Raw genomic sequence first — 576,716 nt, 5'->3', positions numbered from 1 at the left:
TACATATATATATATTTAATATTTAACATTTATTTATCTACTTATTTAGCTGCGTTGGGTCTTAGTTGCAGCATGTGGGATCCAGTTCCCTGATCAGGGATCAGACCTTGGCCCCCTGCATTGGGAGCACCTAGTCTTGGGAGCCTGGGGGGCTGCAGTCCATGGGGCCGCTAAGAGTTGGACTCGACTGAGCAACTTCGCTTTCACTTTTCACTTTCATGCACTGGAGAAGGAAACGGCAACCCACTCCAGTGTTCTTGCCTGCAGAATCCCAGGGACGGGGAAGCCTGGTGGGCTGCTGTCTCTGGGGTCGCACAGAGTCGGATACGACGGAAGCGACTCAGCAGCAAGCAGCAGTCTTAGCCACTGGACCACCAGGGGAGTCCCTGAAACTGTTTTCTGTATATTCTAAGATCTTGCAAAAAAGTAAATCTATGGTGGCCAGTGGAAGCCTGATTTCTCACTGATAATGAAAAGTTACACATGTGGAAAGAAGGAAGGTCTTAATGATCCCTGTGGCTTTTTCCAGCTCTGTCTACTGAGAGGGCCAAAAGGCAATACCTGCTCTCTACTTGCAAAACAAAACTAGTCTGCGGCAGGGCAAGTACAACTTGAAACTGGAAAATCTTTTTGTGGCAGAAAATAAGGAAGTGCTCAAAGAATGGTGGGAGCATACCAGAAGGACAAAGAAGTTAGCTTGAAGAACTTCCCAGGAGTCAAACTCTGAAAATCTGAGCATCAGATAATGATAACAGTAACTTATTATAACCCATTGAATAAACTAAAAATCCATGAGTCTATACTGTTATTTACACATACATACATATAAAGAGAAAGATCTTCTCTACAGCAGAAAATCAACTAATAAATTTAGAAGAAATAGTGGACTTGCAAGGTCACTATCAGTAACCATCATTGAAATAATTAATTCAGGCCAGAATCATTAATGGGTGCTAAACTAGTGTGCATGAATTTAATGAGTAGCAAGAGTATTTGAAAGAATGTGAAAGTGTCAGTCGTTCAGTCAGGTCCAACTCTTTGAGACCCCATGGACTGTAGCTCACCATGCTGTTCTGTCCATGGAATTCTCCAGGCAAGAATAGTGGAGTGGGTAGCCATTCCCTTCTCCAGAGGATCTTCCCAACCCAGGGATCCAACCCAGGTCTCCTGCATTGCAGGCAGATTCTTTACTATCTGAGCCACCAGAGAAGACCCATAAGAGTGTTTACATAGTCTTAAGTTTCTCCTGTAAGTTTCTTCATTAACTACAATGAAAAAAGTGCAACTTTTTGGTAAAGAAATCTGGCAGACACCTCTTAACCAAATGATCAGACATTATCATTAATGGGGCATATCCATATCACATGTTTCCTGGTATGATACCCTGGAAAGGAAACAGTATCACTACTGTGGAATTGCTGAAAGTGCATACCCCAAATCTAATCATGAGAAAACATCAGCAAACTCAAATTGAGGAACATTCTTAAATGTAACTGGACACACATTTCAAAAATGTCAGTGTCATAAAATAAAAAGCAGTATTGAAGGACTATTCCAGGAAAAAGGAGACTAAACTGCATGCAATGTGAGATTCAGCAGGGTTTTCTGTTTGTTCCGCTGCTACTGTGTTTTTGCTAGTTTATTTTCTATAAAGGTAATTACTTGGACAATTTGAAAAATCTGTCAGTATCTTAAATAAGAGTTATATATCAATGTTAACTTCCTGATTTGGATAATTACACTTAGTTCTGTAAAAGAATGTCCCTGGGATTTCCCTGGTGGTCAGGTGGCTAAGACTCTGTGCTCCCACCACAGGAGGTGCAGGTTCAATCCCTTGTCAGGGAACTAATATCCTATAAGCTGCAATTAAGCCTCAACACAGCCAAATAAATAAATATTTTAAAAAACTATCCTTGATTTTAGGATACACAAGTAATTAGAGGTAAGTGACCTCATGTCTGTAAGTTTCAGTTTTTATCTTTTTGAGAGTCTAAGTAAAGGATATAAGAGAATCCTTTGAAATCATCTTGCAACTTTTCTGTAAATTTGAAATTACATGAAAATAAAAATATATAAGAAGAAAACAATTACCTTCTTGAGGTTGACCCCCTCGTTACTTACAGAGCACTTACATGCTCTCAGCTCTACTTCATTTTGTGTTGCATTCTATGGGATCCGCCCAGACATCCCAGTAACAAAATTGGGCAGGTGGGCAGCCTTTTGATTTTCCTAACTCTCAGATGTAAAAAGCAGACATAGCCCCATTTTTATTTTAACATGTACCAAATCCATCCTTCATACACAGTAGTAGTTGTTACGGGTACATATGCTTCTCTCATTATGTCATCTGCCAAAGGTGGCTGCAAGAATATGATGTGAGACATTTGAGCCAATTCCAGTCCTTTTCTATAAATCCATTCTAAAGTAGGAACCCTTAGACACCTATATAGTCGGTCTAAAGACAACTAAGGGAGACAAAAATAGGAACATTTGTACTTTTTTAGAAGTATGGATACACTTGAAGAAGAGCTTGTCCACACTGTATTTAAGGCACTGTGAAAATGTGTATGACTCATTCATTCATTCAGAAGGCCTTCATGGAAAAACTAATACTCACCAAGTTTTACGGGTAAGTTCTACAGGTTTTAAAGCTAAAGGAAATGTTCCTCTTCTGGAACAGTATTTTCTGGAAAGAACAACATGGTAAGTGCTAAAACTGAATTATATACTAAGTATTATGGAAATACAAAGGAGAGCATGATTAACCTCACAACAGTTGATATTCAATCACAGAAGCAAGAGTCAAAAAACCCATAAAAGACACCTAAGCTACCTACCTTTTCCATATCAATGTCCTAAATCTTGTCCGTGGTATTCCTGACCCCTGAACATGGAAAGGGATGAGCCATCATGCCCACACGTTGAAACTGACATGGAAAGGGATGAGGTATCACACATACACCTTGAAACTGACTCAGAGGCAGAGGAAGGGAGAAGATGAGGCACTGAACTAGGGAGCTGACCAGAGCAGACCATCTCCTAGCCTTCTAGCTCCACCCATGCAGAGGGCCTCCATCTCATAGCTTTAAGATATATGCTTGCCACAAAATAATATTTCACTTGATAAAAAGATTTTAAAAATTGATCTAAACATGAATTTTAGCACATGATTTCTCACACTGATATGAATGTGTGTTTGTGTGTACACTGCCAGATGGAATGTGTGTGCACGCTTCCAGCTCTCAATATCTGGCATCTAGGTACACAAAAAAATTTGAAGAGGCTGTGCTATTAATAACAATAGTCAGTTTATGTTAAAGGATAAATATTGATGCAATGTTTATAAGAATTAAATGCTGATACCACAACTTAAACATCCAGCAAATGGTTAGATAAATGCTACACTGAGCCATATTTTGAAGGGATATTTCTAAGAAGCTTGACTCATATGTGTTCGTCAAAAAGATTGTTCCAAGTATGTTGTGAAATATACATACAATGTTATTATCATTACAATGCTAATGAAGTATGAGTTTTGATTTACAAATTCAGATATGCAGTAAGCGTCATTAAAAAAAAAAAAAAAGAACTTATTTTCTGTTTTAGCCTTATGTTTATGTGGTCATAGAAAATTAATTCCTGATATTGCAGTTGTGCTCCAGAAAGGCTTATTTAGGGTCAACATGCGGGTGAAGAGACATCTTGTCCTTGATTTTGTCCTCTATCAAGTACTGGTATCCTGGGGACTTCCCTATGGCTCAGATGGTAAAGAATCTGCCTACAATGCAGGAGACCTGGATTCAGTCCCTGGGTCAGGAAGATCTCCTGGAGAGGGAAATGGCAACCCACTGCAGTATTCTTGTGTGGAGAATCCCAGGGACAGAGGAGCCTGGAGGGCTACAGTCCATGGGGTCACAGAGAGTCAGACATGCCTGAGCGATAACGCACACACACTGGTATCCAGGGATCCACTCTTACCCTGTCCAGTCACCCATGTTAGGATCACGCCAGTTACTTCTGCCTCCTCCCCTTCCCGAGTCTGGCTTTCCCAGCTACTTCCATGCCTTTCCCAAGGATCATTCCATTCATACTACACTGTAGGAAATTCTGAGAGAATGTCTAAAGTCCAGTGGGTCTAGACACATTCCACTGGCGTTTCCTGGGGCCTTGACATCAGCCCTGCCTGAGGGCCTACCAGGACAGCAGGCACGGCCTCTCCACCTTCAGATCTGCTAAACCTGCTTGAGTCCTGTCTCTCCACCACCAAGTTCATCTGCCTTGAGAAGTCAGGGCAGAGGACCTTCTTTCCCAGGAACCCCTAAGAAAAGATGCTGCAATACGGTTGTGCGAGATGAACACCACACAAAAGTACTTGCTTGAGTATGAGTAGGGATGAAATCTACAAAGTCAATGGCATGGGGCCAAGTTTGCTGGAAGAAGGAGGGGCTTGTGTCTTTATATGAAAGTGTTGTCAGCCACCTAAGCCACTGCCCCTGGGAAGGATCTGCTCAACAAGGTACCTTCTTATAATTCATTCACCAAAATGTGGTCTTTTTCTAATTTTCAGAATGAAGCTGTATAAGCTGCTAGAGATCCTTTCTTCCTCTCTAAGTCGCTCTCTTCTTCCAAGAATTGATGGCTTTTTTATCTAGTCTTAAAAGCTCTAAGGCTTCTTTGGACTTATCACATATTCTCTCAAATCTCTTTTTATTCCGTTTCTTTTTCTATTCCCACAAGGGCTCAAAATGTTGAGATTCAAAAGTTGTTGACTTCCTTTTTAAAATGCATTCAGTTGGGTCATCTTTTCCCTGAAGCAGTGAATACAAAATGTTCTAGTTTATGGAATAGGTGAAAGGCCAAGACCACCAGGAAATACAGTGGGGGAAAAAAATCCTCAGTTAATATCTTAAAATGTCATCTTCCCATTGCATGGGTATACACCAGTTCTGGCAGGCTGCACTTGTCTAAACTGTGAGCAGTAATTCTCCTCAGGAGTGAAATTTGGGGATGAGAGCTCTTTTTTTTTTTTTGCTATATAAATTTCTGCACTTGAATTGTTTTTATAAGAAGGTTGTATGAATTTTGCAGATTTTTTCCAAAGGCCAACTTTTTTAAAACTGGGGAAAAAAATGTTCCAGTGTGCTTTTAGTAACAGTATGCAGAATGATAGCCTGTTTCTTCTCCCTTTCCATAAGTTCTTTGTGCTACACCTACTTCTCTATAGTCGAGTTAAACTATTTTAAAGTTCTGGATCATTGCATAAATGGTGACATTAGTGTAAGTTACAGAAATGGCGGTGTTAACTGATAGAAACAATTCAGATTAAAATGTACATAACTGACATAATTTAATATAATATACCTTCCAGGTGGGGCCACAAAGGGTCCCATGACTGGAATTCTGATTTTGCACTTCCTTTTGCAGATGAGAAAGGGCCAACACTTAACAGATAACAAGAGTAATTCCCAAAAGGTGGCCCATAGGTACAGAGTTGGCAGAGTCGGGACAAAGCTCCTGGCTCACTTTGGGCTACTTCTTTTCTTTAGTGAATATAGAGAGACTGGTGAGCAGAAGTGAATTTAAGTGAATAAAGTTTAAGCTTCAAGTACCTAATTTGCATGGGCCCTTTCTAAGGCCCCGAGAGGGCCAAAGCATTGAGTTGACATGAGTACATGACTTTGTAGAATGTTCAAAGTAATATGTATATCTTTTCTAACAGCAAGAGGTTCAGGCCACTGTCTCTTTCCACGCCATCTTTCCCTCCTATTAGGTAACACTAGGTGGCCATGTGCCTTTGGAGGATATGATTAAGGGGTGGTTGATTCAGTTAGGGATACATACAGTTTCAGTACATTGTCATATGTAGATGGTTCACAGATACTTCTATGAAAGTCATCACCACCATACAGGTATAGATTCTAAGAATCCTCTTACAACCCATTGTGTCAACTCGCCTGGCATCCTGACATAGAGATACAGGACCAGAGGTGGATTCCTTCATAGCCCAGGTCTGATGGCATGTGATGGTGGAGTGATGAGGTTGAAATGTATGGAGCCAGAAGCTAATCTGTAGAAATTTTTTCAAATATTAAGTGTCTAATATTTTAACAGAGGATTTGGTTCTCATTAAAATCTAATCAAAAAGAGATGTTTTCTCTTATCAGGAATACATTTTAAGAAGCATTTAAATACACTTATTTTATTTTCCTGGGCTCAAATTCACTGTGGATGGTGACTGCAGCATGAACTCAAAAGATGCTTGCTCCTTGGAAGAAAAGCTATGACAAACCTAGAACAGATAGGAAAAAGCAGAGACATCACTTTGCTGACAAAGGTCCCCATAGTCAAAGCTATGGTTTTTCCAGTAGTCATGAACAGATGTGAAAGTTGGGCCATAAAGAAAGCTGAGCACCAAAGAATTGATGCTTTTGAACTGTGGTGCTGGAAAAGACTCTTCAGAGTTCCTTGGACTGCAAGGAGATAAAACCAGTCAAACCTAAAGGGAAGCACACCTGAATATTCATTGAAAGGACTGGGGCTAAAACTGAAGCTCCAATCCTTTGGCCACCTGATGTGAAAAGCTGACTCATTGGAAAAGACCCTGATGCTGGGAAAGATCGAGGGCAGGAGGAGAAGGGGGCAACAAAGCATAAGATGGTTGGATGGCATCACTGAGTCAATGGACATAAGTCTGAGCAAACTCTGGGAGATACTAAAGAACAGGAAAGCTTGGCATTCTGAAGTTCGTGGGATCACAGAGAGTAAGACATGACTTAGAGACTGAACAACATGCAATTATAAAAGGTCCATATTTCTCACAGCTTATGCTAACAGTGTGAGATAGAGCTTAGCAGATTTCTAGATTTAAGCAAATCCTTAACTATGTTAAAAATAGAGAGCAGGTTTGTCACAGTTCAACAGTATGACAAAACGTTTTCCCAATTTGATGACGGTCATAAAAATTTATGACATTAGTAACAATGATGGCGCTAAACTTTTAACTAAGCAATAATTTTTTTAAATATTCAATCAAGACTAAAATATCTTTCTTATCTCCCTACAGAACATAAAATTGATACTTAGTAAAGAAGCAAAGAGCATAGAGTCAAAACAGTATTTTTTTAAAAAGTAGTATACAGGAGTGGCATACAGTTAATTTAAAAATTGCTCTTTCTATAGCGAAGGAAGCAGTTACAACAGTTCCACATCAAGATGATGGCTATGGGAGGTTTCCAGCCCATCCTGACTTAAAACAAGGTCCTTAAAACAAGGACCAATTATCTCCTGCCCCTGGGGTCCCTAGGTCAGGCATTGAGAGATTTTTACTCCCTGACAGGCAGGGTCATCATCCCTACTTGGCCTTGAAGCAATTTCAGAAGATGCACCATCACCCCTCTGCTTCCCATAAGAATATGGGAGTAAAACTTCTGAGGGGGGAATGAAACAGGAGGGAAGGGGGCAGGGCAAAACCTCTGAAAGAATGAGATAAACTGAGGACACAACATGAACGCATTAGAACTAAATAAGTCTAAGATGGCGAGGAGGTGATTTCCACTAGACCCTGAACCTCAGTATAACACATCAGAGAGCTACATGACACACCCACAGGCACCATGACAGTGCCAAGGCCTGCCATCAAAGACGAACAAATGGGCAGTGACCCAGTTCCTGGAACTCTCCACTCATTCCCCAGAATAGTTGGAATAATCCTTCCACTCATTAGCCTATGAAATTACTTCACATTTCAAGGCCACTTTTGCCTCCTGAGAGGGCCTGTGGAGTGTGTTTCTCTCTACATACATCCACTTATTACTTACAAAAAAAAAAAAAGTTGCTATTTGTAGATTTTTTTTTTCTTTCTTTTTTGGTATTTGTGGCTTCATAGGCTTTAATAATGGAGAAGGCAATGGCACCCCACTCCAGTACTCTTGCCTGGAAAATCCCATGGGCGGAGGAGCCTGGTAGGCGGCAGTCCATGGAGTCGCAAAGAGTTGGACACGACTAAGCGACTTAATTTTCACTTTTCACTTTGATGCATTGGTGTAGGAAATGGCAACCCACTCCAGTGTTCTTGCCTGGAGAATCCCAGGGACGGCAGAGCCTGGTTGGCTGCCGTCTCTGGGGTTGCACAGAGTCGGACACGACTGAAGTGACTTAGCAGCAGCAGCAGCAGGCTTTAATAAATTTGGAATTTGCATGTGTTCTTAGAGATACTGGGGGCTTCCCTGGGCTCAGAGGTTAAAGCATCTGCTTGCAATGGAGGAGACCTGGGTTCAATCCCTGGGTCAGGAAGATCCCCTGGAGAAGGAAATGGCAACCCACTCCAGTATTCTTGCCTGGAGAATCCCATGGACAGAGCAGCCTGGTGGGCTATAGTCCACAGGGTCGCAAAGAGTCGGACACGACTGAGTGACTTCACTTTCACTTTAGAGATATTGAGTTGTTTATGCTTTGGAAAGCCATTAAACCCAGCTTCACCCTGACAGGGAACATAATTTTAGATTTACTTTTGATGCTTGCCTCTAGAATTTGTTAATTCCTGCCTTTTTCTGACTTCCCATCTCACTTCCCCCTGCTTCTTCAATCCCTCTTTCCTCATTCTTGAAGGTAGCAGGCACAGAAGTCTTCCCTAGATACCTAGTCAACATTAATGGTTCTTTTCCACAGTTTTCACAGCAGCCAATATTTGCCTCTTTCATCATACTTATCAGAATCTGCCCCAGAATAATTCCTATGTCACATACATATTGAGGACCAATTATATACTGGGTTCTATGCTGGAGCTTAGTACCTCCCTTGGCCTAGGTCTTGCCCAGGGCCCTGAATCTTAGAAGGCCCTCCAGCCACAACCCTCCACATGGGCTGGAGTCTGTGGGCCCAGCTGGGCATGTTCACCCACAGCCCCAGTTCACTTTCCTAAATCACATACCTGGGACTCCAGAATTCTTCACTTAAATCTACACTGAATCTGCTTTTGCATGGGCCTCTTGCCCATGCAAAAGCATATTCTCTGGTTCTTCTTCCAAAGAGCTGATTTGCCTTTGGTACGCTCACTCCCAGAGCCAAGAAGTTGTTATTGCAATGCGGGAGAAGGTACAGAGCTTGAATATAAAGGGGGAGCTCCTCTGTTATAATGGGAAAAGACAGGAAGAAGCTAAGAGCTTCATTTCTATCAAACCTCAGACCCTACAAATGTCAGTTATGGGCCTGCTAAGACTGCAGTTGGATGTCTATGTCTTATTTTTATCCAAGAGGTTTCTAGACTTTTCTGCCTCTGTAATCTTTTAGTGTCTTTATAATTTTTTTCATGGCATAACTAGGACAAAAGAAATGTCTAATGGTTCTATTCACTCGAGTAGGAATTTCTTTGGAAAAGATAGTGTTTCATTCATTATGGCAAATTTTATTTTCCAAAAATGACCACAATCCAGTTCCACATGCTTTTTTAGAAACTTAGCACTCTCAGTGAGATACGAAGTCTAATATCCTTCTCCTTGAATTTGAAGGGACTGATGACACTCTTGTAATCAATGAAATGCAGCAGCAATGATACTGCATGACTTTTAAGGCTAATCATGAAAGGCGATATAGTGTCTACCTTGTTACCTTAAACTCTTGCTCTGAGCTGTCGTGCAAGCAATCCAACTGCCTTGATGCTTCCATGCTGTAAGGAAGTCCAACCTATCCCACTCAAAGAGACCACACTGACAGGCCCTAAAGCCCCTTGAAGGAAAAGAGAGACCTTAGCTCCTCCAGCTTTCTTGTTCTTCCAACTCCAACCACTATCTGAGCACAACCATATGAGACACCCAATGCTGAAATGACCCATCCAAGCCCCTTCCTGAATCCCTGCCTGAAGAACCTGTGGTCATAATAAAATGACTTCTGTTATTTTAAGCCATAAGTTTTGGAGTGATTTCTTAAATGACAGTGGTGACTGGAAAACTCTTTTTTTAAAATCACCTTGACAGCATGCTGCTAAGTCGCTTCAGTCGTGTCCGACTCTGTGCGACCCCGAAGGTGGCAGCCCACCAGGCTCCTCCGTCCCTGGGATTCTCCAGGCAAGAAGACAGCATAGTAGTTTGAATATTTTGGAAAGTTAATAAATGTTCATCAAATTGCATGGAAAAATGGAAAATCTCAAAGTACTAGTGATTAATCCAAACATCAATAATGATTGATAAGGACAATGTTACACATATATATGCTGAAAATAGAGAACTTAGGTTATATGTATTCTGATTTCATAGCAAATATAAGACACTAGGATTTTATTTTTTAGACTTTTAATAAATCCCTTAAATGAGTTAATTTCCTTGCCTTTTGTTTTCATGTCCTTACAACAAAGGGTAGGAAAATAATTCTAGATACTCATTAGCAAGTTCACTATATCTTGAGGTCACTGTAGGGGTCATGTATACTGAATTATCAATTCCAGTTAATTGAGGATTTTAATTAGTCAATTCAGATTAAGCAAGGTACCACCATAATTGGTGGGTTCCACAGGCAGCCATCTGTTCCCTTTGTATTAATATTATGTCCTATAGAGTCCATCAAGGAGAAGAATTTGTCAAGTAGAAATCTTAACATGAGCAAAAGGTGAATGCTTAGGAAATGAAAGGGAAGAGCTGGAAAGAAAATAAACTGAAGACAAGACATGAAAGAAAACAAAAGAAAAAGCCTAGGAAGAAAGGAAACAGTCCAATTATTTGCTATGTGAAGAGAATTAAACTGAATTTAACCTTAGACATCTGTTTCTGCCTGATATTGTTTCCCCCACTAGAGTGGAGGGAGGTAATTAACATGCCATGTAGCTGCTTGCCTTGTATGCGTTTCTCAGCATAATTCAGACTCATGACTCTGCCCTCTCAAAGAAATAGTTGATTATAGAAACAGAACAAAACCTCTTTGATCCCTCTTGTGATACAACTAGGTCATAAGAAGCAGAATTCCAAATGTATTCTGTTTTGGATGATTCCTCATGAAAAGTCTGACTTGGGGAGGTTTTGAAATGAACAGTGATGGAAACCAAGGCAGAATATAAAGCAAAAGACTTGTTGACATGAAAAAAACACCAACTCTGCAAAGGTTACCTAAATGGGCTTATTGTTGACCTGCCTTTTCTTTTTCTAGCCTCCTTCATAATAGAATTTTTAACCCCTAACAGACAATGCCTAAAAGGTGCAGTGATAAATATCAGGAGCATGTAATGGTAGATGAATTGTGCCATGCAAATCCCATAACATCTCGGGTACTTGCCGGGGGAAAAGGACAACATTTAGGAGTTTCTCATAAACTTCAGCCTGTTTTTCTAGTGGTTTTGTTACCTAAAATACACAAAAGTATCTTTGTCTTCTAGTCAGAGGAAAATTAGTGTGCCTCTCTAAAAGCAAAAAGTTAAACTATTTTGCAGAGAAACTAGTATTTTTTAACCTTTCCCTGTAAAATAATATAATTAAGATAAGGCTATATATATCAATTAAGGTGGTTTTTCTCCCTTACAAAGAACAGACAACCTCTAATAGACTAGTTTAAAAACCAAAAGGGACTCACATAACAGTAAAGGTCAGAGTTAGGGCTGGCTTCAGGTGTAGCTCTGTCAGGAACATGATTCTTGTTTTTCTACAGTTTTCTTGGTTTTGCCCTTCTCCATAATGTCAAGTTCAGCCTTCCCTCATGACTCCAAAACAAGTCTCCCAGAAAGGTTGTTTCACCTGCTCTCACTCACATCTCTCAATCAGCTTGAGACTGAGTTTCTGGTGCACCAGTAACAGTGACCTGGAGACTGCTGCATATGCATAAAGAAGCCTATAGCAAGCAACAGTCAGGGGACGTTCTGATTGGTCTACACCAATTCAGGTCCAACCCCTGTACTGCAGGCAATTCAATCCCATCCAACTAAGGGCTACTACACAATGAGGAGGGGTGGCTCTTCCAAGGAAAACCTGAGTACTGCGAGGAAGGAGAGAAAGGGGGTAGATAATTGATGTTCATTCACTACAGGTAGCTCGTATGAACTGTCACAGCAGCTCTTACATTTTCTGGGCAAATGTTAACTATGGTAAAGTATAAGATGTTCACCAGAAAGAAAAATGACCCTTCTATTCTAAATTATGTTTTTTAAGTATGCAGAACCAATGAGTTTATCAGAAATCAATCAAAGAATCAAATTAGCAAGGATTTCAACTATGGAAAATGATTTATGTCAGTAGCTGTGATTCATTGAGCAAATATTAAGTATTTACATGTACCAGGTACTGTGCTAGGTTCTAGACACCAAGGATATCTTCATAATTTTTCTACACTAATTCCATACTGCAAAAAAAAATTACCTATCAAATAAACTACAAAAGCATTAACTTTCTTTCCCATATCAAAAATTAACCAGACACATCAGTTATAAGAAATCCTAAAAGGTAAAAAAAAAAAAGAAAGAAAATGATACAATTTTAGATTTAGAGAATAAAGTTATCGTTACCAGAAGGGAAGGGTGGGAAGTAGGGATAGATCGGGAGTTTATGACTGACACGTACAAACTGCCATATTTAAAACATAACCAACAAGGACCTAGTGTAAAAATTTGATTAAGTCCTAAAAGGTAAACAATGACCAGTGCTGAAACACTGAAGACAGTTGATATTTTCATCAGTCTATTCAGTATCATTGTGATACAACAGATAATATAATTTGTTACCCTAAAAAGCGTTATTAAAGTTTAAATAAATAACATATAGGATTTCTCTTAGGCTTTTAGAAATAGTTTCTCCCCACTCCCAAAAAAATATTCATGATGACCATTGTGAATCACTAGTGATACAGGGCCCAAGATTAGGGGCGATAATCAAAATAAAAGAAGCAAAAAGGGTATATACTAATAAATATGCATAAATCATATACATCCTATAGTGGTGGTGGTTTAGTTGCTAAGTTGTGTCTGACTCTTGTGACCCCAGGGACTGTAGCCCACCAGCTCCTCTATCCATGGGATTTCCCAGGCAAGAATATTGGAGTGGATTGCCATTTTCTTCCCCAGAGAATCTTCCCGATTCAGGGATCAAACCAGCATCTCGAACTCACAGCCCCTGCATTGCAAGCAGATTGTTTACCACTGAGCCACCAGGGAAGCCCATAAATCCTATACACTCTTGGTATCAACTTTTAAAGTTCAACCCTCCACTAAATCATTCTCCAGCAGGAAGTTATACTCTGACAAAGGGCTTCCAAACTTCTTATCTACCATTTGCTTCCCTGCAGGAGTCAGAATGAGCCACCTGCACTTCAACCTGGAGTTGTTTCTTCATGCTATAACATGTGACAACTCAACCCCAGACCTCAGGGTGCCATTGAGTACACAGTACACAGAATTAACCCTAAGAATTAATATCTTTAATATGTAAGTAACTCATGTGCTGTGCTTAGTCACTTCAGTTGTGTCCGACTCTTTGCAACCCCATGGACTGTTGCCCCCCAGGCTCCTCTGTTCATGGGGATTCTCCAGGGAAGAATACTGGAGTGAGTAGCCTATCCCTTCTCCAGGGGATCTTCCCAACCTAGGGATCCAACCAGGGTTTCCTGCATTGCAGGCAGATTCTTTACCAGCTGAGCTACCAGGGAAAACCTAAGTAACTCATACCACTCACAAATTTCTCTCTCAAAAAGTATAGCCTGAATTTTATATATTACTCAAAATCTTAGCAGAAGGGTACACAGAATCAGCCTAGCATGCAGCTGACTTTGTACTAGCAATGAATGCTCTCTGAGCACTCACATACCACTTTCCAAATTTCTGTCCCACCCCCACACAGCCAACCTCTGTTCAGATGATCATTTTTACTAAACACTTCACCTCCCACAAAGCAATAGTGTATAAGATTTACATAATTAATGTTTGTAAGGGACTGCTAGAGCCTGGTCTGAAAGATGCCTTTGAAGAGGAAAAGATTGTTGATGCTATGATGTCCTGGGTTTTTTATCTTTATCAAGACTGCTTCTATGAGGAAAAGCTACAGAAATGATAGATGGGACCATTTTTATTTAGCACAGTTACAGGTGGCAAAACAGTACTGTAGGACTCGGGCAAGAATATGTCCCTAGGCGACAGCAACTGTATAAACATGTATCCTGTCAATCACTAAGAATGCAGGTCCGATACTTTATAGACCAGGGATAATGTTAATTCCATCCTGCTTACAGTATTCTTTGTACTGGAAAAGCTCAAGGCGCTTTGCAAGCACCATAATTTAGCGAAGCATAAAATGAAAGCTACACATAGGAAAGTTGAGGCATTTTGAAAAATTAAGACATTATCTTTATTCAGCCATTAACCAAGAAGAGTTGAATTTTCAGTGCTACACATGGTTCCTACATACAGACTATTTTTGTTGTTATTTAAGGAAGGAAGGGAGAAGGAAATGGCAACCCACTCCAGTATTCTTGCCTGGAAAATTTCATGGACAGAGGAACCTGGTGAGCTACAGTCCATGGGGTCACAAAGAGTCGGCCATGACTGAGCACAGGGAAGGAAGGAAAAGGAGACTGATCTTCACTGAGTGTTTACAATGGACTACATTTTGCTAGGAGGTCTCACACTATTTATCTTGTTTGAGCTTTAAAACAGCCGAGTGAAGTACATTTTATAGTTGAGGAAACTAAGGCTTAAAGGAAACATTAATTTGACTGAGATAACATAGGCTACCAAGTGACAGAACCAAGAACTTAAGCCATTTATACACAATTCCAAAGCCACTGACCTTTCCACTACACATGCAGCAGTGGACTAATAAACATCATCAGTCTAATAGTTTCTTTCTTCTAGAACTTGGTCCTTACCTTTGCAAAGACCAGAAGAAACGTATCTTTTTTCAAATGAATTATTCTTGAAATACCCATGAAGCTGTCCCATACCTTGCCAGCCCTCATTTCTCTTTTCCTTCCCTGAACTACGTACCAGAATACACAGTTTAGTATTAGATTGTTAACAACATATCTCTGTTTCAAAATAGTACCTGATTTATACCGACTCACTGCCAATCAGACACACAAACTACCTCCAACACATCTACTGTCACTGGAGTCAATAATGGTCCTTACTATAGAAGGAAGTCCAACAGAAAATTGAGTTCATATTTCACACAGAAAACAGCTGACAAAAGAGGGATGCCTTAACATACTGTGGACTGGCAGGCAGACTTAAGAAGCTATCAACTCAAAAATAAGCCACTCTCCTGCAGACTAAAATTTTAAAAGATATTTTGCTATGTTATTGGAATTTTTTTTTTAAAAAAAAGCAAATCATTTAAATTCACAAATACCCTTTTCCTAAAATACACATTCCACCAAGAGGTATCTAATTTTCACAGCTAAGGGATAATTAAGATTCTTTTCCCAATACCTCTATGAGATTAATTGCAAATAAGAAATTGTCCATTTTTATTGGAGAATGAAGATGTAACTAGCTAGCTGTGAAGCATGAGGCAGCTTGAGGGAACTTCAAGGATCAAGGTAGAGTGCTGGCTTGGGCCAGTATGAAGGCATTCTGTACTAGTAAACTGGGAAGACAGGCTTAATAGAACAAACGGTAGATAGAAAGGGACATTAAAGAATGTTAAGACATTAGAGGAATTTGGGAGAGGAGTTTGACAAAATGATTCCAAAGTTCTTCCAGAAGTATAATACAAGGGACACCACCACTGAATGGATATATGCAAAGTGTTATATTACCTACACTGGAATATTATCTAGCTATAGAAAGAAATCAGGCTCTGATATGTGCTCCAACACGGATGAACCTTAAAAACATGCTAAGTGACATAAGCCAGACATAAGAGGACAAATATTTTTATTTCACTTATATAAAACCCCTGGAGAAGGGAATGGTAACCCACTCCAGCATTCTTGGCTGAAGAATTCCATGGATAGAGGAACATGGTGGGCTACAGTTATGGGGTCGCAAAGAGTTGGACACGAATGAGCAACTAACACTTTCACTTCACTTTCATATAAAATATCTAGAATGGCAAATTTATTAGAGAAAGAAAGTAGATTAGCAGATGATACCACTCTTACGGCAGAAAGTGAAGAAGAACTAAAGAGCCTCTTGATGAAAGTGAAAGAGGAGAGTGAAAAAGTTGGCTTAAAGCTCAACATTCAGAAAACTAAGATCATGGCATCTGGTCCCATCACTTCTTGGCAAATACATGGGGAAACAGTGGAAACAGTGGCTGACTTTATTTTTGGGGGCTCCAAAATCACTGCAGTTGGTGATTGCAGCCATGAAATTAAAAGACGCTTACTCTTTGGGAGGAAAGTTATGACCAACCTAGACAACATATTAAAAAGCGAGACATTACTTTGCCAACAAAGGTCCATCTAGTCAAGGCTATGGTTTTTCCAGTAGTCATGTATGGATGTGAGAGTTGGACTATAAAGAAAGCTGAGTGCCGAAGAATTGATGCTTTTGAACTGTGGTGTTGGAGAAGACTCTTGAGAGTCCCTTGGACTGCAAGGAGGTCCAACCAATCTATCCTAAAGGAGATCAGTTCTGGGTGTTCATTGAAGGGACTGATGTTGAAGCTGAAACTCCAATACTTTGGCCACCTGATGTGAAGAGCAGACTCATTTGAAAAGACCCTGATGCTGGGAAAGATTGAAGGCAGGAGGAGAAGGGGACGACAGAGGATGAGATGGCTGGATGGCATCACAGACTCGATGGACACAAGTTTGGGTAAACTCCAGGAGCTGGTGATGGACAGGGAGGCCTAGAGTGCTGTGATCCACGGGGTGGCAAAGAGTCAGACACAACTAAGCAACTGAACTGAACTGAGAGTCTGGGGAAAGGGGATAATAGGAAGTCATTGCTTAATGGACACAAAATTTCTGTTTGAGGTGATAAAAAGTTTTAGAAAAAGATAGTGGTGGTGATATCACAATACAGTGAATATAGTTAATGTCACTGAATCATACACTTCAAAATTGTTAAAATGAAAAAAAAATTGTTAACATGGAAGATTTTATGTTATATATGTTGTGACACAAGAAAAAATTTTTAAAAATAAACAGAAGAGACAAGTCAAGAAAAAAATTAAAGAACAAAGCAAGAGGAATGAAATTTAGTTCTTGCCTTGCTATTTATTAAAATGCATTATTTTAAGATTATGATCGTTAAAACAGTGAGACACTGGCACAGAAACAAAGAAATAAATAAATGGTATCAAATAGAAAGTCTATAAGCAGACCTGACTATACATATGTATTTGGTGTGTAATGAAGGAGGAATTTAAGTCAGTGAGAGGAAAGTAATGTACAAACATCAACTAATGAGTCACTTGAAGGAGGAGCTCCTCCTGTGGGCAGGAATTCTGCCTGTCTTGTACACCAACTGTTGCCCAAGCGAAATCATACCTGGTACATTGTAGGCATGTATCAATAGTTAATGTTTGTTGAATGAATTAAAATCATTTTTATATAATAAAATATACTAAAATAAATTTTCGATTGAATACACTTTTAACTGAAAAATTAAAATGAAATTTTAATTTCATTTTAAAGACATCAAATTTCATGAAAAAAAATCAAATAGTGATAAACTTGAAAAAGTAAAAACTTCTACACATACATATCAAAAGGTACATAAATAAGATTGAGGAGAAACTGAGAAATGTAAATAACTATTTAGGTACACTTGTAATATATGAGACAAACATTGTACCTTGATTTATAACTAGCACTTTTAACTCAATAATGAAAGGACAACTATCTCAAGAGAAAAATAAAGTGTATCAAGTCATAAAAACTACTAATAGCCAAAAAGACTATGAAAAAATCTTGTATCATTAATAACCAAAGAAACTAAAATTAAAATGATAGATACTATTTCACCTATCAGGTTGGCAATTATCATACTATCTAGTGTTGGTGATGATTCAAAGAAATAAATATTCTCACACATTGCTGGAAAGGATATAAATTGATACAACAGTTATATAAGGTAATTTGTCAGGAAATACCAAAAGTGTTTAAAATGTGAATACCAGTTGGTTACCTGATTCTATTTCTAATGATTTAAGCTAAAAATAATTTAAAACAAATACACATTTTTTACCTGCAAGGCTGTTTATTTCAGCCTTGTTCATAATAGAAAAAAAGGTTGTAAACATTTAAATGTCCAGAGATAATGAATGGTTAAGTGAAGTTATGGTACATCCATAACAAAGAATTCTATACTATCAGGAAAAAAATGTTATAGACTAATGGAATGAGGGAAATTCTCATTATATTTTTAAGTTCAAAAGCAGATTATTAAATATTATGAGGCAAAATGATTCCATGTTTTGTGAAAAGGAAAAAATACCCAAACTGAAAGAATAATTATCTAAATATCAATGGTGATTGTCTCTGATTGTCAGGTTAAATGGCAATTTAAATGTAATCATTACTAATAAAATCTACTAATTTTTCTGCATGAATATATACTGCTATTATAATATAAAAGCAATGAAAGATGTCCTTAATTTTAATAAAGAAATAAAATAACAAAGTTGGTCTCCTGTTCTCAGAACCCATGCTGAGTGAGTGAGTGAAGTCGCTCAGTCGTGTCCGACTCTTTGAGACCCCACGGACAGTAGCCTACCAGGCTCCGAGATCCATGGGATTTTCCAGGCAAGAATACTGGAGTGGGCTACCATTTCCTTCTCCACAGAACCCATGCTAATCTGCTTTAAAACCTGTCTCTTTCTCGGTGTCAAGCACATTACTAAGCACTTGGCACTCTTATTTTATTTGATCCTAACTCTTTTATTAGGTATCATTAACCCCATGAATGAGGTCCTGGGTTTAGAAAAAGGAGTGTGTTCAAGGCCATGCAACCAGTGGCAGAGGTTGGAATTCCCCCCTGTTGTCTGATGCCAAGGCTTATGTTCTTAACCACAAACTTTCCTGGGTCTGTTAGGAAGTAGTTAGGCTTTTGGAGAGTAGACTCAAAAAACTACCAGATATCATAGTTTCTGTAAACAAAACAAAAACAAAAACGTTTGGCATTCTAAACAACACACTTACAAACTGCCTTTGGGAAACAATTTTTTTGTTTGTTTTATTTTATTTTTCAAATTTTATTGGAGTATAGTTGCTTAGCAATATTGTGTCAGTTAATAAATTTTTCAAGTGTGCGTCACTTCTACTGATTTGTACAATCTGTGTCTATGTCGTGTAAATTCTTCTCAGAGGTGATGTCCAGTAATAGGTAAGAGCACTGGCCTAGAAGAGGATTTCCTGGGTTAGACCTGGCTTGACCTGTCCCTTAATATCCATAAAATCTTGGGCAGTTATTTAACATCACTGGGTCTGATTCCTGACCAATAAGATAAAAACAATGAAACATCTAGTTACAGGGTAAGTACTACGGATGTGATATACGACATGGTAAATATAACTAATACTGCTGTATCTTATACATGAAAGTTGTTAAGAGAATAATTTCTAACAACCTCCATCACAAGGAAAAATATCTTTTCCTATTTCTTTAATTTTGTATCTATATGAGATAATAGAAATTCACTTAACTTACTGTGGCAATAATTCCAAAATATATGTAAGTTGAATCATTATGCTATGTACCTTAAACTTTTACCGTGCTTTATGTCAATTATATCTCAATAAAACTGGAAGAAAAAATATAAATAGATAATCTAAACTCACAAGCATGCAGGCAAACATACATACATAAAATGATAGTCTTACTTCAAGGAGTTTTGATGAGGATTAAATAAACTAATCCACATAGGACTTTGATAGCTAAATATCTGAAATAAAGCAAGCATTTGATAAATGGCAGTTATTCACATCATTAAAGTATTCTCTAGCTAGTAAACCCTCCAAGGGCAAAAATCACATGTTAAATTACTTTTGAATTTCCTAATGAGTACACTAGATGTTTGTTCAGTGGACTGAAGCTGAATGTGAAGTATTATCTGAAGAGAAGTCTCTGCACTTCAAGTTCTCTGCTCTGATTCAATTTCAAACAGAATCCTACCTTGCTAACCTTTGTCCACTAATAGGAACTTTGTTTTATTCTCATCTGTAATGCAGTGACTAAAAGAAAATCACAATGTTAAGACTCTCTTGCATTTCTTAAACAAACATTATTGCTGGTTACTGATAACATATCCAATACTTAAATACAAGTTACTTTCATTTCAACAAGGCTTCTCAGGGAAGGATGGAATTTTACTAGTCTAAAAAATTATTAATCAAAACTCGAGTTGTAACATCCTTGAATATTTGTTTCTGACATCCTCTAGAAATGTAACTACAACCTATTTCTCTCCTTCAGCAAGAAAGTAGCAGGAAAGAATTTGGCTCAATCTTTCACTGAAAGTATTCAATATGTACAAATCTAAAATAGCTAGCAACTTTCATGTGATGTGTTGCTTTGAAGTCAATGAAGCTGAAACCTCACTTTAGAAAGTTCTCTTAATCCTTGAGAGTATAACAGTGTGCTATTTTAATTACGACATGACAAATTGTAAAACAAATGTACAAATATTGATGTGCAAGTCCTGGCATAATTCTGTGAATACTCGGCAAAACAGGTAGTGAATATATTCTTTCATCTAAATCAGGACATTAAATAAGCCCAAAGAACCTGATTAAAAGCAATGAGTTTCCCAAGGACCGAGTTAACAGTCCTATCTGACATTGCTCTTTGATGGCTAAATGACTTGCACTGAGAAACAAAGAGGAAGAATTCCATTTATGAGGACAAACTACCCTGGAGTTTTTCTTCTATTATAATGTTTTCAATTCAAATTAGTGACAACTAAACCAAGGAACAGACTTGACTGGATCAATCTAATGAATTATAGATATAAACATGTCACTTCTCTTAAAATCCTCCAGTGCCTCTCAAATGACTTCAGGACACCCATTTGGCATGCAAACTCCACCATGATTTGGCTATAGCCTAATTCATTTCCCCAAACAACTCTCTCCCTTCCACCCACTTTTCTCCATTTTTCTCTTGTCAGCAGAGAATCATCCATATTCCCCTAAGAATCTAAACACTTGCATTCTTCAGTCATGTTGGCGATTCTGATCCCTCTCCATGAGACTGTATTTGTGACTGTTAGTTATTCTGCACACGCCTCAAGGCTCTTTTCATTTTCTCCCTTAATCTCATGATTGCACCAAAGGGTAGATGAGGGCTTAGAAACCTCTGCTTCTCATAATGTTTAACAGCTATACAAAGACATCTCAATAAATACAATATGTAACTAAGAAGAGTGTGATTGTCACATAAATGGAAATTGAACACCAAAGTCCTTGGGCCACTTCCACCCTTCCAATGGGGTTGCTGCCCTTAATCTTATACAAAAAATCTGGCACTGCCATTGATTCGATCTCCCTTTAAAAATGAATCTTCTTTCACTTTGTGCCCATAGCATACAGTTTTCCTTTTACTGTGGCCTTGACTGGATCCCATCTTGGTAACCGTTGTTTGTGTTTAGACGCCTGTGTTATTTCCCTTGCGCTTTCCTCAGAACAGGACTGAAGGCTTATTCACCAGGTATCATCCACACTGCTTAACAGAGAGCATCACTAGAAGTGGGTGTTCAACATTTAGTGGCCTGGAAATGAGAACAAATTATGAGAACAATTATGAGAGGCACAGTCTGAAAAATCAGGCCATGATTAATGAGTTCGCCTTATTAGTTTCAAGTACACACACTAATAGTTCTGTCAGCGATCTCTGTCTATAATCTCTTTGGCTTTACTTTCAGATTATTCCCTCCCACACTTCTGTTTATTTAGTCCCCACTGTGATGTTCCTAATGTACTAGTTCTCAAACTACAGTTTTGAATGAAAATAAAGAGTTTCTTTGTTAATTAAAGTATGAAGAAGCTTTTCTCAATTCACATAGACACACACAAATAAATTTATGGTAAGTATGTTTCCATTTTAAATCTTGCTCTTAACTAGAAGCTATGCATGCAAATATAGTTATTTATCAATATTTCATGGGTTCATGTAAAGAGAACACGGTTCTTCAGCTGTTCACCTGAACACCAGAAAGAATCACTCTCCCAACCGTTTAACATGACAAAACTCTCTAACATAACTTTGCACCAAGAGGCTCAACTACTAGTCTACTTTTCTAAGGATCTACATTTTTAAAATTACATAATGAAGGGCTTCACTGGTGGCTCAGTAGTAAACAATCTGCCTTCTAATGCAGGAAACACGAGTTTGATCCTTGGCCCAGACTTCCCTGGTGGCTCAGAAGGTAAAGAATCCACCTGCAATGCAGGAGACCTGAGTTCGATCCCTGGGTTGGGAAGATGCCCTGGAGGAGGGCATGGCCACCCACTCCAGTATCCTTGCCTGGAGAATCGCCATGGACAGAGGAGCCTGGTGGACTGCAGTTCCTGGGGTCACAAAGAGTCAGACACGACTGAGCAGCTAAGCACACATGCCGGGAAGACCCCACATGCCACAGAGCAACTAAACCTGTGTGCCACAACTATTGAGACTGTGCTCGAGAGCCTGGGAACCACAGCCACCGAGGCCCTCCCATCCCAGAGCCTCTGCTCTGCAACAGGAGAAGCCACTGGAGTGAGAAGCCCACGCCCTGCGACTGGAGAGCGACTCCTGCTCACAACTAAAGAAAAGCTTGTACAGCAATGGCGATCCACCCCAGCCAAAAATAGATAAATTATAAATTCCATAAGGAAACACTTGAAATGTAGACAATAAAAATTCAATATCTAAAATATCAACTGGAATACAATGAATGTCATTTTTTAAAGTGCAGAAAATTCACACAAAAATACATAGTTTGTAAATTTCATGTTACAAATAGTGGTTTAATTACAATATGCAACATTTTCCTGTGATGTGAGCTACTGGTCATTGCTGGATTATTACCATAGACATTTATACATTAACAATGAAATCATGTCAATTAAAAAAAACTTTATTTTGTGCCTTTTGTATCTACATATATAGAGAGATAATATTTACTGGAGTATAATTGGCCTACAATGTGTTCATTTCTGCTGTACAATGAAATGAATGTTATAAGCATACACATATCCCCTCCCTCTTGAACCTCCCTCCTACCCTACCCCTCATCCCACCCCTCTAGATGACTGCAAAGCACCAAGCTGAGCTCCCTGTTCTATACCACAATCTCACCAGCTATCTGTTTTTACAAATAGAAGACCAAGTTATGGATGGAAAACAGAAAATCAATATAAACAAAGTATGTAGGAGTATATGTATCTGCCTATTTAAATACAAATGGGTAGATAGAAGAATCTGTGTATAATATAGAGATATTTAGAAGAATCTCTGTATAACATAGAGATACTTCTATCCATTTACATGTAGATAGATAGATAGATACATATACTCCCCCATACATTCTTTATGTTGGTTTTCTGTTTTCTACCCATAACTTGGTTTACTATTTTCAGACTCTATCTATGTTCCTACTGAGACTGTTATTCTAGCGAAATCCTGGTAGCCGGCCTTGACAAGTGTTGCAGTGCTGTGAGTTTAGATTCATGATTCAATAAAGCCCTAGGATTCTCAGATTAAAAGTGCTATGGAAATGTACATTCCGTGCACTTTTCTTACATTTTCTTACCTTTTCTTTCTTCAAGGCAGAGTACACAGCCCTTCTTCATGCTGCAGTTGAGCAAGGTTGCTCTCTACTAAGCACCATGGCCTTTGCTTCCAAACAGATTGCATTGCCCTGATGAATACTGCAGTTGCTCACAGAACTGTTATTTTGCTTTATTCATTTCCTGGGAATAGAATGAGCTATTACTTAAAACCAAAATCTACCTCTAAAAAATTTTAGTCATATGTTACCAATATATTATAGCATTATTAAATTATTTTAAAGGCTAAAGTCAGAAACGGAGAAGGCGATGGCACCCCACTCCAGTACTCTTGCCTGGAAAATCCCATGGATGGAGGAGCCTGGTAGGCTGCAGTCCATGGGGTCGCTAGGAGTCAGACACAATTGAGCGACTTCGCTTTCACTTTTCATTTTCATGCACTGGAGAAGGAAATGGCAACCCACTCCAGTATTCTTGCCTGGAGGATCCCAGGGTCAGGGGAGCCTGGTGGGCTGCCATCTAAGGGGTCACACAGAGTCAGACACGACTGACATGACCTAGCAAAGTCAGAAAAACAAGAAAAAAACTTTGGTGCTGTCGGCTCAACCAATAGATGCCAAAACTGGCTATTTTCTATGTTTCTTGTAAAGTACTACTTCAATAGCCTTACAAAGCATGAAGGTCCAAAAATAGCCTATATTTTTCCATAATAAATCTAAAATTAGCAACTTCTTATTTCAATCTATGAGGTGTTTTCCCCCATAAATTCTCTATCAATTTAAAAATAAACAGATAAGGGCCTAAATGTGCACACATCTAATAAAAGTATTCTAATAAAAGTGTGAAGAAAAATATACATGGTCTGCATTCTAGTGGGAAATGCTTTTAGTCCTAAAATTTTCCATAGGACTTGCTATTTCAGAAATCTGTAGAATCTCTTTCACTTTTATCAAGTAATGCCAACCAACCAGATCCAGGAATCTTTGATTTAATTTTTTCTAAAACTGAAAGAAATTTTCCTATGGAGAATCCACATTTTCGTAACTTTGTGAGACACTGGTCCTATTAATGTCACTTTATTAACCTTGAGAGCATAGAAAATGACTTATTCAGCTAGCAGGAGATAAATTATTATCTTCATTTAGACATCATATGAATGTTCATGTAATAATTAATGTAGATACTTGGGGAAGAATTTTAGATAAAGAAAATAATTGTTCTCAACAAAATTAAATCTTAAAACCTGTGAACAAGGCAATCATGTAGTTGTTTTAGAATTTAGCAGTTGGATAAAGTTTTCTTTGACACATAATATGCTTTCTCTTTTCTGATTATAAGAATTAGAAAACTCACTATGTTTCCCTTTCTGACTTGGCTGCCAGGAAGCTCAGGGGTGAACTAATGGCCCATCATAACAAATGCTTTCCTGCTCATATTTAAATGTATTCTCTTTTTTTTTCATGATTTTTCACTTCACAGTTGGTTATTTCCATTTTATTATTCTGAGGTATCTAATAGATTATATATATATATGGAAAGAAGCATTCATTCATTTCAATTAGAAATTCATTCCGAACCATTTGTTGTGTATCCATTAGGTGTTAGGCACTGTTCTAGCCTAGAGGACGTGGATGCAGTTAGTTAAAAAATGATGTCCATGAGAGGAGTGAATATTCTTACTGTATTCATAAGAGAGGAAAAATCTGTAAGTCAAACCAACTTCAATAAAATGAAAATTTAAAACAATTTTCTTACAAGAAAAGCCTGCCAACATCAAGTTAACCCTCACAAAGAGGAAGTTAATATAGTCAGTATAGTTATCTTTTGATTGTTGCTTTCAGGAATATGGAAAACTGATTACTTAATGATACAACCCTCTTTTCACAGGTCCTGGAATAAAACCAGCCTTTATACTTGGACATGTGCTAAGTACTAATAATATCACTCATGAAATAAAAGTTTTTAAATAAATTGCCCCTTAATAACAGATCAACTTAAACATTCTAACTCCCAAGAAAGGGGGTTTGGGGTCTTAAGACTCCTGCCTTAAAGCTTCTGATGTAACAAATAAGCAGTACCTACTGGGTCAAACCAAGGAATACAACGCAGTTTGTGTGGCTAACCAGGCAAGTATCATTGTTAACTGGTAAAGCAGTTCCCTTTTAGAGATGACTTCAAGGTTGGTGGGCCTAAATTTGCCCTTGCTTTCAGCTTTGTTTTGCTCTACCGGCTTGCAAATACATACCAGTCGCACACTGACCCTAGGGTGGCCTGCCTGCTGCTGGCCTGATGTTGGAAATGTTGGAAAAGCGATTGAAATTTACAAGGATCTTGCCCTTGGCCTTCACTCTCAGGGTGCAGCATTCTCACACACTATAAAGTGTTGCCAGCTCACAATAACCTTGTAGTCAGAGAAGCCAGCCCAGCAAGGCTGCCTGGAGATGGGGGTCACCTGCCCCAACAGTTGCAAATACACTAGCACGCACATGTAGGCGACCTGCTTGTCTTCCATTTGCAAGAGAAGGCTGTGTAAATAACTATATTTCCCAAAAGGCAAAATATTAGACTTCTCAATTTGAACTATGCACACTTAGCCTTCTCAGACTAACACAGGGTCTTTAAATGACAGGGTTGCTTTTATTTCACTAAGAAGTTAAACTAAAACATTTTTTAAAGTGTATCATGCCTTAGTGACTTTCTAGTGAACCCAAACACTGAAGCAACAAATAAGGAAGTATAATCACTGATCTTGAAAAATCTGAGGGCTCTAATGAGGAAAAAAGCAGACCAAGAATAAAAAATGATCCCAGATCCCTTCCAAAAAACGCTGAAAGAAGAATTTTAGAATGCTGCAAAGCAATCACTTCATTAATTTATGCAACGACTCAAATTTTGTGGGACAAGAAATAACAGGGTCAAGGTGGCCAGGCGTATATAGGTGCAAAAACTGCAACTTTATATTAAATGGTTGAGGGAAGACTTGGGGAGGATGGGTACCACTGAGTCTGATGTTTCCAGATGTCGGCATTGGACATCTCACTCATGTCATTAAGTGAGCTAAATCACAGAAGGAACAAAAGGGACGAGAGGACCAATTTCGAGAAGGCAGCTGAGTCTCCCCCTCCTCCGTTTCGTTTAGATTTGTCTTTCTGGCCTTTCCTTCCTAATGGCATTTCTTTGTAGGGAAGTTCCTCACATCTTTCGGTCTAATTATCTCATTGTACAAATCTTTGAAAAAGAACGAACTGCGGTTTGCTCTGCGCGCAGACATCTTTTCTTCTGCCGAAGTTCTTAACTAAGCCTTCAACCAACTTTCGCTGAAAAGGATGTCGCTGAGGAGCGATGAGGCTTGAAATCCCGTGGTTTTCTCATTCTTTTTTCTTTCTCTCCGAAGACGCCACCCCTACACCTCGGCCCGCTCCCCACCATCTCCTGACTCGCGACAATTCACCACCGTTTTTAAGTGTGTTTTAAGGCATCTCCTCTGTCTCTTCCTCTGACCCGAGAAGGTCTTTCAGTGTTAGGGCGCCTAACCAGGGGATAGGCAAATAGGATACTTAAGGGAAATAAAAGACCTAATTGAAAAATCTCGTGCTGCCTAGTTACGATTAAGTATGTTGCAGATAAGTGAGCATATTATTAATTTGCCGAGGTCTTTTGCCTTAAACATTCATGTTTATTTAACAGACGTATACAGCGCGTACCATATACCAGACACTATTCCAAATGCTTTTAAAACACGACCCTCTTTGGTTTTAAAAGTATTTCTAAGTGATATTAAATCCGCGTGTGCGTTTCGAACGTCTTTGCCATAGTTTTCTTTATAACATGGGTACAGTGGTTAAGTCTTCAAAGACAAATACGGAAAAACTTTAACCAGTTGCAACTTTATTGCAAGCCAGTCATTTCCCTCTTTGCAATTTTTCGCAATTATTATAATTAAATGCAGCCGTATATTGAGAAAGAACTTTTTTTTTTTTCAATGACGAATTTGCACCCCGGGCGTTTGGAAGCGCCCGCTAATTTGATCGCGTGGCCAAGGTTAATGGCACCTGTAGGCATTCACTTTCAGAAAAATGCGCAGCCTTCGCTGAATGTTGTGAAGGCTGAGATCGCAGGTCGGAGGCGATGTGTCCCCCAGTGGCCTGTGCAGACTGGACTCGGGCGCACCCGCCGGGGAAGAGCGATTGGCCACCCGCGCACACCCGCTCATCCTAGAAGGGCTTGGAGGACCGGGAGTCGAGTGGCGTCGGGGGAGGTCGGAGCGGGAGGGACGCGAGTCCGCTCGGCTCCCCGCAGCGGGCTCGGGCAGCCGAGCGACAGCGAAGCAAAGGCCGGGAGACCCGCACAGAACAGAAGCCCACACCCGAGCTGGGGGGTCACAGTCCCCCGCGGCCCCGAGCTGACCCGGTCCAGCCCCATCAGGCCCCGCCCGGCCTGCCCCCACCACCTTCCCCCCCCCCCCCCCACCTCCCCGAGACTGTGCTTTGCCGGGTGTTAAGTTTCAGAAGTCAGGATGAAACGTTTCGGGTTTCTGTTCACACGGTTATTGCAGGCGCCGCGGTGGGGACCGCACAAAAGAGACGAGGGCTTGTGGGGAAGGGGTTTTGTGGTTTAACGAGGGCTTAACCGGCGGACTGCAGGTCCTTCTTGCTCCCCGCCTGCCCAGCTCCCGCCCGGGCTCGGCCTTCTCAAGTCGCGTCCCTTCCTCTTCTCCTCCCCGCCCCGCGCCGGTCTTGTGAGGAGAGAGAATGCAGTGTGAGAGGGACACCCTAAGCAGATCCCCAGAAAAATAAGAATCCGTCCGTGGCGCAGGCTTCTGGCGATTGATTGACGCCCCTTTCTCAGAGGCTTTTCCACACTTAGCACAGAGCTGCCCGGACGCGATGACTGCAGTCTCCGCTTGACCCGGACCGACCCGGCGCCCACCTCCCGGTATCGCGGCCCCTGGGCAGGCAAACCGCCGCCAGCTGCCCTCGCAGACACATCCGCGTAGCCGCCGGTTCCAAAGATACTACTTCAGATCATGGAGAGAAAGAGCAGCTTGAAAACGTGTTTTGAGGGCACATTTAGAATGATATACACCGACGCAGTCCAATGCACAAAAAACTGGACACGAATTTCGTCTTTTAGAAAACAAGTTTCCAAGCCCGATTTTTGTTCTTTTCTTTCACGTAGGGATTCTAATTAGCTCTACCGCTGTGACTACCCAAACCAGAGACTGTGGAGAATTGCAATTATCTGGATCATCTAAGCCCGAAAAACTCGAACTTGAAAAAACTAATAAACTTGTGTCCTAAAATACCCGCACCATTGATTTGTCCTTCCTGTCACCAGAGTAGACACAACTCCGACCCAAGGTCTACTCAGCGGGATCTACAGCCCGGGTGGCCAAATGGAAAGAACTGATTCAGAGCAAATCGAAAATCATTTGGTGGCCTCTCAGACCGCCAGCGGTTTAAGTACCTGGTCGGGGAAACTCGCGTCCTTATCTGTTCTCGGCCCAGAGGCCGCGGAAGCAGCCGTGCGAGTTGCCAGGGAGAAAAGCAACTTTGATTTAGGGTTTCCAAAAACCCCAGAGGGCAAATGTGACCGCCAGGGTCAATCAGTCAGCAGTTTTGGTCCAGACAAGGGACAGTCGAGTGGGGCGGTTCGGTTAAGCCACGGCGCCTCCCGACGTCACACACGTTCGCTCACACTCAGCCACGCGCTTGGGGTTATTCTTTAAACACAGGGCTGAAACTTCACGGGCAGACAGCGGGGTGCGGAGGAGCGCCAAAACCCGAGGTCCAGAGCCCGCCCCTCTCCGGCCCGCCCCCGCCGCGCCCGCGCCGGCGCCCGTGCCCACGTCCGCGCGCCTCCCTATCTAGGGTTAGCAACTTCGCGCTCCCGCTCGCCGCGGCGCCTCCCCACCCGCGCTCAGCTCCGGGGCCGCCGAGGCGCGGCCGAGTTCCCACGCCTCAAGCCCGAGCTCCGCGGCCCGCATTGGCCAGCGCGGCCCCGCCCCTCCGCCTCAGCCAATCCCAGGTCACGCTGGCCCCCGGGGAGGCGGTGCCCGGCGGAGCGGGCGGGGGCCTGCGCGCGGGTGGCGGGCGAGGGGGCCCCGCCCGCGCGGGGAGGGAGGCGTGGCCGGCGCCGGCTCTTGCGGCCGGGCTGGGCTGCGGCGTGGGAAAGAGCCGCGAGGAGCTGACCGCGCCGCCGCTGGAGCCGCGCCTGCCGGGGCCCAGGGAGGGCGGGCGGGAGGAGGAAGGCAGGGAGGGCGCTGCGTCCCGCTCGGCGTCCGTGGCTCCGGCCCGGCTGCGCCCCGCGCGGTCCTCTCCGCGATGAAGCGCCCTTGCGAGGAAACGACCTCTGAGAGCGACATGGACGAGACCATCGACGTGGGGAGCGAGAACAATTACTCGGGGTGAGCGCGGGCTCGGCGGGAGCTGTCCGGAGCCCGAGGCATCGGGGAGCTTTGTGTACCAGCGGCTCGTTGGACATCCCAGGGTTCTTCGCCGCCGCCTTCTAACCGAGCAGGGGAAAGTTTTGCCTGGAATACTTTTGAGTGGTGGGCGCTCGCGGAGCGCGTGTTGGGGTGGGGCGAGGCATGTAGGTTTGCACTCGAGGGGTGGGGCGAGAAGACGGGGGACGCGGCTGGAAGTGTGCAGGGGCTGGCGAAGGAGGGTCCCCCGGCTGTCAGCGTTGGGCACGGGGACTGGCACGTCTGGGCGACCCCGCGATGCACCCGCCACCGAAATTGTGTTGGGGAGCACTTTCAAAATGGGCCAGGCGAAGAGGGGGGGGGGGAGAAAAAAGACTTAATTTTTAAAGATGCTAAAAGATGACTTGCTTTTTGAAGAAATTAAAGCAGTTTGCGATGGCAAGGCTAAGTAGTTTGAGATTTCCAGGTTGGTCGAGTGTAACTTGGTTGACGGAGGTGTGAGTGACAAGTCTTTCGGGCATCCTCTCTCTTACTGCTTGTTCCTAAGTCTGGAAAAGATCGGGGGTCGTGATCACAGAAGCCAGACCTCCACTCTGCAGTGACAGAGGGAGGTTATGGAGGCGTTTTAATGCCAAGGCGGGTCAAATGATAATTGCTTCTAATTGGCATCCCCAGAAGCTCCTTAATTATTTATCTGCAGCTGTCACTCAAGAGTAAAATTCTTTCTACCTTTGGAAAACTGGTTTTCTTTCAATATTATTCTAATATGTACAGACCTTAGCCTGGAATCAGCAGAAGCAAAGATATTTACTTGAAATATTGTTTCCAAAGTATCTTATTGAAGTGTGTCATCTTAAAAAAATGAGATCTGAAAAACAAAAGATGTGTGAAAGGTGAAACCAGTTGAGAAGGGGTGGGAATGAGGGGAACAGTTAATTCAGAAATAAGATCCAGAAGTGAGAAGGTGAGGTAATAAGAACCTGGTGTGCACAACATTTCTAAAATGAAAGAACAAATAACAGGAACCTGGAGAATTTGAGAACATGAAAAAGCAGAGTATCCATGAATTATGAAGAGAAACAGAGACCAACTAGAATGTATCATAAAAAATTATGTGACAGTGCAGTGATTTGATTGAACTTTTGATACAAAATAGTTTTTTATTAGCAAACTGAAGATGGGTTACAACTCAAGAGTTTTAAGCTTAGGTTGAAGGCTGAGATACTCACCTAGAGTTTTATTTTCAAAGTAAAGTATTTACCTAATAGTTGATCTAATTTTAATTTTTCTCTTGGTGGCATATTTAATTTGGGGTCATTCTTTTGGAAAATTGACACAGAAAACATTGAATTTGTCTTTTTTTTTCTGTATGACTAATTGGAGTTTTGAAATAGTAAGATAATTTCTGTTTATCTTAAAGACTGCATCTAGGAACAGCAGTTTGACATACGGTGACTGTATATCTGTTTGATAATACTGCTAAACATGGCCTTTATTTTACAATAGCATTGCTTTGTTTAGTGGGTCTGACCTCAGGGAGGAGGAGGGATGCTATTAGAGATTAGCTGACTTTTAAGAAACATTTATGAGTGGAACTAGGAAGTACTAATATCTAACTTCTCACCCTGACTGCCCATAAGTATTTCATTGGGAGACCAATAAAAGTTTAGAGATGTTTTCTGCCAGTAGATTTGGCATCTGCATTACTCATTAAAAGAAAAAAATGGCATGATTCTTTCCTGAAAAGATATGAAAGAGCTGAAAGCAAAGTTTGTTAAGAATAAGAAAAATAAAATAACACTGATCTGAGCAATGCTCTCTCTCTCAATTATTTCGTGGGTGCCTTCAAGCACCCAGAAGAAACAATTGTTATGTTCAATCAGCACCTGAGAAACTCTTCTTATCTCGTAGGCAAAGTACTAGCTCTGTGATTAGGTCGAATTCGCCAACAACAACATCTCAGATTATGGCGAGAAAGAAAAGGAGAGGGGTATGTGATTTTTTATTTTTTTCTTTTTGTTTCCTGTAATCCTGCCTAACGTGTAGCAGTTGTATTTTTCTGTTATGAATCATTTCATCATCTGTGTATTCATAAATTTTTCTTGTTGTTTTGCTTTTTTGGGGGATAGATAATAGAGAAAAGGCGTCGAGATCGGATAAATAACAGTTTATCTGAGTTGAGACGACTGGTGCCAACTGCTTTTGAAAAACAAGTAAGCTGCCCCCACCCCTGACCATCCCACCAAAGAGCTCAAAAAATCTAATTCTCTCATCTGGGAATGTGGGTTCTTGTTAAAGCTCATTAAAATAATGGTGTATGTGCCCTGATCTGGCACACAGCAGCTATTTCAATAAAATGCTTTGTTGTGGCAAAACTATTAAAAACATAATCCATCATGAAGTTGAAAAACATTTCCATTCTCTAGCTTATTTTCCCCTTCAGGGTAACGTGTCCATGCTTTCTCCGTTCTTTCTATGAATACCAGTAGTGGTTTAAAACCGAGCTGTATGTAGTAGTCTTCTTAAAAAAAAAACCAGAAAAGATATCTACGTGAAATTTCATTTTTTGTCTCAAACTATTTTTAAGTATTCTTTTAAGTAAGCTTTTTTATTAAAAAAAAAAATAGCCAAAGCCAAGGAAGTAACATCTCTCGTTCTATTTCCTAAATAATAGTACTAACAAAATTTATTTACCAAACCACTTGGTTTCATTTTTAATCCCTGGGTTAATAGAATCATGTTTATTTTGAGGCATATTTGTGAAAGTTTGGTAAAAATCAAACTAGCCATAAATTCCCCTTTTCAGAATTCAAGTGTTTGTTTACCAAAAAAAGAAAAAGGAAAATGTATTTTGCACACTTGATACAGTAGGAAGCCAAATGTTTAAATCTTCCTCTGTCATTTTGGAAACGTTGTGGTTTTCCCTCGGCCTCCATGGTTGACGGTCAGAGTTCTAACAGCATCTTTCAAACAGCATGGCATCATACCCTTGTTGAAGATGTTATACTTTCAATTAACTTCAAATAGGATATAAGACATCCATTGTTTGTTTATTCCACTTTGTTGTTTCATGAACCACAAACATTATAAAGCAAGCCCCACAAAGTCCTTGGAAATTATCCAGAAACTGCAGTTTTGTTATTAGTCACTTTCACTGAAACTCCTGTTCATCTTCATGGAAAAATTGAACATGAACAGAAGTACAAGGTGTCGTATGTTATTGATTATACATTTTTAAAAGAAAAAAGGCACCCACTCTGTATGCTAAAACTGATAAGCTAAATATAATGGACAAGTTGTAGTTTTGATTAGTAGCAGTTCCCACAACATGCTGAAAATGAAAATATCAGTAATCAGTGACATTTTTTACTTTCAGTACTGAAATGTCTACAGTTATAAGGAACAGTTCAGTGATTTTTGGGGGAGGAGGGAGGGTTGTTAGATTTTTTTTTCCCCCTTAACTGTCGACTTAAAACAAACCTTAAAAGCAGACCTCAGTAGTTTGGCAGTTAGTTACCATAAACACAGGCTTTCCCATTTGCTGAGCTTGGCGACCAACCCTGGTGAGCTGGCTGTGTCACAATATGATTAGAAGAGTGTGCTTTTGAGCAGTTTAAATAACTCTGGCACTCTCACCATGTACTGGGTGCTGACAGTTTTCACAAAACAAGTAAAGCATAGGAACCTGAAATAAACTGCAGTTTCCTTTTCAAGAAAACATACTGATTTAATTATTTTGCTCTTCCAAGAAATTAGAAGCCACCCACAGCCCTCTGAGACAGCTTGAAGTGGCACATTTGTATTCCAGTTGGTTTCCAGAGGTGCCTTAAAATGGGGGAATGGGCATAAAATATATTTCCAAGACAGTTTTATTAAGAGCCGTTTTAAAGCGTTCAGATATCCGTAAGCATTTTCGATGCTTACTAGATGAAGAGGTAGATTATGCTTCCTTGTTTATGATCTTGGAATTTACAGTGACACCTGCTGGTAGTTATTGGGGAAAAAAACTCTGAAAGTCTCCCTTTTTGCACTTTTGGTACTACCTACAGTAGTGTAGTATGGATTACCTTAAAGGCATCTTAGAATTCTATTTTTGAAAAATATGCTTTTAACAATAATTTGCTGAGATCCTATCTCCTTTTGCTCCAGAGTTGGATTCAACTGATCCAGACTTTAAGTGTCAGTTGCCCTATAGTGTTAGTTGCTCAGTCGTGTCCAACTCTGTGACCCCATCAACTGTAGCTCGCCAGGTTCCTCTGTCCATGGAATTCTCTAGGGAAAAATACTGGAGTGGGTAGCCATGCCCTCCTCCAGGGAATCTTCCCCACCCAGGAATCGAACCCGGGTCTCCCTCATTGCAGGTGAATTCTTTACCATCTAAGCCACCAGGGAAGACTATTCTATCTCGCCTAATAAAGTATATTATTAACTAGGGCAGAAATTCATGCAAAGTTTGAGAATTTTGCAGTTGTAATAGTTTGGGTGGAGTGATCTTAGTGTAATTGTTTTTGTGATAAAAAAAATTACTTATCATGCCTTTTATTCTTTAAGAGTTAAAATGGCAAATATCTGTCACTAGGTGTGACATAATTAATGTCTTCATGTGAAATTTGGAAGGAGTTCAGATTTTTTTTCTGTGAAAAAATTAAACTGAGAATTTCTTAGTGGGAGGGAAAATGAACATTCAGGATAAATTGTTCCAAATTTGTTTCCATAGGATTTATGAGACTTCATTATTTGTTTATTCAGGGATCTGCAAAGTTAGAAAAAGCTGAAATACTTCAAATGACAGTAGATCACTTAAAGATGCTGCAGGCAACTGGGGGTAAAGGTAAGTCGGTGACTTCATTCCTCCTCTCCTTTCTGCCTTTCTCTTTTCATTTTTTTCTCCTTAAGATTGTAAGGAAGTCATAGTTGAACAGTTCTTTAACAAGCTGAGATAGGAGGTCCCAGATTAAAGCCGTGGAAATCAATGCTAATGGCAGGATTGAACTCGTGGGAAAGAACTTCTGGAACAAAAGAAGCACTTGACCCTGGGCTTGTGTTTGCTTTCATAGTACTGTGGGAGTAAGGCTTCATTCACAGCAGCCTGGTCAGAGATTTGTTTGGGACTTTCAGAAGTACATGCTGGAATTTGTACCAAAGACAAAACAAACACACAAACATCCAAACATAAACAGGAGGTTAGAGGCAATCTTTTTATCTTCTTCTTTCTCTCCCCCACCATCCTCCCCTCCACCCATTAAATCAAGGCTAGGACTCAGTATCATGCAGCTATTCCAAAAGAAGTGAATTTTCATTGTTGTTTTCAGACTCTGATTGGTCTTGGATTTAGACCACACAGAGCATTTCAAGTGCAGGTAGTGAATCTCTGTCCTGGAAATCACTGATGGAACAGTCATTCCTGCAGAGAGCAAACAGGAGCAGGTGCGCTGGCCCAGTGCCATGGAGAGATGTATTCTGTACCAGATAGTGATTTAGGGAAGAACAGTCCAGGGGTCTCAGGGACAGACCCTCACTTCATGGTATAAATGGACTTGAGATCCTGAACGCTGATTGATTCAGATTTCATTATCTTACTTCTCACATATCACTCAGACTTGATTTTGCCCATTGTATCTTTTTCACCCTCAAGAAGGCCTTTGGTATTTGTCTTACCCAAGGGTGCTAGTCCATATATTTGATAACTGGTTGAGGAGAGGGTACCACAAAGACGAAGCCCTGCAGCTACACCCTAGAGGCTTCTCTCTGTTCAGCATTAACTTTTAGTGCAGAGTACCAGCATTTTCCCTAGATCAGGGCAGAAGCAGGGCACTGGAGAGAAAGAGCTGTTTACCAATTGGTGCCCAAGTATTTCAGTATTTAACTCCAGCCGAGGACCTGTGGAACATCAGCTCTGAGCGTCTTTCTACCTATGTCAGGTGGAGGGTGATCGTGGTAAAGAGATGCCCTCACGCCCAGTGTGACTTTTTACCCTCTGTTGTCCCTGGTCAAGGAACCGTCCTGCATGAATAAACATACTGAATGGGTATGGAATTGTGATTTCTTCTCATTAAAATGTAACCCTCCGCAAAGCATGCAAATATTCTTACATAATAGAGAACTGGATGAAATTGTAGATGCCAGTGATCCAGCCCAGCTTAGCCACTGCCCCCACCTTTAAACTGAGACAGAGGTGCTGACCTATATGTGGAGGCCTGTACTAGCAGCACTGAATTCTCAAGGGTCCCCACAGCACCCTGAGTCTGTCTCTACACGTGCTACCTCAAGATATTAGGAGGCTGATTGAGTTAGAGACGCTGCAGGGGAAAGCTGTTTGATTGCTTTACCTCTCTTGGCACTGTTAGCTGTAAAGCTAAGAATTATTATCAGCGTTTCAAATAGCTGGCATGAGCTATACTTCTAAAGAGTAATATTGTTCTTATGCCTTAGTATAAAAACGAAGTTCCATCTTGGTTGCTATTCTGGGCTACCTGAACAGTCCTAAAATCCGTCCCAAAATAGTCTGTGAACAGACATTTGCGAGCAAGTTCCATACAAGTCGCCTGACTGCCCGGTCATTAGAGAGGTCACCTCACCAGAGAATGTGTGGGCCTTGGGGGGAGGAGGGGCTGGCAGTGTGGGCGCAAATTGTTAGACTCACAGCAAGTATGGGGCCTCAGAATGTACTGGCGAAGGGCAGAGACTCTGTGGTTAGGTTGCCTGGTTTCAAATCCTGGCTCTGCTATTTTTTCTTTCTTTTTTTTTTAAGCTCTGTGATCCTGGATAAGTTACTAACCTTCTCTGAAGCCCTGTTTCTTCATCTATAAAATGAGGACAGTGAGAGTGTTCACTTCACCATGTTGTTGTGAGTTTAGTCACTTAAAGCCCATAGAGCAGTGATGGAAGTGGCATGGACCCCTCTGCTGTTATTATTGGCCCAAGATCCAGTCACAGGAAACAGCTGCTCATCGTGGTTTCCCTCTGCATTCAGCAGTAGAACAGGAATTATATAATTTATATGCCTTAAGATGCAACAGAGAACTTAGCCATGTGCAACAATATATAGCCAGCAAATCACCAATTTCAATTACTTTGTGCCTACTCATGAAAATTCTTGGAAGCTCTTGGGGTTCAGTTCTTTTGATCTATTCTTTAGTCTGTTTTGCTAAGGCAGTAATTTCTAGAGAAGATTTAGAGTAACCTAAATTTCTAGATCCCTCTGGGTTTCTGGACTCGGTCTACTCTGATGATTACCTCCCTTCTCTCACGGAAGTCAGAAGTCTGCAAAGCCTTACAGAGAACCCTAAGGACACTTAATGTGAAATCTTTCTTTGGAGACATCTTCTTCAGGAAGAACTTTACCTCCTAAATGTCAGGGGCTTTATGGCTAACTGTGCTGAAGGCCTGGGATGATAATGATTTTTGTTGCTTATCTTCCACATTTCATGATTTTCTCTTACGTCAGCTTTGTGCTGTTACTATCTTATGTATATATATTTTCCCCAAATTTATTTTTGGGGACTTCCAGGTTTCTCTTGGAATTCTAGCTCTTGAACTTTGAATACTGTGACAACTATTTTTCCAAAGTCAAACTACAGAATAAGTTAGTTTAAATGTTAATAGATGATAAATGAAATAGGTAATACTTTGATCTACAAAAACAAAAAAGATAATACAGTAAATGCCTTAGATGAAAATAACCTTGTTTGAATGTGATATTTGTCATTTACATATACACACATCCCCAAAGTGAGACGACTACACTTTAATTTGAAAATTGTGTTTTAAAAAAACTTGCAAATGAGAAAAAAAATCTGAGAAGGATGTGTTTGTACATACTAGAGGTCACTAATTCAAAGTGGTGACATTTCCCCAAATCTCTGATTATTATCAGTACCCTAAATTGGAACTGATACTAGTCAGATGTTATTATTTTCTCTTCTAATGTATTATCTTTGGATAAAAAGAGATTCTCATAAATGTGATGGACTTTAGCCATTTTTATGATAATAACCTTATGTGTAGGGGTACAAGCATACACACGGACATAATTAACATACATTTTTTTTTGAATAAATGCCAGAAAAAACTTAAACTAAGATAACCACTGAAATAAATTTATATTTGAACTTCAGGAAAGCTAGGAGTTATAGTAACCTCATGGCAGCCAAGGAGCCTCATATTATTACCTGATAGAAAAATCCGATCTTCAAATTAGTAACCACATTTTAAAAAATCATTTTTCTTTAAATTTTTTTCATACAAAGAATGGCGTTTTCATTTTGTCGATTAAAAAAAAAAACCACCACGAGTCACGAAGCATGTGTGACTTTATTAAGCAGTTCTAGCACATTTCTAACAAAGTCCTCAATCTGGTTATGTGTTTTTCACATCTCTGCTACAAATGCCAAGGGAGTGAGGATGTTTCCGATAAACCCTTTAATCTCTAACTCATGTGACAGAGACAGAGAGACTGGTCCTCTGTAATACCCGTGCAAAAGTTTACTAGAGAATTTCACTGTCCCACCATACAAAAGAGACACCATTTTTTTTTTTCTGGAAGTGTTTGAAACACAGATGTTCTTAATTTTTACCCCCACTGTGATATTTGGTTGCAAGAACAGCTGTAGTGTATAGCACTACCAGAATTGTCACACATGTGAATTGCAAAGTACACTTTCTTAACGTCTGCAAAAATTACGGCCATAAATAGCTGGCAACATCTTCAGAAAGGATCGCTGCTGCTGCTGCTAAGTCGCTTCAGTCGTGTCCGATTCTGTGCGACCCCAAAGACGGCAGCCCACCAGGCTCCCCCGTCCCTGGGATTCTCCAGGCAGGAACACTGGAGTGGGTTGCCATTTCCTACTCCAGCGCATGAAAGGAAAAGTGAGAGTGAAGTCACTCAGTCGTGTCCGACCCTCAGCGACCCCATGGACTGCAGCCTTCCAGGCTCCTCCATCCATGGGATTTTCCAGGCAAGAGTACTGGAGTGGGGTCCCATTGCCTTCTCCTAGTTGTACTTAAATCTCTGAAGGAGAGGGTGGAACGTAGTCGGTGCTTACTTTCCTAATGGTTATCATTCTGTCTCCCTCGCTGTCTCTCCTGGCCCGCACTGTGCTCGAACCCCCTTTTAGGCTACTTTGACGCACACGCCCTTGCCATGGACTTCATGAGCATTGGATTCCGGGAGTGCTTAACCGAAGTGGCGAGGTACCTGAGCTCGGTGGAAGGCCTGGACTCCTCCGACCCGCTGCGCGTGCGCCTGGTCTCGCATCTCAGCTCGTGCGCCTCGCAGCGGGAGGCGGCGGCCATGACCTCCTCCCTGGCCCACCACCATCACCCCCTGCATCCGCACCACTGGGCGGCGGCCTTCCACCACCTCCCGGCAGCCCTGCTCCAACCCAACGGCCTCCACGCCTCGGAGTCCACGCCCTGTCGCCTGTCCACCACGTCGGAAGTGCCTCCTGCCCACGGCTCCGCCCTCCTCACCGCCACGTTCGCCCACGCGGATTCCGCCCTGCGGATGCCCGCGACGGGCAGCGTCGCCCCCTGCGTGCCGCCTCTCTCCACGTCTCTGCTGTCCCTCTCCGCCACCGTCCACGCGGCCGCGGCAGCGGCCACCGCAGCTGCGCACAGCTTCCCTCTGTCCTTCGCTGGGGCGTTCCCCATGCTTCCCCCAAACGCAGCTGCCGCCGTGGCAGCTGCCACAGCCATCAGCCCGCCCTTGTCGGTATCAGCCACGTCCAGCCCTCAGCAGACAGGCAGTGGAACAAACAGTAAACCTTATCGACCCTGGGGCACAGAAGTAGGAGCTTTTTAAGGTTTCACGGAACTCCTCGCAGTAGCAACTGAATGTCCTTCATTTCCGAGTCAGCTTAAAACCTCTGCAACCGTGGAAGTAGCCATAGAGATGTCTGCAGACCCGCAAAGGAACAGTAAAGCTGTTTGAGACACAAACCTCACAAGTGGAAATGTGGTATTATCTTTGTTTCCTCTGTTTTGGTTTAAGGCGATTTGTAACTTGACATCAGCAACTTTTGAAAACTTCACACTTGTTTCCATTTAGAAGTTTCCTGGAAAATATATGGACCATACCATCCAGCCAGTGCATCAGGATGTCTGAATTGGGGAAGAAAAATGACCTGACTCAATTCTCTTGAAACTAGATGGGAAAAAATATTTGTGTTTCATAAGTGCCTGAGCTAGTAAAGTTTTCTTTTGAACATACAATATTGCACAAGTAAAGAAGAGTGTAGAGGTTGGGTTAAGAAAGGATAAGGGACAGAAGTCCTGCATTAGGCTGCAGATACTTCAATACAAGAGAAGAGCACTCTGTTGAAACCAGCAGGTTTTTATTGGCCAAAAGGATTGCTGAAAATAATTTTCAAGTTGAAAGTCCTAGTTTTATCTTAGTTTGCTTTCTTTGTACAGACTTGCCAAGTGGTGACATTTAGCAGTGCATTAGTGTAAGCAATTATTACATCAGTGCTCAGATTAACAAGCATTTCTGCCCTGCCTGCAAACCCCCAGGCATTTTCTTTCATGGCTCAAAACGTGGTGCTTCTTTATATAAACCATGCATTTATAGAGTGCACCTAGAAAGCACTTGCTTACTATGTGCCCACCAGAGCCTACTGACTCATGCCAACTTGAAAACTCTCCAGTTGTAAAAGTTTAATTTATTCTGTATCATTTGGACAATTTTTACATATTTATCTTCTTGATTTCATCCCAATAACGTGTAAAATCTATTGTCACCTTTTGGAGAGAAGTTGCATTTCTGGAAGTGATGAGGCAGGGAGAGAACAATGGTAAAAGAAAAGCCACGATTTTTAAACGTCCTTTGTCAAGCTTGTGATTGCATTTGATCCCAAATCAAGATGAATGTATTCAATGGGATGTACATAAATTATTTTTGTCCATGCCTAGACTAGTGCTACATAATGTGTTTTGGTTTTGTTGTTTTTGTTTTGTTTAACAACAAAATAATCTCTTAATACTTTGAAATTGAGCACATGAGATTTTATGTTTGAAAGACAAAGACACAGCATGTATATTATGCACTTCATTTCTCTGCTGTGTGGAGAAAGCAATAAACATTATGAGAATGTTAAACATTATGCAAAATTATACTTTTAAATATTTGTTTTAAAAATTACTGTACCTAGTCTTCTATGCATTACTTTGTAACCTTTTTCTATGCAAAAGTCTACATATCACTAATTAAATGAAGTCCTTTTTGACCATTTTAATGTGGATGAGTTGCTTTGCAGAATGAAAGTTTACAGGAATTTCAAGAAAGGCCTTGTTTCACTAACAAATTAAGCCTTGGCTTTTCTTTTTCTAAGTCATTTGGTATAATTCACAGCCTTGAAAATAACAGATATTTGAGTTTGAAAATCAATTAAGTATAGGTGAGTATGATACCATTTGGAGGCAAGAAGTGGTTGGTTTCTTCTGCCTTTTATTTTTAGCATAGTTCTTGGAAAAGTGCAAATAGCATAACATCAAATAATAGTATACTGATCGTAGGGTAATAAGTTTGTGTCATACGTGTTGTAACTCAAATATTTATAGAGTATTTTTGAAACATCACTTGCTCTGTACCTACCTCAAGATTCTTTTGATGCTGTAGAAACTATGCAGGGAGCCCTCCTTCAGTGAAGCCTAAAATAGATTATCTCAGAGTTTCTGAAACTATTGGGCCAAACATAGGAGAAGATTTTTTAAATGTTCTTATTATACTTATCAATTATGCTTAGAGTTAAAGGAAAAAGTGGGAGACCTCTAAGATCATTTTAATTTTGAAAAATCAAGCATATAGTTTATTTTTTCTTTCTGTAAGTGGGTGAAAAAAATGAGCCAAAACAGATCACCTTTGTTCCTGTCTGTAAGCTCTGCGGTTATTTTGTGTCAGTTAGCTCCGATGGGATTAGGTAACAGCAAAATGGGTTTAGTGGTATTTGGAGTTTGTTTCTTAGTCATGATTTGTGGATAACAGGCATAGAAATAATTTTGATTTAGGATCTAATAGTTGATTCTGTGCCTGTTGTAATGACAGCATTCAAATAACTTTTTGTAGATTGTAAACTTTTAGTGATCAGGATTTTTTAAAATTTGAATTAAATATTGAAAGTAAATCCCCTCTTCCTTCTTTCTTTCATCTTTTTCTCTTCTTGTTTCAGTTAGATATTGGTTATTATTTTTCAATGAGTTGATTAAAATATTTGCCAGCCAACATGTTACATAGTTGCTAAGGGTGTTCAGTATTCCTAAAGATACTGGGTCCCTAGCAGGGACCCTCAAAAGAAACAGGTGCCCTGAAAATGAGGAAAGGGGTTTCTAGAAACAAGCTAGGGAGGCTCTTTCTCTCCTTGGGATCTTTTGCAATTACAAATATGACATTTCCTATCATATTTGGAGAAATCTAAGGGACTTTTAAAGTAATGTTAAACATAGAGTCCAAATATTAACTAGACTGTTGGCTTATAATCCACATGTACAAATGTATCCTCAGTCTTAAAGATGCCGTTTAAATTATCTTTCTTATTATATATTTAACTTGTCCCATTTACCAGTAATTAATGCAAGGTAAACGTAATCACAAAGCAAGATGATTTTAGAATTTCATATCTCTGTAAGTCTAAGACTCCATCAATTACAAAGGACACTATTAGTTTAAGTTTTTAAGGAAAAGTACCACCACAACATAATTTTACATATTCCAATTTCCAAAGTGTGAAACTTTTTAAAAAATTGCATCTTGCATTTGAGGTGATACAATAATAATATATTCAAATGTAATTTAAAAAATCCGTGGCTAGAAGTGTACGTAGATTAAAACGTGGGGGATTTAGCTTTCTTTAAAAATATCAGCAAGAGTCTTAGTCAAATCAAAGAATCAGGATTGATCTTGTAATGGTTTAATGATCTAAAGATAGATGTATTTTTTTAAGCTTTTCATGTTTTATTGCCCAATGGGACTATTCCTAGTTCTGCATTTTACTGAAGAAAGGAGTTCGACTTCCCCTTGTAATTCTTTTAAGATCTAAGCAATAACCGAGGTGGTGAATAATTTAGCAACTACAACAAAGCATTACAGCACATACGACATGATAAACTGTGACTATAGCTTGTGTTCTTTGGAATGAAGGATAAGTCTTTGAACTTGAATGAGATATCTTTAAAAGAAGAAAAGTCCCTTAGCTCCATAGACAGTCTTGTACAAGAGGCCAGAGGCAGATGGGAAATGGTTTTTCAGGTACCAGGTGGCACCTTCTCCCCCTCTTCTAACTTTAGAAGAATAGACTGGAATGGGGTTGGTTGGTCAGGGAGTCAGGTCCTCTTTTAAGACTGACAGAATCAACGACACACTGTAAGTCACTAGTCTAAAAACAAATATAAGACGTAATACCATTAATACTGTTCCATTTTCTGTGCTAAGCTCCATGTCAAGTGCTTGACGTCTGTTACCTCATTGAAGCCTGGTTAAGTGTCCTATAGACGAGATAGTCTTATTATTGTTGTGTGTTAGGAATGGAGAAGAGGTTGATTTCCAAGGTCAAACCTAGCAGTTTGAGCTGTGAGTCAGCCCAGACCTCTCTGATTCTTAAGCCCATAGCTTTGACCTCTAGGCAGTAGCTTCTGGCAGAACTTTTGGACTCACTCATTCAGACTAACCAAAAGTTTCAACCTGCCTGAGATCACTTTGAGCTAAAGAGTGAATTAGCATAGAAATCACTATCATCTCCCATTTAGTATATGAAAGGAAAAAAAGCAATAACTGCACTTTATAGTAATGCAACATAAAAGGAAATTATTTTGGCAGTTCCCTGGTTTTAACTTTCAACTGTCAAGCAGTTGAGAGTTAAAGTTTTAAACTCCTTATCTTAATCAGTGAAATTACCCTCTGTAAAAGCTATCAAAAAATATTCTATGATCTCAGTCAAGGTGACTGACCAAAGTGAGGCAAAATAGTTACTAGATAGCTGAGAGAATTGAATTTGAGAAAAATTCCTGTCTTCCATTAGATACAAAAAGTTAAGGGTTTTTTTTTTTTTTTAGGGGAAAATGATGGATTATTCTGAATGTTTATACATTCCAGGTCCATCATGTCATAAAACAACACTCTTTGTTTGGCCTATGAAGACCTACTGAGTAATCCGCTCACTTTAACAAGTCTTGTTATCAGGAAGGGCTTTTTAACTAACCTAAAAATTTCCACCTGTTGTTAAGCATGCTTTCTATAACAGTTAACAGTTTATATGTGTATAATTTTTCAAAAATCTTGTATCCAGAGACATTTCTATATGCCTCTAAATTCTCAGTCTTCTGAGAGCTGAATATTCTGTATCCTTGACCTCTGTTGTCATTCTATTAGTCTGTGGGAATGAAGAGATTTATGCATATGAAATGAAATATGCATGTAACAGAATGCCTCGTAAGCTTTTTTTTTTTTAAGGAACCGAAAGAGGCAAGTTAACTCTAAAATTTCTTGCCTTAAGCTTGCATTGCAGTCATTTTGTGTTTTCATTGCAGTGAAAACAAAGTCAAATTTTCTCATGCGGAAGCAAAGCTATTTTGCAAAGAAGAATGGCTATTATTTATAATGTTTTACGTGTGTAAGTGGGATGATAAATTTTATATCTCTCACAAATTCCTAAAACAACTGAGTATTTTGAGTTAATCCCGCCTGTTCTGATTATAAGTTGTTGAGCTGAATATTATTTACCACATTATAAAACTAAAACTCTGCCTGCTTTCTAGGTCTTTCATTGCTTTTTTTTTAGCCTTTTCCTTTAAGTTCAGAGAACCAAAGACTTTTTTTTTTCCCCAGCAAAACAACATGAACAGAGCTTTATGTAGCTGCTTGTGTAGACTTTCTCCTGGGCCAGCAAAGTCTGCCGTCTTCCCATATCCTAGCCGGTCTGTCCCAGCACAGCTGCTTTAAATAGGCTTCCCATGAGACGTGGCCGCAGTCAGGAGGGCAAAGCACAGAGGTACAGAGACCATATGTCACCATCGTCATAACACATTTCTCAGTCACAGTCACCAGCCGCCTTCCAAACAGGAACTATGCCAAGCACTTTTTTTGTCTCACAGGCAGCCACTGTCAAATTTATTTTGTTATTTTGACATATTTCTGAGAGCAGAAAGATAAGCATAGCATAGTGCAAATGGTGGAGTGTCGTAACGTCAAAACCCACATACAGCCTGGTGGCATTGGATAAGGGTACTATCATCTCATGAGGATACTATCAAGCTCATCGGGCAAGCACTGTCTCTGGTGACAACATCCTTTATTGCTTCAATAAAGAGGCTTGAGGGGACACTGAGTCCCCTTTCAAGGTACAGAAAACCCCTGAAAAGATGTCCATGAGTCCACAACTGCTGAGGCATTAAGCAGGCTTAAGGCATACGTGTTACACCAAGAGAGCATACCTAAACGCCAAGTACCACCTGACCACGACTATCAGGAGAACAAGTCTCAGCAATAAACCCATGAATTATCTGGCTCATGCTGACCGGGTCTCACAACACAGTCTACCGGCTTTGATGTGACCGTCAAACCCCAAGTGTGCCCAGCAGCAGGAGCCACAGCCAGAACAACGCAGGAGCAATAACTCAGTGTTTAAGGGCCTTCAGCCAGTTCCCAAGACGGTGACGTCTGGCAGCCAGCTTTCTTGCGTTGGGTATCAGGAGCTTAAGACAGAAGGATAAACAAAATTCAGTACTGTTTATTTTCAAGATAGGACAAGCCAGAGAAGTATAAAAGTTATTCATTTAATGTTCCCTTTAAATGTATGCATGCTGCTTGCTGTGTTGCTTCAGTTGTGCCTGACTCTGTGCGATCCTACAGACTGTAGCCCGCCAGGCTCCTCTGTCCATGGGATTCTCCAGGCAAGACTACTGGAGTGGGTTGCCATGCCCTCCTCCAGGAGATCTTCCTGACCCAGGGATTGAACCTGGGTCTCTTACTTCCACCTGCATTGGCAGGTGGCTTCTTTATGGTAGCGCCACCTGGGAAGTTTAAATGGATCGCATAGGGGTTTAATTCTGTAGGCATATCCCCTATTGATACAGGAAAGACATATTAACACATACGCTAAATGACAGTGCCACTCCACAACACTATCCAGTTTACCATATGTTTAACTAGTTAAGTCAGGTAAGCAGTTTTAAGATGTGGTAGCTTATTAAAAATGTTGGTACTTACTCAGATCACTTATACATAACTTGAAATCCGTATTTATAATACTAGTCAGTTTCTGTCTATTCTACTCAATATTGGTAAGTCATTTATAAAATCTCACCTCTTCAGTGAGTAGAATACATAGTATAATGACTAAAAGGACAAATTCTGAAGTCAGATCTTGAGATGTATTGACTGTGTGACTTTGGACAAATGAGTGTATCTGTGTCAGCTTTTTCTCATCAGTAAAATAAGATTTAAAAAGCAGCACCTGGGGCTTCCCTGGCAGTCCAGTGGTTAAAACTTGGTAATTCCACTCCAGGGAGTGGGTTCAGTCCCTGGTGGGGAAACTGAGATCCTGTATGCTGTGTGCAATGCCCCGCCCCACCAAGAAAGAAACACCTATCTCACAAGGATTTTCTGAGGATTAAATGAGATAATGTTCGAAAGACCTGGCACATGGCATGCTATCAATAAACAGTAGTGTTGCTCATTCAAATTTAGTTTGTTGAAAGTGTATTAAGAGCTAGAATAAGTCTCAGTTGGTCCCATTCACACAACTTTATTCAAATATGTGCCCAGGTAGGCCAGCAAGACCTATTCTCTTTACATTAAATTAGTGGCATGTACATATTTCTTTTTGAATGTATTTACAGATGGATAGAATTTCAGACTTAGAAGAACATAATTTAGACCAGTGCTTCATTTACCGGTTGAAAAATACAGACACTCAGTTAAGTTAGAGAATTTTTCCCACAGTCATGTAACCCAGGTTTCCTGATTTCTAACACATGATCATAAACTAAACCTTTTCTTTCATACCTTTTATATATTAGGTGCCAAAGGTTTTTATTCTGTTGTGGATATGCAAAATCAGCCTATTTATTTGTTAAGAAGTACACCTTAAACATTTCCTATCTTCAAAAGCAATGGTTTCTATTTTGATTCAAAACAAATATGATAGAGTCATGTTTCTTTAAAAGAAAAATCTGAAATCTAACACAGCTGAGATTGAAATTGTATTACTGTTTTCTCATGAGGGGACTTCCCTGGCAGTTCAGTGGTTAAGACTCCATGCTCCCAATGCGGGGGGCACAGGTTCGATCCCTGGTTGCGTAACTAAGATCTCACATGCTGCATGGCCTAAAAGTAAATAAATAACATCCTTCACTATAGAAAAACTAATCACGCATAGGTGAACAGAGTAGTGCCACCGTCTAGCACTTAAGGCAGAATCTGTCGTACACACTCATGAACCTATCTCACCAGTAACTGGGCAGCGGCTTTGAGCTGCTTGCACCCTCTTTTCTGTTCCTCCCTGTTGCTCTTAGAATGAAGACAAAATCCTTCACCTCAGGCCAGGAGGCCATGTAAGATACGACGCCAGCCCACTTTTTAAACCTCTCCTTACCTCTCTCTGGAGCACGGCATGGCAACCCACTCCAGTATTCTTGGACAGAGGAGCCTGGCGAGTCACGGTCCATAAGGTCGAAAAGAGTCGGACGTGACTGGCGCGATTTAGCAAACACACACACCCCCCGACTCTGCTGCTTCCGACTCACCACGCAGCGTCTGCCTTTTTCCCAGCCCTTTTCTCATTGCTCTCCCCTGCTACAAGGTCTTGTACATATTCCTTCTACTCTGAATGTTCTTTTCTCTCCTTCTTACCTAGGTAACTTATCTTACTTTTCAAACCTTGAGAGATGGATCACTCCTCTAACATCTCCAGTTGGTTCAAAACCGTATTGTGGAATGGCTTGAACCACATACTTTTCCTTCACAGAGTGTATGAGTTGCGATTTAAATTTGTTACTGTATGATTACTCTATCTCCACCACTGCACGGAAAGCAAACACTAGTGACTGTGTTCCCAGGTAGCACAGTGGTAAAGAATCCACCTGCCAACGCAGAAGATGCTAGTTCGATCCCTGGATCAGGAAGATCCCCTGGAGAAGGGAATGGTAACCCACTCCACTATTCTTGCCTGGAAAATCCCATGGAGAGAGGAGTCTGGTGGACTACATTCATGGGGCTGAGAAGAGTCAGACACGACTAAACAACTGAGCACAAACATGTTTTGTTCACCATCAAGTTTCCAGGGCCTCTTTGCCCTGTGTCTGGTGCAGAAGAGAAGCTCAAAAACTATGTGTTACATTGGATGAATGACTGAATACACAAATGTGTGACTGAGTGAATAAATGTCATACGCTAGACCTGCTTTCTTGTTGCATTCAGTTTATCTGAATTGTTTTCCCCAAACGTTAATCGGATAGCGCAATATATATGCAGGTAAAATCAAGCATATTTGATGAAGCGAGATGAAAGATGCTAAAAGAAAAAGAACTTTCTGTTGTTCCTTATGAATGTAATAAACTCTAGATTTAGACCAGGTCCAACATTCTCAACTGGTTCCAAATAGGGAAAGGAGTACCTCAAGCCTGTATATTGTCACCCTGCTTATTTAACTTCTATGCAGAGTACATCATGAGAAACGCTGGGCTGGATGAAGTGCAAGCTGGAATCAAGATTGCTGGGAGAAATATCAATAACCTCAGATATGCAGATAACACCACCCTTAAGGCAGAAAGCCAAGAAGAACTAAAGAGTCTCTTGATGAAAGTGAAAGGGAGAGTGGAAAAGTTGGCTTAAAGCTCAACATTCAGAAAACAAAGATCATGGCATCTGGTCGCATCACTTCGTGGCAAATAGATGGGGAAGCAGTGGAAACAGTGGCTGACTTTATATTCTTGGGCTCCAAAGTCACTGCAGATGGTGACTGCAGCCATGAAATTAAAGGACGCTTACTCCTTGGAAGGAAAGTTATGGCCAACCTAGATAGCATATTAAAAAGCAGAGACATTACTTTGCCAACAAAGGTCCATTTAGTCAAGGCCATGATTTTTCCAATAGTCATATATGGATGTGAGCGTTGGACTGTAAAGAAAGCTGAGCACTGAAGAACTGATGCTTTTGAATTGTGGTGTTGGAGAAGACTCTTGAGAGTCCCTTGGACTGCAAGGAGATCCAACCAGTCCCGAGTGTTCATTGGAAGGACTGATGTTGAAGCTGAAACTCCAATACTTTGGCCACCTAATGCAAAGAACTGACTCATTTGAAAAGACCCTGATGTTGGGAAAGATTGAACATGGAAGGAGAAGAGGAAGACAGAGGATGAGATGGTTGGATGGCATCACTGACTCAATGGACATGAGTTTGAGTAAACTCTTGGAGTTGCTGACGGAGAGGGATGCCTGGAGTGCTGCAGTCCATGGGGTTGCAAAGAGTTGGACACTCCTGAGCGACTGAACTGAAAATTCTCGAAGTAACTATGGGGTGTGTGTGTTTGTGCTAGCTGCTCAGTCATGTCCAACTTTTGTGTCCGACTCTTTTGCGACCTCATGGACTATAGCTGCCAGGCTCCTCCCACAGTGCAGGCAGATTCTTTACCACCTGAGCCAAGTATGGGTTCAGTTCAGTTCAGTCGCTCAGTCGTGTCCAACTCTTTGTGACCCCATGAACCACAGCACGCCAGGCCTCCCTGAACATCACCAACTCCTGGAGTTCACTCAAACTCACGTCCATCTAGTTGGTGATGCCATCCAGCCATCTCATCCTCTGTCGTCCCCTTCTCCTCCTGCCCCCAATCCCTCCCAGCATCAGAGTCTTTTCCAATGAGTCAACTCTTTGCATCAGGTGGCCAAAGTACTGGAGTTTGAGCTTCAACATCAGTCCTTCCAATGAACACCCAGGACTGATCTCCTTCAGAATGGATTGTTTGGATCTCCTTGCAGTCCAAGGTACTCACAAGAGTCTTCTCCAACACCACAATTCAAAAGCATCAATTCTTCGGTGCTCTGCCTTCTTCACAGTCCAACTCTCACATCCATACATGACCACAGGAAAAACCATAGCCTTGACTAGAGGGTTACTTGGATTAAATGTGTCTGAATGAAACACATGAGGCTAGGGCGCCACCTTGTGGTTTATTTTCACATTTTTAATTTTCACTCTTCCCAGAACTTTTTTATTAATACTTGACCCAAAAAAAACCCCATTAAAACTACAGCAGCAGAGAGGAGTGGAATTTTTGGTCAAATAAATATTGCTTGCATATCATTATCCCAAAGACTTTATTCTAATAGTATCACTCACTCCTTTTTATTTTAATTAAATATTGAGCTGACAGAAAAAAAAGTGCAACATATGTATGTTATAAAGAATAAAGTGAGAATTAATGCTGGTGTACTTGCCACCCAGATCAGCACTGCCAGTACTTAGAAAGACTCCTGTGTGCCTGTGTGCCTCTCACTGAGTCCTCTCTCTGTCTTCGCCATTAACCAGGCATACCCGCTACCATGTTTTTATGTATCGTTTACCATCCATGTACCTATCAATGGGGCTTTGCTGGTGGCCCAGATGGTAAAGAGTCTGCTGCAAGGCAGGAGACCTGGGTTCAAACCCTGGGTGGGGAAGATCTCCCGGAAAAGGAAATGGCACCCACTCTAGTATTTTTGCCTGGGAAATCCCATGGACAGAGGAGCCTGCTGGGCTACAGGTCATGGAGTCAGGACGAGTCGGCCTCAACTGGACGACTAAGCACACATGTATATACATATCACTAAACAATAGTTTTCATTTAGCATTTAAAACTTCATATGAAATGATACCATTCTGTATTGGACTTGGCTTTGGAATTATACAGTATTTTTCTGCAGTTCATCATGTTGATAAGAGAGGCTGTGACTCATTTGTTTTCACTCCTCTGTAGTATTTCATTGAATGACTTTGCCACAATATATCTAGATGTTGTACTCTTTTTTTGACCTTTTTATTTTCTACTGGAGTAGAGCGATTAACAATATTGTTACAGTTTCTGTTGGAGCATAGGCGACTAACAATGTTGTGATAGTTTCAGGTATGTATGCCAAAGGAATTCAGCCATACATATACATGTATCCATTCTCCCCCAAACCCCTCTCTCATCCATGCTGCTGCATAACTAGTTCTTCTGCTCTTGATGGATATCTAACTTGCTTCCAGTTTGGGTCTGTTATGATGGTGCTACTGTGAACATTCTAGTATGTATCCTCTGGTGCTCACATGAAGATTTCTCCCAGGGGGTTGAATTGCTAGGTATGAGAACCTCCAACTTTACTAGATAATAAATTATTTTTCACTTATTTTATTGCATCAACTTATACTCCTCCCACTAGTGTATACACATTTCAGTTCAACATCTTTAAAAGCACTTAATATTGTTAGGTTTTTCTCCAGTTTTTATACTTTATGGGTATAAACTGAATCTCTTTTGTTTTAATTTGCATTTCTTGATGACACAAGAAGGCCATCCTCTTTTCAAAGTTTTGTTGATGACCCATGTTTCTTCTGAAAAGTGCCAGTTCTGATTTTTTGCCTCTGATTTTTCTTTAATTTATCCACTCAAGAATCATTTTAATTGCTACTATGTGCCAAGTACTGCCATTGTTTAGAGGATACAAAGATGACTATGATAATCCAAGTCTATGCTCCAACCAGTAAAGCTGAAGAAGCTGTAGGTCTTCTATAAGACCTACAAAACCTTTTAGAACTAATACCCCAAAAAGATGTCCTCTTCGTTGTAGGGAACTGGAATGCAAAAGTAGGAAGTCAAGAGATACTTCAAATAACAGGCAAATTTGGCCTTGGAGTACAAAACAAAGCAGGGCAAAGGCTAATAGAATTTTGCTAAGAGAATGCACTGGTCATAGGAAACACCCTCTTCCAACAACACAGGAGAAGACTCTACACATAGTCTCTACACATATACCAGATGGTCAACACCGAAATCGGATTGATTATATTCTTTGCAGCCAAAGATGGAGAAGCTCTATACAGTCAGCAAAAACAATACCAGGAGCTGACTGTGGCTCAGATCATGAAATCCTTATTGCCAAATTCAGACTTAAGTTAAATAAAATATGGAAAACCACTAGACCAGATATGACCTAAATCAAATCCCTTAACTATTATACAGTGGAAATGACAAATAGATTCAAGGGATTAGATCTGATAGACAGAGTGCCTGAAGAACTATGGATGAAGGATCATGACATTGTACAAGAGGCAGTGATCAAGACCATCCCCAGGAAAAAGAAATGCAAAAAGGCAAAATGGCTGTCTGAGGAGGCCTTAACAAATACCTGAGAAAAGAAGAGAAGCTAAAGGCAAAGGAGAAAAAGAAAGATATACCCATTTGGATGCAAAGTTCCAAAGAATAGCAAGGAGAGATAAAGCTTTCCTCAGTGATCAGTGCAAAAAAATAGAGGAAAACAATAGAATGGGAAAGACTAGAGATCTCTTCAAGAAAATTAGAGATACCAAGGGAACATTTCATGCAAAGATGAGCACAATAAAGGACAGAATAATGGACCTAACAGAGCAGAAGATATTAAGAAGAGGTGGCAAGAATACCCAGAAGAACTATACAAAAAAGATCTTCACAACCCAGATAACCACGATGGTGTGATCACTCACCCAGAGCTAGACATCCTAGAATGCAAAGTCAAGTGGGCCTTAGAAAGCATCACTACGAACAAAGCTAGTGGAGGTGATGGAATTCCAGTTGAACTATTTCAAATCCTAAAAGATAATGCTGTGAAAGTGTTGCACTCAATATGCCAGCAAATTTGGAAAATTCAGCAGTGGCCACAGGACTAGAAAAGATCAGTTTTCATTCCAGTCCCAAAGAAAGGCAATGCCAAAGAATGTTCAAACTACCCCTCAATTGCACTTATCTCACACGCTAGTAAAGTAATGCTCAAAATTCTCCAAGCCAGACTTCAGCAATACGTGAACCATGAACTTCCAGATGTTCAAGCTGGATTTAGAAAAGGCAGAGGAACCAGAGATCAAATTGCCAATAGCTGCTGGATCATTGAAAAAGGAAGAGAGTTCCAAAAAAACATCTACTTTTGCTTTATTGACTATGCCAAAGTCTTTGACTGTGTGGATCACCATAAACTGTGGAAAATTCTTCAAGAGATGGGAATACCAGACCACCTGACTTGCTCCTGAGAAATCTATATGCAGGTCAAGAAGGAACAGTCAGAACTGGACATGGAACAACAGACTGGTTCCAAATAGGGAAAGGAGTAGGTCAAGGCTGTATATTGTCACCCTGCTAATTTAACTTATATGCAGAGTACATCATGAGAAATGCTGGGCTGGAGGAAGCACAAGCTGGAATCAAGATTGTGGGGAGAAATATCACAGTAACCTCAGATATGCAGATGACACCACCCTTATGGCAGAAGGCGAAGAAGAACTGAAGAGCCTCTTGATGAAAGTGAAAGACGAGTGTGAAAAAGCTGGCTTAAAACTCAACATTCAGAAAACTAAGATCATGGCATCTGGTCCCATCACTTCATGGCAAATAGATGGGGAAACAATGGAAACAGTGACAGACTTTATTTTGGGGGGCTCCAAAATCACTGCAGATGGCGAGTGAAGCCTTAAAATTAAAAGACGCATGCTCCTTGGAAGAAAAGCTATGACCAACCTAGACAGCATATTAAAAAGCAGAGACATTACTTTGTCAACAAAGGTCCATCTAGTCAAAGCTATGGTTTTTCCCGTAGTCATGTATGGATGTGAGAGTTGGACTATAAAGAAAGCTGAGTGCCAGAGTTCAAAAAGTTCAAAAAGCTGATGCTTTTGAACTGTGGTGTTGCTGAAGACTCTTGAGAGTCCCTTGGACAGCAAGGAGATATAATCAGTCAGTTTTAAAGGAAATCAATCAGTCCTGAATATTCACTGGAAGGACTGATGCTGAAGCTGAAACTCCAGTACTTTGGCCACCAGATGGGAAGAGCCGATTCATCGCAAAAGCCTGATGCTGGTTAAGGTGGAAGGCGGGAGGAAAAGGGGACGACAGAGGATGAGATGGTTGGATGGCATTACCGACTCCATGGACGTGAGTTTAGGCTCTGGGAGTTGTTGATGGACAGGGAAGCCTTGTGTGCTGCAGTTCATGGGATCGCAAAGAGTCGGACACGACTGAGCAACTGAACTGAACTGATGACATAGAGCCTGTCCTCATGAAGCTCCTATCACTTCATTGCCTTCAGGGACCTAACTAATTATCAGGATCAAGAAACAACAATAATTTGAAGCATAATTCTGTGATTATCACTTTATAAGACAGAAGAAGTATGTTTTATGAACTCTGACTTCAAGGAATTTACAAAGTCATAACTTACACAGAACAATAGCAAATTATTGGAAGTACTATATATTATTGTTATATATTATAAAAATTGAGAGACTGTAATGAGCAGAAAAAATAATTGATCAAGTGTGTCCATAGTTGAAACAAATTGCTTTCGTTTTATGTAACTAATGTAAAAACATTTTTTTCTGGAGCCTACTCAATAAAGAAGGAAAAAAAAAAAAAAGAACCATTTTTATTTAAGTCAATAATAGTGATCTGCATGTCAATGTGGCAAAGATTAGTTTTAATTAAATGAAAATTAAACTGAAGAAAAAAGCGCTTTCACAAATCAGCATGTTTATTCAAAAACTGCAAGTATGCTGCGTTTTCTATTAAACTTATTTCTTGATAAGATTTCCCCAAGTTTTTAAGAATTTGGGAGCTTCCAGTAAGCAGCTGCTAGGGTTGACTCTAACTAAAGTTGTAATATGTAGAGTTCAATTATACATTTGAAAGAGAACCTTAAATATCAAATACTTTCTTTTTCTTTCTGTGGAACACCCCCATGAACCACTCTATTTGTAAAGACTGCTCTAAAGAACACTCCATAGTATGACCAGAAAATCAGTTGTCACTAGAGAATCTTAAAGAATACACGACTTAGGCTGGGCAAATCCAGGTTGGAATCCTGGTTCCCTGACATAGTTGTGGACTTTAAGTTACAAACTTTCTAAATTTCCTAAACTACAAACCAAGGATTATTATAAGAATTGATTCTAATAGTGTAGATAAAGTGCTTAGTTCAGCGTTCAAAACCATAACTTACACAAAATAGTAGCAAATTATTAAACGCACTGTTGTGTTAAATATGTCATAGAAATTCATAGGAATAATTTAGAAATCATCTGAAAGAACACAGTAGTGATAGCCATTATTCAGGATGACTCAATTGAATTCTTTTTCTACTTTCTGCTCTCAGTGGAAATATAAAGGTGTGATTCTTAAAAAGCCGTATTATAAGGGGTTAGGTTTTAAGTGAAGACCTAGCAACCTACTTCTTGGCTCAACTGATTAGTTCATTCATTCATTTACCACCAACCATATGTCAGGCACTGTACTAGATGCTGTTGAAAGTCCCTCCTCCCTGCCGCCCCCGCACCCTTGGTTACTTTCAGACATCCTTATAATTTTAGAATTTGTCAGCCCAAGCCAAAGTCCATCTTTGGGTGAATGATGATTATTTAAATAAAGCAAATTGACAGAAATACATCTTTTGGTATACAGCAAATAACCCTTGCTGTATTAACTAATTTCTATTCCTTTGCCCTTAAGAAACCTCTTCATATGTGGAGTATTTCTGCAGACAGTCCTTCAGCTTTTCCCCACTCTTCAAAAAGCAAGAAATGAAGTAAACTGTCTCTACAAAGCAGCAACGTTGTGCTATGTGTAGGTTGTGTGTTTTTTATTTTTTAGTTGGTGGAAAATTGCTTTACAATGTTATGTTGATTTCTGGCATATGACAGTGTGAATCAGTCATAATTATATATATATCCCCTTCCTCTTGAGCCTTGCTTCCCTCCTTACATCCCACCCGTCAAGTTCATCACAGAGCACCAAGCAAGCTCCTTGTATTAATACAGCAACTTTCCACTATTTTATACCTGGTAGCAATGGCACCCCATTCCAGTACTCTTGCCTGGAAAATCCCATGGATGGAGGACACAACTGAGCGACTTCACTTTCACTTTTCACTTCCATGCGTCGGAGAAGGAAATGGCAACCCACTCCAGTGTTCTTGCCTGGAGAATCCCAGGGACGGGGGAGCCTGGTGAGCTGCTGTCTCTGGAGTCGCACAGAGTCGGACACGACTGAAGCGACTTAGCAGCAGCAGCAGCAGCAGTATATATATGTCAATGCTACTTTCTCCGTTCTCGCCACCCTCACCTTCCCCTCCTGTGTCCACAAGTCTTCTCTACTAGGTTCATCAGTATCATTTTTCAAGATCCATATATATGTGTTAATATCCGATACTTGTTCTGCTCTTTCTGACTTACTTTACTCTGTATACGAGGCTTCAGGTTCATCCACCTCACTACAATTGGCTCAAGTTTTTTTCCTTTTTATGGCTGAGTAATATTCCATTGTTTATAAGTACTACATCTTCTTTATCCATTCATCTGTCAGTGAACATCTAGGCTGCTTCCATGTCTTGGCTATTGTAAATATGTGATATTTTTGTGTCTAAATCACAATATCATTTAGAAAAACTGACACAAATAACAATAAAATAGATAAAATGCAATTAAAAGGATTCTAACCATAATCAAAGAAAATAAAATTCCATTAAAAAATAAACCAAGCAAGAGAAATGTGCTGTTGCTATCAGTGACTACCCTACAATCTCCAGGGTCTTTCTTCTTTGACTTCCTTCACCCTAACTTATCCTGACTCTGTTCCTTCGGACTTTCCTCCTTTATTCTCCTCTAGCTAGTTCTGCAAACCTTAGCTCTTCTTTTTTGCTGCATTCAATCTCTTGGTGTGCATCTCCATTCATGAGGGTTCCATTCTCACTTCAAAGCCAAGTCTCCTCTGAATCTATCATTAGTCAAAAAAATGTCAACCTACGTTCAGGACAGCTTCACTTGAAGACCTCTCTTTAGTCCAAGCCTAAAGGCAACTTGAGCACCGAAGAATTGATGCGTTTGAGCTGTGGTGTTGGAGAAGACTCTTGAGAGTCCCTTGGACTGCAAGGAGATCCAACCAGTCCATTCTAAAGGAGATCAACCCTGGGATTTCTTTGGAAGGAATGATGCTGAAGTTGAAGCTCCAGTACTTTGGCCACCTCATGCGAAGAGTTGACTCATTGGAAAAGAGACTGATTCTGGGAGGGGTTGGGAGCAGGAGGAGAAGGGGACGGCAGAGGATGAGATGGCTGGATGGCATCACCGACTCGATGGACATGAGTCTGAGTGAACTCCGGGAGTTGGTGATGGACAGGGAGGCCTGGTGTGCTGCGATTCATGGCATCGCAAAGAGTAGGACACGACTGAGTGACTGAACTGAACTGAACTGAAAGGCAACTTGACTTCTTGCTGTGCCTCGATCCAAATCAGCACCCTTTCCAAGTTAATAAGTGAAAGTGAAAGTGAAAGTGAAGTTGCTCAGTTGTGCCAACTCTTTGCGACCCCGTGAACTGCAGCCTACCAGGCTTCTCCGTCCATGGGATTCTCCAGGCAAGAATACTGGAGTGGGTTCCCATTTCCTTCTCCAGGGATCAAACCCGGGTCTCCCGCATTGGAGGCAGACGCTTTAACCTCTGAGCCACTAGGGAAGCCTCCAAGTTAATAGGCCATAATCAAAACCTTAGTCACTTTCTCCTTTGATTCCTACTGAACTGTGTTAGAGTCTTATTGCCCTTTCTTACCTGTGCCTAGAACAGTGACTGACATGGAGTGAAAATTCCATAAGTGCTTGCTAAACCAATGAATGAATGGATGGCAATAACTCTGTGAAGCATGCATGGGAGCTAATAGCAACTCCATTGTGCAGGTAAAGATCCAGAGGCTCAGAGAAGCCGAGTCACTCTCCCAAGGTAGAGTGAGTGAGTGAAAATATATTGTAGGAGAAAGGGAAGAAGTAGAATAACTATGAAGGAACAGCAAAGGAGCAGTAAGCGAGTTTATAAGTTGCTCGGTCGTGTCCAACTCTGCAACCCCATGGGCTGTAGCCCACCAGGCTTCTCTGTCTGTGGAATTTTCCAGACAAGAATACTGGAGTGGGTTGCCATTTCCTTCTCCAGGGGATCTTCCTGACCCAGGGCTTGAACCTGGGTCTCCTGCATTGCAGGGATGCTTTACCATCTGAGCCACCAGGGAATAATCAAGATAACTCAGCTGCTATTGACAGACGAGATTAATTCAGTCTCTGGCTCCTGAACAGGAGTGCTTTCTGTGCTTTCCTAAGACCTCTCTGTCTTCTCGGTATTCGCTCTTCTGTGACATCTAGTCATTGACAGGTGTGCTGTCTCTTTCTAACACTAGTTCAGACCTTCGGCACGTGCTGCATGTGTGTGCCTGTCGCTTCTGTTGGGTCCGACTTTTTGCGACCCTATGGGCTGTAGCCCACCAGGTTCCTCTGTTCATGGGATTCTCCAGGCAAGAATAATGGAGCGGATTGCCCACCCTTCTCCAAAGGATCTTCCCAACCCAGGGATCAAACTTGTGTCTCTTAGTTTCCTGCATTGCCAGGCAAGTTCTTTACCACTAGTGTCACCTGGAAAGCCCCATTTAAAGCTATGGCCTCCTAGATAGACTTACTTCCTGTGGTCTGGCTTCCACTGGTCTATGCAGCACCCAGAAGCCATGTCTCACCACGCATCTTTGCTTATTTCCTTGGTAATTCTCCTTGACGTTTCCAACCTTTCTGCAGTATCCTATTCTCTTCATTGCTACTTCCTTCTTAAATTTTTCTGATCTGCTTATAAACTCGCTTACTGCTCCTTTGCTGTTCCTTCATAGTTATTCTACTTCTTCCCATTCTCCTATAATATATTTTCACTTGGTTCTTTCCTTGGCCTTCTGTCCTTTTTATAGACTCTCTTTTTGAAAAGAGAGCCCACATCTTCTCAAACTTCTAAGCTAATAGCTCCAAAATCCCTTACCTTCCTAAGTGCCATCCTGTTTTTCCAACCACTGTTCAGCTGTGCTGCCTCTGTTTGGATCAAACTGCACTGACTTCTCTCCTGAGTCTGTTTGCCCGCCTCAACCTCCTAATCACACTGCAGGCCTCTCCAACTTTATTAACCACACAGAACACAACTTCCAGAGCCATTGCTGCTTCTTCCCTATTATTCGTAAGCTTTTCTGTCCTATCAAGTACCTAGGCTTGTTGCATTCCCTTTGTGACTCTGTAGCTTGTCTTCAGGTCCTCCATAATGTGGCTACACTAACCTGCCTGACCTGGACCTGCACCGTTCCCTGGCAGAGGTGCCCTGCTATGGCCAGCCTGGTGCAGCCACCCTTGGTGTAGATGCCAGGCTTGGGACCTCCTAAGGTTAAATGCACCCTTTCTCAGGCTTTCCAGATCCTCTAGGTTATTTGGTTAACCAGTTTTCCGTTCTGTCTGCATCCTCATATGCACTTCCTTCTCCCTTTCCTCACCATGTACTTCAGTTATTTGAAGTGCCTCTGTTATTGTTTAGTCACTAAGTCCTGTCCCACTCTTTTGCGACCCCAGGGACTATAGCCCGCCAGGCTCCTCTATCCATGAGATTTCCCAGGCAAGACTACTGGAGTGGGTTGCCATTTCCCTGTCCAGGCAATCTTCCCTACCCAGGGATGGAACCTGTGTCTTCTGCATTGGAAGCTGGGTTCTTTACCACTGAGCCACACCACACAGCAAACTGTTGAGAAATGGCGCTTTTTGTTGTTGTTGTTGTTGTTGTTGTTAATGGCAACAATAATAACAAATATATTTGTGTCTTAAATCCTTCATGAAACACTCCTTAAACCCTTCTGCTTTTTCCAACCCCTGGGCCACACATTTTCCTCTTCCAAACCAGTCTCAGCACAGATTAAAGGTAAGTAAGACAAAGCCATGAAACTCAGTACTTTGGCCACCTCATGAGAAGAGTTGACTCATTGGAAAAGACTGATGGTGGGAGGGATTGGGGGCAGGAGGAGAAGGGGATGACCCAGGATGAGATGGCTGGATGGCATCACCGACTCGATGGACAGTGAGTCTGAGTGAACTCCGGGAGTTGGTGATGGACAGGGAGGCCTGGCATGCTGCGATTCATGGGGTCGCAGAGTCAGACACGACTGAGCGACTGAACTGAACTGAACTGAACTGAAGGCAAAGCCATAGGAGCTGTAATCAAGCTCTGTTTCTATGCTACTGTGAAATTTCAGGCTTAACATGAAATGGTTAAAAAAACAAACACAGTAGCTTAAAAAAATAGCAAAGGTTAGAATGATTTTGAAATTTCTAGATTAAAAAAATGTAATGTCTATATATTAATAGCACCATTTTTATCTTCTTTTTGATGCCAACATTTCCATATTTTCTTTTGAGGAACCCCAAGAGTCTTTCTTTGCCTATATGATAAATCTATAGGGAATTGACACACTGGATGCAAGAAATTTGTCATATTTGTGTGAATGTCTTTGAGAAAAGTTAAAATATAACCCACTCCAGTACTCTTGATTGGAAAATCCCATGGACGGAGGAGTCTGGTAGGCTGCAGTCCACGGGGTCGCACAGAGTTGGACACGACTGAAGCGACTTAGCAGCAGCAGAAGAATGGTAAGAGAAAATATAAAACAATTATTGGGTAATTAACCAACAACATACCTCAAAAAAGATCTTAGATTCATAAAGGAGAACAGGATAAGAACAGTTCAACTATATGCAATCTACAAAACACATAATCCAAATATATGAAACGTGACTCTTACTATGATGTATAATAGATAGAATCCCTCCTAAAATTATTTTCCTCCTCCTCTTAGTCAAAGGAAACTCCAAATGAACAAGGCTCAATAAATTAATGTTTGTATACACATCCAAATTGTCTTCCAAAGCTGGAAAATGCAATTTTATAAGTGGCTTAAGTTGTGTTTAGAGTATTTTAGAATCAGAGATCACTTTGTTGTTTGATTGCAATTATCTGTTAAAAGGTATGGTGTATTTTAAGTCTCAGGTTTAATAATATTAAAAAAGAAACATTGAATTTTTATAATGGGAAAAAAATCGGTAACAGCTATAGTGGGAGAGAAATCAGTAACTCGAAACAGCAATAATGGGGGGTGGGGAACAGTAACTCGACTGCAAGTAAGAAAATATTTATTTCCCTGACCGGGAATCGAACCCGGGCCGCGGCGGTGAGAGCGCCGAATCCTAACCACTAGACCACCAGGGAACTTAGGTTAGTTCTTTCTCCGGGAGTATTTGGTTCTTTAAAAGTCTCTACGTAAACCGGACCAATGGCGGGAAAGATTGTTGACTTTAAACCCTGCCTACTTCTTTCCGGTTTCGGATTTCAGACTCTGAAACTCCGGCAAATTCTCGGTGCTCTCAGGCTAGCTCCGCGACGGCTCCCAAGACTGGAGACTCCAAATCGAATCCTCTTCTGACTGCCACGCTGCAAAAGACGCCCTGGGATTGTATCCGAATTACGTGACGTGTAAATATCTATACCTGGAAAATGTTAAAAGTACTGTCCAGAACCTTGTATTTGCTTTATTATTTTCTCAGTCATTTAGCTGCTCCTTCTAAATCTAATCTCTTTCGGTATATGTCTTTCTGTCTTTCTTTCTCACGCAGTTGTTAAAATCCCACTGGACTTTATATGAAATCGAACGTTTGATTGCCGCAGGCGGAGAGCATTTCCCGGTATAGAGCTCGGTGCGACCCTGCACACGACCTTGGCATAGAGCACATGCGGGGTAAACGTGGACGGTGAAGGGCTTCGTGGCCTTTTAGGACGCGACTGTTTTATTTACTGGGGAGTCAGATTAACGAAGCTAGGACGGCTGCGGATGTCTTGCTTAGTGAAAAACCCGGGCCTGTGCACTCGGTTCCAAGTAAACCGTTTCGCACTGTGCTTCCATTGCCTCCTATTTTTCAAACTGCTATTATCTGGGCAGTTGCTTCACTTCTTGTTATGTCGAGAAAAGGCCAGGGAATGATGCAATTACCAAAGGAATCAAGAAACCTTCCAGCCCAGCCTCAGTTCAGAATCCCTCATGAAATAGGAGCAGAAGGCAATAGCATGTAACTCAGCTTTGAAAGTGCCGACCGTTCAGTTGGACTGATGTAACCCTAGAGACCCCGCTCCGCTGCAAGATGGAAGGAGGCTTAAGTAAAACAGATATAAATTTGTAATGAACTTGCTCGCAACATCCGGCGCCGCTGTGAATTACAGCCTTCGTCCATCACAGTCGACTTTAGGATTTGTTCTGGTTTTCAGCAATTCAGAAATGGAGTTTACATTCTTGATAAAATTTGTCAAAAATTATTTACTAATACTCAAACAGGAAGATTAAAATGACTTAATAAATAAAGATGGAAACATCACCAGAAGAAATTTCTAAACAACGTAATTGCTATATTTTAGATGGGACCCACACTCCTTTCCTGTATCAAGGAATTTTTCGGAAATCGGGCGCTGTAGGTGGAGCTCTTGGTCTCAATTGGGGATTTTCAGAGCTTACATGATAAGTATCTGGTTTTGGATAAAAAGATAAAGCAGATATGACTTTTAGAATAATTTTAAGTTGTAATAGTTTGGTCACAATCTTGTACAAAGCGTTAGAAAGAGTACAACAAGAAACATCATCCCTCTTTCATCTTGTAATTACTCTTCACGTTTTCTGTCCAGAGCTGACCATTGTTAACAGTTTCTTCTGTATTCTCCTGGAAATCGTCTGTGCTATTTTAAATTGTTTTTATTTTCTATTTCCTAGAAATATCTATTTCTTTTTCTTCAAACTTTTTATCTTGAAACATTCCAAACCTACAGAAAACTGCAAGTATAGAACAATGAACACACATATACCCTTCATCCATCTTGTGCTAATTTAGTGGTACCAGCATCCGCTGTGTGACTTGTGCACTGAAATGTGACTAGTAAGAGTTGAGGTGTTCTATAGTTGAATGAATACTGGATTTTTAAGCCTTTGTATGGAAAAAAATGTAAGCACTCATTAATAGTTGAGTACATTTTAAATGCTAATTGAGTATATGAGTTAAAATATTAAAACTTAAATTATTAATATTAATTTCTCTTTATTGTTTTTAATGTAGCTGATGGAATATTCAAAATTATACCTATAGCTTGCATTATATTCTAATTTATAGTACTAATCTAGAGTCAACAGTGATCAATATTTTGCCCGAGAAGGCAATGGCAACCCACTCTGGTACTCTTGCCTGGAAAATCCCATGGACGGAGGAGCCTGGTGGGCTGCAGTCCATAGTGTCGCTAAGAGTGGGGCATGACTGAGTGACTTCACTTTCCCTTTTCCCTTTCATGCATTGGAGAAGGAAATGGCAACCCACACCAGTGTTCTTGCCTGGAGAATCCCAGAGGGGAGAGCCTAGTGGGCCGCTGTCTATGGGGTCGCACAGAGTCGGACACGACTGAAGTGACTTAGCAGCAGCAGCAATATTTTGCCATGTTTACTTTCTTTTGATCTTTTTTCTGAACCATTTGAGGGTAGTTGCAGACACCATGATACTTCATGTTGAAATACTATACCTAAGAACAAGCAGTACAATTATCACACTTGGGGAAATTGAATTTTATACAATAGTATTTATCATACAGTTCATAGTGAAATTTTCCAATTGTCTGACACCTTTTATATTTTTTTGTTTTTATCCAGGGTCCACTCAAGGATTATACATTGTATTTGTCTTGTTTCTGTAGTCTTCTTCCTTTAATCTGAAATAATCCCCCCCCCCCCTTTTTTTTTTACAGCAGTGAATAGTGGAGGACAATTGCTTCAGAAAGTCCTTCAGTTTAGACAAGCATTTCTTTTGTCAGGCAACTGCCTTAAGTGATGTGTTATTCTCAGTTCAGTTCAGTTGAGTTCAGTCGCTCATTCGTGTCCAACTCTTTGCGACCCCATGAATCGCAGCACGCCAGGCCTCCCTGTCCATCACCATCTCCTGGAGTTCACTCAGACTCACATCCATCGAGTCCGTGATGCCATCCAGCCATCTCATCCTGGGTCATCCCCTTCTCCTCCTGCCCCCAATCCCTCCCAGCATCAGAGTCTTTTCCAGTGAGTCAACACTTCGCATGAGGTGCCCAAAGTACTGGAGCTTCAGCTTTAGCATCATTCCTTCCAAAGAAATCCCAGGGTTGATCTTCAGAATGGACTGGTTGGATCTCCTTGCAGTCCAAGGGACTCTCAAGGGTCTTCTCCAACACCACAGTTCAAAAGCATCAATTCTTCGGCGTTCCGCCTTCTTCACAGTCCAACTCTCACATCCATACATGACCACAGGAAAAACCATAGCCTTGACTAGACGACCTTAGTCGGCAAAGTAATGTCTCTGCTTTTCAATATGCTATCGAGGTTGGTCATAACTTTTCTTCCAAGGAGTAAGCGTCTTTTAATTTCATGGCTGCAATCACCATCTGCAGTGATTTTGGGGCCCCAAAAAATAAAGTCTGACACTGTTTCCACTGTTCCGCCGTCTATTTTCCATGGAGTGATGGGACCGGATGCCATAATCTTCGTTTTCTAAATGTTGAGCTTTAAGCCAACTTTTTCACTCTCCTCTTTTACTTTCATCAAGAGGCTTTTTAGTTCCTCTTCACTTGAAAATGGAGGAAGAGGCCCATGAGCCCATGAGGAATGCAAGGGGCCTCTAGAAGCTGAAGAAGGCAAGGTGAAGGTTCTCCCTCAGAGCTTCCGGAAGGAAAACAGCTTTGCCAACAAACACCTGGATTTTAGCCTAGTGAGACCCATGTCAGAATTCCGGACTCCAGAACTGTAAGATAATAAATTTGTGGTGGTGTAAGTCAGGAAGTTTGTGGTGATTTTTTCACAGTACCAGTTGGAAATAAACACAGTAAGTTGGATCATTTGGTGAAGGTATGTGCTATATTTCTCCATTGTAAAGTTACCCTTTTCACTTGTAATTAACAAATATTTAAAAAAAAGCAATCATCACCTATGGGAGTAATACTCTGAAAATGTATGAATTCTCTCTTCCCCTGCAAAATCTCACCCAATGGCTTTAGCATCCACTGATAATCCTTGAATGAATCAGTTACTACTGTGGTGACTGCAAAACAGTGTTACTTTATCATTCTCATGTAAAGAACTTCGCTTTCTCTCCTCCATTATTTTTAAAATAACAATTTGGACTCACATTCTTTTTTTATTTTTGTGTTTTTAGTCAATGTGTTATAATCTACTGCTGTTGTTATTCACTTAGTTAAATTGTCCCAAATATGGCCACAATGAGTCCCTTTAAGCTTTCTCCTATATTCTTTCAACATGTTCCTGTAAATTTCTTAGCATTTATTTGCTTTCTGACATAAGGTAGTCCAGGCACACCCAATACTTCGTAAATGATTTGGAATATTAACATCTTTAATGCTTATATCTTTTTAAATTTCCTTGTTTAAATTGTTACATAAGAATGGGCATCCTCCACATACTTTTCTGTAACCTTTTTATTAATTTCTTTTGAAAGGTGTTCATTCTTTACATAGTTTTTTGATTATTTTATTAACTGTATTGTATTCCATTGTATAGATATTTTATCAAAGCAGTTTTATATCATTGACCATTTAGATTATTTTCAATTTATTGCTGTTAAAGTACTACAGCAAATAACCTTGGCCTGACGTAATTTGGCATTTATTTTTTATTGATTAACTGACCCACAAATGACTTACCTTATAGAGTGCCACTTTCTAGCTGGAAAATGTTATATATTGGAAAAAAATCATGGTATCCAGCTCGAATTCAGTTCTAGTTATAATTTATGGATAACTCAGTTTTTCAGTTTGATTTCAGTGATTCAGCTGTTCTTTTTCTGTTCATTAATTTGTTGATTTGCTGAACAAATATTTACTGACGGTCTAATGTGGAAAATTCTGAAAGAGATAGGAATACCAGACCACCTGACCTGCCCCTTGAGAAATCTGTATGCAGGTCAAGAAGCAACAGTTAGAACTGGACATGGAACAGACCAGTTCCAAATCGGGAAAGGAGTACGTCAAGGGTGTATGTTGTCACCCTTATTTTACTTATATGCAGAGTACATCATGAGAAATGCTGGGCTGGATGAAGCACAAACTGGAATCAAGATTGCCAGGAGAAATATCAATAACCTCAGAAATACAGATGACACCACCCTTATGGCAGAAAGCAAAGAAGAACTAAAGAGCCTCCTGACGAAAGTCAAAGTGGAGAGTGAAAAAGTTGGCTTAAAGCTCAACATTCAGAAAATGAAGATCATGGCTTCTGGTCCTATCACTTCATGGGAAATAGATAGGGAAACAGTGGAAACAGTGTCAGACTTTATTTTGGGGGGCTCCAAAATCACTGCAGATGGTGATTGCTGCCATGAAATTAAAAGACGCTTACTCCTTGGAAGGAAAGTTATGACCAACCTAGACAGCATGTTGAAAAGCAGAAATAACTACTTTGCCAACAAAGGTCTGTCTAGTCAAGGCTATGGTTTTTTCAGTGGTCATGTATGGATGTGAGAGTTGGACTGTGAAGAAGGCTGAGCGCCGAAGAATTGATGCTTTTGAACTGTGGTGTTGGAGAAGGCTCTTGAGAGTCCCTGGACTACAAGGAGATCCAACCAGTCCATCCTAAAGGAGATCAGTCCAGGGTGTTCATTGGAAGGACTGATGCTAAAGCTGGAAACTCCAATACTTTGGCCACCTCATACAAAGAGTTGACTCATTGGAAAAGACCCTGATGCCGGGAGGGATTGGGGGCAGGAGGAGAAGGGGACGACAGGATGAGATGGCTGGATGGCATCATGGACTCAATGGACGTGAGATTGAGTGAACTCCGGGAGTCGGTGATGGACAGGGAGGCCTGGTGTGCTGTGATTCATGGGGTCGCAAAGAGTCAGACATGACGGAGCAACTGAACTGAACTGAATATATGTTAGTCACTATGTTAGGCACAGGATGCCTGATCTTGACATTTAGTCGGTCAGGGTTCAAGTAAACAAGCAATTACAGTTAGTAGTGTAGTGGATAGTATCGATAAAAGAAACATCTGACTGTACTTCAATTTAATAGGTTCATTTAATAGATCATCAATGCACCATTTATCACACATATTTTGCTGATAGTAATGTAAAATGGTACAACCACTTTGGAAAATAGCTTGGCAGTTTCTTATAAAACTAAGTATGTATATAATATGATGACCCAGTCAGTTGTACCCTTAGGCACTTATACCAGAAAAGTGAAACCTTATGCTCACATAAAATCTGCACACAAGTGTTTATAGCAGCTTTATTCATAACAACCTAAAACTGGGAACAACTGAAACATCCTTCAGTGGATGAATGGTTGAACTGTGGTACACCCACACAGTGAAATATTTATGTAAAAAAAAAACCAAACTATTGATACCTGTAAAAACTGGGATAGATCTCAAGGTAATTATGCTGAACGGAAAAAAAAAAGACAATACAAAAGGTTATATATTATAGATTCCATTTATATAGAATTTTTTTGAAGGTATATAGATGGGAACAGATGAGTGATTTACAGGAATTAGATGTGGTGGGGAGGAAGATGGAGGTGATGGTAAAGGGCAGGTGTGGTACCTTTGTGGGAATGATAGACTGGTCCTATGGACTGGTGGTGGTAGAAAGATCTGTACCGATGATAAAATTGTATAGAAATCACACAGACACATAAACACACAGAGGCAACGAGCTCTAAAGATTAAGCCAGTGCCATTTTCTGGTTTTCATATAGTACTGTAGTTACACAAGATGTTATTTTTAGGGGATAAATAGGGGAAAACCCGGGGCTTCCCTGTACATTTTTTGCAACTTTTTATGAATCTCTAATTATTTCCTTTGAAAAACTCCCTTTTCAGCTTGAAAAAAGTGAAAGTGTTAGTTGCTTAGTTGTGGCTGACTCTTTATGACCCCATGGACTATAGCCTGCCAGGCTCCTCTCTGTCCATGGAATCCTCCAGGCAAGAATACTGGGGTGGGTGGCCATTCCATTCTCCAGGGTATCTTCCCAACCCAGGGATGGAACCCAGGTCTCCTGCATTGCAGGAAGATTCTTTAGCATCTGAGCTACCAGGGAAGTCCCCTTTTCAGCATACCGCACTGTAAATTTCTTTGATTCAAATAAATCCAAACAACAGTCACCACTTTACATCACTTTGAGTTTACTGATTCATTTCAGAATTTTAAATTATATCTTAATTAATTATCTCAGCACTATGTTATTTAGATACATTTTTTAGAAATTACTGAAAAATATAATGAATTCTTATATTTGGGCTTATTCTAAATAATCAGCCATAAGTTCTGGTCACTAACAGGCACCCAGACAGCAATTCATTCCTATATATGTCAGTATTTCTTTCTCAATGCGCTCTGGCGGTTCTTCCCTCTTTTAAAATGACAAGAAAATTTCCCCCTCCTCTTTACAACAGGCTGAGAGAAGCCCTGAACCTAGGCCGACCCACAAAAGCAGCTGTTTGCATTCTCCTCAAAACTCAAGATAGTTATCTGTAATATTCCGGACCAATGACCCCAGTTGTGAAAAAGAGCCACTGCCTTCAACACTGTTAAACAGTGAACACTAATCTACATCTTCAGGTGCAAGTTAACTTTCCAACAGACCTCCCAGAGGTAGTATTTCCTTCCTATGGAACTCCTGTGTCTCAACCAGCCTAAGGCAGATGTGTGAAAGCAGGTATGTTTTTCTCTTTGTGCTAGAAAAAGCAGGATTGGTTTAACCACTAGAGAATGAACTCTCTTAGTGCTGGTAGATTAAATTTACTCCCCAGTAAAAAAAATCTCTTCAACCCCTTTCCAGAGAATACTCCCAAAGAAGTTTCAGGTCTTTCCGTGGTTGTGAGCTCATTCCTTACCAGGGGGGTTTTCATTTTGACAAAGTGCTGCAGCAGTATTTGCCTCTGTTTCTGGAATTCCCGTTTCATGAGAGGTTACTAGTATTGTGGTTAGAAGCAGACGCACTGGTCATACTTCATTACAAAACTATTCTTGGATAGCTATGTAAGAAAAATACAGAACACATTTGCAGTAATGGCTGCTGTTGTTTGGTGATGTTCCCTTAGCTGTGGAATTCCTACTCACGCCTCTGAAAAGTCCCTTGGGAGAACACCTGATGCCTGAATTCTGGGATAGAGGTCCCACTGTCCCATTCCTACCCTGAGGGGCAAAAAAGAGGCGGGCAAGTGACTCTTTTCTTCCTGTAAGGGCTGAAAAAATCTCTGCTTCTATCTGCTCCAAAGTCTCATTATACAGGGTTCTTTACCCCAGGAAAAGCGACACGACAGTTCTACCTAAATTGTTCTAGAATGGCCACTACACTGTAATAGAGAGGGAAAGCCTGTTCTCATATTTAATTAGAGGCCCTCAAAGACATATAGTCAGTGTTGCCTTATAATTTCTCATCAACAGTGTTTATCAAGCACTTTATATTACCCAAGTACAGTGAGGAGTCCTAAGGGTATAATTAAAAACAAAAACAAAAAAAACTTTGTTATAATAATGTATATTGCTGTAAAAATACCTTTCTTGGAAGTCATGTTCTAGAATTTAGTCTAACTATCATTCATGGATTATCTCATGTAATTCCTATTGGTTTTGCTGTTTTTTAGTTGCTAAATTGTGTCCCACTCTGGACTGTGAGGAGATCCAACCAGTCAATCTTAAAGGAAATCAGTCCTGAATATTCATTGGAAGGACTGATGCTGAAGCTGAAACTCCAATACTTTGGCCACCTGATTCACTGACTCATTGGGAAAGACCCTGATGCTGGGAAGGATTGAAGGCGGGAGGAGAAGGGGCGACCGAGGATGGTTGGATGGCATCACTGACGCAATGGACATGAGTTTGAGTACACTCCAGGAGTTGGTGATGGACAGGGAAGCCTGGCGTGCTGCTGTCCATGGGGTCGCAAAGAGTCAGACCGGACTGAGTGATTGAACTGAACTTGTGACTCAGTCGACTGTAGCCTGTCAGGTTCTTTTGTCCATGGGATTTGCCAGGCAAGAATACTGGAGTGGGTTGCCATTTCCTTCTGCAGGGTGTTTTTCCAACCCAGGGATTGAACCTACTTCTCCTGCATTGACAGGTCTCTTCTTTACCACTGAGACACCTGGGAAGCCCTCAATCCCTGTGTGTGCTGTGCTGTGCTTAGAAGCTTAGTCGTTTCCAACTCTTTGTGACTCCATGGACTGTAGTCTGCTAGGCTCCTCTGTCCATAGGGATTCTCCAGGCAAGAACACTGGAGTGGGTTGCCACGCCCTCCTCCAGCGGATCTTCCCAACCCAGGTATCAAACCCAAGGCTCCACATTGCAGGTGGATTCTTTACCATCTGAGCCACCAGGGAAGCCCTGTATCAATCCTGATATTTGTTACTATTATCATCTGCCTTTTCCAGATAACAGCAACAGAGGTTAAATTATTTACCCAAGGTCAGCATGTGATGGAGCTGAAGTCTGAAGCCAGAGCCTGAACTCTTAGAGATTACCCTGTTAAGAAGTACACATTCTACTGAGGTTTGATTTGTACTGTACACCGCTCCCAAATAGGATTTCCCAAATAAGTTTACATACTATATCTTTTATCTCAATTAAAATTTCACTTTCTACTTAGAGCAGTGCTGTCTAAAAGGATTTCTTGAAATAACGGAAATTTCTATTCTCTGCTCTCCAATGAGTCGTCTCTAGCCACGCGTAGCTCTTTAGCACTTGAAATGTGGCTAGTGGAATGAAAAAGTACATTTTAAATTTAGTTTAAATTTAAATGGGCACATGTGGTTAGTGGGCACTGTATGAGACAGCACAGATCTAGAGCAGAAGGAAATGGTTTATTTCTTTGGATTTCTCTGTAAAGACAAGGCTTAGGCAAATCAGTAAACGTCGAGTAAATGAAAAACCAATAGTAAAGGGGGAATTTTCTCCCTCTTTAAACTGAAGGGCAGAAGTCTTTATTCTACCGAAACTTTCACTGTAATAAAATGTTACAATAAGCATGTGATATAGCCTGTAGTTCTAGAGCAGTTCATGAAGATAGTAAAGAGGATCCTTAAATTAGAAGCAATGTTTTTGAAAGGCAGAGAAACATTTTATAATTGATGGTTAGTACTTTTAAAATATGTTTGTCTAATAAAAAAAGATCACTGTTTTTTTTCTTGACAAAATCTGGGGTCCATAGAGAGAAAAACAAAAGGGGACTCTTGGTGGAAGGATGGAAACAGTCCAGAATTGCAACTCAAGGGACATTTCCTGCACAAACTACAATCTAAAGCAGACCTCTTTACAAATGTTAAGAGTAAGCAACTGCCAGACCTCACTGGGTGACTTCATCCTTTCACTTATTCATCACATATATACATATGTTAGTCAAGTCATTCTGAATATGGGGCAAAATAGGTACTTTTGAAAACAAAATGGGGCTCTCAGTCAAATCAGAGTCTCTGGATGTGACCGAGGCTTGTGGCTTGTGTTTCCTGACCCATATACAACGCAGGTCCTACCCCGCTGGATGTCTATTTAGAAGAAATCATCTCAAAAATTTTATCACGATTTTACCACAGCTTGTACTGCTGTGGAACGTGTCTTTGCCGGTTTTTACATTTATCTTAGATTTCAAAAACATCAAAGAACTGTGAGAGCCTCTCAGTTTCTCTGGAGGTCGCAAACCAAGTTCTTCTGATTCAATGAAATCAGCTCTTTAAATTGCAGGAGGCTTATTTTCCCTTGGAAATCATTTACAAATAACATAATGCCTAAAGAAAAAAAAAAAAAGAAAATTTCCAATTCCTCACATTCAACGCAAAAAGATATAAACCCGAGGTCCAGTTTTATACATGCTCAGTGCAGAATTGGGTAATTATTCCATATTTTGCAAGACGCAACCAGTTGCAACTGAAATTCCAAAGCCATCTCTCTGAAATGCTTCGCTTGTCTTTCACGAGAGGCGGTTACAGCATAAGCAGCAACAACAAGCCAGAGGAGGCTGCTATCTCTTGGGCCTGTGTGTCTGGCCTCTGACACACCAGTGTTATCGCACCAGCTGCAGGCTCCACCATTAAGTCTTTTCCTTACGTAAGGGTCAATTTCACGGCCAAATCCACCTAGTCATCTTGCAGTGCTGGTCATGGGACCTTAGAAGGAACAGCTCCCCAATGGGGATGGGAAGCTTACAGGCACTGGCCCGCAGCTGATGCCAAGCTTCCCAACCCAGGCTCCCTCCGGTCTTTGCCAAGAGTCAGCCTGGAGGGCTCAATTCCTCGGTCCCCACTGCTGCAATGACAGCAACTTGTCAGCACCCCGGATGCTGTGCGGAGGATGGGAGCGGGAGCGGGGGAGGACATGGGGGCCCCTCTGCGAAACACAACGCCGGAAAGGACAGAAGGATGAGTTTATTGTGACCAGCGGTCCCCGAGCTACAAGGAACCTCGGGGCTTTAATGCTCGGGGAGACACGAACTCGAGCTCTGCTCTCAAAGCCGTATTCACACTGAGAGTGGTGGCCAGCAGTAGGGGATTACCCGCCCGGGGCGAGGTAAGAAGACCTTAGGCTCCGCCGCCAGCCCGCCGGCCGCGGGAAGCGCCACGAGCTCACTCCCGGGAGGCGTCACAAAGGGCCGCGGCCTGCGGAGGCCGCGCGCGCAGCTCTCTTGGGCGGAGCCGCCGGGCCGGGGCTGGGGCTGCGCCCGGGCCGCCGAGGCTGCCAGCCGTCGCGGGTGCCCCCAGCCTCCCAGCCCGGAGATCGCAGCGGCGGGGAGGATGCAGCAGCTGCAGCCCGAGCGGCCGAGCCAAACCTCCGAGCTCCCCGGCCCCCGCCGCGGCGGAGGGGCGCCGAGCGTGGCGCGGCCGGGGCGGAGCTAGAGGCGGGCGTCTGCGCCGCGTCGTTCCACCCGCAGCTCCCCGCCTCCGGCCGGGCCCGGCAGCCTGTCGCGGCCGATGTCCTGACTCGCGGGCGCACCCGCAGGGTTGGCTAGGCGCCGCGCGAAGGGGAGAGGCCTGAGGAGTCCGCTAGCACGGGACGCCGGTCCCGCGGGGCGCGCGCCGGGGCGCTCCTCCCTCCTGCCGGCTCCGCGTCACCGCGCGGTCCTCCCCCGACCCCTCCTCCCACCCAGCCCGGAGGATGCGCTCCCCCGCGCCCAGCGGCAGAGGCCACCGCTCCCAGAAATGCGAGCTCCCGACGCCCTTCTCCGGGACCCGAGGAGCCGGCGCCCCCGCCCTGTAGTAGGTAGGTGGCGAGGCGGGCACCAGCCCTGGCCGCCACCCGCGGCTGATGCTGCCGCTGCGGAGGGGCGGGGGGCCGGGGCCGGGACCCGCGAAACTTGCCTCCCGCCGGAGCTCGGTGCGGCGCTCGGAGGTGTTCTAATGGCGCTGGGCGCAGCACCCCCCCCGTTAACCTGACAGCCTCCTCTTGAGCTCGGCAGGCCGAGCGGTAGCGAAGGAGAGCGTGACCCTTCCCCGTCCAGCCCCTGGGCCCGGAGGGGCCCGCGCTGCTTGCAGGGCCGGGGAGGATGGATTGGTGTGAGGATTACTGGGGGATGGAGAGAGGGAGCACGGCCGAAATTTCAGGAACTCAGGTGGATAAATGTCACCGTATTTTTTCGGCCTGATGAACAGATGCCTTTTTCTCCCAATGTGCAGCCACGCAAAGAGTTATTCTAGCGGCAGGTAGAAGTCACTCAGGATTTTGATGTATTTCGGAGCTAGCTGATTGATACGTGAAAGTGACGTCTCAGATTCTTGTAGTCAGTCATTTAGGGCCGGTTGGAGAAGGCCCCTTTAGAAATCAGATATTCAGGAGCTAGATGAGGCTGGGGAATTCTCGTGCTGCCTACCTGGGAGCGAGCCTTCAGCTTTCGTGGAGAGATGTGTTTGGGAGCATGGCAAGTTTGATACAGGTGTAGGGAGTTTAGAATCTGCTGGAAAGATGCTCGGAGTCGGCCAGCAGAGGCAGCCTTGGGCGCAGCCTAGCTTCCAGCTAGATGTTAATAAGGTTTGTACTTTTGAGAAACTGGCTATAAATTGTTTCTTCTCTCCCATGTACGATGTAAAGTTCGTACATCAGAACGAACGATAATCTTTTGGCAAGATTATGTCTTCACGGGCTATCATTTTTAAATTTCGTATTAAGCGGTAAAGTTAAGAGAGGGAAAGTGGATCATTGTACGCTCCGATTTTATTAACGTATTAAGGTTGAGAGCCACAGGAGGACAGAGACTTCCTCTTGTTCAGTCTCCTAATCCCCTGGTCTGATGCATAATAGGTGCTCGTGGGTTATTTGTTGAATGAGCTCTGTTTCAGGCTTCATCGAAAGACAGTTTAGGTTTAAAACATATTTGTTTACTCTATGGTGGTTGAAGCTTAACTGTATTTTTAAAATTACTTCTTTGCATAAATAGTCAAAATCAGTTATCTCAACATTTAAGTTGAATTTTGACATTTTTAAGACCATATGTTTTCCTTCTTTAATGTGTTGTTAAATAAGGTAATTCTCCCCAAATGGTAATATAATTTCATTTTTAAGCTTGCACATTTTTTCTAATGGGTAATCAAACCTATTTTAATTAAACTCTAAAACACACTTAAAAAGTGCAACTTGTGTAAAGGAAATTTCAGGTTACTCCAGGAATAACAGCGATTTGGTTAATAAGTGACATATTAACTTATTTTAGGGTTGAGTTGTTGTGGTTGACCTAATTATAATGTATTTATTACAGGTAAAGGTGAAAATAAAACATTTAGAAGAGTCTGTAATTCCTAAATGATTCAAAATACATGATATAGATTCATGTTTTCAACAGTATGGGTTTCCCTCAGTATATAAACATATCAGTTTTCAAGTTCGAGAACCAAAGTGGTTGTGAAATCAAGGGTTTGGAAGGTTTGTTTCCTTTCTCCTTTTAAATTTTGTATCATCTTGAAATCATCAAGGATAACTGCATTACATTTGATTTGCTTTATTTTTGCACTATGGTATTTCCAGTTTTGTTTTTATTTTTCCATTATGTAAGTTTTATGAGTCAGTATTAACCTTTTTTCACTTTAACAAAATTATCTGCAAATGATCCAGTCACTTATTATCTTTCCTTTTTCTTCCTTTCCTTTTTTATCATTTTAATACTCTTCACCATCCTTATTACATATTACCCCAAAGACTTATTTCCACAAAAGTATGGTAAGCCCTAGTTTATTATGCTTCTCCAGCCTACGTGGGCTCTTGCTAGATGGTGAGGAAATAACACTTTTATGTAAAAGGTGGTGAGACTGGGTGAACCAACAGTAGGAGGGAGCTTATGAAAAATACGTTATGATTTATTTGAACAGAGCAAAAATTCTCTCATGACATAAAGATAGCTACATTTTATGCATGTTAAATTTGTGGTCAAGGATATTGAGCAGTTAATTTACATCGTTCTACTTTGCTCATTCTAAACTTCTTAAAAGAACCCTCCCCTGCAGTTACATTAAACTCTCTTTGTTGCAGATAGCTTGATTGTGCTGGCACTCTTGGCCTTGGAATCAGTTCCTAATGTCAGAATGAAAGAGGCATTTTTCTCTCTGAGACCTGCATCCCAGTGCACAGTGCCTCTGCAATTGAATGACTCACAACCTGGGTCCTGACCACTGAGCCCCCTAGCACCTTGCCTCCACATACACCATTGGAATTCAATCCTATTGAATAATAAATAAGATTTATTCTATCTTATTTTTCTATATCTTTCCTAAGTTTTATTACCAAAACCCCTGTCCCCTTCCTTGCTAAATGTCGCTTGTGTGTGTGAGACCTAAGTAGCTTCAGTTGTGTCCAACTCTTTGTGACCCCATGGACTGTAGCCATTCAGGCTCCTCTGTCTATGGGATTCTCCAGGCAAGAATACTGCAGTGGGTTGTTATGCCCTCCCTCAGATCTTCATAACCCAGAGATGGAACCCACATCTCCTTTGCCACCTGCATTGGCAAATGGGTTCTTTACCAGTAGCGACTGTTGGGAAGCCCGCTAAATGTCCTTACTGTCTTTTTTTTTTTTTTATCCCAATCCATAATTTTGTTATTGTTTACATCCAGTAACATCCACTCAATTCACCTGTGTTAGAATGAGCATTGTTATGGTTGCAGAAAAAATAGAGAAAAGAAAATTTATAGAACCTTGAGTTTCAAATGTGGGTGACTAGTGGATGAAGAATAATTGTTGTATACTAATCTCTCTTTAATGGTGGTATGGAATGCCGGGGACTATGACTTGTCTGCTCATAAATTTGATCAGAAGCTTATATGAGAGAAATGTTTATATAGAGAGTTGGCTGAACAAAGGCTGTGATGTCCACCCATTCCCCTCCAGTTCTAGGTGTTAGGCCAGGTGTGTACCCAGGTCTTCAGAAACTGTGTACTTTGTTTACTTTGTTGTGCATTCTTTGCACCCCTCCCCCAAATGGTGCTCACAAGGAAGCATTCTATTAATAAAGACAGTCACAAGAAACCTACTGTTGTTACTTAAGAGATGTGGTTATTAAGATCATAGTTCATTTTACATCTCCTATTTGAAGGCTTATGCAAGAAATTCCATTTAACTCTAAATGCCAAAGAAAAGCTTTACCTCCCCTGAATAATTATTGAGTGTCCTTTTTTCTTTTCATCACGCAGAACTAGAATTAGATGATCGATTAAGTTTCCCTTTCTGCTTTGCAGCTAGGAAACGCAGAGTCAAATTTGCAGCTTAATTTTAATAACCCTGTAAAAACCTACGAGTGAATATTGATGATCTAAGTCTCCCTTTGGTCTTGAGTTTCTGTTCTACCTTTTTTTCTTATTCTGATTTTTTTACCTAATAGAGTTTCCCATTTTATTGAATTTATTATTTTAAGCTGACTCACAACATCTTGTAGAACAAGTCAAAATATAAAACATAAAAGCAATGAATGGAAATGTTTGCAGAATTGATCTTTGGACACAGTATGTTTTGATTAATAAGTTTAACAGGTACCATTAACTATGCTTTGAACAAGTATTGCAAGTTTAGTATATTTGAGCTTTATGGCCAAATGGGAAACAGTGTTCTTATTTAGTTTTGCAAAGCTAAGATCCACTTATTTTTTAACTATTAAATTTATGTCTGCTATTGGCTAATTTAAAATTGGTCAAACCATTCACTTTAAGTCAGTTATTTCTGGAGTACCTGCTTTATATGCTGTTATCAGGCTGAATAGGAGATTCATTCTATTTAATTAAAAAAAAATGAATATAGGCTAAAGGGTTAGCCTATATTAGCTTAACACTCACCACACTGGGCCTCACATCTGATCTCTTTCACATCAGTAATTTATTTGATTCATCTTTGTTTTTAGTAAATCATAGAGATTCTTCTTTGAGCTCTTATCTTAAAATTGAGAAGATTGAGCTCCCTGAGTTAATTAATCAGACTTTCTTCATTCTGGTGTTTTGACAACTACATATTAAGTTGGTTGAATGTAACCAGGGAACTAGTTGTTTATTTATATCTCTATGGTGTCCACTTCAGTTTCATACATTTATCACCCCGGTCAACAGAGAGACTGGCCCTTCTTAAGGGACTATCATGGGTGCAGTCCAGGAGCCTTTGAGGTAAAAATGGTCTGAGTTCAGAAGTGCACCTTGAAACACTGAGAGGGGTTTGGAGAGAAAAAATTAAATTTTTAAATAGAGGCATCTTATTACGATAAGCTCCATGTCTTTTTAAAAACCATTTTATTTTTACAGTAGGCATTACCTTCGTGTGATTCAAAAGGTACAAATAGGTAAAAGTGGGAAGGATGCCCTCTCATCCTCTTTCTTGGTTACCCGCCTCACTTGTCCACTGGCAACCAGTGTTATCAGTTAATTGAGAATCCTCCCGGAGACACTCTGTGCATAGATTGATACAAGCAAACGTGAATATTCAGCCTGCTTGTTTTGTCTCCTAATCATTTCTCTGATTCCCTTCTCTCCATTCCCACTGCTCTTGTTTGGCTCCTGGGATGCTTTGGACTGTTGCCTGCACTTCACTTTCGCCTACATTTCAGCCCGTCTTCCTTTTACACATCCCTTTTCATTCTACTAAAGGATCCCAGTCTGCACAGAAAGGAGTCCAGCATGACTCAGCCTGGTCTTGTGGCCCCTGAGGAATTCATCTCTTGTCCCCTGCCCCTCCCTATCATGCATTTGGTGCACAGTTTTTCTTAACTCATCTCCCCATCCCCAATCAGGGATACTTAAAATATGTATATATGATGAAAGCTCGTGGTCTCATCAGACACTGAACACAGTGCTTTGCCTCTGTGTCCTTGTTTACAGACCCCAAGTTCAGAATCTCTATTTTGGTAACACGGAACTGTTTGTCACTTCCTGCACATGCATTGCATATGATTTTTCTTCTTCAGGCCATTTCCTCTGCGTGGAACACTTGTCCTACTATTTTCATTAGCAGGCCACACTCAGTTCTGGTGTCATCTCTACAGACCATTCTTGGTTCAGATTCCAGAAACTCATGGAGCCTTCTATACGTAGTGTAGCAAGTAGGCGTCCATACTGGAAACAGGCATTTCTCATCAATAGCACAGCTGCCTTTCTAGTAGAAAAATAATGGTGATTTTGGATAACATGCTCTGATGAGTCCAAAAAAAAAAAAAAAACTGAAAGTTGAAGCTTTATTTAACAAGTCATCTCTCATCTACTATTCATTGCCCAACGCTCAGTAAAATACATGTCCATATGATTTATTTTCTTTAGCATGCCTACCTTACTTGACTAATTCTCTTCTCAAACTTTGTGTTAACACTCATTTAAAAAATACCTCCATATTTATTATGTCCCTGAGAGAGAGCATGTGTGTGTGCACGTGTGTGTGTGTGTGTATTGCCTCTGACTCTGTAGCTGGTAAAGGAGTGAAACTCTCCAAGTATGGGGTTACCCTTAAACAATCGAAAGTATTAACCATCAGTCCTGATAGATGACATGAACCGTCTGGAGACAGTAGCTCATCCTAAGAAGTGACTCCTAAGTATGCAAATGTGGTATTTTTCTTTCCAAGCTAGGTAATCAGAGGGTGTTCTAGGTGCTCAATTTTATTGCAGAGTGCCTGGCATGAGGTAAATTGTTAACTGATTAACAGAGGGTTTAGCAGGTAAGAATTTAATAGCTTTGGTTCCCCACTGTTCTGGTAGAATCCTCTGACTAGTGGATGATTCTGATCACCAACCGTGCTAGCCATGTAGAAAATAGGAAAAATTTGTGAGGCTGCTCCGTAGGTGTGAGATCCCTTTAGAGCTTTCATTTTCCTCGGTAATTCTGACCTCACTAAACAAACATCCCTGGTGGCTCAGATGGTAAAGAATCTGCCTGCAGTGCAGGGGACCCAAGTTCAATCCCTAGGTCGGGAATGATCCCTTGGAGAAGAGAATGGCATCCCAGTCCAGTATTCTTGCCTGGAGAATTCCATGGACAGAGAAGCCTGGCGCGCTACAGTCCATGGGGTTGCAAAGAATCAGACACGACTGAGCAACCTACACACACTTATAAGCAAACATCAGGTTTACTGATTTGTGTTCCCAGACATGTTGATATGAGAAATTGAGTGTCTCGAGTACCATTAATGACTGTGCCAGCCTTCGGATCAGTACAGCCCCTGCTATGTGGTATAAAGCACAGTTTTAGGCTGTTAGTGTATTGGGAGAGCCTGCTCAGTCCTTATAGCCCCAGGTGTTTACAGCTGAGCCTTCAGCCTTGGGTCCTGGTGATTCCCCTGAGGTACTTGCCTATCTATAGGCTCCCACTGAAACAGCTAGTTAGCAACCCTCTGGTATCTTTTAAAATAGTTTCAATTGAACACACTTTACTAAGCATTCTAGGAAGGAATCATTTGAGTCCATTTGGGCTGCTATAACAAAATTCCATAGACTGGGTGGCTTATAAGCAGCAGAAATTTATTACTCAGTTCTGGAGGCTGTAAGTTGGAGATCAGGGTGCCAGCACGATCAGGTTCTAGTGAGAGCCCTCTTGGAGTTGTAGACTCAGGGGCTTCTTGTTTGTGACCTCACATGGTGGAAGGGGCTGGTCATCTCTCTGGGCTTCCTTTGTGAGGGTGCTAATCCCATGAGAGAGGATCCCTCATGACCTAATCACCTCCTCAATGCCCTCCCTCATACCATCACCTAGAGCATTAGGTTTGCAGTGTATGAATTTGCGGGTGGGGATGGGGGACATAAACCATCTACATAGTGGGAATAGAAAGCTCACAAAACAGGAACTACAAATGGCCAAAACGTGAAAATATATTCACCTTCATTGCATCAAAGAAATGCAGATTATAATTAGATTGTAGAAGTCTGTAACAATGATGAGGCTGGGTCATTTCCCTTTTCACAGGTGGTAAGAGGTTATATGGGGGTATTATGCCTTTGATGGAGAGCAGTTCAGCTCACAGACTCCCTTGGCCCCTGTGATTCTATTCTGTTGCTGTTTACTCGCTAAGTCCTATCCGACTCTGCGACTCTATGGACCATAGCCCGCCAGGCTCCTCTGTTCATGGGATTTTCCAGGCAAGAATACTGGAATGGATTGCCATGATTCTATTCTGAGTACATCCTTAAAAAAATCAGAGATGAAGCTTAGTTTCAGTGATAAGCACATTGTCTCTGGGAGGCAGGTGGTATGGTAGATGGGTTAAGAGTGAGGATGCTGGAGCCAGTTAGAAAGTTTTTTTTCATGATTTATCAAGTAGGTGAACTTAGGCAAGTTAATTTCTCTTTGATTTTCTCATCTGTGAAATGTAGATAATAATAGTATCCACCTCTCACATGGTATTGAGAATTAGCTAATAAGTTAATATATATAAAGTACTTGAAATTCTGTCACAGAATAAGCAACTATATATTAGTTATTAGCAAGGTTAATATTGCAAAAATTGGAGTTTTTTTAAGAGATAGTATACCAAACTATATATACAAAAAGACCCTGATTTGCTTCATAAATGCAGCTGCATAGCAGAAAAGACAGGGAAGTGACAAAACATTGAGACTTTTGTCCCCAGTAATGGTATATAGCAATTTCCATTTACACATTTTGTTTGTGAAATATTTCACATTTATTTATCATAAATATTACAGTGATAATTGTTAGAACTAATTGAAATTAATGTATCATAGGCCTTATATCCTTGAGTTTTCTTTATAAAATGCATATTCATTTTGACATATTTTACTTTCTCTTCCTCTTTTCAAAGCTGCTAATATTTCACTTCCTCCACATGTTCACCCACACACCATCTGCTTGATGTTTTCTTGCATTTAGCTCGCTGCTTTTATGTATAGATCAGCCTCAAGGCTAGTTCTTCAGGAGTAAGTAGACCCAGTGAAATGATTTATGAGATATCCATGGTGGTGGCTTTCTTATGGAAACTTAAGCCAGAGAATTCTGCTTAGGCAATGATGGCATTGTATCCTGGCATTATATCATCTCCACCTTTTGGGCACCCAGCCTTATCTCCCTAGCCCCACCTGCATACACTCAGCAAGTTAGTAGGATGAGAAGGCTTCTCAGTAACCCTGACAACCATGTGGTAATTCCTGCCTTCAGGCTTTTGACTGCCGCCTCTATCTGAATTTCCTCATACATTCCGTTCTTGAAAGCCAGTATTCTGTACCAGGTTGATACTTAATTCCATCAACACTTTCTAGGACATCTACTCTACCCCTTATTTCATTTTCTTTCGGCGCTTAATGATTTGTACTACAAATTAAATACAGATTTTCTTTATAGCTTATAGCTCACCCCGGTGACTCATCAGTAAAGAACCTGCTTGCAATGCAGGAGACCTAGGTTTGATTCCTGAGTCGGGAAGATCCCCTGGAGAAGGGAATTGCTTCCCACTCCAGTATTCTTGCCTGGAGAATTCCATGGACAGAGGAGCCTGGTGGGCTACAGTCCATGGGGGTCACAAAGAGCCGGACACAACTGAGCGATTAATACTTCCACATTTATCAGCTTACTATAGAACTAAGCTATAAAGCAAAGTGAAAGTACTTAGAGGAACTTGGTGGGCTACTTTCTATGGGATCACAAAGAGTTGAACACGACTGAGCAACTAACACTTTCACTTTGCTTTATAGCTTAGCTCTACAGTAAGCTGAAAAATGTGGAAGTATTAATCACTCAGTTGTGTCCGGCTCTTTGTGACCCCATGGACTGTAGCCCACCAGGCTCCTCTGTCCATGGAATTCTCCAGGCAAGAATACTGCAGTGGGTTGCCATTCCCTTCCCCAGGGGATCTTCCCAACCCAGGGACTGAAACCTGGTCACCTGCATTGCAGACAGATTCTTTACTGTCTGAACCACAAGGAAAGCCCTAAGGGCTACAGGGGAACCCCTAAACTGACAAGGGGTTGTGTTTTACAATTCTCTATGCCCTTCAGGTTTCTAGCAAAATGTTTTCCACATGCACACGGATGGAACACAAGAAAACTGGTTTTTGTTGTGTTGATAACATTCTTAGGCAATGACATGAGTTTTCTGTTCCATCTTCATTTTGCCCATCTTTCTAGTTCTTGCTTATGTGTGTAAAATACCACACACTCCGTGCCTTTTGAGAGCTTACGGTCTGACTGAAAGGAATGTGGGCAAGAGGTGCCATTCATTAGAAAATGGTACAGGGTAGCATAAGTGTAAGAAACCTCGTAGCATGAGTTTGTTAGGCTAAAATCGCTGAAGTATACATGGTGATGCTACACTCTCCGAAGAGTTCGAAGTTCCTTTTTCGTTAAGAATTTTCCTTGATAATTAGGTGAGTTCTTAGTCCACTACTCAATAAAGTGTGCTTGAATTACCTCCTGGGTACAAATGTTAACTGTGTGAGCTTTCTGCTCTAATATTCAAAATAATATTTACCAATGCTCTCAATTGCATGTGCAGTTTCCCTTTAAAGTATAAGAGAAAGTGGCAGAATAGACATGATGGGGAAGTCATATTTTTGATGAAGTATCCTTTTGGAAAAGTTATAGTATGTAAGATTTAAGACAAGTGAATTGGTTTCCTAGGGCTGCTCTGACAAGTACCAAAAACTGGGTAGCCTAAAACAACAGGAATTCATTGTTTCACAATTCTGGAAGGTCGAAATCTAAAATCAGGGTGTTGTCAGGGCTGTGATCTCTCTGAAACCTGTAAAGGGATCTTTTCCTGCTTCTTCTGGCGTCTGGTGATTCGCTGGCTGCCTGTGGCATTCCTTGGCTTATCGCTGCCCAACTCTAATCTCTGCTTTGTTTTCATGTGGTGTTTTCCCTGTGTGTCTTGATCATCATATGGCTATCTTCTTATACAGACGCCAGTCATTAGAGGCCCACAGTACTCCAATAAGATCTCAACTGAATGTATCTGCAATGACCTCTTTCCAAATAAGGTCATATCCTGGAATACAGTGGATACAACTTCACTGTATTTGGGGGGATTGTGGGGTGTTCAGTGATGCAGTTCAACCCCTAATGATAAATAATATCAAATTCCATGGACAGAGGAGCCTGGGGGGCTATAGTCCCTGGGGTCGCAAAGAGTTGGACATGACTAACACTCACTTTTGGACTTCCTTGGTAGCTCAGATGGTAAAGAATCTGCCTGCAGTGTGGGAGACCCTAGTTCGATCCCTGAGTTGGGAAGATCCCCTGGAGAAGAGAATGACTACCCATTCCAGTGTTCTTACCTGGAGAATCCCATGGACAGAGGAGCCTGGCGGGCTACAGTCCATGGGGTTGCAAAGAGCTGGACATGACTGAGCGAATAACACACACAGATGAATGTACCAATATGTACATAAATAAGTCTCGCTTGGTGTTAAGTGGTGTCTTCTTATAGTTAAACTTGCATAGCCATGCACATTGGTTTTGGGATAAATGAGAACTGGAAGGAAGGGATGCTTTCTTGGCTGTTTTTGTTAACTGACTGCTTTTGTCTCAGCTTTGGCACTCCTGATCTTGGTAGAATTATGCCTATAGATAGTAATATGTACTGTGTGCCTTTGATCTTCTTGGTAAAAATCCACAAAGTAATTTGTGGATCAGGATGCTTCCTAAAGGTGTGTTGATTTTGTTTTTGTTGTTGTGATACTATCCTGCATGTGAGAGTGTTAGTCACTCAGTCGTGTCCTACTGTTTGTGACCCCATGCACTGTAGCCCATCAGGCTCCTCTGTCTATGGGATTCTCCAGGCAAGAATACTGGAGTGGGTAGCCAGTCCCTTCTCCAGGGGATCCTCCTGACCCAGGGACTGAACCCAGGGCTCCTGCATTGCAGGCAGATTGTTTACCATCTGAGCCATCAAGGAAGCCGGATACTACTGCCTAACACCATCCAAAGGTTAGTGTCTTAGCACCCCAAATGTTTATTTCACATTCGTGAATCTGCAGGTTGGCAACCATTGACTGGGTCCAGAAGGGCTGGGCTGGACTCCAAAGCTGAGGCAGGAGTTCAGGTTTGTTCCATAGGTCTTCATCCTGGGACCCGTGTGGAAGAAGGAAAAGCCGCTACCCGGGACGTACTTTTCTGAGAGAGTGCAGAAACTTGCAGGCCTCTTCGAGCCTTATGTTGAATGGGTCCACTGTTTGTCCTCAGTCTGTTGATTAAGACAAGCCACATGGCCAGCTGGCTTAGAGCAGCGTGCTCTGTATGTTAGTGCAGAGCACCACTCAGGGGCATAGTGGAAGGTGTGCGTGTGTAGTTCTGTTACAAGGAAGGAGTACATACTTGAGGACAACAATCCAGTCCGGCCAAATGGCCGAAGAGCCCTTTTTCTTTGGAATTCTTCAAGAATTTTTATATCAAACAACTGAATAAACCTTTAAAGGAAAGCATACTTAAACTATAGACTTGATTTCTTAACCAGATCTCTTGGAAAATTAGTATTGACTACTATATGCATAAATTTTTTCTTGAAGAGGAGGTCATAGTACCTCCCAATGGTGGTCTGACAACTTTGGGTTGGGCAGATTTCCTGCCCTGAAGACACTTTTCATCCTGCCTTCCTCCTGAAGGGATGTTTGTGTTTTTACCACATTTTGTACTGTGCTAACCAAGGCAGTACCGGCTTCTCTCCATCTTTGCCCCATATATCTGAGAGTAGGGTGGAATTTCGGTCTTCTTGAGCATGCTCTGATAGAGCACTGTTTCATTAAGGATACAGCTCTTTCTGGATTACAAATATGATTGTCCATTGTGTAGCAATGTGGAACTACCACCATGAGTGATTATTTCGGTCATGTCTCACTTTACACACCTCCCTAGGAACACTGGCCCATGTGACCTGGCCTTTTTCTTTTGGTTGCTACTTCTCTGTGTGAAACAAGTTTTATTTGGCACGGCTTTTTAATTGTACCCCTTTTTTTCTGATTATTTTATTTATGTCAGTTTTATTTCCTGTTAAAAATTAAAGTTTTCTTAGTGTAGTGAGTCCTCTTTATATGCATAGGTTTCAGATATATAGTCCAGTGGTAGGCATGAAACAGGTTCTTTATAAATGCTTACTCCTTGAAGAGATGGCTTGTCAGTATGTGACAAGGTACAATTTTGGAGTAAGTGTAAATTGTTTATTACTACTTGTACATTTATCTTGTATGCTTACTTGTGTGGAAATATACTGAAAGCATATTAAAAAGAGTGATAAATCAATTATTTTTTATTTGGCATTTTCACATGTTTGAGTGCATGCCAGTGTATTTTGAAGATGGCATTCAATTGCCAGTACTGTCCACATGAAGACAAGGAGGCATGTGGCTTTTCCTTAGTGGAATGGCAATTTACCTGGTAAAGTGAGCATTATGTCTCTCGATTGTCTCCAAAGACACTCAGATTTAATTCTTGAAAACTAGTGCTTATAGCCTATATGTTCTTTGTAAAGGCATTCCATTTATTACGTCTTCCATCTGTCAAATTTTATTGATTTTGTTTGCATCAGTTAATCCTGATTCAGATTCATCTAACAGATAGCTCCCACCTGATAATAGTAATAGTAATAATAATAATGAGAAGAAGAAATAGAAGTAGTAACCACTGCCCATGCTTATTCCTGTTCTAAAATTCAAGGAGTTGGGGCATGATGCAAGACCAGGTCCCCTGCAGCAGTGATGGCATTTGCTGTGAGCAAAGGTAGCTGATGCAGTGAATGATTCTTGTGCCTACTCTTTGGGAGGCCTACTCTTCGGGGAGTAGGCTTGAGTTCTGTACTAGTAGATAGAGACTCCAGAAGACTCTGGAATTTTTTTTTTTTTTCTTTTCTTTTTTAAAAATTCCTTTTGGGCCAGGGCTAGAAAGATAACTGCAAAAAAAAAAAAAAAAGAAAAAAAAGCACATAGGCCAGAGATCCTAGGATTTTAGTAGTGGGTCTGTCTAATAATATTAAAATGAATGCCAGAAGGAATTGAAGACAAATTTTTCTTCCTGTGTCATTTTTAAAAATAATATTTATTTGTTTATTTGGCTGTGTCAGGCCTTAGTTGGACACACGGGATCCTTTGTTGCAGTGCATGGACTCTCTAATCGTGGCCCCCAGGCTGAGTTGACTCTCTAGTTGGGGCACGCAGGCTGAGTTGCTCCGCAGCGTGTGGGATCCCAGTTCTCGGACCAGGGATGGAACCCGCATCCTCTGCGTTGCAAGGCAGATTCTTGACCACCAGGGAAGTCCCTCACCTAAGTGTTTCTTGCTGCCGTTTGGACCCTGCCACCTTTGGACTCACCTTAGAGATGATCTGAAGTGACCTTCCAGTGCTGGAGCAATAATAGGGGGTGTCCCTAGAAATCACCTCGTGATGTTGCAGGCATCAGATTTTGTTTTTTCCCAACTTTCGTGGGTTTTGGACACTCATATGCCTGGAGTAGACACCCAGTAAATAGTGACTGATGGTGAGAAAGAGGAAATTTCCTGGTTGAGACATGAAATCAGCAGAGCAGGCTCTGTTCTGTTTTCATGGTCTCCAATAACTTTTTACATGACTCTCTGTATATTTTGCCCATTTAATTTGTGTTTGTGTACAGATAGAAAACTGTTTAAGACTGAATAGTTCTATCTTTTTAAGTATTAATGAGAAAATGCATGCAATATATTAAAGACCTCTGGTAGAAGTTTTATAAAATCATAACTTTTAGTTCTAAAAAGAATCATCAGTCTTAGTCCCTAGGGGAAGAAAAAAGGGACTTTTGCAATTTAAAATCCATAAGGAAATTTTTTAAAAAAATCAAAATTCTGATGCTGTGTGTTTACTAATTTTTAAATTCTGGTGCTGTGTGTTTACTAATTTTAATGGAGAAATAATTGGATTGGCAGACAATTACTTTTCATAACAACAGAAACAAAAAATATGCCAACTGCTGAGGGATATATTTCTGGCGTAGTCAGTTATATCATTACTTCAGTCCTTAATATTTAAGAGGTATTTCACTTAATTTAATGAAGTAAGGGAACATGCATTCCAGTTAGCTTTTTAAAAGCAGTAAATGTTTATTAAATGGGTGAACATGTTTAGTGCAGTGCATTTATTAATGAATAGCAATGACTAACTTGAATGTGGTTCAGAATCAATGTCCTAAAGGACGAATGACAAGAACGCTGGTGTTCACCCTCTTCTTCTTTTTAATGGTGGGGAGAACCAACTGCCAGGAAGAACCAGGCAACTGATGTGAAAATTCTGTGTAGTGTTACTGCCTCGCATTAGAGATCCATTATGAATGGTTCTGAGTTTAGTGTCAGACAAAACTGATCCTTCTGGCTCCAACTCTTATAGCTGTTTGACCTTGAATAACTATTTTAACCTTTCTGAACTTCAGATTCTTTATCTAAAAAGGATTGAGAAAATGAACTTGCATAGAGTCATAAAGATTAAACTATGTATATGATAGCACTGAACAAAAAAACCCGGTGCATATGGTTAATGTTTGGTAAATGTTTTGACTGTTGCTGCTTCTCCTAGGCTGCCTGGCTTGAGTTAATTCATGACCTAACATGTCTGTTTAGGGGCAAATTTGAATCTAACTCTGCAGGCGCTGATGAAGATAGGTGTAATTTTCATGAACACAGGAACATTTGGGCTTGTTGAAATCTCAGTGGAGGGAATTTTCTGTTCCATGAGATGCTAGACTCGATAAACATCTCTTGGACATGTTTCATTTCTAGACCAACCCTTTCACAGATAAGGAAACTGGAAGCTAGAGAAATCGAGTAGCTTGCTCAAGGCTCTATACCTTGGAAGTGCTGGAGTCTGGATTCCAATGGGGTCTGTCCAGCTTCAAAGGTGCCTGCCTACTAAGTCGCTTTAGTCGTGTCTGACTCTTTGCTGACCTTATGGACAGTAACCTGTCACACTCCTCTTTCATGAGATTTTCTAAGCAAGAACACTAGAGTGGGTTGCCATGCCCTCCTCCAGGGGATCTTCCTGACCTAGAGATCCAACTTGCATCTCTTAGGTCTCCTGCATCAACAGAGGGTTCTTTACCACTCGCGCCGCCTGGGAAGCCCCTTTAAAGGCGCTGTGCTGCCTTAACATGAGTCGGAGGGCTTAGTCAGGTAAAGCACAGAGAATCTTGAAAACAGAACTACTCAGATGTGTGAAGTTTGTAAAATTTCAGCTTTGAAGTTATTTTTGACATGAAAAATTTTGGATAAAAAAGTAATTAGAAATATTAGTCTATCTATGTGTTGGCTTCTGCCATACATCAGTATGAATCAGCCATAGATATACATATGCCCCTCCCTCTATTAAATTATTTCTGATCTCATTTCACCTATAGCTAAACTTGTGGTGGTGTAAGCATCTGAGCATTTGTTGTGTCTTCTAATGAATTTCTGCTTGAGAATTTACTTTATGATTATAAATTATTCACTTATGACTTACCTGTTATAAGTTACTTGTCTTTTGGCATTTATTGATTTTTGAAACCTGGGAATTTAGATATTGAACTACCTGTGATCAGTTGCTTTCCTTTAAGGCATTATGTCACCTTCATAAAATTGTGTTAAATGGGTTATATTGTTTATCAACTTCGTCTCAGCATTATAAAAAGGGCATGTTATAAAATACTTATATACAATTGACCATTGGAAACTGTGAGGGTAGGGGTGCTGACCCTCAGGGTAGTTAAAAAAAAAAGTGTGTAACTTGCAGTGGGCCCTTTGTACATGCAGTTCTTTCGTATTTTCAGATCATGTGATACTGTAGTATATTTACTGAAAAAATCTGAATGTAGGTGGACTCATGAAGTTTAAACCCTATCGTTCAAAGGTCAGCTGTATTTATTAGGTGAGGGGTGTTGATGTTTGGTAGAATGGAAATCTACCAGTCCACAGCCACCCCCCAAAGTGATCCAGCTTGTGCTGTCTTCTCTGGAGATTAGGAAGCTGCTGTCTCTGGAGACAGCTCTTTGCATCAAGCCCTAATGTTGAGCCAAGACACCTCTCTCTCAATACCCAGTGCCTGGTTCTAGGTTGGTACAAGCCTAAATCCTCTACTAGATAAGATCCTTGAGATATTTGAAAATAACTGTCCTTTCCTCTGGGGCTTCCCAGGTGGCTCAGTGGTAAAGAACCCACCTGCCAATGCAGGAGAGGCAGGAGACTCTGGTTCAGTCTCTGGGTTGGGAAGATCCCCGGAAGAGGAAATGGCAACCTGCTCCAGTATTCTTGCCTGGAAAATTCCTTTCCTGACAACTCCTCTTTCACATCCCTTCCTCTCTACTCTTTCCATGCTAAACCTGACCAGCTCCTTTGACTAATATTCCTAAAATTTGGTGGCTCAGATGGTCAAGAATCTGCCTGCAATGAGGGAGACCTGGGTTCGATCCCTGGGTTGGGAAAATCCCCTGGAGAAGGGCATGGCAAACCACTCCAGTATTCTTGCCTAGAGAATCCCCATGGACAGAGGAGCCTGGCGGGCTACAGTCCATGGGGTCGCAAAGAGTCGGACATAACTGAGCGACTAAGCCCACAGCGCAGCTTAAAGTTTAGTTTTAGGTTATTTAATCATTCTATCTGTTCCAGTTTCCTTCTGTTTCCCCTGTGTGAGGAGATCCAGAGCTAAACGCAATAATCATGATATACTATAACCCTCAAAAAGGGCAGGACAGACCATCATAGCCTTTTTTATTCTGGGTTGGCTGCATTGGTTTTTTACTTTTTGGCCTAGGTGGGTGGGAGGAGGTGTTGTGAAGCAGCGGAATCACACCGCTGGGTATGTAAATCTTACTGTCACCCCAAACATGATATGCTGCTGCTGCTGCTGCTGCTGCTGCTGCTAGGTCACTTCAGTCGTGTCGGACTCTGTGCGACCCCATAGACGGCAGCCCACTAGGCTCTGCCGTCCCCGGGATTCTCCAGGCAAGAACACTGGAGTGGGTTGATATATGCCTGTCCTATTCATTTGTGCTAATGCTAGGTTCTATCTCTCCCAGATGCAGAGCCCTCAGTTGATCTACAGACAGCTGACATCTGTCTGAATTGAAATGCTGTTATCCAAGATGTTATTTATCTATTCAAAAGTCTATTCAGCACATATTTTCATTCAAGTCATTGGTAAATGTATTAATGAGGACAAGGCTTAAGAAAGAACACTGCAATTAAGCTGTTAACACCTTTTCTTTAGGTTGAAGTTGGAAGTCTGCTCCCAGCTCCAGATAGAGGCCGGTCAGTTGGTGAGCACGTACCGCTTGCTATAGTGACTCAGTGCTTTCTGTAATCAGTCCAATCCTGGGGGCATTCATTCACGTCTAGGCCACATTCTCAATCTTATTCATAAGCAGATCAAGAGAAACTTACCAAGTGCCTTATAAGTACAGTTACACCACGTTTGCCTCACTTCCTTGTTGAACCAGCATAGTAACTGTGTACAAGAGGGAGATTAGGTCACTACAGTTTGGCTGAGCCCCATTCTTGAACTTCCTTCTCTCTACCAGCCCTACATGCCCACCGTACCAGACCACCAGGCCTCCTTGAGTACCACGCATTCCCTGCCAATGGCTTGCACATCCTCATTCTGCCTAATGAGAGCAATCGCTTCTGCATTCCGCATCAAACTCTTTGTTCCTCCCTCACAGTCTGGCTCTGGCATCATCTGTGGAATTTCCCAGACTCCCCTTCCCTTCCTGGCAGAGTAGTTGCTTCCCCTCTGTGCTGTGTGGTTCCTTGTACCACCAATATCAGACTGCTTGCCACTTGCCTTACCATCTGATGGATGTCAGTTGCCTGTTTCACCTGAGCTGGCTGGCCTGTGAATGCTGTCCTCTTTGTATCTCCAGGGGAGTACTTGGTCCCTGGGAGATGCTTCAGAAAGGGATCTGCTTGTTTGTTGTTGTTCTGCTGAGTGGTTGATTTTCTGTGAACATCGTGGATTTCAGGGTTCACTGCCTCCTCTTCTAAGTCCTTCCCAAGCTGCCTTTAATTATTGTATCTAATGTTTTGCTGGGGATTTGTATGATGTTCTCCAGTGTGTAATTTGCATACTCCCTTTTCTAACTTTTGTTGAAAATTAAAATCTATTTGCATCTTGTTAAGCTTTTGGCCTTTTCCACATATTCAGCAATTCCTCACCTTGCTAGTGATGCTTTAGAAATCTTATTTGCACATTCTCTTCCTAGAGGGAACTTAAAAAGTGCCTGTCAAGCCCAGAGGTGGATCTTTCTTTAGAGTATCCAGGAGATTTGATGAAATCTCTTTACTCATTTTGGGTAAGACAGCACTGATGATAACCACACCTGTTTAATTCTTTTCAGGTCTAATTTCAGTTCCCTTACAAAAACCAATGGAATAGGAGTTGATGAGGTCTCCATTTTGCCATCCATTGGCTCTGTCCCGTTCAAGTGGTAGCCTTGATCATCACCTTGATTCAAGTATCACTTTGTAGTTCTTTGTTGCTATTAAGTTCTGTTTTGTTTCTATGACACAGATTTGTTTATCTGGGAACGTCATCTCCTGGATGTTTCCCTAAAATGTTTGCAGCATGCTTTTGTTCTATTTCTATGTCTTTCTTCCCAGATTTCTTGTTAGAGTATTCAAGTTTCTGACCTTTGTTTAACACCTATATTTCTGAATACCCTTTCTGTGTTTAGATGACAGTAGAGCTTTGAGAAAGACTGAATTCCTGTCATATTTCAGCATAAGTGTAAGTTTTTCCTAGGAGGAAATGTTTGCATAGAAAGGTACATTTTAGCCTGTTCCTTATGTGGCCAAGGCTTACAGCGTGTTGTCATTATTTCATTTGTATACTAGGAAACATGTTGTTGGGAAAACAGCTGATGGACATTATGTGTGCTCTGGTGTTTTCCTAGTTTCCACTGGTCATACCTGAATGAGCAAGGAGCTGCACTGTGTTCTATGGGAAGCCAAAAAGCCACCCTGGCCTGTGTGGGTCCACACTGGTTTGGTGGAGTTAGTGAGGGTGTCTGATAGCTCTGTCCTTAAATTCCTTCTAAGTGGCATCACGGGATGCATCAAACATTTGTTGGTGATACAGAAAATACTTTGTTTTTAACACAGCTCTTACGGGGTAAGGGTTTTGTATATGCCATTAAAAAAAATAATGAACTAAATTTAAATTGACTATACTGATTTAAGATCACAAAAAGAAAGATTTAGGTAGAAGATACATCTTGTACTCCCTCATAGCATTCTTCCTGGTCTGTAATGCACCCTGAATGTAAGAGACTCTTGTAATTCAGTGTTTGGATGAGTCTAGGGTTTATTGATGTGAGGAGAAAGTCAACATTAAATGGAAGAAGGGCTTTTAAGAAGCCCATTATAGCCACTTATAATGGAGAATGTCGTTCGCATTAAAGATTGATTTACGGAGCTCTGGTTCTTCAGTGAAGCATGAAGGCTGCCAGGTGGTGCTCTGTGCAAATCATTTTTATAGCATCCTTTGCTGATCTCTTCCTGGTTAATCTGTTGGTGTGTCCAGACCTGAAAGGGCTGCATCCATCTGGTTTAAGAAATATATCAGTTCCAAGAAATTTAAAAGAAACCAAAGATTTGGATATTTTTTAAATCTGTTGAATAAAAAATGGAAAAAGAACTCCACTAGTTCTAAACAGACACAGCAGCACCAGATGTCAGTTCTTGGATCATTTAATCTTTTTTTTTTCTCCTTGTGTTTATTTTTGTCAATATTTTTCCACTAGAAGCAAATATTAGTTTCTGGCTCAGCTTGCAATATAAAAATTTTCCAATTAGGTGGTTATGACTTCATTTTTATTCATGAGGGGAAATCTAATAAATAGAGATCATCACATATGATGGCATGCAGAAGCGAAACTTTAAAATAAACCACCTGGCCCAGGGCAGGGCAGAGAGCCAGGGTTCTAATTCTTTCTGGAGTGTCCCCATTTCCAAATAATAATTACATATATATATTTGGAGTATATATATATATTTGCCAAACCAAGCAGGGATTGAACCCATGCCCCGTGTAGTGGAGGCGCAGAATCTTAACCACTGGACCACTAGGGAAGTCCCCAAATAACTGTTACTTTGGGAGGAATCCTTGGATTGATATCTGTCTACCATGTCATTAATCTTATCCCCAGGACTGGATTAATTCCTTGCTTAGCTTTTATGTGGTTTTTCTGCCTAGTTCTGTGTTCTGCATTTAGGGAAGTGTAAGCAGAGTATGAAACATGACGGTTTTCAACTTGAGGGAACCTCGGTTGTTTGGGGCTGAGGAGGCTAAGTGAAGCGGCATTGTCACGGGGTGTACGATCGAGTGCCTCACAGTAAGTGATGAGTGACACGTGAAGTACACTTACAAGGCAGAGAGAGAAGGGCACACAAATGGTCAGGGAAGCACGACTGAATCTTGTGTTGGATCCGGTCAGAGGAGGAAGAAGTGTAGCAAGATTAACTCAAGGTTGGAGAACAGTAAGGATGAAGGCACAGAGCTGGCAAGGAGCCCCGCGGGTTCAGGCCACAGTGAAATGGAGGTGATGAGAGTTGGACCCTCGGCTCCTGTCTTTTTCCTCCTCCTTTTGCGCCCCCAGTTTTCTAATGAGGACTGTCCTAGCTCCTGAAGGGTGGCTTCCGCCCCCACCGCGCCACTTTGCTGTTGCTCACTGTCTTCAGCGTCTGACTCTGCAGCCCCGTGGACTGCAGCGCGCCAGGCCTCCCTGTCCACCACCGTCTCCCGGAGTTTACTCAAACTCATGCCCATCGAGTCGGTGGTGCCATCCAACCATCTCATCCTCTGTTGCCCTCTTTTCCTCCTGCCATCAATCTCTCCCAGCATCAGGGTCCTTTCCACTGAGGCCGTCCTTCTGGAGGTCTCACTGACCCGCTGCCCCTCCGCTGTGTCGGGTATATTGGTCTTAACCTGAAGGAGCCTACGCCGAGGCATTAGATGCTGCTGATTCCAGACCACTTTCCCTGACTCATCTCCAAAGCTTTCTGGCCTCACCGGTTATCAAGAGGCAGGAAAGGCACACCAATCTGGATCTAAATCTCTGCTGCACCAAGGCTGGGAGGGTTGAACTAGGGAAATTAGCATCTCTCAGCCTCAGTTTAATGGAAGTAAGGATGCCTAACTCATAATGTGGTCTAGGGATGAAAAGAGAGAGCATGTGGAAAATGTTGAAGTGATGACTTATGAAAAGGAAAGGTGCTTTTCTTTCCCTGCCCTGGCCACTGTGCCCTTTCCAGACTTCATGCTCGGCCATTCCCTCTTCCTGATATCCTTTCTCTTTTCCCTCTTTACCTGTTGAAATCCTCTCCCTCCTAAAAGGGGTACTTTGTTACCCCAGAGTTGAACTTTGTGTCGTCTGGATTCTTGGTGTTATTTTGGACAGCTCTAAGTTACTAGCTGTCCATTTTAGTTATGGGCACACATTTATTTCCTACTGGTTGGCAAATCCCTTGAGGGCAGCCCTGCATCAGGGATTCAGAGATAAACTAGTCAGAGTGGAGCCCGTGTCCTTCATTAGTTGTCGTATGTGCAGGGTTTATCATCGTATTGTTTTTTCTTTTCCTCAAGTACAACCATATGCTGTTAATTTCTCAATCTTTTTCTCTAGCCCTCTCTGCACTCTTGTGCTTTATGAAATCTAACATCTGGTGAGTGTCTCCAGCTAACAGTCCCATGGGTACTCAAAGGCAGCATGGCCAAAACTGATCTTTCATCTGTTTCTGCTCCCGCATCCCGCCAAGTGACTGCCCTTTTCCTGTAGATCGTATCTTATCTGTGGTATCACAGTCTATCCAGCCCCAAGAGGCAGAAACTTGGAAGGCATTCATCATTCCTTCCTGTCCCATGTTGTCTTCATGGAGTGCGTCACCAAATTTGGACTCATTTGCCTCCTTAATATGTCTTGAACTCATGCCTCCTCTTTCTGTGTAAATACTATTGGCCTAAGTGTGAGCCCTTTCTCAACGAGTTAGACTGTGATATCTTCTTTAAAAAAATCATGTATTATTATCATCTTTAAAATTTATTTATGGCTGTGCTGGGTCTTCTTTGCTGTGTGTGGGCTTTCTCTAGTTGCAGCGAGCAGGGGCTACTCTTCATGGCTGTGTGTGGGCTTTCTCTAGTTGCAGCGAGCAGGGGCTACTCTTCATGGCTGTGTGTGGGCTTTCTCTAGTTGCAGCAAGCAGGGGCTGCTCTTCATGGCTGTGTGCGGGCTTCTTTCTGTGGTGGCTACTCTTGTTGCAAAGCATAGGTTCTAGGGTGCTCGGGCTTCAGTAGTTGTGATGCACGGGCTTAGTTGCCCTATAGCAAGTGGAATCTTCCCAGACCAGGGATCAAACCTGTGTCCCCTGCATTGGCAGGCAGGTTCTTAACCACTGGACCCCTAGGGAAGTCCACCGTGATATCTTCGAGCAGAGCCTGTTCACCCTCTTGTCAGCCCTCTGAAGCCCATTCTCTGTAACCTGTGGGTGTTACACGCCCTCCCTCCCTGCAACAATGTCTGTCAGGAGGGCGGCTGTGGGGTCAGCCTGAGCCCTTGTTGACAAGGTGCTGGCAGAGGTGCCGGGAAGGGGAGGCAGCGCATAGTGGGCAGCGAGGATAAAGTTCCAGCTCTTCGCGTGACATGAAAGGTCTTCATGACCCTAATCCTGTCCATGTCTTCATCCTCAGCTCCCACCCCTCTCCTGCTTCACATTTGGTCCTGGAGCAGCAGAGAGAGACTGTGTCTCCACGTTGCTTTTGTTCGGCCAGACCTGCTTGCCGTGCCCTTTAACTCGGAACCCATGCTCATCCTTCAGATCTTGGTGTGTGTGGACCTGCCGTAGGGTGGGCCTGTGGAAGACTCAGAGTTCTTCCTCTAGGCTCTGTGCTTTCTCCACAGCTGTGTGTATCCCACAGAGCTGAAATCCTAAGTGTCTCCCTTGCAAGACAGTGAACACCGTTAGGGCAAGTCTCATGTCTTATGGGGCTTCCCTGGAGGCTCAGAATCTGCCTGCAGTGCAGGAGACCTGGGTTCGGTTCCTGGGTCAAGAAGACTCCCCTGGAGAAGGAAATGGCAACCCACTCCAGTATTCTTATCTGAAGAATCCCATGGATGGAGGAACCTGGTGGGTTACAGTCCACGGAGTCGCAAAGAACTGGACACAACTGAGCGAGTTTCACTCATTCATTTCACTCATTTATCACAGTACCTTCCCTGTAATAGGGATTGTGAAGTAAATTCTTTATGGAGTTGATATAAATTAGTAAATAATTTTGATTGATGAAATTTTTTTTTTTTTTTTTTTTTACTTTGAGACTCATTCAGGGTGAAAAGGCAAGATTTTAGGAAAGGCGAATGCTGTGCAGAAAATTTAGATTAGTGCACCAGGCAGTAAGTAGACTTTGGGAATGTTTGAGCAGGGGCATGGCATGATGGGAGTGGTATTTAAGGAAGACTGATCTGGAGACAACCTCTTATTATAGATTTGAACCAGGTTGCTCCTGGGAAGCAGAGGTGAGAGTTGCACGGGTGAGACAGTGGGGTAGAGGCAAGCATATAAAACCCTTCTGAGGGATAGCTTCCCGAGGCTTTGTGCTTTCATTTGCACATTCACTCTAGTGAGACGTATTGATACTTGCTGGCATGTTTCCAAAATAGAACACTGATGTTATTTTTATTTTTAAAGGAAGAACGTTCTTGTAAAACACCCAAGTGATCCATTTTTTTTTCATCATTGTAGATGAGACATATTCATCATTAATGGCTTGAAAATAGTGATTATGAATTCAAAGATTTTTTAAAAATTAGCTTCTGCATAGCCAGCCTAAAATCTTCCTAAGTCAGCAGTTTTTGCTTTAGCACACTTTGAAATAATTGTTAATTATGAGGAAAATACTTCAACTTATTTTTCCAGCTACTTTTCATTTTGTTAGTTTTAACACCTCCATTCTAATTATAGTTTTCTGCCCCCCACTTCCTGCAGGAGCACTTGTGTTTCATATATGACTCATGTGACTGTACTCACTGGTTAAAGATTAGCTTCCATTTGTTGGGGCCATGTAGCTCTATTTTGCTTCTTTCTTCATATTGGCCATTAATGAACTTCTTAATTTACAGTCACTCTGTTTTTTTTTTTTTAACCAGGGTTATGACTCATTGATTAAAAAGGAATTTTCCAAATATTTTGCACTTTTGATCGCATATTATGGATACCAAGGAAGAGAAGAAGGAACGGAAACAAAGTTATTTTGCTCGGTAAGCATTTGTTTGGCAAATTTATACCAGTATTGAAAAATGTTTGAGGGGACTTTGTCCTTAAGTATTAAGGACATTTGGCTTTTTTTTTTTTTTTTTTTTTTTGGTGACTGTTTCTAAAGAGAGCACATAACTAGGAGCAATTAGATGGACTTTGTTTCATCTTTTTCTTATTTTTACTGGAGAAATAACATTTGGTTCTTCTCTTTCTATCTTTGACAGTTCTCTCAGGCCAGTGCTGCTCAGAGAGTCTAGCCGTCTGTATGCGTCGCACTGCAGACTGCTCAGAATCCTGTGTTTAGCAAGCTACATTGAATTTTAAATCCTAAGTACTTAGTTCCTACTGTTCTTTAGCTTCATTAGTTGATCTATAACTAAAAACCTATGACATATTTAAGTTTATTACCTTGTGGGGTGTCTATTACTAGAACATTCATAAACCATTTTGATGGTTGGACTGTTTTCAAGCTCAGAGTGAGAACATGGGTTTAAAATGATGATTATAATCTCCTAAACTGAAATATTTCTTAAGAAGCAATTCAGCCTCACCACATCCCCAACTCCTAGCATGCTTGTTGAAGATGCATTTCCTGTTTTCCAAATGTCTTGGAAACTGAAAACCAAACTTTTTGTTGATATTTTTATGTCTGGATAGATTGTTAGTGGGAAAATGAAGGGAATGAGCATTTAAGGAACTACTCTGTGCCAAGTACTTTTCTACTGTTTTATGTAGCTTTGCAATAGACTTATGAAATAGGTTTTACCCCCATTTATTAATGAGGTAACTCAGAAAATAAGTATTTTGTCCATTTGATGTAGTGTTAGAGTCAGTCTTCAAATATAGGTTTATATCCAAGGGACATGTTTCAATTAGTAATACTAAACCATGAATAAGAATTTTTGGAAAGCAAGAATTAAACTACCAATTTTAGTGAATTGTTTTCTGCTGTTAGGACCCCAGAGAGTAGCAAGGTTGTTTAGGGAAGGAAGAAATCAGGTATCTAATGGGTGAACCATAGAAAGACAGGACACTTAGAATAAACACAACAATATAGTGATTTTTTAAAATGTTTGAGATAATTTTAGATTCACATGTAGCTCTAAAAAATAATAGAATGATGTCTTACACCCTTCATTCAGTTTCCCACCTTACATGACTATTGTATAAGTGTCACAACTAGGAAATTGACCTAAGAAGGCAACGGCAACCCACTCCAATACTCTTGCCTGGAAAATCCCATGGAGGGAGGAGCCTGGTGGGCTGCAGTCCATGGGGTCGCTAAGAGTCAGACACGGACACGACTGAAGCGACTTAGCAGCAGCAGGAAATTGACATTGATACGGTCTTCTAACCTTATTCAGGTTTCACAAAGGTTTACAAGCATTCATTTGTGTATGGGTGCGTGTGCATGTTTTAGTCCTGTTCAGTTTTATTACGTGTAGATTTGTGAGGCCACCATCACAATCAAGAGACAGAACAGTTCCATCAAAAAGATTTCGTGTGCTACCCTTTGGAAGCCATATTCACCTTCTTCCTTCTGCCCATTACTCCTGACAACCACTGCTGTTCTCCATCTCTATAATTTGTCATTTCAAAAATATTACATGAATGGAATCGTACAGTAGCTAACCTTCTGAGATTGTTTTCTTGTCACGCAGTTCAGTCCCCTTGATATCTTAGTCCATCTGTACTGCGTAACAAAACACCACAGACTGAACGGCTTATAAACAACAAAAATTGTTTCTCACAGTTCGGGAGGCTGGAAGTCCAAGATCAGGGAGCCATCATGTCTGTCTTCTCACTGTGATTTCCATGTGATAAAAGAGGCAAGGAGCTTTCTCCGGCTTCTTGTATAAGGGCACCAGTTCATGAGAGTTCTGCCCTCATGACCTGGTCACATCCAGAAGGCCTCTATCTCCTAATAAATACCATCACATTGGGAACTAGATTTCAACATATGAATTTTGGGGATACACAAACATTCAGATGATAGCACTTGAGATCTGCCCAAGATGTTGCTTGTACTATATAATAATTGTAATATGTATTATGTAAAAATTGTATTATTGTATTATGTAAAAATTGTATTATTGTATTATGTAAAAATTATGTAATAATGCTTCCTTTTTATTGCTGAGTAGTATTCCATGATGTATTACAATTTTTTAACCATTCACCCATTGAAGGACATTTGGGTTGTTTCTAGTTTGGAACTATTACAAATAAAGCTAGGATCATTTGTGTAAAAAAAAAATTCTTTTTGTGAGTATCAGTTTTAATTTATTTGAAATGAATGCTCAGTGGAGTGGCTGAGTCAAATGATAAGTACATTTAATTTTATAAGAAATTACCGTACTCCTTTTTCAGAGTGGCTATACCATTTTCCATTCCTTCCTATCTGCAGTGTGTAAATGATCCAGTTTCTTGGCATCCTCATCAGCATTTGGTATTCTCACTCTGTTTTCATTTGAACCATTCTGAGAGGTATGTAGTGATAGCTCATTGAGATTTTAATTTGCATTTCTTTAATGACTAATGAGATACAATGTCTTTTCATGTGTGTTTTAGCTGTCTGTCCATCTTCTTCAGCACAGTGTCTTTTCCTATCTTTTGTCTATATTCTAACTGGATTGTTTTCTTATTGTTCAGTGCTGAGAGTTCTTTATACTTTCCAGATACTAGTCCTTTGATAAATAGTTTGCCAGTATTTTCTTTCAGTGTGTGGCTTTTCCTTTCAGCTTCTTAACAGAGTCTTTTGCAAAGCAAAAGTTGTCAGTTTTAACTTTAATGATTCAATTTACTAGATTTTCCTTTTATGGATTGTGTTTTTGGCATTAAGTCTAACAACTCTTTGCTCAGCCCTGGGTCCTGAAGATTTTCTTTCATTTTTTCCCGAAACATTTTATAGTATTATGTTTCATACTTAAGTTGGCTATCCATCTTGAGTTAATTTTTATGTAAGATGTGACTTTAGGTCAAGATTCTTTTTTTCCTTTTGCCTAGGGATGCTGTAAATAGTGATTCCACAAGCTGTAGCGCCTTCTCAGGCTGCATCCAAACTGATATCAACAGTAAAGGTGACTGTGGCTCATGAACAACCTGCTCAGGGTTAACAGTGTTGTGTTCCTAAGATGCAGGGGCAGGGGAGCCCCTTAAACTGAGAATTTCTGGAAGAACAGCCTAGTATTTTTCAGCTCAGAAATGCAAAAGTTAATTGTCACGCTTGCCTTGACCTCTTGTGAAGAGTATTCTAACAGTGGAAAAGAAAAACATTTAAAAATGGGGTGTGATCCTAGAGGCATAGAAATAACAGAACAAGGCCAACAGTCAGCGGTACTATTAAATAGTAAGTCACTGTGATGGGTTATTAGGAAATAAAAGAGGGAACAGTTTAAACTGTTTCAACCTTCATTTTAGCTATTATGATGCTTTTGTAGCCCCAAATGGTCAAGCTTTAAAGGCAAACAGCAAATAAACAGAAAAGAGGAAGCCAGAATCAGAAATCTTTTCAGCTGCCTCTGACAAACCGTAGAATTCTATAAAGTGGAATTACCAACAGGATCTGCTCAAAAGCAAGTTTCTGACCACCTAGGGCAGTTTGCTCCAGCGTATGTATTTACAGGTGCTCCAAGCAAGATCTCTAGGGAAGGTCAGAAAGTCAGGCCAAGGGTATAGCCGCAGTGATGTGGCCACACCACGTTACACAAATGTCTACTAGTGAAAGTGAAGTTGCTCAGTCATGTCCAACTCTTTGCGACCCCATGGACTGTAGCCTATCAGGTTCCTCCACCCATGGGATTTTCCAGGCAAGAGTACTGGAGTGGGGTGCCATTGCCTCCTCCACTGCTAGTGTGCTGCTACTGCTGCTGCTAAGTCGCTTCAGTCGTATCCGACTCTGTGCGACCCCATAGACGGCAGCCCACCAGGCACCCCCGTCCCTGGGATTCTCCAGGCAAGAACACTGGAGTGGGCTGCCATTTCCTTCTCCAAGGCATGAAAGTGAAAAGTGAAAGTGAAGTCGCTCAGTCGCAACCCCATGGACTGCAGCCCACCAGGCCTCCGTCCATGGGATTTTCCAGGCAAGAGTACTGGAGTGGGGTGCTATTGCAGAGAAGAGCAAAAGCCAGATCTGCCCTGATTTCTGCCTGCTGCCACAATATGTATCAGAAATCCTGAAACTTGCTTTTGAACTCTCGCCCCCTATCCCTTTACCCTTCTGAGTAAATAGCCTCTGTTTTTTGTACACTATTTTACCTTGTGGTTTCATAAACATTGTTTGATTGTATTTAGTCAATAATCCTTTACCCACCCCCTTTGTTTATGGTTCTCTTTCTTTCTGAAATTAACATCAAAGCAAAGTTAAATGTAAAAGACCCCATTTTAATAGTTTAGGGTTGAAACTAGTTACTTGAGGATCACCCAATCCTTCCTGTCCTTTATCTTGAAATATGCTGCATAGCTCTAAATGGAAGCATGAATCAGCATCAACACTCGATAAATCTGTTCTGGATGAGCCCTAAGGAGCTTTCATGATCTCCTGGCTCTGGCGCACTTGGTTTCTCAGCATCTTCAGTATTTTGTTCTAATTTTTTATTCCTGATCACATGATTCATGAAACATTTTCCCACAGTTTTGCAAATAATTTGTATATACACAAGTCATATATTATATATGTGGATATTAATTCCGTGATGCTCCATAAGTCTTGAAATCAAACGAAAAACTGCATTATTAAAGGAAATTATACTTTCTGTACTATCTCCAGGGTGATCATTATTCCTTGTGGTCTCTGCTCCCTCTTTCTTCCTCTCATAGTTAGAAGGCAGGTATTTTGTATTTTTTTTTTTTTCTTCCCAATCATGCCACAGGGCTCCCTTCTTTCACACTTGTTTTAACATTATCTGGCCCTTGCAGAATTTAGTGACCTTTCAGTGATTTTTGTGTAGGCTCCTTTTGTGCTCTTTGTGTATGTGGTTCATCCCCAAATATGATTTGACTGCTGTGGAAATTTAGACTGAAAGGGTTTGAATAGCTTCGGTGAGATTACATAACAGGCAGGTGAGGCAGCGTTTGAGCCTGGTTTTGTCCTAACAGGGCTGCCCAGGGCTGTGTGGCAGCTTGGTGGCAGAATGGCACCTATAGAACACAGTGCCTGACCTGCTGCCACTCACATTATGGGCTGCATGGATTTCTGAGGGCAGTCCTGGCAGCTTAACATTAATTTATGCCACTGTAAATTAATACGCAGAAATGCATCGTGGATTCTAAAGATCTGCGTTATAAGTGACCTTTTCTAAAAACAACTTGTTTATAACTTGAAGACGTCCCATAATCCATGTCTTATTTACTTGGTGCTGTGTGCTCAGTCACTCCGTCAAGCCCAACTCTGGTGACCCCATGAACTGTAGCCCACTAGGCTCCTCTGTCCATGGGATTAAACCAGGGAAGAATACTGGAGTGGGTTGCCATGCCCTCCTCTAGGGGATCTTCCAAACCCAGGGATCGAACCCGTGTCTCTTGTGTCTCCTGCATTGGCAGGTGGGATCTAGCGCCACCTGGGATCTACTTTTACCCATCCATATAATATAGTTAATGTCAGAGTATTAACCAAGCAAGGCAATATGAAACATACAGTCTGTATACCCAACCTGTGAAAGTCAGGTGTGTGCATTACAGTGATCCAGTTTATACCCCAGAATTGCACCTTGTCTAAAAAAGGTAGTTGCCCATAATAGGAATGAATGCAGAGCTACATTTGGACAGACGATCTCAGCTTGCCTTCTTGGTCAAGTTCAGAGTCTAAGATTCAGTGGAAAGCGTCACCTGGGTGGGTCTGGCTGGCTGATCTGCAGCACTGCTGAGGACCCAGGGAGTGCTCCCTGCTCCAGCCCCACGGAAGCACTCTTTGAACCTTAGGAAAGAGTCCTCTCTTTGTGGTACAGCTGGGCTAAGAATGCGTATACCACGTGGGTGGAGTGGTGTGATGTGAACTCTTGCCCTTCCTTTAATTAACAGTGTCTAGGTTGTTTTTTTCCTGCTGGCCAAGGGCCATTAGAGAAGAACCTTAGTATGTCCCAGATTTGAGGGAAAACATTATTACCAGGTGTTGGATTCAGATATTATCATATTCCTGGCTTTACTTGAGCTAGTGTATGAAAAGTGAACAGACCCATTTTAAGTGCTTGGTATGTGTTAACTCTAAATCTTCTGAATATTTGGTTAATATCTTTTCAGTTTTACTGTGCCTACTGATTCTAATAAAAGTTAATAATCACAGCATTGTGGTGCTTTATAAGGTGCTTTCAGGTGCGCTCCCCCACTTCAGTCTTACCATGATTGTGTGAGTAGATCTAAATGCAGATGGTGAAGCAGTAGTTTGAAGGCTAAGTAACTTGCCTTCAGTCACTGAGCCTTTAAATGGATGGTCTGGACCCTGTATCCCACTCTGCGTCATCTGTATCTCTGATTGGATTTCTTCATTCTGTGTGGTTTCAGTGTAAATTGCATTAAGTGTTCATTTTTACATTGTCTGAGAGGGGGTTAGAACATATTTGTAGCATCATACTGTGATAGATAGGAAAAGTTGTATATAGATTTGGAAGTAGGATATCCTCTTTGACTTCACTGGAAACTGTATCTGATTTCAGCTTCTAAGAACCATCCTAGAGGGCTGCTGGGGACACATGCCTGTAGTGATCCATAGCCCTACACAAGAACACTGCCGTGTGTGATGTTCTTAGCTCCTATTTGTGTTTATGTGTTTGCAGTCTTTCTCCCCCTAGATGGGCCGTCTGGAGGGAAGTGACTCAGCAGTCGTTCACTCTTCCTTCCTTATGCCTTCTTAAATATTGGTTGACATATGTTGTTCAGTTGTGTCCAACTCTGCAACCCTATGGACTGCAGCACGCCAGGCTTCCCTGTCCTTTACCATCTCCTGGAGCTTGCTCAAACTCAGGTCCATTGAGTCAGTGACGTGTTAAGTATTTTTTGACCAATCAACAGACTGAGAATATTCATTTAAAATAGCTTCTTTAATGTAGGATATAAATGTTTTGTGAGTCTTAATTTATCACCTTACGTTTTTCAGTATTCAGAATTTTACTAGCCTTAAAAAATTAAGAATCCTTTCAAATCATTTCCTGTGAAACAGCTGCATATGCCTTATTTGAAAATATTCCTAATTACCAGTTAAATTCTTGTGTGAGCTGTAATGTTGTTTAAGGCTCATGTTTCCTACTTTCTCGGTTTGAATTCAGAGCAAGTGGCTCTTAAGGGAATATTTACATATTGCTTGTCATTCATTACTGGGAAAAACAGCCATGGTCAAGTTTGATCTGCTAATGCTTTCAGGAAATCATTAACTTTCTTTTTTTTTTTTAAGATTTAAAAAAAGGCATATAAACATTTAGCCAGTAGCAGACTCGTGCGTTTTGCTTCACTTTTAAAGAACAGGCAAAATGACTTGATTTAATTGAAGAATACTGCTTTTCAAGCTGCACGTTACCAACCTGTTGGGCATCGTGAAATCAGGTTAGTGGATAGGAACCAGCGTTGTTTTAATGGGATAGAATAGAAAAGATCAGTCAGGACTGAGCTGGACTGAATAGACAATAATCAGTGTGTGTTGTATGTAGTCAGAATAAATATTATTTCGTGAAAATCTTGTTTTAAATATTTATGAGGATGTTTATGTTGAATCTCAATTTAACCTTTTTTTTTTTTTTATTGTGTACCATATTGAACAATGACTCATTGATTTAGAAAATTCTTCAGCGGTTGGTATACTGGCAGTGAAGTTATTTTTCCTCCCCCCAAAAACAAATTTCTTTGATTTAACACACATTAAGCAGTTGTTCAAAGACAGCTGTACATAAAATGCTTGTGATGGTCTCAATGTGCTTTCCCACAGTGCAGTGTAATGGGTCTAACCAATTTGGGCTTCCCTGGTGGCTCAGCTGGTAGAGAATCTGCCTGCAATGCGGGAGACCTGGGTTCAATCCCTGGGTTGGGAGGATCCCCTGGAGAGGGGAACGACTACCCACTCCAGTATTCTGGCCTGGAGAACTCCAGAGACTATTCCATGAGGTCGCGGAGAGTCGGACAAGACTGAGCGACTTTCACTTTCACTGGCACTTTCAAAGAGAGCTGTACATAAAATGCTTGTGATGATATAAATGTGCTTTCCCACAGTGCAGTGTAATGGGTCTAACCAATTTTAAGGATAAGTGACAAGCTTGTCCCTGTTTAACCTGAAATTCCCTTGCTGATCTGGACTGTCCCAGATTCTGGAGTGAGACCCAAGGAAACTGTAATTTAGCAAAACTACCTGATGAAACTAAGCTTATGCAGCTTTGGCTTTGGGGCCTCCTGTGGGTTATTTCTTCTCTGTGAGACTACTAGCTGTGGGGTTGTATAGCTTTCTTTTCTCTTAAATTAGAATAATAATAGTAGTTACCTATTTTTTAAGATTGTTGAGAGGATTGACTGAAGTAAAATACATGAAGTCTTTGGACTAAGCTCTATTGAAAAATAAGCACTAACGAATTTTAATATAAATTTATACTGCCTAAGTAAGGAATACATGAACAAATGAAAGATTGAGAAAGAGCAAGAATAAATATAATACATAGGCATGAATTTTGTGTACATTTCAGGGAGTTTATCCCTTGAAACTTGTCCAGGCGATAGTCATGGCTCTCAGTGAAAGACCCAAGACAGGACTCAAAGATACAGAAAGACCAAAGCACATGAAAAGTAAATGATTTAAGCCGCCCCCCTCCTTGCCTGTTGTTGCTGACAGTCAAGGAAGACTTCAGCGGAACTGACTCCTGAGTTTGGACTTAAACTTGTCACTACTGGCTCCAGAGACTTTTGTCACGTGCATTTGAAACCTTTCCTTGCTGTTGGTCTGGGAACTGGTGAAGGACAGGGAAGCCTGGTGTGCTGCAGTCCATGGGGTCGCAAAGAGTCGGACATGACTGAGTGACTGAACAACAACAAATTGCTGTTGGTACAACAGCTCTTCCGCAAGAGGAAATTGAGTCCTGAACTAGAAAATGCTCTGTGCTCACAGCTCAGGAAGTTCACCACTTACACTTATAATCCAGCTGTCGTTGATTTCGGTAGAAGTCTTCCTTCCTTTCCCCCTCAAATTCCTGTCTGCAAATTTCTACAGGCTTCACCCCCTCTAGCTCCTAAGTCAGATGCTGATTGCATACCCTCCTACACACCCTCCCAGGTTAGTCTCTCCGAGGCCCACTTCAGGTATGTTACTTCCCGATCCCAGTCTTCTCTTGAATTTGAGGTTCTGAACAAAATGGCTCATTCCTATCTTTTTGTCTGAATGTCTTATTTTGATTTTCTGTACATTTCTTACTCTTTGCCTCCTCAAGCCTCTGCTTTCAATGTGCAAAGAACTACTCTTTACGATTCACTTTTTATTTACAGTGATGTCAAACCCATCACTCTGGCAACCCCATCTTTAATTATCTCCTTGAGGCCTTTCCTGTTTCATCTAATCCTTCACCACTACCCACACACATAACTAGATGTACCCTCCCTTGCCACTTGACCCAAGGCATTGCTAGGCTTCCTAATTCCTTCTCCTGGGGCCCTGAATACCATTCGTCTTTGGATACACTCTCATCTTCTCTGCCTTATTTGCTTGTGTTATTTATTGTCAGTTCTTTTTCTTTTCTTTTTTTTTTTTTACTTTCCTGGTGGCTCAGATGGTAAAGCGTCTGTCTACAATGTGGGAGACCCGGGTTCGATCCCTGGGTTGGGAAGATCCCCTGGAGAAGGAAATGGCAGTCCACTCCAGTACTATTGCCTGGAAAATCCCATGGACAGAGGAGCTCGGTAGGCTACAGTCCATGGGGTTGCAAAGAGTTGGACACAACTGAGCGACTTCACTCACTCACTCAGTAGCACTCTCATCTTCTCTGCCTTATTTGCTTGTGTTATTTATTGTCAGTTCTTTTTCATTTTTATATTCCTCACAGGGTGTAGGTTCATGTCCTACTCCTAACAGTCATTCACTGTGAATGATGACCAACAGGTACTACAGAACAGAGACTGATTTGTGTATTCATCTAGTCTCATAATTGCTCTGTTAGTATCCTGATTACAGGCAAAGATGCTAAACGGTATCACAGGTGTTATGTAATTGACCCAGGGTCACGTAATGATGAGATAGTGGATCTGGGACGCAGCCCTGGTATGGCTGACCTCACAGACGATGTTCTTAATTATTATGTTGTATTCTTCATTAAACTATGTTGAATTGAATTTTATAGAGCCTTATCAGTTACCCATATAAAGATAAGTAGGACTCACTGATCTAGGTGATACAGTAATTAATTAAAACTGATATTTTCTGCTTTCCACTGTAAAGGAATTACTAGGAACTTTGGAACAAGCTAGGAAATCTCTGTGCTTTCAAGGAAACTTTGCAAGTCCCTACATACCAATGAAAAAGTCAGCAAGCCTCTTAACTTCCTCTATATTTGGGGTGTATATCAAGGATTCCCCTATGATTTCTTCTCTTGATTCAGAGTTGGTGGCCCTAACAGGTGAAAGTCTTGGTTACTTTTGTTGTAGAGACAGTGACCTGGTACTTGTGCCACTTTTAAAATTAATTACTTTATTTCTGTTTTGGCTGTGCTGGGTCTTCGTTGCTGGGTGGGCTTTCTCTAGTTGTAGTGAGCAGAGGCTTCTCTCCAGTTGCAGTCGCTTCCCTTGTTGCAGACCTTGGGCTCTAGGGCACATGGGCTTCAGCACATGAGCTTAACAGTCGGGGCCCCTGGGCTCCAGAGCACAGGCTCAGTAGTTGTGGCGCATGGGCCTAGTTGCTTTGCAGCATGTGGGATCTTCCCGGACCAGGGATCAAACCCTTGTCTCCTGCATTAGCAGGCAGGTTCTTTACCACTGAGCCAGCAGGGAAGCCCCTGTTCATGCATTTATACTTCCCTTTTCCTTCATGTACCATTTTAAATAAAGTTTGCATAAACAAAATGGTTAATGTCCCATTTTTTTTTTCTGTACCCATTTTTGTGTTATACCAGCGAACATGCACTGGGCCTGCCTACTTGTTTTAGCTTTTTGCTTCTCACATGTAGATGAAAACAGTATTGAAAAGGATAATGGGCCAGATTTAAAGAGACTGAGCAAGACGTAGGGTGGCCTATGGTTTGCAGATGTGACTCAGCACCAAATAAAGCAGACAGATGAGTCAACACCACAGAGCCTGAATCAGAGTGTTCCAGGGATGAGAAAGGAAGATGCTAGTTGAATTGGGGAACCTCCTGGATCTCTTACCCAAGCAAGACATGGTCTAGCATCTGCTGAGGGAGAAGGTGGTGGCAAGCACGAAGGAGGGCTTTTCTTAATGGTTCTGTTACTAGAACTATGCGGTTGATTTCACTTGAACCATGTAAAGGTGACTTTGAGGTGGGTATATCATGTACTGAAATAAGAAATGTAGCTTTCTGGTTTTGAGACAAGGTTTCTTTAGGTATGAACTGAGAGTGTGATGTGCATATAGAGGAGCCAGAAAACAAGGCTAGGGATTGCATCAAAATTTAAAAGTAGTATTTACCAATGTACTTATGGAAGACTGGACAAACTAGATAGCCAAAATATGAACCTGGGAACATAGGAAACAGTAATTAGAGGCGAGTTATTCATGCTTAAAATATTCTTTTCTATACTTAGGGGAAAAAACAACCATGAACCCTAATTCTATTTCTAAATCGCTCTATGGCATTTAAATACAGTTTATACACACATGTCCAAGAGCACATCTGTTGTATAAAGAGGACTAGTTTCAAAATGGATTGATCCTGCTTTTGAATAGGTGGCATGATTTGAATATAATTCCTGTCGTGGATGCTTTACGTTGTTAATCTTTCCATTAATTTTTCCTGTGCGTGTGAGAATGTTGTGGATTATGACAACCTTGGTTCGTGTTCTTTACCATTTGAAGAGGTTTTGGTTTAGAAGTTGTGTAATGTATAATTTAAAGCAGGTGAATTTCGATATTTCAGGTAAATTTTGTTAGCACAGCAGAAAGCTGAACAGTAATTTGGTTATTTCATTTTCAGAACGTAATTGAAGCAGACGCTGGTGAGGTCACTGGGGAATGAGCCGTCTCCATTTCAATGGCTCCATCATTCTTTTTTAAGTGGGAGGTATTTCCTTTTACTTTGCTAAATCAACTGCTTTTACTAGATAGCGAGAGAAATTTAATTTCTTTTAACCATAACTCTGAGCTTCTATAATCAGGATTTCAAGATATTTTTCTTGCATAAGAGTAGATGTGGTTTAAATGGAAAAGTGTGCAACATGTACACATTAGGTATATGAAAACATAATTTTTCTAAGAATATATGGATTTTTAAAATTAAGAGAGTTACAAACACACATATTTACCTTTAAGTGCAATTTGCACTGTCTTAACAGGTCATTGAGAACTTAAAATTATAAAGCTGGTTGAGTTATAAACCTAATCTTTACCTTCTTCCTGTTTATTTTTAACACATAGGAAAATCTTTCTCTACTTTGAATTTGGTTTCCATATTATCTGACTAGTTCTTTCGCCTAATCAAAAGCAGCCTTTATTTGTTGTTGCTGTTGTTCGGTCACTCAGTCATGTTCAACTCTTTGCAACCCCGTGGACTGCAGCACACCAGGCTTTCCTGTCCTTCGCTGTCTCCCAGAGTTTGCTCAAGCTCATGTCCATTGAGTCAGTGATGCCATCCAACCGTCTCCTCCTCTGTTGCTCCCTTTTCTTCCTGCCCTCAATCTTTCCCAGCATCAGGGTCTTTTCCAGTGAGTCAGCTCTTGGCATCAGGTGGCCTAAGTATTGGAGCTTCCACTTAAGCATCAGTCCTTCCAATGAATATTCAGGGTTGATTTTGTGTAGGATTGACTGGTTTGATCTCCTTACTGTCCAAGGGATTCTCAAGAGTCTTCTCCAGCATCACAGTTCAAAAACATCAGTTTCTCGGTGCTCAGCCTTCCTTACAGTCCAACTCTTAACATACGTACATGACTACTGGAAAAACCATAGCTTTGACTAAACAGATCTTTGTTGGCAACATAATGTCTCTGATTTTTAATACACTGTCTAGATTTGTCATAGTTTTTCTTCCAAGGAGCAAATGTCTTGTAAATTCGTGGCCATCCACAGAGATTTTGGAGTCCAAAAAATAAAATTTGTCCCTATTTCCATTTTCCCCTATCTATTTGTCTTGAAGTGATGGGAACAGATGCCATGATCTTAGTTTTTTGAATGTTAAGTTTAAGCCAGGTTTTTCACTCCCCTCTTTCACCCTCATCAAGAGGCTCTTTAGTTCCTCCTCACTTTCTGCCATAAGGGTGGTGTCATCTGCATATCTGAGGTTATTGATATTTCTCTCTGCAATCTGAATTCCAGCTTGTGCTTCATCCAGCCTGGCATTTCTCATGATGTGCTCTGCATATACGTTAGATAATCAGGGTAATAGTATACCGCCTTGACATACTCCTTGCCCAATTTTGAACCAATTCATTGTTCCAGGTCCAGTTCTAACTGTTGCTTCTTATCCTGCATATAGGCTTCTCAGGAGGCAGGTAAGGTGGTCTGATATTCTCATCCCTTTAAGAATTTTCCATTGTTTGTTGTGATCCACACAGTCAAAGGCTTTAGCATAGTCCATGAAGCAGAAGTAGATTATTTTTGGAATCCCCTTGCTTTTTTCTGTGATCCCTCGGATGTTGACAATTTAATCTCTGATTCCTCTGCCTTTTCTAAACCCAGCTTGTACATCTGGAAGTTCTTGGTTCACGTACTGCTGAGGCCTAACTTGAAGGATTTTGAACATAATCTTGCTAACATGTGAAATGAGTGCAATGAGTTCAACAGTAGTGTGACTATTATTTGGCATTGCCTTTCTTTGAGATTGGAATTAAAACTGACCTTTTCCAATCCTGTGGCCACTGCTGAGTTTTCCAAATTTGCTGACATATTGAACGCAGCACTTTAACAGCATCATCTTTTAGGATTTGAAATAGGTCAGCTGGATTTCCGTCACGTCCACTAGCTTTGTTGTTAGAAATGTGTATTCTTGCCACTGCTTCTTAATCTCTTCTGCTTCTGTCAGATTCAGGGCATTAGTTCTGGTAGACAAGTACCTGAAGAATTGTGGATGGAAGTTCATAACATGGTACACAAGGTGGTGACCAAAATTATCCCTAAGAAAAGGAAATGCAAGAAGGCAAAGTGGTTGTCTGAGACGGACTTACAAATAGGTAAAGAAAAGAAGAGAAGCAAAAGGCAAAAAGAAAGGGAAAGATATACTCTGAAGGCAGAGTTCCAGAGAATAGGAAGGAGAGATAAGAAAGGCTTCTTAAGTGAACAATGCAAAGAAATAGAGGAAAACAATAGAATGAGAAAGTAGAGATCTCTTCAAGAAAATTGGAGATACCAAGAGAACATCGCCTGCAAAGACGGGCACAACTTGGATAATAGCTGGTAAATTTATTTTTCCTGCATTCAGAAATCTAATGAGTGTCTCCATGGCTTTCTGTTTTTAAAAAATAACTTTATTCATGTATTTAGTTAGTTAATCTCATTCTTCCTTGGTACACAGCTTTTCTCTAGTTTCCACGCACAGGCTTTTAATTGCAGTGGCTTCTCTTGCTGCGGAGCCTGGGGCTCTAGGCAAGCAGGCTTCAATAGTTGGGGTATGGTGGACTCAGTAGTTATGGCTCCCGGGGCCTAGAGCACAGGCTCAACAGTTTTGGCCCAGAGGCTTAGTTCCTCCAGGCATGTGGGATCCTCCTGGGCCAGGAACAGAACCCATGTCTCCTGCATCGCCAGGCAGATTCTTTACCACTGAACCACCAGGGAAGCCCCTCCATGGCTTTCTTTTAGTGCACAGTTTCATAACAACTGAATTTTATAGGCACATCATATAAGAATCTTCAGTCCCTCTCTGAATAGGTTTGAGATGTAGAAGCACCAGGTTATACAGTAACTTGGTAATGTTCTGGAGACTTGAAAGAAGTGATTGAGAGTTATCTTGATATCTCATTTTCTTCCTCCGTTCCTCCTCTTAACACAGGCACCATAACGAACTTAAGAAACATAAAATCTTTTAGTTGAAATACAGAGGTCATCTGGGCTACCACACCATGGCTGGAAACTCCACTTCATCCAACAAATTGGCCTTTTCCAGCCTGGATTTGAGCTTCCCCAGTCAGAGGCATGTTGCAGGGACTCCTAAGGATGTTTCTTGTTTAAAAAGCTCTTGTTAGTCGACAGTTGCTTTTAAATTTTTAGTTAAAATGTATTTCCTTTCAGATCGTAGAGGGAATGCTTTCAGTTTTTCACCACTGAGATGAGTATTTGCTGTGGGTTTGTCATGTGTGTGCGTGCGCTCAGTTGTGTACGACTCTTCACGACCCCATGGATCATAGCCTGTGGGATTTCCTAGGCAAGAATACTGGACTGGCTTGCCATTTTCCTCCTCCAGGGCATCTTTCTGACCCAGGAATCAAACCCATGTCTCCAGCACTGGTAGGTGGATTCTACCACTGAGCCACCTGGGAAGGCCAGGTACGACTGAGTGCTCACTCAGTTGCTCAGGCGTGTCCTCTCTTTGTGACCCCGTGGACTGTAGCCCACCAGGCTCCTCCGTCCATGGGATTTCCCAGGCAAGAGTACCGGAGGGGCTTACCATTTCCTTCTCCAGGGGGTCTTCCTGACCTGGGTTGTCATATATGGCCTTTATTATGTTGAGGTAGGTTCCTTCTATGCCTACTTTCTGGAGACTTTTTATCATAATTGGGTGGTGAATTTTGTTGAAATCTTCCTCTGCACCTGTTAGGGTGATCATATGGTTTTTGTCTTTCAGTTTGTTAATATGGTATATCACATTTATTGATTTGTATATATTGAAGAATCCTTGCTTCCCTGGGATAAAGCCCACTTGATCATGGTGTGTAATCCTTTTAATGTGTTGCTGGATTATCTGTTCATCAGATTACATTGGCCTGTAATTTTCTCTTTTTGGTGGCATCTTTGTCTGGTTTTGATGTCAGGGTGATGGTGGCCTCACAGAATGAGTTCAAGGGTTTTCTTTTGTCTGCAATTTTCTGGAAGAGTTTGAGCAGGATAGGTGGTAACTCTTCTCTGAACTTTTGGTAGAATTCACCTGTGAGGTCATCTAGCCCTGGGCTTCTGTTTGTTGAAATTTTTTTTTTTTATCACAGCTTCAATTTCTGTGCCTGTGATTAGTCTGTTCATATCTTCTATCTTTTCCTGGTTCCATTTTGGAAGGATATAGTTTTCCAAGAATTTTTCCATTTCTTCGAGGTTGTCCATTTTATGGCATATAGTTGATCATAGGAGTTTCTTATGATCCTTTGTATTTCTGCATTGTCTGTTGTAACTTCTTTTTCATTTCTCATTTTATTGATTTGAGTCCTCCTTCTCTCTCTCTCTCTTTTTTTTTTTTTTTTTGATGAGTATGGCTAAGGGCTTGTCAATTTTGTTTATCTTCTCAAAGAACCAGCTTTTATTTTATTGACCTTTAGCTATTGTCTCCTTCATTTTTTTTTCATTTATTTCTGCTCTGATTTTTATAATTTCTTTCCTCCTGCTACCTTTAACTTATTTTACTTTTTGCTGGTTACTTAGGCTCCACACAAAATAAATCAAATCCCTCTTTCATATATTATTGTATGTATTTGAAGATAACGTCGTATTCTCTCTGAACCTTCTCTTTTTCAGGCTGACTATCTTGTTTCTAAGTATCCTCACTGAAAATAGTTTTCAGATTCTTCACTATCTTGGTATGGTTTTGATTAATGTATTTGGAGAAATATTACTTGTTTTACTTTTGTTAATACAGTGGTATACTTCATTAATTTATTGACAGTCATTCACACTAAGGGAAAAGAGTGTCTTCCTTGTGAATTAGAATTTTAATTTTATCTTGTTTTCCATCCATTATTCCAATCTTACTGAAAGTTTGAAGCCTGATTTTTAACATCAAACATATTTGCTGTCCATGCTGCTGCTGCTGCTGCTGCTAAGTTGCTTCAGTCGAGTCTGACTCTGTGCGACCCCGTAGATGGCAGCTCACCAGGCTCCCCTGTCCCTGGGATTCTCCAGGCAAGAACACTGGAGTGGGTTGCCATTTCTAGCTTGGGCCAAATTATACAGGCTGAACAACAGGCTTGCTATGTCCTTATCCACATAGTTGATAAAAATGCTGAATTGGAGAGGTGAATGCATTATGGCATATTTGTACTATTAGTAGTTAAATAATTATCTTTAAGTCTTTCAACTTGCTGTGACTCAATTTTCTCTCAGTTCACTTAACCAAAATCTCTAGCTCAGCTCTTTCCATGCTACTTTCATTAATAACAAGCTAGCCACAGACATTTTCAAGAGCCTAAGTGAAAACTTGTTATATTGCCTCCTGTGACATGAGCATCAATATGCCGAATCTAGCAGCCTATTAAAGAGAGAATTATTTTAGTTCATATTCATTCATTTTCATATACCCATGGTGTCTCCCAGTAGCCAATAATTCATCTTTAAGTAATCCCAAATGATTTGTCTAACATCTGTCAGTTTATTTTTCTGGGAGTGGGTATCAAGCTGCTTTTATTCTGTCATTTCTAGAATCTGTTTTGTTCCTTTTTAAAATCAGGAACCTAATCTTTCTCCATGATTCTTCAGTGATTACTAGTAGTAGTTTTACTACTCAAGGAGTTACTGCTTATAGGGCTAGAGACTTCATCCTGGGTTTCGTTTTTTCGTTAGCCATGGGTGCTCTATGCTTTTCAGTTTTATACGTAGTCTGTTTGATAGAGCTGCAGATTAGGATTGAACAAGATCTACTTTCTCTCTCTTATAACTTCATTCAGGGTGCCGTAGGCAGTGGGGCTTATTACTTCTTGTCTTTTCACCCTCTCAACATCCCTGAAATTTTCCTGTTACTTTCTCCTGTGCATTGTTTACAAACTTCTGTTAACTCTGATCTTCGCCTGTCCATCGTTGGTCTCATGGGTTTCTGTCATTTGCTTTTTGCTTTTGTTTGAGTTTCATTATGTGCCTTTCTGCATCCTTTATTTATGTCCATTGAAAACATGGGTTCATCAGGAAGCATTTGTTTCTGGAGATGCTTTTTGCTTTGCTTCTTCAACAGGCTCATCCGTGGTAGAGTTGGCAGAATTTGTTTTGAAAGAGCAGATGCCTCTTGAGCCATTTCCCTTTTAGACTCTGGCCTTGAGGTCACACTCATCTGTCCTTTCCCTCAGCAGACATTTGTAGGAATGCACAACCCAGTGTAATAACAGGATACTTGTAAAGTAGTAACAATGGAATAATACTGGAAGCAATGTGACTGTCAAGTGCTCTGAGTATGAGGCAAAAGAAGTGACTGCTCAAAAGAGCCAGGGTATCATCCTCAACGAGGTGACATGGGGCTGTCTTCAGACACCAGAAGGAGAGAGTGAGGGTGGAAACCCTTGCAGATGCATGGTCACGTGAATGTGCCTGCGATTGCGTGTCCCTGGGACACTGGGAGAGATCTGGCATCAGCATCTAACTGTATACTTCAATATCTTCCTTTTGAGTTACAGTCACAATCTTCAGCTGAAAGGTAAGGAGAAAACATTGCTGAAGATCCAAATTCACAAGATTCCTCCCCAGAACTTACAAGTCACTTGAGAATTGTTTCAGGATTTTTCCCGTTGTAGATGAGTCCCTTGACCATGTGTCTGGACAAGTTCCTCCTGACTGATGGTTTTAATAAGTGTTAGGAGGATCTCTGCCACTTTGTCCTAACTAACCCAGCCTGGTCAGTTTTTGTTTGCTTCCAAGTGCTTTACTCTTTGTCTTTTAACTATTATAGCAATCAGTAAAGCAAGCACTGAATTAATTTATTACTTGCTAGATAAGAAATTGTTCACTAATTCATTGGTAATGCTAATGAAGGATTGAAGTTTGCCTTCTGAAGAGGAAGAGTAAGCCCACAAACCATTGGTTTTAACAAGTCCCCTTTGTCATTGGTCAGTTAAGAGGTTTCATTTATGGTCTGTGAGGGTCTAGTGTACCAAAGCTGCTCACAAGATGAGTTTTTAATTTTTTTAATATTTAAAATTTTATTGGCGCATAGTTGGTTTACAGTGTGGTGCTAGTTTCTGCTGTACAGCCACGTGACTCAGCTGTACATATATATATTCTTTTTCATAAGTTTTTTCCCTTTGTGGTTTATTACACGATATTGAATATACTCTCTGTGCTATACAGTAGGACCTTGTTGCTTATCCATTCTGTATATACTAGCTTGCATCTGCTAATTCCAAACTCCCAATCCTTCCTCCTACCCCCATACCCTCTGGGCAACCACAAGGCTGCTCTCTGTGTCTGTGAATCTGTTTCTGTTTCTTAGATATGTTCATCTGTGTTGCAGTTTAGATTCCACATGTAAGTGGTACTAGCGCATGGTATTTGTTATTCTCTGACTAAAAGTTGAGTTTTTAAAATCAGCTGTGGCTGATGGACTGCTCAAAATTCACAACCAGTTATAGTGAAACAATGCACTAAGTTTATCTGCTGGGAAAGTGCTGTTCCGAGTGGGGAGTTCTTTGGCAGGACTCCTGAAGGACAGCTAGGATCTCAGCAGCTTCTGTTGTTTTCCCATAGTCAGGCCGGACCGGCTCTCGCACCAGTGTGACGTCATCACCCTGTGTCTCCCACGTGGCACAGCCTCTGAGCCTGCTCCCCCAGGCCCCGCCCTGCCGCATGTTCTGCCCACCAAAATTCTCTTACTAGTTTTGCTTCTGTGTGGAGCCACTGAATAACTTTCTTTCTCACATCTCATGTAAATGATTTTCTAACTTCTAGAAATTAATGACGCAAATTAATTTTTTCAAGATAAAATTTTGCTCCCATCTTTGTTACTATAGAGTGAATTGGTTGGTCCTAGAAATTCAGTGACTTGTTAATAATTTGAGGGCGTAAATTTAAGTGAGTCTCATAGTTTGACCTCATTGTGGAGAAAGTGATAAATTAAGCAAAATGCAGAAACCAAGGAAAGACAAGTGTGATCACACGCAGACACATAAAAAATTTTGTTGTGTAGGCAGACAGCTAAAACGCTTAAAAGGAATAAGGGGGGCAGGTCTTTTGTGTGAGGCTGGAGGCAGGAGCTGCTCAGGGGGGGCTTCAGTACCCTCCCCCATGCCGCTGCCATCAGCACGCCCCCGTGCCACTGGAATAAACCTGCAGTCCTGATGGAAGGAGTCTGCCTCCTTAGCAGGTGCAGCTTTAAGGCAACTCCACTTTTGTGCAACTTTCCACAAAAGTGAAAAGTGGAAGTGTTAGTCACTCCATCCTGTCCAACTCCTTCTGACCCCATGGGCTGTAGCCCACCAGGCTCCTCTGTCCATGGGATTCTCCAGGCAAGAAGACTGGAGTGGGTTGCCGTTCCCTTCTCCAGGGGATCTTCCCAACCCAGGGATTGAACCTGGGTCTCCTGCATTGCAGGCAGACTCTTTACCATCTGAGCCATCAGAGAAGTCCAAGACAACTCCCCAAGTCTTCCTTAACTCTTCCAAAATTCAGTTCTGCTCCTCAGTCCTTCTTGCAGAGAAATTATGAAGTTATTGCTAGCTTCAGTAAGGCCTCTTTCCCTCTCTTTCTTCCATCATTTTTGGTGAGGTTGCTTCCTCTGAGAAATAATAATAGCTCTTTAAAAAAAAAAAAACCTGGCAAGTTAAGCTGTGATGTTTTCATTGTTTTTCAAAAATCATAATCCATACAAATATATTTGGTAAGCAGATTATCGAGAAACCATAGAGAGTCTTTAAAAATAAGACATACTTTGATACGTAGTAAGATAGCATTAAAAGGAACGTGTGGGTGGTTTATTTTTGTTTTTTAATAAGCAAAAACTATTTGGCTTTAATTGTGGAAAGCAAGCACTCAGAAAACACATAGCTCTGTGTCTGAAATCACTAGATGCAACTAAAGTGACTTAAAAATACAAATAATACTTATTAAATATGTGTGGGCATAGGACAGTCCTCTGCAACTGTAAGAAAATTCTAAGAAACTTCAAAATATACATAATGAAGATTTTTTGGTTTTCTGAGTAATCAATCTCCATGTGATTTTTAAAAATTTTTATCCATTTATTTATTTAGACTGTACCAGGTCTTCATTGCTGTGTGTGGGCTTTTCTCTTGTTGCGGTGAGCAGGGGCTACTTGTGGTTTGCAGGCTTCTCGTTGAGGTGGCTTCTCTTGTTGTGGAGCATGGGCTGTAGGCACTCGGGCTTCAGTAGTGTGGCACGCGGGCTTAGTTGCTTTGCAACATGTGGAGTCTTTTTGGACCAGGGATCGAACCCATGTCCCCTGCATTGGCAGGGAGATTCTTAACTACTGGACCACCAGGGAAGGCCCTCAATATGATTTAAATTTGTTATTTACCTTGTTTTTAAAAATTTTTATAGGCATTTAGGGCCAAAAAACACCTCAGAAACTACTTAAGCTAATTTCTTGGTAGAGATGAGTTCCTGAGTCTTGAGAGGCTGTTATTTAAACAGGGTCAGTTAGTGACTAGTTAGGAATTTCCATTCATTCATTCCACAAATGTATATTTTGATTCTGTTATGTATCCTGTCTACTGTGCAAAGAAAGCACTGAATCTACAGTGGTCGTTAAGACAGACATTGTCCCTCATCTCACATTCTGTTGGGGGAATCAGCTATTAAACAACTAATTGCAATAATCATTACTCAGTTATGCTATTGCATTCAGAAAATGAAGATCATGGCATCCGGTCCCATCACTTCATGGGAAATAGATGGGGAAACAGTGGAAACAGTGTCAGACTTTATTTTTTGGGGCTCCAAAATCACTGCAGATGGTGATTGCTGCCATGAAATTAAAAGACGCTTACTCCTTGGAAGAAAAGTTATGACCAACCTCGATAGCATATTCAAAAGCAGAGACATTACTTTGCCGACTAAGGTCCATCTAGTCAAGGCTATGGTTTTTCCAGTGGTCATGTATGGATGCGAGAGTTGGACTGTGAAGAAGGCTGAGCACCGAAGAATTGATGCTTTTGAACTGTGGTGTTGGAGAAGACTCTTGAGAGTCCCTTGGACTGCAAGGAGATCCAACCAGTCCATTCTGAAGGAGATCAACCCTGGGATTTCTTTGGAAGGAATGATGCTAAAGCTGAAACTCCAGTACTTTGGCCACCTCATGCATAGAGTTGACTCATTGGAAAAGACTCTGATGCTGGGAGGGATTGGGGGCGGGAGGAGAAGGGGACGACCGAGGTTGAGATGGCTGGATGGCATCACGGACTCGGTGGACGTGAGTCTGAGTGAACTCCGGGAGATGGTGATGGACAGGGAGGCCTGATGTGCTGAGATTCATGGGGTCGCAAAGAGTCGGACACGACTGGGCGACTGAACTGAATTGAACTGAAGTGCTGCAAAGTAAAAGTAGATGGCAACACAGAGTCTGTGGTAGGGAGACCTAACCAAATCTGAGCATTAGGGAAGGCTTTCTTAAGGAAGTGGCGTTTGGTCTGTTGAGGGGTGATAGAGATGAGGTAGCGAAAGAGCTATGGGATTCATTCTTGATGGAGGGAGAGCTTGTATAAAGACGGAAGGTACAATGAGTAGGAAATAGCAATAGTGGAATGTGGAGATTGAAATGGAGCAGGATCCAGGGTCCAGTTTTCCATGTAAACAACTTAGTGAATAGTGGAACCTCCAGTAAGATAGGAATCACCTCCAGGAAACCAGCGTCTGGGGAGACAAACCGTCAGATTCAGTTTTGCTCATTTTGAGTTTGCTGTACTATGAGAAGAGTGCATAGAATTACGGAGTAGGTGATGGGATCCACAGAGAAGAAGCTCGGAGCAGAATTCTGAGCTGGAGGTAGAAAGCTGAGAGTTAGCATTTGGGGGGTAAAAGTGGAAGCCATGGGCAGTGGGTCTTTTGAGAAGAGTGTGAGGAGGCAAGTCCCTCAGCTGATTTATTCTTGATCTTCTCCATCACAGTTACTAAGCAAGACCACCCATTCGTTTAAGCCAAAAATCTGGGAGTCCATTTTAACCTTCTTTCTGTGCTCAGCTGGTAAAGAATCTGTCTGCAATGCAGGAGGCCTGGGTTCAACCCCTGGGTTGGGAAGATCCCCTGGAGAAGGGAATGGCTACCCACTCCAGAATTCTTGCCTGAAGAATCCCCATGGACAGAGGAGCCTGGTGGGCTACAGTCCATGGAGTCGCAAACAGTCAGACACGACTGATCAACTAACACTTTCACTGTCTTTCAGCAAAGCTGGTGGACTTCACCTCTAGAACATAATCTGAATCTGTCCACTTCATCTCCTAATTTCCACTACCTGTCTTCTGAGTTGCTGCTGTAGCCTTTGACTAGCCTCCTCACTTCCGCTCTTGCCCTTGACAACCCCTTCTTTACATAGGAGCCAGAAAAAACCTGTTAAAACACACATCAGGTCATCTCATTCTCTGTGTTAAATCCTCTGGTAGCTTTTCATAGCCCTTGACATAAACTAAAACTCTAAAGTCCTTACTCTGGTACCAAGCCTGCATGTCTCAGCTTCTGACCTCTCTGATCTCATTTATCAGTGTTCATCTGTTACCGGTGACCTTCCTCCTGAATACACACACACAGGGGGATAGAGATGAAGAGGCCCCTCCACACCAGGAGGGGAGGTGTCAAGAAGGCTGGAAAACATCTGGTTAGTAGTGTTGGTTACAGCTGAAGGGACAAATGAGACCAGAATTAGAAATTACCTACTGAGGCCTCAGAAACCCTGGCCCCTGCTGGTTGCATCATCAGTGCTGAGCCCTGTGCCGGGCATTTCCTGAAGCCAGCTGCTCTGTGACTCCACTGTCTCTCAGAGAAGTGTGTAATCCTGTGCCACTAAGAAGCTTGGTGTCCTAACTGGTCAAGGTCACTGCACACTGAAGCATTATTCTTGGTGGAACAAAAAATAGGGAATAGAGGAACAAAGAAATAAGTGAGAAAAACCTCTGTTTTTACCAACTGTGGAGACTCACCCTATTGTCATGATTCGAAACAACAGTGATACCAATAAGAAATTCAAATGGTATAAAATAGTGTAGCACATATAATTTTTGAAGTCCTCTGACCTTCTTTTTTCCCCCTCTCCTCTGCAATTTATTCCCCAAAGGTAACTCGGAGAACAGAGGTATACCTATCTTTTCAGAAATATCCATGCATATATAATCATGTTTTCTCTTACTTACTACTATGTATAGACATCTTTCCATGATGCTTCCTTTTTTTTTTTTTTTTTGCTATTACAGTGTTGCATTGAATTGCATTGTATACATATCTCTCTGTTTTTTGTGCAACTATTTCTGTAGAAGCAACTCCTAGCAGTGATCAAAGCCTAGATACAGTTAAAATTTTGATAATGACTCCAAATTGCCCTCCAGAAAGTTTGTCTGAGTTTGCACTCCCACAAGCAGTATTTTTCATAGGATATTACCATTCTGTGAAATGCATGCTTTTTAAGAGTGGTTACTTGGAAATGTCTTGGTCCATTACGTTTCTCCCTCTTCCTTCCTTTCCTTTTCCTGTCTTTTTGTTTTTCTTTCTTCTTTCTCTCCTTCCTTTCTCTTTCCCCTGCCTCCTTTTCCATCCATCCAGTCATCAGCATGTGCTAAGAGGCTCTTCCACAGCGGACAGTGTGCTGTGACAGCCCTAAATGGCCTAGTGTCTCCTTGAGGAGATGAAAACAGATTCCATGCCTGCCTGCCCAGGCCCCAGAGGAGATTCTGCAGGCACTCAGCTGTGTTTGAGAGCAATGAGCATAATAGAAACCCATGCATATCTTGTGTGAAGAGAAATGGAAGGGACTGGAGGTATTTAGCTGGAAGAAGAAAAAAAAACTTGGTGTGAGATTGGGTGTCCTCTCTGTCTCATATTTTGAAAGGCCTGCCACAAGGAGCAGGAATCTCAGTTCTCTGTGGTACAAGGGGAAGTCAAACCAAGGCAGGGGAACTTCAGAGGCAGGTTCTGAAGCTCAGTTTCATGAAGAACTTTGTAAATGCCTTTGATTTACTGACAAGTCCTTCTTGTTCAGTTAGTGTTCTTTTTCACGCAAGCGGGAAAAAAAATCTCCAAGAGTAGTCAGGACACAAAGAATGGAGGACTTCTGGGTTCAGCCACCACCTCTCTCAACCGTTCCCTCTTCACTGTCAGACCCCACAGGGAGCTGCCGGGGCGGCTGTAGACCCTCATTATGTGGTGATGAGCAGACTGCCTCTGTGCTAGCCTCACGTCTTCCTGGGTGGGAAAGAGCGTATCTAGTGGTTCAACTCAAGAGTTGCCCTGACTGGACTGTGAAAACTCCCTTCTGGAACAAAATCAAAGATAAAACCCAAACAACTTGAGTTTGGGAAAGGCGGCTGGGAAGGGGCGCACGGTGGCCAGTGGTCTGCTGTCCTTGGCCCGTCTTGCTGGACAGGAAGAGCAGGTTCTGCTGCTCTGGAAGCGGGTCAGTTCCCTGCACAGCCTGAGGGCAGCCCCAGTTCTGCCCAGAGCCGCTTGTCCACTGTTTGGACAACAGGGGGGAAGAGTCTTCTGGGAATCGGAGTTCCCTAGCATCCGTCTTCTGATGGCAGAGATTCCGGGACCAAGCACTTCCTTTGGGAGTTGAGCAATTACAAGTCCATTTTGTTTGACAAATCAAAGATTTTTTTTTTTCCTGGCAATACAATTCCATTAAAACATTTAGCAGGCTTTCATTATGTTTTCATTGGCCAAGTACCAAGGCTGGAAACCAGAACCATAGACTTGGCGGAGCCATGGTCTTTGGATGAAGATAGAATTTGGCATGGGAGTTTTGGGTTTCTCAGAGGCTTCCCTTGTGGCTCAGCTGATAAAGAATCCACCTGCAGTGCGGGAGACCTGGGTTCAATCCCTGGGTTGGGAAGATGCCCTGGAGAAGGGAAAGGTTACCCACTCCAGTATTCTGGCCTGGAGAATTCCATGGATCGTATAGTCCATGGGGTCACAAAAAGTCGGACATGACTGAATGATTTTCACTTCACAGCTGTGAGCTGGTCCTCAGCCCATTTCCTTACCGTTGAGGACGGCAGAGGATGAGATGGTTAGATGGCATCGCTGACTCAGTGGACATGAATCTGAGCAAACTCCAGGAGATAGTGGAGGACGAGGAGGCCTGATGTGCTGCAGTCCATGGGGTCGCAAAGAGTTGGACACAACTGAGCGACTGAGCAACAGCAGCAACACCTGAGTCTCTGCTTCAGGGCAGTGAAAGTCAGTGGCCTGAGTTGGAAAGGCACTGTTGATTTCCTTCTTAGGGGCCCTGGACTGTATTTCTGCTGCGTCTGTACAGTGGGGCCATCATCATGTGTGTCTAGCAGAGGGAATAAGTTGGAGGTATTTGGGAAGGACTTCTCACAAATACTCATCTGAGAACAGCCGAGCCCCCTACTTTCCTTGTAGCAACTTTAGATTGGGGCAGATACTTTGGCTTTCCTGCCTTTGCACGACACCAGCTCACCCTACTCTTAGTGGCTTTCCAGGTGGCACTAGTGGTAAAGAACCCACCTGCCAGTGCAGGAGACTAAGACACACGAGTTCGATCCCTGAGTCAGAAATATCCCTTGGAGAAGGGCATAACAACCCACTCCAATATTCTTGCCTGGAGAATCCCATGGACAGAGAACCCTGACAGGCTATGTTCCATAGGGTCGCAAAGAGTCAGACACAACTGAAGTGACTGAGCACGCATATACTCTTAGTGACTGAAATCACAAACAAAGATTTTCTCTTAATGGAATGTTATTTTTATCTAGCTCTAATTTTAGCAGATCAGTTACAGCCTAAACTTGTTTCTTTTTGTAAGGCTAAATAAGTGGACAGTTCAGTCCAGAATCCTGAAAATTCTCTCAGGTCCCTTAATGATGCAGTCCTTATAGACACACGATCTAGTTTTAGGATACAGCGAACACCTGTTTTACTGTCACATGACACGGATGGCCAACTTCCCAGCTGCTGTCCAACATCAACTCAGCCAGTACACGTTTTGGGGTCATTCATGTGTATTCACATAATAGTCTGAACTCTCTTTTGGGGGTGGTGATGTCAAGTAAACATAAAACCAGCTTAGGGGAAAAAAAGTAAGGCTTTCTTGGTGGCTCAGATGGTAAAGAATCTGCCTGCAATGCAGGAGACCCGGGTTCCATCCCTGGGTTGGGAAGATCCCCTGGAGAAGGGAATGGCAACTCCATCACTCTTGCCTGGAGAATCCCATGGACACAGGAGCCTGGTGGGCTACAGCCCATGGGATCAGAAGGAGTTGGACACCACTGAGCAACTAACGTGTCCACTTTCATTTTTATAAGTTAAGAAGTCCTGGGATAGATTTTAGATTTGACTTAAGGAATACCTTGATTTGGGACCCAAATAATGTTATCCTGACTCCGTTTCTTTGTAGGTAAGCTCTTCCATTGTTTTGACTTCCTTCCCAGCTTTTATGCTTGGTAAACCCTGAGAGTACAGGATCTCCTCTGTGTTAACAGTAGGCAGGGTGAGTGTGTTACCAGTGAGTCCTGAGATTCACTCTGATTGGAGCAGCTTAGGTCATGTGCTCTTTCTTGGCTGCTGTGTAGATGGCGCCTCAGTAGTCTGATTGGCCTGGGTGGGATTCAGTTGACCTTTTACCAACATAAGAGTTATGGGCACCAACCTTCCATGTAGTCAGAAACCCTGTATAACTTAGAGTTGGCTCTCCACATTTGCAGTTCCTCTCTATTCACGGTTCTGCATCCGTGGGTTCACCCCTTCTCACATCATGTAGGACATAGTACTGTCTGTTGAAGACACCCCCATATAAGTGGACCCATACAGTCCAAATTTAAATTCTTCAATTGTATTGAACTGTATTTTTTGTCCTTGGAGCTGGGGTGGAACCTTCCCCAGATATAGTATTAAATGTAGGGGGAGGGTATATTTATTGAAAATTGGTCCTTGATGGCAAAACAAGGAGGAAAAGGTTATAGGGGAGGTCAACAAAAGTCTACTGTAAATATCTATAGTGTGTCAAATACTGAACTAGGTGCTGGAGTTGAAGTTTTAAAACAAAGAATAATACATGTTGAATCTTGGTGAATTTCTAGGCACTGGAGTGTATTGAAGGAGTCTGTAAATATAATAATTAATCCCATCATTGGATAATTCAATGAGCTTTGCTACCTGAAGTGTTATGATTTGTGCTTCTTGGAAAACAAAGTAGAAAAGAATTTTTTTATTGGCTTAGATAATTATTTTATCATTTTAAATTATTACTCTTACCATTTTAGAATTTTTAATATTGTGACAGCTTTCTGTAGAATTCTGAAACTCAGTTTAGTGCTTTCTTTAGTATCACAAGTCCCCTAAAACAATATCTGAATATAGAGGAATAATATGTATTGATGAAAACACCTTACTTTTTATGTGTAAAATAGTTTCACTAAGGATATAACAATTGATAAATACTGAATTTTAGTTTTTGCCCATGTTCTTGTAAAATTGTAATCTGTAGTACATGGGTTAAATATTGGGCCTTGCTTTTTGCTGGTTGGGGCTTCTTTGCTCTAATCCATGTAAATAGCAGTGAAACTTTGACTTTCATTTGAACTGTAGCTAGTATACCCCCTGCTGAGAGTCTCAGTGAGAGTTAAAAAACATATTTATCTTCCATCATCTTATGAAATATTGTTATCATGATATTTTGATTTTGTTCAGAAGCCTTCTTTCAGTCTCAGCCAAAATAAAGTCCAGTTGAGTTTTCTTATGGCTTTACACAGGAATGTGCAAATCCACAGGAAATTTGATTGATTATTATTCCAATATTATAAACATGTAAAAGAGTTCTATGATATGTAAGAAAATTAAGAAGAATTTCTCAGATCAGAATATTTAAAACTACATAAAAAAAGGCAAATATATAAGTGAGATTATTTTGCCTTTTATCAACTACTATTAAAAAATCAAAAAGAAAATGTAATAAAATCAAAGTGAAAGTTTCTTGGTAAAGATTGTCCTTGGAGAGAGGATGGTTTGATTACTCAGTTAGTGGCATATAATGAATTTTGTTTCTCCTCCCTGTACCAAGTGACATATTAGGTATGAAGACGAGTTAATGTTGATAAAGTCCACTTGTCTTTCTCTGGGGAAATGGGCAAAGTGTTCAAGTGATGAGGGAGTTGTTAGGTCTCAGTGTAGTTGTCCCCCACTAAGCACCTTACAGTCTTTTAAATTAGTACCTTGATGTTGAGTGGAGTTTAATTTCTGTCATATGAATATGAAGCAACTTCACTTGTGGTATTAATCCCTTTTAGTGTATGTGACATGATGGGACTCAAGGATTTTAACAATTTGTGGATTTGAGATAGGTAACTTATAATCAACCTGCTTTATTATTGCAGCCCTTAATTCTTATCTATTCATTCATTCATTCACACCCCACCTTGTTCCACAAAAATTTCAGATACCTTATAAAAACTACATTTATGAATCCCATCTATATGGGCAGACTTGTTTTGGCCCAGTCCCAGCATTAAGTCACATTCAAAGAAATAAGTATGACAGTGAAAATAATTAAAAATAATTCAAGTATTTACTTCACCTTTCAGAAAATATCCAAGAGGGGAGTAAATGCATTATATATAATAGAACTTTAAAAAATCCTTTCCCTGTCTCTCTGAACATAGCTATCGGTTATCCTCCCAAACTATCTCTGACTTCTTGAAACACAATGTTCAGTCATCCAGTGATACCTGACTCTTTGCAACCCCACGGACTGCAGCATGCCAGGCCTCCTTGTCTTTATCTCCCGGAGTTTGCCCAAGTTCATGTCCATTGCATAGATGATACCATCTAGCCATCTCATCCTCTGATACCCTCTTCTCCTTCTGCCCTCAATCTTTCCTGGCATCAGGGTCTTTTCCAGTGAGTCAGTTCTTTGCATCAGGTGGCCAAAGGATTGGAGCTTCAGCTTCAGCATCTGTCCTTCCAAAGAGTATTCAAGGTTGATTTCCTTAAAGATGGACTGGTTTGATCTCCTTGCTGCCCAAGGGACTCTCAGGAGTCTTTTTCAGCACCACAGTTCAAAGGCATCAGTTCTCTGATGCTCAGCCTTCTTTACAATCTAACTCTCAAAACTGTACATAATCAGTGGGAAGACCATAGCCTTGAGTATACGAACCTTTGTTGGCACAGTGATGTCTCTGCTTTTGAACACTGTCTAGGTTTGTCATAGCTTTCCTGACAAGAAATAATCGTCTTCTGAATTCATGGCTGCAGTCACCACGGGCCTCTGCAAATCCAGGCAGTCCTCTCTTTCCCCTTCTTTGTTAGGTGTCTTTTCTTCTGTTTCTTCTCTCACTGTATGTTCTTCTCCATTTCTCTCCTTCTTCTAATTTATTTCTCACGCTTCTGTCAATAAACCCAGAGCCAAAGAAAGGGGGAAAAACTGAGACTCAAACCCAGAGTTCCCTTTAGGAGGTACCACAGGCAGTGAGGTTGCAATTATCCACATATTAGTATATTTTTTTCTTTGTCGCCCTTATAAAAAAATTGTAAAATACTAATTAAAAACTGAAAGTTTTTATATGTTGCCTGCCAGGCACCATATAAATTGAGAAGAAAAATAGAATACTCAGCAGCACAGTTGTGTAGTTGACTGAGAACTACAGTTGACCTTTGAGCAAACATGCATTTTAATTGCTCTGTCCACTTATATGCAGATTAAAAAAAAAAATAAAGGTACCATCAGCTCTCTGAACCTGAATATTCTATACCCCTGGATTCACTCAGCTGTGGATCTAAAAATTAATACAGGATCCAAGGTTGGTTGAATCCACGGATGCACAACTAGCCAGTATGGAGGGCCAAATGTGGGATTTGCACATCCATGAATTTTGGTATCTGGCTGCAGATCCTAAGCCAGTCCCCCGAGGATACTGATGGAGGAGTACTTGATGTTTGGTGATATAAAGGGACTCCTTTCCATGTTGTTGTTCAATCGCTAAGTCTTGTCCGACTCTTTGTGACCTCATGGACTGTAGCATGCCTGGCCTCCCTGTCCCTCACTTATCTCCTGGAGTTTGCCAAGTTCATGTCCATTGACTCTGTGAGGCCATCCAACCATCTCATCCTCCCTCCCATACATCAGTGGAGCATATACCAGTTCCCCAGGTGCAAAGCCCTTATTTCTAAAATTATATACGATTTACAACCTAGATAAAAGGAACACTGAAAAACAAAACAAGTAGGGGTAGTGTCTTTAACGTCCATAATAGCAGTTTATTGCAGTGACTATGAGTGAAAATAGAGGATTTGATGCCAGAACATGACGCAAAGACATTCTGTAGTAGGCCGACACACCGTAGTCTGAGACTGCAGCTTCCTGATGATCTGAATTGACCTAAGAATAAAACCTTGTGCTCTCCGTAGCAAAACATGCAAACAGTGCCTTTAGGGACCAGAGTGGTGGTGTGAGTGAGTGGGTGCCGAGTGGTAGCTGCCAGCCTTCAGCCTGGGGTCACTGTACAGACGGACGGGACTGGTGGCCACACGGCTCAGCCGCCGTCACAGCGGGTAGCTGCTTGTTCTCCCTGCCACCCTGTTTTGTCATTTGGGGCTCTGGTCCAGTGCCACTGTGTCTTCTAATGCTTCAAGGTGAACCTGAAACCCAGTTTACTTTTTGACCTCGGCTTGTGGGATCTTAGTTCCCCAGCCAGAAATTGAACCCACATCTTCTGCGTTGGAGGCCCAGAGTGTTAAAACTGCTGGTCTTCCAGGGAAGTCCCCTGAATTCTGGATTTTACTGTGAAATATCCCCATTTTGAATGCTCAGTCATTAAGTCACTTGGGCTTTATTGGTGAGCCATTGGTGGCTCAGTTGGTAAAGAATCTGCCTGCAATGCAGGAGACCTAGGTTTGATCCCTGAGTAGGGAAGATCCCCCAGAGAAGGAAATGGCAGTCCACTCCAGGATTCTTGCCTGGAAAATTCCATGTACAGAGGAGCCTGAAGAACTACAGTCCATGGAGTCTCAGAGTCGGACATGACTTAACAAGTAAACCACCACCTGGGCTAAGCAGAACTTGCCAGCATGCCTTCAGTCATCCAACTCTCATCATAGGAAAGTGTAGCCTGCCTGTTTTTCATGCAGATCTTTATCAGTCTCAGCACCATTGTCTCTGCTGTGCTCAAAATTGGCTCTCTAGCAAAGTCTAGAATCTGATATTCTCAGATTCTCCAATATCAGCTGGGTATCCAGCCATTCAGTCCAGTTCTGGTCCTAGCACGTCTCTGAGTCAGTGTCAGACTCCACAAGCTTAAGGGCTCAGTTTCTCATGACTGCCCTCACTCCAGATGCTGCTTGTGAAGTTCCACATCCCTAGTCAACCCATATATAAAACCAACTTGGCTACGCGTTTGGTTCCCATGATCCTCTGCTCAAGTCTGAATTCACCAGAATGACTCACAGGACTCAGGGAGACATTTTACGTATATTTGCCAGTTTATTATAAAGGATGCCACTTAGAAACAGCCCAGTGGAAGAGAAGTGTCAGGCAGAGTATGCAGGTGAGGGTAAATAGAGCATCCATATGCTCTCTGGGTTCTGTTCTCTCCCAGAACATTGATGTGTTCACCAAGCTCTCTGAACTCCGTCATCTAAGGGCTTTTTATGGAGATTTCACTGGGTAGGCTGCCCTGGTGGCTCAGATTGTAAAAATCTGCCTGCAGTGTGGCAGACCCGGGTTCAGTCCCTGAGTTGGGAAGATCCCCAGGAGGAGGAAATGGCAACCCACTCATGTATTCTTGCCTGGAGAAATCCACGGACAGAGGAGCCTGGTGGGCTACAGTCCATGGGGTCACAAAGAGTCAAACACGACTGAGGGATGAACATACACACACAGGCATGATTAATTGAATTATTGGCCATTGGTGATTGAACTTTCATCTCCTGCCCCTCTCCTCTTTCTCTCTTTTCTCAAGGTCTGGGGGTGGGGCTGAAAGTTCCAAGCTTATAGTCACGTTGTGATGTTTCTGGTGACCAGACCCTATCTTGAAAGTATCTGGCCAGCTCCCCTCCCTATGCCTCTTCCACACACATACCAGGAGTCACCTCATTGGCATATAAAGATACTCCCATCACTCAGGAGACTGCCAGATGTTCCGGGAATTCTGAGCCAGATAGGAAAAAAGATCAAATATTATGTTTTTATTAAACTGCAGGTGTTCTTTTTGGTAAGTTAAGAGCAGGCTAGTATACAGTAAGACCCTGCACGTGAGCCTTCAGGTTGCAAACTCTCGAAGATGTGAATCGAGTCTAGCGTAAGTGAAACTGCAGCTCGCCCTCCGTGTCTTACTGTTGATGAGCCTTCAGCTCTGCCGTCTCCCGCTGCCTCCCCCTCCTCCCGTCAGTAACTCTTCTTTCCTGTTCACTGGGTGCCAGCCCCTGAATGCCAGCTGTTGTACTGTGCTACTGTACTTTTCAAGGTACTGTACTGTAAGATTAAAAAAGTTTTCTTAGTTTTTTGTGTTTGTTTTTTGGTGTTATTTGTGTGAAAAGTATTATAAGCCTATTATAGTACAGTACTATATAGCTGATTGTGTTTGTTCAGTACCTAGCCTAACTAACATGGTTGGACTTACAAATGCACTCTCGGAACATAACTCATTCATGTGTCGGGGACTTATTATACTTGAGAGATGACCACTGGTGAGGTTTTTCTTTTTTTCTTTTTTGAATACCCAGACGGAGACTGCCATGTGGTTGGAAGATCATCATCCTAGAGGTGGGCCCTCAGATAAATAAAAGGAAGGCCAGGATTTTTTTTCAAAAATCTGTGTTTGGTTTACCCTGACACTCAAATGAATTACCCCAGAGTTCTACACTAATTTTAGAAGGGAAATATTTCAAAGTAGATATTACTAGTCTCCTACTCCCGAAATCCTAGTTTTGAGCAATGTCACTTCCCAAGGACACAGACAGCAAATATTCATTGGAAAAAATACACCTACATACTGGATGGTAAGACAACTAAATTATGGGTATCTGTGAACCTGATTTTTAAAAATGTATGCCTGATATAATCTTTCTGAAAGAATCCAAATCCACAATGGTAGGAGGAGTTGTGATGCCATGTCTAATTTATGACATTGAAATAACATTATCAGAAAAGGATATGTGTGTGTCTAAAGTTGTTTAAAAGCAGTTAAAGGTTATTAGAATATATTTTCAAAGTTGGAAGAGAGAAGTTGAGTTAGAGCATATTATAATTTCGTGCCACTCATAATTGTTTTTTGTCAGCGGACCATTTCTGCTGATCATAAATGTTGTGTTTCACTCACTAGGCCTTTAGGAGAACATTACTGTATATACTGAACTTGGCTTTTTTCAGGATTGTATTTTTTCAGCCTTATTTTTCCTCCATCTTTCTCTAGAGACTTAGATGTGAGAATCAGATCCCTGGCATCTTTATATTTCTGCTTGAAAATGTTCAAAGTAGCTCTGCTTTAGTTTCTTGTTTTGCTTAAATGGCTTTAATAAATCAAAATTTTCTATTTCTTCAGAAGAGCTGTACCTCCGAAATATTTTGTTGTTATGCTGAAATATGTACATCTTTGAAATATATTATCCCAGTGCTTTTTTCTGCAAATGTCACTGGAAAGTCTGAGCATATGATTCATTTTGAGTGAAATATATTTTTAAAAAAAATTAACCGACTTAAAAATAAAAGATTTCTGGGTATGCTACAGGGCTCTCATAAAAGAAAAAAATATTTGGAGGATTATGTGGCTTTGGTCATAAACATGACTGATTTCCGTGACAATTAAAGAAATCAGATATGAAAATGAGATGAACTCTTTAGAAATCCCTCCTTTAAAAATTTTTCCTTACAATACCTACACCTCCAAGAAGCTATTTTGGAGTCATTGAATATAAAATGAGAGCTTTTGTCTGTAGTATTTTCATTGCTCCTGTAGATTTCAGGATAGTTCTGAGTAAAATTTTGAGGTGTTTTCTTGAGAAATACATGCTGTCAGTCACTGCCAGGAGTGAACTTTAACACAGACAATGCAGTGCGTGGACGCAGCAATGATTTAGATATGGGAAACTAAGACACTGCGATATGCTGCTCATTTTACAATTATTTATGACACAAAAGCGAATTTATCCAGTGTGGCAGACTAAATAATGACCCCCCAAAGACTGTTGTTGTTCAGTTGCTGGGTCGTGCCCAACTCTTTGCAACCCCATGGACTGCAGCACACCAGGCCTCCATGTCCTTCACTATCTCCTGGAATTTGCTCACACTCGTATCCATCAAGTCAGTGATGCCATCCTCCCATGGCTTCCTCTGTAACCCTCTTCTCCTCCTGCCTTCAGTCTTTCCCAGCATCAGGGTATTTTCCAATGAGTCGGCTCTTTGCGTCAGGTGGCCAAAGTATTGGCGCTTCAGCATCAGTCCTTCCAATTAATATTCAGGGTTGATTTCCTGGTGCTCAGACTGGTTTGACCTTCTTGCTGTTCAAAGATGTGTGTTAGTTGCTCAGTCATGTCCAATTCTTTGCAATTCCATTGACTGTAGCCTTTCAGGCTCCTTTGTCCATAGGATTTTCCAGGCCATAATACCAGAGTGGGTTTCCTTCTCCAGGGGATCTTCCCAACCCAGGGATCAAACCCGTGTCTCCTGTGTTTCCTGCATTGCAGGCAGATTCTTTACCACTGAGCCACTGGGGAAGCCTGTTCATAGATACCCAAGTTCTAATCCATGGACCTGGGAATGTTAACCTTCTCAGGCTTAAAGACCTCGAAGATAAGATTAAGACTCTGGAGATGGGAAGATTATCCTGGATAATCTGGGTGGGCTTCTGAATGCAGTCTCAGTGTTCCCATGAGGAGGAGGAGAGTTGACTGCAGAGGGATATTTAACTGCAGAGAAGAATGTGGTGTGACAGTGAAACCATATACTGCTCTGTTGGCTTTGAAGATGGAAGAAAGCAGCTCTCGCCGCTGGAAAAGGCAAGGGAAGAGAGTCTGCAGGGAGTGTGCGACTGATTTTGGACCTCTGACCTCTGGAACTGTAAGAGAATATGTTCGTGTTGTTCTAAGCTACCAAGTTTGTAGTCATTTGTGACAGCAGCCATAGAAAGCTAATACAGCTAATTAGTTGATGGTATTAAGTTAAATAAACTATCAATACATACCAAAAGGGAGTCTACAAGCTACTAAGTACGTAGTCATTTCTTAGCATTTGTATTTGCAGATTTTGGTTAACTTCTGCATTGCTATGTTTATCAGCTTATTCTTAATTGACAAGCAGTAAAACTTCCTAATATGTAAATGTTATATTTATAGGATTTGGCTGATTACTCTTAGCAGAATGCAGTTCACTTATCTCCCAGAGCAAGTTCCCGTTTCTGCTTCCCTTCAGTTTAGAGCTGAGGTGTATATTACTATTGTCAGTGCTGTTGATTCCCATGGAACTTTCTCAGGCTGTGACTCAGCATCCTGATTTTTCGAAAAGGGAACCAGACTCCCACATGGGCAATCTATAGATGCAACAAAAGCCTGTCTTGTTTTATAAATACAAGGCACACATTCTACACAGTAGGCATCCATTTTGTGGCAGTACCATTGTCATCCTGGTACTGGGGGGAAGCATGGGAGGTTCTCTGAAACATCCAGTGTGAACCCACCCCAAGGCTCCTCGGAAAGTGTGGCAGTTTTTTTACATCCACTCCCGGCACCTGCACTTTGATCACCAGAGTCCCCTCAGATCTGCTGATTCCACACTGTTATAGAACAAGGAGATCCTAGAAAAGGGAAAATTTTGTGATGTGACTCTTATTGGCATTCTGTTCAGCAGTCTTTATTGGAATGCACTGGTTTCTTGAGGCCAAGGGAAATTCTGTTGTGGTGTTCACCTGTGTGGGCATATTGCTGGTTATTAAACCCAAAGCCAAAGGATTTCTTTTTCTAACTGTAGGTTCTTTGGAGCTAGAGTATTTCCATTTGAGCTTGATGAATTCTCTTGGGGGAGAGGGAGATTTCAAGATCAAAATTAAACTAAATGAATAAATGAATGCACATTTCAAAGGTGGCACTTCAATCAGGTACAGCTGTAGATTCCCGCCCACCCCCCCCCCCCCAGGTCCCCCAGGGATTACTGGAACTTTTTGGTTTTATTTGATCATAATTCCAAGACAGGATTTTCATTAGGTATTTGTTTTGTTTTTCAGTGATTCCCACACACACCCCTCCCCCTACACACACACTTTAAGTTTGATTTTATTTGGCATTTGTCCCAGTTGGCAATTTGCAGTGGAAACAGGAAGCTGACCTTCCATTTGTGAAATCACAAAGTGAAATGGAATACCAGAAATTATGTTCTCCTAGAAATAATAAATAGTTTTCTAGCTTTGTGCTATTGTCCAAATTCATAGCACAGTATTAACTAAAATTAATATTTATGTATAGTGAGAAGAATAATGTCTAGACTTAGGTACCTTCTTGGTTGTATTATATTACTTTGTATGTCACCTCATTTTCTGGGATTCTTAGAAATCCTCAAGTAGAGACAACAGCAGTGGCATAACCAAGTACAGGGTTGGCCAAAAAAGTTAATTCGGGTTTTTCCAAATTTGGTCAATTTGGGTTTTGCATCTGGGAAAAACCCAGATGAACTTTTTGGCCAACCGAATAGTAACATCTGGTTATTGAGCTCTTACTGGGAACCAGACACAGGTTGTGTTTAATAATACAAGTAAGCTTTCCTTGAACTACTTAGTTTAACCATCAAAAAAACCCTATCTGAGGCCATTATTTCCTTTGCACGAACAAGGAACCTGAGGTTGAGATTTAGTATCTTGCCTAAAAATCCCATGGACAGAGGAGCCTGGCAGACTGCAGTTCACAGGTTGCAAAGAGTTGGACATGACTGAGGGGCTAAACAACAATCACAGCTGAGGGTGTTGTTGTCATTATCCTAATAAAGGATAATGCGTATTCAAACACAGATGTTTCTAACCCACAGACAGAGCTTATTCCATGGCAACAGCCCATTCCTTGAGTCTGGAGATGGCAAGAGTCACGTTTAGGCAGCCAGGGAAAATCAGCCAAGACTCTGAAGGTCAGAACAGTACAAGAACAAAGTTCAGTGGAACAGCCAAGAACAAGAACTAAGAGAAGGTTCCCTGAGGGCCACAGAGCAGCTCTGCCCAGATAAAGAAGGGGTTTGGGACTGCAGTGCAGCAGTTCACTGTGATAGCTGGACTCAGGGGAAGGAGTGAACCTCTGAATAAGATGTAGTGAAATTTTGTCATAGTTGCAGATGTTTCATGTTTTTTAAAATTAAAAAATTGGCTCATAATTACAAAGTAATATGTCCTTCCTGTACAAAAAAAAACAACAAACCAGCACCAAATTATGTAAGTGTGAAGGGACATGAATTTGAGCAAACTCCGGGAGGTAGTGAAGGACAGGGAAGCCTGGCATGCTGCCATCCATGAGGTCGCAAAGAGTCGGACACAACTGAGTGACTGAACATCAAAAGTCAGAGTCGTCCCTCTTCTTTCCTTCCTCACTGACCCACCATTTTCCCATATCTATATATCTAAATCTCACATATATATATATAACTAAATGGAATAGTTGTTGGTCTTGGCGGGTTTTCTTCTATTTTTTTGGTTTTATTTCACAAAAATAAGGTCATACTATCACTTTGCCAACAAAGGTCCGTCTAGTCAAGGCTATGGTTTTTCCAGTAGCCATGTATGGATGTAAGAGTTGGACTATAAAGAAAGCTGAGCGCCGAAGAATTGATGCTTTTGAACTGTGGTGTTGGAGAAGACTCTTGAGAGTCCCTTGGACTGCAAGGAGATCTAACCAGTCCATCCTAAAGGAGATCAGTCCTGGGTGTTATTGGAAGGACTGACGCTGAAGCTGAAACTCCAATACTTTGACCACCTGATGTGAAGAACTGACTCATTGGAAAAGACCCTGATACTGGGAAAGATTGAAGGTAGTAGAAGGGGACGACAGAGGATGAGATGGTTGGATGGCATCACCAACTCAATGGACATGAGTTTGCGTGAACTCCAGGAGTTTATGATGGACAGACAGGGAGGCCTGGTGTACTGCAGTCCATGGGGTCGCAAACAGTCAGAAAACGACTGTGTGACTGAACTGAACTGAGCTGAACTGATCATACTGTTCTATGACTTTTTAAAGGAAATAATGACACATCTACGTCTTTTATGTTAGTACTCTTATTTTCCTATGGAAGCAATTTTGAGGAGAAACACTTGTGTTAAAGAAGACTGTATCGGGGGATGGGCGAAATAGGTGAAGGTCGTCAAAAAGGTACAAACTTCCAGTTATAAAGTGAGTTCTGTGGATATAATGTGTAGCCTGGTAACTATAGTTAATAGTACTCTATTGTATATCTGCAAGTTACTAAGCGAGTAGATCTGAAAGTTCTTATCACACTAAAAAATTTGTAGCTATGCACGCTGATAGATGTTAACTAGACATGATAGTTGTCATTTCGCTATATATATATCTACTGAGTCATTATGCTGTTCACCTGAAACTTATATAATATGTCAATTATATCCCAATTAAAAACATACACAGGGTTATTCCTTGTGGTTTGGGAGGTCACAACTTGGACCTGTCCTGCTTGAATACTTCCAGTGACAGGGAGTTCCCTTCTTTATGACGCAGCTGGCTCCATTATTAGATTGCTCTGTTAGGCAGTTACCTTGACCTGATGTTTCTTTCTCTGTGACTTTCTATAGCTCATTAATATGTTCTCTGGAGTTCCACAGACCGAATCTTATCCCCTCTTCACCTGTAACTAGATGAAATGAGACACCAAAGGGTTTGCTTAAGAAAATTTAAAAAGCGAAAGAAGTAAAAAAAGTAAAAGAAAAAAATTAGATTGCTTCTGCGGCTGGTCGATTTTCTCATTTTCTACTTTTCTTCATGGAGCTATCAGCTCCAAACTGTAGAACAGAGCCTCTTTGCCTTTTAAGATTTTCTAGTTTTATTTTTGTTATTAAACATCCTTTATATACAAAGGTGTTCTTTCTTGACCTCTGGATTTTTCCAGGACTGAAGGCACAGTTGTGGAAGGAAGATGTCATCAGATATAAGGGAGCCCAAGGAAGTGCAAACTGTTAAGAAGGTTTAGTTTGGATTTAAGAGAATTTTTTTTAACCTCAAAAATAGTGTTAGCACATTTCCTAAATCTCAGCCAACTGTTAGAGCCAGACAGACCTTGAAAATCATGTCAACCTCTTGCTTTTGTTTACCTTAGAAGTCCTAGAGCGTTTATCTTATTTCCAAAGAGGGTCATGACTGATTATGAGACAGCCAAGCCCAGAACCTAACTCTTTCCTTCCCGTGAGCATGTTTTCTCCATTGTAGCCTATTAGATTGCCAAACCATTCTTCCCCAAGTAGTTCCTAGAATTTCCAAAGTCCAGTGGATTTTAAAGTCGCAGGATATATACATTAGCCATAGAATACTTTCAGGAGAGATCTTGGAGTTTCCATGGCCTTTGTGAATTCCTGTTCCACAACTTAACGAAGCCCTGTGACCTTGCAGAATGGCCCTAATTTTTCTCAGCTGTCCTTATCTTATCTGTAACATGGAGATAAGACTGCCTACCTCACTGGACTTTTATGAGGATAGGAAAATATTTGGAAAGTTTGTAGCATAGTGCCTAATTCATTAGTCAACTCAATAGTAGTTGCTGTTAGGAAAAAAGTTCTTTCAAACTTTTCATGATAATCTTTTTTAAAAAGTAAACTCAGTTTTTAAAATCTGATAATATATATGAGTTAAATTATTATAGGAAGGAGACTTCAAAGACTAAATATTAAAAATTTTTTTGACTATTGTACATGGTTTGAAATATAAAAAAGAGAAATTATTTTCTTTTTACTCTTTCCCCACAACTTTTACCTTTCTTTTGCTAGAAAGTCACCAAATTTTTTGTTGTACCCTTAGACAACAGAGGATGAGATGGTTGGATGGCATCACCGACTCAATGGACATGGGTTTGGGTGAAGTCTGGGAGTTGGTGATGGACAAGGGAGGCCTGGCATGCTGCAGTCCATGGTGTCGCAAAGAGTCGGACACGACTGAGGAACTGAACTGAACTGTAGATCTTGTATTCTATGTATATACTCAATAAGCTTTAAATATGAAAACATTTCTATCTTCACTCTTTGTCTCTTGCTAATAGGGTTTTTTTTTTTTTTTTTTTTTTTTTTTTTGCCGTACCTATGGCTTGTAGGATCTTAGTTCCTTGACCAGGGATTAAACCTGCAGTGAAAGGGCAGGGTCCTAACCACTGGATCACCAGGGAATTCCTATGTTGAGGTTTTAAAATATGGCTCTTATAACTGAAGAACTGAATTTAGATTTTTTAATTTAAAATTTTACTATATTTTTTCTATGACACTTTTTATAGAAACACGTGGACCTCAAATTGTGGAATTAAGAGTCATAGAGAACCACTAATTTAAAATTAATGAAAGAAGTCTATTTAATATATTTTTAATTATATATGGCTAATATATTTTCTTTTTAAGTATCTAGGTAAAGAGAGGGGGCTTTCCTGGTAGCTCACAGTAAAGAATCTTCCTGCAATATGGGCAGCCTGGGTTCGATTCCTGGGTCGAGACTATCCCCCGTAGAAGGGAGTGGCAACCAACTCCAGTATTCTTGCCTGGAGAATTCCATGGACAGAGGACAACTGGACACGATTGAAGCAACTTAGGATAACATAATATCAAATAAACATTTTTGTATTAGATTTAATAAAAAGAAGTTTTCAAATATCAGTGATGTGTGTACAATAGCCCTCAACTTTTGGAAATAGTAATTTGGTGATTAAAGCCTCTTTCATGGTTTTTCACATTTATTTCTCATATTCCTCTAAGTTGGGCTATATTACAGAGGAAGAAACTGAAGAATTGAACAAGTTAGTAATTTACCAACAGATCAAGAGATGAGAGCTTATTTTTGAGAACACATTACCAATCAAAGCTGTGAAATGGCATATTTGTAGGAGAGCAACTCTCAAACAAATCAGAACATAACCTCATTTTTGACGAGCTAATGTTTAATGCATAGACCCTGGGAATATGGCATTTAATAAAACCTGGACAAAACCCTGCCCTCATGAAGCTTTCCCTCTATTGCAAATGAAAGCCTCCTCTCTCCGTTTGGTGCCTTTTTGTGTTGCATTCCACTGGAAGTCAGCAAACAACAGAGGAGACCTCTTGCAGAGACCAAGAAAGGAACTTGCTCTAGGTCCCTGACTCTGATGGCTGCCAGCCTGGTTCCAAATAGGAAAAGGATTGCGTCAAGGCTGTATATTGTCACCCTGCTTATTTAACTTCTATGCAGAGTCCATCATGAGAAACGCTGGGCTGGAAGAAGCACAAGCTGGAATCAAGATTGCCGGGAGAAATATCAACAACCTCAGATATGCAGATGGAAACAGTGTCAGACTTTATTTTTTTTGGCTCCAAAATCACTGCAGATGGTGACTGCAGCCATGAAATTAAAATAAAGTCTGACACTGTTTCCACTGTTTCCCCATCTATTTGCCATGAAGTGATGGGACAAGATGCCATGATCTTCGTTTTCTGAATGTTGAGCTTTAAGCCAACTTTTTCACTCTCCTCTTTCACTTTCATCAAGAGGTTTTTTAGTTCCTCTTCACTTTCTGCCTTTCTTCACTTTCTGTGGTGTCATCTGCATATCTGAGGTTATTGATATTTCTCCTGGCAATCTTGATTCCAGCTTGTGCTTCTTCCAGTCCAGAGTTTCTCATGATGTACTCTGCATAGAAGTTAAATAAGCAGGGTGACAATATACAGCCTTGACATACTCCTTTTCCTATTTGGAACCAGTCTGTTGTTCCATGTCCACTTCTAACTGTTGCTTCCTGACCTGCATATAGGTTTCTCAAGAGGCAGGTCAGGCGGTCTGGTATTCCCATCTCTTTCAGAATTTTCCACAGTTTATTGTGATCCACACAGTCAAAGGCTTTGGCATAGTCAATAAAGAAGAAATAGATGTTTTTCTGGAATTCTCTTGCTTTTTCAATGATCCAGGGGATGTTGGCAATTTGATCTCTGGTTCCTCTGCCTTTTCTAAAACCAGCTTGAACATCTGGAAGTTCATGGTTCACGTATTGCTGAAGCCTGGCTTGGAGAATTTTGAGCATTACTTTACTAGCGTGTGAGATGAGTGCAATTGTGCGGTAGTTTAAGCATTCTTTGGCATTGCCTTTCTTTGGGATTGGAATGAAAACTGACCTTTTCCAGTCCTGTGGCCACTGCTGAGTTTTCCAAATTTGCTGGCATATTGAGTGCAGCACTTTCACAGCATCATCTTTTAGGATTTGAAATAGCTCAACTGGAATTCCATCACCTCCACTAGCTTTGTAGTGATGCTTTCTTTTTTTTTTCTTTTTTTATGGTTAAAGTATCTTTCTTTTTTTTTTTAATTTTTATTTTTACTTTATTTTACTTTACCATACTGTATTGGTTTTGCCATACATTGACATGAATCCACCATGGGTGTACATGCGTTCCCAAACATGAACCCCCTCCCACCTCCCTCCCCATAACATCTCTCTGGGTCATCACCGTGCACCAGCCCCAAGCATGCTGTATCCTGCGTTGGACATAGACTGGCGATTCGATTCTTACATGATAGTATACATGTTTCAATGCCATTCTCCCAAATCATCCCACCCTCTCCCTCTCCCTCTGAGTCCAAAAGTCCGCTATACACATCTGTGTCTTTTTTGCTGTCTTGCATACAGGGTCATCATTGCCATCTTTCTAAATTCCATATATATGTGTTAGTATACTGTATTGGTGTTTTTCTTTCTGGCTTACTTCACTCTGTATAATCGGCTCCAGTTTCATCCATCTCATCAGAACTGATTCAAATGTATTCTTTTTAGTGGCCGAGTAATACTCCATTGTGTATATGTACCACAGCTTTCTTATCCATTCATCTGCTGATGGACATCTAGGTTGTTTCCATGTCCTGGCTATTATAAACAGTGCTGTGATGAACATTGGGGTACATGTGTCTCTTTCAGTTCTGGTTTCCTCTGTGTGTATGCCCAGCAGTGGGATTGCTGGGTCATATGGCAGTTCTATTTGCAATTTTTTAAGGAATCTCCACACTGTTCTCCATAGTGGCTGTACTAGTTTGCATTCCCACCAACAGTGTAGGAGGGTTCCCTTTTCTCCACACCCTCTCCAGCATTTATTGCTTGCAGATTTTTGGATTGCAAACATTCTGACTGGTATGAAGTGGTACCTCATTGTGGTTTTGATTTGCATTTCTCTAATAATGAGTGATGTTGAGCATCTTTTCGTGTGTTTGTTAGCCATCCGTATGTCTTCTTTGGAGAAATGTCTATTTAGTTCTTTGGCCCATTTTTTGTTTGGGTCATTTATTTTTCTGGAATTGAGCTGCATAAGTTGCTTGTATATTTTTGAGATTAGTTGTTTGTCCGTTGCTTCATTTGCTATTATTTTCTCCCATTCAGAAGGCTGTCTTTTCACCTTGCTTATATTTTCCTTTGTTGTGCAGAAGCTTTTAATTTTAATTAGATCCCATATGTTTATTTTTTCTTTTATTTCCAGCATTCTGGGAGGTGGATCATAGAGGATCCTGCTGTGATTTATGTCGGAGAGTGTTTTGCCTATGTTCTCCTCTAGGAGTTTTATAGTTCCTGGTCTTACATTTAGATCTTTAATCCATTTTGAGTTTATTTTTGTGTGCGGTGTTAGAAAGTGATATGGTTTCATTCTTTTACAAGTGGTTGACCAGTTTTCCCAGCACCACTTGTTAAAGAGATTGTCTTTACTCCGTAGTGATGCTTTCTAAGGCCCACTTAACTTCACATTCCAAGATGTCTGGCTCTAGATGAGTGATCACATCATCGTGATTATCTGGACTGTGAAGATCTTTTTTGTATAGTTCTGTGTGTTCTTGCCACCTCTTCTTAATATCTTCTGCTTCTGTTACGTCCATACAATTTCTGTCCTTTATCGAGCCCATATTTGCATGAAATGTTCCCTTGGTATCTCTAATTTTCTTGAAGAGATCTAGTCTTTCCCATTCTGTTGTTTTCCTCTATTTCTTTACATTGATCTCTGAGGAAGGCTTTCTTATGTCTCCTTGCTATTCTTTGGAACTCTGCATTCAGATGCTTGTATCTTTCCTTTTCTGCTTTGCTTTTTGCGTTTTTTCTTTTCACGGCTATTTGTAAGGCCTCCTCAGAGAGCCATTTTGCTTTTTTACTTTTCTTTTCCATGGGGATGGTCTTGATCCCTGTCTCCTGTACAATGTCATGAACCTCCATCCATAGTTCATCAGGCACTCTGTCTATTTGATCTAGTCCCTTAAATCTATTTCTCACTTCCACTGTATAGTCATAAGGGATTTGATTTAGGTCATACCTGAATGGTCTAGTGGTTTTCCCTATTTTCTTCAATTTAAGTCTGAATTTGGCAATAAGGAGCTCATGATCTGAGCCACAGTCAGCTACTGGTCTTGTTTTTGCTGACTGTGTAGAGCTTCTCCATCTTTGGCTGCAAAGAATATAATCAATCTGATTTTGGTGTTGACCATCTGGTGATGTCCATGTGTAGAGTCTTCTCTTGTGTTGTTGGAAGAGGGTGTTTGCTGTGACCAGTGCGTTCTCTTGGCAAAACTCTATTAGCCTTTGCCCTGCTTCATTCCGTATTCCAAGGCCAAATTTGCCTGTTACTCCAGGTGTTTCTTGACTTCCTACTTTTGCATTCCAGTCCCCTATAATGAAAAGGACATCTTTTTTTGGGGTGTTAGTTCTAAAAGGTCTTGTAGGTCTTCATAGAACCATTCAACTTCAGCTTCTTCAGCGTTACTGGTTGGGGCATAGACTTGAATTTCTATGATATTGAATGGTTTGCCTTGGAAACGAACAGAGATCATTCTGTCGTTTTTGAGATCGCATCCAGGTACTGCATTTCGGACTCTTTTGTTGACCATGATGGCTACTCCATTTCTTCTGAGGGATTCCTGCCCGCAGTAGTAGGTATAATGGTCATCTGAGTTAAATTCACGCATTCCAGTCCATTTTAGTTCACTGATTCCTAGAATGTTGACGTTCACTCTTGCCATCTCCTGTTTAACCACTTCCAATTTGCCTTGATTCATGGACCTGACATTCCAGGTTCCTAGGCAATATTGCTCTTTACAGCATCGGACCTTGCTTCTATCACCAGTCACATTCGCAGCTGGGTATTGTTTTTCTTTGGCTCCATCCCTTCATTCTTTCTGGAGTTATTTCTCCCCTGTTCTCCAGTAGCGTGTTGGGCACCTACCGACCTGGGGAGTTCCTCTTTCAGTATCCTATCATTTTGCCTTTTCATACTGTTCATGGGGTTCTCAAGGCAAGAATACTGAAGTGGTTTGCCATTCCATTCTCCAGTGGAGAAGGGAATGGATTTAGTTATATATACAAATAAATAATTTTTCAGATTCTTTTCCACTTTAGATTATTATAAGATATTGAATATAGTTCCCTGTGCTATACAGTAGGCCCTTGTTTATCTGTTTTCTATAGAGTCCTTTAATACTCTTTATGGAAAGGTACATATAAGAAGCTCAGAATCCTGATGGTAAGCCACAGTCCCTCATTCCTCTGCCCTTGGGGAAAGTCTGACTTTGTGTAATTGCCCCTACTTTCCTTTTCTCCCCCAAGCAATGATTGCTTCTCAGTGTTAGCGTTTCATCTTAGAGTTCTCCCTTTTTACTTTGCTGCATTTTAAAAATTTACTAGTATGAACATGTATTATTTTCATAATAAAACAGAGAATAAATTATATTGTAAAAACACAGTTCAGTCAGAGAGATAATGCAAGCCGAAAATCATTCCGTGGGAGTGGAGACCAAGAGGAGGAGGTCAACTTGAGAAGGAGAGATTCGGGAAACAGAATTGACAGAGCTGGGTCATAGCAGTGACAGGAGATTTAGGAAGGAACACTCATTTTATGTCATTGTGGCCTTTATTTTTTTTAAGACAAATAGAGCATTACAAGAGGTTTTTTGATTTTTAGGTTTGTTTTTTTTTCCCACATTCACAGCCATTATATGTTAAACATATTTCATTATTTTCAATCACCTATCTGTTTAAGGTAATTTGCCAGGTAATTTTTTTAGTCCACCATGTAAATGTTTACATTTGAGGTCATTAAAAAAGCTTTGGTGAAATAAAGGGAGTCTATTTTCTTGTAGAACTTTTTGTTTCCAGTTTACCTTAATTTAGTGATAACAGAACCCTTCTGTGGGAATGTCTTGCAGTGATATTGATTTGAAAAACAAAAGGAAAGGCCTCAAAGATAAAAAGTCCTAAAAAGGAATGTTTCAAGAGCATTAACTATACCACATTTATCAGATTGGCAATTATGCCCCCTTCAGTTCAGTGCAGTTCAGTGGCTCAGTCGTGTCCGATTCTTTGTGACCCCATGAACTGCAGCTCACCAGGCCTCCCTGTCTGTCACCAACTCCCAGAGGAGAGTCACAGACTCTCCATGTCACAAACTCATGTCCATTAAGTCAGTGATGCCATCCAGCCATCTCATCCCCTGTCATCCCCTTCTCCAGCCTTCAGTCTTTCCAAGCATAAGGGTCTTTTCCAATGAGTCAGTTCTTCACATCAGGTGGCCAAAGTATTGGAGATTCAGCTTCAGCGTCAGTCCTTCCAATAACACCCAGGACTGATCTCCTTTAGGATGGACTGGTTAGATCTCCTTGCAGTCCAAGGGACTCTCAAGAGTCTTCTCCAACACCACAGTTCAAAAGCATCAATTCTTCAGCGCTCAGCTTTCTTTATAGTCCAACTCTCACATCCATACATGGCTACTAGAAAAACCATAGCCTTGAATAGATGGACCTTTGTTGGCAAAGGAACGCCCCTGCTATGTAATGTGCTGTCTAGGTTGGTCATAACTTTTCTTCCAAGGAGCAAGCATCTTTTAATTTCATGGCTGCAGTCACCATCTGCAGTGATTTTGGAGCCCCAAAAACTAAACTCTGACACTGTTTGCCCATTTATTTGCCATGAAGTGATGGGACCAGATGCCATGATCTTTGTTTTCTGAATGTTGAGCTTTAAGCCAACTTTTTCACTCTTCTCTTTCATTTTCATCAAGAGGCTCTTTAGTTCCTCTTCACTTTCTGCCATAAGTGTGGGGTCATCTGCATATCTGAGGTTATTGATATTTCTCCCAGCAGTCTTGATTCCAGCTTGTGCTTCATCCAGCCCAACGTTTCTCATGATGTACTCTGCATAGAAGTTAAATAAGCAGGGTGACAATGTACAGCCTTGATGTATTCCTTTCCTGATTTGGAACCAGTCTGTTGTTCCATGTCCAGTTCTAACTGTTGCTTCCTGACCTACATACAGGTTTCTCAAGAGGCAAGTCAGGTGGTCTGGTATTCCTATCTCTTTCAGAATTTTCCAGAGTTTGTTGCAGTCCACACAGTCAAAGGCTTTGGCATAGTCAATAAAGCAGAAGTAGATGTTTTTCTGGAACTGTCTTGCTATTTCAATGATCCAGCGAATGTGAGCAATTCAATCTCTGGTTCCTCTTCCTTTTCTAAATCCAGCTTGAATATCTGGAATTTCATGGTTCATGTACTGTTGAAGTCTGGCTTGGAGAATTTTGAACACTGCTTTACTAGCGTTTGAGATGAGTGCAATTGTGTGGTAGTTTGAGCATTCTTTGGCATTGCCTTTCTTTGGGATTGGAGTGAAAACTGACCTTTTCCAGTCCTGTGGCCACTGCTGAGTTTTCCAAATTTGCTGGCATATTGAGTGCAGCACTTTCACAGCATCATCTTTCAGGATTTGAAATAGCTCAACTGGAATTCCATCACCTCCACTAGCTTTGTTTGTAGTGATGCTTTCTAAGGCCCTCTTGATTTCGAATTCCAGGATGTCTGGCTCTAGGTGAGTGATCACAGGATCGTGATTATCTGGATTGCGAAGATCTTTTTTGTACAGTTCTTCTGTGTGTTCTTGCCACCTCTTCTTAATATCTTCTGCTTCTGTTAGGTCCATACCATTTCTGTCCTTTTTCTGCCCATCTTTGCATGAAAAGTTCCCTTGGTATCTCTAATTTTCTTGAAGAGATCTCTAGTCTTTTCCATTCTGTTGTTTTCCTCTATTTCTTTGCATTGATCTCTGAGGAAGGCTTTCTTATCTCTCCTTGCTATTGTTTGGAACTCTACATTCAAATGGGAATATCTTTCCTTTTCTCCTGTGCCTTTTGCTTCTCTTCTTTTCATAGCTATTTTTAAGGCCTTCTCAGACGATTTTGCCCTTCTTATTACCCCTTAGGTAAATGTTAAAAATGTGTTTCCATGCTTTGAAGAAGGATTTTACAGTGGGCTTCCAGAACTCACAGTATGATTTCCAGTTACAAAGTCAAAATGTTCCAGTCATATTTATAACCTCCAGAGAAGCAAATTCCTGTAGTTTTCTAGTCAAAACAAAAGATGTAACTGATTGTAAAATCACGGAAGTGTTAAATTGTACTCTGTCTTCTGTTATGCAAGTTTGGTATTGCTATTATGTAGCTTTTTTTTTTTTTTGAAATATCAGTATGTTTGTCTCTATGGCTTGACAATAAAGGTCTGTGTGGAAAAGGGGGAAAGTGAATGAAACAATGTATCCCATTTTGTTATTTCCACCTGTGAAAAACAGTCTCTAATGAGATGTCCCCAAACAGTGCCGCTGTTCATCAAAACATGTGCCCTGGATCTGAGTGAGTTTAATTATAATGGGAACAGTGAAATGAGGACATTTAGATCAACTTACAGTGGCAAAATTCAGAAGATTAAGAAGCAGCAACTATCTCAGGCTGCAGAGAACTAATTTTGGAAATCTCTTTTCTCTCCTCCCCGGAAGGAATCATTTTAGGAAGTGGGCAGTAACATTCATCTCAGGCATGTTTTTGCTAAGCCAGTACATCAGAACAAGATTAGCATGTCCTTCTGGATACGGAGATCAGCTATCTGTATAGACCTCCCTAAACAAAGAACTGATCTCTGTGTGATACCTAGGTTGTGCATGCGTGCTGAGTCATGTCCAGCTCTTTGTGACCCCTTGGACTGTAACCCACCAGGCTCCTGTGTCCATGGCATTCTCCAGGCAAGAATACTGGAGTGAACTACCATTTCCTTCTCCAGGGGATCTTCCCAATCCAGCGATTGAACCTTCATCTCCTGCATTGGCAGGTCGATTCTGTTACCACTGAACCACCAGGGAAGCCACCACTGCATATTAATTTCAGCCTCATACAGAAATCTTGATTAAGAAATTGTTTTATTAGGAGCATTATCTGACTCACCTTTGCAAAGAGCTACATACTGTTTTACCTGAAAAAAAGCAGTTTAAAATGTGAGGGTGCAAAATAAAAATGTGTTTATTGGGTATAATTCCTTTTTTATGAGTTTCCGATTTTGTTTAGATTGTATTCTTGTTTGTTTTTTAACAAGTAAACCTAAAGAGAGAGCTAAACTCAGAGATGGGGAGTATATCCATCTATGATTTTTTTTTCTAGCTGTGCTTTCTCTTATGCCATATACTTATTTATTAGCCAGTGAAACTATAAGAACTTGCCTGCTCAGTGTTGAATGAATGACAGCCTAGTTGAAATATTTGTTGGAACATGAGACTGTTATCTCAAAAGCTAAGTGTGTTGTATACGATGCCATCCTTAGTTCTCCTGTCATCCTATGATTGTATTGGGGTATATACTACTGTGTGTGTGTGTGTTCTATTGTTGGCATATTATTTCAATTGATCCTGATAAAATATTGCATTAGATAGCCAAGCCTCAGTGACTTTAACTTTTAAATTGATTTGGCCAACATTACAGAGCAAAGCAACATAAAATCAAACTTTGTCCCTTTCTGATCCTAGTTATCTCCTTTTCTTCCCAAAACATTTCCTCATCCATTGCCCAACATCAAATTTTATAGATGTGCAAGGGAGTAAAGGAAGTAGACGTGTGTGTGAAAAAGCTGGCTGTGCCTAGATAGAAGAGGGGAGAAGGATCCCAATTTAAAAAATGTTTATATATGACCAGCCTGTCTCATACAGTGGAGGCCAAGGCCATTACTCTTTACATTCTGGGAGGTAAAAACATTCTTAAGAAGGACTAGTGAGTACAGAATGACATGTCAGGTAATCAGAATGATACATCAACTGGAAAATATTTTGAGTTACTGGATTTCAGTGGATTATGGTAAACCTTTTACACATCTTTGAGGAGTGAAAAGTTGAAAATGTCAAATAAGTTAATGTTATCAGTCAGCTTTTATATTAGTAATTATACTAAGTTGATATTGTCATTATGGCATTGTCTATCCCAAGAAGTTCAGCTCTTTCTTATTACTATCATAGGTATAAAGGAAAAGAATTACTCAAACCTGAACCAGCTCACACCTTGACAAACCTTTATATTCAGTGTGTGAGTCAATTATAAAGGATTTGTTTTTCATAAATATGCTTGCTCATCAGGCTAAAGGTACCCTTGAGACCAGAAACAGTTAAAAAGTAACACACTAAACATGGCATGATAGTAAAGTAGCTGTACATTGTGATAAAAAACATACCCAATGTCTTATAGCCTGCAGAAGAATCTAGTATTTCCTCAGGTCTAAAGCATCTCCCAGTGATGTTTTTGAGATATAAATATTGAGGACATAAAACAGAGGAAAGGCCACAGATCTCCATAAAAGAATTTTTAAGTGATTAAAAAACAAAAAACAAGAGGAAAGTATAATTAACAATAATATATAAAAATAAACAAAAATGGGAAAAACTCAATAATATAAAATGTTTTCAATATCAGTTAATTAGTTTCTCAAAGCCCAATAGCATGAAATTAATATAATTTCTCTTAGCAAATTATTTTTCTAATGTTTTTCCTATTTTTTCCTTCTCACCCTTAGATTGAAAAAGAAAAAGCAGGCCAAACAGAATGCAGAGACAGCCTCAGCTATGGCTGCAAGGACTCATTCTGGAAAAGAAGATGCTAGTAAAGTCATTTTAGAGCAAGACAAGTGCAACATTGCTGTGCAAGAGGAGTACGTTACTGATGAGAAAAAGAAGAGAAAAAGTAATCAGTTAAAGGAGATCAGGCGCACAGAACTGAAGAGATATTATAGTATTGGTGAGTATTGGTGGCAACTCAGCAGTATTTTCATTTTAAAACTGTAGTAATTTTTTAAAGATGATAATTTGTTACTGGTAATAGTATACCATATTATAGTAGTGTAGTGTTAGTTGTTCAGTCGTGTCTGACTCTTTGTGACCCCATGGACTGTAGCCCTCCAGGCTCCTCTGTCCGTGGCATTCTCCAAGCAAGAATACTGGGGTGGGTTGCTGTTCCCTTCTCCAGGGTGTCTTCTCAACCCAGGGATCGAACCTGGGTCTCCTGCATTGCAGGCAGGTTCTTTACCATCTGATCTACCAGGGAAGCCCATATAATATTACAATATGCTCTGTAATAATAATGAGAGCGAGAGGTGGGACTTGAGGACTTTAATATTTGTTACTCTTGCACATGCGTGCTCAGTCGTGTCTGACTCTTCGTAACCCATGGACTGCAGCCCACCAAGCTCCTCTGTCCATGGGATTTCCCAGGCAAATATACTGGCGTGAGTTGCCATTTCTTTCACTAAGGGATCTTCCCAACTCAGGGATCTCACCTACATCTTCTGAGGCTCCTGCATTGAGCCAGGTGGGAAGCCTGATACAATAGTAACAGTTTATTGAGCAGCTTCTATGTGCTGCCAGGCCTTGTTTTATTGGTAAAATCTTAAATAAAGAGAAGTACAGTTAAATAAGATTGATGTGTCTTATTTCATCTTATCTCCTAGCATCTAGCACAGTGTCTAGAACAGTGTCTGCTCATAAATATTTATTAAATAATGGTCACTTACCCTGTATGAGAAGTATTTTTCTAATGTTTATAGACATATCCATAGAAGTCTTGGTAGAAATGCCTGCACAGTTTGGTATCAGCTAGGCAATAGGAAATGGAGGAGACGTGACCTGGCATCCTTAAATTAAAAAGAAAACAAAATACCACGACGATGATGACTTGGAAGTTGTAGTTAAGAGGCCTCTGAAGATGAATCCACAGGGTCATACAGTGTCTGAGGATGATCGTTGCGTCTGTAGTTGTGACTTGTCTAGCGTGATGGAGGTCATGCTCCTATTTTGGTTTACCATGCTTCTCATGCCTACTGATCCCGTCACAGGCAGGCCTGAAGTATGTTCAGAGGTCTCCTGCATTGCAGGCAGAGTCTTCACCGTCTGAGCCGTCAGGGAAACCCCCTAAAGAAAGGGAACCCGGAGATGAAACTTGATGTGACACAGATTACAGTGTACTGAAGACTGCGAGGCTCAGAAGACTAAGGAGATCTCTAAGGATGAACTGCAGTCCAGTATATAAAACCTGGGCTGGTAGCAGGCACTTGGTCCACAGGGCCCCAGACTTGGTCCCAGTTAATGCCAGTTACCGGGGGACAGATCTGGTCTGTGTGTTTAATATAACTTTCTGCTAGTTCTCATCAAAGATATAGGTGGGCTGCCATTGGGAAGGTTATAAGCAAGGTTTTGCTAACATTGCTCCGACAGAGGCAGAGGCCTCCTGCTACAGAAAACCTGCCTGCTTTTAATCTGAAGCCATCCAGCATTTTATGAAAAGCTGTAACTGTAAACGTTTTGAAAAAGACTTCTGTGTGATTAATAAACTCCCTCTTAAAATTTTCAGTGTTGAGTATTATCTCAAAAAGAGAAACAGGGGTAAGCAAAATGGCTTCTCACATCTTTTACAGTGTACACACTGGACATTTGAAAATGTGTGGTTTTTACAGTCACACAGTTTAAAACACTCTCTTCTCATCCTACTTTAAATGCTGGTGCTTACAAAGTATTTTAAAATCGGGACATTTTGCTCCGTAGAGTTTCCCTGAAGGAAGCTGACAGAGTCCTTTCCATTGAGATTGCTCTTTGCATGATGCTCTACTCACTTCAGCTGATGCATTAGGCTAGCTTTTTAGCGTGCTGCACTCTGTTGTGTGCATAGCACTCTGAAGCAATACCATTCACTCTGTTGTTGTTGTTCAGTTGTTAAGTTGTGTCCAACTCTTTGTTACCCCACGAACTGCAGCACACCAGGCTTCCCTGTCCATCACCAGCTCCCGGAGTTTGCTCAAACTCATGTCCATTGAGTCGGTGATGCCATCCAACCATCGCATCCTCTATTGCCCCCTTCTCCTCCTGCCCTCAGTCTTTCCCAGCTTCAGGGTCTTTTCCAGTGAGTTGGCTCTTTGCATCAGGTGGCCAAAGTATTGCAGCTTCAGCTTCAGCATCAGTCCTTCTATTGAATATTCAGGGTTGATTTCCTTTAGGATTCACTGGTTTGATCTTGCAGTCAAAGGGCCTCTCAAGAATCTTCTCCAACACCACAGATCGAAAGCATCAATTCTTTTTTGCTCAGCCGTTTTTATATAAGTCCAACTCTCACATCCATACATGACCACTCAAAAAACCATAGCTTTGACTAGATGGACCTTTGTCAGCAAACTAATGTCTCTGCTTTTTAATACTGTCTAGATTTGTCATAGCTTTTCTTCCAAGGAGCAAGCGTCTTTAAATTTCAGGGCTGCAGTCACTGTCTGCAGCGATTTTTGGAGCCCAAGAAAATAAAGTCTGTCACTGTTTCCTTATTTATTTGCCATGAAGTGATGGGACCAGATGCCATGATCTTCTTTTTTTGAATGTTGAGTCTTAAGCCAGCTTTTTCACTTTGACCTTCATTAAGAGACTTTTTAGTACCGTTCGCTTTACTCTTTACTTAATTTTTTAAACATTTGTTTATTTTTTAATTGAACGATAATGGCTTTACAGAGTTTTGTTGTTTTCTGTCAAACATAAACGTGAATCAGCTATAGGTCTACATACTTAATTTTTACTAGACTTCACCAGTCACCACAGTCATCATTTCTTCCAGGAACCCCACTCTTTCCCTGGACAGGTTAGATTTCCCTTCTGTATTCTCATCATGGATTTATTTACCTTCTTTCCTGTTTGTAGACTGGTGTGGATTAGACCCTGTATTATTAGCTTTGTTAGTATCTACTTTACAAGTGCTCTTTAAATGTGCATTGAGAGGATGAACTATACACAAATGAATGAATACGGTGATTGTTTGGACTTTCATGAAAATTCTGGAAGGATATAGGCAACAAAAAAATAGTTGACTCAGAATTATCCTGTGATTTTATTTGGTGACAATAACTAAAGAGATGCCATTATAACTTTTCATCTTCTTTGGAGAATGGCACTAATAACTGGTTTGGAGGTTTCAGGCACTTCCTTAGGAGAACCCAGTGCTTACAGAGCACTGCTAGGTTGGCCTCTGAGTCCCAGGGTTCCTTGTCTTTTCCACGTCTTACTCTGCTTGCTGGACACCTGTGTTGGCAGGTTTGCTTGACCTCACGGCGGGGGGGACCTGGCATATTCCCTGGATTTCCACCCAGAAATGTTGTCTTGTACCACTAGGTGGAGCTTAGACTCAAGTCAAAGGTAATTCCGGTTTAAGTCCTTTTGATGGCACCAGTCTGGGGAGGAGAGATGCTAACCCGGGAGGACCTTGTAAGCCACATTTGTTGTTGTTGTTTAGTCCATGACACCCCACTCCAGTACTCTTGCCTGGAGAATCCCAGGGACGGGGGAGCCTGGTGGGCTGCAGTCCATCGGGTCGCTAAGAGTCAGACACGACTGAGTGACTTCCTTTTCACTTTTCACTTTCATGCCTTGGAGAAGGAAATGGCAACCCTCTCCAGTGTTCTTGCCTGGAGAATCCCAGGGACGGGGGAGCCTGGTGGGCTGCCGTCTATGGGGTTGCACAGAGTCGGGCACGACTGAAGCGACTTAGCAGCAGCAGCAGCAGTCCACCTCTCTGCGACCCCATGGACTGTGACCCGCCAAGCTCCTCTGTCTGGGATTTCCCAGGCAAAGAATTCTGGAGGGGGTTGCCATTTCCTTCTCCAGGGGATCTTCCCAACCCGGAGATGGAATCTACGTCTCCTGCAGAGGAAAGCAGATTCTTTACCGCTGAGCCGCCACGGAAGCCCTAGCCACATTAAGGATTTGGATTTTATCTTGTATCTGTGGAAGCCGTTGAGGGAACTCTGTAACTCTCTGTTTAAGAGGATAAATCAAAGGACAGCGGGTGGAAGTGAGCCTGAAGGCAGGTTGGAGACCGGGGCAGAGGAGAAACAGAACCCTAGGGAGAGAATTTGCTCCTAGAAACAGCATTGTTTGGTACAGTACATGAGGGAGAAAAGACAGAGTCAAGAATTGGCAAACTTGAAAACTCCAGAAGGAAAATAGTGAATATGTGTTTGGAGATATTTTAGAGGTACCAAGTAGATTTGTCTAGAGGGGCCTGAATTTCAGGTGAAAGGCCTGGAAATTGCTACTTCAAGGTGTAAGGTGAATGCAAATAAAAGACGCAATCCAGGGCAAACAAAGTCAAAACAAAAAGTTAATGGATGACAAATGATAATGAGTTTATAGAAAAACAGACTAGAAGGATCTGTAAAGGTAGGCTGATTTTTGTTTTCTCTGAGTACAGAAATTACAAAAGAGTTTTGTTTTCTTTATTTTTTTCACATCACATAGTTTAAAGTTATTTTTAATACCAGTCAGAAAATTATAGTAAACTGAATAATATAACAGAGCAAACCCAAGGGCTTTAGAAAAAGAACATTAAACAAATGTAAAGTTCTATCATCCATATAAAATAATTGCTTCCTGTTGGTATCTGTTTCCACATCTGTAATATTACCTACTTGATTTAAGGAAGCATATTTTGACAAAATAATATTTTTAGCTCTTTAGATTTATCTGTGCCTTGTGTAAGCCTTGGATAGCAATTCCTTACTCCTACCACTTAGAAGAACACAAGAGCTAAGATGCTGATAAAATATGTTATGGAAAGACCGAATCACGAGAATTGCCTGTAACAAGATGATAACCACCTCCAAAAATGCTTTGTTTTTGAGGAGGGGAAATAGGAGTAATTTCTTGATGCAGATGGCATCAGATGAATGGAGACCTAGCACCTACTGTAGCACCAGGCACATGGCAAGCATCCCAACAAAAGCTTCTGACATAAGTGAGCTCAATTCTTCTGTGCCTGCCCTGGTATTTACTGATACATAGAGCTCCTTACTCAGTTATTCTGTTTATTTATATAAACCCTTAAGGAATTGTTTGATCACAGTATATTTTTACAGTTTTATATTTTAATAATATGTTAATATATTTTTCAAAATTTGCTGTTACAGTTAAATTTGACACAAGTAGTAGTAATATTTACATATGTTTCAAAAGATGTTTGGTCCATATCACAGTATCAAAATATATTGAGTGGCATGAATTAAATATATCTCAAAATTCTCTTATATTAAAGGAATACATTATTCCTTCACAGTAGAAGAGTATACATCTTTGCTTCTATGGAAATGAAGATAGGAATGGGAATTTTATAAATGTGGATACTGTCTCAGTGGGAAGTTCTTCAAACTGAAACATAGATATACAGATGTAAGACCTGAAAGAGAAAAGTTTTATAAATATGGGAGGCAAGACTAAATTGGAATAAAATAAATCACTATGTTTTTGTAGTGTGTTTATGTAAAAGATTAGTAAGAATCCTGAATGGTAAAGTAGATATTTTAAGAGAATTAGGAGGTGATTTTGACAAATAGAAAGCACTTAGGTTTCAGTATGGTTAGTTTTGTGGTTACAGCAATAAAGATTTATTTAGAGAAAACCTCTGCAGTATAAAGAATGAATTTAGCTTTTCAACAATAAATCTGTAAAGTGTAAAGCATTTCAAACTGTAACTTTCTCTGCTGAGTTCAAAAGAAACTTAACAAGAGTAAAAGAAATGAAATTCTCCACTTTTCCTTTGTTAAACATTTTTGGGGTTTGCCACACAATAAAAGTAAGCAACTACTGAGTTATTTCTCACGATGGCAACCCTAAGACTTTTCCTCATACAGATTATTTTTCCTTGGGGTATTTTTTAACCATACATGTGGAGATTTCCCATCTGTCATTTATTGTTGCTTCACTTTGCAAGTTCAGAAAGCCAAAGCTGTGCTGTTTTGATCAGTTAATTCCTATACATAAAAGTAGGTCAAACCACAGACACACAGTAGCATTACTCTTCTGTTCAAAATCAATGTTCATTCTCCTACTCCAGAGTTCAAATTAAAGGGTTAAAATGGACTTTGATGTGGAAGGATATCAAGACCCTAATTCATAATTTTTAAAAATCAAGCAGGATACTTGAGGGACTAGGGTATAACATAAATTGAAATGATTAAGGTGGAAATCATTGCGTTTTGTGCTTCTTGGGGCCATCAAGGAAATCAGACTAATGTTTAAAGTGAAGTCTTCTCATGAAAGCCTAGGTGGTGAACAGGTCCAATCTGACGAATGCCCCAGAAGAGTGCTTTCATAAGCGGAAACTTACAGTTTAGTTCAGTCCAGTCACTCAGTGGTGTCCAACTCTTTGCCACCCCATGAACCACACCAACTCCCGGAGTTTACCCAAACTCATGTCCATCGAGTCAGTGATGCCATCCAGCCATCTCATCTTCTGTCGTCCCCTTCTCCTCCTGCCCCCAATCCCACCCATCATCAGAGTCTTTTCCAATGAATCAGCTCTTTGCATCAGGTGGCCAAAGTATTGGAGTTTCAGCTTCAACATCAGTCCTTCCAGTGAACACCCTGGACTGATCTCCTTTAGGATTGACTGGTTGGATCTCCTTGCAGTCCAAGGGACTCTCAAGAGTCTTCTCCAACACCACAGTTCAAAAGCATCAATTCTTCAGTGCTCAGCTTTCTTCACAGTCCAACTCTCACATCCATACATGACCACTGGAAAAACCATAGCATAACCAATGACTAGACGGACCTTTGTTAGCAAAGTAATATCTCTGCTTTTTAATATGCTGTCTAGGTTGGTCATAACTTTCCTTCCAAGGAGTAAGTGTCTCTTAATTTCATGGCTGCAGTCACCATCTGCAGTGATTTTAGAGCCCCCCAAAATAAAGTCAGCCACTATTTCCACTATTTCCCCATCTATTTACCACGAAGTGATGGGACTGGATGCCATGATCTTCGTTTTCTGAATGTTGAGCTTTAAGCCAACTTTTTCACTCTCCTCTTTCACTTTCATCAAGAGGCTCTTTAATTCTTCTTCACTTTCTGCCATAAGGGTGAAAGTGACCTGCATATCTGAGGTTATTGATATGTCTCCCGTCAGTCTTGATTCCAGCTTGTGCTTCCTCCAGCCCAGCATTTCTCATGATGTACTCTGCATAGAAGTTAAATAAGCAGGGTGACAATATACAGCCTTGACATACTCCTTTTCCTATTTGGAACCAGTCTGTTGTTCCATGTCCACTTCTAACTGTTGCTTCCTGACCTGCATACAGATTTCTCAAGAGGCAAGTCAGGTGGTCTGGTATTCCTATCTCTTTCAGAATTTTCCACAGTTTATTGTGATCCACACAGTCAAAGGTTTTGGCATAGTCAATAAAGCAGAAGTAGATGTTTTTCTAGAACTCTCTTGCTTTTTCGATGCTCCAGCAGATGTTGGCAATTTGCTCTCTGGTTCTTCCTTTTCTAAAACCAACTTGAACATCTGAAAGTTCATGGTTCATGTACTGTTGAAGCCTGGCTTGGAGCATTTTGAGCACTACTTTAGTAGTGTGTGAGATGAGTGCAATTGTGTGGTAGTTTGAGCATTCTTTGGCATTGCCTTTCTTTGGGATTGGAATGAAAACTGACCTTTTCCAGTCCTGTGGCCACTGCTGAGTTTTCCAAATTTGCTGGCATATTGAGTGCAGCACTTTCACAGCATCATCTTTCAGGATTTGAAATAGCTCAACTGGAATTCTATCTCCTCCACTAGCTTTGTTCGTAATGATACTTCGTAAGACTCAGTTGACTTCACATTCCAAGATGTCTGGCTCTAGGTGAGTGATCACATGATCGTGATTATCTGCGTCGTGAAGATCTTTTTTGTACAGTTCTTCTGTGTATTCTTGCCACCTCTTTTTAATATCTTCTGTGTCTGTTAGGTCCATAGCATTTCTGTCCTTTATTGGGCCCATCTTTGCATGAAGTGTTCCCTTGGTATCTCTAATTTTCTTGAAGAGATCTCTAGTCTTTGCTATTCTATTGTTTTCCTCTATTTCTTTGCAGGACAGCTTGTTATATTTAAGCAGAAATACTGGGAAAACTGCACTTAAACTGTGGCAAATATTTGCAGGTTATGGATTAATGGTAAAAATAAATAGGCAAAAAAATAAAAACCTTAACAAAATGTTCCCTGCAAAGGAGCAAAGAGGAAAGGCACAGACTTCTCCACAGCAGCGAACAGCAGAGGAATTAAACTTCTTCAGAATCGTGAAGTGAAAGATGTTTTCCAGGTTCAAAGATAACAGGACATCCTCAGACATACTAAGGTCTCAGGAAACAGACCTTTTGTGTCATACCTTTCTTAAAATAAAGTTACTGTGCGGGAGTGATGTTCTTTTCCGAGACGCATGTCGAAATGTATTCCTCAAGAATGAAAAAGTCATTGTATAAGAGAATTGTTGGTGGTCAGTATTGTAACTAATTAAACATAAAATTAAAAAATACATAATAATGATTGTAAATGTGGCTTTAAATATGACTATAAAAAGGCAGCACCATTCTTTTTTCCAGCTTTATTGAGATATAATTGACATTAAATTGTGCAGGTTAATGTATATAATATGCTGATATATGGATATATTGCAGAATGGTTACTGCCCTGGCATTAGCTAATGCCGTCATTTGGTCACATAATTAGCATCTCTTTTGTGTGGTGGGAACATCTAAGATCCACTCTCTCAGCAACTTTTAAGTATAGCATACAGTATTATTAACCGTGATCACCACGCTGTTCACTAGATCCTCAGAACCTATTTGTCTTATCATATCCCTGGAAATTTGTACCCTGATCAGCGTCTCCCTGTTTTCCCCCGCCCTACCAGTTCCTGGTAATCTGGCTGAGTTTTGCTCAAGGGAAACTCCTTCCTTTTCCTCTCACAACTCCAGCCCTCCCACTAACACAGTGTATTGTAATCCGTTCTAGTCCCTGAGCAGAGCAGCTGTGTCTGACGGAAGCTGCTGTGCTCTGAGTTCAAGCTGAGAGTCCAGTCCTTTCAGGATCATGGCGCTCTGCAGCATGCAAATCTTGTTTCCTGCTCAGTCCTTGTGTGACATCCACTTTGTATTATGAGAAATCTCACTGTTAGTCAAACACTCCAATGGGGTTTGGGCTGAGAGAAGGACAGCAGTTCAGACTCAACAGGGTTAGTGGTTTTTCAGTTGGAGTGATTTTGAAAAATCAACTTAGAACTGAACTGGGGAGTTTGCAAAGGAAAAACACTGACGGGAGGCAAGTGATTGAGTCTTTTTTGGAAGGCAGTCTGGTCACTTTTAGCCGTTTTACTTTTGCACACTCTTTGACCCAACAGTTCTTTTTGCAGAAGCTTACCCTAAGGAAATGATCGTGCGCGTCGATAGATTTGACCACAGAGACTATCACAGCATTGTTTAAAATAGTGGGAAAATTAAGATAACATCAATAACTTAACATGGAATGCTATGTGTCATTTTTTAATGATGAAGAAAAACAGTTGACGACGTGGGAGATTTTCACAAAATACTGTTACAGTGGAAAGGCAGGTTGGCAATAGAAATAGACTGTGATTCCATTTTTGTTTAAAAGAAGGAAAGCTGCTGAAAGTACATTTACCAGAAATCAGATGTTTCTCTCTGAACCAGGGTAAAATGCTGCTGCTGCCAAGTCGCTTCAGTCGTATCCGACTCTGTGCGACCCCATAGACGGCAGCCCACCAGGCTCCCCCATCCCTGGAATTCTCTAGGCAAGAACACTGGAGTGGGTTGCCACTTCCTTCTCCAATGCATAAAAGTGAAAAGTGAAAGTGAAGTCACTCAGTCGTGTCCGACTCTTAGCGACCCCATGGACTGCAGCCTACCAGGCTCCTCCATCCATGGGATTTTCCAGGCAAGAGTACTGGAGTGGGGTGCCATTGCCTTCTCCAGGGTAAAATGGGTGATTGGTATTTTCTTCTTTAGTTCCACTGTATTTTCAAATGACCACAGATAGTTTTGATTCATATAGAATTGTTTTTCACATTTCCTAAAATTTCTCCTAAGGCTGAAATTTACTCCGTTAAGGCCTTGATCTATTTATACAAAAGAAAAAAAGACATTTTGAGAAATATTTTTCAGAGGGTGGGAAAGAAGGTGGGAAGGTGAGGAGATGCGGCATGAGACATGAGGGAGAGCAGAAAGAATGTTTTGGGTGAGTGTCTCCTGTGGGCTAGATGCTCTATTTCATTATTTAATGTTCTAATCATCACGATCTACTGCAGGCAGTAGTGGCCTGTTTTGTAAGTGAGAAAATCTAGAAGCTGAAAAACTTTCAGACGGTCCCACTGCGGCTCTGCATGAAGCCGGGTTCAAGCCCAGCTCTGTGGTACTGAAGCCCGAGTGAAGCCTCCCTCATCTTTCTTGCTTTCCCCTCAATCTACTGTGAGAGACGAATAAGGCAAGAGTTAAATAACATTTTCATGTCTTCTCCCCTGCCTCAAGAACATTGTTATATCTTAGTGAGGAATAAAAAGGTGACTATGCATGGAATTTCCTTTTCCCCTGAGCTGTAATGAATATGATGATAAGGTTGAAAGTTCTCACTTAATTACCTCACCCAGTCACATATGTAGTTACATTCAGAACACTCACTGATTTTACAACTAAATCAAATGCTGAGAGAAATAACTGGTTCCTCGGAGTCAGGATGAGACTAGTTCGTTTATTCCACAGCATTGTGTTGGTGGTATAGTGGTGAATCTTCGTTCATTCTGCAGACAGGTGAGGGCGTGATCAGAGCGGAGGGTGGTACTGGGCTCTGAAGTAGAATGTTCTGTGAGAGACAGCTCCTCCTCTGCCCTTCTTCCAGCCTAGGTTTTACTTCAGCATGACTCATTTTAGTCAAGGACTGTAGTGCTTGTGATGTGCTTGAAGGAAGGTAAATAACACCTACTGAAGGCATTTCCCTTTGTGTCAACAGAGGATGAAACATGGTGTTCACACTGAGTACAGAGTTCTTCCTCACGTTCCCACCCTCTCCAGGCTCTTTATGGCATGGCTATCTAAAACTTTATTAATGGTTTATGATCAGGTATTCCAGAAATTACCCTTAGAATGCTAAACAACAATATTGAATATTTTATTGCCCTCTTGACTGAGGCAGGCTAGTGATACGGAAAGTGTGTATCACCAATAGAGAAAATGTGACATCTTTAAGCAAAGACAAGTCCTGTGTTTTCTTCAAGAATATTTATGACTTGACATTTCACTATTAAATCTTTGATCCATCATCTGTTTTGACCTCAGAGTGATATGGTTTTATCTCCAAACATTAGCTAGTGCTCACCATTATCATTTAATAATAGTCCTTAAGGTTTCCTGAGCCCTTTCTTTGCACTTTGTGGAGTGCTTTACCCGATTGAATTGCCTTATCTAATCCTTACAGTAACTCTCTGGGAGAGTCCAATTGGCATTCCCATTTTACACCCTGAGAAGCCGCCTTAAGTCGAGTCAGGGACAGACAAGGATTCATTCTATGTGCCTGATGCCAGAGCTTCCACTATAACATGAAGGTAGAAATTTTTGTGAAAACTGAGCCTTTTCTTACTGGTTTTAAAGGTACCTTTATCTTACATGAAATTCTTTCAATACCAGGCTTCCCTGGTAGCTCAGATGGTAAAGCATGTGCCTGCAGTACAGGAGACCCAGGTTCAATCCCTGGGTTGGGAAGATCCTCTGGAGAAGGAAATGGCACCCCACTCCAGTATCCTTGCCTGGGAAATCCCATGGATCAAGGAACCTGGTGGGCTGAGGTCCATGGGGTCTCAAAGAGTCGGACACGACTAAGTGACTTAACACACACCCTTTCAATACAACTCTGGTTTTTGGTTGTTTCACTACAATGTTTTAATTGCTATGACTTTATAATCGTGTGTTTTAACAAGATACAGTATTGTTGTTGTTTAGTCTCTCCGTTGTGTCAGACTCTTCTTGATCCCATGAACTGCAGCACACCAGGCTTCCTGGTCCTTCACTATCTTCTGGAGTTTCCTCAGACTCATGTCCACTGAGTCGATGATGCCATCCAACCATCTCATCCTCTGTTACCCCCTTCTCCTCCTCCTCCTGCCCTCAATTCCCAGCATCAGGGTCTTTTCTAATGAGTCAGCTCTTCGCATCAGGTGGCCAAAGTATTGGAGCTTCAGCATCAGTCTTTCCAATGAATATTCAGGGTTGATTTCCTTTAGGATTTCCTTTTGGATGATATAGTATACCTACCCTCATTTCTCTTTCAAAAGTAATTTTGGATAATCTTCTGTATTATGCTTCTAGTCTTATATATTTATGCCTAGTTATCAATTTGACTTATTTCCTTTCTCAGAAATTTTGTTTTAAATTTTTACCTAAATTGCATATAATTTAAAAGTTAATTTGAAGAGAAAGATATTTATAAGAATGATGTTTCCTATTAGGAACATTATATGTACTGCCCTTTATTCAAGCTTCTGTTTATATACTGCGGGGAACCTTTAAAACTTTCTTTCTACGTCTCTTGTCATTGTCTGGCTATATTTATTCCTAGATATTTTCTAGTGTGATATCATTATGTCTGGGACTTTTCCAAATAGTTTCTATTACAAGTGTAAAACACTGTTACATCTAGTCACCTTACTGAACAATTTTACAATTCCTGAATTTTTAAATAATCTTATTTATTTAGGCCATGCCGGGTCTTAGTTGCTGCTGCTGCTGCTCAGTCTCTTCAGTTGTGTCCGACTCTGTGCACCCCCATAGACGGCAGCCCACCAGGCTCCCCCGTCCCTGGGATTCTCCAGGCAAGAACGCTCGAGTGGGTTGCCATTTGCTTCTCCAATGCATGAAAGTGAAAAGTGAAAATGAAGTTGCTCAGTCGTGTCCGACTCCTAGCGACCCCATGGACTGCAGCCTACCAGACCCCTCCGTCCCTGGGGTTTTCCAGGCGGGAGTACTGGAGTGGGGTGCCATTGCCTTCTCTGTCTTAGCTGCTACTCGGGCTTTTCTCTAGTTACAGCGAGTGGGAGCTACTCTCTAGTTGCGATGAGTGGGCTTCTCATTGCAGTGACTTCTCGTTGCAGGGTGAGGGCTCGGTAGTTGCGGTTCCCAGGCTCCAGAGCGCAGTAGTTGTGGCACACGGGCCTAGTTGCTCCGCAGCCTGTGGGATCTTCCTGGATCAGGGATCGAGCCCACGTCCTCTGCATTGGTAGGTGGATTCTTTACCACTGAGCCACCAGGGGATGTTTTTATGATGTTGGGTCTATAGGTAGATAACTTACCTGCTAATAATCAAATTTTCATTTCTTTCTCTTCAGTATTTAAACTTTTTTATGTGTTGCTTTTGAATGGAGATTCCAGGAAAAAAAAAAAAAAAGTTGAGTATAAACTGATAGTAGGAGTTTCTGTATGTATTTTGGTTAGTGTTTCACTTTTTATATTTGCTTTCGATTTCTGCTACAAGAATGCTTCTCAGTTTACTCAGGTATGACTCAGGAGGGTTTAGATATTGGTGCTTAATTTCTAGAGACCATAGGGGAACCAGCGGGTGCCTGGTGTTCATTCTGCACAGGTGTTGCCTTTCAGGGTTATGAAAGGGGACCTCCAGTAAAGGGCAGGGATTCCCTCTTCTCGGATTTCCAGGCTGTCTCCTTATATTTGAAGTGTTTCTGTTTTCATCTCCACTACAAAGTTTATTCTATGACCGCGGATACTTGCGGTTTAGCCTTGCATCACATTATGTTAGCCTCTTTGTTGTAATTTACTGGGCTGGAAGATACTCTGCCCAGAAGCATTAAAAGCTATGCTAGAAGTGCTCTCAGGCACTTATCTTCTCAGAACAACAGGAAAAAGAAGAATGGATGGAGTTTGTACAGTGCCAATGGGTGTCTCTCCCACTGCAGGCCCTGGAACCCTCTGTAAGGCTGGGATGGGGGCCTCACTCGTGTGTTAGTTCAGGCTGCATTTAGGTAATTAACAAGCCACGCAGTCCTGAATGATGTCGTGAAGTCCTTCTGTTTCCATTCTTATGGGGAAATTGCTTTTGGTGTATATAACCTTTAGGGTTTCACTGCTTTTTCAGAAGCTTATTTCTAATGAATGTCACAGAGTAAACATTCTTCATCATGTTAAGGAAAGTCACTGCTATTCTAAATTTTCTAACAGTTGGATTTTTTTTAATGTTATATTTTTTAAAATATATAATAATGGCTATTTAATTTCATCAGATGCTTTTTTTGGTCATATACCAAAGTGATCAGATAAGGCTTTTCTCCTTTAAACAATTTATAATCATCTATTGCATTAATGCTATATCATTCTCATATTTCTGTATTTAAACTTTAACATTATTAATGTTACTGTTGTTCAGTCACCAAGTCGTGTCTGACTCTTCAAGACCCCATGGACTGCAGCACACCAGGCTTCCCTGTCTCGCACTATCTGCTAGAGTTTGCCTAAGTTCATGCTCATCGAGTCAGTGATGCCATCCAACCATCTCATCCTCTGTTGTCATCTTCTCCTTCTGTCTTCAGTTTTTCCCAGCATCAGGGTCTTTTCCAATGAGTCAGCTCTTTGCATCATGTGGCCAAAGTATGGGAGCTTCAGCTTCAGTGTCAGTTCTTCCAATGAGTATTAAGGTTGATTTCCTTTAAGATTGACTGGTTTAGTCTCCTTGCTGTTCAAGGTAGCATTTGTTAAACACTCTGTGCCAGGCTCTGAGATAAACTGTGCCCATTATCTCATTTAATCTTTTGAGCAACATTGTGAGACGTTCATTTTACAGATTAGGAAATGGAGGTACAAAGATTTTAAGTGACTTGTTCAATATTGCACAGCTGTGAGGGTTGATTGGTGAAGCCAGCTCGTTTTGACTCCAAAACCAAACTGTAATCAGAGAAAATGTGGGGTAACATAAGGGAAATGGTACATGACCTGACTGATTAATATCAAATTGTGCCATCTATTTCCAGTCTGGGGCTGTGTCTGTCTTAGGAAACAGCTTTTCCTGTTTATGTATCAGGATGCCCTTTTCTTAGAAAGCTCTAGAGAGATACTGGAGAAAGAAATGGCAACCCACTCCAATATTGTTGGCCTGGAGAATCTCATGGACAGAGGAGCCTGGCAGGTTACAAGAGTCAGATACAACTGAGCGACTCAACTACCATGAGACAGGCATAGACAATTACTGCTGCACTGATGCCTCTCTTTTGGATGTCATGGAAGCCATCCTTCCTCTTTGGACAAGTGTGTAGTGAGTCCTGCCATCAGCCTCATGCCCCCCATTCAGATGGTCTTGTGATAAGGATGCAAGGAAGGAAGAGAACTGATCAAGAGGAGTACGGGAAGAAGGGACACACAGTAAGTGGAAGGCCAGAGCAAATTTGATCCTGGTAAAATTTGAAAACTTGGTAATTTTCAACACTCTATTTGTGCTTGTTCAGATAGTAAGAGGAAAGCTACATACTGTCTTTTCTGTCCTTCTTCTATCTATGTATGAAATGGCAACCCACTCCAGTACTCTTGCCTGGAAAATTCCATGGACAGAGGAGCCTTGTAGGCTACAGTCCATGGGGTCGCAAGGAGTCGGACACGACTAAGTGACTTCACTTCACTTCTATCTATGTGGAGCTTATGGAACCAAGAGCCAGGGAATCCACCAGTGTCTCTTGTTTCTGCTTTCAAGGACAGTAATGGATAATGTCCACTGTCCTGACTCCACTTTCTCCAGTGGTCTGTGCCTGGAGCCACATGCCCAGGTTTCAAGGTCATGGATAGTATCTCATTTTTGCTGGATTTTTTTCAGAACCAAAACACATAACCAGAGCTGCGTTCCTTAAGCCCCTCTACACTTTCTCCCTCCCCCGACCCCAGCACACTCATATAACCTGGGTTACTACTTGAATCATCAAAGATGCCCTTTTGGGATCTGAACTTCTTTTGTCTTTTCCCGTAAGCCTGTTCTCCATCTCTGGTAGGCAGAATAATGTCCCCTACCCCTTCACAGAAGGTGTCCGTGTCCTAATTCCTGAAACCTGTTAGGTTACATGCAGAGGTGAACTCGAGTTGTGGATGGAATTAAGGTTGCTAATCAGCTGACCTGAAGGAGGAGAGCATCCTGGATTATCTAGGTGTGCCCAGTGTGGACACCAGAGTGCTGAAGAGTGAGAGAAGGGTGGCAGAGAAACTGGAGAAACGGCAGTGCGAGAGGACTCGGCTGGATGTTGCTGGCTCTGCCAACTGAGGGAGGGACCTTGAAGCCGGAAGGCGGGCTTGTTCCGAGATGAACAGCCAAGGAAGCCAGTCTTCCCCTCAAACCTCCAGAAAAGAGCTGCCTGCTGACACCCTGGATTTTGCCCAGCGAGACCCCATGTCAGACTTGAAATGTGTAGAGCTGTAAGATCATAAGTTGGTGTCTGTTTAAAATCCGGAACCACTCGATTTGGTGATGTCTTACAGCAGCGGCAGATACATAGTGCCGTTCTCCTAGCACGGGTAGCCGTGACGGAGGGGCCTGCTTATTCCTTCCGTGGTCTGTCACCTTGGTGTTGAGACCCAGCCCTCGGGGAAACCCTTACTGCTTCTTCCTGTTGCTTCTTTCAGTATTTATATCTTTGAAACCTCATCTTTGCCGCAATAACTCTTCCAAATTTCACAGCCCCTTAAGCCCCCAGTCCTGTCTTCAAACGCCTTACGTTTCAGCAGATGACCTTATCCCTACTTGACTGAAAGGGTCAGCACATCTGTCCTGAGATCCCTTCCTTTTTCACCGCAGGACCTCTGTGACCTCCCAGTTACTTGTTTCCAAGTTTCTATCTCCCATCCTAGGGGTAACATTTGACAATGTCAGTACAACCCTCCTTTAACTTGGTTTCTGTGCGTTTGTGACATAACGCTTATTTTCCTTTCTTCTGAATCTTTCCCACCCCCTCGATCAGCCACATTTCTTTTTACCTCCCTACCCGCCCTTGCAAATCTCAGACTTCTGTAGGTGCTGTTCTCAAGCCTCAGGTGTTCTCTTAAAATGTATCTCCTTGGCCATGATAAGTTTCCTTTACATCCAGCCTTCTTGCCTTTCCAGGCCCTGGACTTTCTCCTGAACATCAACTTCTGTTAGCCCCAACGCACGGAGAGAGAAAGGAGTCTTTCAACAAACGTTGTCTAGGATGTCCTCAGATGCCGGAGCCAGTAGCCATGTGTTCCAGACACCCCTGGCCCTCCTGTGGGCAGGGAAGGGATGAGGAAGCAGGACCTGTGGGCAGGGCACCAGGTCAACGCTGATTCCCCCCATTGCCCATTTCAACCCTTCTAGGATTTATGAGGAAACAAGACAGTTTAGGCAAAAGGGCCTGTGCTTCATTCCTCCAGGGTTTTGTTAATACACTTATTGGACTGGGAAAAGCTGTTTCTGAAAACTTTTCAGAGCCCTGTTTGTGGGGCAAACAGGAGGTACAGTTGCTTTCCTGTGAATGGCTTCTGAGGACCACTTGGCCAGTGTTCTCTGGCAGTAGATGCTTCTAAATCATTTGCTTTTGTAAGCAGGGGGAGGATTTGAATTTGGGCAGGTGTAACAGATCTGAGGCAGAAGGAGAAGGGAGCAGCAGAGGATGAGATGCTTGGATGGCATCACCAACTCAATGGACATGGATCTGAGCAAACTCTGGGAGATGGTGAAGGATAGGGTAGCCTGGCGTGCTGCAGGCCATGGGGTCGCAAAAAGTCAGACATGACTTAGCAACTGAACAACAGAAAGGTCTAAGGAGGCCTGAAGCTCGAAATAGAGATGTCAGGTATCATTGGGAGATAACGGCATCCTTGCAGATGGCCCTGAGTCCTCACCTGAAATGCTGGCAGCAGAGCCCCTCCTGAAACTGGGCAGAGAAGTTCTCTCCCCAGGCATTCCGGGGCTCTGCCCGCTCTCCCCAGTGCTTCGTGGACCATGTGCTGCAGAACTTGTGGAAGTAATGTATCCAAGACTTCACTTACTGAGAGGAACAGCTGGCCGTCTTGAAAACTTACTGCCAAAAAATATTTAAGAAGCAATATGACCGTGTGGATCACAACAAACTGGAAAATTCTGAAAGACATGGGAGTACCAGACCACCTGACCTGCCCCTTGAGAAACCTATATGCAGGTCAGGAAGTAACAGTTAGAACTGGACATGGAACAACAGACTGGTTCCAAATAGGAAAAGGAGTACATCAAGGCTGTATATTGTCACCCTGCTTATTTAACTTCTATGCAGAGTACATCATGAGAAACGCTGGACTGGATGAACCACAAGCTGGAATCAAGATTGCTGGGAGAAATATCAATAACCTCAGGTATGCAGATGACACCACACTAATGGCAAAAAGTGAAGAACTGAAGAGCCTCTTGATGAAAGTGAAAGAGGAGAGTGAAAAAGTTGGCTTAAAATTCAACATTCAGAAAACAAAGATCATGGCATCTGGTCCCATCACTTCATGGAAAATAGATAGGGAAACAGTGGAAACAGTGGCTGACTTTATTTTTGGGGGTTCCAAAATCACTGCAGATGGTGACTGCAGCCATGAAATTAAAAGACGTTTGCTCCTTAGAAGAAAAGTTATGACCAACCTAGACAGCATATTAAAAAGCAGAGCCATTATTTTGCCAACAAATGTCCGTGTAGTCAAAGCTACAGTTTTTCCAGTGGTCATGTATGGATGTGAGAGTTGGACTATAAAGAAAGCTGAGCGCTGAAGAATTGATGCTTTTGAACTGTGGTGCTGGAGAAGACTCTTTAGAGTCCCCTGGACTGCAAAGAGATACAACTAGTCCATTGTAAAGGAGATCAGTCCTGAATATTCATTGGGAGGACTGATGCTGAAGCTGAAACTCCAATACTTTGGCGACCTGATGCGAAGAACTGACTCATTTGAAAAGACCCTGATGCTGGGAAAGATTGAAGGTGGGAGAAAGGGACGACAGAGGATGAGATGGTTGGATGGCATCACCGACTCAATGGACATGAGTTTGAGTAAATTCCTGGAGTTGGTGATGGGCAGGGAGGCCTGGCGTACTGCAGCCCATGAGATCACAAAGAATCGGACACGAGGGACTAAACTGAACTGATGAATCCTTACCTTCGGCTATAATGATATGAAGACAGATTGGGTCCTTAGAATGTGTCAGTTACTTCTCAGCTTTCTGTATTCAGTCAACTGTAAAACCTAATGTTTGGTTTGTGGCTTTGGTTCCAGTGATGTTCCTGGTGTGATGTTCTATCGGTGAAAACATTGCCCATATTCAAACTTATCAGGCCCATTGATTTGTATTGGTAAATTTCATGCAAGCATGTGTAATGGGTATCACACTAGGGCACACGACATTCAAAGAGGGATACATCATGGTCCTCGCCTCAAATATTTCAAAATCCTAGACTCTGGAGGAAAGGTTATTTTTTTTCCTTCTAAATAAATTATTACCATGTTTGCAGTTTTTCTGGCCTATCCACCTGTGCAGAAGCAAAGTAATTTTTGTACTAAATCAGTTGTGCATAGTCAAGTTTATCCTGAAAAGCTCAGCCACCACCTGGTTTTCTTTGGCAGCTGAATAATATGAAAACTCTCATGATTTTCTGGCATACAACAGGACCCCCATTGGGACCAGAGATGACTATGTACAGCCTGTGGAAGGGCATGAGCTGAAGCTGCCACAGATGGAAAGAAGCAGCAAATTAGGCTCTAGAAATAGGAAGCACCTACAGAGGGGTATGAAGAGACTGTGCTGAAAGCAGGAGGACCTGAAGGGATAGCTGTTTATGGTGGCAAAGAAAAGGGCAGGAATGTGGGGCAGAGAGTGGAGCTAAGATATTAAAAGGAATAAACACCATGCAGATGATGAGAGTTTTAAAATACTCGCCTTGATTTTTCACTAGACTGCATGGAACCTCCAGATTCTCCTCCTACAGAGTCTGGAGATCTGAAGACCACAGTCAGTAGAGTCTCATCTTCCTGAAATAATTTAGATGTGATCGATCACCTAAAGGATGAGAAATCATTTTTTTTTAATATATATAATCTAGAAGATTTTGGGGCTTCCTTGGTGGCTCAGACAGTAAAGAATATGCCTGCAGTGCTAGGAGTCGGGCACGACTGAGTGACTTCACTTTCACTTTTCACTTTCATGCATTGGAGAAGGAAATGGCAACCCACTCCAGTGTTCTTGCCTGGAGAATCCCAGGGACGGGGGAGCCTGGTGGGCTGCCGTCTACGGGGTCGCACAGAGTCGGACACGACTGAAGTGACTTAGCAGCAGCAGGAGCAGCGGGAGACCCACGTTCGATCGCTGGGTTGGGAAGCTCCCCTGGAGGAGGGCAAGGCAACCCACTGCAGTATTCTTGCCTGGAGAATTCCATGGACAGAGGAGCCTGGCGGCCTACAGTCCATGAGGTCACAAAGAGTCGGACACAACTGAGTGAATAAGCTTATAATAGATGTTCAGAGTGTCTCTGGTTCTACAAAGGACTAGAAAAAGACTCTAATAGCAACCTACTTTTTTTTTAATCTTCGTTCTTAATTTTAAATAATATAAAGGAATTTCTTAAAAGGCAGAGAAATCCCATGTACGTTAACTATCTTCACATTCCCGTGTTCCCTTCCATCCTCATCCAGCTCATCCGTGTTTGTTAGGTAGCTGAAATGATATTGTTGGTTTGCGTGTGGGTGTGGGGGGCTATAGGGTCTCAGATGGAGAGGTCCTCATCTCCCCCTGCTGTTTCTTTCCCCCTCCACTCCATTCTATTGTGTTCAGTCTGTGTGGGCTTTTGTTTGGGTGTAGCCTTAAAAAAATGTGTCTAGCTGTCAGAAGCCTCTTTGAAGAGACCAGAGCTGTAATTCGTGGATTCCCTCAGTCATCCCAGCAGAAGTCAGAAATAGAAATGGAATTTCTCGGAAAGATCTGTAAGTGAGCCTTTTGTCTAATGACCCTCCAAGTTCTTGAATGTTATACCAGCAGGAACATTGCCACCTTGGACTGAGGGGAACGGAAAGAAGATAAAATGAAATGAGACTGATCGACCCCTCCAATGCTGTAAACAGAGAACTGAAAGAAGATGAAATAAGACCGATCAACTCCCCAAATTCTATAGGCAAGGAACAGGCTGATAAAACTGTTCAACCACAGGGACTGCCCTGAGGTCCAGTGGCAAAGACTCCATGCTCCCAATGCTGGGGACCCGGGTCAGGGACCTAGATCCCACATGTCACAAACAAGATCAGGTGCAGCCAAATAAGTAAATAAAAGTATATTTTTTAAAAATGTGTGTAGTTTTCTGTGCAGATGTTTTTAGGATACATAATGGTACTACTCTGTACATAGCATTCTTTTTTTCTCTAAACATGTTTCGGTGTATGCTTCTGGTGTGTTATGCTCTGGGATTCTAGGCAGTAATTAGGTATATTTTGCTTACCCTCCTGCTCCTCACTGCCACAGATAACTCTGTTCTATGCTCCCTCCAGCCGGTCACTCACTTTCTGATATCTCCTGGGAGAGGATATGTATCTGTGGGTCAATTTGCTGAGTCGCACTGGTGGCTCAGTGGTAATGAATCCACCTGCCAGCGCTGGAGATGTGGATTTGAATCTGGGTCAGGAAGATCCCCTGGAGAAGGGAATGGCAACCCACTCCAGTATTCTCGCCTGGACAATCCCATGGACAGAGGAACCTGGCGGGCTCCAGTCCGTGGGGTAACGAAGAGTCAGACATGACTTAACAACTAAACAACAGCAGCAGGCTGTATATAATTAATTTGCTGGAATGGCTGTACCAGTTTACATTCCTTGTAGCAGCTTGCATCTTTGCCAACCGTAGAATTATCCAGCTTTCTGATTTTTACCATGCTAATAGCTGTAAAATGATAGCTCGTCTTAATTTGCATTTTTCTGATCTCATACAAGTTAGAGCAGCTTTTCATGGTTAGTTCAATCTTGTACTTTTTGTCACTTAAATGTATATCCTTTGATATATGTCTCTCTGGTTTTCAGTGTCCAGGTTGGTTATATTAAGAGGTATTTCGTCATAGCAACTAGGTTGAATCGTTCGTAGCTGCCAAACTACTAGGTTGACTGGTTTTGACCTTTAAAAGCAGCTCGATCTGTGTTCCAGATTAATGTGTCATTGAACACAGAGGTCTTTCCAGGTTTTCACTGTTATAAGTGATACTGCAGTAACCATTTGCTGTGCATAGCATTTTCCTTGTGTTGAATTTTTCCTTAGGATAACTAAGGGAAAAATTACTGAGTTATGGACGTTTTTATGGCTGTTGTTACATATTGGCAAATCACTTTCTAAAAGGGCTGTACTGATTTACATTGTATATCACTTATATCACCATGCTAGTTAACTTCATCATTATACATTATCACGTAAACAAATCCTTGGATAACTATAAGGCACAACCTCATTGTTATTTGTACTATTTAACTGCAGTTAGCGTTAATCATTTATTCAAGTATACATTGATGACCAATATGTTTTTATGTGTTTGGTCTATTTGTGCCTTCAGCCCATTTTTCTTTTCGTGTTTTTTTTTATTTTTTTTCAAAACCATTTTGAGAATGGGTTTTTAATATACTGTAAATAACCCTATCCTCAATTCCTGAAAATGAAATCATTCACCTATATCATTTTATTCCTCAGATGACAATCCAAACAAAACACATGATAAAAAAGAGAAGAAGATGGTGGTTCAGAAGCCCCATGGTACTATGGAATACACTGTAAGTATAACCAGGTAGTACCAACACTTGTTAATACTGCTAGATGTACATAATGTTTCTCCCTGACACATCCTGCCCCTTAGCTGCCTTCCTCTTATGTAGCCATTAAATAGCAAAGCTTCTTAAGACCTCAGTCGTTTCTCCTTTCTGTAACTTTTCCCCGAATAAACCTGTTACTTGAATTACCTTTGATATGCCAATGATGAGTAATTTTAGATCTCCTTCTTAGACATGCTTTCTGACTTCCCAAACCATACATTCAGTTGTCTACTCAACACAGTCACTTAGACCTTCAGGCTTGGTCTGTTTTCAAGGAGCAGTGACTCCATCATCCATACATTTCTACAGACCAGAACCTCAGCCTGAACATCATCTTCCTATCCCTCTCCACGTTCATTCTTCCTTTCTGTGACCATCCTGCAAGTCTAGGGCAGATCCCTTCATTTTACTGTCTCATAGAATTGTGTTCTTTTCGATCAGTTTAACAGTGTTGATCCACTAGTGTAATTGTTATCTTTCAATGTCTGTCTTGTGCCTTAATTCATATGCCCATGGAGAGAGACCAGATCCCATTTTGGTTGCCATTCTAACTCTGGTGCTTGCAGGGTATTAGACCTCCATGTGGTTGGATCAGCAGACGGATGATGCAGTGTGTGTGTCTGTGACTGCACCTCCCCATTTTGTACTCATCTCTCCCATCACACCTTGAGTTTCTGGAGGGCAGCAGCTGTGCATGCTTCTCCCAGGCCTGGCACGAAGTGGGTACTCAGTTATAGATCTGTTTTCATCACTTTGAACTGGCATTGCTGAGGAGTGATCTCTGATTTCTAGAAAGAAATTAAGTACTGTTGCCCCTGCCCCCGTGTTTTCCTCATGTGTATTTATTTTCTGCTCATTATTTGTGTGCAATGCCTGGCTCTCTATATAAGGCAAGCAGCAAGGCCTGTCCCTCCCTGGCATTTCTTCTAGAATGGTGAATCTTCTCCAAGCTTCTGTATCATCACATTTGAAAGGTTGCTGAACCATGGAAAGATGCCAGGATTCTTGGCCTCCGGAGAAGAAGAATTCAATCCGGGGCCAGAGACAAGGTTTAATAAAACTTTAAGTTTTACTAAAGTATAAAGAAGCTAGAGAAAGCTTCTGAGATGGACATCAGAAGGAGGCAGAAAGAATGCCCCACTGCTAGTCTTTAGCTGGATGTTATAGAGCTGCTGCTGCTGCTACTGCTGCTAAGTCGCTTCAGTCGTGTCCGACTCTGTGTGACCCCATAGATGGCAGCCCATAGCTACTAGCAGTCTGCTAATTAAAGGAAGGAAATGTCTCAAAACTCAGAGAATGGCACCAGGCCCCTCACCCACAAAATGCATTTTGAGATAATCTTGGCACCAGGTGAGTCATCCTGGGCCATAAAATGATTGACATGAATCTTGAAGAAAGGCAGATTCCCATACAAATATAGAGTTTCATCAACCTAGATTAAGAGAACAGTGTATGTGTATAACATACTAGGTTGTCAGGTCAGTTCTGAGCCTTTAGGTGAACTGACTTGAAGACAGTCTGGGGTAAATGCATCGTACATTAACATAGCTTAAGACAAACATTTCTATAAGAAAAATGCATGGGTTAGCTCAAGGTTTGAGAAAAGTTAAGTTCAGGTGGAACCAGTTGTCATTATGGCAGATCTCTCCACCTGATTGATTTATGTTATGGAGATTAGTTGGCCAGTTACTTTGTGTACTTCTCATTATTAAAAGGTGATCCATAACTTTGTGTTTAGAGAACCATGACCAGAGCCATTTACACAATTGCTTGCATTGTTCCAGTGCTGTGGATGTTCAAGCGTTCTGTTTAGTTTCAAACATTTAATGATATAAGTATCCCTCCCAGGTTCTGTAAGTTGGCTCTGTATATATGTTTTATCCTTGTGTAATACCTGCAAATCGTTAAAATTTTCCTCCTTGCCGGAAGCCCCTATACATAGTATCCTCAAGTTTTTGTGTAAAAATGTGAAGCCGGTTCATTGATCACTTGTCATATGTATCTCCATTTGGATGAAGAAGCTGAGGAACAGAGAAGTTAAGCAAGTGACTCAAGGTCACACAGCTGGCAAGTGGCAGATTTGGAATTCAGGTCCAACAGTCTGACTCAGTCTGTCTGTATTGTCAATCTGTGTCTTCTACTGACTCTAAACCTTGAGAAACCAGGGGTTTGAATATATTATGTAAATATGTACTACTTGAAAAAAAATTTTTAAACTTTTTTGTTAACCTTTAGTACTGATGATTTTGCACAGGGTAAGGTAGAGGCATCTGTTATGTTTTCAGTAACTAAAAAAAAAATGTATGTATTTCTATCTTGTTCTAGAAATGTTTGAGGTAGTTTTAGTTTAATCTGTAACTATGCAATTGGTTATAGTTCTGGGACAGGTATAGAACTGGGGCAAGTCCATCTAGTCGGTGGGCTTTTGATACCTGAGGGCAGTGAGTGGTAAGTGGTAAGTCTCATTTCACCTGCTTACAAACTCCTTCAGCCACCTCAAATCTCCGCCTGTCTTTCAAGGCTCGCCTGGTGGAGCCCATTGTGCTTACAGAGTAACCCCCAGTGCTGACCCAGGGCGGTAGTTGGGAGCATCTCAGTGATAGTTGCCAGAGGGGCCTCCTGCTAACAAGTTCCATCCGGTGACCCTGGACAGGAAGTCTGTCCTCGGATACTGACCTGACCAGAGGCAGCAGACGTCTTTTTGGGTGGAGCTTTTCCGCTGAGCTTTCACGCCTTTTCTTTTAAATAGTTTTATTTATTCATGGCTGTGCTGGGTCTTCGTTGTCACAGGGGCTTTCTCTAGTTGCGGCAGGCGGAGGGCTATTCTCTAGTTGGCGGTGCCTGGGGCTTCTCCCCGCAGCGGCTCCTCTTGTTGTGAAACACAGGCTCTGGGGCGCCTGGCTTCCAGTAATTGCAGCGCGCAGGTTCCGTAGTTGCGACTCCCAAACTCTAGGTCACTGGCTCCACTGTGGCACGAGGGCTGAGTTGCTCCACAGAATGAGGGGTCTTCCCAGATCAGGGATCAAACCTGTGTCTCCTACATTGGCAGGTGGGTTCTTTACCATTGAGCCACCAGGGAAGTCCAGTTTCACATCTTCTTACAGCCCTGTTTATTCCTGCTGCTGCAGCTGCTAAGTCACTTCAGTCGTGTCCGACTCTGTGCGACCCCATAGACGGCAGCCCACCAGGCTCCCGTCTCTGGGATTCTCCAGGCAAGAACGCTGGAGTGGGTTGCCAGTTCCTTCTCCAATGCATGAAAGTGAAAAGTGAAAGGGAAGTCGCTCAGTCGTGTCCGACTCTTAGCGACCCCATGGACTGCAGCCCACCAGGCTCCTCCGTCCATGGGATTCTCCAGGCGAGAGTACTGGAGAGGGGTGCCATTGCCTTTTTATTCCTATTCCCCTCTACTGGAGAAGGACAGAGACATGAACAGCTGAGACATATCACAAATTTTATAGATTTAAAGAACAGCACTAATTTGGTTGATTGTGAGGAGCTGTCATGTTAATGTCAGCGAACAATTTTTGGCAGCTAATCTGCATCCTTTTAGATTTCCATGCCTTTCACTGTATTCATTCATCAAATATTTAAATGCCTTCTATGTGTCAGGCACTGTGGGGAAATGGTCTTTAACAGGCCATAATCCAGGAGCCTAAAGTACAGTAAAGAGACAGGCAAACAGACAGAAAATGCAAAGAGAGAAACTAGCTCCATTTCCCCTATGAGTAGTATTATGTGTAATATTTCTTTGCTTCTTAGCTTTATATCATACCTCATAGACTCTCTACTCTACACACCTAAGTTGTGCCAGAGTAAGTTTAGAAATCTATTAGCGGACAGTGAAATTTGCAAATAAGGGAGCCCAGAAATTAATAATATTTAAGACTTTTTTGTTAAGAATTGAGAATGTATTTGCTTTTTTCATAATACATTTGGATGTATGTGTTACTTTTTTATGGACTCATATCAAACAGATTAATGTGACTATCAGGAGAAAGATTTTGTCTGTCTTTTGCTTTGTGTATTGAATCTTGTTTCTTTGATTATTCTAGGCTGGAAGCCAGGACACCCTAAACTCCATAGCACTGAAATTTAACATCACTCCCAATAAATTAGTGGAACTGAATAAGCTTTTCACGCATACTATTGTTCCAGGCCAGGTAACGATTTTCTTATTGAATTTTCCTTTAGAAACATTTTCCTTTTAGAAATGTATTTTCGCTGCCATTTTAAATGACTTGTTCTTAGTGTCTCAGGACTGTCATTGTTGTTATTGTGTCTTGGTTCAGTCTCTTAGATCCAAGACTTCTGAAAGCATCCTGATGCTTATGAACTGTTCAGAGATAAATGCTTTGCAAATGATTATCACAGTTGATTTAACTACCCTTTGTGTTAACAGATGTTTCCATCAAGAAAAGTTAAATTAATGTAACTTTTTTCCCTGTAGAATTATACAGATATTCTTCAAATGTTTAATTTAGAATTGTAAGTTTCAGTTTAGTCTACTTATGGGGTATATTATGGCCATCGTTTTATTTTAAATTAGGCAAAATTTTTGTCATTTTGTCCTTCATGTGATTCCATGACAGAAGTAATCAGTCTGGCCCAAGGTGGAGACATTCAGCAGGATCATTAAGAAAGGGCCACAGACACATGAAAAGACGCTCATCATTGCTAATTGGTAAAGAAATGCAAATAAAACTACAATGATGTATTACTTCACACTGGTCAGAATGGTAGCCATCAAAAAGTTTACAAATAAATAAATTCTAGTGACATTGAGTTCTTTCATGGTGGATGCTGCTACTTCTAAGAATAACTTCACTCAGGCAATGGTAGTATTCTTTGCATTTATTTCAAGAGCAGCAAATGAAGCCACCAGGCTATAAATTGGCCAGTTTGTACTATCATGCTTTTGGTATTTATGTCCTTGTCATAAATGAGAGAAATTAGTATACTGCCCGTACCAGGTAGTTGAGGGAAAATATGAATTAAAAATTTTCAAAAATTAATACATTTTTATCTCTGTGAAATTAATAGATTTTAGTCATTTTTATTGGGTTTCGTATAGTCTGGGATATTGCTGAATAATCTGTTAACTGACCCATAGCAGAGAACCTAGGCATATCTTTACTGATTCAAGCTGTAGCCGCTGGAACTTACTAAGATAATTTAGGGTGATTCTTTATTCTTTTACTAAGTCCATGAACAAAATAGTTTATTGGTACTGGATTCAGGTCCAGTACTAATAGGAGATATAGGAACTGTCTTAATATGCCCTGTTGTTGTTATTCAGTTGCTCAGTCATGTCCAACTCTGTGACCCCATGGACTGTAGCACACTAGGCTCCTCTGTCCTCCACTATCTCCTGGAGTTTGCTCAAATTCATGTCCATTGAGTTGGTGATTCTATCTAACCATCTTATCTAACCATTTTAATATGCCTCCTTAAGGATAATAATACAAAAATAGGTGCCCCAAAGCTTCGTTTCCTTTGACCCTTTAATAACTATTGAACTTGGGCAAGTCACTTCCTTTTTGACCTTGGTTTCATCTCTGAAATGAGGGGTTGGGCTACATTTACTCAGATGGTCCTTCTTGCCTCTACTATGCTGTGTAGCCCTCATATAGCTAAACAGTTATGTGCTGTTAGTTGTCCCAAGATCTGGCTGTGCTCATGATTTTTCTGGCAAAGATGAGGAATTAAGAAGAATGATCCAGACTCACTTCCACATTGAAGGAAGATGTGTAGTGACTGGGCTTCTCCATGTTAACACTCACTTCTATTTACACAGTACAATGGGCTATTTAAGCATAGGAATTGTCTCTTTGATTTGACATTTAGAATGTCAGGCAATAGAATCTCAACCTATGTTGCCTAACACTTGTCAAGAGTTCAGGCGCAAATATTAATGGAGAATTGACATCTGTTTGGAAGAAATCTGTTTTGGTCCTAGCCCAGAAACATACAATACGTAAGAGCTGTATACTAAGACCATGTAATTTTAGCCTTCTGTAAATTAATTACTTTCATGAAACTCTAACCTTTTGACATTTGCCACTGACCCATTTTGACGTTGTTACAAAGAACAGTCCTTCAAAACTGGTTATTTCATTTACTGTCATGTGTCATTAGGACAAAGAGTTCACTGTGAGACACTGTTTTTTTCAAATGAGGCTTTGTGGGAGGCTACTTGTACTAGTAAGAAACTGGTTTGTTTTTATTTTATGGACAGTGAATTCTGTTGATTCATGATGTCTATATCTTTCCATTGGTTATTTGGAAACTTAGACCAAATCTAATGGCCCACTTCTTAATGAACGTTTGATAATTTGGGAGCTCATATTTTCAGTATTATCAGTCCTCATCTTATTTCTCCTTGACGATGATTTTTCCACCTTATCTTAAGGTGTGTTTTGTTCTTGGCTCACTTTTTTTCTGGACTGAAGAGAGATTTAAAAGAACTAAAGTTAAAATTTGTCTATGACAAACCTAGACCGTGTGTTGAAAAGCAGAGACATTACTCTGCCGACAAAGATTCGTATAGTCAAAGCTATGGTCTTCCCTGTGGTCACATATGGTTGTAAGAGCTGGACCATAAAGAAGGCAGAAGCCAAAGAATTGATGCCTTTAAGTTGTGATGCTGATGAAGACTCCTGAGAGTCCTTTGGGCAGCAAAGAGATCAAACCAGTCAACCTTAAGGGAAATCAACTCTGAATACTTGTTAGAAGGACTGATGCTGAAGCTCCAGTCTGATGTGAACAGCCAACTCATTGGAAAAGTCCCTGATGCTGAAAAAGATTGAGTGCAGAAGGAGAAGAGGGCGTCAGAGGTGAGATGGCTGGATGGCATCACTGATGCAGTGGACATGAACTTGGGCAAGCTTCAGAAGATCGTGAGGGGACAGGGAGTTCTGGCATGCTGCAGTCCATGGGGCTGCAAAGAGTTGGACACGACTGGGCTACTGAACGACAATGTTAAAATAGAGATATGCAAAAGAATGCTTTGAATGAGCCCAGACTCTTGCATCTTCCCAAACAAGAAAAGTGCTAAATTCCTTAACTTGGGACATCTGGTTTTCTTTAGCAATAATCTATTGATGTTGAAACTACCTGCCCTTTGTTGTAAAACCCCTGTATAACCTGGCTCCTCCCCTTGCCTCCTCAGAGCAGTTCTCTCAGGGTTACTTGAGATGCTGTCTCCTACGCTTAAGTCCTAAAAATTCCCACTGAATAAAACATAACTCTGAAAAATAAATAAGTAAATAAAATAGAGATACAACTAGAAGACGGGGCAAAGTGTTCAGTAACAATATTGAACAGTTGTTACATGATTAGCTGTGAATTATGGTGGCTCAGATGGTAAAGAATCTGCCTGCAATGCGGGAGACCCCGGTTCAATCCCTGGGTTAGGAAAATCCCCTGGAGAAGGGAATGGCAACCCATTCCAGTGTTCTTGCCTGGAGAATCCCATGGACAGACCATGGGGTTGCAAACAGCTGGACATGACTGAGTGACTAACACTTTCACTTTCACATATTTTATAACATTAGAGGTCATTTTAAAATAGTATTTGATATAATACCAGAATGTAGCTTGTATTGTTAAAAGAGTGTTGAATAACAGAATCATAATAGCATTTCAGGAACCAGAATATCTTGCAGAAGAAAGCAGTTTAGTGCAGTATGGGCTCATTCGCTCAGTTGTGTCTGATTCTTTGTGGCTCCATCGACTGTGGCCTGCCAGGCTCCTCTGTCCATGGAATTCTCCAGGCAGGAATGGTGTGCCATTCCGGAGTGGTGTGCCATTTCCTCCTCCAGGGGATATTCCTGACCCAAGGATCGAACCTGCGTCTTTTGTGTCTCCTGCATTGACAGGTGGATTCTTTACCACGAGCACCACCAAGTTAGGGGATTTTTAGATATCCCAAACAGTGATGGAAGAGCAGGTGCTGAGATTATTGATGCTGCCGTGTACAGCTTTTTCATATAAGGACCTTAATGCATTAGCACTCAGGGCCTGCTTGGAGTCAGGAAGCCTGGATGCGTCCTGTTTCTTCGTGACATGGGTGCTGCATTTAGAAGTACGCCATGCTACTCTCGCCTCTATCCCCTTGTACTATCGTACCCTGCCCTGGAAGGCTCTTCCCTCCCTGTCCAAATCCTGCTGCCCACGGCTTCACTTGGACCCACCTGCTTCACATAGCCTATGCAGAGTATTCCTCCACCTTTCTCTCTCCTCTGAGCGCCTGCAGTATATTCAACACCCTTTGCACTGCACACATTCCTCTCTCTGAATACTATTGCATAGATTAGTCTGGGAGACCCCGAGTAAGTCAGAAGTTCAGCGCAAGCCAATGAGGTCTTCGTCCCACACCCAGCGTGATACTGTGTGGAGAGAAACTGCTCTGAACGCTGCCCTGGTTCTTGGGACTCACCTAGCCTTTCTTTCCCATTCTCAGGTTCTTTTTGTGCCCGATGCCAACTTTCCCTCGAGTACCTTAAGGTTATCATCATCCAGCCCTGGTGCTACTGTCTCTCCTTCATCATCAGATGCAGAATACGATAAACTGCCTGTATGTATTTCACTCTTGCACTGAAGCGCATATTTATCGGCACCAGTTTTTGAGTAATTATAGAAAATAACTCATGTTATTTTTCTCAAGAGTTCATCTGAAACTCTCCTCCCTCGCTGAAGAGGTGGGGTTAAAATAATTTGTCATTAGTTGAGAGAAGAAACTGGTTCACATTTAAGGTCTCAAAGGCAGAAATGCATGTCTTGTTTATGTAGAGGTTAAACTCTCAGTGAGGCCAGTAGTTTATTTGTACCACTTTTACTCCTTTTACTACAGAATTTGAATGAGTTCAATATGAATTCTTTCATTTCAGGTATTTTCTAAAGACGTGATGGGGCATTTTTATAGGTTCATACATATATGCCTTAAAAATCGTAGTTTGACTTGGGTGATTATTTTTGAAGGATGGAAGACATTTGCCTTTTATAAATAGTCACGTTTAATAAAAACAGGTTACTTATAGGAAACTTAGGTAACTAAATTCATACAAATAAAATTTTTTTAAAGCGTTTTCTATTTGTGGAAATTTTTGCTTTCTAAAGGATGCTGACTTAGCAAGAAAGGCCTTAAAACCCATCGAGAGAGTCTTATCATCCACTTCGGAAGAGGATGAGCCAGGAGTGGTAAAATTTTTGAAAATGAATTGCCGGTACTTCACTGATGGAAAGGTATATGACTATGCAGTTTGATTTTTTTTTTCCCCTTAGAATCTGTGGAAAATGAAACCAGTTCCAAATTACCAAAGGCTGACTACTTAAAAATATCTTACCCGAAGTTTCAGCTGCAAGATTTCAAAACTGTGCATTTGGTTTTTCCTCTTGGATGCCTGGCATTTTACTTATTAAGGGAATAGTAACCATTGATGGATGTGAGTCTGAGTGAACTCCGGGAGTTGGTGATGGACAGGGAGGCCTGGTGTGCTGCGATTCATGGGGTCGCGAAGAGTCGGACATGACTGAGTGACTGAACTGAACTGAACCATTGAGTGAACATGTGATTCTTTGTGATCTTGGGTTTATCACTTATATTTCAGTTCTTAGCCCATTAAGTTTTAGGGAGACAGTATAGAATGTGTTTTAACAGCAAATGTGAGAGTCAGAGTCGCTGAACTTAAATTACAGCTCTTCGCCACTAGCTCTGAGACCACGGGCGAAATATTTACATTTCCTAAGCTTCCGTTTTCCTCATATGAAGTAAGAATAATAATACAATTTAATTAATAGGGTGTGCTAACTAAAAGAGAATTCATGATAACCAACAGGGACATACTGTGTAGCACATGAAACTCTAGAGCTCAATGTTATGTGGCAGCCTGGATGGGAGGTTTGGGGGAGAATGAATACACGCATGTGTATGGCTGAGTCCCTTTGCTGTTCACCTGAAACTATCACAACATTGTTTGTTGATTGGTTATACCCCAGTGCAAAATGAAACATTTTTAAAAATAATTAAAAACAAAAAAATATGATTCATTTAAGGAGCTTAGCACTTAACTTGGAAAATGCTAAGTTATCAACTTGTTTGCCACTAAGAGATGCTGGTATGAAAATGTCTGTTATATAATTTTTTTAGTTTTTTGCTTGTTGGTGTTTTGTATAAAAAACAAACCTGACTTTTAGTGAGCCTCTGAAGAAGGGGTAATGTTGATATAAAGTGAATTCCTGTGCTCATAGGAATGCTAGGTTCTAATGGTAGGAAAAACTTTTGCAACCAAGAATAAGTAATGTCTGAAAGGCAAAACTTTTTGCTAAGGTGATCACTAAACTCATGAAGAGTATCAAAATAAATAATTTACCTAAAGGGAGTTGTTTGTATCCTACTGTGCCTGGTAGACAATATCCCCATGGTCAACATGGTCTATCATGTAAACCGACAAAGTTTCAGACAAGTTCCTACCATGGTACTGTTTTTTTGCTTTCTTTTTTTTTCTTTTAGCCACACCACATGGCTTGTGGGATCTTAGTTCCCCAAGCATGAGTTGAACCCAGGCCCTCAGCAGTGAAAGTACTAGGTCCTAACCACTGGAACGCCAGGGAATTCCCAACTGTTCTTTGCTTTCAGTTTCCATAGTTTGAATATATTCACTTCTGTTTGTAAAAATTTCATATTCCTATTTGCTGAATGGGGGCTTTCTGAGCATCTTAGATCAAAATGCTAGGGGTGTTCTTTGACACTGAGACTGAGATAGCTCCCCCCAGAGCACAGTGCCATGCACTTGTTGGACATGTGAATACCTGCTGAGTGAATTGTAAAGTCCACAGTTCTCAATCAGGAAACCACCTGGGACAGCCCTTCTAATTTTACCAACAGGGAACTGGGGATCTGAGACATACATGTGAAACCCAAGATCCCTGTACTATTGAGCAGCCATGCTCAAACCAGGCTCAGCTGATGGCCACAGCGAGGCGTGTCTGTTTCTCTGACTCAGCACTCCGCACCCAATGATACAGTTTCTTCAGCCTGTTTTTCCAGTAGAAGGGCTGCAATTGTCCTGTAAGATACCAGGGTTCACGAAGTCGGTGGGATGGCAACATGAGTTCACTAAAGCTACTATGCTGGCTGCATCTCGCCTGTAGCGACTCTGTTCTGTCTTTTTCCTCAGGGTGTAGTCGGAGGCGTCATGATTGTCACTCCTAACAACATCATGTTTGACCCTCACAAGTCCGATCCCTTGGTCATTGAAAATGGGTGTGAGGAATACGGCCTCATCTGCCCCATGGAAGAGGTCGTTTCCATCGCCCTCTACAATGATATCTCCCACATGAAGATCAAAGATGCCTTGCCATCGTAAGACACCTTTCTTTGTTTACCAGCCAAGGGAGTACTGGGAGAATTAAATGCAGTTAAAAACTGAGGGCATTGGTGGGAGTGAGAGGCTGTGTAGAGGTGAGTTTGAAGGTAGAATATTTGTGTACTAAATTTTTAAAAAATAGAAGAAAGAGAAAATGGAAATGATAAAGTCAATAATAAGGAAGAGTAGAACATTCACAGATGAGAACATTAAAAAAAACAAACAAAACCCAGCATGTAAAAATGCTGGGTTTTTTTGGCTTATTTTCCTGAATGCATGTTCTTAATTTGTGAAAGAATAAGTGACGTTTCTCTGAAAGAATTTGTCTGATTATGAAGAGTGGATCAGGATTTCCTATTCGGTTTAATCGTGAGCAGAGCTTTATTCTTCTTCAGCTTGCGTCTTTCCTTAGCCCTTTGTGGAGAGAGATTTGAGTGGACGGTGCAGAGGCAGTGGCTTGTAGCCAGACCGCCTGAAGTGGTGTGAAGGAGAGTAATAGCAGTTTATTTTGTCTCTCAAGTGCAGGTGGATATTGCTTTAGTTCTGATTACTTTTGTCTTCCAAAACGGAGTTTTTTGATTGGAAAAAAAGAAGGTCCCCCTGAAGGAACAGCTTAAGAAAACTCAGAGAATCGATTCACGCGCAGAGCTGATCTGATTCTTCGTCATTCTGTCAGTGTGCCTAATTCTGTGTACCGTGTATGTGCTAGCAGTATAAGCACCTGCAGACGCTCTCAGGGACAGGAAGCAAGAGGCAGAGCAGTGGGTCCAGCAGCAGAAAGGGAAACCAGCCCCTTGGACTCATAAAAAGCATGAGCGGAAACTAGGGAGCTAACCCAGAAACAGAGTCCCTAGGGGTTTATGCCCGCTGGCTCCGCTGGACTTGTGCGGTCCTTAGCATCGGATCCGCTAGACCCTGCAGCGGCTAGGCCACTGCAGGGACCGTGGAAGCATGGCCACTGGGGTCTCACTGAGTCCTGGTGGAAGTGTCCAAGTGGGAGGCTTTAGGAGGCAGTACAGCACCCCAGGCAGTTTTGCATGACAGTGCCTGGGTTTTCTGCCACTCTGTGGCTCCACGACCTTCCTGAGTAACTCAATCTTGAGCCTCAGTTTTCTCATCTGTAAAATGGAATTAATAGTATTTTTTAGCCTGCAGAGCTGTTACAAGAACTTAAAGGGTTGATATACCAAAACTCTTAGACAATAGCCTGGTGCCTAATATGTATAGGCTGTTTATTTGAACCTTCCGTGCATATCTGAAACTCTGCATTATTCTGTGGGAATCTTCTATTCGTGCAGATTGAGGGTTCTAATACATCTTAGTGTATGCCTCTTGTGTGGCTGGGATTTGTTGACGAGTGGGTCACAGCCACTGTCTCGCCATCTGCTGGGTACAACAGGCAGACAAGAGTGGTCCCTGAACAGCACTGTAGACATAGACGTGAACACAGCGTTCCATGAGAACCCTGTGAGGGAGTGTCCAGCCATCTCGGAATCTTTAGATGAGGAAGAGCAAAGGAAGTGAAGAGTTAGTTTTGAAAAGAAAGAATGAACATGGTGATGAGGGGAAAGAAGACAAGAACAGGTAAAGAAACAGTTAAGTTTGGAAGTGGATGGCCAGGCAGTTAGGGGCATTTCCTGCCCAGGGATGGCTTCTAATGGAGCAATTCTATTGCATATCTTCAGAGTAGGATGTTAAGTGTTCTTTTAGTAATAGGGAAGATACACCCTTACAGAAAGATTTCTCTCAATGTGAGATTGTGTTTCATGGTCCAAGGCTAATGCTGTAGCTGCGGGGAGAGGGAGGAGTTGGGAATTGGCTCCTAGTGTGCTGAAATTATTTCAGAGTTGTACAGTGATTGTTCCTGTGGATGCAGGGATCTAAAGACATTTTTAGTCAAATGAAGAGTATATGCACCAATGAGCAAAATAGAATGAGGTAGTAGAATCAGTGTCAAATGAATTTGGTACTGACCTCAGAATTCCATCAACTGTTGAAAAGTTTAAAGTAGTTTAAATTTCATTATTTAAAGTTGTATGTTAAAACAAGAAGTGCAGATTATCTGGTTGCCACATGAAAATCGTTGTTATTTATTTTTATTATTACAATTTTTTTTATTGGAAGATAATAAAAGTGTCTGTGTGTAAAACCTCTCGATCTTCACCTTCAGGCCTTATATACTTTGTGCAAGACATTTTGTAGCTCCAGCTGCCATGGAGACTAGGAAGGGAACAACTGAAGGGATTATTGGTCATCATTAGGTCCCTGGTTGAGTCTAGAAAACATTAATTTAACAGCAGAGCCAGTTGACACCACTGTGTATGTTGCCACAGTAGAGCTTGGCAGCTGTGATATTAAAAAAAAAAAAGCAAAACAAACAAAACAGGTGGCTAAATTAATCCTGGCTTGGATTAGGTAGAACAAGAAGGGAGGGGTGGATGAGAAGGTAATACAGAAGGCTGATTAGAGTGCAGTCATATGCTTTCTTTGTGGAGGTCAAGCTAGCCAGGGAAGTAAGAGATGAGGAAGGGACTTAGGTGTTCACTGGAAGACAATTTTGCTTATCAATTTGCTCATTAAGTATGTGAAAAGCTGGGCTTCTTTGTTATAGGACTGACTTTGGTCTTTAATATGCCAGATTAAATTTGGGGTCTGAAAATGGAAATTATGCTACATTATACTTGAGTCTAGGATTGAAACATCTGTAACATCTCTTGAGATGCTCATGGTGAGCAGAACATTTTTGTGTCTGCAGACTTCTTCCAAACAGAGATACCATCACAATTGTCTTTTAGCATATATGGTGTGTAGGGGCTCAGTAAATGATTATTGAATTGAAGTGAATTATGAATTAGAGGCCTCTTAAAGCATTTATCAGAGCCTAACAGTTACATAGGCTTTTATTTTATATTGGAAAAAACCTGGATGCTCTATGCAGATGATTTATTCAGTAACTTTGGGGAGACTGTCTTGTATCTTGAACTTCCTAGGACGTTGCTGAGTATTGTCATAATTATTTCAAAGCCAGAATAATAAAGTATTACCTGAATATGATTTAGCCTTTTTAGAAAATTTATTTCTGAAATCCAAACATGTTATTTTAGAAAAGGGTTTTATATCTGTGTTTTAATCCATATCAACAGTAAGGTAAGTAAACTATGGAGAACTTTGGAGAACATGTTTAATCAATATTTTTTGTATAATTTAAATCTGAGTAATAAAGCATCTGTCACTAAGGAAAAATAATTGGCCAAGTGCCAGGAAACTATGTTTCAGCTGATAAAACAGCTGCTTATTGCCATAAAGTAAAATGATAATGTAATAAAATGAAAGAGATAAGAAATGTAAATCAATCGTTGTAAGTAAGAGCTCATTTGACTTATTTTCATAAATTTTTAAACTGTAAAATGGAGCTGGTGCTATATACCTGCAGTAATAGGGGAAATAATCCTCTTGTATCTCCTTTAGGAGTAGAAGGATGTCTCTTTTTGAAAGCGTTGGATCTGAAACCATGAAACCAAAATTATGGTTCCATGTCAGTTACTTTACAAAGCAGTTAAATGAGTAGCTGCTTGGTCAATGAGCCATTCAGAAGTAATGTAGTTGGTTTATGTACTTTTTTATGAAAAAAGGAAAAGCCTTGAATATCTAAGGAATTTTAGACATAGTACTAAAACATTCAGTCTCCTTTGTCTTTCATGAAAATCAGAAACTTTATTTCATCATTAAAAATCTGGTGGGTGACATCTCCATGTTCATAAATGACCTCAAATACCATTCATTTGCTTCTAATTGGATATGCAAGCAACTCTCATGGTTCTTTATTTTGCCACTTTTTATGGTTGATTTTATTTTTCTTTTTGAAGCCAATCTCTTGATTTTATTTCCTTGCTTTAAAGTCCTTTAAACATAAATTTAAGTTGTGGTATATTTATGTTTTGTTTCTTTTGTTGGATTTTTAGGTTTTTTTTGCCTTTCATCCTTTTGCTTTCGGTTTTGTTTTTAACATTCCATGTGCACCCACCATTTTTCCCCTGCAGTGACCTACCTCAGGATCTTTGTCCTCTGTACAGGCCTGGAGAATGGGAAGACCTGGCTTCAGAAAAGGATATCAACCCATTCAGTAAGTTCAAATCTCTCAACAAAGAAAAACGGCAACAGAACGGAGAGAGGACAGTCACTTCAGATTCCACATCAGTAGGACCTTCAGAGAAGTCAACAGAATACATAGAAACGAAGCCCTCAGACAGCTCTGTATCAGTCAAGGTAAAGAAACTGGAATCCTCCGCAGAGGCAACCCAACAATCTACCCCAGTAGCTAACGTCAGCAAGGAACCTTCTGACACTCAGGCTGCGTTTGAATCTATAGCCAAAGAAAATTCTCTTTTAGGGGAAGATGATGACTTCGTTGACTTGGAAGAACTTTCTTCTCAAACTAAAGGTGTAACGGACAAAAGAGACACCGCAAAGGAGTGCCTTTCTCTTGACCCAGAGGAACGAAGGAAGACTAAAGCACAACTAATCAGTTCTACTACGGAAATTCAGTCCGCCCTGAACTTTTCGGGAACAGAGTGTGATGCTGAACTGAAGGGAGCCCTAGACTTAGAAACCTGTGAGAAACAAGATATAATGCCCGAGGTGGACAAGCAGTCTGGGTCCCCAGAAAGCCAGGTGGAAAACACACTGAACATACATGAAGATCTAGATAAAGTCAAACTCATTGAATATTACCTTAATAAGAACAAAGAAGGGTCACAGTTACCTGATAACATGCAGAAGGCAGAATTAAGCGATGGCAAAAGTACTGAGCCAGTGGGCATAGACATCACCCTTAGTAGTTCTCTTCCCCAGACAGGTGATCCCCTGATTGAGGGCAAGGAAGAGCCAGATAAACCCTGGGCGAGAGAGAGAGCAGCCCTTCCGTTGCAGCTGAGCTCCTCTGCAGAAGAAGGTATGAATAAAGAGTATCCAGACTCCTCTTTGGAATCTACCCTGGACAACAGCTGCCAAGGTGCACAAATGGATAATAAATCTGAAATTCAGTTATGGCTATTAAAGAGAATTCAGGTACCCATTGAAGGTAAGCCATTTTTCATTTCTTCCTATTCTGTTCTATAGGCATATCTTGTTTTATTGTGCCTCACAGAAACTGCATTTCTTTTTTTTTACAAATTGAAGATCTGTGGCAACCCCGCATCAAACAAGACCATTGGCGCCCTATTTCCAACAGTATTTGTCTACTTTATGTCTCTGTTTCACATTTTGGTAATTCTTGCAATATTTCAGACTTTTTCATTCTTATATTTGTGGGGATCTGTGATCAGTGATCTTAGATATTACCCCTGAAGGTTCAGATGGTAGTTAACAGTTTTTTAGCAATAAAGGATTCTCTAATTACATTGTACTCTTTTTTTTAGATATAATGCTATTGCACACTTAATAGACTACAATATAATATAAACAACTTTTATAGGCACTGGGAAACCAAAAAAAAAAATTGTGTTACTCACTTGATTGTGATATTTGCTTTATCTTGATAGTCTGGGACGAAACCCACAATATCTCCAAGATATGCCTGTATAGTTGCCTTTCTAAAATTTGCACATGCAATAGCAAAAGAAGTACAGTTATTTGAGAACAGTGTTTCCTCAATAGAGCATATCTTTATTGAGACACAGAAGGGTTTGAACTGCACAGGTCCACTTGTATACAGATTTTTTTTTTCCAATAAATTTGAAATACAATACTGCACCATCAATAGTTGGTTGAATCTATGGAGGAGGGATGTGGAGAGACAGCTCTAAAGTCATACGTGTATTTTTAACTGCAAAACTGTCAGCATCTCTAAACCCTGTGTTATTCAAGGGTCAATAGTGATTGGGAAGTATCAGCAATATATGGTATCTATTTTGAACATTGAACTATGATGCAGAATTCTGTAATGAAAGTAGTGTGCTTTTTTTTTTTAATCTTTCAAGGAACTTTTCCTTTTTCACTTTGGTTTTTGAAGGTATTTCAGTTTTAAATCGAATGGCATTGTGGTATGATGTGGTCCTCAGTACCATTCATTAATATGTATTCTTGTGGGTTGTCACAAATCTCTACTCTTTGCTGTGGTGTTGGTTTTTATCCTTATTCCTAGTTTGTAGCATTTCATGTGATGCAGACCAAAGTGAAACATCCAGAACTTTCACCTTTTGTGCTTGAGAAGGTCTGATTTAGTTAGTCCTAATCTAACATGATCATGTTATATGATATTTATGCCATATGTTTTGACTTTCCACCACTAAGAGGGGACTGGAAAGTCTTTGTAAGTTGAAATATTTCAGTATCACCAATATTATTAATAATCGAGATTTTTTTTTCATGTGTGATTCAGATATACTTCCTTCAAAAGAAGAGAAAAGCAAAACTCCACCCATGTTTCTGTGCATTAAAGTGGGAAAACCAATGAGGAAATCCTTTGCCACTCACACGACAGCTGTGGTCCAGCAGTATGGCAAACGAAGAAAGCAGCCGGAGTACTGGTTTGCTGTTCCTCGGGAGAGGTGAGTGTGGGCCGGAATAGTTGGTCAAGTAGACTCTAATTGCATCTCAGTTTTTAATTTAGTCTTGAAACTCTTGGTTTTATTCTTGAATAAGAGATTTCTCTTCATAGTACATCTTAGAATTTCTAAAAGGATGTTATTTCAGTAGCTTTCGGCTAAAGGGTGGTTTCAATATAGCAAATTTGAAGTCATCCTCGGTCCTGTGTGCAGAACCACTTTCAAAACTTTCTACTCAGTTAAATTTTAAATGAAGGAAGATTGAGGTATTTTCAGGTGCCGGTAAGTGGAAGTGCATTCTGTTGGGAATAAACGAATATGATGGAGCAGAGCTAAACCCCAAGTGCTGCAGAGAGGCATGATTTTAATTTTAAAGTGCCTGTTATTCTTGGGCTGGGGGGGGGGGGGGGTGGGGGGCGGGGGACTAAAGATTGCTTTCCCCTTATGGAGAAAGTGTGAGTCAGCAGCATGAGAAATGTGACTAAAACCATCTGGGTGCGCTTTGGGGGCTACATAGACCGCTAAAGAGATTTGTATTTTTAAATTGCTACGAAGTTTTATTGGTGATGTGATAGTCTAGGAGAGCAGGGACAGAGGCGTGGCATTCTTCAGCAGTGCGTCACTGAGCAGTACATCTTTATAATAGAAATATTTAGGAAATGTTATTTTTTAGAAAAGAAATTTTCTTTTGTATGTGATAGAATAAATATTTCTTCTCAGAAGCCTTGAAGCTAGTCTTCAAAATTGTCAAACACACGCATTTTTCCTTTTCCTAACTAGTCATCAAGGCATGCTTTTTGGTTAACATACCTGCCAAGAATAAATACTCAGTGAGCTTCCTTAAGCATGAATGCTTATTTATTTAACTGAACTTTTTCCCAGATATTTCAATATTGAAGAGGTAATTTCATTTTTACTTTATTTTTTTGGCCATGCCACTCAGCTTGTGGAAACTTAGTTCGCGACCAGGGATTGAACCCAGTCCACGGCTGTGAAAGAGCCAAGTCTTAACCACTGGACCCCCAGGGAATTCCCAAGCATGATTTCTTAATAAAGCAAAATGAAATTCCAAACACAAGCACAACTTCTGGCTGATCAGTGCCCAGAACGGTAATTCTCATGAAGAGCTGCCTGATCTTAATAAATCATAGTTTAATGTGAAGCCAATTAATAGAATTTTAATTAAGGAATTTGCTAATATTTTTTCTGTTTGGAATACAAACTCGTGTTAACATAGATGTTAAACATAATTTGTTTTGTGTTTACAAGTTGTACTCTTCTCCCTGTGCTTAGAACCCCAACACTGACTCCTTCAAAGTTTACAGATACTGAGGAGGTACAAAGAAAATGTGCATCTTTTACATTTCTTCTTCTTGAAATATTTACAAATAATTTCTGAAGCCCTGTGAAAATCAGAGTTCTAGAGTCATATGTCATAGATGTATAATATCTTAGAGGTTTAGGCCAATTCCTGATTTTATTGGTGGAGATAACAAAGTACTGACTCTTTCAGCTATATTTAAGTTACGTGGATTCCTGGTCTATTGGGAAACCTATCTATATCATTTTCTGTCTGGAAAAATGTATTGTTTATAATATAATGAATTTAGGTTTTTTCAGTTGTATTATCTTTGAGATGTATGTGTACCAACGAATCTGAGTGATTTATTTGCACTCACACATGTAGTTTTTTTACTGTCATTCTTTAAGCCAGAATAAGTCTGTAATGCTGAAATAGCACTTCTCTTTGACCTCGCACACAAGTAGTTATTGTGAGCTTTTTTAAAGTAGGTCACTTGTTGAATTCTATTACATTGTATTTTATAGTGTCCCTAGTTTTGTTTTTGTTTTTTTTTTCATCTTTGGCTAGCAAATAACCTGACATACTTGTCTTTCTTAAACTAATCATTAATTGACCAAATATTTTTCTGGGAAATACTATATCTCACTATGTTAATGATGTTTTTTGTGCAGATGTTTGGAAATTTTTTTCCGTTCTTTACGTATTTCCGTCTCTACCTACCCTAAGGGAAGCCACATTTTAGTTTAAGATTGGGAAATGGAATAGAATGGGGAGCCCCAAAATAAACCCACACTTATGGTCAGTTAATCTACAACAAAGGAGGCGAGAATATAGGGCAAAGACAGTCTCTTTAATAAATGGTGATGGGAAAACTGAATCACTTTCTTACACCACATAGAAAAGTAAAATAGGTTAAAGGTGTATATGCAAGACTTGAAACTCCTTCAAGAAAACATAGGCAGTAAGCTCTTTGACATCAGTCTCAGCAATATTTTTTTGGATACGTCTTCTTAGGTGAGAGCAACAGGAGCAAAAATAGACAAATAGGACTGCATCAAGCTTAAAAGGTGTCTGTACAGTGAAGGAAGCCATAGAAAAATGAAACAGCAGCCTACTGAAAGGGAGAAGATATTTGCAGATTATATGTCTGATAAGGAGTTAATGTCCAAAATACGTAAAGAACTCAAATATGTAAATAACTCATACAACTTAGTATCAAAAAATTCAATTAAAAAGCAGGTGGAGGATCTGAGTAGACCTCTTTCCAAAGAAGACATACAGATGGCCAACAGGCATGTGAAAAGATGCTCAAATCACTAATCATCAGGGAAATGCAAATCAAAATCTTGATACCTCACACCTGTCAGAATGGTTGTCATCAAAAAGACAACATGAGTTGGCGAGGATGTAGAAAAAGGGAAACCTCATGCACTGTTGGTGGGAGTGCACACTGGTGCATCCACTATGGTAAACAGTGTGGAGGTTCTGCAAAACATTTAAAAAGGAACTACCACACAGTCTAGCAATTTCACCTCTGGGTATTTATTTGAAGAAAACAAAAGTCAAAAAGAAATATGCACTCCCATGTTGTTGTGTTGCTCTTCCGTCGCTCAGTCACATCCAGCTCTTTGTGACCTCATGGACTGCAGCACACCAGGCTTCCCTGGCCATCACCAGCTCCCAGAACTTGCTCAAACTCATGTCCATTGAGTTGATAATGCCATCCAACCATCTCATCTTCTGTCGCCCCCTGCTCTTCCTGCCTTCTATCTTTCCCAGCATCATGGTCTTTTCCCATGAGTAGGCTCTTCATATCAGATGGCCAAACCATTGGAGCTTCAGCTTCAGCATCAGTCCTTCCAATGAATATTCAGGGTTGATTTCCTATAGGATGGACTGGTTGGATCTCCTTGCAGTCCAAGGGACTCTCCAACACCACAGTTCAGAAGCATCAATTCTTCAGCACTCAGCCTTCTTTATGGTCCAGTTCTTACATCCATACATGACTACTGGAAAAACCATAGCTTTGACTAGACAGACTTTTGTTGCCAAGGTAATGTCTCTGCTTTTTAATGTGCTGTCTAGATTTGTCATAGCTTTTCTTCCAAGGAGCAAGCGTCTTTTAATTTCATGGCTGCAGTCACCATTTGCAGTGATTTTGGAGCCCAAGAAAATAAAGTCTGTCACTGTTTCCTGAATGGAGAGAGAGTGGCCATTCCTGGTTCTCATGGACCCAGCAGATGGGGAGTAGTCTGGAGCACTGACTGGATTGCTAGGACCGCCCAACCCATTCCAGTGCTGCTCTCATCTGGGCAAAGGTGCCAATGCTGGGAATAGGGAGAGCATACACTTAGAGGAACTGAGCCAGCTCATACCTGCTCCAGCACCTTGTGACCGACACTGCACCCAATGAGACAGCATCAGCCACTAGGCACAGGGGAAGCTCCAGCTCACACCTGGTTCTGGCTGTGTCTCCTCCATCACCAGCTCCACCTCCCACCAAAGCGAGAGCTGCCTGGACACCTGGGGAAAAACATGACCTGTGCTAACTTCATATCCTGCTCTCCCACCAGAGCCACAGGCAGACTGTATCAGAATGCTCCTACACAAGGGCAGCCCTTCAAGACCTGGATAGGTAACCATTTAACCCTAATTTCATAGAAAGTGAAAGTGAAGTCGCTCAGTTGTGTCCGACTCTTTGCGACCCCATCGACTGTAGCCTACCAGGTTTCTCCGTCTGTGGGATTTTCCAGGAAAGAGTACTGGAGTGGGTTGCCATTGCCTTCTCCAGGAGATCTTTCTGACCCAGGGATTGAACCCGGGTCTCCCGCATTGTAGGCAGACGCTTTACCATCTGAGCCACCAGGGAAGCTGAGAGACAATTGTTTCAAACAAAAGAACAAGAAAACTCTCTGAAAAAACAACTTAATGAAACAAAGATAAAATAATTTACCAGATAAAGAGTTCAAAACATTAATAATAAGAATGCTAACTGAACTAGGGAAGAGAATAGATGAACAGAATGAGAATTTTAATAAGGAACTTGAAAACAAAAGCCAGTCAGAACTGAAGATAGTAACTGAAATAGAAAACACACTAGAAGGAATTAACGGCACACAGAGTGATACAGAACACATGAGCAATCTGGAAAATTAAATTAATGAAAATCACCCAATCAGAACAGCAAGAAGAAAAAAATGAACAATTTAAGGGACCTCTGGGACAACATCAGGCATACTAACATCCTCTTTATATGGGTCCCAGAAGGAGAAGACAGAGGAAAGGGTTAAAAATGTATTCGATAAAATTATGGCTGAAAACTTTCCAGACCTGAAAGAGAGAAACATATATCCAGGTATAGGAAGCAGAAGAGTCTCAAAGGAGTCTCAAATTAACCCAAGGAGATCCACCCCAACACACCATAATTAAAATGGCAAAACTTAGAGAATTCTACAGGCAACAAGAGGAAAAGTCATGTACAAGGGAATGCCCATAAGGCTATCAAATGAATTCTCTGCAGAAAACTTTGCAAGTCAGAAGAGAGTATCAGGTTAAATTTGAAGTGCTATAAGAGAAAAACCTAGGCAACCAAGAGTGTTCTACCTGACAAGACTGTCATTCAGAATAGGAGAGAGAAAGAACTTCTCAGAGAAGCAAAAACTAAAAGAGTTCATAAACACTATACCAGCTCTTTAAAAGCAATGTCGAAGGGTCTTCTCGAAGTGGAAAAGAGTAGGCTCCAAACTCCAATAAGGATTTATCGGAAAGGAAAAAGCCCACTAGTAAAGGCAAGTATATGGTAAAGGCTGTGGATCAACCACTTACATAAGCCAGTATGAAGATTAAAAGAGAAAAAAAATGGAAAAATCTTAACTGTAACTATAGCTAACAGTTAAGGGAAAAACAAGAGAAGATGTAAGATGTCAAATATGGCATCAAAACACGAAATGCCAGGGAGGTGTTGGTAAAGATGGAGATCTTTTATTATGCGTTGAAACTTAATGACTATCTAGAGGCTTAATATAGGCAGTATTCCAAACATTTGGATACTCTTCTATATAAAAATACATTTGTCTTTTTTCCTCTACTGAGATTATTTCCTTTCTTAGAAAGAGCCAATAATTCCTATTTAAATTAAAAATGTTATCTTTTTTCAATTATTTATGGCCTCTTAACCTCTGAACTATTTCATATTTAATTTTTTATTTCATATTTAAATATTTCATATTTAATAATAGTTGATTTCATATTATTTAGCTTTTAAAATCAGTAAGATGGAAACAGCAGGAATTATGTAGAATTGGCCAAATCATGTAGAAATGTTTAATGTATCAATCCAGGATGAAGTAACTGGTAAGCGTGATTTGTGTAATAAGTAGGCTAATAAGAGAGGGAAAGGGAGAAAGGGAGAGCCCATGAGTATTTTTCAGTCAGTTCAGTCACTCAGTCATGTCCGACTCTTTGTGACCCTGTGGACCACAGCACGCCAGGCTTCCCTGTCCATCACCAACTCCCGGAGTTTACTCAAACTCATGTGCGTTGAGTTGGTGATGCAATTCAACCATCTCATCCTTTGTCATCCCCTTCTCCTCCCGCCTTCAATCTTTCCCAGCATCAGAGTCTTTTCAGATGAGTCAGTTCTTCACATCAGGTGGCCAAGGTACTGCACATCAGTCCACTGCCAACATATTGGACATTGGAGGTGGCATCAGTCCACTATACTTATTTTATCTACACTACCACTATGTACAATTGACTGTGCGACCGTCTGTGTTTTTCCTGCCTCCATGACAGGAGACGCAGGAGGCTCGTGTTCGATCCCTGAGTCGGGAAGATTGCCTGAAGGAGGGCATGTCAACCCACTCCAGTATTATTGCTGGGAAAATTCCATGGACAGGGGAGCCTGGTGGGCTATGGTTCATGGGATCACAAAGAGTTGGACATGACTGAAGCGACCAAGCACACGTGCATGCTTTATATAGTATTTAGAAGAATATAAAAAAGCAAAAGGAAAATAAAAAGCTCATAATTTTGTTACACAAAGCTGACTACAGTTTATCTTTGTTTTTGTAGCCTTTCAGCCTTTTTTCTGTGTGCATTAATGTAGTAAGTCTATATATACACAAATACACAATATACACGTACACAATATTTTGTAAACTGCTTTTACTTCTCTGCCATTAAACATCCTATCTGCATTTAGTAAGCATGCATTACTTTTGTTAATGAGATATAAAATTTAAAAAATTGATTCTTCTATTAAACTCACTTTACAGTGGGAAGATGATCCAAGTCCTAAGGACCCTCATGAAGACTAAGAAAAATGCTCCTTATTTCTCATTTTCCTTAGAGAAAACAGAGTGAATTAAAGAAATCACAGACTGACCTAGTTTTACACCATGAAATCTTGAACCATAGTTAATGCTGCATTTTCTGATCAAAAGTCATCTTTTGCTTGCTTTTAAGGGTATCAGAGCTAAACTGAAATCTTTAATAATGGTCAGTGCCCAAAAGACCATCGTTCTCAATAGTCTTTACTATTCTTTTTAGAACAATCTAGGCTCTACTTAGTCAAACCAGGTATATTTCAGAATACAAACCTGGTGATTTTTATGTCATATTGTAGTCTTATAATAATGTTTTAAGATAAGCATATCACTAATAAAGAAAAAATTCAAAAAGAGCTCCAAAATAATTCCTAAAGGAATGATCTTTCTCTCTTTGTATTAACACAAGTTCTAACTTTGGGGAACCTACTGAAAAAAAGTAAGCTATAGGATAATAAGGTTGCTTATGTAAATATTCTCACTTTATTTTTTTTAATACTTCCAAACATTTTGAAGTGGTCTTGCTTCCTCTCATTCTATTCCTGGTCATTTTACTTTTTGTTTCACCCACTTAAAGTTCTAGCAATTCATCATTTTCCAGAAGCACCTTGGTAGGCAGCCACCCTTCAGTAACTTCACTAACCAGCTTTGGCAAGCGCCTAAAGTTAATCAGTGACTCTACAGTGGAGCCTAAGCATGTGAAAAAAGGACGCCCCTTTTAGAGTGAGCGCTCTACTCCGGTGGCTGTTGTTTTGTGGTGGAAGAGTGAGAGCCAGCACTTTGGAGAGTAGTTTGTTGCCTGTTTCCACTGCAGGATAATTAATCCCGGCCAATGGGTGCCGCACATAGTGTTTGGGAGTAAGTATGCAGAAACAGTAATTACTGCAACTACATGTTTGCAGGGGCCAGATGGAGGGATGTGGGGAGGGACGCTCAGGGGCCCGTGTTAATTATCTGCTCTGGGAATCAGCAGCTGAGTAACTTGGTCCCTCCAACCCAATGCTGCTATGTGGGAATGTGAGCGTGGTGTTGCTAAATTTTCTCATCTCTTTCAGAAGAAATTGAATTATGGATGATGTGTGGCAAATTCCCCCAATTTTGCAGTATTAGACTGTTTATGGGGAATATAAACTAGTGAGCAGTGCAAAAAGTACTTCCCTACTGCTGAGTCCAAGTGACAGGCGGCCGACTGAAGGCCTCCAGCATTGATATTAATATAAACCTTCAGTTTTTACTTATTTGTGCGTGATCTGTATTGTAACTATTTTGTTTTGATGAACGATTCTCAAAAGGACTTTCCTATTATTTCTGGTGAACAAAGAAGCTTGTTTAGTTGGTGCTTTGTAAATAAAGTTTTCTTTTATAGATACACAAAGACCCTTTAAGAATGGACATTACATCAGGGCATTACTAACCATTGATTTCATTTGAAGTTGTAGAATGTTGAATCCAGAAGGGACCTTACCAGCAAGTAAAATGACCCCTTTCATATAAGGGCTGAGAGGGTAACAGGCAGAAAGGCCAGGGGTCTCCAAATGGAGGAAATAGGCTGCAAGAGTCTCATAAAATTCTTTGTTGCCATGACAACACCTGGTTCCACCTGAACTTAAACTTTTCTCAAACTTTGAGCTAGCCAATGCGTTTTTCTTATGGAAATGTTTTTCTTAAGCTATGTTAATGAAACTATGTATTTGCTTTGGAATTTGCCTTTCTTCAAAACGGTTCCACCTAAGGCTAACTTTTTTTTCCTCTTCTCAAACTTTGGGCTGGTAATAGCTCAACAGACCAGTATTCATATCAATTGTTTTATGACTGGGGGATGACACACTTCATGCCATCAGATCTCAAAAATGCATATTGTGGGAGAGGGGCCTAGTAAAACTCTTCAGCCTTGAGGTGTCTCTCTTATCTGATTAATAGCTTTCTAGCAGACATAAAACACCCAGCTAAAGACTAGCAGAGGGGCACTCTCCGTCCCCCTTCTGATGTCTGTGTCAGAAGCTTTCTCTGTCTTTTTCATACTTTAATTAAACTGCTACACAAAAGCTCTTGAGTGATCAAGCCTGGTTCCTGGTCCTGAAGAGAAATCTTCTTTGGAGATCAAGAATCTGACACCGTTCACCCTAAGCTATCAGGACCTTAGGTCAGGCCATTGAGGATGAGTTTTAAAATTAAGTGAGTTTTCTAGTAATAGCTTCTGTGGTCAAGAGTGCTTTGCCTTAAAAACAAATGAAAGCATTCTGTTTTTTAATGACCAGTCTACTGTAGAGCTCACACAGCTATTCTATTAATAAATAGCAAAAAAAAAAAAAAAGAAATGTGATTGTATTTAAGTCAGGAAAAGTTAAACATTTCTTTAATGATTTAAATAAAATGCTTGTGTAAGAAGAGAGCAAGATATTAAAAACAAACAGGAAAAGAGTACTTTGCCTTATTGGGTTTCTGAGTGGAGAAGTCTGGGAATGGTTTAGGCTGAAGTGCATGCTGCTGCTGCTGCTAAGTCACTTCAGTCGTGTCTGACTCTGTGCAGCCCCATAGATGGCAGCCCACCAGGCTGCCCCGTCCCTGGGATTCTCTAGGCAAGAACACTGGAGTGGGTTGCCATTTCCTTCTGCAATGCATGGAAGTGAAAAGTGGAAGTGAAGTCGCTCAGTCGTGTCTGACTCTTAGCGACCCCATGGACTGCAGCCTACCAGGCTCCTCCATCCATGGGGTTTTCCAGGCAGGAGTACTGGAGTGGGGTGCCATTGCCTTCTCCGAGGCTGAAGTGCGTAGAATATCTTTAATTTACCATTCATACAACTGAACAGTGGGACTACATATGTACTCCTTACTGTCTGGGTCACATTCTTTCTTCTTCCCTTTCTTGTAGTATTATTTCCTATTCTCTGTACCATAATGTACTTTAAAGTATATCTTTAATGTAATAACCATTAAATTGTTTAATGGTTCCTGCTTAGTTTTTAAATTAAGTGCGTGGTTTGCGGGTTATATCTTGCTGTGTATTGCCCCAGTTTCTTTTCGTACCAGTCAAGTGACCTGTGATAAGACGAGAGTGCCTAACTGCTTCTGGGTCGTTTTGGTCAGGTTTGTTGGTCTATGTGGTAGCACGATTTTAGAGAATCATGTATAGGGGACTTTCTGAAAGATCTGTTTAAGAGTAGAATGAACTTATGCATTTAACACTCCATATACTGGAATAAGGAGCTAGGTTTTCTTACCTTCATTTTAAGAGCTCAGAGAGGGATTTCCCTGGTGGTCCAGTGGCTAAAACTCCTCACTCCCAATGCAGGGGGCCCAGATTCGATCCCTAGTCGTGGAACTAGATTCTGTGTGCTGCCACTAAGACCCAGTACAGCCAAATAAATATATAGATTAATAATAATAAAGTAAAAGCACGGAGAGATTAAGGAACTTTCCCAAAGCCTCCAGCTGATAACAAGTGGAACTAACTTGGGAGGTCAGGTCTTTAACTTAGAAATGGTGCTTTTGTCCTTTACCTCACAATTATGTTAAAAAAAAAAAAAAGCAACAGTAAATAAAATCCCACCATAACTAGTAGTCTTGTTTGATCGCATAAATGATAGTCATACCTAAAACCTTTATACCTAAACTATGAACAGCTGGGATAATGTTTTGTTCCAAGCATCACCTCTGATTTGTCCTCAAGTTTTGTATCCCTCAACCCTACAGCTTGGTCAGTGGTGGGCTTTCATGAAATAGTAAAACCAGAACAGCAAGACTGACATAAAGGAAACAGTGCAACATGTGGGTTGAGACCATGAACTGACCTGAGGTTAATGCCAGGTCTGCCCCTAGCATACTGTGTGGCTGTGGGCAAGTTAGTTAACCAGTGTAAGCATCTGTTTCTTCCAGCACTAACTAGGAGCGCTAATTACAGTGGCTGCCCCCTGAAGTTACCATGGGAAATAACTGCGCTTGTCTGTCCTCTAAATGAAAGTCAGTTGCTGCTCTGCGGCTTCCTTTCCTATAGTTGGCAGTACTTTTTGCCTCTAAGGTAAGCCTGCTGCCTTCTAAGAACCTTTATCATTTCCCTTCTTTGAATTTCTTTCTCAGAGATGACAACTCTATCTGCTACATGCAGGTTTGTAACTTGAATATGGTGTCTTCTTTCAGGTGAATCTCTAAAGGAGCCTTGAGGCTTATGACAAAATCTCCTCAGTTCAGTCACTCAGTCATGTCCGACTCTTTGCGACCCCATGGACTGTAGCACACCAGGCCTCCCTGTCCATCACCACCTCCCAGAGCCTACTCAAACTCATGTCCATTGAGTTGGTGATACCATTCAACCATCTCATCCTCTGTCATCCCCTTCTCCCGCCTTCAATCCTTCGCAGCATCAGGGTCTTTTCAAATGAGTCAATTCTTCATATCAGGTGGCTAAAGTATTAGTTTCAGCCTCAGCATCAGTCCTTCCAATGAATATTCAGGACTGATTTCCTTTAGGATGGACTGACTGGTCCTAGCTGTCCAAGGGACTCTAAAGAGTCTTCTCCAGCACCACAATTCAAAAGCATCAATTCTATGGCATTCAGCTTTCTTCACAGTCCAACTCTCACATCCATACATGACTACTGGAAAAACCATGGCCTTGACTAGACGGACCTTTGTTGGCAAAGTAATGTCTCTGCTTTTGAATATGCTGTCTAGGTTGGTCATAACTTTTCTCCCAAGGAGTAAGCGTCTTTTCATTTCATGGCTGCAGTCACCATCTGCATCCAGAATCACTGCAGATGATGAAATATGATTAAGCCCAAAGTTGGAGTTAGACGGGAAACCTGAACAAGTCTTGAGTGCCGGGTTTTGGTATCACCAGTGGCTGGATGGGTGGGAACTATTCTTGTGCCTGGAGGAGTGTGAATGGCAAGCTCCTCGCTACGTCCACCACTTTGCCTGGACCCTGGCCTTGATCGCCTCCTGGCTGGATTGCTATTGCCGCCTTCTCCACAAAGTCTTTGTTTCCAGTTAGTCATATCTCTTCCTGACCTTCCCTCCTTGGCTCCACAGCAGTCTGTCTAAACTGCAGATCTGGCTGGGCCACTTCCCTGCCGGAGCCCTGAATATTGCTAGTGGTGCTTCTCAAACTTCGGTCATTCCCTTCCTTTCCAAATACCCCCATATCTGCAAACCATCTGTACTACTATTTCCTTAAGAGTTGTCTTCAAAGGATTTAGATCAACTCTTTTGTTTTTTTAAACTTAGGCTTTTCCTGAGCAGTAATATCTGTGAAATTTAGGAGCTAATAATATGCTGATTGTGTTGACTCCCAATACACTTTAAATAAATACATAACTATGGAAATAGGTTCCTCTGGGCGTCCTCTGAAGTCACTGGAGCTGCCCCTGATACACTTTGGAGAATGGTAGCCTTGGAATAAGGTCAGAGCATATTATCTTGTGCCCAGGATTTGCTGTGACCCAGTGACCCAGCTCCTCTGGCTTTTTCTTTGCCCCCTCCTGCCAGTCCATTAACAAAAGATAAAACTCTATCTTTTTTCCCACCTGTCAGGAGTTCTTCCCCCTCCCTGATGAGTTCTTGTCCTACGTGAACATCCCAGTCCTGATGCCCACTGGCTTCTGCCATTGGAACTGTGTTAGGCACTTTTGTTGGCTTCTCTCAACCTGATCGCTTGAGGACAGGGGCTGGATCACCCTGGGCAGGCACTGTGTCTCAGTAGCCTGTCCCGATTACAGAATCTGCGTCGAGAAGTCACCAGGGACGTGATTGCATTGTCCCTCCTTCCCTCTGCCATGTCCAGTTTGACCTCCTTCCAGCGTCACCCTGCCCTTACGGTGCCAGGTCTTTTTGCACATGACCCTGCAGTGGAATACTGCTTCCCTTCCTCCTGTAACTGACCGTTCCTTCAGAACTCAGCTGGACCTGGACCCCTCGGAGGCCTTCCCTGACCCCAGCGTGAAATGATTCTCCACCAGGCTTACGTTTGTTATCACTCTTCTTAAAATAATAATAACAAGAAAGAAAGAGGCTCAACAGATGGAGCATGGAGGCCAGAGTGGGATGATGGAGCAGAGAGATACAAGAGCATGTGGCTGCAGCAAAGAGCCCATTAGGGAGACTGACACAAAACAAAGCTCTCAGGAGCCCTAAGGAGTTTGAAATTATCCGAAAACCTCCAGGGAGAAAGCAGAAGGGTTTTGCACAACTGGGTCAAGTGCTCAGATTTGTATTTTATCACCTTGCTTCTACTTCTCTGCCTCTTTCTCTTGGCTTTGTTCCAGGACTTCTCCTACTGCTTTTTCCTTACATACCAGGTTTTTCCAGGACCCAGTACCTGTCCTGTGAGTTCCCTGCTCACAGGCGTTACCACCCTTTTTGCTTCATGACCACATGGTAGCCAGCAGGGTGGTAATTACTGGTAATGCAGTCATTGTGTTGGCTTGGCCCGAGGCCGTAGATGGTGTTCTGAGGTAACTGAGGCTGAAGCTCGGTGACTCGTGGAGACCACAGGGTGAGTCAGTGTGCTTCAAAAATAAAATAAAAGCCATGAATGAGATACCGTTGAGTTTCTTCACGGTAGGTCAAGTTTGAGGAAGTCAGCTTCACTAAAGTAGTGAGGGAGGGAACAGGATGCAAAAACCCTGCCTCCATCCACACAGTTTCTGAGGCAGGTTTCTTCTGTGCTGTGCTAAGTCGCTGTAGCCATGTCTGACTCATTGCCACCCTGTGGACCGCAGCCCGCCAGGCTCCTCTGTCCATGGGATTCTCCAGGCAAGAATACTGGAGTGGGTTGCCATGCTCTCCTCCAGGGGATCTTTCTGACCCAGGAATCGAACTCTCGTCTCTTAGGTCTCCTTCATCGGCAGGCAGGTTCTTTACCACTAGCGCCACCTGGGACAAAGGGCATATACTAGAAGGTTAATAGAGTCAGGAACAAAAAGGAGTTGCGAATTAAATGTTTAACCCAAATGTTAACAATATAGCCTGAAGGAAAGATGAGGTATGGGAAGGAAGCCTTAGGGAGAAACAAAATCTCGAGGCTTATGTTTTTTGTTTGTTTGGGGTTTTTTGACCACAAAGCAATCCATGTGGGATCCGAGTTCCCTGACTAGGGATCGAACTCATACCCTTTGCATTGGGAGCTCGGAGCCTTAACCACTGGACCACCAGGGAGGTTCCAGAGGCTTATATATGTCTTTTTAAGAGTGGGGAAGTGCAAGTAAATTTGTGGATTAAGATGAAGGAGGTAAAGTGGTGGAGAAGTGAGATGGGAATGATGTAGGGAGACCACTCAAGGGTGGGACTGTTTGAATTTCTGAGAGGAGGGTTAAAACAGGAGAGCAGTTACTTCTTCTGAAGAGAGTGCTTACTAAGGGGGGGCACCCTATTAGAGAGTCCTCTGTTCTGAGAGGCAGGGTGGGTAGAAGAGAGACTGAATGTGGGCTGAGGGCTGAGTCTGGAATAGCTGCTGAGTGGAGGGGCCGAGGAGGAGGGGCACTGGACGTGAGCAGAGAGCCCCAGGAGGGCGGATTTCGTCTGGCACACGTTGGGCGCCCTTGACTTGTAGTGGGCCTGTTAAGCTCCAATAAGCAAATGCAGCAACATCCATCGTCTCACTAGAGGAGTTAGAAAGGTGCTTGTTTCTGTGAATAGGGGTTTAGAAGGGCAGGTGCAACAGGAGGGAGAAAGCTGTGTGCCTTTAGGAGGCCCTGGTGGGGGTGAGGTGCAGAGACTGGCCTGGACGTGTGTGAATTCCCGAGGGGCTGATGCTGGGGAAAGGCGAGGGGTGAGGGTCAAGGTGAGAGCGGAACTGACGGGGTCGTGGTCGTGAGGAGGGCAAGGTGGGGGCAGAGGGACAAGGAGGGGGTTTTCAGAACTTCAGGCCTGTTTCCAGAGGGCAGGATTCGGTTCTGGGAACTAACCACCAGGAAAATCCAGTTAAGCTAGCCAAAAAGAACTGTTCCAGGAATTAGGTTAGAGAAACTTAAATAAACTCAGGGTCACTGTAATCTAGAAGGAGAAAAAAAAATGAAGTCACATCCTCTTCTTTTTGGTCTCTAAGGACCAAGGAATGAAACAATCAAACCAGCTCCAGATGAGCTTGAATTTTCTCTTGTATAACGGGCCTTTCTAACTGTTCACCCCTGCTTTCCCCTCAGAGGCATAGTGTGAAAACCCCTCCTTGTAAGACAATGCGGAGGTTTTACATGTGGGAGGCTATGGTTGAGGGATGCTGGGGTGCGCCAGGGTCCTGGGCATCTGAGAAAAGAGACATGGGCACTCCCCAGCAGGTTGCCCTGTTGCACAACCTACTTTGGAGGTTTCCTGTATCCCCTGAGGCTTCTCGAGGCTGGGGAGACTGTTGACTGCAGGCAGAGAGCCTGCCACCTGAGAGAGGCAGGAGGCTGCCCAGGGCTGTTGCACACCCATCGCAGCCAGTGGAGAGCTGTTCCCAGCAGTGTGGCTGAGCAGGGTAGGCTGCCCTGATGTTCCCCAGGCCTGGAGCTGAGTGGTGTGTGCAGTGCGTGGAAGTGTGGAGAAGGAGGTATGGGGGAGGGTGCCCCCATGTGACCTAAGGGCCACTCAGGGCACCTCACACCTACTTAAGCTTCGTTCATAAAACCCCAAACCAAGGAAGTAGCCAACTCATTCTGTGAGACCCTTAACAGTTGCAAAAGTGCACCATCCCCCTTGGGGCTCAGCATTCATAAAAGAGGAGGCAGTCCGCTTAGACTGGCTGGAGCATTTCTGGTGATGGGGTATTCGGGCACATCATTCAGTCTTCGCAGCCTCAGTTTTCTGATCTTTAAACTGGGCCTAATAACACTTGACTCTTAGAGCTGTTGTGTAATGTGAGGTCCTCAAGGCAGGGAATCCAATCTTTTCTTTTTAGGTAGCTGATATATTTCATCAGCATTGCTTAAAACATAAGGTCGCTTCTGTGTTTAACAGTAAAATTTTTCTGACACTGACCTTCTTTTCTGTGGTATTTTGAGAATGCATGTCCTCTCCGTTCTAGATACTTCCTTTTGTGGTAAGTTCAGCAAACCCAGGGATTGTCCCGTTTAAAGGGATGGCCCTGGCTGCTCTTGACCTGGCTACAAAATAGGCTACTCTGTCAAGCAATGATTCCAGAGGCTTGATTCACCTCTCAGGAAATCCAACCATCCCTAGAGAAGAGATTGGAATAAACCTCTCTTACTTGGTCACTGCAGATTCTTGCCCCAGGTTGATGTAGTTCTTCTAGAGAGAAAAGTGCATGGTGGCAAGAATACCTTGTGCCCACACTCACCTTTCCCTCCCCAGCCCTTCACTTGTTATAGCTCCTAGGGATCTCATAGTAAAGGAGAGGTAAGCCTGGCGTGCTGCAGTTCATGGGGTTTCACTCAGTGCTGACTGAGTGAACAACGACAAAGGGAACTCACGCATATATGTATGACATGTGTAGCCATTTCTTCCATCGTATGCCCACTGTGGCAAGTGGTTGGCCTAAGGTTTTCCATCGGCAACACAACATGCCCAAATTAATCTGCTCCTGAAATAACCATGGCGTTCATATGGATCCCAGGTCATCAGTCTAGATCAGACTGTTCCCCCCACCACCTTGAAGAGTTTCTCTTCCAGAAGGAAGGGGTATTTCTTCCAGAAAAGGATATTATCCTTTTCTGAGAGCTTACCTCTATTAGGACCAGCTTAATTCAACAGAGATGCTCTGATAATGTTGAACTTTGAAAAAGAAGGTATTAGACTTGAGATTTCCTCCTTCTTAGGAAATCCTTTGGCCCGCATACAGATCTTCCAACCCACCCACCTGCCCAGTGGGTTATAGGAACAAGCTGTGGTCATCAAACAGGAACTGTTCAACTCTACCCTCCTCTAAAATAATACGTCCTACTCACCTTGAATCTGCATAATAAAAAGAATTGCTCAAATGGTTTCCCAAGCAATTTATTGTCTTGGTCACCAAAAAGGGAAGTGACTGGCAATTGCTGAGATAGGAACTCACCTTAAAATCTTCATGGACCTGCAGTTGCCACAATTTATATTTTCTTATAAGAAAATTATAATTTATAAAATTATACATTTTCTTGTAAGAGAAATAAAATTTTATTAAATTTTCTTATAATAGAAATAAAATCTTCATTTCGAATCTCTGCCTCATCCCTCATTCCCTTGCAGTCTTACACAGGGACATATGCCAGCTTGAGACCCTAGCATTTCTTAGGAGGCTTCTTCAGTGTTTATATTTGTACAATGCCTTCTCCCTTGAGAGTAACCTGTTAGAGGAGAAATAAATGAGCAGTCCTTCATGGATAGTTGGTTCAAAAAGTGATGAAGAAAATGTGTCTCGTGTCATAACCAGGACGTTACCTGGGAACCAATGCAGAAATCAGTGTAGGGTGCATATGGGGAAGGCTTTGCAATGCAATTCAAAGAACCCTGATTGTCACCTCAGGAGATCTGGTCCTGGCTGTGATGCTGATAGTAGACTTCAACGCCCTCATTCTCTTATATCAAGAAGAGTCAGCTGGATTAAATGAAACCTTGTATCTCCAACCCTAAGATTCCAGAAGGTAGCTCCTCCAGGGCTGGGTCACTGGCGCATAGTGGGTGCACAGGGAGGAGTATTTAAGGAAGCAGTGCCCTGCAGCCAGGGACCACCAGGAACACCCCTGAAGTTGAATGAGCTTGCTTGATTTATTGTATTGAAGTAGAATGCATGGGACTTAGGGCCATCTTAGGGCCCTTTCTAGTTAGAGAGTGCTAGAAAAGGGTCACAGGATGTATGTTAGGTGATTCGAGGGAGAACTTTAAGTCAGACTGGATTAGACGCAGAAATCCCACGTTGAGGGAGGGAAAACGAGAGAGGCTAATGCCCTAATTGGTGAAGTAGCACAGTCATTTATATTAGCCATATTAGAGGGATGTTTGGTCATTTTTGTGGTTGCACACTGTTTGTGTTCAGATATAAGACCTCAGCAGACTCATCTCTGTCATGATTCATCGTGGTCATAGAGTATCTTTGCCTGATGTTCATGTTCTGTGTGGACTTCCCTGGTGGCTCAGACGGTAAATTGTCTGCCTACGATGCGAGAGACCTGGGTTCGATCCCTGGGTTGGGAAGATTCCCTGGAGAAGGAAATAGCAACCCACTCCAGTACTTCTTGCCTTGAAAATCCCATGGACGGAGGAGTTTGGTGCAGGCTTCTGTCCATGGGCTCGCAAAGAGTCGGGCACGACTGAGCGACTTCACTTTCACTTTCACTTTCATGTTCTGTGGAATTGTTTATGTTCAACAGGAGATTACCAGAGCCGAGCTGGGAGTGCTAGGCCAGCTCCTCTACCAGTGGGACCTGGCCGATAGGAGCAGACCAGCTCCCATGTATCAGGAACTTCTTCTTTCTCACAGATAAGCTAACCCACAGATATTTAGGAAGCCATTTTATCTGAGGTGGGTAAGCATGTAATAAGTGTGTCCTTTTACAAAAGTTAGAGTGAAGCATATTTGCTTCTCCACTTTTTTCTAAAATACACTTAAGATGGACTAAATTTTAAGTGTTAGAAAACTCAAAAAGAGTTAGAATTGTATACTTACCAACCTTTCTGGAGTCATATGATTTATTTTACTGTTAAGTTAACTTTTAATAGGAAGTGTCATATTACATGATAAAAATAGTTTGGAGATTCAAAACAGCAAACATATTGCTGGTGGGAGGGCAAAAAATGATGCCATAAGTGAATTGCTCCTTCGATAACGCAGTCTCACTTCTGAGAATACATATCCTATAGCTCTGTCTGTAAGACTTGCAAAAATGACGTTCCAAGTTACTCATAACACAGTTTATGACAGCACTGTCTTGAAAACAAGCCAGGTGACCAGGCTAGAGAGCATGGTTACGTAAACCAGGGTAAATCCACACAGGAAAGTACTGTGTAGTTATAAAGGAAAGAACGAGGAAGCCATCTCTCTACTGCTGTGCAAAGATATCTAGGCTCTATTGCTAAGCAAAAAAAAGCTGAAGAATAGTACTATTTTTCATAGAAACAAAAGAGGAAAAGAATTTATATTCATGTTTATTTCTAGCTATAAAAATAGATATAAATATCAAACCCAGTCAGTCCTAAAGGAAATTAACCCTGAATAGTCATTGGAAGGATTGATGCTGAAGCTCCAATACTTTGGCCACCTGATGTGAAGAACTGACTCATTGGAAAAGATCCTGATGCTGGGAAAGATTGAAGGCAGGAAAAGAAGAGGGTGACAGAGGATGAGATAGTTAGATGGCATCACCAGCTCAATGGACATGAGTTTGAGCAAATTCTAGGAGATAGTGAAAGACAGGAAGGTCTGGTGTGCTGCAGTCCATGGGGTCTCAAAGAGTCAGACACGACTTGGCGACTGAACAACAATGAACAACATACAAACAGCAGCGCAGGAACACACAAGGAGATAAGAAAGTGGTCACCTACAGCGGGGAGAGGTGGACCCAGAATGTGATGGACAGGGATATGACTAAGATGGAAAGTTCTCATTATTTGCTTTTTTTTAATGTAATTTTAATTTTAAAATTATAAAAATGTACTATCAAGTCCAAAAAATTAAGGAAAGATATATATAATGTATTTTTCTTCTACCTCATTCCATTCCCCAGAGATAACCATTCACCTCAGTTTCTTACATAGCTTTTCAGAGTTGTCCACTGTCTTAGTCAAGGATCTCAAGAGAAACAGAACTGAGAAGATATGTGTGTGTATAGGTATATATATGTCTGTATGCAGACACACACATATACAGAGAAAGATTCCCTTTAAAGAATTGGCTTACATGGCTATGGGGGCTGCCAAGTTCAAAATGTGCAAGGTAGGCTAGCAGGCTAGAGGAACAGGGAGGGGTTGATATTGTAGTCAAACCTGAAGGACATCTAGAGACAATTCCTTCTTGCTCTAGGGACTTTAGTCTTTTCCTCTTAAGGCCTTTGACTGATTGGATGAGGCCTACCCACATTATGGAGAATAATCTGCTTTATTGAAAGGGTGCTTACTTGCTAATCACATCTTTAAAAAGAAATATCTTCACAGCAACATCTAGACTCATGTTTGACCAAAGACTGGCCACGGCCTAGCCAAGTTGACATATTAAATTAACTATCACAGCCATGCACAGTTATAACATAGATCTATATTTCTTTTTTTTTTTTTAGAAAAAAATAGAAATGGTTAGCATATCAGAGCACACTGATACACACCTTGTGTTGGGTGCCAACTTCCCTTGTTTTGAAGGAGTAGAAGTCTCAAAGGAACTATACCTTTAAAATATATGAAAATAAGAATTTTATATTATGAAAGAAAAGACATAATTATTATAAAAGGGAAAAAACAGCTTAGAAAAACATTTGGTAGTGGTTAATGTTTACATTCTATAAAGGCTCCCATATATTGAAAAGAACAACAATGACTCCACAATCACAGAGCCAGTTCATAGAAGGCAGCCAGGAAGCAAACATTTGAAAAATGTTCAACCTACTACCGCTCAAAGAAATACAGAATCAGTGGGGTAAAATTTAAAATATATATGAAATTCATTTAGAAAAAAAAAAAGATAAGCAAGATTGTTACCTTAGATGCAAACTGTAATGCTCTTGTCAGAGTAAATTAGTCAGGCTTTCAAGAGCAGTTTGTTAAGATGGATCTCAAGCTATAAAACCATGCCCTTTGGCCTAATAATCCCTCTTCTGGGAACTAATCTTGAGGAGATAATTCAAAAGATGACAAAAGGCATGGATCATGAGGATATTCATTGCAATGTTATTTGTACAACCAAAGAAAAAGAATTGGAAACAAGCTAAACATCCCAAGGACATAGGGATTTGGGTAATTATGGTTTATTACTTCTGTGAAATGCAGCCATTACAAGTCAGTACAAAGATTAGCAACAATGGCAAATATGCACTATTTAATGTTACATATAACAATTATGTCTTAGCCCTGATAACAATGGAAAGAAAACCTTGTACCTATGATCAAGAACAGGTTAGGACCATAGAAACCTAAAGGCAGTTGGATCCACTGGAATGTTAGAATTATGGTGACATTTCTGTTGTGTGTTTTAATCCTGTTAATATTTCTGTTTGTTGTCGTTGTTTAGTTGCTCAGTTGTGTCTGACTCTTTTGTGTGGGACTGAGCTCACTAGGCTCCTCTATCCATGAGATTCTCCAGGCAAGAATATTGGAACGGGTTGCAATTTTCTTCTCCAGGGGATCTTCCTGACCCAGGGATCAAACCTGAGTCTCTCTCAGTGGCCAGGGCATTCTTACCACTGAGCCATCAGGGAACCCTTGTTTGTTGCTATAACAGAATATGACAGACTGGGTGGCTTTTAAAGAAGAGGTCTATTTGCAACAGTTCCAGAGTCTCGGAAGTCCACGATCAAGGTGCTGGCAGATTGAATGTCTGGTGAGGGCTTGCTCTGGTTGCATAGATGGCTGTCTTTGCACTGCGTTCTCACGTGGCACAGGGGGCCGGCCAGCACTGTGGGGTGTTTTAATCCCAGTCATGAGGGCTCTGCCTCATAACCTAAGCACCTCTGAAAGGTCCTACATCCAAATACCATCACTTTGGGGATTAGATATCAACATACGAATTTTAGGGGGACACAAATATTCAGTCTACAGCAAGAGTGTTACAATATTTTTACAGTTAGAACTTTTATAAAGTTAGGAATGAGTTAGCACTGTGCCAAACAGGAGACTCAAATTGAAATTATCATTTTGTAATTATTAAAGACTTTAAGAATCATTTGATAACTGTTTTTTACACCTCCACTGTGATGGTTGCAGGTCAGAGAGCTTTTGACTCTTTCACATGGGTGAAGGGTGGGAGGTATTTTAGGTGCTAAGACTGAGAGCTCCCAGTCTTTTCTTGGGAACTAGCCACCTGTCTGTTGGTTAAGTCTGGAGAGATGCTTCAGATGTTAAATATGTATAAGAGAACAGAGAGATATTGAAGGCAAGACTGCATTCCTAGTATTGGTTAAATTAAGTCTGTTTCTAATGTTAAAATGATAGCTAGTATTATCCCTGCTATTTTCTAGTTATTAAAGATATTTTATTAAAATTAAGGTATAATAATGTTTCAGTCTACATAAAGACCCACTGGAATATTGCTTTGTTCCCATGTAAAGTTTCAGGTCAATTTTTCCCCTGTGAATAGAGATATCCAATAAATAAGGATCCAGTGAAGAAAAAAAAATTTGGTGTAAATATTTCATTGTGTTTTCTACCTTTAAGTTCCATCTCTTGATCTTTTCCTCAGATTGAAGGACATTTGCTCAGTGTCTGTGGACTTTTGCTTGCATTTATTGACTTATTTTCCAAATTTGGAATGCACAAGTAAAGACTGTCTTCAACATGGGAGATTTCCCAAGTAGCAACATGGACTTGCTAAGCAGGAAAAGGAGAGTTGTACAGGCCCAAGTTCCTACTCGTGCCTGCCAGGAAAGTAGATTTGGTGTTAACCCCTATGGCAAACGTGTTTTTCAGGGTGGATCACTTGTACACGTTCTTTGTCCAATGGTCTCCTGACGTCTATGGGAAAGACGCCAAAGAGCAAGGCTTTGTGGTGGTGGAGAAAGAAGAACTGACTATGATCGACAACTTCTTCAGTGAGCCAACCACCAAGAGCTGGGAGGTGAGGCTCAAGAGGGTTAGACTGTCGTCCTTAAAGTACAAGGCACAAACAAAATATTCTCGTGTCCAAAATCCAAGCACTTTTTGGCTGGCAAGAAGTTAAGATTTCTTGTGCACCTTTGAAATCCTATGAGGGAAAACCTTATTCCTCTGTTTGAAACTAGTTTTGTATATCAGAAAGACACTATCACCACACCTACCAGCCAGTTATTTCGCTTCCTTTTTTTGAAACTGCTGCAGGGTCCCCATTATGTATATGATGTAAGTCAAGCTTCTTAATTTGGCCTGAAAAACCATTCATAATTTTTTTTTTTTTTTTTTTTTGAGCACCTAGCAAGCCCTTCTCATGTTAGGAGCACAATGGATGGGCTAAGTAGAATTTACCATCAAGGAGTATGGATACATCATTACAATAGTGAAGTGAAGTGAAAGTTGCTTAGTTGTGTCCGACTCTTTGCGACCCCATGGACTGTATAGTCCATGGAATTCTCCAGGCCAGAATACTGGAGGGGGTAGCCTCTCCCTTCTCCAGGGGATCTTCCCGACCCAGGGATTGAACCCAGGTCTCCCACATTGCAGGCAGATTCTTTACCAGCTGAGCCACAAGGGAAGCCCAAGAATACTGGGTTGGGTAGCCTATCCCTTCTCCAGTGGATCTTCCCTACCCAGGAATCAAACCAGGGTCTCCCGCATTGCAGGGGGATTCTTTACCAACTGAGCTATGAGGGAAGCCCTGATAGCTCAGTTGGTAAAGAATCATTACAATATAGTGAGGTAATTGCCATTATAGGTGAGGTGTCACAGGCTATGGAAGCATGTATCCAGGCACCTGAATGGAGCTAGGGGATCCAAGGAAGTGACCCAGGAGGAGTAATCTGAGCTGAGATCAGAAGTGGGGGGACAGGCAGCTGGGGTGGAAGTGGGACACAGAACATGTTCTGGCCAGAGAGAAAAGTCTGCTGTGCAGAGGAATGACCCAAGGGAGAAACAGAGAGTGTGGAGCTTTTGATGAACTAATAAAGTGTTCAGTGTGGCTGGTTCATAGAGTGCAAAGCTGAGGGAGTGGCAAGAAATGAAGCTGGAGATAATGAAATGGCAGATCACAGAGGACCTATGAACTGCTTGAAGAATTTGGTTATTTTCCTAAGGGCAGTAGAAAGGCACTGAGCTGTTCTGAGCGTGGAGAGGTAAACAGAGACACGCATTTTGGAGAGCCTGCTCTTGCCGGCAGATGTTCAGTTGATTGGAATTGGACAACACTTGAAGACACACTAGGAAGCTCTTGCAGTAGTCACTGTTGAGAGCGCGCAGTGCCTGAAAGAATGACAGTGATGACTGAGGAAACAGCGCTTTTGAAAGATAGGAGGAGAAAGAGGATTTTGTGAGTAGTTAATTACATGCGGAAAGTAAGAAAGATGTCAAGATTGATCTCCCTAGATTTTTAGGTTTTTAGAATGGAAACTGGAAGGATCGAGGTACCAGCCCTTCATTGTGATAAGGAGCATAGCAAGAAGATTAGGTTTAGTAAAAAAAAAAAATGCCCTGTGTTCTGATCCCAGGGATCAGTCAACAGGAAAGAACTAAGGTTTGTCTTTTAGATCTAAAACCAAGGAGGTAGTAGTCGGCGACTTCAGCAAGAAAGCAGATTCATTAGAGTGGCAGCTTCAAAATGTAGCTTCTACCATTCAGTGAATGTATCCAGGGTGAGTGAATGGAGCTAGTGGATGTGGGCCAACCACTCAAATTTGGTTTTGGAGAATAAAAATGAGATGGAAAGCTGGGAGAGAATGTGAGGATGGGAGCTTTTGCTTCTCGTGAGAGAGACTTTAACCTTTCAGAAGAGATCAGCAGGAACGGTAGAGTAGAGGGTTCAGAAGATAAAATAAGAGAGGGCATAAGCCAGGGACTGGATCCCTGAGAATTGGCGGGAATGTAGGGGTGGGGATAGGCTTGGTCTTAGGTGTTCAGGCAGCAGAAAAGAATAGGACGTGTGAGAACAGAATGCAGATTCAGTGGCAGTATTATGTAAGTCGTGGTATTGCTCATTTGATGATTTCTTGGTAACAGCAGAAGGGGGCATCTCCTAGAAGTGAAGAAGGGAAGACTTGGAGGAGTACAGAGAAGGTCTGAGTAGGAGCTATAGAAACCAGGAATAATGCCAGCTGACGAACTGCAGGAGGATGGCTGCCTGCTACTGAAGGCCCCGGTGGGGTCTGGCATCAGCCTGCAGTGGGGGGTGGCGGGCGATGCGGTTTCTCCAGCAACACTCCCAACCTGGATGCAGGTTCATCAAGCGGCTGTCAGATCTTCCAAGACTGGCGCTCTGTGAGACGGGGACGGTGCGGGGTGGAGAGGCTGGCCCCTTGGCTCTGACTCCTCTGACACGCCGGGTCCTTCCGTGTGTGTGTTTGCCTCACCGTCCCTTTCTCATTTACTCACTCCCAGCCCCGCTGTGCACGCACACACACAGCAAGCTCCTGTCACCCTTCACAGGCCCAGCTCAGCGGTCAGTGCTGCGAGGCTTTCAGTCGAGCACTCCTCCTCTGCTCCCTCAGCCCACGGTTCCCAGCGCTGCGGTCTGTGGCCCCGCACTTGGCTGGTTTGCATGTTTGCCTTCACATTGCTCCTTCCTGTTTGAAACCATTGATTAAAAAAAGGGTTTCCCAGGTGGCACTAGTGGTAAAGAACCCGCCTGCCAGTGCAGGAGATGCGAGAAACTCAAGTTCGATTCCTTGGCGGGGAAGATGCCCTGGAGGAGGGCACGGCAACCCACTCCAGCATTCTTGCCTGGAGAATCCCAGGGATAGAGGAGCCTGGCGGGCTACAGTTCATGCGGTCACAAAGAGTCGGACACGACTGAAGCAACTTTAGCACAGCACAAGCCTGTTAGACTCTCCTTCTCTTTGGCTTTTCTTACCATCTCTGGTTTGTTTTGTTTTATTTCTATCCCTGGCCAGTCTTTCTGAGTACATTTTTAAAAATATATTAATTTATATTTAGCTGCATCAGGTCTTAGCTGTGGCACGCGAGCTCAGTAGTTGTGGCTCGTGGGCTTAGTTGCCCTGGGATAAGTGGGATCCTAGCTCCCCAACCAGGGATCAAACCCACGTCCCCTGCATTGGAAGGCAGATTCTTAACCACTAGGCCACCATGGAAGTCCCCCAAATATACTTTGCTTGTTCCTTTTCTCATGGTGTTCCCCAAGGGTTTATCTCTGACTCTTTTTCTCTTCTCATCTATTACATCTTCCTTGGATGAGCTCATCAGCTTTTGAGATTTATGCTGCGGATTCCCACATGTCTGCTTCACACGCTTCTTTCTTTCCAAGCTGCTGCTGTCAAGCACATAGAGGCCCCACAGGTACCCCTGGGTCTCCACGAGGCAGAGATGGTGTGACACTGGCATTCTGGCTAAGGTATCAGGGAATATCAATTCCTGTCCTCCTCACCTAACCATCTGTGCCCAAGAGGCCCCCATGAGATACGTGCCGAGAAGAAGCAGAGCTAGGAAAGGTATATTTTCTTGTAGAAGCTATGTATGGTCTCTTGCCCCAGTATGGAGGCCTGGAGAGAGGGTTTCAATTGTTTTGGGAATTCAATCCTTTCCTGACTAGGTCTGGATATCTTGAACTGAAGCAGCCCTCGTTTAGGCCTATTCTGCCTCTTTCCACTAATCCCAACCTTGAATCTCAGCTCCTGACAAGTCCAGTGGGAGAAGTGGCTGTGCCCTCCAGCACACAGAGGAAAAGGCGCTAAGGAGGCATGCGAGGAGAGAGAAATCTACTTCCTGGGCTAGAGTCGAGTGGGCTTGAATGAGCCTCTCAGGCTGAGCCACTGAGCAGGATAAAAGAGAGCGCTCATCCCTCTAGAAGGTGTGTCTCTAGACCTGTGGTGGAAGAGGAAGAAAAGAATGGATGGAGAAGGAGGAAGAAACGGGGTGGCCTCTTCCAAGACCCTAGTGCTCTTGTTAACACTAGGGGCACATGGAAAGAAGAGATACCTGGAGACAGAGGTGACTGGACTGTTATCCCGGTTTCTTGCCACATGGACAAGAAAGTTCAAAAGTACAATGAAGAGAAGAATTGAGCTGTCCCGGCTCCCTCCCGTGCAGGAGCAGACTCAGCTTACTAGCATTACCTTAAAGCCGGGCCCCTGGCGTCCCATTCCTTCTCCTCTGTGGGTGGGAAGAGGAAGCTTCACTCCCCTAACAGGTGTCTGATCCTCAGGGTGTCCATAAAGTCCTGTCATCCTTCCCCCAAACATGCTTGTCTTCATGCCTTCTCATCTTAATTAGTGGTGCCCCAAGTCAGAAACCTAAATATCATCCCAGATTCCTCTCTTTCATCCTCAGTCATCTCCAGTTAGAGTTTGTTGATTCTGATCTCATGTGGGGTGGGGCCCACCGCCCTAGTAAGCTGTCTGCACCCTTTCAAGGGCACCTCCAGCCAACCCAACCATTAGTCCACCCTCCATACCAAGCTCTTTAAATAAGCATTATTCCCTAATTTTATAAAATACCTGGTTATTATATTAAATTTGAAAGCTATAGAAAAGTACAATGCTGCACATTTTAAAAATAATATCTAACCACACAACACTTTTGTACATTTTTTAAACTCTTTCTATCATAGAGTGTTTTCTAGGGGGTAAGGGTAGGGAGAGTGAGTCTTTTTATTTTTGCAAAATGAGATCATTTTTATGTATAGTTTGGTATCTGGCTTTTCTTACCTGACATCTTGTGAGAATTGTATCATATTTAAAGATTTTGAAGCCTTGTTTTAATGGTTACATATTTTAAACCTCAATCAAAATTTAACAATTCCGCCACTTGTAGAAATCGTATTCATTCAAGTTTTTCACAAGGCTGAGATGATGTGTAACTCTGACTCTTTTCCTAATTTCCTGAAAGTGAAATTACTTAGCATAAGGGCATTACTTTTTTAAGTCTCCTAATTTTGTATATAATGACAGTTTGCCAGAAATGTGAGAAATACCCTTCTCACTGTGCTTCTGCTAACAGAAAGCTTTATTAACTGTTATTCCTTTCTTAAAACTTCTGCTAATTTGAAAAGCGAACAAATGATATATTGTAATTGCTTGTGTCACGCCTTGCAAAGCAGCTGGCACTTGGGGTCATATAGAAAGCACTCAGCAAATGTTAGCTATCACGAAGCGCCAGGCACTGAAGGGTATGCCAGCTCACTGGCACAGAGTCCAAGCGCTTCTGCCCTAGATTGTGTCCAGACTCTTGCACTGAGAATAAGTTCTGGCCAACCTGAGACTGGTCACCAAATATCCTCCACAGCCTCATAACCCCTGGGATGATCTATGTAGCGGCACTCAATCCCCCAGGGGTACCAAAAGGCCATTTTTGACCTGGAAAACTCACAGAAAGATCCTTGAAAATTGATCCAATAGTGATCTGCATTTCTCTCCAACCCCTAGAAATCTGCTCTGGGCAGTAGAAGACTCATCATGCTTATTTGTCATTAAGATTAATATTTTGAAAGGTTAAAAGGTACATATTACTTGGCCAACTCTTTTGAAAAACTGAATATAAAGTAACGTTTTTCTCAGCTTCATGTAAACCAGATCTTCCTTTCTCTGACGTCTCTCATACTCAACAGACAGGGTCTTGGCGTGAAACGCCATTGTTCTAAATGTAATGAACCTACCTCCGGTAAAGCCTCCTTTTCATCTTTCCTTTGAGATTCAAACTGATGTCAGCGAGCACACTCAAAGTTTTAAAATGGAGATTTCCCTTCAGAGAAGATGCAGGAAAAAAAAACCTGAGAAGGCAGGGCTAGAAAAAGCTAGCTCAGGCAGCCGGAGGACAGTTGGGAAGAAAAGTACAAGATGAAGAACGGGGCGGGGGGGAACGCGCAACAATGAGGTTTTGTTGTGCTGTTAGGAAACCACCAGCGTTTCAAAGGTGAAAGTGTCATTTTACAGCCTCACAGCTATGCCTAACAGGAAGTGTGTGTTTGCTCGAAATCCTAATTTGGGTGTGTTCCTGGAGAAATATTGAACGCTCTCCTAAGGGAAACAGAAACTCAATCATGCAGGAAACTAGATACTACATAAGCAGTTGTAGCTCCGCGTGGCTCTAACAGTGCTGTGGAGGCAGACAGGCAAAAAACCTGTTCCCTTCAGAGAGCAAGCAGGCAGTTCCCACCCCTTCACAATGCGAGTCCGAAGACTGCCTCCAGACATTCAGATTTTCTATTGTGCCAGACCGGACCAAGAGCCTTTTGTGAAGGTATGTTGGAGTCCTGATAGCTTATCAGGTGCCCGCGGACCCTCTGCGCTCGGCCACTCAGATGTTTCCAAACGCTTTCTGATTAGAAAGGATCAGGAGCAGGTCTTTATTCACTTTGGAGAGAGACACCGGTGTGGTCTGCCCCTTCCCTTTGGAGTCAAAATTCCACACTTTATTTTTTCATTCTGCAGCCCCATTTTGTACTTGTGTTAAATGCAGAGGTCCCCCCCCCCGAAACATGTGCTTTACTTAACACATTTAAAATGCTGAATTTGTGATTCTTTGACAGTGTGTTCTTTAAGTAAATGCCCCTTAGAAAACGGTAAAAATTTAAGGGCCAATTTCCTTACCTGTAAATCAGGCTCAGGTGACAGCATTCTGGAAACTAAGTAGTCACTATCGGGCAACTTTTCACTAAGGTAACGTAAGTGCTTTTTCTCTATAATGCAAAAATCATTCCATTGTACTCAGGTATTTTAGTATATTAGTTACTTTCTCTCTATACCCTTCAATTTCAAAATAATTTGGTGACTTATCCAGATTTTCAGAGAAGCAGAAGGCGAAAAGATTCGAACCTGGTACTTGACAAGTGTATTTATGATGAAATAAATGGTGTGTATCAACATCGTGCTTCTGTTTTCAGCTTTGAAGGAAATACTACTTTGATGGCTTCTGAACTGTCCATAAAGAATCATAACAGAATTATAATCTAGAGTAAAGCTTGATGCCTCTTTGTTTTGTTATTTTCCATAGATGTTATCATTCGGTGTTGCTGTGATTGCTTGTTGGTTGCTATGTGCCTGGCCTTGAGAGGAAACGTTAGGAGCCTTGATTAAAAAGCTATTCTTAATCTTCCCAATTTCCCTATTTATAGAAGACTTACTCATAGTATGATCTCTAATTACTCCCTTAATAATTCAAATTTAGATGCAGGCTAATGGAGAATCATTCAGGGCATTTCAAAGGTATGAATCACTTGTGAAATTATACATAATTCTTACCTGATGGCCGAGAGTAACAAGACTGGAAAACTTGTGACTTAATTTGTACATATTAAGTGTTGCAGCCACTCTGTGTTAAATTCTGCATTTTCTCTGAAATCGAGATTATAATTAGCCATTCCCCCCAAGAGCCTTGGCTCAGTTTATGTCCCGCTGCTAAACCTACTGGTTAGAGGCAATCGTGTACCTGAGGTCCTTTTTGTTAATAGCAGGTGAAGGAAAAGCCAGAATATCATTTTTCTTGGTTTACCTGGCTTCTCTGTTTTAGATCATCACAGTCGAGGAGGCAAAACGCAGGAAGAGCACGTGCAGCTACTACGAAGATGAGGACGAGGCCGCCCTGCCGACCCTGCAGCCCCACAGCGCGCTTCTGGAGAACATGCACATCGAGCAGGTGTGTCCTCCCTGGGGATGAGGGTGGGGGGCCTTCCAAACCTCGAGACCATTTGCTCTTCTCACTTGGGGTGGAGAGTGAGTCCAGTTTTAAAGGAAAACCCCAGCAGCCTGACCAAGGCCCCCTGTTTCAGAAAGACAGTGTCCCTGCCACCCTCTTGGGAGGAGGACTTGGGCAACACCTACATCCATTTCCTGAGACCTGAGCAAAAAACCATTTCTTGTCTTCAGAATAACGTTTAAAGTGTCCTATTATAGTCCTAACATATTTTAAGAGGATCATTTATCTCAGAGTTCCGATGGTTTTAATTGATCAGGCTCAGTAAACGTCACATAGCAAGTACACTTAACTTGCTTTATGAAAACCATCTATTACTGCTAGGAAAAACTTTCCTTTCTCTTAGTTTTGTTTTGTTTTGTTTAGTTTCTATTTCCTGAGCATCTCTTAATTATGTTTTCATGAAATACTATGTGCTTGAGTTTGAACTTTAGGAAGGGAACCTCTTGTACTTCCCCCATCAATCAGCTTAGAAACTGAAATTCAGAGACCTTAAAGAATCACAAAGTTTAAGTCCCTCAATTTATAAAAGCATCTGTGATGGCCCGTAAAGCTAAGTGACTTGACCAAGCAGTTACGGAGTTCATGCTAATTCTAGAACTACGCCAAGCATTCTGAGGACCTCAACATCTTACATAGCCTCCGTTGTTTGTATTTTTTAAAAGATATGCATTATTGATATTTATGACAGCTACTGTGCTAAGTCACTTCAGCTGTGTGCGATCCTATGGACTGTAACCCTCCAGGCTTCTCTGTCCATGGGATTCTCTAGGCAAGAATACTGGAGTGGGTTGCCATACCCTCCTCCAGGGGATCTTCCCGACCCAGGGATCAAACCTGCATCTCTTCCATCTTCCGCATTGCCAAGTGGGTTCTTTACCACTAGCACCACCTGGGAAGCCCTATGACAGCCAAAATCAGGTTAAATATTAAAGTTAGTGAAAAATACAAGTGCAAGGTGGCATAAAATACCCGTGCTTTCTTGTGCTCAGTTTGATGAGACTCTTCCGTTGTCAGGAACAGCTCTGAGCCTTGGCATGTTTAGAAAGATCAGCTGGTAAAATACTCAGTGAAAGAAAGGTTGAAGTGTACAGAAGACAGCATGAGTCTAACTCATACCTCTTAATCAAGCTCGGTGCTCTATCTGCAAATGTATAGTGGCACAGTAACCCTTCAGCATCATCCCTGAGAGGGAGGACATGCTCTGGGGAGCATTCCTGCCAAGGTAAACAATGTCAAGCAATGATGGTTTTGCCTTCTCAGTTTATAGTGGCAAGTATTTGCTAGAGTAAAGGGGAACAATGTGGAAAGTCATGTGATTTTTGAGTTTGAGCCACAGGCATCTGTTTGGTGCTACAAGTTCATGCGTGATGATTTTCAGGCAGCCTGTATATTTACATCTCCATCCTTGGATTCACAGCTGGCCCGACGCCTTCCAGCCAGGGTGCAGGGCTATCCATGGAGACTCGCATACAGCACGCTAGAGCATGGGACCAGCTTGAAAACTCTCTACCGGAAGTCAGCAGCACTAGACAGTCCTGTCCTATTGGTCATCAAAGATATGGATAATCAGGTGAGGCTTGTTCCTCTTATAGAGAAACAGTTTTTCAATGAAGTTTCTCAAACCTACGCGACAGGAGAGAGATGGATACAGTGAACTCCCATCAGCCAGACTGCACAGTTAGCAGGATTTTGCCACAGACACTTGGTTCTTTTCTTTCCTGAAGAATTGAAGTAAATCCCCAATTATTATGTTGTTTTACCCCTACTTACTTCAGAATGCATCTCTAAAAAAGAAAATGGAGCATGTCTCCAAGTACAGTCACATCATTTTCCCCTGTTCTCATCATAGAGTAGGAAGCTACAGGGATATCCTGCAAGCTGAAACTGGAGAAGTTGGAAGAATTCAAGTCGAGATTTGGAGATAGTTGCAGAAAGAAGTTTCAGTGCCATCCCAGAATTCTTTTCAGGTGGCTGAGGTAGTGCCCACCAACCTTGTCCACGTAGCTCCTGAGATGGAGAGCCGGTTAGGCACGTGATGTGTTGTACCTTATGGGCCCAGTTGTTATGAAACAAGAGAAAATACTCTGGGCCATTGCTCATTACACTTTCATCTCTCTCATTTTCATCTCTGTTTCATTCCTCTTGGTCTTGGAGGCCCTGATGAAATCTATTAATAGATATTACTCCCATCTATCCTACACTAATAATTCTCGGCTCACTCAGCTGGGAGTTTGGGTGGAATCTGTCCAGGTTTCTTTTCTACACCATCCAGGCCAACTTCTGCATTACAAAAGGAAGAAATCTTTCAAGTCTGCTTTTTCATCTTTCAAGAGCATTTCAATTTGGTCTGTATTATAGCAAGAAGAAATTTCTTTGCTCTTCTAAGATGTAGATATCATTATTCTCTATTTCTGGCATTTGGAAGCAGGGTTTACTTGACAACCATTTATTTATGCATCCATTCAGAAAATGCATGAGTGTCTGTTAGGTGTGGGGCACTATTAAACATTGAGGAGCTTGCTGAGAAGCCATATAATTAGGATCAGTTTAGGGGAAATAGATATTTGCTGTCATAATTTGTCTTGGGAAAAATGAGTGGTTGCGGTACTAAAGGCACCGTCTGTCTCGACTGTGATCTTTCCTGTGAGTAGGTTATAGTATAATTATAGATTAAGAGTTGTGGGGAATGGTTCAGCTATTATCACTGTTACTACTGTTATTTACAGATTGAGAACACTTTATTTAATCATAGTCCAAGCTGAATAGTAGAGAGAGGCAAGGTAAAAAAATTTAAATAATAACAACAAAGATTTAAAATGGAATGTACTTGGAGATTTAGTGAAATGTTTGCAAAGTTAGGTGCTATGTTTTAGATGAGATAGAGCTAGATGATGTTAGACCATACACAAACCTGCACTGTACGTATAGATTAGTTCTCCTGTTAAGTTACGAATAGATAGCAAACTTGTTGGGAAATCTGTTGGCCTCACAGAGCAGGTTTTGATGGTGCATGGTTTTACTCAGCTTCCTATCAGAAGGTATGTCATGGATGTCTGCCTATTCCTGAAGATTACACTATTTGTCTCTGAGGTGTTATCTTACTGAAAGCATTTGTGTTATTTGAAGGCAGCTGGACACTAACTCTGCTTTCCCCATCCCATCTACCCCCAAGGCAAGGAAGGATGCAGCTCCACTGTTTGGGAACATGATAGCACAACATCTGTACATCTATCTGGAAATGAACCAGATACAGTTCTAATATGAAAGCATTACATATGCAGACTGGCAGGCATGAGGAGTTCTACAGAACCAATCCCCGGTGAAACAGCCGTTACTGATGGGAATTATAAAAGCAATAATCACTTAGTCTCTGGATATTGTCCTAAGGGCATATGGCAAGTGAAAATTCATTTAAAGAATATCTGATAAATCTCGGTAATAACAGTGGGATTCTGTGGCACTTGTTCCCAGCCCCCCGCCCCCCGACCCCAGTCCCTGTTCAGACACAGGCTTCGTTCTGGGCGTGCATGGACAAGAAGACGAGGATCCATCAACCCCAGCTCCCAGGCAGGTCCTCAGCATTTCTTATCCCCTACCCATCATTCAGCTTCAGAGGCTGAACTGCAGCCAAGGGTGGCCTGGAGGTAGGCGGTGCTCTTCCCCTTAGGGGACAGTTGGTCTACCTTCAGCACAGCAGGCTGAGAATACAGGGGTCTCTACTGCCCTTGCTTGAGCACAGAGCAGAAGTTACAGGTAGGAGAGGGGAGCCAAGACTAGTTGCTACTGCCCCTGCCCAGCACTGTGCTCATAAAGCAGGACTGTACCTTTGAGAAAAGCGAACCACTATCCACCTCTCCCAGCTCCAAAGCTGAGTCTATAGCTCCCAGCTCCAGGTGAATGGGCAGACCATAAAACATACAGCTCAGAAGCTCTCCCCAAAAGACCTGACATAATTTAGAAGAACGTGGGGGAAGTTCAAGCTAAAGGGAAGTCTGCTGCTGCTGCTGCTGCTGCTGCTGCTGCTGCTGCTGCTGCTGCTGCTGCTGCTGCTGCTGCTGCTGCTGAGTCTCTTCAGTCAACCCCATAGACAGCAGCCCACCAGGCTCTGCCATCCCTGGGATTCTCCAGGCAAGAACACTGGAGTGGGTTGCCATTTCCTTCTCCAACGCATGAAAGTGAAAAGTGAAAGTGAAGTCGCTCAGTCGTGTCCAACTCTTAGCGACCCCATGGACTGCAGCCCACCAGGCTCCTCTAGAAAACAATAAAAATGTGGTGGTAAACAATTAAGAGGAGGCTAGTAGCTCCCTGAAGGCAGCAGACTAAGCTATAGACCTTCCAGGGAGAACCAGGGCGAGAGACAGCTGAGGAGAGCCTTCCTGGAGTCAGGATAAATTACAGACTGGCCAAGGAAAACTACTGTGGCAAAGGGGCCTAAATGTAATTGAGAGAGAATTACCATGCAGTAATTTATGCCACAAGGCACTATGGAAAATAATAGAGCAGTCATCAGGTGACAGAGCCTGATTTAGACTAACTTAATTCCAGTGAGGTATAGAAATGTTACTCCTATATTCTATTACATCTTTCCACTTTTTATAGTAATTTTATGGTATAACATTGATATATATTACAAAGTCAACAAATAAACTGTTATTTATATAGTTGTGCAATTTTTATCTACTAAGAAAGCTGAGAGAAGAAAGAGAGCAATTATGCATTTATAGGTTTTGTCGTATTAACCTTCCTTTTACCACTTCTGGCTATCTTCCTTCCCCTCCATGGATTCCTTTGTTCTATTATTGTCAAATATATTAAATTTTTAGATGCTATAGACCCAACAATACAATTATGTACATATATAACTTCTTTCTAAATAAATAAATATAAAAAATAAAATGAATGTTTTCGTACATAACCATAATGCTGTATATCCAAAAAATTAACAGTCATTTCTTAGTATCATCCTATCTCCAGTGCTTAAACAAATATCTATGATTGCTAAGAAGATTTGTTACTGTTTTTTCTTTGTTCTTAGCAGCTCTAAGGAGAGATTTTGGTATGAGGAACATGGGTTAGAAAGAGTTTTGAGACTTCTACTCAGCCTAATTTTTAGTATTTCAGGGAGCTAGGAACTGAAGAGAGATTCCATGATGATAATAATCAGATTTAAATTATTTTGAAGAATTATAAGACATTTTCCAGATAGACTCCATTTGAAGCTTTGTTTCTCAAGTGGAATTTGGAGAAGATATATCAGAATCACCTAGGGACATTTCCAGAATATGTATGCTCATTTTTATCAGTCTTCACCCCTGCAGGTACTGGTTGGGACCTGAGGAGGATAAGAGGCTGAAGCAGTGGGATGGTCATTCTGAAAACACTGCTTCTTCCAACCCCAAAAAGAAAAAATAGACAAAATCATTGATTCAGATACATCTAAAGCACCTTGAAAGCCCATAGTATTATGGAATTGTTACTTTTTTCTTAAAAGTCATTTTGAACTAAGTATTGAATCAGTCACGTCAAGGATACAGTTCTATTAAGCATATTGAAAACTCATTTCTACGAATCAAGGGGGAGGGAAATTTATTTTCTCTGGGGAAATATCTGACCATGATTCTACTTATAAAACACATCAGAGACAGGCCCTCACTGTGTCAACCACTCATTTCTGTGAGCAAGGTGTATGTTGTAGTTGTTTAATGTTCCAGTGTTCCACCTGTATTCACTGGAAGACTTTGTCTCTACAGTGGACTTTGGAAGTCTTTTTAAATTGAAGCAATTGCTGACCTTTGACCTATAAGTTCTCTGAGCCCCTTGGGTACTGATAAGAACCAGGGACATTCTATTTATTGGTTGGTGGTCTTTTTTACTTAGAAACTCTGACTTAGTAATGCTCTTCGTAATTTTCTTGCTGAAAGAGATATAATGAGACCTCAGGAAAGGATTATGCTAAAATATTTCAGAAGGGCTTTCTTTGAGAGGTTTGTATTTGAAAGCTGCTAACATTTCTGTTTTCTTTTGACAGATCTTTGGAGCATATGCGACTCATCCTTTCAAGTTCAGTGATCACTATTATGGCACAGGCGAAACTTTTCTCTACACATTTAGCCCCCATTTCAAGGTACCTGGATGGAAGGAATACTGACGGCCTAGTGTCGTGGTGTCAGGAGGGTGGGTGGGGCTGGAGGTGGGGGGCTGTGGTCGGAGTGGTAGATGTCCCATCCCATAACCTCACTTGGCCTCACTCTAGCCTGCTCAGCACTTCATGACCGCAGCATAGAAACCGCTTGGTTCCCTTCCTGGGCCTTGGGAACTTTTGCATGAACTTCTGAGATCCAGGGTGGAATTGCAGGTCAGAGCCAACATGTGTGCGAGTGATCTTTCCTGCCTCATAACCACTTCGGAGAGCTCATCCTGGTGTGGGAAAGGTCTAGAAGTCAGAAGCTTCCTCAGCCTATGGGTGGTCCCCTCCCTCTTTACTAATTCTCCAGATTGAAATGTCTGATCTCTCTTTGTCTTCTGTTTCTACCTAAGGTCTTCAAGTGGAGTGGAGAAAACTCATACTTTATCAATGGAGACATAAGTTCTTTGGAACTTGGTGGTGGAGGGTAAGGTTTTTTTTGTTGTTATTAATTTACTACTTGACCAGAGTGGGTCTGTTTTAATCCAGGTAACTGAAACTTTGGTGTCAGCTGCTCGTAGTTGGTCCATGTGTAGTTAGTTGATTATTTAGGACAGTGTGGTCTAACACATGACACTAAGAATTGAAGATAAAATGACTTATTTATGTGTCCAAATGAGGGACCACCTGAAAGACAGGTCATTTAAATGAAATAAAGGAAATGTTTTATAAGCAGTTTCGGGTTTTGACTATAGCATTACAGAAAGAAGTTGGGACAAGGGAGGACAGAAAGCGTGTACATGAAGTTGAGATGTTTTCACCATTTTGCTTTTTTAACCTTTTTAGGGGACGATTTGGCTTATGGTTAGATGCCGACTTATACCATGGACGAAGCAACTCCTGCAGCACTTTTAATAATGATATTCTTTCCAAAAAGGAAGACTTCATAGTTCAAGACCTCGAGGTATGGACATTCGAGTGAAAGTTAGACTGCCTTAAAATAGAACATTTAAAAAGACTGGGTTCAGTCAGCCCTGCTAAAGCTAGCTGGAAGACGAAGCCCCAGCCCAGACTGCCTCATCCCATCATAGTGCTTTCTTTCTGCCATCATCTCAGAGCGCAATTACATTGCAGAGAGATTTTGAAGGGTACATGTGGAAGGCAGACGATGAAGAAAGAATTTGAAGTTCAGATCGTTGAAAGACTTTATACTCTCACTTTCTTCAAACCCATAGAGTGAGAAGTCAAAATATTTATAGATGTGAGTTGAATGCAATTTTTATTTTTGGTAACTGTGAAAAAGAAAATACTGTAGAAGTATATACATTCCTTGTATATTTATCAACATAATTTTCATTACCAAAATGTACAGCATACTATTGTTTGCCATTGAAAAGTTTAGTCTCATTTAGAAAAATTGAAAGTGCATAGCACTTAAAGGGAATATATGATTTTTTAAAACTGTTTTATTTATTATTTCTAGTATATTGTTTGAAATGTGTTGGCAATTTTTTTCTTTTAATGTGTCAAATCTTGAAGTAAAGAAATGTATACATTTTGTGCTGTTTTGGCAACAAATCCATTTGATTTATATAGTTTTATATTAAATTTTTTTGCCCTGATTGTTTAGGGTGATCTGTATATGTATGTGCTGCTTAATGTCCATATATACACACACACATATATACACACACATATATACACACACACATATATACACACACGCATATATACACACACACAATTCTGAATTTTTAAAAACTCATTATCAATGTTTATTGATTTGACTGTTGTAGGCCATCTTTCCATTTTTGTCATTGAAAAGATACATTTTTAGTTATTTACTCTGAACATAATTGTGTAAAGAAGAATAAGCCATTTCTCACAGTCATAAATTGATATTTACAGTAATGCATACTTTTATGACCCTGGATTTAGAACCCTGCTTTTGAAAAGAAATGTTTTGCTTCTTATAAAATCTCATGTGTTAGTAACAGAACTTGTATTTTTATTAGATTTTTTTTGCATAATTTTCCCCAAGTTTTTACATTAACAGGCCTCTGTTTTAAATGAGACTGAATGTTTTAATTTCTGTATATTTTATATCAAATGAAAAGTGTCCATTATCCCAATTGTCTTGGTTTCTACACTCTTTTATTTGAAAAAAATTCAATGCCAAGAAATGCATTTATACCATAATCGGAAAAAAAAGTAAAAAGCAGTTTTTAAATATCAACTCACTTTCATATCATTAAACACTCTTTTATGAAAGTTAATAATAAAACCTTATTAAAATTTTAACAAATATTATTGTCAAACTTTTACAAAAGCCAAAGACTGCTAATGGAAAAAAAATGTCAAGTAATAGCCAAAGCTGAGAAAGTTGTCTGTCATAAATTACATTTCCAGTGATCTTTGAAAGGAAAAATTAATAGAAAGTAGTAGTTTATAGACCTGCATTTTAAAAATGTAAACAGTGCTTAGAATGTTGGCTTTAAGCTGGCGGAATACTCCCTCTAGCTTATTCTCTTACTTTAGACTATTTATAAAAGAGAACAAACAAATTACCATGTGGCCTCCTGTCAGATCAACAATTATTTCACTCCACTCACATTCCATACAAGTTTCTTTGAATGCTATAAAATCTTAAACCTGTAGCCTGGGTGTACTTTCACCCAAGTTCTGTTGTAAACTCTTTATTAACAACTTATTGGCAGTTGAACCTTATTAATCTGCTTGTTACATAATGTGCCTGTGTGAGATTCCAGGAATGTCTCAGTATGATCACGTTTACCATTTATGCCATTTGCAACCATATGCTATTAACAAAATGGTCATTTTGCATATAGTTCACTCTTACCTAGTTTAGTCCATGATATTATACTTGTGAGAGCATATTCAGATGCTGTGTTCTCTATTTAAAACAGTATTGTCCAATCAGACATGTGTGGCCCTTCATTTATGGATATTGAGTGTATGTAATGCAGTGCTAGCCCAATATTTTCAATAAAGCAATTCATGCATTCAATGTGATTTTCTTTCCTGAGGATTCATTCAGCAAGTATTTATTGCATGCTGGAGCTTTTACTTGCGTGAGACGATGGTGAAATAACCAAGACTAAATAAGTAAGGTCCAGTGCTCATGTTTTTATTGCTACCTTGGAAATTCCCTCTTTGTTCCCTGTACCCACACTCCTATTCAGGTCCCGAAAACTGCTCCTTGTTACAGTTACTAGAGACAACTCCTGGCTCTGTTGCTAGTTTCTCTGTTCTTAATCCTAGTTGTTCTTTGAATAGTGACTTTCTTTTTAGTATCTCTCTCTTGACCTACTTCCTAACTTCCACGAGAGACACCTTACCCTCCGATCAATTTTCTTTAACATCCTGTCTCCTAGCCCCTGAAGACGAAGACCTCAGACAGTGTTCCTTCCTTCCCAGTTCCTCGGTTCATGAGGCAACCTCAAAAGACGTAGATGGGAGAGGGCAGCCAAATGTCTCACCACTGTCGAAAGTGACTTAGATACACCCTCATGTGACAAGCCACCAGGGAAATCCTGAACTCTTGTGAGAGGTATTATCAGCCTTCATTTGATTTCCCTTTCCTTAAATCCTTTTAAAGTTTTAGAGGCATATGAAACAGGACTAATAAGGGAAATACTTTCCTTTTGAGGAAGGCATTAAGAATCTCTTACACCAGAAAAGAAAGCTGAGGTTCACTTTCTTAAGATGCCTAACCTATTTTATATAATCAGATAAAGAAAGGTAAGGAGGTCAGAAACCAAAGGAAGTTCCAGACACTAAATAGCCATGCTCGCCCTTTGTGCAACTGTCAAAAGTACCTGTGCGCCCTGCCTCCTGCCCAGTCAGGTCACACGCTCCTCATTCAGGGTAAGCCCTAACCTTTCAACATCCTCCTACCTACTCGCCTATGACCCGTGTCCACAGTGATCTGCCAACAGAAGGCTATCTTTACTGAAAAAACTGGGCTTTACAGTCCACCCCAAATCTAAAATCATACTGCCTCCACCCTTCTATCAATCCTTCAGATAACTAGTGGTTCAGAATAAAAACTAGATAGAATCTCCCTGGTGTGGCCAATCAAGCATCCAAATGGTGACTTTTGGTAGACTCTCTGTTGAGACCTACTTATGTTCTAGATCAGTGCTGTTCAACAGAACATTCTACTCCAATCGAACTGTTCCCTGAATTTGCATTGTCCTTTATGGTAGCCACTACCATTCTACTGTTGAACACTTGAAATGTGACTTGGATGACTGAGGAGTTGAATTTTTTAAATTTCATTTTTATTAATTTCATTTAATTAATCTTAAAGTATTTAAATCTAGCCACATATGGTTAGTGGCTGCCATGTTGAACAGCACAGCTCGGGATCAAGATTTGGCAAAACCAAATCATATGTTATCAGCAATGAACTCAGCCCGTTACTGCATCACCAGAAGGGAACCTTTAGTTCTAAGTACTTTGATTTGTCCCTGCCATTATGGATCTTCACAAAACTAGGTATCACCTAAAGTAATAGTATGTCTCATTGTTTAGGTGGTCTGCTAATAAAATAACCAGAAGGTTCACTTCCCTGAGAGTCTTTTCACACTGAAAACCTAGATCTGTTTAGTATAAATGATGCTCATCTTTGAGGAAAAAATAATTTTAAAAAACCTTTTCCAGTGCCCAGACCTTGTCTTAAATAAATTTCCTCCTTGGCCATCTGTATGTGTTTTGTTCCTATCCTGGATATTCTGGTGCCCATGGCAGTCCTATAGGATGACATAGCTCTTACCAGGCACCCATCCACAATGCACAATGAACCACAGGAAGGAAAAAACGTTTATTTCTTACATAGAGTAGTGGATCCAGTTTCAGAATCCTCAAGGAACAATGAACCACCCAAAATGCCTCAAACAGTTCTGCTCAATGACTGGTCTTCCTTATTGAGCTTGCCGGCTGGGATGCCTAATGGCTGTACGCACACCCAGAGAACCTGCTGCCTGTGGAGAAAGCTTCCAACATCAACCTGTTAGAATGAAGAGCAATCAAAAAGCATAAGAAAAGGGATGATTAGATCATCTTAGTGTCCTATTTACCCATCAACAAGAACCCATCATTTCATCAACCAATCCACTTTTAGGGTTACAAAAAGTAGCCTTGATAGAGCTTAACACAAGTCTGAGATTATACTGAAGAAAATGATAAACAAGAAACACCTACAAGGAACATTCACATTCAACGAACTTGGATGATAAGGCAGCCCTTTTCATGTCTCTCCAGCTAAAAAAGTCCTCCTTACCTTGACATATGTTGAAAACATTGGAATTCAGCCGATCAATTCAGCCTTTAATCTCCACAGCAGTCCTTCCTGGTTCAACAGTCTCTACCGGCTAATGGATCAGCCACATTTTACCTAACAGCTGACTGAGATCAACCCTTTCATCTTTGAAGATGCCAATTAACAGTAAGAATATTTCTACAAAGATACGCTGTGTTGAGGTATTGTGTTGACCTTGAGAGCTGCTAAAAGGTCCTGTTATTACTCCATGCCCAGCAGGGCTTAGTCTTGTTCTCCTGCAGCGTTTGTTTCTCTCTTAGATCCTGCTGCTGCTGCTGCTGCTAAGTCGCTTCAGTCGTGTCCGACTCTGTGTGACCCCATAGAGGGCAGCCCACCAGGCTCCGCCTTCCCTGGGATTCTCCAGGCAAGAACACTGGAGTGGGTTGCCATTTCCTTCTCCAATGCATGAAAGTGAAAAGTGAAAGTTAAGTCGCTTCAGTCATGTCCGACTCTGTGCGACCCTAGAGGGCAGCCCACCAGGCTCTGCTGTCCCTGGGATTCTCCAGGCAAGAACACTGGAGTGGGTTGCCATTTCCTTCTCCAATGCATGAAAGTGAAAAGTGAAAGTTAAGTCGCTCAGTCGTGTCCGACTCTTCGCAACCCCATGGACTGCAGCCTACCAGGCTCCTCCGTCCATGGGATTTTCCAGGCAAGAGTACTCTAAGATCCTACAAAGGGTCAGAAGTGTGGGTAGGTTGGACCTGGGGTGTCCCAAGGAGAGCTGGGGGCTATGCATGACATAAGTTCCTTTCAGCAGATCATACAACCAGATTACCTGGCAAGAACTCAAAGCTTCTAAAGACTTCCAAAGGCAACAAAAGCATGGATTAAGGCATGGCTTCTCTAGACCCAGTTTGGGTTTGAATCTTAGCTCTAGAGCTTACTAGCACTGTGACCCTGGTTAAGTATTTTAACCTCTATGTGCTTCCTGATCCCCACTATGGGGATAATAACCACCACCTCATGATTGTATCATGATGAGAGCACTTAAAATAGTGTCTGACATAAAGCAAGCACAGCTAAGGGTTTGATAAATAAATGTAGAAATGCTTCCCTCAAATGGAGGAATCAACTAATAATGTGAGAGCTGCACAGGAAAGTTCATCTTCTAAGGCAGCAACGTATTTAGTAATGAAACCTACTTTCAGATACTGCAATGGTTCCCATTTGCTATTTAGAACTTTTAAGCTGAGGTTTTGTTTCTCCCTTTAATTATAAAAGTAAAACATATTTGTGGTAACGTTTTCAAACAGGACAGAGAGAATTCAGTAAAAGGCAAACATTTCCTTCCTATATCCCCAGAAGTAACCACCACAGAAATTCCTTGTGTTTCCTTCCGGAGCATGTCTATGCATATATCTTTGTTTGTATCTTCTTTTTTAAAACAGAACCATACTATGCACACTGTTCTTTGTCTTTTTAATTTAACAATATACTATGAACAGCATTTTTGAATCAGTACATGTAGACTTACCTCATTATACATTGCATGGGTCTGTCATTGTTTTAACAGCTATTCACTAATGAACTTTTTTTTGGTTCTTACAAATAATTCTTAGTGATCATCCATACATATAGAACTTTGCGCGATATGAATTTGTATATCTGTAAGATCATTTTTGCTTCTCAGGTGGGTCAGTGGTAAAGGGTTCACCTGCCAATGCAGCAGACATGGTTTCAATCCCTGAGTCTGGAAGATCCCCTGGAGAAGAAAATGGCAACCCACTCCAGTATTCTTGCCTGGAAAACCCCATGGACAGAGGAACCTGGTGGGCTACAGTCCTTGGGGTCACATATATTGCCCAGATTTATGTCTTTTTTCCTAAATAAGCTAAGTCTTTTATCCATTTTTCTACTGAGTTACTCACCATCTTATGTATTTGTAAGATTTCTTTAGTATATTCGCAATGCTAGCCCTTTGTCATATACATAAATGACAAAACATAGCAAATATTTTTGCTCAGTTTATACTTTTGAAATGCATGCATTTTTAATACATAAGAAGTCAATTACAATTTATTTATAATCATATTCATCATTCATTTCTGACATAATTCTGGACCACAGTTTTTTAGATTAAGTCAAATTTATTCAATATGATTTACACTCACTTAAACATCTCCCCAAAGAATGTACTGACCCATCCTTAGTTTAAAATGCATCCTCTTGCTTATTCTATGATTAATTATACCTCCTTCCATATTTCAGAACATTTATAAATAACCTCCTCCAAGATCAGTTTCACTTTGCACTGGCCTGTAATCATCCTGTTAAAACATGTCAACATTTTCAGGAACCGTCTTGGGACAAGATCTGAATATCCATCTAAAGTACCATCTTCCAGCTAGAGCCAAGCAAGACGATGGACAACTTCTGTCTAAATCTCCAAACTCTGTCACAGTGCCTTATGGAGAAACAAATGATTTATTAACAATAATAATATGAAGAGGAGAATGAAGAGGACAGGTAACATTTATTTATCATGAATCTCAACCTCCTTTTATATTCATTTATCATATTTGATTCTCAAATTGAATATAGTATAATCATAGTATATATATATAATATAGTGTGTGTGTGTATATATATATATATAGTATTATCTGTTTTAGAGATGAGTAAACTGATTCTTCAGGAGGTTACATAACTTGCCAGAAATCACAGAGTTCATCAGAGTTAAAGCCAGGATACATTTAGTTATAACTGACCCCAGAGCTAAGCTCTTAACCACAAGAGTATGCTGACCATTGTCCAGTCTCTACATCTCTACCACAAGGTTACCCACACCCTGCTTAACGTTACCCACACTCTGCTTAACCATCTCAGGCGCCAAGATAACACAGGTTTTCACTCTGGAAAGAAAGCTCCTTCATGGCTGGGAGGTTGTCTGTAGCTAACAAGGTCTTACGCATCCCTATAGTCCCAGGGCTTGTCCGGGTGCCATGCTTGGCAGTGTGCATGGCCCCTAGGAGGCATTTGATAAATGCCTGTCAAGGCCGACTGAACAAAGCGCGTAACTAAAGTAAATGAACAACAGAGAATTTAAATTTGCCCAATGTTGTACAGCTAAGTAGTAGAACTTGAGATTAAAATACAGGTTTTGGATTCCTGGCTCTCCTCCCCTTCCTGCTATATAGTGCTTAGTCACAGGTTTACAAGCGTCATTCTTAAGATTGTGATGCAAGAAGAAATGACCTTCCTCTAGCTGCTCAAGTTCTATCCTTTGGGTCTTAGGAGCGTCATGTAAAGTCTAGGGTGGAGGGCAGGGTGGTGTGTGAATGCTTTCTGGGAATAAAATTCCTTCATTTTCAGACCTCTTAGTTACTGTCATTCTGAAAAGTACAGACTAAAGGGAAGTTCAAGGCTTCAGGGCTTTAGGGTGTGGACAGTGAGTCACACTCTGCTTTCAAGTGAGGAATCTAGAAAATAGTTCAGAAGACCATTTAAGTAAAAATTCAACTATCCAGTGAGTTTGCACTTTGGTGATAGGGTTAGGGGAAGAGTGCAAAGGCATATGATAAACTGGGTTCTTCACTCCTAATTCTAGGGGTTGATTTTGGAAGAAAGATTAGTCAGGGAAAAAAAAATCAAGGACATGTTATGTGGAGCATTTCTCATAAAATAATAACCTAAGAAAGTCGGACATGACTGAGTGACTTCACTTTCACTTTTCCCTTTCATGCATTGGAGAAGGAAATGGCGACCCACTCCAGTGTTCTTGCCTGGAGAATCCCAGGGACGGCGGAGCCTGGTGGGCTGCCATCTCTGGGGTCGCACAGAGTCGGACACGACTGAGGCGACTTAGCAGCAGCAGCAGCAGGAAAGTACATGGTATGGGAAGCACGAAGTAAATGTTAGCTAGATCCTGGAACCTTCCCTTTGTCAGCAAGCTATTAAAACTCTCTGTTCCGTCAGTTCCTCACTTGTCAAATGAGAGCAATGTTGGAAGAATCAAGTGGATCGATAAATGTAAAATATCATTATACTATTTACTTGTTAGAGATGTGGTTTTTTCTTTTCATCATTGTTTCTAAGATTCTGCCATGTTGTTATTGCTTTTGTATTTCATTTCTGTGTGTGTTTAATATTCTTTGGTGTGAATGTACCACTGTATCATTATTTAATCCTTTCTATCAGTGGATAGAGTTGCTAGCAGTTTTGTCTGATTCTGAAAATTGTCCTGAGGCCCACAGGAAAGAGGTTCATGGGGGTGGAATGGCTAGTCTATGGAGTAAGTATTTGGCTTTACAAGATAGTCTCTCAATGTTTCACAAAGTGACTGTACAATTTATATGCCTATTACAATATTCTGTCCAACACCTGACATTGTTAAATTTCTTAGTTTTTGCCAATTTCAGGAATGTGCAATGTTATTTCATTGTAGTTCCAACTTGCATTTTCCTGACTATTAATGAGGAGATGCATCTTTTAACATATTCCTTAGCCATTTATGTTTTCTCCTTTGTGAGGTGTCTATTCATGTCAGTGCCTGTTTCTTCTAGTCTGTCTTCTGGGAAGTAGTCACCTGAAATCCTTGCTGTTATTGCCCTAAGAATAAAAGAAATTAGCCAGTCTGTTAATCCCATCTACCTTTGATGAGGACAGTTAACATGATGATATCAGAGGTCCTTGGGCTTCCCAGGTGATAAAGGATCTGTCTGTCAATGCAGGAGACACGGTTTGATCCCTGGGTCAGGAATATGCCCTGGAGGAGGAAATGGCAACCCACTCCCGTATTCTTGCCTGGGAAATCCTATGAACAGAGGAGCCTGGTGGGCTACAGTTCATGGGGACGCAAAGAGTCAGACATGACTGAGCACAAACACATATCTCAGAGATCCTCAGGCCCTACAAGGGTATTTTCTCAAGTGTCTCCTTTCAGTGGGCAGTATCTAGGGAGAGAGGTGGAAAAGGGGGATGTTTATCGATTTGTGTTTTGCTTTGCAGATTTGGGCATATATTGGGACTTATTAATTTGATTATGTGATTCTTTTAAGAAGCAGCATCAAGCAGTTTATTTGTAATAACAGTAAAGATTTTCGAGCACTTATGTGTAAGGCATAACACTATTCTAAGCACTTCACATACATTATCTCAATTAATCTTCATAATAACTTGTGATGGTCCTAAGTACTCTATTATTATTTCCCAACTGAGGAACTGAAAGCCCTGAAAAAATTAATGATTTGTCTAAGATAGAATTACTACTAAATGGTAGAAATTGAGGAAGTCTGACTCCCTAGCTCGTGCCTTTAACCACTGAGATAACCACAGGCGATACCAAGTTAGTTGGCAGTACAGCAGAAATAGAGGGAGGGCGTGGTAGGCGCCCAGAAGCAATTCTGGGATATGATGGGCTTTGGGAGTTTATGCTGGGAAAGGAGAGAAGTGAAGGTGGGAATCCAACAGAAAGCGTTGAAGAAAGATCAAGAACAGAAATCCCTAAGAAGTCAGGAGACAGTGAAAGTTGCTAGGACGGGTGCTTTCAGAGTTGTGAAGAGTCGTTAAAGTTTAGGTTTTTCAGAGCATCTGGAAGATGTCAGGTTGGGATTTTGCCACAGGAATGAGTTGTGTTAAAGAGGAGTGGAAGCACACGCAGTCCCTTTGTGTGCCTGAGAAGCTATGAGTCACGGGTGCTGGGGTTGTCTGAGATAACATGGGAGTTTGGCAGCGTGTGTGGGCCAGGTGCCGAAGCTCCCTGTTTATCTGAGGGAGTGACCAAGAAGCTGGAGCACGATGTGACTGCGCTTCGTGCTACAACATGACACTCAGAAGGGTGCAGAGGGTGGGGAGGTGCACACAGGTAGGAATGGGATCACCTGGACTGGCAGTTAAAAGCTAGAGAATGCCAACATTGCTTCCAGATTGCTTCAGCATGTTGGAAGGGGGGCAGAAAAAGCAGTTTTTGTTTGTCAGGGCTCAAGGGGAGTGATGTCCTTAGGGGAATGCCAGGTTTCAGTCAAGGCAAGAAGGTGAAGGTATGGTTCTGTGAGGAAGCTGTCGATATAGATTAGGGTGCTTACAAAGAAATTATGGCTATTAGAGTGGAAAAAGATTCAAAGAGGCCAGAGGTGGAAAAAAGGAGAAAAGGAAGCATAAGACAGTTTGGGTATGAGTAAAGACCAAAAAAATTTAATAAGAAAAAGAATGAATGGTAAAGGTGAGATTAATTGGCCTTGAGATTATGAAAAAATAGAGGTGTGATTTGGCAAGAAAATTGACGTTAACTTCAAGATGATGGGAGTGTGCCGATTTACGTGGTAGCTGTTTTCTGTTGATTTGAGGACGAAAAGAAGTACCTCTGGTCCTGGTTCTACTAAAAGGTCTGAAAGATGGGTCCCTCTATTATCTACCACCTAAGTGATCCTGAGTAGGCTGATTCATCTTCCTCTGTCCCATTTTCTCCATTTCCACAATAGAAGTAGTAATATTGTCTTCTCTGATTTGTCAAGAGAATCAAATTAATTTGCATATGTGAAACAAGTGAAAAAGTGAGAGTGTTAGTTGCTCAGCCGTGTCCAACTCTTTAAGACCCCAATGGACTGTAGCCCACCACACTCCTCTGTCCATGGAATTCTCCAGGCAAGAATACTGAAATGGGTAGCCATTCCCTTCTCCAGCGGATCTTCCCAACCCAGGGACTGAACCCAAGTCTCCCGTGTTGCAGGCGTGAAAGTGCCTTAGAAAGCTGCAAAGTGCCAGAAAAGGTAAGGGAGTGCTACTACGGTGTTAGTCACATCAGACTTTGCTTATTCTGCACTCTCTATCAAAAATGCAAAGTCTAACTGTAATGTGGTTTCTGATAAAAGTAGAAGTTACTTTCAGTGCTTTGAAGACATGGCTTTCAGGAAAGGATTATGGCAAAAAGCATAAGTGTCTGCATTATATTCTGTAGACAAGTAAGCAAAGTATCAGTGAAGGAATGGGAAAGTTGCTATAAGGAGATGGGATTTTTTTTTTCATTTGTCATCCTATCCATTACAATCAATTTACCAAGTTTCCACTTCAGAACAACAGATCAGGACTTCCCTTAAAGTCCTTCAGCAGAGCTCAGACAGTCACAAGTTAGGATCCTGGGCCATGTGCCAATATTTGCTCAAAGAGAGGTCTAAATAAGGCAGTTTAATAATCAGAAACTGGAAAGTTCTCTCCTTTCCCACACACAAGCACTTCTTCCTCCCCTCTTTTGCCTATTAACATTTCACTCACTCCAACAGTTGGAGGCCAGCATCATGCAATACTTAGTACCAAGCAGTGGCCACTTTAGCCTTAAGTATTTCCTTTTATGGGCATACCAGGAGGCTCAGTGGTAAAGAATCCGCCTGCCAATGCAGGAGATACGGGTTCAATCCCTGGGTCAGGAAGATCCCATGGAGAAGGAAATGGCAACTCACTCCAGTATTCTTGCCTGGAAAATCCCATGGACAGAGGTGCCTGACGGGCTACAGTCCATGGGGTCGCAAAGAGTCAGACATGACATTGAACCTATACATACACTTACTTTTACCCTGGCTTTCTTAGGGAGGGGGAAATGTACCCATGCTTATATTTTATCTCCAGAATTATCTAAAATTTTTGAGACTGGTGAAGTAGTAAAAAGTTATTCCTATTTACTCAATATAAGCCATAGAAGGTTTTTGTATTTATATTCAGGAAATTTCTATTTAGGATGTGGAAAAGGGGTGTCTACTGTTGAGATGATATTTTATGAGATTAAGACAAACTCACCAACACACCTTCTATATCCTCACTGTAGAATGGACTCACCACCGCGCTGTATCAGACATATGGCTGTAGTAGCTCCATTGTCTGTCTCTGCCGGAAACACCAAAAAATCTGCCCGAAAAATGCCTTGTGATTTTTGACACCATGGCTGAACAACTTAAAAAGTGTATGGAATGAGATTATTTATGAAACAGAGAATGATGAAATGAAGTTTATCAGGAATCCTGAATTTTAAGTCTGTCAAAATGTTTTCCTTATGACAAAAATACTATATTTTCATTGTTGAAGATGTAAAATATATAGCTAAACCATCGAGTCATAATTTATCCATCCAGAGATCACAGTGCAAATATATTTGGTATATATTCTTTCAGGCAGACTGCTTGGATTTGGGTCTCAGCTCTGTCACTGACTAATGTGATGGCATTAGGCTGCAGGAGATCACCAAGGGAGTGAGTACAGTTAAGGGAAGACTTACATGTTAAATATGTACAGCTTTTTATATGTGAGAGGGAGGGAATGAGAGAGAGAAGGAGGGAGGTAGAGAGAGAAAAGAACCTAGGACCAAAGCCCATTAGTGATGAGAGAGGTATGGGAAGAAGAGGAAGCCGCCAAGGAGACTTGAGAAGAAACAACCAACCCAGAAGGAGGAAAGCTGAGAAAGTGTCGTGTCCTGGAAACAAGAGAAGTTCATTAAGAGGAAGATGATAATCAACTTTTGCTGAAAAGATGACCACTGACCCATTAGATTTGGTGACATGGAGGTCATTGGTCCTCTTGGCAGAACAGTTTGGATGGGATGATGGCCGTGAAAGCCTGAGGGGAGACAGTGTGAGAGGAGGGGCGGGGAAGGATTGGGAAGAGCAAGGTCAACTCTTGAGGGGGCGTTTGGCTGCAAAGGAGAGCAGAGAAAGGGATCAGTAAGTGATAGGGAAAGCATGGACAAATGACGGCTTGTTTTATTGTGATATGATGGTGAAAGTGAAAGTGAAGTCGCTCAGTCATGTCCGACTCTTTGCGACCCCATGGACTGTAGTCTACCACACTCCTCTGTCCATGGGATTTTCCAGGCAAGGGTACTGGAGTGGGTTGCCATTTCCTTCTCCAATGATGTTCAAAGTTGGCTCTTAATAAATGCTTGCTACTGATAACAGTAATGTGACTTACTCCATATGGTATATTATTTTTGATATCAGTTATTTTTTAAATTAAATTCTAGTTAATTTTACAATGTGTTAGTTTCAGGTATACAGCAAAGTATACAGAGAGAGAGAGAAAAACTTAGCCCATGTCTTCACAGATGGCAGTTGCACAGCTGTCTAATTCCAGAGCCTGCTCTGAAGCAGGGCTGCTACTGCCCCAAATGGTGTCATTCCGAAATTAGAAAAGAGCACTCCATTTTGCAAATAAAATGTAAAGTTTGTTTACTGTCACACAACTCAAATTGCTGTTTCCCAGGGCAGCTATCCAGAACACCAGCTGGTATCAGCTCTGCCGGTGCACACACAGTGCCTATATTTGTGCCTGCTCCCACACCAGGACACATACTCTAGAAAATTTTCAAATACTTTGTTCTGCTCCTCCCACTTCTATGGCAGGGAACTATATCAAGTCCAATGTTTGGAAACAGAAAGCAACTTTTTGAAAATACCAGGTAAGTGAGTGAAGCGATTGTAGGTATCACTAGGGATATAACCAGGACAGCTGCCACTCCACCTATGTTCACACCAGCTCTATTCACAACAGCCAAGGCATGGAAATAACCTAAATGTGCATCTATAAATGGATGGATAAAGAAGACATGGTACATATATACAGTGTAATACTACTCAGCCGTGAAAAGAATGAAACAATGCCATTTGCAGCAATGTGGATGAAACTAAGATCATCATACTCAGTGAAGTAGTTCAGAAAGAGAAAGACAAACACCATATATCACAAAGAAGTTATCCACAAAGCAGAAACAGACTTACAGATGCAGAGAACACACCTGTGGCTGCCAAGCCAGGGCGTTCCGGATTGGCAGTTCAGGATTAGCAGGTGCAAACTATTACATATTGAATGGATAAAGAACTAGGCCCCACTGTAGAGCACAGGAAACTCTATACAATATTCTGTGAAAAAGCACAATGGGAAAGAATATGGAAAAGAATGTGTGTATGTGTGTATATATGTGTATATATAAATAACTGAATCACTGTGCAGTACAACAGAAATTAACACAACATTGTAAATCAACTGTACTTCAATAATGTAAATGTAAAAAAAACAAAAATGTTTCATTTCAGGAAGATTCATAGAAAGGTTTTCTGACCAATACAGGTTTCTGATAACTTTCGTATCATTCTACTGAACTGAGTAAACTTGATGGCTCTAGAAAGCTGTTAATTACATAGGACTGAGTAAACTGATGGGCGTGGTTATAATTCTTTTGTTTTGTCTGAGATATTATTAGCTTATTATCCTGTGTTCACCGTATATAAGAAAACCCTTCCCTTAAAGCTAATTATGATTTACAGCAGTTTGGTAAATTACAATGCTAAGTAGAATTGAAGCATTTATATTTTCTCTCTACCTGATCCTTCCAGAGACTGGAAACTCAGAGTTTCCCAGGAGCTTTATCTGGTAAATAAGGAAGCCCACCTCCAAACAAATGCAAGAATTTCAAGGTCATTTGGGGGAAAAACCACAGAAAGGGAGGGATTTCTTCAAATCTGTTAGGCAAAATCTGTGATAAACACTTGGCATGGCTTTCCTGGGTCCTGGGAGGTCTTTTAAAAGTTTAGTCTGAGAACTCCTTATGAAAAGTCCTTATGAAAATTTAAAAGAACCTATATGATCAATTACACTTACATAAGTAATCTGTATTTACTGCCTAAAACTCACCTCCCAGATAGCCCCTTCCTGTAGTTTGAGTTATTAAAAAGATGTTCTAAGCTTTTTTTTCTGAAGCTTATTGCTGCAATCTATGCTTAAATAAAGATCAAATGCTCCATGACCTGCGACCAGGCTCTTTTAAAAAATTGAGACTTATTCTGTTAACTGTATGGTTGCCCCAATACTTAGCAAAGAGGAATGTTAACTGCTAGAAATTCTCTTTAAAATCATAAAGATTTAATTCTGGCTTTCTAGAAACAGTGTAGTTCCCAAGCCAGGTAGCAGTAATCCACTGAAGGATGGATCTTTTGAGAGCCACGGGAATAGCAAAAGCTGATCAAACTGCAAAACAGGCAGCTTGACCACAAGAACCTGATCAAATTATGGTTCTAGTGATTGGCCCTCTTGAACTTCCTAGATTTTCCCAGTATTCCCCACAGGAAGAAGAAAATGCTGAGAAATGGGGCTATGAGAAAGGAAGCACAGGCTGGCCTGAAGGCTCACAAGGCTCTAATCCCTAAGGTTCAACAACGGAAACCTGCTAAGAGCTTGCCTGATGCCAGCCACTGTGGCAGGGATGCATATGGGGCTTGACGCAAAAGGCTCTTGCAGGAAAGGGGCTCCAAAGAACAGTAAAACAAGTAACCCTTGCCTACGATTTGTGTGCCTGTAATAACCCACAAACCCATCCAATCCACGCTTTGCTACTCAGGCTGGTTCAAACATCAAGGGACACACACAGGGAAGACTGGCTGGCAGTTAGATTTCACCCAAATGCCCCCGTGGTGAGGCTGTATCTTCTTGTGTATTTGTTGTTATTTTCACAGGATGGGTTGAAGCCTTCCGCACTCTACCTGAAAAGGCTGCTGAAGTCTAAGTCCTTTTTAAAAGAAATAATTCCTTGGTTTGAACTTCCCCTCCAGGGCAATAGCAGGCCCCCTTTTATAGCCAAAATCACACAGGGGCTCACAAGGACTCTAGGGATTGATTACAAGCTACATACTTCTTGGCCTCCATACTTGAAGACCTCCAGTCTTCAGGGAAGGTGGAGAAAATGAACCATCCTTTAAAGGAAACCTTAGCAAAGCTCTGCCAAGAGACTCATGACACTTGCTTCCTCTGGCAGTCCTCGGGGTCCATGTAGCCCCCCGGAGTGGTCTGAGGCTTAGCTCAGAAATGACCAGTGGGAGGCCTTGTCTTAGTACTAGATGTGGAAAAAACCCCTCAAGTCATGAGAGAAGAGCAACACATCTGTGAGCCAGGGGAAAGCCTGCGATGCCTGTTGCAAGCGCAGGCAGGATCCACAGGTAAGTAAATCGGTGTGTGAGCTGGACCCCCATTTGCAGTTGTGCTACTGTGCTGTTGCTTGCATCCTACTGGTTTGCACGGCCACCCTCGCCAGAGAATTAACTCCCTTGTCCATGCTGGTTTAAGGGAAAATTCTCCACCCCCAAGATGCTCTGTTATTGACCCTGTGTGCCCTACTAGTCCTTGTAACCAGGGAAAAATAGTGAGAACACTCACTTATCAACATTTCCAAAATCATGTCCAAAAGAGAACATTTAAAATAATGCTGGATATACCATCAACACTCACCACCCCAGCTGGATACTGGCCCTCCCCTTGCATCTCCCCTGATCCTTCCGGTTCCAATATTGATTAACAAAATAGATTGGGGACAGTTGCCACCCCTTCCCTCTCTGCTAGTCATGCTTGCACTTTCCAGGGGGCTATTACAATGCTTTAACCTGAATCCCCTATACAACGACCCAAGGCACGGGGCACGCTATGTTAAACTGCACAAGCAGTACTTGTTTCATATGCCTACCCCCCAACCCCCAGCAACTGGAGACAGAATTACACCAGATATTCTGCCTCTTATGTAGGGAGAAACTGTACTTACAACCTCCCGTGTCCTGTTTCAAACTATGGCTCCGTCTTCCTAAACAACATGGAAGGGGAGTGTGAACGGTTGAAAGAAATATCTCATCCACCTGTCAATCCAATTCAACCTGCCTGTGGGACATTGAGCAAATAATGAGCTGGACTACAGTTGTCAACTCTGACAAAACCAACCAGATCACACTGAAGCATTTCATGAAGACCTTTATAACATGATATAATCTAAATTACCAACATAAAGATTTGTGGTCTCCTAGTTGCATATGTACTAGCAACAGCTATGTCCTTCAAGGACTATCAGGTCTGAACAATCGTAAGACATTCAGAAGGGTTTGCCCCCCTGAAGGGTTTGTTTTCCTCTGAAGACACCCAAAACATCGTGTTATGGAGTTATGCCAGGCCATGCCCTTTTCCCAAGGCCTTCATACTATGGCCTGTAAATGCACTGATGATGTCCACTTCGTGTGAGAGTGTCCTGTATGGTCTATAGGGATAAGAGGGATATTATCTATAATAGGACCAGGCTGGCTCACTCCCGAATCTGGAGAGCAAAAGGAATGATCTTAGCACAGGGCAGGGCTAGTCATAGGACAGGCAGCTCTACACGGAGGCTTAACTTATCATGAAGTAACACAGAAATTTCACCCGGACAGTGTGGTTATGTGATGGAACTGATAGAACAAGCCTTAATGGGACCTAAGACCTCTCTTGTCTCTTTGGCTAATATAGTTCTGCATAATCGCCTGGCTCTTTGTTACTTTCTGGCAGAACAAGGCAGAGTTTGTTTGGTAACTAATACTTCCTGCTGTGCCTGGATCAGTGCAACAGGACAGGTGGATGTTAATATTAAAGAAATACTCACCCATGCAGAACGGCATCACAATTGTGGCAAGAGCAACACAATCTCACTGTCTGGTCAACACTGACAGGAGCCCTACTCCCAAAGTTAACTTGGTTTCTTCCATTTCTAGGCCCGTTAGTGGCTATTATTGCTCTTTTCGGCTCTTGTCTGGTTAATCTTTTGGTTAACTTTGTATCTTCTAGGCTCCAGCAATTTCAAGTTAGGCTCATTATGGCTCAAGGGTTTCAATCCATTCCAGCAGAGGGTGGCCCATTTCCCTACATGTCCTTGAAACAGTCAGCAAGGGACTTCTAAACCTCTAGTGTAAGCTAGGGTCTGAGACCCCTTGTCCAGCAGGAAGATGCTTCAGAAAAGGAAAACTTCAGCCCCTTAACCCTTAAAAATAAGGGGTGCAAAAGCTCACAGGGGGCGAATGAGAGAGACTGAGGACTTGGGACCCTTTGCTACAGTGTTTGCATGTGGACAAGTGTCTCCTTGAGCAACAGAATATAAAGAAACTAAAGGACTAAAAATAACTGCAAGTTTTGAGCAAGCTCTAGGGAGTTGGTGATTGACCCAGAAGCCTGGCATGCTGCAGTCCATGGGGTCTCACAAAGAGTTGGACAGGACTGAGGGACTGAACTGAACTGAAGTACAGCCTGAACAAGTTATAAACAAGGTACAAAAAGACCAAAAACCCAACTGCTACTTCTGCGATGTCCTGAGCAGAAAGAGGGTGTTAGTATTACTCATGATCCCTGCACACAGCACCCTCAAGAGGGTGGGGGTGGGTGGGCCGACCTCCTAAGCCACGCCCCCCCTCGCCCGCCGATAGACCCCCAGATCTGGCCCGGCCCTCATCCCATTGAAGGGACCAACTCATGCCCCTCCCAACCCAGGGAGCCAGCAAGGGAATGTGTTACTCATTTTTCGCTCTTTCCCGAAGCACAACTCCCAAGAAAGCCCTGCCTGAATTTCTTGTCAATTTCTTGAAGTTTCTAGGTCAATTCCTCGTCAATTTCTATGAAGTTCTGGAATATGTCAGACTATAAACTTCAGGATTCCGCATTTATCTGTGTATGAAGAATGAGATAAAGCCCACTATTTTGATCTAGCTGGTGCTGTCAATAATAACAACAAAAGGTAAAAACAGGTGTGAAGTTCTGTTTTGGTATTTTGAGCCTTATCACCTAAAATTATGGTATTAAATGGATACCCAAAGTATCGAATATAGTCTGTGTAGAAAACAAAGCTCTAGAAATGTTCATTCTCGTAAAACCTACGAATTAAAATTTTTTTTTTTTTTAAGACATCGCTATACATCGAGGTACTTTATGTTACTGGGCTCAGGGAGAAGACCTTCAATAAGTTCCATTCGGCCCCCGGGTAGAGCGCGAACGTGAGGTCATCGCGGCGTGGGGCGCGAGCCGGCGTTGTGGCGGAAGTCCTGCGTCGTTACCACCGAGACGCACGGGGATGGGCGGCTGCCGCCGGCGGCGGCGGCGGCGGCTCTTCCGTGTCGCGTCCTTGCGCGCCCCCGCGTGGCAGTCAGCGTGAAGGCCAGCCTCTGGCTTCTGCGGCTTCGCGGCGAGTCGCCTTGCGGCTCCGGTGGCCCTGGATCCGCGCTGTGCCCAGTCCCTGCCCGGCCCAGCGCCAGACAAGGGGCGACGCCTCGAGGTAAAATCTAGGAGGTGCAGGAGGCGAACTCTGCAAGAGGCCCTGTTGTCCCGGAGAAGCCTCTCAGCGGCGCAGACGAGTGGGTGCGATGATGGAGGAGGAGGAATGCGGTTTAGGGAAGTCGTGTGCCCCCTCTGAGCCAGTCGCGGCTGCACAACCGGCGGGATCCCCAGGGGAGACCCCCGCGGTCACCGCAGAGTCCCCGGAGCTCGCGAACTACAGTAGCAAGTGCGTGTTCTGCCGGATCGCGGCGCACCAGGATCCCGGCACCGAACTCCTGCACTGTGAGGTGGGCTGCGACGCGCGACCCGGCGCGGGTGGGATCCGGAACGCCCTTGGGGGGCTCCACTTAGGGCGCCTCAGCTTAGGGGGGCCTCGCCGGCGTGGATCGGGTGGGGACGGTCCTGCGTAAATGGAGCTGGAGGAGCCTGGGTGTCCTAGGGATACTGACAGGCTTGTTTCTCTAGGCGCCGGGAGTGTCGCCAGCCTCGTTTGCTGTTCTAAGGGGAGAAAATGTAGAGATAAAACCTCTCTCCGCAGCTGCCAAGGTGGTCGGTGGACAATAGTGACCTCTGATTTTATTAAAGGAACCTCCCCCTGCCCCACCTCCCCCCACTTTTCTAGACACTGCCTTTACATTCTGCAAATACTGATACTGAAAACAAACTAGTAGAAAATAGATAATGGTGACTGTGACAAGCCCATTTGTTAGATCCGCTGAAAATAGGCTGGCAGAAGTGGTCCGTGGTCACACTATTAGTTAATGGATTCTGATTTCCACCAAAGAGTCCAGTTTCTTAGAAGCGTTATTATCAGTTGGGGAAATTTTCAAAGCATTTAGACTTTGCTCAGATATTTTAAAACAGGTATCGGGTAGGTACTTTCGTCTACCTGCTTGACTCGCCTTTAAAGAAACAGTCTTTTGAAAGAATCAGCTCCAAAGATTCTGGGCTTTGTTTTTGTTTTGTAATAATCATTCATTGGTTAAAAGTAAATTGAATTCCTTCTAAGCACTGTTGGAGATTCAGTGCTGAGCAAGGTAAATAAAGGCCAGCAGTCCCGGTCTACATTTTATAATCTAAAGGGTGGAGTCAGTACCAACAGAAGAGGCAGCTGATAGTGCTCCGTGCTATGGAGAGATGGTTTTACCACCTGCAGTATTTTGCAAGGCCCGTGGGAGGGGCACCTGACCAGATTTGAAGGGTTAGGGAAGACCTTCCAGAGGAAGTGAGACATGAAAAAATAAGTATGGTCAGGTGAGGAGGAGGAGAGAACAATGTCTTGGGTAAAGAGAACCTTCCGCGGTTTGGTCTCTGCCACAGGCGAATAGAAATTCAATCTAACTGGAGCATACAGTTTGAAGGGGTGAGTGGTGAAAACTGAGGGTGGAGAGGAAGGCGAGGGCCAAGTTATTCAGGCTGTTGTACTTCATGTTAAGCAGTTTGGGCTTTATTTGAAGAGTGAGGGGAAGGAAGCGCCACAGTTTATTGCTACTGTTCATGCTGAGTTGGAAGAAAAGGGTTGAGGTCCATGAAAACGTTTGATCTTTGAAAGATCATCTGGTACCCTGGGGAAGAATGATTTGGAGAGGACCAGGCTGGAGGCATAGAGATTGGTTATGAAGCTGTTGAGGTAATCTAGCCTGCTTTAAAATGTAGTAATGGGGATGAAGAAAAGCAGATCAGTTTAGGAATAATTAGGAGTCTGACAATGCAGAGGTCTGCATCTCTAGCCCAGATGATAGGAACTGCCAGCTTATAGGTGGAAATTGAAAAGAGGAAGATTAATAAGATCACCTAGGACATATTTGTAGGGTAGTGAAGGGATCCCTGCACAGAACTCTAAAGAACACTAACATCGTAAGAGAAAGGCAGAGGATGAAGACCTGAAAAGGGGACAGAGAAACTAGGAAAGCAAAGAGAGAGGAATATGTTGAGAAGATAGGAACTGGCAGCAATAGCTACCTTCCCTCATCGTCATATCTGGGTTGGATGACTCTCCAGTATGCATGCAGAGAGACCAACTTAGATTAGAGCTAGTTTTGTCCCCAGGGTGATGACCGCTGACCTTCAGGAGAGCAACTGCAGTGCAGTGATGAGGCAGCCGGCAGATCGTTGATAAAAACCTCGAGATTCAACCTAAAACGTTGAAGACAGCAGAGACAGACGACTTCTGAAGGAAGTTGGGCAGTCTTGGGGAGAAGGGAGAGATACTGGTAACTACAGGAGGAGGTGGAGTTAAGAGAAAGTTTTATAAAACAGGGAAGTCTTTGGTGTGCTTAAATCCCGATGGGCAGGTGCCAATGGAGAGATGTTTAAACTGGCCCCAAGAGGTAGAACTTTGTCCCTGGTAGAGGGGAATTTAGTCCCCTGTCCATTACTCAGTATTTACATGAGTGCCTTCTGTGTGCCAGACACTGCTGGAGGCATTGGGATACAGCAACAAATAAAATGAGCAAAACTCCCCGTCCTCGTGGTGCTTACATTCCACTCACAGGAAATAGACAATAAGCAACATAATAAATAAAATCCATAGTTTCTTAGATGGGGAACAACAAAAGAGAAAAGGGATGCAGTTTTAAAATTTTAGTAAGGAAATGCTTCACCAATAAGGTGGCATTTGAGGCCTTCCCTGGTAGTCCAGTGGTTAAGAATCCACCTGCTAATGCGGGGGACACGGGTTTGATCCCTGGTCAGGGAACTAAGATCTCACGTGCCCTGGAACAACTGGGCCACAACTACTGAGCTGGAGCCCATGCCTGCGTGCCTCAACAAAAGCATCCATATAACACAACAGAGATCCTGTGTGCTACAGCTAAGATCTGATGCAGCCAAATAAATTTTAAAAAATTAAAAAAAGAAAAGAAGGTGGCATTTGAATAAAGCTCTGAAGAAGGAGAAGGAGCAAAGTATATGGTTTATTCTTTATAAAGTACAGCTATGTCATATAGACTATGACAGATACACAGTGTATTTGTGATATTAAAGTATCATGTGGTGTCACTGGAGATCAGCTTGTCAGTCACCTAAAGCTTAGATGAACAATATGGATACTGACCACTTTATGGCAAATAGATGGGGAAACAGTGACAGACTTTATTTTTTGGGGCTCCAAAATCACTGCAGATGGTGACTGCAGCCATGAAATTAAAAGATGCTCGCTCCTTGGAAGAAAAGCTATGACCAACCTAGACAGCAAATTAAAAAGCAGAGACATTACTTTGCCAACAAAGGTCCATCTAGTCAAAGCTATGGTTTTTCCAGTAGTCGTATATGGATGTGAGAGTTGGACTATAAAGAAAGCTGAGCGCCAGAGAATTGATGCTTTTGAACTGTGGTGTTGGAGAAAACTCTTGAGAGTCCCTTGGACTGCAAGGAGATCCAACCAGTCCATCCTAAAGGATGGACTGAATATTCATTGCAAGGTCTGAAGCTGAAGCTGAAACTCCAATACTTTGGCCACCTGATGTGAGGAACTGACTCATTTGAAAAGACCCTGATGCTGGGAAAGATTGAAAGCGGGAGGAGAAGGGGATGACAGAGGATGAGATGGTTGGATGGCATCACCAACTCAATGGACATGAGTTTGGGTAAACTCCAGGAGTTGGTAATGGACAGGGAGGCCTGGCGTGCTGCAGTCCATGGGGTCACAAAGAGTCAGACACGACTGAGCGACTGAACTGAACTGAACTGATGGATACTGATAAGGGAGTTCATGATACATGTACAATTGCCTTTCATCATTATTCTTGTTGAAATCAAGATTATTGGTATGCATATGAGGCCCTTGTCCCAGTTGAATTTTAGTTCTTGGAATGGAGAACTAATGAGCATCAGTGCATTCTGTCAGTGTTTCTGAGGGAAACTATGATTATTGATACTGATTTTAGTTTTTACTTAATTTTTAAGTATGAGAAATTGAATAAGCTTATTTAGGGAATATAGATTTTTCTCTTGGAAAAGCTTGAAACTCAAATGTTAATAGGTTGAAAGATTCACTGTTTTGTTTCCTTTTCGTTTTTCCTTACATTGCTGTATAGAGTGTATAAAACAGAAAACTGATGCCATACATATCTTAGCACAATATACTGGAGTTTGTTTTCAATATTTTGAGTCTTTTTTAATGCTGTAAAGTGGCAAATAAAAAAAATTTTGTAGAAAAAGCTTTAAAATGTAATCCCATGTAGATGCTAGATGATGCTATAATTGAAGAAAATGTGACTTTAGAAAAAAATTAAATTTAAAAAAGAATTTATCAAACCTGCTATGATTCTGTGGTCAAACCTTTAAAAGTACATATTAGGAGGAGACAAACCTTAGGGTAGAGATGGAGAAATATATAATGAGATTTTAAAAAATTGGGGATTATAGTAATGAATTTAATAGCTTCATTCATAATTGTTTCCTTGAAATTGACTTTATATAAGTCTTTTTCTTCTCTGGGATAAATGAGTGTCTCATGAAAGAAGCTAAAGCTTGTCTTTATGGACATAATGCATAATCACAAAATTGCCCAATGGAGATTAGCTGTAACATAAGTACCATTTCCATATCAGACTGAGATTTATGATGTTTAACACATGCCTCAACTGCATTAGGAAATTCTTTTTAAAAATTCACTAACAAATGACACTTTTTTTTTCCTTTAGAATGAAGACCTAGTTTGCTTCAAAGATATCAAGCCAGCAGCACCTCATCATTATCTTGTGGTGCCAAAGAAGCATTTTGAAAACTGCAGATATCTAAAGAAAGATCACATAGAACTCAGTAAGTGGATGGTGGTATTCTTCACGGTCATAGCATCTTGAACTGGCATCAGTGATGGCAGTGACAGTTGAAATAGGTTAGACAGGTATTGTGATAAAGGAGCATGTGGCTTTTTAAACTTTCATTATGAAAAATTTCCAATATATACAAAATTAAAGAAAATATTTAGTATAACCTTTACGTACTTATCATCGAAACTCAACATTTATTAACTCGTGGCCAGGCTCAGTAGTTGTGGCACACGGGCCTAACTGCTCTGTGGCACGTGGGATCTTCCCAGGTCATGGATCGAACCTATTTCTCTTGCACTGGCAGGCAGACACTTTACCACTGAGCCATCAGGGAAGCCCCTTAAGTATTTACTTTGTTTTTTTTTTTTTTTTAAGAGGAAGAAATGTGTTTATGCTTGCTTTTCTTTTTCTAATATTTCTTCTTGAAAGCTTTTATAACTGTTGCAAATCAAATGTTACTAATTTTGAAGCAGCATAGTAGATGTTTTGGATTTCATTATATAAAACTGTTTTTACTGATTCTGTGTATATTTGAATATCTTCATAATAAACCTTTAAAATTCCTTGCAATTAATTTTTTTATAGTCTTTAAAGTTGGGAAAATAATAACCATATAAAAGAGCTTAGTCACAGTGTCAAGCCCTATGACTATAATTAACATTAATAGAACTCCACCTTACTATAGAATACATATTTTGTTGTGAGCACATGTTCACCAAGATATATTCTGGACAATAAATAAAGTAAGTCTCAGTACATTTTCAAATGATCAAAACCTTATATGTTGTCTGATGACAATGGAATTACATTGACGAAATAATAAAATCTAGAATAGTACTGAATATTTTTAAATTAACCCACTTTTAAGTAACTTCTAAATAGTTCAATATTTTGAATTGATTGGTAATAAAAACATATATCAAAGGATTATAGAATGTAGCTAAAGTGTATAGAGTAAAATTTATAGCTTTAAGTGGTTATGTTAGAAAGGGCGGTATAAAACCAATGATCTGTTTTCAGTTTAGGACACTAGAAAGAGGCGAGCAAAATCAGATCAAAGTAAGCATAAAGAAGGAAATAATAGAGCAGATATCAGTGAAACAGGAATGAGACAATTGGTTTTGCTTAATGTCGTTTGGATCTGATTTTAAGTGAATGCATAACATGATGGACCTGTCTTCTCAATGATCTATTTTTATCATTATAAAATGTTCCTTTTTAATCTCTGGAAGTACTTCTTGTATCTATTTTGTATGATATTAATTTAGATACTCCCAACTTTCTTATTAGGAGAAGGCAATGGCACCCCACTCCAGTACTCTTGCCTGGAAAATCCCATGGACAGAGGAGCCTGGTAGGCTGCAGTCCGTGGGGTCACTGAGAGTTGGACACGACTCAGTGACTTCACTTTCATGCATTGAAGAAGGAAATGGCAACCCACCCCAGTGTTCTTGCCTGGAGAATCCCAGGGACGGGGAGCCTGGTGGGCTGCCGTCTGTGGGGTCGCACAGAGTCGGACACAACTGAAGCGACTTAGCAGCACCAGTAGCAGCAACTTTCTTATTACTTACTGTTAGCCTTGGGTATCTTTTTCTATCCTTGTGTTGTTGTTGTTTAGTCATTAACTTGTATCCAACTCTTTGAGACCCCGTGGACTGTAGCCTGCCAGGCTTCTCTGTCCGTGGGATTTCCCTGGCAAGAACACTGGAGTGGGTTGCCATTTTCTTTTCCACGGGAGCTTTCCTACCCAGGGATGGAAGCTGTGTCCCCTGCATTGGCAGGTGGATTCTTTACCACTGAGCTGCCAGGGAAGCCCCTTCTATCCTTTACTTACAATAAATTGAATATGTATATTTAAAGACGTGAAGATAGCAATGTAATTGCATCTGGCATTTAAAAAAAACAATATAATGTGGAAATCTCTGTCTTTTAATTGGAGCATTTAGTTCAGAAACATTTAATATAACTATTGACATAGCTGGATTTAGGTCTGCCATCTTGCCATTTGTTTTCTATTTGTCCCACTTGCTTTTTGTTGCCCTGTTTCTTCTTTCCTGCCTTTCTGTGGTTGATCAAACATACTTTTTTTTTCCAAACATACTTTTAATATTCCGCTTTATCTCCTGTCATTTTAGCCAATTTTCTTTGTATTTTTGTAAAGTAGTTGCTATAGTGAAATTAAAACACACATCCTGCAATTAAAACAGCTTACTTAGAGTTAGCATTGTATCAATTCAAAATATGAGAAACTTTGCAACACTTTGTTGTGTTATTGTCATTTATATTTCATCTATATACTTTATAATGCCATGTTACTGTTAAAATGATTAAATAGTCATATGTCCTTTAAAGAAATTAAAAGAAAAAACAGTCTTTTTTATTTATTCAAATGTTTGGCATCTTGGGGATATTTTTTTTCTCAAATTATACTTCCGAGAATGGTTTTAATGTTGAAAGCAAAAGCAAGTTGAATAATCACACAGGTCTCCATATTGAACCAGAAACTAGGCAACATTCTTCTGAATATTTTCAGTTTAATTTGTCATCCAATTAAGATCTCTGGACTAGATTTATGGTGCTAAAAGTCCTTCTCTATCTTATTACATGGACTACCATCTCTCTCTATCTTATTACATGCTTCTACCATCTCTCCTTATTTTAAAATTTTTTCATTGAAGTGTAGTTGATTTTCAATATTGTGTTAGTTTCAGGTATACAGCATAGCGATTCAGTTATACATGTATGTATATATATTCTTTCTCAAATTCTTCTTCCTTACAGGTTATAACAAAATACTGAGTGTAGTTCTCTGTGTTATACAACAGTAGGTCCCTGTTGGTTATCTGTTCTACATATAGTAATGTATGTATGTTAATCCCAGCCTCCTAATTTAACCTTACCCCACCCCCTCGAATCTTGGGAGTCTTGTGAAAGAAAACGATACCATCTGGCTTAGGCTTTTTTTTTTTTTTTGACTGAATGGTACTGACCTTGTCATGGAAGCCTTCCCACTCAATCCTGACTTAAGAGAAGCAAACTGATAGCAATGATTTTAAACCTCTTATAAAACTATCCTCTGCAGATTCTCTCACTTCTTCCCTTTTTAAATGCTTGATTACACCAATTCAGAAACAAAAGGGATCTGAAGTTTGGCATTGTGCTTGAAGATACCAGGTTGCCAAAAATGTTTTAATGGGGAAGCATATCCCATCTGAAGCCCGTGAAACACTGAGACTAAGATGCTAAGGCAGATGAGAGTTTGGAAGAAAAACAAACATTTAGTCACCGCGGGGCTAGTATAAAGCGGTGTCATATTCCTAATTTGAATTCAAAGGCAAGTTCAAAGTTCTCTTGTCTTCTTAACTCAGACAAGTTGTGTGTAGATACTTGGTTTCCTTATGATTACAATTAGACCACAGTAGGATCAGATGTCCTGTGGTATCACTTGATAATATCCCTCAAGAGCTGTTTAGAGTCAGCTCATGTGTGGTAGTTTGTGATAGGTTGAACCTTCGTTTGAGGTGTTGATCAGCAAACGTCACAGTAACTTAGAGCTGTTGAAGGAGTCTTTAAATGTGTATCCATTTGATATGACTTTTTACTAGGATATAAAAGTTTGGGTTAATAACTAGGTAATGAACTTAATGTCTCCTAGAGCATAATATAGTTTCTTTCCTGTTTTACAGTTGAGAACATGGTGACTGTTGGAAAAGCCATTCTAGAAAGGAATAATTTCACTGATTTTGCAAATACAAGGTTCGTATACTTCCATATAGAAACCAGTACATACAGTTGGTTTTCCTCAAATGTTATTTCCTCGGGAAAATGAAAGTAGAGGTGCAGAGTTCATGGTTTAAATGCAGTTTTCCTGAAAGTGAACATATTGTTCATTAGTAAATTTAATGAACAGAACTTCTTTTCACATCTCAGCATCTTCTAATAATCGCCACTTGCAGTTTGGACAGACAGGTATATTCAAGCAGTGGGCAGGGAAAATTAGTTAGTCTTCTTTGTTCAGTATGTGCATTCCTATAAAACTGTGTATAAATTGAATTTCCTTAGGGAAAAAAAATCTAACTTTTAGTATTCAAGAAACTTTAAAGTGATGACAAAGTTTTTTTAGTGATGGTAAGGAAATGACCACTTTATTTAGGAGAAAGCATGCCATCTACTGGTCATGTCTTAGAACTAAGGACTCCCGACTTCTACTCGGTCCAGTGACTTGGCATTTTTTAGGAAAATTAAAGAGAATATGATAAGAACTGAAAGTGAAAGTGAAGTCGCTCAGTCGTGTCCGACTCTTTACCACCCCATGGACTGTAGCCTACCAGGCTCCTCCATCCATGGGATTTTCCAGGCAATAGTCTGGGAGTGGATTGCTATTTCCTTCTCCACGGGATCTTCCCAACCCAGGGATCGAACCTGGATCTCCTGCATTGTAGATAGACGCTTTACCGTCTGAGCCACCAGGGATAAGAACGGAAGTAAGACATAATGCCAGCTCAGAATTCATAAGAGTTATACAGTGCCATAATATTCTGTGAAAGCTTTTCTTGATGAAGACTTTATCTTACTGTGAACTTCAGCATGAGAAAGAACTGTGTGAATACTCTGAAGTTCATGTAGAAAAACAGTGGAAGAGTTGTTTGAGTGGTAATCTGTCTACCTTCAGTTCAGTTCAGTTGCTCAGTCGTGTCCGACTCTTTGCGACCCCATGAATCGCAGCACGCCAGAACTCCCTGTCCATCACCATCTCCCGGAGTTGACTCACTTCCATCGAGTCAGTGATGTCATCCAGCCATCTCATCCTCTGTCATCCCCTTCTCCTCCTGCCCCCAATCCCTCCCACCATCAGAGTCTCTTCCAATGAGTCAACTCTTTGCATGAGGTGGCCAAAGTACTGGAGTTTCAGCTTTAGCATCATTCCTTCCAAGGAAATCCCAGGGCTGATCTTCAGAATTGACTGGTTGGATCTCCTTGCAGTCCAAGGGACTCTCAAGAGTCTTCTCCAACACCACAGTTCAAAAGCATCAGTTCTTCAGCGCTCAGCCTTCTTCACAGTCCAACTGTCACATCCATACATGACCACTGGAAAAACCATAGCCTTGACTAGACGGACCTTAGTCGGCAAAGTAATGTCTCTGCTTTTCAATATGCTATCTAGGTTGGTCATAACTTTCCTTCCAAGGAGTAAGCGTCTTTTAATTTCATGGCTGCAATCACCATCTGCAGTGATTTTGGAACCCCTCAAAATGAAGTCTGACACTGATTCCACTGTTTCCCCATCTATTTGCCATGAAGTGATGGGACCAGATGCCATGATCTTCATTTTCTGAATGTTGAGCTTTAAGCCAACTTTTTCACTCTCCTCTTTCACTTTCATCAAGAGGCTTTTTAGTTCCTCTTCACTTTCTGCCATAAGGGTGGTGTCATCTGCATATCTGAGGTTATTGATACTTCTCCCGGCAATCTTGATTCCAGCTTGTGTTTCTTCCAGCCCAGCATTTCTCATGATGTACTCTGCATAGAAGTTAAATAACCTGTTTTGGGTATCTTTAATATTTATGTGTTTTAACCTGAAAATGTAGTTGTAAACTAATCTGTCAGTTACCTCGTACTTTTCTGTTTCAGAATGGGTTTCCATGTGTCACCATTCTGTTCCATTGCCCACTTGCACCTTCATGTTCTGGCACCAGCTGATCAGCTGAGCTTCATGTCAAGATTGGTTTATAGAGTAAATTCCTATTGGTTTATCACAGTGAGTATTATTGTTACGCTAGCAGCATACAAAAATATTTGTCCTTTTGGTTGTAGTTTTTCTTTTCTTGGCAACAGTAGACATTTACACTTCTTATAGATTTGGTCATCTGTTTTAACGTACTATTTGCACATATCCAAAATAATCTTTTTAATTTGGGGGACTTTCCAGGTCATCAAATCCATAGGAAGAGACACCGTGGTGAAGTCTCTGAATTGTAAGCAGAGGATATGATATAGAAGTTTGTAGCATTAATAGTTCTGAATTCTGGCTCCATTAGTTATTCAAGTGACCATGTGCAAGTTACTTAAACTTTTTAAGGCCCGAGCTTTTTGTCTACTGACTTACGGTTAATAGTGCCTGCCTCCAGGGTTCAGAAGAGGATTGATGATTGAATTAACATGGTGCAGTGGTAAGGAGTCCACCTGCCAATACAGGAGGTGCAGGAGCCAAAGGTTTGATCCCTGGATCAGGAAGATCCCGTGGAGAAGGAAATGGCAACCCGCTCCAGTATTCTTGCCTGGAAAATTCAGTTGACAGAGGAGCTAGGTAGGCTATAGTCCATGGGGTTGCAAAGAGTTGGACACAACTGAGTGACTAAGCACACACACACACAAACACACACATGTGCAGAAAGTGCTTAAAACTGTACCTTGCAGATAGTAAGGGCTCAGTAAATGCAGCCTCTATCATCGTTAGCCTCTTTGTAGAAACAGAGGCAAGTAGCATCAGCTGCTAAACCTGAAGTTGAAGCTGTGAGTCTAAAAAATTGCAGAATTCTGCTTTGCTAGAGCAACAGTAGAATAGAATTCTACTGCTTATAAGCTTGTAATCTGACAGTCAAGCTTTGTTATTAAATGACTCTGTCTTTCCAGGGCCACTTGACTAGTAATTTACCAGTTTCTTATATGTCCATGATGATAAGGTGACCTGTAGCAGCTAAATCTGAAAAACCATCAAATTACAAATTAAGTAATTACCATTAGTTAATATATATTATTATTTAGCCATATTACAGAAGAAATGAAAATACATTTGATTTTTAGAAACTTCGTATTTCAGACTTATTATCTCTTTCTTCAACTTGTCCAGATTATTTTATTTAATTAAAAATATATTTAAGATGTATGTGTGTGCATGCTAAGTTGCTTCAGTCATGTCCAACTCTGTGTGACCCCATGGGCTGTAACCTGCCAGGCTCCTCTGTCCATGGAATTTTCCAGGCAGGAATACTGGCGTGGATAGCCATAACCTCCTCTAAGGGATCTTCCTAACCTAGGAATCGAATCCCCATCTGTTATGCCTCCTGCACTGACCGATGAGTTCCTTACCACTGGCGCCACCTGGGAAGCCAAGACGTATGTGTACTTCAGATTAAAAAATTGGACATATTGTGGGAAGCTGGTGTGGTCTCTTTAAAAGATTGGTATGATAAAAAAGAGGTATATTTTTTAAATCTGTATTTCTAATTTTCTATACTATGTTTTATAATAAAATTGAAATATATTCTTATCATTTCTAAACTGTATTCCTTACAAGATTTTTTAGTTGGGAAAAAAATGAATGAACAAAGTTATGATATCTGTTAATGGTTCATCCTGGGAATCTGAACTCTTCTTAAATATAGATATTAAGTATGTATTATGAGACTTTGAAAAAATCAAAATAAAGATGTTAACATTTATTCTGAAATCTTATATAGTATTCCAGATATATAAGATGATTGAGTAAAGTATCTGAAATAATTTAACTAGAAGACCTTAGTTTTTATTCGTTTTTAAACAGATTTTTTTTTTTAAAAGAATTTTAGGTTCACAGCAAAATTGAATGGAAAGTTCAGAGAGTTCCCATATATCCTGTGTCCCCACGTACTCACAATCTCTCCCACTATCAACATTGTACACCACAGTGACAAATTTGTTATAATCCGTGAAACTACATTGATATATCATTATCTCTCAAAGTCCATAGTTTTTATTAGGGTTCATTCTTTGTGTAGTATATACTGTGGCTTTGGACAAATGTATCATAACATATATCCAACACTGTAGTACCATGCAGAGTAGTTAAAGTGCCCTAAAAATCCTCTGTGCCCTGATCGTTCGTTTCTCCCTGCCCCTTAACCTCTGGTAACCACTGATTTTTTTTTTTTAAGTCTCCAGTTTTGCCTTTTCCAGAATATCATATAGTTAGAACCATATTGTATATAGCCTTTTCACTTCTTTCACTTAGTAAAATGCATTTCAAGTTCCTCCATATAAAGTTTACTTTTTGATTTTTAAAAAACCAGTTCTTACTGAGCTTTGGCTGTGCTGGGTCTTGGTTGCTGCACGGGCTTTCCTCTAGCCGTGGTGAGGGGGAGCCGCTCTCTGCTCATTGCGGTGGCCTGTCTGTGGAGCACAGGCTCTAGGGTGCACGGGCTTCCGCAGTCGTGGCACGTGGGCTCAGGAGTTGCAGCTCCTGGGCTCTGGAGAGCAGGCCAGTGGTTGTGGTACACAGGCTCAGTGGTGCCCCAGCCTGTGGGACCCTCCCTGGCCAGGGGTTGAACTCTCGTCCCCCGCATGTGCAAGCGGATTCTTTCACTGCTGAGCCACTAGGGAAGCCCCCCTAGTTTACTTTATGAAACTTTAATGTGATGTATTTCTTTTTCTTTTTTAAACTTTCTGACAAATAGGCAATGTGGATAAAAATCTGCCTATTTTTATACAAAATGTTAAATAAACACCTTTACCATAGTTTAAAACCAATTGAGAGTTTTTGTAAGATTTTTAGGAAAAGAATATATAGTATCCAGCTCTTCTGTTGTGGCTTATTATAATAGAAGTGCCAGTAAAATTATTTCATATAAGCTATGATAATTAGAATAAAGATATGTTATTTTTTTAATTACAGGCTGATTATTTGATTGAAAGACTAAGAACATGAAAATGTCAACAGTGGAAGATTTCCTAATCTTGGCTCAACATAGACTAATATTTTCGTCTCTTTGAAGTCTAATTACAATTGTAAGGTTCACTGGGTTTTATGAGAAGCTATTACTGGGTAGCCTTAAATTGTTTCTTCATGTTTATTTCCTGAAATGTGTGATGTAGTCATATAAATTCTTTGTCATTGACTTTGTTTTAATGGTTCCTTGTCTAAAGTATAAGATACTCTAGATAAAATCCCATTAAAACAAATTCTGTTAATCAAGAAGGGCTCTGTATTTTTTTAAGAAATTCAAATATTTTTATTTCTCAGTAAGTAGTCAGTTATAATACTCTTGCCTGGAAAATCCCATGGGTGGAGGAGCCTGGTAGGCTGCAGTCCTTGGAGTCACTAGGAGTCAGAAACGACTGAGTGACTTCCCTTTCACTTTTCACTTTCATGCATTGGAGCAGGAAATGGCAACCCACTCCAGTGTTCTTGCCTGGAGGATCCGAGGGACGGGGGAGCCTGGTGGGCTGCCGTCTATGGGGTTGCACAGAATCAGACCCAACTGAAGCGACTTAGCAGTCAGTTATAATAGTGATTTATTTATGAAGAATAAACTGGTATAAAAGTACTTTGTTGGAACCTTTGTTATATGAAGGAGAGAAATAAATTACTTGTTGATTGTTCTGTAATTTTACACGTAAAATTTCAAAACAAAGAGCACCATGCTCCACAGTGATCTCTGATCTTGATGGAAAGAATTGTATGCGTGTCACTTTTTACTCAGACTTCAGGTGCTGGTTTTCACTTCCTGAAACCTAGCATCTTTGTAATAAATTGATACTGAAAGCTATATAGTATATATAAAATAACTTCTCTCTAACAGTGAATTTGCTACAGCAAATCAATTTGTTTATCCAAGAGAATTCATTGTAATGGAATTTTACCTGTAAGAATATAAATGAGGAAGAAACATGAAGTGGTTTTATTAATATATTAAAAACTGGAGGAAGCTGCTGCTTGATAATTTGTCTACTATACCAAAGGAAAATTAGAATTACAAAGTGATTAGACCTGTCTTTTATCATGAACAAGCCCTGACTTGAAAGTAGACATGGATAGGTGCGGATGAGAAAACTTACTTTAATAATACATTAAATACATTAATATTATTGATAAATCATTTCATGAGACATATTTCTTTAGGAATTGTCTTTTGGTGCTAACCTACACTAATAGTAGTGAATGTGAATGAGAAATAAGCACTGAAAGCTGATCTTACGTTGTGCCAGTGTATAATTGTACCATGTACACGAATATAAATGAACATAAGGATTAAAGTATTGATCTTAGAAATAATCCAAGAAGACTGGTTTTTTTTTTTTCTTCCTTTTTTGGGGTGCATTATATTAAACATAGTTTTCAGTAATGAAATACTTATTACAATTACAGTGTTTTTCAATATTGTCTAGTTCATTTATTCATTCAACAAACATTTGCTGAGCATTTAACTTGTACCAGGCACTGCCAGGATCAGGAAATATAGAAGTGAGAAAGGACCATCTGCCTTTAATTGCCAATACAAGGATCAGACAAAACCAGTGGGTAAAAGTTGGTATGTTAAGTATCAGAATGTCCATAGCGGAGTCTGTGGAGAGGGCCACACTGGAGACGGGTGGCAGTGGAACTAAGTGTTCGTGACTCAGTGTTCGGCAGGTGGACCGTGGACGTTAAGGCCGAGAGACCAACGTGCACTTTCCTGGGGTTTTGCCTCCATTACTATTTACTTTGCAATTGAATATCTGGATTCCATTGTATTCTCTAAAGGTGGAGAGAGGGCTTATGGGCTCTCAAAATCATATTTACGAGTTTTTCAGCACTACTGTATTAAGTAGCTTGCTGAGCACCTATGCAGATTCGCAGTTACACGTTCCTATAAATCAGTTCCGGAGAAGGCAATGGCACCCCACTCCAGTACTCTTGCCTGGAAAATCCCATGGACAGAGGAGCCTGGTAGGCTGCAGTCCATGGGGTTTCGAAGAGTCGGACATGACTGAGCGACTTCACTTTCACTTTTCACTTTCATGCATTGGAGAAGGAAATGGCAACCCACTCCAGTGTTCCTGCCAGGAGAATCCCAGGGACAGGGGATCCTGGTGGGCTGCTGTCTATGGGGTCGCACAGAGTCGGACACGACTGAAGTAACTTAGCAATAAATCAGTTCAGCTGTGACCAGCATCTTCAGGAAAGGAGTTTTCAACATGTGGAACGTGTTGTGCTTTGTGACCTTGTAGTGACATAATGGACAGTATTATGATAATAACGTAAAGGTATTTAAGGAATTCTCAGAATTCTCAGATGCCCCATGGGCTTCACAAAAAATGTTGATTAGCCATTTGATTTAATTTATATGGGATTATACCCTCTCATAGTAAGCTTTTTTCCTTTGCTGGAAAACCCTTGGAGCCTTAAATTTTTAGTGGCACTTCTCCTGTCAAGATTAATAATCGAATTATGACAACTGAAATTCATTCAGATTTTGCAGTAGTTTAATTATTAGGTTTATTTAAGTATATAGTTTAATTATTAGGTTTATTTAAGTATATAGTTTATTAGTTTCTTTAATTATTAATATTTGGTAACTCTAGCTGCTACAGTTATAACATTAGCTCAGTACAAATGCTAATTCATAACCTGTCTTAAAAATGTTTATAGTAGTATCAAGAGCATTATTAATGCATGTTGTGATACTATTTTTGGTAACTGGAATTTTAAAATTATTAACAATGAACTGTTTCAAACTGTTAGCTAAATTTCTGCTAAATAAATATGGAAAAAATATTGTGTGAAATTTTGTCTCTCTGGACTTAAAAAATTTTGTTTTTAAAAGATTTTGCTTTTTTAGAGTAGTTTTAGGTTCATGGCGGAATTGGGGGAAAGGTACGTAGATTTCTTATACTTCCTGTCTCTACATATGCAAGGCCTCTCCCATTATCAAGGTTCCCCACCAGAGTGGTGCATTTGTTATTAATACAACTGATTAACTTACATTGACACATCAAAATCACCCCAGAGTTCGTAGTTTATCTTAAAGTTTACCCTTGGTGTGGTACATTCTGTGGGTTTGGACAAATATATAATGAATGACATGTAGGGGCTTCCCAGGTGCCCAGTGGGTAAAGAATCCACCTGCAATACAAGAGATCTGTTTAATCCCTGGGACAGAAAGATCCCCTGGAGGGCACAGCAACCCAGACCAGTCTTCTTGCCTGGAGGATCTCATGGACAGAGGAGTCTGGTGGGCTACAGTCCATTGGGGTTGCAGAGTCAGACACAGCTGACTTGACTGAGCACACAGGGGCGCTCCCTAATGACATGTATGACATGTAATGAAATGTATCCCATTATGGTATCACACGGACTGTTTAGAAGGAAGCTAAAACAAAAATCATTTCATTCCTGTAAGTGCCCAAAGTCTCTGCCTTTCCAGACACTCATCCTCTCTTGCCTTGAATGTTACTAGAATCTGTTAACTGGGCTTTCTGTTTCCATTATTGGTTCCGTTCTAACACAGCCTCCATCAGAGTCCATTCTAAATTACTGACCTGATTATGCAATTTTCTTTCTTATGAAAACGTCCATTTACCATCAAGATTATTCAGCAACTCATAGTCCCCATACCAGACGTTTTTTACTATTTCAACTAAACTGAGCACACCTTTGAAAATCTGTTCACTTTTAAAGGCCTGGTTAAAATGTTACCTCCTTGCTGCTGCTGCTGCTGCTGCTAAGTCACTTCAGTTGTGTCCGACTCTGTGCGACCCCAGAGATGGCAGCCCACCAGGCTCCCCCGTCCCTGGGATTCTCCAGGCAAGAACACTGGAGTGGGTTGCCATTTCCTTCTCCAATGCATGAAAGTGAAAAGTGAAAGTGAAGTCTCTCAGTCATGTCCGACTCCTAGCGACCCCATGGACTTCAGCCTTCCAGACTCCTCTGTCCATGGGATTTTCCAAGCAAGAGTACTGGAGTAGGGTGCCATTGCCTTCTCCATACCTCCTTAGGGAAGTCATGTCTATACTGCCCATCCCCAACCACAGCATTATTAAATGTACCATCAGCTGTGGTCCATGACATTTCATTTTCCTAGCATAGACCTTACACAGTCTAGCCAGGAAATATGGTGTAATTCTTGCCATTGGATTTAAAACTCTTAGTTGGATGATTTTTTTTTATACTTGTATTCCCACTGCCTTAACCCGGTGACTGATGCATAATACCGCTCAGGAAATATTGTATTTTACTTTCCGCGTCTCTTAAAACGTTACCGTAACAAACCAAAATCTGGTCAAGCACCATGATAGTGATTTCAAGCAGCTTTCAGTCCAAAAATCAAGAGTACAACCTAGATGTCAGGACCTTCCTGGCATTACGGTGGTGTCCATGACCAAGATAACTCAGGTGTGAAACCTCTGAGATTCCAAAGAATCCACCCACACCAAACATTTCCTGCAGCTAACAACCACACCTTTGCAGGGCAAGGGGAAAGTGTTATCTAGCTCCTGCCATCTTGACTCATTTTTCCTCTATTTCTTCTCTCCTTGCCTTGGGGACACATTTATCTCACTTTCACTCTGGAATTTAAAAACTTGCTCTGAAGCCTCAGTTCTAATCACCATGCCTGGGCCATAAGAACTCACCTACCTTAGGAGGTTATACTGGAAAATCACCATGGACAGGGGAGCCTGGCGGGCTACAGTCTATAGGGTCACAAAGAGCTGGACACAACTGAAGTGACCTAGCACAGGAGGCTATACTAGGTATTTTCTCAGCTAAGATTTATCTTTGATTCTCATTCTGGCTAGTAAGAGAGGAATATTTTCTTCTTATGTCTTCTGAGAAAATATTTGCAGTGTGTTGCAAACTTATCACATAAATTCTCTTCCCAAAGTTGGGTGCAAAGAAGGCAAAACATGCTATTATCTGTGGTACCTGGGACTTAAAGCCCATCCATCTTCCGTGCCACTGTCTTCTCAGCAGTGATTCTCAAACCTCATTGTGCATTCGAACCACCTCGTGGGCTTACTGAAAACAGACTACTGGGGCCTACACTGGAGTGTCTGATTTAGGGTGGGACAGGATTTTGCATTCTGAGTGGTTCCCAGGTGATATGCTGGTGGCTGCACAGTAAATAAAAACTGAGGAGTTTTTTAAAAATAACTGTGTTCAGGCCACATACCAGACAAGAGTCTCTGGAGATAGATTCCAGGCTTTGTAGTTTTAAAAAGTCTTCAGGTAATTCCAGTGTGCAGTTAAAATGGGAGAACCTGTGTCCTATGGGATTGAATAAAACTTCTCTGGGCCCTGTTACAGTAGATGTTCAAGAAAATCTTTCTCTGGGACCTGACGCTAACTACACTATATATGATTATTTTCCACTCATGGTAAGCAACTAGGATCAAGAGATGGTCATTACTGGAAATTGTGCTTAAATAAGAATCTGTGGGTTTTTTTTTTTTCCCTAGGAAAGCTGCACACCTACTTAATATCTGCAAACAAATGGTGGCCCTGGTGGTAAAGAACCTGCCTTCCAATGCAGAAGATGTAAGAGACAAGCGTTTGATCCCTGAGTTGGGAAGATCCTCTGGAGCAGGGCATGGCAACCCACTCCAGTGTTCTTGCCTGGAGAATCCCACAGACAAAGGAGCCTGGTGGGCTACAGTCCACAGGGTTGCAAAGAGTCAGACACAACTGGAGCAATTTAGCATGTACACTTGTCAAAAGCCTTTATTTAGATATCATATTTTGCTTCTTATATTTTAGGAAGGAAAGAAGGAAGCAAGAGAAGGAAAATGAGGAGGAAAAAAAAGAAAGACAAAAGATCTGGCTCAGATAAAGCACATGCACTGTGAACTTATGCCTAGTATGCAAGTTCTGCCCAAGAGAAGTAATAAATGGCATTTGTTCAAAGATGTGCAGAGCCACCTAAGCTACAAAGCTGAAGCCTGGAGCAGTGCAGATGATACCCAGGTCTTGCATGGCCTTATATTTGAAGTAGAGTAAAAGACTGAAACCATTTTTTGGTACCTTGCAATCGATCTCATTGCAAACAAAAGAAATTAAGGACAGGCCCAAAGAGGAAAGGCATCCCTAATTTTGGCAGCAGGCCCTAGGTTAGGCTCCTTTTGGAAAAATTGTTTTGACTTCATGCAGTTGCTCAGTTGGGGAGAGTTGGTTTTGAGCCTAACTCAATCATGCTGCCATCTTACATCTGCCTTGAAGTGTATGGCCCTTGATTATTTGAAAGTGGCAGGACGGCCAAGAGAGGAAGCTGAATCTCCAGCCTATTTCCCTTCACACTTTTTTCTATGGACAGATTGGGCTTCACAGGAAGCAAATTAGTTGGTCCAGTTTGCAACTGGGACTTCAGATTTGTTCTGGGGAGTCTTTCGACCGGAAGATGGGATCTACTTTTATCCTCATCTAGAGATCTTGCTTGTTGGAAATTTAACCTCCAGGAGCTGAGTTTGAACTCAGAGTCCCACTTTGTTCAGTTTCCTGAAAGTAACCTTTTTTTTTTCTCTCTTTTCTTCCTGAATTATCTTCATTAAGACTGACGATGCCGAGTATTCTTTTGAAATACTGTGAAACAGAACTCCCTCAGGAATGCTTCACTACAGTGAAGTTTTCAGTTCTTATATGACTTGTTACAACAAATTTGTACTCTTTGAACTGCTCAGAATCCCCTTGCTTTTAATTTGTTGCAAAATTCTAGTCTTAATACTTTTCTCCCTCTCATTGATTCACAATCCCTGTGGTTCTTTGTGACACCTAAACACTTTTCAAGTGTTAGATGTTCAGTTAGATGTATGGTCACACTTCTGCTGCTGGGCCTGTTAACTCTCATGTCCTACCTTCACTATGTCCTACTAGTCTCAACACTGTAGTGACCTATTATAACCTGAACTTAAAATTCTCCTCTCCTGACTTCCCAGGAATATACCTCTGGGTTTTTAATATGAGCAGCCTATCTCAGAGGCTCCAATCTCACAAGAGGAGCCAGGTCTCTAAGAGATCTGTCTGGATAGATGAAACAAAAATGGAGCTTTGGATCAGCTCCCAGAAGACAGAATTTGAACCTCTTAATTCCTTCTAGTACTCTCTTTTTTTTTTTAGTTGGAGATGCAAAGTATGATATATAGAATGGGTAAACAGCAAGGTCCTACTGAATAGCATAGGAAACTATATTCAATATCTGATAATAAACCATGGAAAAGGATATGAAAAAAATATATATGTATAACTGAATCACTTTGCTGTGCACAAGTAACTAACACAATACTGAAAACGAATTATACTTCAACAAAATGATTTTTTTTTTAATTGCAAGTCTCTAGATGCTAGTTTGAACACCAGATTCCCAAATCTGTACCTTCCTGCTCCTCCTTAACTACTCTAGAAAGCCCCCAAATGTTGAACAGTTCTAGCTGTGATTCCTCCAAAGGTAGTTTAATTGATCTCAGAGTAGTTTCTCACTAACCTTAATGGCCTATGCAGGGTTAAGTTCTATCTCCCTAGACCATGTAGCCAACGCTTTGAGATTCATGATGCAGATGCTCTTCTGCTCATTTCTGGAGTGAAGAATTAGGAGAGATTTAGTTATGAACCTTAGCTTAAAGGATCTCAATGTGAAAAATCTGTGAAACTTGAATTCATCTGGGTTCTTCTAGGGCCAGTATTCTCACTTGGTATTTCTGCACAGCACCGAATCAACCCAGCCATGAAAATCAGCATTTCTTTAAAACTTAAAAAGCTGTTCCATCAAAATCTCGTGTATAGTATTTAATCATTCTGAGAAACCTGGGGGATAGGGGTTTATCAAGCACTGCACATCCTTGCCCTAACATTTCATCGGTTCTGTGCCTACCTTGGCCTCTTTTCTCAAAGGAGTCAACAACTCCCTTTTCACATCTAGTAGTTTTAACCCTCTCTGAAGCCTTGGCCAAGAGACATTCAGAGGCTCACTTACTTCAAGTGGGCTTATCAAGACATTTTACCTAAAAAAAAGTAGATGGTTTGTTAAGAGGAATTCTCTTACAGATTTTTTTATGAGAAGAAAAATATCCTCCTTAAATTTTTTTTTTTTGCCCTACACGTACTAAGTCGCTTCAGTCATGTCCAACTCTTTGCAACGCTATGGACTGTAGCCCGCCAGGCTTCTCTGTCCATGGGATTCTTCAGGCAATACTGAAGTGGGTTGCTATGCCTTCTCCCCAGCCCAGAGATCGAACCCACTTCTCTTACGTCTCTTGTATTGGCAGGTGGGTTCTTTACCACTAGCACCACCTGGGAAGCCCCTTTGCCCCATACAATTTATTAAACTCTTTATGTTTATTATCTCAATCAGAACAATCCCTTAAGGGAGGCAGTATTATTCCATTTCCGATAAAACTGAGCATAAAAGAGGCAAAGAAATTTGCTTAAGAGCATATAGATGGTAAATAGTGGAACTGAAGTTTGAACCTAAGGCTGACAACAGCCTATGCTCTTAGTCACTTCCACTAAGCATCAACTATGATCTTGGCGCTTGATGGTGGGGATATGCAGAATACCAACCCTTTTGTACTTTGCACAATATTATGTACAATGTAAAACAGGTCTCAAAAGCTCAAAAGACTCAGTACCCTCCAAAGCAACAACATATACATAGACTATGTAAATTATTAGAACTTGTACACTATCTGCTATCAAATCTGTGCCATTGTGAATAGTTAGAAGCAACTTACATCATTGCTTTAATATACAATTGGCTGTGGACTTGTCATGTGAGCCTAACACAACTCAAGTACAGTTGATCCTTTAACAAGACGGCGTGGGTGGGGTCTTGGGGAAGGATTAGGGGTATCCAGCCCCTGCGAAGTTGAAAATCTGTGTAAAAATTTATAGTTGACCCTTCGACCTCTAATCTTGTAGTACTTTAGTAGTACTCAGTGGGAAAACAACCACCACCACATGTAACTGGACCCCAAGCAGTACAAATCCATCTTGTTCAAGGATCAACCTGAACTTTGAGGAGGTCTTCCCTGGTGGCTCAGACGGTAAAGCATCTGCCTACAATGTGGGAGACCCGGGTTCAATCCCTGGGTCAGGAATATCTCCTGGAGAAGACAATAGCAACCCACTCCAGTATTCTTGCCTGGAGAATGCCATAGACGGAGAAGCCTGGTAGGCTACAGTTCATGGGGTCGCAAAGAGTCGGACACGACTGAGCGACTTCACTTTCACTTTGTTTTCTGTGAGGTACAGAATGGATTGTTAAGAGATGACCTCCGTCCTCAAGAGCTGACTCTGATTGGCTTACAAGGCAAGTATCTTTGAAAGTTACCGAAAATATAAAAAGCATGCTAAATCTTGAGTGAGTGGGCCAGCTAAGTCATTCCCCACGCCTAAAGTGGTTGGAGAAGTCTGCACTGAAGTAGGTGAAATTTCAGTTCAGTTAGAACTCGGATTTGAAGAGTTGTAGGGAAAGTTAAAAGTACATTTCAGGTGGAGGATCACTGGGAACTACACTGTCTGATCGCAACCTGCTCTGGAACACAACGCAGCATTCCACACAAGCTCCTAGCACAAGGTGGCCTCAACCAGCGCGCACCTAGTACCGGAGGAAGCCTTCCCAGCAGCCGCAGGGTTCAAATTCTAACAGCTGGGAAACTCCGGACAGTGCTCGGCTTGCCGTACTTCCGCTTCCGGCTCAGACTCCGCCCCAGCGGAAGTGGTGTGTGGGGGAAGAAAACGGTGAGACACTCTGGACCCCTCAGGCGTGTTGTGGGTTGCTGCGATGGCGCCGCCGGGTATCTTGAACAGGTATCTTCTGCTCATGGCACAGGAGCACCTGGAGTTCCGCCTTCCGGTGAGCCCGCAGTGCCGTCCACTGCTTCTGGCGAGAGAGGACGGCGCGGTGGGGATTGATGTGCGGGTGGAGGCGACTCGCGCAATCTGAGCCCGCGGGGATTGGGGGTCTGTGCTTGTCGGGGAAATGACTCGTCCCCTCCAATCCTTCGGCCCCTGAGACAGGTCTGAGCTCCGAGGAGGATGTGAGAGAAAAGTCCGAAACAGCTTCTCATCCTCGCTAAGCATATTTATTCATTCTTCTGTCCTTGTGCCTGTTACCCGGAGTTAGGTAGGTGAAATGGCAACCTACTCCAGTATTCTTGCCTAGAGAATCCCAGGGACAGAGGAGCCTGGTGGGCTGCTGTCCATAGAGTCGCACAGAGTCGGACACGACTGAAGCGACTTAGCATGCATGCATGCATTGGAGAAGGAAATGGCAATCCACTCCAGTATTCTTGCCTGGAGAATCCCAGGGACAGAGGAGTCTGGTGGGCTGCCGTCCATGGGGTCGCAAAGAGTCGGACACGACTGAAGCGACTTAGCAGCAGCAGCAGCAGGTAGTGAGTATGACCGGTCCTCTTCCTACTGGAGCTCTTCGTCTATGAGAAAATAGAGACAGCGGACAGAAATGCTTCGGGAAGTATTTTAAGTATCGAATATGCGGCTCAAATTTCATGGGGTTTGGAGTAGTGGTGGTGAATGTGGGTGCTAGGATTGAATGATGAAAAGTTGGGAAATTTTTTACTTATTCATTCAAGAAAGATTTTCAGAATACATGTAATAGAATGTACTGGACGCTGGGGATATAACGACGGCAGAGTTTCTGTGTTCACGGAGTTTACCGTTTAGGCTAAAGGGTGACCAGATGCGTAAACAGAGCATTATGAAATAACTTTGGTAAGTGCAGTGATAGACACGCAGTGAAATACCAACTGGAAAGTGAAAGTGAAGTCGCTCAGTCGTATCCGACTCTTTGCGACCCCGTGGACTGTAGCCCACCAGGCTCCTCCGTCCATGGGATTCTCCAGGCAAGAATACTGGAGTGGGGTGCCACTTCCTTCTCCAGGGAATCTTCCTGACCCAGGGATTGAACCCAGGTCTCCCTCATTGCAGGCAGACACTTTAACCTCTGAGCCACCAGGGAAGCATATGGAAGGGAAATCTGAGGGGTGGGGGATGCTGGCCATTGAGATGGCTTTCAGAAAGGTATAACATCTGAACTGTAACTTAAAAGATTAGTAGAAGTTAGCTAGGCCAGGGAAAGACACAAGTAAATTAGAACTACAAGCTATTCATTATTACTGGATTACCAAATATGTAGCAAAGCATGACAAGAGAGCGGGAGAGAGGGATTGTTGTAGTGTGTTAAGTCGTGTCCGACTCTTTAGCGACCCCATGGACTCTAGCCCACCAGGCTCCTCTGTCCATGGGATTTCCCAGGCAAGAATACTGGAGTGCATAGCCATTTCCTTCTCCATGGGATCTTCCCAACCCAGGGATTGAACCTGTGTCTCCTGCATTGGCAGGCAAATTCTTTACCACTGAGCCACCAGCGAAGCCTGGGAGAGAAGGGTCAGTTCAGTTCAGTCACTCAGTAGTGTCCAGCTCTTTGCGACCCAGCATACCAGGCTTGCCTCTCCATCACAAATTCCTGGAGCTTGCTCAAAGTCATGTCCATCGCATCAGTTATGCCGTCCAACAATCTCATCTCCTTCTCCTGCCTTCAGTCTTCAGCAGCATCAGGGTCTTTTCCATTGAGTCAGTTCTTCATATCAGGTGGCCAAAATATTGGAGAGAAGGGTAGAGTTTGTAAAATGCAAAGCCTTAAATACTCTGGAACTTAGAAGGAGATTTTATTGAAGAATTTTAAGTAAGGAAGTGACAAAATCAGACTAAAAAAAAAAAACCGCTTTGGAAGCAGTACAGAGGATGGATTTCACGGTAATCAGGAGCTAGGAGTTGAGTCTGTTGGAATAGTCCACAGACTATTTCTTCAGTTAACAAAGCCTGAATTAGGGCAAGGAATAAGATGACTGTATACATTGGGACAATATTTAGATGATAAAATCATCAGAGCTTGATGATGATGGTTGACAGTTAGATGATTGGTTGAAGGTGGGGGGAAGAGGGATCAATCAAGGATGAGTCCTGGGATGGATATCAAGGTGTTTCCATTTAAAATAGCACAGGCAGAAGTAAGATTTAAACTTTGGTTATGCTGAATTTGAGATGCTTGTGTAACACCAAACAGACATGACAAGGCAGTGAATATGAGTATGCATGGATCTTAATAGAACTGCATGGGCTGGTAACTAACATTTAGAAGTCTTGCGTATGGACTGTAGGAGAGAGAACGAAATTATTCAGAGAAAGCATAGCATCAAAAAGAGCAGTAGGCCAAATACAGCATTGGAAGCATTGATATTAAGGGGAAGTGGGAAAAGAAGGTCCTGAGGAAGACAGGCAAGCGTCAGAATAGGAAGAGAGTTGTTCTTGTTGTTCAGTCGCCAAGTTGTGTCCTACTCTTTGCGACCCCATTAACTGCAGCACGCTAGGCTTCTCGGTCCTTCACTCTTTCCTGGAATTTGCTCAGACTCATATCCATTAAGCCAGTGCTGCCCTCCAGCCATCTCATCCTCTGTCACCTCCTTCTCTTCTTGCCTTCAATTTTTGCAGTGTCAGGGTCTTTTCCAGTGAGTCGACTTCATATCAGGTGGCCAAAGCATTGGAGCTTCGGCATCAGTCCTTCCAGTGTATTCAGGGTTGATTTCTGTTAGGATTGACTGGTTTGCTCTTCTTGCAGTCCAGGGGACTCTCGAGTCTTCTCCAGCACCACAGTTCGAAAGCATTAATTCTTCAGCGCTTAGCCTTTGTGGTCCAACTCTCACATCCATAAATGACTACTGGAAAAACCATAGCTTTGACTGTATGGACCTTTGTCAGCGAATTAATGTCTCTGTTTTTTAATATGAGACCAAAGAAATCAAGAGGATAAAGCTTTAGGGTTTTTCTAGAGTGGTTGTATAGTTTTAGGGGAGAAATAGATTACTTGGTTTAGTGATCACTAGAAAATGAGAAAGCAGAGTTAGACTGCACTTAACACAAGAATGGAAAGTAAGAGATTGGTTAACAGTTTGAGGGAGACCTAGGGTTGAGGGAGAATCCCTTTCCCTGTTGGAGAAATTGGTGTGTTTGAAGGCTGGAGGGAAGGGGAAAGTGGGTATAAGGACACAACTGGAGGTGTTGGCCTTTCCATAGGAGGGAGCTTGGGCAGAGGAGACTTAGGGCAGGTGTGGGTAGTTGCTTGAAGGGCTAATTTCTAGGTAATGAATGAGTCAAGGTACTTTCTTGAAAGATAGAGGACCAAGCAGTTGAACGGAGAAATTGAGAAAACTTTGAAATAATCATTGAGAGCAAAGAGGGAGCTGATGAGCTAAACAATTGAGTAGAGAGGAACTCGGGTGATAGAGTGATGTGGAAAACTCAGCTGGGGTGAAGAGCACATATTTGTAATTGTGCCAGGATTCCGTGATTCTCTTCAGTTGTGTTCAGTCCACTGGCCTTAATGAGTTTCCGAGAAGACTGCTGCGTTGATGCAGGACTAATGTGTTGCTGAGCAGGTGCACTGGTAAGATGAGGTGCAAGGGCATAGAGTCTCATGGAGGAAGTAATATTCTAATTAGATCTTAATTGATAAGGAAGATACTCTGGGGATGAAGAGGACTCAAGAGCCCCCTTCCCTGAGAAAGCAAGTGTAGAGGCCCAGAGGGGTGGTGGTTTATGGTGGTTTGGGTGTGGGTTGTATGGGGAAGGAGGATGAAGCAGCGGACAGTGAGGCTAGAGAGGTGGCTAGAATCCAGATTCTGCAGTGTTTTGAAACTGTTGGAAGTAATTTGGATTTTATTTTAGATTATGGAGAACCACTGGCTTTTTTTTTTTTAACTTCCTTTTTAAGCCAAGAAGTAACAAACATTTTTCCTTTTTAAATCATGAAGTGACTAGCAGTCATTTGTGTTTTAAAAAGATAACTCTGGAGTACCAGAGAAGGGATACCACTTAGAATCCTCTAGGATTCTAATCCACCAGGGTGGAAACTAGCAGGAAACCAAGGAGGGTGAGTGCCTATAGGCAGGTAATGCGGGGAGAATGGAGTGGTTAGGCTGCAACCTTAGAAATAGCATCCCTAGTAGTTGCTGATGTTTTACCTGTTTCTTTGTTCTTAAGTTCTTCTTAGTATCTTTCCTTTATGCCAGTTGCATCTTCCCAAAGCTCAGTCGTCTTTTCTGTCTCCATTGCCCTGAGGCTGAAACTCTGGTCTGGCGTTTAAAGCCTGCCACTGCACGATTGTCTTCTGTGCCCTCCCACCGCCTCTGGCCACCGACAGCACAGCCAGACACCCTTCCCTGTCATTCCCACCATCTTGTTTGCATCTTTCCTGCACCACTCTTCAGACTATTGATTTTATATAGTCAGTGTTCATTTAGATTTGCCCACATACTCGTTTATTTTAGATTTCATGATTTTTTTTTACTTGATTCTTTTTCAGATGTGCAATTTCTTTTTTTTTAATCCTCTGCCCAAGTTCTTAATTTTGTCTTTTATCCTCTTCAATATAGAAAGCACTGTTATGTTAAAATATGTAATTGATAAAAGGGTTCCTGTGGGTCAGTTTCTTTCATGTATTGTTTCTCTTGCTTCTTTTTCATATGTGTGCTGGGTGTTTTTAAAATACATGCCAGATATATTTGAAAATTTATTTAAAAAAAGAAATGAATGCTGGGATGATGATGCAAATGCTCTTGAAGATAGGAGCATTAACACTCCAGGATCGCTTGAACTCATTTTCAGGCCTTGAGTTCTGTCTCTGCTCTGATTTGCACGAGCTTGATAATATGCATAGCTCTGGGGGATTCCAGTCTGAACTGAGTGGTTTTATCAAAGTTTCTTTCGTTCCCATTGTTGGCCCTGTGCTCTTTTTTGTTCTTCTGGCTCCGTTAAGCTGTGCACCTTCACCACTAGTCTTGGATTTGATTTATTTCCCAGGGAAAGAGTGACTATACCTTGAGATTTCTGTCCTGTCCTGGATCTTGATTTGGTAATTCTTGTAATCTCTCATGCCTTCATTCATTTTTTTTTTTTTTAATTCTTCTCAACAGGAGGCTTAATCTGAGTTAACCTGAATTAGATTTGAATTGAATTGCCATCACTGAAAGTTCTTTTTCTGTATAGATTCTCCTTGTGTTTCAGGGCTTGAAGTGAGTTTCCATTGACAGTTTTCTTCTAAAACTGAAGCAATCTTTTCTTCCTTTGTACTCTAGTGTATTATTATGGTGTTTTGTCTTTTTTTTTTCTTTGCTTCTTTAAGGGCATTCACTGTTCTACACCTCACATTTCAGTTACTAGGTTAAATGTTAGTTCTACTAGACCCTAGCTCCCTCAGGGTCTTTACACAGCTCGATATATCTTTATACAGCTCAGTGCCTTGCATATATTAGTCATTTAATAAATATTGAATTGAGTGAAATAGGATCTCTTTGGGGAAGGCAATCAAAAGGACGCTTTTGGACCCATCTACTATGTTAGAGGGCTTCCCAGATGGCACCGTGGTAAAGAACCTGCCTGCCAATGCAGGAGGCACAAGAGATGTGAGTTTGATCCCTGGAGGGCAAAGATCCCCTGGAGAAGGCAGTGGCTACCGACTCAAGTATTCTTGCCTGAACAATTCTATGGACAGAGGAGCCTGGCGGGCTACAGTACATGCGGTGGCAAAGAGTTGAATTTGACTGAGTGTGCATGCGTGTGTGTGTACACGCACACATTGTTAGAACTGCTAGACAGGAAAGCTGTAATGAGTAGCTGCCTATGTGATTTAAAGTAAAAGATTAAGAGTGCAAATATGGTTCTGGTTTTGCCTCTGTGCAGTTAATCAGGCCAGTTTTAGTTGGCAGCTGCCTTACTGTACTAAAAGTAAAGTTCAGACACCTGGATTTTACTGCTGGTTCTGAAGCAAACTAAATGGATGAGAAAGTGAGTGGCTAAAAGAACTGCAAAGCTCGTGTGAATTAATGCATCAGGTATGCCCTAGATCATGCCATATTTTTGTATCCAGTGTCTAAATTCTTTGTTCCTGATGTAAAAAGATTCTCAACTGAAAAGTAAATTTGCCATGTGATGAATAAAAATTTTGTTTTGCTTTTTCCAAGTAGATTGATGTGGTAGTTTTAATACATGTTTTGCTTTTCAGTTCGAAACATGGATTATCACATTTACTCTGACTTTTAAGTCATCTCTTAGATTTTGGGTAATGGTGCTAATCCTATGCCATAAAATTTCGAATAATCCTCACCTTTTTTTTTTAAACGCTTAGAACCTTTGTGCTTTAACCTGTTGCTCATTTCTAGCTGTATTCCAAGAGCAGCAAACTTTCATATTTTGAAAGTATGTTAAGAATGTATGAATTCATATTCATAATATGCTTTAATAAGGAGTGAACAATAATCATTCTTCGCCAAGAAACTTAATCTATAACTTCATTTTTCTTTTAAGTAGTATAATTGTCAGTCTTGCTTGCTTTCTTGACTCACTGAGCTTCAAGGACAGTGTTGTGGTGATCACTATCTTGATTCCTTCAGTTACAGCCTAGGTTCTTTGCTCTTTTCACTACAGATCTCCTTAACCTTTTGAGGTAGCTGATTCCTTTTTTATTGATGAGGGAACCGGGAGTCGAGGGAGTTAAGATTCTTGTATAAAATCACATAGCTGCTTATTTGGAAGAACTGGAAACCAGATTGTGGCCCGCCTCCAAGGTTGAATGATGCCTCCTGTTTAAATTTGTGTCACCTGTGTTGCAAAATAACTATTGGACCTGATAGTCTGTGCTGGTTCTTACTCTGTCCATAGGATTCAAGTGAATGCAGCACCTTCTAGTACCTGGGATTAAAAAAAAAGATTTGTTGCACAGACAAAAGGAGAAAAAGACAAAGCACTAGTTGGGCAAGCCTCCCATTCTTCTTGGTCTTGAGGTGGAGGGCTTTCCTAGCTGGCTATACTTTCTCCCAGGGTGACCAGGGCTCATGGTGGGCTCGATGTTAATTCTTCCTTCCCCTGCCTGAGAGGAAAGGGGATTGTAGGCACCCTCTCATTAGCTTTCATCCTGTGTAAGACCTACCCAGCGGAGTGGGAGTCTAACTGCTTTATGTTATTTGAGGAAGATAAAATTTGTTAGCAGTATGAATTAGAAAGTTTGTATCCTCATCTTGTGTTTACCAATACAAAGTATTTGCTTCATAGGCCATATGCACTATCTGAACAGATTTCAACTTTGCATACTTGATGTTTTTAAAGTAGCTGTTGTATTCTCATTCTAGTTCTGTAATTTTATCCAGAAAGGATAAAAAGTACCATCAGTTCAATTCAGTCGCTCAGTTGTGTCCGACTCTTTGTGACCGCATGAATCGCAGCACGCCAGGCCTCTCTGTCCATCACCAACTCCCGGAGTTCACTCAGACTCACGGCCATCGAGTCAGTGATGCCATCCAGCCATCTCATCCTCTGTCGTCCCCTTTTCCTCTTGCCCCCAATCGCTCCCAGCATCAGAGTCTTTTTCCAATGAGTCAACTCTTCGCACGAGGTGGCCAAAGTACTGGATTTCAGCTTTGGCGTCATTCCTTCCAAAGAACGCCCAGGACTGATCTCCTTTAGAATGGACTGGTTGGATCTCCTTGCAGTCCAAGGGACTCTCAAGAGTCTTCCCCAACACCACAGTTCAAAAGCATCAATTCTTCAGCGCTCAGCTTTCTTCACAGTCCAACTCTAGCATGCATACATGACCGCTGGAAAAACCATAGCCTTGACTAGACGGACCTTTGTTAGCAAAGTAATGTCTCTGCTTTTGAATATGCTATCTAGGTTGGTCACAGTTTATTGTGATCCACACAGTCAGAGGCTTTGGCATAGTCAATAAAGCAGAAATAGATGTTTTTCTGGAACTTTCTTGCTATTTCGATGATCCAGCGGATGTTGGCAATTTTATCTCTGGTTCCTCTGCCTTTTCTAAAACCAGCTTGAACATCTGGAAGTTCATGATTCACGTATTGCTGAAGCCTGGCTTGTACTTATTCAATTAATCTATAGTTATGGTCTCTAATAATCACTTTTCTTTTTTTGTAATTCAACATATGTTTATTCATCTAATTAACTGGACAGGACAGCAGACTTAGTCTGTAAAGTATTCTCTTCTGACATTTGGTAAAATTCTATTATTGGTCTTCGTTAATCATAAATTAATACATAACTAATGATTTTATTTTCTAGAGAAAGAATAGTTCCAAATACAGCTTGTAAACAGACATTAAAAATAATTTTCTATCCAAGTAATCAAAAAATTAAAACAACAAGTGCTATTTTTCATATATTTAATGAGTTAAAAACAGTACAGCATCCAGTTGAACAGCAGTGAAGACAAATTGGTACTCTCACCTTATAACGCAGAACAGTTCTTCGAGAAAGTATTTTGCCCATATGCACTTTAAGACGTCATACAACTTTCCACATCTCTGGGTATAATATCATTGTTTATTGCATCTCTGTCTTTTTTTTTTTAAATTTTATTTTTTTACATTACAATACTGTATTGGTTTTGCCATACATTGACGTGAATCCACCACAGGTGTACATGAGTTCCCAACCCTGAACCCCTCTCCCACCTCCCTCCCCATACCACCTCTCTGGGTCATCCCCGTGCACCAGCCCCAAGCATCCTGTATCCTGTATCGAACCTAGACTAGCGATTCATTTCTTACATGATATTATACATGTTTCAGTGCCGTTCTCCCACATCATCCCACCCTCTCCCTCTCCTTCAGAGTCCAAAAGTCTGTTCTATACATCTGTGTCTCTTTTGCTGTCTTGCATACAGGGTCATCATTTCCATCTTTCTAAATTCCATATATATGTGTTAGTATACTGTATTGGTGTTTTTCTTTCTGGCTTACTTCACTCTGTATAATTGGCTCCAGTTTCATCCACCTCATTAGAACTGATTCAAATGTATTCTTTTTAATGGCTGAGTAGTACTCCATTGTGTATATGTACCACAGCTTTCTTGTCCATTCGTCTGCTGATAGACATCTAGGTTATTGCATCTCTATCTTAAAGAAACAATCTAAAATTTGGAAAAAGCCGGATATTTATGAAAATGAGTATTTAGCCTTGTTTTAAACTGATAAAATTTTACCTAAGTGTTCAACATAAAGTATATTGTTTCCTACTGAAAAATTTGTAATCCTAATGCCAAGGAGAAAAATGTTTATGAAATTAATATTTAAAGGGAAGAAGTAACAGTCCTAAACCTCATTACAAACATGTTATTTCCTTTCTGAACATCCTCAAATCATCTAATGGTTTTATTTTTATTGATCCATTGTCAGATATCATTTTTGCAATCTGCTTTTTCCTTTTCAGAAATCAGGGCATTTTCCCAAAATCTTTTGACAACTTTTTTTTTTCTAAAATTTCTCAAAAATTGCTTCCCATGGTTGTGACTATAAAATATTTTCAGAACCCAGAGTTATAGTTTGTCTGGTATTGACATTTAAGCCCTTTAGGTAGATAATCAACCCCCTCTCTCTCTTTTTTTAAAAATTGTGTTAACAACTGTGTTTTATTATACTTCTAAGTTCCATGTGTTAAGATGTATTCTCTAATATTTTCAATATAGGAGATAAAGTCTTTGCTTTCACTTTTTGGAGGTCAGTTCACCAGTAGTCAGGAAACTTATGGAAAGGTAAGCTGAATTTATATTTTTTATTAGACCTATATATATAGTATCCTTAGAAATCTTAAATTTATATTTTTATAGTTACTTGTGTCTGTTTTTAAGGGCAGTTGAATAAAAAGGATATTTTGGGAAAATTTTTGTTTTGGAAAGTTAGATTTATCTCCAACTTTCACTTCGTTAGTTTTTAAATTTTACTTCGGTAGTGTACCATAATTTTTGTCTGTCCCTTTATTGAAAAGAGGACTGTCTTCTGTTGATGAGGTATAATTAGAGTTTAACTGGCTTTCAGACTTACTTTGGTACTCATTTTATAATTTGAAATTAATTATGTATGTGTGAAATTGTGAATTTATGAGCCATATATTTGGGTTTGACAGTTTATCAGTGTATTGGGGAAGTTTGAAAAATAGAAAAAAAAAATTCATTCACAATTCTTCTTTGATATGACTTATAATTTGGCGATACTGCCTTCTGGTCTTCTGATATGTTTTTCCCCCTTCGTTGTAATACTAGCAGTGAACTTCTATATCTCTTTTTCATTTGATTGCATTAATATAGTCAGTCACATACCTCTGCTTAGCATTCATTACTAAAGGGCTGTATATTTATCCATCAATTAACTCAACCATAATTTATCTAATGATTTCACTTCATTCAGCTTGCTTTAAAATTTTTCCTAATAAAAATAATACTAAGGTTACTGTCTTTTCCCTGTTTGGGTTATTTTGAATTTTTTTGTAGGATAGTATAAAAATTAGAATCAAGACTGGGTCTGGCAGGGAGGACTTCTCATAAAAAGTGAGAGAACTTAAATTGAAAGTCCTCTGGTGTTGGACTTTTACACCTGAAGTGAAGTGAAGTGAAGTCGTTCAGTTGTGTCCGACTCTTTGCGACCCCATGGACTGTAGCCTACCGGGGTCCTCCCATGGGATTTTCCAGGCAAGAGTACTGGAGTGGGTTGCCATTTCCTTCTCCAGAGGATCTTCTCCACCTAGAGATCAAATCTGGGTCTCCCGCATTGTAGGCAGACACTTTACCTTCTGAGCCATCAGGGAAGTGAACTTCAGTTATTGATGGAGGAGGAAAAGAGAGAGTGTGTGGATATAATTGGGTGAGGGTGATGAACTGAGGTTGGGGTCCTGCTGCATATTGCTGCATTCTGGCAAGTGGTTATCTGGGTGGAGCACAAAGATGCCTATAATCTTGGGTATTAAAAGCCCCTGATATACTTGGAACTTTTTTCCTTGGATAAAATAATAAATGATAATTGAATAATATACTCTATATAATTTTTATCATAGTTTTTGCAGCGACCCCACCCTCTTAGGTGGCCAAAGCTAGCTAGAAAAAAAAAAAAAGAGAGATGATTCAGACATGTATTACTTAGTAATTCAAAACAAAATAGCTGTATTATAAGAAAATATTAGCAACAATAAAAAAGATTCTGAGATTATACTTAAGGGTAAAATGTGCATTAATTCTTGGTCATAATACATATGAGCAAACATGAAATTAATCTTCAGTTTAAATAACCTTAAATTTGCAATAAAAAATGTTTTCATTTATGTGATCATTTTTAAAAGTATTCTGATTTTTACTGTATTGTCCTGACAGGTTACCTGTTAATTAATTTTTTTTCCACTATTGGAGCAGTTTTTATTTTGGTTAGTGTCAGCTTAGATATTCTCACGTAAAAGTAGCAAATAAGAATTTCTTCTTACTGACTTCTTAAATAAGGTCATAAAACCACTTAGAAGTAAGTTGCATATTATTATTTCTTTCAGTCTCCTTTTTGGATTCTTAGCATTCCCTCTGAGGATATTGCCAGAAACTTAATGAAACGGACAGTGTGTGCCAAGTAAGAAAAACTTACTATGTTCTCCTGCATGAGTGTAAGCTGGACTTCTCATAACTACTCTGTTCTTTTTGCTATGTTGGCAGAAAGCAGAAGGGGTTGATTGTTGTGAGGAGCCCAGTTTAGCTTGTAGTTACGTGTTTTTGCCACTGGATGGTGGTAAGAGAACAGAGGAGAGTTACCTACTGAAACTGGATGAGAGAATCTCAGATGATGAAATGCAGAAACATGTGCTTTAGAATAATTTTTTTAAACTTCTATATTAAGCAAGCATATGGTTTAAGATGTAAATGCTATGTTATTACATAGGGAAAATGCCACATTTAATTATAGCCAAAGTATTGAAAGCCTAAAAGTGTTTTTCTTATAGATGGTTTTTAATTAGATGAACAGATTGGTGAAGTATAAGATGACAAAAAATGAAACCTACCATAAAATATGTTTTACTGTTTTATTTGTTAGTGTAGTTCTGATTATAATATCTTCATGTGAATTAATATAATGATGTCATTCTTATTTATCTTGCCTGAGTGTTTTCTGGCTTTCATCATTAGTATCTGTTCTTTCTTCTTGTTTCATTGTTGGAAAACTCTGTCTTTGCGTTTGGAAATTAAACTGCATTTTCAACTAGCATTTTAAAATTGAAAAACTTATGCTGTCCTTGCTTTATTTTTTTTTTAACACTCCCCTCCAACCCCCCGAACATTTTGACAGATTTCTGAGAACTTCCTTCTTTTTGCTTGGAAATTATATTTAATAATGCAATGCAAATAAGAATTTACATATATCTAGTTTTGTTAATATGGTTAGCAGTATTTATCGCTTTATTATTGAGTAGATTACAGCCCCCATATAATTGAGGGCAGGAGAAGAAGGGGGCAATAGAGGATGAGGTGGTTGGATGGCATCACCAAGTCAATGGACACGAGTTTGAGCAAACTCCAGGACGTGGACAGCAAAGCCTGGCGTGCTGCAGTCCATGGGGTCCCAAAGAGTAGGACACGACTTGGTGAGTTAACAACAACAATTGAAAACCAGCTGCAATGCTAAGTCTAATCTCATAAATTGAAGCTTGTTAATGAGTTTCACTTAGTCAATAAAAATGACCAGAAAATGGAAACAGAACTAAAAAACAAGTCATTTGAATAATTATCACTGTATGTTAGCATATTTAAATTAATGACTCTGAGAGATCTTTGAATTCCAAGGATAAATCTTATAGGCTTAAAATAGCTTATTGAGAACCAGATTTATATGCTTCCTTCATAGCTCATATCTTTGATGAATGCATTTGAGTAATGGTACAGTAAATAGTTGTGTAATACTTGTGTAACATTATGAAATAATATCCCTGGTCGCTTTTTCAGTTCAGTTCAGTTGCTCAGTTGTGTCTGACTGTGACCCCATGCACTGTAGCACGCCAGGCCACCCTGTCCATCACCAACTCTCAGAGGTTGCTCAGACTCAAGTGCACTGAGTCAGTGATGCCATCCAACCATCTCATCCTCTGTCGTCCCCTTCTCCTCCTGCCTTCAGTCTTTCCCAGCATCAGGGTCCTTTCTAGAGAGTCAGTTCTTCGCGTCAGGTGGCCAAAATATTGGAGCTTCAGCATCAGTCCTTCAGGACTGATGAATATTCAGGACTGATTTCTTTTAGGATGGACTGGTTGAATCTCCTTGCAGTCCAAGGGACTCTCAAGTCTTTTCCAACACTACAGTTCAAAAGCATCAATTCTTTGGTGCTTAGCTTTTTTTATAGTCCAACTCTCACATCCATACTTGACTACTGGAAAAAACGTAGCTTTGACTATATGGACCTTTGTTGGCAAAGTAATGTCTTTGCTTTTCAGTATGCTGTCTAGGCTGGTCATAGCTTTTCTTCCAAGGAGTAAGCGTCTTTTAATTTCGTGGCTGCAGTCACCATCTACAGTGATAATGAAGCCCAAGAAAAGATAGTGTCTCACTGTTTCCATTGTTTCACCATCTATTTGCCATGAAGTGATGGGACTGGATACCATGATCTTAGTTTTTTGAGTTTTAAGACAGCTTTTTCACTCTCCTCGTTCACTTCATTAAGAGGCTTTTTATTTTTTAGTTCCTCTTCACTTTCTGCCATAAGGGTGGTGTCATCAGCATATCTGAGGTTATTGATATTTTCCCCAGCAATCTTGATTCCAGCTTCGGCTTCATCCAGCCTGGCTTTTCTCATGATGTACTCTGCGTATAAGCTAAATAAGCAGGGTGACAGTATACAGCCTTGACGTACTCCTTTCCCAGTTTTGAACCAGTCTTCTTTCATGTCTGGTTCTAACTGTTCCTTCTTTACCTGCATACAGATTTCTCAGGAGGCAGGTAAGGTGGTCCGGTATTCCTGTCTCTTGAAGAATTTCCTACAGTTGTGATCCACACAGTCAAAGGCTTTAGCATAGCCAGTGAAGCAGAAGTAGATGTTTTTCTGGTACTCTCTTGCTTTTTTGTTGCTCCAGCAGATGTTGGCAGTTTGATCTTTAGTTCCTCTGCCTTTTCTAAATCCAGCTTGAACATCTGGAAGTTCTCAGTTCACATACTGTTGAAGCCTAGCTTGGAGAATTTTGAGCATTACTTTGCTAGCACGTGACATGAGTACAGTTGTGCGGTACTTTGAACATTCTTTGGCGTTGCCTTTCTTTGAATTGGAATGAAAACTGACCTTTTTCAGTACTTTGGTCAGTGTTGAGTTTTCCAAATTTGCTGGCCCATTGAGTGCGGCACTTTCACAGCATCATCTTTTAGGATTTGAAATAGCTCAGCTGGAATTCTGTCACCTCCACTAGCTTTGTTCATCATAGTGATGCTCCCTAAGGCCCACTTGACTTCGCTTTTTAGTCTGTGTATATTTTGCATAGCTGAGGTTATACCTTAAGTGATAACTAAGTAAAAGTAGTATCACTGTGGAGGCCTTCTTTCTATAATTAACAGGTAAAGGGGAATTCATTTTTAGAGGATAAAATTCACCGTCCTAATTGTAGCATTAATTATTCTTGAATAACAGACATTAGAAGTGTGTATTCAAAACTAATTAGATTCAGATTTTTTTGTGGTAGAATAGGGATTGAAAGTTGATTTTGTTTGACTTATTTTTAACCTGCACTGTTTTCTTAGCATATTACAGAATGAAAAATATAACAAATGCCTAGGTACCTACCTTGTTAAATCTCAACATTTCGGGGTAATTTGCCACAATTAAAAAAAAAAACCACCCATTACAGAAATGATTGGTGCTCCCTGTGTACATGTCCCAGTTCTAACCCTCCTTCCTTCAAAGGACAGTTTCTTAAAGCATTATTTGTCAGAAAGGTTTCATTATTATTGCTGTAATCAGTGAAATATTTTCAAACATACTGATATTAATAAGTTGACACCCATGCTTATTTATATAGCACCCATGGGAAATGTAGCAATCCATATAAGTTTTCTAATCTCTAAAACAGGAATCATAATAGTGCAGTCATATATATGGGAACAGTTTACTGTGAAAATCTAAATCATAAAAGGTGTTACTCCAGTGTGCCGGTTATAATGGAAGCTTATGATGTTATATATTGAATATTTTTATTTTTCCGTTTACGTATAAATTTACTATGTTATATAAATTCTTTCTGAAAGAGGACATGGAGTATTATTTTTACTGAATCTGGGTTGTTACTCCAGCATAAGTTCCTTCATTATTACTGTATAATAGTTCATTAGGGATAATTATGAATTGTGGCATTGTCTGTGCCTTTCCTGAATGGCCTGGAGTTCTTGTCTTTTTGCATAGAGAAGTGACGTATGGATTCTGGAGTCAGATGGATTGGGGTTTGAATCCTACCTTACAAATTGCTGTATGACTTGAGAGAGTCATTTAATCTTCTTGTGCCCCAGTTTCCTCACTGGTTAAATGGATGATGATCCTGGCAGCTACCTCAGGATTCCTATGAGGAATACCTGAGTTAATATTAAACGGCCTTAAAACAGTCCCTGGTACTTTGAGTTATATTAAGTGTTAGCTCTTACTTAGCTAAGTAAGAGCAGTATAATTGTAGAGGCCCTGTTTCTATAAATTGAGTACAAGGGAAAGGAGGAATTAATTTTCAAAAGATAATATTTGCAGTCCTGAGAGCAGCATTTTTTCTAATCATGAAGTGGTTGATTTTAGATGTACAAAACTGTAATATATAGATCAAGTTTCATTACAACTGATCCTAAAAGTGGTTTCATTGATTGCAATACAATTTTGCTTAATCTTTTTTATTCCTTAAAATAGATATAAGCTTGAGGTTTTTTTCATAGTAAGATTTCATATTTAAAAGTAACAATTACTAAGTGTTATCAAATATGGCTAGATATTAATGGTAACATTTTTATCCAGTCATTTTTCCTTTTATGTAGAAGACATTAGGAAAGATTGAATTTCCTGTGCTTTATAACTGTTTCATTAAAAGAAGTGATTTTTATGGCATCATTTGTGTTATAGTTAAAAAAAAAATGAAATGATAATGGTGAAGACTTCAAAAAAGATCTTGACTTATAAATTCTTCTTCTGTGTAAAGTTCAACATGTGTTTGTAATTTAGACTTAAGCTATATTTGTTTTCTAGATACGTATTTCTCATTTAATAGCTTAGAAACATCGGCAGTAATTGTTTCGGTGGAGCGAGCATAAAGAACCAATGAAAGAATTGTTATATATTGCTGTATGAACTAACTCTTCTTTTACTGAGGTCAGTGCCAATCATTTATTTCCTAGGTCTATATTTGAACTGTGGGGTCATGGGAAGTGTCCAGAGGAGCTGTACAGTTCTCTTAAAAACTACCCTGCAGAGAAGATGGTACGTAGCAAATGTGGTTTTATATAAGCAGATCTGCAGATACTGTACTATCTACATGTGTACTGTGTACAAAACTCAGAGGATTTGTCTGCTTTTATTTTAGGTTCCATTTCTGCATTCAGGTTCTACATATAAAATAAAGATTCACACATTTAATAAAACATTGACACAAGAAGAAAAAGTCAAACGGATAGATGTAAGTGAATTTAGCAAAAACCAAAACCTGTGGTCGCAAAGAGCTGGACACGAGTGAGCACGCATGCAAAAGCAAAGCTGAGAGGACCTATGAGATTAATGTAAAATAGTCGCCGTTGATAGATGAGAATCCCCAGTGTCTACTAAGTGCTTTTGTACCCCATTGTATACTAAGCACTTTTCATGTTTTGTCTTATTTAATGCTGATAACCAGACTTACAAGATAGGAATTATTATATAAGCACTATTTTTCCTCTGAGATATTTATATTATTTAGAGTTATTTTTATTTTTTAGGCACTTGAATTTCTGCCATTTGAAGGGAAAGTAAATTTAAAGAAGCCACAACATATATTCTCTATTTTGGAGGATTATGGTTTGGACCCAAACCACATCCCTGAAAATCCACATAATATTTATTTTGGTAGATGGGTAAGCAAGTGATCTTTTTACCTATTTTAGTTTTTCTTTAAAACCTAAATGTTAGTCCTTTGAATTGGACTCCATGTAAAACTTGAAAGGAGCTGAAGAGTCAGAACTACTGTGTGAAATAAAATCAGTGGAAAATATGTGGTTGTGTGTGTGTGTTTTTTTCCCTGAGATTCTGATGAAATGCGAGAGGATTATTATAAGGTGTTATAAGGTGTGGGGCCTAGGTAGGAGGTTGTGTACCTGGAAACCTTAACCCAAAACTTGTTGGAAAGATGAACTGCTTTTTAAATAAAAGCAGAGACGAGGCAGAGTGCTGTGACAGCAGGAACCTCATTGGTGGAGCTCTGTGATTGAGGTTTCCATTCTTAAATGAAAATCACTGCAAAGCAGTTCTGCCCACTTCCCTGAGGCACTGAATGGGCAAGTGGAATCTGTGGCTTATGCTATAAGATATTGCTATTTAGGAGAATAAAAGAGGTGGCTAGAGCTCCCTACCAGCTCCTGGAATAATTGCATTCAAATTCAATTCATATTTGCTTTGAAAAGCAGAAGTAAATGGGAACACACTAAGAAATACAACGTGTATGTCCGTAACTGCCTCAGTCACATTTTTATATAAAGCAATGGTTAAGTGGAAAGAAGTTATTGTCATCAAGATACTATGGGTTTAATGTGAATAGTTATTTTAGATCCGTTTTATAGATTTATACTTATTGAAAAATATCTCTGATCTAGATTGCAGATGGGCAGAGAGAGCTTATTGAGTCATACAGTGTCAAAAAGAGACACTTTATTGGAAATACAAGCATGGATGCTGGTTTATCATTCATCATGGCCAACCATGGAAAAGTGAAAAAAAATGATATTGTATTTGACCCATTTGTTGGAACAGGTATTTTTATTTAATTGTTTTAAACTAATGTAGAGATGTTACTTGTTTATATTAGTCAAGGTCATAGTATTATTTTTGCTAAAAGATTAAATAGAATAATTTTTTATTGATCACTGAATAAGAGACAACCACATATTTGTATAATAGTCAGTATTTGACATTTTTGCTACTTCCAAAGATAATGCTGAAAGAATTTTGTGGGCTCTGTTTTTATTTTTATTATGTTTTTTAGAATTCTGTGGGGTTTTTTCCCATAAGTAACCACTGAGGGGAGCATACCATTCATTATAGAAATGTTGTAAAGCTTTACAGTTTCTTTATATAGGAAATTTCTTACTGTACTTGAATTAAAAAAACGGGAAAGCACTTGAGGAAGAAAGGCTGAAGTGACACAATTTTAAAAAGTATTCATCTTTTAAAATTGGCGGTTATATACTTACATAAAAAATAGTTACCGTGCCTTATCTTTGGCTTGTGGAGGTTCATGTGTGAAGTTTGAAAATAAGAAAAGTGACTAAGTATCAGTGGCCTAGAGCGTGACTGCTGAGGCTGTTCCCTGGGTTTTGTACGCCTAGGATGTGCGATTGGATGTCCTCATAGTTAACTTTGTGTGAAAGTCCAGGGTTATTTCACCTGAGTTTGACAACATTTTCCCGCTTCAACCCATTTTTCTTCCATCTTGCCTATGCTTATGGAGTATTCACAGTTAGGTTCACCTGACTAAATTTACTATGTTCAGATTGTGTAGGAATAAATTATGTGCAGTTGGAATTTCTCACTGTAGTGGTCTTTCCCTGTCAGAAACTCCTCTGAAGCTCTGTAAGCAGTGATGACACAGGAGCTCCCATTTGTTGAATAGAAGACATGTCACGTACTAGCTGTGGACTCTAAGGTCTAATTTAACTCTCTACAGCTACTGACATTGAGATACTCTACAAAATCTTCCTGAGATTAATGCACAGAGATCAAGTGACTTGCCCAGACTTAGGCACTGTATGAATCTCATAGGTCTCACACTCAAGCACTAACCCCGGGGCCCCCTGCCCATTCCTGTCAGCACTGCCTCTCTCAGCGTTAGGAGCTGCCAGCCAGCTGCTGTACCCTAAACTGACGGGAGCAACGCAGCACATGGGGAGCAAATAGAATCAAGGTCAAGCGGTTTCTAAGAGGAGGAGTAATTTCCTGAGTTGTTGAATCAGCCTTGGTGCGTCTCAGCTCCGTTCCTCCACTGTCTCTGTATACGTGCTACCCCCGACATACTACCCATTCCTTTCTTTCCTATCCTAATCATCCTAAGTGCCTCCCCAACGTTCTGAACTTGGCAGGAAATAATACCGAACTTACGGAAATGTTACAGTTATAAAAATAAGAGAAAGAAAACCTACATATCCCTGACCCAGAGTAGACTTGTTAAAATTTGGCATTATTTGCTTTATCACTTACTTTCCCATTATGTTTTATATAAACAGTATTTTTCTTTCTGTACCGTTTGAAAGTAAGTTGCATCCATTATATCCCTTTACCTCTCAAACACTTCAATATATATTTCTTGATGATAAGTATATTCTCTTGCATAACCACAGTATAGTTTTCATTGTTAGTAAACATATTCATATAGTACTTTAGTGTTGGTATTCCATTTTTGTTAGTTGACTCACGAATGTCCTTTATACCATCTTTTTTCTTTTTCATTCTAGCATCAGGTGTTGTATTTTGTTGTCAGCATGTCTTTGATCCTTTGATATGGAATGTATCCAAAGTCTTAGTTTTTCTTTTAGGAAACTTGGAATATTATCCCTCCTCTCTTTATTTTTTATGCAGAATATTCCTTTTTTTGGCTAATTTGATGTTTCCTTATGGTTAGATTAAGGGGTCACACTTTCCTGGCTGGACCACTGCATCAGTGGTTTGTGTCTTCTTAGGGCATCCACATAGTACCCATCTCTCCCCATTGGTAATGTTAATTTTGATCAACTGATTGAGATGGTGCTCGATTTCCGACCCCCCTCCCACTGTGTGATTACTATTTTTTTTCCTTGCAGTTAATAGGCAGTCTGTATGGAGACACACCAAGATCTTGAAAATATTCTATTCTGTATATCTGAATCACCCCCACCCTGTGGTTGTCAGGTTTAGCGCTGATTGTCGGTTCTTGCGTACACCCGTCTTAACTTTGGCTACAAAGGGATGATTTTCTGTCTTCAGCACTCCCTCCAGTGGACACCTTTCTTATTATAAGCAAAAACTCTTTCTTTTCCTTTGTATTCATTTATCTATTGTTAATAAGAATTAGTGGATTTCCCCTCCTTTTCCCAAGTGGTCTTAATTCACTTTTTTCTTAGTTATTTTATTGCTCAAATTGTCCCAGATTTGCCTTGTGCAAGCCCTTTCATATTGGATCTGTCTTTGTGATATGTTCCTGTAGTCCTTTTTTTGTTTGTTTTTATTTTAACACCTCCCTCTTTTTTCTGGCTCATTTCCTACCTCCCCAGACCCTGGAATCAGTCATGTCTCTTAGAAATTCTTATTTCTTTTAGTGGGGAATGGTATTAATATTAGAAACCAAGATCTAGGTGCCAGGTATTTATGCTTCTACACCCTTTCAGCAGACAACTTGGAAATGCATGTGTGTGTATATATATATATATATATATATAAATATAAAATCTGTATATAAATGCATATGCAAATACGCATTCATGCATACATACTGTATGTATACATAACTAAACATATATGCATAGTTTAGAACTTGTGAGTTCTCACATATACTACAAATTCCACTTTAACCTTTTTTCACTTAACAATATTTCCTAGAAATCACTTCCTTTAGTTCATAGAGATTGTTTTCATCTATTTTACAGCATACTCCATGGGTTTGAAATGAAATGAAAGTCTCTCAGTTGTGCCTGACTCTTTGTGACCCCATGGACTATACAGTCCATGGAATTCTCCAGGCCAGAATACTGGGTAGCCATTCACTTCTCCAGGGGATCTTCCCAGCCTAGGGATCGAACCCAGTCTCCTGCGTTGCAGGCAGATTCTTAGGTACTGTAATTTATTCAGACAGTCTCCTAAGCCTGGATATAGGTAGTTTCCCATATTCACAGTTATAAATAGTGCTTGCAATGAATAATCTTTATATATATACTTTTATAGTGTTGGAAATACAGCTCTAGGGTAAATTCCTAAAACTAGGAAATTAGGTTGAAGAGTTTATGTGTATGTAATTTTGTTGTATGTGGCGAAGTTACTCTGCGTTATGCCATTTTGCTTTCTTGCCAGCAATATATAGGAGTCCCTGTTCCCCCACAGCCTCACCAGCAGAGTGTATTACCAGGCTTTTGAAATTTGCCAGTCCATTGGGTGAAAATGTTATCTCAGTGTAATCTTAATTTGTATTTTTCTTATTAAGAGTGACCTCTAATAACTTTCTATTTTAAGGACTAGCAGTGTAACTTTTTTGGAATTTTCTTAAAGTCATTTCTCATTTTTCTGTAGATATTTTGGTTTCCCCCCTTATTTTTAAAAATACTTTGTATTTTAGTCCCCCTGTTTTTTTTTCCTGTTTTAATGTAGATAAATATATAAAATATTTTTTCTCAGCTTGCCATTTTTCTTCTGATTTTGTGTGTAACTTTTTTTTTTTTCCAACCAGGCGATAGCTTTCCCTACATCCAAGTTATAGAGGAATTCAGCTATGGTTTCTTCAGTAGTTTGGATTTTTTTTCCCTTTAGATCTCCGGTGCATTTGGAGTTTATTTTCTTGTTTGCTGTGAGGAATAAATCTAATTTGTCTTTTTCCAAATGCTAACCCTCTATTAATTATCTTGTTCTTGGATTTCTAAAACCTTTTTCTGGGAAGTGATTTTTTTTTTGAGATACATACATGTATGTGTTTGATATGCACGCACATATACACATAGGCAAGATCATAAAGTTTAAAAATAGTTACTAGTATGGGTAAAATTTTCTTCCTTTGACATGGATGAGGCTGGGCATGTTATGAAACGCTAACTTCCATAGCAGTCAAGATGTTGACTACCTTTAGTGTGGTAAGGGGCGAGAGATCTGCCCCTAATGTGCTTTAGGGCAGCTCTTTAGAGTGAGGGGCATATCTTGGTCATTTGAGTGTTTGTATAGGACAGTTACAGAGGATAAGATGGTTGGATGACATCACCGATTCAATGGACATGAACTTGGGCAAACTCTGGGAAATGGTGAGGGACAGGGAACAGGGAAGCCTGGTGTGCTGCAGTCTGTGGGGTCTCGAGGAGTCAGATACGATTTGGTGACGGAACGATAACAACATAAGGACAATTAATGGAGAATTAATTGCACTCTGCAGGACAGTTAATGAAAAATTGCAGGACGGTTAATGAAAAATTGCAGGACAAAGATCTTTGCAAAGACGTTGCTAAAATACATTTCATAATTTGTGCTTGTTGTTTAAGCATAGCTTTAAGACTTCGGCTTTTAGTGCTTTTGTTTTAAAACTGGTGCTCAGTTGGTCCTCCTCTTTGCAACCCCATGGACTGTAGCCCACCAGGCTCCTCTGTCCATGGAATTTTCCAGGCAAGAATACTGGAGTGGGTTGCGATTTCCTTCTCCACGGAATCTTCCCCACCCAGGGGTCAAACTCACGTCTCCTGCATTGGCAGGTGGATTTTTCACCACTGGCTCCATCTTTAAAATTGATAATGGCCAGTAATTGTGAACAGGCAACAGTTTTTAAGCAGTTTGTCCTCTTTCCTGGGCCTTTTCTCTCTTTGATGGGTAGTACCTTCTGAAGGATTGGAGAAATAAGCAGCCCTGTGCTTTCCTCCATGGTCATAGTTTTTCACACACTGTTGGTTATTTTTGTCTTTTTTTCTGTTTAGTTTTTGTTTGTTTATAAATTTAAGTGTCTGCAATTCCTTTTCTGTTTTAAAGGTATAAAATTGATATTTATTAGTTTCCTAAATGCTTTACCCACAGACTACTTATGACTTGTGATAGTCTCAAGGTTATGGAGTAGGTTAGAGAACTTCCGGGAAGTTGAAAGGAGAGATGTAATCTTTTCCTACCTAAATACCGTTTTCTTTTAGACAGTCTACTGTCTTGTCTAGAATGACATTATAAGCTGCAGAAGCACACTTTTCATTTCTGTTTTAGCAAATACATTGATTCTCATTGTAGTAAGGGTTTTTTTTTTTAAGTTTTTGCATCTCCATTTTTCCAAGGGAGAAGATATGTATCCTGGATCAGCTCTCAGTAATTAGAAAGTACTGCTATTCTAATATGAACATCACTAAAGGAGTGATGAGGATGCATCAGTTGAATACCTATAATGTCACAGGCAGACCTGTGATGTGATATAAGACTTGTGAATGGTACACAACTCTTAACTGAGTGTGTAGTCTTACTTAATCTAATTTGTTTAATAACAAACTTTTACTTTTGTGTATCTATGTAGTAGCCTAATAAATATTTACTTCAGTTGCTGCTGATCCTAGAGGAGGTTGTCTGATTATAGACCACTGTAACAGCAAAGAGAGTGAGTTTTACATCCTTACTCTTACCAGTTACTATGTGACTTTGAGCAAAATTCTTAACTTGTTTGGGCCTCAATTTCATCATTTGTACGATTGTAATACGTAATATATTGTGAGGGTAAATGAGGTAATATATGTATATGAACTTATTAGGAAGTTGTGTTATGCATGGTAGACAGTGAACTGTACTGTTTATCATTTTTTAATTATTTTGTTAAGCACTGAGATCCTTTTTGGTGAAAGATGTTATATATAGCCAATACTGAATTGTTGCAATGAACAATTTGACCATGAATTCATTTTCTAGTTCCTCCTTTGGCTGATTTCCAAGATATTCATAATTTGCAACTATTTGCAAATTATGGCAGCAAGAAATGTAATTGAGGGTTAAAATTGTAAACTTCTGTTTCTTTGTTTACAGTGAAAATAATTGGCATAAGTGTCTGCCAGTGTGTGCAGATGCAGTGATGTAGCTCTGCAGCCATAGCTCAGATTCCTTTTCCCTTTCTTCTTTCTCCTTTAGTGGAGAATATACCCAGGAGACTGGTTGTGTATTCCTTGGCTTCTTCTACCTTCAGATGGCCCATAGGTGTAAGGAAAAGAGTAAAACTTTTAAATTTTATCTTTGCAGAATGATAGATGTGAGAGCAAGGTGTTGAGATACCCATTGTCCTAGCTCTGAAAAGAGACTATGAAGAGGAGGAGAGGAAGTTAGGAGAGAGATAATGGATCTCTGTAGGTCTTTCTAATAATTTTCTGCTTCCCATTTTATTCACCACTCTGTAGTCCCATTTTCCCGAGTCCCATAGTTTGGTAGAATTTCTGTTTTCTGGCAGTATCCTTTTGCATAAGCTGCCGGTTTATTAGAGTTCTATGTATTTTGTTTTCTTCTTTTAGGGTAACATAGGTAAAGTAGTATCACAATTTTTCCTCCTTTTCTTTCAGCAAAACTAAAGCCCAGTTCTGATTTTCACATTTTGTATAGCTTTCTGCTTAAATCTGTACAGATGGAAATCATAAATTAGTTTCTCCATTATAAAGTTCAGTTGTTGTGTCCGTTTGCCTGCAAAGATATTGCCCGAACCTTAAACTGGTTACTGTTTAGGTAATAAGAAATCAAAACACTGGTTTACTAGTGTAGATCACACTGTGGTATTTTTACACTTGATAGCATAATGAGAAATTGGGTGAATTGCATTATTTGCCCCCTCAACTCTTCACCCCTTCTTTTTTATTACCCCTTGTTCCACCAAAAAGCTTCCAAGAAAACTCCACCTGAGATACATAACTAAATGCAAAAATGCTTCAATTTAATTGAAATAAAATGAGGTAATTAACAATGATTACCCAGTGACCAGAGAAGCTAATTTATAGTGATTTTATTTAAAACTTGAAAACCTTGAAAGAGTACAGAGTTCACTAACAGATGTAGTCTAACAGATTATTCATCTCCTTTCAGCAGTGTACTCTAAATTGGGTCTTCTCAAAGCTCATTCTAACCAAATGGATAAGGTTCTGTTTAAGGAAGCACAGGAAAGCTTTTCTGTTCCCCTTGACAACTAGTTCTTCTAGGTGAGTATCTGCCTTAATTGGCAGAATTGTAGTAATGCCTCATAATTTGGATGAAGTGATTTTTTTTTTAATGAGTATATCAAGTCATTACATACAGTATCTTTCCTAAATTTTGACTGTTCCATTTATAGGCTAAGAACTAGGAGGTCTGTCTTTACCTCCTCAAACAAATGCTTTCTGTAGTTCGCATGGGGAACCTAGGTTTTGATTTCTGCTGTGCTGTTAGTCTTCCATCTCTCTGACTCATGGCTCCGCTAGGAACTAGTCAGTTATTTTTCATTGAGCAAAGTATTTTTAAGTACATGTTACCAAACTATGTTTTAAATGACTATGGAAGGAACATGATTTGTAGATTTATAGATCTATATCTGTATAGACCTATAGACCTATATCTATCTATAAATCTCAAAACAAGATTTATAGATTTTTGGCCCTCTGGAGGCACTACCCATCTTGATTTTAGAGATTACATTTCAAAAGGATAGAATGGAAAGAGCCCTAGTTATATCCCCGTATCCAAGTTTGTGCGTTGTCTAAGTGTATGTTTCTGTATATTTCTGATTTCATACTGACTGGCAGATCTTTCTGCAGTAAAGCTATGAGGATTTACCCAATCATTAAGAACATTTTTAGTTCGGGTAATTTAAAAAGTGAAGTTCCCTGAAAAGAACAGCTATTAACTTTGTGAATTTTTGTTCTTAAACAATTTTAAAATATTTCATTTTTCATTAAGGTTTTCATTAATTTTTGATTTCTATTAGGATTCTTTTCCATATTAAACTGGTCATACCTACCAAGTTACTTAGTCCCCTCAGATTGTATTAGGACATTTGTGTTTTCTTTGTTTATAACACTAGGTAAAAAGATTTGTTGTATTAACTATTTTTGTTTATGTCTGATAATAGTTATTCAGGAATTTGTATTTACAGTTTTTTTTTTTTTTGATTTTCAATAACAGTTTTATTCAGACATAATTGTCCTACCATAGAAATTTACAGTTGAAAATGAAATAATTACCTCACTGATTATAGGAGTAACTGTTACTTGTCTTCATATTTTAATTTTTGTAAGAATTAATCTCTTATATATTAATTATGTTCTCTTTAAGTTATCTGAAACTCTGACTTCAGTGAGAATTAAGTTCAATTGTCAGAACTTATTGCCAGCTCTTTGTGTAGCAGCCTTATATGTTTATTTGTAAGAAGGGAACAAGATGCTTTTATACAGACTTCTCAAAAATAAAAGGAAAATGTCTAAACATCTTATTTTCACCAAAAAAATGGATAATTTTCCCAAAATAGTGCTGGGAATTTTTAAGTAGTAATGCCAGGACATATATTAATTCCTTGCTTTCTAACCAGGTTGATGAGCACAGGTTAGGAGTTTGCTTTTTCATCCTGAAGCCTGTTAAGTATGGCCAGAACCAAGGTCATTCCAGGGTACTCTGCCTACAGGTAGTCTGTAAGAATCTGGATCAGATTAAATAGAGGAAGAAATAAGAGTCTGGGACTTTCTGGTTAACAAATCACAATTGTGTGATTTTTTTCAGGTGGCCTTCTGATAGCTTCTGCTCATTTTGGTGCATACGTATATGGGACAGATATAGACTACAATACTGTTCATGGCTTGGGTGAGTAGTGGTTCTAGACAGTGTTATAGTCTTTCCTCTATAACAAATGAGCAAATGAGTCTTTGCTCTTGTACCAAATGTGCCTTTAAAATACTTAAATAGTTATGTATGGCGTTATACATCTGTTTTTAATGTTAAAATATAGAGTTGTGATATAGTACAGTTTTAGTTATTTTTACAACAATAAGAGTTTTCATTGGGTATCTGCTTTTCATGAAGTTATCCAGTGAGCAAAATGACCTCCCAGGGGAACCAAAGATGAATAACCAAAAGCCCTTCTCTCAGAGCTATTTTTGGTCTTAGATTTTTAAAAAGTAGGCAATCAGTAAAGTTGTAAAACTTTATGGCTGGGAAAGAAGTAGGAGAGGGACTAACTAAGCCTTTTGTAATTAGTGTATTCACCTTAGTAAAACATAGTTTCTGCTTAAAAATTATCACCGTTCTTTTGTTTAGCAGTCATTTGTTATGTGTATACTTGATTAATTACTGTAGTCCTTGAGTACCATATATGTTTTTGATTTCATAATTAACCAAAACATCTTCAAAGCAGTTACGGTGACAGTAACTTTAAAGATTCTGCATTAGACTGAGAGTAACTTGAAATAAGCATCGGGTTACTTTTGAGGCAGTTTTGGAAAACACTTTTAAAATCCAGAAGCTACGCTAATGAAGTGTGATTGCATGAAATTGAATCAATCTAAAAGTATTTTTTAATAGCTGAATAGTGTTAAAAATGTAAAATTTCTTTGATTTTGAAATTGTATTTATGGTATTGTTTTATCATTGTAGCTAGAATCAGCCTGTAAAACATGCTTTTTATTTTTCTCACCCAGTGTAAGTTACTATATAGGTGAGAATTTATTAGGCTTTCTTTTCTTGAAGTAATTTGATATATTATATTTGATGAACTGCCTTTTTTTCTACTTTGACTGTAAGGAATAGTACTTCAGTACTTTAGTACTATAAGGAGAATGAATAACATTTTATAAAGTTCACCTAAATGGGCTAACTAGAAAAAGATAGTCTTTGTTTGCAGTATTTTAGCATAGACAGAGTGCTAAGAAGAATTATTCCTGTTTGGTTTTAGTAGAAACAGTCTGTTTGCTTTAAGGATATTGTCCTATGTGCTTCATTTTAATTTTTATTTATTAGAGTTACGTGTAAAAGTTACGTGCTAACCTCTCAGTCTGCTTGGGTAGAATTCTGATTGAGGTAGAATTTCCTCAGAGCTTATCCAAGGTGCTGTTAGATTTGCCCTCTGTTTCCTGTGCTTCTCATCTCTTACTATACTCTCAAATACTTCCAAATTTCCTCTATTTTAAAAATGCATAACTTTTCCTGTCAACCCTGTAGACGCCCTCCTCCTAGCTACTACTTTATTTTCCTCTTCTGTTTGCCAAAGTGCTTCTTAAAAAGACTAGTATTTACTTGCTATTTCCTCTTTTTCATCTCTTAACTGTCTTCTGCCTGTTCTTTTCCAGCTTCCATGCTTACTGAATACTCAGGCCACAGGTCTACAGTATTTGGCAGTGTAGACCTTCATAATGCCTCCTTTGGTTTCCTAGACAGTGACTTCATCTGGTGGTACTTTGATTTCTTTGTCTGTTTCTTTCTCAGTTTCCTGAAGGCCCTGTGGTTATCTTCAGTGTCTGTTTACATGTTGCTTTTTTCCAGGCATCTTTGTTAGCCCCAACTATCACATTACATACTGTGCAGAGTCATGTCATTCATCTTTTAATTTTTAGGTTTCGTTTTTATTGTGAAGTAGATCATAATACAGAGGAGTTTATGAAAATAGAGAGATTGTAGAACAAACAAATAATTGCCACTTAGATTAGTAAAAAATGTCATTCATTCTTACACATTTAGCTGAAGTTTATTTACTGATATCTCCCAGTGTGTATATATATTCTGGCCTCTAACTCCCTGCTGAATATCTCTTTCTGAATCTTCCATAGGTACCTCAAGGTATATCGAGATTGATGTATCGCAGATGAATTTCATCTTTTTTCCTAGGCTTGTTTTTCTTCTTGGTTTCTCAGATCTTAACTGACAATGTCATCATCTACTCATGTCTCCTAAACTGAAACTTCTGAACTTCCCTTGAGCCGCCACTTTAACTTTTCATATCTCGTGTCTCCCTTTTACTTTCTCTCTTCATGGTCACTGCTTCTGCATTTCCAAGGTTAGCTCTCTTCATTTCTGCTCCGTTTATCTCATTCATCAGTATTTCTTCATTGCAAGTTAAAATAAAAATAATTGTTCATTTGTGTAAATACAGTTAAAATTTTATAAACAAAAGCAGGTTCTATTTGAGTTAATGTAGGTTTGGGTGAGCTAAACATTGCTTTTCGCTAAATGACAAAGAGTTAAGAATGTTGTTTGTTAGTTCTGTCTTCCTTTTTCTTTCCCTTTAGGAAAGGCTAGTAGGAAAAACCAGAAATGGAGAGGACCGGATGAAAACATTAGGGCAAATCTTCGTCAGTATGGTTTAGAGAAGTATTACCTTGATGTCCTGGTTTCAGATGCATCTAAACCTTCCTGGAGGAAGGGCACATATTTTGATGCAATCATCACTGATCGTAAGTATGTTTTTATACAAAAGCAGGAGTAGGATTGGAGAAGGCAATGGCACCCCACTCCAGTACCCTTGCCTGGAAAATCCCATGGATGGAGGAGCCTGGTGGACTGCCGTCTATGGGGTCACACAGAGATGGTCGCGACTGAAGCGACTTAGCAGCAGCAGCAGGAGTAGGATTGGGTTCCTAAGGTCATTTACATTTAATGTACAAAATGTATCAGTACAACAAAAAAGAGCCACCTTGTACTAGCATTACCCCCACTCCTGACTTCTTCACATTGTGAGAAGGAAGAAATTATGCATGTAGGGCAGGACACCAGTTTCACTACATGGTTTTGTTTTTCTAAACTATGTATATTAACTTGTCACCCCTTTTTTCTCTTCAGCTTATTTTCAAGACATAAATTTGTTTTTATATTTGTTTTATGTTTACCTGTAGTTGGTTATTAGCATACCAACTAGAGCCAAAATGTCATTTGCAATTATGGGATCAGATTTTGAAGAAGAAAGTTTTAGGTATCTCAGATTTTCTGTGTCTAACTTTTTGTGTTTGTTGTTGTTGTCTTTATGCCCATTATAACTGGCATCTTCTTCCTAGAGTTATAAGAAATTTGGAGTTCTGTGAACCGCTGGGATTGTGAACCCACTGAGCTTCAGGAATGTGCATAGGAACTTGTTTTCTCTTGCCTCCTGAGTTCTTGGGCTTTCAGGCATCCTGTCTAAGAATAGATCTGCCTTTTCTGTAGTCTTTGACTGTAAATCTGTACATAGTGGCAAGCTGTATCTCAGCCCTTCCATCTCAGACCTCTTCAGTTCTTTGGTAACTTGCTGCTGCTGCTAAGTCGCTTCAGTCGTATCCGACTCTGTGCGACCCCACAGACAGCAGCCCATCAGGGCTCCGCGGTCCCTGGGATTCTCCAGGCAAGAACACTGGAGTGGGTTGCCATTTCCTTCTCCATTTCGTAACTTAGGTGGTTTCAAATATAACAAAAGGAAAATTATTAAGGCCTTACAGTGATAATTCAGGTGGTAAAGAATCGCCTGCAATGCAGGAGACCCTGGTTTGATTTCTGGGTTGGGAAGATCCCCTGGAGAAGGGACAGGCTACTCAGTCCAGTATTCTTGGGCTTTCCTTATGGCTCAGCTGGTGAAGAATCCACCCACAATGCAGGAGACCTGGGTTTGATCCCTGGGTTGGGAAGATCCCCTGGACAAGGGAAAGGCTACCCCCTCCAGTATTCTGGCCTGGAGAATTCCATGGACTACAGTCTATGAGGACTCAAAGAGTTGGATACGTTGTAAAGTTTCACTTTACAATGTCTATGAATATACTCATGGAAATTGGGTGGCTTTTTATTTATAACCTACTTGCTCTCACTCTATATGTATTTGTAAAAATACGTAATTTTGTTCCTGATCAGTTGAGAGTAAGTTGTGTCCGTCTTGGCCCTTTACCTTCCTACACTCCAGTGTGTATTTCCTAAGAACAGGGATAGGCTCTCAGATAGCCAGAGAGCGTGCATGCTCAGTCCTGTCCAACCCTTTGCAATGCCATGGGCTGCAGCCCGCCATGCTTCTCTGGGCATGGGATTACCCTAGCGAGAATAACTGGCGCAGGTTGCCATTTCCTCCTCTAGAGGACCTTCTCAACCCACAGATCAAACCTGTGCTCCTGCATTGGCAGGCAGACTTTACCGCTGAGCCTGGGAAGCCCTAGATAGCCAGAGTACAGTTACCAGTTTCAGTGAGTCAGTGCAGTACTTTTAATCTGTAGTTTCTCACCCAGTTTTGTCAGTTGACCCAGTAGTACTCCTTTGTAGCATGTTTTTCCCTGAAGTACAGTATCCAGTCTAATGTCAGGCATTGCTTTGAGTAATCATATCTTTAGGGCCTCCTGTAATTTGTAGCATTTCCACAACGTTCCTCTGTCTTTCATGACATTGACATTTTGAAGAACACAGTCACCTGCCTGCCTGCCCTCCCAGTGTTAACAAGAATGTCCCTCTCGCTTGCGTTCTCGGCTGGAGTATTGCACAGGTGCTGTGTCCTCAGGATGTCACATCTGGAGGCACGTGGTGTCCATCTGCTTGGCAGTGGTGATGGGGTGACTTTTGACTGTCCTTGTTCTGTCTGCTTTCTCTCTAGCTCCATATGGTATTAGAGAATCTACAAGAAGAACAGGTTCACAGAAGGAAATACCAAAGGGAATAGAAAAATGGTAAGTGAATATTAAATATGATATATTACTACCTTGGGAAGAAGCATATTGCTTCTTTTTAATTAACTGAGTTTAATAGTGTTAGTTTTTCACTGGTTTTTAAGTTTTTCACTGATTCTGAAATTTTGTTTTGTCTAGTCCAGAAAGCCACGTTCCTGTTTCCTTGAGTTATCATCTGAGTGATATGTTTTTTGACCTGTTAAACTTCTCAGCAGAGACCCTCGTATTAGGTGGAAGACTCGTCTATTGGTTACCAGTATACACACCAGAGTATGTAATAATAATAATTTTACTTTTAATTTCATTTTTATTATGGTGTTTGTGTATCCAACATGCTTTTTTTCTGTCTCTAATCATATTCAGAGTGAGTATCTTCGTGTTTAATGTGTACATGTGTACAATAGCCTTTATTTACCAACACGTTGTATAAAACAGGCCCCTTTCTCTTATTGATTGAATCGCTTTAAACTTTTTATTTTACATCAGGGGTTGGCAAATTACAACCTGTGAGCCTGATACAGTCTTTAGCCTTTTTTTTTCTTTGGTAAAGCAGTTAAGACTGGTTTTTATCTTTTGAAAGGGCTGTTAGAAAGGAAAAAGGCAACGAAAAAGAATATGTGTCAGAAGCACACGTGGTCCATAAGGCTAAAATATTTACTGTCTGACCTGTAAGTGCAAAAGTTTGCCCTGTTGTTTATCACTGTTAGTTCAGGTTCTATGTGTCAGCTGTTCATCAGCTCTTTTGCCAGGCCACAAACCTAGGTAATTTTTAACAGCTTGGCAGAGTGATTCATCTGTTTACTGTTAGCTTTAATATATGTTGCTCTTGTGATTGTCTTAAAAAACTAAGACCAAAAGAAGAGCTATGCATATATTTAAAGCCCTGATTCTGTTCAACATTAGTGGTTTGAGTTTTATTATTCAGTAATTTAATTTTAAACAGAGCTATATACATCAACAATGAAAGACATGATGTGTTGAAAAAGACTCTTTAGAGTTGAAAATCAGTATCAAGCTCAAAATTTGGCTATTCAATCTGCTATAGAAATCTTTCTTAAAAATTATTTTAATTTCTATATTTACTGTATATAGTTAAACAAAGAGCATTTTAGAACAGTTTTATCTTGTTTCTGTTTTTGTAATGGTGGATGGTCTTCCAGCAGTTGGAAGCTATGCTTTTTTGTTTTTTTAATAAATGTCACATTGGGAGCTACCATGCGCTAACTTTAGTCTTGCATTTTGTTTATTGGCTAATAAAACTGTGCACATTTGTATCTGAACCCCTTAACACTGGGCTTATGTTCTGTTAAATTAATCGTTTCTTAATTTTAGAAGTGTGAGGAGTTAATTCTAAGGAACAAAATGACTTGTCTAAAGTTTAAAGCTGACTAGTTCATTGGTTTCATTATTCCTTGTGCTGTGTTTACTTAATTCAGCATCCTGCCAAGATCTCAGTTACCTGGTATATGAAGTGATAGATGAGGCTTTATTAATATTTTCAGAAAGTAGCGTATTTGCTTATTTCTATGCAAAAGTGGTTTCTGTCTTAGACAAGCTAAATTCCAGCAGTAAGCTTCCTTGTGTCTTTGTTTTAATTCAAGTTTCAGGACTGAATTTTTTAAAAACTTATTTTGAAATAAATCTAAAATTTACAGAAAAGTTTCAAATACAGTACAAAAAGCTCTAATTTCTCCCCTCATCCAAATTTTCCAGCTGTTGAGATACACCTCCTCCACCCTTGTTTTCTCACACATTACATTTATGCCCACTGTCATTAATCTTTTTCGGAACTATTTAAGAAGTTGCAGATATGATGTCCCATCACCCCTACATATTTCATTGCATTTCTCAGTAAGAGCATTCTTGTCAAATCACCATCAAGCCCCAAAGTCTGGAAACACCATTGATAGTGCTTCTGCCTGATCCTGGACCCCTTCAGATTTTACTGATTGTAGTCTCTCCAGGAAAATGTACTGCCCTGATCCATCATGTCATTCTCCGCCAGTCTGGAATACTTCCTCAGTCTTTTCCTTATCTTTTGTGTCCTTAAGAGTTGTACAGTACATGGCTTATATTCTGAAGGTTGACCCTTAACCAGGTCCATCTGTTGTTTCTTCCGTCACCAGGCTTTGGTAATGCTCTTGGTAGGAATACCACAAAAATGATACTATGTTCTTAGTGCATTGCATTATGGGGCCCACAGAGCAGCCCCTCCTGGAGATCTTAAACTTAATCATCTGGTCATGTTCTGTCAAGTGGAGAAACTATCATTTCTGATAAAGAAATATCAGAACTCTGATAAAGTGATTTATCATTTTCTTTTCAGTTAGTATGTTCCAGGGGACGGAAACCCAGGATACACCAATGTCTTGTTTTATTGTTGACAACCACCATAATGATGAGTTTGCTGTTCCATCATTCCTTCTGCATTTGTAAGCTGGCTTTCTGTAAGGATTAGTTTCCCCTTCCCTCCCATTAATTTGTTGATTTATATTGGTATGGAGTCAGAGATTCCAATATTATTCATTGGGTTATAATTTAATTCTGTCATGATTTTGTAACTCAGATTGTCCTAGATTTGAAATAGGAGAGTCCCTTTGAGGTAGCTGCTCTGTCCTTTTGAAGTATCCTCATTAGTTTTCATGTTTCTTATTTTCTGGCATTTTTTTTTTTACTTTCTACTATTTTGTAGTTTATTATTTAATTCTAATTGAAATTAAATGTGGTTATGAGTATGTTCTATAATTCTTTTGTTGTTGTTATGAAAAGTCAAATTGGAGGCACTTTCAACTATTTTACTATTTCTGAAGATCTTAAAAAAAATGTCTAGGATGTTTCTTCAGTGACTTCTCTTTTAATAGTTTTTTGACAACAGGAAATTTCCAAGTCCTTATAACCAAAGGGATTTTTTAGAAGTAAAAAAGGAGGCAGGTTTTTATTTACTTATTTATTTTTTTAGCTTTAGATGTTTTATCAAAGGGCAAATTTCATCCAGGCTAGGACACAAATAGGAAGACTTCTGTGGCGTTTACTTCCCTGACTTACTTGTCTGAGAGTTATTTTCAGATCTTCTGATGTTCATTACTAGACTTCCAGTGTGTCTTCTCCTCCCCTTAACCCAAAGTAATCTTATTAATGAACTTAATTTGTCATGAATTTATTTTAGGGAATGAATTGTTTTCACCTTTGCAGCAAACATAACCCCAAATCTTTACTGTTTCTATTAGATGAACTTAAAACTAAAGTCATCTGCGAAAGTTTGAAATATTGTTCTTGCTTTTGAATTAAACAATGTAGAATTAGTTTCAGTTCAGTTCAGTTCAGTCACTCAGTCGTGTCCAACTCTTTGCGACCCCATGAATCGCAGCATGCCAGGCCTCCCTGTCCACCACCAACTCCCGGAGTTCAGTCAAACTCACGTCCATCGAGTCAGTGATGCCATCCAGCCATCTCATCCTCTGTCGTCCCCTTCTCCTCCTGCCCCCAATCCCTCCTGGCATCAGAGTCTTTTCCAATGAGTCAACTCTTCACATGAGGTGGCCAAAGTACTGGAGCTTCAGCTTTAGCCTCATTCCTTCCAAAGAAATCCCAGGGTTGATCTCCTTCAGAATGGACTGGTTGGATCTCCTTGCAGTCCAAGGGACTCTCAAGAGCCTTCTCCAACACCACAGTTCAAAAAAAAAGCATCAATTTTTTGGCGCTCAGCCTTCTTCACAGTCCCACTCTCACATCCATACATGACCACTGGAAAAACCATAGCCTTGACGAGACGGACCTTAGTTGGCAAAGTAATGTCTCTGCTTTTGAATACGCTATCTAGGTTGGTCGTAACTTTCCTTCCAAGGAGTAAGCATCTTTTAATTTCATTGCTGCAGTCACCATCTGCAGTGATTTTGGAGCCCCCAGAAATAAAGTCTGACACTGTTTCCATTGTTTCCCCATTTATTTCCCATGAAGTGATGGGACCAGATGCCATGATCTTCATTTTCTGAATGTTGAGCTTTAGGCCAACTTTTTCACTCTCCTCTTTCATTTTCATTAAGAGGCTTTTTAGTTCCTCTTCACTTTCTGCCATAAAGGTGGTGTCATCTGCATATCTGAGGTTATTGATATTTCTCCCGGCAATCTTGATTCCAGCTTGTGCTTCTTCCAGCCTGGCGTTTCTCATGATGTACTCTGCATAGAAGTTAAATAAGCAGGGTGACAATATACAGCCTTGGCGTACTCCTTTTTCTATTTGGAACCAGTCTGTTGTTCCATGTCCAGTTCTAACTTGCTTCCTGACCTGCATATAGGTTTCTCAAGAGGCAGGTCAGGTGGTCTGGTATTCCCATCTCTTTCAGAATTTTCCACAGTTTATTGTGATCCACACAGTCAAAGGCTTTGGCATAGTCAATAAAGCAGAAATAGATGTTTTTCGGGAACTCTCTTGCTTAGTTTGGTTATGTTGTATTGCGGATATAGCTTTTTATTAGCCTGGGAATAAAGAATTCATTTTAAAACTGTGCCTTGGCACAGCTTAATTGGAAAACTTTTGTATTTTTGGTATAGTAATATTGACTTTTAGTCCTGCTGTTGAATTCATTTACTCAACCAAATCCTGTTAATACGATTGAAGTTTAAAAATAAGAATTGCACATTATAATCAAGTTAAGGTATTATTCATTAAACCCAGGACATTTTGAAAGTTGTAAAGCATAATAAAAACATCAAAGCTTAGGTATTTGTGAAGAATTATCAAAATTGATGATTGAAAAAGGATTTTTTCACTGTTTAACAGTTTAAATTGTGAAGAAACTACTGCTCAACAAATTCTGCTTCCTCTAGACCAGATTCTTCCTGCTCTAGTATATTGGGTTTGGGGCCTGCATCAAGACACTCTGTATTCTTTGTATCCTTTTACCTTTTTTATTTTGTCCCCTTTGCTTGATACACTCTTTCTTCTTTCCTCAGCTGTAAAATTCTGGTAATCTAAGGCCAGGCTTAATTGTCACGACCTCTGACACTTTCCCCACCCTTCTCAGCAGAATGCATCAGTCTAGCATCTGTGCTTTTCTAGTAGTTTACTCTTATTACTCATAGAAACTTAACCACACAAAGTTACTGTTGGCTCTTGGTATATGTGAGTTTATTCACAATTTCAACTCTTTGCAAATGACCCCGAAGATCTGTGTAACATTCATTTGGTCAGGGCATACATTCAACTTTGTGTTTGATGTTATAGGAGTTTCTAAGCTGTTGAGTGACTGTAGCTTCTTGCCCAGGTTCCACATATCCATATGAAATGATTAGGAACTGTGTTTCTTTGTGAAAGATGTCCTTTCATAGAAATCCAACTGCTAAGCTTGTGAAAAAATGATGACAAAGTGAAGAAGTCTGATAAAGGACTGCAAAGTAGGATTTGGGGGTAAATTTTAATTGTGATAAAATGAATTTTTTGTGCTGGCTCAGAGCAGTGAACAGAACGTATTTTTCATTTTTCATCTGGGAAACAGAAAAAAAATGATTCTTTAAATTGTTTTCAGTAAGTGCTCCAGTCAGCACTGTGTCTCAAATGGGAAGTGCAACTCTAATGACATTTGGAAATAGTCTGAGGTGTGAAGATTCACAGGAAGATAAATGACTGTCAGAACTGACTGATGGAAAAGCTATGTATAAATACAGGGTTTTTTCCCCTTTTTTCTAAAAAAAGTTGAAATTTAATTTGTATACCATGAAAATCGCAATTTTATTTTATTTTTAAATAAGGTTGAGTTTATTGTAATATTGTTTCTATTTCATATTTTGGTTTTTTTGGCCACAAGGCATGTGGAATCAGAGTTCCCCCAACAAGGTATCGAACTCACACCCCTAACATTGGGAAACAAAGTCTTAAGCACTGGACTGCCAAGGAAGTCCAGAAAAATCACAGCTTTTAAGTGTGCAACCCCGCAGTTTTTAGCATAGCCACAAGGTTATTTAACCATGCTGCTAAGTCGCTTCAGTTGTGTCCGACTCAGCATGACCCCATAGACGGCAGCCCACCAGGCTCCGCCATCCCTGGGATTCTCCAGGCAAGAACACTGGAGTGGGTTGCCATTTCCTTCTAAAGTGCGTGAAAGTGAAGTTGCTCAGTCGTGTCTGACTTCTTGCGACCCCGTGGACTGCAGCCTACCAGCCTCCTCCGTCCATGGAATTCTCCAAGTCTAACTCCACAACATTTTTATCACCCCCTAAAGAAACCTCATTCATGCAGACAATCTCTCTTGCTGTTTTCCCTGCCAACCACTTATCTATCTCTGTGGATTTATCTATTCTAGCTGACTATTAACTATTTAGATTTTTAAGTAGTTGCTTATATCATAGAGGGATGGTAGTAAAAACAGAATTAAAATACCATTCCCTCATCATAATCTGGGCATAGTACAGATTTATAGCTCCTACTTAACAGATTGCAAACAATCCATTGGTATGAAATATAGTAATAAATAAATAGTAGATGATTTTAAATGCTGTTTTTAATTTTTTTAGTATATTTTGGAAGTGCATGATTAAATTGATTGGCTCATTCAAGAGTAGTAAGTTAAAAACAAGTTTGTTAATGATAACCTAAATGATGTCCTTTCATGCTCAAACTCAAAGATCAAGTCAAAAAATAATCTATAACATGTAAATATGTTTTTCTGCTGTTAAGCCAAATGCCAATGGCTTAGTTTTACCAGTTTAATATTATTCATGTCATAAATAATTGTATTGGTTTTGTTCTTTGATTTATAGATTTATTTTGGGTTTTATAATTATACAGATTATATAAGCATGAGGAATTTATATTTGTATACATTTAAGTAGCATTTTAACAATAATACCTTATCACTTTGCTGGAAAGTAAAATTCTTTTCTTTAAAAAAGTATACATTACTAGATTTGACAGTTTGAGACATCTAGAAACCCTGCTGCTTGCAAACCTAAGGTCAGAACTATATTTTCTTTCTGTTATCATTATTTTAGTCTGTCAACTATGATATAGAATGTATTCTTCCATATCATAAATGGTTTATATGAAGTCTACAAATTTGACATCAACTGATGTTATAAGAGCACATTTCTTATTGTGTAGTTAGCATTAGAGAATTGTGGGGTGAGATGAAGTCCAAAATGGTCATTACTTGTTGGAAAGCCCTGAGGAAGGAGTCAGAGAATGACTTCAAGAGAATTCCTTCCACTGATAATGAAGTGAGGTGCATTATGAATGTCGTTTGGTAAGTGGGTGGTGAAGGTTCTGAGCAAGTGGTCAAGGTAGTGAGGGAGAGCTTGTTGAAGGTCACAGGGACCTAGATAAATCAGTTAGAGGGGTGGGGGAGACAGTGTTGATGTATTAGAATGGGCTAACCAAGATGGTGATCCTTTACAGGAAGTGCTGATCAGCTCCTTCCCCACCTTGGATCAGAGCTTTAAAATTTCCCATATAAGAAATGTTTGCAGAAACTATGTATCTAGAAAGGTATGAAGATTTGCAAAGAAGAAAAAAACACAAAAACTGGCAATCCCTGTGTTCTTAAAGGTGCCCGTACCTAGGGAGCCCTCTCTTCTACTGTTCTTCTGAATTCTGCCCCATAACTACTTCCCCCACATTTGTTACCTGCTTCTTCTACCAAGATTAATGCCAAAAGCCTATCGGATGTCAGGTTCTGAACTCCTGCAGCTGGACTGCTGTGCTTTCTCGGTGTCATCATCTTCATTCACCGAGTTCAGTACACGTGCTGCACAGCAGCGGGTACCACCACTCTTTATCATGACTCTGGTTTTATTTCATGGCAGAGGACTGATGTTTTCTGTAGTGTTCTAATGGTAGTTTGTCTCAATTATCTTTACATAACAAAGTTGTTAGAGGTCTCAAGATGTCATTACAATTTAGCATGGACATTTCATTTTAAAGGGGAAAATATATAGTGTAGTGGACTTTACACGTGGGGAATTTATAAAAATCCCTAGCTGAATCAGTCCGTCAAGAATATCAGAGAGTTGTTGTGGTCTGTATTTGTCTTTTTGTGCTCTTGTGGGATCCTTTAGGGTCGAATTGTCATTTTGTATTTTTGTGGTTTAAAACGTATCTGTATTCTCTCACATTATATAGGTAAAAAAACTGCTGCTTGTTAAAAATGCAGATGGTTTATGGATTATGTGGACAGTTAGCATATGTGAAATAAAATGGTGCAGCCTGTAGGGGGGAGGAGGTCCCATTCCACACTGGATCAACACCCTTGATGATCCTGTGCGGGATGCACCTGTGAGTGTTCATAACAGTGAGCTCTTCTTTCTTCAGATACACTGAGGAGATGGTACCCTGGCACCCCTGCTTGAAACTCATCAGCAACTGCGAGCAGAAGCTTTCCAGTCACACATCAAGGCGCTTGATAACAATGGAAAAGGTGAAGGAATTTGAGGTAAATTGTCCAAGGTTTGTTTTTTTTTTTTTTTCCAGATAAATTCTGGAAGAATTAAACACAGATTTTCCTAATTTCCTCAAATGAAGTTTGGTTAATGTTAGTCCTTGATTTTTTTTAAGTTTTTAATGAATTCAGGAGGAGGCAAAAGTTGAACAGGTTTGTGGCATTTGGTGGGGTAGGAATAGAATATAGAAACTGAAGAATAGAAAGAATGGTTGACTTTTATTTTTCAGGCTATGTTTGTTATCCTTGGGCTAACTTAGTTATAGAACAGAGCATTGTTAATTAAACAACCAAGGTGTAATTAGCAATGTACTAGTTACCCTTTTTCTTCAAAAGCAGAACCTGCTTGATTGCACACTTTACTGGAGAACATGTCACTTTATATAAAGGAGAAAGACTCATCTGTTAGGGTCCAGCATGCGTTACCTCTCTTTCGTTCTTTCTCTCCCACACACAATTCATTTTTCAGGTTGAAAAGAAAGAACAAAACATCTGTTATTTCATACCAAGATCAGAATTGATATGAATAATGCCTCCTCATGGAGCTTAATTAAATCTGCAGAATTCATCCTGGTCTGTACAGATCTTGATTAACAACCAAAGCACTTTCACATTCACTAGAACTTGGGTAAGCCCCTTGAATGCTTTGGATCTAGAGGGCAAGCAGAAAAGAATAGTGTTACTGCCTGAGGATTTTGTCTTACTCATTCTTACCTCTGCATTTCATTTTTTTCATGTGCTTCACAGCTTATGGATTCTTTCACAATAATAAAAAATAATATTTGTACAGTGCCGTTTGCATATGTTGTTCTACATATTTCTTGTTTTTTTTTTCCTTTTAATTTCTATTTCCTATCTGTCACTAATATAGGCCCTTGTTACCATATACCTGGTTTATGCTGATAAGCTCCTAAATTACGCCTCCTACTTTTCACACCTCTAGCTCTTATATAGTAAATGTGTGTGCTTGCTAAGACTCTTCAGTTGTGTCCAACTCTGTCCGACCCCATGGACTGTAGCCCGCCAGGCCTTTTCTGTCCATGAGATTCTCCAGGCAAGAATACTAGAGTGGGTTGCCATGCCCTCCTCCAGGGGGATCTTCCCAACCCAAGGATCGAACCTGCATCTCTTAAATCTGCATTGACAGGCAGCTTCGTTACCACCAGCGCCACTTGTGAAGCCCTATATGTTAAATAAATCTTCCTAAAACACTGCATTTGTTAGGTCACTTCTTTCTGCAAGAATTTTAGTTGACTCATTTTTATTACAGGGTAAGGTTCAGAATCTTCAGTATGACATTTTTCTCAATAATTAGGCTTTAGTATCGGGGCATTTCTGAAAGCTAAGCTGTGTGTATATGCGCACATATATATATGTGTATCAGTTCAGTTCAGTCGCTCAGTCGAATCCAACTCCTTGCAACCCTGTGGATTGCAGCACGCCAGGCCTCCCCGTCCATCACCAACTCTGGGAGTTTACTCAAACTCATGTCCGTTGAGTCAGTGATGCCATCCAACCATCTCATCCTCTGTCGTCCCCTTCTCCTCCTGCCCCCAATCCTTCCCAGCATCAGGGTCTTTTCAAATGAGTTAGCTCTTCGCATCAGGTGGCCAAAGTATTGGAGTGTCAGCTTCAGCATCAGTCCTTCCAATGAATATTCAGGACTGATTTCCTTTAGGATGGACTGGTTTGATCTCCTTGCAGTCCAAGGGGACTCTTCAAGAGTGTTCTCCAACACCACAGTTCAAAAGCATCAGTTCTTCGGCACTCAGCTTTCTTTATAGTCCAACTCTCACATCTATACGTGACTACTGGAAAACCATAGCTTTGACTAGACTAGACATAACTTTGCTGGCAAAGTAATATTTCAACTTTTTAACATGGTATCTAGGTTGGTCATAACTTTTCTTCCAAGGAAAAAGCGTCTTTTTATTTCATGGCTGCAGTCGCCATCTGCAGTGATTCTGGAGCCCCCCAAAATAAAGTCTGTCACTGTTTCCACTGTTTCCCCATCTATTTGCCATGAAGTGATGGGACCAGATGCCATGATCTTCGTTTTCTGAATGTTGAGCTTTAAGCCAACTTTTTCACTCTCCTCTTTGACTTTCGTCAAGAGGCCCTTTAGTTCTTCTTTGCTTTGTGCCATAAGGGTGGTGTCATCTGCATATCTGAGGTTATTGGTATTTCTCGCGGCATTCTTGATGCCAGTTTGTACTTCATCCAGCCCAGCGTTTCTCATGATGTTCTCTGCATATAAGTTAAATAAGGGTGACAATATACAGCCTTGACATACTCCTTTCCCAATTTGGAACTGGTCTGTTCCATGTCCAGTTCTAACTGTTGCTTCCTGACCTGCATATAGGTTTCTCAAGAGGGGTCAGGTGGTCTGCTATTCCCGTCTCTTTCAGAATTTTCCAGAGCTTGTTGGGATCCACATAGTCCAAGGCTTTGGCATAGTCAATAAAGCAGAAGTACATGTTTTTCTGGAACTCTCTTGCTTTTTCAATGATCCAGCGGATGTTGGCAATTTGATCTCTGGTTCCTCTGCCTTTTCTAAATCCAGCTTGAACATCTGGAAGTTCACAGTTCACGTACTGCTGAAGCCTAACTTGGAGAATTTTGAGCATTACTTTACCAGAGTGTGAGATGAGTGCAATTGTGTGGTAGTTTGAGCGTTCTTTCGCATTGCGTTTCTCTGGGATTGGAATGAAAACTGACCTTTTCCAGTCCTATGGCCACTGCTGAGTTTTCCAATTGTTGGCATATTGAGTGCAGCACTTTTACAGCATCATCTTTCAGGATTTGAAATAGCTCAACTGGAATTCCATCACCTCCACTAGCTTTGTTTGTAGTGATGCTTCCTAAGGCCCATTTGACTTTGCATTCCAGGATGTCTGGCTCTAGGTGAGTGATCACACCAACATGATTATCTGTGTCATGAAGATCTTTTTTGTACGGTTTTTCTGTGTATTCTTGCCACCTCTTCTTAATATCTTCTGTTTCTGTTAGGTCTATGCCATTTCTGTCCTTTATCGAGCCCATCTTTGCATATATGTATTACATCTTCTTTATCCATTCATCTATCAGTGATAGGTTACTTGTATATGTTGGCTGTTATAAATAATACTGCCTTGAATGTGGGGTTGTATATATCTTTTCAGGTTAGTGTTTTCATTTTCTTAAGATACATTCCTAGAAGTGGAATTGCTGGTTCACGTGGTAGTTCTGTTTATAATTTGCAGGATCTTCATACTGTTTTCCATTGGAGGAGGCAATGGCAACCCACTCCAGACCTCTTGTCTTGAGAATCCCATGGACAGAGGAGCCTGGTGGGCTGCAGTCCATGGGGTCGCTAGGAGTTGGACACGACTGAGCAACTTCCCTTTGAGTTTTCGCTTTCATGCATTGGGGAAGGAAATGGCAACCCACTCCAGCGTTCTTGCCTAGAGAATCCCAGGGATGGCGGAGCCTTTGGGCTGCTATTTATGGGGTCACACAGAGTCGGACATGACTGAAGCAACGCAGCAGCAGCAGCAGCAGCCTGCTTTCCGTAGTGGCTGCACAAATTTACTTTCCTTGCAGCAAAGCATGCAGGTTCCCTTCCATTTGTATCCTCACCAACGCTTGTTATTTCCTTTGAAGAATGGCTATTCTAACAGGTGTGAAATGTTATTTGATAGTGGTTTTGATTTGCGTTTCCCTGATTAGTCATGTTGAGCATCTTTTCAGGTATCCATTACCTATGTGTTGTCTTTCAGCTCTTTGGGTTTTTGATTTTTTTTTTTGGCAATTCCATACAAATTTTAGAATTGTTCCATTTCTTTGAAAAGTACCATTAGAAATTTGATTGGGATTGCACTGAACCTGTAGTATGGACATTATAACAATATTAAATTTTCCAGTATGGAATGAGTATGGAATACCTTTCTATTTATTTGTGTTGTCTTTAGTTTCTTTCATCAGTGTCATAGTTTTCAGATTTTTACCTCCCTGGTTAAATTTATTCCTAGGTATTTTCTTCTTTTTGATGTAATTGTAAACGGGATTGTTATGTTTCTGATAGTTTGTTAGTATATAGAAATACAACTTATTTTTGTATATTGATTTTTGTATTTTGCAGCTTTACTGCATCTGAAACTTCACAGTTTATTGTCTCTAACAGTTTTTGGTGGAAGTCTTTAGGGTTTTCTGTGTGTATTATTACATCATCTACAAATGGTGACAGTTTTGCCTTTTCCTTTCCATTTTGGATGCCTTTTATTTCTTGTTCCTGCCTAATTGCTTTGGTTAGCACTTTCAATACTGTATTGAATAAAATTGTCAAGATTGGGCATCCTTGTCTTGATCTTAGAAGACAAGCTTTAAGCTTTTCATTCTTGAGTATAGGCTTATCATATGTGGCCTTTATTATGTTGAGGTATATTCCCTGTATACCTGCTTTGTTGACAGGTTTTTTTTTTTTTTTTAATCGTGAATGGATGTTGAATTTTGTCAGGTTCTTTCTCTGTATCTACTGAGATGATCATATGATTTTTATCCTCCTTTTGTTAATGTGGTGTGTCATGTTGACTGATCTGTGAGGATTAACCTGTTGCATCCCCAGAACTGTTGCCTGAATCCCACTTGATCATGGTATATGATTTTTTTAATGTATTGTTGAGTTTGGTTCAGTAATATTTTGTTAAGGAGTTGTGTATTCATCAAGGATATAGCCTGTAATTTCTTTTGTTGTGGTATCCTTGTCTGGTTTTGGGTATAGCTGGGCTTGTAGAATGAGCTTGGAATTGTTCCCTCATCTTCTATATTTTGAATAGTTTGAAAAAGTTGGTATTAATTCTTCTTTGAATGCTTGGTAGAAATCACCGAATGAAGCTCTGTGGTCCTCTGCTTTTGTATGTTGAGAAGCTTTTGATTACTAGTGCAATCTCTATTGATTTCCCTGATGGCTCAGATGGTAAAGAATCCTCCTGCAGTACAGAAGACCGGGGTTTGATCCCTGGGTAAGGAAGATCCCCTGGAGAAGGGGATGGCTGTGCTGTGCTATGCTTAGTTGCTCAGTTGTGTCCGACTCTTTGTGACCCCATGGACTCTAGCCCACCAGGCTCCTCTGTCCATGGGGATTCTCCAGGCAAGAATGTTGGAGTGGGTTGCCATGCCCTCCTTCAGGGGAACTTCCCCACCCAGTGATTGAACCCGGCTCTCCCACTCTTTACTATCTGAGCCACCAGGGAAGCCCAGGGAATGGCTCCCCAGTCCAGTGTTCTTGCCTGGAGGATTCCATAGACTGAGGAGCCCAGTGGCCTGCAGTTTACGGGGTTGCAGAGGGGTTGCAGAGTCAGACACGACTGAGCGACTAGCACTTTCCCTGTCACTTTTTCAGTCCTGTTAGTAATTGGTCTGTTCAGATTTTGTGTGTCCTCATGACTCAGTCTTAGAAGGCATTTCTAGGAATTTATTAGAATTCTTCAGAAGTCTTTCTAAGAATGTATCCCATTTCTTCTAGATTGTATAATTTGTTGGCATGTAAATGTTAACAGTGGTCTCTTGTCCTTGCTTTTTCCCCTGTGGTGTCAGGTTAAAGTCTCTTCTTTCAGTTCTGATTTTACTTATTTGAGCCTTTTTTATTTTTAATGAGTCTGGCTAAAGGCTTACCAGTTTTTATCTTTTCAAGGAACCGGCTTTTAGTGTCATTTACCTTTTCTATTATCCTTTTAGTCTCTATTTCATTTATTTCTGCTCTGACCTATATTGCCTTCTACTCTGGGCTTATTCCTCTTTTTCTAGTTTGTTGAGGTATAAAGTTAGGTTGTTTATTTAATGCTTATTTTAATATGTTTGAAAAATTAATATTACCAATAGATTTTTCAGTTTTAAGTCTTGATATTAGAAAGTACAGTGAATGACATCAGCAGTTGTTAACTTTGTGGCCTCCGTAAAAAGTGCACCATATGATGGTTATGAAGGCTTGAAGTGCTATTCTAAAGAGTTGGAAGGAGAGCAGTCTAGAGAAAAGGCGTAAGAATTAATGGAGCCACATGATAAGCCAGTCATTTCTGTTTTAATGACAGAATTAAAACCCATTATGGACCATTTCACGCTTGCTTTCCTCCGAGTTTAATTTGTTTAAGAAAGTCTGGTATTTTTTTGATAGATTTATATTTCCCCAAGCAGATTTGATACACAGAAGAGGAAATAGAGGATGATCTAAGGATGCTTCCGAGAATATTTCTGCTATCTAAAAACAGGCGGTTTCCTGAGATATTTTTAATATTTAATATTTTACTTTTGTCCTTTCAAATTAATTTATAAAGTAAGGAAGTCCTGTTGCTCGAGTAATTTTTTGAAATGTCCTTCCCTTTATAAGATCAAATTTAATCAGTGAGTTTTAATTTGCATGGAGTTTATTATAACTGAAATTACTTTGTCATGTTGAATTAGTCATGTTTGGCTTTTAATTAATTGCTTCATTTCTACCTTCTGTTTGCATGGAGAGGAGTGTATATAATTGCAGCAAGATCCGAGTCCTTTATAATGAAAGTGATGACATAAAATTGTCAAACAGTTCTCATGTACATCTAACAAATTATTCTTGACCTTGTTCAGTGTTGTTGACTTTGGCAGTGGAAGACTATTAATTTTAGGTTTTTACACTTTTGTATACTGTCTCTTCATTTTTGATTTGTCACTTGTTAGGATTAACTTCAGTATAACTTTTGGCCCAGCTGATATGTTGTTATAAAGTGTTCTCCCTCTCCCCCCCTTTAAAATGTAAACATAAGTTATATATGTAAAAAATATCTAAAGAGTATAGATAGTTCATAAAATTTTGTATCTTTATTGGCTATGGTTTTTAGACTCACTGAACATTGGTAGTAAGGAAGAAAATTCTTGCTGACTGTGTTAAAATATGAAAATGCCTGCTAAGAAAAGCCAGTTTTTTGTTATTATTCCCTGTTGATACAGTTTGAAAGCTAAATGAATGACAAATAGCCCTTTTATAAGGCTTTATTTTTTGCAGCAGTTTCACATCAATTTGACCTTATTATTGTTGCATATGGTTAGAGATGAGGAAGTGCCCAAGGCCTAGCCCAGTCTGCTCAAGTAGGAAGTAGCCAGTTTGAGAGCAAAACTCCTCCTTTGTACATGAAATTCTATACCCTTTTTTCAATATCATGTTGCCTCTTTACCAAAACACAATCCTGCCTTTAGAATATGCCGAGATTAAAAGGCAGACATTCTTGAGTGGCATGTTACAAGTTTCTTTTCCCACTCCTCATGTGGCCGTGGTAGAATGTGACTTGTACGAGAACTAATTTTTCCTGCTGATACAACGTGTAGTCAGTGCGGCCATATATAGCTGTGGTCATAGTGGTTACTCGTATAAAATATTTTTCTCATATAAAATTCATAGGAGAAAAATGCTGATCTCTAGAGATATCCAGAAGAATATGAGTACAGTAGTTTGTCTTCAGTGAAAATTACCCAAAATAATACTCGGTGTTCTATACCAGTGTACTTGAATAGATGAATGCGTGCGTACCCAAGACAGCCATTTTCAAGATCTCCTTGAAATTTTTTTTTAAACATTCATACAACTCTTATATGCTATAAAAGTACTTGGTTAAATATAAGAAAATTATCTTAAATTGCTGTCACACTAAATAGGCCATCATATGCCCTATTTCAGGGCAGGAAATGGCAACCCACTCCAGTACTCCTGCCTGGAAAATTCCATGGATGGAGGAGCATGGTAGGCTACAGTCCATCAGGTCACAAAGAGTCAGACACGACTGAGCGACTTCATTTTCTTTCTTTGTATAGTTCCTTTTGGAGAAGGAAATGGCAACCCACTCCAGTGTTCTTGCCTGGAGAATCCCATGGACAGAGGGGCCTGGTGGGCTACAGTCTATGGGGTTGCAAAGAGTTGGACATGACTAAGCAGCTAACACAGAGAAGGCAATGGCACCCAACTCCAGCACTCTTGCCTGGAAAATCCCATGGGTGGAGGAGCCTGGTGGGCCACAGCGACTTCACTTTCACTTTTCACTTTCATGCATTGGAGAAGGAAATGGCAACCCACTCCAGTGTTCTTGCCTGGAGAATCCCAGGGACGGCAGAGCCTGGTGGGCTGCCGTCTGTGGGGTCGCACAGAGTCGGACATGACTGAAGCAACTTAGCAGCAGCAGCAGCAGCAGCAGCAGCAGCAGCAGCAAACAACTAACACACATGCCCTATTTATTTGTGGCTTATTTACTTGACATCCTGCCTTATCCTGCTGGTGATTTGAAAACTACTGAAGTATGAGTAAATTAATTTTAGATATCACTGACATTAATTTAGACTAAAGTTATAGTGTGAGTCAGTTGTCTTTTCTTTTTTTTTTTTTTTAGTAGCTGGGCAGTATAGTTCACATGACTTAAAACAGAGAATATTGGGAGGTCATAGTGGCAGGTGGTGAAAGTTAATATAATTTTTTATTTTGGACCAAATGAAAGAGTCCTGTAACATGAAGCCTATGAATGCTTCATTAATCATAATGGAAGGTGGCCAAAACCGAAAGACTTGACTGAAAGATTTTAAAGCTGTGGAGGGAGAAAACAGCCATTAACATACCACTAACAACAACAGTGGTTTTGTTTTGTTTTTTTTTTACAATAGTGTTTTAAATGAGGAAGCAAGAGAAGAGAAACTGAGGTCACTTGTTTGAGAAAATGACTTATGGATGGCTTGAAGTGGAAGAAATTTGACTTTGTATAAGTAGTGGCATTTTAGAACGATAGTAGTGTCGCTAATCATAAACTCTGGCGTTCTGCTGACTTCATGCCTGTGCCTGTTTCCATGATGCATTACCCTCTCCCAGGATCAGTGGTGTTGATTGTTTTTTCCTTAGGCAGCCATTTGAATTAAAGATTGTCTCTTCCTGTTGACCTTTCTTTCTTTCTGAAATATTTTGTTTTTTTGCCTATCCCTTGCCAGGGTGATTGGGTATTTTCCTTTCGATCAGAGAGGAAAGATTAAAAATTAGGTATGAAGTATTTCGATCCTAAGCCTAGTGGGAAATAGATGCTACTTCGTTTATCAGTGACAAAAATAAGACAGAATGACACTAAGAACGTGGTAGTGGGATATGAACTCAGTCTGTGTCTTAGTACAATACAGTATTCATTAAGATTAAAATGTTTGTGTGTGTGTGTGTAAGAGAGAGAGGTCAAGGAACAGAGATGAGAGAATCTTCCAAATTATTTTGCATTAGAAATCAAAAGGAAGCTATTTGCATTATTTTAAAATTATAGTTCAACTTGAGGTGTTTATAAAAGGCTTATAACCACAGATAGAAGACTGATGATGCTATATATTGTATTAATTCAGGTTTAAGGATCATGCCATCTACTTACCAAGTGAATTACTTTTGCTATTAATGGTAGTTTCCCTTGAATTTAAATTTGAGAGAGTCATCATGTGACTTTTTCTTTTATATTTCTGCAACTAAATGACTTTGCCAGACCGGATTTTCTGTTAAATTAATGCTATCACAATATTTTGAAATTACTGTTTCTGGTAAACCAGGTAAAAACAAAACTCTGTCCCCTACTTCCTCCAAGAAGGAATCATTTAAGATACCTGGGTCTTTCTACTTACGATGCTACTTGGATATAACTCTCTTATTTGCAGGAAAAAGCAGTTCTCTGATGGCAGAGGGAGCATTCGTCTTCATGTTCCAGCTCTAATGTTCATATTTTCAAACCATGACAGTAAAACTGTCTTTAATCTATTGCTCTTTCAGAATCTTAGGCAGAGGTCATTTGCAAACTTTAAAGTGTGATCTGGGAGTCCAAGGCATGAATGGTTTAGGGAAATGAGGAGTGTATGTTCAGAGTCAGCGTAATCCTCTGGAGCTTTTTTTAAAAATAATTCTCAAATGACACATTTTCTGTTTTTTGTATTTTTATTTATCATAGGGTTATTTAATTTATTATGATTCTCAAATGACACATTTTCTGTTTTTTGTATTTTTGTTTATCATATGGTTGTTTAATTTAGAATTCTCTTCTTAGTATTTTTCAAATTCAAACACAGACTTGTCTTCTCACCGTATGACCCATCAAGAACCCAACCCTGAAACTTAATATGTATTTTTTTGCCCCAATCCTAAGGGTACAGTTTAATGAATAATTATAAAGTAAACATTTCTGTAGTGACCACCAAGGTCAAAATTATGGAGTATTGGAGCATCCCACTCTTGTGGCTCTTTTTGGTCAAAAATACCTCCTCCCGCAGATATAAGCATTAATCTGACTCTTATGGTAATCACCTCCTTGCTTTCCTTTGTAATATTATCACTATCCAGTTCATTGCTAAGCAAAATAATTATTTGTTTCTGATCTTTATATATATAAATGCATATGTATTTTTATTAATTTTAATGGGTTGTGGTGGTTTTAAAAAGTCACCCAGGAGATGAAGTGTCTCCACATTAAACAGGAGAGTTTGTATATGTATGTCTGTGCATGCTTTGGCCTATGGCTCATCCTTTGCTGCTTAGAGTAAGTAAGATTCTTCTTAACTGTAACTAGCTATTAGACAGAGTAACTAATAAGTTGTCATTACATTTTCATCCTGTGTGTTGGCCTGTATTTTAATGTTTGGGGTTAAGTTTTGAATTTTATGAAGTTATAGGTTTTAGTGGTGAGCATGTAGAATATACTCATAGTTCTATATCATCATGATAGCACAGATATCTGTGATGTGTTTTTTTACAGTTAGAAGTTATGTGTTGAGTGCCAGATGTCAAAGTTCAGTAATTGAATGTCACTCATTTTCAGAACTCTAGCTATAAAGATTTTTTAATATATTAAAATATTTTACCAGATTTTAGGTAACTTAATGCCTTACAGAGTAATTTTTTTTTACAAGTATAGATTGTATGTGAATACCTAATTTAGGGAGGAAGATTTCCAACGCTTACCTTGTTCCCATTAAGAGTAATGCTAGAAGTTTCCCATAATAGTATTGGATGCCAGACTTTTGACCTGCTTGTCCTTGGTTTGCAAATGGCCTAGTGCTGTTTATAGTTGTATAACTTTAGCACAAGTGGTTTCTATAGCTACTGTCCAGTACCAGATGTAGAACAGTGGGAAGCTTTGATAAGGGGAGCAAGGATTTTTAAACAAAAGCCGGACATGGGTAATTACCCTGAAGCTGAACTGAGGCCCATTATATTCAGTACTATCATTTACTTTTCATTTCACTCTCTGCTAATTATAAGAAGGAAAATCTATTGACTCTTTTCCTCTTCCATCTCTTTGCTTTCTTCCTCTCACCTTATTAAAGAATGTATATTATGCCGTTAATCTGTTGCCTGAATCCAGAAGTTGGTCTTGACAAAGTTAGGTGAGCATCACCAGTTTGACTTTTATTACGATGACAGCATCATTGGTTTCCACTTATCATAGAATAAGTTTCATAAGCCATTTGTATCAAGTGTTTGCAGAGAAACTGCTATGTTATATAAACTGCTGCCACTTTGAGAATATAAATGACTTAAGGTTAATACTAGTGAGGTAGAAAAAATCATTATCTCATTATCAGGAATTGTCAGTTAAGTAAAAGGACAATTTAAACTTGACCTATAATTAAAATAGAAGGCATTTGGTTTTCTTCTAAATGGTTTTCAACTTCATCCCCAAAGTGATACCTTTCTAGGGGAAAGCTCTTGTTTTTAAACAGTAAATTAATTATAAATTGATGATTATCCTTAGGTATATTATTGGGGGATTCTTTTAAAAGTCACTCTTTGGCAGAAAAGCGATGCTGTGAGAGAATTTTGGCTTCAGTTAGAATGTGGGTAGGGAGTGGTGTGAGAGATGAGACTGTAGAATTAAGCAAGGGGATCCAGTTTGTAAGTAGAGGGTGGGCTGCAGGCAAGGAGGTTGAGGAAATTCATACCCCCTGACTCCTCTTTTTTCTCTATAAAGAAGGATATATGTTTTTGTTGAGAGCGAATGGAAAAAGGACTGTGCGAAATGAGAAAGGAAACTGTCTTTTACTGGTTTTTACATTCGGGTATTTTTGTTGTGTTTTCTTTTTCTGACTTGATTGCGTGCTCCCTGAGGGGAAAGCCATGGCTTTCATCACTCAGCATGTGTTTATAGAACCACTTCTGTCATCTGCTGAGATAGAACAGACTAATGAAACATAGTTCTTATCCTTAGAGAACTTGGTGTGAGAGAAAGTTTGGTTCGGTAGTGATCTGTGCAAGTTGCTATGTGAACACCAGTGGGTACCTCCCCGAGGAGATGGTGCTTGAGTCAAGAGCCAACATTCTCAGCAAAGGTACAGAGATACAAGAGGGGTGCATTCAGGGAATTCTAGACATTGAAGCATGACTGAAAGTATTTGGGGAGAGGTGGTTGGAGATAAAGTGGAAAACCAGAGGCCTGCCTAGTGTTGAAGGTCTTTACCTACCAAAGAGTTTCAAGTTTATCCTATTGGCGATGGCGAATCCTGAGGGATGTGAGTTAGGAGAGTAACAGAGGTTCTTGTTTAGGAAGGTCACCCAGACTTTAATATGCAGGCCAGTTTTTGTTGTGGAAAGATGTCTGTGACACCAGCCTGGAGGCTTCTGGTATGATCTTGTGAAGACAATGAGGCTGTCAACTAAGAAAGATAGAATATAGAGATTGTGGGAGAGACAGTGCTATTGAGAGTTTCCGGGTAGGTGGATGTGGCAGGACCTGAAGACTGATTGAATGATTGGGGAAGGGAGACAGGTTGAAGGCTGACTTAGAAATCTGGCTTGGGGTGGCTGAGTAGGTGCAGGTATGTTACCCTTGCCCCTCCGTCCCAGAGGACACGGCGCAGTGCTGCTCCCCTGGGCTACTGCAGGAGGCTTCCCGCTGGTTTCCCTGCTTCTGCAGCTTCTCCCATCACATAGCTTGCACAGTAGCCAGAGTATCTTTCAGAGTGGAAGCAGATAATCAAACTCCCCTGTTTAAAATTAATCAATAACTTGCTATGAAATTTAGATCAAAATTCAGAATCCTTCACATAACCTTCAGGGCCAGCCTGACCTACTTGTAGCCGGTCTCTCCAATTTGATTTTGAGCCACCTTTCCGTTCATTCTTCAAGCCTGAGCCACACTGGCCCGCTTTCACTCCCCAGAATGTACTTAGCTCTTTCTAGTCTGAATGTTTTCACATTGTGTCTCCTCCCTCATTGTGTTCCTAGAATGCTTTCTTCCTGTCTCTTTTTATGAGTAAATTTGATTCATCCTTTAGGTCTCAGGTAAATGTCACTTCCTTTGGGAAGCTTTTCTCATTCATTTTCTTCTCTCCCATCCAACTAGGTATCTCCTTATATTTTTATGGTACCCTTTTCTTCCCAGTATTTCATCACAGTTTGTAAGTATATGTTAGGGTGTATATTGTTTAATGTCTGTAACTCTGTGAATTAATGGAGTTTGACTGTTTTGCTCACTACTCAGTAAATATTTATGAAAAAAATAGTAACTGTTCGGTGATTGTTTGGGGCCCTTCTAGAATAAAAGCAGTCAAATTCAACAGTATTTAAATCATCCATTTGAAGGAAGAGTAATACACTGAATTTTGTCATTACCCTGATGTCACTCCTGAAAAGTCAGTGATTCAGAAATAGTTTAATCCTATGATACCTAGGCCTTATTTCTTATGAGAAGCAACAAAAAAACAGGTGGATCGCTGTACTGTGGAGATGAGAACACCTTCCTTCTAATTAAGGCGGAAATAACCAAGAAAGGCAGATCTCTGGGAGAAGATAGTAGTTAGAAGGATAGTTTTATGTAAGTGCAGTTCTCAGCTTTATTTTCTTTAAAGTGAGAAGTTTTATGACATTCAGTTTGAGGACACTCTTGCAAATATGTATTCTCCCAGATGAATCCAGAGTGTCATTAGTTCCATTTAAAGTGGCAGCTTCAGATGTTACTATAAAACATTCAGATGTTACTATAAAACAGTTTTTTTTCTTGAGGATTTGTTCCCTTTTAAATTAACATTTATTAAATTATAAGTAGCTAAAGTACTTCCCTTTTGAAGTCTCTTTTTTTTCTTTTTGATGCTCTACTTTTTTCCCAGGTGGCTCAGTGATAAAGAATTCTCCTGCAGTGCAGAAGATGCAGGTTGGATCCCTTCATCCCTGCATCTTCCTGGTAGGGAAGATCCCCTGGAGGAGGAAATGGCAACCCACTCCAGTATTTTTGCCTGGGAAATCTCATGGACAGAGGAGCCGGGCAGGCTGAAGTCCATGGGGTTGCAAAGGAGTCAGACACAACTGAGCAACTCAGCAACTTTTGATGTAGAGTTAGTTGTAAAAATAAAGGTTAACTTGAATAAGGTGTGGTTTATGTACTTTTTATTTATTTTTCTGGAGAATAATTTGCAATTCTAGATTGGACATAAATGACAATGATGAAACACTTGAGAATCACTAAGGTAAATACGTGTGAGTATATTTCCACATCATTCTTCTAGAAATGATGTGAATAAATGCCAGTGCTCTCTGAAGGAAAACGGCTGTGCTGTTGGTGCCCTGTGGCTCTATATGTTTACAGCAACCAGGACTCAGACAGAGAGGGAAGTGGAGTGCTCCTGACTGTCCGATGCATCGTGATCAGCTGGGCTTCAAATGCTCTTTACCCACATCAGGAAATACTATAAAGAAGAATTTATCTGCTTCAGCCAGCAGGGGGCACTGTATATATAAAAAGTACACGGCCAATTGTAAAGCTTCCTTTGATTTTTTTTTTTCCCTTGGCAATAGTGTTAAAATTCCTCGAGGAGTTTATGTTTAGAGTTAGTAGTAGTGATAGGACCAGAAATTGGCTGGGTGGGACAGTGGTTAAAGGGGTTCTGTCTAAAAGTTTAGAGATGAAATATGTATTACCATAATGTTGCTGTTTAGTAAAAAACAGCCTCAAAATGTCACACTCCGTTTTGAACAACCCACTAATCTACCATGTAGGAAGTTAACTCTTTAACCACTGTTTTGATGTAATATCTATTAAAAAAAATGTGTGACAGAAAAAGTATGTGCTTTAAAGCCTGATCTAGGCTACAATTCTGGCATTACTTACTAGCTATGTGACTTGTGGCAGATTATTTAAACTCTTGAAGTTTCTGTATGTGGAAAATTTAGATAATAATCTGCTGTGAAAAGATGCAGAAAATTAATTCACTTCTGTCAAACACATAGCTATACATGTATATCAGTTGCTTTCTTAAATCAGAATTTGTATGTTTCTTGTCATAATTGCTATTTGTCTTACAAAGTTAAGTGATAGATCCGAAAGCTGTGTATTCCCATTACGTATCCAGAATTTTCCTACAGAAATTCTTGATTTCTGGTTATAAAAATGATAAACAGTAAATAGTATAATCAACAATCTTAGTATTTTATTCCTGTTTCTTCAAGTACTGACATGTGCCAAAATTTAACCAGTAGTCATCATATTTAGGAAAGGTGGTCTGTAATCTTTCATTGCCATAGTTTTTTTTCTTGGCATTTGCTAATTCTTTGTGTATGTGTATTTTCCATGCAGTATATCTTGCTTACTAAAAACTGGCATAAGTCAGGTTTTATGATACATAGATGACATTATGACTGATAGTGATAGACAGATTGAGAAGTGTCAGAGAAACCAGAAATCAAACACTGGGGCAAGCTGGAGTTAGTGAGGGACTTCAAGGGTCGTGTTGCTTGAGGATACTCTTCTCCCTTTTAAGTAAACTCTTGGCCTTTGAGATACTGAATTGAAAAAAAAAAATCTGCAGATATTCTTGGTTGAGATGGGCAGGGAATGTGAATAGAGAAGAGTTATCAAAAGGTGATGAAAAATATGTGGAGTTGAATATCATCGTCTCAAGTGTGATCCCTGGTAAACGGAACTAAAGATAGGTTGAAAGAGAGAGAGAAATAAGAGGAAAAACATTGACTTTGCTATTTTATTCAGCATCAAGGTAACATAAGTTCTGAATGCTGCAAATGGTATTTTTCATAAGGACCAGAGTGTACTGTTCATAGGTGTGATATTTACATGTATCTGTGTGGACCGTAAACGTACTGAACCTATTATGTGCAACATTTTGTGAACCACGTCTCTTCCACTTAGATGAAAATGGTAGTCAAAGTCCTGGAGTGTCTGGCTTGCCCTGAAGCAGACTTATGCTGTTAGTAATAGAACAGCACTTGCCAGATCCCTGGCTGAACAAGGGATTTGGAGCTTTGGGGTTCTTCAGGAGTTTTTGTTATGAATGTCTGATTTTGCAATCAGGGGGCAATCAATCCTTGCATAAGGAGGCATTCTAGTATAGGACTCACATTAAATCTTCTCTACTCCCTGGGAGATGAATAGGATCCCCTCTCCGCCCAAGACTTCCCTGGTGGCTCACGTGGTAAAGAATCCACCTGCAATGTGGGAGACCTGGGTTCAATCCCTGGGTTAAGAAGATCCCCTGGAGAAAGGAACGGCTACCCACTCCAGTATTCTGGCCTGGACAATTCCATGGACTATTACTACATGCGGTCGCAAAGAGTTGGACACGACTGAGTGACTTTCACTTCACTGCCACCACACCCCCACCCTCACCCCCAAAGAGGTTTCATTTCTAATAATAGTCTTTCCCCACTTTTCCAGTAGCATGTATTTCTCTGTCACTGGGTCTCTGTAGCACTGAGCATATGATCTGTTAAGAGGCTTAGTTTGCTTTTACTGTATTTTGAGTAAATCTTGAGGTCTAAACTAGTCAGATAAAGAATGCCATAGCTAGTACATGTTTTCTTGGTAATCATTCATTGGTATAGGTTATAATCATCACTTTGAGTTTTCTAGGCTTCTGCTGTTCATTCCTAGTCTCTGCCTCTGATCTTTATAGTCTTGTCTTTATTTATCATCAGTTTGTCCTGTGTATATTCTTGAAATCAAAGGCAAGCTATCTTGTTAAGCTCTCGGTTTGTCTTCTGAGGACACCTGTCTTGCATTGTGCTCTGACTTTCTCTCCTGCTTCCCCTCGTGAGCTGCATAGTTGGCAGTTGAGGTAGGTTAGGCGCAGGAGCGACTGAGCCCCAGTCAGTTCCTGGCCCATGCTGGTCTCAGCTGTCTTACCACACCTCTGCCTTTTAAGCTTGCACACTCGCATCACACATTTCTGTCCTGTCATACCCCTGCAGCCCTGGAACATTCGCTAAACTAGTCTGCAGTGCATTTTGGTGTAGAGGTGATCTTGCATGGCTTAGAGGAGTCACAGGGAGAAGAATGGACAGAAGGCAGAACTGAAGGATCTCACTGCCTGATACTGTTCTGATCCCTCTTGTTCAGAAGGGGAAAGTGAGAGGACATTCAGCAAACTGATGTGAAATTGTATGTCACTCCCAAACGTTAAGGGAAAAGCATCAGCACTGGGGAGAGTTTGGACTCGTTTGGATTCAACCAGAATGCTGGTGTAGTAGATTGCACTTTAGTAAGTTGTATTTGATCCCACTGTGGAAAATAGACTAGAGAGGGAACCACAAAGGCAGGGCAACTGGCTGTTCAGGAAAAAAGCAAGGAGAGATGAGGAAGGCTTAGACTGTAGTACTGGAGTTATACATGAAGAGGAGAAGTGGATGTGAAATGTTCAGGATGTAGAACCTCAGGTTACAGGACTGACTCAACGAGAGAAAGAAAGGGAGAGCACTTTGACCCGGGTTTCTGATTTTGATGACTGGGTGGAGAATGACACAAAGAGCTGTGAGACGTAATAGCAGGGGAGATGTCACTTCTGGACATAGCTCTGTTTATAACTAAGGTATTTCTGCCAGGATGAAACTCATGCCCTTCAGCAAGTAGACAAGTTTCCTAATGCTCTTATTTGATATATGGACAGAATGCAGAATACCTGGGGGAACAGATGAAGGTGTGACCCGTCCTTTCTCATGACTCCTCAGTCAGACGTTTGATCAGAGTTGGCATGTGCAGAGGCTAAATGCTGGACCATTGTTCTGTCCTGGTGCTCTCCCATGTCTGGTTCTGAGATGTGGACCTTGAGTCCTCCCTTCAAGTCAGCTGTCCTCCTAGGGTTAGGGCATCTGTGGCTCCTTACATCTCCTAGTAGGAAGATTTTGTGTCATTGAAGTAATTCTTTTAGTTAGTAGAACTAAGTTAATAGCACTTCTGATCCAGTTCTCTTCCTTTCTGGGAGGCCTTTGTTTATCACATGCTTTGTTCCCAGAGATACACCTGCTGCTTGAGTTGAGGAAAAAGTTAGCTCTTTGGACAAAAAAAAAAAAAAGTCCTCATTATGTTACATTTAAAGAGTGTAGTCCCTGGGTCTGACAGACCTGTGTTCAAATTCTAGCTGTGTTTTCTTGGGCCTGTGCTCTTCAATAATTCATCTCTAGATGTGATAGTAGTGTGCTTATCTCTTAGAGGTGATGAGTTTATATTAGATAGTGCTTATGAAGCATTTGAGCTTCCCTGGTGGCTCAAATGGTAAAGAATCTGCCTGCAATGCAAGGCACCCAGGTTCCATCCCTGGGTTGGGAAGACCCCCTGGAGGAGGGCATGGCAACCCACTCCAGTATTCTTGCCTGGAGAATCCAGTGGACAGAGGAGCCTGGCAGGGCTACAGTCCATGTGGTGGCAAAGAGTTGGACGCAACTAAGCAGCTAACAGTTCCACGTCTATGAAGCATTTAGGATGGGGTGTGGGTATGTGTATCTGACTCTTTGCTGCTCCTTGCTCTGTAGTCCACCGGGCTCCTCTGTCCATGGGGTTTCCCAGGCAAGAATACTGGAGTGGGTTGTCTTTTTAGCTCATAATAAATACCACATAAATACCGTCTTTCTTTTGGAATTTTTTAATTTTTTACCTGTAGATAGGTAAAATTTCTTTTTAATCTTTTGACGTTTATATAGCCTGAAGTTATAACCACCATCATGTTTTCATGTGCTTGCAAGAATTTGGAAGTATAGTATTCCTAGTGCCATAGAATTTAAGTAGCCACTTTTTTTTTTTAATAAAATGAATCAGGAAATCTTGGCGTGTTTAATAATTTGTTTCTTTTGTGTGTGATTTTTAAAAAAGCATTCTGGGGCAAAATAGTTTCGAATAAACGAATCAGCCAAAATAACTTGATTTTGGCTAAACCTGGGCTATTATTAATATTATATATGAGGGAAAGAATGAAGGTATTCATCTCATACAGGAATGAGGAAAAATACAAGAATATTTTGAGGATTGTTATATTCCAAATATATTTGTAGATATTGTTTTATACTGAAACCAGAGTAACAAATTAGGCTTCATATTTTCTAATTGTGTCTCCATACCTGTTCTCCAAATCGCATTAATCCTTGTGCAGTAGAATATGAACTTGCAGAAGGGCATGGGATATGTGGTTTTATTTCTAATTCGATTTTTGTCACATTTTGAGGCGACAAGTGAAATTGACCAAGAAGCTGATGTGTCAGTGTTTTCTGTCAGTCTTCTTATCCTTTGGTTTTCTAAGCTGAAACATGACAGTCTGTCCCAGTTTCATATTTCTGGTTTCCTAAAGATCTGTCTGACCACTAGTCCTCACCTGTCTTTGAAGTCTCAGAGTGTGAAGACCACTTGTTTAGCCTGTATCTTCATCTACTGAGGTTAAAGTTGCCAGGAGTAGTTGATGTCATTAACCGAACGTGGACATATCCCCAAGCGGTTTTACTGACCTGTATGACATCATGCAGAGGTAGTAATTTGTTAGAATAGAAGCTTCTTCGCTCAATGATTCTTATAGTCAAAGAAGGCTTCTGTCTGTGCTGAGCAAGGAATTGGAAGATGCTGGTGGCTGTCCGGACTAAAGTTGTGGGAGATGGTTCTCCCTGTTTTCCCTCTTACCCAGTAAGAGTATTTGTCTTCCTTGTGCGGAGGACCGTTGGGGGGATCAGGTGAGGTGAAGTAGGTGAAAGTACTTTGGATACACAAGCATGACCCAGATATAAAATGGTGGTATATTTCCAATTCAGATGTGATAAAGGGGAAACAACTCTCTGTATACCAGAGAGTGAGATTTTGCTTAAAGTAACTGCTTTGCTTGCAGGCTAACAGAAGAAGTAACTCAAACATCTTTATTTTTTGTATTTTCCAACCAACCAGAACCGGGACCAGTATTCACATCTGCTGAGCGATCACTTTCTGCTGTACCAAGGTCATAATTCCTTCCGTGAGAAATATTTCAGTGGGGTAACAAAAAGAATTGCCAAGGAGGAAAAATCTAGCCAGGAATGAAAATTTAAGATTTTTGACAACGGAGAAAGAATAAGGATTTGATAGAAAAGACATCTGGATGTGAATTTTCATGTATAATACAGAAAATGTACTGTTTTAAATAGCTTTATATAATAAAATACATTCTACAAAGTACAATTCTTTTAACGTTAGCTTTGTTTTATAGACTATTTTGTTGTATGTGTCTTTTGAACTTTAATTTATATTTGTACTTTCAAGTATTATGGAAATTGAAAACAGTTATATTTTTGGTAATTAATTTATAAAGGGAACTAATCACATTGACTTTTTAAACATAATCTGCTGGATATGTTATAGGCAGTTAATAGTGGTTGAGAATTTGTTCATTAGGTAGACTTGTTTATTTTGTTTTTGATTGTAATTGTTTTACATTGTCATTGTCACTAATAAAGCTTACTGAGGATTTCTAAAATCATGTAGTATACAGAGGGGGTGTGATGATGGAAATGAAGTTTTATTTATAAATCCCAGGCAAATAAGTAGTAACAGTGATCATGTTGATAATGAGAAAGGCTAGGACCTGACAACCTAAAAAGATTCCAAACTCCTTGAGGCCTGTTCACATCTGAAGTTCGTCTGTACCTTGGATTTGCTTCTGCATTCCTAAACCTTGACTGTCGGTCAAGTTAACTACCCACAATTTTTGGTTTAGAAAGTAACTGATAGTTAAAGCAGTAACAACAACACAAATCCTTGATGGTTCCCTAATGGTATTAAGTCTAATCAGAGCTCTTTGAAATAGAAGCTATATTTTTCTTGAAGGAGAAACTTTGCTGAGTCCACATTGTGTCCATCATGAAAATATCTTGTTTGGAAACCACGATACCCATTAATTCAGGATGCTAATAGCTTTCCTGCTTTCAGTGGCCAAAGTACCTCAGCAGGGCGGCAGTAAATGAATCCTCTCTCTCTAACCAGAACCTATTTTTATTTATGCTGTTATTATTATTTTAGTGTTACTGCTGGCTTTTATGGACTCACAATTTGAATGTGCATAGCTTAAGACTTCCAGAAGACCGGTGCTGCCCAAGCAGAAAGGGAGCAGGCCGTCTGCTACATCCTCCCTCTTTTTCTTGTTCTGCAGCTCTGAATTTCAGCAGATCTGAAACAGTTCAGTGATTATTTTGTTTGGGTTTTTGGATGTGATTTGTGGTACGCTGGGGAAAATCTAAAAGTATTCAAGAATGATTTATTTTCAGTATTTCTGTTGTAAACCGTCTCATTTAAAATTTTTGGAGGTTGTATGGGGAGTGAGTTTGAAAGTTTGTAGCTGACTAAATTTGGAATATGAAATTTTAGCCTTGCCTCGTTTTTTGGTTTTCACAAAAATTAGTCCAAATTAGTTCCAAATTAAATCTGGAAAAGTTGCAATGTTAATTTTAATCATTTGTTCTAAAAAAATGACCCTACCTTAAAAAAAATTCAAATTATTTCTTATTACCTCTAATGGAGGTCTTCTACTCTTTAATTGTTCATTGTTGTGAGATTGTTTTCACTTGTTTTAAGGTCGGTACCCAAAAGTGAAAGAGAAACTAATCACTCTCAACCAATTTCGATTTTAGAGGTCACACGTCCTCTTATTCTAGAAAGAACAACTTTATTTTCTGGCATCAGGATCTTACTACTTTCTGCATAAGTTGAAGAAGATCATTTCCAGGATTGCTTGAGTTTTATGTATATTCTTCATGCACTTTACTAGCAAGAATATCACCTAGCATAATGCCTGCATGTTAGGTAGTCCTGTAGTATGAATTTACAGTGTAATCTGTGAGTGAACCTTAGGTGGTCTCTGGGCTGGCCTAGTTAATGTTCATAATATGACAGACTCTATAATTTTGCTCCTGGCATCTTGGTGGTGTTTCATCAGAAGTAACCTGCTTCCCATCCATTCTGGTGGATTTTCTTTTCTTTTTTTCTGTGATAGCTGGGAGGGAATAGTGGAGTAGGTGGTCTTTGGGGTATTTAGACAAAGTGACCAGCAGATTTAAAAAAAAAGTTTCAAATCTCCTATAAATTTCTAGCCGCTTCCTGCCCAGGGTAACCCGGGTTTAGGCCTATACACCGCTAACTTCCTTATGACTAATTCTTTAAATACAGAGATTGAGCAGTAAAATATTTTCAAACTGTTTAAACTCTGGAAGGTAAGTAAGTGTTACAACTATTCCCTTATGGTGAAAATTCGCTTAAAATTTGATATTTACTATAAGGAGAATGATGACTACAACTAAAGAAATTTATTTCAAGTTTGGTAGGGAAAGGTAGAGTATGAGTTAATGGACGGACTATAGTGAATGTGTTTACGTTATCGAGTGAAAGATGTGCTTTAAAAGTTTGGGACAGAAACAACTGTTTAGGTAATATGTTTTATTATACTCTTATAATCAGGGATGACTTTTTTTAACATCAGGAAATTAGATGTTAAGGTGGTTATCTAGATGCCAGTATAAGCAAATCTGACTCTTGAATCAAAGGCCTTAGTCGTTCGGGATAAAAAGAAATAACCCATGCTGGAAGTATTACCAGGTATTGCTAATCTCAGGAGATATGTAATAATGCATAATGTTTATGTTTTAAAGAGTGAAGGTGACATGTTTGGGGGAAAATGATCTTTCTACTGCATTCTAATCTCCCTTGTAAAAGCACTGTGGAACTAAATTGATGTTAATAGTTCTAATGGGGGGAAAATCCATTGTAGATAAAGCAGGGCATAAATTAATTAATATGGAGCATAGGGATAGAAATGGGAGGTAATTGTGGCTAAGAACATTGATGATCTTATTGTTGATTTTTCTGTTTGACCAAAGGGAGTAAATTATACCAGAATAAGGACTTTGACAACTCACAAGAGCATATTTTTTCTCCATTATAAAGTTATTTAGAAAACTAAACACTTGTAAGGATCTTTTTTTCTTACAAGAATTGTGTTCATAGAATAAGCAAAACCTACTTTTATTTCCAACTCACTCACTCCCATTTTTCTCAGATATTTATCAAGTAATGTGGTTTGTAATCCAAACCAAAAAAAAAAAAAAGTGCTTTAATCCAGAACATACACATGGACACAATAATACTAGACTGATGATGTTTGTACTTTACAAAACCTTGAGAGCGTCTGTAAAACAGAGTGGTTTGAGAGCATAAGGTCTAGAGTGTAAAGAATTGTAATGGAATGATAAACATATCTGTGATTTGGTCTAGCCATAGAATCATAGAGACAGCACATTCCTAGCAAAGCTCACTAGGGAACCTGACCCTCTTCCCTCAATAGAGGTCTGCCTCAGGATGTTCATATGTTTCACTAGGTAGGATAAGCAAGTTGACATTTAGGCATAACCAAGGCCAACCTGGAATTTGGCTGTTATCCCTTCCTTCATAAGCCATTGTAGACAGGCTTTTAGGGGGATGGAGGCTAAATTCTCATGGCAGTCTCCTAAGAAGCCTGGGTCACAGAACAAAATAGGCTTAAGAGATGAATGTTAAGATAAGCCCACTTCACTTTATGTAACTGCTAGTCCTATTTCTTGGGATATTAGGATGTTCTTAGTATATTTTTGTTCTAGCATTTGAATGTTCTTACTAAGATAATTATATCACAGTGATGCCAAATTGAATCACCCAAAAAGGAATCTGCTTTGACCTCTATGACTTTAAAATCTCTCCTTTAATCAAGCCTTCCCATCTCTCTCCTGAGGGCTTATCAGAAGAACTCTATTTTGTCTAACATCCAGCAGCAGAGATTAGCTGGGCTTATGTGTGAAGTTAGTCAAATTTTAAAAATGGCTGAGGAGAAAATTAAAATTGGAAGTGAAATGGTACTTGGGTTGGGCTTCCATGGTCTGCCTAAGTATTGTATCTAATATGTTGTACATTTGTGAAGTGAATCAGGATGGTCAGAGCTGGTATTGGTGAACCTTTAAAAATCTGTAAAACCTCTTTAAACACTTGTAAGAATCTTTTTCTCTTAGAAGGATTGTATCCATAGGGTAGGTGAAGTCTACTTTGATACTGGTTTGTTTATAAATCATGGACTGGAGTATCTCACAAGTTTGAGTGCTTCCAGCACAAACAGCAAAACTTTTTTTTTTTTATGGTACATGTGTGAGCACCCTTGAAAGATAGAGACATAGTGTCTCCCCCTGCCTGCTCCCCCTTCTAAAAAATAGCAAAAGACTGGGCTCTTGTCAAAATTGAACACTTGAGCCAACCAACCTGATACTGCCAATGTGGAGTGAATCAAACAGACTCGCCGTGATGAGAAGGGCCCAGCAAACCTCATTTGTCAGATGGAGTTGCTGTGCTCAAGAATGCGATTGGCATAGCCCTACTTGCATCTTGGATTTAGATGAAAAGGTGGTAGCTATCCGTTTGGGGAAAATTTTGTCCCCCATTCCACACTGCCTGAAACAAAGGGAATGGCTCAATGGTCTCCTTGATTCTTAAAGGTTACATTTACGGTGGGTTAAAAATACTTTTACGTTACAATTAGGCGATTCCTCTAAGTGCCTTTTGCCTCTTTCACTGAAGGATCGGCAAGACTGAAACCCAGTAGTGCACAATGGGCTGCCGTGGCCAGTCCATTTTAGCACCAGGCACTCAGACCCGAAAATGGGTGTGGTTGACCTGGTCCATGGGCAAATCTCAAAGCTCTTCTCATAGCTCCAGCCAGTCCCCTCTTTGCTGAGACTTGTTATATTTTTACTGACTTTTAGGCTATTGCTGATGACCTATGGTTTGGTCCATCACTTGGAAAACTACAGATTGGTTGACTAAAGATACCCTTGCTTGGGGGCTACCAACAGCGGAAACAGACAGCTGGCTGCTGACAGCTGTCTGGGTCGTTCTCTGATGAAGCCAGCTAGAAGAAAGCTGTTGTCTGGGCCGACACCACCCAGATTGCCATCCTGGTGGCCTGGATCCAGCGTTGTCCCCCATGTGACTGCACACCCGCCAATATGTAGACAGGACACAAAGTAAAGGGCTGTGTTTCTGACGCAGAGCTACTGTTCGGTGCCAGACTTAGGACTCCTGCCAAGAAATAGGCCTGATTGCCTTGGGGTGAAGGAGGCCACGTTGCGTGGAGTGCTGTCCAGCCTGCTCCTGGCAGATTGATGGTTTCGGGTCTTGGCCCCCACTCTGCTGCTTGTGTGCCACTGCTGTTGGCACTTTCTTCGGTTACAGCCTTGCTGTTCCAGTCTGATCAGTTGACTCCAGCCACGTCCCTTTGGCCCTTGAAACTAAGTGGTGTCACATGTTTGGCTTTCTGAACCATTGGTATGACAATGGTATTATACCTTTTATTGCAAAAGCCACTCAACCATGGGCTGATAGTCAAGGTATTTGATAGACTTTCCATGCTCCCTACCATCCACAGGCATCTGGAATTTTTGAGCTTTGGAAATTTTCTCTGCATTGTTCTATGTTTTCTCTGGCAGTCGTTTACCAAGCCTTCTCAGAAAGGCTTAGTAATACATTGCTCTAGAGTTAGCTCTGAACAGTACAGTGTTTCGTCCTTTGTCAGACATCTAAGTCTTTTAATTGTTGGATTTCAGCCCAGAGACAATTGTTGATTAACAGCTTGAGCCTCAGACTGGGAAGGTTTCCAGAACCAAACCCAGAGAGGGAGCTATGACAATCTGGTCCAAAAGGAGCCCTCTACCTGGTATGCTTTATTATTGATGTTGAAGCTGGAAAATCAATATTTCAGCCGATTTATTATCTTTAATTTTCTTTATATTTTCCTCTAGAGCCCAAAATATGTCAAAACATTCTTTTCTATTTTATTTTAATGATAACTGCTTTGCCATGTACCAGTTACATGTGCTCCTCTACTTTTCCTTTTTTTTATTGTAAGGACTAATTTTATTTGTTGGCGGTGGTGGATCATAGTTGCTGCATACAGGCTTTCTCTAGTTGCAGAGAGTGGGGCTCCTCTTCCTTGTGGTACACGGGCTTCTTTTTGCGGTGGCTTCTCATGTTGCAGAGAACAGGCTTAGTTTCTCCGCAGAATGTGGCATCTTTCTGGACCAGGGATCAAACCGGTATCCCTCGCATTGCAAGGTGGATTCTTAACGGTTAAACCACCAGAGAAGCTCCCTGCTTTTCCTGTTATACATGTTCTAAGGCTTGCTTGCTGCTGATTGGTTGATAAAAGGCATAAAAAGACGGGGGTGTGTAGGGGAACTGCTTGTGGTTTGGAATCACTGAAGGGAGCAACCGAATAAGCCTAGAAATTATGGCAGGAGGGCTTTCTACTTTGCCTCCTGGGGGCGGGAGGGAAGCTACCTTGGGAGTTTCATGGGTGATATTGGCAGGCTTGGTCTATCACCATCACTCCAGTAGTGGTTTGGAATGAAGGGAGATAGATGAGAAGCTGGAATGCTAGTCAGAGGGTTGTTGCAGTCATCCATCCAGCTTAGAGATGTGAGGATCTCCACTAGAGAGCAGTGACAGTAAAGATTGAATGGAGAATATTTAGAAGATGAAATGAGCAAGTCCTGCTGATTGATTGATTGCACACAGAGATGAGTAGTGGATGATGTCCAGAGTTCCAGCTGGGTGACTGGGTGGATGGCATGACACACAATGGAATAGAAAATAGAAAAGACCATGTGTTTAGGGTTTGGACAGACAGACATCCTGAACTTGAAGCCTATGGAACAGGCAGAGAAAACTGCACAGCAGACTGTTGAGTATTCAAGGGCAAATCTGGATAGTGGTTGCAAATTTGAGGAGCAGAAGATCCTTGCCTGAGACAAAGAGCCCCTGAGTGAAGATACCCCACACCGGTTCATTCTGTTGCCCTGTCCCCTTGCATAATGTGTATGTTTAGCAAAGAGAATTGGCATGACCCAACACCTGTCAGACTGAATGAGGTAATTCCAGAATTACTATGAGAAATTTATATTTTAATTACAAATATAGTGAGATATAGTAAGATGAAATTCATCTAGTGAGATGAATTGCTGCATTGCACTGTTAGAAGCTGCAGAGAGCAATCCCCCTGGCTTTGGGGTGATGAGCCCCTGTCCAAACTGGATGAATGCATACACCCCATTGATTGTATATGTTCACGAGCCTCATCATAGAACTTTAAAAACTGACAAGCTGTTAGTTGCCTCGAAGGAAAAACCTGCTAAAGAAACAGGCCACCATGGTTTGGACTCTGGATGTGGAGAAAGGAAAGGAAACCTTGAGTATTTTCCTCTTCTCCTTATCCTTTAAAAATACTTCCCTTTTCTCTTTTTTAAGTAACTGCTTAATAGCTTTTGGGTAGCAACACAAAAATCACACAGGGTAGGCCAGAATGTGGGGAAATTTTTAATTAAGTTGAGAGTTTTGTTTGCCCGTTATTAAAAAATATTGGGCCAAAATCCCAATTTCCCTCTATCTTTTTTTATATATACTTATGCTTTTGGCAGAGTCCATGACAAAACCTCTTCCCAGTTAGGGATGGGCCAAAAGCCTTTTCTGAAGCTCCTACTAATTTGGATTAAACTGACTGATTTTAAAGCTTCACACAGAAATTTTGCCAAGAAATGTCATAAGATCCCTTGACATTTAATTCTACAGTCTTATCTTTTGGAGCAAAACAGATGAGTAAATTTTTATTTTTTTATTTTTGCCTTTGTTAGCTTGTTTTCTTAGTTTTGGAAAAAACATATCAAGAATCTGGAAACAACAGAACTTTGTTTTTGCCTTCAGTTTGGCTTTCTGAACCCAAAGAGAGGTCTTGCATGATGCTAACTGGGTTCCTAAGGAAAAAAAGGGCAACATGGTGCTGTGGAAGACATATTTCCATGAGCTGTTGAGTGGTCCATGAGACCCAATCCTGCAGCAGGTGATCAACCCTCCACGAGACTCGATCCTGCACTGGTCACCTGGTACACCAGACCAAGGGTTAGACCTCGAAGCCAATCAGGTTGATCTCTGTATACTTTGTTGTCATTCTTGGCATTGAAAAAGGTACAGCCCCCGTCCTCAATGAGCTTCAAGTCCAGGGGGCCAAAAGTCATAGCAAATAACGAGCTAAGTAGTCAGGTTTCCAGAGGGTAAGTCCATGGTGAGTATGAGAGGAGCAGTTAACCACTTTGAACAGTGTATAGTCTTAATGATGTGTTTCTGATCCTGTGACATGACATGCAAGATCTTGCTCACCTTGGAGAGTCTGCCCCTGCCAGGGCCAGCCAATTGTGCGAGGTAGTAAAGGACTCGCCTCTCATATGTACACGGAGCTCAGAGCCTATAAACCCCTACCTCCTCCTTCAGGCTCTCATACTTTGGGTCCCTGTTCCCACGTCATAATCACTCAAAGGCCAGGCACAGACAATAGGGACAGACCCTACACCCCAGAGCCCACGGAAACTCCAGACTAGCCAATCCCAAGGCTCCTCACCCTGCTTCTCCGTTTGTTCCTGTGGGAACCCCCATAAAGGAAACCTTTATTTATTTGCTTATAAATAAATAAAAACCTTTATAAAGGCGCTTAACCACATTTTTCCCCTACCTCCCCTCTTGCCTCCTGACAAATCTGTGTGCACCGGCTTGGCAAGGCATGCCCTCTTTTGGGATCTTTGATGAACAAACTCTTTTCATTGACAATGGTATTCTGACCTGCTGGTCTCAGCAAACCTGAATAATCAGGAAATGTACATTTTCAAATACAAACAGTGGGAGACGATTGGGTCCAGGAGCACTTTTGAGAGAGGCTGACATCTAAATTGTTTGTCAACAAAGTTGACATCTTTCTTGTTTGACAACAAAGGTCCGTCTAGTCAAGGCTATGGTTTTGCCAGTGGTCATGTATGAATGTGAGAGTTGGACTGTGAAGAATGCTGAGTGCCGAAGAATTGATGCTTTTGAACTGTGGTGTTGGAGAAGACTCTTGAGAGTCCCTTGGACTGCAAGGAGATCCAACCAGTCCATTCTAAAGGAGATCAGTCCTGGGTGTTCTTTGGAAGGAATGATGCTAAAACTGAAACTCCAGTACTTTGGCCACCTCATGCGAAGAGTTGACTCATTGGAAAAGACTCTGATGCTGGGAGGGATTGGGGGCAGGAGGAGAAGGGGATGACAGAGGATGAGATGGCTGGATGGCATCACGGACTCGATGGACGTGAGTCTGAGTGAACTCCGGGAGTTGGTGATGGACAGAGAGGCCTGGCGTGCTGCGATTCATGGGGTCACAAAGAGTTGGACATGACTGAGCGACTGAACTGAACTGAACTGACATCTAAGTAGACTCCTGAGGAAGAAGCTGTGGAACTTGCCAGCTGACGTCAGGTTGTGTGACGGCGAGCAGGGGATTCCAGGCATCTGGAAAAGGACACTTAGATAGCAGTTCCAGTAGCTTGGATACTTGGAGCTCAACTACAAGTGTTGGATGAATAGAAGAAATGAAGCTGGAGAGGAAACGAGGGCCAGATCATGAAGGACTTCCAACCCTTGCTACAAAGTCTAGGCTTGAGGCTTGAACTGAGAGAAGCTCCCTCCCCGTGAAGATCGTCCCCCTTATGCCATTGTCAAGGCTCTTTAGGAAGTTGTAGCTATTTGCAAAATGACTCCCTGTGGCTGAGATTCTTGACTTCCTTGACAAACGTCCCATGTGATGGAGTTTTGTGACTTTGCCACTGCTCTAGGGTCTGTTCTTTTCTTGGTTCTGGATCTCAGTTAATGACCTCTGAGTAGGGCGAGCCTCACCAGAGCAAAGCGTTATCACCTGGGAGCCTCAGTTTCTTCCATTTAGGCTCCCTTCTCAGGCTCCCAGTTACTCTGTGTGAGAGATTTTTCTGGCTGAATGCAGCAGAAACCTCCCTGACCTTGACTGACAGATACTTGCTCTTGAGCCAAGAAACAGTCTTGAGTTGGCCTCCTGCGTTGAGGGAGATGATTTTTATTGGTTTCACTCTTCACACAGTGCTGACGGTGTAAGCTTGCAGAAGAGCAAGCTGACGAAAATAAAGACTCTGAGTTGCCAGCTCGTGTTTGTCCTTATTTCCAAGGACAAACACAAACCCTGTCTCCAGGAGCTGCATCTCTACTCCAAGACAAATGAGCTGTTGAAGTGTCATGATTTTGAAATCCTAGCAAATAGATTTCAAAAGAATATTTTACTGATCAACCTCAAGAAAGCCGTCATAAATAAAAAACAGTTTGTGATTCAAATACTGTTGCTTGTTTCAGAGATTTGCCTTGGGGTTCATTGTTCTTACATCTCAGAACCCTGAGCACTTCTCCTTGAAGTAGGCTACCAAGAACATCCAGTTTTTTTTTTTTTTTGAATCATCATATTCTGATGACTCTTTAAAAGCCCATAAATAATGAGGATGAGAAGGAAGGCAGGATGAAATCCTCAGAGCCCTTGTTTATCATCCTTCTTTCCTCTCCAGCCCCCTCCATCATTCCCTTCTTGCTTCTCCTTCAGCGTTTACTGCATACCCAATGTATACCAACTACCTTGGACAAAAAGATGATAAAAAGTGTGTTTCTCAGGCTAAGAAACTATACATAGTCGTTGGTTAAGGTGATTTTTGTTAAACTATTAAAAATAGTATTCTGAGTTTCAAAGTCTGTTACTTAAAAAAACAAGCAAAAATGTCAGACAAAACATAGATTATGCCACTTTCAATATACTGCTCTTTTGCTGAGAGACTAGTGAGGTTGAGAATGGTGGGGAGGTAGGCTGGGGATATGTGTGTGTGTGCAAAGTCGCTTCAGTCATGCCCAACTCTTTGCAACCCTATGGACCATAGCCTGCCAGGACAGAGGTTCCTCCGTCCATGGAATTCTTCAGGCAAGAATACTGGAGTGGGTTCCATACCCTTCCCCAGGGGATCCTCCCAACCAATGGGTGGAACCTATGTCTCTTCTGTCTCTTGCATTGGCAGCCGGGTTCTTTACCACTAGCGCCACCTGGGAAGTCCCCTTTAAACAACCTGCTGCTGATGCTGCTGGTAAGTCACTTCAGTCGTGTCCAACTCTGTGCGACCCCATCCCTGGGGATTCTCCAGGCGAGAATACTGGAACGGGTTGCCATTTCCTTCTCCAATGCATGAAAGTGAAAAGTCAAAGTGAAGTCGTTCAGTCGTGTCTGACTCTTAGCGACCCCATGGACTGCAGCCCACCAGGCTCCTCCATCCACGGGATTTTCCAGGCAAGAGTACTGGAGTGGGGTGCCATTGCCTTCTCCTTAAACAAGCTGCTGCTGCTGCTAAGTCACTTCAGTTGTGTCTGACTCTGTGTGACCCCATAGACGGCAGCCCACCAGGCTCTGCCGTCCCTGGGATTCTCCAGGCAAGAACACTGGAGTGGGTTGCCATTTCCTTCTCCAATGCATGAAAGTGAAAAGTGAAAGTGAAGCCACTCAGTCGTGTCCGACCCTCAGCGACCCCTTGGACTGCAGCCTTCCAGGCTCCTCTGTCCATAGGATTTTCCAAGCAAGAGTACTGGAGTGGGGTGCCACTTCTCCACCTTAAACAAGCTAGGAGAGTCTAAATGTGAGGCCATCATTGCATCACACACGTGGGACAATCAATGGCGAGAACCAAGTGTGACTGACGCTGTCTTGTCCGGCTCTAGGAAGGTTCTTCCAGCCGGATGGTGTTTGGGCCAATAGAATGAGACCGAGTTCCTAAAACCGAGGACAGTTTCAGTCTTTGATCAGAGAATGGAGAGATGAGAGTTCACACTCTACGGCCCATGCCCTCCCTGACAAATTGTGCTCCCGGCTGCTTTGTAGGGTCCTCATGGGGGCAGCAGGGAGCAGAGCTCCCACGGGTGGGCATGCGAGCGGGTGCAGCCAGGTTGCTGGGGCTCCAGATCCCAGCGGGGCGTGGGGATGGGCGTGGTCTCTGTACGCAGCCCGCCGCCATCTTGAATTCTGCCCTTCATCAAAGCTGGGGTGTTGGCCCAGCAGATTCTTGCCAGGAACACCAGGGCAAGGCCTCTGCCTGCGGCATCTTGCGAGCAAGTGAAACCAGACTAAGCACAAAGGAAAAGGAAAAACGAAAGGTTAGGCTTTATTTTATTACCCAGATTCTATGTTTACTTCCCAGGAATTATTCATGGGCTTTGCTGGTAACAAAAGGACCCGAAGTTATCAGGTCCGTCCCAGACCTGTCAGGACAGCTCTGACTTCACCTGTGTCTGTTTCTCTCACTGTTAACTTAAAAATAATAACGTTTACTTCTCTATCTCCCTTGGAATGAAGGTATATTGAGATGATATGTATGAATGCGTTTGGAAAGGTTGTTCCGTAAGGAAGAGAAAACCCAGAGCCTAACGCTAAACCCATCAGACATGTTTGTCACAAGAAAGGGTCGAATCCTCTGGGCTGTCCTCCAAGAGAGTTTTCACGTGATTTCAAAACTTGCAAGGAAGAACTTGGAGCGGTTTTTGGGCTCAGTAGAGGAAGGTAAAGGATGGATTTATTTCCTGTCCATTTTCAGATCCTTTCTTGAGTCCTCCTGTGACCTAGCGGAGGCAGCGTCCTCTTCTGGGTGCGTGACTAAGTAAAGAATGCGGCTCTTTTTTTTTTTTTTTTTACAGTTATATTTATTTTTAATTGATTGATGATTGCTTTACAATATTGGTTTGATTTCTGTCATACATTAACGTGAATTTATAGCCGCCTGATCGGCCTCCTTTGGGGTCAGCTGAGGCTTATCTCCTGAGCTGCTTGATTCCTTTCTGACTTGTCAAGTGGTTTCCAACAAAGAAAAGATCTAGTCAAGGTTACGTGGAAAACCATGTGAGTCTGAGAGACAAGACAGACTGCTGGAGGGCTGTGTCTTCAGGATGGACATCACCATCCTCCCTGAGGCTACTGCACTGGGGAGGAAGCTGTACTTTGAGAAGGAATGAGGACTCTCTGTGCAGTTGAATATGCAAGTGTGAAGAGGACCTGGCCTGATAGCTGAGGACTGGAGCCCTTGTTTATCGACAGGAGATAGGAAGCGGGGAGGGAGAGAAGGTGAGCTTTGACATGTGTATTCCTGCACCTGACCCCAGAAAGGCTGTGTCTAGGGCAGATAGCAGCTCTGGTCTGCGGTCCACTGAGTCTTGTGTGGTGACAGATAGAGAGCCCTCAGTTAAACGCACAAGCCCTGTGTCCTCTGGTCAGTGAACTCTGGCGCAGTTTTATCAGAGGAACCCTCATCTTATGCCCTTCCTAGACTTCTTCATTTTTTTTTTTAAGAGACTATTACAGACTCAATGAATGATAAACTTGTTTTGAACATTCATTTTCCAACAGGAAGCAGCCTAAACAAAGCCCAGGTTGCCTGGGAGAATGTCTGAGGTTGCAAGCCTTTACTGCCTCCTTGCTCCTTCTTCCTCCTCTCCATTCCTCTGTGGCAGGAAGTAAGTGCTACTCCACAGGCAACTGTCTGGTGGTCTCAATGGTCTGCGTCTTGATTTTCTGTTGCTGGGAGTTGAAGTCTTAAGCATTAAGTTTTCTTTGAAGTTACTGTAAATTATATGCCTGGCTGAAGACACTTTCTATTCCTTACTCTATTAGGGGCTCCCTGGAGAATCTGAGAGTCCCTACTGATTGGAAAGGATTGGTGGTCAGTATTGAATCAGAACTCTGTGCACTGTAATTCTAGGAGAAGTCATAGCCCCCAAAGAACCAAATAGGCTTGGTTAAGCAAGTTGCTTAAAGGAGCTTTGTAATGGGTTTAATAATAATTAGAATAGTTAAAATGCTTCTATCCAGGCAGCAATTAGTCTTCAGGAAAAACACAGACAATGTGTCATTTACCCCATTGTCTTCAGTCAGTCAAACCCACCATCTGTATCTGAGAGGGTTTTAGCTTTTTGACAGGAGTGGAACTCAAGACACATAGGTCAAGCCCTAGTGGCCTAAGAGATTACCCCCTTGTGGCTCTGGTTGTCTTCAGAGTCTCTACTAGAGCATCTTTGCTAAAAGGCAGGTGGGGACTGAGAGGCTTAGCAGTGCAGCTCCATCTCCCCAATATTATATCAAAAGGATAAGGTCAGTGCAGATGATGGAGCTGGATAGATTTTTGTCATTGGCACCTCAGATGGATATAGGAGACTGTGTTGGGTCTTGAGATTATTCCTTTATGTACCTCTGGAGGTACTGGGTCCTTGTATCTCCAGTTTCTTTCAGCCCCACTGTATCTCACTATTGATGGCCAAAGATGTGGCAGGTAAAAGCTCCTCTATAAGTTGGATTAGTTACTAGATTTCTAAGTTTCTCTTCAGTTCTAAGATTCTGGACCCAGAATGATCCCAGAGGTGGTATTAATCCAAGCTAATTGTATATCACACCATTTAGGATGTTCCTCCCTATTCTCTCAATGTATTTTGGACCAAAGATCATGTGGCTAAAACAAGGTCTTATAAACAGATCCAAAACATGAGTAGTAGGAAAAACAATGCGTAGAAGGCAGAGGATCGGCATGAGGAAATTCAGTAAGCTGCAGTACTGATGATAATAATTACTAGTATATAACAAATATTTAATAGGTAGACATTGTGATAAGTGCTTTTTATGGAATATTTAATCTTCATGGTCATTCTATGCCATTGGTATTATATCTATTTTATGGATGAGGAAACTGAAATTCACAGAGACTAAATTAAGTGAGTGGTTTAATGGTGAATAATGTTGGAGGTGGGATTTGAACCTGTATCTGACTGATGAGATCTGTACTTTTGACCATTGCAATCTACCAATAGCTTGTCTCCTATAGACTGTAGGTTTCTCCAGGATAAGGCCTCTGGCCCATTTCTCTTGGATTTCTGAATACCTAATCATAATGTGGTATACAGAATTCTATCTTTTTCTCAAGGAAGTATAAGGCCTCCATTGACAAAACTGCACATTGCCATGTCCAAAGACAGCTCTGAAAAGATATTTAAAAAATTCATCTGGAGGAAAGGAAGGAAAAAAGTCATGGTCAATGGAGATGTGGGTGAGAACTGCTACTGTTGACCATGATGTCTTCACGAGCCCTTTGCTCACCAGCATTCTAGTGAAAATTAATGGGCAAAGACCATCAAGACCCAGAGAGAGATTATATAAAGTGTGTGGATATATTTCAAATGTATTGTCACTTTTACTCTTTGTGAGCAGGTTCTGTTTTTAATTTCCTGTCTTCATGCTTTAGAACCAACCTAGACCTGGTTGCATGATTTTTTTTAAATTATTATATTTCTTAAATCAGAACCTTAGGTCAAGAACTCAAATTTAAAAATTAAGGAATTGTCTTCCCTTTAGGGTTAGCCACTCTTTTACCTACAAGCTCTAAAAATAATGCCTCGCCTCTGAACCTGACATCTGCTCTTTCTGTTCTGCTTTTATCTTATCTCCGGCTCTCCAGCTCAAGCTATCCACCAAGGGAAGTGAGCTGACAGAGGGGGTGTGTGCGGTGCCCTCACTTTCCTTCAGGCAAGGAAGGCCGAGTGTGCTACAAGAACACTGTTGACTCTGTCTCGACAGAGAGAATGGGCTATTCAGTTCATGTTCTGTCACTCAGTGGGTCTGTGACAAGGTGCAGATAAAAGCCCCTCACTGCATCCAGAGGGTCTGGGCTGGCCCTGCTCACAGGATGTGGCCAGTCACTGCCAGAGGTGAGGACAGGGCCTGGGCTCTGTCCAGCAGGCACACAGAGATTCATTTCAAAGTTGCCCTTTTTGTCTTTTGATGGAGAAATGAATCCCCCAACTCTGTTGACAGACAATGCTCCCATTTTAAGGGCTGGTGGTAAGTCAGTATATTAGATTTCTGGGTCGAGCAGCATTGTGAAAATGCAACATAAACCACTTGTGGTCTGCTTTTGGGTCAGAAGACAAAAGCACTGTGCAGTTTCTGTGCTTGTAGAAAGGGAATTATTTGGTGTCTTAGTCTGTTTGGGCTCCTGTAACAGAATACCATCGATTGGGGAGCTTATAAGCAACAGAAATTGATTTCTCACAGTTTAGGAGGGTGGGGACTCCAAGATCAAAGTGCTGGTAGGTTTGGTGTCTGGTGAGAGCCTGCTTCTTGGTTCTTTTTTTTTTTTTTTTACTTTACAATATTGTATTGGTTTTGCCATACATCAACATGAATCTGCCACTGGTGTACATGTGTTCCCCATCCTGAACCCCCCTTCCTCCTCCCTCCACGTACCATCCCTCTGGGTCATCCCAGTGCACCAGCCCCAAGCATCCTGTATCCTGCATTGAACCTAGACTGGTGATTCATTTCTTATATGATATTATACATGTTTCAATGCCATTCTCCCAAATCATCCCACCCTCTCCCTCTCCCACAGAGTCCAAAAGACTGTTCTATACATCTGTGTCTCTTTTGCTGTCTCTCATACAGGGTTATTGTTACCATCTTTCTAAACTCCATATATATGCATTAGTATACTGTTTCGGTGTTTTTCTTTCTGGCTTACTTCACTCTGTATAATAGGCTCCAGTTTCATCCACCCCATTAGAACTGATTCAAATGTATTTTTAATGGCTGAGTAATACTGCATTGTGCTTCTTGGTTCTTGAGTAGTGATATTCTCACTGTGAACTCACATGGCAGAAGGGGCAAGGGAACTCTCTGGGGTCTCTCTTTTGTAAGGACACTAATTCCATTTGTGAGGCTCCATCCTCATGACCTAAGCACCTCCCAAGGGCCGCACCTCCTAATGCTATCTCTTTGGGGGTTAGGATTTCAACAAATGAATTTGGGAGGGACACAGACATTCAGCTCATTGCACTTGTGTAAATGAAATCCATAAGACTCATGTTCATGGGTAGTTTCAATCTCCTTCTCCACCATATCTTTCTAAAAGTTGCCAGAAGGTAAGTAGTCTCTTGTGATCTGAAAGTGCTGGTGAATCGTGCAGCCCCTGCATGAAGGACGATGGGATGTGAGAGGAGAATCATGGCCACAGGAGAGGCTCAACTCTCTGGTACTTTGCAGTCATCCCCCCAGAGCTTGTTAGAAAGTCAGGCCCTAAGTCAGACTTACCGAACCAGAATCTGCATCTTAACAGTATCTCCAAGTGATTTATATGGACATTAAAATTGGATCAGTACTCTCTGAACTCAAAACAAGTTCCAGTAATATCACATAAGTTACAACTGTCGTCTTAAGAGCAGAGAAGAAAAATGACTAAAGTTGTTCACATAGTTCTTAAACTTTTGTTATCAAGGTTAATTATTTGTTTCTTTAAACGAAAATGGTGACTCTCTCCAAAACCATTTATTGTGCATCAGTAAATCATAGCCTTCTCTTTTTTTTTCCCTCCACATGCTTCACAATCCTCACAATAAACCAAGGGTCAGTCAGTTCTTTCAGCCACTGATGTCTGTAACCAGTTCAGTGTGATATTTGAATTTATTGCTGTCCTTTTTTGCCACCAATAGCCAGTGTATGGCCATCACACTGTGAGAAGATTACAGTGAATAACAGTATGAACAGCTGTTGGTCTTACCTGCCCAGGTGCCCATTTTCCCTTAATTTCATAATAGCATCTTCCTCATCAGAGGCCTCTAGGTGGATGGGGCTGTCAAACAAGGTCCCCTCCCCTCTCCCCAGTGGCCAAATGGGTTGGCAGGTAACTAAAGGGACCAATCAGACACCCTCTGATTGTGAGGCTGAAGCTCATTTGTTCTAAGAGCTGAAAGGACCATTCCTGCCTACATTCTGGGCTTCAGAATTATCATTCTGTCTAAGGCTGGCTGTTTGACTTTCTATTCTGTTGCTATTTCATGCTCTTATAATACAGTCCATTTTTATTTGCCCCAAATAGCCAGAGTTCCTTTCTGTTGATTCAAGTCAAATAACATCGGCTGAGCAAAGGAGTCTAAATATGGTTCACATTGTGAAAAACTTAATTTCATTTTTAATGAGGAGGTACGGCTCTTATGAATCATAGCTTTCCACTTTGTTTCATTGACTGGATTGTGTTCTCTAGCCAGATGTAAAAGATGTTAAGGTTGTTCAAATGTTATTTATAATGTTTATCCTGTACCTTGTTGTAGTTTATTATATATTAGTATGTCCTTGCAAAGTCTAATACTGATACATAATCATTAGGATACAGCTACTTGATACATTCATGGCGACTTCAACCTTAAGCACAGAGTGGTTTTTAGTTTTCAGACTTAAAAAAAAAATTTATTTATTTTTTACTGGAGGATAATTTCTTTACAGAATTTTGTTGTTTTCTGTCAAACTTCAACATGAATTACCCATAGGTATACATATATTCCCTCCCTTTTGAACCTCCCTCCCATCTCTTATATCTTTGGTCTTCAGGTGCTGTACGTGAGTTATATCCTAAGTGAGTTAAAAATAACCCCAGGAAAAGAAAGAACACATGTTTAACTTATTAATCTATTAAAGAAAATAATATTAGTACAGACCCATCCACTTAATGACCATCAAAGGATGTCAATTAGTGGACACATTTCAGTTTTGTCTATTCATAGAGCTGCATTAAAATTCACACACTTTTCCCACAAACGTATTCCTTTTTTAAAAAGGAATAAAGCTGGTTAACAATGTTGTGGTAGTTCCAGGTGTACAGTAAAGGGATCCAGCTACATATATACACACACATACATCTGTTCTTCAAATTCTTTTCCCATTTGAATTGTTACCTGGTATTGAGAGCCAGACATCCTGGAGTGTGAAGTCAAGTGGGCCTTAGGAAGCACCACTATGAACAAAGCTAGTGGAGGTGATGGAATTCCAGTGGAGCTATTTTAAACCCAGAAGATAATGCTGTGAAAGTGCTGCACTCAATATGCCAGCAAATCTGGAAAACTCAGCAGTGGCCACAGGACTGGAAAAGGTCAGTTTTCATTCCAATCCCAAAGAAAGGCCATGCCAAAGAATGATCAAACTACCACACAATTGCACTCATCTCACAGGCTACTAAAGTAATGCTCAAAATTCTCCAAGCAAGGCTTCAACAGTACGTGAACTGTGAAATTCCAGATGTTCAAGCTGGATTTAGAAAAGGCAGAGAAACCAGAGATCAAATTGCCAGCATCTACTGGATCATCAAAAAAGCAAAAGAGTTCCAGAAAAACATCTGTTTCTGCTTTATTGACTATGCCAAGACCACAACAAACTGTGGAAAATTCTTAAAGAGATGGGAATACCAGACCATCTGACCTACCTCTTGAGAAATCTGTGTGCAGGTCAGGAAGCAACAGTTAGAACTAGACATGGAACAACAGACTCGTTCCAAATTGGAAAAGGAGTACATCAAGGCTGTGTGTTGTCACCCTGCTTATTTAACTTATATGCAGAGTGCATCATGAGAAACTCTGGGCTGGATGAAGCACAAGCTGGAATCAAGATATCCAGGAGAAATAATCAATAACCTCCGATATGCAGATGACAACACCCTTATGGCAGAAAGTGAAGAAGAACTGAAGAGCCTCTTGATGAAAGTGAAAGAGGAGAGTGAAAAAGTTGGCTTAAAGCTCAACATTCAGAAAACTGAGATCATGGCATCCAGTCCCATCACTTCATGGCAATTAGATGAGCAAACAGTGGAAACAGTGTGAGACTTAATTTTAGGAGGCTCCAAAATCACTGCAGATGATGACTGCAGCCGTGAAATTAAGAGACGCTTGCTCCTTAGAAGAAAAGCTATGACCAACCTAGACAGCATATTAAAAAGCAGAGACATTATTTTGCCAAAAAAGTTCTGTCTAGTCAAAACTATGGTTTTTCCAGTAGTCCTATATGGATGTGCGAGTTGGACTGTAAAGAAAGCTGAGTGCCAAAGAATTGATGCTTTTGTGCTGTGGTGTCGGAGAAGACTCTTGAGAGTCCCTTGGACTTCAAAGAGATCCAACCAGTCCATCCTAAAGGAAATCAGTCCTGAATATTCATCAGAAAGATTGATGCTGAAACTGAAACTCCAATACTTTGGCCACCTGATGCGAAGAACCGACTCATTTGAAAAGACCCTGATGCTGGGAAAAATTGAAGGTGGGAGGAGAAGGGGATGACAGAGGATGAGATGGTTGGATGGCATCGCTGACTCAATGGACATGTGTTTGAGTAGACTCCGGGAGTTGGTGATGGACAGGGAAGCCTGGCGTGCTGCAGTCCATGGGGTCACAAAGAGTTGAACATGACTGAGTGACTAACCTGAACTGAACTGATAATATTGAGCGAGTTCCCTGTGCTATACAGTAGGTCCTTGTTTGGTATCCATTTTAAATATAGCAGTGTGTACCTGTCAATCCCAAACTCCCTAATTATCCCTCGCCCACTCCCGTAGTAACCATGTTTGTTTTCTAAGACTGAATGTTTCTATTTTGTAAACAATTTCATTTATACAATTCCTTTTTAGATACTGTATGCAAGTGATATCATATGATATTTCTCTTTCTCTGTCTGACTGACTTCACTTAGCATGCCAGTCTCTAGGTCCATCCATGTTGCTGCAAATGCCATTATTTCATTGTTTTTAATTGCAGAGTATTATTTCATACTCCTCTGTCAGTGGACATTTAATTTGCTTCCATGTCTTGGCTCATGGAAATAGTGCTGCAATGAACATTGGGAGTGGGGGTGGATTACAAATGTATTTCTGAATTTTATTAGTGAATACAAAGAACTGAAGGTGATAAGAGATGAATCAAATGAATAAATGAAACTGGTTTATAAAATATCAATTGACTCAAGTCTAGAAGATAACTAACATGAAGTTACTTATTTTTTAAATGCCTTTAGAAAAAAACGGGAACAGATCCTGGTGAAACATTTGTTAATTTAATGTCCTAAATAAATAATCTATAGTCTTCAGCCATTGAAAAATATTTTAGATTAATATTTATTGGACTTATGTTCATCATAGAAAAATGATAAAAGAGTATATACTTTGTGATTGTATTTTATATAATCTGTTATTTGTCATAAGAGTGTCTTACAGTGGTTATCTCTGAGTAGTTTTATTATTTTGTTGATTTCTTTTATGTTTCTTCAGTTAGGTGTATTTTCTGATTTTTCCGTACAAACATGTTTTGCTTTTATAGCATGAACATTGGAAAGGTTATTTTTAGTTAAAAATAAATTAGAGACTCGGTGGACTTTGTGTGTAAATTAATATAGGGATATATAACAAGGATTAGATATCTAGACTAAACCTTAAACTATATAGGAATTACATAAAAATACTAAATTTCCCTGAAAATGTGGGAAAATCTTACTTTAGCTTTTATTTTTAATTAACTAAATTCAGTAGAGCTTAAAATATTTCTGCAACTGTTCAGATTTTGCAAAAACATCCTGTTACTGGGGATAAAAAAAAGGGGATAAATTTGTGTTAGAACAGACATTTCTATTTTCTAGACCACAGCTTCTCAAATGCTAATATGAATCCCCTGGGGATCTTGTGAAAATGTAGATGGCCTGTAGTGAGGCCAGAGATTCTGTGTTTTCCATCCTGCTTCCAGGTGGAGTCCAGTGTTGCCAGTCTGTGTGTGGGCCCTGCTTCAAGTGGCAAGACTCTCTAGACTAAAGGCCATTCTTTTTTTTTTTGGCCCTGCCATCCAGCTTGTGGGGTCTTAGTTCCCTGACCAGGGATTGAACCTGTGCCCTGGGCAATGTAAGTGTGGGATCCTAACCACTGGACCACCAGGGAATTCCCCAAAGTTGTCTTTCTTAATGATGTTGGAAATCATTCCAAGCCAAGGAAAAATAAAAAATCACTGAGCAAAAGTTTTTGCAGTCCAGGGCAGGATGCTGGGAGGATTTGAGCCTTCTGGGTCTGGGACTCGAAGGTTTCATCATAGTGGAACTGAGATCAGAGTTCTAGGAGTAGGAGTGAAGTATGAGGTGATGTGGAATGTTGAGAGGCCTAAGCAACTCCGTTCAAAGTTTTATTTTATAGACTTTCTTGGCAGTCCAGTGGTTAAGACCCTGCCTTCTAATTCAGGGGGTGTGAGTTTAATCCCTGGTTGGGGAACTAAGATCCCACATGTCACAGGGTGTGGCCAAAAAGGTTAAAAAAGGAAAAACAGGAAAAAAACCTTAATTTTTAAACTAATTGCTCTTTTGTAAAATATATCAAATATAGTAAGATACATAAAACATAAACATATTGCTCAATAAATTATCACTAACACTTGTGACTCATGTAACCATCACTTAAATCAAGAAAGAGAATATTGCTCAAACAGGAAGGCATCTGTGTGTGACTTTCCAACACAGCCACTCCGGTGTCTGCTAAATGGAATCCTGACTTTCAGATAAGCACTTTATTGCTTACCTTAGAGTTTTACCACATAAGAGTTTATCTTCAGACATCATAGTTTAGTAGCTTTTTTCACTCAATAATTTTATAAGATTCATCTAAAATATATATTGTTATATCTAGCTGAAGTTTGTTCATGTTCTTTGCTGTGTGAATATATTATAGTTTACAGTATGTATCAGTCCTAGCGATAATGGACATTTGGGTTATTTACAGATTCTGGCATTCATGGATAATGCTGCTGCCAAAATACGGTATGTGTCCCAGGAGACACATTTATATGTCTCCTGGTAAGCACATACATGCATTTGGTTGAAATGGTATGGACTGAACAGAAGCAGAAGATATTAAGAAATGGCAAGAATACATAGAAGAACTATACCAAAAAGACCTACATGACCCAGATAATCACGATGGTATGATCACCAACCTAGAGCCAGACAACCTGGAGTGCGAAGTCAAGTGGGCCTTAGGAAGCATCACGATGAACAAAGCTAGTGGAGGTGATGGAATTCCAGTGGAGCTATTTCAAATCCAGAAGAGGATGCTGTGAAAGTGTTGCACTCAATATGCCAGCAAATCTGGAAAACTCAGCAGTGGCCACAGGACTGGAAAAGGTCAGTTTTCATTCTAGTCCCAAAGAAAGGCCATGCCAAAGAATAATCAAACTACCGTACAATTGCACTCATCTCACAGGCTACTAAAATAATGCTCAAAATTCTCCAAGCAAGGCTTCAACAGTACGTGAACTGTGAAATTCCAGATGTTCAAGCTGAATTTAGGAAAGGCAGAGGAATCAGAGATCAAATTGCCAACATCCACTGGATCATCGAAAAAGCAAGAGAGTTCCAGAAAAACATCTACTTCTGCTTTATTGACTATGCCAAAGCTTTTGACTGTGTGGACCACAACAAACTGTGGAAAATTCTGGAAGGGGAATACCAGACCACCTGCCTCTTGAGAAATCTGTATGCAGGTCAGGAAGCAACAGTTAGAACTGGACATGGAACAACAGACTGGTTCCAAATTGGAAAAGGAGTACATCAAGGCTGTGTGTTGTCACCCTGCTTATTTAACTTATATGCAGAGTACATCATGAGAAACTCTGGGCTGGATGAAGCACAAGCTGGAATCAAGATATCTGGGATAAATATCAATAACCTCAGATATGCAGATGACACCACCCTTATGGCAGAAAGTGAAGAAGAACTGAAGAGCCTCTTGATGAAAGTGAAGGAGAGTGAAAAAGTTGGCTTAAACTCAACGTTCAGGAAACTAAGATCGTGGCACCTGGTCCATCACTTCATGGCAAATAGATGGGGAAACAGTGGAAACAGTGTGAGACTTAATTTTGGGGGGTTCCAACTTATATGCAGAGTACATCATGAGAAACACTGGGCTGGAAGAAGCACAAGCTGGAATCAAGATTGCTGGGAGAAATATCAATAACCTCAGATATGTAGATGACACCACCCTTATGGCAGAAAGTGAAGAGGAACTAAAGAGCCTCTTGATGAAAGTGAAAGAGGAGAGTGAAAAAGTTGGCTTAAAGCTCAACATTCAGAAAACGAAGATCATGACATCTGGTCCCATCACTACATGGGAAATAGATGGGGAAACAGTGGAAACAGTGTCAGACTTTATTTTCTTGGGCTCCAAAATTACTGCAGATGGTGATTGCAGCCATGAAATTAAAAGACACTTACTCCTTGGAAGGAAAGTTATGACCAACCTAGACAGCATATTCAAAAGCAGAGACATTACTTTGCCAACAAAGGTCCGTCTAGTCAAGGCTATAGTTTTGCAGTGGTCATGTATGGATGTGAGAGTTGGACTGTGAAGAATGCTGAGCACCGAAGAATTGATGCTTTTGAAGTGTGGTGTTGGAGAAGACTCTTGAGAGTCCCTTGGACTTCAAGGAGATCCAACCAGTCCATTCTGAAGGAGATCAGCCCTGGGGTTTCTTTGGAAGGAATGATGCTAAAGCTGAAACTCCAGTACTTTGGCCACCTCATGCAAAGAGCTGACTCATTGGAAAAGACTCTGATGCTGGGAGGGATTGAGGGCAGGAGGAGAAGGTGATGACAGAGGATGAAATGGTTGGATGGCATCACAGACTCGATGGACGTGAGTCTGAGTGAACTCCGGGAGTTGGTGATGGACAGGGAGGCCTGGCGTGCTGCGATTCATGGGGTCACAGAGAGTTGGACATGACTGAGCGACTGAACTGAACTGAAAATCATTGCAGATGGTGACTGCAGCCATAAAATTAAAAAATGCTTACTCCTTGAAAGAAAAGTTATGACCAATCTCTACAGCATTGTAAAAAGCAGTGACATTACTTTGCCAGCAAAGTTCTGTCTAGTCAAAGCTATGGTTTTTCCCGTAGTGAAGTATGGATGTAAGAGTTGGACTGTAAAGAAAGCTGAGTGCCAAAGAATTGATGCTTTTGAGCTATGGTGTTAGAGAAGACTCTTGAAAGTCCCTTGGACTACAAGAAGATCCAACCAGTTCATCTTAAAGGAAATCAGTCCTGAATATTGATTGGAAGGACTGATGCTGAAGCTGAAACTCCAATACTTTGGCCACCTGATGCGAAGAACTGACTCTTCAATTGACCGTGATGCTGGGAAAGATTGAAGGTGGGAGGAGAAGAGGACGAGGATGAGATGGTTGGATGGCATCGCTGACTCAATGGACATGAGTTTGAGTAGGCTCTAGGAGTTGGTGATGGAGAGAGAGGCCTGGCTTGCTGCTGTCCCTGGGGTTGCAAAGGTTGGGCACGACTGAGCCACTGAATTGAACTGATACCTTGGAGCTGGGGCTTCCCAATCCTTCTGCAAATACAGGTGATATAAGAAACATGAGTTTGATCCCTGGGTTGGGAGGATCCCCTGGAGGAGGGCGTAGCAATCCACGCCAGTATTCTTGCCTGGGGAACTCCATGGACAAAGAGGCCTGGCGGGCTATAGTCCATATGGTTGCACAGAGTCAGACTTGACTGGAGTGACTTAGAATGCACATGTACCTTGGAGTTAATATGCTAGTTACGCTGTATGCATGTTTCCAATTTTAACAGATTATGTCAGGTTATTTTCCCAAGTGGTTATATCAATTCACTTTCTCACTAGAAGTGATTAACAACTTAATTGTTCTGCATTCTCCCCAGTACAATCCTTTTAATTTTAGTCATTTTGACAACTAATTGTGCTATATATTACTTTTCTTAACAGTTTTGCTGAGATAGAATTCACATGCCACACAATCTACTCATTTCTTGAGTGAACAATTCAATGGTTTTTAGAATATTCACAGAATTGTGTAACCGTCACTTATTGTTTGTAATTTTTATTTTCCTGATTTCTAGTACTGTAGATGAGCACTTCTTCATATGTTTATAGGTCGTTTGGATTTCAGCCGTGATGTGTCTAGGTCTATGCCTCCTTTGGGGGGATTGCCCATCTTCTTTATTCAATTGTTCCACTGGAGTTCTTGAAATATTCTGTGTCTAAACTCTTCTTCAATTTGTGGCTTTTTACTTGTTTAATACTGCTATCTCATAAACAGATATTCTCAGTTTTGTTGCATATAAATTCAACAACTTTTTTGTTTATGGTGACAACTTATTGTGTCCTATTTAAGAAATACTGAATTTCCTGTCAATCATAGTTAGTCTTCTGTATTATCTTCTAGAAAACCTGTTGTTTTGCCTTTCACCTTTATATCTATGATTCACTCAGATATAGTTTTAGTATATTGATGTGAGTTAAGGAGAAAATTTTTATTTTTATTCTGTTAAAATACCAGTTTTCTAGCACTGTTTATTCAAAGTGCTAGAATATTCATTATTATTATTATTTATCATCCATTCCCTACTGCTCTTCAGAGCAATATTTGACATAAATGAAGTATTCATTTATGCACAGGTCTGTTTAGGGCTTTTTCTAGTAAATATTCCATTGATAAAGTTGTACATGTTTGGGCCAATACTGCCTTATCTTAATCTCTGTAACTTTAGAATATGATTTGGTGTATGATATCTAGAAAGCCAAGTCATCATCTCTTTCCTTTTTAGCTTTTATTCAGAGGAGCATTTTGACTATTTCTTTTTTTTTTTTGTAAATATATTTATTTTAATTGGAGGCTAATTACTTTACAATATTATAGTGGTTTTTGCTTCTTTGTATTTTCTTATGAATTTAAAAATCATCTTGTCATATCCCACAAAAGTGTGTATTAGAATTCTGACTGGAAGACTTTCTTTATTCTCCCTCCCGCCCCCCACCCCCCCATTTTTACAAAGTGTATCCCCTAAAAATTGTTTCCTCTCATTTTGTGAGTGACAGTATTCCAGGCACTACAGCTATTAATATGATGGCCAAGACTGTGGTCTAGCACTGATTTCTATAGGAACCAACTTCCAGACCAGTAGCTGTGGAGTTATCCAGAATTTAGAGCCATTGGAGTTCCTGGCCGATAGAAAGAGACTGGACTCACTTAGGAGATGAGTCAGCCTATCTGGGGATTCTTGGACACCTGAGCAGGGGATCACAGGAAAAGAAAAGTCTGCCAGTTTGGAGAGAGAGAACTTGGAGTCCCTTTAAGTTAAGGTACGAAGGTATGGGCTTGAAAGCTGGTGAAATCCAATCATTCTGATTCCTTGATAATTGAAAGAGTGATCCATAAGCATAAAACAATGCCAAGTCACAGAAGATGTTTGGTAAATGGTTATCTTTCCTCCGTTCTCTTCCTCTGACCCAACTACCTGTAAGGTTGTGCTTGAATGAATACATGGCAGGACTAGGCAGCCAGGCTACCAAGTGTTAGGCAGCAAGCTAAAGCAGCAGTAAACCTGTGGTTTGGTAGTTTGTGTCAGAGGTAGGGGATTTCTTTGAGCAGATGTGTTGTCTGTGATGCCAAAGAGACAAAGCTGTGAGCAACCGCTAAAATGCCAAATTGTTACTGACTATACCTTTAACATTTGTGGGAGAATTCTGAAAACATCCCTACAGCAAAAATCATTTGGGTTTCTCAGATTTCTGCATAATTTCTTTTTCTTAAAAGAAGCCAACTTCTTAAGAAGCTAAGTCATATCCAGTGCTTTTTGCGACCCCATGGACTACAGCCCGCCAGGCCCATTTGTCCATGGGATTTCCCAGGCAAGACTGGAGTGGGTTGCTATTTCCTTCTCCAGGGGATCTTCCTGAGAGATTGAACCCGTGTCTCCTGCATTGCAGGCTAATTCTTTACTGCTGAGCCACCAGGGAAGCCTACACTGTGCCTTACTGGCTAATTTGGTGAGAAACAGAAGGAAATAAAGTGCCAGTGAGTCAATCTTCGTGGAGTTGATGGGGCTTGAGTTAGTGAAGAATATGTGGGGGAAGTGAATGTCATTTATGGCCTTCTTATGCCATCAGTTCTGATCAGTTCTTTCCCTTCAGAAACAGTTGTCATTCTCATTGCTAGTTGTGTTTGGAGTATAGTAGTTTGCCTTTGACGGAGAAGGCAATGGCACCCCACTCCAGTACTCTTGCCTGGAAAAATTCCATGGATGGAAGAGCCTGGTAGGCTGCAGTCCATGGGATCGCTAGGAGTCGGACGTGACTGAGCGACTTCCCTTTCACTTTTCACTTTCATGCATTGGAGAAGGAAATGGCAACCCACTCCAGTGTTCTTGCCTGGAAAATCCCAGGGACGGGGGAATCTGGTGGGCTTCCGTCTATGGGGTCACACAGAGTCAGACACCACTGAAGTGACTTAGCAGCAGCAGCAGCAGCAGTTTGTCCTTGAAGGAAAAACTGGTTATCATTAATCACCGCATGAAGCTCTGTTTCTTTGGGGGGCTTCTTTTAGATACTGATAAATCTTTCTAATTAGCTGTAAAAATCATGAAAAGTAGATGGCATGTTTTAATCATAAGCCAGTTGAGCCATTGCCATTCGTGTGATAGCTTAAATTCTTTCTTTCCTTTACCAAATTGCTTTGAATTTATGACATTTTTAGTAGAGCCTCTGTAAGTCCACAGAGCTCAGAATTGCAAAAGTAATTGCATTGTTTCCAGTAACTCAATCACAGAAAAGCAAAGCAAAAAAAAAAAAAAGGCAAAAGAAAGCATTGACACATTGTCAGTGGTTTATTTTCCCATATGTTGGTGGGATATTAAAGATCTTTGAGATCTTTGCAGATAATTCAGTGCAGGCCTGGTTCTAAGAATAAAACCTGGCATAGTGATCAGTGAGGGAGATTTTTCTTTTTTCTCAGAAGCTGAAATGAACTGTTCTAAGAGTTGGGGCGAGGAAGATGGGATTAGAAGTCACACTACAGTTGGCCTTTAGTGTTAAGATGTAACATCAGATCTAGTTCAGAACATCATGGCCACAGCTGGAAAAATTAAATCTCAGCTCAGGTTTTCTCTGTGTCCTGGCGTATCAGTGGTTCTCAGACTGCAGCATGTATCAGAATCATCTGGAGGGATGTCACAGCACAGATTGCCAGGCTCCAGGCCGGAGTTTCTGACTCAGTAGATCTTTGATGGGGCCTGAGATTTGCATGGCTGTCTTGTTCTCAGTTGATCCTGGTGCTGCTGGGCACAGGTACCAAATTTCAAGGGTCTGATTTACAGTCCCAGCTCCATGCTATCCAGCTGTGTGATCTAAACACTTCTTAGTGTTCTGTGTCTTTTTTTTTTTTAATCACTTGCTCCTAGTCCACTGCAGGTTTAGGACTCACTTTTAGAATGACTGTGCCATATGTAAAATAGATAGCCAGCGGGAGTTTGCTGTATGGCTCAGGAAACTCAAACAGGGTGGGATGGGGAGGGAGAAGGGTGGGAGGTTCAAAAGGGAGGGGATATATGTATACCTATGGCTGATTCGTGTTGAGGTTTGACAGAAAACAGCAAAATTCTGTAAAGCAATTATCCTTCAGAAAAAAAAAATTTTTTAAATTAAGAAGATTTTTTAAATGGTTCACATAAAAAAATGTTTAAAAATAAAATCATATTAAAGGGAAAAAAAAAGAATGACGTGATATATCTAATAGCACTTGCTGGGATACCAGCTGATAAAAATATTTATCTCACTGTACTTGGGGAGTTCTGAGAATGAACTAATGATGTTCTTCAAGGTCAGGTAGCATTGTTGAACACAGAGAATAAAGCCTGATAATTACTTTCAGCACTGACATTCTGAAAAGAAAAGAGTTATTTCTGAAAGGCACATACTTTTGTTCTTGTCTTTGTGTATGCCACAGCACCTGAGAGTATCTCTAAGTTTACTAGGTGTTCAGTAGATGCTTGTTGAGCTGAAACATTAAATTTTAAATTTAAACTTGGTTGCCAATTCTGTAAGATTATAGTCTTTGAATAGATAGAAATAATACAAATTTTGCACCCTTCATATGTGAATTAGAATTTGTACATAATTGAGAGAAATTATCTGTTTTCCTCAATTTTTTAAAAGTTGAAGGTAATGACTGAGCATTTGGGGCTTGGATCATAGAGGATCTTATTTGAGGAGTATTCATGTTGCCCTTACCAGCATTTCTAGGAGTAACCTTCCACCTCTACGTCTCTTTGGGAGGCTTTTCCCTTGTAGCCATCACTGATGGCTGGATTCTGAACATTGTTAAAAATATAGACTTTTTAAAGAAGTAAAAGTAGCAGAAAAGTAAAAGTAGTAGAAATGCTGTGTGCCCTAGTTGAGTATCACACATCAGGAGATTTGCCCATTCTGAACTCAGGAGAATGAGCACTCTTCCTGAGTCTTTACTCATGAAGACTCAGTGAGCGGTTATTGAAACCACTCTCTTATAAAATGCAGTCTGAATCACTGGACTTAGCACACTAAGTATATGTGGATAATTCCATTTTCTATTTTTAATTGTCAGGGCAAGTTCATTTCTCTAGTTAACAAGTCAAGTCTAATGATGTTGGCTTCCCAGGTGGCTCAGTGATAAAGAATTTGCTTGCCCATGCAAGGAGATATAGGTTCAATCCCTGGGTTGGGAAGATCCCCTGGAGAAGGAAATGGCAACCCATTTCAGTGTTCTTACAGAGGAAATGCCATGGACAGAGGAGTATGGTGGGCTACAGTCCATGGGTCACAAAGAGTCAGACATGACTGAACACAAAAATCCACTCTTGTTATCCATGCTTAAATGGGTACATGAGTGACAAAGTTACAACATAAACCCACTTTAGAAATAGTTCCTTGCCTAGTACTCAAAAAATTCACGTGACATGAATATAAAATAGCTCCTCTTTTATTTTCCTGTACACAGGAAAATGAGCATCAAAAGTTGACTGGTTAGGTAATAAACTAATACTTTATTATGAGCATATTATTACATTCTCTTTTAGTGTCTTAGGGAGATTTTTTTTCTTGGATATAAATGTCAGTGTTTTTCCTTAACTGCTGGTTTCTTTTAAACAATGTGAAATTGTTACTAACTGAGTTTCCATGCTCACAGTAGCTGTTAGACAGCTTAGACCCTTTCATGACTAATCAGCTAATGTACAGGATATGTGCTTTTGCCTTCGTGTGTGTGTATGTGTGTCCTATTCTTTTCTTATCTACTTTATAAAAAAGACTATAATTATAAAATTGTTCATGTTTATTTGAGACTAACTGGAAAACATAGAAAGGCAAAAACAACAAGCCCAGAATATTTTATAGTCTTTTTCTATGCCCAGGTACATCTTTCTGTTTCAATAAATTGGCATATTAGTATGTAACTGTGTTATAAGCCACGTTTTTTTTTTTTTTTCTGTAAACAGCATGTCTCTCATCACTTACTCTTAATGTATGCTATCCTTCTGTGTTTATATTTCTTTTAAACTACCTAAAATCCTTTTAGAACAAGGAAGGATACATGTGAATTAATCACACTTAAAAAAACAAACCAGTATCTGGTGACTAGATACAGATTGATAAGGAATAATCCTGATCACATGAAAGGTGAAAAAAAACATTGAAATCCCCTGTAGTTTCCCTCAGCAATGGTGTTTGTGATGGAGAAATGAATAGAGTATATACCCTTCATATAAGAGGAGGCCACCCTTCTTATCAAAATAAATTGCCAACCTATCCTCAAGAAAACATCGTCTATAAGTGGTGTTTCCATGAAGGTGGCAGACTGGTACTACACTGAGGTTTTAACACAGCCGGGACAAAGGTTCACTGTACAGTTGGGGGTCCCACAGTTGGGGACCAGTAGGAAGCTCACTGATCCACACCATGTTGAGCCCCAGTTTTGTTCATCTTAGGTGCATGCTAACCTGTGGAGCCAATCAGCTTAGCCTACAGGTCACTGCTTGCCCTCTGGCTGGCTCTCTTGGGGCTCCTGACAGTCCTTGCAGGGGTAACTGCCATATCTCAGCTTCCTGGGGTCAATTTGTGGGCAGTGCATTTTCAAACCAAGAATTCACGCAACATGCTGTGAATTGTCCTTCCAAGAGATAACGCATAACTTACTTGGTCATAGAATCATGTCTTTTGAAAAGATGCCCATGGTTGCAAATGGACTCCTGAATATTCCCAGGCTGATTACATTAGTAAGTAAAACAAGCCGGTCCTTCTTCCTTGCTTTGGCTCTACACCTGTGCTGTTTGCCTGAAATATCCTAAATTTGCGTTTTAATCAGGCTTATCCCTAAGGACACGCTGAGGGATCTGTTCTGCCAGAAAGTCTTGTCTACCCTCCTGCTGCGTGTATTCCTGTGCACGTGGCTTACACAGCACTCAGCGTTTCTTACACCATAATTTCTCCTTATCCTGTGCCCCACTGGACTGTGGGCTCTCTAAGTCCAGGGCAGAGGCTTCTTTACTTATTATAGCTGCATACTACTTGTTGAATGAATAAATGATATGAAGGTTTTTCTCAGCAAAATGGATTTCTTGTGTTAGGGACAAGTATATATAAGCTAAATTAATTGAATAGTACCTATAGCTAAAATAAATTATCTAAAGGGCCATTACCAATTGGTACCAGTGTGGTACCAATCTGCCACCGTCAGGGAGAGAAAAGACATTAGAGCCTAGGAATTAATCACTTTTTTTTGCTGTTGGATCCCTGGAATATTTTCTCTTTTTTTCTACACTGTTTTATACACTGCATCCAACATGACAACTTCTTAATTTCTTATTTCAATGAACCTAGATAAATAGGAAGTTAATTAGGCAGAATCCCTAATTAACTGGATCCTACCTGTACCAGACTTTAGGGAAAAATACAAAGAGCAAGTAATTAAATAATTTATTTTCAAGATGTGCTGCCAGAAAAAAGTCTGAAGGTCAGCACTCATTTAATCCATTTCATCATTTATTGAAGTATATAAAGATAATCCATCAATCTTCATGGTGATGTTACATCATCAAAATTTTCTTAATTTTTGAAAAATAATGGCTGATAATGAGAATAATACATTTAAGAAAGATTCTCAATAAAAACTCAAAAGATCATTTAAATGTTGACTAACATGATATTTAGGGAATCAAGTTTCCTAAGTTAATTCCTAAATTCCAGTTAAGTATTCTATGTAAAGAAAATACTGTCAATGAAATAATCATGGAGACACATGCAGGACACCTTAGAACAACTGCTTTTCACTCTTGTTAAAGGAAACTTTCAGAGATTCACAGACTTATTGAGAACAAACTTATGGTCTCAAGTGGAATTTTTCTGTTTCATTTTTTCATATTTCTCTTGTCTGTCATGCCTTTAAAGTGAGTAATTAAAAGTGTCCATCTGATTTTGAGGGGAAGGGATAGTTAGGGAGTTCAGGATGGACATGCACACACTGCTATATTAAAAATGGATAACCAGTAAGGACCATTGTATAGCACAGGAAACTTTGCTCGATGTTATGTGGCCGCCTGGATGGGAGGAGATCTGGGAGAGAATGGAGGCATGTATATGTATGGCTGAGTTCCTTCACTGTTCATCTGAGACTATCACAACATTGTTAATCGGCTATACCCCACTACAAAATTAAAAGTTTTTAAAAATAAATAAAGGAAACTTTCAAATTTCCATTTTTAAGAAGTCATAGAGTACATGACTATGCAAGATCTATAAGTAAGGCTTTATTTAAACGGTGCCTCTCATCTCTCTATTGCTGAGAAATATTAGTTAGATAATTAATGCTAGGTGCTGCTGCAACATACAGATTTCCAAACCTCAGTAACAGTCTAATAAAGCTTACGTTTTGCTCACATTGAATCCATGTGGGTAGGTGAATCCTCCATCCGGTAGCCATCCCACCTGGACCATAGAGTCTCCAAGGTCACTCATGCGAAGAAGGAAGAAGATGGAGGAGCACGTGAGTCTTAGTTGTCCTGGCCTAGAAGTGACACGTGTCACTGTGGTTCAGAGTCTGTTTGGCAAGATCTAGTGGCAGTAGTCCAGATAACTGCAGGGGAGGCTGAGACGTGCATGCGAGGATGTGGATGCTTGGTAAACATTAACTGCTTCAACCACAATATCCTTAGCAACTGGATTTCACTCATCCCCTTTTCTGCCTGGTAAATGTACTATGAGAATTGATGGGTTAGGAGTAGGAGGCGGGGAGAAGAGGACATAGGTTGTAGATATTTACTGTCTCCTCTGGTAGCAGAACTCCTGCTTCCTTATGAGAACCAGCTCTCATGCAGTTCTGGCTTGACCTTTCTCTCTGGAGCTGGGCAAGCAGACATGAGACAGGGGGGCCCTTCTTTCAGTCTCCCTCTGTCCATAATGCCAGTAGGTGTGCCAACACAATACCATCAGTGGATGTGTCTGCTCAAAAAGGAAGTCAAACAAAGAGGCTGTAGAGCAAGAGAAAAGAGACACAATTTGGATGACATTGATAGAACCTCTGGAAGAAGCAGTGCCAGTTCATGCCTTGACTTTTCCAGTTATGTAAGCCATGCATTCCTTTAGTTTGAGCTAGGATGAGTTTGGTTTCTCTAAGTCATAACTAAAAAAAACGCTAGTAGTTATCACTCTACAAACTCCAAAATAGCACTCTTGTTCTTCTTTGTCTTTAAACCCAAACAACCAGCAGTTGCCTAAGAGAGTAACTGATAGTTATAACCCATATATTTACATCACAGAACTGTTACTTTTGTAAATGGAGAGTAACAAACTGTCCTACATATGTTTTTTTTTTTTTCTAATCCTAGTTTAACTGCTAGTAGTTTTATAATTACTAGTTGGCTGATTACTATGTGAGTCAAAATGGATTTACTTCTTCCAGTTAATAATTTCCACTTGTGACAAGTCAAATATTTAAATCAGCTTCAAGAATATCAAGGGAGACAATCCCCTCCATCCCCATCACCTCTACAAAAATGAGACTGTTTGGCAGATATCTGAAATAAATCTTGAGTGATGTTTTCTCTGGCCATGGCAATGCGGAGCTATAGATCTCACAGCCGGAACCAAGCTATGCAGAATGTGTCAGGGAATTTGGCCCAGTTGTCCTATTCAGCCCAACACTTCTGCCGAAAAATCTGAAAGAAGATATGCTCTAACTTTCTGGTGACCCAAACTATTGTAACCTCAGTCTCTAAATCACATGACATTTGCTTACTTTCTTTCTAATAGGCTGATTAATTATTTGTCTTTATGTAGTGTTCTCAGTCAGGAGCCAAAAGAAGTTGAAGCAGCTGGGGCCAATTTTTAAATTTAAAACTAACAGAGCAATTTGGCTGTCTGACGTGGAACCAGAGTGACTTTCCTTTAACATTGTCATCACCACAGGGTCCAACCTGCTCTGCCCCAGATGTGCGACATCTGGGCTTTGAAGAGTGTGACTAGGAAATCAGACAAGACATGTGGACATACAAAATGAGACAAGAGGCTCTGACAGACCACTTTCCTTTCTTATGTAGTTTCTTTCATCTGATTCTGTTAAGGTTTACTGGAAACCCCTACCTGGAAAACAGAATTCCTCCTCTTTCACAAGCCAGGCAGCAAAAGTAGAGAAAGTTTTATTGTCCAAGATAGTTAAATGAACTGAATAACAATCCACATGAAAATTCCCTTAAATCCCTCCCCATAGATTGTCCTCAGGTATTAAGGTTAATTAAACCCAAATCCTCTTACCAATTGGAGAGAAAGTGTTACTGGCTCTGGAAGGGTGGTGGGGGGTGGGCAGGAGTCAAGTGTCCTTTTAGAGCAGGGATCCTCAACCTCTGGAATCTGATGATCTGAGCTGGAGCTGAGGTAATAATAATAGAAAGAAAGTACACAATAAATGTAATGGACTTGAATCAGCCTGAAACCATCCCTCCAACCCTGGTCTATGGAAAGATGGTCTTTCATGAAACCAGTCCCTGGTGCTAAAAAAGTTGGGGATCGCTGTTAGAAGACCTCTCCTTTTTTCCCAAATTGGGACTGTTTTTCCCTTAACATGTATGTATGTATGTGCATGTACTCAGTTATGTCCTACTCTTTGCGCCCTCATGGACTGTAGCATGCCAGGCTCCCATGTCAGTGGAATTTTCCAGACAGTACGAGAGTGGGTTGCCATTTCCTACTCCAGGGGATCTTTCTGACCCAGGAATTGAACCTGGATCTCCTGTGTCTCCTGCACTGGCAGGCAGATTCTTTACCACTGTACTACCTGTGAAGCCCCTCAACATATATAAACTAAACATTATTTTCTTCCCTGTGTGAGAGTGGAGATTTAATAATTCAATTGAGAATAATTGATGTCTGGCATCTTTGACTAGGAAAGGCTAATATTACAGAGAAGGCAATGGACCCCACTCCAGTACTCCTGCCTGGAAAATCCCATGGATGGAGGAGCCTGGTGGGCTGCAGTCCATGGGGTCGCTAAGAGTCAGACACGACTGAGCGACTTCACTTTCACTTTCACTTTTCACTTTCATTCATTGGAGAAGGAAATGGCAACCCACTCCAGTGTTCTTGCCTAGAGAATCCCAGGGACAGGGGAGCCTGGTGGGCTGCCGTCTCTGGGGTCACACAGAGTTGGACACGACTGAAGCAACTTAGCAGCAGCAGCAGCAGTAGGATTCTCTGAGGAGGGCATGCAACCCACTCCAGTATTCTTGCCTAGAGAATCCCATGGACAGAGGAGCCTGGTGGGCTACAGTCCATGGGGTCACAAAGACTCGGACATGACTACAGCAACTTGGCATATCTGCACAGGATTCTCTAGGGATAGAGTGTGGGTCATTAGACTATTAGCTCGTTCTTCAGGATTCTGCTTATTATGTGGTTAACAATCAGCTCATGTCTAAAAGATCCTGAAGTTACATAAACCAAGTCTGGGTTGAAGCTAATTGTCTCAGTTAAGTATTAGCATGTATATGGATATATGAGATGGAGAACACATCCTCCAAGTATTTGTTGAGGATACTCATCATGCTCGCATGGTACTAAGTAGATGGGGTCAGTGGCTCAAGTCTGCTCATAATGTAGTTGCTGAGATAATACTAGCATAGATTAAGCAGTGGTATATAGTGTTAGTTGCTCAGTTGTGTCCGACTCTTTGTGACCCCATGGACTGTAGCCATTTCCTCCTCCAGGGGATCTTCCTGACCCAGGGATCAAACCCACACCTCTTGCATCTGCTGCATTGGCAGACAGGTTCTTTACTACTAGTGCCACCTGGGAAGTGGTTCCTAGCAAAAGGCAGCATATCGCTAAAATTATGTGATGTGATATAGACTGAAACTTCAGGAACTCAAAAAACAGGCTGTGGCCTGTCAATGATACATTGACAGTGAGAGTGAAGGATTGTTCCAGGAATTTAAGAAAGGTTTAATTACAGACCATGCACCTCACCCATTATGTGTGCCTGAAAAATATACACCCTTTGTCACAAGATAGACTGGTTTGGGAATATGGGAAGTCTCATGCTAATGCGTCATTTCCACTGCTGAGGAAACAGCATTTGTATCCTATTTATTGTGGCTTTGCTGAAATACATTTTACATTCATTGGAGAAAATATTTATCTATAATATATCCTATTTTTTATTCTTATAAAAGGAATACTTGAAAGGTAAGATAGTCACTTTCCTGAGGGAAGTATAGAACTCAGTGATGGAGTGGGCACTTTGGGATTGGGTGAATTGCCTGTGAAATCAAATTTAGGTAAAAAGATAGCCCAGCAGCCATATGTAAATCATTCCCTCATGTAGAAACAATAGTGTGCACTGGATAATTCAATAGAAAACATTAGTCATTTATCATCCTTAATTATCAGTCATCTCTAACTGCATCTGGTTTGCATTTTTTATTAGAAAGTTTTTTTGAGTTGGATCAGGGTATTTTTTCCCTTCCGTTCATGATTTCATTTTGTTATTTTTTTAAAAATTCCATCACTAATTCCCATGATGTGAGGAGGTTTTTATTTCATAAGACACAATAAATCAAGCAACTCTTCTGTTGTAACGTCGTCCTTCCAGTGCATTTGTCAAGGCCCTGGATGGCTGAGTTTACTTAAGGTTAGAGAGTCACGCTGCTTTGAGGACAAACTCAGCCAGCGCCGAGGGGTATGCACGTAGCCCCGCTCGAGGAGCCAGAGGTATACAGCCTCAGTCAGCTTGAGAGGGAACAGCTGCTTCAGACAAGTGGCAAAAGCTGACCCAGGGACATTGGGAAGTTTGCGTGCTCTTGTCCTGCTACTCTGGACAGCATATAGTAGCTGAGGTGCACTTTTTATGTAGAATCAATGTGTGATAGTCTTCTCTTATAAAATAATGATAACAGCTAATATTTTTCAAAAATCTTATATGTACTATGTGTTATGCTATGTACACTTATACATTATTGCAGTTAACCGTTAGAACTACCCTTTGTGGGAGGTAAATATTATTTACGTCTTTTAGACAAGTGAACTATGACTGGAAGGGGTTATTACTTGTTAGTTTTTCAGCTGGGGAGTTCCTGGACCATAAATGTAGAATAAATCAGAACCTCAGACCCACATGAGGTAGCCAAAGAGAGAATCTTTACTGTGAAAATCCCAGGACAAGATCAGTAAGATTTCTTCCTACCCATGATAGAGAGCTTCTTTCTACTGCGGTGTAGACATCAGGGACATCACAATCATCAGAATGCATTGGGCTGCAGAGATCTTTGGTGATGGCTAATTGATCATGGTGTTCCTAGGAATGAAATAGATGAGCAGTTTACTTGTATCAAGTATTGCTTGATCTGTATAAAAGAAACCCACAAGTTCGGCTAGCCAAAACCTGACTTGAGTTGCCACAGTGGAAAATAAAGGCAACTCACCAAGTTTCCTGACTGAATCCAATTCACAGATTCAGAGCTTCTTGATTGAAAGCCAGGGCCCCTGGAGGGAGGACCTTTCATTATTGCTTCAAGTGAATACCATTGATTTCCTGCAAGTCTTTTCCTAAAGGGACCTGCAGCCATTTGATAGAATGACCATGCCTTGTGGAAAGCAAAAGGAAATACACAGGTATTTCAGTAATTACTAGATACTAGCTCTTAATTATGTTAATTTCTATGACCTAAATACCCACTGTAGTCCACCAGTTAAAATGGGGGTTTTCAGTGGTCAAGAGACTGATGCAGTCTGAGCCCAAGTTTAACTCACCATGAGCTCAGTTTTTCAACTGACCGATTTTGTGATTATTTCTGCTGAATATATAATTGTAGTGATTGGGATATATAATTGGAAGCACTCAGAATTCCTCCTTAGGCTCTCTGACCTGTGGAGAAAAGGTCATTACAGTAGGGGGAAGGCAAAGTAGAAGCCCCTGGGATTTCCCATTCCTACAGCTATAGTAAACCAAAAGCACATCCACATCCCTGGGGGAAATTGCAGAGATTAGTGCCACTGTCAAAGACTTGAAAGGTGCAGGGTGCCTGTTCATGTGCCCATTGAACTCACCTGTTCAGCCTGTGCAGACATTGACTGAGTCTTGGAGAATGACTGTGAATCATAAACTTCAACAGGTACTAACTCCAATTACTCTCTAGTCTCTAAATATGACTCAAACAAAGAAACACTGGCCCTGGAGCTTGGAATAATACAACTACTGACCTCAATCATGCCTTTCCCTCTAGAAACTATTTTGCAAGAACCACCAGAGGCAGTTTGCTTTTATCTGGCACAGTCAACAGTGGACCTTCACACTCTTGAGTAGGAGCTATATTAACTCTGCTCATTGCTATAAGGTATTCAATTGCAGAGCAATTGATTGTCATGACACTGAACAAAACACTGGTGATCTACATAATATGATGTTGATTGTGTCTAAGGAGCAGAAAGTAGAAATCAGATGCCTTGGTACAAAAAAAAATTGTGTAAACAAGAGAGTGGGACATAAATCCCACAAAAATTCAGTGGCGCACCACCTCGGTGAGATTTCTGGGGGTTCTGCAGTCTGGAGAAAGGTGAAAGATAAGTTGCTGAGTCTTGCACCATCTGCCATGAAAAAAGAGGTACAATGCTCAGTGTGAAGTTTTTAAAAAAGTTTGAGGTCACATATACCACATTTGTATATGCTCCCAGCTCTGTGCAGGGTATTCCCCATAATGCTGCCAGTTCTGAATGTGAACCAGAGCAAGAGCAGGCTCTGCAGCAATTCCAGCTTCAGAGCCTGCTGCTCCACCACCTGGGCCTAGTGATCCAGCAGATCCAGTGGCAATGCGTGTATAGCAAACAGGGATGCAGTATGGAGCTTTGGGCAAGGAGATCTCTGCTTTTGAAGCAGATCTGTGCCTTCCTGTGCAAATAATTATCCTTTGAAACAGCTTCTGATTTTCTACTGTGCTGTGTAAAGACCAAATGTTCAGCCACAGGACACCAAGTGAATAGGTGGCTTGAGCTTCCCATCATGAACTGGATGTCATCAGACCCATGAAGCCATAAGAGATACTCAACACAGGTATCATCCAGACAGAACCACAAATGAAAATTTTCCCATTTTATTCATTGACTCATGAAAGAATTACTTAAATTTCCATTATTACTCAAACACATGTGTTTACTTTAGTTCTGGGCAAAATTTACTTAAGCCCCAGGGAATGTGAGAGAGGAATGTTTAGTTAGTGGTATCACTGCAGGCAGTTGCTCAAGCTAGAACCTAGACATCGTCACTGGCCACCTTTCTCCCGTTCCCATATCTATCCTCATCAAATCATTCTGTGTACTCTGTCAGTTCTATCTGCCTCTCAATTTCATCCCTTTTTATACATATGAATTTCTACTCTTGGGGTTCATAGTTTCTTTATTTCTCACTCAGATTACTGTACCTGCTCCATCTGTTCTCCTTGTCCTGCAAATCAGAGCCATATTAAGCCGGATCCTGCATCTTCCTACTTAAAAGTTCTTCCATGACTTGTCATTGTCTATAGAGTTAAGGTTCATGGTTTTTGGTACCATGTTCCGTACTTGGTTCTTGTTCATCTCTTCAGTTTTATCATTGGTTATTTCTTCCATACTTGGAGCTTCATGATTTCCTATGACATTTAGGCCTTTGTACAAACTGCTTCTTCTGCCTGAGGGAACCTTTCTCTCTTATTAGTGCAGCTGAAACACTTGTTTTTAGGGGTGGGATTGCCTTCCTTCCGGGCTTCCCATAGCTGCCTGTGCTTGTCTTTGCCATGACATTGTTCACACTGTGTTTGAGCCTCTCTCTGAAAGAATCATAACTTATCTGGAGGCAGGAGCTGAGCCTTATTTGCACTTAGCCTGGTGCCTGATGCAGAGAGGGTGTCTCAGTAAACATTTGTTGAATAAATAAATCAATGAGTAAAAGGAATAGAGTGTACATCCAAAAGTTTCCCATTCTTTTATTAGTTCACAAACCTAGTTAAGTTAGTAGTTTTCCAATTATAAACCATCACAAGCTCAGTGTAAGAACTCGCTTTTGTTTTAAGTGAATATACTGTTCTTCAAAGACACAAATGACATTAAATGTTTTGTAAATGAACCCACTGGAGTGCAAGAAGAAATATTATATTATATTGGAAAACATTAAACAGATCATTTCCCAACCACAAATTACAAATTAGAGAAGAAAAATCTTCAACCAGTATTAAAACCTACTTTAAATACTGCCAGCATTTTAAAGAGAGACACAAGCAAATCTAGGGACCAAGAATGTAGACTGAAGACAAATAGCAAACTAAAGAACACTGGCCAAGAAACTGAAATGTTAGGAAACCCACTCTGGCATGAAAATGAAGTAAACTCAAGAGTTCAAAATGTCTTGATACCTACACGGTTGTCCTGTTGTTTTTGGTTTTGTTTTTCCCTATAAACTGAACTCAGAGACCTTTTCTTTGCAGACGGAGGCCATGGCTGTCATTTTATCATGGTATGTGTTTGTTCATGTCTTACAACAGTCACCAAATTATGAAGAAAGGAGAGCTTCATAAGAGGCCTAGGGCATGCTAGATATGCCTCTAAACTAGATGATGATAAATAAGCCCATCTAGAAAGATGCCTTGAAAACAGGTTTCTTCCCCACATACATCCCCCTAAAGAAGTGCTGAACTTCTTTCTTTTCTCCCTGGTTTTACAAACCTTATCTTTTTAAGATCTGTCTCAGTTTCTCCCAGTGTCTTTAAAATGTTCCCTAGAAATTCAGTCACTTTGGTCATTTCTCCTGACCTTAATGAGAGCTCTAGAATCAGACTATTCAATTATTCATATTATTGTTTTGTAGCTATCACTAATTATGCTTTTGTGTGTGAATATTGTCTCCTTAACCAGATTATTTCCTCTGCCAAGAACAGCATCACTGGCTTAGAAAAAATATTCCTGACAGTTACTAGCATAAAAGCACAACCTAGAATCAAGATTGCCGGGAGAAATATCAATAACCTCAGATATGCAGATGACACCACCCTTATGGCAGAAAGTGAAGAGGAGCTAAAAAGCCTCTTGATGAAAGTGAAAGTGGAGAGTGAAAAAGTTGGCTTAAAGCTCAACATTCAGAAAACGAAGATCATGGCATCTGGTCCCATCACTTCATGGGAAATAGATGGGGAAACAGTGGAAACAGTATCAGACTTTATTTTGGGGAGCTCCAAAATCGCTCCAGATGGTGATTGCAGCCATGAAATTAAAAGACACTTACTCCTTGGAAGAAAAGTTATGACCAACGTAGATAGCATATTGAAAAGCAGAGACATTACTTTGCCAACAAAGGTCCGTCTAGTCAGTTCAGTTCAGTTCAGTCGCTCAGTCGTGTCCAACTCTTTGTGACCCCATGAATCGCAGCACGCCAGGCCTCTGTCCATCACAAACTCCCGGAGTTCACTCAGACTCACGTCCATCGAGTCAGTGATGCCATCCAGCCATCTCATCCTCTGTCGTCCCCTTCTCCTCCTGCCCCCAGTCCCTCCCAGCATCAGAATCTTTCCCAATGAGTCAACTCTTCGCATGAGGTGGCCAAAGTACTGGAGTTTCAGCTTCAGCATCATTCTTTCCAAAGAAATCCCAGGGTTGATCTCCTTCAGAATGGACTGGTTGGATCTCCTTGCAGTCCAAGGGACTCTCAAGAGTCTTTTCCAACACCACAGTTCAAAAGCATCAATTCTTCAGTGCTCAGCCTTCTTCACAGTCCAACTCTCACATCTATACATGAGCACTGGACAAACCATAGCCTTGACTAGATGGACCTTAGTTGGCAAAGTAATGTCTCTGCTTTTGAATTTACTATCTAGGTTGGTCATAACTTTTCTTCCAAGGAGGAAGCATCTTTTAATTTCATGGCTGCAGTCACCATCTGGAGTGATTTTGGAGCCCAAGAAAATAAAGTCTGACACTGTTTCCACTGTTTCCCCATCTATTTCCCATGAAGTGATGGGACCAGATGCCATGATCTTTGTTTTTTGAATGTTGAGCTTTAAGCCAACTTTTTCACTCTCCGCTTTCACTTTCATCAAGAGGCTTTTTAGTTCCTCTTCACTTTCTGCCATAAGGGTGGTGTCATCTGCATATCTGAGGTTATTGATATTTCTCCTGGCAATCTTGATTCCAGCTTGTGTTTTTTCCAGCCCAGCGTTTCTCATGATGTACTCTTCATAGAAGTTAAATAAGCAGGGTGACAATATACAGCCTTGACGTACTCCTTTTCCTGTTTGGAACCAGTCTGTTGTTCCATGTCCAGTTCTAACTGTTGCTTCCTGACCTGCATACAGATTTAAAGAGGCAGGTCAGGTGGTCTGGCATTCCCGTCTCTTTCAGAATTTTCCACAGTTTATTGTGATCCACATAGTCAAAGCCTTTGGCATAGTCAATAAAGCAGAAATAGATGTTTTTCTGGAACTCTGTTGCTTTTTCCATGATCCAACAAAGGTCCGTCTAGTCAAGGCTATGGTTTTTCCAGTGGTCATGCATGGATGTGAGAGTGGGACTGTGAAGAAGGCTGAGCGCCGAAGAATTGATGCGTTTGAACTGTGGTGTTGGAGAAGACTCTTGAGAGTCCCTTGGACTGCAAGGAGATCCAACCAGTCCATTCTAAAGGAGATCAGTCCTGGGTTTTCATTTGAAGGACTGATGCTGAAGGTGAAACTCCAATACTTTGGCCACCTCATGTGAAGAGTTGACTCATTGGAAAAGACCTTGATGCTGGGAGGGACTGGGGGCAGGAGGAGAAGGAGACAACAGAGGATGAGATGGCTGGACGACATCACCAACTCTATGGACATGAGTTTGAGTAAACTCCAACAGTTGGTGATGGACAGGGAGGCCTGGCGTGCTGTGATTCATGGGATCGCGAAGAGTCAGACACAACTGAGTGACTGAACTGACTGACTGACAGTGTATGTAGTGAGCACTTAGTAAACATTGTCATTAAATTGAATTAAACAAAAAGAAAAAAAGACATGATGTTATTTTTCCCTTGCAAAATTATTAATGGAAGCAAAAATCAAAATGACCATGTTCAAGGGTCCGTGTATGTAACAAGAGTTTCTTTTTTATTTTCAGTGTTAAAGAGGGCATTATGTCACACCAGTAGTTTTCAACCTTTGATGCCCATTTGAATGCAGTGGGGAATTTTTAAAATGCAGATGCCAAGGCTGCTTGCTATCTAGACCAATTCAACCAGAAAACGCAAGGGAGCATAAAGGGATCTCCAGGTGATTTTAAAATGCAATGAAGGTCGAAAAGCACTGTGCAATTGCATCAATTAATTAGTCTGTTGACAGTGGTAATTATTAAGGCGTTCTTGGAAACATTTTCTGTGGACTTCTACTGGTTGCCTTTTTAGAGTGTGCCATGCTATTTGTGAGTTGTTAGGCTTCTCAACTATTTCAATATCCTCTTCTTTGGTGTATAGGTACTTTTCTTTCACTCATCTGTTTATTTAAAATTTTTTTTAAAAATTAATTTGTTTATTTTAATTGGAGACTAATTACTTTACAATATTGTGGTTTTTGCCATAATTGACACTAATCAGCCACGGGTGTACATGTATCCCCCATCCTGAACCCCCCTCCTGCCTCCTTCCCCATCCCATCCCTCTGGGTTGTCCCAGTGTACTGGTTTTCAGTGCTCTGTTTCAGGCATCAAACTTGGACTGGTCATCTGTTTCACACATGGTAATATATACATGTTTATATTGTGCATGTATAATGTGTATATATATATATATATATATGCACACACATGTTTCAGACTGGCGATTCATTTCACGTATGATATTATACATGTTTCAATGCCATTCTCCCAAAACATCCCACCCTCTCCCTCTCCCAGAGTCCAAAAGACTGTTCTAGACATCTGTGTTTCTTTTGCTGTCTCACATATAGGGTCTTCATTGCCATCTTTCTAAATTCCATATATATGTGTTAATATACTGTCATTGTTTTTCTTTCTGACTTACTTCACTCTGTAAAATAGGCTCCAGTTTCATCCACCTCATTAGAACTGACTGAAATGTGTTCTTTTTTATAGCTGAGTAATATTCCATTGTGTATGTGTACCACAATGTTCTTATCCATTTGTCTGCTGATGGACAATCTAGGTTGCTTCCATGGCCTGGCTATTATAAACAGTGCTTCAGTGAACACTGGGGTACATGTGTCTCTTTCAGTTCTGGTTTCCTCAGTGTGTATGCCTAGCAGTGGGATTGCTAGGTCGTATGGCAGTTCTATTTCCAGTTTTTTAAGTAATCTCCACACTGTTCTCCGTTCATTCATCTATTTATAATGAACAATATAAGTGACATATAACAACAGAGTAATTTGGGATAACCAAAGTTCAAGAAGTTTAAGGAGTTTAATGAGAATAGAAGTTTAGGTTGATTCTATACACTTACAGGAATAAAAGAGAATTGACTTGCTTTTCTAGAAAAGTGAACCCCAAACCACTTTCATCTGAAACCCACATCCTTTTAAATATCTAAAATAGCTATTTATTTCTCAAAAAATAAGAATTAGTTCATAACTATTTGGGTAATTACAGAAACTCCTAGTTTTGTTTGCAGTTACAGACAAGTGTTATATTGTTTTGTTTTGTTCTTATTTTTAAATAATTTATTAAGATCTTACTACATTCCAGACTCTCTGCAAAGCTCTTTACATATATCTCACTTATCAGACTATCCATTTGAGGCATGTACAACTCCTGTTTTATACACAAGGAAACTGAGGCTCAAGAAGGTAACAAACTGGACTTCTCTAGCAGTCTAGTGGTTAATACTTTGCACTTCCACGGCAGGGAGCAAGGGTTCAATCCCTGGTTGGGGAATGAAGATCCTGCATTCCCTGTAGTATGGCAAAGAAACCCAGAAAATTAAAATTAAAAAAAATTTTTTTAATTAAAGAAAAGAAAGCAGATACTTATTAAGGTCACATCAGTTTAGTTCAGTTCAGTCACTCAGTCATGTCCTACTCTTTGCGACCCCATGAATTGCAGCACGCCAGGCCTGAGAAACAAAGGCAAGATTCAAACTCAGCTGAGTAGAGGTCCAAAGTTCTTAACCTTTGCACTGTGCTCCAGGAATGACTTTTACCACATGGGGCTTCTGAGAAAAGCATTGAATTAGGTGCTTGCACTGAAACACGAGGGTGATGAAAAGGAAATAAATTATAGGAGTTTCTTCCTGATTTAAGTTCAACTGTAAGTCATTGGTGAATTCGTGTCTACTGTAACTGTGTTTGTAACTTTCCCCTAGAATGTATTTTGGATGATCTAGTAAGATTTCAAGGAAAATTCATGGGATTTATTTTTCTCAGTATTAAAAGATGGGCAAAAGCAGCAATAGGGCTTTAATGTATGCTTTATGTATAAGGAAATTATAGAATATATTAATACAACTGTTCTGTGTCTAATGACAGTTCAACTACTCATTCTTGAACATGCTGTGCTGTTTCTTGCCTCTGTGAATGTACACATGCTGTTTGCTCCACCAGGCCCTGTGCCCTACTCTCCTTGGTCATGTTTACTTGTCAAATTCCAGCCAGTCCTTCAAGATGCTCAAGCATCTTTCCTCTTGTTGAACTCTTTTCACTACTTCCCACCAGGGGCCTAAATAACATTTTTTCTTTGTTTCTCTAATTCAGGCTAGACCTTATGACTTTGTTATGGTTTCTACAATTCTCCTGACAATCCTTATTTGTCTCTCCTATGAAGCTTACTCCTTGGAAGAAAAGTTATGACCAACCTAGATAGCATATTTAAAAGCAGAGACATTGCTTTGCCAACAAAGGTCCGTCTAGTCAAGGCTATGGTTTCTCCAGTGGTCATGTATGGATGTGAGAGTTGGACTGTGAAGAAAGCTGAGTGCTGAAGAACTGATGCTTTTGAACTGTGGTGTTGGAGAAGACTCTTGAGAGTCCCTTGGACTGCAAGGAGATCCAACCAGTCCATTTTGAAGGAGATCAGTCCTGGGATTTCTTTGGAGGGAATGATGTTGAAGCTGAAACTTCAGTACTTTGGCCACCTCATGTGAAGAGTTGACTCATTGGAAAAGACTCTGATGCTGGGAGGGATTGGGGGCAGGAGGAGAAGGGGACGACAGAGGATGAGATGGCTGGATGGCCTCACTGACGCGATGGACGTGAGTCTGAGTGAACTCCGGGAGTTGGTGATGGACAGGGAGGCCTGGCATGCTGCGATTCATGGAGTCGTGAAGAGTCGGACACAACTGAGCAACTGAACTGAACTGAACTGATGAAGCAGGAGGCTTCTTTGGGGGCAAGGCTTTTCTTAATTGTCTATCCACGGTACCTAACACATGGTGTGTGCTCAGGAAATGGTTGGTTGGTTGAAGTTTTGAATAAACGATGCTTTAGACAAATTGGAATTGACCAAAAAGGCCATGCTGTGAAAGCTTTCATCCATTTCTGATTAGATTTCTGTTCTATTTAAAAACCTATTGCCTTCCCCAAAAGTTTTTAAGGGAAATATAGATATGCATGTGCAAATAAACACATTTACTGTTGAATAAAGATACAGCCTTCTCTGAAAGCAATTAGTTGATTTCTAGTGCCATCTTAGCAGCGTTTATGTGTATGGGTGTGCATGAATGAAGTCTTTGTCTCCTGTCCTCTCAGTTTTATTTTGAAAGATATTTGTTTATTTATTTATGGCAGCTCTGGGTCTTTCTGTGTGCTGGCTTTCTGTAGCTGCGGTGAGCAGGGGCTACTCTCTGGTGTAGAATATGGGCTCTAGGTGAGCGAGCTTCAGTAGGTGTGTTGTGGGCTTAGTTGCTCAATGGCATGTGGAATCTTAATTCCCTGACCAGAGATTGAACCTGTGTCTCCTGAATTGGTGGGTGGATTCTTAACCACTGGACTATCAAGGAAGTCCCTGTCATCTCAGTTTAACTTCTGTACATTTAATTTAATAAGCCAAGACATCCTTATGTCACTGTTTAATACTTAAGACTGATTCATCCCAGCATTCATCTGTGCAATTTTTGTAACTACGGTAATGACTTTGAGAGTCCATACACGTGAAGTGTGAGTGTTATAGTTATTAATATGGGAAGCAGCCTCTGAATTCAGCTCTTCAAAACTTTCCTTTGCGTTGTTATGTTTCTCACACTGAGAAGAGGTGTTTGGGACAGTGTCTTGGGTACCCTGGGTCACGTCCTATCTGCCTGGCACTGTGAGGGTCCTCAACCCTGAAGGGCATGGTAATCCAGTATGGCAACTTGATTGTTTACACAAAAGCCTAAAGAGCACTAGTTAACTTTTTGGGGCTGAAATGGTAAAACCCAAATAGTTCTCTCTCAGTCTACAGAATATCATGCATCTTGATGACACATTGATTACTTTCCATCAGTATATCCTGACCTTAAAATGACTGTATGGAAATTCATTCAGTATCTTGAGATCTTTTCAGTTTGCTCAAGTTCTGGCTTCTTAACTTGTTAATTCATATTCCATGTTTTTAAATTACCCAGAGTGAGAAGTTAGAAATAACTCATCACTTACATTTATGAGTCCTAAGAAACATTTAAGTTATATATGGTCATATGATTTCAAAATTTAAGGTGCTGTGCAAGAAACATGAAGTGACCAATTAAGGCAAGTATTTATATGATTCACATTTAGTCTTATAAAAACTTCATTTGGCATGATTAATCATAATTACTTGCTCATAGTGGTTATATTCTCTGTGTAGATTTAGTTTTTATTTTAATTTAAGTATCACACCTGGTTTCCTAACTGTTAGAAGAAGAAACCGGAGCACACAGTGAATATAGTCTGAGGCCTTTTGCTCTTCTCAGTGGTTGGTGATTATGTTTATTTCTTTTTGTTATGATATTTGAAATCTGTGGTGACTGGGCATTTGTCTTGGTGATTTCTAGAAATTTCAGGAACTTTGATTATATCAGTGATTCTGCTTTGAAAGACTTATTTGCTAGCTGATCAATTGCATACTGGAATTCTCACAAATAAGTTAATATGACACACTCTTAATTTGTGACTCAGAAAGTATGTGAGGTCTGCCAATCTTGGTGGAGTCATATGATACAGTTCTAGAAACTGTAAGAGTTCTCAGTTTACCCCCATGTACTCTGAACCCTTCACTCACATCTCTTTATGTGCTGGAATTTGTCTGTGTGAAAAGGAATCTTACATTTTAATCTGCTCCATGAACTGTTTCTTACTTAGGAAATACTTTCCACATTGCTTATTTAATTGAGGTAGAAAGAGGGAGATATTTTCCTAGAAAGGAATCAAATTATTTCCTTAAAAGTCCAAATGTAATTCTGTGAGTTTTATATGTTATTCTGACATTTAATCATAAATCTGAGCTATGTGGGTAAGATAAAAAACACATGAAAAATTAATGATTTCTCCTAATATGTTAACTCTTTCACATTGCTTAATTTGAACTTCAGATCCTGGAGAGGAAATATAAACACTATTAGCTGTGATTTTCTATGGGATTTTTTCCCTTATTGTACACTCTCTCTATGCTCTGTATTTGGAATGTCAAGATATATTGACTTTAAAGGTAATTCCAATTAAGTATGCAGGGATGTAAAGTTTGGAGACCAGTAGAAGGGACTTATAACTACGTTCTTCTGAGTGTAATTGGGTTCCAAACTCAAGAGGGGTAAGCTAAAGCTGCTTTGCTTTAGGCTTCAGTACACTGGTCAAGGGGCTTCCCAGTTGGCGCTAGTGGTAAAGAACCTGCTTGCCAATGTAGGAGACATAGGAGATACAGGTTCAATCCCTAGGTTGGGAAGATCCCCTGGAGGAGGATATGGCAACCCACTCCAGTATTCTTGCCTGGAGAATCCCATGGACAGAGGAACCTGGAGGACTGTCTTCCACAGGGTCACAAAGAGTCAGACACGACTGAAATGACTTAGCAGACATGCACACTGGCCAAGATAGTTTCATTTGGTACCCTAGTGCAGAAAATAACATATGTATTTTTTCCTAGTACTGGCTAATGAGTTGGGTTCTGGAACTTGCTTAAGAACTTGCTCTGGAACTTGCTCTGTTTAGAAACAGAAAATAAGATGAACTCTGTGAGCAAGTTAAATTATAGAATTAATGCATATTAGTGGGAGAGTACAGTTAATCAGTTACTTGAATAGCTTGAGACCTACCAGACATATGTATCTCCTATAACTAATAAGTTAATTTGGCAAGTTCATAGGACATAAAGTCAATATGTAAAAATAAATTAGATTTCTAAATCTTAGCAATGAATAATTGAAAATTTTCTGAGTTAATAGACTTATCCAGGATGCTTCACCTAGCTCTAGAATTTTCCCAAAGTAGGATGTAAGCAGCAAGAGGACTGAATGGTTTCTGGAACTATGTTTTTGAACTGAGTTTCAGGGTGGTATGTACTTGAACAGATGTTCCTTGATTCATGGTTAAGTAGTGGAATAGAAAAAAAGTGATTGTGTACATGAGACATCACTAACCAAACAAGTAGAATTGTCTGTTGCGTTTTCTCTGACTACTGTATTTTTGGTGAAATACACCTTGGGGCGGGGGCAGTGGAGGTGGTGTTCTCATAATCACAATCATTTAATTTTGTTTGTGTTTTTCAGTGTAATAAAATCTCATGTGTTACTTTGAGCATGGTTGTACCCTCTATTCCTGAGATAGAAACTCAGTCAAAGAAGAGCATGTATCCAGTAGGATGGAGAAGCATGTTCCTTCAGAAGGGAAATTTTCTCATTTAAAACTGTTGCAATGTTATATGGGACTATTTTATATATTTATGTTTCAATGTTGATATCGTCTCAAAGGAGCTTTAAAATTACTGCCCTGGTTGCCTGGATTCAATACTTATGATTTTACCATGGAGAAATAGAAAACTTTTCCCTCTGTTGTGTCTTCCTGAGGCTTTCCACCCAGACCTTGGATGCTGTAGGCATGTCATAGAAAAGTTATTGCCTAGTCAATGGGCATGGAGAATGCCAGGGACCTCATAGGCCTGACCTTGGTTTGAATGTAGGAAGGAACAAGACAATGGCTCTTTTTTGTACCTTTTAATGACTATGTGTGAACTGAATGTTCAAGAACATGGTTGGGGTGGACACTGCAGGTCACAGTAACAGTGGTCTGTTTTCTACTTAATTAATAACAAATGCATTATGTAGAGTCTTTTCAAAGAACTCTCAATTTTTTTTTCTACTAACACATTCTGCCTTATTTTACCCAGGCAGTGATTTTACAAGGCAGATGGAGATCTGCTTTTTGAGATAGTGAAAGAAGCTTGGATTGAGAATCAAATTTAGACTCTAGTAATCAACTTTATCACCTCAATTTCCACATATTTAAGATAAGATGCTTCTAAAGCTTTTGTTATTTCCACTCCCTTTGTAAACTCATAAAACACAGAAAGTTATTTCTTCAAGATCATACTTTTCCATGTATTTATAGTTAGGAATGGCTCTAAGCTGATAGCATTCATCTTTAAAATTTAGAAATAGCATGTTTGGAATGTCAAATACTCACCTGCCCCCATCATGCCTAGAATTTGTGCATTTAGTAGAAGTTCAGTAATGGTTCACCAAATGATGACATCACAATCATATTTCTTCTGTAAGTAATTTTTTGGTTGCATCTGGGATCTGTCTTTTGACATTTTGCATCATCTATTAATATGAAATTGATTTAAATTGATCCAACTTTCTTGGAGAATTTCCTTAAAGAGAGGCTTTTTATATCAGAGCTATGAAAGGCTGCTGCTGCTGTTGCTAAGTCGCTTCAGTTCAGTTCAGTTCAGTTTAGTCACTCAGTCATGTCCGACTCTTTGCGACCCCATGAATCGCAGCACGCCAGGCCTCCCTGTCCATCACCAACTCCCAGAGTTCACTCACACTCACGTCCATCGAGTTAGTGATGCCATCCAGCCATCTCATCCTCTGTCGTCCCCTTCTCCTCCTGCCCCCAATCCCTCCCAGCGTCAGAGTCTTTTCCAGTGAGTCAACTCTTCGCATGAGGTGGCCAAAGTACTGGAGTTTCAGCTTCAGCATCATTCCCTCCAAAGAAATCCCAGGACTGATCTTCAGAATGGACTGGTTGGATCTCCTTGCAGTCCAAGGGACTCTCAAGAGTCTTCTCCAACACCACAGTTCAAAAGCATCAATTCTTCGGCGCTCAGCCTTCACAGTCCAACTCTTACATCCATACGTGACTACTGGAAAAACCATAGCCTTCATGCAAAGTTGCTTCAGTCGTGTCCAACTCTGTGCGACCCCATAGAGACGACAGCCCACCAGGCTCCCCGTCCTTGGGATTCTCCAGGCAAGAATACTGGAGTGGGTTGCCATTTCCTTCTCCAATGCATGAAAGTGAAAAGTGAAAGTGAAGTCGCTCAGTCGTATCCAACTCTTTAAGACCCTATGGACTGCAGCTCACCAGGCTCCTCCATCCGTGGGATTCTCCAGGCAAGAGTACTGGAGTGGGGTGTCATCGCCATCTGCGTATGAAAGGCTAAAATTTGGAGAAAAGGACACAAGGCAGTGAGTCACTGATACAGATATAAGCTTGGGGTTTATAACCACAGTAATGGCTGGAACCATTTGTAATTACAGGGAATGTTATTTATTTCATCAAACTATTCCGACTTGCAGGCTTTTCTTTCGCTCAAACAGCTTAAATTTTATTTGATGTTAATGTATCAAAACTAAAGATGACTAGATACATCAATGAGTGGGTTTGTATTTTCCCCAAACTGTGTGATTTGATGGTGATGGCTATGAAACAGAGGAATGTTCTGATGGTAGTGTTAGAAGGAAAGTTATTAACTTCAGCATTCTACTATAGTATCTAGATTGGAAAATAGCTTTCCCTCATGGAAGGAAATCTCCCTGACTCAGCCTGTTTGTTAGCACTGATGATGTCTCATTAGCTGCTAAAAAGCTGCAATGAGTAATGCTTACATCACAGGACCTACATTCTGTATTAAAAAGACCGTATAGTAATAAATGACAATTATTTTAAACACTACTCAAGGGAAAGAAAACTTCCAGAGAATACATTTTTAATGTGCCAAGCTGATGAATAAAACGAGCATTTTACATCATTTTAACTTTGCTTACCTTCGGGCAATAGTATATTATGGTTCTTGTCTGAGAAATATGACATAATTTTTATTCTATTGCACACATATTGAGTGTGAAACAGTCTTGTATTTTTAATGGCTTCTGAAGCATGATTTGTGAATTTTTTGGGTAATATCCTGGGTGTTCTCAAACATTTTAATCAACTGAAATTTTTAAAAATCTGAACTTGAACTAATATTTCTTCATCTCATCTTTACTTCCTTTGCTTCTAGACATTTAGTTGGCTTATGAAGATGAAAATCTGTTTAAACTCTTTATTTCTGAACTCTTTAATTTCTTTACATTTCAATATGTGTGTGTTCTCAGGGTACAAGCTGGGGAGTGTGGGCAGTTAAGAGAGGAAGTGGAGAAAAGCACTTAAAAATGCCTCTTACCCATTTAAAGAAACATCTCCAGGCTCTCTGTGTTTATTCTTATGGTAAGTGGTTTTACAAAGTGCTGGGTAGGATAATTTCCCTGAAATTTTCCCTGGATTTTAATGACCTGAAGAATTATTCAAAATTTCTTCCAGAACACTAAATGGAAGGACATGTGGTCTAGTTTGGAGTTTCCCCACTGTTTTTCTGGACAGATCACACCTCTAGACTCAGCAGGCCACCCCAGAGGTACCATCCTTCTTTCCTCTTGTTGAAGAACCCTTCTGCTGCCCCTGCCTTCTAAGTTGTTATTTGGACTAATTTGCTGCACTTGGCGTCCACTCGCTGTCGTCCCTGCTCCCCTCCATGTCCTCTGTGCTGGCCCTCATTTCCCTGGTCAGGTGCTGCTCAGCCTCTGCACAGGCGCTCCTGACTGCACTGTGGTAAGCTTTCTCTGAAAGGCCTCCCAGCAATCCTGCCCACTCTGAACTTCTGTACCCTCATGACAATTTGTCTTCTCTTTGCCTTGGGTGGGATTTCAATTTAAAAGGATTATTTATGTGCCTTTTTGTTCTTGCTGGTGCTATAAAACCATATTTATTAACTTGAGACCTAAATTATTATGTAGGAAAAGCAAGTCACTGAATAATTAAATAGTACAATTCAGTTACTATAAACTATAAAATTATTATATTGCATAGCATAACATTTAGAAAACATAGATATATGTGCCTTTTAATTAAGCATGTTTCTCAGATGCAATATTGTAGTGCAAAGGAATGAATAGTGGTTACTTTGGGTTCCATAAACATCTGATTTTTTTTTTCAAAGTGTGCCTCGTATCACTCCGTATAGGCTATGGGTACCATACAACTCTTTCACATTCCTACCCCAGCCTGCCTCTCTTCTCAGCTCAGTTCTATGCCTTGCCCTCTGACTTGGTTGCAATCACTTCCTTTCTTTGGCCTTCCTGTTAGGATCTGAGAGAAACAAGATTGAGAGAGAGGTGGGGAGCATGACAAGTTGGAGAATGGATAGTTAGGAGAAGCCCACCAAGGAATATTAATATGTACCAGTCCCTCACTTCAGGGATCAGTTTCCCTCTTGGTCAAACGGGCCAACATAAATACATACCTACTTTGTTTTGCTCCCTGATGTTTCAGTAGCTTAGTGAAGTGAAAGTCACTTAGTTGTGTCCGACTCTTTCTGACCTCATGGACTGTAGTCCATGAAATTCTCCAGACCTGAATACTGGAAGGGGTAGCCTTTTTCTTCTCCAGGGGATCTTTCCAACTCAGGGATCGAACCCAGGTCTCCCAAATTGCAAGCAGATTCTTTACCAGCTAAGCCACAAGGGAAGCCCAAGAATACTGGAGTGGGTAGCCTATTCCTTCTCTAGGGGATCTTCCTGACCCAGGAATCAAACTGGAGTCTCTTGCATTGCAGGTGGATTCTTTACCAACTGAGCTATCAGGGAAGCCCTTTAGTAGCTTAAGAAATGTCCAAAAGGGGGATTTTTAAAAAAAAAAAAAAGAAATGGATTAAAAAATTATGGATTTAAGCAACTAATCAATTTAGAAAATGTAGGTATTCAACATTTCATTAACTCTACAAGTATATATTTAGTACCAGTTATGTACCAGACAGTTGGAAAATAATTAAATTAGGCAACTGTTCACACAGGATTCAATCTACCAAGGAGTTGCTTCCCACCCTCTTTCTTTGGAGAGTTACTTCTCATTGCTAGGAACTTGGTAACATCCTTAAAAAAAAGAGTGAAAAGTTAAGTCGCTCAGTAGTGTCCGACTCTTTGTGACCCCATGGACTGTAGCCTACCAGGCTCCTCCGTCCATGGGACTTTCCAGGCAAGAATACTGGAGTGGGTTGCCATTTCCTTCTCCAGGAGATCTTCTTGACCCAAGGATTGAACCCGGGTCTCGTGCATTGTAGGCAGACGCTTTACCATCTGAGCCACCGGGGAAGTCAAGGTACATCGTTAAAGTATCTGTAAATAATGTTCATCGTTTGGTTGCCTTTCAGGAAGGCAAAAGGAGATGGGGGCAGCAGAGGATGAGATGGTTAGATAGCATCACCAACCCAATAGGCAAGAATTTGAGCAAATCCTGGGAGATAGTGGGGAACAGGGAAGCCTTGTGTACTGCAGTCCATGGGGTTGCAAAGAGCTGGACATGACTGAGAGACTGAACTACAACAGGAATATATTGCATTTGGGATACTGTTTGAATGTGTGGTGTTTTGAATTCAGGAGAGAAAGCTCCCCCAGGTTTCAGGAAAGCTCTACTCTTTGATGTAATGTTAATACTATACCTCCTTAGCTTTTCCTTTCACATTGTGGTCTATCTGGTCAGACCTCCTGTTCAGCAAAATTCTTTGTCTAGAATTCTTGTTCTACATATCTTCTGTTAAAATGAAAATAAATTTTATTCATTACTCAAAATTTATCCACATGCTTGTGAGTTGATATCAGAACTAATAGACTCTACATAATTGACTGTCTGTGTATTCCTAATTGAGACAATGCTGAAATCTACCAGATGATTCTCAGTAACTTTGTACATGGCAAGTTAGATCCAGGTACTTTTCCTGATAATAATAGTAGTTAAATTTTATTGATGTCAGCTAGGCTGGGCTTATGCACAGCATTTCATTTAACCTTTGCCAGTCCTGTGAGGATGGGTGCATACTTTCCCCTGATTTTGCATTTGAGGAAATGGAAACCTAGGTTAAGTCATAATGATAACAAGTCAAATTTAGCAGATATGTTTGGGAGTTTTAGAAAAATCAGAGTCTTTTTTAGGACCTGAAACATTATAAAAGTAAAGTAAGGTAGTTTTTTCTCAGTGTATTTTGAGAAGGAAAAAGAAAATGAAGTTCTTTAAGGATTGTGAAATCCTTCCCACATCTTTGCAACACTGAATGCAAAAACCAGGGGGACAGAGATTAGATCTTAATAAAAATCATTGTATATTGTAAAATAATTAGCCTCCAATTAAAATAAATACAGTGGCACCCCACTCCAGTACTCTTGCCTGGAAAATCCCATGGACGGAGGAGCCTGATGGGCTGCAGTCCATGGGGTCACTAAGAGTCGGACACGACTGAGCGACTTCACTTTCACTTTTCACTTTCATGCATTGGAGAAGGAAGTGGCAACCCACTCCAGTGTTCTTGCCTGGAGAGTCCCAGGGATGGGGGAGCCTGGTGGGCTGCCGTCTATGGGGTCACACAGAGTCGGACACGATTGAAATGACTTAGCAGCAAAATAAATACATTGAATTAAAAAAACAGTGTAGATATTATTAAATATTGATATACTGTGTATATCATTTTGATATACTGTGTATGTCTGAATGGGGCATATCTGGTGGCTCAGTGGTAAAGAATCCACCTGCAATGCAAGTGATGTGGGTTTGATCCCTGGGTCAGGAAGGTCCTCTGGAGAAGGGAATGGCAACCCACTCCAGTATCCATGCCTGGGAAATCCAGAGGAGCCTGGCAGGTTACAGTCCATGGGCTTGCAAGAGTGGGATAAGACTTGGGGATGTCTTATCTCTAAGAGCGGAGAAGGAACTGGCAACCCACTCCAGTATTCTTGCCTAGAGAATCCTGTGGATGATGGAGCCTGATGGGCTGCTGTCTGTCCATAGGGTTGCACAGAGTTGGACATGACTGAAGTGATGTAGCGTGTGTGTGGGTGTATCTCTAATAGACCAACACCACCATATGCCTTCCCTGACAGCTCGGTTGGTAAAGAGTCTGCCTGCAATGCAGGAGACCCCAATTTGATTCCTGGGTTGGGAAGATCCCCTGGAGAAGGGATGGGCTACCCATTCCAGTATTCTTGGGCTTCCCTTGTGGCTCAGCTGGTAAAGAATCTGCCTGCGATGTGGGAGACCTGGGTTTGATCCCTGGGTTGAGAAGATCCCCTGGAGAAGGGAAAGGCTACCCACTCCAGTATTCTGGTCTAGAGAATTCCATGGACTGTATAGTCCATGGGGTCACAAAGAGTCAGACACGACTGAGCGACTTTCACCTGACTTCAGTCACTTCACTCATCATATGTCTGAATATAACACAACCTCAGGTTTTAGGCCATTTTTCATTTTTCCAATGAAAAGATAACAGAATCAGTTTTGGGGCCAGTTTGAACATATATTCTTTCAGGGATGGATTAAAATAGGTAATTTGTGCCTATATAGTTGATTAATTAATTATCCATGCATATTTGAAATATTGATTTTAGAGTCAATATATTGATATAAAATAATACATGAGCTAGTATATTGATTTAGAAGTGATTTATTTTTTCTACACTTTTCATGAAATGATTTTACTTAAATGCTTCACATATATCTTCAACATTATTGTCCTTTTTATCAGCAGAAGAACTTTGAATTGCCCATCAAAGTTTTACCAACATCTTCATCTTTTACCTTTAACTATTTGTTATAATATTTTCGGTTTAGTAAATGATGCTGATATGGAAATTTTATGCTATTTGTAATTTCTGTATTATAATAACTTGTTTTCAAGAAGCCTGCTTACAATGCTAAAGCTGTATTGAGTTTTTTGCCCCCTAATTTTTAGATATCAGGTGTTTCAGGTGACCTCTGTAAACATTGTCTGATACAATTTCAGCCAAATTACTTTGTTCAAGCTAAATTCAATTGAGAAAGTGACCTGCAATATGAAAGAGACTGTAAGGACTTCAACATATGATGATTCTCTCATTTTTGTAGTATAGTTTTTTGAATGAAAACAAAAACCAGGTTTTTGAAAACAAAAGCTACAGTATATTCATGAATATATTGTAGTTCCAGAATTTTCACTTCAAAGCATAACTATAGTAATTTATGGATTTAAAATGACATGGAAATGTTGTAGTGTGTCCAAAGGATTCTATAATGTCTGTACGATCCAACCTTTTATTTTAAGCTGTTTAATTACAGTGAAGACACCAAGACTGAAGATAAGATGTTGACAGAGTTTCTTGGGTAAGAGTAGTGGATGAAGCAGTACATGGAGAGACAAACCTGAATTCGAAAGATATTATCCAAAAGGAGGCACAGACGTTGTTCTTTCCAATTCTGCTCCAAAATCATGATGAGAGTAGACATTGCCCTTCATGCGAGTACACCTTCCCCCCTCTATTTCATCCTCCATTGTTCTCAGCTGATGTCAGAAGCAAAAATGCAAGGGGAGGAGCGTAACTAAACTCTCTGAAGTCAAGAAGAAACCTGAGCCCTGCCCGTGAAGAGGGAGCCACACCATGATATGATCTAGGAAGTAGCTGGAGAAATACCAAGACAAACCATGTTGCGGTTTCACATGCAACATTTTTAAGCTGAGTAGGTGGCTTGGTAGGGCTTCCCAGGAGGCACTAGTGGTAAAGAACCTGCCTGCCAATGCAGGAGACATAAGAGATGCGGGTTCAATTCCTGGGTCGGGAAGATCCCCTGGAGGAGGGCATAGCAACCCACTCCAGTATTCTTGCCTGGAGAATCCCATGGACAGAGGAGCCTGGCATGCTATGGCCCTTAGAGTCGCACAGAGTCAGACACGACTGAAGCGACTTAGCACACATACACACACAGCCATGTGCCTGGTTCTTGGCTAGGTGTTGGACGCTGGTGGTGGGTACGGGTTGACCCAAAGAAAAATAAAAGTGCTCTCCCAGTTTTCAAGGAGCTCATGGTCTTAGAAGGGGAACAAACCTTAAGAACTTAGCTATGAGAAGAGTTCCAAATTCCTGGTCTCCTGGAAGTGAGTAGGGAAGATAATTCAGCCTAATGCTTAAAGTGGAGGTACTTCAACGAGGGAAGATAGACCAGGTAGCTACTCTGGGAAAGAGGTTTAATGAAGGAAGACGGAACAAGTGTAGCTGCACAGTCAAGGGAAGAAGTGACATAAGACTATTGCTGTTTTTAATCCCGGAGATTGGAACGGAAAGCAATCAGACTTCTGAGGTAATCTTCGGGGTTGGAAACAAATATGTGGTTGTGGGTCTGGAGGAGATGGGAATCTGTACCAGCCTGGGCACGGAGCCTGTGGGGCAGAAGGACTTTGGAAGGGCCTGTTGAGTTTGTGCCTGGCAGGTCTGGCAGCCTGGGTGGAGTGTGGTATCGAGAGAGCAGTGCTGCTGACAGCTTTCCCTTCTTTCCAGAAGCCATGCCAACCTAGAACACTTTTCTTAGGCTTGGGTTGGAAATTAGGTGCCCCTACTAGTGGGTTTATTTAAACCTAGTGTTCTCAGATGATGCAGGATAAGGAGAAGAAGGAGAAGATGAAGCCAGTATAAGATTCTTGAGTTAGTTGTATTCATATCTGGTGAAATAAGAGACAGGATCTCGTTCGTACCCAAAATTTTATAAGCATTTCAAACTAACTCCATTTTATAGATTAGGAATGGAGTGTGATGTGCTCAGTGTCACATGACTAACAAGTCACCATGCTGAAATTTCAATAGCTGTAACCTGATATCTTAGATGGTCTCCTTTCTTACCTATTACATCGCTTCTTTTTCATATCCGCCCCACGTTGAAATTCTGTCCTTTTCCTTGTACCCTTATCTCACTGTTGTCTCCCATATGGTTTTAGGAATTGTTCTTGTTGCAGGTGACAGAAACCCAGCTTAAAGTGAAAGAAAATGAAGTCACTCAGTCATGTCCGACTCTTTGCAACCCCGTGGACTGGAGTCCACCAGGCGTCTCCATCCATGGGATTTTCCAGTCAAGAGTACTGGAGTGGGGTGCCGTTTCCTTCTCCAGGAGATCTTCCCGACCCAGGGATTGAACCCAGGTCTCCTGCATTGTAGGCGGACGCTTTACCGTCTGAGCCACCAGGGAAGTCACTATAAAATAAAATTTGCTACATGGAATTTGCTGTATGGATGCGGGGGTTGCTTCACATACTCTGAGAGTAAGAAAATGGCTAAACCTCAGGAACATTGTCTCCGTCGTCTGTGAGCAGGCAGACTCATGCTATACTAACGTGGTGGCTCTGACCCTTAAGATGAAGCCCAGGCTAAGGAAGGGGGAGTGGTTGCTGAGGCAACGGTTCCCACAAGAAGGTGTCTTCTTTGGAAGGCAAATATTTATTACAGCTAGCCATGCATTTATTACTGCATATGCCTCACTTACAAAATGATTCAGTAAGGCCAATCATCATAATAATAATGTTTTATAAGACTATACAGATATTCTTCAAGTGCTGCTGCTGCTAAGTCACTTCAGTAGTGTCCGACTCTGTGCGACCCCATAGACGGGTTACCATTTCCTTCTCCAGGGGATCTTCCCGACCCAGGGACCGAACCCGGGTCTACTTGCTTTGGAGGCAGACGCTTTAACCTCTGAGCCACCAGGGAAGCCTAATAATCATAATAATAATGTTTTATAAGACTATACAGATATTCTTCAACTTTCCTTGGTGGCTCAGATAGTAAAGAATCTCCCTTAAATACAGGAGACACAGGTTTAATCCCTGGGTCCAGAAGATCCTGTGGAGTAGGAAATGGCAACCTACTCCAGTATTCTTGCCTGAAAAGTTCCACGGACAGAAGAGCCTGGCTGGGTGCAGTCCATAGGGTCGAAAAGAGTCAGACACGACTGAGTCAACTAACCCTATAATGGGGTTTGTCTCAATAAATCCATCAAAAATTGAAAATATGTGTCTTGAAATATGTTAAATATACCTAAACTGCTGCTAAGTCGCTTCAGTCGTGTCCGACTCTGTGCGACCCCATAGACAGCAGCCCACCAGGCTCCCCTGTCCCTGGGATTCTCCAGGCAAGAACACTGGAGTGGGTTGCCATTTCCTTCTCTAATGCATGAAAGTGAAAGTGAAGTCACTCAGTTGTGTCTGACCCTCAGCCCCTTGGACTGCAGCCTTCCAGGCTCCTCTGTCCATGGGATTTTCCAGGCAAGAGTACTGGCGTGGGGTGCCATTGCCTTCTCCGATACCTAAACTACTGAACATCATAAGCTAGCCTGCTTTAAATATGATCAGAGCACATACATTAGCCCACAGTTGGGCAAAATCATTGAACATAACCATGTGTAATGAAATGTGGAACATCTCATGTAATTTATTGAATACTTACCAAAAGGGAAAAACAGAATGGTTATGTGGGAACAGAATGGTTGTAAGGCTATCAGTGGTTTGCCCTCCTAATCACATGAATAATGGGGAGCTTCAGCTTGCTGCCACTCACTGCCCAGCATCATGAAAATTTATCATGCTATACTTTGCTAGCCCAGGAAAAGACCAGAATTCAAGGTACAGTTCCTACTGAGTGTGTATTGCTTTGGCACCATCATAAAGTAAAAAATTGTAAGTCCAGTCATAAATCAGGAATCATCTGTGTACACTGTGGGCATGTGTGCTAAGTCACCACAGTTGTGTCCAACTCTCTGTGACATTATGGACTGTAGTCCACCAGGCTCCTCTGTCCATGGGATCCTTCAGGCAAGGATACTGGAATGAGTTGCCATGCCCTCCTCCAAGGCATCTTCCCAATCCAGGAATGAAACCTGTGTCTCTTATGTCTCCTGCATTGGCAGGCAAGTTCTTCACCACTAACACCACCTGGGAAGCTCCTTTGTACATTGTTGTCGTCAGCTGCTAAGTTGTGTCTGACTCCTTGCAATCCCATGGACTGCAGCATGCCAGTCTTCCCTGTCCTTCACTGTCTCCCAGAGTTTGCTCAAATTCATGTCTATTGAGTCAGTGATGCTATCTAACCATCTCATCCTCTGCCACCTCCTTCTACTTTTGCCTTCAGTCTTTTCCAGCATCAGGGTCTTTTTCAATGAGTCTTCACATCACGTGGCAAAAGTATTAGAGCTTCAGCTTCAGTATCAGTCTTTCCAAAGAATATTCAGGGCTGATTTCTTTTAGGGTTGACTGGTTTTATCTCCTTGTAGTCCAACGGACTCTCCAGCACCGCAATTTGAAGACATCAATTCTTTGCCCCTCAGCCTTCCTTATGATCCAGCTTTCATATCCATACACAACTACTGGAAATACCATAGCTTTGACTAGACAGACTTTTGTCAGCAAAGTGATGTCTCTGCTTTTTAATATGATGTCTAGGTTTGTCATAGCTTTTCTTCCAAGGAGCAAGCATCTTTTAATTTCATGGCTGCACTCACCATCTGCAGTGATTTTGGAGCCCAAGAAAATAAAATCTGTCACTGCTTCCACTTTTCCCTTCTATTTGCCATGAAGTGATGGGACTGGATGCCATGATCATAGTTTTTTGAATGTTGAGTTTTAAGCCAGCCAGTTCACTTTCCTCCTTCACCCTCATCAAGAGGCTCTTTAGTTCCTCTTCACTTTCTGCCATTAGAGTGGTATCATACATGATCTAATTCCAAATCACAACTATTAATGCAATCAAGTGGCAGGTGTATCTGTTCCCATTTTACAGATGAGGAAACTGATATGCAGAGATGTTACCATTTGTCCAAGGACACAGCTGTTAAGTTATGGTGATGGAACTCAAGCATTTTCCACCCCATCCTCCATCTAGAGGCTTTGATTCTGAAAATAAATCTACTCTGTTCTTTAGATCTTTTTCATTTATTTGAAGAAAACAACATCATGGATGAATTGTAAGTAAAAGTACCCTGATAATAATTTGTGCTCAGTTGTGTCCAGCTCTTTGCGACACCAGGGACTATAGCCCACCAGGCCCCTCTGTCCATGGGATTTTCCAGGCGAAAATACTGGAGTGCATTGCCATTTCCTTTTCCAGATCTTCCTGACCCAGGCATTGAACCCCAGCATCCTGCATTGGCAGGAGGATTCTTTACTCCTAGCAGCACCTGGAATTTTCACGCTTGGACAGCTGATCAGCTGCTGGACCTGTAGTGTTTCCATGTCTCCTTTGGTTGGGAGAAGGGCCTTCCACCATGCTTCTCTTTTCTTTCGATTTCCTGTTAGCATCTCTATTTCCCTACATACTTTTCAACATTCAGGCCAGATGCCAACTGTCTGTGTGAGGACACACGGCTTCTCAAATAAACCAGGATGCCAAATGTATGTATAATGTTTGACCATATGTGAATGTTCCAGTAAATTCCTGGGGACGACTTATGTTCCGATGTCATCACTGAACAACAGGAAGACTGTAAATTCCATCACCTAACCAGAAGACTCACATATGCCTCATATTTATAAGTGTTCAATAGATATAACACACTCTAAATCTGACTTTGTAGTATGATAGAGATGTTATATGCTTTCTCCAGGGAAGCAATAACAGCCTGCAAAAGTACAGGTTGATGGGACCTCATCAGGTTATTGCTGTCATTTTTCATTATAGCAATTGATTATTGTAGAGAAGCTTACAAACAAGGAACTTTTCTCAAGATGGATCCTGAAAGAAAAGAAGTATGTATAAGTGGTAGGCAGCAGATGTATTACCAAAACTTTTCTTCAAAAAATGGTTGAACTGCCTATACTAACTGAGCTGGGTAAATTCCCCTGAGGCTGGACAGGGTGGTCTTAACTTTTGGAACTTCAAGCAGATGTGAATGACATATTGGCATTTGCCATGGGCACTTGCCATCTACCTTTACAAGGATTAGGTCAGCTGCTGCTGCAGCTACTGACTTCCAACACTTCCTGAAAGGAATTCAGGGTGTAGAGCAAAAATGAGGCACTCTGTGCTCTAGGAAAAACTGGCAGAAAAGGTCTTCAGATAGATATTTTAAGGAGCTGATTTTATGAGTCCAATTCTTGTATCTCCTGGTATCTAGGAAAGCACTAAACTCCTTCATGGTGACATCCATTCCTCATGACCAGCATTAACCACCACAGGACTAGCAGAAACCTTCTGAAAAAAAAAAGTCCTTGATTGCATGTGATACCCCTTCACCAAAATCACATATATACTGACCTTCCTCCTACCTCATCATGGCAGTTTCTTAGAGCTATATGTTGTCTCCCAGGCTAGAGTCCACATTTTACCCCAAGTAAAACTTAACTCATAACTCTCACATTGTGCATTTTTCTTTAAGTTGGCACAAAATATTTCAAAAAACATAGGATAGAGGCTAGAATTTTAAGAAATCTCTCTATATCCCCAGCCCTCTCCCAGGTCCCAAGATTGCTGGCCTAATCAACATTAGAGAAAACAAAAACACAAAACAAAACCACTTTAGGAGAATTTATTACATGCAAAGCTTTGTTTGAGACCTGGTAAGAGTTAAGAAGATGACATAGACTAGCCTTTCTCCTTGACTCATAGCAGAAGTTGAAGACGAACTAAAGAGCTTGTTGATGAAGGTGAAAGAGGAGTGTGAAAAACCTGGCTTAAAACTCAACATTAAAAAAACTGAGACCATGGCATCCAGTCTCATCACTTCATGGCATATAAATGGGGAAACAGTGGAAACCATGAAAGACTTTATTTTCTTGGGCTCCCAAATCACTGCAGATGGTGACTGCAGCCATGAAATTAAAAGGCATTGCTCCTTGGAAGAAAAGTTATGACAAACCAAGACAGTGTATTAAAAAGCAGAGACATTACTTTGCCGACAAAGGTCCATGTAGTCAAAGTTATGGTTTTTCCGGTAGTCACGTGTGATTGTGAGCGTTGGACCATTAAGAAGGCTGAGTGCCAAAGAATTGATACTTTTCAACTGTGATGTTGGAGAAGACTCTTAAAAGTCCTTTGGACAGCAAGGAGATCAAACCAGTCAACCCTGAAGGAAATCAATCCTGAATATTCATTGAAAAGATTAATACCGAACCTGAACCTCCAATAGTTTGGCCACCTGGTGCAAAGAACTGACTTACTGGAAAAGACCTGATGCTGGGAAAGATTGAAGGTAGGAGGAGAAGGGACGACAAAGGACGAGATGGTTGGATGTTATCATGACTCAATGGACATGAGTTTGAACAAGCTCCAGGAGATGGTGAAGGAAAGGGAAGCCTGGAATGCTATGGTCGGTGGGGTCACAAAGAGTCAGACATGAATGAGCAACTGAACAACAACGACATCCTTGAGTCACTCATAGTTTGGTGCAGGGAATCTGCATTGCCATCATAGTGTCTAATAACACAGGCAGGAAGCCAGAGTAGAATGCAACATTTCTGTGAAATGGCCCCATTATGGAGAGAGAGGATAAGATTCTTAGCTTGCCTCTGAGCTGTTAAAAGTCAAAGTGTTAGTCACTCAATCATGTCTCACTTGTTGTGATCCCATAGACTGTAGCCTGCCACTCTCCTCTGTCCATGGGATTTCCTAGGCAAGAATACTGGAGTGGGTTGCCATTCCCTTCTCCAGGGGATCCTCTCAACCCAGAGACTGACCTGGGTCTCCTGCATCGCAGGCAGATTCTTTACCACCTGAGGTACCAGGGAAGCACCTATAGGATGGTAAAGGATATGGTGGTAAAGATAGTAAAGGAGCTGATAAAGGGTATGGTGAAAAGGGAGCTCTCTTTCCTAGCACATATTAACAGTTCTATTAATCATAAAAGGGCAAGTATTTATCAGGTGGTTAGATGTGCTAAGCTCCACCCTTCAACAGGAAATAGGATTAAAGATTTACTGAGCATGTCCCCAACCATCAGAACAAGACCCAGTTTCCCTCTCAGTCAGTCTCTCCCATTAGGAAGCTTCCATAAGCCTCTTCCTTCTCCATCAGAGGGCAGACAGACTGAAAACCACAATTACAGAAAACTAGCCAATCTGATCACATGAGTCACAGCCTTGTCTAACTCAATGAAACTATGAGCCATGCTGTGTAGGGCCACCCAAGACAGACAGGTAATGATGGAGAGTTCTGACAAAATATGGTCCACTAGAGAAGGGAATGGCAAACCACTTCAGTATTCTTGCCTTGAGAACCCCATGAATAGTATGAAAAGGCAAAATGATAGGACACTGAAAGATGAACTCCCCAGATTGGTAGGTGCCCAATGTGCTACTGGAGATCAGTGGAGAAATAATTCCAGAAAGAATGAAGAGATGGAGCTAAAGCAAAAACAACACCCAGTTGTGGATGTGACTGATGATGGAAGCAATGTCCGATGCTGTAAAAAGCAATATGGCATAGGAACCTGGAATGTCAGGTCCATGAATCAAGGCAAATTGGAAGTGGTCAGACAGGAGATGGCAAGAGTATATGTGGACATTTTAGGCATCAGCGAACTAAAATGGACTGGAACGGGTGAATTTAACTCAGATGACCATTATATCTACTACTGTGGGCAAGAATCCCTTAGAAGAAATGGAGTAGCCATCATGGTCAACAAAAGAGTCCGAAATGCAGTACTTGGATGCAGTCTCAAAAATTTCAGAATGGTCTCTGTCCATTTCCATGGCAAACCATTGAGTACCATGGTAATCCACGTCTATGCCCTGACCAGTGATACTGAAGAAGCTGAAGTTGAATGGTTCTATGAAGACCTCTAAGATCTTCTAGAACACCCAAAAAAGATGTCCTTTTCATTATAGGGGACTGCAAAGCAAAAGTAGGAAGTCAAGAATCACCTGGAATAATAGGCAAATTTGGCCTTGGAGTACAGAATGAAACAGGGCAAAGGCTAATAGGGTTTTGCCAAGAGAATGCACTGGTCATAGCAAACACCCTCTTCCAACAACACAAGAGAAGACTCTACACATGGACATCACCAGATGGTCAACACCGAAATCAGATTGATTATATTCTTTGCAGCCAGAGACGGAGAAGCTCTATACAGTCAGCAAAATCAGGATCGGGAGCTGACTGTGGCCAGATCATGGACTCCTTATTGCAAAATTCAGACTGAAATTTAAGAAAGCTGGGAAAATTACTAGACCATTCGGGTATGACTTAAGTCAAATCCCTTATGATTATACAGTGAAAGTGGCAAATAGATTCAAGGGATTAGACCTGATAGACAGAGTGCCTGATGAACTATGGATGGAGGTTCATGACATTGTACAAGAGATAGGGATCAAGACCATCCCCAAGGAAAAGAAATGCAAAAAAGCAAAATGGCTGTCTGAGGAGGCCTTACAAATAGCTGAGAAAAGAAGAGAAGTGAAAAGCAAAGGAGAGAAGGAAAGATATACCCATTTGAATGCAGGGTTCCAAAGAAAATCAAGGAGAGATAACAAAGCCTTCCTTGGTGATCAATGCAAAGAAATAGAGGAAAACAACAGAATGGGAAAGACTAGAGATCACTTCAAGAAAATTAGAGATACCAAGGGAACATTTCATGCAAAGATGGGCACAATAAAATACAGAAATGGTATGGACCTAACAGAAGCAGAAGATATTAAGGAGAGGTGACAAGAATACACAGAAGAATTATAACAAAAAGATCTTCACGACCCAGATAATCACGATGGTATGATTACTTACCTAGAGCCAGACTTCCTAGAATGAGAAGTCATGTGGGCCTTAGGAAGCATCACTATGAACAAAGCTAGTGGAGGTGATGGTATTCCAGTTGAGCTATTTCAAATCCTGAAAGATGATGCTGTGAAAGTGCTGCACTCAATATCCCAGCAAATTTAGGAAACTCAGCACTGGCCACAGGACTAGAAATGGTCAGTTTTCACTCCAATCCCAAAGAAAGGCAATGCAAATAATGCTCAAATTACTGCACGATTGCACTCATCTCACATGTTATTAAAGTAATGCTCAAAATTCTCCGAGCCAAGATTCAACAGTACATGAACCATGAACTTCCAGATGTTCAAGCTGAATTTAGAAAAGGCAGAGGAGAAGGCAGAGGAACCAGAAATCAAAATTGCCAATATTCGTTGGATCATCAAAAAAGCAAGAGAGTTCCAGAAAAACATCTATTTCTGCTTTATTGACTGTGCCAAAGCCTTTGTTGACTATGCCAAAGCCTTTGACTGTGTGGACCACAATAAACTCTGGAAAATTCTGAAACAGATGGGAATACCACACCACCTGACCTGCCTCTTGAGAAATCTGTATGTGGGTCAAGAAGCAGCACTTAGAACTGGACATGGAAAAACAGACTGGTTCCAAATCGGACCAGAGCACGTCAAGGTTATATTTTGTCACCCTGCTTATTCAATTCATATGCAGAGTACATCATGAGAAATACTGGGCTGGATGAAGCACAAGCTGAAATCAAGATTGCCGTGAGAAATATCAGTAACCTCAGATTTGCAGATGATACCACCCTTATGGCAGAAAGCAAAGAAGAACTAAAGAGCCTCTTGATGAAAGTGAAAGAGGAGAATGAAAAAGCTGGCTTAAAGCTCATGATTCAGAAAACTAAGATCATGGCATCTGGTCCCATCACTTCATGGCAAATAGATGGAAACAGTGACAGACTTTATATTTTTGGGCTCCAAAATCACTGCAGAATGTGACTGCAGACATGAAATTAAAAGACGCTTACTCCTTGGAAGAAAATCTATGACCAACCTAGACAGTATATTAAAAAGCAGAGACATCACTTTGTCAACAAAGGTCCGTCTAGTCAAGGTTATGATTTTTCCAGTAGTCATGTATGAATGTGAGAATTGGACATAAAGAAAGCTGAGCGTTGAAGCATTGATGCTTTTGAACTGTGGTGTTGGAGAAGACTCTTGAGAGTCCCTTGGACAGCAAGGAGATCCAACAAGTCCATCCTGAAGGAAATAAGCCCTCTAAATTCATTGGAAGGACTGATACTGAAGCTGAAACTCCAATACTTTGGCCACCTGATGCAAAGAACTGACTCACTGGAAAAGACCCTGATGCTGGGAAAGATTGAAGGCGGGAGGAGAAGGAGACAACAGAGGATGAGATAGTTGGATGGCATCACCGACTCAATGGACATGGGTTTGGGTAAACTCTGGGAGTTGGTGATGGACAGGGAACTGGCGTGCTGTAGTCCATGGGGTCACAAAGAGTCAGACACGACTGAACGACTGAACTGAACTGAACTAGATGAGCTAAGCACTTTAATTCTTTTTTTCATTTGACTCTCAAATGAAAATGAAATTTGGAGAGATATTCTTATACCTATATTACAGTGAGGGAAACTTAGTTTTGAAGATTAACTTGTCAAGGTCAAATAATTATAGTCTCATAAAATTGTTAATCCCATAGAAAATTGCATTTTCATTCTACAGAGATTGAGATTTAGATTCTCTAAAAGAGGGCTTCCCAGGTGGTGCTAGTGGTAAAGAACCTGCCTGCTAATGCAGGAGATGTAAGATACATGGATTTGATACCTGGATCGGAAGATCCCCTGGAGGAGGGCATGGCAACCCACTCCAGTATTCTTGCCTGGAGAATCCCATGGACGGAGTCTTGTGGGCTACAGTCCATGGGGTCACAAAGAGGCAGACACAACTGAAGTGACTGAGCACGCAAACCAAGGAGGTGTAATTCATGTTACAAAGTTGTTCCATTTCCGTCTCTGCTGAAACAAACCCTATTCATCCTGCAAAAACTGTGGGATGAGCTCAGATTCCATCAGAATTCTTTCTGGGACTCAGTGAGCTCTCTTTCCAAAGTGCATCTAGAGCACTTTAGCCAGCCTCAATTTGACAACTAATTATGAACAGCTCTAGACTAACTCTCACTTATCACACGGTATTGTTTAGCCTCATTTAATCTTTCTATCTAAATTGTGAACTCTTTCAAAGTTGGAGGGTTTGTCTTAGGCATGATAAAAACAAGTCTCCTACAGTATCCACCACAGTGTACATTGTAATCATTTTTGCATTTATTTGATTTAGAGTATACTCATTTATTGCTGCCTAACAAATTACCACAAACATTGGGCTTAAAAGCAACACACGTGTTGTCTTTCAATTTCTGTCAAAAGCTGGACACATCTTGACTGGGTTCTTTATAAAGTTGCAAGTTAGGTGTCAGCTGCATCTCAGTTCTCATCTGGAGTCTTGAATGTGTGAGTGCTGTTGCTTAGTCCTGTCTGACTCTTTGCTACCCCTTGGACTGTAGCCCACCAGGCTTCTCTGTTCATGAGATTTCCTAGACAAGAACACTGGAGTGGATTGCCATGCCCTTCTTCAGGGGATCTTCCTGACCCAGGGATCAAATCTGCATCTCTTATGTCTCCTGCATTGGAGGCAGGTTCTCCACCACTAGCATCCCCTCGAAGTCTTGTATGATGATGATTGTTTCCAGGCTCACTCAGGTTGTTGGAAGAAGTCATTTCCTTGTGTTTGTAAGACTGAGGTCTCCAGCTGCTTGTTGGCTATCAGATGGAGCCACTGTCTGCTCCTATAGGCTGCCCCAGTTCCATGCTGCATGGTTCTCATCCATAGACCGTCTTCCAAAGTCACAGTTTTCCTCTTTAAAATTAGCAACTGAGAGTCTCTGGTTGTGAGTCTGTTAGTAAGATGGAGTCTTGTGTGTGAAAGTGAAAGTTGCTCAGTCGTGTCCAACTCTTTGCGATCCTATGGACTATACAGTCCATGGAATTCTCCAGGCCAGAATACTGGAGTGGGTAGCTGTTCCCTTTTCCAGGGGATTTTCCCAACCCAGGGATTGAACCAAGGTTTCCCGCACTACAGGCAGATTCTTTACCAGCTGAACCACAAGGGAAGCCCAGATGGAGTCTTAGATAGGGTAACATCCCATTGTCTTTGCCACATTTTATTGGCTAGAAGCAAGTCACACATCGTGCCCACTCTCAAGGGGATAGAATTATACAAGAGCTTTAACAGCAAGAGTTGAGGATCACGAGAAGACCATGTTAATGTCTACGTACTACAAAAGTGAAAGAAGTAGGAAATGCACAAATATTTGAAACTTTATCAAATTTATTTACAAATCAATAATAGTACTTGAAATATAATTAAGAAATCTGATTCTAATCTTCTTGTTTTAACTATTAAGTCATAGCCATCAACAGATTTCCCAGGTGGTACAGTAGTAAAGAATCTGCTTTCCAATGCAGAAAATGCAAGAGATGTGAGTTTGATCCCTGGGTTGGGGGGGATCCCCTGCAGTAGGAAATGGCAACTCACTCCAGTACTCTTCCTAGAAAGTTCCATGGACAGAGGAGCCTGGTGGGCTGCAGTCCATGGGATTGCAGAGTCGGACATGAGTGAGTGACTGAGCATGCACACACTGGGGAGGGGTGGAGGTCAGATTGTGACTCACTGAGCCCATTCCTGGCTCAGAGGACTAGAATTTGGCAGCATCTGTAGGCAGAGGGAAGGTTCCTAATGTATTCCTTGTGAAAGACCTTGCTGAAAGGGGAGAGTCAGAACTATCTGCAGAAATCTAGGCTCTGATTCCATGTTGATCAAATCTGTCAGATACAATACATATTTGCTATTTGCATTTTGTTTTTCTTTGACTATAAGGCATATTTTCTTAATTAATTTTAATAAGACTTCTGTTTTTCCATCTTCCTATCTCCTCTTCTCCTTTTCTTTAGACACAAGTTTTCATTAAAATCCTTGGATTTCTGTCCACTTATTCTTTTTTCATTGAAAATCTAATGATAAGATATAATCCTATCAATTATATCAGATATGCTATTTTTTGCAATTAGCTTATCTAATGATAAAATATAATCCTAACAAATTGTATCAGATATGCTTTTTTTTTTTGCAATTTTCTTATTTATTTTACAACTTCCTATATCTTTTAAAGCAACACATGTTTTATAGGGTCTTTCTCTCATGACTCATTTTTGGAGCTGGTCCGAGAAGGAGTTATTCTCCAGACGTGGCACCGTTGACCCTCATTTCAAGTTACATTTTTAATTTATTTTTTTAAAGATATTTCATTCACAGAATCCCCACTGAGCTTTTTATTGTGGAAAATTAGGGCCTGTAAATCATCCCCCTCAGAAAACTATAAATTTCATACAATTGAAACATTCCATGGACTGAGCTTGGCACTTTGATGAAATCACTCCTTTGCTTCTCATAATTTATGAGCTTCCCCCATTCTCCTCCCTTCGGCTCCATCATCACCTTGGCCCTCCCTGCAAGATTGGGGGGTGGTATCGTGCCTTTAAATTGTTCACTGGGGTTTATTGAGTATAATTTTTGAGTGAATTCACATGAACCTACAATAATACAACCTATCCAAAATTATGAGTAATAAAACTTCTCATTTTTCTTCTGGCAGGCAGAAGGGACATGGGTTGATCACGAGGGAGGTGGCTCAACATGATGCACTGGGGAAGGAAAGTGTCCCCGGAGCCAGATGATATGGGATCTGCTAGTGGCTTCCTGAGACCCAGACTTCAGTTTCCTCAGAAACTGGTGGATCCAGATGGATGATCTCTAAGGTTCCATTTAGCTCTCACTCATTCTGATTCTATAGCTTGAAGATGGTTTTTCGCATGTGGCTTCTTTTAAAAGGTAGTTAAGAAACCCAACAGGATATATCACTAAGGTTTGATGTGCTATTTTGGATGTGGGTGGTTAACACTAATTTTTTTAAGGGCAAAGGAGAATAGCACAACGGTAGTAAAGAACAGCATACTCCTGATTTTCACCTGTTGGGTTTGCACTAGATTGTGAGATCTCAGAAACCAGAGGCTGTGTCTTATTTAACTTGGAAACCCAGGCTTTTAGTATTGAATTTGCTTCCTGGGCTTCCTTCAATGATAAAAACATTGAAAGAACACAGAGAATCCAAAGGTATGTTGCCTCCATAAATTCAAATGCCTGGAACGGTGCCAGACACATAGTAGGTACTTAATACTTATTTGTTGAATTTCCAACAAATGGGCTACTTGCCAACACTGGGATGTTGGAATTTTCCTGTGGCCATTCCTGGTCTAGTTGGAATCTTTGTTTTTTTATATCTTAGTGTTTTCCCTCACTAGAACTCCAGACGGGTCTTCTAAGAAACTGCTAGCTTTATGGCATCACTAGTACTCGGAGTCCTGGAAAGAATTTTATTGCTGAAAAACAGGACAGAATCAGAAGATAGAAGTGATATGGCAGAGTGGCTGAACTCCACCTTTGGAGTGAGACCTGGGTGTATATCTTAACAGCACTGTGACCTTGGGTGTAATATCCCCTTCGCTAAGCTCCACTCTCTCGATTTGTAAAATGGGGGCTATGTGTCATAGAATATATATATAGAGAGAAGGGGGGCGATCATAATTGTGTCAGTACTGATGTCTTAGGATAGAAGACATCATTCAAACAGATCATCTATGTCAAGTGCTTAGCCTAGTGCCCAAATAGAGTAAATAGTCAATATATGTGGGCTATTTATGACCAACCTAGACAGCATATTAAAAAGCAGAGACATCACTTTGCCAATAAAGGTCCATCTAGTCAAAGCTGTCGGAGAAGGCAATGGCACCCCACTCTAGTACTCTTGCCTGGAAAATCCCGTGGATGGAGGAGCCTGGTAGGCTGCAGTCCATGGGGTCGCTGAGAGTTGGACACAACTCAGTGACTTCACTTTCACTTTTTACTTTCATGCATTGGGGAAGGAAATGGCAACCCACTCCAGTGTTCTTGCTTGGAGAATCCCAGGGACTGCGGAGCCTGGTGGGCTGCCATCTATGGGGTTGCACAGAGTTGGACACGACTGAAGCAACTTAGCAGTAGCAGTCAAAGCTATGGTTTTTCCAGTAGTCATGTATGGATGTGAGAGTTGGACTGTAAGGAAAGCTGAGTGCCAAGGAATTGATGCTTTTGAACTGTGGTGTTGGAGAAGACTGTTGAGAGTCCCTTGGACAGCAAGGAGATCCAACAAGTCAATCCTGAAGAAAATCAATCCTGAATATTCATTGGAAGGACTGATGTTGAAGCTGAAACTCCAATACTTTGGCCACCTGATGCAAAGAACTGACTCATTGGAAAAGACCCTGATGCTGGGAAAGATTGAAGGTGGGAGGAGAAGAGGACAACAGAGGATGAGAAGGTTGGATGGCATCACCGACTCAATGGACATGAGTTTGGGTAAACTCTGGGAGTTGGTGATGGACAGGGAAGGCTGGCATGCTGTGGTTCATGGGGTTGCAAAGAGTCAGACACGACTGAATGACTGAACTGATGACTTATTTTTCATTATTATTAGTAGTATTAGTGTATACATCAGTAATTGCTATAGTTTTTACTTTTGTGTTGAAATTCAGACTCTTTTGTGGCAAGGTAACTATTGTCTTAAGTAAAAATTATTGCAATTTTAATTTAACCATTTGTGTAGCTTTTCAGGGCATCCTTGCAGGAAAAGAAAAGAGTATCACTGTTACTCACTATGGAAAGAACCCTATTTTGGATGGAGAGTGTTGCTTTGATTTCTTGTTACTCTGAAATGTAATTTTTGTGATTCCAAATTTTTAAGAAAAGATGAGAATATGCTGCTGTATAGAAAGCGTCTGGTATCTCTTTTTCCCCACAAGATGAAATTTATTTTCCCAGTAGTTGTCTGTTATGACTTTTCCTACAAGCAATTACAACACAGTACTATTTAAGGAAGAACATTACTTAGGGTCAAGAATGCAAACCGGTTTGAAATACTACTTGAGAACCAAGGTGAAGCCAATTTCCTTTTCTTTGACCTGCTTGCAGGATACCCTGACAAGGTATGAGCTAGAATATGTGTCTTGGAAATATTTACCTCCTAAGTATTAAGAATATAAATAAGCAGTAGAGTTTGGGGTGACAATAGATCTAGAGTGATAGCCACCCTGTCCTTGCTGGTCAAATATGGCTCACCTGATAACATTGCAGCCCTAAATCACTGCACTGCAGGCAGGGCTGCAGCTGAGGGGCTTGCACAAAAACGTTCCTTCAGGACCATTTAAAAAGGCTGAATAAGCAAGTATCCCATGTGACAACACTCAGAATGTCTAAGAGGAGTTCGGGTGCACATATTATTGCCCATGGCTCCAGGCCCAGTAACCTTTTCCTCATAGCTATCGATTCCCTGGACAGAAAACAAATCTCTTTCAGAGAACTTTCTCAGATTTATCTCTCACTGTCAGATCAGCATGTAGGACACAAACGAAGTCTGCAGTGTGATTCCAGTTAGAGGCGCAGCAAGCTACAGTGCTCACTGGTTTCTCGTAAACCTTGTTAAGGTTTGGCATGGGGTGCCAAGGAGCCGTAAAGAAGCACCAAGTTGGACATTTATATCTGCTTGGTCTCTTATTCTGTATCCTCAACACAGCTTATATAATGGCAGCCAAAGCATCTCGTGAGCAGGAAATGAGAAAGTTACACATGTTTTTGTCTCATAATCAAATATTCTTCCCTATCTTTTTAAAGTCTCCCCCTGGGAGGCAAAGTACTGCTTTTTTTTGGTTTCATTTTTCCTTAAGCTGTTGCCTGTAATTTCCACTTTGTTTTAGATTTGTCACAGGTCTAAAATGGAATTAAGTTGCTTATTTATGCTCATGTCTTCTATTATTTTGGATTTGGGGCATTTCTTTATTCAGTCATGGTTCTATAGTTGCTTGAATTCATATTCCCTTTTGAATTCTAGCCCATGATGTCCTAATGATATGAACACATTCTGGGTTGCACCAATTTTTCATTTATTAGAGTCAAGTTTTCTTATTTCTTTTAAGGTACTTAATTTATTTAACCTAATAAGACAAGCAGGAGACTTTTGTTGAATCGTTATATGTGGCAGGCATCTTACATTTTAATCTTATTTAATCATAACAACCTCATGAGGTAAGAAGTAGTATCACCTTCATTTTAGAGATTAAAAAAAATTGTTTTCCCAGACACACTGCAATTAAACAGAAGAGCCAGAAATAGCATCTTAACATTCTGCTCTGTCCGCTTCACTGCACTCCGTCTCTGACACTATGGTTCATTAAATACAGTGCCTTAGAAAGCATGAGTATAACGCACAGAAAGGAGGAAGATGCAAAGAAAGAGTGTTAGGTGTGGCAAGAGATATATCATGGAGTTTTACCAATATGAGAGAATCTTAGTCACACAATTGGCTCTTGTTAAATTGTCTTCTCAGGTACCGTGTTAGTGCGCAGTGATGTGAGTGGGTCACTCACACATTCTGATCACAAGACGAAGACAAAGTTCTTCTAGAGATTGCATATTTCTTGGTACTTTTTTATTTTGAAATAATTTTAGACTCTTAAAAAATTATAAGAAAAGTACGAAGAACACTTTCCTTCACTCAGTCTTCTCCAATTATTAATATTTTATATTTGTTTTTATTATTTTCTCTCTATAGATACTTAATATTATTTTATGAATCATTTAGGAATAGATTATAGACACAGTGTCCCTAAATCTTAACTATTTTGGTGTACACTTTTTTAAGAATAGGTAAATTTTGTTACATTACCACATTATAATGGTTACCCTCTGGAAATTAACACTGATTCACTGCTAATGTTTACAGATATAATTTGTATTTCACCAGTTGTACCAATAAAAATATTTGGAGGAGGTGTTCCGAGACCAGTCTAGGATCACATGATACCTTTAGTTGTTGTGTCTCTTTAGTCTCTTTAAGCCTGGAAAGTTTTCTTGGTCTATTTCCATTTTAACATTTAAAAAAAGTTCAGGCCAGCTGTTGTGTAAACTGTCTTTCAACGTGAGTTTGTCTGATGTTCCCTCATGATTGGATTGATACCATAAATTGGGCAGGAATAACATGGAAGCAAAGTTGTGCTCTTCTCAGTGCATCATGTCAGGAGGCACATGATACTAATTTGTCCCATTACTGTTGATATTGGTAGGTTTCTTTAGTGTAAAGTTGCCATTTTTCAAGGGATTAAATTTAAATTTGATTTAGATGCCAGTTTCCTGGGAACTTGTTTCAAAGAAGGTCCATTACCTGAACCAACTTTGAATATTCTGAGAAAGCTAGCTTGCCGATCTCTAAGTCTCAGGAACATGCTGTGAAAACTGGTGATTCAGCTGAGATATTCCTTGAGAAAAAAATTAACTTAAATCTCATCTCCTATCTTCAGAATCTCATGTTGTGGTTCTGTTTGAACTTAAGAAAGTATCTTGATATTTGGTGAATTTTTAATAGATAGATAAAATAGCAAAATATTTCTATGTCAAAACAAAATATGACTTTTACCATAGATTCAGATTATGGCTGAGCAGAGTAATTTCTGAGCAGTTGCTCTTGGGGTGGGAATGGGGGGTGTGGCCAGTTAGCTCTGAGCTCTTGTTAGACAAGAAAGTAAATGCCTTCATATCTAGTCTGGAGGCCCAACTCGTTGCAACAAAATTGGACCAAGTGGGAAGGGTTGCCATCTGAAATCACCACCTTTCCTGGAATGGAGGAAGCTCAGTTTGTCAGAACATCATCTCCTGTAGAAGATAATAAGGGATAATGTCCAGAACAGCAGGCAGTTGGGTCCACCAGCAGCCCATGTGTGTGCATGTGCTTGTATGTGTCATGGGGAAATGAAGAAGGGAGATGAATGAATGTGGAAGTAGGGGTGGCAGAGATAGAGAAGATAATTAAAGGAGGAAAGGTAAAAATTCAAGTGGCAAGGCTTGGGGAATTAAGCAGATGCACAGATTCCTACTCTAGCACAGGGAAACAAATCAGAAGATTATAGAACTGAGCTGCAAGCCCAAGTCTGGGCTGGTACCAAGTATAACTCAAAGGAGACTTCTGTCAGAGAGGCTAGAGAATCAGTGAAACTTTTAGCCTAAAGTCTGGACTGGTCTTCGAGACTGAGCAGGACACAGGTCTGTGGACCAAGTGTGATGGCTTTGCTGTTAAAGATCTCAGACTCATAATCAGCATTTAGGCAATCAGTGTGAGCAGCTATACTCACCTCATCCAAGCTATACTCACCTTGGTGTTGCATCATTTTTACGTGGGGTAAGGACTTTTTTCTTTTTTTGTCATTTTCATGAAAACCTCTCTCTTTCCAGGTTATCCTTCAATTACATATCACTTGTGCAATGCTATTGGGGCTGAGAAACACATAGCATAATCTAGTCTGGTCTCCATACCCTTCCAAGAAATACCTGAAGACTGGGAAATATGGCTTCCTTTCCATACCTTTGAGTTTGGTGAAAATAGGAGAAATCTAGAATGCACAATGACATATGTATTGTTAAAGAACTGTCAGAATAAAATTTATTTAGAAAATAATTGCTTCTGAAAAAATCGCCCATTCTTCCCTCTGTAATTCTGGTCCCTTTCAGCTTCCTTTATTTTCATCCTTTTCTTCTCCCATGATATTTCCTATTCATTTAATTTACTCAGTGTTCCTGGAGATCATAGCAATGAGGTGTTGTATAAACATAAAATGGGGCAATGGAAGCCCATAGAAACACACAAGTGTGTGTATATAAGGCTCTTTTGGGGTCAGAGCTTTGCGGGGTTCATGCATTTGGGAAAATGAAGTGTTTCATTGTGATCACACTGCTAGTTGAATCTACTGTTGTTGTCATCATTATTTAAACATTTATTGCAAGTCTGTAGTCCCTTGGACAGACCCTGGAATTAAATGTCAAGTCTGCTTAGTCAATTTATGCTTGAAATGAGATAGCAAAGTCACAAAATGGAAAAAGATAATACTTCCAAAACAGAACTATTGAATAATGCATTCCCAGAAAAGGTAGGTAAGGAGAAAATGAGTTTGATCCAGGCAGTTAGGAATGAAGCAAGTGTGAGAAGACTTAAATGTCAAGCTTAGGGATGGTTTGCAGCCATTTCCAAGAACCCTGGAGGGACTGTGGAGACTGCATAACCTAACGCTTTAATCTTTGTCTGCCGCAGCTGAGACCCCATGGGGAGGGTTCTTGATGAGGAGACTCCCTGTCTTGGGTAATAGTAACAAGCAGCCCTCTCTGTAGGCAAATTTTCAGGTGAAAGTCTTAGCCTATCCTTCGAATAACCAGTGCAGCAAAATCAAGTCCTCAAACTTCAAGGGAAACCCTGAGGGTTTTTTTTTTCTTTTCTTTTTTTTAAGGATGTAAGGGTTATTTGAAAATAAACGCAAAATTTCTTAGAATAATTTTTTTCCCCTTTAACATCTGCCTCAGACCATCTCTTTCCTAACTCAGACACCCCCCTACACTGTTATATTAAATGTCTGTTAATAATAAAAGTAAACTGCATGTTATTTATGGAAGCTACACAATATTAACTTTGCTAATTACATGGTTGCTCACTTCCCAGGACCACGTCACCTCCCATTTGTTTTCCAACTGCTGTGGCTACCGTGTGTTTTCAAAGTAAGACGGACATAAGCAACTGCAGATTTCACATGTTATTTCTGCAGCTCACACAGGGATTGCAGGGTTCATCATCTCACGCCTGAATGGAATGAGTTGGGCTTCCCTTGTCACCTGCCTATGTAACTTTGGGGAAAATTCCAATGGAGTTTTCAGAGACTTGGTACGGCAGCTTCCTGAGTATGTGAAATCTTCAGCAAGTAGCTTCTCTGCCTCATGGTTCTCTGTATATAAATTAATGATAATGGTCCTACTTTCCAGTGTGGCTCTGAATCTGAAATGAGTGGTACAAGATGGTGCTTGGGTGCTAGGGTGAATTGTTAATAAATGATGGTTCTTAGTTTCTTTCCATCCCATTTTATGTTCTTTCAAACTTCTGAATACTTAACTGAGAAAGCATAAAAGATAGCATACATACCTGGCTTGGTCTAAATCTAGAATCAAAAGCTCAAACAGGACTACATTCTGAAAGGGGATTTGCTGTGTCTTGGGAACTACTATTTACCTGGTGTTAACTTTTTTTCCCATCCCTTTTTGGTTATTGAACTGGTGCTGTCACCTGCTTTTTGGAGAACTGGGCTCTTCATGGATGCATCTCTGAACTGAGCTTGACTAAACTGAGAAATAGGGCTTCCCTGGTGGCTTAGATGGGAAGGAATCTGCCTGCAATGTAGAAGACCTGGGTTTGATCCCTTGATTGGGAAGATCCCCTGGAGAAGGAAATGGCTACGCACTCCAATATTTTGGCCCAGATAATTCCAGTAGTCATGTATGAATATGAGAGTTGGACTGTAAAGAAGGCTGAGAGCTGAAGAATTGATGCTTTCAAACTAGCGCTGGAGAAGACTCTTGAGAGGCCGTAGGACTGCAAGATCAAACCAGTCAATCCTAAAGGAAATCAACAACCCTGAATATTCATTGGAAGGACTGATGCTGAAGCTGAAGTTTCAGTACTTTGACTACCTGATGCAAAGAGTTGACTCATTGGAAAAGACCCCCCTACTGGGAAAGATTGAGAGCAGGAGAAGAAGGGAATGACAGAGGATGAGATGGTTGGGTGGCATCACAGAGTCAATGGACATGAGTGTGAGTGAGCTCCGGGAGATGGTGATGGACAGGGAAGCCTGGTATGCTGCAGTCCATGGCGTTGCAAAGAGTAAGACACAGCTTATCGACTAAACAAGAACAAACTGGTAAATCAGTTAACAACCCTTTACTGAGGTCTATTAAGAATTGCAGGAGTGGTTCGGTCCCTCCAGATCTATGACATTATTGCTGTGGTTACATCAGCTTGCATCTTCGGATCTATAAATTCTTTCCATATCTTCACGGGTGTTTTACTTGAATACTGTTTTTTGCCTCAAGCAGTCAGTTCCATTCTGAGGGAGTGAAGATACAGAGGGGAGATTCTTTCAACTGACATGGCTTGGCTAGGTGCCAGCCAAGTGTTCCTCCAGGGTATTTCAGCTGTGGGATAAGTTACAGATAGCTTGGCCTTGCTATGTGTGACAACCATTTGTTGTAGTAATAACAATCACTGGGTACATAATTGGTTGTCTAAAAATGTGAACTTTATTAATTACCCTAAATTTCAGCTTGGCTGCTAGCAACTCTGTCTAGACTCTATTTCTTGGCATTCTCTCATCTTTCATTTTTACCACAAATCTTTCGCTGATTTTTAGCTGCTTACTTTCCTCTATGTCATTGTCAGTCTTTCAGCCTCTGGCTTTTACTGTGATTTTTCACTAAATTGGAGATTTAATGTCCCCCTTGTTTTCAGTCACTCAATTGTGTCCAACTCCTTGTGGCCCCATGGACTATAGCCTACCAGGCTCCTCTGTCCATGGAATTTTCCAGGAAAGAATACTGGAGCAGGTTGCCATTTCCTCCTTCAGGGGATCTTTCTGGCCCAGGGGATTGAACCTTCGTCTCCCATGCCTCCTGCATTGTCAGGCAGATTCTTTGCCGCTAGTGCCACCTGGGAAGCCCAATGGCCTCCTTAGTCATAAGGAAAAGAAACTGAGTCCCTTTGAATCAGTATCTCCTCACATCTTCTTCTTTTTTTTTCATATGGGCTTCCCTGGTGGCTCAGAGGTTAAAGCATCTGCCTGGAATGCAGGAGACCCGGGTTCGATCCCTGGATCGGGAAGATCCCCTGGAGAAGGAAATGGCAACCCACTCCAGTACTCTTGCCTGGAGAATCCCATGGAGGGAGGAGCCTGATAGGCTACAGTCCATGGGGTCGCAAAGAGTCAGACACGACTGAGCGACTTCACACCTTCACACCTTAGCCCAGATAACCTATTACTGAAGTAGACTGTGTGTCTCTAGACTGTCAAATCTATTCAATATATCCTTATTGAACATATGGCCTGAACTAGTCAGATAGTAGGCTTGCAGCTGGAAATGCAGAGGTGTCACACCCTTTCTGTTCTTGAGGAATTCCCATTTCATTTGGAAAGTTAGGCATTTAAACAAACATAATACAATATGCTAAGTGCTATAACTAAAGTATAAACAAAGTGGCTTTGGGGGATGTGATGTTACTTCCATATGGACATGAAGCACTCTATAGTATTTTGACTTCCTCTGCAGTACTGTATATCTCTGTCCAGCAGTTCTGATATATCAATAAGGAACCTCTTTCACTTTGGGTGTCTTTATTTCAATATAAATTATGTAGTTTTCCTATTTATAAATCAAGGACCAATATATGAAGCTAGTTTAATTGGGGGACAATTACATTCCTAATTATTGAGGGTTTTTGATTTGCCTGGGTTTACATAAGTGGTTGAGGCAGTGGGGTAGGTTCCTGATCTGGTTTATCTTTCTCACCAGCAGAAATACTTGTATGTTTTTCAGTTACATCAAACATAGGGTGACAATCCTTTGCCCCAGCCTCTTTTGTTCTTTTAGTAAATAGATTCAACAGTAGTATGAGTTTCTAAAAGCATTTCCCCCTCACCCATTTGAGTTTTAAAATAACTAACTACTTAAGGAGTTGACTAAATAGCTCAAAAAAAAAAAAAGATTAGTACATTGAAAACATTTAAAATAGAATAGAAAAGAAAAAAAATCAGAGTGCATTTTATGTCATGATGATGTGCTGTTTTTTGAAACTTGTCTCAGCTGTTTTACACACACACACAAGTATATGTACTGGGTCTTGATAAAAGTGTATTTCTTCATATGAGTCTAACTGAATAAAAGTCTGAATTAACTCCTCCAGACAAACTTACATAGGCACAGAATGAAGTCCTCAGAGCTGACTCAAGGCTGGAATGCAGAGGTCACACCAAAAGTACTCAGTTAACATCTTGAATCCTGGTGGAAACTCCCAGAAAAAAGTAGACTATTGTTGCTAGAGGCATCCTCTATTGGGGTACCAATGTGGGTGATGATTAGGTCTGGAGATACCATGTTTAGTTGAATGTGCCAGTTGACATTAGGATTTCTTCATGAGCTGATATTTTGGACTGTGACCTCTTTGAGGACAGGGTCTGTGCATTATTGCAAGAGGTTATAAGAGTGCTGTGCCAGCAGGATCCTCTATGATCCACCTCCCAGAATTCTGGAAATAAAAGCAAAAATAAACAAATGGGATCTAATTAAAATTAAAAGCTTCTGCACAACAAAGGAAAATATAAGCAAGGTGAAAAGACAGCCTTCTGAATGGGAGAAAATAATAGCAAATGAAACAACTGACAAACAACTAATCTCAAAAACATACAAGCAACTTATGCAACTCAATTCCAGAAAAATAAACGACCCAATCAAAAAATGGGCCAAAGAACTAAATAGACATTTCTCCAAAGAAGACATACGTATGGCTAACAAACACATGAAAAGATGCTCAACATCACTCATTATTAGAGAAATGCAAATCAAAACCACAATGAGGTACCACTTCACACCAGTCAGAATGTCTGCGATCCAAAAATCTGCAAGCAATAAATGCTGGAGAGGGTGTGGAGAAAAGGGAACCCTCCTACACTGTTGGTGGGAATGCAAACTAGTACAGCCACTATGGAGAACAGTGTGGAGATTCCTTAAAAAATTGCAAATAGAACTGCCATATGACCCAGCAATCCCACTGCTGGGCATACACACTGAGGAAACCAGAACTGAAAGAGACACATGTACCCCAATGTTCATCGCAGCACTGTTTATAATAGCCAGGACATGGAAACAACCTAGATGTCCATCAGCAGATGAATGGATAAGAAAGCTGTGGTACATATACACAATGGAGTATTACTCAGCCGTTAAAAAGAATTCACTTGAATCAGTTCTGTTGAGATGGATGAAACTGGAGCCGATTATACAGAGTGAAGTAAGCCAGAAAGAAAAACACCAATACAGTATACTAACACATATATATGGAATTTAGAAAGATGGCAATGATAACCCTGTATGCAAGACAGCAAAAAGACACAGATGTGTATAGCAGACTTTTGGACTCTGTGGGAGAGGGAGAGGGTGGGATGATTTGGGAAAATGGCATTGAAACGTATACTATCATGTAAGAATCGAATCGCCAGTCTATGTCCGATGCAGGATACAGCATGCTTGGGGCTGGTGCATGGGGATGACCCAGAGGGATGTGGTGGGAAGGGAGGTGGGAGGGGGGTTCATGTTTGGGATTGCATGTACACCCGTGGTGGATTCATGTCAACGTATGGCAAAACCAATACAGTATTGTATAGTAAAATAAAGTAAAAATAAAAATTAAAAAAAAAAAAAGAGTGCTGTGCCATAGCAGGAGTTTCTGTGTACCCTGACTCTTTATTTCTTTCATGCAAAGCAACACACCTTATGTTGCAATTAAAGTCATTTCTGCCTCCACCAGTAGGAACTGAGTCTTATCATCTTTTTTTTTTTTCTTCCTAATGTCTAATGCAACACCTAAAAGTAGATATTCAGTAAATTCATTCATTCAGTAACTGTTTTCTCTGTTATTCTGGAGAGTTTATTTTCTGTCATCCATGCTACAATATTTCTAGAAGGCATACAGGTGAACAGGCTTGATAAATAGCAACTCTGTAAAGAACAGACTCTATCATTTCCTTCTCTAGGGGGTCTTCCCGACCCAGGGATCGAACCCAGGTCTCCCGCATTGGAGGCAGACACTTTAACCTCTGAGCCACCAGGGAAGCCTAAATGGAATTGTACAGCATAGCAAGTCACCGTTGGCACTGATTTTTATTCTGTATCATTTTACTTTCTATTCCCCTTGCTTTAAGTTCTGGTTTTTCTCCTAAAGATTTGTATATCAACCCCTATCTCCTACCTTCAAGCCTTTGTTACTTCATGTGTGTTTCCCATAGACTTTGCTCCCTAAATCATTTAAGTGAAAAGTGGAAGTTGTTCAGTCGTGTCTGACTCTTTGCAACCCCATGGATGGAATTCTCCAGGTCAGAATACTGGAGTTGGTAGCCTTCCCCTTCTCCAAGGGATCTTCCCAACCCAGGGATCAAACCCAGGTCTCCCACATTGCAGGCCAATTCTTTACCAGCTGAACCACAAGGGAAGCCCAAGAATACTGGAGTGGGTAGCCTGTCCCTTCTCTGGGGGATCTTCCTGACCCAGGAATCGAACTGGGATCTCCTGCATTACAGGCAGATTCTTTACCAACTGAGCTATGAGGGAAGCCCTAAATTACTAAGGAGCTATCATAACCTGGTCTAAATGTCTGCCTTCTGACTGCTCTTCCTGAGGGCATCAGCTTTATCAGCTTTATCCGTGCTGTAGTTGGGGAGCCTTTATGGCACAAAGCTTCCCCTCTCCACCAGCCCCAGCCACCAAAACTACCTGCCCAGCTTCAGGAATTGCTGCTGTGTTTCTAATCTCATACAATTTCAATGCGCAGTAAAGATTAAGAACAAATGCGTAAGAGGAGAATGCAGCCGCTTCATACTTAAAAGTTCAGGAACTTTCTTCACTCAAAATGTATTTGTGTCTCTTCTTCTAGTCCTGCCCTGATCTGACAGTATTTACATTACGGTTTGAGGTAAAGCAGTTAGAATGTACGTTACCCAAAAGGGAAAAGGCATTAAATCATTACTTAACCTCTCACCTGTGCTGGTTATTAATCTATTCCCTTAGCTTCCAAGATTCCTTTTTATATTCCACTTCGTGATGCTGGGGCTGCGAATCTACAAATGACAAATTCTTAACCATCTGGCTCCTTGGGAGTGCCGGTGGCAGACCCTATGGGAGGGAAGAGGAACACACTTCTTCCTGTCTGCTTTCTGTTCCTATCAGTGTCACCGCAGCACTGAGCTTTCACCCTGGAGTGGCAGGAGGGACAAGTTTCCAGCTCCTTTGGGTGCTCCCAGAATCACTCTCGATGCCCCTGCTGAGAGGAACTGGCAGCAGTTAGGTTTGGATCCCAGCTTGTGGGCCCCTCAAGATTCCAGCTTACTGTACTCGCCTGTCGTTATTACTTGTGTTACTTTAAAATCTTAAAAAAAAAACAAAAAAATCTTCCAACACTTGCTTAACGAATTTCCTGTATTAAATTACTTTATAGAAATATCTGTTCTTTTCTTCTCCAACCGGATCTGAATCTTACTTACTATGCTCTAAATGAAATTAGTCTCCAGATTATCCAGTTTAACAAGTATGGTTCTGCAACGAGGTGGGCTTTCAGCGGAGGCAAAAAACCAGGAAGGCTCTGGTAGCTCATCTCCATCTGGGGCAACAATGACAGTGTGCTGGAAATCTTCGTAGGGGCTGGAATTGGGGGGGAGGCTGCAAGAACCAAGAGGTGGACAGACATGGGGGATGAAAGTACACTGGGTCCAAACCTTCATAATTTTGCTTGATCTGTCTTAGCTGAGAGACGCTGGAAATACGAATCAGAGATAAGGGTAAGCAAGGAAGAATCCACAGTAATCCACAGTGACATTTGTTAAGAATACAGACCTTCTGGCCGGCATCCCCTTTCCTTCCTAGAGGCCCACGGTTTGTAATTTTTCTGTATTTGTGGTCTCATCCTTAATCACAGGGCAGTGCAAATGGCTAATCGTTTGCGTGTGTGATTCACTCCGACTACTACTGGGAGTAGCGCACCTCAGATCATCCTGCCTGTTCTTACACAACATGTAGTAAATCCATGTGGATATGTTTCATTAAGTCAACATTTAGATTCTTCTTTCTCAGATTTGTTCATTTTGGTCAGCAGTACCTTAACTCTAAAAATAAGGGGATTCTATTTGGCCCAATTATCCCTACTGCATTTAATGTGTATTAACTTGACAACCATTGTTATATAACAGGGAGTTGACTCACGTACTCTAATGAAAGAACATTAGGCATTCATAAGGGAGAGTTAAATTCACATACCACTTTCCCATATTGTTTCATTGTCTTGAGAGTCTGCTATTGTTAACTTTTCTGGTGTTATTTTGTGCTAAAAATGAACACATTTTAATCCCCTCTTGAGAATATTTTTTCATGTGCAGCAGTGTAAAGAAAAACCAAGCCTTGCTAAAATGCAGAACCTCGGATCAACACCTAGTCAAGGGGTTCAATCCCAGCCCGTGATTCAGATTATGACACCAAAAAATTGCAGAGGTGAATTTTGGGGTGTTGCTTATCAATTACTGAAACCACAAATATTAACTCTTTGTGTCTGGGTGCTGTTTTGCCATAAGTGCACCAACTGTCAAGATTATGTACTAAATTTATTATATTCTGCTAAAGAAAGGGATAACTATTCCCCCATATATTTAGGGGAAGTTTAATACAGCTTAGATCCTCTATCATGAATTCTATACTCCTGGTCTAATGAGATCTTTATTTCTTGCTTCTGATGCTTATTATTAATTACAAAAATGTTTAGTTTTAATATCTGTTCAACTGGCTGAGCAATACTGGAGCTTTCTTTTCCTAGTTTGAAGACTCTCAAATCTCAAATCCTGTTCCTTGATGAGTCTGTTTGTCTGTGTGATTAGCATTCTCTGTGGTGTGGTGGCTTAGAAGCCTGCAATGCGGGAGACCCAAGTCCAACCCCTGAGTTGGGAAGATCCCCTGGAGAAGGAAATGGCAACCCACTCCAGTATTCTTGCCTGCAAAATCCCATGGACGGAGGAGCTGAAGGCTACAGTTCATGGGGTTGCAAAGAGTTGGACATGACTGAGCAACTTCACTTTCTTTCTTTCTTTTCTTTTCTTTCTTTCTATGGTGTTGAAAGGGATGTTTATACCTTCTTTGAGAGGGAGAGTCAATTCCTGTTGGTCATCTGAAAATGGTTCCCCTGATGTGTGATAACATGCAGGAAACAATTATCCTTCTCCTCTCACCTTGAATGGGTAGGCCAAGTCCCACTGTTACTGTCTAGTTTATTCCTATGTTGCTTATGTTATTTAGTGCATAGTGTAATCTAGGAGGCTTCCCAGGTGGAGTAGTGTGGCAGTGGAGGAGACGCGAGTTCAATCCCTGGGTTGGGAAAGTCCCCTGAGGAAGGAAATGGTAATCCACTTCAGTATTCTTGCTTGGAAAATCCCGTGGACAGAGGAGCCTGGAGAGCTGCATTCCATGGGTCACAAAGAGTCAGACAAGACTGAGCACGTACACACACAGACACACACGCACGCATGCACACACACACACGTGCACACACACGCGCACACACGGTGTAATGTAGACCTTCAAGACCTTCAACTGCACCTTTTGTTCTGACTTGTGATTATTCGTAGGATCTATTCATTAGCTTAAAAGGAATAGGGATAACTAACTGTAGCCCTGCCCTTTGGGAAAACAAAACAAACAACAATGACAATAAACTCTTCAAAATGTTTGCCTCCAGAAAGCAGTGAATAGGAGAAAGATCACTGAAAATGGAGTCAGAAAAGAGAGTCTTAGTCAAAGTACTACCACTTAATAACTGCTCTGAATCTTAGTTTCCTAGTCTATACGGCAAAGCATAAGTTGTAGTATGAATTTTGTCTACCTCGCAGGCTTAGAACTCTTAGAAGCCTGAAAATCCCCCCAACCCTTTGACGCAGACTGACTTTCTAGAAAAGAGCTTTATTTTCAGAGGATTTGATGATTGAGTTATCTTTATATTTCCACCGCTGTCAGTAGATGTACCATAAATGCTTCCTGAGAGTCTTTCCCTTGAAGAGATTCAGGCCCCAGTTAAATTCATCCCAATTAAAAATAGAACCCTGAGAAGCAGCAGCTGTAGCACCTCTTAAACCTCTTCAGACAACATTGAATGACTAAGTGCCTGCTACCGTGGAGATAGTGCCCAGAAAACCAGCAGCAGGCCCTCTCAGAAGATGATTACACGTCAAGTGGCCGTCAGTCCTTAGTAATTTCTAGTAGTTCAGAGGATGCTACCTTATCTTCTAAGGGTTCTAAAAGTTCCTGGGGGGAAAAATGTTCATTATTATTATTATTATTTTTAAAAAACTCCTTCCTACAACTAAATCTTTCAAAACAATATTGAACAAATAGGCATACAACCCATAATGAAGTTCTGTCATTTGAATGGAGTAGGTAACTGTAGTAATGTTGGTATCTGGCATGGGATAAAGGATTGATGAAGTGATAGCATTTAGAAAATGAGCATTTTGTACTTCTTTTTTAAAATTAGTTTTTCAGTTCAGTTCAGTTGCTCAGTCATGTCTGACTCTTTGCGACCCCATGAACCGCAGCACGCCAGGCCTCCCTGTCCACCACCAACTCCCAGAGTCCACCCAAACCCAGGTCCATTGAGTCGATGATGCCATCCAACCATCTCATCCTCTGTCATCCCCTTCTCCTCCTGCCCTCAGCCTTTCCCAGCATCAGAGTCTTTTCAAAATGAGTCAGCTCTTCGCATCAGGTGGCCAAAGTATTGGAGTTTCAGCTTCAAAATCAGTTCTACCAATGAACACCCAGCACTGATCTCCTTTAGGATGGACTGGTTGGATCTCCTTGCAGTCCAAGGGACTCTCAAGAGTTTTCTCCAACACCACAGTTCAAAAGCATAATAAAAAAAATTGTTTTTATTGGAATGTAATTTAGTTGGTTTACAATGCTGTGTTAGTTTCCATGGTACAGCAAGATGAACAACCATATATATATAAAAGTATGCTTCATGATATTACAATGACTGAATGGGGACACACAGATTCTAGGCTCATCATGGTGCTCATTTGTATGTGAATGTTGAATCATTATGTTGTACACCTGAAACTAACACAACACGGTGTGTCAACAATTCCTCAATTAAAAAAAGAAAGAAGAAAGAGAACAAAGGACAAAAGAAAAAATGAGCAGTGATTTCTAGGGAGATGGATAAATTCACTTCCTTTCTTCCTATTTCTTGAAGAAGTTGACTTTTAAAAGCATGACTCAAAAGTTGAATTTAGTTCTAATGGATTTTCTTTTGATTCTTTAAGAAGAGCTTGAAAATAAACTTTCCCTATCTTTTCCGCAATAGAAATTTTGACTATTAAGAAATTACCATGGGGAGTGGGTGGGAGGGAAGTTTAAGATGAAAGGGATATATATATATGTATATACATACATGTGTATGAAGTGAAGTGAAGTGAAGTCGCTCAGTTGTGTCCAACTCTTTGTGACCTCATGGACTGTAGCCCACTAGGTTCCTCCTTCCATGGGATTCTCCAGGCAAGAATACTGGAGTGGGTTGCCATTTCCTTCTCCAGGGGATCTTCCCGACCCAGGGATTGAACCCTGGTCTCCCACATTGCAGGCAGACGCTTTAACCTCTGAGCCACCAGGGAAGCCCTGTGTATATAAATATACAAATATAGTTATGAGTAATTTGCATTGTACAGCAGAAACAAACATAACATTGTAAACTAATTATCTTCCAATTAAAAAATAAATAAATGTAAAAAAGATTACCAAATGAAACATTAGAGAAGGTACTGTGTTTGTAAGGCAAAGCTCAGAGGAAGATCTCCACTGTATTTCAGCCAATATTCACTGTGGAAACATTTGTTTTCCCTTTTTTAAAATCTAAATTGCATGTATTCATTAATAGAAGAATGACAATTATTTAGGCTGCCAAATCTCTTTTATAAATATTTCTGTAGGTAGGTAGGATTTTATACACTTTCCCAAAGGACCAAGTTGACAGACATAGACTTTTGCTTTATTTCCACGAACTCTGAACGCAAATCCCTGGGGCCAAAATATATGCCATTCACTTCCTACATTTGGTTGTATAATCCCTCTGAAGACTGACCCAAGAGAGTCCTTTCTGATGAGACTTTCAGCACAGCCATTAGTCACTAGATAAATATGGGAAAGTTGGTCATTTGCAAAATAGAGGCTCCCGAAACAAAGGCTTGTCCTTCACAGTAAGGACAGTTTTCCTTAAAACTGTCCTTCCAGTTTTCCTTAAAAGCTTGTGACTGCCTGTGTGGTATGATTTGAGAAATCTTAAACATTTTGACCCAAACGTATTTCCTGTTGAGCTCTAGATTTTCACTAATAGTGTGTCACTAAGTGGCTTAAATCTTGTCTTTCCAGGTCATCCTTTTGAAAATATGGCCATAGCTCTGGAAAGGTCCTGACAGCTTAGTGTGCTTGACTCCTAAGATCCTTGCTCCTCTGACAAAAGAGATAAGGCAGGATGAGAAAACTGGATGGCTGGCAAGGAAAATATCTTGGAAGAAGAAACAATGCACAGAATGGAAAGTGAAGTAACAGTGTGCCAATGAGAATCAGCCTGATCCTCTATTAAATGCCCTAAATTTATGAATGAGGATTCAATGTGCCTGTGCACTGTGTTAGCCTTCGGAATGCTCCCATTAGTTGGAGCATCAGGTTGACTGTAAATTGAGAATATCTTTCTGGAAAAACAAGATGGAAATATTTATCAAAGGGATAAAGAACATTCATATATGTAGAACCAATAATTTCAATTGCAGGACTCTATCCTAAAAAAAGAATCAGAATGAGCAAATTTGGACCCAAGGATATTCATTGGGACATTATTTGTAATTGCAAAAATAAAGGAACAAGTTAAATGTTTATTAATAGGAGAATGAATACTATGAGAATGAATTTATGCCATAAATATAATTAAAGGAGTATATAAAATATATTTAATAAAAAGATCTCAAGCATATAAAATACATATGCATAGATAAAAATGCAATTTTAATTAGTGGCTGTCCATAAATGGCTTCATTTTTCTTTATTCACTTTATATTTTCCAAATTTTCCACAATGTTCATTTATTACTTTACAGACAGAAAAAATGTTATTAAGAAATTGATTCAAGAGCAAATATTTGTGTCAAGGTTATAAACCTAAAATATGGGTGTCCTGTGAGGAGGGTGTCTATTGTTATATAGCAATTTCTCAGTGGGTAATTAAATATCTGTCAGACTTTCCCTTATGTTTGGGTCCTTTATATTCAAGGGTTATAATTCTACATAAAGATATCTATATAGGATGAAATTTGGCATCTAATGTTTGATTTTGGATAGTATTAGAGCTTGCTGTGGCCAAGTTCAGTTCAGTCACTCAGTTGTGTCTGACTCTTTGCTACCCCCTGGACTGCAGCACGTCATGTTTCCCATCCATCACCAACACACGGAGCTTGCTCAAACTCATGTCCATTGAGTCAGTGATGCCATCCAACCGTCTCATCCTCTGTCCCCTTCTCCTCCTGCCTTCACTTTTCCCCAGCATCAGGGTCTTTTCCAATGAGTCAGTTCTTCATATCAAGTATCTGAAATATTAGAGTTTCAGCATCAGTCCTTCCAATGAATATTCAGGACTGATTTCCTTTAGGATTGACTGGTTGGATCTCCTTGCAGTCCAAGGGACTCTCAAGAGTCTTCTCCAACACCATAGTTCAAAAGCATCAGTTCTTCGACCATCAGCGTTCTTCGACCCTCAGCAACTCTCACATTCATACATAATTACTGGAAAAACCATAGCTTTGACTGGACGGACCTTTGTTGGCAAAGTAATGACTTTGCTTTTTAATGTGCTGTCTAGGTTGGTCATAGCTTTTCTTCCAAGGAGCAAGCGTTTTTTAAGTTCATGTCTGCAGTCACCATCTGCAGTGATTTTGGAGCCCAGAAAAATAAAGTTTTCACTGTTTCCATTGTTTCCCCGTCTATTTGCCATGAAGTGATGGGACTGGATCCCGTGATCTCCGTTTTTTGAATGTTGAGTTTCAAGTCAGCTTTTTCACTCTCCTCTTTCACCCTCATCAAGAGGCTCTTTAGTTCTTTGCTTTCTGCCTTAAGGGTGATGTCATCTGCATATCTGAGGTTACTGATATTTCTCCTGGCAATCCTGAGTCCAGCTTATTCTTCATCCACCCTGGCATTTCTCATTATGTACTCTGCATATAAGTTGAATAAGCAGAGTGACAGTATACAGCTTTGATGTATGTACTTCTTTCCCAATTTGGAACCAGTCTGTTGTTCCATGTCCAGTTCTAACTGTTGCTTCTTGACCTGCATACAGATTTCTCAGGAGGCAGGTAAGGTGGTCTCGTATTCCCATCTCTTTCAGAATTTTCCACAGTTTGTAGTGATCTACACAGTCAAAGGCTTTGGTGTAATCAATAAAGCAGAAGTAGATGTTTCTCTGGTATTCTTTTGCTTTTTTGAAGATTCAACGGATGTTGGCATTTTGATCTCTAGTTTCTTTGCCTTTTCTAAATTCAGCTTGAACATCTGGAAGTTCATGGTTCACATACTGTTGAAGCCTGGCTTAGAGAATTTTGAGCATTACTTTGCTAGTCTGTGAGGTGAGTGCAAATGTGTGGTAGTCTGAACATTCTTTGGCATTGCCTTTCTTTGGGATTGGAATGAAAACTGACCTTTTCCAGTCCTGTGGACAGTGCTGAGTTTTTCAAATTTGCTGGCATATTGAGTGCAACACTTTCACAGCATCATCTTTTAGGATTTGAAATAGCTCAACTAGAATTCTATCACCTCCACTAACTTTGTTTGTAGTGATGCTTGCTAAGGCCCACTTGACTTTGCGTTCTAGGATGTGTCATTCTTGGTGAGTGATCACACCATTGTGGTTATCTGGGTCATGAAGATCTTTTTTTGTATAGTTGTTCTGTGTATTCTTGTCACCTTTTCTTAATATTTTCTCTTCTATTAGGTCCATACCATTTCTTTTATTTTGCCCATTTTTGCATGAAATGTTCCCTTGGTATCTATAAGTTTCTTGAAGAGATCTCTAGTCTTTCCCATTCTGTTGTTTTCCTCTATTTCCTTGCATTGATCACCGAGGAAGGCTTTCTTATCTCTCCTTGCTATTCTTTGGAACCCTGCATTCAAATGCGTATATCTTTCCTTTTCTCCTTTGCCTTTCACTTTTCTTCTTTTCTCAGCTATTTGTAAGGCCTCCTCAGACAGCCATTAAGCCTTTTTGCATTTCTTTTTCTTGGCAATGGTCTTGATCACTGCCTCCTGTACAATGTCACAAACCTCTACCCATAGTTCTTCAGGCACTCTGTCTATCAGATCTAATCCCTTGAATCTATTTGTCACTTCCACTATATAATCGTGAGGGATTTGATTTAGATCATACCTGAATGGTCTAGTGGTTTTCCCTGCTTTCTTCAATTTCAGCCTGAGTTTGGCAATAAGGAGTTCATGATCTGAGACACAGTCAGCTCCCGGTCTTGTTTTTGCTGACCGTATAGAGCTTCTCCAACTTTGGGTGCAAAGAATATAATCAGTCTTATTTCATTCTTGTCTATCTAGTGATGTCCATGTGTAGAGTATTCTCTTGTGTTGTTGGAAGAGTGTGTTTGCTATGACCAGATCTCTTGGCAAAACCCTACTAGCCTTTGCCCTGCTTCATTTTGTGCTCCAAGGCCAAATTTGCCAGTTACTCCAGGTATCTCTTGACCTCCTACTTTTGCATTCCAGTCCCCTATGATGAAAAGGACATCCAAATTTGAGATTAAAAAACAAATTCGATGGAGTATAATTTTTTAAGCCATTTTCTTAGAATTGGACAATGGCAGATACATGTGAGAAGCAGAGGAAGCCTTGAGTTAGATCTCTCTCATCCCAAACGTGTATGTTATAGTTTCACTTATTCACTGGACATGGGCCTGGGTCATCCAACTCTTTTTTCCTAAGTTTGGTTTGCTTTCCATGTTTCAGACACATTTGCCATATCTGAAGAGCTGATCTGGACTTACTGTCTTGTTACCATTTTGGTGGTGTTTTCTCCACCTGGAATGCATCTTAGACTTATCCCCTCTCATGTTCTTTGGGCCTGTGTTACATGAAAGCGCTTCCTTGAAGCCTTCAAGTGTGATCACCCTCTCCTTTGAACCTCCATGACACATATAGTGTGTTATGACTTTCCATTAGACTATCAATTTTTAAAGCACAAATACTGCTTTTATTCCCCATGCCTTACCCCCATGGACAGAGGAGCCTGATGGGATACAGTCCATGGGGTCTCAAAAACTAGTACAGCCACTATGGAGAACAGTGTGGAGATTCCTTAAAAAACTACAAATAGAACTGCCTTATGACCCAGCAATCCCACTGCTGGGCATACACACCGAGGAAACCAGAATTGAAAGAGACATGTGTACCCCAGTGTTCATCTCAGCACTGTTTATAATAGCCAGGACATGGAAGCAACCTAGATGTCCATCAGCAGACGAATGGATAAGAAAGCTGTGGTACATATACACAATGGAGTATTACTCAGCCATTAAAAAGAATATATTTGAATCAGTTCTAATGAGGTGGATGAAACTGGAGCCGATTATACAGAGTGAAGTAAGCCAGAAAGAAAAACACCAATACAGTATACTAACACATATATATGGAATTTAGAAAGATGGTAATGATAACCTTATATCCGAGACAGCAAAAGGAACACAGATGTAAAGAACAGACTTTTGGACTCTGTGGGAGAGGGAGAGGGTGGGATGATTTGGGAGAATGGCATTGAAACGTGTATACTATCATGTAAGAAACAAATTGCTAGTCTAGGTTCGATACAGGATACTGGATGCTTGGGGCTGGTGCACTGGGATGACCCAGAGAGATGATATAGGGAGGGTGGTGGGAGGGGGGTTCAGGGTTGGGATCATGTACACCTGTGGTGGATTCATGTCAATGTATGGCAAAACCAATACAGTATTGTAAAGTAAAAAAATAAAATTTAAATTAAAAAAAAGAAGAGTTGGACACATCTGAGTGAATAGCACCTGCCCATGCTGGCAGAATTGAACTTACCTATTTAATGAATCAGATGGTAATTTGGCTGGGCCAGAGTCCCCCCTTCCTCTTTTCAAGCAAGTTAGATGTGATATGCCCATCTATCAACTCAAAAAAGTTCCTGCATATAAATTTTTAAAAACTTCAAAAAAAACTTTTTAAAAAGAGGCATCTTTCTAGAGTAAACTGCTTACTGATGGAAAATATGGCATGCAGAGCTACAATCTACACTTGATTTAAGTTACCAGGGCCCTCCACCATGTTTTACTTAACTTTATAATGTAGAAGAATGATGTGGGCTTTAGTGTTAGGAAGAACTGGGTTAAATCTAACCTTGACACTTATTGGCAGTGTTAAATGATTTATCCTCTCCATGCCTCAGTTTCTTCATCTGTAACATGTGAAATTAATTAATGGCTGTCTCCCGGCCTTGTTGTGAGGACTATGAAATGAGGCATGAAAGCACTTAACATAGTATCTGGCATGCAGATTTAAGTCTCTGCACTCATGAGGACAGAGGATTCATCATGTCCTGAACAATTTATGTCCTCTTGGAAAGCCAGGGCTAAGCCCCTTAGAATTTGTAGGGCAGTATGCTGTTGCTCTGAAATCACTGCTGCTGCTAAGTCGCTTCAGTCGTGTCCACCTCTGTGCGACCCCATAGACGGCAGCCCACCAGGCTCCCCTGTCCCTGGAATTCTCCACGCAAGAACACTGGGGTGGGTTGCCATTTCCTTCTCCAATGCATGAAAGTGAAAAGTGAAAGTGAAGTCGCTCAGTCGTGTCCGACTCTTCGTGACCCCATGGACTGCAGCCCACCAGGCTCCTCCATCCATGGGATTTTCCAAGCAAGAGTACTGGAGTGGGGTGCCATCGCCTTCTCCACTGAAATCCCTAATCTCTCCTTATAACACATGCCCCCAAGTAGTGGCCCCTTTTGAAAATCGTGAGGGAATACCAAGATGAAATATTGAATAAATTTCTGCAGTCAAAAGACTTTGGCTATCAGTATGTATTATATGGGCTTCCCAGATGACTCAGCGGTAAAGAATCTGCCTGCCAATGCAGGAGACTCAAGAGATGCAGATTCAGTCCTTGGGTTGGGAAGATCCCCTAGAGAAGGGAATGGCAACACAGTCCAATAATCTTGCCTGGAAAATTCCATGGACAGAGGAGCCTGGTGGGCCACAGTTCATGGGGTTGCAGAGTCAGACACAGCTAAGTGCCTAAGCACACCCCCACACACTCCCTCCCCCTACACATAATCTGTGAATTTTTTTATACACTCAAAGCAGGAGATTTTAGTGGACTCCAGAGATGAACTGCTTGAATTAAAAATCTTACTGTGGTGGGGACTTCCCTGGTAGTCCAGTGGCTAAGACTCCACCCTCCCGCTGCAGGGGCCCTGGGAACTAGATCCCATATGCCACAACGAAGAGTTCACATGCAGCAAGGAAAGATCTTGCATGTCGCAACTAAGAACAGGTGCAGTCAAATGTATCAAAAACATAAACTCTTAAAAAAACCTCTTGCTGCTGCATTGAACCTTTCTGTTTGAGAGGTTTTTGTCTGTAACATGGACTAATAATAGTTGTAATAAGAATACCTGCCAGAAAGAGCTTCTCTGAGGATAAAATGAATGCATATCTGCCAAGCATTTAGAACAGTGTCCATCCAGCCACATAGTAAGCAGTCAACCAAAGCTAGCGACACCTAATCAACTAATTCAGAAGATGGAGCTCTTGAAGGATTATGTTGAACCAAGTCTTCCAATAATGAAATGAAGCTTCTGTTTTAGCCCTGGTGCCATATTTGGTGGCACAAGGAAAGGAGCATATACCTTGGAGATTTGTGCCTCACAGTGATTTGGACTTGTTAACAGCACTAGTCAAGGAGCACAGTGTGCTGAAAAGGTTGCCAGACCCCAAATGAGATAAGGAGCATCCTGTGAGCGGTGACAGACTTGAATACTCCCGACAAATAGACAAGGAAAGTGATGGCTCTGCCTAAGAAATCTTTTCCTTCACTCTTGACGCCACTGATTTTTATTTTTTTTTCAGATGCTGTTGGCATCTGAAAAAAAAATAAACACAGGAACTTCCTGATAATGGAACATCTTTATTTTCTGATATAATTTCGACCTCTACTTGCAACATGGGCATTTATTATATTGGAAATAAAGTGGTATGCCTGGGTGGATAACCAAGTAACTTGATGACCCTAATAAAGAAAGAAAATGTGCAATTTGCTCTGATTACCAGATTGGCTTCCCTGGTGGCTCAGTGGTAAAGAATCTGCCTGCAATGCAGGAGATCCAGGTTCAGTCCCTGGGTGGGGAAGATGCCCTGGACAAGGGAATGGCAACCCTCTCCAGTATTCTTGCCTGGGAAATCCCATGGACAGAGGATCCTGGTGTGCTACCATCCATGGGGTCACAAAGAGTTGGACATGACTTAGTAACTAAACAGCAACAAACACTATGGCTAAGTCATTTGATGTTTCAGGCACTATCTTCTTGTATCCAGCTTCTAACTTTTGGGTACTGAATCTCCTCTAATGATCTATCAGACTTTTCCCTCTTTCTCTCCTGCTGCTCTGCCTCTTGTCTGTTGCCCTTCTCTTGAGTCTTTTTTAAGCATAATCTTCTAATCTTTGATTGAATATCTATTTTGGCTGTAATAGTTTTAATTTATCATTTGACAGATGATTTAACATATTTTAAAGTTTTTTCCTGCTCCCTGCACACTGTCTCTTCTGCTATTTGGGGAAGAGTTGTTGTTTGTTTCTGCCTTTTGTATTAGGAGATTTCCTTGAATGTCCAGTGAACCTAGGTTGTTCATTCATAATTGTAAGTAAAAAGGTATATTGGTTTTGTGCTTCACAGAAGATTAACATGGGAGTAATTCCGATTTCTTGTCGGGAGTGGTCCCAAAAATGTCCCAGTCTTAATTCTTCTCTCTTCAGTGTCTGAAGAAGAATTTCACACTGGAAGGTATACAGTTCAATGCTCGCATTCTCAGAACTGACTGTGGGCATGGAATGAGGGAGTATCACTCCTCAGTCCACAGACTTTCACTTCGTTGCCCTCTTTTTTAATGCAGGTGTGACAGATTGCAACAGCAATGCCAGTTCTTCACACCTCCCTGTATTCATGCCCTTTTGCTGTATGACTGCAGTTCCTCTCACGTCAGAGGTGTCTCTTTCTTCATGAATTAAATCTGGGCTACTTGTTACTTTACTTTGGGGAATAGATTGTGGCAGAATTGAAAGTGTGGCCCTTTCAAGCCTGGAACTCCAAAAACCTCATGAATTTTGGCCTGTTCTCTCATACCTGTCATCAGCACAAGGACGTGTTGAGCTCTCCTGCTGGAAAATGAGAAGTTTGTGGATCAGCATAGTGTCACTCTGGTCACCCTAGCCTAAGTGAGCCTAGATCAGCCAACCAATCTCCCGACGTGTTTGCATCTCCAGCTCACCCCATACTCATAAGCAATGCATTGTTGTTGTTGAATACCACTGTGGTCTGGGGGTTGTTTTTTACAAAGCATTATCGCAGATAACTATCAATACTACTACAAGGCTCTGCCCTCCTTCTCAGGGCTGCAAACCTCTTCAGAAACCCCAATGTTCATCGCAGCACTGTTTATAATAGCCAGGACATGGAAACAACCTAGATGTCCATCAGCAGATGAGTGGATAAGAAAGCTGTGGTACATATACACAATGGAGTATTACTCAGCCGTTAAAAAGAATTCATTTGAATCAGTTCTGATGAGATGGATGAAACTGGAGCCTGTTATACAGAGTGAAGTCAGCCAGAAAGAAAAACACCAATACAGTATACTAACACATATATATGGAATTTAGAAAGATGGCAATGACGACCCTGTATGCAAGACAGGAAAAAAGACGCAGCTGTCTATAACGGACTTTTGGACTCAGAGGGAGAGGGAGAGGGTGGGATGATATCGGAGAATGGCTTTCTATCATGTATACTATCATGTAAGAATTGAATCGCTAATCTATGTCTGACGCAGGATACAGCATGCTTGGGGCTGGTGCATGGGGATGACCCACAGAGATGTTATGGGGAGGGAGGTGGGAGGGGGGCTCATGTTTGGGAACACATGTAAGAATTAAAGATTTTAAAATGAAAAAAAAAATAAAAATAAAAATAAAACGTGAAAAAAAAAAGAAAGTTATAAAGAAAATAAAAATTATCCATAACCTTGACACCAGAAAAAAAAAAAAAAAAAGAAATTAACCTCTTGCCTTCTGCCCAGATTGCAGGTAAGTGACCATGTTATACACAGTAGGAGAGGAATTAGGTTGATTCATGCATGTGTGCCATGTTGCTTCAGTCATGTCCCATTCTTTGTGACCCTATGGACACCAGGCTCCTCTCTCCATGGGGATTCTCCAGGCAAGAATATTGGAGTGGGTTGCCATGCCCTCCTCCAGGGCATCTTCCCAACCCAGGGATTGAACCCATGTCTCCTGCGGCTCCTGCATTTGCAGGTGGTTTCTTTACCACTAAGCCATGGGGTAAGCCCATTGGGATGGTTAATTCCACCTTATTTGTACTAATTTTCCACAGATCCTCTTTTAAGTCACACCCTAGGCCCCATTCTGAGCTGTCTCTGATGTGCCATATTCCTGAGCTTTTCCAGGGCTCTGTGTCATAACTGGAGTTGTTTCTTTTTGACTCTCTTGCTGTAGGCACCAGGATTTAGCCTTTTCGTGTTGGCTAAGTCACCTGTCCATCCACTTTCCAGTGTCTGAGATTTTTTTGCTCATTCTTCTCTACATTTATTCCTCCTTGATTCATTTTGTCCTTTGAAGTTTAAACCTCTTTAATTCTTTTCCTCTCATATGTAAAGCTTTAGGAGGACATGGGGATAAATATGTGTTTCAATATTTCATATTTAGCCAGAAATATCTCGTTATTTTTTTTCCTCCCCGATTCTAAGTGTTGTTTTTGTTTGTTGTTTTCTTATGATTGTTCATCTGCTAGTGTGATTTACTTCAGGGTGATAAATGATACGATTATAAACATCTCTCTGAAAAATTTAATAGTATGGTGATAATTGACTCTCCTGCCAATGCTTTCACTCGTTTGTGTTGAATCTCACATGTTAATTCATGCCATGACTACTTGTCAAGGGTCTGCAATGGACCAAGTATTGTTCTAGCATTGGTGAAACAGTGAAGAACAAAATAGACTTGGTTGCTCTCCTTAGGGAACCTGCAACATGGAGATCTACCAGATGTCTTCCCTGAACACTTCTTTCTGCATTGTCCTAATAAATATACTGAGATCACCCAACAGTTAGCTCCACTGGTCTTGGGGGTTTATAATGTGCTGAGCCAGTTTAAGAATGGAGTCCCATTGTTGGATGACATCACCGACTCAAAGGACATGAGTTTGAGCAAACTCTGGGAGAGAATGAAGGACAGGGAAGCCTGCTGTGCTGCAGTCCATGGGGTAGCAAAGAGATATGACAGTGACTGAACCACACATAGCTGTCAGCTTAACTGTGCTGTGCTAAGTCACTTCAGTCATGTCCGACTCTTTACGATCCTATGGACCATAGCCAACCAGGCTCGTCTGTCCATGGGCTTCTCAGGCAAGAATACTGGAGTGGGTTGCCATGCCCTCCTTGTCAGCTTAACTATCGGGTGATAACTTATCCTCTTTAACTTTTGGGAGTGTAGTGCAGAGTCCTAAAAAAAATTAGAATATCTTGTCAATATTTGAAAAGCAGGATTCTTCTTCTCGTTCTCTCTGACATATACAAGCATTTATAAGCTTGAATGCACACACACACACACACACACATTCTGATTTCCAACTTCAGAAAAATCAGAAGTGCTACAACAATGGGCCACCTTCCTGCATGACAACATTAAGTAGAACTCATAGGGTGGACTTCTTTATTTTTTACAAATTTATTTTATTTTTGACTGCACCACACAGCTTGTGGGATTTTAGTTTCCCAATCAGGAGTTGAATCCAGGCCCTCAGCAGTAAGAGTACAGAGTCCTAACCACTGGGTCACCAGGGAATTCCCAGGGTTGACCTCTCAAATAGGGTTTGATCTGTATCATTTGTCAACGTCCCCACAACTTCCCATTGTAATGGACCTGGCTATTTTAGATGTTTATATTAACATAAGATACAATATTACTTTTCCCAGGCCACATTCTTTTTCTGTTATTAATCAGTTCTCCCTAAATATAAATGTATTTATTGGTATATATTTTTAATTACATTTCAATATTTGTTTCACCAGTATTTGTTAATGACTAGGTTGTGGATTCTGAACAGGTTTTTAGCCTTCTGAGGTATTCTGTGAAATTCCTCATCTACCTGATCCCCAACTCTTGATGCCAGATCACTGTCCCCAGTTGCCTCAATAGCCTCCTCCAAATTGTTTCTGCTTTGTTTTCACTTTCATTTAATCTCCACACGTGACTGAACTCATGACTCCTTTTATTCAGCTTCATACTCTCGCTTCAGATCCAGTCTTCATATTTGCTCTCTGATATTTTGATGTGGATATTCCTTTACCACTCCATCCTGGCTTATTCCTCCAGGCCCTATTGCCTCCTGTTAACTTTGGTGGTTCAAAAGAATGGTTTGCCTTACCCCTTTCATCTCTGCAGGATGTTAGCTGATTCAGCCCTGCTGAGGCCCACTGCTCCCAAGATCAAAAAAGGGGGTTCAGACATCCTGTAGCCCTAGGATCCTATGATAGTTACATTGAGCAGAACATTCTTAAGACATTAAGATAGATTTGAACACTTGAAATAAACTTTATAATTGGTTTCCACTTATGGAGACTCATGAACAGGGATTTATTCTCCTCAATTCCTTAGGAAAAAAAATAAGTCTTTGTTCTTTTAGGGAGCTTCCCTGGTGGCTCAGACAGTAAAGAATCTGCCTGCTATGCGGGAGATCCAGGTTCAGTCCCTGGGTTGGAAAGATCCCCTGGAGAAGTACATGGCCACCCATTCCAGTATTCCTGTAAGAAGAATTCCATGGATAGAGGAGCCTGGTGGCTATAGTCCAGGGGTTGCAAAGAGCTGGGCGCAACTAAGGGACTAACACTTTGTTCTTTAGATACTATATGGTAACCTTATATTTTGCCTGATTCAAGAGATGAGATTACTAAAGGCAAATACAGAATACAGTTCTAGAGTATTGTAGTGCATGCCTGCTCAGTTGTGTCTGACTCATTGCAAACCCGTGGACTGTAGCCCGTCAGGCTCCTCTGTCCATGGGATTCTCCAGGCAAGAATACTGGAGCAGGGTGCCATTTCCTACTCTAGCATATCTTCCTCGCCCAGGGATCGCACCCATATCTCGTGTGTCGCCTGCATTGGCAGGCGGATTCTTTATCACTGCGCCACTTGGGAAGCCCAGGTTGTTGTAGTCGGAGGACAATATTAGAAGAAAGAGGCTGATCTTATTCTTCCCCACAGTGTTCAGCCCACTACCTCCAAGCACTGTGTTTCCACCTACACACCACCAAATGCAAGCAATATATAAACTAGAGGGGGTCCCCATGAGAACCTTTAGGATAGATTGCGGGAAGCCAAGGCCATATTAGCTGAGGAAAGACTGAGAAGCCTGGGAAGAGTAAACTTGGAGAAGAGAAGACTTGGGGATGGTTTGAGAGAGGACAAGGAATATAGTTATCATTAGAGCCATCAAATTGTCATGTGGAAGAGAAAGCAGATGACTGCAAGGAACTGAAGCTGGCTCTATGAGTAGGAACCCATGGAGACATATTTGGGCTTTTTTTTTTTTTGTAAAAAAAGAATGGTTTAAAACTGAAATGTGCTGTCCAGGGAGACTGTTCTAGACCTCTGGGCAACCAAGGATAAAGTGGATGACCACTTGGTGGGGATGTTGTAGAAGGGATTGATTCACTGATGAGTTGATTGGACCAGAGATTTTAAAGTCTCCTTTTACCCAGAGATTCTAGAGTGTTTAAAATTGTTATGGCAGGTGATTCCTGCACATTTAAAAAACTAGCATCACAGTATTGTAGCATGCTTTCATATAACTTAGGAATTTATTTACTTCTGCCTATTATAATGGGAATAATAAAATATTAATATGTGAGTATGTTCTATTTACTCAAATTAGACTCTTTTTTGGCTCAAGGAATGCCACCACACATTGCTGAAGTAAATTTGGCATTTTTTTCCATAAATTAATCATTTCGGGTCAATTAACAGCATAACAAATATCAGCTTGGACCCCAATTTCTAGGTTAAAAATAGCATTTATTACTTTTCCCTTTTCCTTTTATTCTTCCAAATTAATAGACAAAATATTTAACTATCCTTTGCATATTGTTGCTGAGAATTAAGAATATGATAAATCTGGACAATCTAGTTATGAGGATTTACAATTGAATAATTCATTCTCATTTCTATCATGGGATGAACCTCAGTCATTGATTTTTCTCCCCATAGCCTTACCTAATCTTCTCAAACTGAATTCTTTCCATTTTCTTCTGTGTCCCTGGACCACTCCCTGTGTTTTGACCAGGGCGTGGCCATTTGTGAACATGTTCATTGCCTCTTGTGGGTGACTAAAAGGAATCTGTCTTGTACATTGTTGTAATCTCCACAACCCCTATTGCCTTCTCCTGCATGAAGTGATTCTCAATAAATGTTTGTGGTTTTAAATTATTTTTATCATAAACTCATTCCATTTATTCACCACAAGTCTGGGCTAGCAGTTAATATGCTGCTGCTGCTAAGTCGCTTCAGTCGTGTCCGACTCTGTGCGACCCCATAGACGGCAGCCCACCAGGCTCTCCCGTCCCCGGGATTCTCAAGCAAGAATCCTGGAGTGGGTTGCCATTTCCTTCTCCAATGCATGAAAGTGAAAAGTGAAAGTGAAGTCGCTCAGTCATGTCTGACTCTTCGAGACCCCATGGACTGCAGCCCACCAGGCTCCTCCGTCCATGGGATTTTCCAGGCAAGAGTGCTGGAGTGGGGTGCCGTTGCTAGCACTCATTAAATCACTCCTATGAGACTGTAATGAAGTCACTTTGAAAGCTACAGATCACGACCATTACCTGAAAGATGACAGACTTGATGACTCTGGACATGTAGGTGCATGGCTGAAAAGAAAATGTGTCTGACTTTTTTTTTAAACACAGTTTTTAAGAGGGGAGAGTCTTTTCCTAGAGTCTGGAGTTACTGTTCCCAGCACTAACAGAGTTAGATTCAAGTGCTGGGAGAACACTTGAATCTAATCCTGGCTCTACCACTAATTAGCAGTGTTGCGTGGGACCAAGCATCGAGTCTTTCTGGTCTTAACTTCCTCATCTATAAAACAAGAAAGCTTAAATTCATTGGAATTCTAGCCCCTACCAGCTCTAATATTCCTTGAGAGAAAGTTGAGAGATTCCCTCTATGTCTAACATTGTTCCCATTCTCTATACTCCTCACAGTGTGTGCAGCTGCAGATAAGTTATTTAGCCTCTGTGTGGCTCAACTTTCCAACTCATAAAATAGGAGATACCCATTTGCTAGCATTATGATCAGAATTAAATGAGTTGATGCACGTCAAGTATTTGAACACTGTCTGATGCAGAAGCAGCACCAACTTAATGTTAGTGCTTTTATTGCATTGGCCAAAAAGTTCGTTCTGATTTGCCATATGGTATGGAAAACCCCAAATGAACTTTTTGGCCAACCCAGTATTTTGCTACTTTGCTGAAAATATGTTAGTCCACCACAAATTTGTTAAAATTACAAATGAATTCCTGGCATGGTGTCTGGCACAAGAAGTACACCCTATATGGGTTTTAAATCTATTTTCTATCATTCATCTTTTAAGCAGCATTATATAAAGTTGTATTTTCACCTATTCTTAGAATATCTTGATCACTCATTCACTGTGGTTCACAATATGCTTTATTCACCTCCTACTCTGTGATGCTCTGCATGTTTGCTTTTACACAAGCAAACTTTGGCTCATTTTTCTGTGTTCTGGGAGAGATTTTGGCCTTGCTATTTCCATGTGCATAGAATTCATCAGGAGCATGGATGGAGAAAGTGGCATGCAGAGATGGTGTCTTTGGAGTATCTGAGTCTAAGAGTCTAATGGAAGGTTCAGCAGGAGAATGCTCTGCTCTACCAGAACCTTTATTTTGGCTTGGAGGAAGATGTTACCTTCACATAATGGAATGCCAGTTATTCCAGTTCAGTACATTAGGAGTTTAATTAAATCTGTTGAGCATTTTTGTCTGTGATAAGCCCTGTACTAGTTTTGAATATGTAAAGAAATACATTCTTCTGAAGGCGGAAGAGGGAAAGCTATGAAGGAAATAGCGATGGAGTCATTGGTCTTAAGGCGTTCGCATTCCTATTTGATGTGGTGTTCTAGGTATTCTGAGAGCAGTATGCCTTAGAACATGGTTGTGGACACAAGGAAACTCATTGCACACAAAATCATTTAATACATGTGACACCCTTTAATCTTTTACCACTATTATTTGATGTTTTAAATCAAAGGGTCAGTTAAACCTGAGAATTTAAATAAGGTACTAGCAGGTTACCAAGCCAGAAGGTGAATTTGAGTCTTCTGACTCTTGGGTATAGTGCTCCAAGTTCAGAGAGGAGAATGTCATGATATTTCTGCCAGAGAAAACTTGGGTAAAATGCAGAGCTTCCTAGCATGTTTTATTATCAGTCTGCAGTACATCTCTGATTCTCCAAAGTGGTCCACAATTTTCCAACTATGAATTTTGACAGAGTCATGATTTAAAGTTTCAAGCATATGATTATGACATGCTGGTTCTCAACACTTACCACAACCTCGCTGCTAACCACACAGCAGCCAACTCTCAAGATTTCCTCTAGAAGAGTAGAGGGATTTTTCTCTCTTAGGCAGTCCAGTTCCATGGGAAAAAATTAGCAATGACAGATGACTCTGAATGAATGTTCGAATCTGAGGTCAGTTTGAACCTTTGCTCCTCTGTAAGAGGAAGCCACCATCAGAGTGTTTTCCATGAATATGTTTGAAAGACATCATGTGAACAGTTATGGTCACTATCTATTAGGCTTTGGAAGAATTGCTATAATTACTTAGTGTGCAGTGGGAAATGTTTTTTTTCTTGGAGTCAAGTCTATTTACATGGATATTTATATATATATATATATGTATATGTATATATATATATATGTATATATATATATATATTTCCCTCAGCAGAAGTCGACAAACACATTTTTGAAAAGTACTTCAAGTCAATGGAAAAACAAAGCAGTTATTTAAAAAAAAAAAAACTACCACAGAAAGGATAATAATAGCTTCCATGTTTGAAGACAACAGACAGGCATAAAATATAAGGGAATTATTTTATCCTGAACAAGAGAATTGCTGTTACAGCAAATTTTGACCCTGTCACAGGCTGGATAACTCGGTTTAAAACGTCCACTCCCACAGACCCCAGTCCACAGAGGAGATAACTGATCTGGGGCTTAGCAGTATTGGCAAAGTGGCACATTATGGGATTTAGCTATAGAGTGTTTGCTCCCCAAGGAAAGAACTGCAGGAATTTTAAGAACTTGCATCAATTCCCTTGGGTAGAAGCAGTATGTCTAAGTATATTTCAAGTAAATCCTCAACTCAACACATAAAGCTGCAGTTCTACCACGCCTTTCAAAGGAAATTAGAGCGCGGGAATGAGGCCAGACTGACCCTCCCAAAGACAAATCCACCGTTTCTCTCTTCAATTGCCCTGTCAGTCAGCTGAAGTCACATGTTAGAGACACTATCATTTTCATTGAGAGCAAGTTCACCTCCCCTCCCAAACAGCCCACCACCACATCAGTTTCAGGTTCCTGAATTTTCTTTTAGACCCCAAAGAGCATACTGCAATTTGGATTGTTTCTTCAGACATTGCTTCCCTAGCAAAATGGTTCAGATCACAACTCTTTTTCTTCCATATATATATTTTTTATCATTGATTACCATTTCTTTTTCTTAAAGAATGTCCTCAATGTCCTCAAGGATGTCTTAGAAGGGAGATTTGATCTACCTCAGTAGATTGACACAATCTCAGTCTTTGACAAGAGAAAACAAATACTGGTGAGAATGTGGAGAAAATGGAACCCTCACGCACTGTTGGTTGGATTGTAAACTGGTATGGTTACTATGGAAAACAGTAGGGAGGTTTCTCAAAAAATTAAGATAGAACTATCATATGACCCAGTAATTCTTCTTCTGGGAATGTATCTGAAGGAAATGAAAATATTATGTTGAAGTGATAGCTGCACCCTCATGTTCATAATAGCATTATTGATGATACCCAAGACATGGGAACAACATAAGTGCTCATTGATGGGTGATATATGGTGGTGGTGGTGGCGCTCAGTAGTGTCCAACTCTTTGAGACCCCATGGACTGTAGCAGACTAGGTACCTCCATGAACTTTTTCAGGCAAGAATACTGGAGTGAGTTGCATTTCCTGCTCCAGGGGATCTCCCCAACCCAGGGATCGAACGCAAGTCTCTTGTGTCTCCTGAATTGGCAGGCAGATTCTTTATCACTCTGCCACCTGGGAAGCCCATATGTATGTACACACACATATGTATCAGTTCAGTTGCTCAGTCGTGTCTGACTCTTTGAGACCCTATGAATCACGGCACACCAGGCCTCCCTGTCCATCACCAACTCCCGGAGTTCACTCAAACTCATGTCCATCGAGTCAGTGATGCCATCCAGCCATCTCATCCTCTGTTGTCCCCTTCTCCTCCTGCCCCCAATCCCTCCCAGCATCAGAGTCTTTTCCAATGAGTCAACTCTTCGCATGAGGTGGCCAAAGTACTGGAGTTTCAGCTTTAGCATCATTCCTTCCAGTGAACACCCGGGACTGATTTCCTTTAGAATGGACTAACAACAGACTGGTTCCAAATAGGAAAAGGAGTACGTCAAGGCTGTATATTGTCACCCTGCTTATTTAACTTCTATGCAGAGTACATCATGAGAAACGCTAAGCTGGAAGAAGCACAAGCTGGAATCAAGATTGCCAGGAGAAATATCAATAACCTCAGATATGCAGAGGACACCACCCTTATGGCAGAAAGTGAAGAGGAACTAAAGAGCCTCTTGATGAAAGTGAAAGAGGAGAGTGAAAAAGTTGGCTGAGAGCTCAACATTCAGAAAACGAAGATCATGGCATCTGGTCCCATCACTTCATGGGAAATAGATGGGGAAACAGTGGAAACAGGGTCAGACTTTATTTTTTTGGGCTCCCAAATCACTGCAGATGGTGTTTGCAGCCATGAAATTAAAAGATGCTTACTCCTTGGAAGAAAAGTTATGACCAACCTAGACAGCATGTTAAAAAGCAGAGACATTACTTTGCCAACAAAGGTCCGTCTAGTCAAGGCTATGGTTTTTCCAGTGGTCATGTATGGATGTGAGAGTTGGACTGTGAAGAAAGCTGAGTGCTGAAGAATTGATACTTTTGAACTGTGGTGTTGGAGAAGACTCTTGAGAGTCCCTTGGACTGCTATAATCAGCAATAAAAGATAAAAAGCAAAGCATAAAAAGGAGAAAATTCTGCCATTTGTGACAATATGGATGGACCTTGAGGGCATTATGCTAAATAAAATAAGTCAGAGGACTTATTTCATGGACTTCCTTGGTGGCTCAGCTGGTAAAGAATCTACCTGCAATGTGGGAGACCTGGGTTTGATCCCTGGGTTGGGAAGATCCCCTGGAGAAGGGAATGGCTACCCACTCCAGTATTCTGGCCTAGAGAATTCCATGGACTGTATAGTCCACGGGTTCCCAAAAAGTCAGACACGACTGAGTGACTTTCATTTTCAGACAGAGGAAGACATATACTGTATGATCTCACTTATATGTAGAATCTAAAATAAAACTTATTCAAAAAGAGATCAGATTTGTGGCAATCAGAGGCTGGGAAATGGGTGAATTAGATGAAGGTGGTCAAAAGTGAGAAACTTTCAGCTATAAGGTAAGTGTTAGGCATGTAGTGTATAACATGATAACTGTAGTTTGCTGTATGATATATATGAAAGGTAAGAGAGTAAATCCTTGGAGTTTTCATCACAAGGAAAAAAACATTTTCTCTCTCTCTCTTGTTTTTTGTATCTGTGTGAGATGATGAATGTTAACAAAACTTATTATGGTAATTTTTTGGCAGTGTATAAACATACACCTCATGCTGGGTACCTTAAAATGTGCATAGTTGTTGTATGTCAATTATGTATCATAAACTCAATCAAGTGGGAAAAATCCAGAAAAAAAAATCCATAAGCTTTTGAATAAATGCAGTATACCTTAGTGGCATAGCAACTAGACTGCTTAGATGAGGGTGCTTGCTAATTATGGCAACTTGGCATAATGACTAGGGTCACTTACTCATATTAATGGCCATTTTTCAAATGTAATCTGGGAGAGAATGGCAATAAATAATTAACCACTCTACTTTCTTTGATAGAGATGGAGAGATTCTAGGGGTTTACATGGGGGGAAAAATGGGACAGCAACACAGATAACTTTACATATTTGATAAAGATTTACAAATTCATAAAGCTTTACAAATTCATAAAACTTACAAATTCATAAATGGTTTATCTATTTGACATCTACAAAATTTTCATGGTTTTAGTCCTACCTACAAATTAGAAATAAATCTCACTGACTGGAGAGCTTGATGATAGCATTATCATCTGTGTGTTTTGGAGGTGGCAACTTTGGAGAGAACCCTAAGACATGGGTGGCACAGTTTCTAGCACCTGTCATTCAGTGGACCCACTTCTGAATCGGTCAGTTGCTTTTGCTTCTAGTCATCTGCATCAGATGAGTACATTTGAACTATTCCAAGCAGGTCAAAATTACCTGACTTGATTCAAGTTGTGCTTTGGTGTTCCTCCCACTGACCTTTTTATGTCTGTTTCTTAACTTTGGTTAAGTACTATGTCACAATATGGATATCCTGCCATTTCATGTTCTGGCCAGACTTTATATCTATCTCAGTGTGTATCTATGATGTAGTCTTACTGTCTAATAAAGGTTAACGTGAAATATGGATTAATTTTATGAATTTTAAACAAAAATGATAGCATTATTTTTATATAGTGATGACCAGTTACATTCATTCTCTTTGACTGCAACTGATTACAGTAGTAGGTTATGGTCTCTTCAACACAGTAATGACACCATGACTGTTTTTAATGATTTCCAACATAGAAAGAAAAACTCAGAACTCAGACTGGGTGTGGTAGGGAAACTGTAGTATAAAATCCATATGTTTTGGAGTTGGTTGTACTATAGACGGTCAGAAGAGCTCAGGTATGTTTTGGGTTAGTCTAGTCCCTCAAACTATTTCTTTCAAACGTTTTCTTTCAACCAAATCTGAAACACATTTTGCCAAAACCTTTTTTCCCTTAATTTTTAAATCCGTGTGTATTTAAAAGGACATTTAATCCATATGCTTTGGCTCATTTACACTTAACTCATCAAGATATTGTTTTAAAGAGCTATTTGAGCTCCACAAAACCCATTTATGTCTTTTCTTCTGCAGTACTAGGAAGCTGTGTTTTGCTGGAAACAGAAATGGAACCCACAAAATAATTAAGTTCGGATGAAAATCGAGAATATACAATATTTTTGAGAGCCACCAAACTCCACTTAGAAAGAGCATGTTATTCTCTTGCCATTTCTTTCAGTTACTTCTAAGTACATGTATGCTTTGGCCAAGCTATGTAATTTGATCATTTATTAAATCGTTACTTCACAGTCAAATGTCTGAATACATACTGCTCAAAATTTCTCCTTTAGTGTAAAAGATAAAGACAAGTTCAAAAAATAAGGAGAAGACACAACGATTGAGCTCTACACTCCTTTTGAAGTTGGTGCAGAGCTACAAACTTTCAGACTGTCTTTCCTTTCCCCACCTGCATTTCCGTGGAGTTCTGCCTGCTCTGTCTCTCACTGCTCCTTTTCCTGTGTTTCAGGGAGATAGGGAGCTGCTGTTGTCTATATGCTCGGCTACTTGAGAATCCTCACATCTTTCCTACTAGGTGAAGGGATGACTCTAGGACACTTGCTAAACATATAAATGGGAGTTCCCATCTGTCGAGTGTTTCCCAAGAAATTCAAGCCCTGAAGAGATTTCAAGAAAGTCAGTGTATATCTTATACTGGACAATGTCACTGAAGAGTTATGAGGCTAATAAAGTCATTCAGACCAATAATGACTAGAAGTTAAAGTCTCATCATTTCAGGGAGGAACTCTGAAACAAATTTTGTCCATTGAGCCTCAATATCCAATGAAAAGGAATGACTCTCAGCAACAACAACAAAAAAGTTCTACAATCCAATTCATCCATGTGCCTCAGAATTCTTTAATCAAGATTGCTGGGGTGAGTTGAGTTGTCAACACTCTTCTTGCGTTTGAGTGGACATGTGACTAAAAATCTATTTCAGATGATAAGTGAGTAAAAGTTAATAAGATTTTATTTCACAGTAAGGTATAAAAATGTGTATTATGATTAGCTAAGAATCAACTGATATAAATTAAAATCTCCAGGATACTGATAGTCTGAACAACAGAGAGTAAATTATATTTCCTAAAAGACTGTTTCTTTCCTTTAGGAAATTAAGTCTGTTGTGCAGTATTAGTGGAGAATATTAGTGGAGACTCAACCCTGAGTTTTCACTGAAAGGACTGTTGCTAAAGATGAAGCTCCAATACTTTGGCCACCTGATGTAAAGAGCCGACTCTTTGGAAAAAGACCCTGAAGCTGGGAAAGATTGAAGGCAAAAGGAGAAAGGGGTGGCAGAGGATGAGATGGTTAGATAGCATCACCCACTCAATGAATATGAATTTAAGCAAACTCTGGGAGACAGCAGAGGACAAAAGAGCCTGGTGTGCTGCAATCCATGGCATCTCAAAGAGTCGGACACAACCTAATGACTGAATAACAACAGTCAGTGGAGAATAATGACTTTGACAGGGCAATTTTGTATACTTTTTAATGTCTACCATTTTAGAATGAATGTATATTCTTTTCTCTCAATGGCATCTAGAGAATATTTATTATTGAAGCACACACTGAGACTATCCTTAACAATAGGATGTCATCATGCCTATAAATGAGTCATCAATCTGCATGGAATTCTTGAAGAGTTTACTATTATTTTTAAGGCACATATTTGATTTGGGAGCAGATGTCCATCATTCTGAAATTTTCAAGGCCTCTGACAAGTGCAAAATAGAACCTGGTTACCAGATGTTTAATATATCTGAGAGAGAAAGAGAAATTCAATGATATAGTGGTCTTTTCTGAAAAATAGCATTAAAAATTGTAGTTGTCATAGTCTTGAATGATAACTTCCAATGTTTTTTCATAATGAACCTATTTCACTGACCTGAATTTATGGCTAGTTTATTATTTTTATATTGTAGTGCTAGTGAAGTTGTGGAGAAAATTATATACATAGACACGTATATGTATACATATACAAACTTTTTCGATCTTTGGCCTTCATATTCTTAAATTTCATTTATTGAAATTTGAAAACATCAATAAATCAGTTCTCACAGATATTAACTCAAAATAATAATGTGTACTTAGTAGCAAAGTTAAGTTTTATGAACTTGCAATTTTTATGTTTCTTTATTTTCCTGATGCTATCCTAGAAATAAGTGATAATTCAAACTTTAAGAAATAGTATGAAGTTATTCAAATAAATGTTTGAAGTTGAAATAGTTAGAAATAGTTGAAGCTATTTATTGTATATTTTCAGTTCCATTCATAAATTTGTAATGGTACAACTAATAAATATATCTAGGCTGCAGGAACAAAAATATTATAGATAAAACTACAGTCTCTTTTCATCATTAACATCAATCCTAATTCTTTTTCGAAAAGTGGCAACATGTAACTCGATGTATATCTTTCCAAACCATTTTATCTTTATTTACAAGAGATATATTTATGATTATTCACAAATGTGTGTAGTTTAAAATGTAAATTGTATTTAATGTATGAGTTATTCTGCAACTTCTATTTGACCACCTTAATAAAGTTTCTAATGGGCTTTAATAATTTATAAGTTGATTTTCTTAGATTTTTTGAAAGATGAGCATGTAATTTGCAAATAGTGATCATTTTATCTATCTTTTCTGGTCTTAATATCTCATTTTTTTCTTGGATAGACAAGGATAGTGAATAAGTATTGTATTGTATAGTTTTTTGTATTATTCTGTTCTTAACTGCTTCTACTATTTCATCTATTAAGTATGGTACAGAGAATTGGTGAATTTTCTATACCAAACTGTGCTTGCATTTCTGGGATATACCCAATTTGGTCCTAATATTTAATTTGCAAAAGTACATCTCTGAATCTTATTTGCTAGTATTTTATTCAAGCTGTATATATCTTCATTCATAAATGTTACTGAGCCATAATTTCTTTTCTCATGCTTTGTCTTGTTTTGGTATCAGTGCTGTATTTGTTCAGTAAAATGGATCAGATAACTTGTCATCTTTTTCTTTGCTCTAAAAAGTTTAAATAAGATATATCTGTTTCTTAAGGGTGTGATAAAATTTCAAGTAAAAACTTAGATCAGGTTCCTTTTAAATTACAGCATTTTAGTTATTAGTCTAATTCAGTGGTTATTGATTTGTGAAGTTTTGTAACATTTTTTCGTTGAGTCAGTTTTGGTGACCCACATATCTTTTCTGGAAAATGGTCTATTTTGGCTAAGTGTTCCATCTAAGTATTTAGTATACATCTAAGTATACTAAATTTGCCACCTAAAAACAAAAGATGCATTAATTCTTTCCCCTATCACTAGCTAGAAGTAGATACATTGCTTTTCTTGCTGAGTTAATTTTGTCTTTTGTACCAACAAAACAACCTATGCTTCACTCCAGTTTTTGTGGTGTTTACAATGAATTAAATCATTTTGCCATCAAGTAACTGTAGGAAATTAAAAAAAAAAAAGGCAATGTATTTAAGTAATGCCGCCCCTAACTCCCTGGTGGCTCAGATGGTAAAAAATCTGTCTGCAATACAGGAGACCCAGGTTCAATCCCTGGTTTGGGACGATACCCTGTAGAAGAGAATGACTACCTGCTCCAGTTTTCTTTCCTGGAGACTCCCATAGACAGAGGAGCCTGGCAGGCTGTAGTCCGTGGCATGGCAAAGAGTCATACATGACTGACCAATTAACACTTTCACTTTCACCCCAGCTCCAGGTTCAATAACCAGAGAATTCCAGAATGCCTCTTATTTTCTTAAACTCCGTGTATTTCCTTACCAATAAAATTGAAAATAATACCTTGCTATCTCACAGGGGTAACTCTATTAAAACATATGATGACTCATATTGGCCTCCATCCAAAGTTTGTGTTTGTTAACTTATAGGGATAGGTTTTTATTAATATATATCCCTTTGCTTTAGAGAAAATGTATTTAGTGAAAACTATTTTTTGCCTAAGAGAGTTTTACTCTATGTATAAGTAATTAGAATTGAATCTGGGGCTTTGGACTGTTATTTCATCATCTTAATTAATAGGGTAAAGTTAACTACTTTGTCTAATTTGAGTTATCAAACAAGTAGACTGGTCAGCTTAATTAAAAGCAAAACAAAAAGTGATTATACCTAGTTAATTGTAGTTCTAATCAATTCAATAAATAAGCTAAATAGTCAAAAGTATGTGTTTTTACACATACCTTAGATCAGTGAGGATGATTTTTTTTCTGACTTACTTGTGATTTTATGAAAGTAGCAGTTCTGAAGATTTTGTTTTACCATAAATCTATAGGTTTTTCTGCTGCTGCAAAAGCTAAAGTGAATTTGGCATGGAGAGAAACTTCTCTCCCCTTAGCCTGGCAGGAGAGTGAAGGTGATGTGAGAAGAAAAGTGCAGGAGATGAGGTCAAGAAGCCAAACTAGATGTTCTGTTAAGTTTGCCACACACAGTTATCTAAATAAAATCTTTCTTTTGGAAAAAGAGGCTATATTCAGTATTAGCTCAACACCCACTGTTTAGCAGCACTTGCATGGCTTTGCCCCTTATCTTTGAGCTTCTTACAAGGTAAGTTTCTTTTACACTGAGCATAAGTAAAATCCAGTCTAGTTAATTAATTTTTTTCTTTCTCATAGTGTTGCCTCAGACTTATTCCAAGACTCTCGGTCTTGATTTTCTTGTAATTTGGCTATTTCTTTCTCTGTTGAACCCTACCAGGAAAAGTTTCCAATTTCTCTTAGCAGAACCATTTGTCTTACTGACTAAAATTTCAGACTGAAGATGCAAGATTAGAAGTTTGTGTCCTTTTTATACTTCCTTGCATTATTCTACTCAAGAAAGTTAAAGTTTCACCTAGTAATAAATCTAAAGTTTATTGCTGGGGATCTCTGAATTTTTTGTGATGAGCAGATTTCTATATTTTACCTAATTCTTCTCCCCTGGAAAGGAATAATAGATGATAGATGGTGGGTATTACATTGGAGAAAGGAGGGAAAGGATGGTTGAAAAGGATATCATGCTTGCCTTGCTTTATGGAGTAAGGAGCTTATTTTTAGCCTAACCATGCCAAGTCCTTGAGAGATGTCCTTGCAAGATAGGGTATAAACATGGTATATTGTAACTACTCTGTTGGCATTTGGTTTTGATTGTATTTGTATTAAATTATGATTTATAAACATCAGTTTATTGATTTAGTTTTAAAATCAGTGGAGTATTCTAAGCACTTAAATTTGAATTTTATGCAAGACTGTAACTCCCAATTTGTAGGGAGAATTGGCATCAAAAAATAATGGAAAGAACATGGATTGTATAGTCAGAAATCCACACTGGAATTCTAACTATGCCATATTTTCAGCTGGGTAAATTTGATGAAATTTAAATAGTAAACGTAAGGCCGGACCCTGGGGGCCATAATGGGCCGCCCCTCCTCTCCCTCCCGCCGGGGGAAGTCCCTAATGGAAGGAGCCGCCCAGATCCTGGGGACCAGTGACAGCACACTTCGCCAGCTAAAGCCGCCCCACCCCAGCTACGTAAAAGGACCTATCAGCCCGCGACGCCTCGGCCTGGCGACCTATCGGAACCCCCGCCCATTAACCTGACCATCCCTCGCAACAAACTTATATAAGCCGCTCCTAACACTGTCTGGGCGAGGACTTCCTCGACCTGCCTGTTCGGTCGGGGAGCTCCGCCCGGGAGCGCTTCACCATTAAAAAGCCTGATAGACACTCTTTTGGGGCCCTGGGCGTCTTTACCTAACGGTAAATATAGTCTTCCCTGGTGGAGCAGATGGTGAAGAGTGTGTCTACAATGCAGGAGACCCGGGTTTGATCCCTGAGTTGGGAAGATCCCCTGGAGAAGGGAATAGCAATCCACTCCAGTATTCCTGCCTGGCAAATCCCATGGCTGGAGGAGCCTGGCAGGCCACCATCCATGGGGTTGCCGAGAGTTGGACACGAGTGAGCGACTAACACAGTCATACTCAAATTTGATGAGAGCTCTCACAATTTCTGAATTTTGGTATACACATTCATAGGAATCAAAATAACCCATGTCATAAAGATGAAATGAAATGAAATGTCCTTTGTAAAGCACCAGTAAGGTATCACATAGAAGCTTCTCAATGTCTATTAATTTTTCTTTTCCTCAATAGTTCCATTAACAGGAGGCTGCTCTGTTCTAGGCTCTATTTCTCATAAATGATATCACCTTGTTAGTTCTCATTTATGGGTACTTCCCATAAATGTTCTAAGCCCCAGTTTTCTTAACCGTAGAATGGGAAGAGGTATGCTCCCATAAGAAAAATCTTAGAGAAACTGAGTAGCTATCAAATGAGAAACTAATATGCAATAAACTGAAAATTGTAGAATGCTCAGGAAATAGAAGCTATTCACCTTAAAAGTAGATATTTAATCAGGCACTGATATTATATGTATTGTATTTTACCCCCCAAACATAGTGGATAAACATTCAGGAAAGAGGAGTTCTTAATATCCAAGATCATATAGCATCACATTTATCCTTGGTCATTTTCTAAGTCCATGTACAAATAAGATTCTAAAAAATGATTTTTTTTTTTCTGACTATTGACTTTTATTCTTTTACACATATTGCTGCGGGTCATAGAAATTCCCTTAGCTTCCTGAGAAACAACTAAGGCCACAAGAAATATTCTCCTGAGGGAGAATATTTATGTATACACAAGGACAAGAACAGTTTTATTTTGAAGGAAAATCAATGGAAATTTTTGAGTTGAAAGGAGATGAAATTATTTACCAAAGTGAAATTAAAGTAAATATTGTTAGAAGTTTTATTATTATTATTATTTTAAGACACTACTTGTCTGGACAATGTCACTTGACAAAATAAATTTGCTTGCATGGCAGAAGATTTTGTTTTTTGATAATGCATCAGATTTGGAGAAGAAATAAAAATTGTCTCTAGTATTGTTATGTAGCCTCTTCTCAAACAATAGAACTGAATTACCAACATGTTAAGTCACTGACCATACATAGCCCTAGAAAAGAAGGGTTTGACTTTTGTTTTTCAAAATTAGATTATGCATAATGTTCCCCATAATCTTTTTCTTTTTTTCCTGGAAATCAGAATAACTCATGACATCACTTTACGTGATTTAATGGCTCTTGGTTGCCTCCATAAGCTTAGTGCTGTTAAGTGGAGAGTCTGTGATAATGTTTAGAAAAATCCTGAATTAGTGTCTGGGCTTTAGGATAGGGCCACTTGACTCCCTGTGATCTGAGTTGGAACACCCTGTCTTATTCCACAGCCTTCTAGACAGAGAGTGAGGAAGAACAATCTGCTAGCCAAGCAACAAAGCGAATTGAGGTAGACAGAAAGTAATTAGTTTTTAATGATCTTTTGGAAGTCCCATGAATAGATAGATTTCTGTTTTGATCTTGCTTGAATTAATAGCTGCTTTTGAGCCTTCAATCCCACTCCAGCAAGCATTGTTTCTCCATTTCACGGTCTGGCGCTCCCGCTGTGTAGGGTTTACTTGGACCATTGTTCCATTTTGTAAGTCTCAGCCCAGTGTTTTTGTGTTCTTGAGCTTTAAACATTGTTGTGGTGTTTTCCTTTTATTTCTATAGCTGTTTCCTCTTGGGAATTTGATGGGGTTATTATCACTCACACAGGACTAACATCCAAACAGGGGGTTCTTAGTCAATTTATTTCTCAGTGAGAACCTCCATGCTCCTTGCGAAGAGACATCTTAGCCCTGTCCTGGTTACAGCCCAACTTTTCCTTTCCCCCTTTTTTGATTATGTGAGTTATTTAGAACCAACATTAATGAGGCTGCAAAGAAGCAGTTGTATGGCTGGAGTGGCTATTATGACCAAAGGCTTTTCTCTATAACACATAGTAATTTGCTTCCCCTCAAAGCTTTCCAGACAATGACAGCATTCCCAGTTTTTACTCACATGTTGTCACCAACTCCCTGTCTCACTGTCAGATGGATGTCTACATTCTTACACTCTGCTTACCCCTTGCCCATCCAAGTTTCAGACATGTTTCCTTGTCAAGAAGATAGTAAAGGCTTACAATTTATTTTCATTCTTTTTGTTTGTGTATTTCTGGTCAGTCAAGCTATTCATGTATATTTCTTTAAAATTATTTTTCAAGAAAATATGGAAAATGGGGGAAAAAATCAGCCAAATTCCCCCGAACCAGAGTCTTTCAACAATTTAAAGCAGACCTTCTGGTTTTTATATAATTATATTCTTTGATATATGATTTTTCATGTGATTATGCTTTAAAATAATTTTTCATTTTAAAGTGATCATCTTTCCATGTCAAAAAAAATACAGATCTCCATGATAATGTTTAAAGACTGCCAACGAAAGTATTGTATCTTTATGGTCCTGGCTTTAGGATGACTTTAGGAAGAAAACAGAAGTAGCTTAAAAATGGGAAGAGAAGATAAAAAAATACCACTAGTAAAGTCCTCTAGAAAGGAGAAATGAGAAGAAACAGGCTTAAAAAGGTCAAAAGAAATTGCCTTCTGGTCTGAATCAACAGAACACTACCCAAACACTGCACTTAACACTAAGCGTTTAAGTTAGCATTTTGGAATTTGAATCCATGGTTGCTGGAATTTCAGATCTCAGTCTGTTCCTCACAGCCCCTAACTCCACAGGACAGAGAAGGGAAATGGGAAAAGAAAGAGAGAGCAGGATGGAAGAAGAAGATAAGATGGAAAAGAGAGGAAAATGCTGGACTAGGGGGTTGGGAGAAGCTTTAAGAGAGGAAAAGGGAGAGGGGGCTTCAGAATATTTACAGCCAACATTCCATTTAGCACCAGACACCCAGTGGAGAAAAGGCAATTTATCCTTGTCATAGACCTGGCCGCCCCGCTTCTCCTGCTGCTAGGCATTTTGTTTCCAGAAGAAGGGGCTATCCAGGAATGTAAAAGGAGGGTTGGGAGTGGGGGTCAGTGAGGGCTTTCAGGCCCAGGGGCACCCTTAGTGTATTTCAGGTTAGATTACAGCCTTCTCACTTGGCCTTCTGTGTTTGTGTTTTACTCTCTTTTCCGTTCTGTGTTTTGTATAGTTGGGTATCTCTAGCTCTCTATTTCCCCCTTTTAGCCAAGTGAGGCCCTTTACAAAAAGATGTTTTAGCATTTTCTTCTAACTACACTAAAGATACCATCATTTTTTTTTCCCTTCAATTTTTTACCTCTGGGGAACCTAACCTTCACCCAGAGGACCAGGGGTACCTTTGTTAAGTGCCAATGATTAAGTTTAGATACACACAATGGCAAGTATGCATTTGTTCAGTAACCTTTGGGGTAATTTGGACTTTTGGGATTTTTCCAAAATAAAGTATGAATTACAACAGTTGCTTATGATTCTTATTAATTCAGCCTCATCCATAATATAATATTTTGGGAATTTTCTACCTTTCCCAGTAGAAGTTCTCTAGCTCTGGTAAAGACACTTAGTATCCTCATCATGAGATATATTTTGTATAACACACTGGCCTACTTGCTTTGGAGGGAAAAGAAGCGGTGGGATTAGGCAGTGGATTTAAATTCCAGCTCTGTCTTCTTCTACCAAAATGGTCTAACTATAATTTGGATTCCTCATATATTTAATGGGAATATAATAGTATTTACCTTACAGGATTGCTGTGATGACTAAATGACATTTTATATGTACTTGGTACTTAATAAGTTCTCCATATACAGTAACTGCTGGCTTTATTATGATTGTCTATATTAACAATAATAATTAGCCATAACTTCAGGATGTTTATATTTAGTTTAGGGGTTAAAATTATCAGAGGCCAATCACCCAGAGGCTACTTGAGGATATTAAAATGTTAAGCTGTATGACAATAACCATGTTTTCAATTATATGCATTCAGGTTAAGGAAAAATTTATGTGGACCAGCAGATGGGGAAAAGAAAATTTCCCTGAAGAAGTGAGGACTGAATTGTACCTAGAAGAGTAGACAGAATTTAGAATACACAAAGGAGAATTTAAGTTTCAAGAGAAAGGAGGTCAGGGAGAAAAGTGTGAGTATGCATATAACAGAAAAGGGGAGGGTTTCAGAGCTGTTTTTCTGGGTTATTTGGCAACATTTATACTTTCTCTTCTTTTTCTTCTTTATTAACAGCTTTTTAATAAATTTCATTGAGTTTTTTAGCTGTTACCTGTGCCAAAATAATAAATATACTCATAATATCAAATCACTTAAATCGTTAAGAGTCATGAGCAGTTTACTATCCAGCTGCTGCTTTTAAAGCATACCATTTTGGAATTAATTCTTGAAAGCTATATTTGCATTACTGCATGTAGACTGGGCAAATAGGAAGACTTTATATTCCTAAGAAAGGAAAGGGGAAAAAGAAAAAAGAAAGGAAAGGGAAGTCGCTCAGTCGTGTCTGACTCTTTGCAGTCGTGTCTGACTCTTTGTGACCCCATGGACTGTGGCCCACCAGGCTCCTCCAGCCATGGGATTCTCCAGACAAGAATACTGGAGTGGGTTGCCATTCCCTTCTCCAGGGGATCTTCCCAACCCAGGGATCAAACCCAACTCTCCTGCATTGCAGGCAGATGTTTTACCCTCTGAGCTTCCAGGGAAGCCCTGGTATATTCCTAAGGACAACACTAAATTTCTAAGGATAAGCATGTGCTTCAGTGACCAGTAAACACCAGTTAGTGTCTGTGATGGCTGTTCCTTCATTGATTAAGGAAATTGTATGGAGTGGTCTACTGTATGGAGTGGCATGGTTCTGCAGTTACCTCTCGTCCTCAGCACTTGCCCATAGTCACAACCTCGAGGGAAACTTTGGATATGGGGATTTAAAATAAACTGGAGCCATCGAGACAGTTGGGGTGGGAGTTGGCGGGTGGGGGGGCAGGGTGTGAGTGCTGAAGACTCTGTAAATGAAGGAAGTTAAAAACATAAACCAGGATTTCTCTCTTTGCAACTGTAAAGAGATTAGGGAGGCACTTAAAAAAAAATCCTGAGATTGTATGATACTTTTAAAATGAAATTTAGAGAGAGGTAACATTAAATTGTACGTAGTGATTTAGTGATTTATTCATTTTGTTCGTACTCTGCTGAAGTATTGTTTGCTGCTACTCCTGGTGTTGCCTTGCTGGCCTCTCATTTAGTCTGGTTCATGACCAGAGGTTGGCCACCCACCCTGGCCATGGAGTCCTGACCAACACGGACATGCTGGGCACAGTTAAATGGTCTCCTTCAATGCCCAGCCTATCAACCTAAGGGTAAAAATGACAGAAGATATTACAAATGCATTTTTACCTTTAGCTCCTTAATCAAGTGTAGGGGAAATTTATGTGATCTGTTTAGTTACATAATTCTTTCCAAAAGTATTTTATTTTCCATGAAAGCCCCTGTAATGAAAGGTTCTGCTGGCCATTGTATTGGAACTTCTCTTGGAAGCATATTAGGAGAGGCAATATAGTTTAACATGTTTGAAACTAAACAGATATGAGTTGAAGTTTTGTTTCCACGACTTATTAGCTTTAATATTTGGGATAAGTTATTTAAGCTCTCTAAGCTTGTTTTCTCCCTGGAAAAATAGAGATAATAATAGTATTTATTGCAAAGTTTTTTTAAAAAAATAAAGGTTAAAAGTTTAAGTCACCTAGTAGAGTGATTGATATGTAGTGAATCACCATTAAATAAAATTGATAATATTAATAATAGTGACTTAATTATGAATGTGTTAATGTGTTTGCATTGTTAATAACTTGCTTAATAAATATAGTGATTACCATTAAAAATACCTAATGTCATCTACTGCTACAATTATTATCGTAATGCTTAATTAAGTTAATTTGTATTAGTTTCCTCATCTGTAACATGAGGATAATATTACCTATAGATTGATGCTGTGACCTACACACAGATGTGCTGTGAGAATTAAATAAGGGACTGGGTGTGGCTGTGCTTCATAAACCATATGATAATTATTATGGCAGAGATGAAAGAAAGCAGATGACATCTGGGAGCTCTTCTTACCTTAATATATATGGCCAGAATCAGCATAGTAGAGTTTTTTGATGAGTGCTAGTCTTTTCAGACCTAGGGCAAGTGTTTCTGGGGAGCCAAATGGATGGTTGGCAGTGGAGCAGGATGCTGTGTCCAGAGAGGCTGGCAGAGCAGCAGCTTTCAATTGTGTTTCCTTTGCCTGGCACAGTCACTGTCATTGCTTTTTTTTTTTTTTTTTAGCACTGTAGCTACTATGGAATTCCAGCATTAGTCAACTTCTAAACAAGTTACTTTGCTAAGGAACACTCTTTCTTCTTTTTCTACTTTTTTAACTGTTGAGATAAATGACTTGTGCATCCACCATTAAGCAAGACATGTTTTGAGGCAGTTTTACCTATGTTATTTAACAGTAACTTTATACTCATCTGCTAAAATGTGCTTTATCACCTGTATTAACAGACAAGGACACTGAGGCTCACTAACTCACTCAATAGTAAATTGTAGAGCCGGGATTAAAACTCTTATCGAACTGGAGTTAAGGCTCTGTTCTTTCTACTACTTTAGTTAATTGGTGCTCATATTGTTTAAGCACAAGTGTAGAAAAAGGACAGGAAAGAGGAGTGGTTCTCAGTGGAGGGAGATGCTGTCTCCCTGCAGAGTGTTTGAAAGTATACAGGGGAATTTTTGATTGTCATGGTGACTGGGGTGATGGGGTGCTGCTGGATTTGGGGAGTAGGAACTGGATACCAAATGTTCCACAGTGCTCTCAACAATACAATGAACAATGTTCCCCTTGAAATGCCAGTTGTGCCCTTTTTGAGAGACAAGGGATTAGGTCATTCAGAAACATCTCTTCTGACTTCTGAAGTGATAAAAAGGTCCATGTCTGTGCCAGTAGTTACAGTTTACAGTTTTCATTTGTATGCTACTTACAAAGTACGAAACCTCAACCCTCACTTTCTAAATTGTTTCTCATTAGGTCTTTTGTTTATACGCCCTTTATAACCCTTAGCACAACATATTAATCACTGTATCCCATACCACAAAAACGTGAACATGGACACTGTTTTATTCATTACTGGGTTTGCGGTGCCCAGTGCAGAGTCTGTGCTCAAGGAACACTTGTTAATACGAGGGCATAGCAATTTGTCTATCATCTATAAAAGCCAAGAAACAAGTTTGAAAACATGGATCTGTGTTAACTGTTTCTCCTCCACATCTCCAGAAACTCTAGTTTGCCTTAAGCTGCTGCTACTGCTGCTGAGTTGCTTCAGTCGGTGTCCGACTCTGTGTGACCCCAGAGATGGCAGCCCACCAGGCTCCCCTGTCCCTGGGGTTCTCCAGGCAAGAACACTGGAGTGGGTTGCCATTTCCTTCTCCAATGCATGAAAGTGAAAAGTGAAATTGAAGTCACTCAGTTGTGTCCGACTCTTAGCGACCCCACGGACTGCAGCCTACCAGGTTCCTCCATTCATGGGATTTTCCAGGCAAGAGTACTGGAGTGGGGTGCCATTGCCTTCTCCAAGTTTGCCTTAAGAAACATTAGTGTTTCAGTGGTCATTAAGTACACCCCAGGTTATTCCTGAGTTCTCGCTCCTTTCCCAACTAAGGAGTACTCTGGTAGCTTGGGGTTCTCATTTTGTCACCAGAATCCTTCTAAGAAGCAAAGTTCTGTGTTTTGAGCCTGGCCAAGCACCTAGTGGCTCAGTTGGTAAAGAATCCTCCTGCAATGCAGGAGACCTGGGTTCGATCCGTGGGTTGGGATGATACCCTGGAGAAGGAGATGGCAACCCACTCCAGTATTCTTGCCTGGAGACTCTCATGGACAGAGGAGCCTTTTGTGCTACAGTCCACAGGGTTGCAAAGAGTCGGACACGACTGAGCGACTAAACCCCTGCTACCACAAGCAACTGTTGGTTCATTTCAGCTGTGAAGTTGTAGCTCCATTTCCACCCTGAATACTTTTGAGTGATAGAGATATAACCAGAGCCAGGATTGGTGTTCAGAATGATTGGCTAGAGTAAAAGCCTCACATCTAATTTTTTAAGCAGGCCTTTAATTCATCAGAATTATTAGTTCTCATTTTCTACTTTTGAAAGAGTATTTATTTTCCCTTGTGGTGATTGTATATACATCAGCATTTTTGTCTTTATCTTTCCAGTAGACTTTCATGTATTTTAATCTATGGAACACTCCGGGTTGGCACTGGCACTTTTTATTTCTAATTAGAACACCTCAAAGCTCTTTGAGAAAGAATTACCTAATTTTCCAATTTATTTATGAGACTTCACTTGTCATGTTGCCAAGATCCCTTAGCAAGTTAGTTGAAGGATTAAAATAAGAACTACACATCCTTGATTCCTAGTTATTTGACTTTAATGCTTTTTTCTTTCCCTCCCTTCCCTCCCTCCTTCCCTCCCTCTCTCCTCTCTAGCTTTCTCTCTTTCTCCCTTTCTTTCTTTCTCTATTGCAGGCAGCATATATTCCGGTTTTGTTTTGTTTTTTCTCTCTCCTTCTTTGAAGATGAAGTAAGTATGGTGCTGGGGTGTGTGTTTCTATACAAAAAAGTTTAAAGCTGCTAGCTGAATGAAACTTAATGACTTTCTGAAGTGTGGATTATGTTGCAGTGTAATGTTCTTTTTCAATTAATATAGTTTCATCAAATTGCTGAAAAAAATCAATCAGCATACTTAAGAAAATGTATAATGAAGAAATAAACAGTGGATGTAAATATACTTCAGTCTTTAAGTGGGTAAAGAGAATTATCTTTGACTTGATAGCATATTTGAGAAAAGGACAAGACTTGACTTGGGAGGTCACTGCCTTTCACCCTGGGAAAAATCCAAGGATTACTGGCATTATAAGGAGAAATTGCAGATTATGGTTACTCTGTGGAAGGATTACTGAGACACACTTGCCTTGGGCTAGAAGAAGACAATGGGAATTAAGATATTACAATAAGAGTAATATTAACTGTATTTCCAAGGTTGAATACAAAAAGGAACAACTGTTTCTCAGGCCTATGTGTGAAGTGATGCTGGAACTGAGATTGCTCTTTACCATTCTTCCAACTTTGGCTCCAACCAAGTCTTTAGGTTCTTCATATCAGTCTAGGCAGAAAGATGACAGTTGTACTGATTTTATTATTTAACAGTCAGTCTTAATTTGTGTACTTCTAGCCCTTCCCCAGTCACTTCTGTTACAGTCCAGTGAAGGGTGATGTCAGAATTGTGCTGAGGCAGTTATGGAAGAGTGTAAGGCCTCTGGACTGGTTTTCACAGACATGGAATCTAAACCAAGCTCTGACCCAAATAATGCAACTGAATTTCTCAGACCCTCAGATACTTCATCTGCAAAATGGAGGGAATGATGCTAGATGATTTTCACAATTCCAGATATTGTTAAACATATAGGGACCTCTCAAAGGTCTATAAACATATTAATTGGAAGGATTGAAAATCTATTTAGTTGCTCAGCAATATTATATCTTCGAAGTATCAGATGAAAGTTCACGAATGATTTCCCTCTCGGAAGGCTGTAACATTTATGAGATTTATACAGCCCCTATTGGGACAGCTGATTTCATTTGAAAAGGTCTAAAACTTTTTATTTTAAAATAATAAAATAAAGGTAAATATAAAACATAAAACATTTGAACATGTCCTTTAAAGTATGTTTTAGTCCAAAGATTGCTAATTTGTAGGAACCAACAGGCAAAACTCTTGACATTGAAGTAAACAAAAATGAAGTTTTCTGATCTAATTTTCGTCTTCATTATTTCATTCAGTTTTGAAATTCCTGTAACAGTAAAGCCACATTTTGATAATTTACTTACACTTGATATATGGTTAATATGTAAAAAACAGAACAATTGAATAAACAAAGCAAGAACAGGATCGTTCATACATACAGCAAACAAACAGGTAGCTGCCAGAGGGGAGGGGTGTGGAGGGGCAAAATGAGTAAAGGAGAGTGAGAGGCACAAATCTCCAGTTATAAAATTAAATAAGCCATGAAGACATAGTATATCACCTAAGGAATATGGTCAATAACATAATAACTCTCTGGGGACAGATGGTTACTAGACTTACTGTGGGGTTCATTTTATAATGGATGCAAATATCAAGTCACTAAGTAGTATACCCCAAACTAGCATAGTATTATCTGTTAACTACATTTCAATTAAAAAAATGGAATTTAGGACTTCCCTGATGGTACAGTAGATAAGAATCCGCCTGCCAGTGCAGGGGACAGAGGTTGAATCCCTGGTGGGGGAAGATCCCACGTGCCTAGAGCCCATGCTCTGCAACAAGAGAAGTCTCCGCAGTGAGAAGCCCATGGACCCCAACAAAGAGTAGTCCCCACTCGTGGCAACCATAGAAAGCCCCTGCCAAGCAAAGAAGACTCAGTGCAACCAATCAACATAAAATAAATAAATAAATTATAAAAAATAAAAAATGAAAAGGAAAGTTAACAAAATATGTCGGTATATTTCATTTTTGGCTAAAACCCCCAAATGAATAAATATTGATAATGGAAAAATTACCATATAAAAATATAACTATAACTAACAAGACGCTGTTACTTTTAGTCTTTCTTTAAAAAATACTAGGAAAGCTCTTAGTGGTTGTGCTTTCCTTATTTAGCTGGGTTAATCTCTTAGTTGCTAAGGGCAGATTGCTTTGTTTATAAACTTTTTAAACCAAATCTGCACACAACCACATCATGGATAATAAAGTGGGAAAAAACCATTCAAATTGTCAGTCTGCACCCACTTAACCACCTCCATCTTATTAATGCCTAATTTAGCTTCTTTAGCAATGTCTTCCACATTGCATGTTTTGCACACTGTGTTTTAAATGGTGTGCTGCTGGTGATTGCTAACCATGTGTGTGGGTGTGACTGAAATACCCGATGTGTGATGGGAATTCCTTTCCCCATGATGTACCCAGGTTAAGCTACTGTCAAGTGAGTAATTCTCACTGCAGGGACATTGGAGCTCCGTGTAACATCTGAATGTCTTTGAGGTGGCTTGGCAGATACCAAGCATGTTGATTCCACATCAGGACCAGCAGCGCTGATGAGGAGTGTGCCATGTGTAGGTTTCTGGTAATGAAAACTTTCCCTTGATATCTGCCTCTTTTAAAAAGCCTCCTGATTTTGGAATAAATAAAACTAGATCTTATGACTACCGCTCATCTAATGAGCTTTCAGCCTTTATAGTGTGGTCATCTAATATAGAGAACTATAATGTTTGTGCAATTTAAAATTTCTTTAAGTGTCACATTCAGTTTTCTTAGCAATTTTTATGATACTGTTGTTGTCCTGACAAGCCAAATGTCAGTGCTGAAAGGTAAGCAAAACTTGTGTGATTGCATGATTGTGTGTGTGTGTGTGTGTGTGTGTGTGTGTGTGTGTGTAGTAAAAGTTTAAAGAGCAGGTGAAATGACTTTTTGACAGGTGATGGCATTAACCGAAATATGGAAAAGTTTCTATCGTAGCAAATAGAAATGTATACACCACAACAAAGGAAGGCAGAAATGTGATGTTCTTTTCTCAGATTAAGAGTCTCAGTTTTACTCTTGAGGCCCTGCTCTGCAAAGACAGCTCAGTTTCTCCCAACCCAGTATTCTCAATTTGAGCCAATGATTTTTTTTCAGCCAAAATTAAATATCTTTGTCATCGTTCATTTCAAAGCGCAGTTGCTTTTCAGTGAAGGGCATCTGAAAGGCTTGCTTTCTGTTTTCCTCAGTGGCATCTGGGAGCCAGGGAGAGTGGCCACCATTAGGGCAGCAGCAGCGGATTAGCTGTCTCCCGGTCCCTGCTGGTCTCATCCTGCAGTGCCCGACCTGCCTGGTTCCAGCACATGACAGTTTTTTCAGCATCCTGATCATTTCTGTAGCTTGTGCTTATGTACCTTTGATTTTGAGACTCTGAATCAATGTGGCAGGTCCTTTCTGGACCCAGGTTCTGAGCACCTTCAAATTTCCCTAGAGGATCTTCTGGTTTCTTTCTCCAGCCTCCACTGGAGTGTGTGAACCTGCTGGGGATGAACCCCAGATTCACACACAGGCATCTTCCTCAGCTGTGGAGACCGTGTCTCACTTGCACTCCTGCTGCCATTTTAAATGCTATGTCATTTCAAATGTAGAGTTGTTGTTTTTTAATGTATATTTTATTGAAGTACAGTTGATTTTCAATGTTGGAGGAGGAAATGGGAACCCACTTCAGTGTTCTTGCCTGGAGAACTCCATGGGCAAAGGAGCCTGGCAAAAAGTTGGACATGACAGAGCAACTATCACTCGCAATGCTTAAGGTGCATAGCAAGGAAATGCAATTTTTAAGAAAGTTTTGTGTTGGGTCCAGTCTCTACCCTCAGAAGCAGAGGCTCAGTAATGGCTCCTCAGATTCCCCCAAACTTAAGAGGGTGTTACCCTCTGTCCCTGAGACTTGACCCCTGGGCAGGGGATTGGGTTGTGAAATTCTCCCATCTGATTCCTTGTCCTTCCAGCACAGATATGGTTTGACCTCTACAATTCCTGTCTTCTAGAAATTGATTTTGGTTCACATCATCTTTCTTTTCTACTCTAGAACATTTAATCACTGATGAGTCCTTCAGGCTTGGCTTTTATATGCAAAATACTCAGCTTTGGGAAGTTTCAGTAGAGCTCTTTTCTTCAGGAAAGGCTAGTCTCTCTCAATCAAAGCTTTTGCATTCAGGCAATAGTCTTGCTATGGATGTAAAATCTTGTGTTTTAAAACTGTAAGCTGATTGATGACTGCTGTTCTTGGCTGTGTGCTGCCCTTTTCCTGAAGCAATGAACTACAATGAATTAAGAGAGTGTGGGGGATATGGGGAAAACTACAGGAAAATGAGGGTTTAAAATTCACCAAGGATGAAGCTACATTGGTTTAATATTGCAAAAATATTATACCCGTTACGTCAACATCTTCTGTAAGTCACCAGTTTACCATGGAGATTTTTAGATGGGTCTGATGAAAAGGAATGAAATCCACACTTGGATTTCTATTAATGAACAGTACGTTTTATTAAAAATAAGAATCACTCTAGTTTTCTTTACCTTGTTGTTTCTCAGTCATTTTTTCTTTCTTTGATAATTTAGTCTTTACATTTTTTAATCGTAAGATAAAATGCAGATATAGACCCTCACAAATGAATGTGTGTATACATTAATGAATTGCTTAATAAGTTTTAAGGTGAACACCATTGTAACCATCACTATGACAAGAAATAGAACTTTGCCAGCCACACAGAAGTCCCTTCTATATGCTAGATCCCCTCCTTTCCACTACATGTAACTATTATCCTCATTTCTGTAGTAATCACTTCCTCGTGTGTGTTTAGTTTTGATATTCGAATGTGCACCCTTAGATACTATGATTTAAATTTGACCATTATTCAAAATTTGATGTTTTAAAGACCCTTTTAATCTATGGTTCCTCCCCCTATCTCTTTCTCTTCCCTATGTTTCTGTTGAAGACATGGACTCTTGGATATCTTCATATGAAGATATGGACTCATGGACTCCAGCAGTCTGGATTTTGCTGATTGCACGCTCATGGTGTAGTTTAGTGTGTTCCTTTGTCCTCTTCTATTTCCTGCAAATTGGCAGCTTGCCCAGAGGCAATGCTAGACTCAAGTTTACTGTCTTTGGCATGACTAGAGATGGTATTTGGGAAAACTGTAGGAGGCACATAATGTCTGCTTGTCTGTCTATAATTTTAGAAACTGTTGATGTTTACAGTGCCTAAATCGATTATATACTATACACTCTAGTGCCTCGATCAGACCTGAATTATTAATATATGTGCAAGACTCCCCAAACTGCAGGCAAATGGGAGATAAGCTTTCCCAAATGGTACGGCAATTTAGAAATCTTCTAGATGTGCTTTGCTAACTTTTGTATTTGATATAAACTAGGCTAGCAAGGTCACATCAAGCTTGGAGCAAATGCGGAGTGACAGTTTCAGGGAAAAAGCAATTTCTCTGTCTCTATCCCTGACCTGGGCTTCCCAGGTGGCTCAGTGGTCAAGACCTGCCTACCAATGCAGGAGACAGGGGTTTGATCCCTAGATTGGGAAGAGCCGCCTGGAGAAGGAAATGGCGACCCACTCCAGTATTCTTGCCCGGGAGATCCCACGGACAGAGGAGCCTGTCAAGCTGCAGTCTATGGAGTCGCAAAAGAGTAGGACATGACTTAGCTGCTAACCAACAACGGGCCCCATCTGCGGTTGTGGCACTTCTCCTTCCTGCAAAGTCTCCTCCTGTCACGTGTTACTCCTGTAAGTCTCCAGGTGGTGTCTCCTGTATGCTCTGGAAAACAGCGTCCTTGGCAACCAAGGGACATCTTTCTGTCTCTTCACTTGTTGCCTGACTTTGATTCCCTTTGGTAAAATCTTCTTTAAATCTCTTGGACTCTATGAATCCCTATTATAGGTGGCCTCTCATGCTGCTGCCACTGCATTGATGTGGGTGACATCTTCCACTGATGCCCAGGGAATATCTGTTTTCTCTTCCTCCTGGATATACAGCTAGATTACATTACTCAGTCATTCTAGCAATGGCTGTGGCTTGTAAGTAATTTCTAGACAGTGCTGGACATTTGGGAGTGATGTGTGCCTTTTCAAGGGAACCTCTTATCTTTTGTGATGGCTAGATGCAAATGATGGTAATGCTATGGTTAAAACAGAGTATAAGTATTGCAGAATTTGAGGGTCTTATTGATGCTTTTGAACTGTGGTGTTGGAGAAGACCCTTGAGAGTCCCTTGGACTGCAAGGAGGTCCAACCAGTCCATTCTGAAGGAGATCAGCCCTGGGATTTCTTTGGAAGGAATGATGCTAAAGCTGAAACTCCAGAACTTTGGCCACCTCATGCGAAGTTGACTCATTGGAAAAGACTCTGATGCTGGGAGGGACTGGGGGCAGGAGGAGAAGGGGATGACCGAGGATGAGATGGCTGGATGGCATCACTGACTCGATGGACGTGAGTCTGAATGAACTCCGGGAGTTGGTGATGGACAGGGAGGCCTGGCGTGCTGCGATTCATGGGGTCGCAAAGAGTCAGACACGATTGAGCAACTGAACTGAACTGAACTGAACTGAACTGAACTGATGGTCTCATAACTACTTAACTCAGCTGCTGTTGTGCAAAAGACATAGACAATGGGTAAGTGTGCGACTCTGTTCTCATCAGACTTTATTCACCAAAAAAGGGATGGGCTGTAGTTTGCTGGCACTTGGCCTGGCAGAGCCACAAGCTGTTAAGAGCTTGGAAGCTGAGTATTGACCAGGAATGCTTACCTTCAACTGTCATGTGAAAGAGAAACCAGCTTTTGTTGTATTTGATTTACGTATTTTTTATCTATTTTCTGCCATTTGTTTTTCAGTCACTAAGTTGTGTCCTACTCTTTGTGACCCCATGGACTGCAGCACACCAGGCTTCCCTGCCCTTCACCAGCTCCTGGCGTCTGCTCAAATTCATGTCCATTGAGTCAGTGATGCTATCTAACCAGCTCATCCTCAGGAAGATAAAGATGTTCCCTTATACTCCTTCCCTCAATTTTTCCCAACATCAAGGTCTTTTCCAATGAGTCGGCTCTTCACATCAGGTGGCCAAAGTAGTGGAGTTTCAGCTTCAGTATAAGTCCTTCCAATGAATAGTCAGGGTTGATTTCCTTTAGGATTGACTGGTTTGATCTCCTTGCAGTCCAAGGGACTCTCAAGAATCTTCTCCAACACCACAGTTTGAAAGCATCAAGTCTTAGGTACTCAGCCTTCCTTATGGTCCAACTCTCACATCTGTATATGACTACTGGAAAAAAAACCATAGCTTTGACTAGACAGATTTTTGTTGACAAAGTGATGTCTTTGCTTTTGAATATTCTGTCTAGGTTTGTCATCAGTTTTCTTCCAAGAAGCAAGCATCTTTTAATTTCATAGATGTCTTAAAATAATAGAAATTTATTGTTTTACAACTCTGAAGTCTAGAGTACAAAATCAAAGTGTCTGCAGAGCTGTGTTTCCTCTGAAACCTGTATGGAAATTCCTTCTCTGCCTTTTCTTTTCTTATTAATTTTTTTTTGTAGTGCTCCTTGCAGCTTGTGGAAGCTTAGTTCCCAGAGTGGGGATCAAAACCATGGCCCCTGCATTGGAAGCTCAGAGTGCTAACCGTCGGACCACCAGGAGAGCCCCTTCCCTGCCTTTTCTTACTTTCTGGTTGTGACTGTCTTGGTGTTTTCTAGCTCACAGCTTCATCCCTTCAGTCTCTGCCTTTATTGGCACATGGCACCCTCCCTGTGTTTCTGTCTCCTCCTCTCTTAGAAGGACGATAGTAGGACTGAGAGTCTGCCCTACTCCAGTATGACCTCATCTTAATTTGCATCTTCATTACATCTGCAAGGTTTCTGTTTTTAAATAAGGTCCCTTCCCAAGTACGAAGGGTTAGGACTTCAACATAGCTTCTGGAGCGACTCAATTCAATTTATAAAAAGAGATTATGTTTTGTAGGGAGGGATTTATTTATTACTGAGCACACTTTATGACCATATCAGTGGCACGCTGCACTTGATTGATTTGGGGAAAATTCACCCAGTATATCTGAGAAGTTTTGTTTTGAAGCAACTTATTCACCTGAAAGAAGAGCCGCTGTCTTTCCAGAACTCATGGCCCAGTCCATGGAGGGCTGGAAGGAAGCCAGAAGTGGTAATGGAGAGGTGAAAGATGACAGTCGTCTCAACAAAGCACAGGCTTTGTGCCTGAGTATCGTTCTGCCTGCTGTTCACCAGGACTGCATAGCTGTGTTTCTGCTTAGTTCGCTCAGCATAAACTGTTTCCAGGAAGCTCATTAGTCAACTGTAATCTTGGCAGAACCACTTCCTTTTCTCCTGACCCTCCTGTTACCACCCCTGCAGACATGACTGGACATGTTTAATCCTAACCTGAACACAGAAGACATGCCTGCTTTGTACTTCTGCTGAGAGCTATAAAAGGTGTTAAAGATAAATGATGATTAGAACCTCACCTCCATCTCCAAGCAATAGCCTTCTTTTAGGTAAAGCTTGACAGAAGTAACTGGTTTTCAATTTACAAAAAATTCAATACTATCAGAATACTGATTTCGATGATTTCTCTCTAGCAAACTTTTGAAACAAAGTTACAAGCCAAGGTGAATCAAAAGGTGAAAATACTGATAGGTAGCGCCTGGTAAACTTGTTATTTTAGTTCTTAAAAAATTAATTTGCTATCCTGTGGACAGCCTAGATATAAAACAAAATGAGGGAACCAGTGAATATTGGGAAGGCAATGTTCTTGTGTTTATGTCTGTGTTTAATTATTAATGTTTCTCCATTGTATGCAAATAATCAGCACAGAGGTGTATTTCCTCATGCCTGTATACTTATCAGGCCAGCCCTCTTTCTCACACCTCAGACGTGTTTCCAGGTAGGTTTTCTGATGTCTGATCGGTCAGCTGAGATGCTCACCATTACTGAGTCCTCCAGGCCTGTCTGAGGAACTCTAGCCTGGGAGAATCTAAACATATCATTCAAAGGTCTCTGATGTTGGAAAGAAAGGAGGTTTTAGATGATTTTTGTTTTTGTTTGGACTTGGGTCAGTGCCTCCCATTTATAGCTGGAATGTGCACTGGATGGTTTCAGATGTGTTTCGGAAGACTGATGTGGGCCTCCTGAAAATCAACCACAGTGGGGCCCCAGGAGACTCAGGAGCAGGTTATCGTGTTAAATGTTAAGCAGGTTATATCATGTTAAGTCTTTATCAGTGAATATTGATGTTGAACACTGAGACCATGAAAATTCTCCTCTTCCACGGACAACCTTGGGCCTCCCAGACAACCTGCACAGTCAGAACTAGTGCAGAGTAAGCCTTTCTTGGTGGCTTTTCCGCCCGACTTTATCCAGATAGAAAGGATTCACCCAGGGAATTTCAAGTCAAAGTCCAAGAACAAAGTTATACCTGTAAATGACATGACTGACCTATAGTTGGTAAATGGAAAGAAAAACGCTCCCAATGTGTAGAGCTATAGGAACAAGTGTTAATAGGGAGGCTCATATTTTGCCAGTAGTGTCCCACGGATCGTATAGGCTGTTATGGACAATTGCCATTTCCTAGGATAAAAAGATATCTTATAAAAGTATGACTCACTTTTGCTGTATTTTATGGGAGTCCACTTGTGGTGAATCCACTTGTCCCATACCTATTTAACTTTTGATCTCCTAGTATAAATTTCCACCTTCATTAAAGAAAATGCAAAATCTAAAGGAGAATTTGGCTTCCCCCACGGGCACTAGTGATAAAGAACCCGCCTGCCAATGCAGGAGATGCAGGAGATATGGGTTTGATCCCTGGGTCGGGAAGATCCCCTGGAGAAGGGCATGGTAACCCATTCCAGTATTCTTGCCTGGAAAATCCCTTGGACAGGGAAGCCTGGTGGGCTGTGGTCCATAGGGTTGCAAAGAGCCAGACATGACTGAAGTGACTTAACACACAGCAAAGGAGAATTGCAAACAGTTATTCAAGAATCACACCAAAACAAAAACTAGTTATCAACATTTGGAAATCAGGAGATTACACCTAAGAATCCACATTTCTTATAAAACCAGCCTGTGACAGCCCCGAACCTGCATTTCCACTTGGCAGCAACACACTGGAGCCACACTGAAGGGGAGCAGGCTCAGATGGTCAAGCGTCTGCCTGCAATGCTGGAGGCCTGGGTTCCATCCCTGGATTGGGAATATCCCCTGGAGGAAGGCAAGAAAACTCTCTAGAGTATTGTTGCCTGGAAAATTCAATGGACAGGGGAGCCTGGTGGACTACAGTCCACGGAATGGCAAAGAGTCAGACACAAGTGAGCGACTAAGCACAGCACACAGTGCTCCTATCGCATGCCCACTGTATCATTAACATACCAAAGCCCATCCTTGAAGGCATTTGAATTTGTTGTCCCTGATCCATAGGAAAGGAAAGTAGGCTTCAACAATTTTTAAATTTTCTTCCTTGGGATGCTAGAGTGGTTTTTAGAAAAGTTTAAAAAATTTGTAATGGAAATGAGTTATGGCAAGGGAGTGGAAATGGCCACTGAAAATGTATAAAATACATGGGCTTTGCTAGCTACAATTAAGTAAATTTGACAATAACTGGGTTCAGTGTTTCCCATGTCTGAAAGACTGATAGAATCACCAGAACTAGGTAGTGAAGGACCTAAGCTACTCCATTTTGTTAAAGAAGACTCCATTTTGTAAAAATTCCCAGAAAAGAGCTTTTTGGAAATCCCTTAACCTCACCCCACCACCCTGGGACCAATCAGAACCCATGGCAAGCCTGGGAAATGGGAACCAGTCAGAACCCAACACCTAACCCTTCCACAGAAGGTAACCAGTTAGACGTCTCCCAACCTGGAAACTCCCGTTTTTCAAATTTTTTGCGCGAGAATACCCTATATAAGCAATGAAACCCAGAGCTCGGGGCTCCTCCCTATAGCTGCTGCGTCGATATTGGTGGGAGCCCCAGCTCGAGCTTGGTATTAATAACTCTCTTGCTTTTGCATCGGATATTGGCTCCCTGGTGGTTATTGGGAGATTTTGCGACTTGGGCATAACAGTAGGCAATACGTTTTTAGTCTGTAGATACATTGCAAGGGGAGATGTTTCCTAAAGGATGGTGGCGTTGGTATTGAGTGCCTGCGACTAGGGCTTCAAAGGAGGCTGTATTCCACTATGGTCACCTTGGGAGGGAAGAAAGTTTCGGGTCCTGTAATATGACACAGGACAAGAAAACTGGGATGCTCTTGGGTTTAGTTAGTTCTCATTCTCTCTTCAACTATTAGTTCCTGGAGGATATGGTCACCTGAAAGGGGATCTTCACTCTCCCAAGACTATGCCCTTCTTTCAGGTTCCAGTTGATTATGGAAAATCTATTTTTTTAATTTTGCAAATATGATCAGAAAAAATATTAAAATCATAGTGTATGAAATGCAACCCCTTTTCTGGTTTTTAATACTAAATCAGACAAAATATTATTTTATACATGTCCCTGTTTCTGACTCTCATAAATGCTTCACCTTCCCATGCTTTGTATTCTCTTGCAATTCGTTTCATACAGTCCCTTTTCCAGGAATCCTTCCATCTCATTAGGTTTTCCTTTCTTTCTTTTTTTTTTCTTTCTCTGATGCTGCATTTTCCTTTTATTCTACAATCTGTGTTTAATTTTCCAGTCTTCTACTTTTATTCTTATTTTCCTTTTGTGAGTCTGCTCTCTTTTATTTTCTGTCTATTGTTTCGTGTTTTGCCTCTTGGTGCCTTCCCTCATGTGCTGTTTCACATGGTCTGCTTATTTCTCACTCCAGTTTGTTTTATTCCCTGACCATGTATTTATGCCTCTTGCTTAAAAACAAACCACTCCCCCCAAGTGGATGCTTTTGATGTTGTTGTTCAGTCGCTCAGTCGTGTCTGACTCTTTGCGACCCCATGGACTGTAGCACGCCAGGCCCCCCTGTCCATTACCAACTCCTGGAGTTTACCCAAACTCATGTCCATTGAGTCGGTGATGCCATCCAACCATCTCATCCTCTGTTGTCCACTTCTCCTCCCGCCTTCAATCTTTCCCAGCATCAGGGTCTTTTCCAGTGAGTCAGTTCTTCGCATCAAACGGCCAAAGTATTGGAGTTACAGCTTCAACATCAGTCCTTCCAATGGACACTCAGGACTGATCTCCTTTAGGATGGACTGGTTGGATCTCCTTGCAGTCCAAGGGACTCTCAAGAGTCTTCTCCAACACCATAGCTCAAAAGCATCAATTATTCATTGCTCAGCTTTCTTTATAGTCCATCTATCACATCCATACATGACTACTAGAAAAACCACAGCTTTGACTAGACAGATCTTTGTTGGCAAAGTAATGTCTCTGTTTTTTAACATGCTGTCTAGATTGGTCATAACTTTCCTTCCAAGGAGTAAGCGTCTTTTAATTTCATGGCTGCAGTCACCATCTGCAGTGATTTTGGAGCCCAAAAAATCAAGTCTGATACTCTTTCTACTGTTTCCCCATCTATTTGCCATGAAGTGATGGGACCAGATGCCATGATCTTTGTTTTCTGAATCTTGAGCTTTAAGCCAACTTTTTCACTCTCCTCTTTCACTTTTATCAAGAGGCTCTTTAGTTCTTCTTCACTTTCTGCCATAAGGGTGGTGTCATCTGCATATCTGAGGTTATTGACATTTCTCCTGGCAATCTTGATCCCAGCTTGGGCTTCATTCAGCCCAGCATTTCTCATGATGTACTCTGCATAGAAGTTAAATAAGCAGGGTGACAATATCCAGCCTTGACGTACTCCTTTTCCTATTTGGAACCAGTCTGTTGTTCCATGTCCAGTTCTAACTGTTGCTTCCTGACCTGCATACAGATTTCTCAAGAGGCAGGTCAGGTGGTCTGGTATTCCCATCTCTTTCAGTTTGTTGTGATCCACACAGTCAAAGGCTTTGGCATAGTCAATAAAGCAGAAATAGATGTTTTTCTGGAACTCTCTTGCTTTTTTGATGATCCAGTGGATGTTGACAATTTGATCTCTGATTCCTCTGCCTGTTCTAAAACCAGCTTGAACATCTGGAAGTTTGGTTCACGGTTCATGTATTGTTGAAGCCTGGCTTGGAGAATTTTGAGCATTACTTTATGAGTGTAATTGTGTGTTAGTTTAAACATTATTTAGCATTGCCTTTCTTTGGGATTGGAATGAAAACCGACATTTTCCAGTCCTGGCCACTGCTGAGTTTTCCAAATTTGCTGGCATATTGAATGCAGCACTTTCACAGCATCTTTTAGGATTTGAAATAGCTCAACTGGAATTCCATCACCTCCACTAGCTTTTTTCATAGTGATGCTTCCTAAGGCCCACTTGACTTCACATTTCAGGATGTCTGGCTCTAGGTGAGTGATCACACCACTGTGATCATCTGGGTCATGAAGATCTTTTTTGTACAATTTCTGTGTATTCTTGCCACCTCTTTGTAATATCTTCTGCTTCTGTTAGGTCCATACTATTTCTGTCCTTTATTGAGCCCATCTTTGCATGAAATGTTCCCTTGGTACCTCTAATTTTCTTAAAGAGATCTCTAGCCTTTCTCATTCTATTATTTTCCTCTATTTCTCTGCACTGATCATTGAGGAATGCTTTCTTATCTCTCCTTGCTATTCTTTGGAACTCTGCATTCAAATGGGTATATCTTTCCTTTTCTCCTTTGTTTTTTGCTTCTGTTCTTTTCACAGCTATTTGTAAGGCCTCCCCTGAGAGCCATTTTGCTTTTTTGCATTTCTTTTTCTTGGGGATGGTCTTGATCCCTGTCTCCTGTACAATAAGTGAAAAAAGTAAAAATTGCGTTGCTTACAAGTCACAGTAAAAATCACCCAAGAGTCTTTGATAAAATGTAAATGCCTTGGGGTCCTCCCTCAGATCAACCAATTTGGAAACTCTGAGGAATTGTTTTCCTGTCCCAGGTGATTTTAATGAGCCAACCGAGACCCATTCAGTTGTCCTACTGGAACATTTTTACCTTCTTTTCTGATGCCATTAGAACTGCTTTCCTCTGGTTTGGAAGTGAGCAATTACTATAGAAAGAGAAGAACTCCAAGCTATTTGGTTTTACCTGCTTCAACCCACCAAAAATTATTCTGGGGAAGGTGAAAGAGTTTAGGAAAGAATTTCTGAAGGTGGCCATGTATCTTTTTATAGCATTGTGGGAGCAAAAAAAGGTCCACTTTTTTTTTTTCCCCCCTCACGCTTCCCTCAGGCTTCTGATGGGAGTGTTTGTGGTAGCAAGAAGGAAGGAACTCCTGGCCAGTGAGAGACATGACATTGTATCCTGAGTCTTGGGAATGGGGGTGGATACTTCAGTGGGATGGTTTCATTTCATCATAACTTGGTGCTAGTGTTTGTTGCCTGGGTTAGCACAACTAAGCAATATGCTATGATGGGGTTACCAAACATTAAGTTCCCATTTACTTTTAATTATTTCAGGTTGTTGAACTATAGCTGTTTTAAGAAAAATTGAAACCAACAGATTTTTTTTTTCTAAAACATACATTAAAGTATTTTTAGTGTGAGAACTGGGGAAGTAATAGTCACTAAGTAGTCTGTCACAAGAGTGGAAGTTGTAACAATGCTATTATGGGGAAATTATTTTATGTTCTAGTTTTCCAAGTTAGACCTTGAGACTGTGTTTTTAAAAATTTTTTACTTTTCCTTAAGCCTATTTTTTTTCTTCCAGTGTACAATAAGAAACATGAGCAAATGATCATATTTTTGAAGTGATCAAATTTTTTGATCAAAAGCAAAAAATATATTTTCCTTAAACATATTCTACTTAGTAAGTACACCACCTTCTTTTCTTGGTTTTCATATCCTGAGTTACTTCTGCATCATTAAGTTTATCTGAGGGGCCCAGATTCTATCATCATGGGGAATTTCTGAAGTGTTACATGGAAGAAGAGAGTAAGGTGCAAAGCAGATGTCATTTTGGTTGATTCCTTTAGTGTCACTCCAGAAAGTGACATGATTAGAGAAATACTGATCCGGTTGGACATCAGTCTTTCCCACCATGTGGCAGAACCCCAAGCAGAATCTTTAGCAGAGGCGGGGTGGTGGTGTCACTGTGTCAGGTCTCCAGAGAGTCTCGGGTAGCTATGGGCTACATCACATGTTGTTCAGAGTCTCGTGAAGACTCCATAAATATTTACTCATGGATTTATAGTAGCCCTGGTCACAACTGCAAAGTAGAAAACTTTTCCTTCAGCTGTGTCCTCTCTCTCACAGAAGCATGTCTTCCTAATGTTGGCATGGCTTTGTGCTTATCCTTTTTACAGTTGATGGAGGGAATCCCTGCAACACTTTCTTCAAACCACTCTGTTACTATTCATTTTTTTTTCAGATAAAGAAATCTCTAAATTGACATGTTTTTCATTTGAACAGGAAATCTTTCTTTTACATTGTTTGATACCTCTCCTCAGCTTTCTTAATTCTTTTGTACAGGGGAGGAGACTCCAGTATGGCTATTTGATTTGATTTTTTTTTTTTTTTTTGTGGGGGGAATTCTAAAATATTTTTAAAAAATCTTACCTCTCACTTAAAAAATAATCCATATTCCAAAGCTATATAAAAGTATCATTTCCGCATTTTCTTGGAACTTTCTAAAGAGAAAATGTCTTCCCCAGGTTTCTGTTGAGATAGGACGAGAGGGTGGTGGTATTGGGTGTACTTGAGTGGTAGGAGGTACGGAAATATAGGTTAAACTTGGAAATCAAGCAAATCAAACTATTCTTTTTCCCTACACTTCTTAGGGTGTTTGGATTTTTCTAAGTCTTTGAAACCATGATGTCAGTTAGAGGTATGTTTTGTGATGTTAAAATTTAGCTGCATGAAAAAAAACGAACACATACCTTCACCTGACATTTAATATAATACCTGTTGTGTATGTGTTGTTGTTGTTGTTTAGTTGCTAAGTCGCATCTGACCCTTTTGCGACCCCATGGAGTCTGCCAGGTTCCTCTGTCCATGGGATTTTCCAGGCAAGGGTACTGGAGTGGGTTGCCATTTCCTTCTCCAAGGAATCTTCCCAACCCAGGGATGGAACCCATGTCTTCTGCATTGTAGGCAAATTCTTTACCTCTGTACCACTGGGGAAGCCCTGTGTGTGTGTGTGTGTGTGTGTGTGTGTGTGTGTGTGTATGCATATATATTAATAGTAAGACTGATTCTTATCAGTTTCATTTCATGGGTCTGGAATCTTTCTGGTTGTAAATTATTAGTACCTTCTAATTTATAATCATGGCTTTTGAGTCAATCTATACATCAAGAGGGTCTTCCCTGGTGGCTCAGAGGGTAAAGAATCTGCCTTGCAGTGCAGGAGATCTGGGTTCTGTTCCTAGGTTGGGAAGATCCCCTGGAGAAGGAAATGGCACCCCACTCCAGAATTCTTTTTTTTTTAAATTTATTTCTTCTTTTAATCGAAGGATGATTGCTTTACAAAATTTTGTTGTTTTATGTCACACATCAGCATGAATCAGCCATAGGTATACATATGTTCCCTCACTCTTGAACCTCCCTCCCCACTCCAATATTCTTGCCTGGAGAATTCCATGGACAGAGGAGCCTGGTGGGCTACAGTCCTGGGGTTGCAGATAGTCAAACATGGCTGAGCAACTAACACTTTCACTTTCACATACATCAAGAGATAGCAAAAGCAGCTAGCTTGAGCCAGTGTTCTGGACCTACAAACTCTGAAGGCATTCTGGTGCTTCTTTCCTCAAGGCTGCTGCTGAACTGTGGTATAACCAGTTAAAACATACTCCAGCCTTATGAAAATTCTCATAACCTCATTAATGCTGTGGAAAATTTAAAGAACAACAAAAGTAGGCTTGGTGCTGGTTAGAATGTGATTTCTCCTGAGAGTATTTGGAATTTGCTGTGAGTTAATGAAAACTTCAGTTTCTACTCCCTGTCACGTGGTTTTCTTACTGGATGGTGGGTTTTTTTTTTTTCCCCCTATTGTTTCCAGACTGCAGAGGGAAGTATGAAATAATGGATCCTCTTTGAGATGGGATTCTTGCCTGGAGAATCCCATGGAGGGAGGAGCCTGGTAGGCTACAGTCCATGGGGTCACAAAGAGTCGACACGACTGAGCTACTTCACTCACTTTATTTTCACTTTGAGATGGGATGGCTTATTTTTTGTCTAGTTGTCAGATTCAAATATTGGAGTTGTCTGAATTGTTAGCACAAGAGCTCGTGGAGAGGATGGTCAGCATGCTAACTCACGGTGTCTCTGAACTGCAGTCCTGCTTAAAGAAGAAGCCTAATAGGTGTGTCAGGATGAGCTGTTCTTTATTTGGGAGCCTCTTCCATTTGGGATAAAAAAGACAATCCACCTGCATTGCTGGGCACTATTTGAAGGTGGTGAAAACACCAGCGATGAAGCTCTCCCCTACATTTGTTCTTCAGGCCTCAAGTTCCCATTGTAAAGCCCCTCCTTTTAGTCAGGGTCATTGGTAATATGCAAAGAAGTGTCTGAGAAGACCAAATGCTTTTTTGTTCATGGGTTAATAGGTTGGATGATTTTGCTCTTAGAAAAAAGCTCTGAAGGGAGCGGACCCAGGAGGGGTATGTTTTACTTGTGGACTGAGAAGGAGAGTCCAGAACATGGGTTGCTGTAAAAAGATGTCAGACCTTAGTAGGTGCGGCAGGGAAAGGGGGAGTGGGCAGCCCAGAAGTACCCGAGGAGATGAGTTTTTTTTTTTTTTTAATTAGTTTTTTATTTTTTTAATTTTAAAATCTTTAATTCTTACACGCATTCCCAAACATGAACCCCCCTCCCACCTCCCTCCCCATAACATCTCTGTGGGTCATCCCCATGCACCAGCCCCAAGCATGCTGTATCCTGCGTCAGACATAGACTGGCGATTCAATTCTTACATGATAGTATACATGTTAGAATGCCATTCTCCCAAATCATCCCACCCTCTCCCTCTCCCTCTGAGTCCAAAAGTCCGTTATACACATCTGTGTCTTTTTTCCTGTCTTGCATACAGGGTCGTCATTGCCATCTTTCTAAATTCCATATATATGTGTTAGTATACTGTATTGGTGTTTTTCTTTCTGGCTTACTTCACTCTGTATAATCGGCTCCAGTTTCATCCATCTCATGAGAACTGATTCAAATGAATTCTTTTTAATGGCTGAGTAATACTCCATTGTGTATATGTACCACAGCTTTCTTATCCATTCATCTGCTGATGGACATCTAGGTTGTTTCCATGTCCCGGCTATTATAAACAGTGCTGCGATGAACATTGGGGTACATGTGTCTCTTTCAGTTCTGGTTTCCTCGGTGTGTATGCCCAGCAGTGGGATTGCTGGGTCATATGGCAGTTCTATTTGCAATTTTTTAAGGAATCTCCACACTGTTCTCCATAGTGGCTGTACTAGTTTGCATTCCCACCAACAGTGTAGGAGGGTTCCCTTTTCTCCACACCCTCTCCAGCATTTATTGCTTGCAGATTTTTGGATCGCAGCCATTCTGACTGGTGTGAAGTGGTACCTCATTGTGGTTTTGATTTGCATTTCTCTAATAATGAGTGATGTTGAGCATCTTTTCATGTGTTTGTTAGCCATCCATATGTCTTCTTTGGAGAAATGTCTATTTAGTTCTTTGGCCCATTTTTTGATTGGGTCGTTTATTTGTCTGGAATTGAGCTGCATAAGTTGCTTGTATGTTTTTGAGATTAGTTGTTTGTCAGTTGCTTCATTTGCTATTATTTTCTCCCATTCAGAAGGCTGTCTTTTCACCTTGCTGATATTTTCCTTTGTTGTGCAGAAGCTTTTAATTTTATTAGATCCCATTTGTTTATCTTTGCTTTTATTTCCAGAATTCTGGGAGGTGGATCATAGAGGATCCTGCTGTGATTTATGTCTGAGAGTGTTTTGCCTATGTTCTCCTCTAGGAGTTTTATAGTTTCTGGTCTTACATTTAGATCTTTAATCCATTTTGAGTTTATTTTCGTGTGCGGTGTTAGAAAGTGATCTAGTTTCATTCTTTTACAAGTGGTTGACCAGTTTTCCCAGCACCACTTGTTAAAGAGATTGTCTTTACTCCATTGTATATTCTTGCCTCCTTTGTCAAAGATAAGGTGTCCATAGGTGTGTGGATTTATCTCTGGGCTTTCTATTTTGTTCCATTGATCTATATGTCTGTCTTTGTGCCAGTACCATACTGTCTTGATGACTGTGGCTTTGTAGTAGAGCCTGAAGTCAGGCAAGTTGATTCCTCCAGTTCCATTCTTCTTTCTCAAGATTGCTTTGGCAATTCGAGGTTTTTTGTATTTCCATACAAATCTTGAAATTATTTGTTCTAGTTCTGTGAAAAATATGGCTGGTAGCTTGATAGGGATTGCATTGAATTTGTAAATTGCTTTGGGTAGTATACTCATTTTCACTATATTGATTCTTCTGATCCCTGAACATGGTATATTTCTCCATCTATTAGTGTCCTCTTTGATTTCTTTCATCAGTGTTTTATAGTTTTCTATATATAGGTCTTTAGTTTCTTTAGGTAGATATATTCCTAAGTATTTTATTCTTTTCATTGCAATGGTGAATGGAATTGTTTCCTTAATTTCTTTTTCTACTTTCTCATTATTAGTGTATAGGAATGCAAGTGATTTCTGTGTGTTGATTTTATATCCTGCAACTTTACTATATTCATTGATGAGCTCTAGTAATTTTCTGGTGGAGTCTTTAGGGTTTTCCATGTAGAGGATCATGTCATCTGCAAACAGTGAGAGTTTTACTTCTTCTTTTCCAATTTGGATTCCTTTTATTTCTTTTTCTGCTCTGATTGCTGTGGCCAAAACTTCCAGAACTATGTTGAATAGTAGCGGTGAAAGTGGACACCCTTGTCTTGTTCCTGACTTTCGGGGAAATGCTTTCAATTTTTCACCATTGAGGATAATGTTTGCTGTGGGTTTGTCATATATAGCTTTTATTATGTTGAGGTATGTTCCTTCTATTCCTGCTTTCTGGAGAGTTTTTATCATAAATGGATGTTGAATTTTGTCAAAGGCCTTCTCTGCATCTATTGAGATAATCATATGGTTTTTGTTTTTCATTTTGTTAATGTGGTGAATTACATTGATTGATTTGCAGATATTGAAGAATCCTTGCATCCCTGGGATAAAGCCCACTTGGTCATGGTGTATGATCTTTTTAATGTGTTGTTGGATTCTGATTGCTAGAATTTTGTTGAGGATTTTTGCATCTATGTTCATCAGTGATATTGGCCTGTAGTTTTCTTTTTTTGTGACATCTTTGTCAGGTTTTGGTATTAGGGTGATGGTGGCCTCATAGAATGAGTTTGGAAGTTTACCTTCCTCTGCTAAGTAGGTGATTCTTAGAGACTTTCCTTTAGTCCAGTGGTTAGGACTCCTCACTTCCACTGCAGCAGGCATGGGTTCAGTCCCTAGCTGGGGAACTAAGATCTTGCCTGTCGCGCGGTATACCCTGCAAAGTAAATAAAGTGGCTGAATCTCAGTTATCTCTCCGCTGTAATATGCCATAGAAATACAGTATATTTCTTAGCCATCTACCAACAGGCATTTCCTGAGCTCCTACTATGGGCCAGGCATTGTTCTGGTTGCTGGATGTATAGCAGCAAATGAGCTGACAGAATTCCTGCCTTCAAGGAGCTAGCATTTTAGTAAAAGACTTCTTTCTCCCTTGTTAAGTTTGAGATGCCTGTTTACGGCAGAGAGTTTAAATGGGAGACATGTCATGTAAAATATATGCTTTGTCTTGGCAAAACATCCTTGAGGAGAGATTAGAACAGTGGGGGGAAAAAAAGCCCTGAGTAACATTCCCTCTGTTTCCACCTTTCTGTCAGGTCATAGATATAAATTACAATTCTGGCCCTCGTTCACCCTCACATAGCTCTCTGGCATCCTTCCCCATTCTCTGAACAAGAGAGGAATGAGAAGGTTATTTGGAAGGTCATTGTTCTGAGGAGTTGTCCTGCTCCAGTTACCAGAGAATCTTGAGTTTCATCTGGAGAGACTGAAAGGCAGCAGGGGCAAACGTGTGATGAGGAGTCAATTGGTGAAGAGACCCCCGGAGATGGGAAGCATATGGAAAGTCAGCCTCGTGATCTGCTCCTTTAAAAAGAATAGGCTGTGGAGGATTTTGAATCCTCCTCTGAATACAAGGTGAGTGTCAGCGGCTGTTTTCAGGAACACTCAAGGCACTCAGCCTTCCCCCATGTGAGACGGGGGCCATTCGGCCTTAAGCAGTGCAGCGAGGGGGACTTTGTTGTGCCTTCTTTCTCAGACACTCATTCTGGAACCCAGCAGAACTTCCGGCTGTGCATCCTGTCCTGGGTGTGCTGCAGAAGTGATTAGTGTGTTACTGTGGAATCTTGCTGTGGCTCAGGAAAATTTTCTCTTGTCTGAGAAAAATATGAGCAAGCTCCTGGGTGTGTTGAATGGACAGGGGAGGTATTCCTTCTCAGTAGATAGTGTGAGAAGCCTTGGTCCAGGGTCCCTGCTTCTCAAAATGTGGTCCTGGGCACTTAGTAGACGTGCAGAATCTCAGACCCCACCCTGGAATCAGGAGGTTAAATTGGGGATACTGGCCAAGGCGCTGCCTCTTCCGCCCTCACCTTTCTGCATCTCTCACTCTCCACTGTCTCCCACTCCACAGAGGCTACCTTCAGGAATGGCACCGTGGGCTTTAAGGTGAGGCAACAGGCCACAAACATTCAGTGCTTCTTTAAGCAACGAGTACCCCAAACCCAGATGAGCATAAGTCACAGAAAACACAGGAATGTTCTCATTTCAGACAGGCCTAGAGTCTGTGTTGGTTAAACCTCAGGAAGCCCACTATAAGTCCCTAGACATGTTAGGGTGTGAATTTGGAATCTTTACCTCTTCCCATCTTTTTGGCTGGCTTGACCTTCAGTTTACCAAAACATGGAAACTTCATTATGGCATTCTACCCATAAAATGAGGAAATTGCTGATGTTTGTCTCAACCTCAAGCCCCTAAAGCAAACACTATCCCCAACCACACTTTCCTAAATAGCACTTTACATGAAAAAATGAACCAAGATATTGGTTCCCTGGAAGTTAATATAAGTGAAGTTTTCCTTCTTGGAAAATAGAAACAATATTGAGTTCTTTTGATTATCACAGGCCTCTTGAGTAGAAGTCAAACCTCTTCCATTAAAGTTTTATCTAGATAAGGGGATTTCCTGTTTGGGGTGTTATTGTTCAGCTGCTCATTTGTGTCTGACTCTTTGTGACCCCATGGACTGCAGCTCACCACGCTTCCCTGTTCTTCACCATCTCCTGGAGTTTGCTCAAACCCATGTCCATTGAGTCGGTGATGCCATCCAACCATCTCAACCTCTGTTGCCCCCGTTTCCTTCTGTCCTCAGTCATTCCCAGCATCAGAGTCTTTTCCAATGAGTTAGCTCTTTGCATCTGATGGCCAAAGTATCGGATCTTCAGTATGAGTCCCTCCAATGAATATTCGGGGTTGATTTCCCTTAGGGTTGACTGGTGTGATCTCCTTGCTGTCCCAGGGACTCTCAAGAATCTTCTAGAGCACCACAGTTCAAAAGCATCAGTTCTTCGGTGCTCAGCCTTCTTGCCTTTTTTATGGTCCAACTCTTATCTTCACCTTGAATGGTCCTACGCTTCTAGTTCTTTGTGAGTGAACAGTAAAGTCACCTTTGCAAATTTATGCGATGTGTGTTGTGTTTTTTTTTAAAGAGGAAACAGTTACAGAGCAAGAGCAAATTGAGAACAGGAAGAAAAAACAGTGAATGAGAGGAATGAAGCTTCCTGTTGAGCCCCAACTTCATTCTTTTTTGGTGGCAGCAAGGAGAGCACAGATAAGTGATTATTTTGCAGAACACTGTGTCAAAAGGAGTCTGTTTTATTAGCAAAGTTGAGCCAGCTTTCCCAGATTGGCCTCAGATGATCCAATCTTGATCTTAATACATGATCTTCAGCCAGCAAGGACATATATATTGAAATGTTTCGTATCGTTGACTACTTTTCCGGGTCTGTCGACTGTCTCAAACACACAGCGTTGTGACGGTAAACGAACCTAGGTCTCCCTGTCAAGAATAACTGGCAGTCTTCTTCTATGAGTAGACTGAGGTATAGAGAAATGACACCCTGTTCTATCTTGTTCTGTTTCGAGATTAAAGTGCATGGGATTCTCTCCATTCTTACAGTCTTGGCTCTTTTTTTTTTTTTTTTTTTGACATAGGCTTAGTATACCTTTTGTGTGCATGTGTGGACATTTTTTCATCCCTAAGTTCTTGGCTTCATTGTAAAGTCAGTTGAGGAGCCAAAATATCTCAGAGAGACAGAGTATTTTTTAGTAGGAGTTTATCTTCTGTTTGGGGCTGAAAGAGAAAAAACTTAGCAATATCCCTCTCCCCCACATCTGATTTAGCTGATTTCTAGGTTAGCTAAATCAACCTGAAAATCCTGGATAAGCATTATTTTTGTACTAAAGAGAACAAAACTATACTCAGTGGTGTCTGCTCTTATACCTGACTGCCAGGCTATCTGCTCTCATTTCTTTTAATCTTTCCAGAAGCTTAAGGAGTGAATCTGGTAGAAAAGAAATTTCACTTAGTTACCATCCAAAAGCATGAACAGCAACAGGAGTGTTCATATTTTGGAATGGCAACTATGTGGTAACATCAACTCATGCATTTTCTTTCAAGTTAATAACCCCACAGACATCCTTGTTGGTATATTTTATTCTGGGAAATTGTTAGAACTGTAACTAGCATCATGACTTAGAGCTGTGACTTTTATAAGTGTCTCCTGAAATGAAGTTTTGGTACTAAATGCTCTGGAATGGATTTGACTATAGATATTAATGAGAATTTCATTCATTGTTATTCATCAGAAAGATAGCCTCAGCCTCAGTTCTCACCCCCCTCCCCGTCTCAGAGACTAACTGAGGAAACATTTTTAAAAGTATGCCATATGAGTTAGGAAATAACGTTACTAAACAAGTTTTGTTGGGTGGTGGGTAATTACTGAAAGGCCAGAATGTTCAGGAAGCAGGAATTAACACCTCTAGTGGAAAAAAAGTTGCTACAAAGCCTTAAGTAACTAGAAATGATGAAGTTTGGATTAAGCCCTTAAACAGGAAAGGAGAGGGATGGAGAGCAGCCTTGAGTCAGAAGCCCCATGAACAACTGCTAGCCCCAGTAAATACCTTTTTCTCTCAACACAGAGATGTTAAAATAGCAGCGCAATTCAATGTAACCTTCCTTCTTTTATCCCAAAGGCCAAAGACTTTATTAAAGGAAAAGAACCCATTTTGCCCAGCGATTGTACATGACTCTACAGTTCTTAGAAATAAGCCACAAATCAGTTCTGGAAACAGAAAACTAATCCAACTGACCACTTGAGGGAGGTGGTGGGTTATTTTGTTTGGAAAAAGGAACCCAGATCTTTTTTTAAAAAAAAAAAATAGTAAGCAATTTAAAGAACTTTGAAAATCTCCTGTGACTTATGAGTGACAAAGAGATGACAGGAACCCAGACAACACCCTCTTCTCCACTTGGATCCATTCTCTAATTTTCCTATTAAAATAAAATAGATTTACTGAACATTTGTGATGGTCTATTTGATGGATCACTTTAAAAAGAGAGAAAGGGGCAAAGTATGGGTAGTTTATTTTTACAAATCAGTTTTAGTTTTTTTCTATGAAATAAATGAACAAGAAGCCCATTAAAATGGTGGTTACAATTCTTCTTTTTAATTGTTTACTCTATTAAGGTGACAATACTTGACAGTTTGATATATGAACAGTGTTCCCTTGCCTGACATAAACATAAATTATAGCATAAGAATGTGATAATCCTTCAGCTCTTCATTCACTCATCCAGGTTAAATGTACAACTTGGCGAGAAATCAAAGTTATATTTACCTAGATTCCAACAGCTGCTTCTTCTTGTTTAATGGTGGCTGAAGAAAAGTTAGCTGAGATAAAGGGTAAAATGGGTCAAGTCCAGCAAAGCCATTGTGTTTCATCAGAGCTAAGATGCAAATTCAAATCATTAAAGCCAACTTTAATGTGCAAATATAATCAGTTCATGTAGTTCTTTTTTCCCATAGATGATACTTGAACTTGAGATCATTCCTCTTGGAGTGAATTGCAGCATTATAAATCCAAATTTTCACAGGGATTATATGTAAAATTATTATAGAAACAGGAATTATTAATTAGTATTTTCTGTATTTAATACACATATATAGTGTATAGAGTCAAACAATAGAAAATTTATAATGAAAAACAGCAATACCCTTTTCCACCACTTTTTATTACTAGCTAGTTTCATGCAAAAATGAAACCAGTTTTTTATTTATTTAGCTCTTTCTTCTGGCATATAACTCCACATGTCTAAATAACCTGTTTATGTAGTACTTTCTTGTGTATGTATGAATAAGTTTTAGCTATTTTCTATTGCTTCCACTTAGAGGAGGACAGAATCCAGTACTATCAATTCTCTCGATACCACTTGACCTATATTTCCTATTTCTTCATCCTCTAAATATAGTCAAGTCATCCTTTTTAGTTCATCCCAAGTTCAGGGTTAAGTTTATTCAGTTCAGTTCAGTTCAGTCGCTCAGTTGTGTCCGACTCTGCGACCCCATGAATTGCAGCACACCAGGCCTTCCTGTCCATCACCAACTCCCGGAGTTCACTCAGACTCAGTTCCATCGAGTCAGTGATGCCATCCAGCCATCTCATCCTCTGTTGTCCCCTTCTCTTCCTGCCCCCAATCCTTCCCAGCATCAGAGTCTTTTCCAATGAGTCAGCTCTTCTCATGAGGTGGCCAGAGTACTGGGGTTTCAGCTTTAGCATCATTCCTTCCAAAGAAATCCCAGGGCTGATCTCCTTCAGAATGGACTGGTTGGATCTCCTTGCAGTCCAAGGGAGTCTCAAGAGTCTTCTCCAATACCACAGTTCAAAAGCATCAGTTCTTTGGCGCTCAGCTTTCTTCACAGTCCAACTCTCACATCCATACATGACCACTGGAAAAACTATAGCCTTGACTAGATGGACCTTTGTTGGCAAGAAGTAATGTCTCTGCTTTCAATATGCTATCCAGGTTGGTCATAACTTTCCTTCCAAGGAGTAAGCATCTTTTAATTTCATGGCTGCAGTCACCATGAAGTGAGAAATAGATTTAAGGGACTAGATCTGATAGATAGAGTGCTGGATGAACTATGGAAGGAGGTTCGTGACATTGTACAGGAGACAGGGATCAAGACCATCCCCATGGAAAAGAAATGCAAAAAAGCAAAATGGCTGTCTGAGGAGGCCTTACAAATAGCTGTGAAAAGAAGAGAAGCGAAAAGCAAAGGAGAAAAGGAAAGATATAAGCATCTGAATGCAGAGTTCCAGAGAATAGCAAGAAGAGATAAGAAAGCCTTCCTCAGCGATCAGTGCAAAGAAATAGAGGAAAACAACAGAATGGGAAAGACTAGAGATCTCTTCAAGAAAATTAGAAATACTAAGGGAACATTTCATGCAAAGATGAGCTCGATAAAGGACAGAAATGGTATGGACTTAACAGAAGCAGAAGATATGAAGAAGAGGTGGCAAGAATACACAGAAGAAGAATGCACACAGAATGTATAAAAAAGATCTTCACGACCCAGATAATCATGATGGTGTGATCGCTCACCTAGAGCCAGACATCCTGGAATGTGAAGTCAAGTGGGCCTTAGGAAGCATCGCTACGAACAAAGCTAGTGGAGGTGATGGAATTCCAGTTGAGTAAGTTTATCATGACTATGTAAATGCTGCACACAGCTGAGCTAAGCAGGGTGCTCTGACCTATGTTTTCAACTTTTTGTTTTCCTAAATGAAGAGTTGTATCATTTTTTCATTAACTTATTTTTATCTAGTTAGTACTAATTCATCCTTTAAATCTCAGAAAGAAGTATACAGCCCTACTCAATAGATTCAAAACATGAGTTTTTTTTTTTGACTAGCCATCCCCTTCCTTGCCTCCACAAATTGGGGATTGTCTTTATCCTTTTTTGGCTTTGCTCCTGTTTCCTGAATCACATGCTTTTCTGGTTTATTCTTTCTTTTTTAGAGTGGGGAGGATTCATTTCCCAGTTATTATGCTTCCTAAGAAAAGCTGGATGATAGGAAATGTATTTTTTCCTGCCTTTATATTTTATTTAAGTTTGGCTACTTATGGCATTTTGCATGGAAATTATTTTCCCTCAAAATTTTAAAGGTGTTGTTTCAATTACTTTCTATCTTCCATTTTGTTTTTATGAAGCCCAATGTTACTTTAATGAATAATCTTGCACATGGGATTTACTTTTTCTCTCTGGAAGTTTTTAGAATCTTTGCTTTATTTCTGAAGTACAGAAATTTCATACAAAAAATAAATATTTTTTTCCTCTCACTTATTTGTTCTGGACACAGTGGAATTTTTCAGTCTGGAAACACATGCCTTTTGTGATTTTTTTTTTTGGTGTTATTTTTGTGTACTAGTTATTTGACCATTTCTTTGCTTCAGTTTATCCATTCTCTCTTTGTAGAACTTCCATTATTCAGATATAAGAATTGAATTGTGTCTCTAACTTTCCAAATTCCTTTTATTTAAGTTATTTGACTATTTTATTTTCGGTGTTGGGGGGGGGGGCATATTTTCTCCACTTTATCTTCCACCCTTTCCATGGAGTTGCTTTAATATTTCTGCCACTCTATTTTTAGAGTTCAAGAGTTCCTTTATGTTCTCAAAATATTCCACATTAAAAGCAAAAAAGACAAAACCTATAACATTTTTTCTGTGTTTCAGCAGATGTCGTAATGCCATTAGCACTCTAAAGATATTTATTATGATTTCTCTGATGTTTTTGTGTTGGACAATGGGGTACAGGACCCAGAGGGCCCTTCAAAGAAGGCTCCATGGCCCCCACTCCGGGAGTGGTGTGAGCAGAGAATCTTCAGCTGATGGCCCTTCAAGGATCATCTCAGCTACAGAGAGCTGCCTCATGTAGGATCACTCCGCTTTCTTGGATGATTCATATCCAAAGATTGTTCTATATGGGGTATGAATGCTCGGGCATCTTGACCCAACTTGGGGTAACTCTGAAAGGCTCTTGTGACCCCTGAGACCGAGGCTGAGTCTGTCATGGGCTGTCCCTTGCAGCTTGATTTCTCCCTGTCCACTCTTGCTTTCATCCCCTCCAAGGGCACTCCACAGTAAGCATCTTGCACACTTGACTCCATCTGAGCATCTGCTTCCCAGGGAACCAAAGCTACAACTGTTCTTGTTTCTAGTTAGTGTATCTGTTTCTCCTAAGTTACCTTTATTCTGCTTATTCACTTTGGACTTTGACATTCATACTAGAGACTTTCTATCTGATCTTATTTGAGTGCAGAATTGATGGGAAGCTTCTGTGTGCATGGCGTGTGTCCGTAGCGTCACCAGGTAGAAACCGGGGAACCAGCTGTTTCTTTGGCGTCTGTGGGTCTTTTCGATGCAGTCTTTCTCCTTTCTCCTGCTTGGAGAGCATAAACCTGGATAACAGCTTCCTATAGCCTGATGGGAGAAAAATCTGGGAGTCCCACTATTAGTGTAAACATTGTAATGTAATATTCTAGGTTTTTAGTCTGGAGTCTCGGCTCCAATTTCCGTTCTACTAAACTTCTCTGTTATGAACTCTCTAGAGAATTCTCTTTGTTCTTTCTTGTTGTTTTTTTTCCTACTAGAGTGTCGGAGGGGCATTCTCAAGGTATATGGAACTGGGAAGCGATTTCAAGTATCTGTTTTTTCCTTATACGATTTTCACGCAGTTCCTTTGTCGTCAGCTCCCTGACGCTCCAGAGGTGTACGTCTAGAACATGATCTTTCCAAGTACTGCAGTAGGAATTATGTTGCTTCTTGTGGACGACCTTGCCCCTGTAGGGCTTCAGGCTCTCTCTCCTCTCAGCTAAATCAGTTACTATTCATGCATCATCTTTCCATCTTCCAACATTTTGGTGATATTGCTCACCTGCCGTCATCTCTGCTTCTATTTTATGTTTTAGTTCAGTTCTCTTTTTGCTTCTTTATTGTTATTTAAGTGGAGCTTGAAAGAGAATGGATATACACACAGGCTTTGCTCGAACTAATTTAAATCAGTATACTCTTACTATACCAAATCAATGGCATGTGACAATGTGGACCATGTCTTCTTTTCAGAAACACATTCTTGTTGGCTTCCAGGACAACACATTTGCCTGGTTTCTTCCTACTTTGCTGGCTGTTCATTTTCACAGTATGTTTTTTAATCTCATTTCTTTAAAGACAATCTTAACATGAAAAAAAACCCTCAAGATAGGACAATTCTACTAAATAATATTAAATGGGATAAATATTTTTAGATGATACAAGTGAAAGACTAAATGCTAGATTTCTAATCTAAGATTTCTTTCTAAGGCTAAATGCACGGCAAAGATTAACTGTGACAATTCACAAATGAAAATGAAGCACATAGATCTCTTTTCACAGATAATCATTTAGCACTCAAACAAGTGAAAAAGAGTTTAAAATTTCTCATTTCTGAAATATTATGATGAAATCTAAACATTTGAAAATCTGAACATATTTTAATTTATTAATCTCTAATAATTAAGGCAGAAAATTAAAAAATCACCAAAATTGAGATCCATGCTTTTTTGAGTTTCTTTTCAGTTATAGACAATTTCTGTAAATGATAGAATTTTGCTAAAACCATTTTCAGTACCAGAAAGAGCAAGAGAATTTTATAAACTTCATAAAAGTAAGACTCAATATGCTTGAATCAGAAATAAACATTCAAACCTGCTTTATTCAAATAGAATATACTATGTGATAAAATGATTAAAGGTAGTTTGGAATGAAATAGGATAAAATATAACTTTATAGAAAAAGCACCAGTGATTGTATTTCTTGATCATTGACCTGTGAAATCATATTTTTGGAAACATTTTATTTGTCTTCTTAGATAATCTGCACAGATTTCCTGTTGTGAATATGTATTTAAAAATATATACCAGTGTATTTTATGCCTTTCAAATTTGAATATGCATCTGAGATATTATGTCATTAGTACACAATGGATTTTCCCTGAAATCCAAACCATAGTAACTGCTGCCATTAGCTAGGTAAACCTGCTTCCCTCACTGGATAGCCCCTTTGTTTACAGCAAAGACACATTGGCATGAAAACTTTAGTGTTATGTTTATCAGCAATTTCCTAAAATGTTAGTTCTTAAATTGATTAATATAGAGAATGGAACAAGTTTAGTCCAGAGCTGTAACACATAGAAGCTAGAATAATACATATGTTTTCAATTCTGTTGCAAAATAAATGAGGAGTTGTCTATCTCTCTTCAACAACTGTATGTACATGTGGTTGATATGAGTCTAAGACAGGTGTTGAATCTTCAGTCACTTGGCCACACAGTTCTATGGTTTACAAATCATGGGAATTGCTTGTCTTAATCTGACCACTAAAGCTTTGTCCCATTGTTTGTTCATGTAACAAGGTTTGAATGACAAAACCCAACTAATTACAAAATTTAATTTAATAGTTTAAAGCACAAAGGGCATTCCCTAAGCAGTAAAATCTTTTGTTTGGAAAATTTTAAACAAATTATATTTTAGTCTATGTTTCATTATTTACATAATGAGAATTTACAAGAACTCAATTTTCTCAAGATTTAAACTGCTCATTGTTCCATAAATAGGACACACATTTACAAAGATGAGGTTTTTTTAAAAAAATATTTTAGTGATTACTTCTGGATCAAAACGTAGAACTCTTTTATTAGATGTTTTGCCTTAGATAATTTTTAAAAATCTCTTTTGTAAGATTAATAATATGAATACTTTTATCAATTACTTCTTTAAACTACTACTTTAAATTTAAATTTTGTATATGGGTGAAATTTCCTTCTGGCTCAATAACTCAGCTGGTAGAAATGTCTCACCTAAATCTGCTATCTTCTTTTTGTTAGAAAGATTCATAATCCATAACCCTAATCGTTGAAAATGCATGTGATGACCTCATTCCTGTCTCTGTTTTTTAATTTCTTGCTAAATATTACCTTGCTAATATTGACAATTGCCTTGCTGAAGATTACCTTGCTAATTGACAATTACTTTGCTAAATACATCACCCAAATTCTGTTTTGTTACTCCCAGTGATGGGGAAATTTCTATTCAATTTAGGCATCTTGGGTCATGCCTGGGTCATTACCAGCTATTTTCACCTTAATACAGATTCCTACCTATCAAAGTGTTTTGTAGGTTGGACCATGAAGCAAGAAGGCTTAATCTTAAAAGGTTCAGGAATGTAAATTGACCAGGGTGAACTCTGACCTACAAGAGAAGGGTACCATTGTTCCCATGGGATTGTGATTACGATACTTAACAGAAAAGATTGTCAGCCATGTTGGCCCTGAGCGTGGGGCATGGAGACTGGTTAATGTCAATATCCTGACTCAAGAGTGGTCTGGGGTCTGGCCCGTTTTCAGGAAAACTGAGGCAACTGAGACAGCTTACTGAGCCAGGCTTCTCACTACTCTTACTTTCTTTCCTTCACGGATTCCTTCATTTTAATGACTTTTTGTCAACACTGGAGAAGGCAATGGCACCCCACTCCAGTACTCTTGCCTGGAAAATCCCATGGACGGAGGAGCCTGGTGGGCTGCAGTCCATGGGGTTGCGAAGAGTCATACATGACTGAGCGACTGCACTTTCACTTTTCACTTTCATGCATTGGAGAAGGAAATGGCAACCCACTCCAGTGTTCTTGCCTGGAGAATCCCAGGGACGAGGGAGCCTGGTGGGCTGCCGTCTATGGGGTCACACAGAGTTGGACACGACGGAAGCGACTTAGCAGCAGCAGCAGCAAAGTTAAGAAATAAGATCCGCTAAAAACATAGCAAGTCATTCTGTCAGACAGCAGATACTTGAAGAACAAACTCCTTGGATACTATCAATGAATCTACAAACTGGTGGAGACAAGAGACAAGCAACTCATAAAGCGCATGAAAGCTTTTGTAACTTTATAGAATGAAGTATTACACAGTGATGTAAACTCTAGAATGCACAGACTCATCAAAGCAGGATGAGGTTGAAACAGTTCTGCAAAAGAGAAGGAAAGAATATGATTTTGCAGGATTGAGAGGAAGCTTTGGGGGAAGGATGAGGTGTTTCATGAGGTAGAGGTATCCTTGCTGTTTAGTCAGCTCAGTTGTGTCTGACTCTTTGTGACCCTATGGACTATAGTCCAGCAGGCTCCCCTGTCCATGGGATTCTCCAGGCAAAAATATTGGAGTGGGTTGCCATTTCCTTCTCCAGGGGATCTTCCCGACTCAGGGATCGGACATGCATCCCATCCATCGACAGGAGGATTCTTCACCACTGAGCCACCAGGGAAGCCCAGAGGGATCCTTCGGTGGTCTGCAAATCTGCACGGAGCAGAAGGGTCAAGGGAGTTAATCTGTACTCAGAGCCTTGCTGTTTGGGGCAGACTTTCTTCTTTCCTCCGCTTTTTGGTTTTTTTTATCCAGGGAATTTGGACTCCACTTCCCACTCAGGCGTATCTGCAACAGGATTGCTTTGCTTGTACATGGGCTGCTGGGACTTGAGCACTGTTGTCTTCAGCAGTCTCTTTCTGGAGCACTCTCTTCATCTCATTTTCTACTACATGGTCTCTGCTTGACATAGCATGGTTTCTTGAGCCCCTTGCTTTGTAATATGGCTCCTCTTCTGAGGATTTGAACTCCTTCCCTTGGGCACCTGCAACAGGGCAATATACTTCCTGTGAGATTGCTGCTTCACTCCTGGTGCAGGTAGGCAGACAGCTTTGCAAATTCACTCTTAGAGGAATCATGCTTACGACTCTGTTCAGGCCATTTCTTCAGCTGAGAGTGACTATTCAGGAAATGAATTGACTCATTGTGTCTTTCTACCTGTAGATCGCCTTTATTATTTTACAGTTTCTCCCCAGTCTCTTGAGTATCAGCAAGGCTGCATCCATTGAGAAAACCTTTATGTATTCTATAATTAAAAGGCCCAATTTCAAGCCTGTTTTAAAGCTGGGGATGTTGCATTCCACCTATCCCCCTGCAGGATGTTGAGGCTGGTGACACTGGGAAGCCTTGACAACAAGGGAATTCATGCACCCCTCACCCAACACTGCTCACCGCCACACTGCAGGCTTCTTGGACTGATAGATGGCATTTCCTAATATAGCAGGGGTGAGATGACTTACTTTGAAAATAGAATTAAAACTTTCCCTTTTTAGGAGCAAGCACCACTTTGGCAGCACCATCAGCCCCCAGCACATTAGTTCTTGTGGTCAAAACATTAACAGGGCGCTTTGTTAACAAGATGTTCAGGTCACGATAAGGCCAACAAAGGAACTGTAAGACTTTATGGGCTGTCTTTCCAAATAGTGCTCCAAGTCCAAAGTACTGAGAGTAAAACTTTCTCCTGTAAACAAGGCCCAAACGAGAGCGGGGTGAAAGCTTTCACGAGTTGGCCGAGGTGTCAGGGTGTCGCGTTGACCAAAATAAGCCACCTCATGAAAAGTAGGAAACGACTGATGGGTTCATAAAGTGTGCGGCTCTCTGAAAGGTTCCAGTAAAGGAGCTGAGACAGGCTTATTAATTAGCTTTCTCGGGCAGCGTAGGAGAGCGGGGAGCCCTTTAAAGAGGTCCCAGGGAGTGCTAAGTGCTGGGGAAGTTTATTGCTGTGCCCATAAACAATGGCTGTGGACAGGGAATTGAAAGGAGATCCTGTGAACTGCAGGACACCTGCTCAGGGAACTCATCTTTATGAAACCTTCCCTGACTGTAAACTCCGTTTCCTTTCCGATTCTATCACCTTGGCATTTCAAACAAGAAATCTAAGTTTAATTTTTAGTGTGTATGTGGTGCTTTGTCTATTTAATGAGAGGGAGGGAGAGAGGAGAGAGAGAAAAAGGGAGGAAGAAAGAAAGAGAGAAGGCGAGGTTGGGGGATGGTTGATGCCCACAACCTGGAGAGAGACCTTTAACCCTCAGCGCAAGCCCCAGCTCTCTCCAGGGTTCTGTCTTGTCCTCTGTAAAATAAGGGAGCTGGACAAGATACCACTTTGATTTTGAAAATCACTACTAGTTCCTTATGTTTCTGAGTGCCCTGACACACTTTATTTGGCATTATAATAATCCTGGAGGTAGGTGAAATAGAAAACATTTATTGTTCAGTCACTCAGTCGTGTCCAACTCTGCGACGCCATGGACTGCAGCACGCTAGGCTTCCCTGTCCTTTACCATCTCCCAGAGCTTGCTCAAACTCATGTCGGTGACGCCATGCAACCATCTCATCCTCTGTCGTCCCTTTCTCCTCCCGCCTTCAATCTTTCCCTGCATCAGGGTCTCTCCACCTTAAGGAGTAACCTGAGTCTCAGAGCAGGCAGGTCATGAACTTACAAACTGTAGCAAATACTTAACGCAAACTGGGTCAAGGACTTGGGCAGTTTGATTTGTACCTCTTTCTATACCTCTCAAAAATTGTAGTTTAGATAGTCTAGAGTTCTTCCATTTAAATACTTGACGGCAAAGAGAACATTGTGTCTCTGCTGTGCAGCTGCTGCGGATCCAGCTACAGTTCTCCACAGCTTCATGAATGCTGCTCACTGAAGCTTAGGTGACAATGGTCTTACTTGGAAGTCCATGGTATAATAATGATAGTAATGATAGTTTTATGAACTGCTGCACTGTGCCAGAATCATTACATACATCATCTTGTGTGCTATTCATTTTGAAGAAGAGGCACCTGAAGCTCAGTGGCAAGAAATGGCACGTGGACGAGACCAACCTTCTGTGTGTGTGCGTGTGTGTGTGTGTTTCTTTTTCTCAATGTTTCCTCCAGCTCAGAATTCAGACGCTCTCTGGTTCTCTTGGGCTTCCCTGGTGGCTCAGAGGTTAAAGCGTCTGCCTGCAATGTGGGAGACCTGGGTTTGGTCCCTGGGTTGGGAAGATCCCCTGGAGAAGGGAATGGCAACCCACCCCAGTATTCTTGCCTGGAGAATCCCATGGGCAGAGAGCCTGGTGGGCTACAGTCAACGGGGTCGCAAAGAGTCAGACACGACTGAGCGACTTCACTTTCAGTTTCACTTTCTGGTTCTCTGAATTGGAGGAACGCACCTAGAACAGGGTGTAGGTCCCGTCCATATTATGGGAGGATTCAGTAGGAAACGTGGGTTCCAGGAACCGGGGAAACTCTACTTAGGTCTACTATAGTTTTGCTATGGGGGGCAAGTGTTTGCTTAGAAAGTGAGACTGCATAGTAAGTAGGGTGAAGTCAGACCATAGGCAACCTCAGAAAGGCATGACGCAGGGATGGTAGCTTGTTTGGGATTGAGTAGAAAGGTGTGACAGGCTTCCAGTGGCGATCTGTGAGGACTGATGGTCCAGAGCTGGCTCCATCTCCCTAATTCCCTGATGCATTGGCACAAGGAAACAGTTTGTATCTGTTCTAGGGTGTGAGCTCCTGGAAGTCTGAGATTTTACTTGTGCTGCCAGCCTGGTGGAAGAAGCTTCTTAGACTCGTAAAGTAATATGAGGTATAGAAAGTATAATTTTAATTAGTTACCTATCTCACATTGTAGAGTGTGATACATATTTCTATAGGCGATTTCATGGTATTTCCTGTAGAGACCAGTGATGGAGAAATTGAGCCACTATTCAGTGCCCTACACTTCAGACATGCTGGACTCAAAACAACCAGTTGCATAGGAATAAATGTTTTCTGATGTTTGCCTAGCAATTAGTGTCCATCCCTTTAAATTAGAGAAAGTCACTCAGTCATGTCCTACTCTTTGTGACTCCATGGACTGTAGTCTGCCAGGTTCCTCTGTCCATGGAATTCTCCAGGCAAGAATACTGGAGTGGGTAGCCTATCCCTTCTTCAGAGGATCTTCCCAACCCAGGAACTGAACCGGGGTCTCTTGCATTGCAGGCAGATTTTTTTACCAGCTGAGTTACCAGGGAATAGTAACTCGGCTACTATTTAAATTAAGGTTGCAAACTTGATTTTCATTGGCTTATTCTTTCATTTAACTTAATATAAGTTGTATTTTCATAGCTTAAATTGACTTTGTGCTTTAAAGTTTGAGTTATAAATATAAAATATTTATATATGGTTTTATGATGGCACATATTTAAAAAACATTAAGTATATTTAGGGGCTTCCCAGCTGGCGCTAGTGGCAAAGAATCCACCAGCCACTGCAGGAGTCAAGAGACACAGCTTCGATCACTGGGTTGGGAAGATCCCCTGGAGGAGGCCACGGCAACCCACTCCAGTACTCTTGCCTGGAGAATCCCATGGACAGAGGGGCCTTGTGGGCTGCAGTTGCAAAGAGTCACACACAAGTGGCTGAGCAAGCAAGCAAACAAGTATATCTAGTATCAACACTGGGGCTCTTGAAATGATCTCTTTCTTTATGGCCCACTGAAATTTGAGGAACATTGTTCTAATTCAAGGGAATGATTCTAACTGAAGTTGTTGAAGGTGGGGAAGGACGATAAAACGAGATAGATGAGTTAGGGAAGTATTTTGGAACAGTCCCTGGAAATAAGTCACCTTTCTTTCTCTGTTCAAAATGTTCTGTGGATAACTTAGATTTGGTTTGAAATATTTGTTTGGTTATATGATTTATTTCTAAGTGAGGAGTAAAGTCAGTAGGGTTGGCTTAGATAAACTGCTTGGGTCAGCAAAGTTTATCCTGTTCTTTCAGGCTTCCTTAGAATGCCATCCCAAATTTCCCCTTGGTGTTCTTTACTCTCCTTTTTGGAGACCCTTCACCTTCTGGAATGATCAACAATCTGGTTAGGAGCCAGCCCTCCTCTGCATGTCCTAACCCTAGGCTACTGTCAACTGTCTACCTCCAAATAAATATTGCAAATCTGCTGAGCCTGTATAGTTTAAGGAGAGCCACTTATTTTCTCTTACTGGTATGCTTTTCTAATTAAAAAAAATTCTCCTATTCATTAATACTTAATTTTCCTACCTAGTGTTCTTCTAACCTCTTCCTTTCTGCTTCCCGTGATAAAGCTTGCTGATTTAATGAATGATTCCATAATTTAAGGTAACAGTGTTAGGGGTTAGTTAGCCCTCATATTGGCTTGTGTGCTTTAAAAGAGTCTTCTGAAGGAAATGCTTTAATACAAAAGATTAACTTCAGTTATGAGACTTTGGGTCCTGTGATTTTGAGGGGATGGGTGAGGCCTTGAAATCTTCTATGGCTTACCACATAATATGATGTAGGTAGCCTACTGGTTTATAATAAAGAGGACAGAACACCTCCATTTATTTTAGTTAGACACATATTCTAGGCACAGAATAACTATCTTTATTTCATTTCATCTAGCTTAAGCATGCAGTGGGATTTTCTTCACTAAATTGCAAAAACTTTTTGCTTAGGGATATACAAGAATAGTTAAATGAAATTCAAAATCAATCAACCAGTTTAACTGCATTCCTAAAATGTATTTTGATTCAAGAAGTGGGATATGAAATTAAAAAGCTATACCAAATAATGATTTTTGAAAACAAAACAATGTAAGGCGATGGCACCCCACTCTAGTACTCTCACCTGGAAAATCCCATGGACAGAGGAGCCTGGTGGGCTGCAGTCCATGGGGTTGCAAAGAGTCGGACACAACTGAGCGACTTCACTTTCACTTTTCACTTTCATGCATTGGAGAAGGAAATGGCAACCCACTCCAGTGTTCTTGCCTGGAGAATCCCAGGGATGGGGGAGCCTGGTGGGCTGCCGTCTGTGGGGTTGCACAGAGTCGGACACGACTGAAGCGATTTAGCAGCAGCAGCAGCAGCAAAATGGCTATAATGAAAAATAAGCCTAAATTTTGAATTTCAGGGATAAAATTAAGAAATGCCCATCTAGTAAAAATGTCAAAACTGTTTCAAAATAAAAAAATATTCTGCAAATTAGAACAAAAATGAAATTTTATTAGCCTAATAAAGGCATCTATTAAAAAAGCCTACAGTTAATATTTTATTTAATGATGAAATACTAAATACTTTTGCCTTAAGATTGAGATAGAAGAAAGGATATCTATTTTCATTACCTCTTTTCAACTAGAATCCTAGCTGGTATAATGAGATCAAAAAGACGTATAGAGAATTGAAAGGAAGAAATAAGATTGTTTTTCTTTGTAGGTGATAATAATAATATACAAAGAAAATTTTATGGAATATACAAAAAGACTACAAGAACTAATAATTTAATGAAAATGCAAGATATAAGATTGATATGAAACAATCAATTGAATTTTTATAAAATAGCAGTTAACAATTAGAAAACAAAATTGAAAAAAATATATCACTTTCACCTGCACCAAAAAAAAAAAACAAATACTTGACAATAAGTCTAATGAAAAATGTGCAAAACCCTACCTTGAATGTTACAAAACATTACTAAAAGAAATGAAAGGAAACATAAAATAATAGAGAAATTCCATATTTGTGGACTGTTTTAAAATACAACATTGTTAAGTTTTTACCAAACTGATCTACAGATTTAACTCAATCTCAATCACAGTCCAAATAAACTTTTTAAAGAAATAATAAATGTTAAAACTTTTGTAAAATTAGACAAATTCTAAAACCTATATGGAAAAGAAAAGAATCTAACATAGGCAAAACAATCTTGAAAAACAAATTGTGAGGATTTGTAGGACCTGATTTCAAGACACATTATAAAGCTACAATAATCAAGAGGCATCAATTATTGGCAGCACTAAGGCACTGTTTTAAGAATAGAGTAAATATATCAATAAAACAGAATAGAGCCCAGAAATAGACTCACACACAGATAATCAATTGATTTTCCATCAAGGCACATGGTCAGTGAGGAATTCTTAGGGCAAAGGAAAGTCTTTTCAACAAAGCAGATGGAGTAACTGGGTATTCATAGGGAAAATTATAAGCCTCAGCCTCTATAGCTTCACGGTATAAATAAAATGGAGATGGATCACAAGCTTATATGTAAAAGCTAGAACTATAAAACATCTAGAAGAAAATTCAGGAGAATATCTTTTTGACCTTGAGGTAAAAAAGATTTCTTAGGACATATAAAGTACACAGTATGGAAAAAATAATTTATAAAGTTAACTTCATCAAAATTAACTACCGCTTTACAAGACACCAACCAAAAAAAAAAAAAAAGAAAAGTAAACCGCAGACTGTAAGAAAATATTCACAATCCAATCCATACATTTGACAAATTACCTACATCCAAAATAGATAAGGATTTCCTAGAAATTAAAGATTTCTTACAAACTGACAATAAATAGACAACTCAGTAAAAAAAAAAAAGGGCAAAAGTCTTGAACAAGCACATCACCAAAGAAGATATAAGAATAACCAATAGACATATAAAAATGATTCAACATTGTTAGTATTTGGGAAATGCACTTTAAAACCACAATGTGATATCGCTTTGTACCTGTTAGAATGGCTAAAATAAAAGTTTGACAATTTCCAATTGTAAATTGGTAAGGATGTGGAGTAACTAATTCCGTTCAGTTCAGTCGCTCAGTCGTGTCCGACTCTGTGCGACCCCATGAATTGCAGCACGCCAGGCCTCCCTGTCCATCACCAACTCCTGGAGTTCAGTCAGACTCACGTCCATCGAGTCAGTGATGCCATCCAGCCATCTTATCCTCTGTCATCCCCTTCTCCTCCTGCCCCCAATCCCTCCCAGCTTAGAGGCTTTTCCAATGAGTCAACTCTTCTCATGAGGTGGCCAAAGTACTGGAGTTTCAGCTTTAGCATCATTCCTTCCGAAGAACACCCAGGGCTGATCTCCTTCAGAATGGACTGGTTGGATCTCCTTGCAGTCCAAGGGACTCTCAAGAGTCTTCTCCAATTAATTTGGTGTTATTGTGAAATAAGTTTACATTTCTGATCATGTTAAATTCTGTTCAAAGCAATTCAGTTTCTGTGATTTTTTTTCTTTAGAAAATGTTTATTCATTCATGTACATATCCAACAGTTATATATTTAGAGTTCACGGGGGTAAAACAAACTTCTTGTCTTTAAGGAACATATAGACAGTTTGCAAATAGAAGACTTGTTTAGTTAGCCACCAGATAGCTAGGATAATTTACCATATTTTCTTGATTCCCGAACACATGTATTATCTTCCAAACAATTTCAAAATAAATCTGAGAACTTATTGATCTCAAAGGAGTTTTTATTGAATCAATGATATACTTGATATATTGAATCAATGATATACAGTTGAGCACATGTACTCAGTAAATCTAGCTGTTAAATTCAAATAGGCCAGCTGTTCTCCTTGGAGGAAATTAATTTGAAAGTTTAAAAAATTTAAAGTGAACGACTATCTCCTTCTGATTAAAAGCAAAAGTCATAGGACTTATAGATCTTTACATTTAATCAGCCAATCAATCAATTAATACTTAGGGGTTGTTTCTTTCTAGTTTCTTTCACACAGAGACTAAGAGCAGAGCCTTTGAGTGCCAGAGGTTTGAAAAGGTAATTTGGTGAAGGTGTTAAGAGATGGACTGTGAGGTCAAATAGGCCAGAGTTCAGATACTCTAGGGGTTCCCTGGTGGCTCAGCTGGTAAAGAATCTGCCTGCACTGCAGGAGACCCCGGTTCAGTTCCTGGGTTGGGACAATCCCCTGGAGAAGGGATAGGCTACCCACTCCTGTATTCTTGGGCTTCCCTGGTGGCTCAGCTGGTAAAGAATCCGCTTGCAATGAGAGAGACCTAGGTTCAGTTCCTGGGTTGGGACGATCCCCTGGAGAAGGGAACATCTACCCACTCTAGTGTTCTGGCCTGGAGAATTCCATGGACTATACAGTCCACGGGGTCGCAAAGAGTCGGACATGCCTGAGCGACTTTCACTTTCAGGTGCTCTATTTTCCAGTTAGCTGAATGCAGGCTAGTTGTTTGCCCTCTATGGGCTGGCTCAGTTACCTTCTGCATGGTGATGCAGGGTCTGATGGGCAGCGGTGAGGTTTAGTGAGGTTTTATGTAGAAGATGCTCAGGATGGTAGGTGCTCTCTAAATTGTGAATCTTGTTATTAACTAAAACCTTCTGATCAGTTTTGGAGTCATAGCCAAGGTGAACTGAGCACAAGATGTTTATAGCTAAGACAGTTTGTTGAGTACTAGTAGCTTGCATAGGCACCTTCACTACTGAAATAAGAATACATTCCAAAGATTAAAAATTGCCTCTTACATAAGATTCAAGGCTGATTGATAGGAACCAGAGTCTCCAAACTTTACCAGAATGCCACATTTTTCTACTAATTCATTAAAAAAGTATAATTATTGAAAGTTAAATCAGTTTGCTGCTGCTGCTGCTAAGTCGCTTCAGTCGTGTCCGACTCTGTGCGACCCCATAGATGGCAGCCCATCAGGCTCCACCATCCCTGGGATTCTCTAGGCAAGAACACTGGAGTGGGTTTAGCAATTTTCAAAAGTGATTTAAAAATAATAATACATGGTAGGAAAAGTTTACAAACCTGACAGCTGAACCTGTCCGTAGTTTCTCTTCTTAGACCTTAGGGCCCTAGCCAGGAGTTATTTGAAAGTCAAGAGTCTGAGGGTTTTTGTTTTCTCTGTTTGAGAGATGAATAAAGCTTCTTGTATTTGCATATGCAAATAGATACAGCCCCAGAGAACTAAATGTCTCTTTTCAGAATATATTAATTTTATTTTTCATGATTATATGTTTGGTTAAACAACTTCCTATCTTGGCATTTTCCAAACACCAAACAAAGAAAATCACACAGATTTGGCCAAGTCAGTCTCTTTCATCCAGGCATTTTTAGTCTATTATGCCACAAATCACATTGAGGATTTACCAAACAAAACCATAAACATGTATCTGGAAATAAGCTATACTAGTACATGGTGTGAGTGGCTTTGGATTTGTATACAAAAGAGTTCTGCTTCTATCACTGGCTGTCTTGTGGCTTTTTGGCTTTTTGATCACACAAACAAGAGGCTTAAATTTTTTGAGCTTCAGCTTCATCTTTGTATTTACATATGTCCTATAGGGTTGTGGGGAGAAGGATAGGGATTAGAGTTTCTTCTGAGATGTAAATTACTTTCTTGAAATGAGAGATACCTGCAAAGAAGGACTTTACTGAGGAAAGAAACTTCTCAGGGGGTGAAGAGGAAAGCTGGGTGACCTCTAAGAAACGTCAGGGATGTCAGGGGTCCTCGGGGCTTCATGATATCCCCGTGTATGTTATCACTGGCATTCATTCACTTACTCATTGAAAAACCAGAGTTGGGGCCTTTGCCAAGTTAAGGCACTTCGCTTGATACTGAATATACAAAGATAACGATGACTTGGTCCTTTCTTTTAAAGACTGTATGATATACTGGGAAGACTGACCAGTAGTCTTACAATACAATGTGATAAGTGCAATAGAAACATGAGGGTGGGATGAGTTCTTAATTTAACTTGAATAATAAAGATAAGCTTTTTTATCCTTGAAGGAAAGGAGCTGATCAGTACAGAGAGGGGAGGTCATTACAGACGAGGGAGCAGAATGTAAAAGGAAAAACTGTGTAAAGGAGCATGTTGCCTAATGATGATGGGTTTGGAGTGCCTAGTGGGTGGTACCCCAATGGCTCAGCAGGTGAAGAATCTGCCTGCAATACAGGAGACGCAGGAGACATGGGTTCGATCCCTGGGTCAGGAAGATTCCCTGGAGGACGGTATGGCAACCCACTCCAGTATTCTTGCCTGGAGAATCCTGTGGACAGAGGAGCCTGGAGGGCATGGTACATGGGGTCGCAAAGAGTCGGACACAACTGAAGAAGCTTAGCACACGCAGTGGGAGGTAAGACTGACAAGCCGGCAAAGCCTGTGGCCACTCAGTCTACAGCTCTGATGAGAACCAGGGACTCTTTTCCAGACCTTTCCTCTGTGTGTGTGTGTGTGTGTGTGTGTGTGTGTGTGTGTTACTTTGTAGATGGAGAAAATTCGAGAAATAACCATGGAAAATCCCTGTCAACATTTCCCACTCGAAGATTTTGGTAAATATATCAAATAGGCAATGAAGTTTGAGAAAAGTCTCTAATTCTGAATGTAATTTGAAAGTCAGTGACAATGGCTTGAATGGCTTGACAATGATGAATGTTACTGTTTGTTGCTGTGAGATTTACTAGGACAAGCTGCTGCTGCTGCTAAGTTGCTTCAGCCGTGTCTGACTCTGTGCGACCCCATAGATGGCGGCCCACTAGGCTCCTCCGTCCCTGGGATTCTCCAGACAAGAATACTGGAGTGGGTTGCCATTTTCTTCTCCAGTGCATGAAAGTGAAAAGTAAAAGTGAAGTCACTCAAGTCGTGCCCGACTCTTAGCGACCCCATGGACTGCAGCCTACCAGGCTTCTCCGTCCATGGGGTTTTCCAGGCAAGAGTACTGGAGTGGGGTGCCATTGCCTTCTCCATACTAGGACAACAAACGATCAGAAATCACTGGTCTTGAGTTTAAGAAGGCTGAATGGAGCTTAAGTAGAACACCCTTCCCTACAATGGAACATTCATGATACAGCTTTTTCATTGTTTAACTTCATGCCTACAAATGCTCACAAAGATTTATTTGTGTTTTCTTATAAATTTTCTTTTATCAACATGATTGTGAGTGCCTCATATCCTAAAGAAGGTGGTGTTGGTTCTACTTTATAAACTTTGTGAATATGACAGGCAAAGATATATTACAGTTCTTTACTGCTGGGCATACACACCGAGGAAACCAGAATTGAAAGAGACACATGTACCCCAATGTTCATCGCAGCACTGTTTATAATAGCCAGGACATGGAAACAACCTAGATGTCCATCAGCAGATGAGTGGATAAGAAAGCTGTGGTACATATACACAATGGAGTATTACTCAGCCGTTAAAAAGAATTCATTTGAATCAGTTCTGATGAGATGGATGAAACTGGAGCCTGTTATACAGAGTGAAGTAAGCCATAAAGAAAAACACCAATACAGTATACTAACACATATATATGGAATTTAGAAAAATGGCAATGATGACCCTGTATGCGAGACAGCAAAAGAGACACAGATGTGTATAGCAGACTTTTGGACTCAGAGGGAGAGGGAGAGGGTGGGATGATTTGGGAGAATGGCATTAAAACATGTATACTATCATGTAAGAATCGAATCACCAGTCTATGTCTGATGCAGGATACAGCATGCTTGGGGCTGGTGCACGGGGATGACCCGGAGGGTTGTTGTGGGGAGGGAGGTGGGAGGGGGGGGTTCATGTTTGGGATCGCATGTACACACGTGGTGGATTCATGTCAATGTATGGCAAAACCAATAGAGTATTGTAAAGTAAAATAAAGTAAAAATAAAAAGTTAAAAAAAATAAAAAAATAAATCTATGAACACTCTATTGCTTTATTTATTCAAATCTTCTTTTGTGTTTCCAAGTAATATTTTATAGAAAATGAGAATATTTTGATTTATTTCCCTGAGGGCTAAGAAGAAGGAGGCCCCATGTTCCTGCATCAGGTACTGAGGTTTCCATTCCTTAAATGGCCAATAAATGTAGGAACAGATTTTACTTTGCCTGTAGTTTCTGTCATTGACTCTTTTGAAAGAGTTATTTTATGGTTCAGTAAGGTTGGTATAGTTCTGACCTAGCAATGTAATAGCATATTAGATAGATTTTCAAGTTAAATGCAAGTGTAATAATTTAACATTAATAATCTCAAATTCCTACTTGTTCCTCAAAACATCCACTCACTGTTTGTTTATATATTTCTAATCCCTGGTGTTTATTGACATCTTTTACTGTGGTCATTAATGAGATGTAGATAACTGTATTATGTTTTTACGGATTGCATAGCACTTTATCTTCTAAATTGTTTTTGTTAGAGGGCCCTGGCATCTGGAAGAGCTTATGTGATAGCTGGCATTCTTTTAAACCCCATCTGTATCTCTGTTGTTTTTAGTGTGGTATTTCTGTAGCACTCGTCAGTTTAGGGCTCTGTTGCTGCAGGTGCTTCTTACAGAGCAGTTTATCAGTGTCTTCTCTTGGCCAAGGTCTTGTGTTAGTTATTTGACAGAAGTAACCTCTAAACTTTACAAGGGCTTTCTTTATTTTTTCGTGTCCTATTTTATTGAGGACTAAAATTAGATCCCTGGAGAGATTAAGAAAATAGCTTAAGATTAAGTAACATAGCCAGGATTCAGACTCTGGTCCACCTAGTCATTAAATCACTGTTTTTGTTTTGTTTTTTTCTCGAAGTGTACCACACTGTCTCCATCTATCTAATACCTAGCGTAGTTGAGGCAGTATGTTGTGTGTATTAATAGCATTTAAAAGACATACACACCACCTGGGTTCAAATTTCAGTTCTGATGCATATTTGCTCTATGACCATGAGTAGGTCATTTAATCTTTTCCTTGTTTCAGTTTCATCACTTTAGGGTTTGGGGGGCATCAAATGAATTGATGTTGCAAAGCTGCTTTTTATTCTCTGCTCTGGTGACTGAGGTTAAGCCCTTCCTTTCCCAGCAATGGAGACAGCGTTGAGGGGTCACTCTTTCCTTTGTGCTACTCACCATTTCATTGATGGTACACATCACTGATCATTTATATGACAACCCAATTATTTCTTCATAAAATCAGTTCTTCCTGCATATTCCTTGAAAACTTCTCATTCATCTCAACTCTCTGATGTTGACTGATTTACAGATAACATTAACAAATGTAATCATGAGGGTTCTGAAACCTAGAATGAACTACTGATTGGCTCTAGACAACTTTTTTTGTATTTATACCTCAAAAAAAAGTTTTATTGTAATTTGAATGGGATTTCAGGTTGAAACAAAGATAAGTGAACTGTTCAATCTGCTGTGTCTTATGCAGAGATTGTCAGGCTGCTTTCTAATTTATATTTTTCACTTAAACATATAACAGGAACATTTTCCCACATTGTTAAATGTCCTTGATCATCACATCTTTTAAAGACTACATAGTATTTCACCTTATGGGAGATTATTAGTGCAATTTCTAATGACTAGTTTCTATACATTCCTTAGAGCATTTTATCCATTATTTTTACTGTATTAGACAAAGCAGACCTGCTCATTTTCTTTCCTTTCACATAAATCAACTTGATTATACCACAGGCAAGGTCATTTATGGATAGGAATGCAATAAGGACATAAATATATAGATTTCCTTGTTTAATCTACTTTCCCATGAGCGGTCATATCCTACCACTTTTGTGTGGTTAGAAGTATCACGATTCTTCTTCCCAGCTGCCCCCAGCTCTTCCGAGGTGAAAGCTTGTAAAATCCAGAAGGCAATGAAGGACTAGGGGAAACCATGAACAGAAAGGACATGCCCTAGTCTAACAAAAGGGTCTCTCATAACAAGTAGACTATGTCTCATCCAGGTGAGAAGAAATAATAAACGCTGCTTATCAGTCAACTTGATCTGGAGTGGAGAAGAATGAATGCAGTCTTTGAAGCAGCTTAATAAGACAGAATAGACTTGATGGGAACATTTTAGACATAGCTGACATTCTACTCTTAACCTTTCAGGACACAGTCACTGCCCTCTGTCAATTACTGCCATCTCTTCAGTGACAAGCCTGAAAGAATTTTCCAGATGCATGGCAGAGAAAAAAACAGACCTCTAACACAAGGGTGGTGCTTCTGGTTGTAGGAACTTAGGACCAGAAAGGGAGGAAACCACTGTAGGGAAAGAAGGACGTGAGAAAAGCTTTGTATTGAAAAAAAATTTGTCACTGTGTCCATTCTTATAGTGAGCAAATGAAAGGTTGTTGCTGTTTGTGTTTTTGGATCATTTAAAGTGGGTCTTTATAAAAGCTGAGAAGAAGTTTGATTTTTTCCACCTTGCTCTGCTTCTATATCTTGTTTTTGGATAAATCTTCCGATAGGTTCCCACCTGAACCTGATCCTAATTCCAGAAACACAAAGCCTGGATTCTTTGTGTTCCCCATGCTTATTCTGTCTTTCCATGAGCTCAGTTGGTAAATCCCACAGTGAAGCAAGCATAAACACAAACTAGGCAGGATTAGACCACACTATTTAGTTAATCTCAGTTTACAAAACCCCTTCTTTCTTTGTCTGACAGGCTGCCACAGAAATTCAGCAAATGCAGTTTGCCGACTAAATGTGAGAACTTTCTGCACTATGGGTAGGAAATAACTACTCGCTGTCATAAGCTCTCTCTCTTTGAGAAACCTCAGGGATATTTCCCAGGGTGAAGGATGTCTACAGTGAGTTCTTCGAATCATCATTATGACGGAGAAGAGCACACAGTGTTTCCTTCCAAAATTTAAGCAGCACAACCCCCAAGAATCTTGACATGTGTAACTAAGACTACCAAGAAAGGGGCTTCACCCCAGTGTCCACCCTCCAACTCAGCCCCTTCGCCCCATGTTTAAAGAATTTTTATTTCTGGATCCAGTGACAATAATACTGGGCGGACTTTAACCAAAGTACTTTGAGTTCTAGGAGGAGGAACAAAGGATGGTTTTCTATAGCATGTTCATATAACTGAACAGCCATTAAATAATTGGTGTGCAGCTGGGAATAAAAATGGCTTAAGAGAGAAAAGTTCCTATAACAGATGTGAGCACGAAGCCAATGAAGGACTTAAAGGCTGAGTACTTCTAATATCCTGTCACAATCACCTGATGTCATGAGCACCTGTTTTATAGGAAAACCACTGTAGTAGAAACATCCATATACATATATTTGGTGACAGACATTCCATTTCAGTTCTGTGTTTATATGAAAGATACTCTGGAGGATTTGTTTTCCCTGCAATCCTCAGACGGCTCTTTGAATGTCCTCAAGGATCATGTTTGCTTTGGTCAAAGATCAGATACACACCCCAATATTCACATTTTCTACTTTTCCAAGTTGGAACAATTTGAAGTTGCTTTCAGTGTCCAAGTGTGTTATATTCATCCAGAGCTCTTAAAGGGTGTTATAAATTACAGAATTTAGTTTGTCACAGAACAGAACTTTGCTTCAGTGAAAAGTGACTGTTATGGATATATATTATGGGATACTAATCTCCTATAAATCAAGGAGGAATTAAAACTAGCAAAAAGCCCTGATGTCACTGGTGGTAGTTGAGAGGGCACGTGTGTGGCTGGTATGGTAGGAAAAAGAATCACGTTGTATGATAGGTTATAATTATCACAATATTCTCCGGCTTTAGTGTTCACCTTCTTCTCCCCTGGAAAGCAGCAATGTTATGTTATTTTAAAATACAAAGTGAGAAATGGAGATCCGCCACCATATTTTACGCTCTGGAGTTTATACCCAGTTACAAGTCCACTACTAAGGAGCATATATAGTGATAAAATACAATGCTTCAGTGTTGAAATCTCCATTCGGATCTAATATGCTTTAATAAAGAAACACTGACTCATCATTGGCTTGTCCTGATTTTTCTGACTGTGAGTAGTTCTCTCTATTGAGGCAGTGGTTTTTAGGTAATGGTGCAAACACACATTCTTGATGCACTGAGAACAGGGAGTGTTTAGATAGAGATTGTGAGGATTTGTCTGCTAACAAGAGTTTTAAATGCAAACTCAAGTAACTTTCCAAGATGAGCTGCCTGCCAATATCATATTCCATAAGAAATCTTGGCATCTTTCACAAATGATATATTTATTGATGCAATCTCCTTGGTAACTGCTTGGTCCATGGACACGTGCTTCTTTATATCTGGCACAGCTATGACAGCACTCATCATAGAAATGTTGAATATTGGCCATTGGTTTTAAATGATGAATGCTGTTTCAAATGTGCTTCTGTTCATGAAAAAGAAAATCTTAATAGGAAAAATCTGACATAGATTTCATTCGAAATTTTTCTTTGATCAAATTGCTTCTGTAGGTAAAACAAAGGTGTAAAAGCTGGCAGTTGTCAGGAATGCAGTCTTCAGGCTGTACATCCTGCAGGCTGCCTGTTCAATGTGCCGTTATCCTCCACACTCCATGTGGGACCATCGCCTTCCAAGAACTAGAGAGCTCTTCCACAGATGTCCTTCCCTGTGAACTGGTTCTAATTCTATCAATTCCACAATGGACCAAGGAAATTATAGAATAAGCCCGCTGTCCTGTTTTTGTTCAAATGATATTTCACAGACCTCCACTTTTCTCTATTTCTCTCCTTCTTAAAGCATTTGACTGCAATAATTTATATATTGGTCCCTTTCTCCTTGTTCCTTTTCGTCTTGTCTACTCTTCTAGAATTTTTTTCTTATATTTTCTCTTTTCCCCTTAAATTATTTGTCTGCTTCCTCATCCTCTCGTTTTCTTACTCACACGACTCATTTCTTCTTCTTTTTTTTAACCTCCTCTAATTTAAACTTCTTTTACACTCTACATTAAATTGTAAGGAATGTAACCAGGGACGTGAATAGCTCCTTCAGTAGAGCCTTATCCTATAACATTAAATTGTAACTATGAATGCTGTACTTTCTCCTCCACTATTTCAGTTTATACCCTTATTTGCTTTTATATTTGTCTTTGTATTTTTCCCAAGTCCATACAGAAAAGATGCCTTATAAATGTTTGCTGAATGCTGAATCAGTTAACATTCTTTAACCTTTCTGGCAGCCACGGAAATGAACTAGTCTAAACGCCACTGTAATCCTGGTACATATGGTAACTGATATATAGTAGGCACCCAATAAAGATCTGTTCAGTAAATAAATAATCAAAGACAAAGATTACACCTAAAGCCTGTTTTAACATACTGCTGAGCACATAAACTTATTTTTTGTCTTTTTTAGGTTGATGTACCTATATTCAGAAATTAGTTTACTCTCAAAGGGTATTTAGCACTTGATGGAGCACTCAGAATTTCATTCATTTTATAAGGCTTGCATGTGCCTCACCCATATTTCAAATCAACATTTCTTTTGACCATCTATCTACATGTATTCCTACATTTTTTCCTGTAGCTAAGACCACAAAAAATCTTGGCTTCTAGCAAATATACATTTCCATGGAAACCAAGCCAAAACCAATAGGAAAAGAAGGCATTAAATATAAAATGTCTCTTGGCTGCCAAATTTCAGACCACTGCCTGATTTTCTTTAGTTTTGTGTTGATTTCTCTAATTCAATGTGAACACACAGACCAAGACCTTTTAAATTAAACTTTTAAAAAAGTATACTGTGTTTGTTGAGTTAAAACATATACTTACAAACATACGGGTGTGGAAAAATAGCATTAGTGAATGAGTTTTGTGTTTCAGTGTTATTTTTATGGAAGCTTCATCTTTACTAGGTTAAGGGCGTGCACTAGAAAATTTAAACTATTCACTATCATGAGGACATTATTCATTTATAGAATTAAGGTTATTTTCCCCTATGTGAAATGTAAGGAAAGTGTAGTTGGATGTTATTAATGAGAAGTAGCAAATGGTTACATGAGCAATTATATAAAGAATTTTGTGTGCTCTTTAGGCATGAATGTCTGAGATATAAAAGAGCGATCTGAAAACTGGTGCCGTATGACCAAGTAAGTGACTATGGCAGACACGCTCTGAGTGAGCACGCTCCTGGGTCCATTTCTGGCGCCTGATGTTGGTACAGTTGCACAGCAGAAGGGCCCTGGCCTTTATTTACTGCTTTGCTGTTGCATTTTAAAATTCTCAATAATTTTTGAACAAAGGTTTCCATATTTTCATTCTCAGTGAGTCTTGCAAATTATCTTTCTGGTTCTGCTGAGACTTACCCTTCACACCATCTTCAAAGTTAGGAAGACTACTTGGGTTTTCCATAACCATTTTAAGAGCATAAGGAAGATTCCAAAAGGGTGAGCAGAAATATCAGTAAAGCTGTAGTCTTTTATCTGAGACTTTCCAGATTTACCAAGAGTCTGTTTTATTACCTCAGTCGACCCTAGTTACCACTGGTTGAGAGCAACACATCTCTTGGGCAGTGAAAAGCAATTTATATAGTGTTAATGAAAGCTTTACCTCAAAACCAACTTGTACGAGTATATCTCAAAAACCTTGAAATGCACAGAACTATTACCTCAGTAATTCCACCACAGGATAAATGATGCAAAGCTGTTTGTACACATTCTTTACAATGTTACTCATGAAAGTGTCCGACTCTCTGCGATTCCATGGACTGCAGCCTGTCCCAGTCCTCTGTCCATGGAATTCTCCAGGTAAGAGTACTGGAGTGAGTTGCCATTTCTTTCTCCAGGGGATCTTCCTGACCTGGGACTGAACCTGGGTCTCCTGTATTGCAGGCAGATTCCTTACCAACTGAGCCGCTACAGAAGCCCAGCAAATAATTGGAAATGATTTAAGTGTCTATCTGTGAATACTTAAATTACATGCTGCTTGAGGGCATATCAAGCAGCCATTACAATGATATTGTAGATGTATACTACTAAATATGAAAATTATATAATAGTATACTGTTACATAATTATACTATCTATTATATAGAATACTATACTATATATACTATATAATAATATACTATATAATATATATACTATAATACTATATATTATACAGTACAGTATACTGTATAATATCATATATGTACAAATCTATGCATAGATAAAAAGTTCACAAAGTTGTCTAACACAAGATAATTATCTCTGGGTGATGGGATAAGATTTTGTAGCTTATTTATACATTCTAATTTTCTAGATTGTTTGTAGAGCAAAAATATTTATAAAAAATAATGAGATTCTGCCATTTGCAGCACCATGGATGGACCTAGAGAGTATTATGTTCAATGAAATGGTACGGCAAGGCACATGTGGAGTCTAAAAAGTGAAATGAATGTATATAACAAAAAAGATCCATAGATACAAAAAACAGACCAGTCATTACTCTGGAGAAGAAAATGGCAACCCACTCCAGTATTGTTGCCCAGGAAATCCCATGGACAGAGGTCTGGTGGGCTACAGTCCGTGGGGTTGCCAAGAGTCAAATAGGACTGAGCATGCGCACGCGTGCACACACACACACACACACACACACACACACACACACACACAGGAGAGAGAGGGGGGTGAGATAGGGGTATGGGATTAAGCGACACAAACTATTATGTATAAAATAAATAAGCAACTAGGGTATATTATACAGCACAAGGAATATAGCCATTATTTTATAAAAACTTCAAATGGAGTATCATCTATTAAAATATTGAATTAGGTTTTATGCCTGAAATGAATATAATATTATAAATCAACCATACGTCAATTAAAAAAACACAAAACGTATACACAGACAATGGCAAAAAGAAAAAGCAAGGAAAAAAAAATCAACTATTGCTAATCTTTGTTTCTATGCTCAAGAAAGCTATAAATTTTTATTGTGTTTCCTCATGAACTATAGGCATTAAAGAAACAACCGTGTGTTAAAGAGGAAGTTTCAATGGGATAGTTTCTTTCCTTTGAAGACATTATTGTCTTCATTTACTTTTAGCTAGTCAGCTATAATTTACTGTTTTTTAGCCTTCCTCAGAAACTGTGGCAGGTGCAGAATGCATCAGCTCAGCTGCTACAACATAAAGGTGTGAGAGAAGTGGCAAAGTCCCCATCTGTGAGGCATATGGCTTGCCAATTTGATGAAAGAATTCCAGACCAGATCCTTATTTTCCACTGTTTGATGATGGCTCTCTCTCACAACCACCTAGGAGGAGAAGTTACTATATATGTACTAGAAGGCCTAAGAGGATTATATTCTTTCAGCTTTTCCTATTACCAAGGCTATCCTGATGGATACAGTCCATGTAGTTCTGAATTTTACCTACGAAGGCAGTGACAAGGCTGAAAACTTATTGAATCATCCTGTCTGTACTTATAAGAATGTGTTCCCTCCTAACAGATCTTGATTCCATAGGTCAATTATAGCTTAATATGATAGACTGGTGAGAACACAAACCTGTCTCGTGGAAGCCAATCTCATTTCCTTGGGTGTTGATGGAGGTGAATGATGGTTCTTTCTTTATACCTGAGACTTCTGCCAGCATGTCTTATATGCACTATGTAGTAACTAAAGGACAGTAGCGTATCCTATGCCTTTGCTTCTAGCTCTGGCAACACCTGTTTGAGTCAGAAATTAGTTAGCAAGTTGGGCAGATCGAGTTGCCTAAACATATTGGCTTTTTGATAGAATCTCTATGGTAACTGGATTTTTAATGTTTATTGTAACATCTTAATAACTAGGGATATTATATCTTTCCATTCAATCTACTTAGACTTTTTTTTTCTAAAAAGGCATCTGAGGAAGTTTGGTAAATATATATATATATATATATATATATATATATATATAAAACAAAATATATATATTTTAATGAATACTGAAAATTCTACATTGTTTTCCATAACCAAGTGGGTTTACTTCAGGATTGCAAGGTTGGCTTAACATTAGAAACTCAGTATATTTCACATTAACATGTTAAAGGAGAAAATTAGTACAATGATTCAATAACTTTAGAAAAAGTGTTTGAAAAAGTTAATCTCTATTCATAATTTTTTAAAGTAGCAAATTAGGTAACTGAAGGAGATTTCTTAATTTGATAAGGAATATCTACAAAACTTACAGCAGAAATAATGTTACTTAACTATTCTTCTGTTTCTTCTTTCCTGTTTACAATTTTTATTTATAATTAGCCTAGTTGATGTTATTCCTCCTCATTTTCATTTCAGAGCTCTTCTCAGAACCATCGAATGCAAAAAACAGCACTTGATGATGAAAAGATAAATCCTCTCATTTTCCCTGTTAACATATGCCTTCTTCTCATTGTCTTTGAATTGATGTGTATTTCAAATGCTGAAATCAAACAGGACATACTTGTTATATTCATTTGGATCACAGTGGTATAGATTACACTGCACTTGTAAGAATTCCAGTTCCCGAGTCTGCTGAGGTGACATTGCCATGTTTTGAAAGCATCTTCCTCAGAGTGTCAGTTTTCTTCCTATGTAGTTTAGTTGGGCTTATAGAACCTTCACACTGCTTCTCACCTTTTCCTGGCCCTTAACCACTCCCTACTTACTTCACAATTAATCTCAAGAGATGTACCCACCTCTATTTTATCTTTGCTTTGCTTTGTGTGTGTGCTGTGTGACTCTTGCAACCCCATGGACTGTAGCCTACCAGGCTGCTCTGTCCATGGGATTTCCCAGGCAAAAAGACTGGAATGGGTTACCATTTCCTTCTCCAGGGGATCTTCCCAACCCAGGGATCGAACCTGGGTCTCCTGCATTGCAGGAGGACTCTTGCATTGCAGGCAGATTCTTTACCAACTGAGCTACAAGATATATTCTTCCTTATGCTTTCCATCACTTGCGTCTGCATGCATACATGCCGAATCCCTTCAGTCGTGTATGACTCTTTAAGACCCTATGGACTGCAGCCTTCCAGCCTCCTCTGTCCATGAGATTCTCTGGGCAAGAATACTGGAGTAGGTTGCCACTTCCTACTCCAGGGGATCTTCCTGACCCAGGGATTGAACCCACCCATGTCTCTTATGTCTCCTCCATTGGCAGGCCGGTTCTTTACAACTAGCACAAATTGAGAAGTCCATTCCATCACTCGTGTTTGCCTAATTCTCTGATGCATCTACCTTACATAATACTTGCCAGTTTCCATGGTGCCCAGTCTTCCCCCAGCTTCTATCTGAAATGGTTATCAACGGAATATGCTCTTAACTTACTTCCAGCTTTTCCCCCTCATGTCAATCCTATCAAACTTTTATCACACCTTTCATCAAAGTATACACCTAGGCATCTTCTCTTTCTCTCTCTGTACTCACTACCGTCTTCTATCCTGGAATGTATTTAAAACTGCTTCTACCTGGCCCACAGGGCCCCAGATCAAAGCCAGGTCTCAGAACGACAATTTAGAGTCGCCACTCTGCAGTAATATTGGGGCTGTGGCAATGTGCATTGGTGGGTGCTTAGTTGCTCAGTTGTGTCCGACTCTTTGCTATGGACTGTAGCCCACCAGGCTCCTCTGTCCATGGAGTTCTCCAGGCAAGAATATTGGAGTGGGTTGCCTTGTCCTTCTCCCAGGGATAGAACCTGTGTCTCCTGCATTGCAGGTGGATACTGTCTGAGCTACCAAGGAAGCCCAAGGGTGGTGGCAACACCAGTCAGAAATCCAGTAGATGGCTTGGCTCAGTCCCTAACTGAGACGCTGCACCCAGGCCCTGTAACCTTCCTAGCCCAGCAGGCCTACCCAGCAAGCTTACAACTTCTGTCCTCCTCACTGGTTTGCATTTTATTCTGTTTCCAATCAATAGAGATCCATAGAACATATCAATCTATTTGTATCTCCCCCCTTTTTATATTAATCCATCATTTCTATGTTTAGAGCAGAGTGGATTAAGTACTTATACACCCATTTGCCAAGAAGCAATCTGACAAGCTAGTCTTCAGCATTCATTGTTTAACTGATGTATTTAAGCTTTTTTTCTATTCTCTGGATTATCTGTGTTTCTTCTGGGGGTCAGATCATTGCCCTTCTTGCCCCCTTTCTTTTATCCTCTGCTTTTAAAAAATTGAAGTGTAGTGAATTTACAATATTTTATTGGTTTCAGGATAGTGGTTCAATATTTTTATAGACTGTATTGCATTTAAAGTTTGATCCCTGGGTCAGGAAGATCCCCTGGAGAAGGGAATGGCTACCCACTCCAGCATTCTTGCCTGGACAATTCCATGGACAGAGGAGCCTGGCAAGCTATAGTCTGTGGGGTTGCAAAGAGTCAGGCATGACTGAGTAACTAACACTTTCATGTATTAGGTGTCTCTTGAAAATCCTATTTTAATATTATACTTAGCACTAATATATAAAATAGATAACTAATAAGGATACTAATGGTGAAAGAAACTCTTCTTAGTACTCTGTGATGACATATATAGGAAAAGAACCTAAAAACGAGTGGATGTATGTACATGTATAACTGATTCACTTTGTTGTATAGCAGAAACTTGCTATGGTATTTCCAGTGGTCATGTATGGATGTGAGAGTTGGACTGTGAAGAAGGCTGAGTGCCGAAGAATTGATGCTTTTGAACTGTGGTATTGGAGAAGATTCTTGAGAGTCCCTTGGACTGCAAGGAGATCCAACCAATCCATTCTGAAGGAGATCAGCCCTGGGATTTCTTTGGAAGGAATGATGCTAAAGCTGAAACTCCAGTACTTTGGCCACCTCATGCGAAGAGTTGACTCATTGGAAAAGACTCTGATGCTGGGAGGGATTGGGGGCAGGAGGAGAAGGGGACGACAGAGGATGAGATGGCTGGATGGCATCACTGATGCAATGGACGTGAGTCTGAGTGAACTCCGGGAGTTGGTGATGGACAGGGAGGCCTGGCGTGCTGCGATTCATGGGGTTGCAAAGAGTCGGACACGACTGAGCGACTGAACTGAACTGAACTGAACACAATATTGTAAATCAATACTCCAATAAATTATTTTTTAATTGCAATTAGCAATTATCAATAAGTCAATAGAATTTTAGTGCTATTGTACTCAGATCCCAGTAGATGCATTTATAGTGAGTGGAGATAGAATAGGAAGACTCAGTCATTTTTCATTTATTTTAAAAAATTAAGAGCACATGATATTTCAAAGATGATTGTTCATTAGTCATCAAGGGAATTTTACTGCCATTTATCATAACTGTAATTTGAATTATAGTCAAGTAAAGTAATGCTCAAAATTCTCCAAGCCAGGCTTCAGCAATACATGAACCGTGAACTTCCAGACGTTCAAGCTGGTTTTAGAAAAGGCAGAGGAACCAGAAATCAAATTGCCAACATCCACTGGATCATCGAAAAAGCAAGAGAGTTCCAGAAAAACATCTATTTCTGCTTTATTGACTATGCCAAAGCCTTTGACTGTGTGGATCACAATAAACTGGGAAATTCTGAAAGAGATGGGAATACCAGACCACCTGACCTACCTCTTGAGAAACCTATATGCAGATCAGGAAGCAACAGTTAGAACTGGACATGGAACAACAGACTGGTTCCAAATAGGAAAAGGAGTACGTCAAGGCTGGATATTGTCACTCTGCTTATTTAACTTATATGCAGAGTACATCATGAGAAATGCTGGGCTGGAAGAAGCACAAGCCGGAATCAAGTTTGCTGGGAGAAATATCAATAACCTCAGATATGCAGATGACACCACCCTTATGGCAGGAAGTGAAGAGGAACTAAAAAGCCTTTTGATGAAAGTGAAAGTGGAGAGTGAAAAAGTTGGCTTAAAGCTCAACATTCAGAAAATGAAGATCATGGCATCTGGTCCCATCACTTCATGGGGAATAGATGGGGAAACAGTGGAAACAGTGTCAGACTTTATATTTTGGGGCTCCAAATCACTGCAGATGGTGATTGCAGCCATGAAATTAAAAGACGCTTACTCGTTGGAAGGAAAGTTATGACTAACCTAGAGAGCATATTGAAAAGCAGAGACATTACTTTGCCAACAAAAGTCCGTCTAGTCAAGGCTATGGTTTTTCCAGTGGTCGTGTATGGATGTGAGAGTTGGACTGTGAACAAGGCTGAGCGCTGAAGAATTGATGCGTTTGAACTGTGGTGTTGGAGAAGACTCTTGAGAGTCCCTTGGACTGCAAGGAGATCCAACCAGTCCATTCTGAAAGAGATCAACCCTGGGATTTCTTTGGAAGGAATGATGCTGAAGCTGAAACTTCAGTACTTTGGCCACCTCATGCGAAGAGTTGACTCATTGGAAAAGACTCTGATGCTGGGAGGGATTAGGGGCAGGAGGAGAAGGGGACGACCGAGGATGAGATGGCTGGATGGCATCACTGACTCGATGGACGTGAGTCTGAGTTAATTCCAGGAGTTGATGATGGACAGGGAGGCCTGCCGTGCTGCGATTCATGGGGTCGCAGAGAGTCGGACACGACTGCGCGACTGAGCTGAACTGAACCGGGCTTTGATTTAGAATGCATCTACGTTCCTTGTTTGGGTCTGAATGTGTTAGTCACTCAGTTCTGTCACTCTCTGTGCCCCCGTGGACTGTAGCCTGTCAGACTGCTCTGTCCGTGGAATTCTCCAGGCACGAATACTAGAGTGGACTGCCATTCCCTTCTCCAGGGGATCTTCCTGACCCTGACCCTTATCCAAACCTGGATCTCTTGCATTTCAGGCAGATTCTTTACTGTCTGAGCCACCAAGTAAGCCCTTTTTGGGTGTGATGAAGGATAAATCAGAGCAACATTACTTAGCCAGGTATCCTTGTGTCTGTTTTCTTCCTGGCAGAAGTTGGAGGAAAAGTTGTGCCAGAAGTTGGCAGTTATGGAATTCATTTAGGAGATGGGGGTGGGAGAGGATAAAAGAAGATGGCAGAAACCTCAGACAGACACAGATAACACACTCCAACATGAATGACCATGCGTATACACACACACATGCACAGAATCGAGCTTCCCACTGAAAGTACTGTTATTAACTGTGGTTCGCTATGTCAGAAGCAGATGTGTCCACATAAAATACTATCTTAATAACAATGATTGCTGATATCTTCTGGGGATTTGTTTCTGTTTAGAATGCTGTCTTTTAAAACCTGCAATGTAACTCTTCTGATTGTTCCTTGTCAGGCTGGCAAAGTCTAGGCTAGTCTAGATTGCTTGACATAATAACCTAACCTGCCTTTAAGTTGGTGCCTTCACCCCCTAGGTTTATTCTGGGTCTGATGCTGCTGCTGCTGTGCTCAGTTGACCAACTCTTTGTGCCCCCATGGACTGTAGCCCTTAAAGCTCCTCTGTCCATGGAATTTTCCAGGCAAGAATATTAGAATGGGTTGTCATTTCCTTCTCCAGGGGATCTTCCCAACCCTTGGATCGAATCTACATCCCTTGCGTCTCCTACTTTGGCAGGTGGATTCTTTACCGCTAGCACCACCTGGGAGGCCCTTACTCTCAAACTTGAATGTCTTTGGGAATCTTACCTTTGAGCCCTAGATGCTTCATTTCTAACTAGCTCCCAGATAATACAGATGTGGCCAATCTATGGACCACAGACTTTGAGTAGTTAGGGTTAGATTGCTCCACTTTAGTTCACAGCACAAGAGCTGTTTAGTTATCTTGTTCCTGGTATTCTCAGTATCTTGTGGGATTGGTATGTGAAAAGGATTGCATGAAGCCTGGCTGTGCCTAGTCATTTAATCCTCAAAACATGTCGTATTTTCACTTACAACACTGGTGGAGAAGCTAATCTGCAGGGAGTTTTTTGCTGACTGCTGCTAGTTTATAACTCATAATAATTCTGGGATTCTTTAGCTCTCTGTTGGATTTGGTCTTTAAGTCAAATCAAGGCTTCCTCCAAAGCTCACTGGTGTTTATGAATAGGCTTCTGGGTGCCTTGTCAATGTAAGGGTATATTCGACCACTAGTCATGTCTTTAAGGGGCTTCTCTGGTGGCTAGATGGTAAAGAATCAGCCTGCAATGCAGGAGAGCTGGGTTCCATCCCTGGTTTGGAAAGATCCCTTGAAGTAGGAAATGGCAGTCTACTCCAGAATTCTTTCTTGGGGAATTCCATGGACAGAGGAGCCTGGCAGGGTACAGACCACAGGGTCGCAAGGAGTCACAGATGACTAAAGCGCCTTAGCACACATGCACATGTATCTTTCAGGGAAAGTCCTTAATTTAGCATAGCTTTGAATTAAACTCTGTTTTGATTTGTAAATTACCTATACTCTTTTACTGAACGTAATAAAGTAGAAATTGTTTCACTGAAGAAATAAAATGTATATTAAAACAGTATCTTTTAGCCAAGTATCCTTGTCTTTGATTCTTCTTGGCAGGCGAAGTTGAAGGTCTCATGCCATGTAATGTAATGCTAACTCTCACATCTATGATGTTTATTATCTGTGGTGATTATAATGTTTGTCCCATGCAGTCCTCCCTTCCTTTGAGAACTTATTCTCTCTCCCTGCAGTCAAGTGACGTGGGTAGGGCTTCCTTTTGTGGTGCTCTGCCTCATATCCATAAGCATGAACATGACCAATCGCATCACTGTACACTACAGTCTAAAATGATTTTGTCCAAAGAAGCAAGTGACCCACCTGAGCCAAGTAGAGGCCTCCTGGGAATTGGTTTGTTTGCTGGTGCATGTGTAGTGCATTGTATCTGGGCCACGCAGCTGCTAGGAGGTGAATCAGAAAGCAAGATGATACTGATTCTGTTGGAGAGAAGAAAGCCATTCAGAGACAAACAGATGAGAGATGGGCAGGCAGAGACAGAGCAAGGGGCATTGAGTTAATGTTTCTAAGTCATGGAGCTCTCAGAGTTGTCTTGATTCCCTTTAGCTCTTCTTACAAATCTCTGAGCTTCTCAGATCTCACAAGCCATTAATTTCCTATTTGTAAAGTCAGTTTGAGTTGGTGTTTGAACTATTATAAATGAAAGAAGCCTATTAAATATCTAACACACATTTCTTTAGAACAGTACACTGAAGCAGTATCTCCATGAGGCTGCTGTTCTTCATGACCATCTTGCTGTCAGTATGTGTAAACTCAAATAAGAATCAGAATGAATGAAGAAGAACTGAAACCAGTCTGTGTTTGCCAGCAAGTGCATTACATTAGTAAGTGATACCAAAAGGCAGAAAAATAAAAGGTAATAATCACAGTTATTTTCACATCAAGTTTGAATGAAGATGAATATTTTGAATACAAAGTGCACAAAATGAACTTTAAACTAAGGCCATTGACTATAAAGAAATAGAAAAATAAATCTGCCTGGTTCAAAAAGTAAATGAGGTCAGGCCATTGTAAGCTTGAATATAGAAAAAGAAAAGCAACTTAGACTAATTTTAATGGAAACCAAGGATGGTTGGTGAGTTGATCATTTGCCACAAAGAAGAAAAAGTCCTCTGGAGTTTATTTCAGTCTCAATAATACACGCATCAGAACATGTACTAATAGTATCCAGGGACCTCAGTGAGGAAGAGGGCAAGGAGAAGCAGCAACACATCCTTGGGGGTAGATGTTTGAGTCACCTGGAGGGCTCTCCAGACATGCTGATTTCCCTCCCTTTTTGGAGCTTCCCATAGCCTTCCTTTTTTTTAAAAAAAAATTATTTATTTTGTTGCACTGGGTGTCAGTTAAGGCATGTGGGATCTTAGATATTAGTTGTGGCATGTAGGATCTAGTTCCCTGACCAGGGATCGAACCTGCTCCACACCCACCCCCCCTCCCACCTCCCTGCATTGGAAGCATGGAGTCTGAGCCACTGGGTCACCAGGAAGTCCCTCATAGGCTTCTCTAGGGAGTATATTTTCCTATGCCAAATCCCACTCTCACGTGAGAACTCAATAAGGGAACAATAGTTACTGATAGGAAGGTATACTGTTTCTCAGATGTGTAGAATTTTAATAAAGGCTGATAAATTCAGAGTCAATAGGAGAGCTGGTTCTTATTTAGTGAAAAAATGGAGTAATTTATAAAGAATACATAATGCAAACAAAGACAGAATGGCTCCATTATTTACAAAAAATGTCTACGAGTCTGTGACAAAAGGATATAGCTGCCCATGAAAGAACCAAAAAACAGTGGAAAGAATGTGTGTTCTCAGCATGCTGAGAACCTATGATGGACTCCATGGGGTATGTTACATCTGTCATTAAGTAGCATAAAACATTACAAGTTAGACATTCTTACGTGTATTTAACAGATAAAACAGACACAGATTATCAACTTTCTCAAAATCACACAGTTATGTAATAGAGGCTGGACTCAAATCTACTATTGTCTGTATCTAAGCCAATAAGTCCTCCACAGATAAGCAACAAATAGCTACTGAATGCTCATATATGTATATATGTAAAAGGACCGGGAGAGACTAATATAGATAATTTATAACACAATTCAAGTGTCTGGACCAGAAATAGATACAGTAAGTTTGCAATAGAAAGAAATTTACAACATAGTAAAAGTGTTTTCAGCAGAACAACAGACAACATTCTTGCCATAGAATAGAGTAATATACATAAACTAAAGTTTATTGCCCCTTGGATGAGTTATAGAGGGGAAATTATTGAGGAAAATGTCCTGAAACAGTAAGGAAAAAAGATCTTCAGTCTTTTCAAACCATCAGTTTAGAGTATGTTAAAAACTCTATAAAATAGTATATCTGTATGACCCTTTCCATGCCATTTGAAAGTATAATTGGTAAGATGAGAGAGGTAATTTTATGAGGAACATGTCTGTAAAACAGAAAATATTCGGACTTCCATGCTGAATCCTAAGGTATAGATAAAATAAGGAATTGTATCTCTGAAATAACTTAAATTTTATTGAATATAATTTTTGTATAAAGCTTTATGACCAATCTTAATCTCATGGAACAGACTTAATAGTTAAAGAAAATAAAAACTAATATTTACTGATTTTAGAGTCAGAAGACCTAAGACTATATGACTTGGGCAAAATCATTATTATCCATATCCTCATTGGTAAAATAAGGTTTTACTACATCATTTTTAAATTTTATTTATGAGTCTAAAATATTGGTAACCTCAACCATATAAAACTTCTTTATTGAGTTGCAAAATCTGAAATAGGTTAATTATTTCAAAGCCTTGTGTATGTTATGGTTGTTGTTGTTGTTCAGTTGTGTCCGACTCCTTGCAACCCCATGGACTGTAAGTATACCAGGCTCTTCTGTTCTTTACCATCTTCCAGAACTTGCTCAAACTCATGTCCATTGGGTCGACGATGCCATCCAACCATCTCGTCTTCTGTTGTCCCCTTCTTCTCCAGCCTTCGATCTTTCCCAGCATCAGGGTCTTTTCCAGCTCTTAGCATTAGGTGGCCAAAGTATTGGAGCTTCAGCCTCGGCATCAGTCCCTCCAATGAATATTTAGGATTGATTTGGTTTAACTCCTTGCAGTCCAAGGGATTCTCAAGAGTCTTCTCCAACACCACAGTTTGAAAGCATCAATTCTTTGGCAATCAGACTTCCTTATGGTCCAACTTTCACATTCATATATGACTACTGGAAAAACCATAGCTTTGACTAGATGAACATTTGTTGGCAAAGTAACATCTCTGCTTTTTCATACACTGTCTAGGTTTTTCAAAACTTTTCTTCCAAGGAGCAAGCATCTTTTAATTTCATGGCTACAGTCACCATTTGCAGTGATTTTGGAGCCCAAGAAAATAAAGTCTGTCACTGTTTCCATTGTTTTCCCATCTGTTTTCCATGAAGTGATGAGACTGGATGCCATGATCTTTGTTTTTTGAATGTTGAGTTTTAGGCCAGCTCTTTCACTCTCCTCTTTCACCTTCATCAAGAAGCTCTTTAGTTCTCTTTGCTTTCTGCCATAAGGGTGGTGTCATCTGCATATCTAAGATTATTGGTACTTCTCCCAGCAATCTTGATTCCAACTTGTGAGGCATCCAGCCCAGCATTTTGCATAATGCACTCTGCATATAAGTTAAATAAGCAGAGTGACAATATACAGCCTAGGTGTACACTTTTCCCAATTTTGAACCAGTCTGCTGTTCCATGTTCGGTTTTAAGTGTTCCTTCTTGACTTGCATAGCAACAGGTCACCTGTGTGACCCTATGAACTGTAGCCCTCCAGGTTCTTCTGTCCATTGGATTCTCCAGGTAAGAATACTGGAATGGGTTGCCTTGCCTTCCTCCAGGGGATCTTCCCAACCCAGGGATTGAACCCGCGTCTCTTACATCTCCTGCATTGGCTGGAGGGTTCTTTACTACTAATGCTGCCTGGGAAGCCCATATTAGATACTAAGTTATAACAATAAAATGGGAAGCCCATCTGTTCTAACAATAAAAATGATAGACTTCTATTCCCTATCTCAATCTCAGATGCTTCTATCGCATCATTAAATATTGAAAATCATAATAGTCATTTTCCTAGGTGCTATACTGTTCTCTTTAATTTCTCCCTAGGATATCTTGCCCATGGCTGTTAATTTTCTATTAAGCAGAAGTCTAAGATGACCCCCAAGATGCCCACTCCCTGGGATTACACATGCCGTGCAGTCCTCACCTCTCAGGGTAGGTGGGGCTGGTGAGCATGAGGAAGGATTTCACTCCAATGATGAAGTTATGTTAAATGGTGAAGGTGAAAGAATTATGCAGATATAATTTAGGTCCCTAATAACTTCCATTTTGGTTAATTGAAAGGGATATTAGCTTGGTCAGGCCTGACCAAATCGAACAAGCCCTTGAAAATTCAAATTGTCTAGAGGTTCGAATTGAGAGAGCTTTGAAGTGAGAGAGACGCAAGCTCTCTCACTGGTGGTGCAGAAGCAAACTGCCATGTTCTGGAGAGGGTCACATGACACGAAACAGTCAGGGGCCTCTCAGAGCTGAGGGCCTCAGGCCTTATGATCACAAAGAAGTAAATTCTGCCAACAACCAGTGAGTTTGGAAGAGGACCCTGAACCTCAGATTAGATTTCTGTCCTGGCTGACACTTTGCAGCCTTGGGAAACCCTGAGCAGAAGACCCAGTGTATCCCTGCCTGAGCTCCTGACTCATGGAAACTGACATAATAGATGGGTGTTGTTCTAAGCTCCTAAACTGTGGTAATTTGTGATGCAGCAATAGAAAATTAATTCAACCTGATTTCGATTATCACCAGATGACTCATAAATTTATATATCCAGCAAGACCTTCTCTTGCATATCCAACTGTCTATTTGACATCTTCTCGTGGCTGTCTGGAAGGTACTTCACTTTCAGTGTGCTCGATACGACTCTCATGTCCATTCGTCTTGAGCCAAGTTCGGTGAATAGCATTTATCATCCCTCAAGCTAAGAAGCAAAACACCTAGGAGTCATTTTTTATACCTTTCTCAGCTTTGTACTTTATATCCAATGCATCAAGAATTCCAATTTATTTCGCTTCCTTGAGGAAAGTACTTTAGTCTGATTCACTCAACATCTACTCTGTTCCCATCAAATATGCCTTCCCTCTACTCTGAAAGATGACAAGCTAAAGATAACATTTATCTTTCTTTGTAGCTGAGATTTCTCATGATGCTTAGCTTTTTGAGACAGATGAATTTATGTGAATTCTGTAAGGTGAGCAGTGGGAGGTGGCAGCCATGGATGAGAAGTACAGACCACCTAGCGAGTGTGTACAGGAGATGACTGGTTTTTCTGGGGCAGCTTTAGCAGTATGTGTGCTGTCTGGTCCTTAGCATCTTGAGGGCCACAAGGTTTCCACTGGAACCATCGTCTCGTGTGCTTGGGCATTTCCCTTTGTTGCAGTGTTTCTGGAAATGCACCATTCCATCTTGGTGATTTGACCCCTTTAGAAATTTGTAAGTTACTTAATACCTTGAGATATGTCCCTTTTTTTTTGCTTACAATAGATGAGGTGAATGGATATATATTTTTAAAAGGCAGCTAATCTATCTTTTTACTCCCTCTCCACCACCACCATCAGTACCACCTTCTTATTATAAGCTGTCATTATCTATGGCATGAACTCTAGCAATAGCCTTTTAGCTGATTAACTTCTGTATCCACCATGCCCTCTTATAACCCTTATAATCTGCTCTATACTCTTCAGACTGCACGATCTTTCCACATGTAATCCTCTCCCACTCAACATGTTTAATACCTCCATACTGTTCTCTAGATAAAAACCAAAATCTTCACTAGCCTGTAAAGCCTGGCCCTTGCCACCATCTACCCTAATTTTGTACTTCTTTTTCCCTTAGACACCACTGCAGCTGGAGACTTCTAGTCCCTTGTAGGTACCATGCTCCTCACCTGCACAAGTCTTTACATACAACTGTGCTTCCTCAAGGGGGCTTCCCTGATAGCTCAGTTGGTAAAGAACCTTCCTGCAATGTGGGAGACCTAGGTATGATCCTTGGGTTGGAAAGATCCCTGGAGGAGGGAAAGGCTGCCCACTCCAGTATTCTGACCTGGAGAACTCCATGGACTGTATAGATCATGGAGTCGCAAAGAGTTGGACACAGCTGAGTCACTTTTACTTTCACTTTCTTCCTCAAGGAAGGCTCTTCTTTCCCTAATTAACATCACTGTGTGATTTCCAGATCTAAGTTAAATCAGCATTTCCTCAAGGGAAGCTGTGTTGACCTCCCAACCTTAGTCAACTATTTCACGTGCTTTCTTGTGACTTCTTCCCCTTAGGGATTCCGGTTTGCAAAGTTGCAAGTTTGTATTTGTGTCATCATTTGACTGGGGCTTTGCTGGTGGCTCAGCGGTGGCTCTCCTGCCATGTAGGAGATGCAGGTTCCACCTCTGGGTATGGGAGATCCCCTGGAGAAGGGACTGGCAACTCACTCCAATATTCTTGCCTGGGAAATCCCATGGACAGAGGAGCCTGGCTATATTCCGTGGGGTCACAAAAGAGTCGGACATAACTTAGCAAATAAACAACAGCAACAACATTTGATTAGCAATTGCCTTTCCCAGTATACGGTCAGTACCATGTGAACAGGTACTTTTTGGTTTTACTTGCATCATATTCTCTCCACCTAGCACAGGGTTCAGTACACAGTATGTACTCAATAAATATTTGTTGAATAATTAATAAATGAACTATATATAATGTTCCAGGCAATAGCACCCCACTCCAGTACTTTTGCCTGTAAAATCCCATGGATGGAAGAGCCTGGTAGGCTGCAGTCCATGGGGTTGCGAAGAGTCGGACACGACTGAGTGACTTCACTTTCACTTTTCACTTTCATGCATTGGAGAAGGAAATGGCAACCCACTCCAGTGTTCTTGCCTGGAGAATCCCAGGGACGGGGGAGCCTGGGGGTCTGCCATCTCTGGAGTTGCACAGAGTCGGACATGACTGAAGCGACTTAGCAGTAGCAGCAGGTATTTTTCTAAGTGATGCATACTCAGTTTATCCTTACAAAGATATTATGAGATGGGTCGGATTATCCTATCACTTAGGATAAGCTAGGCAAATGCTGTGGTAATGGATGTGTGTGTGTTAGTTGCTAAGTTGTGTCCAACTGTTTGTGACCCTATGGACCATAGCCCATCAGGCTCCTCTGTCCATAGGATTTTCCGGGCAAGAACACTGGAATGGATTGCCATTGCCTGCTCCAGGGGATCTTCCTGACCCACGGATTGAACCTGCATCTCCCGTGTCTCCTGCATCACAGGCAGATTCTTTACCTACTGGGCCATCTAAAATCCAGAGATAATGTCAGCCAATGCTTCATGCTTATGCTCCATGTAGAATTATGATTAGCAGGTAGAAGTCTTTATCATAGTTACTCAGTGAACCAGGTTAAATGCCTCATCCTGACACATGCTTCCACAATTACTGCATCAGGAGGAAAAATGATGCAGAACCCTGTACCTGTTTTTAAATGCTTTTGTCCGGAATTGTCACACCCAGGCAAAGCAAATCACCTGACTATGTCTAATGACAAGGGGCAGAGATATGCAGTCATTCCAGATTCCTGGCAGGAAAAGAATCAGAAATAGTGGTGGTTGGATAAAATATTGGTGTACTACACTTATTATTCCCATTTTTAAATGAATAAGCAGGCATAGACAGAAACAACTGGCTTGAAAGTGAAGAAGCCAGGGTTTGAATCTGGGGAGTTTGGCTTCTTCCACCCCAACCTAGTCTTCTGTGTATTTTTTCTTTGTCCACACTGGGACCTAAACATTGATGAGCATTCTAGGAACAAATGGTCAACCATGTTTCCATCATTGCTTTTGGTCCCAAAAGAGAGGAGTGAAGCCAGTTGCTGTTTAGCCAGAGTTTCACTCCCTGAAGATAACAAAAATGAAGATTTTTTTGCAGGAAGACCATGGTCAGAAGCTGATACACAAGCAGTCTTTTTCCCCTCTATGTTCTTTTGAAAGAGCCTACTTCTATCACCCTTACATAAAAACACTGTAGATAAAGAATGATTCTGTCAAGTGTACATATCCAAATATTATCTTGAAGCAGGAACGGTAAACACAGATGATCTTATTAAAGTTTTTTTCTGGTTGTTTTTATCTTTGGTTTGCAAGAGTCTGTTATAGTTTCTATTTTTCAGTCAGAAAAACATTTCCTTGGGTAATGTTACTTTGGACAATTAAATGAGTTTGAGAACAGGATGAATAATTATCTTTGAAACTCTAAGTTCATTTGGACTTTCATGAAAATAAAATCCCAAACTAGTATTTTACATAATAAAGCAAAAGTTAGTATTTTAAAATTTTTTTAACTGTGGGACAAGAGAAATGAGTAGGAGGCTTGAGTGTGCTTTTATTAATCATGTACTGGCTTTTGAGTAATATGGAAAATAAATCTGTGAGTAATATAAAAAATACTCATGACTTATTAGGATTTATTTTGTTAATAACAGAAAATGCTTTTTTAAAAGTACAGAATTTCAAACCAAGAAATATATAAACCTTACTAACTCCAGTCTCAACTAATTAAGGATATGTTTTGTTATGTATTCAATGAACATTTGATAAACATTAGTGCCTTGCTGAAATTGTCATATTGCTCACTAACAATGTCTTCTGTGCTCATTAATTTTTCTTACTTTTCATTCTTTGATAACAAACAGATATGGATTATAATTATCCCTACATGGAAATGTTTGTGAAACTTGCTGCCTGTTATAGGAATGCAAACATTATAATAGTTGAATAATATACCTGGGACATATTTTCACTAGGAACAGACAAAATAAAGTTCAATAAGATCTGGAAATACTGAAGAAATTATTCGTATACATGTGTTGATTTGTTGCCAACATGCTTCTTTTTAAGTTCTGAATTCTTAATTTACACATGTACATTTTTAATGGACCAAATAGTAAGATGATTATTTCTTTATTTTAAAATATTTATCCTTAGGTAAATGCTAAAATAGCAAAAACTCATAAAGGACTAAAATACCTCTGTGCATGAGTTAGTCACATCCTACTCTTTGCAATCTTATGAACTGTAGACATCCAGGCTCCTCTGTCCTTGGGATTCTCCAAGCAAGAATGCTGGAGTGGATTGCCACGGCCTCCTCCAGGGTGTACTCTGAATCCAGGGTTCGAACTCGCCCATCTCCTGCATTGGAGGTGGATTCGTTACCCACGGAGCCACATGGGAAGCCCCAGATAGCTCCGTAATAAAGGCTTATATCCCAGGCTTCAGTGTGCCTTAAAGTGGGGAACTGTGCCATTTTTCCTCTCCACAGGGAGAGAAATGCACCCAAGAGATCCAGCTGTCTTTTCTGAGTGACATTGTCAGTACTTTGGTATTCCAGAAATCCAGGTAGCAGTTGTTGTTCAGTCGCTAAGTTGTGTCCAACTCTTTGTGACCCCATGGACGGTAGCATACCAGGCTTCCCTGTCCTTCACCATCTCCCAGAATTTGCCCAAACTCATGTCCATTGACTTGGTGATACCATCCAACCATCTCATTCTCCTTTGTCCCTTTCTCCTCCTGCCCTCAATCTTTCTCAGCATCAGGGTCTTTTCCAATGAGTCAGCTCTTCGCATCAGGTGGCCAAATAATGGGAACTTCAGCTTTGCATCAGTCCTTCTGATGAACATTCAGGGTTGATTTCCTTTAGGATTGACTGGCTTGATCTCCTTGCTGTCCAAGGGATTCTCAAGAGTTTTCTCCAACATCACAGTTTGAAAGAATCAATTCTTCGGTGTTCAGCCTTCTTTATGGTCCAACTCACATCTATACATGACTACTGGAGAAAACATAGCTTTGACAATATGAACCTTTGCCGACAAAGCGATGCCTTTGTTTTTTAATATGCTGTCTAGATTTGTCATAGTTTTTCTTCCAAGGTGTGTCTTTTACTTTTGTGGCTGCAATCACTGTCCGCAGTAATTTTGGAGCCCAATAAAACAAATTCTGTCACTGTTTCCACTTTTTCCCCATTTATTTGCCATCATGTGATTGGAATGGATGCCATGATCTTAGTTTTTTGAATGTTGAGTTTTAAGCCAGCTTTTTCACTCTGCTCTTTCACTTTCATCAAGAGGTTCTTCAGTTTCTCTTCACTCTCTGCCATTAGAGTGGTATCATCTGCGTATCTGGAGGTTGTTGATATTTCTCTTGGCAGTCTTGATTCTAGCTTGTGAGTCATCGAGCCCAGCATTTCCCATGATGTACACTGCATATAAGTTAAGTAAGCAGGGTGACAATATACAGCCTTGACGTATTCCTGTCCCAATTTGGAATCAGTCTGTTTCATGTCCAGTTCTAAGTGTTGCTTCTTGACCTGCATACAGCTTTCTCAGGAGACAGGTATGGTGTCTTTAGGAATTTTCCACAGTTTGTTGTGATTCAAAGGCTTTTGCATAGTCGTTAAAGTAGAAGTAGATTTTCTTTGGAATTCCCTTGCTTTTTCTATGATCTAATGAAAGTTGGCAATTTGATATCTGGTTCCTCTGCCTTTCCTAAATCCAATCTGTATATCTGGAAGTTCTTGGCTCATGTACTGCTGAGGCCTAGCTTGAAGGATTTTGAGCATTACTTTGCTAGCATGTGAAATGAGTGCAGTTGTGCAGTAGTTTGAACTTTCTTTTGCTTTGCCTTTTGGGGGGATGGGAATGAAAACTGACCTTTTCCAGTCCTGTGACCACTGCTGAGGTTTCCAAATTTGCTGGCATATTGACTGCAGCCCTGTAACATCATCATCTTTAAGGATTTGAAATAGCTCAGCTGGAATTCCATCAACACCACTAGATTTGTTCATAGTGATGCTTCCTGAGGCCCACTTGACTCACACTTCAGGATGTCTGGCTCTAGGTGAGTGACCACACCATCATGGTTATCCGTGTAGTTAAGACCTTTTTTGTATAGTTCTTCTGTGTATTCTTCCCACTTCTTAATCTTTTCTGCTTCAGTTATATTCTTGCCATTTCTGTCTTTTATTGTGCCCATCTTTGCATGAATTATTCCCTTGGTGTGTCCAGTTTTCTTAAAAAGTTCTCTAGTCTTTCCCATCCTATTGTTTTCCTCTATTTCCATGGAGCCTGCATTTGAACATACTTACATACCTCTGTAGAACATTTGGCCACTTAACTATTTGAGAAAATTACATAAAAATCCAATAGTGTTTAATCTCATATTTTCTAATAGTAATAAAATTCCCCTCTTCTGAAATGAACTCCCCAGCAGATCCAATATACTTCTGTTTTTTTTTTTTCTCCCAAAGGTGCTGGTCCTTTTATTTTAGTTTAGCTAAGGCTTTCGGCCTTTAACACTATTCACAGACCAGCATATCTCTCTCTCATCTGTTTTTGTGTCTGTCTGTCTGTCTCTGTGTTGTTATCTCCTTTCACATGACACTACACTCTGTAAAACCCCCCTTGCAGATGAGGCTACTTCCTGTTAAGTGATCCTGGGGTCTGGCATGTAAAGACAACTGCGAACAAAGTAGTATGTCCTGCAGTAAAGATACATAAAAGTCATAAAATATCAGAACAGCAGTTGGGGGAGGGGGGTTGCATGTGTACCAGTGGGAGAAGAGGGTGGTGAGTTTCACCATGTGCTGTTTCTCCCCAGATCTGTTTTTTAAAAGTCACTTCAGGCCCTTTGGCCAATCTGCACTTAATTACCTGTTCCTGCCCTATTTCCCAGGCAGCCAACCAGTGTGGCCAGGCTGTTCCCCGTTCCCTCTGTGAGGCCCATCTCTGGGGCTCAGCTGATGCATTACAAATGCCTTGTGGACTGCATCTGATGGGATTCTCCCTAAGTGGTCAGGATGCCAACCACAGTCCTGATCGTTTTAAACGGCTTGTGATCTGAGGATGTGGAGATGCTCATTAGCGGCTGCAGGAGCCCGCTATCAGGAACAGATTGAACCAAGAAGCTCAGTCAACCCGAGCATTCATAGAAATGAACGTGTCAATAAAAGTTCCCAAGGTGAAGCCACAGAATGAGGCACTTATGGACGATTATAAACATTTTGCCCCGTGGTGACTCTCCCCTATCAAACCTACTCCTAGCCTGATAAGCACTGCCTCTTTAGGGATCATTAATTTCCTTGAAAATTTAAACAGCTGTCACTTGTGATCCTCCTCAGGTGCTCATGTGGGAGAGATTAGACTATGTTTATAAGCCAGTCTGTTCGTTAAGCGCCTGCCCATGTGGAACCCCCTTCGCAGGCCTGCAGATCACCCACAGATAATTGGGGGCCGTGGCAAATTACACAGAGGCGCTGCAGGCAGCAAGAATGGTGTGGCCTTATTAATATCAGGTGGGGAGAGGGCACCGTTTTAATGATTTCCAATAAACTAGAGCAAGCCCTCAGAGCTTCACAAGCATTTGGGCACTGACAGTTAAAAAGAATACACAGGTTTAGGTTTCCTGTAGTTACTATCAACTTCTTTCTCATGAAAGTCTGAAAAACTCTTGGTTTAACCCTTTGTGATGCAGTGATTCTTCCCTGTTAGCTTCTAAGTTCAAGTTACTTCTGATGCGTCTAAACCCTGCTACATCTTCTGGTGCCTTCCACGGTGCTGCAGTGGTAAAGAACCTGCTTGCAGGAGACGCAGGAGCCATGGGTTCGACCCCTGGGTTGGGAAGATCCTCTGGAGAAGGAAGAGCAACCCACTCCAGTATTCTTGCCTGGAAAGTCCCATGGACAGAGGAGCCTGGCAGGCTATAGTCCATAGGATCAGAGAGTCAGACATGACTTAGAGACTAAACCACCACCACCATAGTAGGAAATAGATACTTCATGAACCCATGTGGCTCCAAATGCAGCATATTTAGGCTGTGTTTCTAACTCAACATACTCATGTTTTAAATAGTGTTCTCTAGTTATATAATCTTTTAATGAAATTTGGTATACTATATGTCTGTATTTTCTGACAATGGGTTCTTGTGAACTAATTAAAATGTTTCATTTTAATATTTTTAGCAGGCATTCAAAATTGACTGGGAAGGCTTTGTTTGGAAGAACTTTAAATGTATTGAACAGTTTGTTTTCCAGTCTGATCAACATATAAAGATGTAAGGATATTTTAAAAATAGATGACACTTTTTTAGTAATGAATTTCTATAAGAGTAGAAATATTTCCAAATAGCAAAATGCTGTCACCATTGCAGGGTTCGCTTTTGAAAAATACTTACTTATACTCATTGTTGAAACATCCAACTTCAAATCCAACAGATTACATGTGTTTATATTTTTTAAAAATCTTCTTGGGAGGACACTGTAGGCAGTCATTGTAAGCACTAAGCACTCTGAAAAGGATGGTAAATTTTACATTTCAAAGATATTCTATCTTTAAGTTCAACAGTTCTTTTAAGAACTTTGCATGAGCTAACCAACAAAACTTTGAGAACCAAATACTTTCTTGATTATTCCTACTTCATTCAGAATAGTCTAAAAATTCCATCCTTTTATTTTTCATATTTTATTATATTATTATTATTATTTTACTTTACAATATTGTATTGGTTTTGCCATATATCAACATGAATCCGCCATGGGTGTACACGTGTTCCCAATCCTGAAACCCCCCTCCCGCCTACCTCCCTATACCATCTCTCTGGGTCATCCCAGTGCACCAGCCCCAAGCATCCTGTATCCTGCATCCAACCATTTCTATTGAAATTATCATGCTTTTGACACCCTATATCTGTTTTATTTTTTGCTAGACAGTGTGTGAGATCTTAGTTCCTCGATCAGCGATTGAATCCATGCCCCCTGGATTGGAAGCACCTCTGGCTTTCACTTCTTCGCCACCACACTTGGCTTATGAAGTGTGCAGGAAGTAGTCCTTTGTACAAGGCTTTGTACAAGGCTGTAAGATTAATCTTGAAATCTTCTCTTATATTCTAGTAGAGGCAGTGGCTTTAGCAATGATTATATTATACAGTTGTATAAAGCATTGTGTTATTAAAGAATTTTTGTACTATTGAGAATCTGCCTTTTCTGTTTCCTCTTTGCTTTGATAGCTGATAAAAAGAGGTAAGTTTCTGTGTATTTCATTTAAACAAAACCTGACAAATACCATATATTTTGCATGAGGGCCACTACTCTGTTCATCCAACTTACAGCAAGCTTCTTATACTTAAACGTGATCTGATGCTTGTTCGGCCAGCTCTTCAACAATGTTTTCAATGCACCTTCCAAATCTTTTTGTTGATAAAGGAATGCTTTGTAGCTTGTTCAGTATATTAATTTATATAAATTGTATGTATTTTTACTAGGAAGAGAAAGTATTTCCCCAGTTGTATGTGGCTTTCACTATTAACTCTGGAGAAGGGAATGGCAACCCACTTCAGTATTTTTGCCTGGAGAATCCCATGAGCAGAGGAACCTGGAGGGCTCTAGTCCATGGGCTTGCAGAGTGACTACTACTACTACTTCCACTATTAACTAAAGAACCACAGAAGTGAGTCTTAAATACTTATCATTAAATTTAGTAAAATGTTATAAGTTGCTGTTTTGAGAATGGCATGGCTTTAAACATGTGTTGAAAAAAATGATTATGCCATATTTTACATGCTTACATCGTAAGCTACTATCCTAATGTACAATGTTCCCTTAGCATAAGATTCATTGATGAAAATTGCGGCAGTTGTTAAAAATAATGAAAGTAGACTCATATTTCAAATAGTTTTCTTGATAATTTTGAAGCCTTCAAACTTTTTATACAAAAATTGATGATTTAAAAAATAAATAATGTGACTGATTAAAAATTTGTAATGGGAGCTAAAATATTAATTTTGCCATTTTCTGGTGGCCATGGGATATTTGCAGAAACTTTTTAATCTACTTGACATTTTAGAGAGTACATTCATTCAAAATCCAATAATTTTTTAGTTCGATTAACTGGATCCACAAAAATTAATAGAACACATAATAGAACACACTGGAAACCAGCACATGAGACGCTATATTACTGTTATGCTGGATGTGTTTTGAAATGAGTTCCTTTCTTATTTTTGGATGTCTTGCTCACTGCATGTGGCAGAAGTCTGCATACAGACTGAATAAGGGAAATGGTGCTGATCCATGTAATAAAATGTAGTTACTTTCCTGTTGCTTAGATAAAAAATCAGTTCAGTACAGTTCAATTGCTCAGTTGTGTCCAACTCTTTGCGACCCCATGGACTGCAGGACGCCAGGATTCCCTGTCCGTCACCAACTCCAGGAGCTTGATCAAACTCAGGTCCATTGAGTTGATGATGCCATCGAGCCACCTCATCCTCTGTCATCCCCTTCTCCTCCTGCCATCACTCTTTCCCAGCATCAGAGTCTTTTCCAATGAGTCCATTTTTCACATCAGGTGGCCAAAGTATTGGAGCTTCAGCTTCAGCATCAGTCCTTCCAATGAATATTTAGGATTCATTTCCTTTCGGATGGGCTGGTTTGATCTCCTTCCAGTCCAAGGGACTCTCAAGAGTTTTCTCCAGCACCACGGTTCAAAAGCATCAATTCTTTGGCCCTCAGCATTCTTTAGAGTCCAACTCTCACATCCATACATGACTACTGGAAAAACCACAACTTTGACTAGACAGACTTTGTCAGCAAAGTAATGTCTCTGCTTTTTAATATGCTGTCTAGCTTGGCCATAGCTTTTCTTCCAAGGAGCAAGTGTCTTTTAATTTCATGACTGCAGTCAACATCTGCAGTGATTTTGGAGCCCAAGAAAATAAAATCTGTCATTGTTTCCATTGTTTCCCCATCTATTTGCCATGAAGTGATGGGACCAGAGGCCATGATCTTCATTTTTTGAATGTTGAGTTTTAAGCCAGCTTTTTCACTCTCCTCTTTCACATTCATCAAGAGGCTCTTTAGTTTCTTTTCACTTTCTGCCATAAGGGTGGTGTCATCTGCATATCTGAGGTTATTGATATTTCTCCTGGCAATCTTAATTCCAGCTTGTGCTTCATACAGCCTGGCATTTTGCGGGGTGTACTCTGCATATAGGTTAAATAAGCAGGGTGACAATATACAGCCTTGATGTACTCCTTTCCCAATTTGGAACCAGTCTGTTGTCCCATGTCCAGTTTTAAGTGTTGCTTCTTGACCTGCACACAGATTTCTCAGGAGGCAGGTAAGTTGATCTGGTATTCCCATCTCTTTAAGAATTTTCCACAGTTTGTTGTGATCCACACAGTCAAAGGCTTTGGCCATAATCAATAAAGCAGAAGTAGATGTTTTTCTGGAATTCTCCTGCTGTTTCTGTGATCCAACAGATGTTGGCAATTTGATCTCTGGTTCCTCTGCCTTTCCTAAAACCATCTTGAACATCTGGAAGTTCATGGTTCACGCACTGTTGAAGCCTGGCTTCGAGAATTTGGGGCATTAGTTTGCTAGTGTGTGAGATGAGTGCAATTGTGCAGTAGTTTGAGCATTCTTTGGCATTGCCTTTCTTTGGAATTGGAATGAAAACTGACTTTTTCCTGTCCTGTAGCCACTGCTGAGTTTTCCAAATTTGCTGGCATATTGAATGCAGCACTTTCACAGCATCATCTTTTAGGATTTGAAATAGCTCAACTAGAATTCCATCTCACCTCCACTAGCTTTATTTGTAGTGATGCTTCCTAAGGCCCACTTGACGTAACATTCTAGGATGTCTGGTTCTAGGTGACACACAATTGTGGTTATCTGTGTCATGAAGATCTTTTTTGTATAGTTCTTCTGTGTATTCTTGCCACTTCTTAGATAAAAGATAAAGTTATAATATTTTCCTCCACACCATAACATTATCTTACATTTAGGCCACTTCAGGGGCTAGTTGTGGAGAGAAGAGAAGAATGTCTTTGCCTTATATTCCTTTACTAAGCTCTGACTTTGGCCATGGTCTTTGTGACAGGAGAGGCAATGTCAAATTTCAGTTAGTGGTTTTCTCTCTCTGTGGATCAGCTCTCATCTATAGAGATAAAAGCATGTAATCACAAAGTAAGCCTACTGGTGATACTCTTATTGCTATATCCAAAATGAAAAAAATATTGGAGGTTGAAAACATTTATTATTAGAGATGATGTGTAAGAAAGCAAACAAATTGTCTGAAGAAGCCTTACAAATAGCTGAGAAAAGAAAAGAAGCTAAAAGCGAAGGAGAGAGGGAAAGATATACCCAACTGACTGCAGAGTGCCAGAGAATAGCAAGGTGATAAGAAAGCCTTCTTAAGTGAACAGTGCAAAGAAACAGAGGAAAACAATAGAATGGGAAAGACTAGATATCTCTTATGGGAGATACCAAGGACATATTTCATGCAAAGATGGGCCCTATAAAGGACAGAAACAGTAAGGACCTGACTGAAGCAGAAATTAATAAGAGGTGACAAGAATACACAGAACTATACAAAAAAGGGTTTTAATGACTCGATAACCATGATGGTGTGGTCACTCACCTAGAGCCAGATATCTTGGAGTGTGAAGTTAAGTGGGCCTTAAGAAGAATTACTATGAACAAAGCTAGTGAAGGTGATGGAATTTCAGTTGAGCTATTTCAAATCCTAAAAGATGATGCTGTTAAAGTGTTGCAGTCAATATGTCAGCAAATTTGGAAAACTCAGCAGTAGCCACAGGACTGGAAAAGGCCAGTTTTCATTCCCATCACTCAAAAAGGCAATGCCAAAGAATGTTCAAACTACCATACAATTGTACTCACTTCACATGCTAGCAAGGTAATGTTCAAAATCCTTCAAGCTAGGCTTCAACAGTATGTTAACCAAGAACTTCCTGATATACAAGCTGGATTTAGAAAAGGTAGAAGAACCAGAGATCAACTTGCCAACATCCTTTGGATCATAGGGAAAGCAAGAGAATTCCAGAAAAAACATCTACTTTATTGACTATGCTAAAGCCTTTGACTGTGTGGATTGCAACAAACTGGAAAATTCTTAAAGAGATGGGAATAACAGACCACCTTACCTGTCTCCTGAGATACTTGTATGGAGGTCAAGAAGCAACACTTAGAACCAGACATGGAACAACAGACTGGTTCCAAATTGGCCAAGGAATAAGTCAAGACTGTATATTGTCATCCTGCTTATTTAACATCTATGCAGAGCATAACAGGTGAAATGCTGGGTTGGATGACTCACAAGCTGGATCAGTATTGCTGAGAAATATCAACAACCTCATGTATGCCAATGATACTACTCTAGTAGCAGAATGAAGAGGAACTAAAGAGCCTCTTGATGAGGGTGAAAGAGGAGAGTGAAAAAGCTGGCTTAAAACTCAACATTCAAGAAACTAGGACTGTGGCAACTAGCTCCATCACTTGATGGCCAATAGATGAGGAAAAAGTGGAAACAGTGACAGATTTTATTTTCTTGGTCTCCAAAATCACTGCAGATAGTGACTGAAGCCACAAAATTAAGACACTTGCTCCACGGAAGAAAGGAGAACTAAATGACAGACAGACCTAGACAGCATATTAAAAAGCAGAGACTTTACTTTGCCAACAAAGGTCCATCTAGTCAAAGCTTTGGTTTTTTCAGTAGAAATGTACGGATCTGAGAGTTGGACCAGAAAGAAGGCTGAACACTGAAAAACTGATGCTTTTGAACTGTGGTGTTGCAGAAGTCTCTTGAGAGTCGCTTGGACTGCAGGGAGATCAAGCCAGTTAATCCTAAGGGAAATCAGTACTGAATATGCATTGCAAGAACTGATGCTGAGGTTGAAGCTCCAAGTCTTTGGCCACCTGATGCTAAGAGCTGGCTCACTGGAAAAGACCGTGATGCTGGGAAAGATTGAAGGCAGGAGGTATGATTGAAGATACAGAGTGTGATATGGTTGGATGGCATCACTGAGTCAATGGACATGAGTTTGAGCAAACTCCAGGAGATAGTGAAGGACAGGGAAGCCTGGCGTGCGGCAGTTCATGCAGTCACAAAGAATGGGACACAACTTAGTGACGGAACAACAACAACAAATATAACTGAATGCTGCATATGTTATAAATGAGGGCGAAGCTCATTCTTAAAAAAAACTTCTAAGCTGATCTCTCCTAAACAATGTAAAATATACCTAGAGAGCAAATGACATCTGTGTTCTTTCATTTTGTTTACATTAATGAGCCATGAATGGAAGAAATCCCCCTCCAGTTTCATTGAAAGACTCCCTTTTAAATAAAATACGGCTTTTGTAGAATGGTAGGAAACTTTGTTTTCTTTCTAGATACTTTGAAAGAAAAGACCCTAGACTTAGATCCATATAAGAAATATCTTAATTTTTAAAGTGTGACACTCCGTTAGTAACTAGACAGTTTAGTGTATTCAAAGAACAAAAGTGATTGTTTGGGCAGAGATCCTGTTTGCCATGATGGGCGCATTGATCAGGCAGGAAAGTGCTCAGGAGGGATCCTGAGCACTGGAAACAAACAACGGGATCTGTCTTTGGAAAATGTGTGTGTGCGTGCTTAGTCATGTCCGACTGTTTGTAAGCCCATGGACTGTAGCCCTTCAGGCTCCTCCCATGTCCGTGGGATTCTCCAGACAAGAATATTGGAATGGGCTGCCATTTCCTCCTCCAGTATTTGGCAGCACTTCTCAGATGTTTTGTCCGGATATATTTTGTGAATCTCAGTATGATGCTCTGTGTCATTTAAAATCAGAAATTATAAGAGCCAAAAAAATAATAATATTTACGCTTATTGTCAAAACTGACAAATAAGCAAAATGTACTGAATCCATCATTTATGGGAGCTATTCCTTTCTTGGAAAGTTTCTAATACTTCCTGTAAGTAGTCGTAATTCAAATTGCCAAGTCATGTGGTACTGGCAAAAATCCACATTAAATCTGTTTCATTTTTTTCCTTTCCATTTGTTTTTTGTTTGGATTTTCTTTTGATGACACTCAGTGCTTCATAAAGTTTATGATCTTCTTTCTCTCATAATTGCTTTTTGTTCTCCATGCTTTTTGTTTCTCTGAAGGACATTGTCTGAGAAGGCAATGTAGGAAGACCGTGAATAGAGCATGGGTTTTGAATATGAATAGATCAGGATTGACCTTTGCTATGTTATCCTTTGTGCTAAATCTCACTGAGAAAAAGTCATATCTGTGCCTCAATTTCCTTAGTCTAAAAGGGGGTGCTATTATTTTGAAATTAGGTTTGGCTGCATGTAGCAGCAGCAGCAGCAAAGTGCATAGAAATTTATTTCTCATTCGCATAAAACCTGGTTTCAGGATTGCTCTGGGAAGGCATCAGGGCTCCACGAGACGTCAGAGACCCAGGTTCTTGCTATCTTGTTGTTCTAGCCTCCCTGGAATGTTGTCCCCATTTCCGTGGCCTGAATGACTCACTCGCACTACTGAATCCCAAATACAGGGAAAATTGTACTACCTTGAAGTTGTGACCACTGCTCCTATTCACATTTCATTGACGAAACTTGGTATCTGGCCACACGAGGCTGCAAAGGAGCTGGAAACTGTACAGTTTATATTAGATGGCTGTGTGAAAGTGAAAGTCGTTCAGTTGTATCCATTTCTTTGAGACCCGTGGACCGTACAGTCCATGGAATTCTCTAGGCCAGAATACTGAAGCGGGTAGCCTTTCCCTTCTCCAGGAGATCTTCCCAACCCAGGGATTGAACCCAGGTCTCCCACAGTGCAGGCAGATTCTTTACCAGCTGAGCCACAAGGGAAGCCCTGGTTAAAAACTGGGGGTTTCATTATTCTAGAAGAAGAGGTGACTAGCTTTGGGGGCTTAACTAGCATTATCTGTGATAGGTAGGATTGACATATATTAGCCAGTAGGCACAGTAGTTGGACTTCCTTGGTGGCTCAGACAGTAAAGAACCTACCTGCAATGTGGGAGACCTGGTTGAATCCCTGGATAGGGAACATCCTTGGAGAAGGGAATGGCTGCCCCCTCCAGTATTCTTGCCTGGAGAATTCCCTGGACAGAGGAGCTTGGCAGGCTACTGTCCATGGGGTCTCAAAGAGCTGGACACAACTGAGTGACTGAGCACGGATGCATGGTATTCAAAGGTAGACAAAATAAGATGATTACTTTTCCTTCATTGTGATTTTTTTACTTTAATCCTTATATTATCATTGCTGTATGAGTTTACTCTGAAGATGCTAACTTTTCTAAATTTAGTGCCCTTAATCTTAGTCTCCAATAAATCTCTTCTCCCATATATAGTCTTATCCACATCTTTAATGGGGAGACAGTTTGCCTAATTTGTGCGTGTGTGTTATGTCTCTTCAGTTGTGTTCAACTCTTTGTGCCAGGCTCCTCTATCCAGGCAAGAATACTGGAGTGGTTGCTGTGCCCTTCTTCAGGGAATCTCCCAACCCAGGGATCAAACCCATATCTCTTACATCTCCTGCCTTAGTAGGTGTGTTCTTTACCATTAGTGTCACCTAAGAATGCCTAATTTGAGGTTGACCAAAAAGCATGTTTGTCTCTAAATTTCGCATCTACTGGCTTGCCCTATTAGAGACAAAACATTTCAAAATAGAATGTGAAATATTAGGTCTTTATCTACTTGAAAAGATAACTGTGTGCAAAATTTCCATGACAAGGTGTGATTTTATTTCTATTTCATATTTATATAAATAATTTATTAAATAATTTAGATTATTTTTATAACCAGAAACACAATAATTATAATTTTTAAATTTAAATATGTTAATCAGCAGTTACAACTCATTAGAATTTGTTTCATTGAGTAAGATGGCTGTCTCTTGACTGAGAACAGGTTCCAGGGATAAGGAATCAAGGAATAAATGTGGCTGCTTCTGGAAGGGAATCAAGAATATACCAGATTTGGGGTTTCCCTGGTGGCTCAGTGGTGAAGAACCTGCCGGCCAATGCAGGGGACACGGGTTCGATCCCTAGTCCAGGAAGATCCCACATGCCACAGAGCAGCTAAGCCTGGGCCACAACTATTGCGCCTGTGCTCCAGAGCCTGGAACCCCAACTGCTGAGCTCACAGGCCCCGATACTGAAGCCCTGTGCCTCAGAGCCTGTGCTCCGCACCAAGAGCAGCCGCTGAGATGAGCAGTCCAGGCACTGTAATGAAGAGTAGCCCCCACTCTCTGCAACTAGAGAAGAGCCCTCGCAGCAGCGAAGACTCAGCACAACTAAACATAAATAAGTTAAAAAAAATGTTTAAATACACCAGATTTGTAACTTCCCCAGTGCCCAGTGATTAAGATGCAAGGGGGCACAGGTTCAATCCCTGGTCAGGGAATTAGTTCCATATGCCAAGAGATGTGGCCAAAAATGTAAATATATATTTATATATACATATGTATACATAAGTATACAAATATATGTATGTATATATATGTACATGGGCATGCCCGCTAAGTCGCTTCAGTCGTGTCTGACTCTGCTGCACTATGGACTGTGGCCTGCCAGGCTCCTCTGTCCAAGGGATTCCCCAGGCCAGAATACTGGCGTGGATTGCCATGCTCTCCTCTGACCCAGGGATCAAGCCTCGTCTCTTACATCTCCTGCAATGGCAGGATGGTTCTTTACCACTTGTGCCACCTGGGAAACCCATATATATATATGCCATATTTACAATGATAGTCTGTATCACCCTTGTTCTCTGTTTTTTCCAAAAATGTTAACCAATAATTGCAATTTATTTGTGCCACTGAATAAGCTAGGATTAATGTAATATTCCATAAATATCAATATTGAAAACTTTAGAAATAAATCTATATTTTTTCAATCATATTAGCATTTAAAATGACAACCTATTCATGCTTTCTTCAAAGACTGTGATTAAAACTAATAATTTTAAATTACTCCAGCGCCTTGCATACCAAGCTAGTGTATAGTCTTAATACATACCGATGAGTTGAAATCACAGGGTCAACACAGTAAATCTTTCTGAGACGTAAATTTTACTGTGTTATATTTACACAAATACATGGTGTGTTGCAATATATTAAGGTCTAATACAAAATTTTATGGGGTAGAATGAGATAGTTCACGAATTGTCAGATGAAAGAAAATAATTTGAAGAAATTCAGCATATGGATGATATTTCTTGGGTGTGCCTATAGAGTTCTTACTTCGCTTGTTATTAAAATTATTTCAGTAAGAAAGTTTGAGAAGTATCACTATAAGTATCTAACATTGCTCCAGAACATGAATAGTCCATATGGTATGAATACATAGTGAGCCAGTTGAGACACTCACACAATTAGAAGATAGCCAGATGCTCATTACATGAAAAGGGTCATGATTTAGGAGGAGACTCTATAATCTCATGATTATATCTAGAGATGAGCCCACCTAAGCCAAAATCTTACCAAAGGTTTTTTTTTTTTTTTTTTTTTCAGTACGAAACAAAAAGTACATCTGGGTACATTATCTAGGTTTGCATCCTTAAGAACTTAGATTATCTGCAACATGTTCCTGTGTCTGCAGAAGGGCAGGTGTCAAAATGCCTGAGTATTATGTTACTTTTTAAAGACTCTTTTTGATAATTGGATATTTTAAACAAAATTGAGTTCCTGCTCTCAAAAATTAACAAATTCACTCTTTTTTTTCTTTTTTTTTCCTGGCAACCAAGTAGTGCTTAGCAGTTTTAATGGCCCTAACCAATCTCTTCCAACTAGGCAAGGATAGCTGTTTTCTTTGGCCTGACTATTTGGAATCATCTGCATGAATTTGGTGGGTTGAAAATACGTCTGACAGTTGAGCCCCTCTTCTCTCTGCCTTGGCTCTGTAGACAGGGCTTGTTAAATTATTCCGTGTGTTGGTACCTGAGGCATGTGTATTTGCACATGTCACAGGGCTCTTATTCAGTAATTTATTACTTTGATTCCTTAAGTAGACACTTGTGACCTGAGTAAGAATTCCTCTAAATGGACTTAACCAGTTATACGCAGGAAGTAAACTTTCTCATATGTGGAAGTTTAGGTTTAGAAAATGTTTGCATTAGCCCTTAAGTATTTGACATGGGATATGCTAAAGAACATAGTATAGAAAAGCAAGATTAAACAAACTACAGAATTCTGGGATGAATTCTCACTGAAACATTTCATTGCCTTCTTTGGTCTAATGTTTATGTCCTTGAGTGGCATGGGCTCCACTTTATCATGAATATGATTTCACATTTTGTATTAATAATCTAATATTACCTTACTAGACTACTTGATTAATATTCAAGTTTAATTTTACTTCTTAGTATCTAACTTGTTGAAATTCAGTCTCTTTAAGCTGAGAAATTATCTTATCATTAAATAGTATGAACACCCATTCTTCCTAATCATTTCTTAGATTGTAAAAATAGGTATAGCAAGGATGACTCTCTGATTATAAAATTGTGTGTAACGATGATGTAATTCATCTGACTCTATGTTGCACTCTGTCTTTTGGTGGGTTGGTTTAGTTGCTAGGTCGTGTCTGACTCTTGCAACTCCATGGACTGTAGCTTGCTAGGCTTCTCTCTCTATGAGATTTCCCAGGCAGGAGTACTGGAGTGAGTTGCTATTTCCTTCTCCAGGGGATCTTTCTGACCCAGGGGTCGAACCCTGGTCTCCTGCATTGGAGGCGGATTATTTACCCGCTGAGTTTCCAGGGAAGCCCAATATTTCTGCAGATTTGGGATTCCCTCTCCTTCACACTTCTCTAGGGCATATATTTAGGGATATATCTAAGAATTTGGAAAGGATACAAGACACTGGGGAAAAGAACCCTTGTGATCTCTGTGTCCTATTGCCATGGAGACAGCAAATGAGCGATCTATCCTAATTGGTCCTGGGTTATCACTCCACATGGTTTGCTGCAGAGATGTCCTTGGCTTCCTACGCGTACCTTGTTTGGCTATGGGGGCTCTTTTTCCTATGATGAAATCTCTGCTTGCCTCAACCATACTGAGACATTGGCTTCTCTTCAATTGAAGGTGTCACAGAGCCTTTTCATTTCTAGGTGCTTTTCTACCTAGCGAGAGGGAGACTGATTACTGAGTGTGTATCTATAAACAACTCTTAGAACAAGTACAGACTGTTGTTTCTCAAAGTTTTCCCTGGGAGCCAGGTAGCTTTTGTTTCCATGTATCATAAAAATATCTCAGATCTTTTTTGCCTCCCTTGGGCTTTTCTCTGAGAAGTAGGGCACAAAGTCCTCGCTCTCAGATCCAGGGAGGTTTTTGTTCTCATTTGACTTCCCTTCCATCTTCCTCCATCTCCCCTGCTGGTAAAAAGATTTTCTAATCTGGATAAAATTAGCTTTAATTTTTAAAAATCTCTTTAACAAAAACTAGAAAAACTTCCCTTAAATCAAGGAACATGGAGCAGACAATGTGTTCAAATTAGGGAAAAGGAAAGTAAGAAATTCCAGAGGGAAAAAAGGAACATGGGTGAATATCACAGAAGTATGATCCCACCACATTTAGATCTTAAGTATCTGTATGTTACCACATCTGAGCCTTCTGAAAAGAAAATTAAAAATCATTTCTATTTTTAAAAAAATTTCCTTGTAATTGAACACAGTTGATTCAATCATCCAAGTGATAGTTTCCTAAGCAAACTGTGTCTTCTTTTTCTTCCTTACACTACTACTTTCATTTAAAACAAAAACAAGGACTTACCCAGAGGTCCAGTGGTGAAGAATCCGCCTTGCATTGCAGGGATGTGAGTTCAATTCCTGGTCAGGGAACTACGATCACACACACTATGAAGCAACTAAAAGCCCCCTGCTGCAACTACTGAGCCCTTGAGCTGCCACGAGAAAAACCATAGGCCCCAATGAAAAATCCCATGTGATGTAGCAGCGTGACACAACGAAGATCCTGCATGCTGCATCTGAGACCCAACGCAGCCAAACAGATAAATTACAGAAAAACAAACTCCATCCATGTGTGCAAGAAAGAAAATAAAGTGGAACAAAAATTCAAATCACTAGTAGTTTTTCTGTTATGAACGAACATAGAGAAAGACAAGTTGCTGGCAGGATTTGGTACAATCTGTGAATGTCCCTAAAACCTAAATGATGCTTTTTATGAGAGTTGTTTATAAACACACAAGTTTTTATAATTGGTCAATCTCTCTCTCATCCCTTGGGAGAGCAAGTACCTAGAATATGGCCCAGAAATCTAAGGTGCTCATCATTGACATCATTGATCATTTTGGAACTTGGTCACATAGCCAAGTTTTTTCAACAGCAATCCCATGTAGTCCCTATCAATCACAGTTGACATACAAGATGAAATCTGTTCGATATCCTTGCCAAGAGGTTAAAAAAGTGTGCTCTATTATCAGACTACCCGTGCTCAATTATTTAGGAACTGGGGAAATGGTTTCAGTAAGACATTTAACTTTTCTAAGCCTCAATTCTTTACGGACTAATGATAAGAACGACCCCAAAGGTTACTGCAAAAATTAAATGGAATATTCTATGTACTGAGTTTAGAGTAGTGACTAGCACTCAACATACTTTAGCTTATTATTACTACTGTTATTCATGTGAAGTGATTTCTATCTTGACTGTCCAGAGAAATGCTGACCTATGATTCCAGATCTGTGAAAATTCCATCTGCATATAGTTTCTCAAATTTAAGAAAGGTTTTTGATGTCATTGGGACAATATGTGTGTAATCATTCCTGGAACCATTGAATGTTGAGGGCAGATTGACTGGATCCATTAATGATTAAAGTTAGAATAAGAGCTGTCACTGTCTACAGTCCACCACTTTATTAGGGATCCATGTGAACAAAGAACCTTGTTTTTGTTCATTTATCTGTTTGTTGTTCAGCATCTAAAGAATCTATCGTTGTGGGGAATCTTAGCTAATTTGAATTTTTTCCTCATCCTAACAGAACTGGATAGAATCTGTGCCCAGTATCAAAAGTTATTAAAGTTGAAATGCTCAGACTAGAAGAGTAACTGTTATTAACTTTTCTTCCATGAGAAATCAGGCTTAAGAATGATAATTTAAAGCCAAAATAAAGGGAAGACTGGCAAAGAAACACATACCCACTTAGGGACACATGGATTGAATCTGTTCCTGCATTGGTAGCCAATTAGGTAAGTGAAAACTTCTGCTCTGAGTATTTAGCTCCAAAAGCTTGATATAACAGAAGTTCAATTATAATAACTGAAATTAGAAATAGAATTACAGTGCTACATTATAATTGGAAACTGAAAACAGGTGTGGTTCTCTGCTCCTTTCAAGCTTTGCAGCCTCCAGTTTTTGAGGAGACATATGTGAAGTTTGAGTATATTGTATCACTGGAAAATAGGTTATATTTTTTTTGGTAAAGATAAGCCCCAGAGTTGATCTCATACCAAGATGAACAAATAACTCATCAGTTATTGATGAACTGCTGAACAATAATTGGTTAATAGTTTGGTGTAGTAGGAAGATTATCTTAAAACCAATTCTAAATCCTTTAGCACTCACTAGTTAATTAACTGATTGATTAAGGTATGATTGACTGTATACTATTTCCTGATGGGATGGAAAAACTAACATGGTATTGATGACAATAATGAGCAGAGAACACAACACTGCAGTCCAGAAGAGGGATAAGAGCTGGTGTATAGAAGGGATCCACTGGCTTCCGTAAGTGATCACTGAATCCATGGGAGTGATGAAAATTGTTCACTGAGAATAAATAAGAGAAAAGGAGGAGAGGGGGGATGGAACATCAACCTTAAAGGAGAAGCTAAAGAAAAGAAAGCAGCACTGAGTGGGACAAATAAATATCAGAGCAGTGGTAGAGAGCAGGCTTGGGAGCAGAGGACATCGAGACTGAGGAAGTGAGACTTGCACTTCAAGGTGGCAGGTTGGACATTGTCCTTCCGCAAATCCCATTGAAATAAAATTTAAAATTACCAAGGATAAGAAATTTATAACAGTTCTGCAACCAGGCAGAGATGTACACAAACCATTAGCCTTGAGGAATTTCAGGAAGATGGAAAATACACGATGAATTAAGGATATAGGGGCAGGAGCAGAGTCGTATGTGCACACACAGAAGCTGCAATAGAGGCAGAAACCAAGCTCCCTTCTGGTGGTGCCTCCAAAATGCTCCCAACCTGGAGGTCAAAGTTCAGTTTCATGAAGGGGTAGTGCTCAGAGATCGAGGTCAATGTTTGTCTCTAAAAGGTTGTACAAGGTAGCACCTCTTCTGTAAGTGCCACTTGTCAAAGACATTGGTTTGGGATTTCCCAAATATAACAAAACCCAGGTAGTGTGGACCTAGTTGTTCCCCGCTGTCTATTCATGCATTTTGAAGGAAAACTGTCTGTGAGCTCAGAGGTCAGAGTCCACCCCACTCACTGAAGAGAGGGCAGGTGGGGAAGAGGACTGCATGCTGGCAGAAGGAAGCCAGGTCAGCAAGGTGTGCCAAGTAAGCAGTCCACTTTATGAGTTTAAATGGACAAATATCGTATTTGATGAAAAATAATCATAGGCACATATGCACAGTGCCAATATGAACCAAGGAATCAACTTAAAAACCCTGATTATTCAGGGCACAGAATATAATTTATATATATATTATATATATATATATATATATATCTTCATAGATACTAAAGAGGGGCTTCCCAGGTGCCAGTAGTGGTAATATGCTTAGTTGCTCAATCGTGTCCAACTGTTTGTGACCCCATGAACTGTATGTAGCCTGCCAAGCTTCTTTGTCCATGGGACTTTTCAGGAGTGGGTTGCCATTTTCTTCTCCAGGAGATCTTCCTGACCCAGGGATCGAACCCGTGTCTCCTGTGGTAAAGAACTCACCTGCCAATGCAAGAGACAAAAGAGATGCAGGGTTTGATCCCTGGGTCGGGAAGATTCCCCTAGAGGAGGACATAACAGCCCACTGCAGTATTCTTGCCTGGAGAATCCCACGGACAGAGGAGCCTGGCAGGCTATAGTCCATAGGGTCACAAAGAGTCAGACATGATTGAAATGACTTAGCAAACACACAGATACTAAGGAACAATAAAGAAATATTGGAAATTTAAAAATACAATGTCTGAAATTAATAAAAATTAAAAAGACGTGCTGAAATAAAAATCTGAGGAAATCTAGAAATTAGGCTAAAAAATTGGAATTGTGAGATTGTATAGAAAAAGACTTTAAAATCTTAGAGGATCTATCTGGGAGAACTACCATCTTTCAAGAAAAAGGATTTTCCCTCTTTTCAGAAAGAAAGAATTTTAAGGAAATTATCAGAGGGATAATGGGAAAAAATATTTTTGAGATATAAACACATGCATCCTCAGCTTGAAAGGGCACACAGAATGAAGAGGACATGGATGAAGAACAGAAAACGCATCTAGACAGAGATTCAGGTAAAGAGAAGATCCTCAAATCCTCCACTGCTGCCTCTAATAAATGGGAACCAACTTCTCATCAGAGACATCACATACTCGAAGGCTGAGATCTGAGGAAAATCTAATTTAGAAATGAACGCTCAGCCAAACTGTCAATTAAGAGTTCCAATAAAATAAGGGCATTTTTATTTTATTTTTTTTACTTTACAATGTTGTATTGGTAAAATCCAGCCATTCTCTTTGGAAGACTTACTTTCTGTGTATCCAGCAAAACAACAAAGGAATGGAAGAAAGAGGGAAAAAACGAGATCCATTAAACACAATACCTGATCTGTCGTATCGATGCATTTACTGTGGCTGCATAGTAGAATATCCCTGTTTTGTAGGAAATGTACACTGTAGCATTCAGAAATGATAGAACAATGAGTCAGCAATTTATTCTCAAATGGATTAGGAAAAAATATGCTTTGTATTGTGCCTCCAACTTTTCTGTAACCTTGTGATTATTTTGAAATTAAAAAATTAAAATGAAGAAAGGAAACTCTACAAGGTTAAAAAACAAATTTACCTTCTCTAGCATTCATTGTTTGTAGATTTTTTTGATTGTTCTGACTGGTGTGAGGTGACACCTCATTGTAGTTTTGATCTGCGTTTCTCTACCAGTTAGCGGTATTGAGCATCTTTTCGTTTGCCTCTTGGCCATCTGTGTGTCCTCTTTGGTGAAGTGTCTGTTTAGGTCTTCTGCTCATTTTTTGATTGAATTGTTTTTTGATATTGAACTGCATGAGCTATTTGTATATTTTGGAGATAAGAGATGGGAGGGAGACCCGAGAGGGAGGGGATATGTATATGCATATGGCTGATGTGCTTCACTGTACATGGAAGATAACACAATATTGTAAAGCAACTATACTCCAACAAATAACAACAACAACAAAAACCACAAGTCTCCTTTCTAGCAGGAGCCCCCACCCAGAGCATGGCCTACCAAAAACTCCACCGCCATCCTCCAATCCCCAGCACTCTCTATCCCACCTTTCCAGCGTCAATCTAGAGTTGATTTACATAACAAACTATTTATTTATATGCTTCTTATTTTTTGCCTCTGCCTCACTGCTGGAATAAACTTCACGTGGAGCTCTCTTCATTGCTGCTGCTGCTGCTAAGTCGCTTCCGTCGTGTCTGACTCTGTGCGACTCCACAGATGGCAGCCCAGGCTCCCCCGTCCCTGGGATTCTCCAGGCAAGAACACTGGAGTGGGTTGCCATTGCCTTCTCCACTCTCCATTGCTGTATACCCCAAACATGGAAAACTGCCAGGAACACACTGAGTTCTTGATAAATCTTTGTTGAATGAACTAATAATCTTGTTATTATTGTTATTAATATTATTGTTATTATAGTAATAAGTAAAATTTCATTCTTATTATAAATATTAATGCTTTCCAAATATTAAAATTGCAACTACTCAATATTGCCTATTATTTGAGATTCCAATTTTTCACTTCAACTTCTACATGAAAAGAAATCTATCCCAACACCACTTGTAAGATGATTAAACCTCTAGAAGATTTTCTTAAAAATGAGATGTCTTTTGCCAGTCAGTCCAAGGGAGGAAAACTTCAAATGCTAGATCACAATCTTAACAGTACTGAGCAGATGTTTTGCTATGTTATTTTTTTTTTAGAACAGATATCAATAAAAATAGGTAGCAGAAGATTTTATAAAAAGAAAAATAATTCCAGGATGACAGTGATGTGGGAGGTCTAGGGTGCAAATTAGAACAGAGAATAAGATGGCTCCAAAAATAATTTCCTGTAATAAAACATGATTAAGAAGCTAAGTGACTTTGGTGATAAAAAGGAAGTATAGAATCATAAAAATAAACAAACATAAGCAATGTGCCTTGCCCCCTTCCCTGTTTGTTTGTACTCCTTCCAGCTGAACAAAATTAATGGCCCCTGCCATCTCCATCTCCACTCACTATCCAGTCACTGTTTGATTTTTCAGGGAACTACATTTAAATAATTATAATACTGTAAATGCTGGTTTTTTTGTTTTTTTTTTTTTTTAATTAACCTGCAGACAAAAGGGAGAAGGCAATGGCAACCCACTCCAGTATTCTTGCCTGGAAAATCCTGTGGACGGAGGAGCCTGGTGGGCTGCAGTCCATGGGGTAGCTAAGGGTCAGATATGACTGAGCTACTTCACTTTCCCTTTTCACTTTCATGCATTGGAGGAGGAAATGGCAACCCACTCCAGTGTTCTTGCCTGGAGAATCCCAGGGACCAGGGAGCCTGGTGGGCTGCCGTCTATGGGGTCGCACAGAGTCAGACACGAAGCGACTGAGCAGCAGCAGCAGGCAGAGTTAGTTACTTTTAGTTCTAAGAGGAGAAGATGAATGATATAAAGTTGGATGTTAAAAAGCATGAGATAATGCCTAAAATGGATGTCAAGAAATAGAAGGTTGTGTTTTATTTGAAAACACACATTAGCAAGTTTTAAAAACTTAATAAATAAAAATATGCCTTTAGAGTTTGAGATATAAAACCTCAGTGGGAATAGGAAAGTGAGAAAGCAGGGTACATCAGCATAACTCCTCCTTCTTCATGGTAGGAGTAGCAGTTAGATATAGTTTAAATTGACAAATAAATGAATAAATATAACCATTATGGATATGACCACCAAAAGCAACATAAATTTGTATAAGTGGCTTTCAGAAATGAAGAGTAAGATTGAGAATGAAAGAAAGTGAAAGTGTTAGTCACTCAGTTGTGCCCGACTCTTTGCGACCCCATGGACTGCAGCCCACCAGGCTCCTCTGCCCATGGGATTTTCCGGGCAAGGATACTGGAGTGGGTAGACATTTCCTTCTCCAGGGGATCTTCCTGACCCAGGGATCGAACCCAGGTCTCCTACACTGCAGGCAGATTCTTTACTGACTGAGCTACCAGGAAGCCCAGGAAGAAGGACGGTAAAGGGTACTTAATTCTTTAGTCTCAAATCCTCTCAATTTGGGCGTGAAATTTTAGATTATATACTAGATAGGCACAGAAAAATGTCTGATCTGATGAGCTTCAGCTACGAGCTTCTGTTCCCCCAAGTGAGATGGAGGGATAGTGAGGAGAGGACTTTTTAAACTCTTCAGTATAGTTTTCACTTATTTTTTTCCTGCAATGAGCATACTTTGTTACCAAGTAAAAATCATATATATATAATGATATGCACATATAGGGGCTTCCCTGTGGCTCAGGCAGTAAAGAATCTGCCTGCAATGCAGGTGACCTGGGTTCGATCCCTGGGTTAGGAAGATCCCCTGGAGAAGGAAATGGCAACCCACTCTAGTATTCTTGCCTGGAGAATCCCACGCACAGAGGAGCCTGGCGGGCTACAGACGGTGGGGTCACGAAGAGTCGGACACGACTGAGTGACTAACACTTTCACTTTCACTTTCATGTACATATTATTATATAAGAAGGTGTAAAGGCAACAAAAGTAAATGCTAAATCTTAGAAGCACCAAGAGTTCATTGAATTTGGCAACTGGGAAGAGACCCAATGGGTGCAGTTTCCACCAACAGTAGGAACACAGTAAGGTTGCAAGGGAAACACCCTCGATGAGGAGTAAGGGGAGTAGGGGCAGCAGATACAAGTGTAAACTATTTTCAAGAAGTTGCAATGAGCAAGGGAAGGGAGAGAGTGTGTGGAAGTTAAAAGGGCATAATTGTTTAATAATCACGTCGATTTTAAAATAGACTGTGTTGTATTAAATAGCTTTAACTTAAAATGAAAGGATCATGAAATATAAAGAGAATGAAATGGTCACATAAAGACTTTCCAAGAAAATATTATATCTACATCTTTCCATTTTGGGATGAGGAAAGCATACAACACGTTTTTCATAGAGACTTAGTGTTACAATTTGAAGTTCTCTTCCACCTTCCTCCCTTTAGTTTACCTTTTCAGGTATGCCTTTTGTAGACATTCTCTACAGACGCTTCTAAAGCTATTGAGAAGTAATTATGTCTCTATATTGCGCAAGATTGAGGGGTCTTTGACTATGTCTACTTACTTATATTTATGAAAAGTGAAATATCAGTGACTTTTTTTCATCTCACAAAGTTAGGCTACATTACACTTCAGTCCTTAGTGATTACGACAAATATGCTAAATTATTAACTATCTCTCTGTCATCCAGAAATAATTGCTGAGTGAAGCTTGTGTTCAGTAACTAGGTTACTCCCTGGGTGAAACCAAGGTTCCTCTGCTATTTCAAGGTGACTTTCTGGGCCAGACACCAATCTTTGTAGTCAGATTAGGTTGAAGAAAAAAATCTGAAGTTCCTTTTTTTGCCTCTGTTTTCTCTTGCTCTCATTCTTGCTCTATCTTCCTTGCTGCCTCTCAGCTTATTCATGCCTAGAATTCTGATATACTTAGCATCTTGCCCAGTGCCTCCACAATGCAACTTCTAGCAAAACCTGACTTCCAGAAGGAATCAGAGAAATTCATCCAACCTGAAATAAATCTCTCCTCATTAGGCCATTGATAAACATTAAATGCAGGGCTTCCCAGGTGGCTCAGTGGTAAAGAATCCGCCTGCCACATAAGAGACATGGATTTGATCCCTGGGTTCGGAAGATCCCCTGGAGAAGGAAATGGCAGCCCGCTCCAGTATCCTTGCCTGGGGAATCCCATGGACAGAGGAGCTATAGCCGGACAGAGGCCAGCGATAGTCCATGGGGTCCCAAAGAGTCAGACATGACTGAGCAACTAACTAAACAATAACAAACATTAAGTGAGGGGCTTCCCAGGTGGTGTTAGTGGTAAAGAATCCACCTGTCAGTGTAGGAGACTTAAGAGGTTCGATCCCTGGGTCGGGAAGATCCCCTGAGGAAGGCAAGGCAACCCACGTCAGTATTCTTGCCTGGAGAATCCCATGGACAGACAAAGGAACCTGGCAGGCAACAGTCCATGGTGTCTCAAAGAGCCTGAAGCAACTTGGCACACATGCTTGCAAATGTTAAATGTTAAGATGTCAGGGACTAAAAATGCTTCTTCTAGTTGGTGATTGTTAGTAACAAACTGCCACAAAACTGAGTGGAGTAAAAGCCATTTTATTATCCTTGTGGATTCTGAAGATCAGGAATTCAGAAAGGCACAGAAAGGACTGCTCTTCTCTGTTCCATAAGTTTGGGATCTCAGCTAGAAGGACTCAAACAGCTGGGGGTAACTCGGACTTCAGGGCTGGAATTACTGAGAGTGGGAGGATCACTCTCAAGACGGCTTCTTCATTTGTCTGGTGTCTGAGGGTTACGCTCACCTGGGATTGCCAACAATAGTGCCCACATGTGGCTTTTCTAGCATGGAAGTGTCACTGTGATTGGATTTCTTGCAAGGCAGCTCAATGCTCGTTAAGAGTGAGTGTTCCCTGAGTCCAGGGGGAAGTTGCATGCATGGTCTCTTATGAACTAGCCTTGGGACTCACATAGCATCATGTCCAACATACTATATTGATAAAAGCAATTTAAAAGACCCACCATAACTTAAAGGGAGGGCACCAAGGCAATCTCTCAATGGAACCAGTGTCAGCAAATTAGTGGCTGTGGTTGACATAGTCACAATGCTTATTTAGTTGCTTAAGATGATTTTTCTCTTTACAGAGGATAAGAAGTGAAAAAACCAAGCAATGAAGAGAAGAAATACAAGTATCTAAGAGCAGGTGGCGAAAAGATTTTTAAGAAAGGAGTCATTTTAGTAAAACGTACATGACTGAAGACCGTTAAAAAAAATCTTTCTGGAATTTTAGAATGACTTTATTGAACACTTTCAAACTACTGAACACACTGTAATATCAAATTCTAAGTTTCTTAATGCATTTTCAAACATTTTTTCATTAAGTAAATAAAGTGAAAGTCGCTCAGTGGTGTCCGACTCTGTGACCGCATGGAATTCTCCAGGCCAGAATACAGAGTGGGTAGCCTTTCCCTTCTCTGGGGATCTTCCTAACCCAGGGGAAGGGATCAAACCCAGGTCTCCTGCATTGCAGGTGGATTCTTTACCAACTGAGCTATCAGGGAAAGTGAAGTCGCTCAGTCGTGTCCGACTCTTTGCGACCCGTGGACTGTAGCCCACCAAGCTCCTCTGTCCATGGGATTCTCCAGGCAAGAATACTGAAGTGGGTTACCATTTCCTTCTCCAGGGGATCTTCCTGACCCAGGGGATCAAACCCAGGTCTCCCACATTGCAGGCAGACGCTTTAACCTCTGCACCACCAGAGAAGCCCTTAAATACAAGAATACAGTCTCTCAGAAAACCTCCTATAGAGACACAGAACTTCAGATCCAAGTACTAACATCAAAAATTTCAAGGGAGGAAAGGAAGCCAGGTTGAAAGAAGAAGGGGGAGGAGGCGGGAAGGGGGGCAAAAGGGGTGGCCTTACAGACGTCTCCTGCAACCTACAGATGCCCAGGCATTATGGGACTTTTCCCTGGGCCTCCAGAGAAGGGAGGACTGGAACTCGGCCCTACCAGAAATCAGACCAGATCAGAAGCAGAATTCGAGTTCTCTGCCAAGAGGAGGTGATCAGTCTCCAATCCTCAGCTCAGGCTGAGGGCCCTTCGACCAGATTCCTGCACCCAGGACCGGGGGACTAGAAAAACAGGGAAGGACAGGAAGGGTTAAGGAGAGGAAAGAGAGAGGGAAGAGGAGAGAGGTCAATAAAGTCTCTTGTTCCTTACTGGTCGGGGCACTCTGGCCAGTTGTCTGTGCCAGGAGGAAACCAGGGGCCAAAGGGTCCCAGTTGCGGCCGCTGGGTCTGGTCCATTGGCAGGCAAGCTGGCCCCTGAGTACCCGAGTGGTCAGGATGTCAGTCTCAGCGAGGAAGAGCCCCCACCAGAGTCGCCATTTGTTTCAGGAAGGCGGACCCCTTCCAGGGCCCGAAACTGGGCTCTTGTCTAATACTCGGAAATGAATTGTCCGAGGAGACACATGTGCTGACAAAGCAAGAGATTTTATTGGGAAAGGGCCCCCGGGTGGAGAGCAGTAGGGTAAGGGAACCCAGGAGAACTGCTCTGAGCTATCAGGGAAGCCCTCATCAAGTAAATGGGGGAGGTGTGTGTGGAACTAGCATTAATGGAATTCTTTCTGTGTTAACAACATCCCAAGGATTGAGCCATTGCAGTACACGTATGTGCTGGTCAAATCTAGCATCAACTCCAACAGAACCTGAATGAGGATGCATGGGTGTAAGTTTGTTCGAGCATTCTAAGTCACTTCAGTCGTGTCTGACTCTTTGCAAACCTATGGATTGTAGCCTGAAAGACTCCTCTGTCCAAGGGATCCTCCAGGCAAGAACACTGGAGTGCGTTGCCATGCCCTCCTCCAGGGCATCTTCCCAACTCAGGGATCAAACCCCTGCCTCTTATGTCCGCTTCAGCGGCAGTCAGGTTCTTTACCACTAGCACCGCCTGGGAAGCCTGGCATAAGTTTACGTGTCATCAAATGCCTTTATGTTTCCATGTCTTTGGATTAAATTTCAGAAGTTGTAATCTAATATATGCCTAATGATGTATTTATAGGTAAATAATCTTCCTGGTTGTATAGCGTGTACCTGCTGATTCATTTGGTATAATATATGGTAACTTTTTTTTACTGTAATGTTTATATTGTGACAGTTGGGTTGCTCAGAATATTTGTATTATCAGATATTATCTTGTAAAAATGAATATTTTTCAGTGAGGGGAAACTAGGGGCTACAAAGTTTCAGATTCCGAATATAAAAATTATATTTCCTATATTAAGTTTAATAATACAACTTTTCTACCTGTAATTGTAATTGTTATGACAATTCAAAAAGAAACTACAGTATGACGACAAAAATATAGACACCACTGAGCATATCTCTAAGACTATATAAGACCAGACTAAATGTGAGCTTCTAGTCTATAATTACCATAGCCTAATTTTATAATAAGTAGAACATTATTTTGCAATGGAATGGTTTTAAAAAACAGAAAATAACAATAAGCTGAAGAATTAGTCACAAGAATTTAATTACTACTGAAAAACAAGAAATCACTATAAAAATCACCTGTGTGATCTCACTGACTAGTCCAAAGAATATGCTTTTATCAATTTTGATAATTTAATATATCTGATCCTCGGGCCACCAAACTGGACTCAGAGGGATAATCTAAAATACCAGTTCTTCCAATTGATAATTTCTGCTGCTCTGAGAAAACTGGTAATGCGTCTGTTGTTCAGTATGCAAGTTAGATGATGAAGAGTAGCTTCTTCAGTTTTCACTGTGTGTGCTTAGTCAGCTGTGTCCTACTCTTTGTGACCCCATGAACCATAGCCTGCCAGGCTCCTCTGTCCATGGGATTCTCCAGGCAAGAAAACTGCAGTGGGTTGCCATTCCCTTCTCCAGGGAATCTTCCCAACCCTGGGATCGAACCCAGGTCTCCTGCATTGCAGGCAGATTCTTTACCGTCTGAGCCAAACTTTAGCTCTACAAGACATTCTGTGACAAAAAGCTCTATGGGCAAATGATGTTTGTATACTTTCTAGACTTTATTTTGATTCTGGTGTATCTCAATTTGACATATTGCACTAAATGATATATTTCCTAATAAAATACCTTTAGTTCAGTTCAGTCGCTCAGTCGTGTCCGACTCTTTGTGACCCCATGGACCACAGCATGCCAGGCCTCCCTGTCCATCACCATCTCCCGGAGTCCACCCAAACCCATGTCCATTGAGTCAGTGGTGCCATCCAGCCATCTCATCCTTTGTCATCCCCTTCTCCTCCTGCCCTCAATCTTTCCCAGCATCAGAGTCTTTTCCAATGAGTCAGCTCTTCACATCAGGTGGCCAAAGTATTGGAGTTTCAGCTTTAACATCAGTCCTTCCAATGAACACCCAGGACTGATCTCCTTCAGAATGGACTGGTTGGATCTCCTTGCAGTCCAAGGGACTCCTAAGAGTCTTCTCCAACACCACAGTTCCAAAGCATCAATTCTTCGGCGCTCAACTTTTTTATAGTCCAACTCTCACTCCATACATGACTACTGGAAAAACCATAGCCTTGACTAGATGGACCTTGGTTGGCAAAGTAATGTCTCTGCTTTTTGCTGTCAACGTTGGTCATAACTTTCCTTCCAAGGAGTAAGTGTCTTTTAATTTCATGGCTGCAGTCACCATCTGCAGTGATTTTGGAGTCCAGAAGAATAAAGTCAGCCACTGTTTCCACTGTTTCCCCATCTATTTCCCATGAAGTGATGGGACTGGATAAAATACCTTTAAGAAACTCCCAAACTGTCTCCTTTCTCTCTCTGCTCTATAAACAGTCAAGGGGCGTCACTATCTTTTCTTACCTGAACACTGAAAGTACCTCATACTTTGTCTTCAAGCCTCCTCTTCTGTCCCACTTAGCAGCCTGGGTCATTTTTTAAACATTTAAACCAAACCGAGGACTTCCCAGGGGATCCATTGGCTAAGACTCAGTGTTGCCAGTGCAGGGGGCCCTGGTTCGATCCCTGGTCAGGAGACTAGATCCCACAGGCTGCAACTAATAGTTTGCATGTTGCTACTAATGATCCCGTCTGCCACAACTAAGATCTGTCACAGTAAATAAATAAAGAAACGTTTTTAAAACAAATTTAAACTGCATCCTACTGCTCTCTTGTTCAAAACCCAGCAGTGTTTTCTATTGGGCTTCCCTGGTGGCTCATTGTAAAGATTCCACCTGCCCATCCAGGAGACCCATGTTCGATCCCTGGGTTGGGAAGAGATGCTGGGGAAGGAAATGGCAACCAACTCCAGCATTCTTATCTGGGAAAGCCTCATGGACAGAGGGGCAGCGGGCTCCAGTCCATGAGGCTGCAAAAGAGTCAGCTACAACTTAGCAGCTGAACAAGAATGCTTTACGTTACTCTTAGAATAAAAGCCAAATGCCCTTTTCTGGCTTATAAAACCCTATGTGATCTTTCCTCAACCCCACCGTACCACTCCTCTTCTATTCTGGGATATTCCAGTCCCGCTCTGTACTTCTTAAAAGTGTGATCTTTGCTCACCATAGGACCTGTGCCGTCTTTCCTCACTACATGAATTAATTCCTCCCAATCTTTACACGGCTGATTCCTTCTTATACTTTAGATTTGGCCCTTCTTCAGAGAGGCTTTCTCTAACCACCTCATTTGAAATAGTCTTCTGGTCACTCTATTTTAATTCTTTTCATAGTTTTACCTCTAATATTCTTCTCATTTATATCTACCTACCTACCTATCATTCCATCTTCATTTATTATTTAGTAGATTATTATTTAGTGGTTTAGTAGAACAGAGACCTTGTATTTCCTGTTCTGCTTTCTCCTGTACCTGAACTGTATGCTTGACATAATTAGCAATTTAATAGATACTACTGAATGAATCAAATGGTTAGACCCTCCATCCCTGTGTTTCTGTCTTTATTCTTGGATACGAGAGAAGTATAGTCTGATACAAAGAGGGGAGGCTAGGAAAAATGCAATGGGGAAGAAAACCAAAGATGCCATGACTATGTTTTAATCTAAGGAAGTTCTATGGTGGAGGATGAAGGGTGGGGAGGCACAAGAGGGAGGGGATATATGTATGCTTATATCCAATTCATGTTGATAAACAGCAGAAACTAACAGAGCACTGCAAAGCAATCATCCTCCAGTTAAAAAAAAAAAAGAAAGTTCTGTTGGTTAGAATTTAACTTGAAGATAATGTTATACTACCAAAACAAAAAGGAATTATTGAAAGGAAGTTTTATTTTAATAAACAAGTAAGTGTCTTACCAGAAGCAGCACTATCTTGCAACTGTTGATCTGATGAAGCTTGACTTTCTGAGTGGTTGCAGATGGGCTGTGTTGTTTGCTTATGCTTTGATAATTGACCATTGTGTTATCTGAGGTTTACAAGACGCGGCCTTTTTCATTTTTTTCCCACCATACACTATTACACAGTACATGACAAGTTTTACTTATAGATTATAAATACCTGAGAATCAAATAGCATGTATTTTAATGACAATACATCGGTGTTATACTTCATACACTGCTAAATGTTCTCACACTTATTACTGAATTTGTTCTTCTAAACTGTTTTACTTGTGAAATGTGTTTCTTTCATATAATGTCTATATTCCTTTATTGGAAATGCTCTTACTAAAAATATAATTTTCCAGAAATATTATGCATGTATTTCTTCTAAACTCAATATTAAAATTTTCCACATTTGTGGAATTAACTCTTGGGTAAATTTCTAACATGTTTATCCTTCTGATTTTTCTTTTGCCAATGCTTTTTGATAAGTGTATGGAAAAATTTCCATGTCTTTTATAGAGATCTTTAAGTCCTAGTCTCTCTTGTTTCATCTAATTCTCTCTCTTTTGTTTACCAAATCTCCATGAAAACCTTTTTGTAGCTTTTGCATTCTTATGTCTGACATTTGAAACTTCTATCTTCAAAGCCTCTTGCAGTAGCAGTGATCAGACACAGTCTCTGACCTGTTTTAAAAGTTTCTTGCAAGATTTTAAGTATTGTTATATTGTTCACCCTTTAATTCTATCAGTTTTACTTTATAAATATCAATCTTTTTGTATATATCTTGACAGAATGCAATCCTGCCTTTTAGGTCTTTTTAATTTAGTTTTTCTTTTCTTCAACAGGTCTTCTTAGGTATTGCTATTTCTTATAGTCAAATGTTTTGTCTTACTGGAAAACTCTCTCCTCATCTGATTTTTAACAGAACAGGAAAATGCTATTTCTGCCATCTCTCTCTTTGCCCCTTCATCTCTCCACTGCATTGCTTGAAAAGTTTATTCTTCAGAACGTTCCACCATGTCTTAGTCAATTTGAGCTGCTGTAACAAAGTATTATAGACTGTGTGGCTTATAAACAACAGAAATTTATTTCTTACAGCTCTGGAGGCTGGGAGGTCCAAGATCAAGGCACCAGAAGATTCAGTGTCTGGTGAGGGCTTGCCTCCTGGTTCATAGATGTCCTGGTCTTCTCTTTGTGTCCTCATGTGGTGGGAGTGGCAAGGTCACTCTCTGGAGCCTCTTTTGCTGGTGGTTTAGTTAAGTCCTGTCCAACTCTTGCAACCCCATAGACTGTTGCATCCAGGCTCCTCTGTCCATGGGATTTCCCAGGCAAGAATACTGAAGCGGGTTGCCATTTTTTTCTCCAGAGCATCTTTGCAACCCAGGGATCGAACCCACATTTCCTGTATTGCAGGTAGATTCTTTACCACTGAACCACAGGGGAAGACCCGAGTCTCTTTTATGAGGGCATTAATGCCATTCACTGGGCTTCTCAGGTGGCTCAGCAGTAAAGAACCCACCCGCCAATGCAGGAGGTGTGAGTTTGATCCTTGGGTTGGGAAGATCCCCTAGAGAAGGAAATGGCCACTCATTCCAGTAATCTTGGCTGGGAAATCCCATGCACAGAGTATCCTAGTAGGCTACAGTCCATGGGGTCACAAGAGAGTCAGACAGGACTTAGCCACTAAACAATAACAAAACTGCCATTCACTGGGGCTCTACCCTCATGACCTAATCACCCCCAAAGACCCCTACCTCCAAATACCATTATACTGAGGATTACATTTCAACATCTGAGTTTTGGGGGGTGCAAACATTTAGTCTGTAGCATATAGTAAAGGAGCTTAAAATTGTTACAGGGTAGCACTTCTCTGTGGTAAAGGTGAAGTAAAGATGGGTTGCCTAGTAAGTTTGTCTTTAATTCCTGGAATGGGCCATTAAAATGTCCACTTATTTAATTGACGGTTGTCATACAGAGATAGAATGCAAGAAATTGTTTAATCAGTCGTAACAACTTCCCAACAGTCTTTCCTACTGTTTGCTGAACTAAGTCTTGTGTTACCATCTACATTTTCTCTGCGGAGTCTTTCCTGACACTTTAAGCCTGGGTTTCCTCCACTGCCCCCCCAACCCCCCCAACTCATCATGGCCTTGATCACATATCATCTGTTTTTCTTTTTCTACCTTTGTTGATAGGCACCCAGGAATGTAAGGAAAATACCTTGTTTGCAGCTATAGTCCTAGTTTTAACAAAATACTTGCACATACTTTGTATTTAATAAATGTGATTGGATTAAGTTCTTTGCTTATATATGCCTCTCAAGGACTTTGGTCACCCTAGTCCCTCTTTTAGTCTTGACAGACTTTTGAGCAAGACTCATAAAGAATCTTATTATCATGCTCAAAAACCTTTAACCTTATGATGATGCTCAAGAGCCTTCAGTTTCTAATATCTTCTTTCTTTTCATTTATAAAATGTATTGGTTATTTATATTTTTCACCATAATCGACGGTGAAAGCTCTAGAGAACTTAGAGAAAAATTGACCTACAAATCCCCTTTCCTTATTTTAAAGCTGAGGATCCTCAGGCCCAGAGATATTTGTGTATGTATTAACTAGTTAATTGACTGCTTCAACACAAGAAACTTTTCTGTCTCCCATCCCTCCACTGCTGTCGGTCACTCAAAACAAGAGCCAGCGGCTTGTGCATGTGTGTTAAATCGCTTCTGTTATGTCCAACTCTTTGCAACCCTGTGGATTTTAACCTTCCAGGCTCCTCTGTCCAAGGGATTTTCTAGGCAAAACTACTGGAGTAGGTTGCCATGCCCTCCTCCAGGGGTTCTTCCCCACCCAGGGATTGAACTCATATCTCTTACATCTCCTGCCTTGGCAGGCAGGTTCTTTCCCACTAGTGCCACCTAGGAAGCCCAGGCTGAGTCAGGCAATACTTACAAGTCACAGAAAGTATTAACATTATCAGAGGCGAGACTCTTTCTCTTCCTCAACGATCTGATATGTTCCTCTAGATGACTTACTTTTTGGGATTTCTGCCTCGACCTTGGTCTCCTGCATTCCCCTTTCTCCTCTTACAAGAGGACAGAGGTTTCCCTCGTGGGCAGAGAATCTTACCTAGATGATGAATAAGACCCAGTAGCTGGACAGTGGACCCCCACTGGGATTATTCAGGGTAGTGCTATGCTTTGAAAGGAAATGAGATCATTGATAATGTAAGCAATGTTTGTGGCAGATTGATCACTAACAGTGCCCACATTTTTGGCCTCCCTTCTCACTCTCACAACTATCTTCTGATTCTTTGCCTGAAACTGTTTTGCATTTAGGTGGAAGATCAGTTTCTTCATATTGTGTGGTTCTTAGTCACTCAGTCATGTCCAACTCCTTGCCACTCTGTGGACTGCAGCCCACCAGGCTCCTCTGTCCATGGGGATTCTCCAGGCAAGGATACTGGAGTGGGTTGCCATGACCTCCTCCAGGGGATTTTCCCAACCCAGGGATCGAACCTAGGTCTCCCTCATTGCAGGTGGATTCTTTACCATCTGAGCCACCAGTAAAGGCTTTCATTCCCAAATATTCTGGGCTGCCCCTTTCTTGCTCTGTTTTGACCTCACCAACACCCTTCCATCATATTTCTGATTTGCATCCATTTGTTACAGACTCCTCACTGCTTTTATCTCCTTTCCCTTCACTTCATTGTCAAAGCTTTATCCTTTCCTGTCATTTTATTAGGATCTCTAGCAGGAAAGGAAGGTTGTATTCAGCTTAGTTTCCATCTTGAGCAATTGTGCTTTTTTTTTTTTTTTTAATAGAAATGAAATAATGCTCATTGTTTTCCATCTGGATTCCGAAACATTATTAATACTTGTTATATTAGGGGGAAAATAATGAATCATTGTTCTGTATCATATGCTCCTATCTGCCATAGAATTAGGTCATTCTTATTTCTGGTTCTAAACCTTGTAGGTCTTTAATAAAATAATACATGTAACTGGCAAAATTATAAATGAATCAATATTAACTTCTTTATTTACTTTTTTGACTGTAATTTATTAAAATATCACAAAACAAAAATCTCCACAAAACATGCAAAATGCTGTATATATAATGTCTTAACATTGTGTGAGATCCAGATGTTTCTAAGAAATGGAGAGCTAATTAGAGGTAATATTTATCTCCAGTTCTAGGAGCTAATATTGGGCAAAACTTGGAAGGTTCAGTCCAGATAACCATTCAAGTGCTTGGCTGCTGATCTCAAACCTTATCTGAACTATCTGAACCTCTCAAGTCTTGAAAACTGGGCTGGATATCTTATGAGAACAGCCTCATCTGGGGTATTTGGGTATGTTTGATTCCAGCTGGAATCCAAAACTGCAGAGAGAGGCAAAAACGAAGACTAACTCAGGGCGGGGGTGGGGGGAACACTGAGCTTCCTCAAACCTCTGAAAGAGGCTTTGGTTAAATTTGGAGCAAAGGTTAGGGATTATGAACAGTTTCTGTTTTATCTGGCTGCATTCATTCATCCTTAAAACAAATCCTATTTTAATCTCCCAGATGAAGGATCATTAATATTTCTTTGTTCTTGGCTGGGAAATACAGTGAAACAATCTTTTAAAAACTGAAATTCTGCTGGTTTTGCATGTCACAAATAAGAGTTTGACAGCATGTGATTGCTTCAAAATGGCCAAGTGCGTGTCACTGATCATCAGTGCATACCTAGGTTTGGTTTAGGGCATCACACCAAAAGGAGCTTTAAATCAAATTGTGGACACACCATAAAATGCAGTCTGCTGTAAGCATAGAGAGTAAATAAGAATAAATTATTTTCTGTTGCATTGTTCTTTATCAACTCTTTGAGGATTACACATATTTCAAGACATGTTTTTTTTCTTTTATTTTTGCAGTTTTATTTCACTTTAAATATACCAATTACATTCAAGGGATTCTGAACACATACAGGGCTTCCCAGCAGTGCTAGCGGTAAAGAACCCGCCTGCCAATGCAGGAGACATAAGAGATGTGGGTTCCATCCCTGGGTTGGGAAGATCCCCTGGAGGAGGGCATGGCAACCCACTCCAGTATTCTTGCCTGGAGAATCCCATGGACTGGGGAGCCTCCTGGGCTACAGTCCGTAGGGTGGCAAAGAGTCAGACGCGACTGAAGTGACTTAGCATGCACACACAAACATATAAACATGTAGCTGTAGAACACTAAAATATGTTAATTTCCTACTATGTGCTATCTGTGTGTGCATAATCTGACAACATTTCTAAGAGGTAGATTTTATTAACCTAATTCAACAGAGGATGAGATTCAGAGAGGGCTGTTGATTTGCTTAAGACTGCCCAGCTAGTGTGACGGTTAACTTTACGTGTCACCTTGGTTGGACCACAGTGCCCAGATCGTTGGCCAAACATTATTCTGGATATTTCTGTGAGGGTGTTTTTGGATGAAATTCACATTTAAAGTGGTGGCCTTAGAGTAAATCAGGTTGGTTTCCATAATGTGGGTGCCTAATTCCATCGGCTGAAGTCCTGCTTAGAACAAAAGACTTCCCTCCACAAGCAAGAGGGAACAGTCTGCCTTTAGACCTCACCTGCAACATCAGTTCTTCCTGATCTGACAGGAGTGCCTTTGAACTCTAACTGTAGCTCTTTCTGGGTCTCTAGCCTGCAGGCTTTCCCCATCCCCTGTTGGACCCTCCAAGCCTCCACAATTGTGTGAGCCAACTCCTTAAAAAGTAAATCTCTTTCTATATATACACACACATCCTCTTGGTTCTGTTTCTCTGTAAAATCCTGACTAATACAGCTCGTAAGTGGGGAAGCCAAATCAGACTTCGTTCTGTTGAATTTCAGAGCCTTATGATAAATCTCATTTTATATAAACATTTTTTTCTGTTCACTGAATTTACAGTTCAGTTTGTCCAAATGTGTATTATATGTTCACAGTTACATCCGTATACACACGTACACCTGTGTGCACGTCAATGTACTATGTGTGTACTGTGTCTTGTTTATCCACTGTATGAGTTACAAAGGTTTGGCTTTTGCTGTGGAACTCCTTAATCAAAGAGAATGGTGAGTCTTGTCCTCAAGTACAACTAATCTTGTGACGATAGACTCATTTCACCGTGCTCACTATTGCATAATAGTAGTATTTTCCTTCTATGGTATTATCGTTGGCTTAATTTATCCCTAAAATCTAAGGTTTATACCTAAGTCTTAATAATTGAAAATATTTTCTTAAATTTCTCCCAAATTTTGGCTTCAAGGAAGATACTCAAAATTTTTACCTTTAAAATAATCATAATTCTATGTGTTGTTTAGTTCCATATAGTGTTATGGCTATGAAACAAACATTGAGACAAAAAAATGAAGACACAAAGCAATACTAAAATACTGGAAAATTCTAGAACAATATGTTCAAAGGCCCTCTAAAAATTAGCTAAAAAGAAGAAAAATTTAAAGTAACATTATCTGTAGCTATTAATCTATCTTGTTAACTAGTCATGTAACCTTTTTAAAGCCACATTGGCAAGATATAACTTTGTAAATATCACAGGTTAAAAGGAACATATGTCTTTAATTTGTTGGCGTTGTCTCTAAAAGTGATCTTGTATCCATAAACCCTTAATCTGACTTCCTTCCAGGGAACAGAGTCTTTAGAACTCAGAATTATAAAACACTCTTAAACAAAAATTCTTTATTGACAAAGTATAGCTCATAATCAGAATTTTACCATTACAAATGACCTTAGATTAACTCTAACCTAATTATTACTTGAATAATAGTTAGTATTTAATATAAGCAATCATTTAAGTTGCATTTTAAAATATTTTATAGATGTAGAAACTGTGGCCCAAATAGGGTGACATAGCTGGACTAAAACAAATTTGTCTCACTTTTTGTGGATGCTGTTTCTTCAAGAGAGTGTGTTGCCTTCTTTGTGGAAAATGCCTTGAGAAATTCCAAAATCAGAAGTATTACTTGGTCCACTTAGAATGTGAATAATAAACTTGCAATCTGTGATTTGAGTACTTTCTTGCCTTGTGCTTACTGAGCATCAGAGCATTCCAACATACATGGCTGGGGGTGCTCACGGTAAGGCTTTCACGTTTGATAGCTAATTTAATAGCTAGTGGCAGCTTTCCTTTTTGTCTTAAGCATTTTAAAGTCCTATGAACTTAGATACCCCAGATTTTCTCTATTTCTGTACTTGATGCAAAACTCTTATATTCAGTTCTCATTTTAGGTATAAATTATTTAATATAGGGCTGCTCTCTGCATGGGGTTTCCTTTTTATAAAGGCTATCCATATTTTTATCTTGTAAGGAATAAACACAATGAGGTCCAAGGTCTCTTTCTTTCATGTTGTATTATTGTATTAAACTGCAGGTTGATACTGTCTCAAACAAAATCCATTTTTATTTTCATTGCCATAGTAATCTACTACTTTTAGAGATTTCAGCAAATTTTCCTGGCTTCATCCTATTTCTAAAAGGAAATTGTTCTTTTACAATGACTTCCTTTCATGCCTAATCATGGTTTCTTTATAGTCTCAGTTAGATTCATGACAGCACAGGCATAGAGTTAGAAAACTACAGACTGTCTTTGTACTCTCCCTCCTTTCCTTGTCAGATAAAGCAGTATCATGACTGTTGGTGAAAATGTACTGGAAGTAAGACTGACATGTAAATAGTTCATTACTATTACTTTTTATTGTGGTAAGATAGTATTACATACATACTATATTATATACATATTATATACATAGTTTGGTATATGAGGTTTGGGGCTTCCCAAGTGCTGCTAGTGGTAGAAGACATAAGAAATATGGGTTTGTTTTTGATCCCTGGATCAGGAGGATCCCCTAGAGGAGTGCATGTCCCACTGCAGTGCTCTTGCCTGGAAAATCCCGTGGACAGAGGAGCCTGGCAGGCCACAGTCCATAGGGTTGCACACGACTGAAGCAACTTAACACCCACTTAAGACCCTACCTTAACATCCACAGGGCCCTACCCACTGATATTTTGGAACCCAGAGTGAGCATGGACTTTGGGAATAAATTTTAACATTGTCACATGCCAGCTGTGTGAGACTGGGCAAGTCACTTAAACAACTGGGGGTTACAATTTTCTCATTTGTAAAAACATCAACAATAAGCTTTTGTGTTATAGTTGTTGTGTGAAATGATTTAATGAATATATTATATAGAGATATAATGAAGAACTTTATGAGCAAGCCTGGCACATTGCAGGGCTCAGAAAGTATTAATTTCATTTTCTGATTAATCTTTAACTTTAGGATTTTCACTCCCAGTCCATTATTGCTCATCTACGCACCTTCTACTCAGTTTCTTGTGCTTTTTTTACACTTGCAGGTAGAAGATAGTACAGCCAAATTATATGCTTGAAAATGAGTGTGTGTGTACCTTGTCCCCAATTAATCTTCCCTTCTGTGCAATTACTATGATGTTTTGGATTAACTTAGTCATTGTGCTCAATCTACCATGGTGAAAGAATCCAGTGAGAGAGACAACAGGAAAGCTGTCTGCTGAGTTAGAAGATGGTCAGACAGTTTTGTTTAAGGAAAATGAGTAAGAAAATTTTGCATAATGCTTTTTGGACCAGTCTTGTTCTTCTTAATTGCCTAAGATATTTCAAGGTGCTTTGCTATAAATCTGAAGACTTAAAAATGTTGTTTAACAGTCTGGCCCACTAAGAATAATGACCTCTCCCATTCCTTGTTTTTCTGGGTGATTAAGGGTTTCCTGACTGGCCCCAGGCCATCTGCCCTGACTTTTTTTTTTTTTCCCCCAAGGATTTAGGACCATATTGTCAAGAATAATCTCTGACTCAGAGAGATTTTCTAGCCCCAGAAGATAGAAAGTGTTTGCTGTGTATGCACTAACCTTGCATGAAAAGTGCAAGTGACACTCGTTAGTGATGGGTTAGAGCCGTCCTATCATGTGTGCTCCGTTAACTGAGTTAGGTGTAAATTATTTCGAGGAAGCCAAAGTTTTTCTGTGTCCCCATGAGAATAATTTCACAAATACACAGCAGGTCCCTCCGACTACAGATTTGGGGCAGGGAGACAAAAACAAGAAAAAAAGAAGAAAGCTATGGCCTGGGGCCAGTGCACACCTCTCCACAGGGGGTTTCTAGCATGTGGGTGATTTTCAACCAACCTGATATAAATCAGACTGTGCAGAGCAATGACATTCAGCTCTCTGTGCTGGGAGATGCCTGGATAGTGTTACGCTTCCCTCAGTAGGAGGGACTGGAGTTGAGCTGGGGAGTTGAGCCTTGAGCTGTATCAAAATAATAGTATGGGAGTAAAGAAGAGGCTGGAGTAAGAGGGTATACCCATAACCATCTAACCTCTACAGACAGGTTATGTGAAAGGCCCTGATCTCTCACCCTTTGAGATCATTTATTTACTAACTGAGCTTGACAGAATCAAGAATTTGGTCCACGAATGCCACGGTTTAAGTCTGGGCATGATTGGAGCCTTGTCCTTCTCATGTGGGACATCTTGCCACAGTGGTTGGCAAGCCCTGTCAAAGCTAAGTTTGTGATCTGTTATAAAAGTGTCTATTAGTATGCAGAAACATCTTACTTAAATGAAAGTATTTGTTAGTTGCGTGGGTGCTAAGTTGCTTCAGTCGTGTCTGACTCTTTGCGATCCTATGGATTGTAGCCCACTAGGCTCCTCTGCCAATGGAATTCTCCAGACAAGAATACTGGAGTGGGTTGCCATGCCCTCCTCCAGGGGATCTTCTCAGCCCAGGGCTCGAACCCGCGTCTCTTACGTCTCCTGCATTGGCAGGTGATTTCTTTATCACTAGCAACAGCTGGGAAGGCCATTTATTATTTACTGTCATTAATTTTTTTGTGAAAAATGGGTGTTGAAACCCAAAATTCAGTGTATAGGACAAAAATAAACCTTCCTACACCAATTAAACTTTTAAATATAGCAAAGAATTATACTACAAGGCAAAGGAAAAATGGTAAATACACCATTGTAAACTGAGTAATTACAACATAATATGAATGAGTTGGTACAAAACACATCAAGTCATATAAAAAATGTGAATGGGTCTAAATCAACTATTAGAGGAAAAAAGAAATCCAATTGATTGATAAAGCAAAGCACACTCTATATTTACACAGGAGACATACAAACTTTCAAAAAGGCTGGAAAGAAAAGCATGGGAAAAACAAATAAGGCATATAAAAACAATAAAAAAAACTCAGAAGGCTAGATCTTGATACCAGATAAAGTAGATATTTTACAAAACTGTATATGCTCTGGGGCTTCCTAGGTGGCACAGTGGTAAAGAATCTGCGCAGCAATGCAGGAGCCACAGAAGATGTGGGTTCGATCTCTGGGTCAGGAATATCATGGCAACCCACTTCAGTATTCACCTGGAGAATCCCCATGGACAGAGGAGCCTGGCGGGCTATAGCCCATGGGATGCAAAGAGTTGGAGGTGACTGAAGCATTACTAAATATGCATATATGCTCTTACCTTTTGACCCAGCAATCTCATGTTTAGGAAGTTACTCTGAAGAGACAGTTCAACTCTACAAAATTACATATACACAGTTGTTTATTATAACATTACCTATAATTGCAAATAGTTTAAAAGTGCTTAATATAGGAGATTGGTTGAAAAACCACAATGAAATGCTATGCAAGTGTAAAAAAAAAGAAGCGCTATGAACTGATAAGAAATGATTTATAGGATATATTATTAAATGAAAAAAGCAAAGTTTAAAAGAATTTCTGTAGTAAGGTACTCACTGTGTAAGAAATAAGGAGGTATACGGAAATAAATATGTACTTACTTTTGCAGAAAGAAACATTAAAAGGATAAATCAAGAAATTTTGAAAGTGGTTACCTGCAAGGGAGGAATGATGTGGAAGGGATATGAGCATACCTTGATGTTCAGTCTTGGCATTTGGAAGCATGTTACTACCCTACATAATTCAAAATAAAATTAAATTCATAAAGATGAAGAAAAAACCCTAATCTGATTGCAGGGAATATTTCAAATAAATGACACAAGCACATTTAAGGATTAAAATAACTAATCCAAGTAATCTGGATACAGTGCTTTGATTCTATATCTTAAACTCTTTTAGGAGGTTTCCTTTTTCTAGTTGTATGAGGGTAGGAATTCTGAAACTCCCTGTTGTTATAATAGAATTATCGAATGGGTACATGCATTGATGATGGAAGCAAGAGTTCTCACTTTGGAGAAGGGGTGACACACTAGAGAAGAGGAGTGGCAAGGAGGAACCTTGTGAGGCTGCACTGTGATTGGTGGCATCAGAATGACCTCATGGTTTCTAACGTACATCTTTTCCAAAAATGCCAATGCCAAGAATGACATGGAAAAATAGAGATACTTTTCCAGGTTAATGGACAGTCAAGGAATATAACACCTAAACGCAATACAGGATTCTATCCTCGGTCATGGAACAAACGCAATACAGGATTCTATCCTCGGTCATGGAACAAAAGGAAAACATAAAGATAAAGTCAAGTATAGCAGTCTGAATTTATTCCCTCATATCTTTTTGCCAAGAAAAATAAGATGCCTTTATGCACTTTTACTTCACTTTGTTATTCTCTAGTGTTTCTCAACCTTGATCCTCTCTATGATTTTGTAAGTACTTGAAAAGCACATTGTGTGAACTTTTCAGAGCTTATCATCTTCTGACCCTTTTGCTGGCATTTTCCAGATATTTTTTATTTAATTTTGTGTACACATAAAACCAATGTTCCTGAAGGGTCATCTTTTAATTGGCTCCAAACATGTTCTCCTCACACATTTTTTTCAAGAGTAAAAAGTGTTGCTCCATGGCTTTGGTTTGGGACACTGATTGCAGGAATTTTAGTAAAATGAGAGGGCAAAACTGATATTGTGTTATTTTAATACTTTCTCCTTCCAATCATTTTGTTTCTTATTTTCCAAATGGTTTACATATAGATAACCTATGTTTGAAACTTTCTATAGAATATTAATGGGCTTCCCAGGTGGGTCAAGTGGGAAAGAATCTGGCTGTCAATGCAGGAGCTGTAGGAGATACAGGTTCAATCCCTGGGTCAGGAAGATCCCCTGGAGAAAGAAATGGCAACCCATTCCAGTATTCTTGTCTGGAAAATTCCATGGAAAGAGATGCCTGGCGGGCTATAGTCCAAAGTGTTGCAAAGAGTTGGACATAACTGAAGTGACTGAGTGCATGTGCACACACACACAGACACACAGAATGTTAATGGCCATTAAAGATATATATCAAGAGAAACTGCAGGCCAAAATATATTTTTGATATAGTAAAAATGTCTCCTTTTAAAATCTGCTGAAAAGAAAATTTACAGGTTATTTAGCAAAATGTTGGATTTAACCTCTTGCATATGTCATCTATACAATGCTGAGTATTTAGGGACTGACACTGTTGTCAAAGAATATAAAATGAATTGCACCTGAAATGTCAAGGGGTTGAGTGAAAGAGGGATCCATTTTCAGTTATGACTCTAGGAAGATCATGATTTTTTTTTACCTAGCGAGAGAGGCTTATAATTCACCAACCAAAATTACATGACTTGAAAAAAAGAGAAAAAAAATCCCAAGGAGGTCACAAGGAGAACAGCTGTAGAATGCTGAGTGAGAACACGAACTCAAGAGCAGTTGTCTGAGAGGTGCAGGACTAGTTTTCTGTGTACATGGCTTAGGGCCCAGAACAAAGAAGTGTCCGTAAAGGCCCTATTGCAGTAGACAAGAACGACACAGGACATTCAGAAGACGATCTGGAGGGGACAGGGACTATGTCCAGACTCACATTGGATAAGGATTGCCATCAGCATCTGATTGAGGGGAAATTAAGGGCAAATGTCAGGATGCTAAACATTGCATAGTTTATGTGTGTGTGTGCCAGGCGCTTAGTCGTGTCCCGCTCTTTACAACCCCATGGACTGTAGCCTGCCAGGCTCCTCTGTCCAGGGAATTTGTCCAGGCAAGAATACTGGAGTGGGTTGCCATTTCCTTCTCCAGGGCATCTTCCTGACCCAGGGACTGAGCCCACGTCTCTTGCATCTCTTACGTTGCCCGGGGAATTCTTTACCACTGTGCCACCTGGGAAACCCTTATAGTTGATTTATATAGAAGTACCAGTTAGTACTTGTACTTGAGAAATCTGTATGCATGTCAAGAAGCAACACTTAGAACTGGACATGGAAAAACAGATTGGTTCCAAATCAGGAAAGGAGTACATTAAAGCTGTATATTGTCACCCTGCTTATTTAACTTATATGCAGAGTACATCATGCAAAATGCTGGGCTGGATGAAGCACAAGCTGGAATCAAGATTGCTGGGAGGAATATCAATAACCTTAGATATGCAAATGATACTACCCTTACGGCAGAAAGTGAAGAACTAAAGAGCCTCTTGATGAAAGTGAGGGAAGAGAGTGAAAAAATTGGCTTAAAACATTCAGAAATTGGCTTTCAACATTCAGAAAACTAAGATCATAGCATCCAGTTCCATCACTTCATGGCAAATAGATGGGGAAACAATAGAAACAGTGACAGACTTTATCTTCTTGGGCTCCAAAATCACTGCTGATGGTGACTGCAGCCCTGAAATTAAAAGACGCTTGCTCCTTGGAAGAAAAGTTATGACCAACCTTAACAGCATATTAAAAAGCAGAGACAATGCCAACAAAAGTCCATCTAGTCAAAGCTATGGTTTTTCCAGTAGTCATGTATGGATGTAAGAGCTGGACTATAAAGAAAGCTGAGTGCCAAAGAATTGATACTTTTGAACTGTGTTGGAGAAGACTCTTGAGGTTCCTCGGACTGCAAGGAGTCAGTCCTAAAGGAAATCAGTCCTGAATATTCATTGGAAGGATTGATACTGAAGCTGAAACTCAAGTACTTTGGCCACCTGATACAAAGAACTGACTCATTGGAAAAGACCCTGATACTAGGAAAGATTGAAGGCGGGAGGAGAAGGGGACGAAAGAGGATGAGATGGTTGGAAGGCATCACCAACTCAATGGACATGAGTTTGAGCAAGTTCTGGGAGCTGGTGATGGACAGGGAAGCCTGGTGTGCTGCAGTCCATGGGATCGTAGAGTCGGACACAATGGAGTGACTGAACTGAACTGAATGCCTATTGTTATAGAAAATGGGTTTAGTCATAAATCAATACTTCGTTCTCATAAAGTGCCTACTTAGAAAGCACATGTAAATATTATATACATGTGCTTGGACTGGGCTGAGCTTGCTTTATGGAAAATAGTCTGGGCCCAGAATAACCCAAAGTACATGACCCTTCAGAATTGTGTGTTCAAGTGGCTTCTTTAAAATTTTTCCTGTATGTTATTTGTTGTTCTCTGAGTATAAATATTATGACTTTACTTAATTTAAAATAAAAGTTTTGACTTTTTCAGTATTGTCTTAAAATTTACTATTGACAGTGGACTAGTGAGGTCTTTTTAATGTTAAATGTTTTATGGAAAAGGAATAAGTGAAATAATGCATATGTTAAAAAGTATATGTGTGTGTGTGTGTGTGCATGTGTGTGTATGTTGCCAGAAAGTTAGCATGACTGGTTTTATGCCACATAATTTAAAACAGAGCAAAGGCATTCTGATCATTAAAATCTTTTGCATCACATGGGCATTTCTTTGCCTATTAACCTAGAAAATGCCATATTATATAAATAAAAAATATCATCTGAGTCCAGTGGTTTCTTGGGTAAAATGTTCTTTGATTGTGTGGTAAAGCATATTCTATTTGCTTTCTCTTGCAAGTTGTTATTAAGATGTCAGGTAATGCAGTGATGGAAAGCCCAGATTATCAAAAGGATAAAAAGAGTTTGAGTAGAACAGCAACAAACTCTTTTGTCTCTGCATTACCCTCCACTTTTCTCTCCTTGTCTTTCCGGTTTTTAGATCTAATTTTCATGACTTGACCTTCCTTTCCATCTCCTTTTGGTCATTACCTTACTCTCACCAGACTGAACTGCAAAAATATGTTCAGAGGAATGGGGATGAGGCAGAGGTGAGGGGAACTACCTTTACTGTGGGCAGAACACTTTATACAGATGATTTCATTTACTCCACATGGGAACACTATGAGTTGAAATTATTATCTCTATGTTAACAGATGAGGAAACCAAGGATTAGAAATGTGAAGTGGATTGTGCTAGGCTGACAACACCAGTTGAGGAAGTCAAAATTCCATGGAGAAATGATCTGAACACAGACATCACACTCAAGCCTACTACTTTCCCAGCATTTTTAGAGTTGAATCAATCTTACAGTGTTTTCAGTTTTAGTCATTGACTTCTCCGTAATCTCCAAGGGGTCGAATTCTAAATCAGAAATCATGGGACCAAAGCAGTCCATATAGACTGTGTGTGGTTTGGACAGTGTTGAACATTATTTTGAAGGTACTATTAAATGCTGATTCCACAAAAAGTTCTATTTATTGGATCACTGCATGTAGTCACACCTTGGATTTTCTTTGGTGGTCTTCCTTCTAAGTAATGACAAAGTTAGGCATAGTTTATTTTATGAGGACTGAGAAAGTCACAGCCCAGGGTGGTCCTCAGTTTCAGAAAAGTTTAGCTTTTGTTAACATAGATTTTTCCAATCCTTAAAGTCACACTTCTATGCATAAACAAACGTTTTAAGAGTCATGTTTTCAGTGGGCAATGAACTCCTCAGTAAGCACTCCTAGACATTTGCCTTTCAGTCATCATAACTGAATAGGCTAGACCTGTGATGAAATTCATCGTACTTGAAAATCAGTTGCTCTCTGCCAACTTTTCCCTAGATTTAAATTTTATGGATTTTTAAAGTTACCAATAGCTGTATTACTGAGTTCTACAAACGCTGCTTTCTGATTAATTTTTCACTTCAAACACAACAGAGCTGACTTTCTGCATTCCAATATGTATTTCCCTCGGCATAACTGGCTGAAAGGAATTAAACTCAACTAATATTTTTTATTTCTTTTTGGCTTGAAACACTCCCAAGACTTTGAGAAACACAGGCTCAGGCTATATTTATGGTCAAAATAAAAAAGACATTTACATAGATATTAAGTTGCAGAGTCAGATAATGATTACAGCTTATGTCTATTAAACTTGGTATATTTGGGTTTATTTGAATAACTAAATAATTATTAACCTAAATGCTTTATTTGGTCAAAATCAGTATGTTAGGTATTTCACTCATTTACTCTCCATTATATATTATAATAAACAGGAACCAAAATAATAGACAAAAGACTTCCTTTTAAAAGAGAAAACTACTACAGATTTCACCATGACTGATGATTATTTCATTTAACATTTCAAGTAAATTAATAATTATAAATAAAATAATTGCACATTTATTTGTAAACAATATTTTATTTGTAGATTTCCTAGTAAGTTTTTAAGGTTTAATAAAATACATTAGTTAATCACTTGTCACAAGAGTACTTTAAATAAAATTTATCGTTTGGGATAAGTATCTCTTTCTGTCAGGACCCCATTAGGAGAGAACAACACACAGCAATTTGAACAGAGAAAGTTTAATGTAACATGCTATTAACTGTGTCAGGAATTGGTGTAGTGTGGGATTGGCTAAGTAAGAAGTGGAGAGAACTCAAGAATATGACTAGCAGATGTAAGAAGCAGGCACTACTTCTAGGCCCAAGAGAGATACTCAGTGAAGAATCTCCATTCTTCCAAGTTTGAGACACAAGTCTTGTTGGAGAGGGCAGAGACATGGCTTACTGGATGGCCAAAAAGTCACTGTGATGCCACACTAGTAGAATGTGATGGAAACCCACCCTTTTATGTGTTAGGGAAAGCTATTCACAGGGAGGTGTCTCATCAGAAATCTGAGGGGTCTGCTGTGGAAAGCTGATGACTACGGGAAGCTGCTGCACTGTTGGAGCCTGGTGCTAGAGGAGCGATCTGTGCTGTGAGTTCCTACCTAGTAAGCAAATGGGAACAAGGAAATGAATCTCTTTTCCTCTGGCCGCATCTCTCCGGGACCCTCTACTGAGAGAGCTTCCGAGCCTGCTGGTAAAGAACAAAGCAAAGGATCTGGATCCATTTTCACATAGAATGCAAAAAGGGTGAATTTGGAGCAGAGAGGTAATAAATTTGCTTTAGTAATTCCTTTTCTTTTCCAACTTGACCTTGAGCAAGATTTTTTACCTTTATGCGCCCATTTCCTCATCTGTAAAATAGGCAAAATGAAATCTACCTCAGTTGGGTTGTTGAGAGGGTTAAAGAAGATAATGTATAAACAGCCCTTAGGTCTGTGGCTGGCATAGGGTAAGTTCTCAAAAATAGCTACTGTTTTTTAAGATTTTATATTTATCAATTGGGGCATTTATACTTTTAAATAATTTTATATTAGCATAATTTATTTTCCAAGCAAAATCCTTTAGGAGTTCAAAATGTTTAGAAAGTTATAAAGTTTTGTAGTTGATGTACACAATTGACAGCCATTATGGTTGCAAGTTGGGGCAAATTGTGACTCTAAGGGACTTACATCTTTAAATTTCAGTGCTGTTTAACCAGAATTCAGAATAAACATGCCATAAATAAATGCAACTTTTAATTAAGGATGGGATGTAGTCATAATTCTGTGTGCTGTTAAAATACTTTTTAAGTAGTCATACCTAATATATTGAAATTTTTAAAAAGTATGATTTGTAGAAAAGCTCTCTCCCCCCCTTCTAAAGTAGAATAACTTACATCATCTGTATATTTTAGTATTTTTGTACCAAAAATGATGATGTTGGACTTGAGTTTTCAGAACACATTAATCCAAATGACTAATATAAGAAATGCTAAAATTGGATGACAGTATTTGGCCAAGCTCTGAGGATCACCCACAGAACTGGAAGAAAAATGGTTTGTCTTAGGCCAGTATTAGCAGAGTGTCTAAAAGAAATATGGATGTAACCACATAAAACTTTAAAAATAGGTAGGTATTTATTGCAGATCTCCTGATGAAGTGGTAAAGAGGAAATTACATTGTGTCACACATAGCAAAACGTCTTAAAAATCCTCTAACCACTTTCTCATTTCTCACAGGAGCTGATCGTGTTCTCCCTTCACATGTATTAGTTTGATAGCTAACCTGCCATTCAGTTCCTATCTCTTTCTGCAGACTCAACCTAAATCGCTTGGTGTGCTGCTCTTTGGGGGCTTCCCAGGTGGCTTAGATGGTATAGTATCTGCCTCCTAGGTGGGAGGCTTGGGTTCGATCCCTGGGTCGGGAAGGGAAGGGTCCACCCCTGGAGAAGGGAATGGTGGTGAGGAAGGGGCAGGGTAGATAGAGATGCGAGGAAAAGTAGTGAGAGAGCTTACATCAGTTCTAAGAGGAGGGTGGACTGGGACACTGGTGCTTCCTGTTTTACAAAGCTGTGGGAGGAGAGGGCACACTCAAAAAGGCCACATTTAAGGAAGCTCTACATTTCATCTCCTCTAAGACTTTACCTAATGCCACTGTAACTAATGAAAGGTCTGGGACTTTGGCCAGTTATACAAACCCTGCTCCTCCTTGCGGAGAAGGCAATGGCACCCCACTCCAGTACTCTTGCCTGGAAAATCCCATGGACAGAGGAGCCTGCAGTCCGTGGGGTCACTTAGAGTCAGACACGACTGAGTGACTTCACTCTCACTTTTCACTTTCATGCATTGGAGAAGGAAATGGCCACCCACTCCAGTGTTCTTGACTGGAGAATCCCAGGGAAGGGGGAGCCTGGTGGGCTGCCGTCTATGGGGTCGCAGAGTTGGAAACGACTGAAGCGACTTAGCAGCAGCAGCAGCTCCTCCTTGAGAGACAAGTGGAGATAAAAGATGGGTGGGTTTGGAGATGGAGAGAAATCTTGATTTACCTCTAAAGTTCGACAGTTACGAAAGCACAGTATCGACTGAAATGAAACACTCAGGCTGTAGAAATACTTTCATCTCCTACTTAAGGATTTTAACTTACAACTTCTATAGATCGTGATGTAAAAGAAGACTTTATATTCTGAAGGGTATGGTTTCCATTCTCCACAAACTGAAAATATGATTACAAAGCTTAAGGGAAGGACAGTATACATGGATCCTATTTTCATTACAAAGGGTAGCAGGGAAGGCTCACTGTCGTTCTTTCTAGTGTGTGTACCATTGAGATTTCCTTGGAAATCTGTGAATCTTCAAATTTTCAAATAACCCTATGACACATACTTTACCCATTGCCCCCAATGAAGTACTTTATATTTTAAAATGTGACTCCTTCAGACCTTTCATGGTTCTTTTAATATAGAGGTAAAGCCATTTACAAGGCTTTTACATAAATTGCACCATAAAGTAAGCTGTACATGATACAACAAGCATTATTATTTTGTAATATTAACTTTAACCTTATCTGACAATACTGATTTT

General features: G+C 40.5%; 4 protein-coding genes and 1 non-coding gene across 8 annotated transcripts; 4 read left to right on the top strand and 1 right to left on the bottom strand.

Moving 5' to 3' along the window:
• Positions 1 to 29,942: 29,942 nt before the first annotated feature.
• On the top strand, positions 29,943 to 40,066 carry HEY2 (hes related family bHLH transcription factor with YRPW motif 2). Its single transcript, XM_052645660.1, has 5 exons — positions 29,943 to 30,025; positions 31,955 to 32,033; positions 32,173 to 32,256; positions 34,793 to 34,874; positions 39,160 to 40,066. The coding sequence occupies exons 1-5, from the start codon at positions 29,943 to 29,945 to the stop codon at positions 39,843 to 39,845; spliced, it is 1,014 nt and encodes a 337-aa protein (XP_052501620.1). The 3' UTR covers positions 39,846 to 40,066.
• Positions 40,067 to 61,252: 21,186 nt separating this feature from the next.
• Positions 61,253 to 61,324, bottom strand: TRNAE-CUC (transfer RNA glutamic acid (anticodon CUC)). Its single transcript has one exon. It is a non-coding gene; the product is annotated as a tRNA-Glu (tRNA).
• Positions 61,325 to 149,998: 88,674 nt separating this feature from the next.
• Positions 149,999 to 228,097, top strand: NCOA7 (nuclear receptor coactivator 7). Its single transcript, XM_052645659.1, has 14 exons — positions 149,999 to 150,185; positions 172,953 to 173,032; positions 177,124 to 177,231; positions 181,533 to 181,646; positions 182,189 to 182,314; positions 184,249 to 184,433; positions 188,511 to 189,517; positions 190,817 to 190,985; positions 213,132 to 213,279; positions 220,806 to 220,931; positions 222,409 to 222,561; positions 227,020 to 227,115; positions 227,529 to 227,602; positions 227,962 to 228,097. The coding sequence occupies exons 1-14, from the start codon at positions 150,014 to 150,016 to the stop codon at positions 228,095 to 228,097; spliced, it is 2,694 nt and encodes an 897-aa protein (XP_052501619.1). The 5' UTR covers positions 149,999 to 150,013.
• A 19,337-nt stretch (positions 228,098 to 247,434) lies between these two features.
• Positions 247,435 to 266,493, top strand: HINT3 (histidine triad nucleotide binding protein 3). Of its 2 annotated transcripts, XR_008199913.1 has the most exons (6): positions 247,435 to 247,770; positions 252,130 to 252,247; positions 255,945 to 256,014; positions 257,890 to 258,016; positions 260,909 to 261,021; positions 266,452 to 266,493. XR_008199913.1 is itself a non-coding variant. In XM_052645787.1 (5 exons), exons 1-5 carry the CDS (start codon positions 247,570 to 247,572, stop codon positions 260,939 to 260,941), a joined length of 549 nt encoding a protein of 182 aa, XP_052501747.1. In that variant the 5' UTR covers positions 247,435 to 247,569; the 3' UTR covers positions 260,942 to 261,889. The 2 variants fall into 2 exon arrangements, 1 of the variants encoding a protein (XP_052501747.1); XM_052645787.1 differs by lacking the exon at positions 266,452 to 266,493 and having other exon boundaries at positions 260,909 to 261,889.
• Positions 266,494 to 270,725: 4,232 nt separating this feature from the next.
• Positions 270,726 to 552,116, top strand: TRMT11 (tRNA methyltransferase 11 homolog). 3 transcript variants are annotated; one of them, XM_052645825.1, is made up of 14 exons: positions 270,726 to 270,836; positions 280,536 to 280,601; positions 282,380 to 282,453; positions 287,217 to 287,298; positions 287,402 to 287,494; positions 287,790 to 287,924; positions 288,660 to 288,816; positions 297,472 to 297,552; positions 299,970 to 300,134; positions 302,279 to 302,351; positions 302,490 to 302,621; positions 310,654 to 310,774; positions 456,960 to 457,053; positions 552,061 to 552,116. In XM_052645825.1, exons 1-13 carry the CDS (start codon positions 270,765 to 270,767, stop codon positions 457,044 to 457,046), a joined length of 1,338 nt encoding a protein of 445 aa, XP_052501785.1. In that variant the 5' UTR covers positions 270,726 to 270,764; the 3' UTR covers positions 457,047 to 457,053; positions 552,061 to 552,116. The 3 variants fall into 3 exon arrangements, with proteins under 3 accessions (XP_052501785.1, XP_052501784.1, XP_052501786.1); XM_052645824.1 differs by lacking the exons at positions 456,960 to 457,053; positions 552,061 to 552,116 and adding an exon at positions 330,928 to 331,100; XM_052645826.1 differs by lacking the exons at positions 270,726 to 270,836; positions 282,380 to 282,453; positions 456,960 to 457,053; positions 552,061 to 552,116 and adding an exon at positions 330,928 to 331,100 and having other exon boundaries at positions 280,550 to 280,601.
• The last annotated feature ends 24,600 nt before the right edge of the window (positions 552,117 to 576,716 follow it).

Source organism: Budorcas taxicolor, chromosome 9 (assembly GCF_023091745.1).
Source record: "Budorcas taxicolor isolate Tak-1 chromosome 9, Takin1.1, whole genome shotgun sequence".
In the NCBI taxonomy this organism is placed as follows: Eukaryota; Metazoa; Chordata; class Mammalia; order Artiodactyla; family Bovidae; genus Budorcas; species Budorcas taxicolor.
This window is presented reverse-complemented; position numbering and strand designations above follow the sequence as displayed.

Coding starts and splice junctions, on each gene's coding strand:
- TRMT11 (XM_052645824.1), top strand. CDS start 270,765: ATGGCGCCGCCGGGTATCTTGAACAGGTATCTTCTGCTCATGGCACAG. Junction 287,299..287,401: donor ACTACCCTGCAGAGAAGATG/GTACGTAGCAAA, acceptor CTTTTATTTTAG/GTTCCATTTCTGCATTCAGG. Junction 300,135..302,278: donor TGATGCAATCATCACTGATC/GTAAGTATGTTT, acceptor CTTTCTCTCTAG/CTCCATATGGTATTAGAGAA.
- NCOA7 (XM_052645659.1), top strand. CDS start 150,014: ATGGCTGCAAGGACTCATTCTGGAAAAGAAGATGCTAGTAAAGTCATT. Junction 173,033..177,123: donor ATGGTACTATGGAATACACT/GTAAGTATAACC, acceptor TGATTATTCTAG/GCTGGAAGCCAGGACACCCT. Junction 213,280..220,805: donor CAACCACCAAGAGCTGGGAG/GTGAGGCTCAAG, acceptor TCTCTGTTTTAG/ATCATCACAGTCGAGGAGGC.
- HINT3 (XM_052645787.1), top strand. CDS start 247,570: ATGATGGAGGAGGAGGAATGCGGTTTAGGGAAGTCGTGTGCCCCCTCT. Junction 252,248..255,944: donor GAAAGATCACATAGAACTCA/GTAAGTGGATGG, acceptor CCTGTTTTACAG/TTGAGAACATGGTGACTGTT. Junction 258,017..260,908: donor ATTCCTATTGGTTTATCACA/GTGAGTATTATT, acceptor TTTTAATTACAG/GCTGATTATTTGATTGAAAG.
- HEY2 (XM_052645660.1), top strand. CDS start 29,943: ATGAAGCGCCCTTGCGAGGAAACGACCTCTGAGAGCGACATGGACGAG. Junction 30,026..31,954: donor AGCGAGAACAATTACTCGGG/GTGAGCGCGGGC, acceptor CTTATCTCGTAG/GCAAAGTACTAGCTCTGTGA. Junction 32,034..32,172: donor CGAGAAAGAAAAGGAGAGGG/GTATGTGATTTT, acceptor TTTGGGGGATAG/ATAATAGAGAAAAGGCGTCG.